Here is a 576,716-nt window from a genome sequence, read left to right as displayed (position 1 = left end):
AGCATTTTAATGATGGCATAACTCTGCAATTACAGGGGGGCCGATCTAGAAACATGTCAAACACTTGCATTTGAATTTCAACACCTGTCAGAGCTCAAGGACTCGCACATGTTCCCTAAAACTCTTCCCAGAATAGATAGTGAGCTTGTGTGTGTGTGTTTATGCGAGGGAAGCTTTGTCACTTGAGTAATGGAGGAACTCTGCGCTCTCAGGAGCTTTTCCTCCAGAACTCGTGAGCTATGCTCAATTAATCTACTCTGGTCTTAATGACCCTGGAAGGTGACTCTGGAGATAAAGCGCAATTACACTGGAAACACAGGCGCTGCCAATTAGGCTTCAAGTTTTTCTCCATCTCCCGAACTCATTCCACCCGTCCCACCGCGCCAAGCTGTTTGTGATTTCATTAGCCAGCCTCTTCAAGGGGAAATTAAAAGTAGTGCTTGTGTGAAGAGATAGGATCTTCTCAAAGTGGCTGTCCACAGATTAATGGGGGAAATAGGGGATTATGGGAAACTGATAGACCTTTTTATGAGAAGAAAGCCTTGACACAAGAGATTCACTGCTTTTTTTTGCTTCCTCCTTTAATCATATTGTCTTTGGTGAAGAGTGCTATGTGGGATTTTATCTGAACATTACAGCAGCAGTCCACCTGTTTCCTGTTTTCCTGGAAGACCAAAGACGATCATCCAAAGCTCATATACCTTTGACTGCATTTGTGGTGGGAAATGTAACCCAACAAAGCTCATAAACCCAACAAAGCAATAATTCTTCCTTCTCTGGCGGTCTCCTGTTCTTTCGTTCACCATCACAGCTCCTTCCCAATGATGTTAATGAGCCACCCTGGTATGAAGTCGTCTGCTGCTACGGCCCTTGTGCCAGCTAGTGAGTCGCAGTGTAATGAGTGTAACTAATGCTTCCTGGCACAGTCCCTGTATACCTCTCTCTCTACCTCCCTCCCTTCCTTTTCTATTTTCAGCACGTTTTTCAATGGAAATGGCATAAATAACTAGAATTTGGTCAACAGTAGGGCTAGGTATTCGTGCAGATTTCCTGATTCCATATTACAAGAGCTTCATTTGATTAGATTCCAATTCATTTGTGTAGACTTCGGTTCATAATACGAGAAAAAGCTATTCCCCTTTTTTGTTAATGCTGTAATCATACATTGGTTGGGCTATGTATCAGCTCAGGAGTCATTTGTTCACAAATGGAACTACAGTAGTCTCTTTGTATGTTTGTTTTTGCATGTGTACACTGAGAACAACTCAACAGAAAGATGTTCTACAGCAGAACAAATTATGAAAACCAGTCAAAACCACAATAACATCAGCTTCCATGCCACTACAAGCCCAAATGTGTTTAAAAAACCATAACTGGATGTCCTAGAGCAAGTCATGTTGGATGAAATCAAGACCAACTGAGCACCGCAAGCCTGTTAAAACCTTGGAGTGCTTAAAGTTATGACACTCAGCATTAAGTATTCAAAAGGAAAGACCATCAAGGTCTTTCCTTGAAGAAGGAGGTTGAAGAAGGAAGGAAATACATAATGAGTCGAGCTTCCCGCCTCAGGCTTTGCAGGTTCTACCTGAGGATGAATGTTTCTGGGATGTCAGTGTTGGCTGCAGATAAGAAGCGTATGGGAGAATCTCATTAAGACCAGCATTGATTCACTCCCCTCACCAAATGAATCATTCTAACTGACTCTGAATTACTCTCCAATAAAGAGGCGATTGATCATCTGCTTCGCCCTGACCTTTGGACTGTGGCCATACCGGGGACATAAAGTCATAATCTGTACAGTCTACTCGGTTTATTTAAATGGATGAGTTTTAGTTTGTGGTATTAGAGACGGGACCCTCTGTGATTTATTGTAGCAGAAAGTACTGGAAAAAGAAAGTTTGTGTGTATTTGAAGGGGGAGTGGCGAAGGGATGGCCTGTATAGGGGACAGATTATTCTGTGAACTTACTTTGTCTGAGCATAAAAAATGTTGTTTTGAGAGTATGCATTTGTTTGTGTGCGTCTGTGTTCGGCGGAGGAGGATGGATGAGCTAGTCGAAGACAAGGCTGAGACTTAAAAAGCTCTTTATACATTCATGTTGAACCATAATGCAAGCACTCTCAAGAGCTCTTTCTATAGCCATTTAATGGATATCAGAAAGAAACTATTTCTCATTATTTTAACTAGTACAATGGCCTGCACTCAGTGAGCGTATTGCTAGCTCAGTATTTATGAAATGTCAACCATTCAAGATATTTCAGTTGAACGCACACACACTCACTGCTTTATATGATTGATTATAAGACAGTCATTTTAAAAAAAAAAGAGCAGCTACAGCAGCATTAGGGAGGAATAGAGTAGCAGAGAATGAAACTGTCAGTTGAAACACATATCTGAGCATGTAGAGCTTCAATGAACCTTATTGATTAGACACAAGCAAAGCAAAACCTCAGGGAAGGTATATTGAGAGAAGCTGGCAGCCTTAAGCCGTGTTTATGTGGATTTCCAATCCATCCTGCACAGTACTATCAGGATATTGCTTTTACTTCCAAGTGTAATTGTTCCAAATGTTTTGTAAGCAACCAGGGTCTCTGAATTTATAGCTGGGATTTTACAGCCAACACTTAGAGGTAGATGTATTAGCTTTCAGATCGCTGTGTAAATGTGAGTCCAAAAAAAAAAAAAAAAAATCCTTGGCTTGTGCTAAAGTGTATATATTTTAAATACTGTAATACTTCTGTGTGTGTGTGTGTGTGTTTCAAATAAATGCTGTTTTTTGGTACTTTCTATTCACCAAAGACGTTAGCAGCACAACTGTTTTCAATATCAATAATATTAAAAATGTTTCTTGAGCACCAAATCAGCATATTAGAATGCTTTCTGAAGTAATGACTGCTGAAAATTCAGCTTTGTCATCACAGGATAAATTTAAAATATACTAAAATAAAGTTATTTTAAACTGAAATAATATTTCACAATATTACTGATTTTGCTGTATTTTTGTTCAAATAAATGCAGCTTTGGTGAGCATAAGAGCTTTCAGTACATTAAAAATATATACATATAGCAGTAAAAAAAATAATGTATTCTTTTAATTAAAAAAAACAAAACAAAACAAAAAAACCCTGAAACACTTCCAGAAAAAAGAGATGGCGTTCTCTTCTATAGAGATGGCTTCATTTACTCTGAGAATAATAACTTTTTTTTTTTTTGGTACTGCCCATTCTAATGTTCACATAGCACATCTTATCTTAGAGCTAAACACCAGCAGTTTCTGCCTGCCTTTTGTACAACCTGTTCGACTGCATAACCCACGTTTGGCCTTGTCTTTGAGATGAATTTTTTAAATGAACAGATAAGCAAACACATTATCACAGCAGTGCAGCTGAAAACATGGACTAATTTTATGCATTTTATGAGGAGACTTTGGACTAGTTTGAACTACCACTTCTTTCTTCGTTCTTTATGTTCATTCTTTCTTTTGTATTCAGCTCAATTTGATTATTCAACAAAGGTTTAAATCACATGACTGACTGTCAAAACTAGAATGTTTGCAGATTCAGATGAACAAAACAATGCTGAAAAAAAAAAACTGCAACAACAGTCCACTGGCAGAAGGACAATTAACTTCTATATATATTCAAGTAGCAATTCATAATATTGTTCGTCATCTTCAGTAACACATTACCATAGTGCACAAATCCACGGGGAATGCAGCGAAACCATGGAAACATGTTTTCTACTAAAATTACATTTGGTAGTGTCTTAGAGACTGTACAGTTTGTTTGTATTTATATACATTTCACATTCAAAATAATTTGATATACCTCATGTTCCTTTATTACAGGAAGCAAAGACATCATAGTCCACGTTCTTTACTGTTAAACTTTGAATGCAAGTTAGCAAAATTAAATATTTAAGATTTTTTAGAATTCAACAGCATTCCAGTATGTCTTATTCTTTCAAGAATGATCTGAAATTACAGGATGTTTTCAGTTTTTATGAGTGATGCAGCGATGCCGTCAAAACCCGGATGACCAAATCGCCACTGGTTCCCTTGAGATTTTCCAAGGGGGTTTTATAATTTATGAGTAAAATAAAGCCTGTGGTAAACATCTCTTGACAATACTTTGACATTTGGTTCTACAACATAACTTACACACCCATATAGAAAACGCACATTTTTAAGCAATTATGTTTATTTCTGAAAACATGTTTCTAACAAGTAACTAGATAAGACAGTTTGGGATGTGAGTGTGCGCAGTTTATATTGTAGAACAAAACATCAAAGTATCGTCAAGATATGTTTACCACAGGCTTTATTTTACTCATACATCGAAAAAAAAAAAAAAAAAAACTTAGAGGAAAATCTCGAGGGAACCACTGGAGAATTAGTCTTCCATTTTTTGGCGTCATCCCTGCACCACTCTATGTTCTGTGTATATTTTAGGACATGGATGGATCTGATTCACTCTGACATTTGATTTGCAAGTACACTTAACTTCAGTAGACCAAGTCAGATTTGTAGCTGCTGAAGTTTCTGTGAATGTTTATGAACTTCTAGTCCATATAAAAAACAAAACAAAAAGAACATAAAAACAGCTGGACTCCTCCATTACCTGAAGTTCATGTATATAATCTTTCTCTGTGTGTGTCGCTTTCTTTTCCCTCCATGTTTTTTACTCTGAACTGCTGTCATTTAACTGTGCGACAGCTCCGACAGTTCCCCAATGACATCATAATAGCTGTCACACACATATTAACAGTCAGAGCTTGATGAACCCCAATACTTAAAAGGTAATTATTACCACACTTTAGTCTTTGTTATTGTGTGCTTTTACATACTGCACCCTTTTTATTTTAAAATGTCAATGGACTCAGTGAGATTAATTATTTTAACATTGAAAATTGTGTGGCCATTTAACCTGCAATCTCTATTCACCCTATTCTTGTAGCAAACAAAAAAAAAAAATGATTACAATTCTACCGAGTTAAATACTAATTAAAAAAAGAAGAAGAAGCTCCCCTGTGGAGGTTGCGTCCATGAAGGTTAAAGTCAGGTTCAGAGAGACCGCGGCCCTGTGGGAACTCTCACCTCTCAACCACAAAACTATCCATCCATCAGGTCAGCACCCGCGCTCCTGGATCAAATGACTGGGTTAATAGATTTCAGCAAGAAGAGATGGAAAACAAAATACTGTTGGGACTAGAAAGAAACTAAGGATGGGGAAAAGAAGGAGAAATCTGCAATTTATAGCAGAAAGCACAACATAAAACTTTTAAAGCCAAAAAATGGTACAGTGAGGCAGGAACACTTTGAAACTAGCAGATGATATATTATTTTGTAGAGTTATGTGTTATTATTATTTAGAAATGTACAATATAGCATCTAAAGGGTAAAAGTGTAATTTTATTGATTAAATACAATAAGATGAGCAAAATAATTCCTTAAATATTATTTTAACCTAAAAAAAAAAAAAAAATACTGCATGTCTCTTAAGCTTCATACAAAGTGCTTGCATTTTCAAATATTTAAAAAATATTTTATAACACTTATAATGTTACAAAAGATTTCTATTTCAAATAAAGGTTGTTCTTTTGAACTTTTTTGTTTTTAGATTACAGTTTCCACCAAAATATAAAGCAGCACAACTGTAACCATTTTTGATAAATACTTTTTAGGAAATAATCAGAATTTTAGAATCTAAAGGATCACGTGTCACTTCTAGAGTATAGGGCAAACGAATCCCCACCAGATTTTTTGGTTCTTCCAGTTTTAAAAGCCCAATTTAACCCATTTTCAGCAAATTAGAAAGCAGCACGATAACACATCAAGTCGTGATTTGCACTGTTACCTTCACAAGGCATTAATTGAAAAGAACCCAACTGTGCCTCACTAGAAAAATGTCTCTTTCTCTTTACTACGCTTGTAAAGCCAAGCTGCTATTGATTGTTTGTAAAACAGCCATTTATTTAACTCGCATGCACATTTGCTTTTACCATTTCCTAGTTTCATGTCACACCACGTATTTTGCACTAAAACATAACCTATTGCCTAACTAGGTCTAACTTCTCATCAAAGACAGATCAAGCAAATAACATGGACTGAAGATAAAAAACACGTGTTAGCGAAACAGAGTTTGGCCACATGTTTGCAGCCACTGAATTAATGTTATTTGTTACAGTTACACACAAAGCTATTACATGCAGCTTTGTACCTATTGATTTTTTAAAACCGAGTGAAAGGGTTTGCTATAGGAACAGTTAACAATCACTGTAGCCCATGGACTTGAGAGGCTCTGTTATGCCTTTGGCGCCTTGAGGGAAAAATAAATAATTGGTGTCGGAATGATTTATTGTGTACTACCACACATGTCTTCTTCCCGTCAGGTTCATCTCATCCCACAGGATGCACTAAATCAAGAATTTCTCTCTGCCCTCATTTGCTCACTTGTTTGAATCCTAATAGATGAGAAAAACAGGTGCAGAAAGGCCGGTGGTGCCAACACAGTGCTTTCCATTGGCTGTCATTTACAGCAGCACCTCTGATTCATTCATTAGTACTGTTTGTTAAATTCGGCAATATTTTCCTTCAGTATCTAAATCAAACCTGTTTTGTTGCCCTGATTGGGCTTTCACGTACACAGTGAGTGATACCTACACCTAAGTAAACAGCAACAGTGAAACAAAATTGAAATGGATATTCTACTTCAATGAATAGACATAAGTAAACAGACCTGCTAATAAGGCTCATTAGAGGTGGCAAGGCCCTGTCTGCCTTCATTAAAATCAGAAAAACAAACATTTGGACTGAAACTGCAATGTCAAGTCTTCAAGTGTAATTTTTATATCACCACATGCTTATGAAAAAGACAATTTTGATTATTTTCTGACTGTTTAATAGTATTGTATTGGAGGTCATTGCTAAAGGTGGATCCACGTGGCACAAAGTAACAACCATGGGGTCAAGGTTTGGCTGGTTAGCATGACCCCATTAGCCACTGCTGGTACATGCCATAATGATACATGCAGGCGAAAAAACTTTTTTTTTTTTTTTTTTTTTCCTGATTCCAATTCAAATATGTACCTTTTTTTTTTTTTTTTTTTTTTTTTGATTATGTGATATTTTATATTGCATAATATAATATAATATAATATAATATAATATAATATAATGTAATATCTGTATAGAGAGGAGAGAAATCAGCTGGCAGGACAATTGGGAGAAGCAAATAGGTTCAGATTTATTATCAGAGCTACATATGATGTGCTTCTACAGCCAAATAAGGGATTGGCAGATGGTTTGTGCCCTCTGTCCAACTCCAGCAACATTAAGCTACAAAACTAGCCTCACTCAAGGCAGGTACACAACCAGGTCCTGAAAAGGCTGGCAGCAGCAATTGAGACCGAGAAGATGACAACCAACTCCTGGCCGCTGAGCATAACCAACATGGCAAGACTGATGGCATTCATCCAGCCAGGAGAGACAAAATAAATAAATAAAAACAACAACAACAACAAAACACAACAAAATCTCCCTCATAAGCTAGAAACTGGATAGAATATGGACCCATAACCAACCTTTTGCCAGACTGCTCCAGACTATTATTGCAATTTAAAATAACTGGTTTGTCATTTTAATATATTTTATAATGTAATTTATTTATTTCTTCAGTCGAAAAGAAATTAAGGATTTTGAGGAAAACATTCCAGGATTTTTCTCCATATAGTGGACTTCACTGGGGTACAACGGGTTCACTGTAAACCCTAATGCTCAAAATACTTAATTGGTTTGAGTAGGACAAACTTAATTAAACAAATTAGTTCAGTTAAATTTACTGTTGAGTATTTAGAACTTTCTTTATCTTTTGAGTTCACAGCACTGACATATTTCAAGTAAACTGAACTGTTTCATTGTTTGAATCGTATGAACTCGTAACTAATTTAGACTAAATTAAAGGGTTAGTTCACCCAAAAATGAAATTTCTGTCAATAATTACTCACCCTCATGTAAGACATTCTTTCATCTTTGGAACACAAATTAAGATATTTTGATGAAATCAGAGAGGTTTTTTTATCCTCCATTGAAAGCAATGAAATTACCGTCATTCAAGTTGCAGAAAAGTAGTAAAAACATAATTAAAATAGTCAACGTGACTACAGTGGTTCAACCTTAATGTTATGAAGTGATGAGAATATTTTTGTTTTATTTTTGCGCACAAAAAGTAACGTCTCGGTTACAAAGGTAACCCTCGTTCCCTGAAGGAGGGAACGGAGACGTACGTCGGACAGACCGACGAATAGGAATCTCGCTAGAGAGGCCAATCTACTTCGAGTGTAACTACAACGAGCCAATGCACATTGGCATGCAATCATATGCATCAGCTGCTCGCCTCGCAGCGCGGGTATATAACGAGCAGCAGGTGCGTTGCATCTTCAGGTTTTCGCTGAGGAGCCGAACCGGATAGGCGGCAGCATCAGCGGGGTACAGCGACTGTGGCGACGGGACGTACGTCTCCGTTCCCTCCTTCAGGGAACGAGGGTTACCTTTGTAACCGAGACGTTCCCATTCAGTCGGTCACGTTCGACGTACGTCGGACAGACCGACGAATAGGAATCCCTACCAAAGCGCCACAGGGGCTGCCCTCTTCCAGCGCTCTGTTGTAAGCCACCTGAACCCCCTTGCCTACGGACGGTGGGACAGGGCTAACACAGAGAGTGTCGATCACTGCTGTTCCCCAAAACCCATTCAGTGAGACTATTGGAAACGCTGGGAAAGCGTACCCTTCCGCTGGGAAAGGAACGCTGCGGAAGCCACATCCTTCCCGAAGGAGTTAAGTGGAGAAGTACATATGGACTAACCCGTAGGCTGTACTACATATGGAAGAACTGGGGTGACTCCAACTCGATGAGAGGTGGGTTCTCCCAGAGGGAAAGACACAGGCTTCGTTTAGGAGCAACCGTGGAACTAGACATATGGGATCCCAGTAGGGTCACACATATGGTACCCAGCCTGAACCCGGTTCTCAAGGATACAACGGAGTATAGGCCTAGCGCCAGACGCTCCGCCACGTCGGCTGCCGAAGGGAGATCGGAGGACTCAACAGGGTCTGCCTTGTAGGGACTCTCTGGAGAAAAAAGCGCATGTAAGCGCAGCAAGCCGACACTAAGCCGGGACCTCTCCGTGCCTCTGACCTGAGGTGAGAACACGGGAGGAGACCGGCTCGACACGAAGGCTATAGAATCTAGCGAACGTGTTAGGTGTCGCCCAGCCCGCAGCTCTACAGATGTCTGTTAGCGAGGCGCCACGAGCCAGCGCCCAGGAAGATGCGACGCCTCTCGTGGAGTGCGCATGCAACCTGAGCGGGCAGGGCACGCCCTGAGCTTGGTAAGCCAGGGCGATGGCATCCACTATCCAGTGGGCCATCCTCTGCTTGGAGACAGCCTTTCCCTTCTGCTGGCCTCCGTAACAGACAAAGAGCTGGTCTGAGGTCCTGAAGCTTTGAGTTCTGTCTATGTACAGTCGCAAAGCGCGAACTGGACAGAGCAAAGCCAGGGCTGGGTCTGCCTCCTCCGAGGGCAGCGCTTGCAGGCTCACTACCTGGTCCCTGAAGGGAGTGGTAGGAACCTTGGGCACATAGCCAGGCCGGGGTCTCAGTACCACATGGCCGTCACCCGGCCCGAACTCCAGGCACGATTCGTCGACCGAAAAAGACTGCAGGTCCCCTACCCTCTTGATGGAGGCCAATGCAACCAGCAGCAAAGTCTTCATAGACAGAATCTTTAAGTCTGCTGATTGCAAGGGCTCAAAGGGAGCAATCTGAAGTGCTCTCAGCACCAGAGCAAGGTCCCAAGAGGGTATGGAGGGAGGACGAGGAGGATTTAACCGCCTCGCCCCCCTAAGGAACCTGACGACCAGGTCGTGCTGACCAACAGATTTGCCATCTATGTGGTCATGATATGCGGAGATAGCAGCAGTATGGACTTTGAGGGTGGAGGGGGACAGCCTACGCTCCAACCCCTGCTGCAAGAAGGAAAGCACGACACCGATCGAGCATCTTCGGGGGTCCTCTCGACGAGAAGAACACCACTCGACGAACAGGTTCCACTTCAAGGCATAAGCCCGTCTCGTAGACGGAGCACGTGCCGAAGCGATGGTGTTAAGTACCTCGGGGGGTAAGTCACCTAGAACCTCCGCGTCCCGTCCAGGGACCAGACATGGAGTTTCCAGAGGTCTGGACGCGGGTGCCAGAGAGTGCCCCGTCTCTGAGAAAGAAGGTCCTTCCTCAGAGGAATGGGCCAGGGAGGGGCTGTCGCGAGGAGTGAGAGTTCTGGGAACCAGGTCCGGTTGGGCCAATAGGGCGCAACTAGCAGAACCTGCTCCTCGTCCTCCCTGACTTTGCACAGGGTCTGTGCAAGTAGGCTCACTGGGGGAAACGCATATTTGCGAAGGCCCCGGGGCCAGCTGAGTGCCAGTGCATCTGTTCCGAGTGTTCCCCGGACAGGGAGTAAAACAACCGGCAATGGGAGGTTTCTGGTGAGGCAAACAGGTCTACCTGAGCCTCTCCGAACTCTCTCCAAATCAGCTGGACCACCTGGGGGTGGAGTCGCCACTCTCCTGGCCGCGCAGCTCGTGATAGCTCGTCGGCCACACGGTTGAGCACACCGGGAATATGAATGGCACGAAGCGACCTCAGATGCTTCTGACTCCAGAGGAGGAGATGGGGGGCGAGTTGCGACATGCGATGGGAGCGTAGACCACCTTGACGGTTGATGTACGCAACGGTCGCAGTGTTGTCCGTCCGGACCAGTACATGCTTGCCCCGTAGCGGCCCTTTGAGGCGGCTCAGGGCAAGGCGTACCGCTAGCAACTCGAGGCAGTTGATGTGCCAATGCAGATGGGGGCCCGTCCAACCCCTGACACTGCATGCCCGTTGTACGTGGCACCCCAGCCTGTGGCAGAGGCATCTGTGAATACCACAGCATGCCGGGACACCTGCTCTAGGGGTACTCCAGCCCGAAGAAACAAGGGGTCCGACCACGGGCTGAAGGTTTGGCGGCACTCCTGAGTGATTGCCACCCGGAACGTGCCGCGTTGCCACGCCCATCTCGGGACCCGGCCGTGGAGCCAGTGTTGAAGCGGTCTCATATGAAGCAGACCGAGCGGGGTTACTGCCGCTGCGGCTGCCATATGCCCCAGGAGCCTCTGAAAAATTTCAGTGGAACCGCTGTCCTGCCGTTGAACGTATTCAGGCAGTTCAACACCGACTGAGCACGTTCCTCTGTGAGGCGTGCTATCTGTTCGACCGAATCCAACTCCATACCGAGAAAAGAGATCCTCTGCACCGGGGCGAGTTTGCTCTTTTCCCAGTTGACCTGAAGACCCAACTGGCTGAGGTGTCTGAGCACCAAATCCCTGTGTTCGCACCACTGATCCCGGGACTGTGCCAGAATGAGCCAGTCGTCGAGATAGTTAAGGATGCGAACACCCTGTTCTCTCATGGGAACAAGGGCTCCCTCCACGACCTTCGTGAAGACGCGGGGAGACAGGGCCAGCCCGAAGGGTAAGACTCTGTACTGATATGCTCGACCTTCGAACGCAAAAACGCAGGAATGGCCTGTGTCGCGGAAGAATCGAACATGAAAGTACGCGTCCTTCAGGTCGATCGCTGCAAACCAATCCTGGGGACGGATGCATTTCTGCGTGAGCATTTTGAACGGTAGCTTGTGAAGGCTCCGATTCAAAACTCGCAGATCCAGGATCGGTCGTAACCCACCGCTTTTCTTGGGTACAATGAAGTAGGGACTGTAGAACCCTGACCTCATATCGGCTGGAGGGACCGGCTCTATCGCGTCCTTCGCCAGTAGGACCGCGATCTCCGCACGCAAGACACGGGCATCGACAGCCTTCACTGCAGTGAGGTGGACACCCCTGAACTTGGGGGGACGCCGGGCGAACTGAATCGCATAGCCGAGCCGATGGTCCGAATGAGCCAGCGAGACGGACTGGGGAGCGCTAACCAGGCTCACAGCGACCGTACAGGCGGGATCAAAGGGACCGCAGGCGTACCCGCAGTGAGGCAGCGAGGTGGAACACAGGGACGCAGCTCGGGAGGCTCTCTCTGCGAGGCGGCCCGAAGCGGGGTCAGAGTGTGCTGTGCAACACCTACCTGGTTCCACGGTTGGGCAGGGGGCGCAGGAGAGGCTTTGCTGCCTTCTCGACTGCACACTGCTGCCCTCTGGCGAAGGAAGAGGGGGATGAGAGTGGTGAGGCTTTTCTCCTCCCACTGCTCTCCAAGCCCTCTTCAGACCCAGAGATGGGGGAACTGCTCTCTTTTTGAAAATTTGGGTACCGCTGGCTGTTGGACCAGCGGGAGAACAGAAACAAACCCAACCAACAGGATTTACCACCCGGCCCTCCTCCGGGGGGGGGGGAGAGCAGCCCCACCCGTCTCTGGGTCACCCGTCTCAGGGGTGATTTTTCACTAACCACTTAAACAGTAGCAGAGACGGGAGGTGTCATCTTCCTGCAGCGGACACAGTAGAGCAGACTGGGCCGGAGTTTTTTTTTTTTTTTTATTCTGCAGGGGACGACACCCTTGGCGACGAGCAGACTGAGGGCCCACGAGGAACTCAATGGTTTGTCGGGGGAGGCTCCCCGGTCTGCCACTAACTGAGGAGAACTGCTGGGCTCAGTCCCCGACAGTGTCACCGAAAAGGCCACCTTGTGAGATGGGAGTGTCGAGAAAGCGTTTAGCTTGACGACCTCTTGCACCTCAGCAAGGTAAGCCAGGGGGGCGCTTCTGGACCACTGAGGTGGACATCGTCTGGCCGAAGGCCTGCGCCGTGACTTTGATCACGGTTAGTCAACAAGCGCAGCTCAACCCCGGCTCAGAACTACCCTCATGCATAAAGAGTGCCTTGGCCTCACATGCAGGGTGGGTGTGGTCTGTGAACAGCCACCCCACCCATAAGGGTAGTGAGAGAGTAAAAACTTATGCAGATTTTGGCACTTTTGGCATTCCATATTTATGGCACCAATATAGCTCCATACTGCCAAGTTTTTCATGCACATCCGGAACACCCGGGAAAGCATGGCTGTAAACTCTGAATCTGAGTCAGCATAAGCACACACCATTACAGTGGGCAGCGTCACCCTCATTTCCAGAGCATAACAGCCCTCTCTCCGATGCTGCAATCGACATCTGACCCTCAGCTGGAGCCCTAAATGGAATGCTAGGTTCCCCTATGAAAAGGACCAGCAATCCAATCCAGAAGCTGCACAGCATGTAATGCGCTAGAGGGAGGGGCCCTAGGGGGTTGGTTCCCCGAAGGAACCCCTCAACCTCAAGACACCCAAGCCATTTCACCAAAGTAGACCTCTTCTGGTGCACCAGAGAGGGCGCTACAATGGAGATTAGGCAAGGAGACCGCGCATCTAGAGCGCCGAGCGAGCGCTGGGTTGCCGTGACAACCCGCGCTGCAGCCCGACAGCTCGACGGCACACGACACGCAGAGAAGCGAGAGGTTTGCTCTCGCTGATCTCCGCGGTCTCCCAGAGTGTCGGGCAGACCCGCGGCTGTGCTTTTACACACAAGCGGCAGCTGGCCAACAACAGAGGGGACTCAAGCTTCCCGGAGAAAGAAGAGTCACGACCGGCGTGTCGACGTGATCATGTTCTCATACGAAAACATGAACCACCCACGAACATCGTTTCAGCACGCGCCCAGACATGTGAAACAGTGATCGTGGCCGTCAGTGAGGACAGGAAACGACCGCATCCAGAAACACACAAATAGAATGTCATCTTTAAAAAGACGCAAGCTCTATTTGTGTAAGCTCTTTTAGGGACTTTACTCTTTTAGAGTGCTGAAGCACGCAGGGGAACGGCCGCCGCAACACAGACAGGGATTGTGTGCAGCCTGTCGTGTGCTCTTTCTCTCTTTGAAGGCGCTCACTCTTACCAGCCGTAAAAACGGCTTTCAGCGCTCGAAGCGCACCGTACCGGCCGTGAGAACAGCCTTCTAACGCTGTCCAAACAGCTATTTGCTCTATAATGGCAAACGAAACAAAAAACAGAAAATAAAGAGAGGACTTTGACCCCGCTGCTGTGCTGTTCGCCCGCACTCGAAAAAAAAGAGAAGTTCAACCAAAAAGCTTGACTCGTCTTCTAGCAGACACTTGCTTGCAGAGAACAGGAACAAACACCGTTCGGCTCCGAAGCGAAAAGCTGAAGATGCAACGCACCTGCTGCTCGTTATATACCCGCGCTGCGAGGCGAGCAGCTGATGCATATGATTGCATGCCAATGTGCATTGGCTCGTTGTAGTTACACTCGAAGTAGATTGGCCTCTCTAGCGAGATTCCTATTCGTCGGTCTGTCCGACGTACGTCGAACGTGACCGACTGAATGGGAACTACTTTATTCAACAAATTCGTCTGTCCCCTGCCATTCTCATACGCTATTTTCGCTGCAGAGCTTCTGTGTTTACGTCCGATTTTGTTTTTGCGCACAAAAAGTATTCTCGTCGCTTCATGATATTAAAGTTGAACCACTGAAGTCACATTGACTATTTAAATGAAGTTATTCTATATAACTTCAATTTAGGAGCAATTAACATGCATGAGTACTACAAACTCAAAACTTGATAGTTCTGAACATCATGTCTCTAAAAATGTTAATGTAACTGATTACCTTAAATTTTTTGAGTTAGCCCAACTTATTCAGCTTTACAGTGTTGAAGGTCCAAATTGCATTTTCATTACAGCTTCAAAGAGCTCTACATGATCCCAGTCAAGGAATAAGGGTCTTGTCTAGTGAAACGATCAGTCATTTTCTAAAAAAAATAAAAATGTATATACTATTTACCCACAAATTCTCATCTTGCACTGCTCTGCGATGCGCGACACATTACGTAATCACGTTGGAAAGGTCACGCATGATGTAGGCGGAAGTACCGCGTTAGGGCGAAAAACTCCATATCATTTTCTCCTCCAGCTTCAAAATCATCCGACATCGTTGTTTTACCTTTTTTTGTAAAGGGTGTTTGACTTAGTCTGTGCACGTTTGCTTTGTAGACACTGGATCAGTACTTCCACAAATTTTATGCAGTCCCACTAGAACCCTTTGGGAGTCCATAAATCCCAGTTTGAAAACCCTCAATGTCGACCTAACATCCCATTGAAAGATTCAGTAGACGAAACACAAAAGGCAACAATGCAGAACTGGCAGCAGATGCAAAACAACAGGACTGGAAAACCACAGAAAAGTGTGGTGCAGAAGTTTTACAGCATAAAACCATAAAACTCGAGAGATCCATTTAGTCAGACCCTACAAAAAAAAACATCAAATATGCATCAGAGGCAGCAGAAAGATGTAGTCGATGGCTATGGATCAATCAGAAATATCTCTCCTGGGCTCCAAGATAACTTCAAAAAATGGGGAAAGACGTAACGGGGGATGACTCTAGGACACCAGAATTCATTTTCAAGCCCTGCGAAAGCTAGTCGATGAAACGTCAAGCAAAGAAGGGTGACCATTTGAAAAAGCCTTGCGTGTCAACTTTGTGTCACCTCTAACATCAACGCAATTTCAGAAAACTGCTCACTACCTATTGGCAAAAAGGAATATTAACATCATCCCCTGTGATTTTGAAAAAGTGATGCTATTACCATCACTAATCAGAGACTGTTTTCAGTGATAGTGATGGAAAAGATTACATAGCCAGGTTCTTAAATTATCTCTCACTTTTCATTGTTCTACCCCAAACGCTTTTCTTACCTCATAAACACCTCTTACGGTCTTGTGGCAATGTTAGATTTAAACCTGGAGCTATTCACACAGAACTTGAAAGCTTTGTCTTTCTCAGAATCTGATTTAAGTTTTTCAGTTGTGATAATGAACTAAATTACCACAATCAGTGATATTTGTTTGGAAAGATGAAAAAAGAAGAAAACAAACTAAAAACATTCCCTCTCGGAGTCTTGATTAAAGCCCAATCTGTAAAACCATCAACCACACATTCTTTCCGCACAAAGAGGGATAGTATTCCCTCTCATTGTGAGACATCTCACGCATTGATAATGTGATGGCATCTTGAAGCGATGCCCACAGTGTTGCTCTATTTATCTGGCCTTTGTGATATTCTCAGTTGTGTTTAAATTTTTGCTTTTGTATATGTCTACATCGATTAATTTAAATTCATGAGCACCTCTCTAAACTTGTGGGTCTGGACAAGAGTCATCACTCTAGCTTTTATGCTTTTACCTCTAGTGCTTTTCTCGTTCACATCTCAAATTATTCACCTTAAATTGTTTTCCAAATGCTGTTTTTATTTGCATGCTATCAGTGATGTTTGGCTTGCCAGGAAATTAGCATAACATCCCAAAATTTTACTGCTGTGGCTCCATGATGTGATGCTGAATTATTTTGTGGAATCCCATGCAGTTGAACGATTACCTTGGATCCAGCGTTGTAGCAAGACACTTCATTACAGCAGATTAAAAGCTGCAATACTCCTTTGTCTACCCTGACACATTAGCAGGGCACATTCTTTCAAACTAAACAGCACTGCGTGTAGATTAGAATTTAAGACTACGTTTTGTTCACCTGCAGTCTTAAAAGAAAACTCTTTTCCCAAAGGATTCTTTAACCTCAAAAGATGTAAAGAGTGCAAACTTCTAAAAAGAAATAAATAAATTGATTATTATTATTATTAATTACTACTACTACTACTTTATTATTATTATTATTACTGAATTTATATATATATATATATATATATATATACATATATATATATATATATATATATATATATATATGTGTGTGTGTGGTTCAATGATGTGACACAATTTTTTGTGTGTCCATATGGTTTAATTAAATTTAAAAGGGTTAAAATTTCAAAATAAATTATCAAATTACTTGCATACATTCTCTTTTTTGAGTCTGTTTTAATTCATTTTGAGAGAATATGTGGAGGATGACTGCAAAAATGTCAATGTGGTGTAACCGTAAAAAAACTGCGTACCAAATAACTGATCTTGTTTTAAAAAAAAGGTGAAATAGTCAATAAAAAAGCCTCTTGAAAATAGTTCCATAAATTAGGGATATTTGACTAAATTGGCCCCTATAACAGCAAGGCTTGTAATAGGAGTCAAATATGTATAACCAGTTACACCATTTGACATTTCAATTTAAAATCAAATTTGACAGGCATTATCATGGACACCTATGTAAGCACATGGCCTTGGTGGGAATATTTAAAAAAGTTAATACTCATGTCACATGGTCTTCGTGCACAATTTTAACAAAATGGCTCCTTGAAAGGTGGTTACACCACCTTGACACTTCAGGAATTTGACTTGACTCACATGATTCCCCAAATTAATTATAATATCCAGAACAATGGTGTTCCATTTACTTTTATTTAGAGTTATTATTGAGAATTTATTTATTGAGAATTTCACTTTTTTTAAACAAGATCAATTATTTTGTACAAAGTTTTTACGGTTACACCACATTATTGTTTTTGCAGTCATCCCCCAAATATACTCTCAAAATTAATTAAAACCAGAAATTTTAGACTTAGTCCTCAAAAAAGATTAAAAAAACTAAACCATATGGACACAAAAAATAGTGTCATGTCATTGACCCATATATATGAATTATTAACATTAATTTTTTATAATAATAATAATAATTATTATTATTATTATTTTGTTGCTGATGTTGCTATACACACACACACACACAGACACATATATATATATATATATATATATATACACACACACACACATTATATGCATTAACGCATGTTACATATTTAATTATGACAGGTAGAACTGTTTTCTACAGCTTCAAATGGTCAAGTTGTGTTTGAACGACTCTGAAGACCTAGGGATGATTGGAGTGCTCTCCATGGTACTGAAGAAATGAACTCAGCAACTAAGGCTGGTATTGTCAGTGCTTCTGAGCTCGACCTAGTGTGCTATCCAGGGTCCTGAAGTACATGTTCCAAGGCCTCACAAACTCAGACATTATAAGGCTAATGCAAACCAGATCACAAAGCCACTCCATGTAGGATGGCACATCTCCTCCAGAACAGAGCAAACACACCTGATCCCTCTCAGGTAGCCCTCAGATATTTGAACAGATCAGTAAAATAAAACAGGTGTGTTTGTTTTCATCCGATGCCAAAATCCACTTGCACTCCTGAAAGGAGAATTTGGTCTCCTCTGTTCTCTGCTTGCCCACAAATCCAATCCCATTGTGTTGCATGTTCTTTATCGTTTCCTGTGTCTTGCCCTATTCTGGCTTTAAGCGAGGGATCAATGAGAAAGAAGCACCGTTCGATTGGCTGTTAACGTCTACTGGAGCCAATTAGAGTTGAGACAGCTCTCTGCCACCCTGATCCATCTAAGCCTGGCCTGGGGGCAAAACTTTTCTATTTAATCTCCCCCACAGATTTACATTTTACATCAGTCATCATTGTTGCAATGTTTTCATATTATGAGAGCCTAACAAGCCGAAGTAGATTAAAACAAGTGGGGTGCGGAAGAATGATCACGTTTAGCTTTCATGCTGATTGCATTTGGTTGGGGACATGGAGAGGTCAGAGAGAAAGATCATTCTTTAGCATTACAAAACTGAGCCTAGTCAAGCTAGATTTTTTGCTTGTGCACCTATTTTATCTCTATTATTTTCTTGTTATATATTTAATTAATCTATGATGTATTACTGTTGAATGTTACGAAGTTTATTACTCAAAAAGAAAAATCTAAAAACTAAAGTATACTCTAAGCCACATCTTTGAAGTAAAAACAGTTAGTTCCTGTCCTTGATTCTGATTGGTCAATAGCTGTGTTTTATTCACAATAAAACATGGCTATGACCGCTTCACCCAACGGTTCTGTGTATCACTACACAACACCGTTAGCAACCACTCTTAGCAATGTAAGATGTATGTTCTCAATTGATATTGTTCATTGATGCTTACTGTATTATGTAGAAGAGTGTTGTGAGAAAGAGATCGATTGAGTGAGTTTATTACCTGCATTCAGATTTAGCATTTTCCTTCAGGTCAGTTCTATGTTCATAATAAAAAATCTGTTTAAATGTCCGATGTATTATCTTGTCCTTTTAACAGTTAAGGGGTTTTCCCATGACTGACAGCGCTAGTCAAAGCATTTGTCAGTTGCATCTTGCTCCGTGTTCACAACAATTCAGTCTTTTCAATATAAAAGTCTTCGCTACTGACTGACACACTCATAAAGACAGTCTTTGCCGCCATCTAATGGAGTGATAATGTAACTTCTGTTGCTGTTCACGGTCAGGGACTATTTTTTCCGGTGGAAGGAAGGCTTTTATTGAAAGTTTACTTCATGAAAGTTGCATTGATACATATTTTTTGGCTTTAATATTTGTATTGTGTGGTAACCGTTTTATAAAAGCAATAAGGTACTCGAGGCTAGTGCTGTATCATAAGTCACAGCTGAAGGGGTTGCAGGGTTCGCGTCGTGCCATAACAATGCCCATCAGCCGTGACTTATTCACAATACAGCACAGCCTCTCATACCTTATTGCTTACATATATATATATATATATATATATATATATATAGATTAAACAGCAAGAACTTGTAATGTCAAGTTTGTTGGCGAGGGAGGGTCCAACTGACAGGCTGCTAAGCATTATCTGTTTGATCACTGAGGAAGCACTTGAATAATTTGTGTTTTTGGTCAAAGCATGGAGACCTACAGTATAATGACAAACATTTGTTATTCAGCTCACCTTTGATTCACAAGCAAAAGTATTATTATTTTTTGAGGTCATAGAATTTATTATATTATGTTTGCTGAGAGCACAGGCCAACTTTAATTGTTCATTTTTTCCATAAGTTGAGCATACTCGAAACAGTCCTGAAGCTGTTTTTCATGTTTTCTCTTTTTTTAAAGTGCTATTCCTCAGTTTGTAATCATTTACTAGAAAATAATACAGAGTAAGCTATGATACTGTTTGCCAAATATATACAAGATACATTGCAGACAATATGTCCTAACCTGATTTGAGTGCAATGTAGACGGACAGACAGACAGAATCATTATTTCTGTGTTACAAATATTCATATTATCACAGAAATACTGTGATAAAAGTTTATAGTTCGGATATAAACACTATGTTATGTTAACGGTAGCGATCACAATAGGAAAGTAACATGGCGCTTCATATAACGATTGTATCAATTACATTGTTAGGCCACCAAGTGGCGACAAGTGACTTAAAAATGCATTTGTCATTGAATCATTAATTCAAGAGATTTGCTCAAAAACGCTGAATCATCCCGTAATGAAACAAGTGAACTCTTCCCCCCGGTTTCACAGACAAAGCTTAAGCTATTCCTAGACTAAAATGCATGTTTGAGCTGTTTTAACTGAAAGTAACTTGCACTGACATATCTTAAAATATGTTAGAGCCATTGTTTTGTCTCGAGACGCACACCAGTAATGTTTTTTCCTAGTGTACATTTATAAAAGCTACTTAAATATCCTAATTGAACTAAGGCTTAATCCAAGCTTAGGCTAAGCCCTGTCTGTGAAACCGGGCCTTCAGGTGTTAGTCATTGAATCATTCATTCAAACAGACTTAAAAAAAAAATATTCAGATTAAACATTTTTAAATAGATTACAGCAATTAATATTATGTCAGAACCTCTAGTCACATTTTATTTTGTTTAGTTGTCTGTTCAGAATCGTGGGAGTAACAACAAATAGCCAGAGTTCTGACGTAGAACCTGGAAGCACTGAACATAAACAGTGTACGAGAATGACACAGAAGAGAAGATATTGTTGAATAAAGTTATTTTTTGTTTTTGCACACAAAAAGTATTTATGTCACTTTGTAACATTACGGTTGAACCACCATAGTCATGTTGACTATAACAATATCTTTAGTACCTTTCTGGACCTTGAAAGTGGTGGTTTAATTGCTGTCTATGGAAGAGTCATATACCTCTCGGATTTCATCAAAATATCTTAATTTGTGTGCCGAAGACGAACGAAGGTCTTATGAGTGTGGAACGACATGAGGGTGAGTAATTAATGAAAGAATTTTCTTTTCACTATTTTTTTTTTTGGTGAACTAACCCTTTAACTGATCTTTCAAAACTGATGACAGCCCATTAACAAGAACACAGGTCAGATGTTTCTATGGAAATCAGATGAACTGAACTGTTGGAAGTGTAAAAAAAGATTTATTACTTAACAATTGCACAGTCGAATTTAAGCAAAAAATGAATAAATCTTCCCGCTTTAGGACAATGCAGAAATTCTAAATATAGCAAAACGGCATGAATATGCAAGACTGGTGGTACGCCTTTAATTGTCTGAGTGGATGACTAATTTACAAATGAGAATCCATGCTTTTGTTTTGGTTTATTTCAGAAACTAGGATGTTGTACCAGATAAAGTGTGTGGCAGGAATATTCATCCATAGAAAGCTAATAAGTTGTAACATAAGGAAAAGTTAATTGAACAATTAATCAAAGCTTAGCATGTCCATTACGTTTATTGGAACAGGATGATTCATTGGGGCTGCCTGCTAATTTAGTTTCGAATTATCTAATTCTGATTTACTTCAGAAACGTAATAACCGTTGATGGTTTGAATTACCTACCAAACAATTTTACTAATTATTAAAAAAAGCACAATTCCTCACAAAGACATCTGGGAAGCTTTGTTCCAAATAATCAATTCAAAAGAGTTGTGCAAGCAATTTTACAGTTTTGTGCTTTCCAAGCATAAACTATTCATAACAACACAACAAATGTCAACTGACAAAATATGCTCTTAGAAATGAAGATATACACATCTGCTGTCTGGATCCAGCCATACAAAACAAATATCTCCTCACAGCTACTAGTATTCATGAAACATGATGCCATATCTATCTAGAAACATATGGAGGGGCTGAATGTAACAGGACAGACGTTGTAGATGGACTGACACTCCCAGTCACAATCAGGCCTGAGATAGTTCATTTTCTCTGTAAATATTTCGTTCCTCAATTCATCTCTGACACGTAAATTGCTTTTGAGCCAGATCCTCTGAAGACTTTGGCTTAGTTGGTGCTCTGTGCTCCGATGTTAAATGACCTTTGAAACAATTTGATTATGATGTTCTGCTGACAGGCTCAGATTTTTCACAGGAGGGAACACTGTAATGGATCCAAGCAGAAGCTTAGAAGAGGAGGAGGAGGAAGAGGGAGGGAGGGAGGGAGGTGGACAGAGGAGGAGACACAGGAAAACAAGAAGGCAAATGCCAAGAGGAAATGGACAGATTAAGAGGAAGATGGATAGATGACAATTTTTTACATGCACATCATTTTCAAATTATCCTCCAATATTCTATTCTGATCAATACTTTATTTCATAAAAAAATAAATAATAGAAAAAATGTATACCTATATACTTTCATGTAAATATAAAACAAACATGCTTATTAAGATCATGGCTCTGAACCGGTTCAAGGAACGAAACCGGAAACCGGAAACGAACGAAATTTTGACCGGAACGTAACCAGAAACGGAAACGAAATCAAATTTAATCGTTCTGAACAGAAAGGCTAATTTGAAATGGTTAATAACCGGTTAATAACGTTATTTTTTCGTTCTATTTAATATTTTGATTTGGCAGTCAACCAATCACGAATTCAAATAGTACAGCCTATGCAAATGTGACGCTGACGCATCCAAAGTGTGTGAAATGCCCGCGCTCAGGCTCTACAGTGAGTAAAATGCCCGCGGTGACGCGCTCAGGCTCAGCTGTCAAGTCATCATAGGTTAGGTAAGTCACAATGGCAATGCCCTGGCATTAGTTTTTCTGATGATATAGCCTATGTCACCAACCGTCAAGCATTAGGCCTACATTTAAGTGAAAATGAATGTCAAGGCTAATATGCAGCTTGTTGTGCGTTTTGAAACCAGCGAAAATTGCAGGATATGTAGAACATGAGTTCACACAACGTCACATCACGAACCTGCAGAGCTTCTGTGAACGGAGAAAACAGAATAAAACTATAGGCCTACATAACACATATACAATAAAAGGGAATACTTAGGCCTATAGGCTACGCGAAATATTTCAGTTAAATAATTAGGTCTACAGATTAACAAAACCAAAGTGGTTATTGTGGCGCACTAAAGATCCAGGAAAGGAAACAGACATTCTGCTTTTCGTTATTTAAGTGTCTTTTGTAAATGTATGAATTATGTCTTGCTTTTACCTGTATGACCATAAATTACGGAGTAGCCTACAGTTTACTATCTTAAGCCGAGGTCACACTAGACTTTGAACGTGCGAAATTTCTTTGGATGCTGTAACGGTCGTGATATGACGTCACGGTCTACAGCTTCTTTTTTATAAATATGAATTCAACATATAACTAAGTAATACATTCAAAATGTAAAAAATATAGCTCATACTCGACTTTACTGCAAAAATATAATTCTTTTAATTCAGCCAAGAGGTCATGCCGTGACAAATCGATCTTCCACTGGTCGCACCGTCTTCACGTGATGCGAATTCGCAGGTCAGAGTTCACCAAACTTGAACTTTTCAATGCAGCGAAATGCGATTTTTTTTCGCACTAGCTTGCGTTTCTGGTCTGACGCATTCGCATGCGTTTGAATGGAAGTCGAATCTTGGTTATGACAAGGTTAATGCTGCATTTGTGTGCACGCTTGAAAACATGATGGACAAGAAGAAAAGCAGGGGAGAAAAACAAAAGAAGAAAAAAGGGACTTCATTAGGAGCATAAGGAGGACCAACAGAAGGTAATGAAAAGCTCAGGGGAAAATAGACGGTCAGCATAGGCTAAATAGGGATTAGTTCCTGGACTTTTCCATAACTGATCAGTTTGTTCAGATAAGGAGTATGTATGGATTTCCTCATCTTGCAAGCTAATTGACCTTTTCATCCTGATTAAAAAATATTTTGCAAGTCACATGCATATATATAATGCATATGTGTCGTTCCACATCCGTAAGACCTTTGCTCATCTTCGGAACACAAATTAAGTTCTTTTTGATGAAATCTGAGAGGTTTCTGTCCTTCCATAGAGATCCAACACAACTACCACTTTCAAGGTCCAGAAAGGTAGGAAAAATATCATTAAAGTACTCCATGTGACTCCAGTGGTTTAACCTCAGTTTTATAAAGCGATGCGAGTGCTTTGTTTATTACAAAAATATTGATCTTGCATTCACTCGCATCGCTTCATAAAATTGAGTTTAAGCCACTGGAGTCACATGGAGTACTTTAATGATGTTTTTTTTCCCTACCTTTCTGGATCTTGGAGTGGTAATTGCGTTGGATCTCTATAGAGGGACAGAAATCTCTCAGACTTCATCAAAAAGATCTTAATTTGTGTTCCGAAGATGAACAAAGGTCTTACGGATATGGAATGACACAAGGGTGAGTAATGAATGACAGAATTTTCATTTTTGGGTGAACTAACCCTTTAAATTATATTTTGTTTTTGACTGTATGCTGCCTTTCACATCTCAGCTCAGAATAGTCGATAGTGAAGGGTTCAGGAATGTAATAAAAACATGACAATTAAATAAATAGATTATCTAAATTATTAAAAGTTTATTATTAAAACAGTTTGGGACTGCTAGAATGTTTGTAATGTCATCAGCCAATCAGGTTTGTCATTACATAATTAACCTGCGTTTTGAGTAAATGCTGCCTTCACGTGCTCTTGGAATTATCGTCAATTCGAGTTTCCAAGGTAAAAAATGCACATGAACGCCCTGCCATTTCGAAACTTGAATGTAATGAGCTCGTAATCACGACTTCAGAAAATGGAATTATCAAGTTTTCTATAGCAAGTGAAAATAGCATCTGTCACATGTCTAGCAGTGTGTGGAGCTCTGTGCGTCACACTCACACGGTAGCATTTTGGTATCTTTTTTCCTACCGTTGCAATAGACTTTTGTTAGAGATCGCACGGGTGCTAAAGTTTCCCCACCTCTTTGATTATTTACAGGCATGTTTCATATAGAGACATCAAAATCGTAACGAAGCAGCTCTAACGTTACCTGTTACAATCGCGAATCTCGCAGGTACGTGGCCCAATCTAGAACCATGCTGCTATGCATGAGCAATATCACACGAGTAGCCGTGCGATATGGCTGTATATCAGCACGGCTGTGATTCGTCCGTAGGAACGAGGGAGCAGATAATCACAGCGTGCTGATATACAGCCATATCGCACGGCTACGAGTATGATATTGCGTTTATACAACAGTTCGACGGCACGAATGTGTAAATAAATAAGAAATAACAACAGAGTGTTTTTAAAACCCCCTTTTGTGCAGCACTACTTCCTTCCACCACGGATTCAAATCTCAAGTTGACAGTTGGACCAAGCCTCCGTTACTAATTCTAAAATGTCACTTTAGAACTAGTAACAAAGGAATGTTGAGTCCCTCCATTGAAACACATTGTATTTTGTACAGTATTATTGAGAGAGAGAGAGAGAAAGAGAGATCGCCTGAGAGTACCTGTCTGAAATAACATTCATTCTTCGGGTCGATGTTCATAATATTATATCCATTATAAAAGTCTGTTTGAATGTCCGCTGAGGAAAGCGATCTTTGTAACTTATTTGTCCTTTTTACAGCTAAGGGATTTTTTCATAACATACAGCAAACAACTTCCTTTGCAAAAGTTCCTTTAAATTTAAAAGTCTCATTCATTTGTAAAGTTTGCTTCCAGCTAATGGCGTATTAATGTAACTTTCACTCAAACCATATTACGCCCTATTTATTGAACATCAAAAAAACAACAATAGCCATTATAAATGACAGTAGGAACACAATTGTACAGTTCAGTCAAACGTACAAAAGCACTATAGTGTTCCCGTGACAGGTTGTCAAATGTGCTGTGGATAATTACCAAAACGAAAAAATAAATAAATAAATAAATAAAATAAAAGCTACACAATTAAGAAAATATTGTCGGTGTTCAGGCGGAAACCGGCTTGTATCTCTATATTTCCAAAAAAAAAAAAAAAAAAATCTCTATATTTCCTCTTCTTTTTTTTTTTTATTATATTATTTTAATTTTAAATAAACAATGCTATAGGTTACCCTTTATGCCTGTATGTGGGTTTTACAAATATTTAACGAATGAAAAGGATGTTAAAGAGCTTGTGACAAAACCTAGTAACTCCATTGGGTCCTCAAACTGTCAGTCAAACCTCATAAATCCGCCCCACCTCTATTGTGAATGAAGTGCCACACGCGGTTTGGAGATCTCTGCTTCTTTGCAATGCAAAGGTAAATAAAGAGCTGATGTTTGAAAAAAAAAAAAAAAAAATGTAAAGCCTTTTCTTTGTTCAAGAAACACTATATCTATAAAAGCTAATGTTTTATATATTTGAAGAGCGGAGAAGAGTCTTTGCCTGCTATTTCCCGTCTAGTTGTAGCCAATATGCTATGCTATATAGAGGAAGTAAATATAGCCTTAATATTACATTATCAAATTGAACATAACACAATTCGACTTGCTCTGGAACAAGTTATAGATTAATAAGACCAAAGATTGCCTGTTTTATGTACCAAAAATGAATTGGTGTCTCATGTTTAACCACTATAAGAGCCAGCGGCAAATTCCCGTAGCACTGGCTGAGATGAAGCTGTTCCTGGCAGTTATACGACCCCTGAATGGCCGTTGACAGCCTGGAGCTCACATCTCCAAAAACGTCTTAACAAATTGTAAAATAGGCACTATGATTAAATATAAGTCACATAATTCATGTCTAAACAACTACATTCTTGCCTAAAAAACTCTTAAAACTACAGTTCGTGGTACAACAAGTGTAGTATTCACAAAAATTACGGTGGATTTGCTCGGCCGCCATGACAGTCGCTTCAAGCGGAGTGATACAAACAGTGAAAAGCCGCACGGCTATCAGCCAATCAGATTCGAGAACCAGAAAGAACTGTTGTATAAAAATAAATAATAATCAAACCAATAAAATAATTACTTCATTATTAATGACGCGTTATAATCTCTCTGATCGTAGTAAATCAACGGAACAAATCTAGTAGCGCCGTATAGATAAGACTGCAATGATCATTAAAACATTTATTCATTCATGAATGGAAAACACCATTCTAACATTCTAACCTGTATGAACTCCAGTCTTCACTTCTTCTTTACAAAATAGATGTCCCTGTTGTTCAGTCTGTTTTTTTGAGAACTTTCAATAATTTGTATTTCATCGATATTTAGTAAAAATCTTTGTTGTTCTCCACCATAGGTCGATGACTGTCTCTTTACCATTGCATCAGGCAAGACAACCAACCCCGCGATGTCACAGATTGTAGTACTTCAAGTTGGCTGCGCCCTTGCTACAAAAGCTATAACAAGACAATACATTTTCACCATTTTCTTTTGGAATAGATGTTGTATAAAATAAGGCTAATTATATATGAACAAACCACTTGTTAAAAAAAATCTTCATAATATGGATAGGAATAAAACTATAAAGTAAAACTAGTTTAGCGTAAGAGCTGCTGAAAAGGAGATTTCTGACTCAGTGCAGGAGAAAAAAATAATAATTTTGAGAAAACTGCATTTAAAGAAATGTATTGTAATTGAAATCTACATACGCAAATAGATAAAGTGCAATAAAAGCAATACTTACGTTTATTTTATTTTTTCTTTCTGCTATAGTTTGAAACACTTTATGAAAAGCCAAATAGCCCAAAATCTCAAAATTAATCCATACATGCAAAAACATGCATGGGTGTTTTGGCCTGTGTCTCACCTTAAATTGTCAGATTTATCGTGTTATATAATTTTTTGATTAGAGTGGGAATCCATGTAGTCTACTAAATAATGTTAACTTGACTGACTGCATAATTTCCATCCTGAACACTGATTGGGTTAAATCGCCTGGGCTACTGCATGAGAAATATACAGCCTAGAGAGTTTATTCAGTATGTTCAGCCTCCCTTGCTTCTTCCAATGCACCCACACTGACCCTTCATTTATAATTTTCCATGGATTTACTGAAATACAGTAACAAGCTGTAGTCATTACATTTTTGGAATATATTAAGGAATTATCATTCTTTATTAATATTATGTTGTGTTGCTTTCCTTAGTGAAACATAAGGATGCCGTTTTGAAAGAAGAAAAACAAAAAAGTAAACAATGATAGAATTCTCTCTTTTTTTTTTTTTTTATAACTATTTTTCGCTTCACACTGATGCACTCATAGATAGATACATAATGGCAAAGAAATTAAAGACAATTTTAACTAATCTCAACACTGACACTTAACATATTAGGGCCAATTCACACTGCCACAAACTAACCACTAACACATTGAAAACAAATGCACCAGTAGGTATTTAATGAACAAAACTCTGAAATACAGGATCAACGGAACAGAACAACGTAGGCGTAACAAAGAACTGACAACTGAACAGAACAAACACAGGGCTTAAATACACAGTGAACAGAAGATTTAACAAGACTAATTAACAAGACACAGCTGAACTCAAACACTGATCAAATCTGTAACCAAGGAGACAAACAAGTGACGGGAAACTGAGAACAAGGGGGAACATGTGACCAATGAAAAACAAACTCTAGACATGAACTAAACAGAACAAGACACAACTCAAACAGTTACATTACCCCGCCAACCCGGAAGGCGCGTCCCATGTCGTATAACATCCACGGGGTGGGGGGTGGGCGCTCTGGAGGCTGGCAAGGACGGATCGGGCGAATCGGGGCGGCTCGGGGTGGCTCGGGGTGGATCGGGCGGATCGGGCGGAGCTGCCTCCATGGCCTTCACCCAGGGGCTTAGCTTGGCCATTACGGGGGGGGGGGGGGGGTTGATGACAGGAGTGGGAATGGGAATGGGCTTTTGGGCTGGGCTCTGGACGGGGACTGGAGCCCCCTCTGGGCTCGGGACGGGGACTGGAGCCCCCACTGGGCTCGGGGCGGGGACTGGAGCCATCACTGGACTGATGTCGTGGGCTGGAGCCATCACTGGACGACAGTCAGGAGCTGGCACATTGGTTGTCTCCTCACTCTCCACGATGGTCAAGGGGCATCCATTGTGGACAAGCACCCACTCCCGAAATCCCCCGAGGCCCATCTCCGGGCAGACGTGCTCTGGTTTCAGCATTGAGACCTGCCCGGGAAAACACACAGAGGCTGGTGTCATCATAATGCACGAAAGGAACCAAATCCAAATACCTCTGTGTGTGGGCCTCGAGGGACAGATCCCCCTGGGAGAGGAGGAGAATTTCCACTGCTGCTAGATCCATTTGAAGGTCAGTTCTTCTGTAACACGTTGTTGAAAACAAAGAGGAAGCAGGATCTAAATGCAGTAGTAGGTATTTAATTAACAAAACTCTGAAAACTCGGATCCGCCCCGAGCCGCCCCTTCCGCCCCGAGCCGCCCGTTCCGCCCCGAGCCGCCCGAGCTGCCTCGAGCCACCCGATCCGCCCCGAGCCGCCCAATCCGATCTGTCTCTAAAATGTTTTCACTATAAACTAATTTAATTTGAAGCGAGAGATACAGGAGGAGTGGCTTTATTGCATCAGATACATGTCACTTTACTCACAGCTGATTGGTCGAGTTTGGGTTTGTGATCTCTAACCCAGAATAAAACCTGCTCCGGAGCCGTATAGCGTCAGTTACCATAGCAACAAACCCCGCTAAAAACCAATCCACCTTCATAAACCCGAAAAACCAGAGTTTGCTCAAGCTAATCTTGAACTAACCTGGGTAGAAACTGAAACCGGCTTTGTGCAACAGGCCACTGGAATGGATTTCTGTTAAGGTTGACATGGCCTCTCTTCTGTTTCTGTCTTCACAAACTGCCCTGAAATTTAACCAACACAATTCAAATGTCAATGAAAATGATTATAATTTACACTTTTACATCTACAATGCTCATTTATATAGATGAGAATCTGTAATGTATCTCGATCAGCTCCCTAGGTTGTGAATCAATATGTCATGTACACAAAGTTGGATCTTATTCAAATGTGCAAATTATGTTATATTAATAGCCTAAGCCTATCTAAATAAAATGTTCGCAAATGTTGCAGTTTTGTCTGGTTTTGATTTTTGTAGTAATCACACATCATATTTACGCTTTGTGGCTATTTAAAGTTGGCATGAAACAGAAGTTGTGATCATCTTTTCTTCCCTATTGAGGCATAGGCCTGTATCCGAGTAATCGGCTTCTCAAATTAGATAAAAAAAAAAAAAGAAAAGCTGGGCTTAATTTTGTCCATCGAGAATCAGGGTTATTATAGTTGACTAAAACTAAAACCATTAAAAAACATTTTTGTTACTTGAAATAAAATTAACTTTAACTGGAATAAAATAAATCATAAAAAACGTACTTAAACTTATTTTATTTCAGCTAGTTGCCAATGCACCATTTCTCATTTTCGTTTGATGTACTAAAATAACTAAAACTGAAACTCAAATAAAAAATAATAAAAACTACATAGACATATGTTGTGTGATAAAAACACACAACATAATTACTAAAACTTTATAGTTAAAATGAATACGAAAAATATAATACTGAAAACCAATTTAAAATAGGCAGCGGCTATTTGCACTAAGTGCAAATAGCGATAGATGCTATTTACACCAAATATCAATTAAGGTGTACTCACACTAGGCACGGCTGCCTTGAACCGAGCCCGAGCGCGATTGTCCCCCCTCCCCCCTCCCCACTCTCCCACTCTCCCACTGGCCTGCACTCACATTGCACTTAACATTCCAGGCCGGAGCACGCTTACGTCATATACAATGCAACTTTTTGTATGGAAGAAAACAGGAAGAAAAGCACTTTTGCTAAGATACTGCCTAATACATTTATAATTTATGCCACGCAGCGATTTTCACTTGCACGTATCAGACGATTATTACTAAGGCAGCTGACGTTAATGGAGGAATTTGCAGCTTTACTCACAAACTAAAATTCCTGTTCATCAATAAGTTGAGGACCAGACCCGTTAGAAACCCAAATACACTCGAATTAATTACATTAATTGAAAAGTGTACTATCCAAGTAGTAATAAAGATGTTTGCCATCGTAATGATGACAGTAGTGCACACAAAAGTAGTAGCTGTTCTGTGCTCCTGCGCAGTTAGCGCTCACACTGCATGCGTACCGCGCTTGAGCCCAACTGAACCATGCTCTGGCCGACCTCTTCCAAGTGGGCCAGGGATGGCTAAATGAACCCCGTCAGTGCACAGTACTGAGCGATTACACTAGTCAAACGAACCGGGCTTTGTGGGTCAAACACGTGCAATTTACATTAAGTGAAAATAGCATATTTTCTTAGCGATAGATGCTATTTACACTAAGTACAAATAGCAGCATTTTCTTAGCGATATGCCATTTACACTAGGTGAAAATAGCGATAGATTCTATTTACACCATGTAAAAGTATCAATTCTTTGCAATAAAGTTATAGTAATTAGATGTTATCCTTTATATTGGCAGATACTATTTGCACCTCAGTATTTTTGTACATTAACAGAATGCAATAATATCACAGAGTGTATTATATTTATTAAAATTATTAAATTGATGCTGCCTTATTCAGAGAATAAAACCTTCCTTACACCTTCCCCCAACCCTACCCAATAAACACTTTTAATATTATTAAACACTCGTTAGCAGTTTATTTCCACTTTTAGAACATTATTTTAATTTTTATTGAAAATAAATGCGAGCTTTGCAAAAGGCGAATTCGAACCCGCGTCGATTGCGTTAAAAGCCAGTTTTGGGAGCCTTACTTGTACTGCTACACCACTGAAGACTTTGAATTCTGTGCGTCTTTTTTAAAACTTAAGTGGCCCAACCAGACATTGGTGGGCGGAGCTAGTGTAAATAGCCCAACCAGACATTGGTGGGCGGAGCTAGTGTAAATAGCGCTATTTGTAAATAGACACTCCGTTTAAAATATTAATAAAAACTATACACACCAATGATACTAAAATAACACTCTAGAATTGATTTTGAATTGAATTTGATTTTTTAATTTTGATTAAAGATTACGAGGGCACATGATTTTTTTTTTTTAAATAATAATGTGCATGGATAAATTATTTATAATAAATATTGCAATATTTCATTAAAAAAAGGTCAGTTTTGATTTGGTGGCTTTAAAGAAAATACTATACACCAATTTGGTATTTTCACAACAGATTTCAAATCACATAGGCCTACTTGCCACTTGGTATTATAGTCTCTAGGTACTAAGGTAGGTATACACCAGTGGCGTTTCCTCCGAGGAGGCAAGGGAGGCAGTGCCTCCTCAAAAAAAAAAAAAAATAATAATAATAATAATAGGATTAGAAAATAATCCATATTACATATAAAACAACACAAATATTACAAATTACGACATTAAAATAAGCGCTAGTCACTCGTATTTCTAAAGGAACACTGCCCAACAGCGACACCCGCAGGCAAAGTTACAGCAGGAGTCATGCCTCCCTTTCCACTCGTAGAAAACCATTAGACCCCCTATAGCATGCGGTGGGTTTTGTGGGGGGTAATTGAGAATGAATTGGGGAAAGTCACGTGAGAGAAGGCAATGTCTCCATCGCGCTATGATTGGATTTAATTGGTTATGATTGGATATGATTGGTTTGTGCGATAAATCCCGCCTCTTGTTTACATGCACGTTCCGCGCGTCAGTTTGAATGAACAAATGATGGCGTCAATGGAAAGACTAATTGAAAAGTAAGTAAACAGATCACCCAGTTAGATATCACTGCTTTATGTCACGTCAAAATCAAACTTGAAATGGACTGAAAACATGATTTTTAGTGCAATCATCTTGGTGAAATTAAAAATACATCTTTGTGTCTGTGACAGACGGTGTTTACGGGTCATGACTGATGATCCAAAACAGCCTAAGTTGACTATTAAAAAGAAAAACATCAATACACAAATAAAATATATTGTTTAAATTGTTATAGCCTTTAGTTATTATTTTGGAATGAATGTAGAAATGCTTAAAACACTAACTTGATGAGATTGACTTGGTTTTGATAGAACATTTATCACAATACATTGTTAATGTAAAATTACAAAATAGAATTGTATTTGGTTTCTTTTTTGATGTAATGTAATGTTAATTTTACAAGGAAGATGCGTCAACGTTAAGAGTAATGCACATGAATTTACATTTGATTCATAAATAAATAAAAAATGTGCCTCCTCATTTCAGAACACCACTGCACGCCGCTGGTATACACCATGGCAAAAGACATCTGGCAAAGATCCTGGTAGTCAGAGATTAGATTTTACCTGGTTTCTCTCTATAACATCCACGCTCCAGAACACAGTCTCCACTGAATAGCATGCTATTGAGGAGAATGAAGGCCAGCATACACAAAGAGATTTCAAATGTCATTCATGGGTCTGGCCCTCTGTGTTTAACACTCTGTCTGTCTCGCCTTTCTCTCCCTCTTCCATTTGAATCCACTCCCACGTTCTATAAAAAACTGAGATGCATAGACCTGACTTGCACTTTTGGCATTTGTTCAGTGCACACTGTAACTGTGTCAAAGGCTGGCGAGGTTTCAAAGCCAAACTTCACCGTGTTGTCTATAGGAGAAGCGGGCAGACAAAGGCAGACATAACACTGACATCACTTCTCAAGTTCATGCCAGATTTATCTGTTTCTATGCGATAAATGTTACCAAGGAAACCAATGTGGTTAACCCTGGGAAGGGGTATTATCGCCCTGTCAATCAAACTGAAAAATATCTTTTTGGCTTTAGACAGACCTTTACTTTTAAGTTACGGGAATTAGTATCGGCCAGACGTGTCACAGTGCCGTCCCACTTGTTTTCTTGGATGTCTATGTTGGCAGCATGAAAACTGAGCCGTTGCAGAGTTTCCAGAACAGGAGGAGGTATCTTTACCGTCTACCGACTGAAACTGAGCCCTTCCCAAGCATCGATTTTAGCTAGGTGTCCCTCACAAACTGCAAAGTGTCACTTTATACAAATACAACTGAAGTGACAGACCTCTAATAGGAGGTGAGATTATCTGTCAGCGATCTGCACATCAGCTGTTGCGTCTGAAGAGTTATGACCGGAAACATCACAATCCTCCACTATTATTATATGATCTCAGTTTAGATGTGGATGTGCATGTATGAATTATAGGTGAATATAGCTTGCAGCTAGCAGCTACATTGGCCGCATGATCAATTCCTCATTATTTCATAACCGTGTTCATAGTTGGCCTTTCTGGAGCGTAGCGATCAATAGCAACAGGATTATTTTACATGGTAACATTGATTATTTCTGACATTCTCTAATTTAATCTCAAATAAGACAGAATATTGGCCAGGCAGCAAAGAGCCTCAGGTCTATTGAACTTGCAAGGCATACACAAAAATGGTCACACATTCTTGTTTTAATTGCTTTGGTACACAAAAACTGCAAAAGTTGCAAATTGCTTATTGCCTGAGAGGATTTGAGCACTTGGGCTGTGTTCAGATTCCAGTACAGCCAAGATCTAGCTGTTGACATGAAACACATATTTTTAGAGGTTCTATTTTTTTCCCTTTCATCCTCTTATCTCCTTCAAATATTTTATTTTTACTCAAAATTCCCTTTTTTTTTTTTTTTTTTGTACTGTGCTCTTAGTTGATCACAGTATAAATATTTATTTAAAATTAAATAAATACATGCCCAAGGTGTCCAGTTCATGGATTAGGCTATTCATCAAGGTAACACTTTATTTTGATGGTTCCTTTCGAACATTCTGTTGACTATAAATATCTTTGCAACTACATGTTAACTAGTCTCAGCCTCAGACGTCATGTCCACGAACGGTTGGCTGAACGTCTGATGCATATGACACACTTAACTGGAAACACTTCAGGATTTTCGAAGTCATCATCTGGTTGGTTGAATTCCACAGGATGTCCGGGAGATGTGTGTCGCGTTCTTTAACGGTCCGCCTGGAAACAAATGCTGTGACGCCAAACTCCCTTGTGGAAGAAGAACGCTTGGTAACACTTTAGTATAAGGAACACATATAAACTATTAACTACAACTTTTCACTCAATAAACTCCTAATTTACTGCTTATTAATAGTTAATAAGGTAGTTAAGTTTAAGTATTAATAGGATTAAGAATGTAGAAAAAGGTCATGCAGATTAAGGCATTAATATGTGCTTAATAAGTACTAAGAAAGAGCCAATATTCTATTAATATGCATGCTAATAAGCAACTAGTTAAAAGACCCTAAAATAAAGTGTTACCGAATACTCTAGTGTTTACAATGAGTGCTTACCAGGATCAGCTAAATGCTGGATTTTCAAAAGTAGGCTATGTGAAGTTTGCGGCTCCACTGTTGCAGTAAACTTGCATAACGTTCTTGAATGAATAATTTATTAGCACTCCAGTCTGTTATTGTGGGGACATCAACTTTACATTTTCACGCCCCTAAACATGACACAGAACAAAACGAACAGCGATTGGTTGTGCTACATGTCAGTCAAACGTCCTCTTGGGTGGTCCTTGGTCAATGAAAGCTCAGATAGAGTTCAGCTAACCCATCAGCACTGTAAAAAATAATTGTTGGATTAACTTAAAGTAAGTTACCTGGTTGCCTTAAAATTTTGAGTTCATTGAAATAAAAAAAATGAGTTAATACAATAAAGGCTCTGGTTTAATCAACAGAAACCAGTTATGTTTTAATAATGTTATCTGAACTACATGGATTATCTAAGTTGATTTGACAAAATGCACGAAGTGAAAGCTTAAGACCAGAAAAAAAGGATTTACAGATAGATCACCATGCTTACTCAATGATTCTGCATCAATGCACAAAAAAGAATTTTTAATTAATTATTTTTGTTTATGAAGCATAAACATACAAATGCCACACGATGTGTAAAAATCTGCCACACTTGAATTGCGACATTTCTGAAAAATTACTAATGTCATCCTTGAACTGTGAAGACACATGGAGGGCACATCTGAAGTGGCTTAAAAACCACAACAGTGGTAAACTGCATTTACACAAACGTGGAGGCGGAATAAATGTATGTACACAGTAATCAGATTCATAGGAGACATTGTGTTTATTGTTGTAAACAGTGCCTAAAAACCAGATGGACACTGATTATTATTATTTCAGTCATTCTATTTTTATGGGTGGATCAGAGCTGGCATTTATAAGTATGGCTTTTATGCAGTATTGAATCTTTACATACAATTTAAATACATGCAAATCATATACTGCATGTTTTATTGCGAAACATTTTTATCCCTGCTGTTGTATAAAAATGGAGATGATTCAAGAATTGTTTTGTAAATCATGATGCCTGGAATCAAAATTGAATAAAGAGGTAACTATATGAGTGGCTAGCATGTGCACTAACTGCTAATCCACAGCTCCAAAAGATCCAGGATGCTTTCCACCATTCCTCTACTTCAACTGCTAAGAATTTTGAGTAAAGATATATTAAAGAGGTCATCATGAACATTATTTATTAAAACTTAGCCGCAGAAATGGCTCTTTTTTACATTTTTACAAGACAAAGAGTGCCCTTACCTGCAAGTCTTAATTCTTAAAGGGATAGTTCACCCAAACAATGAAAATTCTGTCATCATTTAATCACCCTCAAGGTGTTCTAAACCTGTATGAGTTTCTGTTGCTCTGCTGAACACAAAAGAAGACATTTTAAAGAATGTTGGTAACCAATTGCTGATCCCCATAGACTTCCATAGTATGAAAAAACAAATACTATGGGAGTCAATGGAGACCAGAAACTCTTTGGTTACCAACATTCTTCAAAATATCTTCTTTTGTGCACAGAAGAACTCATACAGGTTCAGGACAACTTGAGGGTGAATAAATGATGACAGAATTTTTAATTTTGGGTGAACTTCCCCTTTAAAGTCCAAGCAGCAAAAAAAAAAACAAACAAACAAACAAACAAACAAAGGGCCTATTTAATCATAGTGAGTTCAGAGAGAGAAAGTGGAAAGTGGTCATAAAAAAATCAGAACTGAAAAAAAAAGTAAGAAAATAATACTATAACTTTATAGTCTAACATTATAAGTGGACCACAGAGAAAAACATTGTGATGTAGTAAAAAAAATAATCTTTCCATTTTAATTTTACATTAATAGGCAATTCACTTTTATTTAAACTGCAAAAACATACATATTTGCTTGATGCTTATCAGTCAATAACTGTTCACTCAGAAAATCCTCTTACACCATTTAAATTATTGTCATTAATCTCATATTAGGCAAGACACTTCTCTATTTTTTTTTTTTATCTTTAGAGAACTGCTCTCAAGAACATAATTAGGCATTTAATTGGAGGGCAATTTAAATCATTTCTCCACAAATAAACACACAAACAAGTTCATATACACTCAAAACACACACACACACACTAAAAAGTCATTATTTGGTAAAGAAGCTTATGTAAACACTAATGAAAGGCAATTTGATTTAAATTTGATTGCAGGTTTTTTTTAGTTTTTTCTTCACTATATACTCCAGCTTCTCCTCCACTTGTCTTTTAGAGAACGCTGACTAAGCAGCAGTTGTTGGTGCAGTCTTTGGATGCTATGTGAGCAGACAGATCAATAGACTAAGATTCAGTACAACCTGCAAATAGTCATGTGGAGTGGCCTCCCATTTGGACTTCATAGAACTGCTTGTTGGTGGGGGAAAATCAATCGGTTAAGTTCCTTGGAAAATGTACAGAAGATTGATTAACCACGTAGAGAATGGCCATTTGGCTCCATCACAAGTCATATTTGCAGGATACTTTACACTGGATGTGTCCGTGTAATAGGCCTGCGGCGACTCTCAGATTCTGTGAACAGGACAGCGTTTGAGCGATAGAGAGAGAAGCACATAGAACAAGGTTAATCACATTTGGAAAGCTCAGGACCCACAAAACCTTTAGCCTCAGTATCCGCACTCTTAATCTTTATAGTAATACTTTTATATTATACTACGGGTCTGTTGAATGCTCGAATCTGATTGGTTGACCAACATTCTAAGGTGTGCAATTATTTTCAGGAAAACACACGGCTAAAGTAGTTCTAGGCAGGTCTTGACCGCATTGCAGTTCCATATCACTTCGCCAAATGAGCACATATACTCTCTTGTATAGTAGGCTACGGACACACACTAGCACAGAAACGTTTGATCAGCGCTGCTCTGATGAATTAATCAGTAAAATAGTTTAGCAACTTAAGATACATGACTCACCAGCGAGGTATTAACTGTGCGGTTCTTGGGATAAACTTATAGTTTCGCTATTAGTAGAGACGCTGCTGCCGTTAGAGACACAGACTCATGTAGGCTAATTCACATATGCTGCTTATTCTCTCTCTCTCTCTCTCTCTCTGTCTCTCAGCTGCGTTAATAACTGTATCAACGGTGTTATTCTGCTATCAAGGCTCAATCCTCCATTACTAGTTCTGAAATGACGTTTTGGAATTAGCATCGGAGGTTTGGGATGAGATGTGTAAGAAATTAGTCCCACACACAAGAGTGTTTTAAGGACAAAAACCTGTCAAATGTCTTGAAATACAACATTGGAACAGTGTCTTGAGGTGTGGTAACCGTAGTATAAGTGGAATAATTGACTCCAGGCCGTTGAATTCTTAGAAAATAATGCACACCCGAAGAATTCAACGGCCCGTTGTCAATTATTCCTTACATAATGAGTATAGACAATGTGTATGGACCAAAATCATATATCACGGTATGGGTAATATTTGCTGAAAATTACACCCAAAAATGTTTGTATATATTAAATAAATATATATAAATAAATATATTTTAAATAATTAAAAAAATTGCACAAATGTGACCACAAAACCAGTCATAAGGGTAATTTTTTTTTTTTTTAAATTGAGATTTATACATAAATAAGCTTTTCCAAATGGTTTGTTAGGATAGGACAATATTTGGCCGAGATACAACTATTTGAAAATCTGGAATCTGAGGGTGCAAAAAAATAAAAATATTGAGAAAATCACCTTTAAAGTTGTCCAAATGAAGTCCTTAGCAATGCATATCCACTCACAAAAATACATCTTTGATATATTTATGGTAGGAAATTTACAATTTTTCTTCTGAAACATGATTTTTATTTAATATCCTAAAGATTTTTGGCATAAAAGAAAAATCTATAATTTTGAGCCATACAATGTAATGTTGGCTATTGCTACAAATATACCTGTGCGACTTATGACTGGTTTTGTGGTCCAGGGTCACACATGTCATTGATAGATGTTTTTAAAACTTTTTATTTTTTTATAATGCTTATGGCATTATACTTGAGTTAAAAAATAAATGACTCAAACAGAAATACATTAAAAATATGACTGCATGAGGCACTTTGAAGCTGCTGTAAAACATAGCTGACACACACACACACGTGTATGTCGCATCCTAGCAATGGCAAAAATAACTGTCAGGGTTTTATAATGAGCTGATTTTTGATAATTACCAGCATTTTTCGTGAGCTCATAAAACCACTCAATGATGACAACATCAAGCGGTCAAAAAAAGAAAGAAAAAAAAAGACACACACCCACATGTTGCAGGGTTGACTTTGCAGCAAGAGACTTTGCAGCAAGCATAGTTTCAAAAGTTGCTTGCTGCCACAGGCAACTCGGTTTTTTCAGTGTTCCAGCTGACCGTCAAGACTCTTTTCAACATTGAAATAAGAGTGTTTGGCCAGTACAAAGCAATCATACTGGTTTTCCTGTTTCTCTCCCTGTACCAGCTCACCCACTGAGGCCTATCTGTCAGAGTGAGAGTCAACACAGCCTTATTTACAGATACAGTAAGCAGCTCTCTCTCTCTCTCTCTCTCTCTCTCTGCCCACGGGCCTCCATCCCTCACTCTTCACTTTATCCAGTGCTTAAGCAGCCGGTAAATTGGGCAAAGTTGCTTTATCTGATTAAAGAAGTGTATCACTAACAAGCACTCCAGGCAGTCTCTCTGATTTATCCTCACTGGTCCTGGGAGGACTCGCCAGTGAAAGAATGCGTGGCTGACAATACCGGTGTTAATGAAGCTAAGCAGAGATGCAAACTGCACAATTAAAAAAAAATGTCAGTGCCTCTACAATATAAAAAGTGTCACAAACTGATTAATCATTTAGCCCGGTGTAGGAGGTGGGTCACCGGTCGAGATGAGCTCTATCTTGACCTGAAATTGACTGGCTCATTGAAAATATAATAAGCTGTAGTTAGTAAGACTACTCTCTATCAATTAATCAGAGAGGGATTTGGGATCATAAGCCTGAATCTTAGGCTGCTTTCACACTTGGTTTGATTGCTTGGTCTGAACTCAAGCTCGACTCCAAACACCTCTATCTGCTCCCACGGGTCACGTTCTTCTTTTTTGTTTGCATCATCAATTGAGTACTAGCTGCAGCTGTCCAAAACTGTTCCCAGGAGTGATTCTCTCATGGATGCATGAATGAAATGCAAAGAATGCATTGCTCTCATATGGCAATTTAATAGACAAATGGCTATGAGAAATGCAAATTAAGATGCACATTATTTAGGGCTGCAAAATACACTACTGTACAAAATTTGGGGTCTTTATTTTTTATGTATTTTTTGGTATGCTCACCAAGGCTGCATTTATGAAAGTGAAAAAGTCAAAGTGACATGTGAAGGCCAAGTATGGTAACCTATATTTAGAATTTGTCCTCTGCATTTAACCCATCCAAGTTAGTGCACATACATTAGGAGTAGTGAGTAGTGAACACACACTGCAAACTGTGGGGACACACATCTGGAGCAGTGGGCAGCCATTTTGCTGTGGCGCCCGGGGAGCATTTGGGGGTTTGGTGCCTTGCTCTAAGGCACCTCAGTCATTTCCTGCCGGTATTGAGAATCGACCTTCACGTTACCGGCTCTGACTCTCTAAACAATAGGCCACGACTGCCCCTGCACCTTTGTTTGATCAAAAATACAGTAACTTTTTTAAAAGAAAAATAATGGAAGTGTATACTAAGTTGGTTATCAGCCAATATTAGAGATCTTTTTGAAAAATGTATATGTATTCACCAATGTTGGATATTTACATTGCACATGCATATTTATTCTATTTTAGCATTTACATTACTTTTTTTGTCATCTAACGCTTGATTAAAGCTCATCTTTAAAAACATGAATATTAACACTATTAAATGTAATCTGTAGTTAATCTCAAAATGAATATCCACTTTACATACTGTACATAATGTAAATCTATTAAAATCAAAGTGTCAACAATTGATTTTAATATTTTTTAATTTGTTAATGCAAAACAGTATTTTAATATTTTAAATTATTTATATTCAAATGTATTCAGTTTAATTCTATTGATTAATGTCTTTTATTTTTCCTTTTTATGAATCTTAAAATTTCCTTTATGAATTTTCATCATTAATAGCTATGTATTCATGTAATCATCCTTAATTGTTATATTCCTTATACTGCATGATAATTCTTTCACATGTTATCGATTTCTTTAATCATTTACATATATCCTTGATTATTTTCAAATGTAAGATGTTTTGTGTCTCTTCTGTGCTGTAAGATTGAGGGGTTCATCCTGTTGACCGGGTGTGTTTTCCATCAGAATTGATTACGTGATGTATCTCTGTATCAAAAATATGTCTGTTTCCATCTCAGCAGACATGAGATAATGCAAGATCTGCGATATCCTCTTAAAGGTCATAAAGTTGTTACAACCACAACTACTTATATTAAGTTATTCTGTATTCCTTACAAGGACCACGGTGACCTAATAAGATCTGCTAGGGTACATTTTGTCTTGAGTGCATCATTGCAAGTGAAGTACAAAGAACTTCAATAGGTACTTCTTCCTCATGCATAGGCACGTAAAATGTGTAGTTTCAAGAGAACTCCGGGCTTCTTCCTCTCCTTGTATTCTGTTAATATCTTACTTGTTCTTTCTCTACACTGTAAAAATTATTGTGATTTTTATGGTAAAAGACTGTAAAAATGCTACGGTGAAAAACAGTTAATTGGTTTACAGAAAGTTTCTGTACTATGGTGAATAACTGCTACCTGTTAGCTAGTTCTAACGGTACATTTAATGTAATTTTACAGTAAAATACCATTAAATTTACAGTTTTTGGAAGTGAAAAATAACAATTCATTGTATAATTTACAGTGAAAAACTGTGAACTTACAATCCCACAAAGAAATATTTTTATTTCTACTGTAAATTTAAGTTAAATCTGTAAAACCTAAAATGTTGCTACCGTAATTTACTGTACAGTAAATTTCTGGCAACCACAGCTGCCAGGTTTTTTACCATAAATTTAACAGAATTTTTTTTACAGTGTGTAAAATAAACAGTTATGAACCGCAATTATTACAATATAAATCTTTAAATTATACAGTTTTGAACTGTAAAATAGACAGTAAACTAAGTGCTGTCCCGTAAAACCTAAAATGTTGCTACCGTATTTTCTACGGTAAAGTTCTGGCAACCACAGCTGCTGTTTTTTACCGTAAATTTTACAGGGATTTATTTTACAGCGTATATTGTGATCTTCACATACTTCATCTTTTAAATACTTTAGATGCTAATACTTAGATTATTTCTATCTTGAAACTTATTTGCTATTACAATTTTAATATTTACTTGATTCATTTGTTTGTCTCTATAATTTTACATTTTAATAAAATTTGTTATTCCTTTTTCAAATATCATTGCTCGATCTCACTGTATCAATACTACATATTTTGTATAAATTTAATATATGCCATTTATCGGTTATTGGCCATAACATAAAATTTATAATTGACTTACTGGTATTGGCCAGAATTTAGTGGCAATTCACTTCTAAATGTTGCACTTATCCCAACTGTAAACCGTAGCTAGGTTCACATCACCATACCTCAGACCATATTTTCATATGGCTTCAGGTGTCGTTCACCCCAAGTTCAGAAAACAACTTTCATAGCAACCAAATGAAGCACACTCTGATGTCAAACGGACTCAAGTCTACAACAAAAGCTCTAGTAAGAAAGTACCCTGTGGGTTTGACTTCCCCGGGATGCCTTATGTTTCTGGGCTTTGTGGGATGGGTGAACTAGCTTTTCTTTGGTGCCCTCAGCGATTCCACTGGCAATTTGGCACTGGTAGGTTGCATGAGAAATGCTACAGGATAAGTAACATGGGCTTCCATATGGTGATGCCTGCAGGTGTAAAAGACCATACTGCTGATGTATCTCGCAGCAGAGAATGAAGACAGATCCAGCGGGATTAAAGTTTAGTGGCACTTCTCAGGGAGACTTTTCTCTTTTTGAGTAAAGTTTAAAGTGAAGTGTGAAGGGGTTGAGGTTGCAAAACTCCAGATGGTGTTAACCAATCATGGTGTGGTGTCCTCAGCATGCTGGGAAAGTGTCAAAGTGTATATGCTGAAGAGGGGACTATTTTAGACGAGTAGAACAGATCACATAAGGTCTGTAATGGAGAAAGCAAGCCATTAGCCATTAGTCATCTCAATGGCAGTCGCTCAGCTGGTGTAGGATCCCATCCAGAGTTATGCGGTTTGAAATCTCCTATCTTTCCTAATGGGCACTCAGTTCTGCATCTGTAGGATTTTTTAAGCCAATGACTTGATGTGAATGAGCTGTGAAATCAATGGCAGCAGACAAGGAAAAATAGTCTAATACATGATTTTAAGAGTCCTGCAAAAATATAAGAAAATTGAAAAATGAGTACTGGTAAAATATTTACTATAAAAGAATATATTGTAATTTTTTTTTATTTTTTTTTGGTCTATAAAATGGAAGTCAAAACTGTTTGGTTACCAATGTTCTTCAAATGATCTTCTTTTGTGTTCCACGGAAGAAAATCATACAGGTTTGGAACGATATAAGGGTGAGGAAATCGTGAAACAATTTTCAAGCAGCTTATACTTCAGGACACCTCTTGCATTTTGGAGAACATTCAGCAACATAAGACATACCATGCTAGATTTATACATTAGCAGCGGTGAAAGGGTACAATAAGCATTGGAATGTGCCTTATCACATGCTGCCTTTTCTATTTTCACATCCCTCCATGTTCCTGTACTGAGGATGAACGTGGGCCGGAAATAGGATAGAGAGGGTCACAATGATTGAATGTAGGTGGCCCCTCTGTCACAAAGTGGTTTTGATGACAAACTCGTGGGCTCCAACTTTTCAAATAATTGTGGGAGTTGCACCATTATTATAACCTCATAATGCCATTACGGTAAATGCTGGTTGCAAACATAAAAAGAGGAGAAGTAATGGAATAAAAGAAATTTCGTTCTACGCTCCTCCCAACTAAAAATGTCTTGACTCATAACGTCAAGATTGAGGCTCTTAATGTCTCTGAAACCTCTAACGGTTACCTACTGTGTGACAAATATGGTTCTGAGCAGCCTGCCCTAACCTTTTTGTTATACAAGCATTTTGAGCAAGGCTGGCATTTACAGTAATTATACATAGCATGCCTATTACACTCCAGGCTTCTCTTTATGTAACAATACAGCCATGATTAAAAGGACACTGAAAGTTTGTAGCATACAATTCTGCTCACAGCCTACTGTATCCATGCAGACTGTACAGCAAACCTGGCCTCGAAACAAGTTGTTCATTCAAGTTATAAAATTTCTGATTTTTCATGTAAAGGAGTCGTGACATGAGAAATCAAATTTGCCTTGATCGTTTGACATATAAGAGTTTTTTGTACCTTTAAAACTTCCTGCTAGTTTCATAGCTTAAAACGTCCTCCTCATTATAAACAGAGCATTTATATAATCAAGCTCCAAAAATAGCTTGTTTTGATATTGCGGGATCTGTGACGTCACACAGGCAAATACATTTTCATAATGACTGCCTCCAGATTAAGACATCATCAAATAGTTATACATCATTGCACCATAGGCTCCACCCACTGGCATTCAGCCCACTGTCATTCATATTAAAATAATAATAATAAAATAAAAAAAAATCCATGTTATGGCCCCTTTACCAAAACTGCAATTCAGTTAACTATTAATTTAATTCTGTATTAGTAGATCAACACAGAATACATTCAATTAACACAAACAAGTCCATGAGTTACAACATCTTCCTATTAAGGGGATAGTTCACCCAAAAATGAAAATCTTAAAGGGCCTAGGCTTGGGCCATTTCAACCAAAATATTTCCAAACAGAGCCACAGCAGAAATAGGTTAATTGAATGATTCAATGATTCAGAGTCACTTGTTTCATTCCTAAATGAATCAGGGTTTTTAAATGATTCTGTTAAATGAATAAATCAATGACTCACTCACAAAGACACTTGCCACACCCTACTGGTATAATGATATAAAGGATAGAATATATAATACACAAATCATTACCAATTATTATGATTTTTACTGTAAAGATGTGTTTTAGATTGTATTGTATAAAGCGCTATATAAATAAATTTGACTGAACTTGCTAAGTCAGTTCCATGTGTTCCATGTTTTTGTTGGCTGTTAATTTGTGTCCTGATCAGACGCGACGCTGCGACGCCACGAAGTTGCAGCTGGAACAGTAACAAAAATTACGGCAATGATAATATCAAGTACTGTTTATGTGCTTTATTTAATGTTAAAAGCGTCTGATGTGAGTTTGAATATCATTCTGTGTTCCCAGCTTTTTAGCTGTAATGAAAACAACACTGGCTTCACCTCAGATCTTGAAAATAAATAAATGGGCACAAGAACGTTCAAACTGTCAACTCAATGCGAACAAACAAGTGTATTATATGACAAAGATTGGTTCAGTCACTCTGTATGTACTTTAAATAATGTTTAAGTGGTGTATATTTATGAATTTTACTATGTACTTGCCCATTTCATTGTGTCTGCTGTGCTCTTGAGCCCGCCCACACTCTCTTCAGATTGGCTGTGGTTTTTGATTGATTTTATCGCTTCTCATTGTCGCATCGTATCTAGTGTGGACAGTCAGATTGCTCATCGCTGGAATATTATCGCATCGCGTCTGGTTAGGACACAGTGTTTTTGTTTCAAACATTTCATATGTGACCCTAGACCACAAAACCAGTCAGGGTCAATTTTTTGAAATTGAGATTTATACATCATCTGAAAGCTGAAATAAGCTTTCCATTGATGTATGGTTTGTTAGAATAGGACAATATTTGGCTGAGATAAAATTATTTGGAAATCTGGAATCTGAGGTTGCAAAAAAATCTAAATATTGAGAAAAAGGTTGCCCAAAGTAAGTCCTTAGCAAAGCATACCCACTCACAAAAATATATTTTTGATATATTTATGATAGGAAATTTACTAAATATCTTCATGAAACATAATCTTTACTTAATATTCTAATGATTTTTGGCATAAAAGAAAAATTTATCATTTTGACCCATACAATGTATCCTTGGCTATTGCTACAAATATACCTGTGTGACTTATGACTGGTTTTTTGATCCAGGGTCACATATATTGTTTCCTGTGATTGTGAATCTTTACCATTATATATTTATGTCGCCTATGTGCCACTTTAAAAAGAACTATTGTTCGTAAAAACTGTTTGGGAACAATATTATGTTTTGCAATTTCGCTTGCTGCCACTAATGTATCAGAAATTACACATTTGGCCTCAGAACTCTTCTATAGTACCAATATTAAGGAGACATATCCATTTCAGTTTTTTCACATGAAAATATACAGAGATAAGAAAATCCAAATAAGATTAAAATGAATTGAATTTCAAATTCAAAGGCTGACGACAAGGCAAATATCTAAATCGGCACCCAGGCTTTCAACATATGTCTGATGCGAGAAGAAAATAGCAAAGGAGACGTAGCCAACTATTGGCCTCCAACTGAGAGAATCTCTGTTTACTGAGAATGAGTTCTATTACACCTCATCAAACCACAGCCAGGCCAATCTTGAGAGAAAGCCAAGAGACGTTGGAGAGAAAAGTCTTCAGAGTGTGTTTGTGCACAAACACTGCTATATATTCAGCAATTGAAAGATTGCATTTTTGTATCTTACCTTTTGAATTCATCTTCACGCACTGCAAGTAAGTGTCAGTATTCATATACAAAAAATGACTATTGTCCCATAAAGACATAATTTTGTGCATTGCATGTACCATCAGTATTTTTGGTTACAGTCACTTACAGTAGCTGTCATGAGCCCGATAGGATTTTTTTAGTGAGTAAATCTATTCTTTTCACTATTAGCTCCCCAATCCTCCTACCCACCCACCCACCCATCAAAACTGAGAGACTCCCCGGTTCTCTCTTTGAGCAAACGCATTTCCCCTCGACAGACACACGGAGATCTGAGAGAGAAACTTTAATCACATCTCAACCATAAGGGAGGTTTTTCTCTGCTGCAGAGGCTCTTTGTTCAAAGACAGCATTTCCCTGCCATCAGAGCGAGATTACCGTACAGCGCACTTACCCAGGAGAGATCTTCCAACAGCAAAGCAGCCTGCACCAGCCAAAACCGACCTCTTCTGGGGTGCATTCAAACAAACCATTGAAGCCTGCTAAACAGTTTCAGTGCTCTCTGAGTAAAGCAAGTCTTTTCTGGTTATACTTAAATATTACATCATAAGGTACAAAAACATAACATGCCTCCTAAGAGTTGTCTGAACACAACAGATTTGGCCCACAAATTGTAGAACACCAAAAATGTCGATCTGATAAATATTCTGGAATTGGTCAAATAATTCATTGTACAATAGCATTAGGGGAGTCTTCATAAGGGTTTCATAATTGTTTTACTCTTTGAAATGAAAAGTCCATAATGGCATTTTTTATTTATTTTTTCCCCCTGGGCAATATTAAGTGCATTTACATGCACTCGCATAATGCGGTTATAATGGGATTTTAGCAACATTGCGATTAAACTTTACCTCATGTAAACGTAATACTTCGATTAAACTAATGCAATTAAGCTCATTATCGTAGTAAGCAAAATAATGAAAAACTTCATTATTCTGAAGTTTTCTCTACACCAAATCGCTAAACTCTGTCAACACAACTCACTGCGCAGTCTCTGCTCCGTATCTTCATCCAGACGGCGCAAAGAACGCAACGGTAGCGTAGGCAAACCCGGCATTGCGATGTTCATCACGGTGCCAAATAATATCCAGTACGTTCCATAAAAATGTATTTTGAATTTGATGTAAGTAGATTAAAACAGTGGCCGCTAACAATGGTAGTCAATGGGGGGCGAGATCTGCTTGATTACAAACATTCTTCCAATTATCTTCCTTTGTGTAAAGCAGAACAAAGAAACTTAAACAGGTTTGGAACAACTTGAGGGTGAGTAAATGATGACAAAATTTTCATTTTTGGGTGAACTATCCCTTTAATTTACAGAAAGAAAGAAAAACTTTGAAATTCTATCCTGAGGAAATACATTGTTTACATGTATCATTACCATGTGTTCCATATGTTTGTCCTTAAAAAATGGACAAAAGCAAAGGAAAATACATGCTAACAAATATGCTGCAAAGTGAAAAAGTAACTACTTTGGAGGTCTTTCAGCTGGTATGTAGAGGTAGTTCCTCACTAGCTGCTGATGGATATTGCTGTTCATGCTGTTCCCCTGGCTCTCTTTGAGAAGTTCTTCTCTAACAGATGAACAATAGTAAGCCGTACCCCTTAAACTAGTTCAACGCAGTACTATTTATCATTTCCTATCATTTCAGTGGAGTACCCACAACTTGCATAGTCTCCCTGCTCAACTGGAAGCCTCTAATAACTGACAAACTCTAATAACCATGTCTGATCGTCAATGAAGGCTTACAGGACCACCAAGAATATGATCTGAGAAAGATTAAAGGTTAGGCAGATATCATAGTATTGCACAGTTATCCACAGTTATATGATAGCAGCTATCCTAAAAAAATCCACCATTGAATTTATATTACTCTTCCATGACCTTTCAAGTTATTTGTGATGACTGGATAAGGATTTTCATATAAATGATTTCACAGAGATGCAAATTTGCATATGTATGTAAGGTTTGAAACCTTGGAATTGGAACAGTAATACTTTTTGTGAACAAATGTCTCAGAAAAAATAAATATACAATGTAAAAAAATCTTTTTTGCTTTTAATAAACTAAACTTAAATGGTTAGTTCACCCAAAAAAGAAAATTCTGTCATTAATTACTCACCCGCATGTCGTTCTACACCCGTAAGACCTTCATTCATCTTTGGAACACAAATTAAGATAATTTTGATGAAATCCAATGGCTCAGTGAGGAATGCATTGCCAGCAAGATAATTAAAGGGGTGGTTCATTATGATTTCACTTTTTTAACTTTAGTTAGTGTGTAACGTTAGAGCACAAACAGCATCTGCAAAGTTAGGATGCTCAGTGCAAGTTCAATGCAATGGGAGATATTTTCTTTTAAAGAATTCTGTTTAAGGACTACAACAAACGGCTGGTAGGGACTACAACGAGCTTCTTCCCGGGTTGGTGACATCACTAACCCTAAAATTTACATAAACCCTGCCCCCTGGAACACACAACAAATGGGTGTGGCCATGTTATTGCAATACAGTATGTAACACAAATGCAATAGCATGTCGTAAAAGTAAGATGACAACATAATTTATAACCGTAATTAAACTAAACTATACCTGTTCTATCTTCATGCAGCATATATTCTCTGGCTCTGTAGGCATCGTACAACAGTTCCCACGCAAGCAATTTATAGATTATCAATGACTTTAAGATATCCCACATCAGCTACATAAATTAAGCAACTAACCATTCAGAAACGTCCTGTTGCATTCTACATGTTGTCACTTCTTCTTGATTCTCTCTCTCTCTCTCTCTCTCTCTCTCTCTCTCTCTCTCTCTCTCTCTCTCTCTCTCTCCATCATTGTCCGACTTCGGTTTGAACATAAAAGGCTGAACAGTTTCTTACATTTTCAGTCTTCGTGACTGGTAATCGGCACTGCTAACACTATGTGCTAACACAAGCTCTTTAAACCCCACCCTCTGCTTAGGAGCTGCAGCTCATTTGCATTTAAAGGGACACACACAAAAACTGAGCGTTTTTGATCACCCTCAAAAAGTGACAAATTTAACATGCTATAAAAAATTATATGTGGGGTATTTTGAGCTAAAACTTCACATACGTACTCTGGGGACATCAGAGACTTATTTTACATCTTGTAAAAATGAAATTATACCACCCCTTTAAAACGTTCAGATGCCCAGAAAGCTACTAAAGACATATTTAAAACAGTTCATGTGACTACAGTGGTTCAACCTTAATGTTAAAAAGCGACAAGAATACGTTTTGTGCGCCAAAAAAAGTAAATAACAACTTCGAAGCTTCATGAAGCAGTGTTTTGAAATCGCCCATCACTAGATATTGTGGAATAAAGTCATTTAGTGTTTTTGCCGCACAAAAAATATTCTCGTTGCTTCATAACATCAAGGTTGAACCACTGTAGTCACATGAACTGTTTTAAATATGTCTTTACCTTTCTGGGCATCTGAAAGTGTTAATTATCTTGCTGGGAATGGAGGCCTCACTGAGCCATCAGATTTCATCAAAAATATCTTAATTTGTGTTCCGAAGATGACGAAGATCTTACGGGTGTGAAACAACATGAGGGTGAGTAATTAATGACAGAATTTTCATTTTTGGGTGAACTAACCCTTTAATTGTTCATATCCAATTGATTTGTCCAGTTTAAAAAAAAAAAAAAAAAAAAAAAGCATAAAAAAAAAACTTTTGGAAGTAAAATTGCAAAAAGAAAAAGAAAAAAAGCCCATGCAAAAATTAAACAAAATATAATGATTTTTTTTTTTTTTCTTTTTAGAGCAGATCGTTACAGGGGAAAAAAATGTATATCACTATAGAAATGTTTCAGGCCAAGAAATCACAATTTCTATTGACATGTTTCCATTTTTTTTTCATAATCATGGGAACCCTGGATAGTGCGTAACCTATGTTCGGCGTGTATTCCAAATGTGCAACATGAAAACATTTGGATTAAATGAGAGCGAAAAGCAGGCATGACATCGAAGACCTAACTCAGTTTGCTTACAATTTCAGCTTCTAATACATTTCATTCTGCACAGTGATTTTCCTCTTCATTTGCAAACATTTGCTGGTTTCCTTGGCAACTCAGTGCACAATTTTTTACCTCTTTGAGGAGAACCGATGCATTTTATGCTAATTTGAACCACAGCTTTTTTAGATATGAGGGCTTGTAAATGGCATGAAAAATGTATGCTAATTCACCAACCATGAAAACTGCAACCTAAAAAGCACCAAACTTTTCTCTGTTGAGTTTTTAATGAGACAACAGAAAGATGATAATATTTTGTCAAATATCGCAAAGACACTTTGTTTTAGCTTTTGAATGCATCTAAAAAAAAGACCAATAGAGTCTGTGCAAATAAATAAACAGTAAGCTGACGGAGCCCAGACATATTTTTATTTGTTGTTTAGTCATTCAGAGAATGGGAATCTCAGCAGCACAATCAATAGAGCCCTTCAATCCAATGAAACATAAGCGAGTGACAAGTTTGATGGTTGTCAGTCGGGAAGAGATAAATGGCATGAAGCTTAACCACAGCGTGTTGAATTATTTAGAGATGATTCGCTGCAAAGGATCGGACTCGCCCTCCTCTCTTAAAGAGATCAAGCGTGTTGACAAATTGTAGCGTCACTCTTTTACAAGTTTCTATGGACTGAGGTCATGAATAATTCTCTGTTCATATTTCTACCCGGGAACAACTTTTGTAGTGATTCTCCTCTATTCTGTCCTTTTTAGTTTATTTTGCTAAGATAAAAAATAAATCCTTCAAGATGCGCTTGTTATCTTTTGGACCGAATGCCTAGGGTTTTAACAAATTTTATCTTGGTAGGCTGTCTTTATCTGTTCCTATTCAAATTCTGCCAGATGGGCAAGTTTTAAAATAGACTTTTATAAGAGGAAACTGTGATGTGCAATTATAGTATTAAGTGGTCTATGGAATGATAACGCCTTAGGGGTCTTCGAAGGTCATATTGTAACAAACAATGACTGAACTTTTCAATCACCTCTAAATTTCTCATATTAGACGGAAACGTGCTTGCTGTCTATGTCAGGGTGTGTAATTAGGTGTAGAGATTGGCCAGATACCACAAAAATCAAAAGGCAGAAACCACTGGTATTTAAAAACCCCTCATAAATGGTTATTTAAAAGCAAAGGAGTAATAACTTTGTAAAATGATTATTTTACAGTATATTGACATTCAGAAAGGTCATGGTTTGTTAAGCTCCCTCATTTTACTTTGCGTTACTATATGGACCATTTTCACATTTCAGGGTTTGGAATGCTGAAGTAAACTATTATCTCTTTTAGACCAGTGGTTCTCAACTTTTTTTCACTCAAAGCCTTCATTGTTCAATACAATATAGGTATAGGCTAAGATATTTCTGCTGAAAGAAGAGAGAAATATGACAAATTTAGTCATTCCATTAGAATTTTTTTTAAATTAATACGAGGGTAAAGTATAGCATTAAAAAATTACATTGAATAATTAAAAATATATATATATGTAACGGAGGCCAGCTAATAGTCACTGTGCAAGTAAACCTCACTCCTCTGATCTCAAGATATGCTCTAGCAACTGACGCTAGAGGTTGCAGCCTTTAGCTTCCTTGTTAGCGCGCCTAACTCCCACGCCAGAGACCCGCGCAGAGCGGGGCGAGTAGGACCTGGGTAGACGGGTTACATATATAAAAGTTTAAAAAGTTTGTAACACTTTATTTTGATGGTTCCCTTAGACATTCTGTTGACTATAGGCTATGTAACTTTGCGAGTAGCCTATTTCAGTTTAAGGGCTGTTTAAACAACACCGTCTTCAACTGAAAATGTAAAACTTTTTATGCATTTTGGCCATTCATTTACACAAAAACGGTGTTTTGGGGTGCTGAAAATAGAAACTTTTGCAAAACGGGTTTCAAAGTGAAAACAGCGACATCATGCACATGCGTATTGCAGTACGTGTTCAGTCTATAGAGTGGTGCAGGTATGACATTACTTTGTAGGCCAAAATGCGGAAACGAGTTAGCGATTTTAGCACTTCCGGTTCGATCGTGCCAAAGTCTATGGGTTTTTTGAACGGGATTTTGGTTAAATGGCTGAAATAAGGTCTGTGGTGAACACAAGCTCAAGACACTTTCACGTTTTATTCTACGATATAAAATACATCAGTATTACCCGACAGGACTCAGTGTCTTGAAAAAGACGATTGCTAACAAGTGGCTAAATGGGACTACAGAGGCAGTCGGGGAGATTAAACGTCATCACGCCGAACAGGTAATCTCAGTCCGCTTTTAAAACCTCATCATGCTTATAATTTCACATTTACAACCTATTCTAACTCAAACATTCAGGGAAAATATTTTTATATAAAAACTGCTAAAAAAGCTTAGTGATGGTGACACTGAACTCGTGGGACTGTAGTGTAGTCCGTTTATAGCCTACCTTTATTTTTTCACTTCTGGCAACTGCATTTAGTCTTTAAAATTCTTAAAAGTTGTGTTCATCTGTGAAAATTATCTTGATGGACAAAACGTCTTATAAAGTATTATAAACTTTTGTTGATCACAGAGCTTGTTTTTTACGATAATCCAAAAGCCTATGGAAAAATCCTATTGGTTTTTTTCGAGGGAGCCAGTGTGACGCTAACTGCCGATTGACCTACAAAGTGATGTCATACCTGCACCACTCTATAGGCATGAGTGTTTCTTTACAAAGTGACATCGCCACCTACTAGCCTGGCATGCACAATACAGCATTTTTAGTATTTTTGCAGATCCGTGTGAATGGGGATTGTTTTGACAATGGTGCCATCTGTACGTGAAAAATGCAAATGAAAAACTTCTCCGTTTTTAATGCATTGTTGTTGTGTAAGCGTAGTGTTATTCTTCCAATCTTATAACCCTTTATTCTACCAACCATACCCCAAACAGTCTACTTATACTCAAAAAATACTCCAATGAGAGTTAGTTCACATGTACTGTAGGTGCAACATTACTCAGAGTCAACAGAGGGGACCATCAAAATAAAGTGTAACCAAGTTTGCTATATATTTACAGTGTTAATTAATACAGAAATACGTCATCAGCATCTGTGAAAAGGGCTCACTGGCTGAACAGCTGTACAAAAAGCCTATCTTGTGACCCTTTTGCTCAGGCTGTGCATGGAATACGTCATGATATAAGAGATGAAAGCAATACAGTACATGGTCAGATAAAAGCAGAAGAGGCCTGACAGGTTTCCTTTAGCGAACACAGTATCTCTTTTACATGACTGGAGCTGAACGTCTTGAAATTTTAAACTTTATCTTACATTATTGAGAAAAAAATGCAGTTTAACAGCTTTTTACCACTAAAGCCTTTGGCCTTGGTACATGGTGTTTGGGGCAGCTGTTGATGCGCTTACTAAGCTTTTAAATAACAGACTTGTTAAACACCACTCCTGTGCTGTATTAATTATTTCCAATTCTGCATGTGTGATTAAGCCTGTAAAACAGCTTGGAAAAGGTTTATGAAAATGGTAATGTTGTTTTGGTATCTAATTGAATATTTTATTACACATTATTTTTTGATTAATGTGCAAATATAAGAGGAAAACACAGTGTTTTACCAGCTAGAAATGCGGTGTGATTTTATTAGTGCACATGTATTTATAGCGTTTTAGAATCTCATTGTCCAGTAGTCTAGCATACTGCCTCATGCAAAATTAAATAGCAAAAGTTTTTTTTTTTTTTTTTTTTCTTTTCTTTTTTCCAGCTGAAAACAATAACACTGCACTAGGGTTGAACCTGCATTTGTGGTTCTCTGGTCTAATACACTGAAAAACACGTGAAAATGTTCTGCTGTATGGACGTCTCTGAAGATATAGCTGTTCAAAAGACCCTGAACAAAGAAAATCAAGCAAATTAATTATTAACACACCCACAAAGGACATGCTGTTACATAAAGCTGTCAAGAGTAATCCACTGCTACACATTATAAACTCTAAGGGGAAATGCTTTTGCATATGTGGACATGACTACAGCAATGAAGTATGGCAGGTAGTATGCATACTGTGTGCAGTGTATATGCCTTTTAGATGGCTTTTGCCTGCAGAAAATGTGTCTTGTAATGAAATGCTGCATTTTCAGCATAACTTAGTGCAAAATGTGGCATGTTTTGGTCTAGCACTTTTTGTAGCAATCATATTCATTTCAAATGATACTGAAAACAGCTTTTTAATATATTAACATAACCTCTTTCTTGGTGACAGACTTGATTAACTAACTAGAATTCATAAGCTGAGCTAATATTTCATTCAGACTTAATCCTGGTGTGAAATGGTTTTATATAAATGGTTTTATATCTGATTCTAAATGTGACATTTGACAAGTGTATTAGCAGCAGGTATTTGAATAGCTCAGAGAATGATGAGCCATAGTGATATTAGGTTTTGCAGTGACTGCTTTGAGAAAAGGTTAATGACACAGAGCCATCTGCTGTTCATAATACGCTATTGCAACAATGTATATAAAGCCACCAAAGTCACACACACACACAAAAAAAAAATCTTCCTCCAGAACAAGTGAGGCTATGATGTAATGAGAAATGGGAATGTTTTGAGAACAGAAAAATGCAAAAGATAAAGTGATTTAATTTTATGGTTTGATGTAAATATTACCCAATCACAATAAAAATAAATAAATAAAAAAAAACAGCAGAGAACCATATAATATAACAGAATTTACAGCGCTTATGGATCCAGGTCATCTGAAATGACAATGTGTATAGTAAATAGATTAAGTTGATGCTGTCATATTATTCTTAGATGTCACAAGACAATGGTTGTCAATGGAGTGACATGTTCCTGAACTTCTCTGACCTTTATGTCAGTGGCTCATGTTCTGATGTTCTAGGTTAGAAGAAGGGAGTCAGTCCACAGCATGTCAAACTGCCTGAAACATCAATTTGAAATCGATTGTGTCATCGGGGTATGACGATTGTGTCATACAGGGTTGGACAAAATTCTGAATTTAAGAATTGATTCCCTTTCAGTACATCAACTTTAATGACAGGAAGAGGAAATTAATGAATTCCAATTATATAAGTTCCACAGTCACACTACAGTGGAAATGTATTACCCGGGAATGCATAACATCACAAGTTTTGTGACAAAACAAAAATAATTACATTAATAATTTTGAATAGTCGTGCCTATTTAATTAGTAGTAGAGTACATTTACTCAAAAATACCTTTTTAGTTAATTTTTGCATCTATTTTAAAGTTTTAAAGTACACACACACACACACACGCACACACACACACACACAGCCACTGGAACATCTGAAATAACCATATGTCGTGTATATAATAACATACTTATAAACAATTGATACTCAAAAAAAGAACTGTGTTATTAAATACTAGACTAACAACAGTTGATTATATGAATTTCTCTGAATTTCATTCCATTTTAATTCTTGGAATTACAACTCTACATACATTGGAAATTATAGTTCTCTACTCAACTTTTACTTGAGCCCACTCAGTGAAACCCTTTACTTATGTACCGAATCTTCAGACCAAGTCTGCAAAACTACAAGCACATTACATGCTTTAAACTAAGTTTGCTATTGTAAAACAAATTTTTTTGCAAAACTCTAAACACAGTTCTCTACATTACGTACATCATTCAAAACCAACAGCTCTTTTGTTTCATTTGGGAAACACTGCCATTTAAATGCCACACTCATTTACTGATGTCCTACACCCAGTGATCATGTGAAAACACTTACATATAATTTGTTCACTTAGAAATCAAAACTCAGTGTTTTCAGAAAGAACTAATTTTTTACCCCCTTGCATTTCTGTTTATAGTGTAAATGCTTATGTATATACATACTTTTGCAAGATATGCATGACATTTTGCATGTTGTGTTTAGTGGTTTTGTGTGTAGAGTTTTGAGTGAAAAGAAGCCATAGTTTCAGAAACTGTAAGCATTTTTTTTTTTTTTTTAACTGTAATAAGCACTCTTAATTTAATTCTGGACATTCTACTCAGCTGTTGTTATCATTAGACTTATTTGTTACCACTTTAGATTATTAATATATAGATATTTACTGAAGGTCATTTTATATTTTTGAGCAGAGCTCCTGTATATCATCTATGCTAACATGTAGGCCAACAGATGTACTGCAGGTGGCCAACAATTTAATTTTTTTTTCTGTAAACAAACTTTAAAATACATTTTACATAGTGCATAGGCCTATTGTACCTCGTATCTATAATACTGATTATTTTTGTAACTGCTTAGGCACATTTCTCAAAGCTACAAATTACAAACCCAACTGGTTAGAATGAAAACCTAACGTTGTTCCCAAATGCCTCCACTAGAGGCCACTATGGACATGCTATTGATAGTTGCTTATAAAAGTGAGCTGCATATATATGAAATACTTAAGTATTACAGTTTTTTTCAACTGCTTACACACAAAATCTTTACTTGTCACACAATTTCTGAAACCTGACACTCAAACAGCAGAACCACACACCAAATCTGCAAAACCATACACTAATTCTCGGCCTTCGACTCAGTTTTCAATTTCATAAAACACTTTTTGCAAAACACAACACACAATTCTCTATGTAATACACAAAAATCTAACAGGAAGTATCTTGATTTCCTTTTTCAAACACAACCAATCAAAATGCCGCACTTATTCATCAGTGCCTCACACTAACTCCTCACATGCGCTAACACTCATTGCTTTACTTAACACCAACCAATCCTGGCTTTTGAATAGGCCTATAAATAGGCCAAAGGTCAAGTTATAGATTTTGAACTACTTTTCTGTTGTTTACTTGCTTCCATATTCATCATTTCTAAACCCTATTGAGGATTTTTTCTCCACATGGTGCTGGAAAGTGCATGATCGTCATCCCTATGTCAACATAACACTTCTCCAGGCAATGGAGGAGGCATGTGGAGACACTGACGCTGCCTCCATCCAAGGTTGGATACACAAGAGAGAACATAGCATGTGACGTGGATGAAGTATTGTGGCCGGACCCAGCCAGGAGGAGAGATGAAGCCTAGATACACCCAACCATCTCGCCCACCAACAAACACACACACAACACACACATGTTGGGTTTCCATGTTCTATGGGGACACTCCATAGGCGTAATGGTTTTTATACTGTATATTCTGTATATAAATGTCCCCACAAAGTCAAAATGCACTGGTATTACTATACTTGTGAGGACATTTGGTCCCCTACCAGGACACACATACACACCATTCCTTTGGAATATTCACCTTTTTCAAAAATTATGCTAGTTTTTTGGGTTTTTTTTGTCCAACTACACATGGTTGATGTATTGTATTTTATTCTGTACTGTGCAATACTGTATTCACAACCACAAATGCTTACAGTAAAAAAAAAAAAAAAAAAAAAAAAAGTTTGGTTTCAATCTTGCTTTCCTGTTTACCATGAATTTTTCAACATCTCTCTGCCAATTACTTTCAGTCTTGTACAGAAATGTACATAGCAGCTTATGAAAGAAGAGCTTTAGGTTTTGAATAACTGTGTATATGATATATCCAAAAATAGAATATTATGGCAAATGTGTTTGAAAAGTAAGACAAATGTTTGCTTTTGAGATGTGTTTGTGATATTTTGAATGCAGTGCTTCATTTTGCAAGAGATGTGAGGCATTTTGCATTTTGTGTGTGCAATTCTTGGATTTGTGTGTAAAGTTTTGAAAAAAAGAGGTAAAGTTTTGAAAATGTGTGTAAGCAGTTGAAAAAAACTGTAAGCAAAAGTTTGGTGATTGTTTAGAAGTTTATAAATGATATGCATTATTAGAACAATATTTTCTGCATTTCACAGTTTTCCTTACTGACAAAACTTGAGCAAAAATAGTATTACATTGACACATGCTTTTTGATATATATCAAAAAATCAGTGTTTACCAGTTTAACAGCTTTTGACCATGTCACAGATCAACTTGAAATGTCCCTTATTCTTCACTTAATAGATTTGCGCAGAATCTACTGTATTAAATCTAAAGTTGTGATTGAAAAGAGGATTCCAAAGAGTGTTGTTTATGTTTACATTGTTCAGTTTCATTTTTGTACAACCTCAGTAGGCTACTACAAGATTAAGAAATGTACCATATCACCTAGGATGTACAGTATATTCAATTTCAGGTTATCAACAGATCAACAAAGACCTTAAAACCAAAAATGAGCATACGTTAAAGGTCCAGCACTCAAGATGCTAAAAGCTTTCTCACACTCTATAAACTCAGAAAGGTCAGAAAGCATCAGGAGCCATGACTCCAATGGAGACATCAGTCCTGTATGGCCATACACACTTCTAGGCACTACACAGCAGGATGTGCACAAGAGCATTCAAGCATCTTCACCCCAGACAGGCTTTGGGTCATGAATGAACAGGGTGAACAGTTCAGTGCCTAGAACACACAGAATGTTTTACCAGCGTTGGTGCCAAGAGCCAAACACACACCTCACACACACACACACACACACACAGAAACAAGGAATAGTTTAGTGTTTATAATGAATAAACTTTAATTTTGTATCATATTGTGCCATATTAAAAGGTAATGTGATTCTCTGGTGGGAAACATTATTTTATACTCAACAAATATATATATATATATATATAAACGTTATTCAGACTCATCTTCTTTACTGTGGGATATGAACTTTTGGCAGAACATTTAAGCAAGATCTGGCAACCCTCGAGTTAACTTGTTCTTCCTTGTTGAATTGTACCAGAAATGCTTTCGATTCACCATGAGCTTCAGCTTTCGTTTTCGCTTGACAGTGGGAGGGTTGAGTACGGGTAGTTCGACTGGTTATTCGGAATGTTCGTTTGATGTACTACTACTTAATAAAGTTTCTGAGGTCTTTGCTCTGTGGTGTGTTAAAATTTGTACGTAAGTTGACTACTTCGTTTTTGGGTCTTCTTAACCTGCGTTTGCGATATATTCGCCAAATTAACATGGAGTCAGATGATGAGTGTGAGTTAGACTCCACATGGGAGGATGAATACAAAAATAAAGAACCCAGAAAGAAGGTAAGTTTGGGCACAAAGCTTTATTTTTCCCCCTATTGTAACTATGCAACGTTTATTCACTGAATCTTGTTTAGGAATTTTATACCATTTTATGCCATTTACTGTTCTTCTTACTTTCTGTTTCTATATGAAAAGATTTTACAAACAACTGTCTCATTTGGGATTTCTGTGTGTGTTTAAAGAACAAAAGAAGGAGTCACAGGAACAGGTATGCTGCAAAGGACATGCAAGACTTTCGGCATAGAGTCCGGGTAAGTTCCATTACCTTTCTATAAGGAAGAGTGGGGTAAGATGTGCCACTTTTTAATGCATTTTCCTTCTTGACAAGGATAAAGGAACAAGAGGTAAAGCTAATGTGTCTTATTATTAAGTTGATGAAACCATCTAAATAATAATAAAAAAAAAAAAATGTTACTTTTCAAAAAGAAAGTTTCTAGTACACATACAGGTGCTGATCATATAATTAGAATATCATAAAAAAGTTGATTTATTTCACTAATTCCATTCAAAAAGTGAAACTTGTATATTATATTCATTCATTACACACAGACTGATATATTTCAAATGTTTATTTCTTTTAATTTTGATGATTATAACTGACAACTAAAGAAAATCCCAAATTCAGTATCTCAGAAAATTAGAATATTGTGAAAAGGTTCAATATTGAAGACACCTGGTGCCACACTCTAATCAGCTAATTAACTCAAAACACCTGCAAAGGCCTTTAAATGGTCTCTCAGTCTAGTTCTGTAGGCTACACAATCATGGGGAAGACTGCTGACTTGACAGTTGTCCAAAAGACGACCATTGACACCTTGCACAAGGAGGGCAAGACACAAAAGGTCATTGCAAAAGAGGCTGGCTGTTCACAGAGCTCTGTGTCCAAGCACATTAATAGAGAGGCGAAGGGAAGGAAAAGATGTGGTAGAAAAAAGTGTACAAGCAATAGGGATAACCGCACCATGGAGAGGATTGTGAAACAAAACCCATTCAAAAATATGGGGGAGATTCACAAAGAGTGGACTGCAGCTGGAGTCAGTGCTTCAAGAACCACTATGCACAGACGTATGCAAGACATGGGTTTCAGTTGTCGCATTCCTTGTGTCAAGCCACTCTTGAACAACAGACAGCGTCAGAAGCGTCTCGCCTGGGCTAAAGACAAAAAGGACTGGACTGCTGCTGAGTGGTCCAAAGTTATGTTCTCTGATGAAAGTAAATTTTGCATTTCCTTTGGAAATCAGGGTCCCAGAGTCTGGAGGAAGAGAGGAGAGGCACACAATCCACGTTGCTTGAGGTCCAGTGTAAAGTTTCCAGTCAGTGATGGTTTGGGGTGCCATGTCATCTGCTGGTGTTGGTCCACTGTGTTTTCTGAGGTCCAAGGTCAACGCAGCCGTATACCAGGAAGTTTTAGAGCACTTCATGCTTCCTGCTGCTGACCAACTTTATGGACATGCAGATTTCATTTTCCAACAGGACTTGGCACCTGCACACAGTGCCAAAGCTACCAGTACCTGGTTTAAGGACCATGGTATCCCTGTTCTTAATTGGCCAGCAAACTCGCCTGACCTTAACCCCATAGAAAATCTATGGGGTATTGTGAAGAGGAAGATGCGATATGCCAGACCCAACAATGCAGAAGAGCTGAAGGCCACTATCAGAGCAACCTGGGCTCTTATAACACCTGAGCAGTGCCACAGATTGATCGACTCCATGCCACGCCGCATTGCTGCAGTAATTCAGGCAAAAGGAGCCCCAACTAAGTATTGAGTGCTGTACATGCTCATACTTTTCATGTTCATACTTTTCAGTTGGCCAAGATTTCTAAAAATCCTTTCTTTGTATTGGTCATTAGTAATATTCTAATTTTCTGAGATACTGAATTTGGGATTTTTCCTTAGTTGTCAGTTATAATCATCAAAATTAAAAGAAATAAACATTTGAAATATATCAGTCTGTGTGTAATGAATTAATATAATATACAAGTTTCACTTTTTGAATGGAATTAGTGAAATAAATCAACTTTTTGATGATATTCTAATTATATGACCAGCACCTGTATAGTGTCATGACAAAAAAAATGTGCACATTTATTAAAGGGATAGTTCACCCAAAAATTAAATTTCTGTCATCGTTTACTCACCCTCAAGTTGTTCCAAACCTGTATGAATTTTTTTGAATAATATGGGTAGCCAAACAGTCAATAGGGCCCATTGGGGGTTAGGTTCGGACCAAATTCTGAACTCTGAGCCCTCTCCTCGAACAGCACACCAAACATGCATATTTTATACTATATCTGATTATATGTAAGTGTAACTCATAAACTTGCCCGCTGACATGTCTTACCCCACTCTCCTTTAATTAGCTTGTCTGTTTACATTCCTTCACTGAAACATGTAGAAAAACAACAAGTGAGTATCTAAGTCATACAAAAGGAAAACCTGCTGTAGACTGTTGTTTCTCAGAATTCATTCTTACATGATTGTGTTTGTTTCTGACTCTAGAACTTAGATGATGATGATGATGACGATGATGATGACAACGAACCAGGTGAAGTAAGTAATGCATCCTGTTTCTACTATTACACAATTTGCCACTTCTAGCTTGTCAGTGTACATTGTGTTTACAGCACATGTCAAACACAATTCCCATGGGCCAAAACCGGCCCGCAACCTAAGTTCATGTGGCCCACAAGATAATTTAATTATACTGTCATTGTGTATTATTTCTACCTCATTATATGGCCTGCGAGTTAATTTCTAAAAAAACTTATGAATGAAACGTATCAGATAGCGCTGTCCAGCCAATCAGGTAGTGTTTTTATTGTGAATATTAACCCTTCACGTGTATCGCACATATGTTCAAAACATTCAGTGCATGACGTAATGAACTGAAAAATTCAAATCTGCTTTTGCTCTTTGACTGGCAGCACTAAGCCAGAGATGGCTTTTTTTGTCATATATCACAACTGTTCAGTGTATTCAACAACATAATATTTATTTTAGGTTTCCGACATTTAAATACCTCTACGTACTAGTAAAAACATTAAATGGGTCATGAACTGCATTTTTTATGTTTCCTGAGGTGCACTTTAGAATTTAGAAATAAAAGGCCAATTTCTACCCTGATTTTAGCCCTCTGTTTTGAATGCTCTGTTAGAAGGGGCATGTCTACTGTGAGACTTAATTGTAAACATCCACTGCTATGATTGGCTAACATCTTTGCATATGAAATAAGTATTACATATGGAACTCTTTCGAAAACTTTTACTACGTTTTTGATATTACAGCTGTTGAGATTAACTAATCGTGAAAAGTGTTGATTAGCATTATATTTAGATATACTCCTATCGCATGAAAGGTTGCAGTGATGAGCATTGTAGCCGATGACAGACATGTCTGTTGAGCGCATGAATGCAGAGATCTTCGACTTCTGCACTCTCATGAACGCTTTCATCATAACTAACAGAGCAAACATGACATAAATACAGACAGCGTCATTGATTATAACAGGAGTTTTGGCGAGAGTCCAGAACTCAGTCACTGTTAATCTCGCGCTTTGTGATTGACAATTATAACGGGAGGGTTCTTTGGTCACTTTCTGTATAAAATTTAAACAGTTTAAATTACAGATTATTTCCATGCTACCACTGGCTTGATTGACACAAAAAACAGCAATAAACGATTTTGAGACAAAGAACATTTGACTGTACGTAAATCATTACATATCAGAAATAAGTGATCACAGATTAGGCATTAGAATTAACATGGTTGCATGTTTTGGCATTACTTTCGGGTCCATATCTTATAGTAAAAGTCATCGCACTATTACCCCAGGTGAAAAATAAGTACACTTCTATAATGTACTTAAAGTGCTCTATTTTCACGGACTAATTTTGTACTTCATATTCTTCTTTAGTACTTCTTAAGATAATCTTAAGAACATCTAAGTGTACTCAACTGTGCTATTTTGAGACACCATGAAATATGACCTAAAATGTGCAAAATAGTACAAAATTAGTGTAATTATAAACTTTATTATAAACATAAGTTATGTGTTGTAAATCCAACGTGCTCTGACAGCGTTGTATTACACAAATATGTTGTATTCACTACTTTGTATTACACAAACATGTCGGCTTGCATAGTCTGCTATAAGTTACTAATCAACTAACATGGTCATTATAAAAGTATTTAAATAACAAAATCTAGTTAAATAAAAAAAAACTATACATCAGTCATAAAATGCAAAGTGACAAGCTTGATGTGTCACTATGGAAAAGGAATGTGAAACTTTATATCTACTTTCAAAGCAAAAAATACAAAAGTCTACTATAAAATAATATAATAATCAGTTCTTATTTCTAAAAAAAAGTTTACATTAGTAATTTAGCAAAGCCCTGCACTAAATAAAATTGGACTAATGAAATGATTTGCAGCACAAACTTAATGTTTGTTACATAATATGGTTAAAGAAAATAGATAAATAAGGACTTGAAAGCTTTGGTGCATATAATGAGTGATGAAATTGATCTCATTTTTAGTTGGCGCTTGAGTCAGAGCACAAATTAACTTTGACACCCCTATTTTAGAGTATTATTTACACAAATGGTTTTGTACCCCACAAAGTAGTCTTGATTTGGAGCAGATGCTTGAGAATGGTTTTAAGTTGTTTTTTTATTATTGTTATTGCTGTTGTTGCTGTCTAGGGCAGATTCTATAACCTGGAGTTTTACCATGGTAAAATAAATTCTTCACCTGATGGTATGGCATTGTGCTCTTTCTATATTTAAATTACACAATTGTGTTTATTTGTCTAATACAAGTGTCATTCAAGCAAGGCAAATGCTTTAACATATTACCTTTGTTCATGCAGATGTTCACATTGATACATTTCACAAGCAGTGGAAGGGTCAATATGACTGGCTGGAAGACTGTCACTCCTACATTCAATGGTTAGATCCTGTTACACTTCATTCATGAGCTCTAGTTAAATGTTTTAACTAATATACTGTAAGTGCTTTAGAACATTTGAATGGCCATCATTTAACTAGCCATTTCAAAATTTTGCAGGTTGTTTCCAATACAAGAGCCAGGGGTGAATTGGAGTGCACATGTGCTCACAGAAAAGGAAATAAAGGTCAGTTTAAAACATGCAGTTAGATGGTTTTTCAACTCTATTTACCAACCAGCTTAAAAAAATAAGTATTTGGCTGACAGGATTTGTCATATTTTGGAGAAAACATCAGTCTCAGTTCATAAGCTTGTTAAAAACAAAAACGTGATGTTTCAATTCATATGATAAATTTATTTCCAGCTGTTCCGTAAAGATGAAGAAGCAAAGAAGAAATTGGTGGAATCATATAAGCTCATGCTAGATTTCTATGGTATATGCTTGGTCAATGAAAAAACAGGAGAAGTGAAACGTACCAATGACTGGGAGGAACGCTTTAGCAACTTGAACAGGTTTTTACTGTCATGTTTATGCTGTTTGTTAAATTTCATGTTGTTTCAATAATCCTAGGCATTTCCAGTGGTCAGAGTCTCTTTCTTTGATTTTGCAGATATTCACACAACAACCTGCGCATCACACGCATCCTGAAGTGTTTGGGGACTCTTGGATTGAAGCACTACCAGGCCCCACTGGTCAAGTTCTTCCTCCATGAAACTCTTGTGGAGAAACAACTTCAGCGTGTGAAACAAAGCGTATTAGATTACTTTATGTTTACTGTATTGGATAAATTAGAGAGACAAAAGCTAGTTAGATTTGCCTTTAAGCATTTCAAACCCCGAGAACAGTTTGTCTGGGGCCCCAAGAAGATACTGTCAGGGGAGGTATATAGCAAAAATGAAGAGAATAAAGACAATAACACAGCAGAACATAAGCAGCAAAGAGAAACCGATAATGGTGTAAAAGATCAGCAGGCAATAAATATACAGCCAGTTGAATCAGTTTCAGACAAAAATAATGAAGTTGAACAGGATTCAGATGATAACAGTCAATGCAGCTCAGGAGACAAAAGTGTAAAGAAAAATCAAAAGGTGAGCGTTAGTGATGCCAAGATGTCAGGGGAGGAACATAATGAAAGTGAAAACTTTGACCATCTTACAGAGAATACAACTACAGAAGGTGGGCAGCAAAAGGAAACCCTTGAGAGAACACAAGAATTGAACCAAACAGATGAACATAATCCTGTCATAATTAAGCTAAATGAAAAAGACAGTGAAAAAGATCAGCAGGCACAGGATAATCAGCCAATCAAAAATGAACAGGATCCAACTGAGAACAGTTCAAACACTAAAAAAGTAGAAAAGCAAGATCAAGAGAAGAGTAATGAAAGTAATGAAGAGCATTTCAAGCCCCAAGAAAACTTTGTCTTGGGCCCCAAGATTCCCTCAGGTTCTGAAGTGGTACGTGGAGAAAATGAAAACTTAAGCCAGGTTACAGAAGATAAATGCAGTGAAACAGCAGAAGTTGAGCAGGAAATGGTAAAGCTCCATGAAAGCACTGATGAAATGAGCAAAATAGATGCCAATCATTCTCCTGAAGGGATGGAAAATGAGACACCTAAAGATAACCTGAATATAGATAAGCCAGATAGTCCAAACAAATTGACAGGAACCAATTCTGATGGTGATCAGGGTGCAAATGAGGACGGTCAGTGCAGCTCAGAAAACAAAAGTGTAAAGCAAAATCAAGATATGAGTGATGGTGATAATGATGTTGGCATGACAACAGAAAACATGTCACATGATGATGGTGTCGGTGACATGACACCAGAAGACATGTCTCGTGATGATGATGATTGTGTTGACATGACAACAAAAAACATGTCTCTTGATGATGATGTTTCTGTCAGGTGAGGTACATAGCAAAAATTAAAACTTTAGCCAGCTCAGATATATAGCACACATGAAGTGAACCAAATAGATGAACAGGATCCAAATCAGGACAGTCAATGCAGTTAAAACAATATAGAAAAGAGATGAGTACTGGTAGCGATGAAGAGACAAATTCTCATAATAATCTGAAGGAGGGTCTAAATATCTGATTTGCTAAATAGAAATGAGGGAAGGTATAGTGAAACAAGGATGTTATAGTTTAAAAAGGTTGAACTTAAAAAGATTGTTTCATGAATTTGTTTGTTTGTTCCTCTGAATTATATTAATATATATGATCTATCTGAATGTCATTTTGAATTTTGGCTTAAGTTAAAAAATCAGATTACTAAATATGAATATGTTTTTATTTTGTAGATAAAACTTGTGATGATAAGGCAAGGTTGCCTTATGAAAATTAGCACCAATTTCTCTGCTTTTAGCCCATCTCTGATTACTACTTCTACTGAGATTACTGGAAATATATTGGAATTTTCTTTATGTGAGTTTTTGAAAGTTGAATATTTATTTGCATGATTTAGATAATTGATGACTTATGATTACAAACTGTATAATAAAATTAAATTTGAATGATTTGCATAAATACATAGTGTTGATTCTATTGAAGTCTGTAAAAATCATGCTGTTTTGGTTTGCTATTTAGGTTTGTTTTTTAGGTTTGTTTTTTACTGCTGAAGCAAATAAATGATGTCTTCACACTAATAAAATGCTAAAAATAAGAATAGAACATTTTGTAAACCACACTGAACATTCATAGCTACATGCCATGAATATCAATAAAAAATAAAAAAAATAAAAAAGCTGTTTCAACAATATTGTTACTAAAAATGACACTAAAAATTAGAGGGTTTCTTCTCTCTATCACATGATCAGAGGGGAATACTGACTTGCAACATACTGCACTGGTAACTAAACGACAAACTCTTCATAAGCTTAGAAACTCCTTAAAATGTGTTGCTTGTCACTTTATTAGAATAATTCTGTCTCGTGGAATTAAAATGTAGTTAGCTGTAGCTTTAAGTCACTAAATATGCAACGTATTAGCACACGGAAATCTGAGTTTGGTAAATGTGTTTAATTGGGAATCAGTAGTTGTCAGTGAACATTTCTTGTCATTTTGTTTTGCTTTTTATTGCAGCATTAATTTAAAAAAAAAGAAAAAAAAAAGGCAAATAGAAAGAGAGAGAATAGCCTGAGGATTCTCTGTTAGTCTGTTTTATATGAAACAATTTTCTGTAGAACATTCTTATTAAAATTGTTAATAAAGTTTTGATCATTCAAAGAGCAAAAATATTTGCCCGTTTAGTCTCATCCTGCTGTTTTATTTCGTGCCACCATTGGAAATACCTGTAAAACCCTGCCTTTAAATCCTAGCCTTCGTTTTTTACCGAACATTAATGGAATACTTGGCAACCCTTGCGTCAACAAGTTGTGTCATTCTTTGTTGAACCGTAGGCTACTAGGTTCACCATGACTTTCGACTTTAAGTTTCTCTTGACAGTGGGAAGGTTGAGCTCTTTATAGAGTCTTGGTTCTTATGTCTGCTATAAGATTTTTATATATTCAGACTTCGCGTTTCCGTGGTAGTAACCCGAGTTAGCAATACATACTTGACATGGAGTTAGATGATGAGTGCGAGTTTGACTCCACATGGGAGGAAGAATACGAAAATAAAACACCAATCAAGAAGGTATGTATGGGCGTCAGTTTTGTTCTAGGCCTACATGTTGTTTGTTTGAATAAAGTTCAGTCCCTGAAACACAATCAACCTTTTTTTTTTTCTTTTTTAATTCATTCCTTGGATGTCTATGGACGCTTTGTTGTTTTTATTAATCCTAAAATAGCGCATAATCACGTGCACATACTGTAGCAACCTTCTATTTGTTTTAAGTCATTGTTTATCGATCGGTTTGATGATTTTTGATTTTATACGAACTACTGGCTTAATAATAACGCACCTGACTGGACTATCACGCCATCTGCCGTCGAATGATTTATTATTATTATTATTATTATTATTATTATTAAAAAAAATAATAATTGTCTTAAGCTAATTGCCATTCTTGCCGCTTTCTATTTCTATGAAAATTATTTATTTATTTACTTTTGTATTTATTTTTTACAAACTGCTGTCTCATTTATTATTTGTTTAAAGATCTGCAGAAAGAGTCGCAGGAACAGGTGTGCTGCAAAGGACATGCAAGAATTTCGGCACAGTGTTCGGGTAAGTTCCATTACCTTCATAAGGAAGAGTGGGAAGTTGTGTCACTTATCATCTAAGCAAGGAAAAAGGAAATATATTTCAGATAATCTCATAACTCCCAAATTACAAAAAAGCGTATAAAGCATACAGTCATAGAAATGTGAGTTTTCAATAAAGAAAAGCTTTTTAACATGTGATGTCATGACACAACTTTTCCTACTCCTCTATGTAAAATTAACATGCCAACTCACATTCCTCCTTTGATACACACTGTGTGAGGCAAAATGTAGGTGAGAATCTAAATCATACAAAAATGTCTAAATATTTGCAAGAACTCAGTCCTTCATGAACTTTGTGTGTTTTTAATTCCAGAACCTTGATGATGATGATGATGATGATGAAGAACCAGGCGAAGTAAGTAATCCCAGTGTTTCTACTATTCATTATACACTCAGAATTAGCCACGACTGGCATGTCAGTGTACAGTATTCACTCATCAAACTGGTTCGATTTGGAGCAGATGCTTAAAAATGGGTTTAGTGGTTTGTTTGTTTGTTTGTTTGTTTTTAATTGTTGTTGTTGTTGTCAAGAGCCACTTCTATAACCTGGAGTTTTACCGAGGTCGAAAAACATCTTCACCTGATGGTATGTCATTGTTCTCATTATATATTTAAATTGCACAATTTATTTGTATTTGTCTAATACAAGTGCCATTCAAGGAAGGCACATGCTTTAACATATTACCTTTGTTCACACGCAGACTTTCACATTGATAAATTTCACAAGCAGTGGAAGGGTCGATATGACAAGCTGGAAAACTGTCACTCCTACATTCAGTGGTTCGATCCTGTTACACTTCATCCATGAGTTCTTAAATATTTGAACTATTATGAATCCTGAAAATGTTATAGAACATTTGAATGACCATCATTCAACTGATCATTTCAAAACTTTGCAGGTTGTTTCCAATACAAGAGCCAGGGATGAATTGGAGAGCACATGTGCTCACAAAAAAGGAAATAAAGGTCAGTTTAAAACAATTAGAGGGTTTTTCAACTCTATTTACCAACCATCTTAAAAAATTAAGTATTTGGCTGGCAGGATTATAATATGTTGGAGTACACATCAATCTCAGTTTGAAAGCTTGTTAAGGCATTTAAATGTATATCTATATCTATCTATCTATAAATAATTAATCTGACCAATTGATTACCAGCTTTTTCGTAAAGATGAAGAAGCAAAGAGGAAATTGGTGGAGTCATATAAGCTCATGCTGGATTTTTACGGTATACGTTTGGTCAATGAATCATCAGGAGAGGTGAAACGTGCTAATAACTGGGAGGAACGCTTTAAGGACTTGAACAGGTTAATACTGTCCTATTTATGCTGTTTGTTACATTTCATATTGTTTCAATACTTTTAGGCATTTCCAGAGTCTTTTTCTTTGATTTTGCAGATATTCACACAACAACCTGCGCATCACACGCATCCTGAAGTGTTTGGGGACTCTTGGATTGCAGCACTACCAGGCCCCACTGGTCAAGTTCTTCCTCCATGAAACTCTTGTGAATGGACAACTTCAGCATGTGAAACAAAGCGTATTAGATTACTTTATGTTTGCTGTGTTGGACAAGTCAGAGAGACGAAAGCTGGTTAGATTTGCCTTTAATCATTTTAGGCCCCAAGATCAGTTTGTCTGGGGCAGTGGCAGATTTAGGCATGAGCGACATGTGCAAACGTCAAGGGTGCCATCTTGCCGGGGGCACGCAGGGAGCCCGCCCAAAAAAAAAAAAAAAACGGAGCACAGATTCAACATTAAATCTTTCATATGCATGTCAGGACGATGATATCATGTCACCTTGTGGGCCAATTAACCAGGTCGGGACTGTGCAGAGTGGGCAAACTACCAACAGAATTTAGGCACAGATAGTGTTAATCAGTTTTTTTTTATTGTGCATTGATTAAAAAGAATCTGAGGCAGGCTGTGTGTTGAGAAGTTTGATAGAATGCCCAAACCAATCAAAAAATAACACCAGAAAATTGTAGTATTTTTCTTTCATTAGCTGAAAGTAACAGCGTGGCACGTTATACATGAGGTGGCTTCAGTCTCTAGCGGAAAAGCAGAGGCTAATAATCACACGAGTGAAAACAGGCAGAAATATTTTCTTCTTTCTTTTATGGATTATGAAATGAGAATTTAAAAAAAAATGTCCCACTCGCGCTCGTCTATATAATGGCAGTGAAAATAGTGACCACCAAGCTGTTTTTAAAAAGAAGCAAAAGTATCACAGAACAATCCCATGCGACATGTGCCATATATTCCAAGTGTTCTGGCGGTATACAATAGGTTTTGGTGAAAAACAAATGAAAATCCTGACCTTGTGTAGTAAATGTAATTTTTTTTTTTTTTTTTTTTACTTTTGCTTATTATGACATGCACTGAGTCAATTTAGTCTCTTCTGACAAGATGATTTTTACTAAAGCCTGACTGCTTGACAAGAAATGAAGTAAAGAAACATTTGATGATGAAGCAAAGGTTGCACTACAAAAAAAAAAAAAAAAAAAAAAACAGTAGGTCTACATGTTAGATTTGTGAGTTCTCTGATTTAATCTATTCTGATTAATTATTTTACTGAGAATACTGGAAATATATTGGAAATTGTGTGAAGTTTTGAAACTTAAGCATTTAGTTACATGATTTAACTGACTAAAAACTTAAAATTTGTATGCTTTGTATAAATGCAATACTGTAGTAGGTGATTCTGTTAAAGTATATGTAAACATGATACTGTTTTGGTTTATCATTGAGGTTTGTATGTCTAGATGAGAAGGTTTCATCTCTGTCACATTATCAGAGTGGAATATGCACACTACACATTATACAAAGGTAAACTGTCTTAATAAGTTTTGTAAACTGTACACTCATGTTTTTATGGGAATAAATACCTGGAAGTCACCATTTCCTGTAATTGTCAGAGAACATTTTCTGTCATTATGTTTTCCTCTTTAGCTCTGTGTTAAAATCAAGAACAGACCATTAATCCTGAGTGTTTTTATGTTAGAGTAATTTTTGTTTTTAGAATATTCTTATTAATATTATTATTAAAGTTTGGATCTTGCAATTAGCAAAAACATGTGCCAGTTTAATCTAGGCCTGCTACTTTCATTTTGTGTCAGTACCATTGGCTAAATATCTGTAAAGGCCTGCGTTTAGATCCTAGCTCCTTTTTACTGAGTCTGAACATTAATGGAAGACATGGTAACCCTTGAGTCAACTCGAGTCCAGTTGTTGTTCTTTGCTGAACTGTAGACCTAGCAGAAATACTCCGTTCACCATGACCTTTCATTTTCTCTTGACAGTGGGAAGGATGAACACTTTATAGAGTCTGAATTCTTGTGTCTGCTATTTTGTATACTCGGACTTGGCGATAACAGGCTATAACCTGAGTTTGCAATAGGCCACTCCCAATACACTTGACATGGAGTCCGACGATGAGTGCGAGTTTGACTCCACATGGGAGGATGAATACGAAACTAAAGCCCCCAGAAAGAAGGTATGTCTGGTATGTGAGCCACACTCGATTCTGACATTCATTCAGGATGTATAATAACATTAGGGACGGTGTGTTGTTTTCATTAAAATTGCGTAGCAGCAGCCTTCCATTTGTTACTAAAGTAGTTATTGTTTATCTATCAGTTGTATTATTTTTGATATTATAGGCCTATATGAACTCTAGTGGTCTAATAACGCACTGACCAGATTATAAATGATGCCTCCAAATCTATGCCGTCTTCGTGTTGCTATAGGCTACTTTTTTTCTTTTTTTTTTTTTTGTCTTCATGCTACTTCAGCAGCTGCGAAATTTCTGCAAACTGAAAAATCTGCAAACTGTACTAGAGCTTAAAGGTGCACTATGTAGTTTTTCCGTCCGCTAGAGGTCGCCTATTCAAAACAAAGGTGTAGCTTGATGACGCCAAATTTGAGCGCGGAATTTTGGGACGTGGTCTGTTTCTCAATTCCAAGAACGCAGAGAACGGACTTGCGTTCACATGAACCTTGAAAGTATGAACTCGGAAGGACGCGAGGACACAGAACGCATCATTTGAGAATTGAGATGTGCTGCGATCTTGTTGCTCAACTGACCGACCCAGCATCTTATAAGTGGCTAATGCACAATAAATACAACATAACATCACAAACAAATGTCATAACCTATTAAAAGATTTCTTTCATATTATAATAGACATTGTTTTCATATAATTTTATATCTTTTTATTTCACCGTGTGTATTTATGAAAATTAGTAGCCTTTGTGTTACCTATGCTTTGTCAATGTTAAGATTCTTTTTTATTTTCCAATAAAATACTGCAGGCTTTCTTCAGGTTATCACTTTATTAAAATTAAGCAAAACAAACGGACAAATGTTTACTTTCACGAGCCGTCACATATTTGCGAGCTTGTAGCGGGAATCTCATAAGTGAGAATGAGAACATTAAAGCTTACAGGCTTCCGTACGTCGACCGCCGGCAGTGTCTTCTGGGATTTTTAACGGTTCGATTCTCTCAAGTCTGCATTCGATGCATCCTCGATATCAAGAACATATCCAGGTACTTTCATGCGTCCTCTGTTCTTGCGTTCTTGAGTATTGGAACTAGTGGTTCAACAGATTACAAAACTCATGGTTCGGATCATATCACGGTTATTAAGTCACGGATCGGATCATTTTTCGGATCAGCACAAAAAAATAAAAAATAAATTGGGGGGTGGGGGGTAACTTTCCATTTATTACTTAGCCCACTTTAGCTACTCCGACACCACACCAGAAACTACTAGCCTAACTAATACATTATTAAAGGCAAGTGAATAGACTGTAAAAAGAACAAATACTGTACACCAATTACAAGCATTGATAAATACATTATAAAGTTACAAATAAAGTATAAGGTCTAACTGTAGTATTAATTTTCATGTACATAAATGTAGTAATTAAATGCAAAATGACACTGTTCACTGTATAAATTTAATATAGATTAATCTTTGTTAAAGCTGTGTTTTGCTGTTTGATTTACATAACAGACAACAGCAGCAATTTATAGGTTGCTGTCACTTTAAGAGTAAGACTCCATGCACGCACACATCCGATAGATACACTTCCGAATTCTCACCTTGTTCACTTCAGGCATAACCGAATATGTTTACGAGAATACTTGCCGAGAGGGGTATTTTGACTGACATAATGCGTTTATGTGTCCATCTAAGTGCATTTAGGACGCGAAAGAGATATCAATTTGGAGTTTGCGAGCTATCTGTAACGCGCCTCTCTCTCTCTCTGTGTGTGCGCGCGCGAGCCTTGTATGTATGTGCGTCTGTGGGCACCGATAACAACGTGGCGTGCGATACCGAATTAAACCCTCTTTTGCCTCTTCTAGCGCTGGAATGGTTTTATATCTATTTAATGTGTAAACTAGCAAGACAAAACACGTGCAAATGATAACCTTTCACTCCATTGCAGTTAAACTTGCAACTGATCCGTGAATCACATGCGTGCCGAACCCTGGGGCTTGGTCCGTACGGATCACGGATCAACAACGATCCGTTTAACCACTAATTGGAACTGAACTTCGACAGTTGATGTAGAGCAAGAACACAAGGAGAAACAGCCGGGGTCTTCACCTCACGGCCGGTGGAAAAGAATCGGGACGGGACTTGGGCAGAATTCATGTTCATGGATGCGATTATTAACGTTACTGTAGTATGAAGCAGAGCAGGGCCGAGTGTTGTGGGAGCTGAACGAGGCCGCTGGAGCGATTGTTAATGAGAGACAAACGCAACACACGCCTCAGTTGCCGGCGCCGCTTCCGCTTTTCCGGTCATGAGTATGAGGTAATGCAGCTCTGTTTATCGTAGATACATTTGAGTGTGTTGAAAATGATGTTATAACGTTACTCTGTGCGTTCGCGCGACGGCTGCTATGAGACACTTGTTGCACACTGCAGTAAGCTAGATCGATTTTAGAATATCATATTAAATGCTGGATGGCTTGTGTTGATAAATGGCATGCAATTAATTTTAAAACGTATTGTATAATGGAGAAAATTCTGTATTACTGTTACTAAAAATAAAGCTGCATCTGATTATCTGATATGTTAGCTACTTCACAAAATAGTGTTTTTCTCTGAGGCATGGTAAAAACATGGTATTCGCAAAAAATCAAGAATTAGATTTAAACAATAAGACTGTTATGTAACAGTGACATTTAAATGATTTGTATTTACTCAAAGAAATTTTGTCAGCTTTACTTGAATTTCTTTTGTTCATACAACTAAATTATTATGTGTACAGATTACTCAATATAGTTGCATGGAACCACTTGACACTTCTTTTTTTTAAGTAAATCCAACAATTCATTTTTTTGAGTGTACAAAATAAAACCGGAAACCAAGGGTAACGCGGGTATGACACCATTGACAGGCGACTCCCTCACACGTCCTGGATCCTTGGTTAAAATAGCATTTTTCTCGCAATTTACAAATAGTTGGAAACATTTGGGATATTGTAAGTACTCAAGTGAACAAAATATATAACACTGTATATAAACACTATAAATTTTACATATTGCAGCTTTAAAATAAAAACACAGAGTGAAAAGTAGAACGATTTTTAGAATAATGACTAATTGAAAACAGTGTCCTATTTTGGGTCAGCCCCGGCCACAACAGCAAAAACCACCACCATAATAATAATAATTTAAATAAAATAATAATTTTATTAATAATAATAAGGTTATTGAATTGTAAAGGGGATTTAGACCACATAAAGAGACAATATGCACAGTAAAGACCAGGAGTCAAAGTGAAGTTGAATCAGTTGTTCAGTCAGAGTTTATTGAAGACAAAGTTCTCCACACTTCCAAAGTCCATCGAAAATCAGTAAGATGAACCTGCCTCGAACTAACTTTGAATATAGAAACAACTACTTATAGTCATATAATCAGTTGATAGGTACAGATACAGTTTCTTAACAATACAGATAATTCTAGCAGCATCCGAACATGGTATTCTGTTCTTTATCCAAATGAGGTACACTTTTGTTCTATGTAAGAAACTTAAATGTCACAGGTGAGTCATAAATTCAGGAAGGACTCTTCTCATCTGGGATGGTGTTGAATACTCCTGGAGACTATTCCTTTGGCATGGTGACATGCGTCTCATAATAATAAACAACCCTTGCAAGCACAATTACATATAACTTATGAATAAGAATAAAATTAAAAATGGGGGGTTTAAAAACACAAACCAACACATTTTCACCAGTGAAAGATTTTTCCATTTCTTCAGGAGTTTAAATCTCGGCATTTTCACAACCAGTAGCTGTACAATGTTGTGGCATCATTGATTCTTACTGTGAGTGACAACATGCTGACCTTTCCAAGATGGCGGGCGCATCTACATGTCTGGAGCAGTCGAATGTGGCATCTATGTGTACATATATATGTTCATGAATCCACTACACTAAATGAAGCAAGGTTTTAGAGTTACATTTAAGCTATTTTAAGGCATGAAGAAATTATTTTAACAGGAAAAATGTTTAAATATGTCAAGCTGGTGATCAAAGATGAGTTTTAAGCAATAAAATTATTGACTTCAGGGGGACTTTAAGAAAACTATGATTTCCAATTCATTATATGATACAAGAAGAGGGATTGTAAATCCACCCCCTTCAGAATAAACTCCACCTGTTTTCAGGAATGTTGTTTTATAATAATTCCCATTCTTTCCACTTTCTATTTCTATGAATATCTATGATTATGTTTTACAAACAACTGTATAATTTGGGATTGTTGTTTACAGATGTTGCACAGAAGGAGTTGCAGGAACATAAATGCTGCAAAGGACATGCAAGACTTTAAGCATAGTTGCAGAGTAAGTTTAAATGCTTTCAAATAAGGAAGAGTGGGCTAAAATGTACCACTTTTAATGAAGATATCCACTGAGCTGATTAGAAGTAGAACTTAATTAACCTAATTAATTATATTTTAGAGTGTTTTCTTAAATTAAAAAAAAAAAAAACGTATAAAGTAGTATACAGCAAGGGTAATATGACTTTTCAAAAAGAAAAGTTTCTAATCATTGACGTGAGATGGATTTTCCACTGGTGCTGACCAATCTTACCCCACTCCTCTATGTCAAATAAACATGCCAACTTATATTCAGCATTGACACACACACAAAAAACATAGGCGAGTATCCAGATCTGCCAGAAAGGCTGTAGACTAGTCTGTGTCAAAAGAGTCTTGAATGATTACATTGTGTATGTTACTCTAGGATCTTGATGATAATGATGATGAACCAGGTGAAGTAAGTAATCACACAGAATTTGCCACTTCTAGCATGCCAGTATACAGTATATGTTTAGCCAACAGTCTTGACTTGGCTAAAGACTAAAGCTGCTTGTGGTCGGTGCCAACCCAACACTTCTTAACCTTTCCATTTAACTTGGGTCGTCAACCATAACTCCTTCCAGGACAGCCAGGAACCTTGGAGTGGTGATGGATGATTGTTTAAGCTTCACGGATCATATCGCTATAACGGCCCGGTCCTGCAGATTTGCCTTGTACAACATTAGGAAGATTAGACCCTTCCTATCTGAGCATTCCACACAAATTCTTGTCCAAGCTCTTGTTCTATCCAGACTGGACTATTGTAATGCTCTCTTGGAAGGCCTTCCAGCATGCACTGTCAAGCCTCTACAACTGATCCAGAATGCTGCAGCAAGACTAGTCTTTAACGAACCGAAGAGAGCGCATGTCACACCTCTCTTCATCAGTTTGCATTGGCTGCCAATAGCTGCTCGCATCCAATTCAAGGCTCTAATGTTTGCCTACAGAGCAACCACTGGCTCTGTGTTTGATTACTTTATGTTTGCTGTATTGGACAAGTCAGAGAGACGGGAGCTGGTTAGATTTACCTTTAAGCATTTCAAGCCCCAAGAACAGTTTGTCTGGGGCCCCAAGAAGATTCTGTCAGGTGAGCTACATGACAAAAATTAAAGCTTCAGGCATGATACAGGGAATAAGCAGCAAAGGGAGTAACAGCAGGGGCAAGATAAAGGGAAAATGAAACAAGGGAATGAATGAACTGATAAAATGTATGCCTTGGATTCAATGTAAGTTACCTTTGATAAAAGTGTCTGCCAAATGCATGAATGTAATGTAAATTTAAAAACAATGAAAGTGTGGGAAAGCAAGATGAAAAGATGAGTGCTGACAACAGTTACATCACCAAGCATATCTCATGGTACTGCTGATGAAAATATCACATCTCATTATGATATTCTTCACAATAATGTAAAGGTGAGTTCAAGTGAAACTAACTAACTCTGGAGTTTGTCTGATAAAAGATAACAGAGATAATTGTAATACATTTTTGTCTAAAAATGACCAGAAGTGCTCAAAGGCAATTAAACTGTGGTTATATATAAATGTGATGAATTTAAATGTAAATCAATTACCTATAATGTGAATTTATATGTCTATTAAACATTAGACACATTCTCAAATTATGAAACACATTAATAGTGAACACTGATTATGTATAAACAGAGCAAGACAAGTTGATAGTGAAAATACAGTTAAATAATACAATATTTTAAAATTGTTGTTTATTTTATTATTGCTGCGGCGGTTCAGATCTATTTCCAGTGTGTTAACTTCTTTAATGAGTGTGATTTTATGCACAAAGACCACAACTTAAACTGTAAAATTGCTGGAAGTATTTGCTTTCAGTTCGCATTTAAGTTAAGACTGACAAAGCAACAAAAGAAAGAAAAGGAAAAGGATCATTAAAGGCTGAACCAAATTTAAATAATTTAATCATTTTAAAAGAGCCAAAACCACTGTAAAGCTGTGTTCATTTAAACAAATATCAACAGACTCTCCCCAACAGTAGATGGCGCACTTGTGCTAATCTAGTCTCACGAGCAGTCATTTCCGCACACATGGTAGTTGGTATGGCAACGCCAGGCTTTGCTTTGAGATAGTAAGGTCGCAGAATAACAGCTGAGCATGTTATGACAACGTGAGGGTTTCGATAGCACGTAGTAGCGACATTTCTTTAGATAAAGTTGACAGAGTTTGGGATTCTTTTTTTTTATGTCTTTGAAACTACACCAATGTCCTCTTGTACACACGAAGAGTTAGAACTCAGCCAGAAACATGAAGATATGTGAGTCTTTTCAGTTTGTTCTTGAGAATAGAGCTGTAGTTATCGGTTAAAAAGTCTCTCACAGTCATCATTTTCATCATTCATTTCTTGTTATGAAACTGTACGGCTCAATGAATATCATTTTTTCTCATGTAGACTGGGAAAAAGAGCATTACTGCTGCAGCAGATGGAAGCGCACTATGAACAGCAGAAGGCTAAGAAGAAACAGAAGTGTCTGATGTCTCAAGCAGCGAAGGAGAGGAATGCTCAGATCCTTAAGGTTGTCTGTATTATAGTCTACATATGCTCTACTATATATTTATATGATAATGTAGTATTCCAAACAAGCTGCTTCACAGACTTAAAGCTCTATTATAGTACAGTCAAAAATTTATTTTCATTTAATTACTACATACTGATGGTATGAAGATATGGAATGGTTATGGTTGCAACTCCTGAGTCATTTCTGTTAAGGATTACATTTTCATGTTCCATCATACAGTGGATATAAAATGTATGTCTTAATTTACTGCATAAAAGAAATAAAATTCCTTAACTTTAGTTTTAACTTTCCATCCTGCTCATCTTTTGTAAAATATAATTTTTTTTCTGAGAAAATAACAGAAAAAAGAACATGAATAAGTATTATCAATTATTATTAGTATTGATTGATTACTTTTGTTAAGTTTTAGTGTTAGTCGGTTTGTCTCGGTCTAAAACATGACATCCTGTAAAAATTGCATTAAAAATATGGAAATCTTCTGTATCACACTGTCAATTTTATACCGTTTGTTTAGAAATACTGTCTTAAATCGCAGAACATGCATATTCGCTTTTTAAAGTTCAGATGTTATTGCATAACATGAATGACCCTCCTAACTTCTTAGCCCAGAGAGATTAAATTGTTTCTGGATGTTTAAAATGTATTTGAAATTTGTTTGTGTGTGTATTTCTGTTTTAGGATCTACAGAATGCTGAAAAAAAACTACAAACCAGACCGCTTCTTCATCCGGATATTATCAACCTTGAGGTATTTGACTAGCTTACATCCTTACTTTATGACTTATTAAATAAAATTGTTGCTCAGTGTTTAAGCAGGTTATAGTAAATGTTCCATTTTAAATACATTTTTGCATGTCTAGATGATGCCAACAGCATCTTTCCCCAACAACCGTGTGCCCATCAGGGCCGTCATAATGAATTGAAAAGTGGCAGTTATAAAGTGAATAGAATGTGTGATTGTTTTTTAATACAACAAGACAGCTGCTTTAGTTTAAATGCAGATGCCAGCATGAAATATTTTACCTACACGAGATATAAGAATTAATGCAGACGTAAATATTTATTAATTATCTGCTCCTTTAACTATGTTGCTCTTTTGTCGTCCTGTCATAGACCCGTTATTGGGCCTCAGTTGAAAGGAAACTGCCAGAATGGGAGCAGTATTTGCTTGGGAAAGGACAGCCGCCGGTGAGTGAGACTGGGAGATTGCTTAGGCAACAGAGACAGAAAACTAAGCAACAAGATGCCTCACCTCCACAATGCAGGGGTAAACCCCCTCGACCCAAACCTAAATCAGCTGTCTGATGTGTGGAGCTTGTCCAAATGAATAATTAGATTAGAAAGTGTATATATATATATATATATATATATATATATATATATATATATACACACATATATAGATATATAGATATATATACAAATATACATATATATATATATATATATATGTATGTATATATATATATATATATAAAGGTATATATGTTTTGTGATTTTGTTTTATTTATTTATTTTTTTTGTATAGGCCTATATCACACACACATACACACTGTGTATATATATATATATATATACAGTATCTCACAAAAGTGAGTACACCCCTCACATTTCAGCAACCATTTTAGTATATCTTCTCAAGGGACAATACTATAGAAATGAAAGTTGGATATATTTTAGAGTAGTCAATGTGCTGATTGTATAGCAGTATAGATTTACTGTCCTCTGAAAATAACTCAACATACAGCCATTATTGTCAAAATAGCTGGCAACAAAAGTGAGTACACCCTAAGTGATAAAAGCTGTACGCCGTTTAACCATGCAAAGCCACATGTCCTATTCATCATGTTCATGTTTTTGTCTGCTTGATAGGACCATACAAATTTGTGTATCTTGTATTAGAGCAGTTAAAATTTGGTGCTTTGAGTTCAATCCTCTCATACTGACCACTGGATGTTCAACTTGGCACCTCATGGCAAAGAACTCTCTAAGGATTTGAGAAGTTGAATTGTTACTGTCCACAAAGATGGCCTAGGCTATAAGAAGATCAGTAACACCTTGAAACTGAGTTACAGTACAGTGGCCAGGGTCAAACAGAGGTTTTCCAAGACGGGTTCCACTCGGAACAGGCCTCGGCAAGGGTCGATCAAAGAAGTTGAATCCTCGTGCTGTGTGTCAGGTGCAGAAGCTGGTTTCAAAAAACAGATGAGTGCTGCCAGCATTGCTTTAGAGGTTGCAGAAGCGGGAGGTCAGCTTGTCAGTGCTCAGACCATACGCCGCACACTGCAACAAGTCAGTTTGCATGGCCGTCTTCACAGAAGGATGCCTCTTCTGAAGCTGGCTCACAAGAAAGCCCAGAAAATTGTGTCTTGCCTACAGTCAAGCATGGTGGTGGTAGCATCATGGTCTGGGGCTGCACAAGTGGATTCCAACATGTACTGTGACATTCTGAAGCAGAACATGAGAAACTGGCCCGAACGGCAGTTTTCCAACATGATAACGACCTCAAACACACCGCCAAGATGACAACTGCCTTCTCGAGGAAGCTGTAGGTGAAGGTGATGGAGTGGCCAAGTATGTCTCCAGACCTGAACCCTATTGAGCACCTGTGGGGCATCCTCAAGCAGAAGGTGGAGAAGCACCATGTGTCTAACATCCAGCAGCTCTGTGATGTCATTGTGGAGGTGTTGAAGAGGATCCCAACAACAACCTGTGCAGCTCTGGTGAATTCCATGCCCAGGAGGATTAAGGCAGTGCTAGATAACAGTGGTGCTCACACAAAATATTAACACTTTTGACATGTTCACTTAGGGTGTACTCACTTTTGTTGCCAGTTATTTAGACAATAATGGCTGTATGTTGAGTTATTTTTAGAGGACAGTAAATCTGTACTGCTATACAAGCTGCACATTAACTACTCTAAAGTATATCCAATTTTCATTTCCATAGGATTGTTCCTTGAGAACATATAATGAAATGGTTGCTGTAATGTGAAGAGTGTACTCATTTATATATATATATATATATATATATATATATAGAATAACATGGGGGAAGATGCCCCCCTTAAGAACAATGTGGATTTACTGTAGCATATTGAGATAAAAGTTTTGCATGTGCATCAGCCAGTGTTTTATTATAGGAAATAAATAGAAACATTTGCTAACTTAGTTGTTGTTGCACAAAATGTCAAATATTATGCCGGTAAGAAGATGGGGTAAATATTTACAGAATGTACAAATTACTAATAATTCTTATTAATATTTATATATTTTTTTTAAAGTGTCATTAATGTAAAATACTAAATGAACTATTGTATTTTAAAAAAAAAAAATTGACAATTTAGTTTTTATAATTGAATAACTGATGATAGACAAAGCAGAATCCCAGTAAAAGAGATTTATCTGAAAGTTAAAATTATTCTTGTATACAGGCATATGAATATTTACATATTTAATTGCCCATATTTTAATTGAAGATATGTCATAATAGAAACACTGTGAAATCAAATTGTATGATTTCACTCAATTAACCAATAGGTTTTAATTAAAGCAAAATGTCTGAAATGTACATCTAATTCATGGAAATATTATATAATAACCCTATTAATTACAATAAGTATTAAATTTTAAAAATATACTAACAACATGCCACTTGGGGCCTTCTGTGCCAATTCATCTAAGTTTATCTTTTTATTTCAAAACTACACACAACTACACACTTTACTCCACAAATCCAAAAACACTGATGTGTCCACAAACCCCTCATTAACAAATAGGCACAAAAAACTTTGACATTCAACATAATACAGTGTCATGGATTTTCCAGAGACACAAAATTAGATCAGTTAACTGTTTCGGCTGACTAAATCTCACAAATGTTGATATAGCGCGTTTGAGGTCATCTTGCCCCATGTTACCCTGTGCAAATACAGAATAAATGTGTTTTTTGACACATTTATTCTGTGCTGTAGCCTATTAAGATTTTTTTTTTTAATTCAATGTACATCCACATGGGGGCGACACTGACTACACTTTCTGTAACAATGCCACTTTATAACAATGTAATCAATCAGTTGTAAATATTAGTTGTGATTTGTAATAAACTATGCAATTAACTCGTACAACAATGCATCTTTAACTATTATTATATATTTTTGCCACACATTTTACTTTATTATTATTATTATTATTATGATAGATAGATAACTGTTAAATTAAATTGTATTATTATATAAGTTTAAATTATTATTTTTCACATTTGCACATTTGCAAATTTGTGCAGGGTGCTTTTGAATGTTGCCCTAAACCCCAAAGCCTCCAACCTGAACCCTCAGCAGCAATGAGGTCATGACTGCCATTACACAAAGCCTCTCTGAGCACCTCGACTGTCCACACATAATTGCTATTGTATTGTCTGCCTGTTGAAAGGTTAGCCACTTAAGGTTGACCATAGGCTTGTTTTTTGTATAGTGGTTTAACATATTTAGACTGGTGGTTTTGTGAATCCAGGTCTAAAACAAGCTCCAAATGTTGCCGATAGTCAGGGCCGATATATCCTGTCAATCAAAAGAGGGCAGGAAAATGCACTGAATTTGTGCTTTGTGTAAGGAAAATGCTAAGAAACCAGTTTGATGTTCAATATTAATAGTAATTATATGAATTTATAACATTCAGAAAGTTAAGCAATATTAATTTAATCTCCAGAATTTAGTTAGTGTGTGTTAAAATTCATTTGAGTAATCTGTTTTTTGATGAATAGAGAGAATAAAGTTTTTATTCTTTCAAAATATAATAATTAGAAATATAATGATTAATTATTAATTATAATGAAATTATCATCAATTTAAAAGATGAGCTACCCAAACTATCAGTATCAGCAAATATCACTCTGAATTATTGGCTATCGGTAACGGTGGAGAAATTTAGTATTGGTGCATCTCTAATATATATATATATATATATATATATAAAATATACTTTTTAACGATCACTCTTTTCCTTTCCTCATACTCTTTCACTGTCTAGTCTATCGTCCCTCCATGGAGGGAGAGATTGCAGAGCGTGACCTAGCCTAATTGGATGATCAAACCAGTTCAGGGTGACACAGAGTGGCGGCTTGACAAACGTGATCATCTGGATGGTCAGGGTTGAAGTGGTGGTGGTTGGCAGCTGCCCTTCCTCCTCAGCTGGGACTCCTGCCCCTGAGGTCAGGGCACCAGTCGAGGCTTCCAAATTGGCGGGGGGGTTGAGTTGGCTGCAGAGGGGTCGAGAATTCTGGGTGTGGGTGGAGGGCAAGACAGCAAATTATCTAAAAGGGTTTTGAAGAGCACGATCTGGAGCCCTTCCAAATGACTAGTTCTGCATTATGTATTCTAATGGGGAAAGCCCTGAGGTGGTTTGGCTACGGACACCACTGCCAACTGAGGCTGTCAGAGCTCAGGCACAGGCCAAGGCCAAATGTTGTAGATCAGCTCCGGGCTTCAGTCACCTGGCCATCAGCCAGATCTCCATAACATTATCATAAGATAGGAGAACAAAGTTGTTTAGTACTGAATATCTTGTGTCTTTATAAAAAATAAATAAAAAAATAAATAAAATAAAAAACGTTAGTTGCTGTTGCGATCGTATCAGTTGAAACAAGAAAGCATAATTATATTGTGTGAATTTTGCATTAATTTTTCTGATTAAAATATATAATGACATTTTTGAGTATAATCTTTGATAATTAGATCTTTGAAACAGTATAAATATTTTAAATTCTCCTTAGCAAAACAAGTTAGTCTTCCATCAGAAACATACCACCCATTGCTCCCAAAGGAGCTTTTCACAACTAAAGATCTTTGTCAATGTAGTGCACTTAAACACGAATAGCTTTTGCTCAGGAGCCTGTTGGGGAATTTTCTCCATTCTTGAAACTATTATTCCAGCACTAGTGCTGGTCATAAGGGGACTCCTGTTGTGTTTTTGTTCTGGCTAACTTATACGTCATTCTGTTTTGTATTGATTTTGAGTTTCAGTATTGTTATTTTCCTCCTTACCTCACTGGAACCCGTTAATCTGAGTGTTAAAAACATCCACTTCATCCCAACATTTGTTGTAGTAGTTTATGAGTGCATGTGCTTGTGTGTGTGTTGTCACACAAATATGCTAAATATATTTAGTTTATATGGATTGGAGTAAATTCTGATCAGAAATCCACCCGGGCTGGGCGTAAAATCACAGCCTAAAGGATCAGTCAGTGACACATCGCTTTATTTATCAAATCCTCTGCATTCTAACTTGGTGTATTGAAGAGAATACCAGCTTATCAGCAGGGTTTTTGGTCTGAGTTAATTAAGACCCATCCATTGGGAAACAGGGAGTGGAGATTGTCCTAAAAGGGCATCCTGGGTCAAAAGATTAGCACCGGACATCCCAGATTTGCTGATCCTGCCAAACAATGAGACGGATTTCAGGTCATTCCTCTATAGAAGCAATACAGCAATTTAAACAGATAACTATTGGAGAGCTTTAGATTTCATTTATCAGCTTCCTTTGGCTCACATCCCTTATTTCCTAACACAATTCATCACTTGCATTTATATTTATGTAACAAGGCAATGAGATTGTTGAATTTGGAACAGATTGTTTTGAGGTCAGACCTTCGTGTCTTTAAAGACACTGTGGGTAAAGAGTTGGACGAGGGGACAGAAGGTCCCCTTCAGCTGCGTGGCCTGAAGCCCTCAAGACTGCTTCTGAATGGAGGTCATACCCGAGACTGACATTGATGTAATTCCGGCGAGGCAGAGTCCCGGCGCTCCGCTACCATGCGGCTGCCTTGACACCTTAAAGCAATAAAGCTCCTTCTCTGAGCGTGCCCTTGACGAGCAGGCCGAACGCATGCAGCGAAGGGGCACCGCTGCCTGCCACTCACGGGCCTGCGTTGGTAATGTCTGATCCCACTCATTTAGGAATAGGGAATGTGAACACACGAAGCTTGTTTCCATGTGTACATCCATGTGTAAACAAGGATCTCTGGAATTATTACAAAAGAGAAATCTAGTTTAATATTTGTGTCAAGTTCTTTGTATTTAACAGTTGATTGACAAGAGTCTTTAAATTTATATTGTTCAAAGGCTTTTTTTTTTTTTTTACAAAAATGTGTGGTGTAACCAATTAAAAATTGCCTTGTTTAATTGTTAAAAGTTTTTGAATCACATTTTTCAAGGTAAATATATTTTACAAAAATCATGATTTTGTTCAGTATAAAGTGATGTTACTCCATTTGACCTAAACTGTGAAAAATACTGCTGCAATAAATTATCACAACTTAAATTTCATCATTAAAATAACTAATAATGTGTGTGAAAAAAACAAAACAAAAAAAAAAACCTTAAAAGCAAGTGCTTGTGCTGCTTTAAATTTTTAATTTCAGTCAATTTGGATATATCTTAATGAAAAAAGAAAAAAACGCTAAATTTTAAGTTGTGATAACTAATTGCAACAATCATTTTTACATGCCTTTTCATAAAATGGTCAAAATATGTGATGATTTTTCTAATGACTTTGGGTATGCTAAAGTCTGTTATTTTTTTATATGGTTTTCTTGTCACATGACAACAAAATGGCTTCTTGCATGTTTGTTATACCACTTTGATTTAGCTTATAAAACATTTTCAAATAGGCTATTCATATATATTTTAGGACAAACTAATTCATTATTACTTCATTATTACTATTAAAGAAATAATAATAAAAGATTTTTCCGCGAATTTTCAATTTGTCTTTTTTTTTTTTACTTTATTTTATTTTGACAATCTCTGGAAAGCTACACCGAGACTCTTTTTTTTTTATTTACTTTAAGTCCTTTTTTTAGTTGAGTAATATATATATATATATATATATATAATTCCTCAGTAATTAAAAACTCGTTCATCAAATTCGTTCATCATTCAGGCCATTTTTGTAGGCTAAATTGTAGCTATAATTGCCTAATTGTGCAAAACATTGCACAACTGTGAGGCAGGTACTTTTATTTATAAATATATGCGAATACCTTCATTTCTACATGTCATCTCAGTTATTCATTGAATGAATTTTCACAGCCTGTGAAACTGGATTAAACAACATATTGTCAGGTTGACCTCCTTTATCATCATCTTCTTGGACATAAATACGTGTACAGAACACCATGCGGTCGCTTGGCTGCGTCCATCTTTTCAACACCGTTCCGCAGGAACGGATCCAAAGAGCGCGCGCCTGACGCTCATTAACTTTCCCCTTGGCGCGCCACAATGCGCCTCGCGAGCGCTTTGTGCCAAGAAGCAATGCTTCTCTTAACAAGTACTACAACTAGCCCGCTCTTCTCCAACTGGGAGAGAAATTGCTTTCCAAAACGATGGAAGGAGGACGGTTTAATTAGAATTTCATTTGGGCTAAACTGAGAGAAACGATGTAGTTAACATTTGGTGGACTTAATTGGGACCTTTTCTTCCTCGCCCCCTTAAAAATGCGGACGCTACCCCCGTTAATCTTCCATTTACAATCAATTGAGTTGACCAAACAAAAGTCTGGGTCTTTTTTTCTTCCTGTCTCAGCCGAGCTTTTGTCGCTTGTAAATGCCTCAATTTCGGCTGATCTCTGTCGTGTACATGCTCTGCGCTGTTGACAGTTCATTAATGCGCTCTTGTCCCTATAATCCCTCTCGCCGCGTTACATGTGCATGCAGTAATGAGCTCCGTTGTCAATTAACATGTTTCTAGAAGCAAAGCTGGTTGCTCAGATGTTTGAGAGGTAAGTGCAGAAAAAGGCCAACGAGACTGCCTTTAGGTTGTTTTCTTCTCTGCAATCTTTTTTAGGCACTAGGCAAGATAGGCAGCTTTGCACAAAAGGGATTTTTTTATACCTCACACAAACATGTCTTTTGATGAGACCCGCCCACACTGGTATTTTCCCAGACCTCTTCACCACCAGAAATCCTCTCATCTTTTAGTTCATTTTTCTGCGTTTATATTGTGTTTAAGCAATCAACCCTCACAGCACAGCAAATCAACGCATTCAAAATTTCAACCCACTGAAATAAATAAAGTTTAACTGCTGCCTTAAAATCAAAGTAGCAGTGATGAGTTTAATTTTTTAGATCAATTTGAATAACTACTGATGAATAAAATCGAGCCGATACTAAAAACTTGTAGAAATTAGAAGTAGACTGAATAGAATATAATAGTTCTTGCACTTTGCGGCTTGTTTCTCTTGGAATTAATATGTTCAGTATTCACTTATTATTATTATTATTTTTTTTTTTTTTACTTAAATTTAGTTTATTCTTATTCTTCTTAATAATTATTTTACTAGCCGTTTTTAGCTTTTCCTCTCTTTGCTTTGCCCAAGAAAATTTGCATTATTCAGTAAATGCGCATTATAACAAATGCAGACTATATCAAATGTATTCCAGGTTGTAAAGCTCTCAAGACTCGGTTATGGCTCTTGAAACGCATAGTGATTTATGTTTAAAAAATCACGCATTTATTCCACATGGGACGACATTCGAATGCAGTTGAATGAAAAGAAGACACTTCTGTTCAAACACATTTTCGAACTGTGCCTCTGAGGAGGTGAATAGGCCATTCAACTAGTAATATTAGTCTTCCTCGTGGTCCCAAGACGTGGGCATAATTGCTAATTGGGCTGTAATTGGGAGAGTGAGATTTGGGATCACGCGCTTGTCTCTCATCAGAATGTCTGTTAGCGTATAAGGATAATATTGTTCCAGGATCCGTGCTCGGAATACATTATTGTTTATTAAAGCGGCGGTGATGATGAGAAGTGGGAAAAGTGTAGTCCATTTTCCACCTACTGATGAACACGACTCGATGCGCTGAAGCTTCCCCTGAGGCTCTTTAGTTGATTAACGTAATAGGCTTTCAAGAGTCCATGTTTTATCTGATAATTTGAGCCATTAAACTGAAGTCAAGTGTACGGTCACAGAGGCAGAGCCGTGTATCAAATGTCTGAGTGAAACCACAGGCTTTGAACTCCACCAGACATGTCATTATAGGCTTGAAATTTAACTGAGCACTGAATGGCTACAGGCGATAGATCGATAGTTATTATATTTGATAGATGAACGAGTCTTGTTTGTCCCTTGATTTTATTAAAACGACACAAATTATACAATTAATTTACCAGACAGTGGCTAATATAGTCTATTTAAAAAAACTGGCAGTTTATATTTTATTTATAAAGACGCATTTTATGTAAAAGTAAATATTTAGTCACTGTTTTTAGCCTGTAGCTAATTCTTTTAAAATAGGCTAGCACAACTCAAGTCTGAATTAAGCCTACATTTTCAGATGACCTTAAAATAAAATGTGCTGATCCTAAATCATAAAAATATGAGAAACCCCCAAAATGAAGCAATTAAGATTCATGTTAAACAAATAGATGGTAAATTCAGGTAATTTTTCTATATAAAAATAAAGCCGACATTAATGTATTTAGGATTTTATTTTTAGCATTTGCTTTACTGCGTCAACAATTGTCAACAAATTTACAAATTTATCAAACATTTCTTTTTACACATAGGTTGCATTTATTTATAAAACGCTTTTATTTCATCTAGTCTACAAATAATTGCTTGACAGCCCCGTATGGCAGTGGTTTCGTTAAATAATATTTTATTCTGTTTTATGTACAATTCCTCGATGATGTGATGATTTTCTCCCGTCCCGTTCTTCTTCGTTCATGTTGGTGGAAGATGTTAAAGCACCACAAAAAAAAAAAAAAAAAAATGCGCTTCATCAATTGTCCAAGTTCAGTCAAAAACTGCTCGCGTCTCAGTTTTGGTGTCCTCTGGAAGAATCATTTCCGCCGGATAAACAACTGGTGTTATCGTGCAATTTCCGTATGTGCTTTTTCAAGTCAAAGTTCCTGCAGAAGCCTTTCCCGCAGGTCCCGCAAGTGAAGGGCTTCTTGTCGTTGTGCGTGTGCATGTGAAACGTGAGGTTATAGATCTGATGGAAGGCTTTGCTACAGATTGAACACTTGTACTGTTTTTCGCCACTGTGGGTCAGTTTGTGATTCTTGTAATTCCCTGTAAAATTAATAAAAAAAAAAAAAAAAAAACGAATTATGTCAGATTTTCCCCCAACAGGTCAACAGTTCACAATTAAGTTACATTTAACAGAAGAGTTTCATTTCCAAGCCTTCCCTAATCAGCACTTTGCATGTTGAAGTCAAGAAGTTGTCAAACTTAGTTAATATCACGTCGAGAGCTGTCGACGTACAAAGGAGTTAAAGGTCTGTGTTTTGACCCATATGAAATGTAAAAATCTTGTAATGGTAAGTAGTTAGTAGAGTGACAAATTGATCTCATTTAAAATTGTTTAAGGCCTTGTTTTTCTTACCTTTTTGATGAAAGCCCTTGCCACAAAATTCGCAGACGAATGGTTTGTAGCCGGCGTGAATTCGGATATGTGTGTTTAAAGTCGAGCTTCTGTTGAAAGCTTTTCCACACTGGTTACATTTATGAGGTTTCTCCTGTGAATAAAGTCATAACATCTTTGTAAGTAAATTATATCTCGCGGGAGCATTTTATTAAAATATTATAAGGGCCATAAATTGCAGGGGTTTTTTTTTTTACTCACCTGTGTGTGAATGATTTTATGTCTACATAATGTGCTGGCCTGCCGGAAACCTTTCCCGCATACTTTACACACGAACGGCCTTGCTCCTGTGTGTACCGGCATGTGTCGCGTCAGGTTATAGTGCGCGTTGAAGACCTTTAAAAGAAAAGCGAAAGAGCTCAATAAATCATCGTCAATTTATTTTATGTGTACATTATTTTAATTTCCCACATCCCGTCAAAATAACTTGACAAATTCCGTAATTTACCTTTCCACAAACTTCACACGTGAAGTTCTTGGGTTTCCCGTCAGTTGAGCAGTTATTCGTTTTGCTGTGCGCTTTCACTCCGTTCTTCTCAGTCAGATTGTTGTTCTCCCGAACAATCTGGTCCAGCTGCCCAGGAAGATGCTCTTTATGTGGATACTGAGGTGTGGGGAATTTCTCCGGTGAAACACACGCAAGTTTCGCGTTCTCCAACAAGAGGAGCTTCTGGTGCGCGCTTATGGCTTGTGCTTGAGAGTTCGCGATTGCTGAGGAAAATAAGTGTCCGCTCAGCAGCTCGGACTGATGATAAGCAGAGTCCAAATAATTGAAATAACACAACGATCCGTTGGTGGGCATGGCCAGCGCTTGGTGTATCACCTGCGGTTTGATGACCCTGCTCCCCGGCAACACCGAGTGCTTGATGCCCGCGTCCGTTTTGCTGCAGACGCCGCAGTTGGCTTTACACATGGCCGCTGAAGTGCATAGTGCTCCCCTGAAATTAACTTTCCAGAACTCGGAATAGTTCATTAAAGCCTTGGCCTGCAGGTCGTAGCTGAACGGCTGGATCGGGATCATGCAGGGAATCGGTGTACACAAGCCGACCGCCTTCTTCCCCACTTCGGATCCCTCAAGTCCTCCACGGCGCTCCTCCGCTTTCGGTTCCGACGTCTTGGACATGATTCTGTCGATGGAAAAGGCCAGGGACTTGGGTGCAGCCGTGGCCGTGGCCCCGCTTCTTTCGTCAAGTCTCGGGCAGGACATCACTGTTTCCAGAGGGAGAGAGCTCGCCATTTCTACCCAACTTGGTGTGAGCATCGACCAGCCGCCCCGTCCTCTCCTGTTGAATTCCAGAGAAGCCAGGACACGCACCAGTTTAATAAGCACCTTGCTTTTACAATGTCACCCATTTGCATTCAAATGGCCATCCCCAGAACAATAGCATCCAGGGGTACCCGATTAATGCTCATTAACTAGTACACACAAAATTAACAGGACATTACAGAGCTCGTTAAGCAGAGAATAAGACAAAAACCCCTCCCAGAGTCGATTCCTATTCAGCACTTGCGAAAATCTTACAGCAAACTTACGCCAGAGAGTCGATGTTGTAGTTTACCTTTTTCCTCCAAAGCGCACAGCAGATGTATTCAACGACAACGTCGTGACTGCACTGTCACATTTTACTCGCAGACGTCCTCATCAGCGCGAGATCACTGTCTGGAGCACTTAGCTGACATCACTTGCTCTTGCTCTTATCAGGGTGACAAGGAAGCGCCATCACCAGAACTGTCCCCTCTCTTACCGCTCATTTATACACGGCCACGGGGGTGGTATGCATGACAGATACTACAGATTATTATTTAAGTTTCTTGCCCCAATTCGTCTGTCGCGCGTGCAGCGCAGTTCACATTTATGATCCGCGAGGTGCAGGTGGAGTGCAGTAAAACATATATAGGCTATAAACTCTTTATTTTCATTATTATATATTGATTTTTTTTTTTTTTTTTCAGTTTATTTCATTCTTAAAAAATAATGTTTTTTAAGGAGACTAAAACTTATTTTGATCCTAAAATTGCTGCATTTGATGCACATAATAAATATGTTCATACGTCACTTTATTTATTTATTTATTTATTTATTTATTTATTTGTTTATTCATTCATTCATTCATTCATTCATTCATTCAGTTTCACAGGAAATGTGCAGTTCAGGGTAGCGTTTCCCAAAAGCATCGTAAGCCTAAGTTGACCATAGCTCAATTGGTGGCAGTGGAGCTACGATCAACGTAAGCTTACGATGCTTTTGGGAAACGCTGCCCAGGTCGGTTTAATAAGAGGGATTTGGGGACCGTCCGACCAGTTTCAATTTTCATTGCAAGTTGCTAATCCTTGTCGCTGAAAATTGCTTTTCCATGCTGGTTTATACTTACTATTTGTACAATTGAGGAGGTGCCATTTCCACCTGTTTAGAGAGCAGATTGCGAGAGCAGAACCTCCCTCGGATCCTATTAAACGTTTTTCCTCCTTCACCTATTCAGAGGAACCAATTTTCCAGCGCGATTCAGAGTTCAGCCCCGAAAGAAGCAGCTCTTTCACTTTTAGCCACTAAAGCACTGCGTGGAACCTGGTTTTGTGTTTTTCTGAAATAAAGGGAAGGATTAAAGCAGGGAATAAAAGACTTAGCCTGGCCAGAGGTATAGCACGAAATGAAAAAAAAAGAGAGAGACCCTTTTAAAGCTGTATAAAAAGTTTGCTGGAATCCAGAGTTTTGTGTGCTTGCTACAATGACCAGTCGCCCTCTCGTCTTTTTAAGAGGGCCAGCTTGAAATCATTTGTTTGCAGACGATTTCACCTGAGACTCACAACAAAGTATTACAAAAAGGGAGAAACGGAGCTTTTCAAGTTCAGACACAGCTATGTGATTATCTTTACTCTGAGGAGAATATGGTGGAAGTTGCTCAAGCAGCGACGCCTGGAGATGATGTTGACTTAACATTCTTCTGAGGGAAGCGTGATGACGTCTTCCAACACGACAGCAGTGCAGTAATTAGCTTGTTAGGCTTTGACTGTAAACACTGTGAATGAACTCTCTGATTAAATTGCTCGTGAATTGGACTCATTTTAATACGGTTTAGCCTATATAGTTGCTACATTTCTTTATTTTTTCTTTGTGACTTCAAGGCAGTTAGTGGTTTACTGTTTCAACGAAATAAAACAAGCAAAAAAGTTGGGAAACCCATTCCTCACACCTGCAGCCGCAGCAGAGGTTCCACTAATTCTACTCATATGTAAATGATCTAACTCTAATTTGAGTTTATTCAGGCACAATTAGCGGCTTGTCCACACAATAAACATTGATCTCTGTAACGTCACTCTCAGTCCGCGTACACGTTGCGAAATTAGCTCAAATTCCCCTTCAACGGACGCGCTCCTCTTCAGAAAGCAGGAGGCAAAAGACGGAGCACGATTTACATGACAAATTGCTTGTGTATTATGGCGCATTTAATTGTCCTATACAAACCAGAGAACTTTACATAGATTTTGAGAACAAATAGCCATTACTTCACACCCTATATTAGGAAAATGACATGTTTGGCACTGCAGGAAACTAAAGAAAATGTCATGTTTTTAAACTTAATCGAAAAAAAAAAAAAAAAAAAAAAAATCTGTTCTTAATATTGTCTAATGATTATCCTTCCAAGAATGAGTTTCTGAATCTTGGAAGAATGTCATAAATGTCTAAACATGAATGCGGGGTAAATATTTGGCTGTCATTATTGAGATTTTGTTGTTGTTGTTGTTTTGCATAATGTGACTGGTATACGTGTTTGGTCTGCGTTGGGGGAGAGGGGTCGATATAATATTTAGGGACTAAATTTGGCTTGTTATAAAAAGTAATGAATTATAAAAAACGGTGAACTATATACACAGAAAAAATCTTACAAAAGCTGTCTTTTGAAAGGATGTGTGTGTGCTTGATTATATGATTTATAAGGATACAAATTTGTATAATGACATGGTTATTACACTGTTATGACAACGTAAATGTGGTTTATTTTTTTTAAAAATGGCTTAAAAACATCCTAAACAATGTTTTATTAAAAATGTAAAAATGCAGAAAGTTTTCTGTGATGGGTAGGTTTAGGGCTAAGGTTAGTATAAGGATAGAATATAAAATTACAGTATAAAAACCATTACACCTATGGAAAGTCCTCATACTGATAGGTGCACCAACATGAGTGTGTGTATAGTATAATTGCATTTGTTTTAAAGTTTACCAGCATCTCAGGGTAGATTTCTAGTACAGCAAGATTTGTCATTGGCTGTATAGGATGAAAAGTGAAGATGCATAAGCAGACATATGTTTTTTTTTTTTTAAGCAATGGCCAATCTACATATTCACTGTCTAATTACTGAATGCTCATTTTCAGCAGGGCTACTTTTTCTGTGTCCACTTTGTTTAATTAAAGTAAGTTTAGGTGTTTAATAAACAAGTTAATCTTTGCAACAGCAATGACAGCTTGTGAATCACATTAACAGGTTACATAAGAGAAGAAGTTAAATGCATGTGTCCAACACTTATGTTTGGTACTTAATGATAATGAAGACACCTGTGAATTTAGCAGCTTTTAATTTCAGGTGCACTAAGAAAGAAAGTGATGTAACACTTTAAGTGTAAGAATTACAGGACATGAGAGACAAACAGAAATGGAGTGAGACTAAAGCACACCTCCAGAGACACATTGTGCCACACTTTGTGGCAGGGATCCCACGCTTAGGTGCATTTAGAGACCGATTCAATGAAACGCTTCCAATCCATCTGTTCTCAGAACGGTCAGAGTTTTAATGAAAAGTACAGATTTAAATTTAGCCCTGATCTGCACTGCTAGGAGAAGAGAACATGTTGATTAGTCCACTTTTTATGTTGATGTGATTGAATTTTTCTGATTTTCTTGAAATGGTTCCTCATACTGTTGGATTAAGAAATTAAGTGCTGGTGTGATGTTTAACATAATCAGATCAAATGGCAGGGATTAAACATCGTCATTACGATTCTGAAGCAAACTTGTCATTACAGAGAGAATGTTGTCTGTGTGTGTGGATGTGTGCAAGTTGAAAACATGCCAGACTACACTCTAAAAATTCTGTGTTAAAAACAAAAATGGACAAACTCAGCGATTGGGTTGTTTTAACCCAGCAGTTGGGTTAAATGTTTGCCCAACGTGCTGGGCAGTTTTATTTAACCCAACTATTGTTTAAAAATTCCTATATGGCTGGCCAAAATGAACCCAAAATAGGTTGGAAATTAAAAAATCAGACACATAATTACTAGAGGCAACGATAATAATCAAAAGGTGAACATTTATTAATAAGCAATTTAATGCATGTTTATTGTTAAATTATTCATTACATTTATTAATAAATGTTAATTTATTAATAATATTAATAAATGTTAATTTCCAACATACTTTGGGCTCATTTTAAGCAAGCAATACAGTAATTTTTAAACAATAGTTGAGTTAAATAAAACTACCCAGCAGGTTGGGCAATCATTTAACCCAACCATTGGGTCAAAACAACCCAATTGCTGGGTTTGTCCACTTTCAGCCCAACTTGGGTTGTTTTTAACCCAGCATTTTTTAGAGTGTATGATTTGCTTGACAGGACTCTTGACCATACACTAAAAGACACACATATACATTCAAACACAGATAAACACTTAAATGAATTGTTTTTCCATACTAAAAATAGTAAAAAAAAATATTGAAATTCACTTCGTCTTCCAGAGATTTAAAATATTAAAATAATACATACTTTCGCTTCAAATGCTTTTATGTTCCTCTGATCTACCTAAAATGCAATTATATGCATTTTTTTTTTATTATTATTACAAAGTAGGCACTCTTAATAACTATGTTTTCTCCACTGAATAAAAAATAAAAAAGGTAATTGCGACTTTTTATCTCACAAATTTTGGCTCTTTTTCTCTGAATTCTGACATTTTTCTCAGAATTGCGTGAAATAAACTCGCAATTGCGTGTTATAAAGTCAGAATTGCGAGATATAATTCACAATTATGAGGGATAAAAGTCAGTCCTTTTCTCAGAATTGGACTTTATGATTCCTAATTGTGAGTTTACATCTCATGATTATGAAAAAAGTAGTCAGAATTGTGAGAAAAAAGTCAGAAGTGAGTTTATATCTCGCAATTCTGACTTTATTTCTCTCAATTGTGAGTTTATATCCTGCAATTCTGACTTTATGAAGTTTATATATCACAATTCTAAAACAAAAGTCAGAATTGTGAAATAAAAAGTCGCAATTATCTTTTACATTTATTCTGTGGGGGAAGCTTCCATATAACAGTCAATGTGGTTAAGTGTTGTTTGGCCCCCCACTTTTCTTCAAAATATCTTCTTTTGTGTTTCACATTAGAAGAAAGTAAGTCATACAGTTTTGGAATGACATGAGGGTGAGTAAATGATGACACAATTCCTTCAAACTATCCATTTAAGTGTTTTTTTTTTTTTTTTTTTTTTAGTTAAAGTTTGCATGAAACCAAAGTTGTAATAGTCTTTTCTTCCCTATGGTGTCATATATCTCAGTGAAATGGCCTCTTGAACAAGAACAAATGTAGGGCGGGACTTGATTTTGTCCATCGGGAATTGATTGGAGCATTGGATTGTGGTTTGTCATGTGAGTGACAGGTTGCCCCGCCCTCACGCCAATAAACACATCATCAGAGAAGAGAAGAAATGTCACTGCAAGAGGGAGGGGAAGCTATTTTGATCAAAGATTACGAGGGCACATGAATGAAATTTGTTTTATTTCATGGGGACTTTAACGAAAGGGCCCAAACATGAGGGTTAAAGAATTGAAGTTGTTGCTAAAGTTGCGTACTTCCGGCTAACATGTAGATAAAGTACTTATTTACTCATTTATTATGTATTTGTGCATTTATTTATTTATTTTTTTTTTAAATCTGAAGCCTTAACTAATCATTGTTGTATAAACCTTCACATCTTTCTGATTCCTACAAAAATGCTTACCTCAAACAAACATACAGACTGAAAAAAACCCTCATATAGCAATAGTAAGAGAAAAAGAAAGTAGCTGTCGAAGTTGCAAAGAAAACAGTGACCAAGGAGAAAAGCTGTGTTGTCAGGCATTTGCTGTGGACTGCAAAAAATGGCTGTTTTAAAGCAGACTTGAGTGAGTCCTTTTGTCAGCCAGGACATTCCAGCAACCCGTCAGAGTTTCTCACCTGCGCCTCAGTGCCTGTCCGTTCACCTCTCTTCAGCATCCCAGGACACACGCATGCGAGGATCACTCAGATGTGCACACATGGCAAACATTTGCATGGTCACAGTACTTCCTCAATAGCTTTTTGTGATTGTGCGGTCTTGTCATAGCCATACACGGCTCCCTATCTATAGTGCATGCTCTCTTAGCCAGCTCTTTTCTGTTTGAAATTGTCTTTCAGTGCACCTTTCTTCTCTATTTTCCTTTTCAATTCCTAACGTTCTTTCAAGTGCTGAGTGAACCACTTTTGCTCCTGCTTCTATTTGTCTGACCCTTGTCCGTGTGCAGTAGGTTCTCCATAATGTCAGCTCTGAATGGCACAGTGGTCTCCAAAGCGCGGGGGGACTCAACCGCACCTTTGATGCTCCGAGCAAAAGGTTTGAATGCTTTTTCCAGAACAATGGCGAGGAAGCCTGACAAAGCCGCGGGTGCAGCGCAACCTGAGTAACCCTACTTCACCTTCCTATTCACCATTCACGTCCCTCATCTGTCCACCAAATTAAATATGGTCCGCAAAATGGACAAGGGAATGTCCCCTCCGGTGTTATGGGGATGGAGGAGACTGCGGGATGCAGACTATGTGTCTTGTGAGTAAGGCCGAGCATTAACATATTCACTTCAGGCTTCAGAACAGGTGGATGAGGGAAGAATGGGAATGAGAATGAGTGAAGGGTGCGATTCCAGCCATTTGATTGGCTGCAGAGAATGTGAGCTCATTGCTCTCAAGGGCCTGATTATCCACTTTAAACTTATTTCAAGCATATTTGTGTTTCTTTGAGGAGATGTCTCAAGTTATCAGACTCTCACATGACATCACCGTTGAGAGGATGTGTAGGAGAAACAACACTGTGGAATTGCAATTCTTTAACAATGGTGTTTATTAACTTTTTTATATATAATTACTTTATATATTGAAAATTAATCAACTTCTTGAAATATTGATTTATGTGAACACACTACGCTACAAAGTTTTGGAGTCAGTAAGATTTAAAAGAAAAAAAAGAAATTAAGACTTTTTTTCCAGCAAGAACGCATTAAATTGATCAAAGGTGACAGTAAAGACATTATGATGTAGAGATTTCTATTTAAAATAGATTAATAAATAATCCTATTTAATATCATATTTAATAAATAATCCTAAAAAACATATCATAATTTCCACAAAAATATTAAGCAGCACAACTGTTTTCAACACTGGCAATAATAAGAAATGTTTCTTGAGCAGCAAATCAGCATATTAAAATGATTTCTGAAGGATCATGTGACACTGAAGACTGGAGTAATGATGCTGAAAATTTAGATTTGCCATCACAGAAATAATTATAACACAAAACAGTTATTTTAATATTTCACTTTTTAAAAAAAAAATTAATCAAATAAATTGCATTTTATTCCACACACACACAATATTAAACATGTTCAATTTAATAAATTTTTTTAACAAATTCAAGACCTAACTCACTGTCATCAAAATATTAAATATGATAAATTAGTATATATTATCAATTGATAATAATTGATCAAAATAATTTCATAATTTGAGTCCTTAAAATGTATATTATGCTAAAACTATTTTTGTCAAAGCAATAAGGCACTCAAGTTTGTGCTGTATTGTGAATATAGTCACGTTTCTAACCTTTCAGCCATGACTATATTCGCAATATAGCACAGCCTCTCCTACTTTATTGCCTAATTATAATTGATTATTTGAAATCTTTATTTACAAGCAAATCTTGTCTTTATTCAGATTTGGAAAAAGTAAAAAACAAGTCAAAGGTTCAAATTCCGCCTGCTAATTGCTAAATTAACATGCTGACACAGCTGATTGTGACGCAATGGGGTCTTAATTTACCAAATCTTGCTTGAAGGGCGGATATTACGCGGAAAGGCACAGTGAGATCTCAGCATAAGCCCATTCACAGGGTCAGATATGACACACTTTATCCTCTGAGCCATTTCTGATTAAAACAGGACGATGATGATCATCTTCATCTCTCACTCACTCTCAACCTGACGGCGCTCCCATGAGATGAACATAATGTGAGATTACTTTAAACATTAAGCTATTCATTTCAAGGAAAAGATAAAAAAAATAATAATAATCAGGCCTGTTGTATCCAGTCCTAATGCGGAGATAAGATGGTTGTGGGTTGGCTTTAAAAAAAAAAAAAACATAAGAGGCTTTGAATTGTCCTTGTTGAAAGGATCTGACATCTACCTGTTTACTTAGAGGGTTTACTTAGAGACGCATCCAGTCCCTCCACACGAGCGCTCGCGCTTCTGAGAACAGTCGGTTGTAGTCTAGGTGAGAGTCGTGCGCAGTCTCGTCATCACACAATGACATCTGCTCGAGCAGGCAGGGTGAAACTACGCACGCTGTGGGCCTCGAATTGAAACGTTTAAGTCTAACCCAACGTTGGCACACAAATGTAATCTTGTGCTACTTTTCCTGTGTATTTGTGCCTGCAATTTGTGTTTTTCATTTGCCCACCGCCTTCGTTCTTGAGGTCACACGCTGCGCTCGAAGCCGGGCCTCGCGCCTCGGAAGCCTCTCCCGCACAGATGCGAGTGTGAACCTGGGGCCAGTTCTTGTTGCGCCGGTCAATTGGAGAATCTTTTATTTGGATACACTTATCATTCCTATTTCCTAACCTGATTGAGGCTTAAAAGCCAAAGCAGCTCAGATCGTGCCAGAATAAATCTCCTTGCCTATTAATCTGTCGCCGGGTCCTCTCCCTCTCAAAATTGTTGCATTGCGGCAGGATTTATGAGGAAATTAAATGTATGATATCTGAGGCTCCTCTTACGGCGCTCCGTGCCCGGCGACAGAGCATTTCTGTCCTCCTCTGTTGATTACAGTGAAATCAGCGCGAGAGCGGCGCCTCGGAGGAAGCGTACATTCCCACAATTAGGTCACAGCGGCGGGCCACGGGAACATATTCTAGCGGTGGGCCTCTCTCATTTGTCTTTCCCTGCCCTGTGCCCCCGCGCCGAGCAACACACCAAATTGTATCCGTGGGTTTTGATCGGAAAGAGTAAGGAGATGAAAAGGCAATTTCCATCTGCTAGTTAAAGCTCCTCCATTCCTTTATCTGGCTCTGAGTGCTGCATTATTGCCCATAGTCTGTGCTCCAGGGGGTTAAATGAAACACTTCACCTCAGTTATACTTAACAATGTGCCAATGGACAATGTTATTCAACCAGATCACATGTAAATGCTATCTATCTATCTATCTATCTATCTATAGCCTATATAGGGTGAATTCAGGTTGATTGGAATATAAGAATACTGAAAAAAGTAACTCATAACCTATGGTTTTCAAAATTTTAAATTTTAAAATATTAAAACAGAAATTGTTAAATTGTAATTATATTTCACAATTGATGTTCTACTGTGTTTTTGATATAAATAAATAAATAAAGCCCTGGTCAGCATAAGAGACTTCTTTCAAAATTATAAAACAAAAAAATAAATAAATAAAAAATTTCATCTTAGGCCAATCTTCTTCTGTATAAAAATGTAATATAAAATTAAATTAAATACCAATGATTCGGGCTGTCAATCCAATAAAATAAAAATACAATCCTATATATATATATATATATATATATATATATATACATAATGTTGGAATTTATGGTTCCTTAATTATGTTAGTATTGTTTAAATATGTTAATGTCAATGAATCTGTTAATGTCAATGTTAGTCCAATAAGATATGTTTTTTTTTTCTTTCTTCTAAAACCAGTGATCGTTTCAAATCTTGTGTTGTTTGTTTTTCCTCATCCTTAAGGACTTGTTTTCGAGAAATCTGTTATAATTAAGATATTCATCCTTCGTTTAATATATCTGTATTAATATCTAATCCCTTGCATTTATACTTATTGTCTTGAAGATCAGACTGATTTGTTTTGAAAATCTTATATGAACATTTTTAATCTGGTTGAGAAGATCTGCCTTGGGACTGGTCTGTGTCATCTTTGGTCAGTCAATCTCCTTCTGTTCTGCAATATAGGCACTGAAGATGAGCTATGACTTAATCCCAAAATGTTAATCTTAGACTTTTTTTCTTTTTCTTTTCTTCTTGGTGGAAGTGGATGGGTGTGGGGAGAGGTTAAGTCACGGTTGAAGTTGTTTGTTTCTTACAGTAAGTCGTGAATGAAGCCTGTGCTGTATGGCAGGTGTTTCATTTGAGGATTTTGAAACCCTGGGCGTAGCTTCATTTATAAAGGTTTTGAGACTTTTAAGGTGGTCAGAGCAATGAGTAAAACAGTGTGACTTTTGTTATTATTCCAACCCAATCTCATAGCAATTCGTACGTATTTTACGAGCTGCCAAATTCGTATGAATTCTTACGAATGACCTACCCTTAACCCCACCCCTAAACCTACCTGTCAGTGGGGTTTAGACAAATCGTATGAATTCGGGTGTGACATAGCGTATTATTCATTTAACACTATGAATAAAAAAAAAACAAAAAAACAAAAACATGCATTTTACGTAAGAACGTTGTTTTGGTTATGCTTCGGATCTGCGTGACTATGGCCACGTACACACTGTAAGTTTCAGGAGTGACAACCGCATTTAAATGCGGGAGTGAATCCCCTAAATTATCATTACATGTGTGTGTACGAAACACGACTCACTCTCGAAACATCGAAAGATTGACAGCTTGGAAACCATAGTGACGTCCACGTGTTTGGTAGGCCTATCCGTTATTGTGACTAAAGTAATATTACAGTAACAAAACACTCGTTATTTTCAGCAATTTAACTAAACACAGTCGACGGAGGCGTCGTGTTTTGTTTATGCTTGTACAGCCTGTTTCACACAGAGCGCGCTCTTTCTGTGTTGCCATGATCACTTATTTTAAGCGTTTTGGGCTTGTTGTTTAAGCTCGGCTCATGAAGCGACCGGGTTTATGGAGTTATTAAAGTGAGCAGACATGAGTCACGATATTTTGTTCTTATTTCCAGCATAAAGCATTTGGATTTATTTAGGTTTATTATGGGCCTGTTCTTATTTGCTGATTTTTCTAGCAAGATCTGGCAACACGAATAAGTCAAGGCTCGTGCTTTCCCTGTGATTCGCCGCACATACAGAAGAGAGACACCTCCGATGAACGTTAAAAAACGTCATTATCAACTAGTTGTTCAGTTTGGTTCCGTACACACTGCGTGGAATTTCTGTAAACACAGTTGTCACTACCTGTATTTTTCGGGAGTTAATTCGGTTGTAGAATGCGGTTGTCAACTGTGTGTGTACAGAACGCGATTAAACACTAAAAGGTGAATTGACAACCGAATTAGCTGCAGTGTTTACATGGCCTATGAGGATAAATATGACCCTAAACAATAGATAATGCTCTACAATGATCTCTGTTGGAGAGCTACATATGACAATTTATCTGTTCAATAAAATACCTTACTCACCCGTTGAGTAATAAATACTCCTTTTACAACATTTCAAATCCCTCAGTTGCCGACATCTCTGAAAAGTCAAGCCTATGTTGATTCTTGTTTTATTACGAGCTCTGTTCAGTTTTTTTTTAAAACGGGTGATTTCTCTGAGGTTCGAAATTTAGCATGCTCCATGTCAACCTTTCTTGCTCGTTGTGACAACTGCCTCTCCCACACCATACATGCATCAAAGTAGCTGGAGCAACTTTTCTCTATTTACAGATATGATAAGACCGCGAAAACCATCCCAACAAGTCTAAAACTTAGTGAATCAGGGTAAGACCAAAACACGTTTTGGAAGAAGGATTGATTATGACTCATTATTTAGATTTTTGTTAATTTTGAACAGAAAAAAGTTACATTTACAAGTGTACATTTAAAAGCAAAAAAAAAATCATGAGTTTGAATTCTTTTATTTTTGTAAGCCCAGATTCTTGCATTCCAACTGTGGGTGTACATAAGGCCAAATGAATCCACCAGTTACTTTCCACAAAATCAAAAGCTTTCGGATAAGATTTCTGACAACTGGAACATGCAGCTACTGCACAGAGGGGAATATAAAGCACTATATACACAAAACAACAGTGGCAATGATGAAAACTAGAGGCTATCCAAATAGAAGGATCAGAAATGCTTTGTTGCAAAGAAACAAAAATGATACAAACAAAAAGCTTCCTTGTCATTTCCCCCCAAATACAGAATAAATATATTTTTGAATATTATTTTTTTTTTTAAATTATGCATGGCTTAAAACCATAAAAAAAAATATTGACATCAGTTTAAGTATATCACAAAGCTATGGGAATATATTGCGTCTCTAAAATACAGCTACAAACATATCATCGTACCTAACTCGTTAAAAAAAGGTCTCAAAACATTTTGGGTGTGACTTGTTGTTGAATTGAGCTGAATATATAAACATCTGAACAAGTTAATACAATCATGTCAGTTGGCCTACACTCCAAAAGAAACAAGAGGTCTATGCACAGTTATGTAACATTAATGTATTTACAATACGTTGAAGAAGCGCCATATGGATTTGCATTTAACAGGGACACGACGAGCATTATTCCTTACCATCTCACACAACATTGTTTACAAATGGTACTCCATATTGCTTAGAAACATTTAGGAATGAATTCGAGACATTTTTGCTTATTTCCCCCCCAAAAAACATCTATTAATTTTATGTTTAGGTTAATATATGCTTTTGTTTTTTGTCATTTGAATAGAGATTCATATATTTTTGTTTCATTTTGATTAAAGATGGTCCCTTGTTTGTCATAGTCCATGACGTTAACAACATCCAGACATGTACGAGTGATAGACAGTGTTGTACATGCATCTTTTTAGGCCGAATTGTCCACACCTAATTGTCTCCAGCAGGATCTAGTCATTTTCCTCATCGCTGTCCTTCATGGATATGCCTTGCATCCCCCCCTCTCTTACAGATGCTGTAGCCTCTTCTAGAATCAGCCTGTTTCTCACCGTCTCATACATCTTGCTGTTCAAAGTAGAGTCCAAAACGCCTTGTAGTCGGAAATCGCGATACTTTTTCTGCAAAAACAGACAGGATTGTGGGAATAGTTATAGAGAAACAAAGTGGATCTAGCTAACTTTTCCTTTCATTGTTAGTTATATAAGCATGAACAGTTAGTAGCCTCTTCTCAATATTATTAAAAGCACAATATGTAATTTTCACCACTAGGGGTCACTTATTCAAAACAAAGAAGTAGCTTGATGATGCTGTGCAATGAGCGTGGAATCATGGGAGTTGTCATCTTCACCTCCACAGCCAGCCGATGGAAAGCAATCCGATGGGCAAAAATCATGTTCATGGGTGAGCTAAAGTTTTATTAACATTACTGTGGTACGAAGCAGCATTGTGCTAGTGGTTTTTAGATATTTTAATGCAAAAATCTTACATATTGTGCCTTTAACATGTCTAGGTCATGTCCCAAGACCGTTTAAGCTGGCAGTTATTAAGCCGCTCATTAAGAAACCACAACTACATCCAAATGAATTGGCAAATTACAGACCCATTTTAAATCTTCCATTTATGTCTAAAATACTAGAAAAAGTCAAGTCCACTCACTTGTACTCCTTCCTGCAAAAAAATATCTATGAAAAATTCAGTCATTTCAGGATTCAGGCCCCATCATAGCACAGAAACTGCGCTCGTTAAAATTACATGACATGAGGCGGGCGTACACAGTGCGAATTCTGACGGTCGGAAGATCGTATGTCCACGCGCACATCACGAGTGAGTTTATCTGAAAATGGTACGGACACAGTGATATACAACACAGTTTTACGACCTGGCGATTTCCGAAGCAACTGCATGAAGTTCCGTGCCAAAAACATGGAGGAAGAGATTGCTTTCTTTGTTGCAGCAATAGCTTGCGAAGGAATAAAATCGAAAAGAAAAAGAAGGGCATGGCAAAGAGTTTGGTTGAAGAGCAGAGAACAGCATGGACTTTCTGTTCTTCAAAAACAACTTGAGGTAAGTGTAAGTGGTTTTCCTTAGCTCCTGATTGGTCAACCTCAGATAGATCGACAAATTGGCTCGTTCAACTGCGCACACGTCACGAATTCAAAGCGATAGCTCCCGAACGTTTCTGATATGTTTAAAAATGATCGGGAGGTCAGGAGGTGCTCGTAAGGTACTTGGCTCGGCTCGCAATTCCTCGCACACGAAATGAACCGTGACCATACGAGCATCAACAATTTCCACGCGATTGAAAAAAAAAAATGCCTGCGAGCTAGCACGACAGCAAAAATCGCTCCGTGTACGCCCACCTTTACTTCTAGCTTCTGACCAAGGCTGCATTTCAATACTAGTTTTACTTGATCTTAGTGACACTATAGATCATGACATACTCTTAGATTGATTACAAAATTACACCGGTATTCAGTGACAGGCATTCGGTTGGTTTAGACCTATCTGACTGTTATGTTTATTGAAACGGGGAATTAACATCAGTAAATTATGGAGTGCTGCAAGGGTCTGTTTTAGGCCCTCTGCTCTTTTCAATATACATGCTGCCTCTTGGTAATATTATTAAAAAACATGGAATTAGTTTCCACTGTTATGCCGATGATACTCATTTATATATTTCATCACGACCAGATAAAATCTCTAAATTATCCATGTTGACAGAATGTGTTAAAGATATAAAATATTGGATCATCAGTAATTTTCGTCTATTAAATTCGGATAAGACTGAGGTATTACTTATTGGACCAAAAACCTGTACGCAGAATCTCTTAGAATACAATTTGCATCTTGAAGGATGTGCTGTTACTTCTTCCTCTCCAGTTAAAGACCTGGGTGTTTTATTAGACAGCAACTTGTCTTTTAATAATCATATTTCATATATTACAAAAACAGCCATTTTTATACCATTTTTTGTGGAAAGTGCCCTTTTCGCAGTTGCTATTCTGGTGCTGTTGGGTACTGCAGATGAGGAAAACCATAACAATGAGGTCTTCATCCAGTACAACATCTAATCTACGCTGGATACAAAATAAATGTCTGATCTAGTTCCTTCCTTCACTTAGTCCAACAAGAAAACCGTGTCTGTGAGACACACACGCACCATATGAATGCACAAAAATAAATGTGTAATCCCATTCTACGAAATCCTGTTGATCTTGCTGAAAAATTAAGCGCAAGCGGAGGCTGAAGAGGAAGACTGCCTTCACTTGGCTGATCCACCTCTGTAGTCTGACTCTGATTGGTTGATATGTGCATATTTTTATAACATGCGTTTACAAGTACATTTGGTGCAAATACTCTGCTCTGATTACTTCCTGCACATATTTGGGCAGTTTTGAATCTACAACTGTTCTGCATTTAATTCACATGCCCACCTATACACACTTTAGTGGTCAATGATGCTGTAGTTTTTACCTTTACAATTCTGATGAGGATTTTCAGCTGATATACATGCAACTGCAGGTCCATACGGTCTGTCAGCCAGGTGCCCAGGAGATTCATTGTGCTGGTGTACCATTGCTGAAATACAAATACATTGTTCTCCAGCAAAGACAGACACACATATAAATGCTGCCACACACAAACATATATGAATACACATCTACAAAAACACAATACAACACAAAGCCAAAGTGTAGGCAGTAGATCGTAGACAGTGAATGAAAATCCTTTTAGTGCAAGATCTAAAAATACTCACCAACCTGAACTAGTACAATTTTTTCACCAATCAGACTGACAGCCTACAATATTCGTGAATGCTTTATATATACACGACCAGTCAAAAGTTTGGAGTAATTACATGTTTTTAAAACATTTTTAAAGTCTCTTACGCTCTCCAAGGCTCTATTTATTTGATCAAAAATACAATAAAAAATATTATTACAATTTAAAATAACTATTTTCTATTTGAATATATTTTAAAATGTAATTTATTCCTGTGATGCAAAGCTGAATTTTCAGCATCATTACTCCAGTCTTCAGTGTCACATGATCCTTCAGAAATCATTCTAATATGCTGATTTGGTGCTCAAGAAACATTGCTTATTATCATTATCATCAATGTTGAAAACAGATTTTGTTTATATATATATATATAATACTTCAAATAAATGCTGTTCTTTTGAAATTTCTATTTATCAAAGAATCCTGAAAAAATGCATCAGTTTCCACAAAAATATTAAGCAGCACAACTGTTTACAACATTAATAATAATAATAATAATAATAATAATATATTTTTACTGAGCACCAAATCAGCATATTATAATGATTTCTGAAGGATCATGTGACACTGAAGACTGGAGTAATGATGCTGAAAATTCAGCTTTGCATCACAAAAATAAATTACATTTTACAATATATTGAAATAGAAAACAGTTCTTTAAATTTGTAATAATATTTTATAATTTTAGAGTTTTTACTGTATTTTTGATTAAATAAATGCAGCCTTGGTAAGCATTAGAGAGACTTCTTTCAGAAAGACTTCTTTAAAATTATGATTCAAAAATCATAAGTACTCCACACTTTTGTGTGTATATATAGGATACATATGTGAATTTAGTATACTACTAAGTATACTACTTAGTATATTACTCAAGTATACGACTTCCACTTGTAGATGGATATGAAGGAAAATGACTGGTTAGAATAGAGCTTTAAGAAGCACTGAGAGGAAAATGGTGACAAAAAAAGAGGACCCAACAAGCTCTGCCTTGGAGGAAGTCCTTCTGTCACAGTCATGATCCTCACCCAGACCTCTCCCTGTCTCCACAGCTCCATCCAGGAACTCCTAATTGACAGTTTCGGATCCCATCAGCTGTCTCCTGTTCTGCTTTTGGACACTGATCATGAGAGATGTTGCCCATGTTAAGCCAGCCACAATCCTGCCCGTAGCCTGCACTTCAAACTGTGGCACTTTCTGTCACATTGAGGGAGAAACATCCATCATTCCCAGCGGACATGTTGTCTTTACCGCAGTCACAATGAGCTCGCTAATGTAACCGTGGCTCTGGGTCTTATTTTTACCAGTCTTCCTCTCTCTTAGTCTCTGCGCTTTGCTCTCCATTTCTACTCACTGAAACTCACTGAACTCAAAGCACCTCCTAAATAGCCAGTGCACTTAGCTTTTGGGCTGCAGATGTTGGACCGTGGGGAGGATCTCGTTTGAAGTCTAATTGATTAGTTATGATCGAGCTGGTCTGATGGTAATCTGAGCTGACTGAGTCTCAACGGTTTAGAAGCTGAGCAAATCGAGCCGGAGACACAGGGGATGCGTCTTGGGTAACTGCAGCACACTTGACAGTATTAGGGTGGATAAATGATCGTTTGTTTAAAGAAAATCATGTGACTCCACTGGATGAACCATTTTTTTCATCCAGTTTTTTAGATGACACTTTTTGACCTACAATGTTCTTGCAGGTTAATTAACAAAAACACAAATACTTTTTTAGGAAGTTACATTCAAAATCCACTTGGCACCGTCATTTTGAAAAAGCATTACACTTCTTCTGGTGATAGTCTAAAAAAGTGCGCTTTCGCCTTGTCAAAAGCCTTAAGTAGTAAACATTACACAATTCGCTAAGCCATTGGTTCCATTGGTTCCACCAGTTCAACACACATTGAAAGGTACTTAAGTGCAATTCATTGATGTTTAAGTGGCATGCTGGTAAAATTCTACTGCTAAGGTGTGTACAAATAATCAAATGGGCGTTTTAGGATTCAAACTAAGCGGCTCGTCCCTGCAGTGAATCAGAGCTTGGTGTTGCTCTGTGAGGGCTGGTGCTCTGTGCCTGTGAAAGATCGGGCAGCCGGGCTGCGATGGACCCCCACAGGGAGGCCAGACCTGGAGCAACTGCTCTCTCTCACACTCAGTCTTTCTCTCATGCTCACTCTGTATCTCCTACATTTGTTCCTATAATAGTGTGACCTCTCCGTCCTTTACCATTTTCAATAACTATTTCACCAACAAAAGAAATCTGTCATCATTTACTCACCATTATGACTTTATTTCTTCTCTGTAGCACAAAAGAAGTCATGTTCTGAATATTTTGAAGAATGAAAACATTTTGTCTATAAGTCAATGAGGTCCAAAACAACACTGGACCCTGTTGACTATCACTGATTATATGGAGGAAATGTTTTTCAAAATATCTTCTTTTGTGTTCCACAGAAGAAAGTTGGTCATACAAGTTTGGAATAATATGCAAATGATAAAAATTTCATTTTTGGTGAACTATCCCCAACACATTACCAGCAAACTATCAGTTCACTTAAAGGGTTAGTTCACCCAAAAATGAAAATTATCCCATATTTTACTCACCCTCAAGCCATCCTAGGTGTATATGACTTTCTTCTTTCAGTCACACACAATCAAAGTTATATTAAAAAATATTCTGGCTCTTCCAAGCTTTATAATGAGAGTGAATAGTAACAGAGATTTTGAAGCCCAAAAAAGCACATCCATCCATCATAAAAGTAATCCATACGGCTCCAAGGGGTTAATAAAGGCCTTCTGAAGCGAAGTGATGTGTTTTTGTAAGAAAAATATCCATATTTATAACTTTATCAACTAGAACGACTACTTTCCGCATGCGAGTCAATTCCGGCGGAAGAGTGAACTTTGACCTGACGCATGACGTATTGACGAACATGGAAGCGCAGAAGAGCAAAACAAAACACTGGTAACAAATTAGAAGTCTAAAATGAGAAGTTTTAAAGAGAAATGTTGGAGGAGCTTGAGTTTGTTGCCCAGCCCAATTTGTTTGAACCGCAAGAGGCGTCTACTCTCACCTAAGCTTACGCCACTCCTACATCCTACGTCATATGCCAGAACTCAACTCTCTCGTGAACGCATGGACGGACGTTTCCGGAAGCTTGTGATAATAGTCTATAAAGTTATAAATATATATTTTTTTCTTACAAAAGTGCTTCACTTCAGAAGGCCTTTATTAACCCCCTAGAGCTGTATGGATTACTTTTAAGATGGATGGATGCGCTTTTTTTGGGCTTCAAAATCTAGGTTACTATTCACTCCCATTATAAAGCTTGGAAGAGCCAGAATATTACAGCTAGGATGGCTTTAGGGTGAGTAAATTATGGGATAATTTTCATTTTTGGGTGAACTAACCTTTTAATATCATGTGTCTTCTTTAAAAAGAGACCAAACTTAAGTCTGTAATCAAGATTTAAAACACTTTAAAATGGAAATGTCATTTTGGGGGGACTGACAGTTAGGGGATAATAATTTGGGTGTTTTCCACTTTATAGTCCCCGTTGTGAGCACCAAATAAGATGACAAATCAAATGATACAAGGCCGAAAAAGATGTATATTTCGAAATCGTGAGAGACTCGTCCAGTATGACCATGTCCTCTATGGTCTTGGTTGTGAAATGAACAGTGCTGGCAGTGGGACATTGTTCTGCTGTCAGCAGAGAAACAGAAGACTCTCCGAGAGCATATTATGTACTGTGGCACTTTTTGGATATTGAGCAGCGGGAAGCTGGCAATAGCTGCTAGCCAAAACAGGAGTATCATGACTCTGAATGCATAATGAAAGAAGCGGATATGGGAGAGAAAAAAAAAAAATCTGTGATCATCTAACGAGTTCCATCTGATATTGGAAAGCGCTTGGGCTGCGTGTTCACGCGCATGTGTGTTGGACGCGTATGTTATGGTTACCGATACAACACACATGAACATCTGCAGGGCCCCCACACCTCTAGCGGGGAGCGCTGAAAGGCTGAGCGACCTCCTGCCCCTGCCACACCACGCACATGCACAAGCCGCGCTCCTAAGCTTGCGTTCACACTCTCGTCTTTGACATGTTACAGGAAGCCATAGCGCCTAGCAGGGGGGCAACAAACAGAATTCAGTGTAAGGTTGCACATCCATCCACCCCCGTCGCAGACGCACACATACACACGCACTCGTGACTCGCTTTTATCGAATCCTGAAACACCTGAGGGCTAGCGGCTCCTACGTGAGGACTGGGAGGAAGAAAGAGCTGGTAAGGGCTGAGTTTGGATTAGAAAAAACACACTCTTACAAAAGCAGGAATGCCGAGGAGGGGGCGGGGCTCGGTGGGGGGTAATGGGGGATTACAAGCAACCTGTGACTCTGCCTCTTTCTGCCCTTGCTGGTGGTAGTGGCTCTGCAAATATGTGTGTGCGCCACTCTGCCTGCTCTCAGAGGCCTAGGCTGTTTGAGAAGCGCTCCTGCTGGGACCCAGCTGTGTCTGCAATTAGCAGTAGGGATGGAATGATGATGGTTGCTAGCGCTGATGTTAATGCAAAGCGACAGGCCGGTGGAGATGAAAACAGAACGAGAGCGACTCCACGGTGCCTCCCCGTGCTCCCTGTCCTCTCTGTTTCTTGCGATTCAAAAAGCGAGAGAATACCCCAAACAAAAAACACACAAAAATCGAACCTCCAACCTTTCTTGTGGTACTCTTTGCATCTTTGTCTGCGCTTAATTGAGCCGTCTCTCTCTCTCTCAGGCCAGCAGGTCGTAGGGCACTTGTCCTTCTCGCCGGCCATGCAAAAGAATCGGGCACCTTGCCGGGCCAGAGAGGGAGGCCCTGGGGACTGAGGAGTCTTTAAATCTGACTACAAGACATTATGCACTTAGGACAAAAGCCTGGGGTAGTCCTACCTGCTTGCTGTTCACGGCCACCACCGGCCCGTTATTGTTCGCCTCATCCCTCCTGAGAGGAGGTCCATTGATGACTGAACTCAATTACCATGGTAACTCACACCGGTGACCCCACGCCTCCCGGCGCTCACTATCTCTCCGCCGTAGGACCCCACGACCTCATGGAAAAAATGTTGTGTAGGAAATACGCGAACCTAAACGCGGTCCTCCGACGCACTGCTGTGTTAGTGCGCTCTCTCTCTTTCTTTCACTCTTTCTCTCCAGAAATAGGTGCTTCTGAATGGTGGGATTGAAAATAAAGTTTCAGGCTCAGCAAGCAAAAGGGCTTCAAACTGCTCACGATTGTGTTGTGGATACAAAGAGAACCCTGCTCTGGATTTGCACGCCTCACCGGATCCTTAAGTGGAACAAGCCTTTACTGTTTCTGTGCAAGCTCTGCTACACTTTTAAGTGTCTCTAATGCGTTTTTTGTTTGCGAACGAAGGAATACCCTACCAAACGGAACGGTGTGTTGAGCGATTTTTAGGGGCGGGTGCAAAAGGAATCAGCCGATCAAAAAGTATAATTGCAGAGAATGCATTTCTGCTATTGAAACCGGCGCTTGTGCACAACAGTGTCCAAACAGGGCCCTTCTTTAGAAAAACTTGCTCTGAAAGAAGGAGCTCGTCGAGATGAACTAAACGGCGGGAATTACAGCCTGTGATCGTGTCATTGAGTAAACACACAATGAAGAAAAAGGGGTGAGGGATAAAAAAAGGAACGGGAGAGAGAGAGAGAGAGAGAGAGATTGGTCCCAGGGCAAAGTGAGCCATTCTGCTCACAAAGGAACGCTTAGGGGAGGATTGAGCCGAGCAGGAATGAGGAGCATAACACTTGTGGGGTTCGGCCTCAATGGGGGGAACGAAATGGAATAAACCAGCGAGCACTTGAGAGCCCCGCGGTGCACCTGAATGGCTAAGGGGTGGGAGGGGGGCGGAGGGGGGAGCGCAGAAGGTGAATGGGCTGCTTTTTGGGACCAATTTGTTTCTTTTCACCCTTTTCCCCTGCCTCTGTGCTGACAGATGTACAAAGGCGGACCCGCGCTGAGCCTCTCGTATACATGAACCCGCTAGCAGATGTCACTTTTGTCAGACAAGTTAATCAAACAAATGCCACCATACCTCACTTATATGTCACGGGGAGAGCGAGAGACGGAGAGAGAGCCAATAGACGGCTAATAGAGCCAGTCGAGAGCCACGGCGCTCGAATACACTTCTGCTGCAGTACGTTTACTTTGCTAAAATCGCTAACTGTTAGTGTTGTTGCTGCGGGTTTATTTAAATTAGCCTCGGTTCACAGTAAGCGACAAAGAAAGCACCTCGGCCTCCGTAATTATCAGAAACCTGAACCGCTAACATCTGCCCTGCATTTTAAAAGAGCCAAACCCCTTTAATGTGTTTTGAACAGTATCTGTGAAAGGACCTGTTGGGTCCCTTTTAGTCTTTTTTTTTCATACTGACCTACTAGCGTTCAGATTATTCATCTAAAGCTCCTTTTTCAATTGGTTTACCTCTAAAATAAAAGGATTAACTGGGGAGAAAAACAAAAAGCATGCATCCGCCTCCCATATCGTATGATTTTCTAAATGCAATCGGAGGCTGGAATGAAATACATAAATACATAATACAAAAACACATTTTTGATTGTTGTTGTCCTGGATATCATAATCAAGAATCAAAACAAAGGGAGTGAAGGGGGGAAACTGGATAAAAATAAAATTGTCTAAGGAAACGTGTATAACATTCCAAAATTTTCTGCATGCTTGTTCGTCAAAACAAATGAAAAAGTAAAGCAAAAGAAAGAAAAAAAAAGCAAAACAAAACAAAACAAAAAACACAACATTGTTTTATGTTTTGGCTTTTGTTTTTGTGACAAATGCAAAAACATAAAACACACAAAAAAAACAACAACAGAAAATTGCAATTAAATTTAAAAAAGCTCAAAGACAATAAAAAAAGAAATTAGTAGTTATCATTTTTTAAAACTGTCTAGTTTCTTCATTTTGACTACTTTGTTCCTGTATTTCTTAGGCCATAGAATGCACAGCATTAAGTTTGCGCGCTAGCTAAAGTTGATTAAACTGTTCACTTGGGTCAGCCGGACCTGCAAAGTGGTTAAGTGTCCCAGACAGTGAAGTGGTATCGCAGGTCTGCGAAATGCAACAAGCAGCAGCTCAATCAAAACCCGCCTGGCTTTCCAGTATCCCGAGTAACCCTACTTGTTCCTCGCAGTATCCAGCAGTGGAACGATTAAACCGCATTAACCGTCACCATAAAGTGCAATCTTGTCGATCTGATAACTGCCAAGGTCAACGGGAATACTTCAAATTAATCAATGAGGGTAGGCCACAATCTCCTCCAGAAGCAGATTAAGTGTATAATTGACGTGTGTAATCTGCTGTGTATCTGAGTCTCTCTGCTGGCACTCAGACACGCATGCATATGCATGCACACACTGAAGAGTATCAGTGAAGCGCTGGATTTGGAGATGGCTTTTTTTAATCAATGATCTATGCGCTCCGCCCCAATCTGACAGATGAGCCCTTACGTTAAGCACAGCTGCCTTAATCCTGCTCTCCTCAGCTGTTCTTTCAAGAACTGGCAGGCTGGCAGAGTAAAATAAATTAATTTTCTCTCCCCCCACCCCTCTCCCTTTCTATCCCTCTCTCTGGTCCTCTATGCTGAACTTGACAAACTTCATCCGTCCACTGGCAAGCGATTTGGCAAGCTTGTATCTGGAATATGACCTTCCTAAAAATCACCATCTTCTCAGAACTTATGAATATTATAATATTATTGTCGCAACAAACCACTTGCAAGTAAATTTGACTACTGAAATGAATTTAAATGCTTCCAAATTAAGGATATATTAAATCACTGATGTATTTTAATTAATATTTAATTAATAGTTTAATTAATATCAATTTATCTTAAAAATTTCAAACTGAGAAATGCTTTAAAATTTAATCCATTCTTATATCAAATAAATAACAACAATAATAATAACAAAAAATTATCAACAAGCCTCTTCATGATACCTAATAATTACTAGTATTATTTTACTCTCCATCCTTTTTATGCATATCATTTGACTGAATTTCATCCATTTTTCTTTGTTTTCATTTTTAATACCTATTCCCATATGGTCACTTTTTCTGCATTATGAAACGCCGTTATGAAAGCAGCCATATTTTGAATTAGTCAAACAGCAAATATAATCTTCTTACTCTGGCCAATGTGCCATCTCTGTCTGTGAGAAATCAGCATCCTTGACCCCAATTAACCCAAGCTTAGCGTGGGCCACATATACTTCAATATGACAACCAGCCAAGAACCACCAAGCAATTATACTACACCCACCTAACAGATCATTTCAAAGCGGATTACTTAAAACAATCAAAAAATGAAAAAGTGTAAAAGGGGAGGAGGCCATCAGGAATATTCTGACTACTGGAGCCAAAACAACAAGTGAAAGCCACATTTTGGCTGATTCAGACACACACACAAAAAATGAGAAACCACAATACAGCATGAACGATAAAGAAAAAGGCCTTTGTGGTGATTGGAAAGCAATCCAAACAAAAGTATATGGCATTTTCATTGTACAATAACTAAATCAGCTAGTCTGACTAAACCTGCAAAGATGAACCAAAATCAACACCAATATGATTCATTTTGATTCAGCAAAACAGGCATTTAACAAGAACCTTAAAAGGTTAGTTCACCCAAAAATTCAATTCCTGTCATTAATTACTCACCTGCATGTCGTTCCACACCCGTAAGAACCTCGTTCATCTTCAGAACACAAATTAAGATATTTTTGATGAAATCCAAGGTTTTTTTATCCCCCATAGAAAACAACGTAATTACCGTCATTCAAGGTTCAGAAAGGTATTGAAAACATCGCTAAAATAGTCAACTAACTACAGTGGTTCAACCAACGCTATCTCACAACCAATTTGTACGTATTTTACGAGGTGACTAATCCGTACGACCTCGTAATAATTCCTCGGATAGGAATTTAGGTCATTCGTTTGAATTCATATGAATTAGCCACCTCGTAAAATGTGTACAAATTGCTGTGAGATCGGGCTGGTTAAACCTTAATGTCGAGAATACTTTTTATGCACAAAAACAAAACAAAAATAACGACTGTATTCAACAATTTCTTCTCTACCCTGTCAGACTCGTAAGTTGACGCAGTGAACGCAGTTCAGCGCTTTTATGTTTACATCTGAATGCCAGCTCATTACATGCTGCTCATGTAAACAGGCGTCAGCCAATACTGAGTTAGCGTTCTGACGTAGAACCTGGAAGCTCTGCAATGAAAATAGTGTAGGAGAATGACAGGAGAGATGAATTTCTTGAATAAAGTCGTTATTTTTGTTTTGTTTTTGTGCACAAAAAGTATTCTCGTCACTTTATAACATTAAGGTTGAACCACTGCAGTCACGTTTACTATTTTAACAATGTTTTTACTACTTTTCTGGACCTTGAATGATGGCAGTTTCGTTGCTTTCTATTGAGGATAAAAAACATCTTGGATTTCATCAAAAATATCTTAATTTGTGTTCCGAAGATGAACAAAGTTCTTACGGGTTTGGAACGACATGAGGGTTAACTACATTAGTTAACATGAAATAACAATGAACAATACTTCTACAGCATTTATTAATCTTAGTTAATGTTAATCTCAACATTTACTAATACATTTTTAAGATTGAAAGTTGTATCTGTTTACATAAATGCTGTAAAAATAGATTGCTCATTGTTAGTTCATGTTAGGTAATGCATTAAACTAATGTTAACAAATGAGACATTATTGTAAAGTGTTACAGTACCTGTGCTTTTTCAAATCAGCAAAAATGGATACAATTGAAAAAAAAAAAATGTGAAAAAGGGGGGCTGCTGTTCTTTTAAACCCATTTAATTAGTGATGCCGATACTATAATCTCCTCCATGTAATTTTTATAATGAACCGATTGCCGATTTTTAAATAGGGTGCGTGTAGCGGGTTTAAAACAACAGCACGTGGTGTTATGGCTCATTGTGGAGGATGTTATGACATCTTTAACAAGTGAAATGACAAAGTAAGAAGAAAACATTTGAGCAGGTTGCCTGGAGCCCCTGATAAAGAGCGGAGCTATTTCAATGACTGTTTAGCATAACAGTGAGGACCAGCGTGTGCGTGTTAGCGTGTGTGCGAGACGGAGTGAGCGTGCATGTGTGTATGCATGCACACATGTTGTCTTTTTCAACTGCCTACGGAGGCCCGACCACTTCAGCGGGTAGAGAGGGGAGATGTGTGCCATGCGTGCCCATCTGGGGTTGACGGTGGTGGGGCGGGAGGTTGGGGAGGGCGGGCTGGTTGGCTGATTGTGTGGATGGATGTGTGTAAGTGCATGTAGGAGCTGAGTCTCTGAGGACACGGGCCATGCTAGTAGATGTACAAAGGAAGATTATTTGACTCTGAATAACGCCACTTGGCATAATGTGACAAAAACAACTTGACAGGAAGGATAAGTTTCATTTCGGTTTAGGCGCAGAGAGAGAGAGCAAGAAAGGAGGTGGAAAAACGAGAAAGCAAAATGGAGAAATGGAATGAGAGGGTAGGAAAAACAGGGCAGATGGGTTTTTTTCTTGTTTGCATTCGAGGAAGTGAAAGCAAATGCACAATGCGGCTGAAAAATAAGCGACACCATCTCATTCCAAGCGAACGAAGAAAGAAAAGAACACAGAATCTTTTCAGACACCCTCCAGGAGGGGAGAAAGATAGTTAGGCATTGCAAAATCGAGGTAAAACCAGTACAAGATGGCATAGAGCAGCAGATTCAAGCAGCCTTTTTGTAGGACACTCAGAAAACTCACAAACCAGAGCTCACATGTTTAAAGCATCTCATAGTAAGATTACTGATCCCGGGTCAGCTTTCACCGTGAAATGAAAGTCAACAATGAACCACGATCAGGATTCTTACTTGAATTGCTTACATATGACATGAGGAGCCATATATTCACAAAGTGTTTCAGAGTGGGAGTGCTGTTTTCAGATCAGGTTGTCTTGAGGAGCAACGTTGAGCACATGGACAAGAAAACCGATCCCAGATCGGCGCTCCCACTCTGGCTTTCTTTCTGAATATAAACAAGTCTTTAGCCACACAATGCAAACACACCTTTCCAACAACACACACTTAACAAACTGGTCTACAGACAGCACAAAAGGATTATAACCAACATGATGGCCCTGGCCATCCCTTAAGACCGTGTTCTCCATTGTGTGCCCTCCCTCTTATTCAACTCCTCTTTCTTGCCCTCAGTGTTTTCCCTCATTCTTTCCTTTTCTTTAAGCCTTTATCACAATAAGCCCAAGGTTTGGAGGGCTTCTCTCTATTTGGATCTCCTTAGCGGGAGATTTACTCCGGAAATAGGGCAGTTGCCTTTGTAACACCCCCTGCCCCAACTATCAGCTAAAATGAACAAAACAATATCCTTCACACTCTGATTGTTTTATTATATCCAATTTGTACAGTTTCTATGGAAGCCCTAAGAGGACATGCATTATTTTTTTCTCACTTTTTCATGATCTTGACATAAGATCATGAAAAAGATGTGTTGCTAACCATTTCTTTGGTTAGTTTCAATCACTGAAACACAAACAGTACTATATCCGTACAGAATTCAAACAGACCACAGTATCACTATATGAATGTCCACTACAAAAAAGAGTCAGACACGGATTTGGGAGTGTCTATCACTGACGGACAGAGATATTTTAGCATGATCACAGTAGAAACTAATACGTTCATCCATGATACAGTAATATATTTCACTTAGAAAACGCTTTTGTTTTCTCCAAATCATCAAGAAAATGAGAAAATAATCTTTAATACAAGATATCGAGAAAACATCTCAACATTACGTAGAAATTTCGAAACAATTACACTATACCATTCAAAAGTGCGGGGTATGTATGTTTTTGAATATATTTTAAATATGTCTCTTTTGGTTATCAAGGCTGCATTTATTTGATCAAAAATACAGTAAAAACAATAATATTGTGACATTATTTCAATTTAAATGAACTGTTTTCTATTTTAATATATTTTAAAATGTAATTTATTCCTGTGATGGCCAGTCTTCAGATGACTCCAGTCCTCAGTGTCACATGATCCTTCAAAAATTATTCTAATATGTTGATTTGGTGCTCCAGAAACATTTATTATTATTATCAATGTTGAAAACAGTTGTGCTGCTTAATATTTTTGTGGAAACCAAGATACATTTTTTTTCAGGACTGTTTGAGGAATAGACAAAAAAGCATTTATTTGAAATCGAAATCTTTTGTAACATTATAATAGTCTTAACCGCCACTTTTATCAATTTATGCATCCTTACTGAATAAAAGTATTTTTGTAACAACTTACAGACCCCAAACTTTTGAACAGAAGAGTATGCTAAAATCGTTGCAAGAAAGTCGAGATCTCAAGAAAAAATAAGTTCTACCAAGATTACAGGGAAACTGTGATCATTACAAAATAAGCATGGCTTCTTAGGACTTCCGTATAGTTCTATTCTACTGTTTTCTTAATCGAACCACAAGCTATTCTAAATGAGCAGAACCTTTAATCAAAGTCCTGTAATATATTTATACCTCTGTACAATCATCTGTGGATCCTCAGTTTCTATCTTTGTTTGCATGTGTGTTGTAGGTAGCTTGAACTGCTTAATCTCACATCTGCATGTCCCTTTTGTGTGAGAACACATCTTAAGATAATCCTCCTCCAGAAGTTTGCACTAGGAATAACGAGCAGAGCGAAGGGAATATTACAGCCAGAACACGCAGGAACACACACACCACCGCAAACCAGTGAGGAAAGGTTAAGCCAGAGAAGCAGTGCAAGAGAGAAAGTTAGAGTCAGAGAGTAAAAGAGTAAAAGAAATTAACTGAGAAAGAGAGAGAAGCAGGTCTCAAAATGTGACTTATCCCTCCTAGCTGGCTGTTATGTCACATTTTGAAGGGCCTCCCCCTTCACAGAAGGAGAAGACAGCCAGTACTTACATCAAATAACCTTTCTATATACATCTCCTCATTGACCTTGTCCCGCAAGACATCCTGAGAGTGGCGAACGAATGTCACATAGCTGTCAGCAACATCCATCCCAGGTTTCTGCAGATGACGGAAAGAGAGACAGAAAGAGAGAAAGATGTATTAGTGCTTGACGTAATTTAAATATTAGTATACAACAGCTCTGTTACAAACTCTAGTGAGCTGCCTATCCTAACCATCATGAAACCTCATAAGTGACAGATTTGGAACAGTCTACATAGGCAGCACCACACAAAGACACTAAACTCACAAAAATAATACCTTTTTTAATTACACTATTACAGTATTTATTCAATTTTTTTTTTTAGTATTGACTATTGAAGTTTTTATAATTAACTAGGGGTGTAACGATACTTTCATTTCACGATTCGATACTGAACTCACAATACGGTATTATTGCGATACTCCAAGACATATGGTAAAAGGATAAAAAAAAAATGTACTGTTGATTAAAATGCTAAATTTGGTATTAATACCAATGTAATGATACGATATTGTTTAATTTTAGTACTGCGATATATTGTGACATAATATATTGTTACACCCCTATAATTAGTGTGTCACTAGGCTTTCTGGGATTGGCTTTTCCATGAAGTCAATGGCAGCTTTAATTGGTCAAGGACCGCCCAAGAGGCGTCTGACTGACATGAAAAGCAACTAATGACAGTTTGATTTGTTCAGCGCCATGTTTAGGGGAATGGAAATATAAAAGTCGATGTCCCTACAATAACGAACCGCAGTGTAAAACTCTTGAACGAGTCTATACCATGAACTTCATATACTCTATACCATGTACCATGAACTTCATATACTTTTGACAGACCAGCGTTTAGTTTAACCTAATAAGCGCTCATTGTCACAGTTGTAAACATGACGGCTTTCTTCTTCCATGAGGGGGTTTGGCATCACAACAGCTTTAACGGACCATTAAAGAATGTGACACACACGCCCATGAAAGTGCAGCTCCTATCTCTTTGAAAGGGGAAACATCAAATTCTCCAAAACTGCTTGCCAAGCTTACAATTAAATTTCATATTTGAAATCACCAATGAAATCTGACAACAACTGTCTCATAAATTTTTTTTTTTTTAAACGCTCGAATCATGACAAAAAATGGCATTTTTCAGGCTGGAACAAGCTAATGTGCATGCGCAGTCCTAAGCATGCATCTCAGAACACTGTTTCTATAGGAACCGGAGTTTCTAATGACAGCTGCAGTGACACAATAAATTTACCAATCGCTGATCGGCTAATTCTTTCGAAGGCTCGACTTATTCCGCCATTTTGCACGTTGCACTTCATCCCATTCATAAGTAGTAGGAGTGAACCGTCTTTCTGTGTACAAAGTCTTTGACACATCTCCCGTAAATCCTGTAGAATTCAACCAATCAGATGTCGACTTCGAAAACTCCTGAAGTGTTTCCAATTTTGTGTGCCATATGCATTGGATGTTTAGCCAACGGTCTGTGGGTGTGACGTCTGAGGCTGAGACTAATTGTAGGCAGGTTTCATAACAGAGAAAATTTAGTGAATTTTCATTGTCAAAATCCAGTAATCTCAATAGGAATCTATGTAATCTGGAATTTAGCTTGAAGGGTAAATATTTTGCATCAGGATCAAGTTGGTCATGTGAATTTGCGTTAACCAACAGAAAGTGATTCTTATGTAAGCTGTGCTTCATACATCACTACTCTCGACAATGGACCTTTTTGCCCCCAAAATTTTTAGCGAAAATTCAATAATGTGACCACCTTAAATGTTTTTAAACCTGTACTGTCATGCTAATCAGAAAGCTCATGGTCATTTTTAAGCTTTTTGCATTGTAAAGTAGCAAGCTATTGTCATATTAACAACTTACTTACTTACATCTGTTTGTCAGGTGAAAAGTGTTTTCTTTCTCATTTTCCTAGATGTCTAAGAGTCAAAATCTGAGGTGTGTAAAATGAGCTGTCATTGTCAGAGTCTGAAGTCTGAACAGAACGGCAGGAGAACAATGCAACAATCTGATTAAGTACGATTCTATTCAACAAAATAGCAAGTGAAAAATCAACCCAGAGTAAATCATCTGGGGTGTTTTGCCCCCCTGCTTGGCCTCAGCGGAGAATTAAACACTTCCTTTGCCAGCGGGCATATGAAGGTCATCAGAATTGGTAATTGTCAGACGCTGTAAATTGAACTTACTTCACACATCTATGGGTCCTTTCAGAGGGTGCAAATGAGCAAGTTTGTCAGACATAATTTTATTTTGTGTATTAAGCAAACAATTACCATGGAAACATAAGATTCTCTGACCCTCAGATCATCAGGAGAACGATAAAGAGAGCGAGAGGACGCTTCCGGCATTCATTGACAGGGTTTTAATTTAAAAAGCCTCGCGTTGTGACCAAATGTGTTGGCAGTTGAAGGAAACTCAGTGATGTGATGCTGAGTGCAACGAGTTGGACCCAGCGGCATCCTCACAATGCGCTTTTGTTGCACAACACACACATCACACTGTCTGCTGTAGAGGGTAGAGCTTCACAGAGACGACTCTCTCCCACATACATATGAATGGCCATTTGGGGCTAAGAGATGGCCATCTGCACAGCAGGCTATGGCAATTACTAGCCGTATCTTAAAGCTATTACAGGGCTTTTGAAAACAAACTGTAACACACTATTAATGAATTATCTAAACTAATATGCTGAGTTTTTATGTCTACAAGAAGGAAAAAGATGTATAAACTAATTGATGAACAACATAAATATTAAGTTAAATTATAAACAATGAACTGTTTGATTAATCAACCAATGAATAATAGAAAAATCCAGTTGTGACTTACAGGTACATCCACATATTTTGAAGCAGCTTTTACCTACAAATAAAAGAGATTTAATAATCAAAATAAATTAATCACTTAAATATGAATATTTTGCCCATACAATATTGAGATGTGAAAGACAACATTTTCTAGAAATATCATTTTAACAAAGCTGTTTATTTTACCAATTCTAATGTAAGTTTAAACAGTAACACTTTACAATAAGGTTTCATTTGTTAACTACATTAGTTAACATGAACTAACAATGAACAATACTTCTACAGCTTTTATTAATCTCAACATTTACTAATACATTTCTAAGATCAAATGTTGTGTTAACATTAGTCAATGCACCTTGAACTAACATGAACATGAACATTTTTATTAACTAACATTAGCAAACGGTAATGAACGCTTTTTTTTTTTTTAAATTTATTGTTCATTTTTAGTTTATGTCAGTAAATGCATTAACTAATGTTAATAAATAAGACCTTATTGTAAAGTGTTAAACAATTAAGAAAACATTTTTTGTTGAAATAATGTATTTTGGAGTCAAAGGGCCAGATTTGCTAAACAGCGCAAATTAGCGTAAGAGCGCAATTCCGAAAAAGTGGAACGTTCAGTGCGTGATCTACTGACGACGCGCAAATAAAAGAACACAGACGCAGCTGGATGATTTAGATAATGACCAACGCAATCTACCAGCTCAAATTAGCGTCTGGTTTAAGACATGCTTTTTTTTGGGCCATAAATAATGCTGCAAATACCAGTAAATTGACTAGCGCAAACCTTAGTAAATCACCTTGCATGGTTTATTTAAATATTCTCCTCACATACATTTTGCGTCTGAAAGGGAAACTCCTACAAATGCAATAAGGTCAGCTGCAAAAATAACTCAGCCCACGCCTTTTCAGTGCTAATTTTTCACTGCATGTCTTTAGTAAATCCTGACTGTAGTTTTTTAACGTCAAAAGAGGGTTTGCGCTGATGGAAGCTGTTAGTAAATCTGGCCCAAAGTATCTTGTGACAATAGTACAAGATTTTTAATTAGAAAAACACAATTTGTTCTTACTGTAAATGACAGGAAGGAGGAAAAAAGTGTGCCCTCATCGTAACGTGACAACTTCGCCAGAACACTCTCTAGGATTACAACAAACTGTAAAACATAGAAAAACAAAACAAAAAAAAAACACATTATTAAAAAATTTAAAAATATTGCCCTTCAAAATGTGAAATTATCCTAATTGATCAGACAGCATAATTTGTGTTGTGAATTACAAAAGATTTAATAATGATTTATAAAATAGCATGATTTATAAAATGATTGATGATTTATAAAAGTCACACAAATGAGGAATATTATTTTCCTGAAATGCTACCTTTGCCACGAGTAAAGTAATCATTTCTTTCACCGTCTCCTCGATGAGATTGTCAATTTGCGAGTGGTATTGTCTCTGGAAAAGAAAAACATTATGAGTATGAATTGCAACATGATTTCTTTGAGCTGTTTGGTGGTTTTCACCTGGGATAATCTGTGCAAACTCAATCCCTTTGTCTCCAATTACCTCATATAAAGGACGTCAGGGTAATTAATTCAGTTCAGATCATTACCTGTCTCAAGATGCTACGGATATGAGATGTCTCACTTCTAGCACATGTATATTCAGAAGCAGCTATCACATATGGTAATATAATCAAAACAATTTAAGTGTCAGAGGACTGGGGGAAACTGCTAGGATTGTTAATTATACCTCAGGGACATAAAGGTGAGAATTCAATTGAATTGTTAGCCACACTTACCCATTCTCTAACAAACTTTCACAAGATTGAGAAAAGGGATGAAAAGAAAGATACAGCAGACAAGGTGACAGTGACAATTAGAAAGCAACAGAGAGAAAAAGAAAACATCTCATTCCAGCACAGTCAAACTAAATTAAAATTCAGAAACAATGGAAAATTGCCATGCTAGTGAATCATTCAGATCTGTAGCATTAAATGGTATACTTGCAATCATAGAGAATATGTGTATATACATTTTAAAAAACAACGTTCAATTCATATATACCTACTGTATATATCATAGGCTGGTGTATATGATGAATTCATGCATTTAAAAAAGACTACAGAATAATGGATTTAACTATATAAACTGATAAAGGGTTAGCTCACCCAAAAATGAAAATTATATTACGATTTACTCATCCTCAAGCCATCCTAGCTGTATCTTCTTTCAGACGAACACAGTCTGAGATGTATTTAAAAATATCCTGGCTCTTCCAAGCTTTATAATGGTAGTGAAGGGAGCTTGAGATTTTGAAGAAAAAATGCATCCATCCATCCTAAAAATAATCCATAGGCCGGCTCCAGTGGGTTAATAAAGGCCTTCTGAAATGAAACGATGAGTTTTTGTAAGAAAAATATCCATATCTAAAACCTGTTAACTATAATAACTAGCTTCCAGCAGATGGCCGTACGTCTCGATTTGCAGCGGAAGCATAACCCCTGACCCAACGTATGGTGTAATGACAAATGCAAAAGAGCAGAGGATAGAGCAAAACAAAACACCAGTCACAAATTAGTCTGAAACGAGAAATTTTAAAGAGAAATGTCAGAGGATATAAGAGAAGAGGAGCTTGAGTTTGTTGCCCAGTCTTATTTGTTTGAACTGTGAGAGGTGTCTAATTTTATGCTACTCCTACATCCTGTATCATACATCGCGCCAGGGGTCTTTTGGCACAAGTCGACTTGTGCAGTATGTGTACGCCCGTCTGCCGGAAGCTAGTTATTTTAGTTTATTAAGTTTTAAATATGGATATTTTTCTTACAAAAACCCATTGCTTTGCTTCAGAAGGCCTTTATTAGCCCTCTTGTGCCATATGGATTATTTTTTATAATGTATGGATGCATTTTTTGGGCTTCAAAATCATACCCCCCATTCACTACCAGTATAAAGCTTGGAAGAGAGAATATTTTTTACATATATCTCTGATTGTGTTCGTCTGAAAGAAGATACACCTAGGATGGCTTGAAGGTGAGTAAATCCTGGGATAATTTTCATTTTTGAGTGAACTATCCCTTTAAACTAAGATGCAGATCAGCACATTATGAGGTAGTTTTACTGGAAATTCTGGCAGAGAAAGTGTATGTTTGCAATGAAAGCTAAAGAGAAAGAAAATATGGGAAGTGTGGAAGGATTTGAGTAAGAACAGAAAGATACATTTGTGTTTGTGTTGTCTACCTCTTGACTGAGCTCCATGGCACATAGTTTGGCGGATTGGGCCTTGGCGTCCACCATGACATTGAACATGGTGCATATGGACTGAGGAACACGGAAGTCTGTGGTGCGGGGGCTCTTCTGCAACTTCACCTCAAAGGCTGCTCTGGTTCTGAAACAACATAGAGGAGACCAAAGTCTGATTGACTGCTATGGTAATTCAGAAGTAGGATGTCAAAAATAAAGCGAGGAAACAAAAATATATGCCAGGAGAGAGTTTGTGCATTAAAGTGTAGTATCTGGCAGGCTTAGTGGTATACCGGGTGTAGCCAAAATATTTACTCAGTTGATTTTTAACTTATGAGATGACTGAGATCCAATAAAGGAATGGGGAAAAAAAAAAAGAAAAGAAAATAAATTATAATAACTGTGAACTGGAATAGGAAAGGAGTAGATTAAATTACGTTAAGCCAGATCCTCTTCTGACTCAAAAAATTACCATGACATTACTTACAACAGTTTCTTAAAGGACTTCAAATCACGTCTTCACTCACAGCAAGCACGACAAAGAGTTTATCGCGCCTTACAAAGGACTGGAAGAATACTGCTAAGAAGATGTCCTGCTTGACATCCTCACAACACTTTAAGTAGAAGGATTACAGATGTGGACATGCTCATTAAAACTCAGCTAGCCCTTTTTCTGTTATTCAAATGGAGAGGCCAAAAGATTTTTTTGTTTACTAAAGTGAACTTAACTCAAATGACTGCTGTTGAGGGTTTATGGTGGCTGCAAAAACACATCATGAAGAATTAAATGTAGTGCTAATTGCATACTAAATGACTTGATTACTAGATATTTGGTTGGTTGGATAGTTAGTAAGGGATATTTCACCCAAAAATTAAAATTCTGTCATCATTTACTCACCCTCAAGTTGTTCCAAACCTGTACGAGTTTCTTTCTTCTGTTGAACACAAAAGAAGATATTTTAAAGAATGTTGGTAACCAGACAGTTGACGGTAGACATCCATCATAGACTATTTTTTCCTACTATGAGAGTCAATGTCTACCGTCAACTGTTTGATTACCAACATTCTTTAAAATATCTTCTTATGTGTTCAACAGAAGAAAGAAACTCATACAGGTTTGGAACAACTTGAGGGTGATGAAAAAATTTTCATTTTTGAGTGAACTATCCCTTTAATGCATAATGTGCACTTTTTTAATCATCACCAATATTTTAAGTAAGATTTTTTAAAAATGTATATGAAAACAAAACACTCTGTTAAATGTAATTTTTGGCATATGTCAAAATGAATATCCACATTTCATGTTTTACATTATAATGTTGTGATGATTCAAATCACTTGTAGAATTTAAAATGATCAATTTTAGTTTCTGGTGTTTCATTTTTAAATTACTGAGAAAAAAATATACATGAACGTATAGCAGAAAGTTTATATTTATAACTTATATTTTGTAATTATTTTAATCAGTCCTGTGGTGTGAATTAAAAGTACAAATATTTTATGTCGTCTGTCAATTAATATTGTGTCATAAAAGCTACATACATGATAATTAAAAAATAGCAAAACGCTGTTTAAAATTATTGTTTAAATGGAGTTTAGCACGTCACACTGCAGTACATACCAAAAGCTTTCTTGAGCAATTAATGTGTACACTTTCAAAATCCAACAGTGGGTGTCTAAATCCCCCCCCCCCCCCCCCAAAAAAAGGCTCAGATATTGTGTCAGATATCTGCAGTTGTTGTGTTAGAAGACTGTTAACATGTTTCCAAATGTCAACAATGTTTTCCAGCCTCACCTTTTCACACAAGACTCGATCATGTCACTGGACATGAGTTTAAGTCGGCTCTCCAGGTGTTTAGCAAACTCTTCTTCTGGCCAGTGCAGGTCTCTTATGAATGTCTGCAGTGCATCCAGCTTCCAAAACAAGTCCTCTGAAGTCCCAGAACCATTACTGCCAACACCAAGAGACAGTCAGAGTGAGATACAGTATGTTATTTTAATCAAAGCAGCATATCAGGAAGGAAACGCTCCGGAAAAGGTCAGGAAGTAGGAAGGTCAGAGGGCAGGGGGTTGTTAAAGGAGACAAAGCCTGTTTCAAGTCCACACGCCATGGTGGCACATTTGTTTAACTTATTTTTTACCACTTCCCGATCATTGCAGAGTTGCCCTGGCGGCTTCAGATCAACCTCATTGACGATCGTTCCATGGAAAAAAATAAATGGTTAATCCTAAAACAAAATGATAAACAATCAGGCCTTACTTGGTTGTTTGAGTTCAGGTAAGGTAAAACATGCACAATGATGTCAAAGGAGAATTGCGGGATCACAAATAAAGGCTGTATGTGTATGAAGTAGCAGGAGAAGCTACAGTCCCAGACTTTCAACTGACCATACTAAAGCTATAGATCTGTTTGAATGGAGAAAATTTTAGCTCCACATGGTCCAAACTGAACCATAGAAAGAAAATAGAGACTGACTCTCACACCATTCCTCACAGCCTGAGTACAGTATCCTCAAACAGCCAGCAGGCCTATAGGCATCTTCAGTGGAAACATATTTTAAGATCGACTGAAGCAATGAGAGCTTCACACTGAAGCCAGATTTAGATAGAAGTCTCTAAGGGTGCTTTCACACCAGGTTCATTTGTACTGTAGTCGTCTAATACTCAACAGTCTCTCACATACAACAGCAGAAGGATGTGTAGAGATATTTACAGCTTGATTAATGGTGAGATTATTCATTTATTTGTTTATTTATTATGCTAGTATATCAAGCATAATAATCATACTCTTTTAAAACTGGCCAAATCAAATGTCAAACAAAACATTACTGATCCATTATGTGAAAAACACTGAAAACGACTATTGTGAGAAACAATGTAGATCAAAGTTTGGGTTACTCACACAACCAGTAAAGTCCTTTTAGAGTCTTGTATTTGGTTTCTACTGAAAGCAGATGCCTGTTGCTCTGAAGCTTGTACAGTGGGTACGGAAAGTATTCAGACCCCCTTAAATTTTTCACTCTTTGTTATATTGCAGCCATTTGCTAAAATCATTTAAGTTCATTTTTTTTTCCTCATTAATGTACACACAGCACCCCATATTGACAGAAAAACACAGAATTGTTGACATTTTTGCAGATTTATTAAAAAAGAAAAACTGAAATATCACATGGTCCTAAGTATTCAGACCCTTTGCTCAGTATTTAGTAGAAGCACCCTTTTGATCTAATACAGCCATGAGTCTTTTTGGGGGAAGATGCAACAAGTTTTTCACACCTGGATTTGGGGATCCTCTGCCATTCCTCCTTGCAGATCCTCTCCAGTTCTGTCAGGTTGGATGGTAAACTTTGGTGGACAGCCATTTTTAGGTCTCTCCAGAGATGTTCATTTGGGTTTAAGTCAGGGCTCTGGCTGGGCCATTCAAGAACAGTCACGGAGTTGTTGTGAAGCCACTCCTTCGTTATTTTAGCTGTGTGCTTAGGGTCATTGTCTTGTTGGAAGGTAAACCTTCGGCCCAGTCTGAGGTCCTGAGCACTCTGGAGAAGGTTTTCGTCCAGGATATCCCTGTACTTGGCCGCATTCATCTTTCCCTCGATTGCAACCAGTCGTCCTGTCCCTGCAGCTGAAAAACACCCCCACAGCATGATGCTGCCACCACCATGCTTCACTGTTGGGACTGTATTGGACAGGTGATGAGCAGTGCCTGGTTTTCTCCACACATACTGCTTAGAATTAAGGCCAAAAAGTTCTATCTTGGTCTCATCAGACCAGAGAATCTTATTTCTCACCATCTTGGAGTCCTCCATGCGGGCTTTCATGTGTCTTGCACTGAGGAGTGGCTTCCGTCGGGCCACTCTGCCATAAAGCCCCGACTGGTGGAGGGCTGCAGTGATGGTTGACTTTCTACAACTTTCTCCCATCTCCCGACTGCATCTCTGGAGCTCAGCCACAGTGATCTTTGGGTTCTTCTTTACCTCTCTCACCAAGGCTCTTCTCCCCCGATAGCTCAGTTTGGCCGGACGGCCAGCTCTAGGAAGGGTTCTGGTCATCCCAGACGTCTTCCATTTAAGGATTATGGAGGCCACTGTGCTCTTAGGAACCTTAAGTGCAGCAGAATTTTTTTTGTAACCGTGGCCAGATCTGTGCCTTGCCACAATTCTGTCTCTGAGCTCTTCAGGCAGTTCCTTTGACCTCATGATTCTCATTTGCTCTGACATGCACTGTGAGCTGTAAGGTCTTATATAGACAGGTGTGTGGCTTTCCTAATCAAGTCCAATCAGTATAATCAAACACAGCTGGACTCAAATGAAGGTGCAGAACCATCTCAAGGATGATCAGAAGAAATGGACAGCACCTGGGTTAAATATATGAGTGTCACAGCAAAGGGTCTGAATACTTAGGACCATGTGATATTTCAGTTTTTCTTTTTTAATAAATCTGCAAAAATGTCAACAATTCTGTGTTTTTCTGTCAATATGGGGTGCTGTGTGTACATTAATGAGGAAAAAAAAAAAGAACTTAAATGATTTTAGCAAATGGCTGCAATATAACAAAGAGTGAAAAATTTAAGGGGGTCTGAATACTTTCCGTACCCACTGTATATCATTTCAGAGCACTGAAGGAAACAGGACAGGACCAAAAGTGGGATGGGGTGGTATTCTTATCCTCAACACCCTATATCTCAAGGCAGGGTACAGAAGGAGAGCTACTACTCTGGGACCCCATACCCAACAAATACAGCAAGAGGAAAGAGGAAGGACACCTGTATCCTTTTCTATTCTAATAGAAAAAGGTAAAGGAGGAAGATGTTGGAAAGATACAAGATGTTAAAGTAGCATCACTTATTTGTGACCAAAAATCAATGATGAGCATATATATGACCATGATATTGTGAATAAATTTGTTGAATTGGCTCAACCAGTGGCATGAGTGGGGAAAACTAACTGAACAAAGAAGGAGAGACTGAAATCAGTCATTACACTGGCTTGATATTAATGAATTCACAAAGAAACATTAGAAACTGCTTCTGTATACAAGGCCTCTTCAGACAAGTCCAGCCAAGATTCAAAATTTTTTCTTAACAAACGTTCCTTTTCTAGTTATTTTTGCGATTTTGTTTGGTGCCGCTAGTGCAGAAATGACACACTTCAGTTTTAATATCCAGCTATCAAAGTATAGTGTGATACTGTATTTGTATCTTCCAACTCTTCAACATGCTTAGGGATTTTTGGGTTCAAATTGTCCATGGGCTATTTCCATGCTGTGGCCTTAGCATAACATTTATTACTGAAATATTATTCAAGTTTATTGTAAACAAATTCTGGTTGTACTTTATTTTACAGTGCACTGTGCATACGTTGTACTTACCTAAGAAAGTACTAGATAATATAAGGTAACTACATGGGTTAAGGTTTGGTTTAGGGGTAGGTTCAGGGTTAGTTACCCAGCTTTCGTGTGGAACAGGACTGTAAAATAAAGTGCTAACCAAATTCTAGGTAGAAAGTATTTTAAGCTTGAGTTTGACATGTCAAGACAGGTACTAATATTTTTGTGACTGAAGTATGGTGGCTTCAACTAGTTTTGGCAACCTTTGGTGTTTACCCATCATTACACCTTAGAGATGGAGTGTCACTCCGTATGCATAATTATGTCTGTGCATGCATAATTATTTTCAAATACATGCAGCGCTGAAGGTATTTCACTCTTGTCTGGAAAATGCTAAGGTTTGGAGAATCTTTTTTGTGTTTTTTTTTTTTAATTATCATGTCTAAATATAAGCCAAAATTCCCTTGGCTCACCTCTGTCAGTTCCTTAATCGCAAATTTATAATTCATTGACACAAACATGTAGAAAATTTCCAACCATGTAAATAAAGTACTTCAGTTCCCCATACACAGTTTTAAGAAAAAGTTTGAGAACTATTTGGAATTACCTGATTTTTTATACATATTACGACCATAATGTTACCTTCATGTGAGTCAAGATATTATACTTCATTTATATATATATATACATATATATGTGTGTGTGTGTGTGTGTGTGTATATATATATATATATATATATATATACACACACACACACACACACATTGAAAATTGTACTTTGCCAATCTTCTATAATACACTATCATTTGATAAGAAAAAATTCTAATTAAAAAAAATTGTCTTTACCTACCAAAAAAAAATCTCAATTAGTGAGATATTGGCCTTTTGCACAGCATCTGTTTATGTAGAGCTGATGTGCAGCCAAAATTGTTTTCCTGTTATCACTGTAAAGCTGCTTTGACACAATCTGCATTGTAAAAAGTGCTATATAAATAAAGGTGACTTGACTTGACTATAGCAGAATGTCAAAGCATCTGTTTGTGTTTATTGTCTCTTATGTGCATTATGACACATGAAAATGATCCCAAACATAGTAAATCAACAACAGATTGTAATCTGGAAAATGTAATCTGGTTGCGAAATTCTGATAGCAAACATATGTGACCCGTGCTGGCATAATGAGTTAGAATGAGCAAATTTTCAAAAATGTGTTATTGTTATTTTCACATACTCTATTAAAAAAACCTTCAAAATGATGTATGATTTGTTGGAATCTGACAAAAAATGACTTAGCTACACCTGTATGAAGTCGACAGAGTCAGCAAAGTCAATTTTGAGAAAAATCAAGTTAAAGTTTTCTGAAGGTTCCAAAACAAAATCACCTAGCAACCATACCTTAAAATCCCTGGTAATACCACCAAATTCAAGTCAAAACCCATATCTACAGAAAAAAATATATTTAACTTTTTTTTCCCATGATTCCACAATTGTTTGATTAACATTAATGCCTATATATTAAGCACTGTATCACATGGATCTAATATAGTAATAAACATCAGATGTTTTTTTCCCAACAGTTAACCAAGCATTCACTAAAGACATAACAGATAATGTTTGCGTGAATACTCGCCAAGACAGATTTTTTTAAATACTCTAATTCTGTGTATATGTGTATTTATCGGGATCGCGCGCTGAGATCTTTGTGCATGCGCTTCGAGATCTTTGTGCATGCGCTTCGGATCCGTCAGTTAGCGCGAGTAATATAATTTTGTTTACATCAGCATGAGTTTGAAAATCACATTTTATTGGTTCATATTCATGCCATCAAAAATTTGCTATGAATATTCACAAAGTTGGAATTCTGCGTTTTACAACGATACCAAACTTGTGCTGAGGAAAGCGCACGTGGTGAAACGAGCAGAGAAAAATGGCATTATTCATGGTAAAAGGAAAGGTACTCCTCTTAGAAAACTTAAAAAAAAAAAAAAAGATACTTTTAGATGTTTAATTGCAATTTGGAGCATTAATTTGGAGCATCTGGATCACTAGATGAGGCCTAAATGAACTCATTTTTGTGAAAACCTCAAATTGAACCAAAACTGACATTTTTCACTTGTTTTGCCTGTAAGCCCGTCCGACTCATTTTGCCAGCACGGGTCACATATTCACATATTCTGGGGCAATTTCCAGTTTAACTATTTGGCTCAACAAAAACTATATGACTTATAAAATTTTCTGTGATGTTGCATAATAACATTTTAGAAATGTTAATTTATGCTGAAATCCTCAATTCCAAAGAGCTCAAAAACCTTTTTCTCACAACTGTAGATGCACCTTTTAAGACTACCCTAATTAAAATATTGAGTTGAAACCTGTCAACAACTAATTAGGGTGAATCCGAATTAGAATTAAACACAAATTAAAGGTGATATGTTGATGCTAAGGCCACACATGCATGTATTAGAATCCAGTACCGACTCAGTACACACTCAGTATCAGATAAACCCGGCATCCAGTTGGGGGTGGAAAAGCTAGGCATTTGCATTGGACGCAGATTAACTGACAGATTTGGTACTTTAGGCATTTGTAGATTCACATTTGGTAGGTTGACACTGGGCAGATTACTTGTTAAACTCCTGTGGAAAAGGAAAAAAACAGAAAAAAGAATGCAATGATGTAGATGTACAGAAGAAAGCATGGGTGATAAAGAAACAGCATTACGTATACAGTATGTTTAGAGCACAAGATGAAGAATTAATTTAGAGATAAGATGGTGTTGTAGAGATGAGAAGTGCACATGAGACGGAGTGAATCACATCATCATCACTTTGGCTCTGGTTTTATGAGAAAACACACATTTGTTTCTGCTGAAATGCAGATTGTTGATTCAATTAGCATTAGCATAGTTATAGTCACACACTTTGTCTTATGTTGCTTTGTTAAGTGATTCAAAGTTGTTCTGGTGACTTGTATATTTAAGAATCATGCAAAAATGTTTTCAAGCAGGGCTGGTTAGGACTGTAAGAAAATTAATGAATTACTCACCCTCATGTTGTTCCAAACCTATAAGACTTTTGTTCATCTTTAGAACACAAATGAAGATCTTTTTGATGAAATCGGAGAGCTTTTTGTCCCTCCATAGACAGCTACACAACTGACACTTTGATGCTTCAAAAAGTTCATAAAGAGATCGTAAAACTAATCCATATGAATCAAGTGTTTTAATTCAAATTTTCTGAAGAGGCACAATCGCTTTATATGATGAACAGATTTAATTTAGGCTTTTATTCACATATAAACACTAATCAATGAACACAAACAGAAGCTCAAACGAACCTGCTTGACGCGTGAGAACAAACCTCTGAGAATGAACCTCATTGGTTCTCGCACATCAAGCAAACATGCTTGAGCTTCTGTTCACCACAACTGATGTGTGAGTTGATGAATGTTTATATGTGAATAAAAGCCTAAAATAACTCTGTTCATCATATAAAGTGATTGTGCCTCTTCAGAAAATTTGGACTAAACCACTCAATTCATATGAATTAGTTTTACAATCTCTTTATGAACTCTTTTGAAGTTTCAGAGTGTCAGTTGCGTAGCTGTCTATGGAAGAACAGAAAGCTCTCAGATTTCATCAAAAAGATCATTTGTGTTCCAAAGATGAATGAAAATCTTGCTGGTTTGGAATGACGTGGGGGTGAATAAATGAATTTTCATTTTTGGGTGAACTAACCCAATAAGTGCAAAGAATGATTCAAAAAAACAAAAAGACACAAAACACATAGTGAGACCCCTGAGTTCTGTTTCATTCTGCTGGATTCCATCTTGCTCTTTGAACACAAGACTGCGGAAGTCCAAGGGGCATGATTAATTGCGTGATTTTTTTTTATTTTTTATAATAGTACTAATTGAATTAAAAAGTGTTTGCTTACTTGACAGGTTCCCAAGACTCTCGTTCAAATCCTCTGTGTATGGACTGAGCTATGGAGGACTCCATTAGATCCACATACCTCACCACCAGAGGGGCAAACAGGTCTTGCAAGTGCTTATGAAACTTCCCATTACATAGATTATCTGAAAAAGCAAGATGAAAGTGGGAAAGAGATGATAGATTGATAACATGGGGTTTGCAATTTTTGCCACCCTTTGACCAATATTTAGTAATAAACAGCAAAAACATAAAAATTAAACAGACAATCTATGAAATAAAATAAAATAAAATAAAGAATTGCTAGTAGTTAGCTTTTAGAGTTAAAGCCAGCATATGAAGTCAAGATTTACAATTCTTTTTTTTAATGGAATATTGCAGTTTTTATTATAATTGATTTATCTGTTCTGTTCTTGTAATCTTAATCAAAATAACTTCCCCTCCCTCTTGCAGTGACATCTCTTCTCTGATGATGTGTTTACTGGCGTGAGGGCGGGACAACCTGTCACTCACATGACATCACATCAATAGCAAACCACAACGATCCAATCAATTCCTGATGGACAAAATCAAGTTCCACCCTACATTTTCTCTTGTTTGAAAAGCCATTTCACTTGGATATACACCACAATGGGGAAGAAAAGATTATTCCAATTTAGGATTAATGCCAACTTTAACTTTCTCATAAATTAAGTTTATGTAAAAATTAAGAAAAAAAGGAATGTGGTTACTTACTGTCTTCATGCTATGGAAATGGTTCAGATATTTAAAAATAGCTACCTTTCATGCTACACTGGAAAAATGCTGGATTAAAAACAAGCCAAGTTGGGTTGAAAATGGACAAACCCAGCGAGTGGGTTGTTTGCAGTTTTATTTAACCCAACTATTGTTTAAAAATGGACTATATGGCTGGTTTAAAATGAACCCCAAATAGGTTGGAAATTAAAAATCAGACACATAATTACTAGAAACAACAATAATAATCAAAAGGTGAACATTTATTAATAAGCAATTAAATAAATGTTTATTGTTGAATTATTATTCATTAAACTTATTAATAAATGTTCAATTATTAAACATATTAATAAATGTTAATTTCCAACATATTTTGGGTTGATTTTAAGCAAGAAATACAGCAATTTTTAAACTTTTAATAGTTGAGCTAAATAAAACTACCCAGCAGGTTCTTTTAACCCAACCGCTGGGTTAAAAGAACCCAATTGCTGGGTTTTCCATTTTCAACCCAACTTGGTTTGTTTTTAACCCCGCATTTTTTAGAGTGTAGGTTAATTTTGTGTTTGGTAAAAGTTTCTCAAACATATCTAATAGCTCATTACAAAAAACACTTGGATTTGTACTTCTAATGCTAAAAAATAATAATTGGACATAATGTGTATAGGTGGAAAGTGCCTTCTGTTTTAGCATGTGATGACTAAGCATAGTAGTAGTCATAGCGTCTCTATTTCTCTCACTCTGGTCTCTCGTACTATCTCTCTCTCTATACTCAAGGTCGATCATTCACAGTAGGTGCCATGTTTGTTTGCTTCCCTGATTGCTCTGTTCCAATTAGCCACTTGAGCGGTGGTGGTTGTACACTTGGCTGTGTTTGTCCGCGAGCGAGTGGCCGGGGCAGTGGGGTCTCCCAGGCCTCTCTGTTTTAGACCTCATTAGCAGCATGAATAGCTTCTGCTTTAGCGCCTGTCTGGTGTCTGGTGTTAAGGCTATTTCATGCCTAGCTCAGTGCTACAGGCACAGGACGATAGTGACCTTCCATGCTGAATGTCCTGTTCCACAGATGTAGTGCACGCTGTAGGCTGTCGCTTGATGGTGTTTGCTTGTGTTTGTGTTTATGTGAGTGTGTGAGGAGGCCAGGGGGAGGTGATGTGTGTCTTTGTGTTGTAATGAGGAGTAATACGTGCGTGTGTGTTTATTGGGAACTAGATGTTGTTAAAACTGGTGCATCAGTGTTTTAGTTTTGTGTTTGAGAAGAGCTCTCTAATGAAAAAAGTAGTTTTTCTGGTGTTTTTTCTGCTGGAATGCTGAATTACAGACCATCTATAAAAGACCATCTTTGTTTTCTTCTTTAAAAGTGATTATTACAAATAATTTGGTAACACTTTACAATAAGGTTCATTAGTTAACATTAGTTAACTACATTAGTTAACATGAACTAATAATGAACTGCACTTGTACAGCATTTATTAATCTTTGTTAATGTTAATTTCAACATTTATTAATACATTATTAAAATATTGTTAACATTAGTTAATGCACTGTGAACTAACATGAACAAACAACTGTATTTTCATTAACTAACATTAACGAAGATTAGTAAATACAGTAAAAAATATATTGCTAATGAACCTTATTGTAAAGTGTTACCAATAATTCCACATCTGTATTATTTTAAGATGTTATTAAATAAATAATAAGACAATTTCTCATAGAAGTCTACAAATGAGAAACTATGAAAAGTGTATTATTTATGTACGTGTATTAAAGAATAATAAATACAAAAAAAAAAAAAACTATATAAATTGACAATATAAAATGAAATAAATAAATCAATAAATGAAAACATAAATAAAACTAACAAATAAACAAACAAACAAAAAGTAATCACGGAAAAATTATTAAATAATTTGTGGTAGTGGCTAAAAGTGATGTCTGGCCAGGGAAAATTGAAATCTTCACCTTTTTTTCAAATATAATTAAAAATTTGTTAAAGGTTTTGTAAGCATATTGTGTAGTTGTGCTCGGAGTTAATTGTTTTATTTGTGATTAATTAATTAAACTTGCCAAATTGTGAGGACATAAAAAATTATGTCATAAAAAGAAATTATGAACACATTAATAAACAAGAGAGAATTGACGAAATATAGTTTTTTTCTATAAATTTTCTTTTGCATAGTAAATTAAAACCTATAGTTGTAGTTTACCCTTTTTTGTCAGATAAATATCTTAACCAAGTGTAGTGTTTTGTTCTTCCCTCATATTTAAAATATTTAAAATATATATATATAATATTTTCCTCATTTTGATGGTTTAATTACACACACACACACACACACACACACACACACACACACACACACTCACACACGCACACACACACACACACACAGGTTTGTTTTGCTATCAAAGTGAGGACATTCCATAGGCATAATGGTTTTTATACTGTACAAACTGTACATTCTATCCCCCTACACTACCCCTACCCCTAAACCTACCCATCACAGAAAACATTCTGCATTTTTACATTTTAAATAAAACATTGTTTTTAAAGCTATTTTAAAAATGAGGACTCATGAAATTTCCTTATATTTCATGTTTATGTCGTAATACCACTGTAATACCCATGTCATTATACAAATTTGTGTCCTCATAAATCACAAATACACACATACACACATACTCTAGCTTCCGCAAGCTCCACCTCGACCAGCAGAAAAAGCAATCCAATATCAAGAATAGGTTACCAGACAACAGCCTGTCAAGCTGTGCAAAGAATGCCACTAGGATAATTACTCAACTGCAGCCCATGGCAGCGTGGCTTTAGCACCACGGACAGCACCCATTGACTTCAGTTCATTAGAGACGTGATAAGGCCTTGAGCAAACTCTTTACATTCAATGTGTTGGTTTGACCCCCTGCGGGTTTCACTATTTGGCCCTTAATTATTCTATATTGTCTCTTAAATCTCTGTTTTTTTTTTTTTTTTTTTGCAATTTGTAAACTATTGTAGGCATGCAATATGTTTGAATTGCAACATCACAATCATGCAATTATGGACTGTGGATATGACAATTTCCAGTTCCATACATTTATGATAACTATTATTATGACTTCTGCTTTCCTCCTGGTTACAAAAATTCCAAGATGTTACCTGCTTCTATTGCAAATATTAAAATATATATATATATATATATATATATATTTTTTTTTTTTTAGTTTTAATTTAATATTTAAGATTGATGCACTTTATAATAATTCAGTCTATGAGACACAGATGCTGTCAATAGAAATGACCTTGTATTTAACCTAGAATATTCATTTATTAAGGCATGGAAGTAATATAGATACGTACAGTCAATGCGCAGGTAGTCATTGAGCAGCTGAAAGAGAGGGAAGCTGTCCCAGCTGTCTGGGGGTTGAACCTCCAGTGCCGCATCCATGTCCACAGCATATAGAGACAGAAATGTCTCAGCATGTTCAACCATCAGATCTGACCACCACGCAAATGCCTGCAGCGAGAGAAAGAGGCAACACAAGTGCCAGAAAAAAAAGAGGAAATGAAAGCAAAAATAAAATCAGTCATGTAATAATAAAAACCTAAAAAAAGGCACAGCTCATCATAGCTGATGTCTAATTCACATACACTGATTTATATTTAAACAACATCCTTATGTACTTCATATTTTGCAGATGTTAATGTTTCCACAAGTCCATGCACAAGAATTTATGGCCTTGTAACAGAAAAATTCCCAGCATGCAGCAGCAGCAGTGATTAGCAGCACAATCTCAGTAGTCAGTATTATTTATCTGTTCAATTCTGTTTAATTATGTGAGATTCCTCTGCTGCTGATCCAGCTGTGCTGCTGTGAGTAACACATCTGGCCTGTATATATATATATGCACCAAGCGTGTTAGACAAATGAGAAGTTAATGTAAATCATGGCTTCCTCTCCTTTAAAAAAGCATGCTGTTGTCACTGACCACTCAAACAAACCTTTCATACCAGTATGCTTTTGCTTTATTGCAACACCTCTCCCCAAAAAAAAAAAACACAGAGAAGTGCATTTTTGTAATAGAGTTTAAAATTTGTAGTTAGAGCTGGTAAGTGAAGCTAGCAGACCAAACCAAGCTGAAAGACACAGAACAGAGGAGAGTTTGGAGATAATTGAGGTTGTGCAAGGGTGAAAATGAGACCAGTCTCATTTTCATTGAGGTTTTTTTTGGGGGGTCTGCTTCCACAGGTGAAGCACCGTCACCCTCGTGCTTGTGGAAACAAGCCACTTGCTCAACGCTCCACGGGGATAGCTGGTCAGGGGAAGGATGGGGTGTCCAGGCAGAGAGGGGGAGGGAAAAGGTGGAAATCCCTCCATCCATGGTGCAGGGGCTGCGACATGCACATGGAAGGGGGCTCTAGGGTCTACATACCTCTTTACCCTGTCCAACGTTTCCCAGCCAACAAACAAGTAATGAAAAACAGTGAGAGTTATGTGAGTTTTTTGCTCTGTATTTGAGTACTTTGTTATCATAAATGTTTCAGCATTAAAGGGCTTTAAAATGCAATTGGAAAACAATACGATCACAAGAAAACAGTTAAGAACGATTGATCAAAAGCAAAATAAATAATAGAAATAATGTTTAATAATTACATTAAAAAAATCTTATGCTTAAGACTGGTACACATGAAAAGAATCTAGGTTTTGGCTCTGTGCAGTTGTCACTGGTGCTTTAAAAATGACATATATATGTACGTCCATTCAATTTACTAGATTTTTTTCAATGATTTTGTGTATGTATTATGTTGCATATGTGTACATTTGAACATGCAATTTCAATGGCATGATAAATGACTGTACTATGTAAAATACCATAAATAATTCCATGCATTTTAGTGGACATGTTTAATAAAATGGTTTTATGTGCTTAAAGGGATAATTCACCCAAAAATGAATAATTCTGGTGAGTAAATCATGACTATGCTGTTCCAAACCTGTAGCCATTTCTGTAGGCAGATATTTTGAATAATGTTTAAACTCTTTTTAAATAAGTCCATATAATAAAAGTCAGTGTGGTTCCAACCAAGACCCCAATGACTTTCATTGTATTGAAAACAAACAAACAAACAAACAAACAAACAAACAAACACACACTAATACATTTTTCAAAATATCTTTGTGTTCTTAGTGACTTTCGGGTGAACTATTCCTTTTAATGGTTTAGTGACCCTGGCACCAGAAGTACAAAAACAAAACAAAACAAAACAGCAAAACAAGTCTGTCAATTTCTTTGTGTTCTTATTGTCTTTCAGGCGAACTATTCCTTTTAATGGTTTAGTGAACCTGGCACCAGAAGTGCTAAACAAAACAAAACAAAACAAAACAAAACAAAACAAAACAGCAAAACAAGTCTGTCAATATCTTTGTGTTCTTATTGTCTTTTGGGCGAACTATTCCTTTTAATGGTTTAGTGAACCTGGCACCAGAAGTGCTAAACAAAACAGAACAAAACAAAACAAAACAAAACAAAAAAGTCTGTCAATATCGTTGTGTTCTTATTGTCTTTCGGGCGAACTATTCCTTTTAATGGTTTAGTGAACATAGCACCAGAAGTGTAAAACAAAACAAAACAAAACAAAAAACAAAAAAGCAAAACAAGTCTGTTAGAATAAAAGACTGAAAATAAATTGAAATGAAGATGAATGTATTTCACATAAAAAAGAACAACTGTATTAATTTTGTCCATTGACTTTGATGCCTTCAAACTGTAATGTATTCAGTCAATGTGACAGTAATTTCAGTTCAGTCAAACTGAAGATGAATAGCCAGTTTTATCTATCTATCTATCTATCTATCTATCTATCTATCTATCTATCTAATCTGAATCTTAATTTCAATTAACTGAACTGAAATTAAACACACCCTGATTTGCTATGCCCATGTAATGCCTCTTCCATGGTAGGCCAGATTATGAGGCTGGCATGCAAGAGCAGGGTATGGCACTGATGACAGCAATAATAAAAATAAAATAAAATAAACAAAAAAATACTGTACCGCCTGACCTCCCGTACTTGGGCGTGTAGCCTGCGGAGCACATAATTTAAAAACACAAAACACATATATTCTGCTTTTGAATGTAAGAGGATGACGGCCGCCCTAGTGGAAAATGCTACTTAAAAAGTGCTAGCAGCCACTGAGGAAAGTTTTTTAAGGTTAAAAACATTTTTAAGAGTTGTTATAGTTCTGAGGTCTTATTATTCAAGCAGCGTTGCCTGACGCATTTCTTTTCATGCATGTGTATTTAAGCATGTATTATGTCTAACACGTCATGTCTAGTGCACTCACCTCTGCATGATGTTCCTCATTCTGCTGGAGCACCTCTATGACCAGCTCGGCTAGACGGAGCGTGTCCTCAAGCTTTTTGGCAGGGGTGACTAAGCGTCCTACATTTTCTGAGGCAGAAAGGTACAACAGTTAATAATGGACATACAGACAAACACACACATGGAAAACACTGGACTTTACTCAGCCTGTCTGATGCCTAAAGTAAATTGCATTTCACTGCAATGTGATTTTTAAACTTAATATGTAGAGAAAAATATGTTTTAACAATTCTGGGGGTAATTTAAAAGTATTTAATTTAAATCCTTCTTTAATGAATGTCACTTCATAAGCATATTTGCTATGAAGGCAAAAACTTTAGATGACAATTAAAATAACAGAGGAGGTAAGAGATGGGTAAAGTTCTGGGTTACGTCTAAATTTTCATTTGAATTTCATAACTGTTCTCTCTGGGGAAAAAAAAAAAAAAACTGACTTAATGAACCATAAATTAGCTGCTGCATATATCAGCTATGCTGTCTTAGTTAACGACTTAACATAATCTTGACACTCTGTCAACACTCAGCTCTGTAGACATGAACCATAATGAGTCAATAAAGAGCAATGCAAATATAATGAGTCAAACCAAGGAACTGAGGAAAAAGAAAGGATAAAAACGACAACAAATATGTTATAGTCATCATGCATAATGTTCAGCACATGCAGGAATTTATGTCATCTAATTTCCTACCTCTCTCTGTCAATAGCGGGCAGCACCTCTCTCTTAAACATGTCATACCTAAATGTACCCTTCATTGTCTATCTCATCTTCGCCACTAAAAAGATTTCATGCCAGTTGATGACATGTAGAATGACAGGAGTAATTAAAACATTATTTTAATTTTAAATAACAGTATGAAATTAAAGAAATCACTAGTTTACAGACATATGTTTAGGCGTCTTTTGCATGATGAATACACAGAATGTGAGGAAAACGGTTCATTATTGTTGGTTAGGAATGGGATTGCAAACTAAAGAGACATTTATGAGACCATGGTTTATGGATACATGTTTTTATAACTCATAATGCTTCATTATTGGCTGAGAAGGTGTTTAGACTTTTTTTTTTTTTTTTGGTTTTGAACAAAGATTTGTTTGTGCTCTGTCAATTTTTGAGATCTTTGAGCATGTCATTATTTGACTGTGGTAAATGTGGCACTTTGATGGAGGAACACAAAGGCGGACAAACTAGGAAGCAAATTCATTTGCTGTGTGATGAATGTCAAAACAATTAACATCATTTTGAAGAGTCACACCCCCCTCTCAGTCAACAGAGCTTTCATCAATAAACACAAAGCACACGCCCCCTGATTGTGAATTAACCCTATGACCTTTCTTTTAATTGTATCTCAAACATCTTCAGCTCTCTCAATAAGACTGAAGACTTTCAAAAAACAAAAATGTAATATTTGTGGCCTTTTAAAGGGTTACTGTCCATGCAGGGATGAAATGTCATGCAGTAGTGCAACATCAGGTACTTCAATAACAATGGACAGAATGCATTATCATTTTGACATTTGGATTACTACATCCAAAGTATAATCTTATTTTAGATCATTTGAAATACCTGATTTTCCTAATTCAAGACATTTTAGAAATGAGGGGTTTCTAAACCAATACATAACATATTACTGTAGTTTGAAGATTAAATATACGTGTTTTCCTGATATTTTTGTAAAGGTTTCGAAAACCAACACACAATGATCGCATGTCACCATATTCACTCCAATGGAAAATCAGCAATATGATGTTAACTGAAAAATTATTAACAGTGCATCAGTATTGCTATTTAACACATTAGAGATTTTTCTGTAACACTTTACAATAACGTTCAATTTTTTAACATTAGTTAATGCAATTGTAGTATTATAAAACAGGCAATGGACATCATTTTTAAAATATTTGTGACCCTGAACCACAAAACCAGTCATAAGGGTAAATTTTTTAAAATTAAGATTTATATATCATCTGAAAATAAGCTTTCCATTGATGTATGGTTTGTTAGGATAGGACAATATTTGGCTGAGATACTATTTGAAAATCTGGAATCTGAGGGTGCAAAAAAAATCAAAATATTGAGAAAATCGCCTTTAAAGTTGTCCAAATGAAGTCCTTAGCAACGCATATCCACTCACAAAAATAAACTTTTTATATATTTACAGTAGGAAATTTACAAAATATCTTCATGGAACATGATCTTTACTTAATATCCTAATGATTTTTGGCATAAAAGAAAAATCGATAATTTTGACCCATACAAAGTATTGTTGGCTACTTATGACTGGTTTTGTGGTCCAGGGTCACATTTATTAATGTTGTTTAATGCAAATACACACACACACACAGATACATACATACATACACACACACAGTTTTAAAATTTAACAAGGTATGATGTTATATTCTAATGAATAAGTATGAATCTCTAATGAATAACAGTGTATTGTATAGGAATATATATTTATATGCTATTTATTTTAATATATAGTAAATATATTAAATATATATGCATAAACTAATGTTAAAGGATTGAATTCTACAGTGAAAGTGTTACTGTTTTTTCTTAATCACGCACTTGGTGCAGAGAGAGTATCACTTTAATCACAAATAATACAGGCAAATAATCTGCTTTTTATTATTTGTTGGAAGTTTAAGAAAGAATTAAAGAAATACTCACTCTGCATGTTCCATAGACTGGTAATGCATACATAATTCACATACCAGCTCATGGAAAATGCATCTTCATCATTTGGATGCAATGTATAGACTGAAGGAGACATTGGCATAACATTGTCACAACATTCCCATGGTTATCTTAATGTCTGCAAATTGTGCCATGCGAATGCTGTGAGTTGGTTATGTTTTGAACTGGGGGAGGGCAGGGCTGTTTTAAGATGAGTTTAATAGTAAGTCAGACAAAAGATGTCACCTGGATCCTTCTGATCCTTCTGAGATTTCTCTACTAAAAAGAAAGAAAGAGAAGAAAAGAAATGGGAAGGGAGAAGAGAGAAAGAAAGGGAAAGAGAAAAGGAAGAAGGGGTCAGCTTTCATTTTGTTTCAGATGTGAGATCTGATGGGAAGTAGAGGGAGAAGGAAAGAGGAAGAAAGAAAGAGGCATTTAAGGACAGGACTGTCTAACCCCGTAAAGACCTGCAGTTCGCTGTCATTCCACGAGGGATTGCGTGAAAGAAATTATACAAGTGTGGTCGTGTTATGCTGGAAAAACAAATCTTTTCAGCAGGGGTGTAAAAGTACGGAGAAATTATATTTGAGTTCAAAAATACTGCAACAATTACTAAATGTAAAACATACTTGAGAGAACATAAAGAAAGGCTTCCACATTTTAAACATTTTAACATTTAAACAACTTTAACATTTTAAACTTTAGCATTAGACTTTAGTATTAGAAGCTAGAAAAGAAGTACTTTATAGTAAATAATAAAGTGATGAAATTTATATCCTCATATATATATATAATTTATTATTATTATTTATATTGATCAAATAATAAAGGCACCAAACGTTTTGAAAGGCAGTGTATTCTAAGAGAAAAAATATAAACCATGACCTGTGAAATATGTACTTACTACTTTTTACTATTTCATTTGGATTTTCAGGGCACAAAGTATTTTTTTCTCTTGGAAAATTCAGTATGAGTTCATTCAGTAAAATGGAAATTCCTGTATAGTAATGAAGTACAATTACTCAAGTACTTTACACTCCTGCTTTTACAATCTTACACCAGAAACAATGTCTGAAACTAAGTTTGACACAAGACAGAAATAATAAACCAAATCATAAACAGTGAAGACCCACAGTGATCAGCTGCTGGAGTTGATAACAGACAAAAACATACAGCACTCGTGGTTGAAAACATGATTAGAAACACGATGACTCCGAAAGCTGCGTCAGAATCCCTGTTTTGTTCCTGGGTTGAAGATGATTTGAATTATTTATTTTCACCTTGTACCTGACCAGTACTGGCACACGTTGATAAAAAGACATAGGTGGGGAGGAGTGACTTACACAAAAGCAAAGTAAAAATGCATTCAAGTCACAAACAGAAAGAACAGCTGCCACACTGACTCAGCTGGACAGGATGGTCTGATCACAGCGACAGGAAGACCTGTGGCTGAATCATTCAACCTAAGATTCAAGCGACACACTTAAAGAAAAAGGCAAGCAGACTGCAAGCAAGAAAAGAGGATGTTGCCGCTCAGGGCATGAGGGAACAACTGTTTGTGAAAGTGCTCAAAAACTGGAAGAAAAAAAAAAAAATGAAAAGAAATAAGGAGGGGTGGCGGAAGTGATGGAGTGGCTCCAGATAAGCAGGGTACTCACGAATGGTTAAATCCATCACTTGTGACGCCAAACAGAAGACAGGATGCTCATACATTTCTCTCTTTTTCCCTATAAAAGAGGATGGGGGCATGCAAGAGCAAGGGGTCAGAGGAGAAAGAGAGAGAAAGAAGCACAAAGGCTGCATGTGCACTAAGGGGCTTTTGACCAAATCTAATTGCATGCAAAGTTGCCTGGCAGGGTTGATAAAAAGCCTAGCAACTATTAGAAATCAGTCAGTCCTGATATGATCTGAAGGACAGTATGCATGAGGCTAGAGGAAAATGGTCTCAAACACCCGAAAATAACATAATTTGTGATTATTTGAGTGTTTCTGGATAATTTCTCTTTCCTAGGCAGTTCTTTTATCTGTTGGTACTAGGATGTTACAGTTAATTCACACCAAGTCTGAATTTTCAACTCAGTGTATGCAAAAAAAGAAAAAAAAAAGAAAAAATGCAGCTCTATAAACTCCTTCACATTGAGTCCAAAACATGATATTGTAACAACATGTCACTACCCAAAAGTTTGGAATAATTGTATGGATATGTATGGAAAAAAATCTATATTTTTGACAACAATACATTGCACTTAGTTTATTTTTTCAGATGCCCTTTTAAAAGACTACAAATGAATTTTTTATTCTTTTTATTTTTTTTTTATTTTAAAGAATTCTCTTATGCTCACCAAGGCTGCATTTGATAAAAACTACAGTAAAAACAGAATATTGTGAAATGTTATTACAATTTAAAATAACTCTTTTCTACTTTAACCTATTTTAAAATGTAATTTATTATGTAGTATGAACTGAGAATGACAAAAACTTTGCGTTGGACACTTTGCAATTAGTTTTGGTGCGAAAAATTGTTTGTGAATATTTCGGTTTGGTTTGATCACTTCAGACTAACTAGGTTTCAGTCATGGGCAATTCTGTTGATTTCTACCATTAGTCTTGTATTTAAGTTACTCCAGCTGAAAGTTTTGGTCTCTGGAAAGACTTTATTTTGGGGATGTGTTGCAAACTCTTGGTCAGTTTGGGTTAGTAGTACAAAAGTCACATTCAGTTTAGTGTTCAGCAATCAAAAGGTCAATAGGGAACAACACAGACATCATCTGGCTAACAGATACTAAGGGCTTCTCTTCAGTATCTGCAGTGCCCACTCATATTTCTTCATGGACATGGACGGACACTGAAAAATAATTGGAGAAAAGCAAATTCCAGACAAAATTAGAGCATTTGTCCAATCAACATGGCTATTATTTGACATCAAAGACCACCTGTGTGTGAGCCACAGTTTTGCTGTCCATATCCATGAAAGAAACCATCTCACTTGCAACACACAATGTGTGTTGCCTGAGTGGGCAATCCCAGCTTTGCACTGTATATTGGCTTCTCAAACTGGCTCAACAACAGAGGGCTCCAAATAAGAAGAAAAGCCAATAAACAAGAGGAAAGCGCAAAGGGAGGGAGCGGAAAGAAAGAAAGACAGAAAGAAAGAAAGACAGAAAGAAAGAAAGAAAGAAAGAAAGAAAGAAAGAAGACAAAGACAGCTAGTAATAAGGCAGTGATTCTGCAATAAACATATGAAGCAGGGGAGCTGGAAAGGTGATGAAGAGCTGGAAAGGAAACGAATATTTGTTGCTGTAAAGTAGTTTTAGACCTTAAAGCTAAACCACAGGAAAGAGGCAAACATCCACAGAGGGCAGCGAGAAACCATCAAGCAGAGCAATATGGCACTGAGGCCAGGGTTTGAGAGAAGGGAATTGAATGCATTTTTACATACTTCTAGAAACAAACCTGCACCAACAAAACCTATTCAAAAAGCAAGGGACTGGTCTAAAGGCCAGGAAGTAATCATATAAACATTTTATTAAAATTAAAAATAATTAAATAAACATAATAATAATAATAATAACAATAATGTATTGATAATTATTATTATTAATACAATGTATTTGTATAAAAAAATACAAAAAAATAAAATACACATCAGGGCTTGACATTAACTTTTTTGCTCACCAGCCACTGTGGCTAGTGTTTTCCCAAAGTTACTAGCCACCCAATATTTTCACTGGCCACAGTTTTGACATTGATACCATGAGGAAAAATGGCCATATATATATATATATATATATATATATTTTTTTTTAATATTATCTCTTAATTTGGCAGCAGGTATATTAGGCTGCTGTCACTTTAAGACCTTACACATGCGTTTTCTTTCTCAACTGTACGTTCACTTAAACCATAGCTGACTGTATTTATGTGAATATTCGCCAAGACCTGCATTTTGACAATATTTTTTGTGTATTTAACTGTTTAAGCGCAATAAGCAGCAAAATAGAACTCAGTTTAGTACTGAGAGGTGGCTTTATGTGCGCACACTTTTGGTGTGAGCACAAAATCTGCGGGAAATAATGCACAATACACGCAATCGCATGCCAAAATTCAACCCCTTTAACACCACCAATATTCATCTGGAGCAATTGAAATGAGCGAGTAAACAAGTGAGGTTTGTGTGTCAACTCGCAGGAGAGATGAGAGAGCGAGAAAGCGCAGCTGGTATCATGTATCTGGTATTCTGCGGAAAACAAGTATTGAAAGCCTTTCAGATATTTCCGTATTGATATGTATGGAAAAATCAATATTCTTGACAACAATACATTGCACTTAGATTATTTTTTCAGATGCCCTGTTAAAAGACTACAAATGAAAAATGTATATGTTATATATAATATTTAACCCACCAAAGTGGCTAGTAGAAATGACTGCGTTACACACCACTGCTGAAATCCACCCGCATTTGGCAGGTTCGAGGTGTTAATGTCAAGCCATGTAAATTATTATTATTACTATTATTTTTTCATTATTATATTTTAAAATCATCAGAAACTGTAATTTACTTTCCATCTATTTCTCAAAGAATTCAGCTATTAAAAAAAAAACAAAAAAAAAAAACATTGAAATAAAAACACAAAACATCAACATTACCACTATCTGGGTACCCAAACAAACCACATACTACTGGAATATGTTGTGGTTTTGCCAGCATCCTGTCAACATTACACAGAACTATTAGGCATAAGACAACATAAAAATCCATTACACAAACCAACAGTTAACTACTGCACCATTGTAAGCATTCCTATTATTACGAAAAAACATTATCAGTGGCATTTCAGCACTGCATCTATGGAATTCTGGTTAGTTGAGCATCACTGTTGTTAAGCACTGCTACTAAGAGAGAAAAATGTCAAGTACTATATTATTGAAGAGAGGAGAAATAACTCTGCTAAACATGAATACGTGCTTCCTACCTTCCACCTTGGCATATTCTGAGAGACGCTGGTAGTTCACTAAAGCTGCCTGCTCCAGACATTTACGGATCACTGCCTTCACCTCATCCTGAGGTACAGGTGTCACAATGTCCTTCATTAAGACCTGCAAAACCAAATTAGAAATATATTACATATATGCTTTTGCTTCTAGGTCTGTTTTTACTTGTCTCATATATGCTTTTTTGATCCATACACATATTAAAAATGACAACATTTTTCATTTATTTGGTGTAAAAACGGAGCGTAAGATAAAAATGGCACCACACCCTTTCAAGCAGAGACAACGTAGCTTTTAAGGCTCCTTCTGGGCGTCCAAATGGAAAGCAATACCTTCAGAAAGAAAATGTATTAGTGTTTAAAACTGCTTTGAAACACTGAGAAATGAGACATTACACATTCCCATATAAATGTGTTTGAAATAAATAAGAATATCCTGTTTCATCAAGATATCCAGTCATCACAACTAGTTTCACATTTACTTTACATGAACATTAATGCATTTAGCAGTTTCACACTACTGTGAAAATTAAACATATATATATATATATATATATATATACACACACCATATATTCCATTATTATCTCTAGCTGTTAATAAGGTGGTATAAGTGATGCTGTGTAGACTGACAGTGATGTACCTGAAGTGTGTGATCTGGTTTTCGAGCAGCACGCGCAGTCGTTCTTTGATCTCCTCGAAATGTTCCTTCTCTTGTACTGAGACAGTACCGATTCCATCAGGCCTGAGGCGACACACACACAAGAGCAGACATGAATGCCACTGCTCCTTTCATTAGGGTAACAAGGGTCACAGAAACAAACACTGGGTCTCATGAAGGGATCATTAACAGGCCAGGCACATAAATATTATACTAGCAGTATAAATAACTTTCCATTTATGGCTGCCATGCTTAACTGTGCTGTTAAAAAGGTATGTGTTACTAAGAGATACAGACAAACTGCTGAACTCTTTAATTAACCACACAGATTATTACAGAGAGAAAAAAACTGTGAGAACCATATATTATCTGCTAGGACTGACATAGCACTGTGCCATGTGTATGTACATTAAGTCATAGTGCTATTTATGCTATACATATTTAAAAGAGACATTTTTTAGTGATCACTGCCCAGAATCGGTCTGTAAGATGTGCAAAGCCACCGTGCATTGTGAACCGGATGCTTAAACAACGTAGTACGTCCAAATAAACGATGCTGTCAGTGGGTGCAATTCCTAGTGTGTATGCCTGAATGTGTATCTTTGAGTGTCATCCCCTCCTTAGGCAAGGCTTTTTGGAAGGGCCTAAACTCAGTCCCCCTCCCAGTCCATGGTCAAATAAAGAGTCCTTTGCAATACAAAGACATTAGTGAGAATTACCACAGCCCCTTGCTACCCGCACTCAGGTCTTCAACCTCTCACCACATACACACTTACAGGTTTCTTATTGTGACTCTATAAGAGAGAGAGAGAGAGCGAGGCTGTGGGAAACAGTTCACCTGATACGTCAGTGCCACTTCTAAGCTTATTAGTCAAATTTTCATGATGTCCATCATCACTTCTTGTTTTCTAAACGCACTTGTGTGAAAACTGAAATGAAAACACTCATTTCACCACGTTGATGTCCATGCAATTGATCCATGTAAGCTAATGTATTAGATTTGAGAATAAAACGAGACATGTACACCTCTCATGTCTAGATAAAGTATACAACAACGATATTTCTGAGAACAAGACGAGGCGACACAGTCACCGAACCCCCATCCCCCCCCCCCCCCCCCCCCCCTCAAAAAAAAAAAAAAAAAAAAAAAAAAACACTAAGCGATGGACCCCGTCTGGTGTGCCAGCCATGGTGGTCCCCTCTGAAATCCCTGCCCCCCACCCCCCTTGCTTTTTCCCTGCTGTCCTTCAGCGTGCGCTGGTCTGACATGGGGAGTGGACTGATGAGAAGCGTGTCATGTCTCCTGCTCCTCAAACCGCTGTCACGGCGACCCGCGCCTCCACTGTCACATACACTCTGCTCACAGCCCTCCTTCCGTCTACCATGTCACAAACGATAAGGAGCCAGGCCCTTTGGTAACATTCTGCATGAGTGTGTGTGTGTTTGTGTGTTAAACTGTGTGCAGGTGACATACGTCGGCTGTGAGTGTGTTTCTGTTCTAGCTGTGTGTCACAACAAAACTGATTGATAAAAGATGGACCAGCAGATAAAAAAAAAATCCCTTCTCTCTGTCAAAAAAGACAAAACAAAACAAAATACAAAATCACAAAAACAAAACTACAAACACAAACAAAATACAAAACCACAAAAACAAAACTACAAACAAAAAACGACATAAAACACAAAACAAAATACAAAACCTACAAAAACAAAACAAAATCCTTTTATCCACTTACAAAAAAATAACACAGTATTGCCATGTTTTTTTTTGGGCATTGGACCATGGTACTATCATTATTATTATTGGTGTTGTTGTTGCTGCACATGTACATGAACACGGTAATACCCTGCTATTCATTTAAGCACTTTAGACTACTGTGATAGATGAATTTGGCAATTCAATATCAATTCAATATCCTTTTAAAAACACTACATAGCATCATGCATATTCATATTAGTGTGTTATGATACTAATATGGTTATCCAGATATGGTAATGGTGAAGTAGTATCTTGTCAAACAACATTAGAGATCCATAGTCACCATCTGTAACACTTGTAGATGATTTGGCTTTAAATATATATCAGAATAGGAATCCAATGCCAAGAGGTTCAGGTTATGGGCCATGTCAGTTATAAAGAGCGTGGTTGGCTGGACGTGAGGTTTTGGCACAAGCAGACAGGCTGGAGTGAGGCCTTGGACAGTTTGGAAAGAAAGATGGAGAGATGACCTGTCATCCTGTCAGCCATGACCTTAAGGCACCATCCATAGTGTCCCTCATCTCTCTCTCTTTACCCTGCATGTATCTCACTGGTTCGACACATGTCTATCACATTCTGTTTCCCTGCCTCACCCTCACTTCTCTCTCTCTCTCTCCCTCAGACAGATACACATTCACACATACGGTGGTGTCCAAAAAGTCTGAGACCAGTCTTTCTTCTTAGAAATTCATTCCTAGAAAGTTAATAAACAACAAAACAATTTATAAATTTAATAAAATAATATCTAAAATAATGTAATGCATATTATATATATATATATATGATAAATTAAATTATAATTAACATTTTCTTAAAGGTGCACTGTGTAAATTAATTTTAGGAGGATCTATTGACAGAAATGCAATATAATATGCATAACTATGTTTTCAGTGGTGAATAAAGACCTTACATAATGAAACGTTATGTTTTTATTACCTTAGAATGAGCCAATTCTATCTACATACACCGCGGGTCCCCTTACATGTTAAGTCACCATTTTGTGCCGACATGTGTCTACAGTAGCCCTAAACGGAAAAACTGCTCTACAGATCGCGTCTGCTTGACTGGCTACTCTCTGCTTTCTCAGACGACAACATCTTTGTCCTGTGTTGGCCACCGTAGCTTCTCTATATTGCAATTCACAACCTCACCGCTAGATGCCACAAAATTTACACACTGCACCTTTAAGGATAAAAAAGCTAATGCTGTAAACTATATACAGGGTGCCTTTCTTGCACATTACATGTAAACATATCTATGCAGATTGTCTGTTCTTCGTTTTCTGCGGTTTTTCCTGTTGTGGCGGTTAGCAAACAGCGCTGCATTACCATGCGCGCCCCCTTCTGGCTGTATGCAACAAACCATGACTGTTCAGGACGAAAACATGTACAGTTACACCCCTGATACTGATATATATATATATATTGTAATTAAAAAATAAATTGCAAAAAAAATTGAAAAGTGCAAAAAAGTGGTCTAAAACTAGCGGTCTCAGACTTTTAGAAAGTATATAAAGCTGCTACTTTGGACATTCACAAATAATGAATAAGAATTAAATTACACACAATAGAACAAGTAATCTCACACACAGAAGAAAGAAGAAATAACTTAATTGCCTCCTTCCCTCACTTCCATCCCCCAATTTCATATGTTGAGGGTGGGGCTTAACGCTAATCCACACCCAAAAGAGTGGGCTGCATTTACATTCTCACCTTCTGGGGCCTGTGAGCACCTGCGACTTTTTTCTCCAGACCTCCATGATTTTGTTCTCTTTCTTAGAGGGGGTCAAGGGCTCAGGGGGGGAGGGAAACAGAGAACTAAGTAGCTCGGTCTCTGACACGGGCCATTTTAGTAGCTCATTCACTCTTTGGCTTCATATCCCACACACACACACGCAGACATTGACAAAGGTGCACATTCACAAAGGTTATCAGAAGATGGTGTGAGGATACATGAGAAATAAAAGAAGAAGAGAAATAACATGAATCATGCAAATAATAATAAAAATTACCATGAGATTACAAAAACAGATTCTAACAAAAATTAGACTAAAACAGAAAAGACAAAAACCTTAAGAAATAACAAATTTGAATACTAGATAAGAATACAATGAAAGGATAGGGTGAGAAAAAGAGATGAATGGGGTCAGTAGTTTACTGTTAAGAAATAAGCCACATTCTAAAGAAATCAGACAGGTCAAAAAAGACTTACCATTTAAAATGTCTAAATACAATGTCCAAATACTGTTTTTTACAATTGCTAGGACACATTTCTCAGTGCCTTTTTCAAAACTCTTCACATAGTGATCACAGTAGCAGTCTATGTGGGCTAAACTGTGGATTATTTATCACCGCTTTGGCACAAAATCATTCAATGACTACATCTTTCAAATTACATAAATTCTTTTCTCACTCAGACACAAACACCACCAAAAACTCTATGCATCTACAGGACAATTGTAGCTACTATTTTTCAAAACTGTTAAACTTAAGTTCAAAACTTAGCATAATACAGAAATGAATAAGACAGAAATTTGCTACATTTCTACAGTAATACCGCATTGAAATATATACAGAATCTAAAAATATCTACTGAAGTACTATCAAAGCGATTAGATGTAGCTGAACACTTAAACAGGTGTTGTTTCATTACCATCTATACAAAAGGGGAAAACTTAGGAATAATTTTGTACTGCAATGTAAACATAGACAATGTAAGATATACTGCAGTGAATTATAAGCAGTAGTGAGTGTCATTCTTGTTTTGTGAAGAAATTTTTCTAATATAATGCTGCCTGTTAGTGTTTTTTTAGGTCACTGTTTTTATGAGTGACAAATTTTGTTTGTTGGTGGATGATCTTTGCTAGTTTTATGGAAGAATGATTTTATGGAAGTTGATTTGAGACATGTATGATGTTGTTTTGGTAGTTTTTGTGCATTTTAAATGTGAAATTCACTGCTGTGCACAGAAGAACGTTGGTTAGGAGAACAGTGTGAAGACGAGTTTTGAAAAATTATTGAGTATTGAGAAATGGGTCCTAGCGATTGTTAAAAATAAATAAATAAATATAAAACTGTAAATGCAAAAAAAAGTACTAAATGATAACTAACTAGCTAAATAAATAAATTTCTGTATAATTATTGAATTGTTTATTAAATAATTCACATAATTAAATGTTTAATAAATATTTTTTATTTCTATATATTTCTATATTTTGTAAATGTATTTGTATCTCAAATAAAAATACTTGAAATAAAGCTGAAAAACAAAATAACCACACAATGAAAACTTGTTAGAAGGGTAGTTACAGACTTTGAGGACTCCCGTGAACCAGGTAATGAAGCAACTTGAGCTTCTTGTAAAAGCATTGAAACGACTGTGGGATTCTGGGAGAGAAGCATTATTACCTGTGACCAACCACAAAGCTTTGACGAGAAAGGATGGGGTTTCTATGAAACACTTTGGCAGCCAAAAAAAGAGTTATACTTTACCTCTGTTTCTGCCCATGTGTGGACAGTGGATGTACAGACAGATAAAAGGGCAGGATGGTGAAGAGGGATGGAGTGATTTTAGGAGGAACAGAATAGACAGAACTTCAGGTGAGAGTAGGATGAATGACAGAGAGAGAACATGAGAGATAAATGGTTTGAGAATGAATGTGGTTACAAATGAGAATGAAATGAAGTGGGTGTTAAGAAAGAGACGGAGTGAGAAATATATAAAAAGTGTGAGATTGCTGCTACCTGTTGCCGTGCACGTGAGAGGCGCAGAAGGCAAAGCTGTAGTGGAGTAGTGTGGGGTCGATCATGGAGCCTTTCTCTGCCCTCTCCAGCAGGTCGTTCAGGTAACACAGGTGCCTGTGACACCCCCGCACTCCATACCTGGCGCAGTACTCATCTAATACAAACACCTGGCCTGGACTGAACCAACCCTGAGGCACACAATCAGACACAAAAGGGGGGGTTTAGCAGTGTAAATAGGATAACACATGATACTATAAATAGGACAGCTGTAGCCCTAACAGAATGAAATTGAATTGAAAGCTCAGTTACCAAGCAGGAGTATGAATCGTTGAGTCTGTGGTCCAGTGTCAACCGCTGAACCATCTCAAACAGCGAAGAGTGGTCAAAATTGCAGGGGTTAGCGGAGATGAACTCGTCCATTCCATGTTTCTGTGCTCGGTCTGCATCTGTGTGTATGTGTGCATGTTAACGTATGGAGACAAAAATAGGCTTTACAAAGCATACATATCTCAGTGTCGCAGGAGCACACACCCCTTAGAGAAAGATCTCTAACCTGAGCCAGATGTCGACTTAAAAAGAGTCACTGTCAACTTGTACTACAGTGTAAAGTCAATCCAAGGTGCATTACAAGCAATGCTAAAAGTGCAAAATCAAAATTAAAGAAAATTTGATTTAACTCTAAAAGAACAACAACAACAACATATCACAATTATTTTCATCTTTTGACAGCCATAGGTCTATATATATGCTTGACACTGATCTATGAGTGATTGTAATAAAGAGCTACTTTAAAGCTAAAGTCTGTAAGTTTTGTCTCTGTCGCCATCTCTGTTTAAAAACTGCAATTGCAGTTATTTGCGGAATTATCATCTTTACGTGGGTTGTGCGTGATTATGTGTATTTAGTGTGTGTTAGTGTTACCGGTAGATTTCAATTTCTGTAGCCACTCCGCAGTCCGATGTCTTTTGCTTTTGACTACGGGTGAATCTCCAACTGTCACTGATGATTGTCATTTGGACCTTTCTGGATTACAATCCACCATCAAAATGATAAGTTTAATTATTGCAGCTGCTGTGAGAAAAGGCTATAAATGATCCGCCACCTGCAGCATCCTCACATGCCATATACCCTAGGAGCCGGGACTCCTTCTTTATGTAAACAGATGTGACGTAATAATGCAAAGATGAACGACTGCATGCTCGAATTTCCTATGGAAGACCACCAGTACCGCTCTTAATAGAAACCATTATTACAAGCTTACTGTTGTGAATCGGGCTAAGGTAAGGAGATTTTGAAGAGCCAGGGGTTATGTATTTGCTCAAAAAATGATTTTGGATCATTTTTAACCAAAAAAAGTTATGGACTGCAGCTTTAAATAGATTTTGTTTACTTACATTATTTATATATTTTAAAACAAAAAGTTATATTTAGATCCACATTTCAACACAAAGAAAAAATAATCATTTTAACTCTATAACAACAACAGCAACATGACACTTATTTTCATTCCGTATATAGGGAGGGAACAATGATCTGTTTACAAGTTAATGGACTAATGAGTGATTAAGATCTGCTTTTAAAGCAATTTAAACAGGTTTTGGCTTAGAAAATATAATTTTTTCCCCCTGCATTTTGATGGACACTGATCTTAAACATCAAGTAAAACAAAGAAGGAGAGATTGGTGGATCAACATGACAATCAGGTAATATTGACCCAAACTTTTGACTTGCAGGTCTAAAATTATTTGTAACTAGTAAGAGCAACAGGGCAGAACTGCTGCTTGTTGATTTCAAGCACTGATTATATGTAATATATTTGTAAAATCCATATCTTTCCACATCTATAAGATATCTATACTTCCATTTTATGAGAATGCATATGGAATGCATTATAAGAGCAAGTTATTGAGTTGGCTTAATTAACCTTTTTAATCAATAAATTATCAATTCATCTGCCAAATCTCACTTCTTATAAACAATAAAATTGCATACCAACATCGTGATATTATTGGTTTGTATTTTCTCCATGTATTTTTTTCTTATTTGGCTTGGTAATCCTGCAGGACCTGTCTGAGCCAGTGTTCCTGTCTGGCCCTCCTAAGCAAACAACAACTCTAGGTTCACGCTTTTCCCCTCCCTCCCCATTCATTGCTCTGTCCGCAGGCCTCTGCCCCCCCTCAAGGCAGCCCTAATTAAAGAAACCCAGTGCCTATAAACCCTGGACTGGGAGAGAGCTAGCCGTGGAGCCCCCCTACCCTCACCATCTATTGTCCATTAAAGAGACTAAATAAATTCAACAACACATTTTCGCTTTCCTCTGCAGTCGGTAAGCTTAGGTATTACATCTGGGCCTGCACAAATAAGTAGGGCCGTTTCTTAATCCTGCCACTGGTCAGGGGCTATTCTTATTCTAATACCCCGATTCTGCCAGAGTCTTTAGAGCTACACTGTATGATTGAGCCATTCAACAGACACCTCCTCCAGAGCGTCGCTGGTTTACATGTTAAATCAGGAACGAGACTTAAATTGCTTAGCTGTATAATAGAAGATAAGTTGTATTTTTCCTTGCACAATATACATATATACATAATTGTTTGGCTTAAATTATCTAGTTTATACATAGAAACATTTTGGTAGGCCTTACAATATCTTTCATTAATAACCTTAAATGGATACTAAAAAATTAAAAGGTTACACTTTAAGATATCATTGTTAGTGTAATTATATATTTAAGTGCTGAGTAATATTAATTAACTATATGTACTTACTGTAGGGTTAGGGTTAAGTTTAATGGTTTGGTTTAGGGTTAGTTGCATGTAACTGTGTATAACTTATAGTTATTACTATAGTAACTACATGTAACAAGGGCACTGTAAAATAAAGTGTTATCTATTAAAATTCTGTCATCGTTTGCTCAACCTCATGTCATTCCATACCTGTATGAAATTTCTTTTTTATGTGGAACATGAAAGAATATACTTTGAAGAATTTTGGTAACGAGCAGTTTTGATTCCCAATGATATATACAGTCAAACCAAAATTTATTCAGACACCTTGACCATTTCATTCATTATTACAGTTTATTCACTATAGTTTAAAAATTTTTTTTAATAAAATATGACAAGAACTCAGAGTTAAACTGTGTCAGAAAAAAAAAAATTAATTAACACTTAAGCAAAACATGGTCAGGTCAAAGTGTCTGAATAATTTTTGGTTCCAAATTTTGATCAATTTTACTGGTAGTCCACTGTATGAAGAATTTTTGGGTATAATATGTCACAGTTTACTTTATTTTGCTATCCTCGCTTACATAAATGAACTATAGTGTCCTGCACCCACTAGTAAAAATATATCAAAAATATCGAAAATGTCTGAATAATTTTTGGTTTGACTATATAAAAAAAGATTATCAATATTCTTCAAAATATATTATTTTGTGTTCTGCTGAAAAAAAAAAAAGAAATGCATACAGGTTTGGAACAACATGAAGGTGTTTAAATGATGGCAATTTTAATTTTTTGGTGGGCTATTCCTCTAACAATATATAATATAATGCTTAACAGGTAATTATAGTGAAATTTCATATTTAAATACATAAAATGGAGCACAAAAGTCCGAGATCATACTGAAAATCCATATATATATATAAATCAATACTAATGGTCACCCTTTACGTCTGTCTGTGGGTTTTGCAAATATTTAACCAATGAAGAATTAAAAAGAGCCTGTGACTAAACCTTGTAACTCCATTGGTTCCTCAAACTGTCGGTCAAACCTCATAACTCCGCCTGAAGTGTCACTCTATGATGAAGTGTCACACGCAGTTTGGACCTTCTCTGCTTGTTTGCAATGCAATGGTAAATAAAGAACTGGTTGTTTGAATAAGTACATGATTTTTACAGAAGAAACACTATATAAAGGCTAATGTTTTATGTATTTGAGCAGAGAAGAGTGTCTTAGATTAGCATTTGCTGTCGAATCATAGCCAATACAGTCTTAAAAACCCTATGCATAGCACTTTGTTTTTATAACATGAGATTGACAGAATCTCAAATGACAGAAAAAAACTGAATGCCCACATAGCTACAGCTACAAGAAACATAATTACCCAACGTAATGCGATGCACCTACTGCCTCAGACGTGGCTGTTCTAATGATGGGGTGGGGACTACATTCGCTCATCAAAAACTTTGTAACTTCATTTGAGCTTGATTTTGGTAAAATGTTAATATTATAATGATGTATGCAGGTATATGATCATATATATAATGCCACAGTATCAACTTTGACAGTGTTTAATTATTTACAAAAATACAGTGTTTTTTCCCATTTCCTGAAAAGTGGCAGTTGTGGTCATATGAGGTTTCTGGCTGCCTCTGTCACAATATGAGGTAAATCCAGCCCTACCATCTGTGTTGCGTTTTTGTCTGTCCACGGCATTATAAGATATCCAAACACATAAGTTGAAGCCAAATGATCCTCTGAAATCAGCCACAGGTCAAAAAGGTGACATTGTGTCCTTCTCCTATGTCTTAATATGAGCTTGTCATATCTCTTTGACACTGGAATTGAGGGGAAGGTCTCTGGACAGTAACACACAATGACATTAGTCGGCTCTGTCCGAGCGGGGCACACGAGAAATGACACTGATTGATGGATTCTTTTCATTTATAGATCCTCACTCTTGGAGAGTCCGAAGAGCAGAGCATTTGGGGCTATTTAGCGCTCGTTTTTTTGTTGTTGTTGGTTCTGTGCATGTGCCTGTACAAGCACACACAATGGACGGATTGGGAGTCAGAGATTCTGCCCTGGGCTGACAAGAGCTGAAGGGGCCAACTGACAGGACGGGCACTTCTCTGTGAGTGAGGAATGGACAGAGGGAGAAAAAGAAAAGCAGGGATGGAGAAAGGGGTGACAGCAGAGACATACTTTATTAAGAGGTTTCTAATTTAATCTGCTCCTAAACTTGATTTCCAACAATATGGCCACCCTCATCAGGCCTGCAGACAAGTCCACACGTGAGCCTCTCTCAGAGCCAGACGCTATTTCAGTCCTTATCACACTGGATTAGAAAAGCCTGGACTCTGGCTGACATCCAAAATCAATCACTGTTTTCTTTGTTTTAGAATAATGATGCAGTGAATGAGTTGAAAAATGAAACAAATTATTATTAACAATACCTTTTTATTATTTTTTTTATTATTATTATTATTTCTATTAAATTATTGGGGAGTGAGAGGGGGATGAGTTTGGAACATGTTGCAATCTAACATTAATCAAACCTGTATTGTTGTTGTTGTTGTTGTTGTTGTTAAATGATACACCTTGAGGCTTTCTATGCTGGGTGTAAGACAATGTTAAAATAATAATAATAATAATAATAATAATTAATGAAAACTTGGTCAAAATGATGAAACATATAATATTAAATAATAATAATAATAATAATAGCAATACATGATGGAAGCTTGGTCAAAAATGGTGACAAAAAATACCAAATAATAATAATAATAATAACAATACAGTACTAGTTGATGTATTATTATTATTATTATTATTATTATTATTATTATTATTATTATTGTTGTTGTTGTTGTTGTTGTTGTTGTTGTTCAGTTAGGCTTTCTACACTGGGTGTAAGCCATGGTTATAATAATAATAATAATAATAATAATAATAATTGAAACTTGGTCAGAAGGATGAAACAAGCAATACTAAATCATAAATAAAATAAAATAAAACCAGTGTACCGGTGCATTAATTTGTTATCATTATTATTTTTATTATTATTACTATTAGACCTCTGTAATCTCAAAGTATCACTGATTTTAGGTTGTGTCTCTCACTTCAGTCTCCCCCTACATCTGCCTTTGCAGGTATATGGCTTTAACAAACAGCAGACAAGAGAATGAGTTTTAGCATTTTTCCAGGTGAGGAAAGAAACTGTTAGTCTGAAACTGTTAGTAGTTCTATAGGCAAACAAAACAGAAACACTACTAAGACATGAAAAGGGCCACTATTTGTTAAATGTGTCAGTATATGTGTGTGGTAAAAAGGCTTGTCTATATGTAGCAGTTGTGACAAAAGTTGCATCAGTTTAACTATCATCCAATAACGAAACTCTATAAAAATCATCTGCTGATCAATTCTATATCCCAGCTACATATTTGCCAACTCTCATTTCAATAAAAGTAAATTCTTCAGATCCCAGAATGAATAAATTGCACAAGTCCACTGCTTCAAGGACAACACAAAATCTTTTAGAAAACGGTTGAGAACAAACAGCCAATGTTTCCGATTGCATCCTAATCCCCACATTTAAAACTGCAACCACAACAATTTAATTTGACACTGTCGTAAGGTTAAGAGAAAAAAAACGAAAACACTGGTGGCATGACTTTCTCCAGATGAGAGAAACTGGTGTGAACTAGCAAGTAGTTATTTGGTAACATTCCACTGATAGCTTCCAGAAATAATCAGGGTGAAGATGCACTGTTTTATTCATAGCATGTCACTCTTAACATGGTAATTACCAGCTGCTGAAGGGTGCAGAGCACGCCAGTGGTTTCACAGAATTCATTTAGCGCAATAAATCAACAACTACAATAGAGGAAATCACTGTAATTATATCATTTACCAAATTCTCCAGGAAATCTCTCGGAAATCTTTATTGTTAAATAAAGGCAACTGCTGTGGATTTCATCCAACAATAAACTTACAAGGAACAGATGGATTTGATCTTGCACATGATTTTTAATTTGTGAAACTCTGCTTTGATTTGAGAAGCCGTTGACTCCATGTTGAGGGAAGGCAAATATGCAACTGCTAATCAGAGCAAAACATCCAGAAATAAATTTTCACATGCAGTCTAGTCTTCTAAATAAAAGTGTGTTTGTATTTCAGACCTAAGGAAGTAAAATAGAGGGAGATTTGGTAGAAGAAAACAGGATAAGGAGGGCTAATGTGAGTTTTTGAAGAGGAATAGCGAATAGCACATTGCTTTTGTCAGATAATCCGGAGCGGCTTATCTGATCTGTGCCTGCTACAGGGAAGCACTTACCCTTCAGTCCGGCTACAAGAGAGCAGGGTAAGAGGGAACAAACCAGAGTGACATATAGACTCGCATGGAGCAGACGACAGCAGAGAGAGAGACAGAGAGAGAGAAAGAGGGAGAATATTCCCTATGCACAGGGTACAGTAAGCAAAGCATGAGAGAAGGAGGTTCTGATACACTTATTCATACACACACACAAAAATAATTATCTGAAAAGGGGAGAAAAAGCATGAAATCTTTTTGAAATAAATAGGAAAGATGGAAGGAAGGAAGCAAGAAGGAAAGGAAGACCAAATGTACAAGCGAAAGAGGGTAAACATGCAAAGAAAAGAAAGAGTGAAAGAAAGAAAGAAAGAAAGAAAGAAAGAAAGAAAGAAAGATCAAATGTAATAGCAAAAGAGGGAAAATATGCAAAAGAAAAAGTGCAAAAGAGTGAAAGAAAGAAAGAAAGAAAGAAAGAAAGAAAGTACAAGCGAAAGAGGGCCAATATACAAAGGAAAACTAAAAGAAAAAACAGTATTGAAAACGAAAAAATGCAAAAAGGAAAGCAAACTGCAGTGAAAGAAAAGTGAAAAAGAAAGAGTAAATAAAATAAATAAATAAATAAAAAGAGCAATAAAAAATAAAGATGGTTGATTAAAATGAACCAAAGCAAAGAGTATGTAATGGCGAAATGTATGTGGGATGCAATACAAACGATTTCTGACAGAATCAAGCGGTGCAGATGAAAATTGAGATTTTTCTCCCTTTTTACAACACCAATACAGTAAGTAGTTACTCTGCTCAGGAGGTGTACACTGTTGAGTTTACACTCAAAGGACATTAATGAGCAGTAGAGTGAAACAGTGTGTAAAAACATCAGTAGTGCACTGTTTAGAACGGGAACTTATTTAACCGATACTATAGAAAGATTTCATGCAACAGTGTGACTGCTATAAAGAGTGTCATTATACATGCAGCTCTGGCCCTGTGTGACTGCAGTCAGCACGTGTGGATCCATAGAGTCTGCATATTCATACTTACAGAACTGAGAGATGGGAGCATCAAGCTGTGGTGCTGTCCCTCCTTTGGCGTTGAGTTTCTGCACCTGGGTCGGGGGGATGGGTTTGTGGGACTGGCCAGTGGCACGATACATCGCCTGAACCCACAGGATTCGATCTTGCTCATCATCGCTGGCAAAGATCACAGTGTCTCCCTCCTTCACAGCATTGAAGAACGTCCGACCACCATCCAGACCTGGATTCAACATAGTGTTCATCATTTTATACTTTAAATGGAATGAAATGAATCACTGTGCAAACAGTGACTACAGTGGACATTTCAAGTTATGCAGTACTGTTGCAGAAGTAATAATTTTACAGCATTTATTCATTTTGGCTAAAGTTATATTCTAAATATAATAATACATTTACTGTTTACTGTTTACATAGAACAGGCCAAATTTGAACCTGGGTTTCCAACTTGGGAGCAACACATACAATGCACATAAATATGTGGCATTACTGTTAATGCATTATGCACTAAGATGAACTAACCGTGAATAATAGCATATTTATAAACACACATTAATCAAGATTATATATTTATTCATCAAGATTAATGAACATTAAGATAATTGTATTATATTAATTATAAGTTATCATCAATAATAATAATACATTTTATTAACTAATTTTATTATTAAATGCTGTAATCAAGATGAATAAATATTCGTCAAGATTATAATAATATTAATTATTATTCTTATTATTAAACAAGTTTAATAAATGCTGTATTAATGTTAATGTTTAAAATCTTATTGAAAAATCTTATTAAAATCTGATTGTAAATTGTAATTTTTCTTTTTGTTGGTGTAACCTAATATTAATCATATTAAACAATATTTTACTTGATTTATCATTTTCTATAGATATGGCCACCTGAATCGCACCTCACAAAACATGACTCACAGTGTAATTGGTTTAAATTAACAGATATTGTTCAATATTGATATAATTGTTAGAATTTATGTCATTTTGTGTGACAGTATTTAGGACACAGTGCTTGATTATGCCTAAACGTAATGTTTTATCGTTGTGTAATGTTTTGTGCAACGATACAGAAGGATCTTAACTAATTGATCTTAACTAATTAATTACCTGTGTTTGTTTAACACTAATAAAATGAGTCATCTTTTCCTTGGGAATAAATGTGTATAGATCTTAGAAACGCATGCCACCTGCTGGTCTAACAGGTACTTCTATCCACCTTATTTTGCAATGCAGAAATAAGCTTTAGTATTTTCAGTGAATGTAAAAGACTTCTGATTCATTAGCTGCTATAGGGAAATAACTAGAAGAATAACAAAGTGCAGTAAACAGTAAAACTAGTTGCGCTACAAACAAGTGTGTTTTTGATTATAAGAAATTAAAATAATATGATAAATACCAGTTTACAATATCAAGCAGCATAACGGACTGTTTTTGCACAGCTAAAATAACCGGAAACTTTTCACATTCAAGTTACAAATGGCCGCTCCTGCTCTTACTTTAAAAATATGGTGGATAGAACAGGTAAGGACTATAGACCTTATTCAGAGCAGCAGTAGGAAAGATGTAAAGACGAGGCTGTGAGCCACAGACTTACCATGTTTTCAGTGACATCTGCTATAAAAAGCTGTATAAAGCTCCTTTATCTGTTATACATTTCCACAGCTCATGTTGTCTTGAGTTTTTTGTCTACCGACATTTCTTGGACAGATATTTTTGCAGTGTTTTTTTCAGCAGAACAACCCAAAAACACATTAAATAACAGTACAACCCACTGAAGATATATATATGTACGCCTCAAAGCCTCGCTTTCATTCCTGTTAAAAATCAAAGATGCCGCTGCTGTGAATAAGGTCTATATTCCAGATTTTCTTTTCACTGTGATTGTGACAATCTGATTGGCTGTGGTGACCTGGCTGAGGGTCGGTGTAATCCACAGTGTATCCGTCCAGTTGGAGAAGTTCAACAGGTTCTGCTTTCTTCTCCCTGTAGCTACACATGGCAAAGGTGTACTGGCTCACCTGGGAAGAATTTTGGCATATTAAACATAAATCATTTCGATTGCACTTTATTTTACAGTATGTGCACTTTCAATGTACTTACCACAAAAGTACTAAGTAATGTAACTACTTGGGTTAAGTTAAGGTAACTACAAGGGTTAAGTTAAGGTTTAGGGGTAGGTTCAGGGTTAGTACTTAGTTAATACCCACTTAGTGTCTTTACTACAACAAGTACATAGTTCATGAGAAACAGGACTGTAAAATAAAGTGTTACCATCATTTCAATTATTTTGGATTATAAATGACAATATTATGAACTGAAACAGAATCGTCGGTACAACTTTATATTGTTTATTACTACTATGTACATTTAAATGAACCATAACCATTAATTTCTGTAATTACATTTATAATTACTAGGGGTGCGATGAGACACTTAGCTCACGAGACGAGACACAAGACTGGGTTCACGAGATCGAGACGAGACGAAATTTTTGCACAGTATTTTTAAGAAAAAAATTTTCTTAGTCTTATTATAAGTACAAACAATTGCAACCATAATCAAAGTACTCTCTTAATTTTCAACAGGCAAACAAAGACCAAAACAGAGACCAGAGCTAAGAGGTGGTTACAACTACACAGGAGACAGGCTATTGTATGTAGCCTAATTTGCGCGCATCAGGGAGCTCGCGTTTTACTTTAACTTTGCAATCACACATACTCTGTGTATAGGGAGCAGCAGTGCTGAGCACGCATTCTACAAGATTTATTTATTTATCAGACGCTTAGGCTCTGTTGCGCAACGAATCCTCTGCCATGGTCTTGTCAGTCATCTCGTTGATCAGTGAACTGTGATTCCTGCTGCACTGTGTGCAACTTTGCAGCTTGTGCTGGATGAGCAGAGCAGAAGTTTACAATAGTTTACAATTGAAGTGACAGTTATCCAACTGAATTAAATGTTTTTTTATTTCTATAAAAAAGGCAAAACAACAGTGGAGGCAGTAGCGGTATGCTAATTTCACCCTCACGCTCTGTTGAGACAGCTTTTCACCTCAACAAAAAAATCTCGTCACATTTTAATATCTCAAGATCTCTAAATGGTTTGATCCTGGTTCACAGTCATCATGGAAACAAATAGAAAAAGAGCGCATTTCACCAATTCGTTTGCAAGATTTTTTTATTTTCTGGCTTTTCACTCAGGAAGTGCTCATTATATTATGGTCCTATACTTTCCTACTCTCCCCAAATATTTAAAAAGATAGAAGCCTGTTTTTCATCTAAAACTTTATGGCACACTCATACTCCTATTTGGCACAATTTGAATTTACTTTCTGGTGGACAACCTTTTGAGCAGCCATCCTGGGCTATAAAAGGTATTCTAACGTTAAATGACATAAAAGGAGAGGATTCAATCCTGGATTTTCGAGACTTAATTGAAAGATTTAACATTTCACATTTTAAATTACGTGCCGTGTTAAAGGCCCATAAGGTACCTTGGGGTACAAACCTTCAAACTCACCCAGTGGTGAACTGGATTTGCAATACACCAAGCACAGGAACTGTTTCATATTTTTATTTTTGCTTTTTAAATCTTAATACAGACAAGGTCCCTAAAGCCAGAGCTTGGTTATTGGATCTGAACACTTCTAATAGAATCATCGAATGGGATATAGTGTGGGATAATACATTCCATGCGTCCACAAACCCTAACCACCAATTCATTCATTTTAAAGTTATTCACAGGGCATATTTAACTACGCGTATACAACATATGGGTCTATCACCCCACCCGTATTGTAATTTTTGTGGACCTGGTTGCGAGGACACTTTGATGCATATGCTTTGGGACTGTCCTGACATGCAAAAATTCTGGGATATGGTGCTTGACGTGTTGTACAAGGCTTCTAGGATTCATTTTCCCAAAGATCCTGTTATTTTTTTGTTGAATGACAACTCTCAATTTCCTCTAAGTGAAAAGGTATAGAAATTTTGGCTAGCTGCCATGACTGCTGCAAAGAAGCTACTTGATCAACGTTGGAAGCCACTTCATGACCTTTCTTCTAAGCATTGGCTACATTCTTTACTGGAGATACTATATCTGGAACTGTCATCTGCATGGACTAATCACGCTAAACCTGTATCTTTGTCTAGTTGGAAGAATTGGATATCTACAGTCAAAAAAATTTTAGATACTTAATCTGCAGCTACTGCTTCTGCTGTTATAATTATTGTTACTATTTTATATATTTTTTATTCATTTATTATTATTTGTTTTATTATTATTATTATTTATTTATTTATTAATTTATTTTTAAATTCCATTTTATTTATATATATGTATATATGTCAGTCTATCTTGTTTCTGTCTTGTATTATATTTATCAGTCCAAGTCCTGAGTACAACGGGTTGGGTGAGGGAAGGGGGGAGGATATAGGGGTAATAGTGGTCTAATAAGTTTTCTTTCTACTATTGCAAAATGTTCTGTATGCTTTCTCAAAAATAAAAAAAAAACACTAAATTACAAAAAAAAAAAAAAAATAGGGGCACCCCTAATAATTACACTTCACTTACACCAGTCACACTTTATATTAGGCTTAGGTACAATGTATTTATTGTGTTTATGTTGTATTGAAAAACACTTTACGGGTAAGTTAGTGACAGGTTTGGTGGTATGGTTAGGTTTAAGGGTGGGTTAAGGTGTAAGTGAAGGGTAAACAAAGTAATTATAGATGTAATTACAGAAATTAATTAAACCTGTAAACACATGCAGACATTTTTTTTTTTTTTTTTTAAATAAAAGTACAATGTAAAAACATGTATGTGCACAATAAATGCATTGTATCAAATGAATAACTTAATAATAACTTGATAGTTAAAGACACTTAATATAAAGTGGGACACCTAAACCCACCCTTAAACCAAACCATACCACTAAACCTGTTCCTAACCTTACTCAAATCCCACATCAATAGCAGCAATAAGTGAACACAATAAGTACATTATACTTAAGATTTGTTTTGTTTTTTTAATGCAAGTACATAGTAGTTATAAAGTGTGACGGAAACATCTACTGCAGGCTAGTGATAGGGTTCAAACGGAGGGTGGCATCTCAGAGGGAGGCTGTCTTGGTCACTGACGGGGTGGAGTTGGACTTAGGTTTTGTCCTGCCAATCAAACAGGACTGACAGAAGAGTGTGGGATGACACACTGTCACTCTGGATGTGAATCGTGCAGTTAGGTGCCAGTCATACACACGCTCTCACACGTTCTACACACACAGACGCGCTTCTGTCAAGACGTTCTCCGGCCCCATCCACAGCATTACACCAATCCAGCGCCTCCATCACCTCTGCTGAAAGTGGCAGCCCTCTCTCACTCCGACTCTGAGTGACATGATAAATTCAATGTCATGTGTGTGACGGGCACTTGGGCTGGCTTCGGGGCCCTAATCTGGCTTGGTGGCACCCAGGTGCCTTCGGGACGCCACTGGGGCACACGCCCGCTCGCACATATACACACACACAATCTCCCATCAATCCACTGAAGTTCGGGCCTGTCAGAAGCCGGAGCGGTCGCTGGTGGGGCCATTGACCCGCTGTCAAACCGACAGTTAAAGGATTTTAAATGACTTTGCTTTCTGATTACCCCTGCATGCTTTTGCTCTTTTAAATAACCTTGTTATTGTCGATGCTCTGCAAACTGCATTGTGGATGTAGAGAGCAGGAGAAAAACGCTAGTGCGAATCGATCGCTAGATGCAACAGTGGAAATATAAAGCCGGATTCCCCCGCCACACACACAACCCGAGCCCCTCCGGGTCACTCGAACACATTACCATATTCAGATGCGTAAAGCTGCATGCCTGAGCCAGAGAATCAGAGACGAGATGAGGGGAAAGAGGAAGAGAGCACAGAGCGTCTGCCCGCTGTTTTGTCACATCGCCTACCAACCGTAAAATAATTAGACTTCAGTTTGAATCATAATGCTGGCCTTATGCTGTCAACTTACTGAGAGGGCAACATGAGCACTCAGAAAGGCACAAAGAAAGACAATTTGGTGGATATAAAAGATTTATATGACTATAAATGCTCTGCGAAGGAAAGGAGGTGGTTGATAAAGCATTTCTTTATTTATATGGAGTTAAGCAACACTGAGGGCACGGCGGAGCCACGGGGAACTCTGTCACCACCTTTTTGTGACACCTTGTTTCAAAGCCAGCCTGTGTCAAACAGAAGCCCTAAATGGTCTACATGGTGTGGTAATTATTTATGAATAATGTAACAGTGAACTCACACCCACCCTGTAACACAAACCCCACATTAAATGCAGGGCCATTTAGATAGAATCTGTCAATCAAACGCTGGTCACTTAACATAGATAGGACTTGAGGCATAACATTTTTTTTCTTTTTTTTTTTTTTGGGTTAATATACATATAGTACTGTGCAAAAGTCTTAGGCCACCATTAGATTAGTTGTTTTAGCAATGGTATAATGACCATATATAATTATTTCTCAGTCTCTTTATAAGAATATAACCAGAAAACACAGGAAACTGGTATGCAGAATTAAAAAGCAGAAAAAATCAGGGGGAAAATGACTTCTATAGGCTAAAGTGGCAAGTATTTGGTTACCTCCCCTTACACTTGAGCAATAGCAGGAACCTGACTCTCTTAAACCTAAATAGAATAGAAAAAGGACTGGAAGGCCAAGAAAACTTTCAAAATCTGATGACAAGTTATTCTCAGATATTCTTCTTTGAGAAATTGCAAAAAGTCCAGGAGGTCACACTAAATACTGATTTTTGCTTAACGAAGCCATTTTATTCAATTATATATATATAAATATATATATATATATATATATATATATATATATATATATTTATATATATACATACACACTGTATATACTGTGTATATATACATTTAATGTTTTAAAGAAATTAATAATTTTATTCAGCAAGGATACATTAAATTGAACAAAAGCTTGAACAAAACTTTTATTTTGTTACAAAAGATACTATTTCAAATAAAAATGCTGTTCTCTAAACTTTCTATTTGTCAAAGAATACTGAGAATTTTTTTTTTTTTTTTTTTTTTAATTATTGATAATAATAAGAAATTTAATGACCATGATCTAACCCTTAGAAATGACTGCTGGTAAAACCTAATGTAATTAGTTTGATTTATTCAGGTTAAATAATCTTTTTTAATTAATTAATTAATTAATTAATTAATTAATTTTTTTTGGGGGGGGGGGGGGTATGCTTACTACATGATGCACCTTTTTATGTTGACAAAATATATTTTACAGTGTAGCAAATTGCTTTGGAAAATATCTAGGTCTTGGTTTATATTGGATGTTAATTGGTTTATAAGAGTTTTAAGTACACTTTGTGTTTTTCAGGTGAAAAAAAATTTCAAAAGTGGAAGAATTTCAAAAATATACCGAATCTGTATTGTGTATGTGGCATAAACATTTTATTTATCTCTAAAATCTAAATAAAACATGCAAGATAGCACATATTCTGGAGTTACGTGTGTGTTTATGTTGACATTCACATTTACAAGACGAGGAGTAGACAGATGGATGTGTTGACGTTTGTGTGAATACTTGCACAGGATTTAACACAAGAACAACAGAAAAAAAAAACAACCAAAAAAGCAGAAAGGAAACAAACAAATAAAAAAGTGTGAAAACAAACAAACAAACAAACAAACCAAAAAAAAGGAAACAAAACACAGACACAAAAAGCGCATTCTGGCATATTTTCTTACCCACCCTGACATTCGAAAACACAAACAGGGCATCGTGTTATGTTTTTCGCTTGCATGCACACAAGCACACAGACACACATGCACGCAAACACTAAGGTAAATAAATAATGTCAGTGTATTGACTGTTGTTTGTCACTTGCTGTAGCCGTAGCTGCGAGCGACTGGTGGGTGTGTGATGTGGGCTCTTTTAGCTGCGAGTGCTGGTCCTTTACTCTGTCAAGCCGCCTGTCAACTTTTAGCTCTCAGACATGTTACAACCCACTACAGAGGAGCTGACTGAACTGCAAACAATGGGGGACAGAAATAAAAAAGGCTCCATCGAAGTACCTGACGCAGTGCTCTATCAGAAAGAGCTGAGAATCTAGTCTACTTCACTGACACATACAACGGAAATGGAAATGCACAGCACTTGATAAAAAAAAAAAAAAAAAAAATCTGAATCAGAAGGGGAGGAAAGAGTCTCCATTAGAAGTGACACAATTGGTGAAAAAGCACATACCTGCACCAAGACAAAGAATCTCTTTTTCCATCTTTTCCACAGGTTTTTCCCAATAGCCCAAAGGTATCTGTGAAGAGACACAGAGCAGGTGTTGCATCATAGTGTCAAGAAATAGCATGTTGGATGTGTTGTTCTTAATTTGGGTGATAATGGGCTACTGTTGCCTTTCTCTCTGATTTTCCTTCACAGAATAATTTAAATTTAGTAAATTACAAAAGGGATGTTTTTACATTATTATATATTTTTTTTAAAAGTTTAAAAATACAAACATATGTTCACAAAAAACTCAAAAATAAAAGATGCATTGAGAAGACATTCATATGCTATAAACAGACAAAAGAGATGTCTGATATATCTATATATCTCATATTTGAGGATGAGATATATATAGCTTCTTTGTGTGTTAAATAATCAAGGATGAGCTATACAGTCCCCTCATTAAATATTTGACATTATTTCCTTGAGGTTGAGTGTATATATATTATATATATATATATATATATATATATATATATATAATAGTGCTTTTGACAATTGAAATAGTTTCAAAGCAGCTTTACAGAAAATCATGCTGTTCATGTTTTTAATATCTTAATATCTGCATGCCTTATAGTCGCATTTAGAAGGTTAGATAATATAGTTTTTGTGACAATACAAGCAATCAAGCAGTTGAGATATGCTATATACTATGTATTGCCCTACATGAGCATACAGTATATATGCAGATAAAGTTGGACATATTTATATATATCTTCAACTTTATATAAAGAGCTGGACAATAATAATGCTGCACTTTATGAAAGAAAAATTCAGGTAGTTGAGATTTGCTATATATATCAATGACTTTATGTGAGTGAAGGCAAATATTAAAATTTAAAAATCTAAAAGAACACCTTCTACATAATGCACATTTTTAGAGGATGACATATTAGCTTCCTTCAGCTAGCAGTAGAGTGAGTTTTAAGACAAGCACAGAAACAGACATGGATTTTTAGATGGATGTAGGGTTAGTGCCCCCTAATGGCCAAAACTGTATATTACACTGATCTGATCTGGGTAAACTGGAAAAACAAAGAATCATGGTTGTTTTAACTTGTGATTTCTGTTGAGATAATATTTTTCTGTTGAATATATTTTTCATTTCTTTGTGTATGTTTTTCTATCTATTTTCCTCTCTTCTATCACTTTTCCATATGTCTTAATAATGTCTCATAAAGAATAAATAGAGGTGTGAATAAACCGATACAGTGATGCAGAACAGCTGCGATGCGTATGGTTTCTGGGAGACATACTGTAGGTATAGTTTGGCAGAGAGACCACAGTGTCTGTGGAGCAACAAGTGCTTCAAGCTACCTGGTGCACAGAGAACCATACAGAACACATATGGGCAAGAAAACAGCCACTGAGCCAAAATCACTCCTCTTAAAGATAACAAGATAGTCTTAGTAAGAACATCTGAACTGTTCTATTCTTGTATCTGGATATAGCATCCAATTTTTCAGCTTATGTTGACATCCACAATAACTGATGATAAATGTAATTATATATAAATAAATAATAAATATAAAGCATAATTTTATAATATTACATATATATATATATATATATATATATATATATATATATATATATATATTACATAACTAAATCACTGAAAAAAATCTTTTTAAATGCAAGCAAATTCCATTAGACTATATATGAGAAAAGAATATATTGAATTAAATGTTTCTTACCCAATTGTTTTTGTTTGTTTTTAAGCAATATATATATAGCGTTTATATTTATCAAGTGCTGTGTGTATGTATGTATATATATAATTTTAATCTTAAAATATTAATATTGTAAAATAAAATAAATATTAATATTGTACAGGATATACTGGACAGATCCCAAGGCTCATCACATCCTTCTGGAGTTAGTAATAATACAAATAATAATGTGTTACTTTGTCCACTAGATGGAGCCATAAGATCAGAATAGAGGTGAGGTCACGCACTCATTGGACCAGACAAACAGCTTTTATGCCCTAAAAGCATGTACTGTTTTTGTGAAAAAAGTACAGAATTTTAAGTGTGTAACAGAAAGTAGGAAAGCTTTGGGACATACTACTTCATATTAACTGTGTCTTTAACAGACCACTCTATCACTTTGTTATGTGCATCCTGTCACCATTTAAACTGCCCTGTCAATCATCTTGTCACAGTTAAAATCCTCACATTCAATCTCATTTCAGAGAGAGAAATGAATTAGCTTGTTGACCTGCCAGTCGTAGGTCTTTCATGCGGAGAACTCTCCTTATGTGTTTGCATAATGATGCAAGTATAAGTTAATGACCAAATGTATCTTTATTAAAGTTTACAGTGTTGTTACACATTAAATATAATGTGTATAACATTGAATAAATATTTTTTTCATCAAGTTTTCTGATTATTAATCACTCAAACCCTTTAACCATCAGTCTCATACAACCGCCATGTTTGTAGTTTTTTTTTTTTTTTAACACTTTTTATTTGTGTTTGCAGTTCTAATCGAATCCTCATCCACAGCGCAGTGGGTTTTGGGCAATATTAGCCGATAGAGTGTGCATAAATCTGCACTTTGGACTCTAACCGGAAATAGTAGACCATCTGAGTATCTTTTGAATACTTATTTACCATGATTGTGGGACACACTAATTCTAATTTCAAATGCAATTTAGGATGGAAAGTAGGCCTATGTGAACTGGGATGCAGCAAGATTGAATGACTTTGTTGCCTGTCATGACAGAAGGAGGTGTTAGTGGAATGGGTTGTCCTGAAATCTATTCAGTTTATGTGTCATTGTAAAGTTCCTTCAGCAAATCTCAACAGTACACTCAAACAAAATCAGAAATTAATATGCAGATGCCACTTACCCACAGTGCTTCATGTTCTGTGGTTTGTCCATACGGACAGCCAATTTGATCTTCAGGTCGTCTGGACAACCTTTGGCAACAGTCATTTTATGGAGCTCACACTGTTTGGGACTGTTGGGTGTTGGATGTAACACAACCTGAAATCACATTATGACAGAAAACAACAATCACTGCACTATTTCTAAACTGTCATTAAAGCAAAAGGGGACATACCAAATACTAAGACATGAAATTCATGCAAACCGAACCTTTCACTCTAGGTTATGCCGATAATATCATTTGAAATTCTTTGCGGTTACACTTTATTTCGATGGTCAACTTTAGATATTCTACTAACTCACATAAAAAAAGTGGGACACTGCAGCTTTCCAGTAGTATCCATTCCCACCAGTGCTCTGATTCATCGCACATCGGATCCTATTATTTTCTCTATCTCTCACTTCACTTTGAAGTCATCTATCATTTGCATAAGAGCCGACATCAGCACCTTATCTTTCTGTTTTTATATCAGTACAGGCTTATTGTTTAGAGAGAATGAGTGATAGAGAGAGAGAGGAAAAGAGAAACTCTATGCCTCATTGACTCAGCACTGGATCAAATCCATTAGAACAGCTACAGGCACGCGGGGGGCTCCTCATTTTGGAGAGCTTAGCAAAATCATTTTAGTGCCGATCACCTCCTGATGGCAGAACTGAGCTCATATCAGTGCTGACTGCTTAAAGAGCTGTGTGAGTATGAACTGTTCAGCATGTGTGTATGTGTGTGTGTGTCTGACCCGTCCTAGCTCTTTGTCCTCCAGTGCCAGCACTCCTGTACTCTCCGTGAAGAGTTTCACCTTTACTGCTGGAAGTGGGTGAGTGGTGGTGAAGTCTCCTTGAGTACCCCAACTAAACAGAGAGAGAGAGAGAGAGTTTATATCAGTGGTTTTACACTGTTTTTCCCGGGATTCTTTGAATAATAGAACATAATTTATTTGAAATAGACATTTTTTGGAACCATGTAAATGTCTTTACTATCACTTTGATATATGTATTGCATACTTCCTGAATCTTACTGACTGCAAACTTAAAGGGATAGTTCACCCAAAAAATGAAAATTATCCCATGATTTACTCAACCTCAAGCCATCCTAGGTGTATATGATTATCTTCTTTCAGACAAACACACTCGGAGATATATTTAAAAATATCCTGGCTCTACCAAACTTTATAAAGGTAGTGAATGGGGGGGCCTGATTTGAAGCCCAAAAAAATGCATCCATCCATCATAAAAATAATCCATACAGCTCCAGAGGGTTAATAAAGGCCTTCTGAAGTGAAGCGATGGATTTTTGTAAGAAAAATATCCATATTTAAAAATTTGATTAAGTATAACGACTAGCTTCCGGCAGACAGCCGTACGCATCGATTTGAAGCCGAAGAAGGACCTCTGACCCGAGCACGGCACAATGATGAACACAGAAGCTCAGAAGATAGAGCAAAAAACAAACAGAAAAAAAAAAACGGTCATGAATTAGAAGTCTAAACCGAGAAATTTTAAAGAGAAATTTCGAAACAAGAGAAGAAGAGCTTGAGTTTGTTGCCCAGCCCTATTAGTTTGAACCGCGAGAGGCGTCTAATTATACGATACTCCTACATCCTGCGTCATACATCGGGTCAGGGGTTACTCTTTTGGCGCAAGGCGATTTGCACAGAATGCATATGGTCGTCTGGCGTCTAGTTATTATACTTAATAAAGTTTTAAATATGGATATATTTCTTACAAAAACCCATCGCTTCGCTTCAAATTCAAATAAAAAAAAATAACTTAGGTACAATGTACTTATTGTATTCATGTTGTATTGCAAAACACTTTTACTGCTATTGATGTAAAACACAGGTAAAGTTAGGGACAGGTTTGGTGGTATGATTAGGTTTAAGAGAAGGTGTAAGTGAAGGGTCAACAGTAAAATTATAGATGTAATTGCAGAAATTAATTACAGCTGTGATTACATGGAAGTAAAAATAACATGTACTGTACACACTTATACTGTATCCAATGATTAATTAAAGGGTTAGTTCACCCAAAAATGAAATTTTTGTCATTAATTACTCACCCTAATGTCGTTCCACACCTGTAAGATCTTCGTTCATCTTCGGAACACAAATTAAGATATTTTTGATGAAATCAGAGAAGTTTTTTATCTTCCATAGAAAGCAACGAAATTACCACATTCAAGGTCCAGAGAAGTAGTTAAAAAGATTGTTAAAATAGTCAACGTCACTACAGTGGTCAAACCTTAATGTTACGAAGTGACCAGAATACTTTTTGTGCACAAAAACAAAACAAAAATAACAACTTTATTCAACAATTTTTTCTCTACCCTGTCAGTCTACTACGCAGTTGATGCAGTGCAGCGCTTCTGTGTTTGCTCTCAAAACTCACTTATTCACATTCTGTTTTGTTAATTGATTGTTTGTCTCAATTTTCCAGCTCTATGCTTGTTTTTGTAAGTTTTCATGTAGATTAACTTTCTTTGTCTGTTCCATCTGGTCGATCATGATTTGTATACTGACTATATACTTGTATATGTATTCATGTTATCTATCGACTTCATGTAAAGCGCCCTTGGGTTCTTGAAAGGCGCTATATAAATAAAACATTATTATTATTATTTACGTCCGAACGCCGGCTCAGTATTGGCACCGTGTGATGCTGACGCAGGAGCCGGCCAATAGAGAGTCGGCATTCTGACATAGAACACGGAATCTCTGCGATGTGTCTTCAACATAAACTGCATAAAAGACTGACAGGGTAGAGAGGAAATTGTTGAATTAAGTTGTTATTTTTGTTTTGTTTTTGCTCACAAAAAGTATTCTTGTCGCTTCACAACATTAAGGTTGAACCACTTGTAGTGACGTTGACTATTTTAACAATGTCTTTACTACTTCTCCGGAATTACCATATGTGGTATTTCCATTGCTTTCAATGGGAGAAAAAAAAAAAAAAAAAACTCTCAGATTTCATCAAAAATATCTTAATTTGAAGAACGAAGGTCTTACGGGTGTGGAACAACATGTGGGTGAGTAATTAATGACAGAACTAACCCTTTAAAATGTTAGTAGTTAAAGACATTTAATATAAAGATATAAAAATACAGAAGATAATATAATGTAAGTATGCTGTGTGTGCGTGTGTAATCTGAGAGTGTCTCTGTAACACATTATTATTAATTCTTATTTTAGTGATCATAATTGATTATTACATTATGATGACAATGAGCACACATTAAGAACTGTTACCTATATGGGAGACAGGATTGAATCTGACCTGAATCAACTGTGCCTATTAATAACATACAGTAGCAAACATCCAACAAGAAGTTAAAAAAAAAACTATTCTGAGGTAAATCTGAGCTAGTATGCATGTCTACACTCATAAATAACTCTAAATGGATCACCCCGTTCCTTTTAAATTTGTGCAAAAAGACTGAATAAACAGGACAAGTATTGTGGCTTTGTTGGCTTGTGTGGCAATACACAGTGTATGTGTGTTTTTTGATGTGACTGTGTGCACATGAAAGTATTTGTGATGCATGTGTGTGTATGTGTGAGCATGTGAGTCTGCTGGTGTGTGTGTGTGTGTATGTTGTGATCCCTTGAGATGAGGGGGGCAATCATCTGGCCACGGTGCACTGGGGGAACAGAGAGCAGTAAACGGGTCTCCATGGCAACCCCCTTCTGAGCCTGGCTCCCTCTAGAATGCCTGGGGTGAAGCTGAGGGTACATGGACGCTGTGTCTTTATGTATGTTTGTGTATGTGTCTGTGTATAGTGCCGTTCAACCTTCCTTCGCATCAGCGTCTCAGGAGAGATGTCTGATGCATATTTGGCTCATGGCGTTGAAGTAAACTCTTTGGATGAAATAATAAATGCTGTTAGCAAGCATGCCATAAATACAAGATCATGAAAAACGGTTAACTTGCTGTGTGCTTGAAGGCTACAGCCACTGGGCACAGCATGTGTACTGTGAACTGCTTTTTAGTATCAGCAGCTGCCTGTGGCACAGTAGATGATATATTTTACCCAATCAATTTCATTACTGATCTATCTATCTATCTATCTATCTATCTATCTATCTATCTATCCATCCATCCATCTATCTATACACACAGGATTTTCTTCCTTTAAGAAGAACTCTCTCATGCTCACCAGGGCTGCAGTTGATTGATTAAAAATACAGTAAAAACAGTAATATTGTGAAATATTATTAAAATTTTAAGTAACTGTTTTCAATTTTAAAATATTTTTAAATGTCATTTATGTCATTCGTAACATAGGGAATTCCAGGACCCCAAAATACGGTTATGTAGGTACACACACACTCACACTACACATATGTGTTGCCAGATTGTGCAGTTTTGAATTTGATTGTGCAGGTAAAAATTGGTTTGGGCGAGTGGACAAAACTTGGGCTGGTTTGGGGTCAGTTTAGTGGTTTTCAAAGATCTAAATCGTATAGGCTAATTGGTTATCAAAAACAACCCAGGTGTGCATGTACTGCATACAATCAGTCATCATGACGTTACTAAACACACACACCCACTGCAGAGTGGTGCTGATGATGACGTCGGCCACCTCACTTTTAGCCAATCATGAGGGATCAGCGGACAGACGTGATGATTCATGAGTTACACGTTTTTTAGCACGATAAAGGATCAGATTTTGAACGTATAGCTGTATATTCAAGTGATCACAATGCCAGAATGGCCTAAATATAAGTTACATGGTAAAGAGTGGAAGAGTGACTAACTCTCAAAACGTGAATTACACCTGTGGCGGGAGATGATGCGAAGGCTCTTAGTTAATATCATTGTAACTCTTGAATCAGAGTACAGTTGAATAATTTAATCAAAATTGAAACTGAATATGGGACTATACGATCCTATCCTGCATTAGGACATCTTTTAAACTGTCCAGACACATCCTTGAAAGCTGCTGATTAGTTTTGACTGTGCAAAGTTATGTATTATGTTCTACAATATGTAGCCTACAAAAGACATGCTGTAGTTCTGTCTGAAGTTAAAGGGGTCCTTGATTATAATTTCACTTTTTTAGCTTTAGTTAGTGTGTAATGTTGCTGTTTGAGCATAAACAACATCTGCAAAGTTACGATGCTCAAAGTTCAATGCAAAGGGAGATATTTACAGAAATCACTTATTAAGGACTACAACAAACAGCTGGCTGAAGCTACAATGAGCTTCTTCCTGTGTTGGTGACATCACAAACCATAAAATTTACATAAACCCTGCCCCCAAGAACACGCAAAAAAGGGGGTGAGGACATGTTGGGCTGCTTCAGAGAAGAGGAAGAGTTGTAGTAGTAGAGTGTTGTTGCCATGCTGTCATTTTACGCCGAACTGCTTCACAAATGAGGGTCAATTCAACGCTGGATTTGCACAAGATTAACATGACGGCACATGCTAGTCGATGAGTTGAATCAACTCCACAGCAACTACATAAATTTATCCACTGACCATTCAGAAACATCCAGTTGCATTCTATAAGTTGTAACTTCTTCTTGAGCCTCTCCTTCAGTGTCCAGCTCTGGTTTGAACACCGTTACTGACATTTGTCATTTTGGCTGCGTAAGATTCTCCCGCTTTTAAAGCTCCACCCTCTTCTGGAAACGGGGCCAGTAGCAGCAGCTCATTTGCATTTAAAGGGACAACACAAAAACGGTGTGTTTTCGCTCATACCCAAATAGGGGCAAATTTGACAAGCTATAATAAAGGATCTGTGGGGTATTTTGAGCTGAAACTTCACAGACACATTCTGGGGACACCATCTTGTAAAAGGGGCATTATAATTCGCCTTTAAAGTGCAACACGAAGGTAAGCACAATATTGTTGTTAATTTTTTGTTGTCGGATTATCGTACAGTAGCCTATGTATCAATGAATGACCGTTTTGACTGTCATTGTGTGTGCATGAACTAGTGTGAAATACCTGCTAATTATGCTGCTTATTCCAATCACTTATACTGGGCACTTTGCATTTAAATTGACTTATTCTGACTTTTGACATTGAAATTGTGCATTTGTTTTTCTGAGGGTATTGGTTAATTTCTTGACATTTTAGTCATATTTGGTAATTCTCTTTAATGTATTTGCCCTGATTTGATCCGTTTTCCTGGGAAATGTATCAATTTTTATCTATATTATTTTGTTTTAAGGAGTTAAAAATGCTCCATATCAACATTGATTGACATGGCAATACCATTATTTTGACAGTTTTGGGCATTTTTTTTATTAGAGTGGGCGGGTTATGAGCTTTTGGGCTGGAAATCGTCCCCCCAATCTGGCAACACTGGTTTTCTTTTATTTGCTCAATGAGTCATCACTATGTGACCATTTGCACACAGAAGAACATAACCAGACTCTCGTCAGAGACATTCAGACACTGGCTCCATGTCTTGCACATATTTTCAGCAGGTTGAAGTGCTCAAGGCCTGACATGTTCATTTAATAATAATAAAATCTCACTGTTATTGGATCACCACTTCAATTCTAACAACAGGTCCCAGAGGAACATGGCTAAATCCTGACAGCAAGGTAGAAAATGAAGGAAATTTTCTTATTAATACCCATGTTCTGTTGAGATCGACTTTAACGGGACTTCAAGCATAAAAGCAGTAATGTTAACATGAAAAACATTTCTTTTCCCCTCCAATTGCAAACATTCCAAAATGTTTTTCTGACCAATTAAAAAGTCCAGTAGGCAGATATTATTGAAGTTTTAACCCTCCATTTTACCATAAATTACATGTTGCTTTCAGAAATTGATAAATAATAGTTGTGTAAGTCACTGAGCTCTGTTTGGCTGCATGAGTCTCATTTGACATTTTCTGGTATCTCATATTAGCCATATCAGAATATATTTTCAAACTTTCACACAGAAAACACACAAAAAACATCTTTTAAGGTACTACTGTATTTTTGGACACATTTGACTGGCTATGCAATATATTCTGCATAATCTTTTTGAAGACTGAACAAATAAAATTTGAACAAATGCTTCTTTCTTTTAAATAAAGAAGTTGTCATAACAGTGTTGCCAGAGATTGAGCCATATGTTTGTATTCATTTGCATGTACAGTAAATGAAATTCACTGTATCACAGTGCATAGAGCTGTTAGTACCAATAAACCCTGTAGGTGGCAGTATAAGAGCTCACATTTACATATACACCACATCAATATTTTATGATGCCCAATGAGAATGACTCATTTTGTCACTTTTGAGCTTCAGTCAAACTGTACACACCAAAAGCTGACCATGTCCATGTGCCCCTGGACCAGCTATCCTCTCTTGACATGATAAATCAATATCCTGAGACCAATTTTTTGTCTAATTGTTGTACAATAAACAAAACCAAATAGAAAGTTGCACCAAATAACATTCTTGGTCATCATACATTTGTAGATCTTTATTCTATTATTATTAAGTTGTCCACTACAAGAATAAAAAAAAAATAATAATAAAAAAAATCTGAATAGTAATTAAATCTTAATTAAAATGTATTTAAAATGTATATAAAATAAATTGTATTTAAAACTCATTTAAACTTTAATTTCCACTCAATATTATTACCCTTTGTATAAAGTGTTAATGTTGTTAGTGAGTCACATGTGTGATTGCCAAATGATTGCCTGAACATAAGCACTAACTATTCCACAAACATACAAACATACACTGACCCACAAAATTTGATAAATGCGATCAGAGGTTCATTACATTGAGCCCCAAACCATGTGGCAGAGAAACACTAATCTATATTACTGATCTATATCACAAGTGACACACTGTAAAAAAAAAAAAAAAAAACAACAACATGCAAAGTGCACACCAGTGTTGGGCACGTTACTTTACAAAAAGTAAGTAGTAGTTACAGTTACTAGTTACTTCTCACAAAAACTTTTTCTCAAATATGTCAAATAACTTGGATGCCCCCAATATTAAATATAAGTCTAAAAATAAATTATGTCTAATCCGCCTCATGACTCATGATCCGCTCTTGCTCACGACATGAAATTTCTCTGTACTGTATGTGTCGGTAGCCATTAAAGAAAACGTAGTTTCATATTTATGTTTAAATAGGCCTATGTTATTTTTTAAATTCATCTATTTGATTATGAAAAGTGAACAGCATGAGTAAGATAGGATACATCACAAGATGCGTAATATATCGGGAGACATGGAGTGGGTTCGACATGATTTTGACCACTTCATTAAGTTTTGTTTTGTAGAAAACTTTTCTTTAAAGTGAATTTCGTTTTGTAAAAATTGTTTCATCAACCACTTGCCTGGATTTAATAAATAAGAAGCAAATATAGCAGACAATATAATCATGACATGGAGGCGCCGGCGCGATCACTTGCACGTGAACTGGAGCGTGTTAAAGGCTAAATGAACCGAAACTCAGCGTATAGGCTGCTTGCCTCACAGACATGAGAAATATACCTATAGAAAACTTGAAATGTCTACTTTTAAGCGAAATAATTCAAATGAAAAGAAATAGGCTACTCTCTGATTATGTAATCCGAATGAAATGTGCATTCTCTCTCTAAGCGCGGAGTGATGAGAGTCAGCAATGCCAACTTCATCTTTGCAGCCGACACTGATTCAAAAAACATTAGTTTATTAATAAACAATTAAAATGTATCCTTGCTGTTTTTTGTCACATTCATAATCAGTACTTTTGCCGGTTCTTTATGGCAAGCTTTATGCGTGCGCTTGAGTGCTATAGCCTATATTAAATGCTCATTATTATGGTTTATTCTCTCCAGTAGTTAAGAAATTAAATTAATATAAATGTGATTAGTTAACTAATGGCTTAAATGAACAACTACTAGTCGACTAGAAAAAACTTATTTCACATATTTTCGATCCAGCATGTCACAAAGGGTATTCTGGTTTGAGCTCGTGCTCCGCTCGCATGCTCTGATACACACACACACATACACACACACACAGAGCATCGTACATTATTATCGGTTTAAAATTGTATTTGTGCATGACTAAACCGTACAAAACGCTTTGCAGGTATATCATCTCTAGTCACACACCAATCATCATCAGTTAGCTTATGTGTCCCACCCCAGAACATACACCAGAGAAAACGTTGCAGGTCCTACGGCTGAGAGAGCCTCGGATAAAAACCGCATCAGTGAGATAAATTATAGTAACACAGCATTTTATTGTCAGTAACGGTAACGGCGTTGTAACGGGGGGAAAAGTAATTTGTTTGATTACTCGTTACTGAAAAAAGTAACGCTGTTTATTTATAACGCCGTTATTCCCATCACTGGTGCACACACACACACACACACACACACACACACACACACACACACACACACACACACACACACACACAACAAAACACTCATCAGCAAAGCTCTCTGAATTATGTAATCCATAGCGCCTAGAGCAACAATACTGTGACACAATAGAACAGAAACATGGCCAATGCCAACCAATGCCTTCTTTTCAAATCACAACAGTTTTGTGTTTAAAGCATTTATGTTTACTTACAGTACATATATACATTTTATATATATATATATATATATATATATATCACCCTCATCGCAAGTGAACCCGCATTTAATGTCTGGGTCATATTTTCTTTCACTCTGCATAGTTTTTTCATGATTGGGTCATGCATGTCAAACAACCTGTCCATATTGGCTTATGCATCATTTGGCTACCAATTGGTGACAGATGAATCTGCAGTGTGAGTTTGACTGGGTATTGGTAGCATTTTTTCTGTTTTCTTATTAAGCATAATTATTTGTGCTAATCCTAACTACGCACAATTATATGGTTAGCATTTAGCATTGTTTTTCCCCCCTTTTAAAACAAATCTGCCACCCAGGCAGGTTTGATACATGACCTACTGTCAACAACCCTTTCATTTTCTTAGTTTTTATGTAAGGCTGGTTCAACAGGGGGTCATGGTAGCATTCAATCACTAAAAACTGCTGCCTGAAAAGCACATCCTACAATCTGAGCCCCAAATCCAAACACAGGACAAATCAGACTGAAATATGATTTGAAAAATTGCTTTTTTCATTCATCATAACCACTCCCCTTTCATACAAGTGCAGTTATGAAAGCAAAAGCCATTTTAAAGCAGGTCTTTGTAGCCCCCTTCTAACCCCCAAGCAGACTCAGAGGCTTACGAAGCAGCCTTTCTTTCCTTGTTTTTATCTACTTCCTTGTTTCTCTCACTCAAACACTCACAAGCGAGCAAATGCCCTTTAATTAAAGAGATGTGTTGGGATCAGTCCCCACAATCTTAAGGTGTCTGATCAAACAGGTACAGAATGCATGTCTCCCAGCAGTTTCCCATCATTCTTTTGCTTTCCCAGACTCCCTCTCATTCATCCTCACACGGCTCTACCCCTGAGACCCAGCAGGCTTTTAGCATTACAGCAAGCCCTGGAGAAATGTGAGCCAAATGTGTCTGTAAATGTGAGAGCTCGTTGATCCGAGCAACTGTGTATTTTCAGTTGAAAGAGAGTGGATATGAGCATTTTTGTTTGTGTGTGTGTGTGTAAAGCTGGCTGTACACCATGCAGTTTTTTTTTTTTTTATTTTACAATTGTTGCTTGTCAGCTTATATGATGTGACCTCAGTGAAATCATGGGCAAAAGCCAAGGCACATCAACTGTCTTGTATGTCAGGCTGTGCAGCATACATCTTTGCAGACTGTGGTCACGATTGACAGCACTGACTATGCATTTTACATCATCAATCTCTTACCGTCACATTCTGACATTCTCATTTACACACCATTTAACATGTCATTGTCTGGGTTGATTATATGGTAAGCAAACAATCAGTTCTCGCAATCAACGTGTTGGATGCAGGAGGAATGGGCAGGAGTAAAGACCGGAGAGACTCTGACAAGGGCCAAATTGTTATGGCCAGCAGTGGTGAGAACCTACTAATAGTCGTCCAATGAGGGACAAACCACAAACCGGCGACAGAGTGTTGGGCATCCAAGATGGGGCAGTTGTGGCCTAATGGTTAGAGAGTCAGACTTGTAACCTGAAGGTTGTGGGTTCGAGTCTCAGTACTGACAGGAAATGTAGGTGGGGGGAGTGAATGAACAGCGCTCTCTTCCACTCTCATTACCCACAACTGAGGTGACATTGAGCTAATCACTCCCACGCCGGAGCAAAACAAAACAAAATGGCTGCCCACTGCTCGGGGGGTGTGTTCACGGTGTGCGTTCACTACTCACTGCTGTGTGTGCACTTGGATGGCTGAAATGCAGAACACAAATTCCGAATATGGGACACCATACTTGGCCACAGACACATCACTCACTTAGAAGATTCATCGATGCGCGAGGGCAACAAGATTATCGGAATATGGTCGGAACCGACTAAAGGGTGTACTGTGGCACAAGTCACAGAAAATTGTAATGATGGTTATGGGAGGAATGTGTCACAACACACAGTACATACCTACAATGGGCACACAAGTGTCAGAACTGGAGCTTGGAGCAGTGGAAGAAGGTAGCCTGGTTCTATCAGTCCCATTTTCTTTAGCATCACGTGGATGGCTATGTACGTGTGCGCAATTTACCAGGGGAAGTAATGTCACCAGGATACACTGTGGGAAGATGACAGATGGTGGAGGAAGTCTGATGCTCTGGGCAATGTTCTGCTTGGAAACAGCCTGGGTACAGCCTTTCATGTGGACGTCAATTTGACACTTGCCACCTACATAAATGTTGCAAACTAGGTACATGGCAATGGTATTCCCTGATGGCAGTGACCTCTTTCCACAGGATAATGCACCCTGCCACACTGCACACATTATTTAGGAATGATTTGAGGAACATGAACACTGTGTGTTGCCCTGCCCTCCAAATTCCCTAGATCTGATTGAGCATCTGTAGGATGTGCTGAACTAACAAGGCCTATCCATAGCAGCTCCACCTAGCAATTTTACGTTACTTGAAGGATCTGCTTCTAATGTCCGGTTTTGTCCGCACACAGAGGACCTACATCATATTAGGCAGGTGGTCATAATGTTTTGGCTCATCGGTGCATTGCCATGCTTAAAACCATGGCTCCCTTCCTGGACCTTCGAGGACACCTTTACTGTTACTGTTCAATATGGTTCGATTTAAGGGTAGGTTTAGGGGAGGGCTTTAGGGATAGGGACAAGCAATGTCCCAATAAGGCAGCATCCATTTGTGAATTTATTAAATATAATCATGTACGCTGAATATGTTGTTATTATTGCATACTGTTTTATAACATACTACAATACACTGAAGTCCAAATAGTATCTGCCACTATTTTGCACTAGATATAAATAGCATCTCACTACTATTTACACAGAAAATACTGATATTTTCACTTAGTGTAAATAGCATTTAACACAATTTGCACTTAGTGCAAATAGCCTCCGCCTAAAAAATATATTGTAAGATATAGTCACAATAACAATTACTTAACAATAACAAAGTCATAACCGTGAGATATAGACACATTGCGTAATATAAAGTCACACTGTGTGATATAAAGTCAATTATGAGAAATAAAGTCGCAATTGTGAGATAAAGTCAGTTATAAGAAACAGTTGCAATTGCAAGATTTTACAAATGTAATATTTACGAATGTAAATGATTGTCACATTCTGACATACTGTAAAGTCAGTTATGAGAAACAAAGTCACAACTGAAAGAGATATCATGTTGTGAGAAAGTCACGTTGTGAGATAAAGTCACATTGCAAGATATATGTTCAGCTATAAGAAACAAAATTGCAATTGAGAGATATATAGTTGCATATACTCTGAGATAAACAAGCTTTTATAGTTGACTGCTTATGTTTCAGAGTGAATGCAAGGTAATTTTGATAGTAAGATCTTAACTTAAAAGGAACGCTCATTAACAAGAGACTTTGTTCTACGACCAAAGAAATTTGTCAAAAATCATACAGCATGCACATTGATTAAGAGTGTTAAGTGTAAGCTGACCAAATGAGTGGGTGCATGTTCAGTAAAAGGTGTGAGAATTTGTGTGTGTGTGTGTGTTTCCTCGCTTTCTTACCCTTGGATCAGTCTCCTCACACACAAACAAATGCAATGTCTAGGTGAGTAATGCGATCAGCGTACGGTTTTCGTAAGTGTTGATTACATGCCCAGAATTGTTACTTCATCATTAAGCGTTACATCTCACCACAAACAGAATGAGCCTACTGTGTACACAACAATAAGATCAACTGATCATGTAATGAGCTAAATCACACACACACACAGCTTCAGCAAACAGCATTTGATGGGATTTGAGATTAAGTTCCTCTAGCTCTAAATAACATGAACGGTTCAGTGGGAATGTGTCTGTATGCATGAAGACAAGCAATCAAACCTCAACAGGTTTCTGTAGGTTAGTGTACATTGACTGATTTAATTAGTCTGCAAGAGAATCATTTACTCCAGACAGCAACTTTCAAGGCCTAGAGGCTCTAATACATGACAGTGTAACAGGTAATGACTCTTCAAAACTTCCTCAGTGCATGAACTACTGCTGAGAAGGGAAGCTGGATTCAATAAATATTGATGCTGAGAGCATTCAAAATGCTTGACAAGATTTTTCTGCCAGACTTACGTTGGTTTGGAAGCCTCTGCCTGGTCAGTCTGAAGTTTCTGTCCACCTTCCACCTCCATAGTGCAGTAAACAATCCGGTTTGGAGCTAAAGACTTCAGACCCTGTACCTCCATAATCACCACCTGTGGGGAAAACAAGAGGAGATCTATAGAAACAACTCCTAAGGGAACTAGATGCTGGGGAGTAAATATAAATAATAATATGAAACTTTTTAGTGGACGTTATGTAAACACATTGTCTATAATGGCAAAACCAATTTTTTAGATTAAAAGCTCCAGTCCCCAATCATTGTGATTTAATGAGGGAAAACCCATTATTCAGAATTTCTCAATTTATTTTCTCTGGTCGAAAGAAAGTAATTTGGATTTGGAACAACGTGAGGGTGAATAAATGATCACAGAATTTTAATTTTTGGGGGAATTAATCCTTTGACGTTTGAGATAAGTTCCACCTTCATCCAAGCACACACACAGCAACCGATGTGTCAGATAAAGCCGTCATCACAAAGGTATCAGTGAAAGGGGAACGAGCTGTTAACACACGACATACATCACATGGTTTTATTGCCCTCTTCTTCAGGGAATATCTCCTCTCAGATACTGTCACTTGATTAAAGCTAGCTTTATAGCAGGCTGTCAGTGCCACTCAGGATTTTCTCTGTGGCTTGAGCTAAGTAAGGCTTGTCTACACACCCACACACGCACACACAAATTCAGAATTCTCCTGTCCTCTTTTAAACCTGCACAATGAAGAGAAGATGACAATTTCAATTTGTCGCTCTCTGCAAATCAAAGACCAGAATGTCGCTAATGCACCAACATGGTCTGTTATATTTGACAGTGACATGCAACATGTTGTAATGAGATATTCAAAGCAATAGCTGTGCAAATTACATTTTCACCCGATAAACGGGAACACGGGAATTCTATGTCAAGTTAGTGATAAATGTCAAGATCATCACAGATTCAATTATTTCATCTGGACATTGTTTTAGACTGATGATCAAATCAATTTCAAATCAATTTCATCAAATCAAGCTACAATAAGATGGTGGTGAAAAGGAAAGAGTTGATGCTGTGTTTGTGTTTGTTTCATGTGCTCATATAAATTCGCTTTTCTTAAGTGTGGGCAATGAGATGTGGTATTCTGGAAAGTTCAGTGTTATAAAAAGATCTGAAACAAGGCCAAAATAATGGGTGAGAAATTCAAAAAAGCAATATCATTTTAAATTTTGAAACTCTTTAACCACTAGGTAACAACAGCCCAAATTTTGAACACTAATGTACATGATTTTGAATGCAGAATGTATATATACAGTATATATAAACCTATATATATATATATATATATATATATATAGGTATATACAGTATATATAAACCTATGTATACATAGGTTTATATATATATATATATATATATATATATAAACCTATTTGGATGGATATTTTGCATTTTACAGATGCACTTCGTGATTTTACTCTTGAACGAATCAAATGTCTGTGTTTTTCAAACATGACTTTGGTTACAAAAAAGAAAACAGGAGAAAATTACCTCATTACCTAAATTTGTTTTTCTCAGGGCTCCTTTGAGAAATCTAATTACACCTCAATAGGACTATCAGAATATGTGTAAGTATATTATTTTTAACACTTCTTTTATTTAGTCCTTTGTGATTTACATTAACTACAGCTAAATTTAATTGGAGACATAATGAAAAAAATAAATCAACAAAGACAGTTTGATACCGGAAACTGCTCAAAATGGCCCTTAAAAAATGGCCCAACCGTATTTACTTACAGGTGTGAGTCTCGAAACGTCTCGTTCACACAGCAACTTACAGCAGCATCTCGAATACTCTCTGTATGAATGTGCAACAAGAGTCAAGCCCGTATTCTCTTACTAATAACCATAGCGAAAGTCATTTCAAAGATGGCGACGTCCATAAAACTGAAAAGTCTTTTGACAGGACAGAGTCCAGCTGATCCGCGAGTTCATCCATCAAATCTTTATTAACCGACAGCAATTTCAATGTAAACATGCACCTATAACCGTTACACTCGCGTCTCACGTTCTTTATAGCGCCTCACGCTGACGGCCATGACACGGCACATTTGAGTCACGCATGGAATACAAAACTGATGGGAGCGGCTCAGGTGGTGAACAGTGACTGGATCTAAAACCTTCAGATGACGCACAGCTCAGCTCTCCCCCGCTGTAAGTTACCGAAAGTGAAACTACACACACGTAACCCCTTAGCGTAGCGGCTCTCTCGCACTGTATGACATGACAGACAACTAGTTGTCCAGTGTGGTTCCGGAGTCCTGAAAATTTATGGGTGTGAGTTCTGTTATAGAATGCGATTGTCACTCCTGTAAATAACCATACTGTGGGTGAACGTAACCGTATTAAGGACTCAAATACAGGACTGACAACCGTATTCTGCTGCTGTGTGAATGTGGCCTTAGAGTTTTAAGAGGTCATGTTTCGACCTCAATATTATTTGAACATGCTACATTCTGATTCAGGCTGAAATGTTAAGCAGGAACAAGTACCTCCAGAGTGAAAGACAAAACTACGTCAGACTTGGAGAGCTGATTCTCGTCCTCTTGGCCCATATCAATGATGGAAGTGTTGTGGCCTCTCTTGAGTTTCTGCAGTTTGAACTCTCCACCTTTAGACACTGGCATGCTCTCCAGATTGGCCATCAGCAGGTTCACTGATGACTTCAGCTCCTCAATGTACATGGCCTCCATGTCCCTGGACACAAACTTAGGGAACCTGCCAGCCTATTCAAGGTGTTAAAGAGAGAAAAAGAAAAACAATTCTGGCCAAGAGGGACAAAACAAGACATTGGGACATTTTGTGCCTTGGAATAGGCTACTTTAGAAGCCTGAAAAGAACAGTATCCTACAGCTTCATATGTAATTGTATGAGACTGGAACTCATACTTTTGTGAACTGATCAGCCATTTGGAGTCGTCCATCCAGCTCTCTTCTAATCTGGGCAGCCTGTTCATCAGGATTATCCAGCTGTAAGACACAAACATTTTAGTGCATTTAAACTGACATTCCTGACATCACTTTTCCTCTGTTACAGGATCAACCCATATATCTGACCTTCACAATTACAATAAATAGTGCCAAAATATCTCTGTTCAAATGAAAGGTCATCACCTTCCAATGCTCATATTTATATATACATACAGAGAACATGGAGAACTGTATATACATGGAGAACAGTTTATTAAATATTCATAAAAGGGCGATATAGATCAGAGCGGGAAAAAAAAAAAAAATCAAAGAATCCTGAAAAAATATTAAGCAGCACAACTGTTTTCCACATTGATAATAACATGAAATGTTTCCTGAGCACCAAATCAGCATATTAAAATGATTTCTGAAGGATTATGTGACACTGAAGACTGGAGTATAATGCAGCTGAAAATTCAGCTTGGCCAATACAGGAATAAATTACATTTTAAAATATATTAAAATAGAAAACAAGTTATTTTAAATTGTAATAATATGTCACAATATTAGAGTTTTTATTGTGTTTTTGAACAAATAAATGCAGTCTTGGGAAGCATGAGAAACTTTTTCAAAAAATGTTTTAAAAATCTTACTTACCTAAACTCATGAACAGTAGTGTATTTATATAAAATAAATTAAAACTGCATAAGTTGCCAAGACTTGTTTGCAGAGAATACATCTTGAATTAAGTTTTAAGCATAAATCATTACATTATGTTAGATGTACCATACCAACCATACCAAATAAACCTCCAGCAAACTGTATTCAATTTAATGCCTGAATGTGGCTTTCTGCAAGCCTCCATCCCATACACGCACAGCTCTGAAAACCTTAATTAGTCCTTTCTAGCAGGACTGTTATTAGATTAGAGGCCAAAATCCATCAGCCATTTGTCAGGAAGTCACTGAGAGAAGGTGACTTCCGAATCTCTGTTAAAAATGGAAGCATGAACTACTGATCCTGACACTAATATAAAACAAGACTAATGTATGCTCACATCACAAACTATTAAGCAATTATATTACAAAATATGCATGCTTATAAATTTATACACAGATATTTGCATTAAATTTATGAACATAAGTTGCTAAATATGTTGCTATACTAGCTAAGTATTTTTTAAATTAGCTGATTTTGTATTTCCATCATTCAAGGCCCAGCTAAAAACTGAAACCATTAGATGGCGGCCTGGATGTTTAAAAATCCTGTTGCAAAAATCAAACAGAAAGTCACTTTTCATCCAACAAACTTACGGTTTATGATTCAAGACCAAAGGACATGTCTTTAAATACCCTGCATGTTCCATTCCAAAGGGTTCTGAACTAATGGTGAGTTCAGAGCCTTACGAAGGAGGAATTGGCCAGTCAGTTGCGTTGTTGGGTGGAGGGCCATCTGGACAGGCTGTGGCCATGGTGTCCCCCTTCCTGTCTCCAGCTGGGCTAAATTCAGTACTCAAAAAGCTACAAACACCTACACCCTTCCATGAGGATTCCTACACACAAGCGAGTGTACACATGCCAATGCACTCATACAGAATACAGAATAATGAGTGCATATAATTGTGCAGGCATACACAATTCAAACACATGCTCACATCATGCATGCATGAATTCATGTACATATTCTGTCAGTACACACACACTCACATGCATGATGCCAATGTGTGGGTGTTTTCATAATTAAATGCTTAATGATACTGCAGAATAACATGACGGGTGTGCAAGACACAGATTAAGCCTCATCCAAGATCAAAAATATTTTCCACAGAGAACACACCTGTGCTATGTTTACTAGATCAGCAATTTCAGTCATGTTGTTCCAAACCTGTTTGACTGACTAGCTTCTGATTCTTCACAAAAGATATTCTTAAAGTCAATGGAGTCCAAACAACATTGAACATTGCTTTTTTTTTTTTTTTTTTCTTATTTCATGTCCAATGATGACATTAATAAAATCATGGAGGGCTGCAGTCTGCTCCATAAATCTATCAACTTTGAACTTTAGATCATTGGCAAAAAATCTGGCACATATTGTAGTTTATTCTGCAACAAAGCTCATTTCAACACAGAAATAACTCTCATAAATAACAACCAACAACTCTCAGAGAAATCAACCGTTCTATCGTGACACCTTTGTCAACCGGACAAAATAAGAAGCCCTTATTTTAACAGCCTGATAACACTTAGGGTGCGTTCACACTTGTAGTTCGGTTCGTTTGGTTTATTTGGTCCGAAAAAAAAAAAGAAAAAAAAAAAGGTCCGATTAGCCTTCAGATTGGCAATTTTATCACCGAACCAAAAGATACCGAATCTAAATGCGCTTGTTGTGTGTGCGTAGCCTGCATATGATGGTATTTTGACCAGCTGGGAACTCGTGAAGAGCTTATAAAATATGTGAAGGAGTCAAAACAGCGGCGGGAATCCTTCCGTCACACATACAAACGATCTGCTGCGTGGAGACGCGCGTCTGATGCCTGTGATGGGCAAACTCGCGACTATGACAAGAAAAACCGATATGCGTGAGGGTTCTGTCCTTTTTAGGTTCTCATCTTCCTGTTTTTGGTTCGTTTACATGTCTTTGGTCTGTGTTACGGTCATATATCATTCGAACCGCACTAAAGTTCATTTGGAAGCGGACTGAGACCGCTGAAAAGATGGGTCTTGTGTGGTGCACACCAGGGTTCAGATGGCAGTGTTCACACGTTTAAATGAACCACACTAAGGGTGCGTTCACACTTGTAGTTCGGTTCGTTTGGTTCATTTGGTCCGGACCAAAAAAAAAAAAAAAACATTTAGTCCTGGTCCGATTAGTGTTCAGATTGGCAATTTTATCACCGAACCTAAAGGCATAGGGATACGTTCACAACCTGATTGGACAGATTTTATGACGTATTGACTATTTTGAGACGGAACTTACTGAACATCCAAAACAATGCTGTGTGCTGAGGTAAATGCGCTTGTTGTGTGTGCGTAGCCTGCATATGATGGTATTTTGGCCAGCTGGGAACTCGTGAAGAGCTTTAAAATGTGTAAAGGAGTGGAAATGTGCAGCGGCGGGAATCCCTCCGTTACACACACAAACAATCTGCTGCATGGAGACGCGCGTCCGATGCCTGTGATAAGCAAACTCACGACTATGACAAGAAAAACCGATATGCGTGAGGATTCTGTCCTATTTAGGTTCTCATCTTCCTGTTTTTGGTTCGTTTACATGTCTTTGGTCTGTGTTACGGTCATATATCATTCGAACCGCACTAGAGTTCGTTTGGAAGCGGACCGAGACCCATCTTTTCAGCGGTCTCAGTCCGCTTGTTTGGTGCACACCAGGGTTCAGATGGCAGTGTTCACACGTTTAAATGAACCACACTAAGGGTGCGTTCACACTTGTAATTCGGTTCGTTCGGTTCATTTGGTCCGGACCAAAAAAGAAAAAAAAAAACATTTAGTCCTGGTCCGATTAGCGTTCAGATTGGCAATTTTACCACCGAACCTAAAGGCATAGGGATACGTTCACAACCTGATTGGTCAGATTTTATGACGTATTGACTATTTTGAGACAGAACTTACTGAACATCCAAAACAATGCTGTGTGCTGAGGTAAATGCGCTTGTTGTGTGTGCGTAGCCTGCATATGATGGTATTTTGGCCAGCTGGGAACTCGTGAAGAGCTTTAAAATGTGTAAAGGAGTGGAAATGTGCAGCGGCGGGAATCCCTCTGTCACACACACAAACAATCTGCTGCATGGAGACGCGCGTCTGATGCCTGTGATAAGCAAACTCGTGACTATGACGAGAAAAACTGATATGCGTGAGGATTCTGTCCTTTTTAGAGTCTCATCTTCCTGTTTTTGGTTTGTTTACATGTCTTTGGTCTGTGTTGCGCACCAGAGTTCGTTTGGAAGCAGACCGAGACCCATCTTTTCAGCGGTCTTGGTCCGCTTGTTTGGTGCGCACCAAGGTTTGGATGGCAGCGTTCACATATGTTCAAATGAACCGCACTAACAGAGCAATCTCACCAGGGTTCGTTTTAATCGAACCAAACGTGACAAGTGTGAACACACCCTTAGATGTGAGATCAGTAGATTTTGAAAAACGCTGTTGTACATTGTTGATTTTTTTAAAACAATCCAAACAAACCCACCCCTCTCTTCATTGCTCCGCCCCCAAAACTCACACTCCAATCCTAACCACCCTGCTCCGAGTCAGTCTCGAACCCCGGCCTGTCCGCTGCTGGCAGGCGAGGCAAGTGCACTAACAATGACGCTAAACACTGCATTCTGTAGAGGTTGTCAGCGTGCAGTGGTTTAACTGCAATACTCTCACTATCTGGCCACTGTTACACATGCAAAAATAAAGCGCAGTTGATGAACATACACAAGAGTAAATACAAAGTGTTCATTGTTAGTCGCAAACAGCACAGCAGCTCCAGACAATCAAAACCGTGTTACTCACATGAGAAGCGGAATCAAAGCAGCCTCCGAGTCTGTTTTCAGACCTTCCCATTCGCTCTCCAGCGCTGGAAAGCTTTTCTAATATAAATGCGGTCCTAAAATGCTTGCCCAGTCAAAAACCTTCATTCCAGTAATATTCTTTTGAGCTCTTTGTATTGTGTCCCATCTCTCGTTCTGCAGTTTTTTTTATTATTATTATTTTTAAATCTCCCTCTTGCTCATTCTCTCTCCTCGACCGTCATAGGCCCCTACACGTTTGTTGTTGGTGTCGGCCCGACTAACTTCCAAACAGTGTTTTTAAAATTCTACTGAGTCCACCTTTAATTGAACTTAAAAACACTTTGTGAGTCGAAATATCTGTCACCTGAATAAAATGTGCATTAGACTATGAAAACCTAAAAGAAACAAAGTTTTTGTGTTGTCAACTACTGCATTTTGAAATTAAAACTTCAGATCTTTGGGAACATTAGTGGAAACTTTTTAGCTCCAAAAATATTTAGAAATTTACTTCAGAAAAAGTACACCTGGTAAATGTAACATGGCAGCATTTTTTATAAAAAAATATTTATTATAAAATATTCCATTACCATCTAGGCTAAGCTAAACAGAACTGCTCTGACGACTACCCATTTCTGCTAGGAATGATACTGATTCCCCTAAATGGCATTTTTGAGTCCGGTCACAAACATGCTAACAGTGATATTAGCTTTTCAAGCTGAGACTGAGCAGCACAGCATGGTTCTCCTCCTGCTGCTCTGGTAGACTGAGCCAGTCAATGCTAAAGATGAATCAGCGTTCAGTCTTTCTCACACATGCCTCACTTCTCTGCCGCCTCTCTTTGTGTTGACACTACAATGACAAACCAGCTAACAAGAAAGAAACTGCCACAGCGGCCATTTAACTTCTCTGTGAGGCTTTTGATTAGGTTTCAATTTAATTATCTGCTCTGGCTTTGAGCCAGGCGATCTTAAAGTGAAAATTAATGTAAACCAGATGTATGGCATTGTTTTAAGCAACCAACCGTCGTATCGTGACACCTTTGATACCCTTGGAACCAGATTTAGAGAAGCTATTATCAAGTCAATGAAGCTTGATAAAATGTAAAAGATGGGTTCTGCCAAACAAGGCCTTCAGATGAAAACAAACAAATAACCAGGAGTACCATGACACATGACAACTTTGTTGAGATTTTCATGCACTAGCAAGGGAGCAATCCATGATGTCATTGCCTGATGATAATAAGATTTGGTGTAAACAAGACGTGTAATTAAATTAATGTGGCTAATCTAAGCCAGCCAAGACAAGGCCTTGAGTCTGGCCTGTGTGTGTGTTAATGTCATGTGAGTGGAAGGTGAGACCAACACAACTGAAAGCCAGACAGTGTCATGAGTATACAGTTTCTCAAAAATTAAATAATAATAATAATAATAATTTAGCCCCAAATTGAAATTCTGTCATTATTTAGACACCCTCACGTTGTTCCAAACTAGATCATTTTTTTTCCATGAAGAGAATCATTTGCAGCTCTTGCCATGTCTAAAAAAGTAATTAATTACTACCTATTAATTACATCTTCAAGAGTGTAATTAGATTACCGTACTAATTACTCCCTCTAAAAAGTAATGCATTACTTATTACTAACTTCTTTCTAAATCCCATATCAACCTCGGTCAGTTAAACAATACAAATATAGACATGAAACTGCTCTTTTAATTTTTGAAAATAAATAATACATAATTACATAAATTATTCTTGAACTGACCAAAGTATTTAACCTAAGTATTTAACATACATTTTAACAATTAGACATTCAATTTTGATGTTAAATCCACTATTGTTTTATATAGAATTGTTCTATAGTCCACACACAGGATTTAGTTAGTTTACATCAGAAGTAACTGTAATTAAATTTTCTAGGGAGAAGTACTTAAACTACAGTAATTAATTGTCACGTTGGGCCAGACAGACGAATATGATGGAAGAGCAGGGAGAGGTGGCTCTTTATATCAGCCGTTAAACTTTATTAATAAATGAAACAAAAGAAGATAATCCAACAGGAATCACAGTAGTACAAAATATAACAGCTTTGACTTAAACTTAAAAATAATACAGAACAATGAACTGGACCAAACTCAGGGCTTAAATACATAGGACTAAATGATCAGAACCAGGTGTGCAACATAATTAGTAACCATGACAACAAATTAAGGAATGTGTAGAAAAAAAAGAAACAGGAACAGAACAAAGGAACAAACTAAGGCCACATCCACACAAAGCCAGAGCTTTCCCTATCCAGTTTTTTTTTTTTCCTCATCTCAACTCTCAAGAAATATCTGTGTACACACGAAACCACTGAAACCACTGAAATTTTGCCACAGAGATACACTAAAAACAGAGAACAAGTCTTGGAGCAAAAACCTTGCGCAATGTATACAAACTTTAGTAAAGCTAAGAAATAAAGCTTTACTTTAGTAAAGCTAATCGGCTCAGTTGCTTCTGCGGCACAAACACAAGCATGTAGTCCGCTATTGTTGTTGTTGTTGCTGTTACGTGACATAGCGGTGTCTGACTAGGGTCGAAATGTGGGGTGATGACATCATCGTTTCACAAAATATATGGATTGGCTGTACACACAACAAACACAGGGGTATCGTTTTCAGATTTATCCACTCTGGGACCCGGTTTCAAAAAATAGTGGTTTCAAGCTCCCAAAACACCGGATCTGCCTGGACGAAACGCCAATACGATACAAAATTTTTATGTATACATCTAAACGCATCTCCCTGTGGACGGGCTCTAAGGCTATGTTCAGACTGTCAGTCCAAATCTGATTTTTGTGCATATCCGATTGAAATCCGATCAGATTTAGCTAATTAATTTCATTTTTTTTAGCAAAAAAAAAAAAAAAAAAATCACATGAAATGTGATTTTTACAAATTGGTTTTAAGCTACATTCATATGTGGTTTGAAATCCTATTCAAATCGCATTTCTGGAAATCTGTTTCAGTCTGACTGCTCAAGCAGAAAATGACAATATAACGGAGACGTGTTTTGAAACCGGCGGAGACAACAGTGAGGAATACAAAGCCTCCTATGTTTCTGCCGCTGCCTCAGAAGATGCAGTAGTCCAGCGCGGCGGATACACATTGTCATGTTGCAAATAAGACAACATCTGTGTTGCAAACCCCTCCATGTTGCAATTGTTGTTCTTGTTGTTGTTGGCGTATACCTAGTACCAACGCAACATCATTGCCATAGAAACCAATGCAGATATTCTGGAAAACGAAAGAGTGGCATGGACACACAAATCGGATCTGAACAGTTGCGATACACAAAGTGGAGAGTCAATAATTTTAGATCAGATTCCAATCAGATACACAAATAATCTGTTTTGGACTGACAGTGTGAACATAGTCTAAGAGTACATAAAACAGAATTAATTACTTAGTAATGCATTACACCCAACACTGCTTGCCATATAACTTTACTGGAAAACCTATTTATTAAAAATTTAAAGTAGGCTAAAGCAAAATTATAGAGAAAACAACATAGTCAAACAATTAATTTACGTCATTGTCACATGAGACTCGATCCCCCTAGAGAATCACATCCCATTGGACTGCAAGAGGAATCTGTTTGTAAAGCGTGTTCACTTTAATACTTCAATACTTCAAAGCGCTATCAATTTGTAGCACGTCATTTTCCCCCCAAACCAGTTAAACGCAAACTTAAGATTTTCGATTTTTGTTTAAGTTTTAGTAATTTTGTTGTGCTTTTGTCATTTTTTTAATATTTCTATATTTAATTTATTTTTATTGCAGTTTTATTACTTTAATACTTCAAATTAAACTTTTTTATTTCAGTTAGTTTCCAAGGGAACATTTCTAATTTTCATTTACATTTTTTAAGTTTAACTTTTTCATCTAATATTTTATTTTAATTTTATTTTATTACTTATTTTATTTTAGCTTTATTTCATTTACTGAAAATTTTTAATCATTTTACTCTTTAGTTAACAATAACAAAAGTGGTCATCTGTAAAGAAAAGTTCAGACTTTAGAAAAATCATGGATGAATATGACCTTGACAAACAGTAATGCTATCTATCAGAATGTGCTACCAAACTAAGCTAAGTTTAAGGTTAAGGGTTAACTTAGAGGTTCATATTAGGTTAATCAGCTCTGTGATTGACCTGACCAGTGCAGAGTCCTGCACGGGTCCTGTTTGGTAAACCCGTACCCTGCCCTGCAGCACTTAACAGAACACCTAACACTGTTTTTAAACCCGACCCGACCCGTTTGACAAAGACCACGAACCAAACCACACCCATATTTAAATGCATTTGTCTCTCTTGAAACTCTGCAGTGTATACCTGGCCATTGGTTCTCTTAGCACAGGACTTTGTACAGTACCAATGACATTTCAGAATCAGTTTGCACTTAACTGGTTTGGAGAGTGGGGTAATGCATTTGCAGCAATGGTAACTAAGGTTGCAGGCTAATTGGCTAGCTGTATGCTAAGCAAGCAGAATAATCAGCTAGGAGTATGCTACAATAGCAGGCTAATCAGCTAACAGCATGCAGCAATGGCTAAATGGTTAACTTGTGAGGTACCTGAAAGACTACAATGACTAATTATAGCTTCTGTTTTTGGTTATAATAAGATCTGACATACAATTTAAAAAAGATTAATACTGTCAAGTGTCAAGCTATTATTTTCTACTGGCACAGTATTTTGTAGCATTTGCTTCAATCTAACAGTAGAGCACACTAATAACACAGTCCCTCTCTCTGTGGATAAACCTAAAATGACCTGCTGTGCATTCAGAATGTTCAAGAGTGCTTCTTAAACTGTGTTAGTTAAATATTTAGTCTGTTTGGTGAAGTTAGTTCTTCTGGGATGGAGGCAACTCAGTGTAGAGCTGATTAGCGTAGGTGTAACAGTGGTTAGCGTCCAACACTGCATGATGGAGGCGTACAAAACTAGCAGGGGGTGAACTTTACTGCTAGACATCTGATTTCATGTTTTTTTGTTTTTTTTTCTGATTTCAAAGCACAGTGTTACACCCACAACAAAAACTGTCAAATTAAAGTCATACATCGTTTTATTGTAAACATCTCTGCAATGGCAATCTTAAACCAGAGGAAAATATTTAAAGCTCTCTGCTTCTCCAACTACTAGGCAGCAAAAAAAAAATTTAGTTAGTCTTTACCTGTTCCACATAAAGAAAATGGACAGAAAAGCTATAAGGAAAAAGTCAAATCAATAGAAAATTTCATTGAATCAATATTCCAGTTTCAGCCTGCATTTGAGGGCAGGACGATAGTCTAAGACAGGGTCACAGGGTTAATCACCATTACAGACTGAGAAAAACCAGAGAAGAAAAGCAGAGAACAGAACACTATCAAGATCTCTAACGACAGAGCAAATTATTCTAGCTATAGGAAAAAACCCTGGTCTGATTGCCCAGGGCGCTGCTCCTGATCAATAGTGAGGAGATGGGTAATAAGAAGAGATCTATGCTGGTACTGAGCACAGGTGAGGGAAAAGTGGATCTTGGCGAGCCTTGTTCTATCATGATGAAAGAGAGGAAAATGGCTGCCATCCTCATATCAAAAATGCATGTGATGAATCAGTGCATGAAGACAATTATAGAAGCATGGGTTAGTGCAAGATGAACACGACTATGAGCAAAAAAGCACATTATACACACAGGTGCACACAGTCTCTTGTAATAAAGCACTCTAACTGATTTTTAAAAGCACTCTACGGTTCCTTTTAAATCCATTTCTTTGTTTATTTAGTGTATGATATATTCTGCATGTGTGAGTTTCATATATTTGATACGAAAATATCAAATAGGCCTATATACATGGGGCATATATCATATATACATGTGACAGGGTTTCTTATATTTGAACCCATAAACTATGAGCTTATTTTGAAAATACAGGATAGTAATATATTTTAGAGTCTGTGTAATGAAAGGCCACATCCCAGAAGTAATACTATAAAACAATTGCAGTGTCTAGCACATAAAACCAACTGGGATATATATACCTTAGCTATAAAATATTAAATATTTCTAATGAGGCCTCTAAAATAACAAGTCAGTGGATTTACAGTAGAGGGTGACAGTGAAAGGAACAATATTTTGTATTATAAAAAAATATTTCCTCCCAATCTGAACCTCAAGAAATTTGTCACTACTTAATGAAAATAATACCACTGTACCAACGAGGGTTAGGGTTACAAATCCTGGGGTGAAATATTTTTCAAATTATTTATACTTGTAGGTAGCTTTGTATTATGATACGGCAGTAATGAGCTACACTACCAAATGCTTGGGTTCAGTAAGATTTCTTAATGTTTTTGAAAGAACTCTCTTATGCTCACCAAGGCTGTATTTGGGTCATTGACGAATAAAAAACAAACAAAAAAAAAACCCATAATGCCGATATAATTGATTTTGAAGTTTTAAGTGTTAACAATTAGATTATGTGATTTTTATAATCAATTAACAATGCTTTTGCCAATTTTTCAAGGTGGACAAAATTTCTCACCAAAAAAGTTCGGTTTAACCAACAACAAAACACCAAACAACAAAAAACATAATCTTTTCATTTTTACCAAGTGACACTTTTGGTTATACCAAGTGACACTTTTGGTTATACCAAATGACGTTATTTTCAAACAATGCTAACAGGCTGATATCTAGCTAGCTAAAAAAAGGACAATCAAACATTTTAAATTTAGTACAAGTTTTTAAAATATTACAACATTTTCCATGTTTTATAGCGGTTGTACCGAATGACCTGATGTTTCGGGACATGCATATGAGCAAGTGAATACATGAATTTTTTTTTTTTTTTTTTTTTTTAGTTAAAAGAGAGTTAGTTACTTTTCTTCATGACCATGTGGTCCTTTGCAGGTGTCTGAATGATGTCACATCCTGTCACATGATACTGACCCCATGACTTGATCCAAAATGATCCCTTTATATTGGTTACTTCGAATGACATCACTGAAATAATTTTTTCCAGACATTCTTTCCCATTACAAAGCAACAACATCTACACATCATTTTATTAACATTTTGCGCATACATGATGTTATAAAATCATGCCAGAATAAAAAATCTAGTTGTACTACCTTATATACTTTGGATGGCATATCTATGTTTTTTATTATTATTAAGGCCGTCATGTCATTGACCCATTTATTTGATCAAAAATGTATATTGTGCAATATTACAATTTAAAATTATTGTTGTCTATTTTAATATATTTTAAAATGAAATTCATTTGATGGTAAGCATCATTACTCCAGTCTTCAGTATCACATGATCCTTCAGAAATCATTCTTATATGCTGATTTGCTGCTCAAGATGCTGAAATGTTGAAAACAGTTGAGGTGCTTAATATTTTTGTGGAAACTAATACTTTTATTAAGGAGTATTTGATCAATAGAACAGAATGTATTTGAAATAGAAAGTTTTGTAACATTATAAATGTCTTTACTGTCATTTTTGATCAATTTAATGCATCCTTGCTGTAATAATTCTTAAAAAGAATCTTTAAAAAAACTTTTGAACAGTACTGTAATTTAACTTTTTTTTATTAATTTATAATTAATCATTTATTCTGGCATTAATAGTCAAATTAATAAAATGAATGAACAGCTCTAGTTTGCAAGAATATGACAGTAATAATGTTTATTATTAAAAACAATAAGTGTCAAAACGTTAACTGTATAAGTGCACATTTGTAATTCAGCCTTGTTTCATGTCATAATAGTGATGCTGTTGGGAAAATATAACCATCCTTTTCAAAGATCAAAACTTTTGCATGGTGGTTGAAAGCTTGTCACTCATGGCACAACCCCTGATGGAGGCTTTGGCACCACAAATCTGCATGTAATCCCTGTCTGCTATACAGCTTACCTGCCACTTTTTAATATTCTAAGTATTTACTGTAGTTCTGCCATGGTGACTAGCCAACTCAATCCCAATACTCTAGCCACAGATTTCAGCTGGCGAGAAAGCAGATAACACTCTTTGAACAATCTCTTTCTATCTCGTCAGTTAATTACTCTTTACCACTGCAATCAGCACAGGAGTGGCAGCTTGTTAAGATACAGAAAGAGAGACAGAGTGCAGACAGACCCATCTTTATGCAGATGAGCAGGAATGTAGACATGGCTGAAAGAAACACGCGCACACTTACAGAACATGTCTATGTCCATCTCCATAATCAAGACAACTAATTTACTAGATCTGTAAATAATTTATTTTTATGAACTCTGGGAGCCACAAGGGTTCCTGGTTCAATTAATAAAATCATTATACTCTGACATGATCCCATAATCCAGCCTGGAGCTAATATGTACTTGCAGGTCATGACAGACGACCAAATGTGTCAGAGTGCAAGAAAGCAAAGGCTGTGCTGCTTTCATGTCAGCTCTATTATGTGATTACAGTACATTTCACCTAATAGAACCTGGTGACAGGTCTTCCTGTAGCTACAGCAAATGACTCCCATGGTCAACAAGGGCCTTTTTCAAAATGGATTTCTAACCATTTAATGGTTCCTTTCAGTATCACTGCAAGTTTCTGAGAGGATGTTAAACCTTGGATGGGCATTGAAGTTTCAATAGTGCAACAGTTCAGAGTGATATAGTGCATTTATACTACAGCTACCAAATATGAATGTGTTTATCAAGAGTGGGGTTTTTTTTCAGCCACTGATACATTTTTTTGCTTAAACAGTATAAAGGTTGCCATGATTTTGCCAAGTAAGACATGTTCCTGGATCAACATCTCCTGTTGATCTAGGAACAACATTCTTGTTTAAAAACATAGTCCAATCCCTATCCTTACCCCTAAACCTAATCCTACCCATAACTTATCCCTAAAATCAGAGGGAAATGATGGATAAATAGCATTGATGTAGAAACTCCTAACCCTTGTGATCTGAATGTTGATCCAGGAAAAAGTTCTGCTTGGTGAAATCACATTCACTGGTCAGGGTCATTGGCACCCTTGGTAAATTTGAGCAAAGAAGGTTGTGAAAATAAATTTCCATCTTTCATACAAGAATTAAAATTCACAAAAGTCTAACTTTTTCAACCAAAACAACCGAAAATATGGGAAAATCTCATAATGAAATAAACGTTTTTCACCAACACACAGTGACCACAATTATTGCCTCCCTCTTTATTAAAGTCCCCCTGTAGTCAATAATTTAATCTCTTAAAACTCATCTTTGGTCACCAAAATGACATATTTAAATGTTTTTTTTCCTGTGAAAAAAAATAAAAATAATAATAATAATTATGCCTTAAAATATACTATATTGCCAAAAGTATTGGGACACCCCTCCAAATCAATGAATTCAGGTGTTCCAATTACTTCCATGGCCACAGGTGTATAAAATCAAGCACCTAGGCATGCAGACTGCTTCTACAAACATTTGTTAAAGAACGGGTCGCTCTCAGGAGCTCAGTGAATTCAAGCGTGGTACCATGATAGGTTGCCACCTATGCAATAAGTCAATTTGTGAAATTTCCTCACTACTGTTCCACGGTCAACTGTTAGAGGTATCATAACAAAGTGGAAGCAATTGGGAACAACAGCAACTCAGCCACAAAGTGGTAGGCCACGTAAAATCACAGAGCGGGGTCAGCGCATGCTGAGGCGATCAGTGTGCAGAAGTCGCCAACTTTCAGAGTCAATAGCTACAGACCTCCAAACTTCGTGTGGCCTTCAGATTAGCTCGAGAACAGTGCATAGAGAGCTTCATGGAATGGGTTTCCATGGCCGAGCAGCTGCATCCAAGCCTTACATCACCAAGTGCAATGCAAAGCGTCGGATGCAGTGGTGTAAAGCACGCTGCCACTGGACTCTAGAGCAGTTGAGACGTGTTCTCTGGAGTGACGAATCACGCTTCTCTGTCTGGCAATCCAATGGACGAGTCTGGGTTTGGCGGTTGCCAGGAGAACGGTACTTGCCTGACTGCATTGTGCCAAGTGTAAAGTTTGGTGGAGGGGGGATTATGGTGTGGGGTTGTTTTTCAGGGGTTGGGCTTGGCCCCTTAGTTCCAGTGAAAGGAACTCGTAATGCTTCAGCATACAAAGACATTTTGGACAATTTCATGCTCCCAACTTTGTGGGAACAGTTTGGGGATGGCCCCTTCCTGTTCCAACATGACTGCGCACCAGTGCACAAATCAAGGTCCATAAAGACATGGATGAGCGAGTTTGGTGTGTAGGAACTTGACTGGCCTGCACAGAGTCCCAAACTAGCCCCGCCTCCACTCACTCACGCCAGCTCAGAGATCCACTCGGTCAACTTACTGAGGTAAACGATGCACAATGGTATCACTCTTTACAATATCAGCCACATAACAGTAATTAATATGATTAGCGTTTTGCTTGACTATGTTATTAAACAGCTAATGTGTTGCTAATGTTACACAAACCATGTTCCCGTTCTCCATGTCAGAGTCAGACAGCTGCCTTCTAACAATCAGTATCCTTACAAACACTTTAACAACTCAGAATGTCATTGGAGAAAGGCATTTAGTTCATAATAACATTGTAATATACATCATACACTCGCTATATTGCTAAATCTACATGATTTTTCATTTCAACAGAAAAATATACCTGGATAACCTGGCTTCTCTCAAGACTCCTCTGCTAGTTCGTTGTTAATGATATACCCTCCGGCATGTTGACATGATTGGTTACAAGGTTGTTTGTGACATCACAGACACCAATGTTTTCAAACCGCGGGTTTGAGACTGTCTTTTTTTCACTGCAGTTTTAAGGAGAAAATACTGAGCAATGGTGTTGACATGAATTTACACATGGTTTGTCTTAAAGCATATTAACAACACCACAAAGACATACACTGCCTGGCCAAAAAAAAAAAAAAAGTCGCTTAAGACTTAAGAGTCTATGGATGGATCATTATTACAGTGATTATTATTTTTCTAGCATGTTATACGTTTGGCAACGGTTCTTTTAACCCTAAAAGATGGAGTGTGTAGCACATTTCTTAAACAACTATGTATTAAGATGTATCATGGCCATATTCCAGGATGACAATGTCAAGATTCATCAGGCTCAAATTGTGAAAGAATTGTTGGGAGGGAGCATGAAGAATCATTTTCACACATGAATTGGCAACTGACCTTAACCTCAGTGTAAGTTTTTGGGATGTGCCTGGAGGAGACTTTATAGAATGCTCACCTCTTGCATTGTTAATACAAGATCCTGACCAAAAAATGATGCACCTCTCGATGGAAATTTTTGGTCAAGGTCTTGTATTGACAATGCAAAAGGTGAGCATTCTGTAAAGTCTCCTCCAGGCACATCCCAAAAACTTACACTGAAATTAAGGTCTGGACTCAAAGGTGCCAATTCATGTGTGAAAATGATCTATTCATAGATTCTTAAGTATTTGCCTATTAAAATCCAAACAGCGACTTTTTTTTTTGGCCGGGCAGTGTATAAACAACATTAAAAACTTGATTTTCACCACAGGGGGTCTTTAAATACTTTTTGCAACCTCCTTTTGCCAAGATAATAGCTCTGAGTCTTCTGCTATAATGCCTAATGAGGTTGGAGAACACCTATCAAGAGATTAGAGACCATTCCTCTATAAAGAATTTGTCAGATCCTTAAATTTGTATGTCCATGTTGGTGCACTCTCCTCTTCAGTTCACTCCACTCATTTTCTAGGGTTCAGGGTAGGGGACTGAGACCTTCGTTTTGTGATTAGTGACCCATTTTTGTGTTGATTTTGATGTTTGTTTGGGATCAATGTCCTGATGGAAGATCCAACCATGGACAATTATAAAATTTCTAGAAGAGTTTTTATTTGTTGGTATTTAATAGAATCCATGATGCCATGTATCTAAAACTACGACATTAAAGACTTAGCAGTATTTAACCGTGGGCATGGGGTACTCTTTTATCCCTGTTTGCACCAAATCCATCTTGTGGGTTTGCTGCCTAAAAAGCTCTTTTTAGTTTAATCTGACCATAATCTGACCCGGTCCTGTTAGAAGTTCTAGTAGTGTATGGCCAAGAATGTGCTGGAGTTTGTTTTTGGATGAGAGCAGAGAATTTTTTTTTTTTCTTGAAACTCTCCCAAACAACTTGTGGTGATGTAGGTACTGTTTGATATATTTTTTTGAGGCTTTCTGACCCCAAGACTCAACTAATTTCTGCAATTCTCCAGCTGTGATCCTTGGAGAGTCTTTGATGACTCGAACTATCCTCCTTGTTGTGCATTAAGGCGATATAGACACAAATCCTCCTCAGGCAGATTTGTAACCTCTCCAGTTGATAGGAATTTTTTATTCATTTCCCTGATGAGAAAATGGGAATTTTTCAATGCTATAACCATATTCTTACAATCACTTTCTATTTTGAGAAGCTTGCATGCTCACTCAATCCTTAGTATGTATTATTTTTACATAGTGACAGCTCAGGTGATTGACACAAAGAAAAAGAGGGGGTGGGGGTAGAGACAGACAAAGAGGTAATTATAAGGTTACAGTCGGTAATGTATTCATGGGAAGAACAGCTGATGGGAAAGTGAGTGTTTAAAAGCCCCGAGTGTTTACGGTCTCCATGACAACTGCCTCAGGTCACACAAAGGGTGCTGAGGTGGTTTCTGTAAAACAACAAGCAGCTTTACATACAGAATCTCAAAAATGCATAGCCAAACTGCAGACATCAAACACAGACCACAGAGCACACACATCATGGGCGCAAAGGGACTCGGCAAAGCAAAACGCAAACGCGTGCATGGTATTTATTTTCAGAGCTTTCAAAGCTCATTGTGTTATCTGCATTTCAGAGAATACAGATAGCACAATGAGGTTTGATGAGAGTAAATGAGTGGCAACAGCTGTCCTCGTGGCACCAGCCTACCAATGTCTGCTCATTTAAGCACTGTCTAAAGAAAAGCCTTTGAAAAGCCTTTGTAGTTGTTTAGCCATTTCTGTGTTGACTTTTGGTTATGCGTTGTGTGTCTCTGTCATGAATGCATTCAAGTAGGGATGCCATTTGTTAAAGTGCATGTGTGCCTGTGTAGAACCACCGCTGATTTGTCTCTAGTTTATATTCACTCAATTCAACAGCAATCAACCAAAGAGTGTACATCCTAGTCAAGTCACCTTGCTGCTTCTGTTGTATTTGCTATTCATGCCAATTACATCAGATCGGGCTTTCATTAACCAAAGATGGGTCCAGGAAGACAAATCTCATTCAACAGAATAATGCTTCCTACATCAAGACGCCCACACCAAAACACATATCCTCACTGAATGGCTGAAATCCAATTTGTTCCATCTATAGCCATCATTGCAGGGTAAAATGCATTTGTTAATCAATATGTACCGTTGAAATTATGACGAGAATGAGTAAAGGGGACAGTGTGACATCAGTGTAGCACTCAGGTCACGACTGACATGCAGTTGAAGAAGGTTCCTTCTGTGTTGTGCATACATAAGTGTAGGGGGAAGGCCCGCCTATGACTGGTGATGATCTGCCCTATTATGATAGATACCGCCCTGAATGAGCCACAGCAGTTCGCCATTTCTGTTTACTAGCTGTAGCAGCTGGAGATATACAACGTCTGCACCAAAAAAAAAAACATTACAAATGTTCTGTTATTGGGTGTACCAATGAACAAGAGTCTCCATAGACTCTCTGCATTCTGAGCCACCGAGGACACCGTGGTTGAATTTCATTTATGAAGGAAATGTGCCGAAGAAAGTCGGTAAAGTCTTAAATCATTTTACGGCGGGCTGCTTCACAAACGAGGGTCAGTTCAACGCTGGATTTGCACAAAATATTAACATGACGGTACATGCTAATAGATGAGTTGAATCAACTTATCTCCACAACAACTACATACATTTATCCACTAACAATTCAGAAAGTCCAGTTGCATTCTAAAAGTTGTAACTTCTACCTGATTCTCTCCATCAGTGTCCGACTCCAGTTTGAACAATATAAGGCTGAACACCGTTACTGACAATAGATATTTTGGCTGCGTGAGATTCTCCAGCTTTGTTGTTGTTGAACAACCGAAGCATGAGCTGTTAAAGCTCCGCCCTCTTTTGGAAAGGGGGCCAGGAGCAGCAGCTTATTTGCATTTAAAGGGACACTAAAGTGTGTGTTTTTGCTCACACCAAAATAGGGGCAAATTTGACAGGCTATAATAAATGATCTGTGGGGTATTTTGAGCTGAAACTTCACAGACACCAGAGACATATACATCTTGTGAAAAGGAGCATAATAGGTCCCCTTTAAAGCTTGCTGAACTGTCAGACACACACAAACCTCCTTTTCTGCAAATGCCTTTAATTATGATAAAAAGGTTACTTAGGGGTAAAAAAAAAGAAGTTTGAAATATCTTTTCAGCGATATACTGCTAGCAAACATTTCAGCGCTGCTGAGAGTGGCATTTAGGTAAATAAATATGCGCTTTCCTTTCAATAACAAACACATACAAAAAAATTAGGCCATAAACTCGATTGCTGTATTAGTTGAGCTTAAACAACAATCCCAATAATGCTAATAATAAGTGGACATGGCAACACTGCTAAAAGAATAGAGTGGAATGGAGTCCACGGACATGTACAGACTTTACAACCATACAAAATCATTGCAAATTCTGAAACAGCCCTAAGCCTACACCGTTAGGCTGTTTAAATTTGCTTTTCACAGCTGTAATTTCTGCCAAAAGCCAACTCAAGCAACAGAACTAACCAGCAGCATCATGAGCTGTTTATTTCCCCTGTTTTGTCTAAATACCAGGGTATGGCAACCGCCATACTCTGCCAAATGTAAACGCCGCCCCTGTTACCACAGTGTCAATCATCGCAGTTTTGGGAGAGTCATGTTCCGTACACACAGGGAACAATAATTTAGTGGACTCACTCCCACATTTAAATGCAGTTTTCTCTCCTGAAACTTTACATTGTGTACGTAGCCTGACAGCGGTGAAAAAAAAATGCAGTTAAGATGTATATAGGTTTGTACGAGCTTTTCAATTCTGCACTCCAGTCAAGACATGTTTATATATTGCTTTAATGCAAGCAGCCTAACAGTACTAAACAGTAGAAATAAACTGGAGAAGATTTCCACATCAAAGAAGGCGGAGCCTGGGAAGCAGGAGGGTAGTAAAGAAAACAAAAACGAAAAGATGAAAACAAAACTGGCAAAGAATCCAACACAACATGGCAAAACATGAGACAAGATGAGGCTGGATAACTGCTTGCATGGAGCATAAACTAAGGTCTGGCACAAGACAGCACACGAGAAGGGACTAAATATGGGAGTAATGATTTAATTGACACTGAACAGGTGAAGGGAGTGAAACAATAACAAGGTAAAGAATGAAATATCAAGGAGGCGGGATCAGACACCACAACGACAGCGAAGCACATGGTGAACTGTCAAGCCGAACCCATGTGCTCCAAACAAACACAAATACACAACAGAGACAGGGAAAAATGGACAGATCAGCCCGGGGACATGACATAAGGTGTTTACCAGTGGAGCAAACTTTTTAAAGTTCGCTTTGGCAAGCTGTTTTGAACTCCCGAAACAAACTCCAAACGAATTTCGTTTTGGCCTGATTTTGTTTGAAATGACTTCACACCAGTTTGTTCTTCAATTTTGCTTAAAGTATATCAATTCAGATAGGTATCCAGAGTGGCTATAATGGAGTTTTGTTCACCCATTACTGAAATCACCCAGTAATCTTGAAAAATACAAGCTTTTGATCAGACTTGTCATTTCTTTTTACACTCACTTTCATTTAGTATACACTTTTGTGATTTTGTGATGTTCTCCATTGAATAAAAAGACTACGAATAAAGCTTGCAGTTTTCATTAACATTAGCTACATCCAATTTAGGCGATTACATTTAATTTTATATGGCAGTATGCTTCATCGTCAGAAAATTTGGGGAAGATATTTGGTTTATTTCCACTGTAAATCTCTATATACACAGTTAGAGCTTACTTCTGTTTACTAAATGCAAAAAATAATAATAATAATAATAAAATCTGTCATCATTTACTCACCCTGTATGAATTTCTTTCTTCTGCTGAACACAAAATAGGATATTTTGAAGAATGTCAGAAACCAAACGGTTGATGGAACCCATTGACTTCCACAGTATTTTTTTTTTTTTTTCCCATATTTTGGAAGGCAATGGGGTCAATGGGATCGATCAACTGTTTGGTGAACCATATTCTTCAAAATATCGTTTTTTGTGTTCAGCAGAAGAAAGAAATTCATACAGGTTTGGAACAACTTGAGGATGAGTAAATGATGACAGAATTTTCATTTTTGGGTGAACTATCCCTTTAAGAAGCACAGCTCATGGAGGCAAGCTGCTAAAAAAAACAACGAGATAATAGCCATTCAAATTTCAATAAATGTTTCTTTTTTTTTTTTTCTTTTTTTTTTTTTAGATTTGATTATAAAGTAACATTTAAAATAAACACCCCTAAAAATTATGTATACTGTAACTGACCACCTATGCAACAGCTGCACAAGAGTTGCTATAGTGGCATTAGAGTAAGTTAAGGGCCCAATATTAATAGGTTCTTGATTGTATTAATAGGATCTGTGTTCTAGTGTTTTCTATCGATTTTAATTGCCTGTCAATCACTTGCCATCCACAGCCGGCATCTTGAAATGCCCTCAGGAAATAGCTGATAGATTGAATTAAACTCCTACTACCCAGGAGACAGCCAATGCACTGATACTGAATGCTGTTTAAACACACAGACATATGCACAAACAGTCGACACACAGCTGTTTAACACAGACTCTGCCTATCAACGAGATTTAATTTAAAAAGCAGGAAGGGGCTTGGAAGAAATAACGACCCGCTGTGAAAAATAAAAAAAACGTAAGCATCCTGCATATACTAGCAGTGACAAAGACAGAGAAGAGAAGCTAAAGAAACACAAATATGCCAGCGTTTGTAACCACAGGACTGTGGCGTCGTTGGGTTTGGTTTGAGGTAAGACCCGGTCGGTGTGTCCGCCGTTGCTACGGTTACTTGGATATTACCATCAGCAAACAGTAAGTAGGATTCATGAGGCTAATAGAAAGATAATCAAAATGGCACACGCTCAAATCGGCTCGCTTGGCTCCAGTGTGAACGCAGACAGCGGAATGATGATGAATAGCAGACTCCTACATTGACACCTCCTCCGGAGCTTTTGTTTTCCCACTGGTCACAAATCCTACAATTGCCCAAAATCTGCAGAAACCTTTATGAAATTCTGTATGGAGGTGTTTCCTATTCTTATCTGAATTTGTAATGGACAGAAGAATTCTCACCTTTCCTGTATTAATTATTTTACTAATTTGGTTGCATAAATTTTGGAATGGTCTTAAAATATTGCCTTCATAAGTAATTCATCTGCTTTATAGACGAAATGAACTACTTTAATAATCTTTACAATGGAACTGAATCAACACTGAACTGACTTTAGCTGAACAATGAAACTATTTTCTTTTAGAGCTGCTGTACAGCCGAAATGAACTCTGTTTGCATAATTGAATCATTTTCCTGTTATTACCATAAAGCTGCTTTAAAACAATCTGGTATAAAGCGCTATAAATAAAGGTGACTTGACTTGACTTTTGAACAGAGCTTCTGATATACCCTCTAGAAATGTGACAGTTGAACACTCCTCTGCTTTCCTTTATTTATTTTTCTCTTTCTGTCTATTCTATTGTTCTGAGACCCACTCATTACCCTTCTTCCATCTACAGCCACTACTGTAGCTCCACTATTCTCTTCACTCATTCTACACCATTTCTTGTTGCCTGAAGCAGAGTCAATGATTCACTATCTTTGCTATTGTCATCGTAAAAAGCTTTTCCACAAACCTCGCACATTACTGGTTTGCAATTGTTTCATTTACCTGAAGTCGAACGGGAAATGGTGATGCATAGAATCTGGGATGAATCTGGCAGCACCTTATCAATTCATATAATTTTGTAGTGTATTTTGGAATTATCTACTGTAGGGGTGGGCGATATAATATTCAAGTATCATTCTTTACAGTCTCATAATGGACAGAAGAATTCTCACCTTTCCTGGCATTTTGGATTTATTATTTTACTAATTTGGTTGCATACCTTTTGCAAGTCTTAAAATACTGCCTTCATAGGCAATTCATTAGGTTTTGGAACAGAGCTTCTGATATACTCTGCAGAAATGTGACAGTTGAACACTCTTCTGCTTTCCTTTATTTGTTTCTCTCTTTCTGTCTATTCTATTATTCTGAAACCCACTCATTTTCCTTCTTCCATCTACAGCCACTACTGTGCTCCACTATTCTCTTCATTCATTCTACACAATGTCTTGTTGCCTGAAGCAGAGTCAATGATTCACTATCTATGCTATTGTCATCGTAAATAGCTTTTCCACAAACCTCGCACATTACTGGTTTCCAATCATTTCATTTACCTGAAGTCGAACAGGAAATGCCCATGCACAGAGTCTGGAATGAATCTGATATCATTCTGTAGTGTATTTTAAAATTATCTACTGTAGGGGTGGGCGATATACTGGTAGACACAATTAACCACTAGAAATTTGTCAAAATTTTGGAGATTTTGGACTTTTGTCTCTAACGTGGTTACGTTCAGGTGACGTTGCTGTACTGCGTGTTCACAAAAGCTTATCGTTTGCATACGTTTTTAAGCATGGCAGTTTAAAAACAAGTGATTTTAAACAATTGAAGCTCATTAAGTGAAAGTGAAAGTGACATGTGAAGACCAAGTATGGTAACCCATACTCTGAATTTGTCCTCTGCATTTAACCCATCACACACATTAGGAGTAGTGAACACACACACACACACACTGCAAACCGTGGACACACACACCCAGAGCAATGGGCAGCCATTTTGCTGTGGCACCTGAGGAGCAATTGGGGTGCTCAAGGGCACCTCAGTCATTTCCAGCCAGTACTGAGAATCGAACCTGCAACCTAACCATTAGGCCTCGACAGCCTAAGCAATGAAAGAGAACTCATTTCATTATATGCGCACGCTGTCTGAGCTCTGAGCTGAGAGTTTCTGAGCTCTGTCTGAGAGACCTACGTAAGTACTGAACTGTGTTCTTTTTGCTGCCTAATTGGGCTTGAATGGTTAAATACACAAACTTATGTATCAAAATGCCCAACTTTGCAAGTATCCTTGCAAACACAGTCATTTATGTTTTAAGTGAACAACAGTTGAGAAAGAAAATGCATGTGCAGCAGACACGTGGATCCGTGCATTCGGCCTTAAAGTGACAGCAACCTAATATACCTGCTGTCATCTGTGTCATTAATGTTCATCAAACAACAAAAGAGAGAAAATCTAACACTGCTCTTGACAGAATCACATTTGTAACTTTAATAAGAATTAATGTATATTTAATTTACACAGTGGAGACTGCGCAGTGTTTTTTAAACATTTGATTGCTTTATACAATTTATGTATTTATTTTTGTTCTATTGTAGTTTGTTGTCCTATTGCTTGTAATTAGTTTCTTTGTTCTTATTTTATCACTGATTGTTTACTTGTTTTAAGGGAGCTTGAGAGTAGTAGTTTTTTTTTTTTTTTTTTGTGATCACTATCACTATCGTGATATAAAATTACTCATTTGGTGATAAAAGATTTTGGTCATATCGCCCTCCCCTAATCTACTGTGTGGACTGAGAATGACTTTTTCATGTCAAAGTGGGCATCGATCTGAGTAGTGTTTGAAAAGTGCATATTTCTGCAGCAGGTCTAATAAAAAATCTTCTAACTGAAGGACGATTTGCAAATTCACACCCTCTCAGCAAAGGCACTGTCACTTTTCTTCAATCTGCTGCAGGAAGCTTGACAGGTGTTTTTCTGGTTACTGCAGATGCTTTCTAGACCAGTTTCAAGCAATTTGAAATAACACATAATTACTCTTTCTTTCAAGCCAACTCTCGAAAAGTGCTTTGGGTTTAGTCATCTTCACCAAAAAAAGAAAAGCATGGCAAAAATCTGAGCCAAACCCAAACTCACATAATTACATACATCTCTATATTTTCCATGTCCTGTAGCAGATTCAAGTGTGCACTTCCTTGACACTGAACAGACTTGCATAAATGTCCCCTTCTTACCTGACAAGCGTTATACAGCAGCTGGTGCTCAAACTTCTTAATGCCAAGAATCTGTTGGAACATCTCATACAGCTGGTCCTTGCTGAGAATGAGCTCAGAGGCAGCGCTGGCTGTCATGCGCTGCTGGTGCTTGCGTGGGTCTTCCTCTCCCCTGTAGATGGTATCAAACTTAGCCATCCACGAGCTGAGGACAGTCTCCTTGCTCAAACCATCGATCTCGGGCAGGCTGCGGACACGCTTCTCAATATGCTTCTTAAAGACCTCACGGGAGTCACTGGCCGAGCAACCGCCGCTTTGGACCATGCGTGATACACGGTCGCTTTTAAGGAACACCTGTGATCAAACATAAATCTAGTTACAGTAATAAACCAGGCATTTATTTCATATAAAATACAGTAAAACATTGTGAAATAATATTACAATGTAAAAGAACTGTTTTCCATTTTAGTATATATTTCTATTTTAGTATATTTTAAAATGTTATTACTCCACTCTTCAAAAATCATTCTGATATGCTGAAAAAAAAAAAAAAAAAAAAAAAATCTTATTATTATTAATGCTGAAAATAGTTGCCCTGCTTAATATATTTTTGAGGAAACCATGGTTCAAAATGAAAAAATGGGCATTTATTTGAAATAGATATCTTTAGGAGTATTATAAATGTCTTTTGATCAATTTAATACATTATTGTTGAATTAAAGTATTAATTTAAAGTAATAATCTTACCATTTCGCAAATAAAAAAAGATACTCGCAAACAGATATTTTATTCACCAGAGGAAGTTACCATAGCAACAGCAGTCTGTTTGAGGCTCCTTATTGGATATATGGTTTTATTGTAAAAAAAAATATATATATATATATATTAATTTTTAATACATTTATAAATCATAAATATATCATAAAAATTGTAGTGTTTTGTTTAAAAATTATATTCAGATTTACATATTCTCAATTTAGGTTGTACTAAATGAACCTCAACATTTTGTGCCACAATAATTTCCTTTAAAAAAAAAAAAGCAAAATGCAACATTCTAATATGGAATACTTATATTCATATATTTTAATTTGAGTTTTTGTTGACATTAAATGAATGTAAAACATCTGTATTCCCTTGTAGAACAGCATCAGATCGATGTTGTTTATTACATTACTGTATATGTATACAAATGTATATTGTATATACATTTTCAGATGAATTTTGTGGTATAAGATTTATTAAAGCAAACAAGCCCCAAAGTGGGGCTGAAGCCATCAATCAGATTCTGAAGGGGATAGACTCAAAAAAAGACTGTTCCTTTCCATTCCAAGCAAAGCAATTTTTCTGGGTGCAAAAGCATTGGCTGCAGGTCAGCGCAACCTTGTTAAACGGCTATCAAGACACTTGAAAAATACGTTGTCTTAAATTAGACAAGATTTTCCCTGTGTCATAGAGTGCACAGTAGATTCCTGATTCTTAACAAGACAAAATTGGTGTGATTCTGGCAGTGCAGAACCTGGCTGACAGTGTATAGAAGGGTTTAGGGTTATATTTATTTAATAATCTATTCTTTCACTCTTTTTATTTTCTGTATTCTCTCACCATTCACCTCTCATATATTTTTACCTCAGTCTACCTCTCTCCAGTGGATACAATTCCCTTAACGTGCCTGGATAAGCAGGGGAGATGAGTTGACAGAGAGGGAACATCCAGCACAAATTCAATAAGAGTATCAGGGTTTAATTGAATTGAAAAAGCTGGCTTTGGCTGTGACTGAATACAAAGGCATTTCGTTCATTAGTTTCACCTCATTAAATTACCACCCATACCGAGAGCAATCTCCTTTTCACCTAGTACTCTAGCCTGTGCTGCAATTTATTCCCAATTCACCTTTTCTAGGTCATAAAAGATAATACATCACCTTAAAATAATATTAAAGTATGTATCACTTTGAGATTACTTATTTATCAGCGAGGCAAAATTTTATAAAATCCTTTGCAAGGATTTATTTTCTCTTCATTTTGAGTTGATGTAACTTCAAACATTTAAAAGGTTGATCGCAACAGTTTGCTTATGTATTTAATATATGCACAGATATGGATTACTCTGCTCATCAAATCAGCACAAAGCAAACAGCTTAACATTTTTTTTAAAAAATCACCTTTAAACTGCATTATATTAATGGGAGAGAAAAAAAAGGATCCGTTTAGACGTCCTTAAAAGTTAACCAGTGGTACCTAACCAAGCCTTTCAGTACCACCATCATTTAAAAGCACTTTTACCTGCATAAATATAATCTGGCTTAAATGACATTTCTTCTGCTGTTTGTGTTTTGCTAACTTTCATTTGGCTTTAAAGGATTAGTTCACCCCAAAATGAAAATTCCGTCATTAATTACTCAACCCTCATGTCGTTCCAAACCCGTAAGACTTTCGTTCACCTTCAGAACACAAATGAAGATCTTTTTGATGACAGAATGCTGTCAGATTTCCTTCCATTGACTGCCTGTGCAACTACCACTTTGACGCTTCAAAAAGTTCATAAAGAGATTGGAAAACTAATCCATATGAATCGGGCGGTTTAGTCAAAATTTTCTGAAAAGAATCGATCACTTGTTATGACTAACAGATTTAATTTATGCTTTTACTCGCATGTAAAGATTGATCAGCGAACATAAGCAGAAGCTCAACTGAACCTGAATAACGCACATAAACAAACGTGTTGCGTAACACACGAGAATGAACCTCACTGGTTACGCAGCACATTTGAGCTTCCAGAAAAGGTTTCTTACAGGTGTGGAATGACATGAGGGTGAGTAATTAATGACAGAATTTTCATTTTGGGGTGAACTAACCCTTTAAACAACTGACACAATGGCCCTGGACTCTATAATGACACATTTTAGTTTCTAATGTAATTGCAAAAATACCTTATTTTTAGGCATATTTTTCATCTAGGATTTATTTATTATGCTTAATAGGGGGTTACAAAGATAAAGTGAGCAGTAGTCAGCTGGTCATGATGTCATGATATAAACATGGCAGACCACTCTTATGTAGAATAAAATAGCTTTTTTTAGGTCCCTGATCTAACTTGAATGTTCTCATGTGAAAGTGACATTTTTGAACAACATCTGTTAAAAAAGGGTGCTATATATTTCTTTAGGTGTACAAAATACTTTTAAAGTATGTGAATCACCTCATATTGCTGCAATTACCAGATTGAATGTACTGTAGAATTCTGGTTTCAGCTCATTTCTCCTGTCTGCACCAGCAGTTTGTTTTATCAAATCAAATTAGGTTCTTGTCCTTTTATATCAAACAGAAAAAAAAGATATTTTCAAAAAAGTAAAAGGCTGATCCAGTGTCAACATAAACATATTATTCATCAAAATACTGTATGTTCCCTAATCTGCACTCTTAAGAGAGATCTGATACATACACTACCATTCAAAAGTAAGATTTTTTTTTTTTTTTTTAAAGGAATTAATACTTATATTAAACAGGGATGAATTAAATTGATTAAAAGTGACAGTAAATACTTTTGCAGTGTTACAAAATATTTCTATTTCAAATAAATGCTGTTCTTTTGAACTTTCTATTCTTCAAAGAATTTTGAATTCTCAAGGATCATGTTTCTGAAGACTGGAGTAATGACTGCTGAAAAGCTTTGCTTTATCACAATACATTTTTAAATATATTAAAATAAAGTATTTAAACTGTAATAATATTTCACAATTACTGATTTTACTGTATTATTTGTCAAATAAATGTATCCTTGGTGAGCATAACAGACTTTCAAAAACATTTCCTTTGAATGGTAGTGTATGGGTTGGATTTGACATTATAAAGCAAACTGAGAAAACCAATTGATAGATGAGCTAGTTCGAGTTGAGCCTAACCTCATAGTAGCTTTGGACAGCGTTGATGAAGGCTTCATCGGCTACAATCTGAGTCTCTCCATTCAGGAAGGCCTGGAAACGATCTTTCACTGTCTGAAGGTGCTGCTTGCTGATCTGAGATGAGAACACATAAAGACAGAAATTGAAATATATTACTGAATTTCACTGCATGTGACATCAAATTAAAAAAAAAAAAAATCTGCAAAAAGCATCCAAATGTTAATAGCATCTGTTATAACTTGGAATATTTTTATTCATAGGAAGAAAGATGGATTTGGCAATAAGATTCACAAAAATCATCTTAAGGAAGAAGTTAAGAAATTTCTTAAGACAAATTACAAGAAGTCTAAGAATGTTCCTAAGTGCAATTCCTCAAAAATTCTTAAAAACTTCTCCAATTTTTTCTAAAGAACATCTAATTTTAAATAGCAGTTAAGAAGAATTTTATTCTGAATGTTTCGTGAATCCGGCCCCAAGAGAATTACTCGCCAAATGTTCTGTTTGACTCCAACATTGGAAGCTGGAATAAGTTTTCATTCTGCTTTGACCTAAGATCATTTTGACTTTCACTTAATGTTATAATTAGCGTTTGATGAAGAGATGAATGTGGCCCTCGATCTGAAAGAAAAAAAGCCAAGCTTCACTTAACAGCAACCTAACAGCACTTTTTTCCCCAGTAAGTATTAGGCTAGACCTCTTGCCAATTTCACATTGCAAAAACAGATCATATTTCAGCCAAGAGGCCACATAAAACCTCTAGACAACTGAAAATGAGACACTGCCCATCTCAAAACACTTCTTATCCATCTGGATAGAGACTCGATTGGGAAGAAATGTGAAGCAAGCATCTACATTACAGTGATTGCCCACAGAGTGCTACAGCTGCTAATGAGTTTTGCTCATTATATGGCTATGAAACCATGCTTTTTGTGTTTGAAAGCTTGGCTTTTCAAGAGTTAAGTCTGGTCTTATTTCCTTAACATTTTTCAGATCTCTTTTCATGTTCTGCTTAGCCGGTATTCATGTTCCATTTGCGACACTGAGGTGTTCTCCACTTCGCAACACACAAATTATTAAGAGGCTGAGAGCAGACCGAATCTCTTGTCTCATAACCGAGTCAGGGAATTGATAATTATAGAGCTTATCCTGCATTCCCCTCCTCCCTTGTGTGTTTTTCTCCCTTCCATAATAATTTAAAAGTAAAATAAGCCATTCTGTATAAAATTTGGGCTTTACTGAGAGTAAAATAGGGATAAGAAACGAGATGGATTTGCTCATAAGAGAAAGTTCTGGCTTTTTGAACCCACTGTGTGGATGAAATGAATGCAAATGATTCATAACAGAACAAAAATATCATTGACAATAGCCATAGGTGACTCATTGCTTAGTCCTTTGTGTGATACACAAATGGTTAGTTGCAGAGAAGGCCAAGTTACCTTGATATAAGTGGTACAATACAAAAAGATAGAAATGATAGTACAGTAGTTGTAGCATGCCTCATGAATGACATACAACCTGATGCGTTCAAAAGAACATGTAGTAATGATAAGGTATGTACTTCACACCATTGTTCTAAAGCATTATGGGTAATTTAATACAATTACTGCCACTCATAACCCATTGGATGAAAAAAATCTGTGGTTAGGACTGAAAATGTGTTATTTAATTGTGTAGTTTACAATAAGACAAGGAATGCATTAAAAAAAGTTAATGTTTCAGTTTGACTTTAAAAAGATGCTTTGCAATGGTCTAGTTACAGTTTCTTGTTAATTTTGTCTGTCTATATTCAATACAAACATGCACACACTGTGAATTGTTAATCAGAGGATCAATGTAAACAAGATTTCCTTTTAATTTCAACTCAATGAGAAACTGAATTCAGTTAATTTTCTTTTGTTTGTCACACCTGACCAGTAAACAGCAGCAGGCCTTTGATATGTTAGTGTGCCCACCTCCAGGGTCTCAAACCATATGGTCTCTGTTTTAAGCATGGAGATCAGTGTGTGTGTGTGTGTGTGTGTGTGTGTGTGTGTGTGTGTGTGTGTGTGTGTGTGTGTGTGTGCGCGTGTGTGTGTGCCCATGTATGTCTTTATTTAAATGTTGGACATCCTTTGAAAATACCAGGTGTTCCTCCTCATCGAGTATGTTGCCATGGTCACCGAGCACACATGAACACACCCTTTACCCCATTATCCCCTCTCAGGTTATCAAGCAGTATGACCTCATAACTATGAGAGGCAGCTGCATTAGCTCTATTACTCCCATGGTAACTGCAGGAGTGATTATAGTGGATAGGCTGTTGATGTAGAGCAATTAAAGTGTATCCTCTAAACACTCATCGTAATGTTCTCTCTACGTCACCATGACAATGCACACAAGTGTTGAGGATCCTACATTGCTAACCTCATGACTGATAGCATACTAGTAGTTTGTTTATAAGAGTAGAAAAATATGCTAATTTGATATAGTGAATTCAGCCAAAGTATATTAATAGTATGCTAAAATACTACTCCTGCAATTTGTACAATATATGACAGAAACAATATAAGAAATTGCTAGTACGCTATTCCTAATTCAGCAAAAGTATACCATGTATACTAGTAGTATGCTAATATACTAACATATTACTCCTGAAATTTGTGCCATATATGGATCACTGAAAATGGGTAAATTCAACAATTTGAACATGGGGCTGCTTTGAGATCCACATATCTATGTGACTGAACTATATATGGCCTTGAAAATGAAGATTTCAAAAGGACAGTTTATTAAGAATGAGAATCTAGAAGGTTATTAAGATATCTTAAATACTTTTAGAGTTACAGGCATGCAAACTTTGGAAAAGGAATATTTATGGCACTCAGACAGGTATGTTGAGCTGACAGAAAAACACGAGATACATTTCTAGTTTCAACATTATTTGTTCTTCAGATATTCTTCTTTAAAAGAAAAAAAGTATCACATTTGGTTTTTGAACACTGAAAATGTGTACAATTTACCAATTTACTCATGGAGCCACATTAAAATCCCCATATCTCTGGGATTGGACCATTGAGAGCCTTTAAAATGAAGATAACAAAAAAAAAAAAAAAAAAAAATTGTTAAGAACCAGAATCTACAAGGATATTAAGATAGTTTTAATACTTCTTGAGTTACAGGCATACAAACTTGAGGCAATAAACACAAGAAGTGCTTTTTGCCATTTTTGAACTGTCACCGTTGGCATATAATGAAAAAAAAAAAAGATTGCTAAAGTCAACAGATTTTACTAATAGACCTACAATCTTTGTATAAAAATTAAGTAATGATGCTGCCATCTTTGTAAAATCAGTTTTACACCCCTGTAAATTTTGACCCCAAATTTGAGCTGGGGAAGTTTGCGAAACTTGGTTGATTTGACACAGAATGACCCTACAGAATTTTTCATTCTTTCTGACAAACAGCAAAAGAGAATGTGAAATACAGTATGTACAGTGGTTTCTAAATTTTTAAATTGCAAAGTACAGTGTTTATTATAAGGGGGATGAAATCCGCAGCTCAGTACTCACTACTCACTACTCATGAGCACTTGTAAATAAGCTACTCTTTTAATCTTACTCAAGTAGTTTTTGGGAAAAGTATTTTTTACTCTACTCACACTATATTTTTTGGAAAATAATGGTACTTTTACTTGAGTATATTTTATATTTATACCTTAGTAATGCACTTGAGCAGCTATTTTCAGTCATGCGAGTATAAGAAAGTCCAAAATCTCAAAAACCGCTGAATGGTATGGAATCCAGTCCTTGAATCCAGTGCAAGTCATTATGGACAACAGCATCTTCCGAATGCATACATGTAAATGTATGTCAGTCTTTACTCTGCTGTTTCTAAAATATACATAATAAAATAAAATATACACAGTAGCCTAAGCTGTTGATGTAATCCAATTTGATTTCAACACCACAGCTGGCATAGCAAGCATGATGTACTGAAAATCATATCAGTGTTGAATATCAAAAGTGTGCAGTGCAATGAATGAACAGCCTGTCACCAGAGACTCTCCATAACGAATGGTCATAGAATTAATGACTGAGCAGAATTTAATTGGAAATCTTTAATGAATCATTCACCTCTTCTGCTCCTCCATCCCTCATTCTCTCCCGTCAGTCCTTTCCTATTCTTTAATTCTTTGGAAATTACTCATTTCCTCCCTGTAAAGATTAAACTATCATGTTGTTAAACGTGTGGTTATGGCTATTTTACTGCTGTTGGCACACGCTGGTGCAGCTGGAGCAGAGGCTGCAATAAATACAGCTAATGACTCTCACGCTGTCCATTCAGACCCTCCCTTTCTCTGTTCGTAAACTGTAATGTTCCAAAAATCTGATTCACAGAAGCTAAATAAAGTACAGTAGTCCAGTTTTGTTATACAGTCTCTTTATATGCTAAACTGCTACAGGCTACACACACACAACCTTAGATCCACCTCACACCTGCCTGTTGCTGGTTACTATAGCAACTGACAAAACGCAGACCCTTGTCATTGAATCTATGGGTAGTAATTTACTAACACAGACACATATGCTAACTAGAATACTAGATAATAATGATGGCAAAGCCTGAGTGGTATCAATCTGCTAAAACCTTACTGGCATCCACAGTGTGTTCCGCCACTGGAGTGGGGGTGGGGACACATGGGGGGAAGGGAAGCTTATATGATTGAACAGACGACTAGAAAAAGTCCATGTTTAGAGGATGTGAAAAAACACTAAGCTAGAGGTTAAAATTGACTCAGTGGACTTCATTAGAGCCAACCTAAGCCCTGTGCTTGTATCAGAGTGAGGTTTACACATTTAAATTGACTCCTCCTCTGTTTAGGAGGGCACTTGAGAGAGTTTTTCAACATGATCTATATAAAGTGTTGATCCTTATAGCGCATCCTCCCATTAAAGTGGCGGTCCGCGATGTGACCTTCCTAGTGCGGATGCTGAAAGCACATAATTCCAGCAATAGCTCTTCCACAGAGAGCTGTTTTTTCACAGAGCAGAGTCTCTGCTTCCCTTCACGCTCAACGGAGCGTCGCATTTGGTTTTGTTCGACAGGAGAGTCAACATACCATGTCCATGGCTTTTTTTTGCTCTGTTTACCAGTGAGAGAGACGGAGACAATAATAAGTGGGAGAGAGAGCTCGTGGGACACAAGAAAGGCTTTTCAAATGTCACTCAGTCAGAAAGCAAGACTGTATTGTTTGACTCTTTACTGTAAAATAAGGGGCTTCAAAATGATGCAATTTCTAGCATATATAGTTGTGCAGGCAGCATAATGTTTTAAAGAACAAATATAATGATCTAAAAAATATATTGGATAAAGATCAAGCAGCAAGTGTGAATCAGCTACTAGTCTGAAAGCAAACCACTTACTGGTTTGTATACCACAACTTTACTGCATTCATAATGCTTTAACAAATGAACATTTTTTTTTTTTTTTTTTTTTTAAATGCTGTCTGTAATTGTTCAAAGTAAACTTATTTCACTTCCATAATATTATGTTTCCGAGTGAAAAACAATATTCAATGAGAAAAAAGTATGGTGGGATTAGACTGGCTTGTTTGTTAGAAGGGGAGGGGCTGAAAAATAAGAGGGTTTGGTGATGTCACATGAAATATAAAGTTGTTTCAGAGGCGGAGCAAGTTATAACATTCTGGACGGTTACAAAGGCTTCATATTTCAATTAAAATCACATGAAAAAAAAATCTTGGAAAAAAGCCTTTATCGACAAATTATGCACAATAAGACCAGAAACATATAATGAGAAAGTAAATAAATTAATGTTGACTTTAACTGATATTGTGGCAAAAGTTAGCTGTTTTCATGCAAGCTGGTTTTGTTGTAATTGTTGTTTGAAAGCATATTTATGAAAAACTCATTCATGAAAAGCATATCTCTCTATGGAAGCTTATTTCCACCTCAAAAAAGTTAAATTAAGTTTAAAATAAGAAATATATTCACACTGTGAGATAAAGTCAAAATAGCACTGCCACTCAAATGTTTGAGGTAAGACTTTTACTTATTTAAATTGATTTAAATTTGTTTTATTTTAAACATATCAGTACTTTTATTTAGGAAGGATGCAATTAAAGTGATCAAAAGTGAGCAAAGACCTTTACATTGCTACAAAAAAATCTAATAATTTGAAAAAAATTAATCACTGTTTCCATAAAAATATTAATCAGCACAGCAGGTTTCAACATTAATATTAATCAGCATATTAGAATGATTTCTGAAGGATCATGTGACACTGAAGACTGGAGTGATGACTGATGAAAATTCAGCTTTGTTTATTTCACAGAAATGAATTAATTGTAAAATATATTCAAATAGAAAATAGTTATTTTAAATTGTAAAAATATTACACAGTATTACTGTTTTACTGTATTTTGAATTAAATAAATGTAGCCATGGGGAGCATAAATGCAAAAAAAAAAAAAAAAAGCTCCAGACTTTTGAATGGTAGTGTATGTAAAACTCAGCAGAAGGCTTCCATTCATTCAGCTGTCAGGTAACAATATGACAACTCTGGAATTCAATAAATCTTCTTACATACAGCTTATAATAATACTTACAGAGTATTCTAGTCTGAATGTACTGCAACGATTGCATTTGTGTGTCATTTATACGCTCTGTGCACTTATAAGATTGCCTGTCATTGTTAGCGCATCCTTTTGACTTTATGATGGAATGTGCCTATTTGTGTGTGTGCGTGCGTGTTTGTGTGTGAGTTGTGTTCCCCAGGTGCCCACTGGGCTCATGTTGATTGCGTGGGAATGGCGGCTGGAGTTTCTCCCTGAGAACAGATTCCCATTAGTGATCAGTGAGCCCGGGGTAGAGAGAAACACTGCTTTCATGTCCCTTGAGTCTCTGCCTGTCTGTCTTTCTCTCTTGCTGTCTTTCTTTTCATGTCTTCTGGATGTTATGTTTAGTTTATGAGTGATGCTGCCTGAGTTCCAGCATTGATGGTTGACAGTAAAGCAAGCGCTCCAGACTTCTAGAGCGTTCACTGAAAGGTAATCGTATAATATTGTATAGTCATTAAAACACTGCATTCCCTGCAGGTAAAGCAGACACAGAACTACGGCTGCATTCACAATGCATGCCTTAATGCTCAATTCTGATTTATTGCTGAGATTTTTTTGTTTAGCTGTTCACATTGTTGTTTTAAATGTGGCCAATATCAGGTTCCAGTGTGAACAGATCATGGTCCTGAACTGACCCGCATGCACAAAAGAACGATAAAAAGACGTCACACAGCACACTGTCATATGGAAATAAACACGAGGACATTAAAGTAAATGATTATGCTTTATTTATTGTGTGATCTGGCGCGGAACTGAGCGAATTTATGTGCAAGCAATATTATAAACAAAGGGTAAAAGGGTAAAAGTCTCATGAGTTCCAATATGACTATTCAGACTGTGATCACATTGCATAGCATCAAACCGGTTTCGGATTTAGGATCATATATGGAAGTGAATTCTATGTGGTTTGTGATATTCACACTGTCATGACAAAAACAGATCACAGAGTCACATGTGAGCCAAAAAAAAACAAAAACAAAAACATTGGATTTGGGCCACATGTACGTGCAGTCTGAACGTAGCCTATTTGTCAGTTGTTTCTTTGTTTATGACTTGACAGTTTTATACGGAAGCCCGTTTATGCCTTTAGAGTAAAAAATAAGGTAATTGCATCTTCATATTTCACATTTGCATCTTTATTTCTCGTAATTGCAATTTTATTTCTCACCATTATGACTTTATATCTAACAATTCCGACTTCATATTTCACATTTGCATCTTTATATCTCATAATTGCAACATTAATTCTCACAATTATGACTTTATATCTAACAATTTCGACTTTATTGCACTTTATTCTAGTGCAACTATTTGTCATAACTGTCACTTCATGTTTCACAATGTGACTTTATATGTCACTATGTGACTTAAATTTGTATTTTAAACAATATCATTAATTAAAGGATTAGTTCATTTCAGAGTTAAAATTTACTTACCCCCATGTCATCCAATTTGTTTATGTCTTTCTTTCTTCAGTCGAAAAGAAATGAAGGTTTTTGAGGAAAACATTCCAAGATTTTTCTCCATATAGTGGACTTCAACAGCTATCAACAGGTTGAAGGTCCAAATTGCAGTTTCAGTGCAGCTTCAAAGGGCTCTACACAATCACAGCCGAGGAATAAGGGTCTTATCTAGCAAAATGATTGGTCATTTTCTAAAAAAATAAATAAATAAAAATTGATATAATTTTTAACCACAAATGCTCATCTTGCACTAGCTCTGCGATGTTCCACGCATTACGTAATCACGTTGGAATGTTTTCCTTTTCCTTAACTTCTTTTCAACTGAAGAAAGAAAGACATAAACATCTTGGATGACATGGGGGTGAGTAAATTATCAGGAAATTTTAATTCTTAAGTGAACTAATCCTTTAACTAATTTATTTTTTACTGAAGGAAAAACTGGCTTCCACAGTTTTATAATCAACATGTTGTTCTGAATATAAAAGTACTACTTTGAGACACCCTTAATTTGAACCCATCTGGAAAGGATATAGTTCTTAATCCCGTAGTACTTTTTAAATCAAATCTTTTTGATACTGATAATTTTTCATACCGTCAGCCTATCTAAACACCTGAACGAACACTGCTGTCCACCAAATTTATGTGTAATGTATCTTGAACCATCTTAATTCACACAGAAACTCTTGTGCATATAGAGACTGTTATGTAACAGATCACAGAAGGCAAATGGATGCGTAATCCCAGATTACAAACAACCAACAAAGAGCAAATGAAGGGGTCATCCTCCCACAGCCTTTGCGCTGCTTTATTCAAGCACATGCACAAGCACCCGTTCATACAAATAAACACACTCATCATGGATACATGAACGTCTGTGTGTGCTTTGCTCATTAGTGCTAGTGTTAGACAAAATTTTGCTAAATCCACACAGGCAAGTATACACAAATGTAGCGATTTCTGTTTCCACTCAGTACAGTTCTTGCCAAAAACATAAAAAAGCAAACGGAATGAATATTCATTCAAGTCTGAGGAGCTGTGATCTAGTGTTTAGTGCATGTGCAGTGGTGCTCATGCGGGAGTTCAACACACACACAATTCAAAAAATCGAATTAAATTAAGTTAAAACAAATTAAAATATAATGTAATAATAATAAATTTCAATCAAGACAACTCTCAAAAAAGTTTAAAGGGGTCATAACATGAAAAGTCAAATTTGCCTTGATCTGTTGACATATAAGAGGTCTTGTGAAATACATTTATTTAAACAAGGTCCAAAAATGGCTCATTTTGATATTGCGAGACCCGTGATGTCACAGGGGCAAATCCATTTACATACGACTGCCTTCAGTGGAAGACATCGACAATTAGTTATACATCATCACACTATAGGCCCCGCCCACTGCCATTCAGTTGCTTAATGGCTGACAATTGCCTACACTGGATGTGAGCGTTGCATCACGTTTTGTTAAAAGCAAAAATAATCCATTATAATCACTGATGCTGTCTACACTGGATACAGTATACAGATGCACATTCAGTTTCTGACATATTCCACACACTGTCGACAACAGGACAAATGGAAGAGTGAAAGAACGTTCGCTTTGACGCATTCAGTTTAAACAGTTTGTTTGCGACTCTGTACAGACACCAGAAGGATCCCAGCGTCAGAAACAAGTGGATTTGTTTATTTTAATGGCGTCCCAGATCACATTTGAGGATTATATGTTTGTTCGGAGCATTTGGTCTTATAAACAAGGCACAGTGTAATGGAGAGATTGGATCTGACAGCAGCTTTATCACAAACCGTAAGTAAATGATTTCATAACGATTTGCTAGTAAATGACAGTTTTATATGGACAATGTTTTCAAAACACTTACTCACGTGCAATAGCGAGTGGGCGTTGATACAGTTTCCTAATGACATTAACAATCATAACAGTGGCCGTTTATTGACAAGCCTTAAAGGAGCTGCCCCTTAAAAACTGATAATTTCAGACAGAGCAGAGGGACAGAACGAAGGTTCAAAATACGTTTTTATGCATATATATATATTTGTTTCCTTGTGCAAAAAAAATAACATTATAAGTGAACCTCAAGGAACATATTAAAATAATTTTAAAAATGTCCCCTTTATATATATATATATATATATATATATAAAAGCCAAACATTTGCAAATTAAAAAAAAAAAATAATAATAAAATAAAAATTATAACATGTTATGTTTGCAATATTATGAGCCACTGTGGACTTTTCATATTAGCAATGTTAAGGTAAACCATTTATAAAACATTTTGCACAATCTGAATTAAGTATGAATGCCATTAATAATTTATACCAACAACAACTACACACTTAAAACATCTATCCACATCCAACCAATTTCAAGATTTCCTTTTCAATCTGAGCTAATTCCAGAAATCTTTTGCATGGATTTTCAATAACAGCCTAGTTTATGTGCCTCTCCTGCTTACAGCTGACCCAAGATCAGCCAGCGCTTCATTCTGAATCCATCATGGCAATCACAATAGCAATCTTCCCTCCTGCCTGCACATCAAGAACTTCAGCCCACAATGAAAGCCTGCTGACCTCAGATCAGGCCTATTCAGCTAGTAGGGCTCTTAAGGCCATTTTGGTGCATCCGTCTATTAGCTGTGAGAGGCACCTCGGCAGACCGTTCACAGACAGAGAGCTCTTATCTGGGTTATGGTTTGTCTCTAACACAATGGCCTTTCAGATTCTTGCCCTCCTAAGCACAAGACGGGCGTTGAACATCGCCTCTTTGCTCAGCGAGGGAGTGGAAAAGAAAATGGATTTGTGGAGAGATATATCAATACGTTTTTTTGAATAATCTTCCTTTCTCTCTGCCTCAAAAAAAAACAGAGAAATGGCTAAATGCAGTAAAAAAAAAAAAGGTATTCGTTATAATAATACAAAAATAAAAGAGAGGAAATGATACTGTCATTGTTTTAAATGAGGGCTGTAATTAACTTCATCTCATGAACAAGCCCTGTAATTTAAATTGAGCAAATAATTGTATCTGAACATCTTGACAAGACAGACACAACAGTTTAAAGGAGTTTTATCATAATGCTTCTGAAAATGCTGCTGTGTGGTATCGTAGTGCTATTATTCTCTAGTAGAGTAAAGTAGACTGTGGTAAATGATGTCATGCAATAACTCAATCAGCACTCTCATAAAGGCATCAAATTACACTGCTAGCAGCTTATATCTTGTAGGATCATCTGAGGACATCTTTCACTCCATGCTTACCATTTAGAATATTCTCATTTCTTGTCCAATGTTACAGTGTTCTATGGAGAAGGATCAGATCATGCTACGTAATACTAAAATCTCTTTAAGGCAATTCATTGCACCCAGCGGCCATCTTGGTAATGCCCTCGGGCGGCTATGTCCAGTCACACACATACAGCTCCTATGTACTTGAAAGGGGAAAGTCTGAAATCTCCAAAACCATTAGTCAAGATTATGTTAAAAAAAACCTCAAATGTTTGAATGATCTCAAATCAGAATAAAAATGTTATAATAATGGTATCATAAATTGTGTTTTTGAAGTTCAAATCATGAAAAGAATCATACTGTAATGCAGGACTTCCAGTCAGACAGCTGCCATATAGAGTGCAACAGTCAGTTCCGGAAGTAAAAAACCCCATTCACTTCCATAGGGCGATTGATTTTAAACTCTAACTGATAAACCGTTAAAGACAGACCTACTGTGAGCTACGAGGTTGTCTGTTGAAGCCATAAGATCACATTGTTTCAACTAATTTTTAAATATTCATGTTTAACAGCAGAATTGTGGAAAAACGACATGAAAAACTACATTACCCATGATGCACAAATATTTCTATCTATCTATCTATCTATCTATCTATCAATAATTTTATATTTCTCCATCGCTTTTAATTTGATTATGTCATTCACAATGCTTCATGGGATTGTAGTTCTTTTCCTCATTAAACTCATTAAGTGCAAAGTCGTGTCAATTTGTCTTTTTGCCCGATTTTCACATACTGTTTTTGCTTCAGATTAAAATTCTTAAAAGGATAGTTCACCCAAAAATGAAAATTATCCCATGATTTACTCACACTCAAGCCATCCTAAGTGTATATGACTATCTTCTTTCAGGCGAGCACAATCGGATATATATTTAAAAATATCCTTAGTCCTCCAAGGATTATAATGGTTGTGAATGGGAACCCAAATTATAAAAAAAAAAAAATACATCATCCATAAAATATCCTCTGACATTTCTCTTTGAAATTTCTTGTTTTGTTTTGCCCTCTCCTCTGCACCTTCACGTTCATCATTGTGTCATTTTTAATAAAGTTTATAAAGTTTTAAATATGGATATTTCAAAAAGACCTTTATTAAACCTCTGGAGTCATATGGATTTTTTTTTATTTTTTTTTATTTTTTATTTGGGTTCCCATTCACAACCATTATAAACCTTGGAGGACTAAGGATATTTTAAAATATATCTCTGATTGTGTTCGTCTGAAAGAAGATAGTCATATACACCTAAGATGGCTTGAGGGTGAGTAAATCATGGGACAATTTTCATTTTTGGGTGAACTATCCTTTTAATGTTGCGATTCACCTCATAGCTGGTCGATTTGTTTCATAGCTTATAACTCTTTTTTTTAAAATCCCTATGTTAAAAAAAGTGTGCGGCCACTTTTGCACTCTATTAAGCGTTGTGATGCCACTAACAAAAGCTGATTGACTCTTTCAACTAAGGTAGAAACTAAAGGCACCATCATTACAATGTCTCCCATTCATATGCATAGACATATATACACGAGTGGTCCATCTCTTCTCCTTATATTAATCTCTAGAAATAGGTAATCTACCACAGCGAAACACAGATACCACCATATATGTTGTTGGTCGTCATATCTGGCACTGAGGTTAATAAGGTTCAAAATCTCTCCATATTGCTCTAGCTCTTGTAGTTGCACTCTGCCCTAATTAATGTCTCTATTTGTGGCTTTTTTGTTGTTTTATTTTATGCAAAACTCATTAGAGGCGTAATTGACTGGGCTTTAGATGTGCATGTGTGCTCACTGTAACTACCTTCCCTGAACAGTCTTTCTGTTGTGCCTGCTTGCTTGTCTCTAAATGTGTGTATATTTGTGTTGGTCTGTCTTACAGTGTGTGAGAGAGAGTGAGAATGAGAAAGAAAGGAAGAGAGAGAGAAGACATTGTAGGAGATATTGTTAATAGCCTTCTTAATTAGGCTCTCCATTCAGTGTGTGGGTGGGTGTATGCCGGAGACAGCGAGCGGCAGCAGCGTAAGACATCTGACATGGTCCTACTGATCATTAAGTATGTGACAGCCTGCACCTTGTCATCATGACTAATAAACTGACTGAACTACCATTTTTGAAGCAGACAGCAAAAAAGCACCGTGAGGAGTTTCCACATTTAGTTGTCGGCATGAGCAAGTCCTGCGTGAATAAAAACAGCAGAGCTGCTTATAATCATAAGACGGGTGAATTATCATGTCACTACATCATAATTAAAGATGGGGGGGGGGGGAATGGGGGTAAACAAACACTAATGTTAATTTGATATTTCCACAGAACTTAATAACAACAACAACAACAACAACAACGATGCACAGTAGCCTACTATTGATGATAAAAATCAGTGTATTTATAAAACTTTAAAGACGTTTGCATATATTTAGTAAAAATGCATAATCGAAGATAGATGCTGAGGTATTAATAATCTGTCTCTGAGGGCTGAGATCATAACATGCGAAGATAGTTGCATTTACATCCTCATCTGACTAGTTAACTCATTCATCCACTAAAATATCAATAATAATAACCAGCATGAATTAGCAATATTGCTTGGAGTATAATGAAAATTTCCATCTTATCCATCATATAAACCAACATAGGCTTATTGAAAAAAACTTACCTCCACTAACAAAACTCCAAAAAATGTACCTATACATACAATCCACAGCAGTTTCCAGCTGAAATGAACATTAGCAGCAAAACACCAACATTCCTTATTCCTTTTAACACAAATTATGATTACGTTTATAGATTGATTCAAGTCCTGTGAAACACAAGTCATGATAAAAGAACACTTGTAGATGCAAGCTAAAATGTCATGGTTGCTTCAGCAAAGCATTTTTAGCTCACATTTGCTTTTGTTAACACTATTGAATAGGTTTAGTGTAAGGTTTGGTGCATTATTTTCAAAGGTGATAGAGCATTACCCTTTTAGCGCCACTCACCGGACATTTCATTTTCCAACTGCCACAATACATACAACAACCACCATAATAAAACGTTGCCAGAGTCACTTTCATCAGTTTGGGATAAAACCGAGCATGCTTTTTAACCACTCAACTGGACATTTCACATAGAAAGTTTGGAGAAACATGCAAGAAACAACATAATATAATTTCATGTCACAACAGGCATGTTTTTCCAATGAGCCAGGGTTGATATAAACAGGCCTGGTCAAATGCTAAAGGGTTAAAGGGATTTCTGTCATTAATTACTCACCCTCATGTCGTTCCAAACCTGTAAGACCTTTGTTCATCTTCGGAACACAAATTAAGATATTTTTGATGAAATCCAAGAGCTCTCTGATCTCCGATAGACTGCAACGTTATTACCACTTTCAAGGCGCACAAAGGCAGTAAAGACATCGTTAAAATAGTCCATGTGACTACAGTAGTGTTGTCAAAAGTACCGACCGCGATACTTAGTCAGTACCGAAATTTTAAAAATGTGAGGGCTTTGAGCGCTGTTGAGCGGATTCATATACACATCTGATTGGCTTTTGTGTTTACGCGCTGATTAGATATGTCTGTGATTGGCTACACATGGGAGCGTTTGAAAGCACACAGAAGTGTTTGAATTTGAAAGCGAGAGCGGGTAGACGGCTGTTTTTTAACACTCCTGTGTGTATCTGTGTAAGCACTCGGTGAAGAGCGTCATTGATGTCTATTTACATGTTTTTGAAGCGTTGATCATTGCTGCCAATCACAGACATATCTGATGAGCGCGTGAACACAATTGCCAATCAGAGGTTTTTATGAATCACATTTTTAAAATTTCAGTACCAATTTGGGATCGCAGTCAGTACTTTTGACAACACTAGGCTACAGTGGTTCAACCTTAATGTTATAAAGCGACAAGAATACTTTGCACAAAAAACAAACAAAAATAACTAATTTATTCAACTTCTTCTCTTCCATGTCAGTCACCTACACTATTCACGTAGTAAACACAGTGCAGCGCTTCCAGGTTCTACGTCAGAACGCCAGCTTAGTATGTTTACAATGTAAATAGCATAGGAGACTGACATGGAAAAGAAGAAATTGTTGAATAAAGTTGTTATTGTTGTTTGTTTTTTTGCACACAAAAAGTATTCTCATCGTTTTATAACATTTAGGTTGAACCAATGTAGTCAAATGGACTACTTTAACAATGTCTTTTCTGGGCCTTGAAAGTGGTAATAACGTTGCAGTCTATCGGAGGTCAGAAAGCTCTCGGATTTCATCAAAAATGTCTTAATTTGTGTTCAGAAGATGAACGAAGGTCTTACGGGTGTGGAACGACATGAGGGTGAGTAATTAATGATAGAATTTTCATTTTTGGGTGAACTAACTCTTTATGGTTCACATTAGTTAACTTTCAGGCAAAAACTGTGATAAATGTAATTGCACCTTTAAATAAATATTAACTAAAGAAATATAATAGGTTTCTAAGTTTGGCCAAGGCAGATCTCTAGCTAAAGATGTCTGACTAATGATTAGAGTAGACTATTATCTCTGAGCACTGAGTTGTATTGAATTTCTATCTACTCTCGAAACAACACCATCACAACATGTACGATATGACTGATCAAAGCATCTTCTATTTGAGATGATTAATAAAATCTATACGCCTATCAGATTCTTCTTGACTAAGAACGTCTCTGTAGAACAATAACAGCAAAGAAATATACAGTGTAACAAAACACAATTGTATATCCAAGGCAACCCGCTGGTTCCTGATGTTTTGTCTCACACGAGTCTTATCTGTGAGGACACATCACCGGCTGGAGAATAACTTCCCACAGAGACTCTTTTTATTGTCCCAAGGCACTGTCTCCAAAGACAATAGCAGCAAGCAAACAAGCCCCTGGCGACACAATCAAATAAGACAGACAGACTTGTTTTTGACCTTAGATTGTATGAAATGAAACTCACAGTGAGTCTTAAAATGAGGCGGATCTGAAATTCAAACAATACATAATGTATCGGCACCGAAATACACTGCACAATTAAAACCTCTCCAAGCTACCATATATGATAAACGTTTCTGAATAAGGCACTCATGGATATGATGAACACATAAATTATTCAAGATCCTGACATAAAAGACAACTTCATTCTGTCAGAGCTCTGCCTTTGATTCGAAGCCAGGAGAAATGTCTCAAACACCAAGTCTTGATCTCAAACATCGTGCTAATGTGGCACGGCTGCCTCTTTGTTAGTTTTCAGGATTAAAGAGCTTTGGAGCTTTCAGAAATTTGGTTTTGACTTATATTTGATAAGCAACAAGCCTTAAATGAACTATTCTTATACAGAAGCATGTTTTGAATGCAACTCTACACTGCCATGAAGAGATCATGACAACTAGTAAACCAGATTTCATCATTCCTGAATAACAATCAGCTATTTTCTCTCTTAGGATCTGAGGAAATGCCTAATGGTATTGCTATTTTCACAAGGGATACATTCACCCTTGTTGATAGAAACCCCTGAGAGCAAAGTTGCATCAAATAAATTGTGTTTTCTACAATCTTAAATGCTTCTACGGGGTTTTAAGATTTGTATGTTGCCAGAAGACCACTGACATGTTTGTGATATTTATTATGTTCACAAAGCCAACTTGTCAGTGCCCTGAACTTCCAAAAACCATCTAGATTTATGCATCTTTATATCCTTAGACAACAAAACACATAAAACAAGCATTCCAAGAAACAAAGCATATATCTTAGATGTTTTCCCAAAGCGCAATAGTAAACAAGTATGCATAAGTGTGATACTGTTCCACTAAAAGGTTATCTGAGAAGTAATCTGTTTTGGCTAACTAACACACCACCCAGTACTAACGAGAAATCGCCGCTACCATTTCATCTACACCAGTTCCACCTCAAAAACACATACTTTTCTCTTTAACATGCTGCAAACTCAGTCAACAGATGTGCTAAAGTAAAGTAGACAGAAGAACATGAGAGTGAGTAATTGGAAACGTCTGCCAATATGCAGTATTGGAAAATGTGTCAACCGTGAAAAACAAAAGCGCACTCCTTGTTTCTGTGGGAAACTTTCAGAGTATTTTGTGAACATCTCTCTCAGTCTGAGTATTGCACATATACAGTCATTATTTTTTGGTTCTGATATCCTGATTTAAGATGCTTGGGGGAGGTAGTGAGTTTATACTGTGAAAAAGAATCTTATTAACGATGTCAAAATATCATTTGGAAAATGTTTATTTATAAGTTACATTATTATTAGCTTATTTACTTATTTCAATCTATTTATTTATTTAAATTTTGTATATATATTTTTTTTACACAGTTTTTCTCTAAACATTTCAAAAGAGCCCCTAGCAATCTCTTGCGGTCCCCTGGGGGTCCATGGACCCCACATTGAAAACCCCTGCAATTTTTGTACAATTTTATCAGAAGTATCAGAGAAGATGCGAGAGGGCTCCTGATCTTGAGGGAAATGCTATTTTTACATGATATTTTAAGAGCATACACCTGAAAAAAAATAAAAAAAATAAATAAATAAATATATATATATATATATATAATAAAACATAATGTTGAGTCCTAATGCATTGGAGAACAGGAATAAATTAATTTCTTGATGCATTTTTATGTTGATTTAACTTAGAGCTGAATCAATCATCTCTCCTAGGCTAAATTTTTTGTGTACAGCCAGAACAGTGCTGCTTACCAATTTTTCATTTCAACAGCAATCTGTTGCATGCGCCTTTGCCCTCTTACCTTTTGCTGTCGTCTCGCCATGTCGGTCGGCTGCTTCGCGTTAAACGGATAGGCAATACAGCGCATCACAAAGACGTAAAGCTGGAGCCTCTTCTTTCTCTCCTCTTCCTCCCTTTGCATCTTTTCCAAATCATCCTTTTCCTTGTCGATCGCCACTGAGGGGCACGGGCTCGTTGGACGGGCATTGGTGCTTCGGCTTGGCTGCAACCCACCGGAGCTTTCGCTGGTCCTGCTTGGAGACACCCGAGGACCACCAGCCTTGGGCGCCGCCACCACTTTGCGCTCTTCTTCCACAACCTCCTCCGCCTCCTCCTCGCTGGATGATGGGTCCAACATTTTAATGTAAGTTCTTGCTTCCCTGAAATCAAGAGAGAGAAATCAAGCGGCGTCTTTTTTAGTAATAAAACCCATCTGTAACTCGCTTCAGAGGACGGAAAAGTAGGGAAGACGCTTAATTTTCCACAGTCTACAATCCAAACGCGACATGAAAAGTGTCACTTACCCTCAGCGCGAGTGAAAAAGCTCCTCCAACAGCCAGTAGTCTTCCACCGAATTAAATTGTTGCTGCTTACGTGTTTTCTTCGTTTAACTCTCCGTTCACCATAACGGGTTTAATGGAAGATAACACGGGGAGGGTCGTAAAACGATTCGCGGCTGCTGTTTTCCTGGTTTCCTCCGGCAGTCTTTCAATTTAGTACCGAATGGTACTGACAATATACTGACAATGAGAGCGGCACGCGCTGAGAGCTGACCGTGGTTCTGAACTGAAGCTGGAGGGGGAGGGGGTCATTGACGTGATTTCCGCGACAGCCACTATCGCTGTTTCTCTCGCGCACGAAATTCACCACATGTAATTGACCGTTAACAACTACAGCAGTTCCTAAAATTAGACTCAAGCAACTTTGTGTTTGTGTTTCTACTATTAGGGAAAAGAAGTTTAGGAATTAATCCACGACTTCCTACTGATTTTACTTAATCCATCTGCGTTGTCGTCCGTTGTTGTTGTGTGCGTCTGTGAGTGTGTGTGTGTGTGTGTGTGCGCGCGCGCGTTTTCTTATTGGTTTTGAAAACAGTGGTTAAATTATTCAACATTTTTGGTAATAAAACATAAGCTGTAACACTGTAAAACGTCATTATAGCTAGTTACATATTTGTTTCCATCAATTTAACTTTAAATTAAACAGTCATTTCTGTATTTTCTTATAGATTCATGTTATTGTTTTATGTTTTTTTAGAGTCACTGCCTGTCCCTATAACCACTTGAGGTCTTTGAACTTGAACACTTGGATACTTACATTACATGTGTCTGGTATTGTGCCCATGTTCAAGACCACAAGTGTGTGGAAAAATGTAAGTAAAGTTTTTACAGATTTTGATTTTCAATACTTTGAACTTTAAAATAATCTAAACTTCTAAACATCTGTTCAGTAGTCTCTGTAACAGATGACACAATTCAGTAATTGCGGTGCTAAAAAGCAGTTGAAAACACTTTACAAAATACATTTAAGCCTTCTTATGACCGCATGTGTGTATTAAGACAGGCCCATTAAATTATAATGAAAATTAAACTATAATGAAAATGCAATAAACTTATTACTGCACGCCACAACTTTGATTTTACTTCAGATTTTTAAGTCAAAAAGTTTTTGATTTTAGAGTTGTTGTTTTTTTAAAGAATTTTTTGAATAAGAATAACTATTCCTTAAAATGTCCTTAAAATATAGCTTAAATTAAAAGTTGTTAGGCTACATAACTCAACCGTGTATTTTAAAGCTATACTGTGTGTAGCTGCCAACGTTGGGGAAAAATTGCTTTTTTTAAAGTAAAGCATTACAATATTGCGTTACTCCCTAAAAAAGTAACTAATTGTGTTACTTAGTTACTTTTTATGAAAAGTAATGCATTCCATTACTTTTGCGTTACTTTTTATCACCTGGGCTGGGCTTGTTTGTTTGTTAATTAAAAAGCAACAAAAAAGTTGTATTTTTGGCAAATGTTAAGGCCCTTTCTAAAAGTGAAATAAATAAGCCTCAGGCTGAAGGAAATGCATATTTACGCCTGTACAGTAGAGGGTGCAGCTCAAACAAACCTATCAGCTGTGCTGCCATTCTGGATTAAAGAAGAATAGGATACAGGAGAAGGAAGTTCAACACATTTTTCATAATTAGGCCCTGTCCCAAATGGCACACTTAATGTGCACTTTCGGTCTTGTGGACTTACAATGGCCGCTGCGTACGCGTGTCCGTTAAGACCCTAGGGTGTCCCATTCGTCATTTAAGCTTAAAGAAGGGTGCTCGTGAGCGCCCCCTTTGTGGCTGCTATGCACCCTCGATGCTGAGCCCGCAAGACTGGCCCTGTCCCAAATGGCACACTTCTGTGCACTTTCAGTCTTGTGGACTTACAATGGCTGCCGCGTGCGCGTGTCCGTTAAGTCCACGAGACCGTAGGGTGTCCCATTTGTCAATTTTAGGCTTCAGAAGGGTGCTCGCGAGTGCCCCCTTTGCGGCCGATATGCGCCCTCGATGCGCACTTTTGCACTGGTGCGAGCTCCACGTCAGACTTCTTCCCGACAGTCAAAGCAACGTTACGTCACGAAAGTGTGGACTCGTAGGAAGGCCGTGAGTGTTTAGGGTGCCATTTGGGACAGGGCCACTGTGAGCTACGCAGAAGACTTTACCCGGCAGTCAAAGCGGCATTATGTCGTGAAAGTGCGGACTCAGAGGAAGACCGTGAGGGTTTAGGGTGCCATTTGGAACAGGGCCTTAGTATGGATGAATTAGATCATTGAAGGTCGGCAGCAAAGACATTGGTTAATAAAGTGAGATTAAATACATTAAGTAGCCTATATTTGTGTAATTTAATACAGTTAAGCCCAAGTTGTCCACGTTTGTACACTGTCTGCATGACATAATTTTCGTCATCCGGAGGCTCGCGGACATCCGCACACCCCATCCGCGTGCAGCCCAAATTTTGAGACCGCGCGGACAGTGCGCGTGCAACAGCGCTTGCGCAAACAGGATAGAAGAGTCCACTAGGTGGTAATACGCACAGTAAGCACAGTGTGCAGTCGTCAAAAAAAGAGTGTGGAAAGAGTGATTCAAAAACAACACGCTTGAAACAAGGAGGAAAATACGCCACTTAGAAGCACAAGTACTGAATGTTTTTGTGCAAGTGATATGAGTAAATGCATGTTCACATTTAGTATAGAACTACAATATCCATCATGTTTACATAGCACACACAACGCCTCTGCACTTTATTTCTCTCAACATGGGGACAGGAGAGCTGTCAGTCAATAAATGTGAAAAAGTAACTTGTGTTACTTATTTGAAAAAGTAACTTAGATATTTTGTTGTAAATTGAAAAAGTAATGCGTTACTTTACTAGTTACTTGAAAAAGTAATCTGATTACATAACTCAAGTTAATTATAGCACGTTAACCCCCAAAACTGGTAGTTGCTAAATAAAGACTAAAACTACCACAATGATGTGTGTTTACCTGCTTGATTCATTATACAACCATTGTAGTCCTAGTGGCAACTTGTTTGCACCTTAGGTTTTTAAATACACAGCTGCTTAAAAGGAGGTATATTGTAGCAATGTTAACTACACACTAAAAAGCCATTTCCGAGCCTTGGGTTGGCTTAAAAATTGACATCATTCATTAACTATAGATGATTAAAATATTACAATCTTTATAATATTTTATTTGATCTAGGGTTTGGAGTTTACTGAATGTCAACAAATTCTCTGAGTGACTCTCAGTTTAATTGCATCTTTTTGAATTTTAATCACGATTGTCTTAAACTGTTTCCTATAGAGGCGGGGTTGTTTTTAAAAGCTTTTGTAATATGAAAAGAGATTAGATATTGGTATTGCACTCATAGCCCGAGGTGGTTTTTCAGATATAAATTATATATCTCATGCAGACTAGCAAGTTCAGTATTCACATATTAATACTACCAACAATTCATGTTGATTACATTAAAAATTTTATTCAAAAAAAGTCTTTTGATCATGATATATACAGAAAACATAAAAGCTGACCCTGTTGGTCACATTAGTCTTTGACCTCTCACGTAGTCAGCCGCAAATCCCATCTGGATCCATGTTGAAATCTCACCCAATAACATAATGTATACATAAAATGTAAGCGTGTGTGTGTGTTTATAATAGCTTAATTAACTGTTTTATTAAAGTTTGATACCTGCCCGTGTGCCCAACTATAAAGTGGCCAAAACCTCTCTAAAGGGAGACCAAGATAAAACATGCATACGCTTATGTTGGTTCAACCTGAGTTTTTTCTTTCAGCAGCGATAGCAAAACTGAAAGTGTCTAAAACGTGCCACGTTCATCCCATAGTTTAATTACCCTTTTCAAGAAAACGAAACTTTAGCCTTTGAACGAAACAGGCACCACAGCTGCTTTTTCCAGTTTCAGAGAACAGTGGCGCGCTTTCCGCTCTCTGATTTTATGTCCCGCCCAATTTTGCATCACTGAACGTGGGCCAGCGTAGCTTTCATACGTCTTACCTGACTCCGCCCCCTTTCCGCCCCGTTGTGTCTGATACTGGACTATGCGACCTATCCGTGCGCTCTCTCACATATACAAGATACTGAGGTGATCGTATAACACTACATTTCCTCTGGGCCAACCTGAAAGGTATTGAAAAGAAGACTATTAAAAAGCGGTGTCACACGGCTCGGACCACATACATACCGGAGTGAAGCGACATCGTTTCGCTTTTACTTTGTCCTCGAGGATGGCAGCTCAGGATTTCAATTTTTTACTTGCGACGGATTCTTATAAGGTAAGAATCACCTGGGTTGAGTCGGTTCGACAACAGAAACACAAAGGCGCATAACAGTACTTTCCCGATTCTGACAGTGGCCCTTTGTGCTGTAGCCGTCACATATATGTGCGGTAAAAAACAACTTTGACCTTGTGAATTGATGAAGTTTAAATGAAAACATGTTTCAGAATAGCCTACAGATGTGCCAAAAACGCTATTATTGCGTTTTCTTCTTGTTTTGTTGAAGGGTATTGGTGTTAGCTCAGGTTCGTTTTAAATGCCCCACTCACTGAACGCTGAACGCAGGGGGCGGGGCTTATGCGGAATGACCTCGTGCAGCTTTAGTTTCGCCAAAGGCCACAGCGGGTGACGTCACGTCACGCTGCGCAGTAATCTAAGAATCGAAACTCAGAAAACCATTATGTTCAAAATGTAAACACGCTATTTTGCTTGATATGTCGTATTATGTGGTACTATATTGGTAATTTACCCAAAGATTAACAAAATGTCTTGTTATAGTAAAAGTAGCTTATTAAATCATGCTATTTGATATCAAATATTGTATTTTTGTATTATGTCTTGTTTTACATAATTCCTTATCTGGACCTTCCACACAGACTTACAGAGGGATAAAGTGAAATGAAACAACTCATGGTCTTGGGGCTATTTACAACAGCCATGCAAAAAGTTGATAAAACAAAAACACTCAGCACGTTCTTTTACAGTTGATAACTATAATAATTAATCACCAACTATCAGTAGATCCTTCAAACTCCAAAGGAAATTTTGATCACATATTTCAAGTGGGAATAAATGGGTTAATGTACATTGTTACCATGTGATTGGATTAGTTGTTTAGATATATGACACTTTACAATAAGGTTTCATTGGTTAACATGAACTAACAATGAGCAATACTTCTATTACATCATTTGTTATGTTAATCATTTACTAATACATTTTTAAGTACAAAAGTTGTATGTGTTAACATTAGTTAATGCACTATGTACTAACATGAACATTTTTATTAACTAACGTTATCAAAGGTTAATAAATGCTGTAAGAATATATTGCTAATTATTAGTTCATTTTAGTTAATGCATTAACTAATGTTAACAAATAAGACCTTATTGTAAAGTGTTACCAATTATATTTAAGGTTATGTTGAAAAGTACTGTATAGGAAAAAAAATAAATTTATACATGTTATATTATATAATGCTGAAAGCATCTTGGGAGGTGATACTAATTATTAAATGTCCTTAGTCAAGTTTTAATGGTCTTCACAGCAGATGTAGATTTAGAAATTTCACCTCTGTAATTTTCCATCTTGGCCCTGAATGGCTAAGGCTGTGTAATAACAATCTTTGTGCTTCACATTAGTCTTTGACCTCCAGCAACATCTGCCGCAAATCCCATCTGAATCTATGTTGAAATCTCACCCAACAATGTATTAATAGCATGTTTTTTTTGTTTTTTTTTTAATACAGTAGCATAATTGTTGAATGAGAGAATTGTTGAATGCACTGTTGTTACACCACACACTCAACATTCCTCAAGTGGCACAATCCATTCTTACAAGTTCAGGTCCACTAAGAATTTCACTCGAAAGCTAAGCAGATTTTCTCTGAAGTGGAACACCCAGCATTCATAAAATGTTTCACATCCACAATCAATAAGCATATTGTACAATGCAGCTTAATTCTACACATTTTACCAATGTCTGTTGCCAAGGTTTTGCCAATAAGTTGGCATAGAATTTGCAAAAATCAGCAGATTCCATCTTGACCAGGTTGAAGTCTTTCCATTCCTCGCAAATGACGTGGAAATTGTTGATCTGATGAATTGGTAACTTTGGCCAACTAAACTAATGGAACATCACATGGACCTTTATTTGTTACTTCAGTAGCAGATAGAAATATATATATATATAACTTGCTTTGCTTTGAACGAGACAGGACACAAAACTAGGCCTTCCATTATGGGGATCAAGAAAGTAGCCATTTTTATGCGTGTTATGCCTAGGCCTGCCGCAATAATCAATATATCGACTTATCGCACAATTTATGTACATGACCTCAATAATCTTTGGTGACGCAATATATCGACCATTGTGTCAAAGCTGCAATGCATTGTTTCGGTTCAAATATAAACGTCACAGCGCAAAATGGTGCCGCTAAAATAGTTTTAGCAGCAGATATAGCCTGGTATGGATATAGACATCTGACTGCAAAGGTTTGTACTAAGGTTTGTTTTTTCAAACTAAAGTTTGTTTTTTCAGCAATAGTGTGCACACTTACTTTACAGAGAAAAGAAGGACAGGGGAAAAAAAATCTGTAAATGGAAAGTCTCCATAAGTGCCTTTTGTCCATTTGCAAGTGTGCTTTTTTCTACTTGTTACTTTTTTTAAATGTTTATTTACTATTTTTTTATTTTTTTATTTAGGATATTTAATTTCTATGGTCTAAACTTAAGAATTAAAAGGTTATTGTCATTTGAAAGTATGTAGGCCTACTTGCTTTATTATGCTGTTATATTATGATTATATATTCAGTGGCATAAAATGGTCTTAAAATGAAAATAATATCATTTATCGCAATTATTTCTGGGACAATATATCGCACAACAAAAAGTAGTTATTGTGACAGGCCTAGTTATGCTGCAGGGCACTAAAGGCCAGCCGCTTTTTAAATATTAAATTTGCATCCAGGATATAATGGCAGATTTTTGCTATGAATCAAGACACTGTTTCAGCCCACCCCAGCTGTAGCTTGACAGTATCAGTGTACAGTAAACAAGACTTTGATGAAATGCAGAGAGAGATCCGTGCGCACAGCTTGAAGTTAACAGATTCACAAGACTGTGTGAATGTGATGCAGGTGTGCTTTTCAGATGTAATAGGCCTATAGTTGTGTAATAGTGAATCATACTGTTCAAAGGTTTGGGGTAATTTTTTGTTTTAAAGAAATTATACTTTTATTCAGCACGGGGTCAGTAAATTATTAAAAAGTGACAGTTTATAATGTTATAAAAGATTTCTATTTCAAATAAACTTTGAATTTTTATTCATCAAAGAGTCCTGAAATAAATGTATCACAGGTTCCACAAAATATTAAACTGTTTTCAACACTGGTAATAATAAGAAATGTTTCTTGAGCAGCAAGTCAGCGTATTAGAATGATTTCTGAAGGACCATGTGACACTGAAGACTAAAGTAATGATGCTGAAAATTCAGCTTTGATTCCATATGTTCTATCATTGGAATAAATTACATTTTAAAATATATTAAAATAGAAAACAGTTATTTTAAATTAATAACATTCCACAATATTCCTGTGTTTTTAATCAAATAAATGCATCCTTGATGAGCATAAGAGACTTCTTTCAAAAACATTTAAAAAAATCTTACCAACCCCAAGCTTTTGAATGGTAGTGAATAAGTGAATCTGTGAGTGTGTAAACAATTGTAATACTCAAAGCTCCTCTCTTTTTTTTTTTCAGATTACCCACTACAAGCAATACCCACCCAATGTCAATAAAGTCTACTCCTATTTTGAGTGTCGGCGCAAAAAGGGGGCGCAGTTCAGTGAGGTGGTGTTTTTTGGCCTCCAGTATCTCCTGAAGAAATACCTAGCAGGTAATTTAATCTTTGTGTAACTCCTGCACAATTTTGTTGGCTCACTCGGACATACTGTTTGTTTTTGAGTTTGTTCATGTACTGGCACGGACAAAGTGTTTTTCACGTAATGTCACTCACCTGATTGGGTAATGGAAAACTTGCCCCCAAACCGCTAATAGCTCACATTCAAGGACAGTTATAAAAGACAGTCATGCAGTCAATACAAGCTGCAGGAGTTTATAAATGTATGATTAAAAGGGAGAACTTGGCCCAAAATGAAAATTACGAACCATGCATTCACCCTCATGTCATTACAAAACTGAACTGTTTTGTGTGGAACACAAAAGAAGATATTTAGAAGAATGTTTAAGCTGTTTTAGTCCGTACAATGAAAGCACAGACATTTTTTTAAATATAAAAAATTTATATTTAAAATTTTTTTTTTTTTAAATATAAAAATTCTGTTGAACATCTTTGATGTTCAACAGAAGAAAGAAAGTCATACAGGTTTGGAATGACATAAGGGTGAGAAAATTCTGTCATCATCCCTTTGTGGTTTATAGTGCCCCTATATGCTATTTTGTTTTGGAAGTCTCCTACAATAGGTTTGCATGCATCCCAGGTAAAAAAAAACAAAACAAAAACACTTTAGTTTTCTTATAATATAAATGAATATACATTAGTGTTGTTAAAAATATCAATATATCGATACTGAAATATCTGAAACGGTTCCCATACTCCTTTTCTGCAGTATCGATATACCTATACCAGCTGCACATTCTCTTCTCTACGACAGCAAATTGACATACACCCGCCTCCTCTCACTCACTCGTCTCATTTGCCCTGGTTGAATAGTGCTTGTATTGCGCATAATTTTAGTAATTCCTGCAGGTTTCGCGCTCACACCAAAAGCGCAAAATATACTCAAATATACACAAATTGTCAAAATGCCATCTTGCTGAGTATTCAGATATATACATTCAGTTAATAGCTTAAATAGTTGAGAGAAAACACGTTGTGTTCGATCTGTGCATAAGCTCTTAAAGTGACAGCAGCCTAATATTCCTGCTGCTGTCTGTCATGTTAATCAAAGGACAAAAGATAGAGAAAATGACTCTCTGCTCTGAATAACTGACTGAATAACTTTTTTAACTTTAATTGTAAGCATTAATTTAATTTTTACAATGAAAACTATCCAGTGTTATTTTACATTTGATTACTTTCATTTCTGTAGTATTTTTTTTACCTGAATACTACTGTTAGACCCACCTGAAAAACTTAAAGCCATGTTTATTTAATTTGTCTCTTTATTCTATTGTATTTATTTGTGCTATCGTTTGTTTATTTATATTTGTTTATTTGTTCTTATTTTATTACTGACTGTTAACTTGTCTTTTTTTGTAAATGTTGTTCAGTGATTCAAATAAAACCTCCCTGTGCTGTGTGTGAAAGCTATTACAACAAAATTACCTAAATTTTGAGATAATAGCCAATTATCTGTATGGCGGTATATGTGGCAGTTTTCCCCGTGGTTTCGAAAATGGTATCGCATATTGATATTTTTCAATGTATCGTATCAAAGTTGGAAATTCCAGTATCGTGACAACACTAATATACATTGCACATCATCTAATTTCATAAAGAGTTTGAAAGCAGTTTGAAGATTTAGTCTGTTGTGATTGGTCTACCGCTTACAGCGCGTGTCGGAAACGAAACTTATTACCTTATCTGCATTTTTATTACCTTATCAGAAACAACGCTTATTATCATATCTGCATTTCAGCTCTGGAGGCTTGCTCAGCGCTTGATACATAGTGATTTGAACAGTAACGACGGCGTCATTTTTTACGGATCAATTCCTGCGCGAGTACTCCTCCTTTTGAAGTCAATGTAAAGGGGATTTACAGCGCTGAAAACAGCGTCTTCTCGACATGTCGACAGCACGAACCAAACACTTCCAGGCCTCAGCTACAACTACAGTGTTTGAGGGCGGGTCAAACCATGCTGACATTGTGCTAATTTTTTACATTGTTACATAGGTATGTAACAGGAAGTGAGACTGGAATTGCTGACGACTCGTTTTGGCAATTCATTATCAATTCTTTCTCTTGCTCTATTACACACTGCATGAAAGGTAATATTCAAAAAAGCATAATAGGGGCACTTTAACACATCTGTTTACATTCAATATTAGTGTTTTCTTTGCCATTTTGATGCTTTTACCCATTTCTAGCCCTGTAAGAGTAAGTTAAAATAAGTAGATTATGTTGTCATCAAACAAACATTACAGTTACATAAGGCTAATTCCCCTTAAGCTTCCCATTTTAGTTTTTCAAGCCAGAAAGTGCTTATTTTGTGGTGTGGGTTTTAAACTACAACCATGAACAGAATGTGTGAACGGCAGTGTTTTATTTTGTTTGTCCCCACTGATTAAAATTTTTTTCAGGGCACACTATTTGTATTCACTGTTTGTGCAATGAATATTTCATTTATTCTGGTGTTGCACTTTATTGCATTTTCCTTGCAAGATGCCATGGCCGTTGTAAAACTTGCAATTAACTACATAGAAAGTGCCACTTGATAGCGATAGTGTTTATACATTGAACATTTTATGCTTTATATAAAGATGCAAAACAGTTTTTCATGTGTGCTCATCTTAGAAACTCATGTATTTGTCTAAATATCTTGCAGGTCAAGTTATCACAGAGGAAAAGATTCAGCAGGCGAAAGTCTTTTATCAGATGCACTTTAAACAGGCAGTGTTCGATGAAGAGGGATGGAGAAAAGTTTTAGAGGTACAAACAGAAGTTCATATCAAAGTCAAAGTTTCTTACATGACTTTGAAGTCTGCTTACTTTTTTCCGGAGATGAATGCACACGAAGATAACGACCACCTGCCTTCTTCCTGTTCCTAATTGTATTGTCAGAAATATGATGGCCGCCTTCCAATCCGTATCAAAGCAGTTCCCGAGGGGAAGATCATTCCCAGAGGGAACGTTCTTTTCACCGTGGAGAACACAGATCCAGATTTCTTCTGGCTCACCAATTATATTGAGGTATTACTTGAATTCTTTCATCTTTATTTCTTTTAAAAACATTTTTATATAGGGTAGCCAATGGAGATAATGCAAAGGGTATACAAATAATTCAGTTACTCCCTATATATATATATATATATAGGGAGTAACTGAATTATATATATATATATAATTTTTTTTTTTTTAATTTTTTTTTTTTATTCAGCAAGTACGTATTAAATGGATCAATAGTGACAGTAAAGACTTTTACATAAAAAATATATATATATTTCAAATAAATGCCGTTCTTTTGAACTTTTTATTCGCCAAAGAATCCCGAAAAGTTTTATTAAAAATATTAAGCAGCAAATTTTTTTTCAACATTGATAATGATGAGAAATGTATATTTGAAGGATCATGTGACACTGAAGACTGGATTAATAGCTACTGAAAATTCAGCTTTACCATCACGGGAATAAATTACATTTTAAACATATGTTCATATAGTCATTTTAAACTGTAATAATATTTCACATCTAATATTTTTCATCTAATACTGTAAATGCTGTCTTGTTGAGCATAAGAGACTTTTTTCCAAAAACATCTTACTCTCTCTCTCTCTCTCTCTCTCTCTCTCTCTCTCTCTCTCTCTCTCTCAAAAAAACTTTTGACTGGTAGTGTAATCTAAGGGCAAAGACCAAACATTTAATCACCCTTGAAAGACATTGCGAGAAGAGGATGCTACTCAAAGGTTCATTCCAAACTAAAGGAAGTGACTGATTCCCTTAACAAAAGGGTGCTTTCTTAAGGCTGTTAGTAAAGGATCACCTGAAGGAAGTAACTTTATGATCAAGTGATCCTTACATATTTTCATGTTTGTATGTTTGAGGCACCTCACAAGTTAAAATAAGTTTGAATTAAAGACACAGAGTGGCCATATTTGATGCAAAAGTTTGTTTTGCTACAGCAATCTTAACTGCAACACAAAGCCCCCATGAATGTCTCACTGTCAGCATAGTCCATAAACCTGATGGTGTGGCACTTTACATCATATTGGATGATTCTGCCGTACTGTTGTTCAGGATGACAGCAGGCTTTGATTTCCAGCATGCTCCTAGCCGCTGATTCTGGACAGAATATCCGAGGGAGGTTTGGACAGGCTGGTGGGGTCAGTGAGGACATGAGGTCATTAGATACTGACCTGGTCTGCAGCCCTGCAGACTCGCGCAACAGCTGTTTCTATTGTCATTATGTAGACACGCATATTTCTTGCTACCAGGTCTGAAGATGCATGCCTATAATCCATGATTATTTTACACAAACCTATGAAGTTTGGATATTTATAATAACATTTATTCATGCGTTTGACATACGCTTTTATCCAAACAGTTTATTCATACATTTTATCGGTTCATGCATTCCCTGGGAATCAAACCCATGACTTTGGCATTGAAAGCTCTAGGGCTGTTCGATTATGGCAAAAATCATAATCATGATTATTTTGGTCAATATTGAAAACACGATTATTTAACACGATTATTGGTCTGTGATATGATCAAAGTCTTATTTCATGAAATTCACAATTTCACAATTATCGATACTTCAGCAAAAACTAATATTAGGTTAACTAATGTAAGTAAAAGATCCTCAAAATAGTTACAGAAGACAAGTAAACAGTCAGCAATACAATAAGAACTAAGAAACGAGTTACAAACAAAACCGATAAATACAACAGAACAAAAATACGAATTAAATAAACAGTGCTAAATTTTTCAGGGAGATACTAACAGTGGTATTTAATTAAGTAATAGCCTACAACAGATATTTAATAAAGTAATCAAATATAAAATAACACTGCTGTATACAGTAAATATAGACTGATCCATATTACAACTACAAAAGTTGCTCATTCAAGAGCAGTGAGTGATTTCATCTTTGTCTTTGGTTTTTTTTATTAAAATTAATGACAGACTGCAGCAGGTTTATTAGGCTGCTGTCACTTTAAGAGCTGCATGGATCCAATATACTGTTACACATGCGTTTCCTTTCTCAACAGTTTACATTCACTTAAGACATAACCGACTGTGTTTACGAGGATACTCTTGTTTATCTTGTTTTCATACTCGTTGGAAGCCAAAATCGAAATCGAAAAATCAATTATGATTATTTGCACAGCCCTAGAAAGGCCTGTTTGAGGTACAGGAACACTATTGGTGGGTCCGAAATCGCATACTGTCTGAGTAGGTACTACATTTGAATTTGAATTTACTTTGCGACCGTTAAAAAAGTATGTTGTATATAGTATGAATATGTGTAGTATGAATGAAATTCGGACATACTACATCCACCATGTTGTTACTGTCACATGACCTACCAACATCAGTTGCGTCGCTTCACTGCCAAAATCCTGTCCCGTGACCTCATGGAATAGCAAAGTGTCTATCGAATGCGCATTTCAGAATCTTGAGGGAAGTAGTAGGTCATCCGGGTACTTTTCGCCTACTGTTATTCGCATGCTATTCGGTAGGGAAGAATACGATTTCGGACACAGCATATGTGATACAGTATTTTTCATTATGGTGCCTGATGGTTCCATCACAATGAGATAAAAGTTCCTTTCCAGATCCTTCGCTCTCTGTGCTTCCTTTAAGAAACAGTCGAAGACACAACTCTTCCACAAGCAATCCACTTAAACTGCCTGAAATCACAATAAAAGACATTTCTAGGTTACATTTTATTTTGATAGTCCACTTTAGACATTCTAATATCTATATATAAGTAACTTTGCAACTGCATGTCAGTTAACTCTCATAATTTGCAACTATATGTCAACTAATTCTCATTACAGTACTTATACAGTACAGATACTTTTACTCAGTATAATGTCGGTAGCACTTTATTTTACAGTTCTGTTTCCCATCCTTAACCCATGTAGTTACCTTATATTACCCTGTACTTTCTTAGGTAAGTACACTGTAAGTGAATGTAAGTGCACATACTGTAAAATAAAGTGCAACCATAATGTCTTTTGGGGGACCATCAAAATAAAGTGTTAGCAGATATTAAGTAGACAGAATAAAGGACTATGGAAATAAAATAGCTTTTACCAATCTGCACTTTTACTTAACATGCTCTTGAATCTTGCATCACAGTATTACTGTCCTTCAGTGATGTCTCTCATTTGTAAGTCACTTTAGATTAAACTGTCTGTTAAGTGAATGTAATGTACAGTAGATGTCCTTGAGCAAGGCACTTCATCCCAGGTTGCTCCAGGTGGATTGTCCCTGTAATGAACTGTAAGTTGCTTTAGATGAAAGATCCTGATAAAATGTTTTACTTTTATTCAAGATGTCATGAATGGTTTAAGTCAAACCTGATTGGTACACCTAGATCTTACCTGTTAGGCTGATTTTTCTTTACTTGAAAAAGCCCTATTGGCAGAATTTTCTGTCTTTGTCAGTTCCTGACATGCATGTCCTTACGGGGCCACAGATCATTGAGTCGTGAGTCAAATGGTCATGATTGTATCAGGGCCATAAAAAATTGTGAGTGCAATTACCAGCCATCTTCGGTCTTCTCTGACGCATATGTGATTGTGTGTACACCCTGTCCCTACAGACGATGCTGGTCCAAATGTGGTACCCCATCACCGTGGCAACAATGTCCAGGGAGTTCAAAAAGATTCTGGCCAAGCACCTGAAGGCCACGTCAGGGAGCCTGGAGGGTCTGGACCTCAAGCTGCATGACTTTGGCTACAGAGGGGTGTCCTCACAAGAGGTACGATGGGTGTGGATCAGTAATTTTACTTCCTGTTTAGGACAGTTTTGGGTAACACTTTACAATAAGGTTCATCAGTTAACTACATTAGTGAACATGAACTAATAATAAACTGCACTTCTACAGCATTTATTAATCTTTGTTAATGTTAATTTCAACATTTACTAATACATTATTAAAATCTTGTTAACATTAGTTAATGCACTGTGAACTAACATGAACAAACAATGAACAACTGTATTTTCATTAACTAACGTTAACAAAGATTAGTAAATACAGTATGCTCATGGTTAGTTCATGTTGGTTAATACATTAACTAATGTTTAACTAATGAACCTTATTGTAAAGTGTTACCCAGTTTTGTTATTGGTAACTAAAACTAAAAAAATTAAAATCATTTTCAGTAAGCTGAAATAAAATGAATATCGGATTAAAAACGTGGAAACACTTTACAATAAGGTTACGTTTGTTAACATTAGTTGACTACATTCGTTAACAAGAAACTAACAATGAAAAACACTCCTGAAAAATTAAAATTTGAAATTTTAACTTAGCAACTAACTGAAACTAATGTTTAGTTTGAAGTACTAAAATTTCTAAAAATAAAACCAAAACAAAAATTAAATCTACGTAGAGATATAAAACCGACAAAAGCGCATAGCAAAATTACTAAAATGTAAATTAAAATTAAAACTGAAAATATAAAAATAAAAGCTATAATTAAAAATAATAGTAAATAATTATATATATTTGTTTTTGCATGATTGTGATGCCATGATAGTATTTATGAATGTGCAAATCTTTGTGTTTTCATAATCGACCTGTTTTTGTTGTGCTGTGTGATTGATACTTCCAAAACCACAATCTTTTGTGTGTTTTATGACTATAAGTGACTACATAGAAAACTAGAAAATGACTGTTACCGATTACATGACATTATTTTGCCCTCAAGGTCTCATTTCTGTAGCCATTCACAGTACACTCTGAAGAAGACTCCTCCAAAGCACTGAAATATCTTTATAGTCAAACAGGAAGTGCCTCTGGTGTTAAAATCTCTGCCTTTATTCTTTTTTTAGCCCTGAAATCAAAGCTCAAGCCGAATGTGGTCTTTCTCTCTTCAGTGTTTTTAAGAAAGCCCGCTCTTCTGGGGCAAATGAAATCAGACATTACTCTGTGAAAGCAGAAAATCGATTCATTACGAGACAAGACCATTCCATTTAATCAAAAAGAGATCAGACCTGACCTTTCGATACGCACACGATGCAGACTGCTCTCGAATTCTGTGGATTTCAAGGGTAGGAGCCCTGATTGTTGGCTATGTTTGAGTGAGGTTGTCACGCTGATGGGTTTTGGGTCATCGGGTGGTTCTGTTTGAAGAGTTGTGTGAGTAAAGATGACTGTTTGGCTCTTGAATTGGTCCGTCTGTTGTGTAAAGGTCAACTCTGCCAGGTTTCATCTATATCACACAGTGCCAGGTTCAGGTGTTGGGTGACTAGTGATAAGCAGTGAGTCCGTTACTGACTGGCTAGGCGTGCTGAGTGTGGGAGACCTTTGTGTGTGTCTGTGTATGAAAGTGAGACCACTGGATTCTGATGAGGTGTGACATAACCCCTCTGTGGTGCCCTTTTGAGACCAGTACGTCATGATCTAAAACTGGAGATGGTGACGCAGTCTTCATAGATCACCTCAGCAGCCTGACCGATTAGAAAAGGTGCATTTTCTATTAAAATCAAGAAAAAGATTAAAGGTTTAGGTCATATCACAGGCTGGATTTTTACATTTTATCTTATTAATTAACTTAAACCAATTCTTTATTCAAGGTACAAATGAAGTGATGCTCTGGGGCATCACTATACCTTGCTAGACTCAACTTAAGAGCAGTCAAACTTGTTCATGACACTGGCTTTTAATATATATTCACTGACATACAATTGCCATTTAACTTTGTTAAAAAATAATTATGGTTTCTCAGAGAATTGAACTTGCAACCTTCGTAACCCAATAGCAAAAATAATGCCACTGTACACGTTTTATTTGATGATTTTATTTATTTATTTATTTATTTATTTTTATGATTTAATTAATTTTTTCACTTTGTTAAAAATAATCAAGGCTTCTCAGAGATTTGAACTTGCAACCTTTGTAACATCTCGGTTACTATTGTAACCCTCGTTCCCTGAAGGAGGCAATTGAGATGTTACAAAGGTTGCAAGTTCAAATCTCTGAGATCCCAGTTCGTCAGTTCAGTTCTAACATAACGTCAAACGTGACTGACTGAAAGGGAACGCCAGCAAATTTAATCCCACTGTATTGAAAAAGTTTGATTTGATTTGATTAAAAAATTATTTGATTTATGTTTTATTTTATGGTTTAATATACTTTTTTAACTTAAAAAATCATCAAGGTTTCTCAGAAATAGAGATTTGAACTTGCAATCTTTGAAACCCCATAGCAAATATAATACCACTACTGAAAATGTTTTATTTGATTTGATTACAATTTTTTATTTATTTTTTATTTTATGATTTAATTTAATTTTTTAACTTTGTTAAAAAAAATAATCCAAGCTTTACAGAGATTTGAACTTGCGACCTTTATAATCCCATAGCAAATATAATACCACTGAAAAGCTTTTTTATTTTTTCATTTTTTAAATTAAATTAAATTAAATTTATTATTCATTTTATCTTATTCTCTCCCTACCAAACCTTGTCATTTATGTTGAGCCACACTATAATAATCAGTAGTGTCTTATAGAATTGTGTTGGAGGATAACATGACTGTCTAATAAAAAAAAAAAAAACAGACATCTGGTCGTCCTAATCGTGGGTCATGTTATATTTGGGTTTATGGCATATTTCCCAGCCAACTGTCAGTGTAATATTGCTATTGTGTGTGTTTAAGCCTGTTTGATCACTGGCGTTTATATGAAATATGATGTTTCCATGTCACGCTCATGCGTGAAAGAAAGAAAGAAAGAAAGAAAGAAAGAAAGAAAGAAAGAAAGAAAGAAGGAACAGGATGAATTAGAATGGAAAGAACATCAGTGTGGGATCTAAGAAAGCCTAAAGCGTTTCTCCCTCAGCAGCTGAAAAAAGACTGAACCATGCTGTGTAAAACTATCGAGTCTTCATTAGGGACAGTGGGATATTGATAGTGTATTTTCTAGGTTGCGGCTGACTGGATTAATGACGGCTTCAAGAGGAGATTAATGATGCCAAGCAGAGTTTAATGCATCTGATACTCAGGGTTCCTGCTCACTCTCCATCACTCTTTTCTGATCAGGGGACAAGCAGTGATAGATTTTAATGCTTTTAAAGGAGCAGTTCATCATTTACTCACCCTCAAATCCTTCTAAACCCGTATGACTTTCTTTCTTAAGTGGAAAACCGAAAGTAAGTTTAGCAGAATGTACTAAACAAGTACCATAAATGTACTCCATACAATTCAAGTGTAGGGATCAGTGTTGTTATTGTTAACTAAAACTGTTAAATTATTTTCAGCAAATGAAATAAAGCTGAAATAATATATAATATATAACGCTGATATATATCGTGATTCATCGTTGATCTATCATATTGTACGGCACTCTGCCCCTCTAATGCATTGCCAAATACATGACGAGGTCCCTAGGTCCTTGCTACAATCAGAGCTGCAGACTAAAGCCTTGCTGCGACTCAAATTTCCCTGGGTTAATATCAAGTCCAGATCTCATCAGTTCTTAAATTTAAAAAAAATTAAATAGACTTCTCAAATTCCCATATAAATATACACCATGTAGTAGAGCAAGAAATATTGATGCTCTCCTCAGGGAGCTAAAAACATTTTGCTTGAGATCAAACGTGTTCACTTTTCAGAGCAACAACCTTCTCTTGACTATCACTAAAGGGCAAATCCCCACTGATTACTGTGACCCTGCGATGAATGAACTGAGACACAGTCAATAACCTGAGCGTTAAATCAGGGGAATATAGAAAATGTCTTCACACAATTGACTTCAAAGGTCAATGTCTCTCTTATGATTTGCTTGTTAAAAGCCACTGTCTATAATTCCGTTACAAAAGCAGGATCAAAATAATGTGAATTGGCTGGTGCTATCACAACATTGATATTTTGGATTTCACTGGAGAGAAGAGTACATAAATGTACAATAAAGACTTCGGGGACTATGGGTTTGTTATCGAACGGGTTCAGCGACTTATTTCTGTTGTGTTCTTTCTCTCTTTACTGAACTAGTCGGCAGCACTTGGTGGAGCTGCACATCTGGTGAATTTCTGCAGCACAGACACAGTGGCTGGTCTGCTGATGGCACAGCAATACTATGGATGTCCTATGGCCGGATTCTCCATCCCTGCTGCGGAGCACAGGTAATGCACATTATATACTTACTGGACAATTATTTTGGGTTACACTTTATTTTAAGGTGACGTAGTTACATTGTACTTAATCAAAGAAGTACTGAGTAATATTAATTAACTACATGTACTTACTAGCCACATTTACATATACATTTTTTTTGTCATTCCGATTAAAATCATTCCAATTGAAAGATTTGGTGGACTGTTTACATGAGACGTTATCTAATCCGATATGGTGTTTACATGTGCCGGCGCTTTCAATCGGAATGACTTTGTGACATGCGCACAGCAGCTTATGTCCTGTTTGCCGTGTTTTATTCCTGTCAACACAGAGTTCCATTATTTATTATGCTCGCTTTTTTTATGTAAAGTGTTGCTCTTAATCAAGCAACAGCATGAATTTGTAGCATATTACTGCTGGGAGGTATGAGGAAAAGACGGGTGCAGGAAGCTGACCTTTTTGGTGGTTGTGCATCTCTAAGGAGCATCTCGAAAAGCAGAAGCGTGTGGATGAAGGTCCGTAGTAATGATACACTGACTTCCTTCAGTGTATTTAATAAATGTGGTGTTTAAGTTTTACTCAAGTTTAATTTTGCCGCCGCCATTGTGCATTTTGACGACCACTGGCCTCTTGACGTGATGACGTAGATGCAAAGTAATCGGTTTAATGCGTTTACGTTGCAGAGTTTTTATTTTGTTCGGTTTATAGAAAGGTTTATCCCACCCCTCTCAAACCGATTACAATTTCATTCGGTTTGGGCATTTTTATTCTGATTGGGGTGTTTATATGGAGCATTTTCATTCGGATTGGACTTTTAAACCGATTACAATGCTCCATGTAAACGCACCTACTATAGAGTTACAGTTAGGGTTAGTTTGGTTTAGGGTTACTTGTAATTATGCATAATTTACTGTTAAAAATAGTGTTACCTTATTTTGTTAAGGAATGTTCGGATTTAAAGCTGCAAAAAATATATAAATAATATACTAAAATTAATAGAACTGAAAATAAAATAAAAATAAAGCTATACAGAAATATAAAATAAACTAATAAAAATGGCAAAAGACTATAACAAAATTGCAAAAACTTGAATTAAAATGAAAATATAAAAAAAATATAAAAGCTAGTTCAAAATATTAATAAATACTATAATAGTATTAATAATACTAAAATAACACTGGTTCAAGATTGTTAAACATAATTTAATGATGCCTTAAAAGCCTGTCTGAAACCAGTTTTAATTTAATTAAAAGGAAAGTTAAATTAAAAATTAAAAAATCTGTTTAAAATTTATTTCAAAACATTTACTTACCCTTATTTTAGTCCAAACTCATATAACTTTCTTTCGTCTCTGATAAACACATTGAAGAATGTACTGGTTGCTTTTTTATCATGCCGTTATAATGAATGGAGACTGAAGCTTTCAAAACTTCAAAGAATGTGAGAAACTCTATATAAGAAGTATAGAGGTTATGCATGATGTTACTTTCCCGCCAGAACATGTCCCCTCAGCCGGCAAAACATCCTGCAACATGACTGGATTTACTAGGGGAAACTGCAAAAACTGGAGTAAAATAAACAATTATCTTCCTAAATTAAAAGCAGCTGGACTCAACAGTGATTCTTACAACTTACCAAATAACCAGTGGACCATGGAGATTGACTTGTGGCCAGGAATCGGGTTTCCTGACATTTATATGTACCTGATTTCGACACCAGTGAAATAAATAAAGCAAAGCCTGTGAATGCTTTAAATGCTGGACAACACTATAAATACAATAAGTAGATCTAAATCTGGATGATCCCTTATATTATTGTTATAAATCATCATATCGCCCAGCTCTAAAACTTGTTAAAGCACTAAGGCATTATAAACATTATGACTTTCTGTAATTGCTCCCATCCATCCATCCAGTCTGATTCATGAACAAGTTAGTATAATGGTGAGCTGTCAAGATTTGGTAGATGTCAAGATTTTCAGTCAATAACAGCTTAAGTTTTGTTCTGTTTATCACACAAAACTATTATATGACTTCAGAAGACTTGGAATATAGTGAACAAGTTGTATATGGACCACTTTTATGGCTCTGTTTCCACCTGGTATTAAGATGCGTTTTGGCTTTTCCGTTATCTCTGGGCACGTCCATATGTAAATTGCGCAAGCTTATTTCGTTCATTAGATCGAAAGATCTGAAAAAAAAACCCTTATGTTTACCTGCCCATAGACCCTCCCCTCAAAGAAATCAGGACAGAAGTGGTTGAAAGTGGACAAAAGAGACAGATTAAAATATCAGGTGTAAACGGGTATGTGTCTCACTTGTCTACTTGTAATCCAGTCAACCAAAATTAATCTTAATGCCAGGTGGAAACAGGGCCTATGATACCTTTTTGTTTTGTTTTTTTAAAGCTTGAAAGCTCTGATCCCTATTCATTGTGATTGCATGGAAAATTCTAACCAGTCTTCAAAATTGTGTTCCACAGAAGAAAGAAAATGAAATGATTACAACAGAATTTTCACTTTTGGCTGATCTATCCCTTTAAGACTGACTGGGCTGCGAGTCAGTAAGACAGCTGCCTTCTGTTTTAAACAGCCAACATCTTGAAATTCAAAGCTGACGTTCAACACCTGCGTGTTAATTTGTATTTGTTCCGTTGATTCTAATTTGTTCTATTAGTAGCTACGCATTCATCCATCTCACAGCTGTAGCGCCTTTTGTCTGTGTTGTTGATTGCATTTCCCAGGATAGCTCTCACATTTCAAATCACACGACTTCTTCTGTGACGTCATTCCAAGTTCAAATTTAAGTTTTTCAACCATCACAACATTCCGTTTATCAGTCAACCGGAAGATTCCGTGAATCACTCAGAGATTTTTATAGCTCTGTGGCTAAGGATCATTAGACACAAATGACTCATTTTCTGCAAATGATTCTTTCTAATTCTTGTTCAGTAAAGAAAAACCCATTATAGCCTTGTGCACCTTCAAACTAAATAAAGCACTTCACTTATTAGTGTTTCAAATCATTTGTCACACTTTGTTTTTTCTGTCTATGTAGTACCATCATCTCCTGGGGTAGGAGCCGAGAGAAGGACGCATTCGAGTGTCTGCTGGACCAGTTTCCCTCTGGGCCTGTAGCTGTGGTTAGCGACAGTTATGACATTTTTAAGGCTTGTAAGCATATCTGGGGGGACAAGCTGAAAGAGAGAGTGATGGAGAGGAGTGAGGATTCTGCTCTCATTATTCGCCCAGACTCCGGGGACCCCGCTGAGACCCTCATCGAGGTGTGTATATCATGTACCAAGTGTTTTAGAAGTGGAGGACTGTTCGCTACACACCTTAAGGCAGCTGTTTCAGTGATTGAACTTTATTTTAGTGAAGTAAATACTCAAATAAATAGCTTTGCTTGAAGCTTTTTCTTGCACTGTGACTGATAGGGCTTTAAATTCTGTTGCTTTGACGCCTGTATGAAAGCAATGCCCTAAGATATCGATTTTATTTTCATATACTGTGGCATAGCATTGCTTTCAGATTAGTTTGTTGCTTGAGTTTAAATTGATTAGCTGCATCCTTGAATTCTTACCACTCTAATTTTTTCTCTTCTGTCTCGCTTTTAGGTGATAAAGATTTTGGAGGAGTGTTTTGGATGTTCTCTGAACTCAGTTGGTTACAAGGTGCTCCCATCATACCTGCGCATTATCCAGGGGGATGGAATTGATCTGAACTCGATTAATGAGGTAAACTAAACCTCAGACCCAGGGAGAAAAAAAAACATACCCTACCATTCAAAGGTTTTGAGTCAGTAATATATATTTTTTTAAATACTTTTATTCAGCATGGATGCATTAAATTTCTCAAAAGTGACTGTAAAGACATTTATGAATGTTACAAACGATTTCTATTTTTTTAAATAAATGCTATTCTTTTGAACTTTCTATTTACGAAATCAGCATATTAGAATGATTTCTGAAGGTTCATGTTACAGTGAAGACTGGAGTAATGATGCTAAAAATTCAGCTTTGCCATCACAGGAATAAATTACTTTTAAAATATATTAAAATAGAAAACAGTTATTGCAAATTGTAAAAATATTTTATAGTATTACTGTATTTACTGTATTTTTGATTAAATAAATGCAGTCTTGTGTATCATAAGAGATTCTTTCAAAAAGACAGACGCCATACTTGAACGGTAGTGTATGTACCAGTGTAATTTACAGTGGTGTCCAAAAGTCTGAAATCTAGAATTTAAAACCAGAAGTAATTTAAAACTGGAACTAGAAGTAAACAATGTTTTATAATTTTGATGATTTAAAGGGTTAGTTCACCCAAAAATGAAAATGATGTCATTAATTACTCACCCTCATGTCGTTCCACACCTGCAAGACCTTTGTTCATCTTCGGAACACAAATTAAGATATTTTTGATCAAATCCGATGGCTCAGTGAGGCCTGTATCACCAGCAATAACACTCCCTTTTTCAATGCCCAGAAATCTACTAAAAACATTTTTAAAACAGTTCATGTGACTACAGTGTTTCAACCTTAATATTATAAAGCGACGAGAATACTTTTTGTGTGCCAAAAATAACAAAATAGCGACTTTATTCCACAATATCTAGTAATGGGCAATTTCAAAACACTGCTTCATGAAGCTTCAAATCTTTACGAATCATTTGTTTTGAATCAGTGGTTCAGAGCGCCAAAATCACATGATTTCAGTAAACGAGGCTACGTTACGTCATAAGTGTTTTGAAACTTCAATAGTTCACGTGACTTTGGCAGTTTGATACGCGCTCCGAATCACTGATTCAAAACAAATGATTCGTAAAGATTTGAAGCTTCATGAAGCAGTGTTTTGAAATCGCCCTTCACTAGATATTGTGGAATAAAGTCGCTATTTTGTTATTTTTGGCGCAAAAAAGTATTCTCGTCGCTTTATAATATTAAGATTGAACAACTATTGTCACATGAACTGTTTTAAAAATGTTTTTAGTAGCTTTCTGGGCATTGAAAAAGGGATTGGATTTCATCAAAAATATCTTGTGTTCCGAAGATCAACGAAGGTCTTACAGGTGTGGAACGACATGAGGGTGAGTAATTAATGATATAATTTTCATTTTTGGGTGAACTAACCCTTTAACAGAAAAACCTTATAATATAAAATTAATAAGAAATATTTAAGATTCTGCACTATTTCTAAGTCCCTATGAAATGATCAAATTTGTGAAATTGATCATGTGAGCTCCTTCTGACTATAGATGGTCAGATGTTCTTACTTTCATTGAAACACAAGATGCTCTTTTGATCCTTCTCAAATCATACTGGGGAACATTCAGGTTTTATACAAAAGCGAACTTGCTTAAAGGGTTAGTTCACCCAAAAATGAAAATTCTGTCATTAATTACTCACCCTCATGTCGTTCCACACCCATAAGACCTTTGTTCATCTTCAGAACACAAATTAAGATATTTTTGATAAAATCCAATGGCTCAGTGAGGCCTGCATTGCCAGCAAGATAATTAACACTTTCAGTGCCCAGAAAGCCCAGAAATATGTCTTTAGTAGCTTTCTGGGCACTGAAAGTGTTAATTATCTTGCTGGAAATGCAGGCCTCACTGAGCCATTGGATTTTATCAAAAATATCTTAATTTGTGTTCTGAAGATGAACGAAGGTCTTACGGTGTGGAACGACATGAGGGTGAGTAATTAATGACAGAATTTCGAAATTGGAAATTCATGTTCAGTTTTCAATTAACACACAAATAGTTTTGCAAATTCTTGTGTAAATTAAATGCAAATGAAATTGATGATGAGTAATTAAATGAAATAATGTATCAATTAGAGAAATGCAATTTCTGCCATTTTGCAAAAATTTTGGACTTCTAGATGTGCTCATATGACTAGCAAGTTATAACATATTAACTATCACGTGCTGTTGTATATTAAGTGTATTGAATAGTGTGTCCAGGGAAAATGTGATACTGGCCCTGAATGTTTATCAACTATTTCTGACTGTTAGATTATAAACATTATTACTGATTACACAGTGGAAATCAGGGATTATTCTCTGATCAGCAATACTGTTTATTTTGGCTAGCGCAGATTCTGGAGAAACTAAGCGATGAGGGTTGGAGTGCTGAAAATGTGTTTTTCGGTTGTGGAAGTGCACTCCTGCAGAAAATCAACAGGGACACGCTTAACTGCGCTTTCAAGTGCAGCTATGTGGAGACCCATGGCAAAGGCGTGAGTTTTTTCAGTTTCACTTTCAAAACATCCTGTCACAAAATAAATTCGAGTTTTATTGTTATTTTTTCTTTTACTATCATGTCATTTGTGTTCTCATAGATGGACGTCTATAAGCAGCCAGTGACGGACCCATCTAAAGGATCCAAGCGTGGCCGTCTCTCACTGAGGAGAAACTCAGATGGCTGCATTGAGACAGTGGAAAGAGGAGCGGGCAAACCAGAGGAGGTTAGTTTAGCTGTACACACTGTAAAAAGTCCAATTGTTACCTTAAAAGGATAGTTCACCCAAAAATAAAAATTATCCCATGATTCACTCACCCTCAAGCCATCCTAGGTGTACGGTATATGACTATGTTCTTTCAGACGAACAAAATTAATTTAAAAATATCCTGGCTCTTCCAAGCTTTATAATGGGAGTGAACAGGGGGCATGTTTTGAAGCCCAAAAAAAGTGCATCCATCCAATATAAAAGATACCACCATACAGCTCCAGTGGGTTAATAAAGGCCTTCTGAAGCGAAGCGATGGGTTTTTTCTTACAAAAATCCATATTTAAAAACTTTATTAACTATAATAACACTAATAAGTACCTGCTTTTTGCAACATCTGGCTCTTAACCCATTAATTCCCTGATGTTTCACAAAAAAAAAAAAAAAAAAAAAAATTCACATGAACATTGTGCCTTTTTTTTTTTTTTTTGCATTCCTAAACATATGATGATTTAAATATGATTACTTTGGTAAATTGTGGACACACTTTATGTAGAAAATTGCATTTACTTCTATGGAAGTGCTGAATTTATTTGATCAAAAATACAGTAAAAACACTGTGTAATTGTTACGTAATGGTGGCTGAGCAAACACACGACGAGGTAGAGTAAAGTAAGATAAGTCTTTACTTGATAATCCACAGGGAGAAACACAGAATCCAGAGCAGAACAAACACCAACACATTACATCCATAAACGAGACCCGACAAAGAACTGATGACAAACAGGAACTTAAATACACTGACTGATTAAGACAAATAACGAACAGCTGTGATGAATGTGATTAATGTCCATGGTAACTGATAGTGGCGGGAAACTTAAACAAAGGAACACATGACAGAAAAACAAACAGAGTTCATGTGACGTGATCATGTGACATATCGCCCCCTCCCGGAAAGGCGTGTCCTCGCGCCGTGGAGAGGAGATGGAGATGACAGAGAGATGTTGATGATGCAGGAGGCGGTTTAGGAGGTGGACGGCCTACCGGGAGGAGGCAGGAACCAAAAGTCCAGGGTGGAGATGACGGTGGAGTGATCCAGGGTGGAGCCTTGAGCAGAGGCAGATGTTGCGAGCTGACCCAGGCCACAGCTGAGACTGTGCCCCATGGCGGCGGCGCAGGAGGGAGGAGCCATGGAGCGAAGATCACTGGAGCCACCATGGGGACGACCGGAGGCGACGGAGACACCGATGATGAAGCCCACCGCAAAGCCAGAGAGCCGATGTAGTGGAGGGACTCTGAAGATCTAGGCGGCCGCGACGGAGCCGTAGTGATGACCCCCCAAGATGGTGGTAGAGATCGGGAGGGCTGAAGTCGAGCAGGAGCGACTGAGGGCGGAGGCGGAGCCTGAGGGAGGGAGGAGCTGGCCGAAGATGAAGGGGTGGAGGGCCGGAGTGTAGCGACCGGCCCGTAAGTCCGTGGCGTAGGTGTAGCGATGCCCGACCCAGGTGGAGCCGACGTACTGAGGGAGTCCTGCGAGGCTGAAAGTCCGACGGTCTCTGCCGGCATCGAGGGAGGAAGGAGCGTAGGCACAGGAGTTGGGACGTCACATCGAGGAGGACAGGAGCGTGCAGAGGCAGAGGGCAGAGCCAAGGGCTTCTCACAGCCGTGACGAGATGACTCCCAGAGGGCCTGAGGTGTAGCCTCACCACTGAGAAGAGGCGCTGAGGGACTGATGGGAGGCATCGATGATGGGGTGACAGGAATAGCTGGGGACTGGGACAAACACTGTGGAGCAGAGGACAGTCCAAAACACAAAACAGAATCCAAGGTGTATTGGAGAGGTAGTGGATGAGGGAGGTTGGGAGGGAACACAGAGGACACAGGGTTGGACGGGACCAGTGGGGAGACGGACAGTTCAGGGCTGGACGGAACCAGCAGGGGGACGGACAGTTCAGGGTTGGACAGAAACAAACAGTTTGAAACATGACCGACAGACTCAGGGGGTAACAAAGGGGAAAACAAAACCTCTCCATCAAAAAAAAAACTTCTCCAGTGCAGTGGCCGAACACTCACTCTCAGTGGTGGGGGTTTGTGCGGGGCTCGCTTCCATCCCGTCGAACTCCACCAAGACTCCCTCAGCGATGGTAGAGGCAGCCGGCTCACACACCTGGTCAGGCACACGTTGCTAAGGCTCCGTGGCGATGTTCAGCTCAGTCGCTCCTGTGTGCGCTGGCGTGTACGTCGCGGCGGAGTGGCTCTCGTTGCCTGCGGTGGGCTCGGGCTGTCGATCCTCGCAGTCAGGGTGTTGTTGGCTGGGCACTGGGTAGCTAGTGGGGCTAGATGTTAACTGTGAGCGGCGAATCACAGGACACCAGCACCCACTCGACGTAATCCATGAAGCTCCCTTGAGGCCCCTCCCCGGACAGCAGCACTTTGGTGGCGGTGTTCAGGCCGGCATATAGAAAGCTGCAGAGGCTGCTGTCCGGGAAAGTAGTAGATGGCACAAGACAGAGGAAATCCTCTAGATGTGCCTCGATGGAGCGGTCCTTCTGCTCAAGGCAAATCAGTTGAACTGACCAAAAAGAGTCCATAGTGCAGAAAAAAAAACAAAAAACACGAACTCACCAAAAACACGGAACAAACGAAACAAAACACTGACGACAAATCACGCCGCAACTGGGTCTTCTGTTACGTAATGGTGGCTGAGCAAACACACAACGAGGTAGAGTAAAGTAAGATAAGTCTTTACTTGATAATCCACAGGGAGAAACACAGAATCCAGAGCAGAACAAACACCAACACATTACATCCATAAACGAGACCCGACAAAGAACTGAAGACAAACAGGAACTTAAACACACTGACTGATTAAGACAAATAACGAACAGCTGTGATGAATGTGATTAATGTCCATGGTAACTGATAGTGGCGGGAAGAGCCGATGTGTTCCTGATGTCAAACAAAGGAACACATGACAGAAAAACAAACAGAGTTCATGTGACGTGATCATGTGACAGTAATATTACAATTAAAAATAAAAAACATAAATACTTACTGACCCCCAACTTTTTTGGTGATCCTTATTAATATGGTCTTCTTTTGTAGGACATGTTGGTGACTGTGTTTGAAAATGGGACCATCCTGCAGGAATACACTCTGGATGAGATCCGTAAAGCTGCTCAGCTTTGGGAGGAAGACGTGAGCCCTTCCCAACACAACAAAGAAGACGGCACTACTCTGGACATCCACCAGAAGCACATAATGAATGGTGTGCGTTAATAAACACAGTATGCACGCTGTTCTCAACACTGCCGCTCACAGACCAACCACTGATGTACTCGAGTATAGCAGAACGCAGTGCTGCCAATACACTATACAATTACATATCGCATCTGACTTTTAGACTTTTGAGGCAACCCGTAAATTTTGGATTTTTTTTTTTTTTTTTTTTTTATTGGTTCCTCCTTTATTTTCACCACTCTTTGAGGTGCCAAATGTCTTTGTTGGTGCTTTAGCATGAATATGTTACAGCAGTATACTGACGGCAGGGTTTGCTTTCAGTTGATTGTAATGTTGTTAAAGCATCACCTGGCAGTACATTGATAAATGAAGGAAACTTCATTTGAGGTGATCTAATGATCGTATCTGGGCTTCTGTACCAGCGCTTCTGCACATGATTCTGGTTTCTGATGTGATGTACACTAAAATTGCAAAAATTAGATTTAAAAATCACTATCTGTTTAACTTTTTTAAAGGATTTTGGGTGTTCTTTTAATCATTTTTTGTAGATGCCCATAATGCCAAGATAGCAATGATGCATTTTTTACTTTAAAAAAATATATTTTACATAGATACAGACTTGAAGATTACCCACCTTCTTGCCTACCTTCTTGCTGTTACATAACTCCCTTATAGTTGCTTCCTGACCTATCAGAATAATATTTTTGTTTAGAGATGGACAAATGTCTTCTCTGGAGTTTTATAGGACGGTAAATTGATCTTGATGTTATAATTACTACCTTAATGGAGTACATGCTGCATAGAAAAGTTTCCCTGCTAATACTTATAGAGTGATTTATGTGGAGTTGGTTTTAGACTTCCATCTGAGATGCACGGAATACATCATAAGAACACTTCCCAGTGTTCTGTCTCCATACAGCTGCTGATGGTGCCTTAAAAGCCACTCGGACCTCAATGCCGGTCCCTCTTTCTTGCTTTGTCTTTTCCTCCCATTGTTTTTCACACTTAAAGGGATAGTTCACCCAAAAATTAAAATTCTGTCATTTGCTCACTCTCAAGATGTTCCAAACCTGTATGAATTTCTTTTTTCTGCTGAACACAAACTATGGAAGTCAATGGGGACCATCAACTGTTTGGTTACCCACATTCTTTAAAATATCTTCTTTTGTGTTCAGCAGAAGAAAGAAATTCATACTGGTTTGGAACAACTTGAGGTTGAGTAAATGATGACAGAATTTTCTTTTTTATGTGATTATCCCTTTAATATTGTCCATCACGCTCATCCTTCCCTATGTTCTCATTCTATGTGACTCACATATGAATGATGTTCAGATATTTTTTTTCCTGTTGCCTTATGTTTTTTGCTGTCAAGCTTCTGTCACATTTGACATCTATATGCTGATGCAGAATGAGATGTGCAGTGGGTTTAATTACAGTGTACACTGACTATTGTGTCATCATCTTAGTGTTCAATAATGGAAATGACTTATTTCTGATTCGTTCCAGACATCTGAAATGAAGCTGTTGACCCTACCTCTTTTTTTTAACTAATAAGACTGTATATTAATATGAAGTGATGATCATTATACTTAAATAGCATCTATTCTGTTGTGTAAATACTCTTTAATGGTAGTTTGAATGATAAATTTTGTCTTGAAGTTTTAGCGTTCCTGTTGCATTTTTTGATTTTACAAAAGTAATATTTTGAATGACAAAAAGACTATAATAAATATGGATTGAACTTCTTTTGTCTCAACATTTAACATGTTTAATCTTTTCTTTTTAGGGTGTGTTTTTGGCAAAGCAAAGAAAAAAAGTAAAGGTTTTGTAAATGGAATATATATTTTTTTAAAAAAATGGAAACAGAATATTTACCAAAAGCACTGATGGTGGTGCCAGTATGTCTGGAGTCTTTCCCAGTTTTTAATTGGATAAAAACAGTGTGCCCTTTTGGACAGCCATCTTCCTTCATAGCTGTCATAGCAGAAAAGGAATGGAATGCCAAAGGAAGGAATGCGACTTCCAGAATAAGTTATGTTAATTGGCTCTGTATGTTGTTTTGAGTTGTGCAAAACTAAATAGAAAAGTCCATATTTACAAATTCCAGTGAATCTTGACAAGTTTATATCCAATCAAAATTATATTCATCAGAAGATGGATTTGTTTAGCCTTGTCGTGTTTTATTGTTGCACAATTCTATTGTATTTACATGAAATGCACTTTTCAAACACATCCTAGTTTGGCATCCCGAAGCTCCTACTTGTCATGGCATTGCATTGAGTTTGTTAAGCAGGATGTCAGAGTCATAGTTCTAGCACAGCAAAGTTTAGTTGAGTTTGTTCCTTTAACTTTCTGCAGCATATTTGTGTAATGCAATTTTGTCCACAGGCTGAAATAGTCACACTCTTTCTATTTAGACCAGGTTTCAATTGTGTAAGTGAATAAGCTTATGTGTGCACTGTAAAATTCAATAAGTTCAGAATACTCAAAACATTTGAGGAAACTAACTAATTTTTTAAGTTAGTAGAACTTAAAATTTTTGTGACAAGTTGGGCGGGGTCAAGAGCTGTGGAAGTGGAGCAAGGCCAGTGTGGTGCACAGGTGTTTCTTATTAACAATCGCATCATCGGCATCCCTTTGCTCCCACAGTTCTCAGTCCCCTAAATAACGACTTTTGAACAATATTTCGTGATGGCTGATTCCAAAACACTGCCTCATGAAGCTTCTGAGCTTTACGAATCTTTTGTTTCAAATGAGTGATTCGGATCTCCTATCAAATGGCTAAACTGCTGAAATTACGTGACTTTGGCGCTCCGAACCACTGATTTGATTTGTAAAGCTCCAAAGCAGTGTTTTCAACAAAAAGTATTCTCGTCGCTTTATAATATTACAGTAGAACCACTGTACTCACATGAACTGTTTTAAATATGTTTTTAGTACCTTTATGGACCTTGAGAGGTTCAGTGGCATTGCTCCCAATAGAGGCCAAACTGAGCCATCGGATTTCATCAAAAATATCTTAATTTGTGTTCCGAAGATGAACGAAGGTCTTACGGGTGTGGAACGACAGGAGGGTGATTAATTAATGACAGAATTTTTATTTTTGGGTGAACTAACCCTTTAATTTCCTCTTTTATTTATGCAGTCTGATGCAAAGCATGCTGGGAATTAGAAATCTGTTTCAACTCAATTATATTAAGTTCAGCTTACTACAATGACATTTTGAGTTCATGCAACTTTTTTCTATTAAGTACAATGAACTTTCATTATTATTTGAGTGAAACAAACTCATTTCATTTAATTCATTTAATTGTTCACTTTTACAGTGTGTATAAGACATTATTTCAAATAACTATTCTAGAATGTTACATTACTGATAAAACATTTTGGTCAGAAGGATTTTTTTTTTATGTTTCTGAAAGTTGATCAAAAAACAGTAAAAACAGAAATATTTTGAAATATTATTACAATTTAAAATAATTATTTTGTATTTTAAAATATGTTTTAATATAATACATTTAAAATGTCATTTATTCTTGTGCTGCCAAAGCTGCATCATTTCAGCTGCCATTACAGTCCAAAATGCTGATTTAGTGCTTAAGAAACGTTTTTGTGGAAAACGTGATACAAAAGCATTTACTTGAAACAGAAATCTTTTGTAACATTATAAATGCCTTTACTGTAAATTTTCATCAATTTAATGCATCCTTGTTGAATAAAAGTATCAATTTCTTACAAAAAAATCTTACTGACCTTAAACTTTAAAACAGTATTGTAAGTTTTTTAAAGAAGCCTATAATTCTTCAGTGTTTAATTGTAATAATCCATCTGATCTAAATCATTGGCATAAAAAGAAACAATTCTTTATGAAAGCTGAGGATGTTTTGGTGATATACTATAAATACTGTAATGAAAGGGAGCCCTCTATTGATCATTTTGAAGAGTGCACTTCTAATTTCATCCTGAAACCAAAAGGACCAACTTTATATCAGCAAGTCTAAAGTTACAATCACACCACAATAAAATCAGATACTTGTATACATATTTCCTTAACGTCAATAGACCATATATATCCGTTCTTCTACGACAACTAAATATAATCTGAATTGAATGTCCTTTTATTATTCCTGGCAGTTTTCTGTAATTTATTGTTCTAATAATGGCTTCTTAAAAATGTTAACATGCCAATCAGTACATCTCACCTGGCACATAGGCCTCATAATTAATAAATAATTCATAATTAATTCAGTTCCTATCTATTCACAGAATCCAGAAAATGCAAGCTATGTTTACACAATTCAAAAGCCTCTGGTGCCTGCTTGTGTAGGTAATAAAACGATGCTTCAATTTGTTTTGTCCTCTAATGCCAGTCAGACATATTTTACCTCAGCATTGCTTGGTCGTCGCAGATCAGAGAGCAAATGCCATGTAGCAAAGCATCTTCAGAGTAAGTATCTGTTAATTGGCTAAACGCTGTCACTACTGATAGGCCGCTCGGCGCTCATTGGATTAGTTGCTAAGCAACCTATTTGCTAACCGTGTTGTCATGGATTCAGATGTTCCGGACGCCCTCCGAAATGGTCTGCTGACCACTGATAACAGGGTGCGGGCGAAGGTAACTCCAGCTCAGGATGCGCGAGGATGACAGTGTCGCACCTGTCTGACATTTACAATTGTTCAAATGTCATCGGCGAGCGCGTGCGCATCGTCTCTCGTGATGCTGCACCATGATAGACAGTACGTATTGTGTAGACATGCTCATGAACAACAGTCAGTTGCATTTGTTCATTTTTACGACGTCTGTTAACAAAGAAGAGCAAATCGTTGCGGCAGCTACATTAATTGTGTCTGTGCGTCTGCTTATTATTTGGTTCTCTCATTTGTGCTCATTTCACTCCCAGAATGCAAATTTTAATCCTGATTATTTCCGCCAGATTAGTGGTGCAGAATAAGAGGAGGGATAATGCATTTACACACAGAACAATTCCAGAATCTCACGTTTTGTCTTTTATAGGCCTATTTAAGCGTATTTCGCTTCTTTTGTGTTTTGGTATGAGCATGGTGATTGGTTTAGCAGTCTGGTGTGAAAATGGAGCTGAAACCAAATCGAACATTGAAGGTTGCACCATCTCCATTTATATATAGAAGGTTGTCAGGAAAAAAAATTGAAATTCAAAACAGGAAGTGCTCATTTAGAAACAGCCTGAGGGTTCAATACTGCAGCTCTACACCAAACTTTCATATTCAGTCCTATAAAATGGTTCCATCAGTTTGCCAAAAATGTATACAATAATTTGCAGACTTTTTTATATTTTTATTTTTTTTTAAGAATGGTTTTGCAGGTAATAACATAGTAGATAGTCATAAACTCCCAGTTCTTATTCAACTATAAAAAACTACAACACTGTGTTCCAAATTATTACGCAAGTGACATATCAGTAGAACTTTCACTTTCATAGAAAGTGTTTGTTTGTTTATTTATCCATGTCTTTTTAGATAACTGGTATCAATCTCAGACAAAATAATTTGCCAGGTCTATGGAAACCCCTTAGAGGTTGTTCCACATTATTAAGCAAGTCACAGTTCTCATGCAATATGGGGAGGAAGAAAGATCTTTCTGAAGATGAACAGCATGAAATGGTGCAATGTTGTGCAAAAGGCATGAAAACAACTAATATTGTGTGAAAACTGAATGCAGATTATCGAATTATCATAAGATTTGTGAGTTATTTAGAGCACAGCAGAACTCGGTCAGATAAAGACTTATTAAGGAAAGTTTCTGTCAAACAAGTTAATTGTATTAAAAGGGCAGCTATAAAAAAGCCAGTGTTGAGCAGCAAACAGGTATTTAAAGCTGCTGGTGTCTCTGGAGTCTTGAGAACCTCTAACCCACTAGCCAAACCTCACAAAGAGAAACATTTACAGTGGGTGTAGAAATACATTTTCAAACAGTTTTATTGCTGTGGTGTTTTTTTGCAGCATGGGATAGTGCATAGTGCATTGTATTTCAGAAGGCATTATCCTTCTTTTTATACCAAAGCTGAAAATGGCCAGTTATGAACTCCACATATCTTGCAGAAGTCATTTTGACACCCTCAGAAACCCTAAAGGGACCTTCTATCTCACTTCCCAATATTCCAGCCCAAATCATCACCCGCTAGCTCCCTGCTGACGTCGCAGTCTTGTTGGAACATGGTGGCCATTCACCAACCATCCAGAAATCCATCCATTTTGACCATCCATTGTAGTAGGGCATTCGTCAGTGAATAAAACTATTTAAAAATGAGTCTTCATGTATTTCTAAACCCACTGTAAATGTTTCTCTTTGTGAGGTTTGGTTAGTGGTGGCTGAAAGGCATCTTTATGCACAACTGCCAGCCTGCATGGAGAGCTTCTCAAGACTCCAGAGACACCAGCAGCTTCAAATACCTGTTACCTGCTGCTCAACACTGGCTTTTTTATAGCTGCCCTTTTAATACAATTAATTTCTTTGACAGGAACTTTCCTTAATAAGCCTTTATCTGACCGAGTTCTGCTGTGCTCTAAATCACTCACAAATCTTATGATAATTCGATAATCTCCATTCAGTTTTCACACAATATTAGTTGTTTTCATGCCTTTTGCACAACATTGCACCATTTCATGCTGTTCATCTTCAGAAAGATCTTTCTTCCTCCCCATATTGCATGAGAACTGTGACTTGCTCTAAGTAGTGTTTCCATTTACCTAAGTAGACCTGGCAAATTATTTTGTCTGAGATTGATACCAGTTATCTAAAAAGACATGGATAAATAAACAAACAAACACTTTCTTAGAAAAACTAAAATCTGAATGTTTATCGTACTGAAATCCTACTGATATGTCACTTGCATAATAATTTGGAACACAGTGTAAATGAAATGAATAGTTCCCCCCCTCAAATTTGAATAGTTCAAATTTGTCATCATTTACTCATGCTTATGTCATTCCAAACCTGAATGACTTGCTTTCTTCTGTGGAATTCAAAAGATATTTTGAAAAATGTATCTGTGTGTGCGTGCGTGCGTGTGGTTCAGGTAAACCATACGTTATGGGGACACAATGTCCCTCAAAAAGATGGCAATATCCGAAATCCCGAAACCCCCATGAGGAAAACAGCTTATAAATCATACTAAGTGATATTTTTTTGAAAATGTAAAATGAATAAAGTTTTCTGTGATGGGTAGGGGTTAGGGGTAGATTTAGTGTTAGGGGACAGAATATACAGTTTACTTCCCCATAAAACATAAAAAAGCTTAAGGAAAATGTTTTTAATGACCTTACAAGTTAGATTAAACCATCAAAATATGAGGAAAATATTTTATCTTTTTTAAATATTTTAAATATGAGGAAAGAACAAAACACTAAACTTGTTTAAGGTATTTATCTGACAAAATTATTTGGCAAAAAAGGGTAACTACAGCTACAGGTTCTATTTTACTACAAAAAAAAAAAAACACTTGAAAAAAACAAGTTTACAGGAAAAAGCATGCATCGATTATAACAAAGTCCCTTTAGGACAAGTCATTTCACTCTGCGGCCATCTTTGAAACGCCTCTCAAATTCTCCAAAGCTGTTTGCCAAGCTTTCGATTAAATTTCATATTTGAAATCACCAATGAAATCTGACAACAACTGTCTCATAAATGTTGTTTCTAAACGCTCGAATCTTGACAAAAAAACGGTATTTTTCAGGCTAGATCAAGCTAATGCGCATGCACAGTTCTAAGTGCGCGCCTCTTGTGTCACATTTCGGAGGCACGCGTCTGACTGTTTCTATAGGAACCGGAGCTTCTAACGGCCGCTGCAGCAACATCGGCGATTGGCTCTTATTTAGAAGACGGGACTTATTCCGCCATAATGTGTGTTGCACTTTCTCCCATTCAAAACAATACGAGTGATGCGTCTTGTGTTATTCTATAGTCTTTGATTATAATCAGTTTTTAACATTTCATTGGTCATTGTTTTTGCATGTGTTCATCATTTCTTTGTATGACAGCCTGGCCAAAACTTATGTCCACACAGTTTGGCATGTTTAATTGCATTATCACAAATAATGCATTTGACTCCAAGCACAACTATCAATATGCTTACAAAATCTTGAACAAATTTTAGATAATATTTGAATAAATGGTGATGTTGTCAATTTAGGGCCAGACATCACTTTTAGCCATAAACTTACATTTTTATCAGTATGCTATCATCCGCGTATTTAAAGTGCAGTTTTTCTTTTTGGCACTACTTGCACTATTTGTACTTAAAAACGTCATAGAATAGTGCATAAGTACGCAAATTGGGACGCACCTTATGTGTTTCCTGGGAATTGAACCCATGACCTTGATGTTGCTAGCACCATGTTTACTGACATCATCGACTAAAAAAAAGATATAAGAGTTTGCTTCTACCTTTTAAAAGTAGACAAGGATATTTATGTTGTTATATGGTTATGATTTGATTTGAATAGACATTTTAGCATGAACGCGACCCAGTAGCCTACTTAAAGGGATAGTTCACCCAAAAGTGAAGAATGTCGGAAACCAAACAGGTGATGAACCCCATTGACTTCCGTGACTTATTTTTTCCAATACTATGAAAGTCAGTGGGGACCATCAAATGTTTGGTTAACCATATTCTTTAAAATATCTTCTTTTGTGTTCAGCTGAAGAAAGAAATTCATACAGGTTTGGAACAACCTGAGTGAGTAAATGATGACAGAATTTTCATTTTTGGGTGAACTTTCCCTTTAACCAGCATGAAAAAACCAAACTACATTACTTTACATGGATTTTCCTTCTCTTGTTTTGTTAATGTTTCATTCAGCCGCTCAGAACCCCTGGGTGCGCTGCGGCTGGATGCGGACTGAACCGGTTTAACTGCAGGCTTACTCAGTGTGGCAACTGTTGGCACAACTGAAGGAAGAGATCCAGCCATGTCGTAATTGTTCTGAGAGCTGCACTGTGCCTCTCAGACTCTCAGTGCAGGTTAAGTGACTGTCTTGGCCACTGCCATAATTCCTTGGCGAGCGAGCAGCGGTGTGAAACAGAATGATGTTGATTGTTCCCCAGGTCGCTCCATCATGCGTGTGGATTCCCGAGGCTTGTGTCTGCGCTATTGTGCAGCTCTTTACTCCAGATGCCAGTCATGCCACATCTAGCCTCTTCCCAGGCAGAGAAATTAGGAGTGACGAGTGGCACCATGCCACCACACATTCAAATTTTACTGCTGAACCTGAGGCGGCATTGCAGCATAGTAAAAGGGTGTTATGTAACATAATTTATGTATTATATAGTATACTACAAGTTCTTGAAATGATTGTGAATATATGTGATATTGCTATTTATTAAATTACCATTTTATAGGCACTTTTTTCCAAAGCAACCTATCGTGCATTCAATGTATTTTTTTATTTGTGCAATCAGAACACAGCAACCTTAAAATTAACATTGATAAAGAGCATTACATTAATACAAACCCAGCAAAAGCACAATTAGAGACTCATACAAGAAATGCAGCTTAATTAGAGTTTGTTTGGTTGCTGTACGGGTTTGTCTGACAAAATCAAGTCTAAACTACTGAATATATTCCTATATTAGTTAGATCCTCTGCATAAAGAGGCAGTCAGGTTTGTAAAAAAAAAAAAAAAAAAGACACTGGGGTCTGCTGCGCTGCTGCTGCTGCTGTTGGTTATTGATGCTGCTGCTACAGAGCAAGTACAGGAACTTGCTACTGCCAATACAATACACAGCGATACGCTGCTGTGAGTATGTAGACATGCTGCTACTACACAAATACCAGAAAATCAATTACCCGTAGCAGATCTATACAGGTGGAGCTGGGAAGGTTGAGGGTTTTAAACAAACTCTGAAAGTGCGCTGCAAACTGCTATAGTGAATGGTAACCAGCCATTTAAATGTTGACCAAGCAAGCTCAGATGCTGCAGATGCGACATGAACCAATCAGCTTGTGCCAAGTAGTTAACGCTGTAAATATCACCAGCTTACCTGCACTATCTAGAGTTTCATGACAGAACTAGGCATTTATTTGAAATAGAAACCTTTTGTAACACTATGAATGTCTTTATTGTCACTTTTGATAAATTTAACTCATCCTTGCTAAATAAAAGTATTAATTAATTTTATACTGTGCAAACTGTATATTCTACTTTATAAAACGGTTAGTTCCTGTCCTTGATTCTGATTGGTCAGTAGCTGTTTTATTCACGATAAAACACGGCTATGACCGCTTCACCCAACGGTTCTGTGTATCACTACACAACACCCTTAGCAACCACTCTTAGCAATGTAAACTGTTGATATTGTTCATTGAAGCTTACTGTATTATGTAGAAGAGTATTGTAAGAAAGAGATTGAGTGAGCGAGTTTATTACCTGCATTCAGATTTAGCATTTTCCTTCAGGTCAGTCCTGTGTTCATAATAAAAAAATCTGTTTAAATGTCCGATGTATTATCTTGTCCTTTTAACAGTTAAGGGGTTTTCCCGTGACTGACAGCGCTAGTCAAAGCATTTGTCAGTTGTGTCTTGTTCCGTGTTCATAACAATTCAGTCTTTTCAATGTAAAAGTCTTGGCTACTGATTGACACACTCATAAAGACAGTCTTTGCCACCATCTAATGGCGTAATAATGTAACTGCTGTTGCTGTTCACGCTCAGGGACTATTTTTTTCGGGCGGAAGAAAGACTTTTAGTGAAAGTTTAATTCATGAAAGTTGCATTGATACATATTTTTCGCTTTAATATTTGTATTGTGTGGTAACTGTTTTATAAAAGCAATAAGGTTCTCGAGGCTAGTGCTGTATCGTGAATAAGTCATGGCTGAAGGGCGTTGTTAGGCACAACGCAAAGCACAGCCTCTTGTACCTCGTACCTTATTGCTTACATATATTCTATCCCCACACTAACCCTACCCCTAAACCTACCCATCACAGAAAACTTTCTGCATTTTTTTTTAATTTTATTCACATTTGCTGATTCTGAGAGTCCTTTGTGCTTGGAGAAGGCAAGGGCAACAGCTGAGATGGCATCAGGTGTGTGCGTGTTTGGGGTCTTTCTCATAATAAGTGAAAGTACAGTGATCGGGGTAGACTTGACCTTGGACTTGCAGGAAAACACAGATCTAAATGCAAGTACACACTAATACACAGTGAACTTTAAATGAACAGTGCCTAATAAAAAAGCTCTTTGGGGCTCATGTCCCTGTAGGCTTCATTCTGACACTCACACTTCCTGAAGTCTTTTTTCCCTCATTCTTTGTGACTGCTTGAGTCCCTCAAGCATTATATGATGTGTGTGTGTGTGTGTGTGTGTGTGTGTGTGTGTGTGTGTGTGTGTGTGTGTGTGTACAGGTTTAACCTACATTGTGGGGACCAAATGTTTATACCATATGTTTAAAAACAGCTTATAATTCATACATGATGTTTTTTGAAAATAAAAAAAATGCAGAATCGGTATAGGGGTAATTTGTGATCGGTATAGGGGTAGGGGATAGAATATACAGTTTGTACAGTATAAAAATTATTATATCTATGGAAAGTCCCCATAAAACATGGGAACCCATGGGGACTTATTTGTACACATGTACATGAGTGTTGTAAGCAAGCAAAAAAAAAAAAAAAAGCCATCGGTGACTTGATTCCAGCTATCTATGTACAGTATATACATGGTGACAAATAGGCTAATATTATACAATAATATTATATGAATGATACATTTAGTGTTATGTTTGTAAGAGTTGCTCTTCTCTTTCTCAGTAGCAAACTCAAAATATGCATATATGCATAACATCTTCATGCAAATTTTCATGTTATTATCTTGATGCTTTGCCTAGCCTACTTGGTCAAGTTAAAATAGATCATGATTATGTAATGTAGCTGTGTTGGAATCAGTACTGTTTCCACACACTTGAATGAGCTTTAACAAAATGTCACTGGACATAGAATTACGCCTACAAAATACTGAATGGTAAACTGAATAAAACAGAATGTAATAATGCTAGACATTTAGAGAATGATTTTTGTCACCACAATAGTTTGTGTAATCTGCTGAGTTGTAAAGTAAGAGAATTCCCACTTAACTTAGAATATCACGGAAATATATGCAGTCAATATTTGATACCTAGTCAGCAAACGTATTTTCGACTGACAAAACAACATTTTATAGTGAAAATAAATTGTAATTTAATAACATCGTCCAATAGAGAAAAACATTTTGGTCACGGTTCATTTTGTGAAATCCAATCCGTGTCTGTCTCCATGGGACTTCAGAGCGTCTCTCAATGCCGAACACACTCGGCTCTTTCCGATATACTATTGAAAAGAGGAGCGGTTTTTGCCGAAGACACTCGGCTCTTTCCCTACTATTATGGAGAGATTAATGACGAGGGTACTCTGCATTTCAGTTGTAGAGGAGAGATTAAAACCGAAGTCTCTCGGCTCTTTTCGCACCGAGAAACGATTAATGCCGAAGTCACTCGGCACTTTCCGTACGGAGGCGCGATTACAGCCGATTCCCTGTTCTGCGCTCGCGACTCTGGCACATCACTCATTTAGCGTTGTTTTGGTCTTGACCTATCCTACTTACAAGATCTGCATTTCGCTCCAAGAAAATGGAAACAGCTAACCAGGTAAGAAATATTTTATTGTTTGTGCATTTGACAATATCTAATGAAAATCATGAGAAATGTGCCTAATCAAACTGCATCAAATTACGCTATTGATCATGTTCATTTATTATTACAGATTGTGTCACTTGGGACATTCCAAGTGCTTAAATTACCTCTGGGATTTATCCGCGTTCTGGAATGGGTAAGTGTGCGTAAAGCATGCGTTTTCCTCTCACCTTTCTTTAACTCTCTTTCCTTTACTTTTCTCAATTGGCAGAATAAACTTGGTCCAGGCATGTGTGAGGGAGAGAGAGAGAGTGATTTTTACTATCGTTTTTACCATCATTCATGTGCTATTCTCAGTTTTGAATAAGTATATGTGGCACAGCCATGTTTATAATAGGACCGTTAATCCATTTGGGCATTTCTATAGGCTAAGTATCGGAATTGGGCATGTTAAACGGATATCTAACATATCTAAGTTTTGATAACCGTGTCATTTCTTTTAAACATGTAAATTACTCCTCATAAGTGTAAGTGACATATTCTGTTGATGATATGATCAATCCCATTTACATGGACCGAGGGGTTCGGGTTTATATAATGCACCAGCAGTCAATTCTTTTCATGGGTTCTGCTCTTTCTCACTTTTTACTGCAACAAAGAAGCAATTGGTAAATGTAAATGGAGTCAATTTTAAGATGACCTCCAAACTTGATATTTAAGCAAATTGAGTACAAATTGTAAATATATAATTGATGATAGCGAGGCTTACCACTATAGTAAAATCTTTGCAGATGACCCTTTTTCTTTTTTTTTTTGCTTTCCGCTCATGTGGTCTTTCCTTGCATAAGAGAGCTGATGTGCTTTTAAACAAGCAGATGTGTAAATACACAGCAAAATGCATTTGCTTTGATATTTATTCCTTGTGTAGGTTATATTTGTGCAGTATAAACAATATAATGGAGTATGTACAGGACTGTATTAGTTTACATAATGTTTCACTGTGTTAACCAGATATTACTATTCTGCCACTAATTGTAGCCTCTAGTGTGAAAAAAAGCTAAAATGTGTTTTCCCACGGCCATCTGATGAGTGTGGGTCAGGGAAGTGTGTGTTTCGACTTGCCATGGTGTCACACTCTGGTGCTCTGACATAATCTAGTTGATGAGACTCAGAAAGTATCTGATCTTTGAGGACATGTCCAGCTTTTGTGTATGTGTGTCCATCTGCAAGTCTTTTTGGGTTGTTAGTGGAGATATGTGGCTTTAGTACCCTATCTTACTCTTTGCACAACTCAGCAGGATTTACAGAAAGCAAAACATTCATAGAAATAATCTTTTCATATAGGATGCTTTCATTAGCACATGGCAAGACATATGTGCAGAGCACTTGTAGCTATTAAACCTTATTTACTGTGAAAAACAATTCGGGTCTGCCTTAAAAACATACTTGAATTGGCAAATTTATTGTGTTCTGACCTGTTTCCCAGATGAAAGAATAGAATACAATACAATACAATACAACAGAATAGAACACACTCTTATGGATAAAGGGTTCAATATAGGGTTCTTGACTCAGTTTTTAAAGAACTCTTTATGCCAAAAATTTCTATATAATGAGAAATGTCTTAAATGATTGCAGAATACGTTCTTGTTTCATGGGTTATTTCATTTTTTATAGTGATAAAGCATGTTTACTAGCTGTTTAATTCCTATTTGATTTAAATGAAATTTGATTTAAATGAATTAATTAAAGCTAAATTCATTAAATGATCCCATTCTTCATGACGGGAGCCCGTTAAAGGTTCTATATACTGTATGAAGCCCCTGACAGAATCGTTTAAGGTTCTGTTTTCTTCTAATAGTGTAGAATAGAATTGTTGTAAAACAAGTAATGTCTTCTAACTTTGCAGATATTTTATTTCATTACATACTGTATTTTATTACATCAAAAAGCAATATGTTTAAGCCTCCCCTGTGCTGTCCTTACTGTTCGCCGCAAAGCAACTGCACAAAGTCAAAAGGTCAAGTGCTCTCCCAGACCTCTTTTCCGTCATCAAACTGTATGGATAGGTGAAAATTAAAACATTTACAATGGCAACCATAAATGGCTCTGAGCTATGCAAATGTGAGGCAGGCATAAGTGGCAACGCCATTTTGGATAATTATTGCAATTGAATGCTGGGGGATTGGAGGATGCGATGCATCTTCTCCTGAGGAAATTAATCTCCCTGCTCTCCATTTGAAGTGCCCTCTGAAAAAAAAAAAAAAAAAAAAAAAAAAGAGAAGCTTATCACTGGGGAAACATGCAGTCTTAATCACTTTTGGTCACACAGTTGCTTTTCTCTCTGTGTTTCTGTCTGTGTATCTCTCTCTGCAGGTCTTTAGTTTTGTCTCTGCCTCTGTAGTTTCCTCTCTGCCAGTGTTTTTTTTTTTCTTTTTTTTCCTTTTTTTTTTTTTTTACACAGTGATTCCTAGCCGTCCTCTTGATATTTGCTCTCTCTCAGCCTCTCAAAGCAATTATTTGTGATAATTAGCCAATTATTGAGCTGTTGAAATGAGATGACTCAGTGAGACCAATGACACATTTAAATATGCAAAATTCTGTATTTTGGACAAATGGATGAATATAATATAATATAATATAATATAATATAATATAATATAATATAATATAATATCATATCATATCATATCATATGTGCATTCAATAATGCACAGCTAGCCATGGATTATTTATTAATATAGAACGATGATTAAACTGACTTGGAACTTGTGCATTAAACATTTATTGCACACCTTCCAGCCAATAAGAGCAATATAATATAATATAATATAATATGTAAGCAATAAGGTACAAGAGGCTGTGCTGTATCGTGAATAAGTCACGGCCAAAGGGCGTTGTTAGGCACAACGCGAAGCCCTGCAACCTCTTCAGCCATGACTTATTCACGATAAAACACTAGCCTCGAGTACTTTATTGCTTTTATAAAACGGTTACCACACAATACAAATATTAAAGCCAAAAATATGTATCAATGCAACTTTCATGAAGTAAACTTTCCCTAAAAGGCTTCCTTCCACTGGAAAAATAGTCCCTGACCGTAAACAGCAACAGAAGTTACATTATTACGCCATTAGATGGCAGCAAAGACTGTCTTTATGAGTGTGTCAATCAGTAGCGAAGACTTTTATATTGAAAAGACTGAATTGTTGTGAACACGGAACAAGACACAACTGACAAATGCTTTGACTAGTGCCGTCAGTCATGGGAAAACCCCTTAAATGTTAAAAGGACAAGATAATACATCGGACATTTAAACATATTTTTTTATTATGAACATAGGATTGACCTGAAGGAAAATGCTAAATTTGAATGCAGGTAATAAACTCGCTCAGTCGACCTCTTTCTCACAATACTCTTCTAGTTCTACATAATATAGTAAGCTTCAATTCAGTTTACGCTGCTAAGAGTGGTTGCTAAGGGTGTTGTGTAGTGATACACAGAACCGTTGGGTGAAGCGGTCATAGCCGTGTTTTATCGTGAATAAAACACAGCTATTGACCAATCAGAATCAAGGACAGGAACTAACCGTTTTATAAAATATAATATACATAGATTTTCCAAACCATTTGTCTTATGTAGGGTCACAGGGATTATATTATATTATATTATATTATATTATATTATATTATATTATATTATATTATATTTAAAAAAAATAAATTATACACATTATTATTTGTTTTCCATTGCTAAGAAAACTTGAGTAGTTTTGGAAGTCAATTCATGCAGTCGATTTATTTGAAAAGTTGTTTGACCGATAGGCAGAATGACAGACCACTGAAACTGAGCAGACTGGTGATTTATTGAGGTAAAGCTGACGGACAGGAGGGTAGAGTGTTTTACAAATTCACAGAAGAAAGTTAGTTGACTTTAGAAGTACGTCAATTCACCAGAAAGGTTGAATGACTGTGGGCAGATGTGCTTTGGCTGCCTATGTGCAGATGTGAAGAAATTCATCTGTGAAAGGTTGGCTGTCTCTCCGTTTTTTGATCTCGAGCCTGTACTCGCATGAGGCAGTGGTTTCATGATCCACCTTTTTGTCACATGGATAACACACAACAGAGGAAAGACTGAAGTGCTAAACCGAATCACATCACACAGTCTTACAGTTCAGTAAATGAATAGTAGAACGACAGCTGTAAAACTAAACAAATCTTTTTGTTAAAATCATTGAATAACCAGTTCTTTTACATGATTTGTGATTAGTTTATGACAAAATCCATGCAGCGGTACCAGGGTCAACACATAAGCTCCAACATACAAACATACACAAACACACGCTCAAATACACAGTTGAATCACATCCTGGTCGGGTGGCCGAATCTGACTAACCGCTGTGACAGTCACCTCAGGGCAGGGGGAGGGGCTTTGTGAAATCATGTGACCAAGTAGCCATGGAAACTCCATAGGGAGACAGCAACTGAGGAAAAGAAGGGGGGACAGTGTTTTAAAAATAAAATGCGATTTTATGCCTACTTATGATCAGTGAAGCATACAAAGAGCGCCCAGATACACACTGGCTGTTATAGGCCTGAGTGCATTGTATAGACGGGTAATGAGCTCTGGGGCCATCCAATGAGTGTTCTTCTCATTTGAACTCAGATTATCTCATAAAACATAAAACTTGCAGTTTGCAAGAATGACTGGGAGCTGAACATTTTGCAGGGATCTAAAAAAAATGGTCAGAAAGACACTCGTGTTCCATTTATAGACTTAATTAGATCCCTTAAACATAGTCTGTGTTCATCAGGTTATCTGGATAATGCTAAATCACTGTTTTTAGCCAGTCTGACATCTTGCAAGTAGTGACTGATGCTTCCGTGTGAGATCATGGGATATTTTTACTCTCGCCTCATACTGGGAATCATTGGAATGAAGCGTGGCATGAATGCAGCGGTTGGGGGATGGAAAGGTTGGGGCACTTTTGTGTGTATGTGTATATATTCATGTGTGTGTGTATTTGCATTCAGCAGCATTTAGAAACATTCAGGAAGTGCTACGCTGTCTGAGAGAAGTGTTCAATATAGGCTGAAAGTGAAGAGGTTGACAGGCACGTCGCTTTGAGCGTGTTGTGTGTGTGTGTTCACCCATGGATAAGGGATGAGTGGATGCTTTAATGTGACACAGGTGCATTCTGATCTATATCCACTGACAAAAACAACAAAATCGTTTTAAAATCAGCATAAATATAGGATGACGTTGCTTTTCAGAGTTCACATCTATTCTGCAGTTCTCTATCAGTACTCTATTTCTTAGTGATCATGGTAATGGACTAGTTAGTTGGTTGTCTGAACAACTAATTAAGTAGTCAAACCCTATATTATTATGCTGGTTTAGGGTCATGTGCGCTAGATACCGATCAGTACTTTTTGTTTCTGCCATCTTCAATTTTGAACAACTCCCCTTTTTTCCTAAATTATAATAATAAATTGTACACATTTCATATATATATATATATATATATATATACATGCACACACGCACACACACACACACATATATATATATATATATATATATATATATAAAATAGAATAAAATATAAATATTAGATGAAACACTTACACATTGAAAAATAAAAAAAAAATAGTAAAACTAAAACTGAAATAAAAACTAAAGCTAAATAAAAATATTTAAAAAACAAAACTTAAACTAAAATTATAATGAAAACTGAAAAAATAAAAGCTAATTAAAAACATTAATCAATAATACTAATAAAATAACACATACACAAGAAAATAATAATATATGTATATATATATATAAATACACACACACACACATATATATATATACACAAAATCATGTTTAGTTATATATATATAATATATACAATGTATACAAAATAGAATAAAATATAAATATTAGATGAAACACTTAGACTTTGAAAAAATAAAATTAAAATATTAATAAAACTAAAGCTGAAATAAAAAATTTATCAATAATAGTAATAAAATAACACAAGAAAATAATAATAATAATACACATATATACTTATATTTAATAATAATATACATATACACTTCTATATATGTATTATATATGTATGTATATATATCTATATATATATAATAAAACAAAATAGATTAAAATATAAATATTAAATGAAACAATTAGACTTTGAAAAACAAAAATAAAATAAAAAAATTAAAAATGTTTAAGTAATAAAATTACTAAAACTAAAACTGAAATAAAAAATAAAAGCTATTTAAAAATATTAATCAATATTAATAAAATAACACACACACACAAGAAAATAATAATAAAAATAATAATAATATTTCAGTACAAAGACATTTTTATATTCTCAAAGCTGTTCAGTGCTTTAAACACACCAGTAGTACCGTAAAATCAATCATAAGATCAATCCAAAAACTCCTAAAATATCTCAGGCCCTCCATTTTTCTTTTCCCTCCATCATTTCGCTCCCCCCTCTCTCTCTCTCTCTCTCTCCCTCACTCACACACACACACACACACACACAAATTCAGAGTTGCTGTGTGTCTAAGAAGTCAGTGGGTCTGTTGGTGTAATCTTCTCCCCCTCTTCATCCTTGCCCTGCAGAACACAGCTGGGAAAGCTTGATAAACAAGCCACGGCATCGTAACACTCACCCGCTCATAGTCACACCAGTGTGTGCATGTGAGAAAGAGCGAGACAGGGAGAAACTGAGAGCGGAGGGATGGAGAGGAGAATGCAGCTGTAATGGATGAGAGGAGAGGGGGTGGGTCGCCATGCTTGAAGCGAGTGTGTTTGGGGTTTGGTTGTGTGTGCGTATGTGCTTGTTTGTTTAGGCAAGCATGTGCTTATTCATGTGCGAGTGTGCATCCAGTGCAGTGGTGTGAGCTCCACTGGCTCACACTATTATCACACACACATGTTCACACACATGCTTGTGACTTTGACTTCTATTATTTTATACTGACACTTGATTTTTATTACCACAAACTATTTTGATGTGGCCCTTTTTAAAAAATAAAAAGCTAAATTCTGGGTTACAGTGAGGCACTTACAATAGAAGTGAACAGGGTCAATCTGTAAACCGGTGTTATGTATAGGATTTTTTATATATATATATATATATATATATATATATATATATATATAAATTTTCTTTTATTTGTATATTTTCAGTTTTAATTTTTATCAGTTTTTAACATATTTTTAGCTTTATTTTTATTTAAGTTTTTTTGTATTTCATTGAATTTTTTTATTTTTTGAATTTCATTTAGTTGCCAACACTAGTTTTAAACAATTTTACAACTTCATTGTCATGACAGCGTAATGCCTAAAAACTTAAAACGACTGTAAAATGACATGAACAAATTTACAGCTCAAATATAAGAGCTTAAAGGCACACTATGTAAGATTTTTGGATTAAAATATATCTAAAAACCACTCGAGCAGTGTTATATATTTTGTTAACTTGTGTATTTACATTATCCCAAATGTTTCCAAGAATGTTTAAATCCAGAGAAATAAGTCATTTTTACATAGGACACGGACTGTGTCCGTGCGTCGCCTATCAATGACATTTTACCCACGTTACCCTCATTTTCCGATTTTATTTAGTAGAAACCGTGGAAACACAAGAGATGCTTAAAAATATATTATTATTTTTTTATTAGGCAAGGGAACAACTGTTGGGATACATTCACTGACAGAAAACTAATCAACTCAACACAGGCCTAGTCCACACGTACACTGGTATTTTTATAAACTGAGTTTTTCCTCCTTCGTTTTAAAAAAAATCACGTCCACACAAGCACGGTTTTAAAAAAAAATCTCTGTCCACATGAAAATGGTAAAAAAGCGCTGTCAAAAGCCATGTTGGCCAATCAGTGGAAGCAGTGACTGCGGCATAATAAAAGTCCCGCTGCTTTCGAGACGTGTGTCGCGCTCGTCTCTCATTAGCAATCGCTCCAGCAGCCTTTGTTCAGCTCCAACATCACTCCGCCCTGCTCTGGTTCATACTACAGTAACTTTAATAATCTCATCCATGAACATGATTTCTGCCTGAGACCCGTCCTGATTCTTTTCCACCAGCTGTGAGGTGAAGACAACATCTCCCATAAATCTGCGCTCAATCTCGGCATCATCAAGCTACGCCTTTGTTTTGAATAGGTGACCTCTAGTGGCGAAAAACTACATAGTGTGCCTTTAATTATAATTTAAGCACTTATATTCATAATTTTAAGCTTCACATTTCTGCTTTTAAATCTTTCAAAAATGGAACCCATTTAGCCTACTTTAACTGTAAGCACTTCATTATAAATATTATTATTATTATACATAATTTTAAAGAGACATTATTCCTTGTGGTACTCAGAATTATGCCACAAATACTGTTAATTAAGCTTAACCGTTATTAAGAGCATTATTCACACATTTGATACCCCACAATGTAGGCAAAAACTGACCCACATACACACAGGGCTGTCACTACAGGGGAGAAAGGTGCTTTTCAGTAGAGGGGGACAGCACCAACCCACAGCAACAACCTGCACCGGGGCCCGGATATCCTAGCAATGGCCCTGCACACAAACACACATACACACGCAAGGCACATTAGGATGAGTTCCTCTGCTTTAATTACTGCAGATGAGATAAGTGAGTAAGTGGCAGTAGCAGGAATAAATTAAACCTCATCATTATGACTCACCTGCCTCTTCTGGGTCTTGACTCAAACTCCCAAAAGTCCACATTAACTGTACTAGACTACAGAGATTCTGCAGATGTGATCAAAACACATTTGTTGACTTAAAGTGAATTGGTATTTTGTGTGTAAATTATTTGATAAGTTATTTTTAAGCTAAGAGTTAAATGTCGTGAAAACAATCATCTACAAACATATCACTGGCTGTGACTGTAAATGTTTGAAGTGTTTTATTTGAGGCTCATCTATGTGCTGCCACCAGATGGCGCTAATTGCTTCATTTTTATTGCAAGTTATCACATCCACTATTGTACTTTATAATAATCCTCTTACACATTAATATACAATCCACAGTCTAAATGGCAGAAGTACCAAAAGGGCAAATACTGGTTATGAAGCAGCTGGTTATGGAGGCATATTTTCCTAGAGGAAATGATAATGTTATGCTAATAATTTACAAGGCTCTAGTTCATATCTTTTTGCTGTTACCCATTTAACGATTACTTTTTTGCTTAAATTGGAAACTGTTTAAATGTTACAGTATCTTAAAATGTTACAGTGTGAGTTCAAAGGCACCCAAATGCAATTATACTTTTTCTTTATTATTTATTTTATTGTTAGTATATGTTCTCAGTGCATGTCTGGAAGACTATATCTCTACTAAAACAGATGAAGGCAGCAGATTCAAAGTGACGTTTAAAAAAAAAGAAGAAGAATTGTTAAACATTAAATTCTGAAAATAGAATATATTTTTTGGTATGTGCATTCAAGACCACTTTATTTGTACAAAATAAAAATATGAAACTAAAATCAACTTATTTTAGTATCATATATATGATCTACTAATATAGTTTTGATTAATATTTTGAATTAGATAATAAAAATACAAAAACACACAACAAAATTACTAAAACTTTAACTTAAACTAAAAATATACAAATATTTTTTATATTTTATTTCATTTAACATTTTATTAAAATCTAAATAAAATCTTTTTTATGGTTTTAGTTTTAGTTAACGATAATAATGCTGCTCAAAACCAGTATGTTTGTTTCTCTTTCAAGCAACAACATGAATCAGAATTTATCTTTTGTGTACAACAAAATAGTGACCGGGGTGGTCAAGCTTCAAAAACATCAAAAAGTAGGCTACTTTATAAAACGGATAGTTCCAGCCCTTGATTATGATTGGTTGAGCTGCTTTCGAATCAGTTGTAAATTACTCTACAAACATACATACTGTGACTGCATTACGTCAGTATTACTGCACCACTGTGTCTCTGTGTTGAAGCATCTGTATGTTGCCAAAGACTTAAGATGCACTTGTATTACTATGAATGGGAGAAACTGCAACATGCAATATGGCCGTATAAGTCCCACCGTCTAAATAAAAGAGGCAATCGTCAATAGAGTGCAACAGTGCCCGCCCCCTATTTCAGTGGCACTGGTTCCGGAAGTATTTTTTTTCATTAATTTTTTTTCCCATGGAGGTTTTAAAATAGTCTCCATTAAAGAGTTATAATCCACAAACCAAGCTTTTTGAAAATCAGACAAAAAGGAAAAGGTCTGACTACTTAAAGAACTACAATCCCATGATGCATTGCGAACAGCATAATCAAATTAAAAACGATGGAGAAACATAAAACTACTTATTTACAAATGCTATTTATGTGTAGGCCTATAAAAAACAATATATTTTAAGTTTATTGCAAAATATGCATATATATTAAAACATTTCAGTATTCTGAGAGCGTAGATAGATTGACTTGATAATGTCATTCGCAGCGCTCCATGGGCGGAGCTAAAGAGCTATTTTGGAGCATGTTGCTTTTTTCGACTCTCTGATTGGTATAATTTTTCTGTAATTTTCAGCATAATGTAGTTTTTTTTACCAGGAATTACACTTTTAAAAATGATTATTTTAAAAATAAGCTGAAATAATGCTGACTGACGGCTTCAGCAGAAGCAAATTGATTAACAACCTCATAGCTCACAGTAGGTCTGTCTTTATAAAGGTTTATGAGTTATATTGTTCAAAATTTCTTTGTGGAGAAAATGAATGGCGTTTTTAATTCCAGAACCAACTGTTGCACTCTATTGGTAAAGTCATTGGCCCTGTCCCAAATAGCACCCTAAACACTCGCTGTCTTCCTAGGAGTCAGCACTCTCGTGACATAACGCGACTTTCACTGTTTGGTAGAAGTCTGCTGTGGAGCTCGCACCAGTGCGTATCGAGGGCACATATCGACCACAAAGGGGGCGCTCACGAGCACCCTTTTGAAACCTACAAATGACAAATGGGACACCCTATGGTCTTGTGGACTTAACGGACACACGCACGTGGCAGCCATTGTAAGTCCACAAGACCAAAAGTGCTATGAAGTGTGCCGTTTGGGACAGGACCATTGAATCACTGTAGCTAGCTGCCATCATAAGCTCCATTTGCTATATACTAGGGGTGACTGATCCTGCTCCTGGAGAGCCACTGTCCTGCAATGTTGTGTTCTGCCTGATTGTATTTCCACAGCATGAAGGTAAGATCTTACGGATTTATGAATGAACCGCTGGTTTTAAAATCTTCCCCGTCTACTTACATTTATGTCATCCACTTCAAACATTACAACTATATTACAAACATTACAACTAAATACTCTACAATAAGTAAATCCACTTCACCTGCTAATTACTCTTCGACAGCAATGCATGGCTGCATTGGCTGGTCCAGCCTGAAAAATGCAGTTTTTTGTCATGATTTGAGGGTTTAGAAACAAAATTCAGGAAATAGCTGTTGTCGATTCACTGGTGATTTCAAATATGAAATTTAATCGTAAGCTTGGTGAACAGCTTTGGAGAATTTGATGTTTTCCCATTCAAAGAGATAGGAGCTGCACTTGCGTGACTAAAATAGCTGCCCGAGAGGCGTTTCAAAGATGGCCGCCGAGTGAAATTACTTGCCTGAAAGGGACTTTGGTGTTGCTTGGCAACCATAATAATACTTTTTATTAATAGCATTACATTTTTGTGTCTTTGTGTTTATATAATGAAACCTTGCCTGTTATGTGGAATAGCCATTTTATTAAGGCATTAAGCCGTGATTTACAGTAAATTTAATTTAATAAAAGTAATGCATATGATGCGTTGACTAGTTCAACCTGTGTGACACTGCTTAAACACGGAGCTGTGCCTCTTCAAGTGACCCCCATTAAAGCCACATTCAAAACAAATGATCAGTTCTCTGATGAGCATTAGTGCGCTGTCGATACAGGACCACTTCTTCTGCCGTGCTCTACCGATTCACATAAATGAGAAATTGGATTCCCTGAGTCTCTCAAACTAAGACCACTGGGTTTAAATAAATACTTCCCTCTGTAACTCAATACTAACCACAAGAGAAATTAATTTCAAAGACTTTTCCTCTATCTGATACACTCAGCCGTGAAATATAAGGGCTGTATGATTTACAGCACTGAAATAAGGGTCCCGGGTGCATTTTCTTTTACAATCATCATTGGTTCAGTTCATTTTTAATATTAAAATACAGCGTCATTAAGAAGTCAATACCTGGAAAACTTTTTTTTTTCCCCAGTTATGAATGTTTGCTTGTTTCGATATCATAAAGTAAGCTAAATTGTAATGTTGTTGGTATACATAAAAATTGTGTAATTATTGTCTATTGAACTGACATAAAAACTCATTTTATGAGTGTTTTGGCTACCATAACTATAAATAAAGGCTTTATTTGATTTTTCAGTATTTGAAAGTATTAATTCAAAAACTATTCACTGTAAAAAAAAAAAAAAAATATATATATATATATATATATATATATATTGATTGTTGGTTTAATTTAAAAAAGTAAGTAACCTGCCTTAAAATTTTGAGTTCATTGAACTTAAAAATTTGAGTTAATACAATGGAGATTGGTTTAATCAACTGAAATTGAAGAATCATCCAATTATCCATAGAGACATCCAAATCCATAGATACGTAAAGCTTTTGTAAAAAAAAAAAAAAAAAGATTAGCAAAGATTAAGAGAAAGGGAGAAAATGGCAGAATAAGTTTCATAATAAGAGTCATTCAGTGCAGTCTGTTAATGACATCGAGCACTCTAGAGACCTCACATTTTAATCAAACAATACTATAGCTGTGTAACATTTATCACACCATAAACCAGTAGACAGTTTTTGTCCATAATGATTTACTATTAAATAACAGCAGTTTTATATCCATTCCAGCATGTAACTCCTCTCCCACTGGGAGGATGTTCTGTATCCCTGCAATACATTTCAATGACATGGATCATTGTCAGCATACAATGCAGTTAGTGCAGTGTTCAGCCTGTCCTGTAGATTTCTGGGAATATGTGTGAGTGTGAATATCTGTGCCTGTGTGTCTGAAGTTGTTTAGCAGTCCTGGTTCTGGTTCAGCTATTGAATTTATATGCAAAGAATCAGAGTTTCTCTAGGGATTTCAAGACCTATATAGTGATCCACAAGCACATAGAAAAAACATTTGGTACCTACAGCTTTCACCTTACAAGAAGGTCTTCTATTTCCGTGGAAGCTCTACATCTTAAAATTGAAGTGAGGCATTCCCCAAACCCCAGGTCACTCACACACTCCACTGAAGATAGAAGCATGACACAGTTTCTCTCTGACACAGTTTTACTCTGTTGGTTAGAAACAGTGGAGACTGAAAATATTCTGGTGGGGAAAGACAAAGAGGGGACACCTCTCCTCATTACCATACCTATACGCACTTAAGGGACGCTGAGAGAGAAACATTCTTTCTACTGGCTGTTGAGCTCCCACACATGGCTCACCTGTTATCCCATGGGTTTCTCACACCTGTCCATTAGATTCAGCTAAAGTTGAGTGTGATTCTACCGCTGTCAGACACACTTTCATTTGATTGCATCAGCACAGGCTCTCTGCTTTGTCTCCTTGTGGTGAGTGGATAAATCCGTCACAATAGGATCTCAGCTCTTGGACTGGATACTAAGTAGAGTCTAAAGGCCACACGGGGGAATCCTTAGACTTAAAGGTGCAATATGTAAGAATTTTGCAGTAAAATATCCAAAAACCACTAGGCCAGTGTTATATATTTTGTTCACTTGAGTACTTACAATATCCAAAATGTTTCCAACTATTTGTAAATCGTGAGAAAATTGCAATTTTAACCAAGGCTCCAGGACGTGTGAGGAGTCGCCTGTCAATTGCGTCATACCCACGTTACCTGTGGTTTCCGGTGTTTTCATGGAAACACCAAATACGCTTTAATATATTACACGTTTTAATAGACAAGGGAACAACTGTTTTGATATATTTATAGACAGAAAACTAATTGTTGTTATATAGCTCAACACGTTTAGTCTTATTGTTTAAATCTAATTTTCTTGATATTTTGCGAGTACCATGTTTTACCATGCCTCAGAGAAAAACACTATTTTGTCAAGTGGCTAACATAGCATAATCAGATGCAGCTTTATTTTTAGTAACAGTAATACAGCATTTTCTCCATCATACAATACGTTTTAAAATTAATTGCATGCCATTTATTAACACAAGCCATCCAGCATTTAACATGATATTCTAAAATCGATCTAGCTTACTGCAGTGTGCAACAAGTGTCTCACAGCAGCCACCGAGCGAACGTTATAACATCATTTTCAACACACTCAAATGTATCTAATATGATAAACAGAGCTGCGTTACCTCATACTCATGACCGGAAAAGCGGAAGCGGCGCCGGCGACTGTGGCATAATAAAAGTTCCGCTGCTTGTGAGGCGTGTGTTACGCAATCGCTCCAGCGGCCTCGTTCAGCTCCCACAACACTCGGTCCTGCTCTGCTTCATACTACTGTAACGTTAATAATCTCATCCATGAACATGATTTCTTCCCGAGTCCCATCCTGATTGTTTCCACCGGCTGTGATGTGAAGACCACATGTCCCAAGATTCCGTGCTCAAACTTGGCATCATCAAGCTACACCTTTGTTTTGAATAGGCCTCTAGCGGACAGAAAATTTTACATATTGTAGCTTTAATACTCTTAAAGAGGAAATATAGTAAATAAAAGTTTTCTTGTCTTTTAAGATAAACAAGTTTGGTGTATAAGAAATACACACTGGCGCCTTCAAAACACAACTGAACTTCCTGCCTATAGTTAAAACAGCATTATATACACATTTTTATTAAATTGCCCCTTTAATATAAATTATGTTAAACTGCAAACACCATAATTAAATTAAAATTAACTGAAATAATCAGAGTAAGCCCCCATGGATTACTTTTATGATGGATGGATGGATGCACTTTTTTGGGCTTCTAAATCGTGAGCGCCATTCACTCCCATTATAACGTTTGGAAGAGCAACGATATTTTTTAATATAGTTCTGACTGTGTTTGTCTGAAAGAAGATAGTCAAATACACCTAGAATGGCTTGAGTGTGAGGAAATCATGGGATAATTTTGGGGTGAACTATCCCTTTAAAGCTTGCAAAACACCTCATCTCAAAAAAAAATAAAGAAAAAAAAAGAAACATCTTGAATGTGTGAAATTCAGCACCAGTTCTGGTATGCTGAGGGTTTAATGCACATCATGAGACTCTAATGCTTATTTCCATTACATAGACATAAGCTTCATTGTTAGGGGTTATAGCTTTTCCAAGTTATTTTGGCATATGTGAGCAGGCAATTTGTGGTTAGTCTTGAGAAGGCATCATTGTTTTTGCCATAATGACAGGCCAGTGATTTCTTGTATTAGTAGCTGTTGCCTAAGGTAATTAATCATGTTGTTTATTAGCAGGGCTGGATTCTTCCATACATCCGAAATGGGCAACTACATGACAGTAATAATAAACTCTAATACTGTTATCTGAATGTCTTCTAACAGTTTCATAACATACAATATTATTGTAGTGTTGCCCTAACAACAATGCAGAAAATGTTGCCTTACATAAAGGTGAACTGTTTGATATTCAGATCAGAGTTATCTGATGCTACGTGTTTTCAGGAAATTTTATTTGTTAACATCTGGGCATCTCCCAATTCATTTCTTCATATTACTGATACAGCATCTTTCAGCCCTAAAAAATAGGTTTCGTCTTTTTCAATGCATTGCTGTAGCTTTAAGAAATTGGGCTTTGAAACTTTTAAAAAATGAAAGACACTTTTAAGTATCTTTTTGTATCATCATTAAAGGGACATCTTAAACGTTTTAAAAGTCAGTTCAAGCTTAAAGGGGACCTATTATGCCCCTTTTTACAAGATGTAAAATAAGTCTCTGATGTCCCCAGAGTGTGTAGGCTATGTGAAGTTTTAACTACAAATAACCCACAGATAATTTTTTTTTAGCATGTTGAAATTGCCACTTTTTTGGGGTGAGCAAAAATGTGTTTTTGTGTCCCTTTAAATGCAAATGAGCTGATGCTCCTGGACCCCTTTCAAGAAGAGGGCAGGGCTATAAGAGCTTATGCTCCGGCATACCGGTGTAGGACAGATTACCAGAACACCGGCAACAACAAAACAGGACAATCTCACGCACTGAAAATGTCAGAAACTGTAAGTAGCGGTGTTCAGACTTATATGTTTGTGTAGCCACATATGGTGTCCCATACTCAGAATTTGTGCTCTGCATTTCACCCATCCAAGTACACACACACAGTAGTGAACACACACACACCATGAACACACACCTGGAGCGGTGGGCAGCCATTTTTTTGCTGCGGCACCCAGGGAGCGATTGGGGGGTTAGGTGCCTTGATTGGAAAAAACTGCTGTTCATTCACTTCCCCCACCTATTTCGTGCTGGTACTAAGACTTAAACTTTCAGGTTACAACCTGGGACATTTCCTTCGAAAATTAAATTTAGCCACAATGTCCAGATGGCGGGAGTCTATGGAGACTCTTATGTGCATTGGTACATCCCAAAACACAACACTTGTAATGCCTCTTTGGCGCAGACATTGTATAACTCCAGCTGCTACAGCGAGGATACGGAGATGGCGGACTAAAGGGACATGGTGAAGGAAAAAAAAATGAGATGGGAGGAAAAATGATGTCAGTGCTTTTGCGTTTTCTCGCAAATGTTTTGCATTCTCTCGCAAAATGCTTGCCTTCCCCCGAGACACTTTGCATTCACTCGCAAAGAACAGAAATGTTTTGCGAAGGGAACACAAAGGTTGTGCAAGCGAATGCAAAGTTTGTCAGGGGAACGCAAAACTTTTGCAAGAGAATGCAAAAGCTTTGAAATATATATTTTTTAGGGGCTCCGTAGATATATGGTATGGATTGGAAAATGTATTTTATTGAACATTTAGGCTATTTATTTATTGAACTTTGGTATGTTTGATCATTGATATTTGTGCAATAACAGTTTACATAGTTAAAGAGGTTTAAGGCACTCTGGTCTAATCCTAATTTCTTTAATCTATCTGTGAACATGCTAAACATTTAATATTAATATTTTAAATGCTTTTTTTTTTTGGTTATGCAAATGTTAAAGGAACATTACATTTGATCATTTTACAAACATTATATGAATGTTACTCAATGTTTTCTGAACTAAACAAGTAGTAACATTTAAAAAAAACATTACACTGTAAACCCAAATAAGTTGGGCTAACTCAAAAAATTTGAGGTAATCAGTCACATCAAATTTTTTTGAGTTATGATGTTCCAAATTTTAAGTAAGCAGAGCTATCATGTTTTGAGTTTGTAGTACTCATGCATGTTAATTGCTCCTAACTTCAAGTACTGAGTTAGCTAACTCCTACAAATCCAAGTGCTACTCCTTTTAATAGCACTTAAAATAAAATATTTAGTTAATTAACTTTTTTTATTTTGAGTTCTTGCTAATCAAATGAGTTCCATGAACGATGTATAAATAACGTTTTTGTGCTAACCTTTTGAGAACATTATTAAAGACCAGACAACTCTGAACGAATGGGAAGAACATTTGTTCATAACTTTGAGATAATCTTGCCAGAACCTTAGCAAAAGTTCTGAGAATGTTTCCTGATAGCTGGGTCTGCCCTTATTGCTTTATTTGAATGCAGAACTGTAGCATTCAGTGTACAGTCTGACACATGACTTCAGTGTACAGTGTTCTGTAGTTGGGGAGTCTGTGTGTTTGTGACTGTAGAGCAGCCCCCCCGTTCTTAGAGCAAAGGAGGGAGTGCAGGGTTATAGTTAGAGAGCCACACAGAAGCACCAACCCTCTCCTGAGCTCACAGTCCCCTCTTCTACATCCAGACTACAAGACAAGGAAAAAGAGCAGAGAGACAAGGAGAAGATACAGATGCTGCTTTTCAACTGACTCTTAAAAGCATCTGATATGTTCTGAAGCTGGATATCTCTTTTGCTTTTAAATGTGTATGGTCATATTTGCTCCGGTAAGTCCTGGCTTCAGAATCTCTGTATGTCTGGTAGCAGCCATCAGGTGGTACATAGTTAATAGACTTAAACTGACCTAATATTAATAATATTCTATGGTAGTTTTTGTTGTAAGATATGAGATTTTTGTAAGTTTTGCAGTGCAGTTTCATCAGTTTCTCCCAACATCCCATTTGTCAGCATCTCAGAGACCTTTTAGGTGCTAAAATTGCTCTCATACCATACTGAATCATTCATAATTCTGAATGAGTGAGATGTCTATTTCAGTTAGCTTATGAATGACTCAGTATTCATGATCAATGATTCGCTGTGCAAAAAAAAGCGATTTGGCTTGCAGTGTTTCTCACAGTCGATGTTCAGAGGTCCCTGGACCCACATAGGGTAGTATCTATGCCCATTTTAGCTTTTTGAGGTTTAAGACACTGGAAACTACATTAAGAATTTCTGTACTTCAATAGTGATCAGCTGTTCACTGCATATGTCTTTATGTTACCATGGTGACTTTCTGGCTATTAATTGATGAAGGTATCTTGTTTGGAAACTGTCTCCCGAATAGACTTGTAAAGTAATAAGCTAGACTGTGAAACTATTAAAAAACAGACTAATAAATGACATTATATATGAAAGTGGTTCAAGATGAATATATGTAACCTGAAAAGCTTATGAGAAACTGAGAAACAGTACCTTAAAATTTGTTTTGTACCTTTTTCCGACATTTTCTGAGCAGATTTTGTGGAAAATCTCTGGAATATATAACCTTGCATATAGTATACATTTTATATACATATAAATGACTGTACACACACACACACTACCGTTCAGCAGTTTTGGGTCAGTAAGATTTTTCAAAATGTTTTTAAAAAAAGTCTCTTATGCTCACCAAGGCTTTTAATATATTTTTAGAATGTAATTTATTTATATGAATTCCATTCTTTAGTGTCACATGATCTTTCAGAAATCATTTTAATATGATGATTTGGTGCTCAGTAAACATTTATTATTATTATCAATGTTAAAACAGCTGTACTGCTTATTTTTGTGGAAACCATGATACATTTTTAAGAATTCTTTTAAGAATAGAAAGTTATAAAGAACAGCATTTATTTGAAATAGAAATCTTTTGTAACATTATAAATGTCTTTTGAAAAACACTGGTACATTTGTTTGAGTGGCCTGACATAGAAACAACCAATGATGTGAGTTTGGGACAGAACTGCCTGTTTGGCTGACCAATGGCTGATTTCACTTTTAATTTTTAAGGGAAAAAAGTTTGTATTCCAGTTCTTTTATTTATTATTATTATTTACATTAACTGGCACTATCATTGCATCATTAACGTGTTTTTGCCATGGGATTCTTTGAATAATATTGCATATTTAAAAAAAAAAAAAAATATATATATATATATATATATATAGAGGGAGAGAGAGAGAGAGAGAGCACAAGATTACACACAATATTATTAATCGAACATATAAGAATTGAGTTAGAATTAATCAAATTAATTCCTTAAAAGTCAACCATTTAGAATGTGTAAAATTAGCAAACAACATTACAAAAACCACAAACTGACATAAAAAGCAAAGAGTCAAACTGCCCAACTAAATGAAACACTGATCACTGTAATGGTGACCAACCATTTTCAATAAAATCAACATCAACATCTAAACCTCTGTTAATTCTTGTGTTTCTCATTCCTTCAGTGATTCTGCTTGTTATCATCAGGTGTCTTCAATGTTGGCAATAAAAGTAAAGAGTTCATTAATTCATTCTGCCTGTTATTCAGATATTTTTGTTTACATTTTACTTAAATTTTACTTGTTTTAAATGGTTGACATTTAAGGAATTAACTTGATTAATTCTAACTCAGTTCTATTTGTTGAATATAATTAATAATATTGCTTGTAACCTGTTGCCAAAATTTTATGGAGTAGATATAGCATATTACTTTTTACAGTGCATTATCTATCAGTACGCTTTCATTCCTTCACATTATGCTCTCTCTTGAATTTTGAGTATATATTCTCATCATTGATTTTTTTTTTTTTCAAGCTGCATATCTGCAGAATGACTTGTATCTGGGTTCAGTGAGATGTATCACCTCCTACAGAGAACCCATTCTCATATCAGTGTTGCAGAAATGTGTTTTAGGCAAGTCAGTTTAGCTCTCAGTGAGCTTGTCCTCTGTGCTTAATAAGACTAGGCTTCACAATAGATCCACAGCCTAAATGAAAAAGGGTAATGGACATATAAAGAGAAAACTCATGGGAAAGATTGGGAAAGAGATGGATGTTATAGAGGTATCTGTGGAGAGGTTGTGTTAAAGAGAAAAATGATAATTGGAGACAAAGAGAGACAGAGTGCACCTCTTTGTGGGTGTGATCACAATTATGAAATCATAGTTTCACTCAGTGTTTGCAAACACCCTTTGCAAATGTGCTTGACATCTCCGGATGAGAATTAATCACCTGTTTACTGTGGCTCTGACTTAATTGAAATTGAAGTCTCATTTTGCTGGAGCTAATCCGGTATCTAAATAAAACAATCGTGATTAGAGCAATTAAGAAGCTGTCTATTTAAGCTGGTGTGTAAACAGAATCTCCCTTCACTTTTCGTAATTTTAAAGGCAAAGTTGAACTTCTGTATAACATATTTCAGTCAGTTGTTTAATTCCTGAATTAATCAGTGGTCTGAACAGTCTCATTTTGCTGGAGCTAATCCGGTATCTAAATAAAACAATCGTGATTAGAGCAATTAACTCTACTAGTTAGAAACTGTCTTTTTAAGCTGGTGTGTAAACAGAATCTCCCTTCACTTTTCGTAATTTTAAAGACAAAGTTGAACTTCTGTATAACATATTTCAGTCAGTTGTTTAATTCCTGAATTAATCAGTGGTTTGAACAATTCAACGACTCACTCACTTATCGCCACCTTCTGGCAAAATGATGTAACCTGCAGATATGCACCACTAATGCACAGACTAATAACTTGAATTTTCCACAAATTGATACATTTATATCTAATAGCTTTTATTTTCATAAATTGATGGGAAATCACTTTGTCATAATTCTTATTATTAAAGTTGCCATGAAATGGAAGTTGTGAGAGTCTTTTCTTCTCTATTATGATGCGTATCCAAGTGAAATGGCTTCTGGAACTAGAAAAAATAGGGCAGGACTTGATTTTATCCATCGGGAATTGATTGTAATCATTGGATCGTTGTGGTTTGCTATTGCTGTGATCAGGATTATGAGAGTGACAGGTTATCCTGCCCTTGTGCCAGTACAAGAGGGAGGAGAAGTTATTTTGATTAATGATTACGAGGGCATAGATATGCTGTGCATAGATATATCATTTTGATTTCATGGTAACTTGAACTGTTCTTTATGTTATATCCCCTCAGCTTTTTGCCATCTTTGCATTTGCAACATGTGGAGGTTACTCTGGGCAACTGCGGGTTAGTGTGGACTGCATCAACAAGTCCGACAGCAACCTCAGTATTGGCATCAACTTTGCTTACCCATTCAGGTAAGGCTAGTTTAAAGCAACCCCTGTGTATTATCTGCAGAGGAAGAGATAATTACCTGGCTTTGATTCAATACTCTAATACACAGGAGCATTTGATTATGTGCTAATGGTTTTATCTTTATACTCTCTATGTGTGCTGCCAGTTGCAAGATTTGTCTCTCAGTGAGCACAGTTGGCTTCAGTGTTTTAAATGGAAACACAACTCTCAGCATCAGAGATAATTTGTAAAATTAAATGATTGTGCTAATTGGCCTAATGTTCATAGAGCCTCAGTATAATCAGATATTGTTTGCTTCACAATACACATGTCAAAGTGGATGATTTATACATCATGTAAGAGCTAAGCAAATTGCAGTGAAAAGTTTGGAATAATTAAGATTTTCAAATTTTGAAGTATTTTTATCATGACCCAAATGATAAGTTGACAGATTAATCAATTTTCCATATTTTTCTAAAGGCCTGATTGTCTCTGTGTGAATAAATTCATGGTTAAATGAAACATTTAGAAAGCTAAGCCATATCTTCCAAGTATTTACAGTTCTGTCTTAAATATAAATTTTATCCAGCACATTCAGAGATGAGAAATTCTTTCTGAGAGACAGACACAAGCTCAGTAAATGAGATGGCTGACTTATACGCTAGAATCATGCACCAGGTCTGTCTTCATTGTTATCCATATGGGTAATAGAGTTACATGAAGTTATACCTTGTCAATTTAAAGAACAGAAGACAATAGAGTTATGTATTAAATCACCACTATAATTCTGTGTAGGCTGAAGGTGTTTTTGACAGACAGGTATTCTTCTGTGGTCTCAAACATTATGTGTCCAAGTTGTTTTGTTTTTTGTTTTTTTCTTGCCCTGAAAGGTCAAGCACACATACGTGTTGTCCACAGCAATGCAATGCTTTGAAGTAGCCCTCAGGTCCTGCTGTATTCACTAGAGCTGAGCTTCAAGTTCATAGTAATCAAAGGAGGACAAGGCAGAGATAGACAGGAACTAAAATAACCTTGTGACAGGAACTTAAAGTGCCCCTACTATGCCATTTTAAAGGTTCATAATTATTTGGAGGTCTCCTACAATCTTTATATGCATCCAAGGTAAAAAATAATAATAATACACATTGCAACATCACCTCTTTTCTCACAGTGTCTGAAATGGTTTGATAAAGGATCCAATCTTTCTAAACCCCACCTTTCCAAGAGCCTATACTCTGCTCTGATTGGTCAGATAGCCCAATCTGTTGTGATTGGTTTACCTCTTACAGCATGTGTCGGAAAAGAAACACCATTGCCATATCCGAATTTCAGCTCCGGAAGCTTCCTCAGCACTTGTATACACAGTAATGCAAACAGTAATGATGGCATCAGTTTTACTGTATATCAATTTGATCCTGAGCCCTCATCCTTTTGAAGCGGAGGCAGAGTGGATTTACTTTCGCAGCACAGAATACAGCATAATCTCAACATGTTGGTAACACAACTCTTCCAGGTCTTGGCTACAACTGCAGTGTTTGAGGGTGGGTCAAAGTATAAATTGTTCGTGGGCAGCCTATGCATTATGCAAATTTGTTACAAACCTACATAAGTTTGAGCTGGTGTAACCCCTCTGGTACTACTCACAACTCTCCAAGCAGGATTTGAACTGGCATGGGAGACATGGGAGGTGGGCGCGCTAACAAGGAAGCTACAGACTGCAGCCTCTAGCGTGCCTCTTGAGGCCAGGGGAGTGAGGTTTATTCACACAGCTCTTACTAGCTAGCCGCCATTACACTCGCCCCCCTAAACCTCACTCACATCTGGGTCACGGCACCAATGGAACCCCTCCGGTTCTACTGGCATCACTCTGAGTGGGATTTGAACTGGCATCTCCAGCATGGCAAGCGGGTGTGCTAACAAGGACGCTAAAGACCACAGCTTCTATAGCATCAGTCGCTAGTGCACCTCTTGAGGCTAGGGGAGTGAAGTTTACTTGCACAGCTCTTACTAGCTGACCGCCATTACACTCACCCCCCTAAACCTCACTCCCATCCGGGTCAAGGCACCAATGAAACCCCTCCAGTTCTACTGGCATCACTCTGAGTGGGATTCGAACTGGCATTTCCAGCATGGCAGGCGAGTGCTAACAAGGATGCTAAAGACCACAGCTTCTATAGCATCAGTCGCTAGTGTGCCTCTTGAGGCCAGGGGAGTGAGGTTTACTTGCAAAGCTCTTACTAGCTAGCCGGCATTACACTCGCCCCCATAAACCTAACTTTCATCTGGGTCACAGCACCAATGTAACCCCTCCGGTTCTACTCACATCGTTCCAAGCAGTATTTGAATTGGCGTCTCCTGCTTTGGAGGCGGGCGCACTAACAAGGAGCCCACATCCTCTATAGCCTCAATTACTAGTGCCTTTTGAGGCCAGGGGAGTGAGGTTAACTCACACTGCTCTTACTAGCTGGCCGCCAGTACACTCGCCCCCCTAAATCTCACTTCCATCCGGGTCATGGCACCAATGGAACCCCTCCGGTTCTACCTGCACCGCTCTGAACGGGATTCGAACCGGTATCTCCAGCATTGAATGCGGGTGCTAACAAGGATGCTAAAGACCACGGCTTCTATAGTGTCAGTCGCTAGTGCGCCTCTTGAGGCCAGGGGAGTGAGGTTTACTCACACTGCTCTTACTAGCTGGCCTCCATTACATTCGCCCCCCTAAACCTCACTCCCATCTGGGTCACGGCACCAATGTAACCCCTCTGGTTCTCATACTGCTCTTACTAACTGGCTGCCAGTACACTCGCCCCCCTAAATCTCACTTCCATCTGGGTCACGGCACCAACGTAACTCCTCCGGTTCTACCTGCACCGCTCAGAGGGGATTTGAACTGGCTTCTCTAGGATGGGATGTGGGCACACTAACAAGGAGCTAAAGACCACAGCCTCTATAGTGTCAGTCGCTAATGTGCCTCTTGAGGTGAGGGGAATGAGGTTTACTCACACAGCTCTTACTAGCTGGCCTCTGTTACACAGGAAATATGGTTGGAATTGCTGATGACTTGTTCCAGGCTGTTCTAAATCTGTTCTTTCTTTTGGAAGACAATAACTCCATTTATCATGCACTATGATCTTTGAGGCTTTGCAGACCTTTTATACACTACATAAAAGGTAATATCCAAAAAGCATAATAGGGGCATTTTAAAATAACAAGCCTGATGTTAACACTGAAGAATACCTAATATAACTGCAAAGTGTATGAAAAGCATAATGTTTTTGTGCCTTACATTAAACAGGTTGAACCGGGTGGAATTTGACGTGCCGATGTGTGAGGGAAGGAGGCAAGAGCGACTATACCTGATCGGAGATTTTTCTTCCTCTGCAGAGTTCTTCGTCACCATTGCTGTCTTTTCCTTTCTGTACTCCCTGCTGGCCACAGTGGTCTACATCTTTTTCCAGAACAAGTATCGCGAAAACAACCGCGGACCTCTCATTGTGAGCCCTGGTGTTATTTTAGACAAGCTAAATACTCAAACTTTTGTGGACTGTCAAAGCCTTGCTATTAGAGAAGATTGATAAACAAGACATGAGCTGCTATTTAAACTGTAAAACACCCACATTAAATTTAGTCCTACTTAGCATACAGTAATGCACCCTTGCATGCAAATCATTATAATTAAGTTTAAAGCTGAAGTGTGTAATTTTTTTTAATGTTAAATTGTTCTTCAAATTAGCAATTTGGCAAAAAATACATGTAACACTTTCTTTATGCTCCCTAGGACTTCATAGTGACGGTGGTGTTCTCATTTATGTGGCTAGTGAGTTCATCTGCCTGGGCAAAAGGTCTTTCAGATGTGAAGGCGGCAACCGATCCAGATGAGGTGGTTCTGCTCATGTCTGCATGTAAAGTGCAGACCAACAAGTGCGGCTCAGTGTACGGACCCAGATGGTCTGGCCTGAACACATCTGTGGTAAGGCATGAGATACTAAGATTTTGACACTCTAGCTACACATATCTGTTGCATTTGGGTGTCATTTACAATACTTAATAATGATAAGAAAAAAATAATCATATATCACTGTGTGTTGTAAAAATATTGTATATTCATTTAAAAATAAAAATATATACACCGATCAGGCATAACATTATGACCACTGACAGGTGAAGTGAATAACACTGATTATCTCTTCATCTCAGCACCTGTTAGTGGGTGGGATATATTAGGCAGCAAGTGGACATTTTGTCCTCAAAGTTGATGTGTTAGAAGAAGGAAAAATGGGCAAGCGTAAGTGATGGCTGGATGATGGGATCAGAGCATCTCCAAAACTGCAGCTCTTGTGGGGTGTTCCTGGTCTGCAGCGGTCAGTATCTATCAAAAGTAGTCCAAAGAAAGAATAGTGGTGAACCGGCGACAGGGTCATGGGCGGCCAAGGCTAATTGATGGAGCGAAGGCTAGCCTGTGTTGTCTGATCCAACAGACGAGCTACTGTAGCTCAAATTGCTCAAGAAACTAATGCTGGTTCTGATAGAACAGTGTACACTGTACACAATGTACACAATGTACACAGTGCATCGCAGTTTGTTGCATATGGGGCTGCATAGCCACAGACCAGTCAGGGTGCTCATGCTGACCCCTGTCCACCGCCGAAAGCGCCAATAGTAGGCATGTGAGCATCAGAACTGGACCACGGAGCAATTTAAGAAGGTGGCCTGGTCTGATGAATCACATTTTCTTTTACATCACGTGGATGGTTGGGTGCATGTGCATCGCTTACCTGGGGAACACATGGCACCAGGATGCACTATGGGAAGAAGGCAAGCCGGCGGAGGCAGTGTGAAGCTTTGGGCAATGTTCTGCTGGGAAACCTTGGGTCCTGCCATCCATGTGGATGTTACTTTGACACGTACCACCTACCTAAGCATTGTTGCAGACCATGTACACCCTTTCATGGAAACGGTATTCCCTGGTGGCTGTGGCCTCTTTCAGCAGGATAATGCACCATGCCACAAAGCAAAAATGGTTCAGGAATGGTTTGAGGAGCACAACAACAAGTTTGAGGTGTTGACTTGGCCTTCAAATTCCCCAGATCTCAATCCAATCGAGCATCTGTGGGATGTGCTGAACAAACAAGTCCAATCCATGGAGGACCCCACCTCACAACTTACAGGACATAAAGGATCTGCTGCTAACATCTTGGTGCCAGATACCTTCAGGGGTCTAGTGGAGTTCATGCCTCGATGGGTCAGGGCTGTTTTGGCAGCAAAAGGGGGACCAACACAATATTAGGAAGGTGGTCATAATGTTATGTCCGATCGTGTATATTTAATTTAAATGCGCTTGAGATGTATTGAAATTTATTTTATTTTTTTACTTTAAAATTAATACCAAAGTTTGAGGTCTGTATGATTTTTTTTAAAGAAATTAATACTTTTGTTTAGGAAAGATGCATTAAACTGATCAATAAATGAAATGCAATAAATAAATGCAATGAATGAATGAATGTGGCAATAAAGACTTCTATTTCAAATAAATGCAGTTCATTCATCAAGACATTTTTTCCACAGGTATTCGGCTATTTGAACTTCGTGCTGTGGGCTGGAAACATCTGGTTTGTGTTTAAAGAGACTGGATGGCACAAGGGAGGCGCAGCAAGATACCCTGCCTCATCCTCAGAAAAACAAGCTACGGCCTTCAACCAGCAGGTCTACAACCAGGGAAGCTTTGATCAATCAGGAGGTGCTTTTACTGGAACGGGGGACTTCGCCCAATCAGAGTACAGCCAGGTGGGAAATTATGCTTCGAGTGGGCCCATCTCCTACACCAATCAGTAACCCCATCTGCCTCTTTGCAATCCCCTAATACAGGGGACCAATTTCTAAGGGCAAAGTTCAATAATGTGCACCACAGAGGAAGGAAGAGATTATTATAACAGATATATTAAAAATGCATCCTTTATTTCTGATTAGATAAAACTTGTTTGTCCAGAATACTAATATGTTTTTAAAATGAATGACAGGGATCCTCAGATGTATTGTATGGTTTTTGACTTTACCTCTCTGTAAATGTTACCGAAATATCACAGTTTACTGAACAAAGGTCATTACATCCAAATGTGAAACTCTGCGCAAAATTTCTTGCTGCATCAGAGAACTCTACAAATCCACTGATTTTAATAGAGATGGTGCGTCTTAAGGAAGAGGATAACAAAAGTGGCATTACGTCACTACAACCAAAAGTTTTTACTCCGACGGTCCATTTGTAATCTAAATAGTATTTCTGCTTCATTTGAAACTGAACCGATTCTTTCCACAGCCTCAAAATGATTTCTATTCATCAAATGCTCTGTCAAAGCTTTTTCTAGTGTTATAAAGTTAACATAAATTGTTGTTTGCAACCTATTTTATTTCCATAATGTGACATATTTGAAATAGTGGAACTATTATGAATACAAAGTTGTTAAAATGGTTTGGTAAAGGGCCATTGGTTAACACCATCCATCGATACGGGAATGCCATTTCAGAGATGGAGCAAGTTAATACATTGTCATCAATTATCTTCATAAATATTATAATTTGAATAACATTCACAAATGAATCGTCCACAAAAAGAGCAGGAACGTGCGTTAAAGAGATAGTTCACCCAAAAATGAAAATTCTGTCATCATTTACTCCCCCTCAAGTTGTTCCAAAGCTGTATAAATTTTGTTGTTCTGCTGTACACAAAGGAAGGTATTTGGAAGAATGTTTGTTACCAAGCAGATCTCACCCCCCATTGACTACCATAGTAGGGGAAAAAAAACTATGGCAGTCAATGGGGGGCGAGATCTGCTTGGTTACAAACATTCTTCCAAATATCTTCCTTTGTGTTTGGAACAACTTGAGGGTGAGTAAATGATGATAGAATTTTCATTTTTGGGTGAACTATCCCTTTAAGAAAGTAAATGGGGTCTGTTTTGATTTCATGTTGACTTTTAAGTGTACCTGTCCTAATGGTGATCACCTAGAGCAGGTGATGCAGGTGTTTGTAATTACACTATATAACAGAGATTTCTGTTTTCATTTGTCAGTATTGATGTTAGATTGCTGTTTGTCAGGTTTCTGGATTTCTTATCCCTGGAATAATGTCATGCCAGTGGTCGTTGGTTTGGTGTTTGCACTATTGTGATTCCACATTTATATGGCTCTGTAATGTTTGCACTGTATTTATGAACTGCATGAAGTCGTGCCATATTAACCTGGTTTCAGTTTGTATATAATTTCTTTCCTCACTAACAGGGTCATATTGTCTATTCAGTGACCTTTATTATGATCACAAGGTGATTGAAATACAATCAACACTTAATTCCTCTGCTTTCTTATGTGTTCTCTTCTTCCTTGTCTTTTTTTTTAAATGCATGAGGCTTTATTAACCACAAAGACTATAAAACAGGTCACACTTTAGATTAGGTTCCAGTTAACTATTAATACGACTTTTGCCTCAATAAACTCCTAATTACTGCTTATTAATACTTAGTAAGGTAGTTGTTATTGGTAGGAATTGGGTAAGATTAAGGGATGTAGAATATGGTCATACAGAATAAGGCATTAATATGTGCTTTATAAGTACTAATAAACAGCCAATATACTAGTAATATGCATGCTAATAAGCAACTAGTTAATAGTGAGAATTGGACCTAAACTAAAGTGTTACCATAAAACAAGACAAAAACATCCCAATATATGTTAATGTTCTTGTTCTGATTGCTGTTGCATTTCAATGTGAATGAGTATCTGTCTTGATGTACAGTATTTGCATTTTCGATTAATGGGTGTGAATGCTTTGATGCACTTTGTGCAAAGCCAATAAAATATTGTACATTCCTCTAGAATGAACTGCAGTGTCTTCTGTTCTGTTGATAAATCCTCAGTCTACGACAATGAATCAGCTGTCTCAGTGACAATATGGAGTCGTGCAAAGGAATTTGATGACTATCTGACTTCCATTAAGTTAATAGGCAAAGTCAGTAATCAGATCTAAATTCATCAGGAGCAGACAATTGCTCAGACGGTGCAGTATACAAAGTCTCTTACGATATCTGATTTCTCATAGACCATGCTTACATAAGATTTGTGATGACAGTTCTTTTCTTCTAGCCAAGGTTTATGTCTATACAGAAATTGACATTCAAAACCTATGCTGAGAAATAGGATAAGAAACAGGATAAGAAAAAAAAATCCATGATTTTAAATGTATAGATCTCTGGGTCAATGATATCATACTAATTTTTTTGCAATAAGCAATAAGGTATGAGAGGCTGTGCTGTATCGTGAATAAGTCACAGCTGAAGGGCATTGTTATGCACGACGTGAAGTGGAGTGCCTGCAACCCCTTCAGCCGTGACTTATTCACGATACAGCACAGCCTCTCGTACCTTATTGCTTTTATAAAACGGTTACCACACAATACAAATATTAAAGCCAAAAATATGTATCAATGCAACTTTCATGAAGTAAAGTTTCACTAAAAGCCTTCCTTTCGCCAGAAAAAATAGTCCCTGACAGTGAACCGCAACAGAAGTTACATTATTACGCCATTAGATGGCAGCAAAGACTGTCTTTATGAGTGTGTCAGTCAGTAGCCAAAACTTTTACATTGAAAACACTGAATTGTTGTGAACACGGAACAAGACGCAGACAAATGCTTTGACTAGCGCTGTCAGTCACGGGAAAACCCCATAACTGTTAAAAGGACAAGATAATATATCAGACATTTAAAAAGATTTTTTATTATGAACATAGGACTGACCTGAAGGAAAATGCTAAATCTGAATGCAGGTAATAAACTCGCTCAATCGATTTCTTTCTCACAATACTCTTCTACATATTACAGTAAGCTTCAATGAACAATATCAATTGAGAACAAACAGTTTACGTCGCTAAGAGTGGTTGCTAAGGGTGTTGTGTAGTGATACACAGAACTGTTGGGTGAAGCGGTCATAGCCGTGTTTTATCATGAATAAAACACAGCTATTGACCAATAAGAATCAAGAACAGGAACTAACCATTTTATATATATATATATATATATATATATATATAAACAAAATATTTACAAGGCAATGTTGTTGTAAAATTTTATGTGACTCTAATGATAATAATAATTCCTGATATTTGTAAAAACTTATTTTACCTTGAAAAATACATTGAAAAATAGCTCTTGAAAATAATGATTAAGCTATGCAACTTTTCTTAAAAATGCTATAAAAGTTTTTCAAAACCAAATGAAAAAAAGCTTTTAAAAACTTTTTAAAAGCTTTTTCCTTTTCTGAATCATGTCAATGATCCTTCCAAAAGTGAATTGAGAAGTTCACTTTCCAAAGATGCAAGCGGCAACATTTCAAGCTCAGAAATGTGACTTATCCAGAGATACAACTGGCGAAGCACAGTTACTTCACATAGTGTAATGTGAGTATCATTGTTCATCGGACTGCTTTAGTGGGTGAATGGATTGCCAATTGCGGGCCATTCTGACCTAGTCCTGATCTAATGTTCCCGTGTTACAGCACATTGGTTTGACTTCTTTTCATGTACACCTCAGTGCCGTTACCATAGCGATGGAAAGATGTGTCACGGCATGTTATAGTCGCTCTCAGGGAGACGAGCTCTGTCTTTCAGAAAGGAAGAATAGGACAACCTGGAGTCGCATTAACTGGTAGAAAAGTAGAGAGTGAAAGAAGAGAGTGTCTGGAGTGAGGAGAAACACAGGCACGAGATAGATTCGTTTTGTGACCTCTGGGCATTTAGCTTGCTTTAAAATAACTGTAAAATGTTACTATTCTATCAGCAGTTTATGTCAGGGTGCAAATGCAGATTTACACATTGGGTTTTCAGTAGTCTAGTGGCAAACATTTTTATTTTACTTTGCATGTATGTCCATAAAGAGGAAATAATGATCTCCATTAACTGAGAATGACTTTGACACATTGTGAAATGGGGGGAAAATCCATGTTTCCATACCTTTTCCGATTGGCCTCGGCCGAACTACACCAAGCAAAGGCATTCCTCATGACAATAAGATTATGCTGGGAAAGATTTGTTTACTCGGAAAGACAAAGTTCTTCATGTTTATCTATCCAATCTGAGTCTGAGTCATCTGGCTCCCATGTGTCTTCCTGAGAGCTGATCTCCATTTCCTTGAGGCACGAGGAATTTGGCTTAAATGTTTTAAATCAGGAACCCAATTAGAAGCACTGCACTGACTGCTGAGACTCCGCTGGATTATTCATGGGATGTGGCAGAATGCGTAATACTCTACTGTTCTTCATCTTGCTGTGTGCATTCAGAGCAGCTCAGCTGTAATTAGTCAGTGGAGATAATCAGATATTGTGCACATGGGAAGTGTTTACCTGCGTCGAATAAACCAGATAATGGAGATTTGGCTCTTATGATGACATTGCAGATAATGAGCCAATATATTGTCAGTTTCCTGTGAGATACACAATGTAAGTATATGAAAACATAGACAGTCTTTGTCTGTTACAGAAACAAAAGAGATCTTCAAAGTGATTAGAGCATAAATGAACCAAGGAAGGAAAAAATGCATTGCAATTAATTTTCTGTCTTGTTTTCCACCAGTAATTTTCTTCAGCATTATGAATTAATAATGTTGAAATCAATAAAGGCCTTATGAAGCGATGTGTTTGTGTAAGAAAAATATCCATATTTACCAAGTTCTAAAGTAAAATGTCTAGCTTCTGCCAGACCACCTTCTCTATTCAATTTAGGAAGAAAGTGTAAACTGGCGTCGGATGTAGCGTAAGCGTCTTGTACTGCGATTGTGTTCATCTGAAAAAAAGAAAGTCATATACACCTAGAATGGCTTGAGGGAGAGTAAAGCTTGGGGTAATTTTCATTTTAAAGTGAACTAATCCTTTAAAAAGCCCAATTTTCCTTAGAATAGCAATGATTTGGAAGGGTAAAGGTATATGGTGCTGTAAATCAGCACTAAAGTGTTAAAATGGCCAAATGAGACCTTGTTTGTAACCTTTAAAATACTACAGTTTTTTTAGACTGTTGAATTTCATTAGGTTTGATTCATATGGTAAATACGAACATTTTGTGATTTTTGTAAATATCTTCTGACTCCAGTGCAGTTTCAGTCACATGTAATTGCAAACATTAGTCTTGCTTCATGTCAGAGAAGCTGATTTAAGGGTACAACACAAATGAACTTAGTGTGTGTCTTCCAGTGTGTAACACTAAGCTGCTGATTAAAACAACCCCAAACTGTCTTTTGAGCATAAATGAAGAGGCAAAGGCCTGATTCTGGTTGATTAAGTAATTCCACACTACCCTTCTGTGTGAGCTCTGTGAATGGTGACAGTGACGCAGCTTTCTCTGCTTCACTTTTGGCCTATACAGCACTTCTGATCTGCCTGTCAGAAATGCAGAGTACATCTGCACAACATAAAAAAAAAACAGCTTCAGTGTCCACACTGTCTTACCGCACGTCTGAAGGCATCAGACTCACTCATACAATGCACTTCAGAGTCCTTCTGCAAGATCTGCTCACGCTGACCTTCCATTTATGAAGAATATTTTGTGGTTTTGTTTTTGTAGATAGATAGATAGATAGATAGATAGATAGATAGATAGACTTTTACTTCAAAGTCATGTTTCAGCGAGTCATGTTAAATATTGTGGCAGTAGCGACATCTGCTGGTTGAGAGGCACGTAGCATATGTATTTTCCTCACTAACAAATTACAGTGAAATATTTTGCTTGAACTACTTTGTGATATTCTAAATATTGCATAGGTGTCAGAATACTTTTAGATTTACCAGTATTACAGCAAACACATTTATGAGAGTGGCTTGAACCTTTTTTAAAAGTAAATGTTAGGTGTAAAATTTTATTTTTATTGCATTAATGTGCATAGTTTCCATAATTTTTTTGCATCTTCGTACAAAGACAATTTGGTCTGATCTCATCGAAGAATAAAACCACACTAAAAGGGTTGACATTTTGGTGATGTTTATAACATTCTCTTCCCGGTCATGGCATTACACCTTGGGTGTGAATTATTTTCTAAGAATTAAACGGCCCGGAGTCAATTATTCTGCTTATACTGCAATTACCACACCTGAAGACACTGTTTGGATGTTGTATTTCAAGACATTTGTCAGGTTTTTGTCCTTAAAACACTCATGTGTGGGACTAATTTCTTAAGCATCTCATCCCAAGCATCCGTTGCTAATTCTAAAACATAATTTCAGAACTAGTAATGGAGGCTTGAGTCTTGATAGCAGAATAACACCGTTGATACAGTTATTAATGGAGATGAGCGAGAGCGAGAGAATAAGCATATGTGAATTAGCCTACCTGAGTCTGTGCGTCTCTCAAGGCAGCAGTGTCTCTACTAATAGCGAAACTATAAGTTTATCTACCTCAAGAACCACACAGTTATTACCTCGCTGGTGAGTTGCTAAACTATTTTACTGATTAATTTGTCAGAGCAGCGCTGACAAAACGTTTCTGTGCGAGTGTGTCCGTACTATACAATATGTATGTACATGTGAGTGAGAGAGAGAGCGAGAGAGTATGCGCTTTCAGGACACAATAAAATGTATTTTGTGGCAGAAACCATGACAATAATTTGTCGTTTTCATCCTATTGTTTACTGTATTTATTTGCTTGGTCAGTGTCCTTGTGTGTGTTTTTTTTTTTTTTTTTTTTTGCAGTTGTAGGCTGTAGACCCTATTAAAATAACTAAAATCATTTGAAGAAGTGATACGGAACTGCAATGCGGTCAAGACCTGCCTAGAATTTTAGCTGCACGTTTACCTAAAAATAATTGCACACCTTAGAACGTTGGTCAACCAATCAGATTCGAGCATTCAACAGCCCCGTAGTATAAAGACAAAGCAATTTAGGTCATGAAGCTTCTAGTTGAAATGTCACAGTACACAATTATTGTACACAGGAACATATTTGTTTATAGATGGTTTATGTTATGCTCACAAGTCCAAACATTTACCATATGTTAAAATTAAATAAACACAGATTCAGTTTGTAAAGAAATCACTTTAATTCTGTACATGACCAACAAAAAAAAGAGAGACTAAAATGAAAGAACATCTTCTGGTGCTCATGAAATAATAGTAATAACAGGAACATCCTCAGAAAAACTGGAAAAATACAAATGTCTAGTCTCCATTTTCCATCAGACTCTCCTGGGTATCATCGCTTTCCATCTTCTCATCATCTACAAATGAACAAAAACAAATTTAGAACACACAAGAAGCAGAATAACGATTAGGGCTGGGTATTGACCGAAATTTCAAAATTTGATTCGATTTCGATTAAATTCAATTCGATTCGATTCAATATCGATTATTTTGGATATATAAATAACAGCACACGGCAAATTTTCAAGGAAAAAAAAAAAATCTCAACTAATGCTGTACACAAAACATGGGAATCAGTTCTACATTACTATAATATTAAAGGTTAAAATTAACTGATGTGTATACAAACAGTTAAATTAGTGGAAGTTAAGGAAGGTTTTATAATAATAAAGTTAAAATACTAACTTTACAACTATATAATTATATTTCTACTCCAATTCGTTTTTTGAAATACATTATTTAAATGGTGGCTGTTATAAAAACTTGACGGATTTATTCAAACATGCATTAAATATTGAAGAACATTATAAATTATAACGAATGTTTAATATGGTGCATATTTAGCAAAATGCTCCTCTCTAGAGTTCAGTTTTATAGCTGACTAACAAGTTATGGTCACTGAATATGGTTTCTGAGGTAAATGTGACGTTACGTGACATTGCTTACAAGCTGTTTTATTGACGTCTTTCGCGTTTGAAACACTGATTGAGCTATTCCATGAGACAGGATACGGATTTCGGTAAGTTGTACTGTATGTTTGAACATACCTTTGGGTATTCATTCATGTTTATTTCGCGCTGTAACTGGTATTAAAGCGGAGGAGATTATCAATTCACGCGCACTTCGCGTTGCCGCCTCTCTTGATCTGAGGCTACAGCCATCTGCCACGTCACATCAAACAGCGCCAAAACGGTTATTTTTTAAATTTCGTAATAAAATAGACAGAATTTGAAATCTGAGACTTTGTTTCATATCAAAAGTAACAAAGCCCAAAGCTTATTGCCATTTATTAGATGGGAAGAACGCTACAATGTTCTGTTCATTCATCAACTGAAAACAGACTAAACGAATCGATTTTAAGAATCGATATCGGTTCGTAAAAATGAGAATCGATTAAAATCGAGAAATCGATATTTTTTACCCAGCCCTAATAACGATAGCAGAATGTTCACAGACCAGCTGATAAAAACCTGATCTGAACTAAAAATAATTGTTTGAATTCCAATTGCAAAGGAATTCAGAATCAATATGTCCTTAGAATTTACTTACTCTCCAAAGTCTGTTGAAGTTCCTGAATGGTGGTGAGAAGGACGTGGAACTGTTTCTTACGAAGTTCTAACTGAAGATGGGTTTAAAAAAATAAATAAATAAATAAATATTGAGAGAGAGAGAGATCAGAGTAAATACTGTAAGATGTATGATGGTGTACTTCTACAAAATCATCAAGAAATACCACATTCCCTCACCTTGTCGTCCACATTCTCTTTGATGTGTGAAAGCTGCTGAAGCTCTTTGTCTAAAGCCTCAAGCTGCCTGTAGATATAAGATCACAAAAACACTTCAATAGCTGGTGGGCCTATAAGCATCCCTGCCATAGGGTATCCTGTTTGTCATATTATATAAGACAAACAGACTACACATTTAACCTCAACTGTAAAGTTTGATGAATAAATAAAATGTGATTTCACTGAAATAAGAATTTCAAACTTACTTTAAGGTCTCATGTCTGTCTGGATGTTGCTTGATAACTCTGGCCAAAGCATCATACTCTACACATGAGACAGGCAGAAATTAGTGATAAAACCAAATTAAAGGGTAAATAAATAAAATTTCTTCAAAGGAGCTGTATTGAACCTTGGCGGTTTTTCCGTATCCTTTTCGCTCTCTGGATTTCCTTTTTGCACTCTGCAATTTTTTCATGGGCTGATGTTATACTTGTTTCTGTATTGGAAGAAACAAGAATATTTTGCTAAGTAACTGAACAAATGGTGATGACACCTAACACAGTAACATCAACTGGAGATCGTACCAATATCTGAATAGATTGCTTCATAATTTTCCATTTCTTTTAGGTTCATGTTGTACACGAGCAGGGTCTTCCCCATGGAGAACTCACATTGAGCCAAAGATGTCAACATCCTCTGATACTGTGAGAACCTGCAGCAACAAAGTCAAGCAAGCAAAAGTATTTATACATAAAGCTATGCTAACTAATAAGGAATATTTGGAAAACTAAAATGTCGGCTGTAAATTCTGACCCAAGATCACACATTATAATAGATTAAATTACCCTTCCTCTGGTGAGAAATTGGAGTGGCACCATTTGGTGAAGCTCTTCATGAGCACATTAATGCGCCTATCATCTCCAGCTCCATCTCCATCGATCAGAAGACGCTTCCGAATTACCTCATCTTTGAAGAGACACAAATACCATTTCAGACATATTGTTGAGTATACACATACACACATAAACATACAATTTTGGTGCACATATAGTTATATACATATATATTTATATATAAACCACACTAATCATTTCCAAACTCACTATAATTCGATGAAATCGCAGTAAATACCATAAGATACATGCACCATGTTTGTGCATTTCTTTTAGTGAACAGTTCTAGCATATCACATGGCTAATATGATTCAATGATATGATTCCTCATATTGTTCTTATTTCAAATTCTTTTAGTTTACAAAAACACATATAATAGTCGGGCACCGTTGTAATGAATCATACTGGTTTGCCACATAAATAGCAAACACATTAAAAAACAAAGAAATTCTTACCATCAGTGATGCTACCCATTCTCCAATAGGCTAACTGAGCTATTCGAAAAAACTTTATTGACAGACGCGCGCGCAGACACAAGGCATCAGCGCCCCGCCTCTGTTGCGAAGCAAATGAGCCGAACCCGACGACCCCACAGCGCGTATCATAGCAATTCCCTATATTGCAAGGTTTTGTTTCATCGTTATTGAGTCATTTCAGAGTTGTGCGTAAATTACTCTTTCAAACGTTTCAACGATTCGTATGACTTTTAGAAATGCTGTTTCGGTAAGCAGTTCAGTAGTTTTTGACGGTGGTGGGAGGTCCGACTCGTTTCCGCGAATCGGTTCATTAGAACAGTTCGTTTGAAAGAACATTTAAAAAAAAGATTCAGAAATTCTTTTACGCCATAACGTCAGTTCAGTTTGTTGTAGCCATGATTTAGCTTATAAAAACATTAAGTCATTTAGAATATAAATATAACATGCATTTATGTTAAGACATAGTACAACCGTTTACAAAAACAACTTATCAGCAAGTCTTTACCCCCTAACGTTAGTTCAGTTTGTTGTAGCCATGATTCAGCTAATAAAAAAAAAAAACAAATTCATTTATATAGGCTAATATGAAAGTCCTTAAACATGAATAAAACATGCATCTACATTAAGAAATATGATCTTATGCATCATAATGCACCATAATATCAGTTTGATTCAGTTCATAAAAGCAATTTTAGAAAATGTAGAACAGGGGTTTTTAAACTCACCGGGGGAATGCTAAATAAATACAAAAAAGATTAAACTAATTACCTAAATAAACTAGTACATTCGATCAAATAATAAACTAATTAAAATAAATACATTTTACTTTAAATAACTTACTACTAAATAAAATGAACAAAACAAATAACAGCTATAAAATATAAATATCATTTTTTTTAAAACTTTGAATTTAATATATGAAAATATATTTAAAAAAAAATATAGGCCCTATTTGATTAAAATATTACAGTACTACAGATAATAGAAAACACAATGTAATGTAATCAACATATAATTTCCCCACAGTATTAAGTAGGTCTTTATACTTTAAATTATATAAGTGCATAAATAAAATACACATTTTCCTTATGAAATAGCACAATTTATCCACATTTCTTGGTTGAAACAGTTTTTTTTATGTTTTAATATGCTCTTATTATCTCGGTCATTCTTGGGTTCTTGACTCATTACGAATTGAAACTGTTCTCGGTTCAACGAGTCGGTTCGATCGGTTTTGTGAACCGGTTCAACTTATTCATTGAAAAGATCCGACTCAAAGGATTCATTACAGCAAATCCATAAACAGCAAAGATTTTTATCCTCATTATTAGATTGCCAAAGTTATTTTAAAGTTGTGTCGGCTGCATGTGGATCTGATTAATGTGTTTTTAGTTCTCCATATATATTCAGTTTGACAGTGATCTAACGTTATAGCGAAGTGCAGTAGCAGGCTGCGTTTCAAAACCCAGTGAGCTGCCTACCTAGAAAGCCTATTTAGGCAAACAAGGGCGCGTCTGGGACGCTCGAAAAGCTGTTGTGAAGGCGTCCTAACTGCTCAGATGACTCACAAAAACGCATTGGAACCTTACAAGCGCGCGTACGACGCCCAGAAATGCTGTCTAGGCAGGCAGCGCTCTCGTTTTTAACACACCACCATACTGTCCAGTGACAGGCGTGCTCGGTGCATGCGTGCTGCTGGAGTCAGTCAGTGACGTTCTTGTCCCAGAATGCTGCCTGGTAAACAGACATGGAAGCACCTGGTGAAGACCTCCACAGTCACTGAGCACTGCACTCGCTCTTTGAACTGATCTTCATTTTCAATATACCCTAAAGCCTGCGCCTTTGTTCTCTCTGGCACTCTACCGGGACCTCTGAAGTCCAGGGCATTGGTAAGAGAACAATGATGACATCGAGATCAGCTGCTAATGTCTGTTCTGCCAGTTAGCCAGTTGCATGCTACAGCAGTGCCACCAATGGCTCAGCTGCTCAGTTAGCGAGGAAGCTAAACCTGCTGCCGTCCCCCTCCCCCTCTTATGTGTGTAACATTTTATTTTGGTGACGTAATACTCAAGTTTACTTTGTTCTTTTCGCACTGACGGCAAACCCGCTATGTTTAGTCCTTGTAGAAAAGTTGTTGTAGGAGCCTTTCTAATGACTGGTGGATCTCGCCATTATTGCTTTCACTTTCCCAAGTGCACTTGCTCATTTGAAGTTACCTAGTGAATGCAAACAAGTGGACAGGGCAAGAAATTAATGGGGCCATAAGAGTGGAAACATTAGCTAAACACTTTTAAAAGTGGGACAGGACATGACATTTGACAGAAGGGCTCATGGCTTCCCAAAAAGTAAATGAAACTTTACACAAAAGGGGCGTCATTGAGGAGGGAAAGAGCAGAGGTGTTTACAGAACACACACACACACATATATATGCATATATAGGTGCTATATATATATAATTTTTGTGTGTATATATATTTTTTTTCCAGTTACACTTTAAAATAAGGTTTCATTTGTTAACATTAGTTAACTACATTAGTGAACTGCATGAACTAACAATTAAAACTGCTTCTAAAGCATATCCTTAGTTCATGTTAACTTTAACATTTACTAGTACATGCTTAAAAAAAATTGTACCCACACTAACATGAACTAACAATGAACAGTTGCTTTTGTATTAACTAACATTAACAATGATCAATAAATATTGTTACAAAATGTTAGATCGGATGGATCTCCACATCAGAAATATATCAGTTCCTACCCTGGCTTCTGTCAAAAGATATCTGTTCTGTCTGGTGTCCAAAACCAGTAAAACCTGTCAACATCAAGTCTTGTCTGGTACCCAAAAGTCTAATAACAGTCTTCTATCAGCCTGAGAGTTTGACTGAGAAAGTCAGGAAAGAGGAGACGAAGGAGACGAAGTGATGATAAAAAGAGTTTAGTGAATAATCTTAGTTAATCTACGTCTGACCAGTACAAATCCAACAAGTGTTATTATACCAAAGCAAAAGCTTTGGAAAATTGTCATGTGACGTTAAAAACCTTGAAATGAAGACATTCTCTTATCTCTTAAGAGATAAGAGAATTGTCATAAAGACATCCCTTGAACCACACAATCATAAGATTAAACAGCAATAGAAATGAAATATAGTAATATAAAATATACAAACATAAAATGACAAATTAATAATAATAATAATAAAATGATGAATAAACGATAAATCAAATGACAACTACATAAATTACTAATGATTATCAAATTAAATGTATATAAACAAGATTGACTGTTTCTTCAAATTAAAATCTCTGATGGATTATGCTGTTTTCATAGTAGTTCAAAGATATTGGAATAAACAAGCTTTGCACGTCACAGCTTTAGCCGTGCATGCTAAATTTGGAATATTAATTGTTTTTAGTGTAACTCTACGCACTCCCTGTAAGGTGTTGACAAAGAGTGGGTGTTTGCACTAGAAACTGAAAGATCTTTCATAGTTCTGAAGAATAGTAGAAACACCGAAGAGGAAATCTTTGACACCGCAAAGAACTTTTCATCATAATTCATAAATCCGTTTCCCTCATACCAACACTTGATGTGTAATGCAGTCATCACTTTCCAGTGACTCAAACAACAGACTAATAGTTTCAGTTAACATCAGAATGATGCTGTTTCTGTTATTTCCTCAATTTATTTTGAAATTACTTTTATGTCAATTATAAGTTATTCAGATATGTATTGTAATGACTTATCAGAAATATTTTTTATTTTACATAAACGGATGAAGATAATTAGGTTATGAATTTGATGTTGACTGAGCAACTGATGCAAGAAAGTCAAAACGTTTTCACTAGTTCCTTATATCCCTGAGACGGATTATCAGGCTGTCAACTGTAGGGCTCTCAGATGGTTAGCTGGGGATAGTCGTTATTGGATTGGATTACTCTTGTAGCGACGGACTCCTCCATAAGTAGATCTTGAGCTAGTAAAAAACTGTAGAGAAGAAAGCCACTGTCAGATTCTTTTGGCCTTAGGTCATGAAGGCTGCTCTGTCAAAAACACAATCTCATGGCAATTCATAGCTATTTTACAATTTGGAAAATTGTTGGCTTATTCGTATGAATTTGTATGTTCTCATTCATATGTTTTTGTATGATCTGCTTATGCTCCAGTGGCGTTTTTTTCCTTGAGATTGGGTTAAAGGGCTAGTTCACACAAAAATTAAAATTTTGTCATTAATTACTCACCGTCGTTCCAAACCTGTAAGACTTTCGTTCATCTTCAGAACACAAATTAAGATCTTTTTGATGAAATCCGAGAGCTTTTTGACCTCCCTTTAAACAGTAAAGTCATAATCACTTTTAAGGCCCAGAAAGGTAGTAAAGACATTGTTAAAATAGTCCATGTGACTACAGTGGCGGTTCAACCTTAATGTCATGAAGTGACGAGAATACTTTTTTTGCACTAAAAAAAAGCCCCCCCAAAATAATGACATTATTCAACAATTTCTTCCCTTCCCTGTCATTCTCCTACGCTGTTTACGTTTTAAACACAGAGCAGCTTTTCCAGGTTCTTCGTCAGAGCTCTGGCTCAGTATTCAGTAAGAAATTGTTGAATAAAGTCGTTATTTTTGTTTTGTTTTTGTGCACAAATGTATTCTCATCACTTCTTGACATTAAGGTTGAACCACTGTAGTCACATGGACTATTTTAACAATGTCTTTACTACCTTTCTGGACCTTGAAAGTGGTAATGACGTTACTGTCTATAGGAGGGTCAAAAAGCTCTTGGATTTCATCAAAAATATCCTATTTTATGTTCCGAAGATGAACGAAGGTCTTACGGCAGGGTTGTCCAAACTCGGTACTGGAGGGCCACTGTCCTGCAGAGTTTAGCTCCAACTTGTGTCAACATACCTGCCTGAAAGTTCCTAGTATGCCTAGTAAGACCTTGATTAGCTGGGTCAGGTGTGTTTAATTGGGGTTGGAGCTGAACTCTTCAGGAGCAGGAATGGACACCCCCCTGCCTTACAGGTTTGGAGCGACATGAGGGTGAGTAATTAATGACAGAAATTTCATTTTTGGGTGAACTAACCCTTTAAGCCATGTGCACACTGTACGATTAATAGTCATTTATGACTGTTGCTTGTCAGACTTCACGAACATGATCCCAGCTGTAAGCCATGTCACACTGTGAAATCTCAGTTGTCATTAATGTCAGACTGTACGGCAGTCAAGACTTGTTAAAAACAAGAGACATCTAGAGTTTTACATCATCAATCTGTCACCCATTCAGTAATGTGAGCTGCATTTACATGTGGGATAGAAATGTTGGCTAGCAAACAAAAACAATCTCTAGGGTTAATTTTGATCATGGCTTCTCTTAAAAAGAGCCTGGAAAAAACAAAGACGATGTGTGTGAAACAAGTGGTGGTTTGTTGTTGTCTCACTAATTGCGTCATCAGGTTTGGCGGTCCTATTGGTTTTTGATTTGATGGTTTTTGTAGGAGAAGCCACACTACAGGACTGTGCGTCAAATATTCAGACACAGTGGTCATTAATGTCAAACTAACGATCAAAGGCTTCAGATTTTGGCCTAGGATCCGAGGAATCTTTTAGGATTCACAAAATGTGTCTCAGATGGCCAAAACGTGGCCAAAATCATACAGTGTGAACCTGGCTTTAGTCAACAAATGAACGACTAGTTCCCTAAACTGATTAGTACACACTGAGTATTGAAACAATGGTGCTAACATACCCCTTCCTCTGTTTTCCTTCCCCAGATTCCCTCACCAGCTTGTGTGGCAGTCTGGAATCACCAAAGCTGATGAGGATCTACTGACTTGACCAGTTTTGTTCCAATTTTTACTTTTGACAAGGTATGATGTAATGTTATCAAAGATAAAACAATGAGCACAATTTCACTCTAGGGTTTTTTGTTTTTTGTTTTTTGTTTTTATCACAGGGCATATTATAATTAATTTTGTAGTTTTGAAAATTTAGCTTCAAGAACTCACTTTTAGGTCAGGTATTACTATGTCTTTAATGGGTTAGTTCACCCAAAAATGAAAATTCTGTCATTAATTACTCACCCTCATGTCGTTCCACACCCGTAAGACCTTCGTTCATCTTCGGAAAGGTACTAAAAAGATACTAAAAACATATTTAAAACAGTTCATGTGACTACAGTGGTTCAACCTTAATATTATAAAGCGACGAGAATACTTTTTGTGCACCAAAAAACCTCCAAAAATAACAACTTTTGAACAATATCTAGTGATGGCTGATTTCAAAACACTGCTTCATGAAGCTTCAAAGCTTTACATATCTTTTGTTTCAAATCAGTGGTTCTGAGTGCCAAAGTCACGTGATTTCAGTAAACAAGGCTTCGTTAAGTCATAAGTGTTTCGAAATTTTAATAGTTCACGTGACTATTGCAGTTTGATATGCAATCCAAACCACTGATTCGAAATAAAAGATCCATAAAGCTTCGAAGCAGTGTTTTGAAATCGGCCATCACTAGATATTGTTGAAAAGTCGTTATTTAGTTTTTTTGGCGCACAAAAAGTATTCTCGTCGCTTTATAATATTAAGGTTGAACCACTGTAGTCACATGAACTGTTTTAAATATGTGTTTAGTAGCTTTCTGGGCATCTGAAAGTGTAAATTATCTTGCTGGCAATAGAGGCCTCACTGAGCCATCGGATTTTATCAAAAATATCTTAATTTGTGTTCCGAAGATGAACGAAGGTCTTACGGGTGTGGAACGACATGAGGGTGAGTAATTAATGACAGAATTTTTAATTTTGGGTGAACTAACCCTTTAATGGGCTATTGTTAATAGATTCATATTATAATACAGTAAGGACTAGTCCTCTTATATTCGCACAGAAGGCGTAATTTTTCACAATGGAAATAATTTTGAATACACTTAAAGAAGGTAAACAGAGTACATTTTCACAAAAACCAACTCTTGCATATCTTACACACATGACTAATGTTTAATATGAACACAAACATTTAGGTAATGACTCATAATTTAACTGTATAAATCACAAAATCAGCTTAAAGCTATTTTTCATCCGATTAAGACATGTTTGCCTCTACTATCTGTTCTTGTTCTAGATGAATTGGCCCAGACATATTTGATTGTAAATGAGACACATTCTTGCAAGTGGAGAAATGGCTAAGTATAGCCTAGAAATTATTTGCTAATGCCTGTGCTCCAAAATGTGATTCATAACACGTGGCTGATCAGAGCACGAAAAAGTGTGAAAGGTTTTTTTATATATAAACTTTATAACAGTCTTTAACTATACCTCTAACTTAATTATCAACCAGATAGTGTTTGTGAAAGTTTGGTAAAGAATTGCAGCAGTGCAGGTTCACACAACTGAGTCAAACTGTTCTTTGGATAAATGACTGTGTTGAAAATGTCAAATCTAGATATGCTTAATACCTGTGTGAGGAAACAATGCTCAGTGCATCAAATGATTAATCTCTGGCTGTCATTAAAATGGCCTGCCAACCTGCCATGTAGACGTCTCTCCATTGTTTGCCATATGCACAATTGTTTTAACCTCTTTAATCTCCAATTGTTTAAGTGAACACGTGTTTTGCTCCTTGGATTGCCCAATGTAACAAACTGCATGCATTGAAAAAAAATAGTGAAATTATGTGTTTTATGTCTAGTCACAATTGCAACCGGGGGAAACTACAGAGTCAAATATTTCTCAAATTGCTCAGTAAGACCCAGCAGAAAGTTGCAAACAATAATTATTTAATATTTTATTTTACTAACAAGCAGTTGTGGGCAAAAGGGAATGGTAATCCGTGAATAAAAGCACATTTATTTGGACTTTTATGCTTTATTAATGTAACAATTTATAATGCAAATAAACATGTCAAAACGGGGCTCTGGGTTTCCTACTGGTCACAAATGTGACCATGGACGTGTTTACATGTATTGTGATCAGGTTTTATATGAAAAAGCAATCTTAATGATACAATAAAAAAAAAGACCATTTAAATATAAATATTTAAATATGTATATCAGATATGGTAGTTGTATCTGTATAGGCTGTTTTTCAGAGGGACAAATTAAACAGCTCTAGTCGTGCGACTATTTACACAAAAATGTTCACATGAAATAAAGGCAGTATGCACTTTTATTTATATTTGATAACTCTGTATATAATAAGCTACATAAAAACATTTTTGACCCTTCAAAATCGAAAGTAAATTTTGGTCACAAATATATTACCAGACTAGTGACATTAAATTTGTTAGCATTTGTTGTAGTTCAAATAAAGTCAAACAAACGAGTAGGTGTCATTTTTTTTTTGCTTTAAAAAAAGTATGCAGATTTCATTTGTCTAGTTGCCTATTTCCTTATTGTCATGTCCTAAATTTAGGGGCGTCAATATCTAGAGAATGGGGAATTCCCAAGCCCGTTTACCTTTTTAATAAAAAAAAAACATAAGATATACGTTTTAATATAGGCTATGTGACAGTGTAATAAGGTAAACATTCAGGTGAAACCCAGATTTCTAGTATTTCGCGCATACTCGTCAGTGAAAGGAAGTTTTGAGGTCGTCTTTAAACTTTTATATCTGTAATCTGCTCTTAACGTACGTTTCGAGACACTCCGTCTCGTGCAGCACGTATCTGGGGAACAACGACGACCGAGCTCGCGAGCTAGTGAATGAATCGCGCGTTCGGCTCAATGTCATTCATTGAAGGAATCCGCTCGGCCACCTTAAGCGCTCACTGCTGTGTTGTTACATTGTAGCGGAAAGAATGTCGGAAAGGGCCGATGATGACGTCAGGGGGGAGCAGCAGCAGCGCAGAGCGGCCAGGCAGCTGAAGCAGCAGACACAGTTCCAGCGGGGAGAAGCCTCCACAGCAATGGCGACTGTTGCGGAGCGCAGATCCCTGCCTAGTCCTGAAATAATGCTGGGACAGCCTTGGAGCAGCTGGGTCGATGCTGTGAAACTCTACGGGAGCGACGGTGAGTTAATCGGCCGCCGTCGGCCATTGCGTTTCAGCGGGCAGCCGCGTCAGATCGCGAGCGTTTGCCCGATTGCGTGCAGTTTTGAAATATTAAGAAACGCGAGAACAAGCCAGCAAGTGTAACTATTTATGTAACACGACCCAAATCGCTTCCTCAGGTACAGAATTGGAAGAAAGTTTGAAAGAGTGCGGGAAAAATCGCGAAGCCATGAGACTCTGCAGAGACGGTGAGTAGTGTTGCTTTCTCTGGTTAAAGGTGTGTTTTTGTTTTGGTGGTGTGTCCACACTTTTCACGCACCGGCTCACTGTGAAACAAGTGCGGCTGACTTTTGACAGAACTGTCCTTGAAAACTCTACGATAGTCAAATGCCTTTTATATGTGTGTGTTTACATAGTCTGAAACATTAGTTACTATACATGTCTGGGTTGCATGTTAGCACTTGTGAGTTGGAGTTAAAATTAAAAGATTTTAAAAGTAGAATACATGCTATATACATGTAATTGTCATGCTTGAAATGTTTTAAATGTGTTCAGACACCATTATAACATTTGAATAGAAACCTGCAAGCATAGTGCATTTGAATAAGTTTACTGTAGTCACACATTTTTTGATACACTAAGTATTTTAATGTTTGAGCTGTACAGTCTGGGTTGTATGCTGAATTATACTTATTTTACACATCTCTATTTCTCTGTATAAGTGACAGTTCATCCAGGAAACAATTCTGTGTCTCTACGTCCTCTAAAAGTACACTACTAATGTCATTTAGGCTAAATACAATGTCAGTGTTTCATGCCCATGTAATAATTTACCTGATAAGTGTCTGTGTAATAAGTGCACTGTAAGTTACGGTAACTCAAACTATTTGAACAAACCGATTGCCTTAAACCATTTAAGTTTAAAAACTAATATTTATTGAGTCAAAGAGAATACTTCTTATATTCAGTGATAAATCCACTTAAATACTTTATGTAATAAAAAATGATTAAATTGCATAAAACCAATAAAATCACAGCATTTAATTTCACTCAAAACTCTTGCTGTTAATTGCTATCTAACAATAGTAGAAGCACATCTGCATGTACTATTGTAATTTGCACAGAGACTATCACTGTGCTGAAGTGTGCACAGACATTGCTTTTTAAATAAAGCAATATGTAGTCTTTATATGATTTGGCCAATCCTCGACTTGATCGCAGGCTCTACTCTTCACCACAATGGTAACCCCCAAAACTCAGATGTACCAGAAACTCTTTAAATTCCAACATAACAGAACATTAAACTCTAAGAGACCTCTCGCTCTCCCAGAAAACACAAAATAACGCTTAATTTTAACATTTACTCTCATTTAACAGTCAGAAACAAACTAGAAATCTGCTGTAACTCATTCAGTTTAATATAATCAATTATTGAGTTCACATAACTTTTTTCTGTTAAGTACAGTGAACTTAATATTAGACATATTAAAATAATACATATTAAAATGAACTAATTTCAATTAGTAAATTTTACAGTTTGGGGAAATGTACAGTCAGACAACAAAAACACAGACAGGACTCTGACACCATTCGGAGATTGTCTTTAGTGTTCATGGGCACTGTAGTCTTTTTTGTCTTATATAATAAAATAATCTAAGAAATAATTATTTCATTTATTAATGTTTTGTTAACTAGCTGCTTCACCTTGAGGTCCTGTTCACCCTGTTTATTTTGTTATTGACTGGCTGACTGTATATTATCCCTTACTAGATTTAAATGAATATAAGTGACACAGCTGTATCATTTACATGTCTAATGGACAAGGTAGTTGTCAATTATATTTGTAAATCCTCCTTTTGTAAATTAAATATGTATAACTAACATATTATTGATCCTTACACAGCAGATGACACCTTGCAATTCCAGTCATACCTGTTTTTAAATATATTAATTTTGAATTGCTTTGTTTTAGATCGTTCTAGTAGATCTTAGCTTTGTCCTAAGTTGCCCTGAAGTTAATAAACATGTCACCACCAGGGCTCTTTCTCTCTTTTTCTGTCAGTATAGAAAGCGTGAGATACTGTACCTGTCAGGGCACTTATCTAACAGGGCATTTGCATTTACAAACAAAAGAGCTATCGTGCACCGCTGCTCCATTGCGCAGTTTAGAGTAAATTGGTTACATTTTGGAAGACTCAAAGTCGTCGCACAGGAGTTTGTCAGAAATGTCGACCTTTGGGTTGCATAAGATGAAAAACAACACCTTTTGCCTGTATGGACTGAAATCATTGCTGGTTTTATGTTATGCTTTAATTAGTGTTTTCTATCTAAATTCTGATTTATTTTAAGCATAACTGTTCTCAGGTCAGAGTAAAACCAAAACACATCTTGAACACATCTTTCTGTAGGTTGTAGTTTCAGCTTCGCCTACGCCTAAAATATTTATGCGTTACTAGATGTATTGAAAGCAGCATATTGTAGGGGAATTTTACAGTTAAAAGACCCAAAAGACCAGATATGTTGAATAAAGACCCAGAGTCAAAGTTTAAAAAAATTAATAAATTGAAGAAAATTTTACTGAAGAATAGTTTGCAGTTTCATCAGCAGAAGCCAGCTTCAAGTCTCACAAGGAGTTTGTAGGCCGCTCTGCATACATTCACATTTCCACAACAATTATACTCTAACAGAGTCAACTAACTACGTCATTACTTCAGGTTGAACGATTCTGATTGGCTAAGAAAAATAGACAAATTTGGTAATCTTCCACACATGGACAGATAGTCAGAAGCTTATCTCCATTCGTCACGATGCTGACGGGGGGACTCTGGATTTAGGTACTGGATGTCCTTTTGGGGTCATGACATGGTGTCTGCTGGTCTCAAGCAGAGTGCCAGTTGTCCACCAGTACAAAGGACCTGCACAGAACACTTAGCACACATACACAGATACACGTTTCACAGCTTCTTCAAGGTTGAAGTTGATCTGAGCTCTGCTCTGAGCAGGAAACTTTCCCAAAACATACTGATAACATGTTCTTTTCCTTAAGAGCACCATGTGTTCTATAGTCAGGAACTGGCCCACAGGATGGTCCAGGGAAAAAATGGAAAGGAAATCTCCTTAAATTCACATCAATATATAATAGAAATATAATATATTCATAACAGTTAAAGGGACAGTTTACGCAAAAATAAAAATTCTGTTTACTCTGTTGTTCCAAATAGAGGTGTAAATCTTCACTTGCCTCATTCCATTCGATTGTGATTCAAAGTGCACTTAAGACATTACCAATTATTTACATGAATGCCCGCTAAGACAGATGTTTTTTGTTTTTTTTAAATAATTCTGTGTGCATCTGACCATTCAAGTGTAATTTGCCAATAAAGAGAACTGAATTCAGGATCACATGCTGTCTGAGAAAGGCAGCTTTCTGTGCGTGCGCTTCAGCTGTGTGTCAGTCAGAACGAGTAATGCAGTGATATTTTTTTTTATAGCTTATTGCACTTAATAACTCTTTTTAACACCAAGTACATCCCACACTTCCCACACTTTCTCATACATGCATGTACTTTTTTCTAGAAACCGAAATGAAATATCTGCTTTTTAAGAAGTTATGTACATTATCTACAAACATCAGATGCAAGTCATTTGCTTCTGAAGGATTTTTTTTTTTTTTTTTTTTTTTTTTTTAATATATATATTAAGAATACTTTATTTACAATGGAACAGTACATTAATATGTATGATAGGCCTAATAAATAATTTCGTTTTTATGCATTGATGCAGAATCATTCATCTCAGCATCGCAATGCATCATAGAAATTAATTATATTCCACAGCTCTAGTTCCAAACCTTTCTTTCTGTCTTTATTTTAAACTTTCTTCTGTGAGAAACAAAAAATATTTCGAAGGATGTTGGTATCTAAACCATTTTGATGACCACTGACTTCCATTTGTATTAAAAACAAAAAAAAAAAACCCAGACATTTCTCAAAAAATTCTATTATGTTTTGCAGAAGAAAGAAAGCCATACAGGTTTGGTATGTCATGAGGGTAAGTAAATTATGGCAGACTATTTTTGGGGTGAACTGTCCCTTTAAAGCTTGTACAGCTTTTGGTGAATCTGTGAATGACACTATCCCAGAGAAACCCAGTCCCTTGTGGCAGTAATTAAAACATAGACAGGTACATAGATACATTTTTACGTTTCCTTGAATGATAATTAGAGATATTAATACTAATCCATTGTTGCTGCCATTTGACTGAGAAGCAAGCCTGTCATAGAGTTTCCATGTTTAGCCCTAATTCTGTGTAAATTTTCGGTTCTAGATGGCTTATTAAAGCTCTAAATGTATTATTAAAAGCACTAATGTAACCAGCGTGCCTCATTCCTGTTCTTGACAATCTCTCACAAACTCCAGAACTGCCCTGAGTAAAAAGCCAACTTACTTGGTTGAAAGTGTTTGATCATCTGGTCCAAAGGCAGTGGAGGCCAGTAGTTGTGATTGGGCTGTTTATTACCCATTTGTGACTCACTTGAGAGATGAAGGATGACATAACCGACCATGTTACTGTTACTAATCTGAGTGATGACAAATAAATGATGCGCATCACTGCCTTTTAAAGGGTTAGTTTACCCAAAAATGAAAATTGTCATTAAACACTCATTCTCATGTCGTTGCAAACTCGTAAGACCTTCGTTCATTTTCGAAACACAAATTAAGATATTTTTGATGAAATCCAAGAGCTCTCTGACCCCTCCATAGACAGTAATTTAATTACCACTGTCGAGGCCCAGAAAGGTACAAAAGACATCGTTAAAATAGTCCACGTGACTGCAGTGGTTCAACTTTAAAGGGGTCATGAACTGCGTTGTTTTATTGTATTATAAAGTTTCCTGGGGTGCACTTATAATGTTAGTATGCTTTTTACATCAAAAATGGTCATAATTTAGAAATAAAAGGCATTTTTGCTGCCCTTGATTTAGCCCTCTTATTTGAACACTCTGTTTTAAGTGGCGTGTCTGCTGTGAGACTTCAGTGTAAACGCCCACTGCCGTGATTGGCTAACATCTTTCCATTTGAAATAGCTAAGTCTCTTTTAGCACGTTTTTACTATTACAGCTCTCAAGATTAACTAATCATGAAAAGTGCTGCATTACATGTAGATCTATGGCATTATATTTAGATCGTGGCATGAAAGGTTGCATTGATGAACAGACGATCACAGACATGTTGTTGAGCGCATGAAAAGAGTGATCTTGTCATTGCAGCTCAATTTCTGTACACTAACAAATGCTTTCATCCTCACTAACAGTGCAAACGCGATATAACTAAGATATTCGTTGAATAAAAAGGGAGTTTTGACGTGAATCCAGAACTCGGTCACTGATAAACCCGTTCTGTTTGATTAACAGCTCCAACGATTGCAAAGGAGAGTTCTTTGATCGCTTTCTTTATATAATTTAATTACCGTTTAAATAACAGATTATTTTCATCCTACTAAGAGAAACAATGTGAAGTTGATCGTTAAGTCACTGATTTGATTTACTGACACATAGACAAAGAACATCTGACTGTACATGAAACATTAGATCAGGCATTAGAACAGTAGGAGTAACTCAGTTACTTACATGTTGTCGCATGACTGTCGAGTCTATCTCGTAAAAGTTTGCAAAAGAGAAAGACTTTTTGTTTGCAAAACCTGCGCCAAAAATGCGTTTGATTTACCAAAGATTCCACAGTGAAATACCGAATAGAAATAGTGTCTAACTGAGACATTCACATTGTTGAAAATAAATAACCATATTCCTAGCATAAGGATCCTTTGAAAAGTAATGTTATTTTTGTCCTGTTGTATCGCTTTCTTCTCTTCATCTCACTAACACACCAGTGAACGGGCTAACGGGGCTAACGTTGCAATGATGAAGTAGGCGTTGATTTCTTCTGCAGAGGTGGCGTTTCACCTATCTATAACAGGCACATTCCAGGATCAGTCTTTCATTGGGCCTGGTGTCAATAAAAGCTTTTATTGGAGTAACAAGGAAGATTTCAGTTCTGAAACTTACAGGATATTCTTATAGTAAGATGACCTCTTATATATCAAAAGCTCAAGAAAAAGTTGATTCCTCAATTCATGACACCTTTAATTTTATGAAGCAACAAGAATAATTTTTGTGCGCAAAAACAAAACAACTTTACACTTTTTAGTTTTTTCTCTTCCTTGTCATTCTCCTAAACTGTTTACATTGTAGACACAGGGACACATATATATATACATAATTTTTTGTTATTATTTAATTTTTCTGTTAGGGATACAACGAAATGGCATTTTTGGTTTTTGGTGGAAAGAGACAAATGGCAGAAAATATATGCCGCCCAAGTTTCACTCTCGCTGCTCGTGCTCAGTCGCTCATGCCACATGCAAACGCTCCACTCGTACCGCTCATGCTCATCGGAAAAGCAAAGTCCTCTCAAAATCTGTTGAATCTAATATATTGATATTTAGTGTGTTACTTTGAAAAATGTGTGGTTATTTGATTGGTTATTTGATTATTTGATTGGTTATTTGATCTGATTTTTTAAAATTCAGTATCATTAAAATGATTGAATTTCATTAAAAAGTCTAATATTAATACAGTTATACCAAAAAAGCCAATTTAAAATGATAAATAAATCATTTTTAAAAAGCATTTTCACTTTCTGTGCATTCAGAATTTTCAGTATCGACCCAGAATTTTCATTTCAGTGCATCCCTAGTTCCAGTAATGGCAAAGCTGAATTTTCAGCAGCCATTACTCCAGTCTTTAGTAGGGATGGGCATTTTTGGCAGTTTTTCATTTCGATCATCGATAGGTTTCAAAAACGAGTAATCATTGGGCGGGGTGTGGCCGTCGTGGAGATAATGAAAATCTCTGAAGACCATTATGAAAATGAATGTTAAAAATAAAAATATGACACGAAAACCTGTCTATGAAAACATGAACATGTGATTAGAACACTGTTAGATTATGATTATGATGCAGCAATGTTATTAATAAAGAAGCATCTAAAAAGGAATAGCTGCCTGAGGTGAGTGACTTTATGCCAATAAACTTAAGCCTGTTCTATGACACATCCTTTGATATTAATCAGATAACTCAGATACATAACATAGACGTAACATTACAACTTGTATCTAAGGTGCAAATGCCAGTGAACTCTAAGTTATGAGCTATAGCGAAAGTGAAAGTGAGAGTTAGAGAGTGAGAGAGAGCTCCCGCTGTGATGTGCTTTCATGACAGCGCACTAAAACACAGGCAAGGACAGAATTTACTATAGATTTCAATAAAATTCTCATTATAATGCCATGTTTATGGCAGATTTGTGCTATATTTTCATCTACATTATTAAGTGACTCCATAAATTGCCTGCGCGTTTTCAAAGCTATGCGAATAATGCGCCATTGAACGAATATGACGAAAAAAGCACTGCTGCATTATTATAACATCAATATTTTTTTTTTTTTTTTTTAATTTTTAAAAGAAACATAAAAGCAATATGACCGTCTCAAATAACTCGGATATCGGGCATTGCATTTGAGCATGAAACTAAACACTGATATGCAGCGCATTCAGCATGTTAATAAATGTTGATATCCCAACGCATCCTATTTTAGATTAATCAGATGTAGCTATTACAACTTCATCTGCAAAAAGTTTGCGAATGCAAACGTGAGCTTGACTGAAAGTGTAACTCTGATTGCGCTTTAAAAACACAGTCAACGAAAGCACAACAAATTCACATTCTATTAGGCTACATTAGTGTTTATTTATTCTAATATTTCAGCAATATTTTGGATTCAATTTGCACTTTCTGATGAACCAAAATGTTATTTTACAGTATGAAAATCACTGATTATTGCTAAATTAATTATGAATAGAATTTAAAGGATATTTTTAGCACAAGATAAAAATCTGGGGCTCAACGTAATGCATGAAATCTTTAAATCCTGCTCCGTCGACGAAACTAATGGGCAGCAAATCTTTCACTATCATTTTAGCTATTAGCTGTGTCATCTTCTCGGTTCTGCCTGCGTTGGTCTTACGGCAATTAATGCAGTGCTCGTCTGAGTTGCCGCTCTGTTATCGCCAGACATTTTATGTACAAATGTTAGATGGTAGCGCATTGTACTTGTTGTAGATTTGTGTGACAGTTTGGCGCTGCACAGCTTGCATTGAACTGTATTTTCATCTGTCTTGTCAAAGTGAAGCCAGACATCACTACGTGACTTTGAGGCCATTCTCTCTCTTCTCACGTCTTTTGACACATGTTGTGGCAAGCTAAACAATCAGAGCTCAGGGCGCCGCCCAAAGTGCCGCTATAACCAATCAGGAGAAAGAAAAAACAAAACATTTCGATCATCGTTTACATGATCGATCGTCGCTGTCACGGTCGAGTACTCGAGTACTCGAGTACTCAATCGCTGTTGCACATCCCTAGTCTTCAGTGTAATATATATATATACATATATAAGATTCTTTGATTAATGCCTTCACTGTCACTTTTCAATTTGTTGCATTCTTGCTGAATATTAATTCAGTATTCATTTCTTTTAAAAATGACTGACCCTAAACATTCGAACTGTAGTGTGTTTGTAAATAACGTTTTTGGATTTCAGAGGGACATGAAAAGTTGATTTTGTTTCAGTCTGGTTTATGTGATGAGTACATTATCTCGCTGCCAGACCACTGATGATGGGGAGGCTGTTTTGAAAAGAGTTATTTAAGATTACCAGTCCTCATTTCCATCAGTGACTAAACAGTGATTACTAAACCAAAAAACACCTGAAGCTGCAGGATCTGAGATACCCCCAGAAGCTGGTGTTCCCACAAAAACGCACATAAACACTGAAACAGTCTATTTCATACTTGCACGACTACTGTACAATGATCAGTGAAAGGTGACTGAATGGAGAGAGATGTATGGTGAGGATCTTGCAGCTCTTCATCAGATGAGGAAAAGCAAGAGGGGTGGAGACGCAGACACACCAGGCGTGGAGTTAAACCTGCGAGTGTGTTCGTGCACTGGGCTTCTAAGAGCTTCTCTACCTAGATCGTTTATCAATGACAATGAAGGGGATGGTCAAATTATCCGCTCACAGTCTCTCTCTCTTTCTCTCTCTCTCTTTCTACTTGTCTCTCCCTCTCACCTTATCGCTATCTCTGTGTCTCTCTCGCTTTGTCACAATCTCTTTTTCTCTCCCTCTTTTCTCCCTCCATTTTCATATCCATCGCTTCCGTCCGCATCTCTGTTGTCTCTCTTTCAGCACATTCTGTCTGTCCTCCACTTCCTCGCAGACCTGAGACACATGATTAGAAGACTCTAGAATGTCTGTGGTTTTTCAAGTCAACCCGGCTCTGATGAAGCGAGCGTATCCTGTCTTCATCTCTGATATGCTGTCATAAGCATGTTGTTGTCTAATGTTGGGATTGATATCCGGAGGAGCGCTAAGGCTCAGGTTTTATTTCGTTGTTATGCCGGAAAGCTCATTTGGAATTTTTAAAGGACACATACTGCTGATGTTTCTCTCTGTAAGAAGCCCTCGAAGCTGTAGTTATAGCACTACGAATGAATCACTATCTGTGTGCTCTACCTGTGTGCATTTGTATACTTTGAATATGTGTAAAATATGGAGATGGTGTCTAGTGTAGTAGTACTTACTAGGAATGTAACGATACCCTCATGTCACGATTCGAAACATATCACGATACTGAATTCACGATATGATGGTAACACTTTATTTTAAGGTCTTTTAACTAGTTGCTTATTAGCATGCATATTACTAGAGTAGTGGCTGTTTATTAGGGATTATTAAGCACATATTAATGCCTTAATCTGCATGACCTTATTCTACATTCTTAATCCTACCCAATACCTAAATTTAACAACTACCTTACTAACTATTAATAAGCAGTAAATAAGGAGTTTATTGAGGGAAAAGTCGTAGTTAATAGTGAATACATGTTCCCTATACTAAAGTGTTACCATTTGGGGTTACATATGAGGTGGAAATGAATAGACTTGGACTTGTACAGGACAATGTTGATACCAGAATAAAAATATTCATGATTCTGAAGCTGAAAATACAGAATAATTTTAGATGAGTATGCTTGCACTCGGTCATTGACTAGATATATTTAAAATAATGTAGGCCACTTTTTACTGGTAACATAAGACATTTGGCATTATCAGGACCCACAAATATTCCCCCACTGCATTATTATACATTATATTTAACATTATAGAATGTGTACATGTGTAATGTAGAACTTACACTAAAACTCTGTAAACTTGAATTTTTTTCTCACACAGTAATTTTTATTTTGGATGAATAATACACAATACATATTGTCACTATCCACGATACATATTGTTTCATTTTTGTATTGTGATATATTGTGACATGATATATTGTTACACCCCTAGTACTTACTGACAATTTAAATATACCTTGCCCACTCAGATGACTCAGGCTGTGCATCAACATCTGCAACATCCGTTGTGAATATCTGCTGAGAAAAATACCCAAAATTTGTATAAAATATAAGAGGACTCTTAATATATTAGATCTATGTACACATGCATCAGACAGACAGATTTCAGCTGTTGTGTTGTCACATCTTAATGTTGTTTCAAAATCATTTTTGAGAGGCCATGTCAAATTAAGGTAAATATTTTTAATATAATCAATTGTACCATATTAATGAGTTAAATTTACAGCATTCATTTTAAAGGGGTGATGAAATCAAATTTTTCTTGAGCTTTTGATATATAAGAGGTCATTATACTATAAGAATATCCTGTAAGTTTAAGATTTGAAATCTTCCTTGTTAGTCCAATAAAAGCTTTTATTGACACCAGGCCCAGCGAACGACAGGTTTTTCAAAGTGGGGGTCTGTGACGTCAAAGGGCAGCAAGCACCGCCTCCGCAGAAGAAGATCAACGCCTACTTCATCACTGCCTGTTTAGCCCCACCCACCGATTCGCACATGACATGTGATAGGTAAATAACATAGGCCTACGTGGTGCTATCGAGCTACCAAGCAATAAAGATGCCGTTGAGGATTACAAAATATTGTGCAGTGCCCGGATTTGACAGTAATGCAACATGTAAGTAACTGTGTTAATTCTAATGCCTGATCTGAATCTGTAATGATTCATGTACAGTCAGATGTTCTTTGTGTGCAAGTAAATCAAACCCGTGACTAAACGTCAACTTGCGTTGTTTCTCTTAGTAGGATGAAAATAATCAGTTTTTAAATGGTGATTTATTTATATAAAGAAAGCGATAAGAGAAAGCTCCCTTTGTAATCGCTGGAGCAGCGTGCGCTGAAGCTGTCAATCAAACAGTGCGAGTTTATCAGTGACTAAGTTCTGGATGCGCAAAAACTCCCGTTTTATTCAACAGATCTCTTAATTATATCGCGTTTGCACTGTTAGTGGCGATGAAAGCATTTGTTAGTGTACAGAAATTGAGTTGCAATGACGAGGTCACTGCTTTCATGCGCTCAACAACATGTCTGTGATCGGCTACAATGCTCATCACTGCAACCTTTCATGTCTTTCACCTTTCACGATCTAAATATAGTGCCATAGATCTAAATGTAATGCAGCACTTTTCATGATTAGTTAACCTTGAGAGCTGTAATAGTAAAAACACGCTAAAAGAGAGAGTAATACTTGGCTATAGATCTTATGTAGCCCCGCCCCTTTTCAGCGCTGCGCTCGTTGTCTTTTGATTTCCGGTTTGTATTTCCACAGCGATCTTACGTATTTATGAATGAACTGCTCGTTTTAAAATCTTCTGGGTCTACTGACAGTTGTTAAGACATCTGCTTTAAACATTACAATGCTCACGATAACTTTTATTTACTCTACAACAAGTAAATCCACTTCACCAGCTAATTATTCTTCAACAGTGATGCCATAGAAATATACAGAGCTACCACAAAAACGGAAGTTCAAAGACAATATTATAAAGATGGCGGCGCGCTTGTTTCTCTGGCGCATAAGGTCTATAGAGTACCTCAGGGATGACGTGTTTTTGTAGGCCAACCCGGAAGTTAGTGGCGCACGGGTTCCCTTGATCGAAAGCTAATGCATTTTTCCCATAGACTTTTGGAAAATCGCAAAAAATAAGCTCTGTGTTTAACAAAGGGTTATGACACTTACACGTTTTGTCTATCAAGATAATCTTCACAAGTTAACACAACATTTATACGTTTTGAAGCCTAAATAAAGTCAAATATAAAAAGCTAACAGTAGGATATAAACGGACTACAGCACACCATGGTCACAGATCAACGTCACCACCACCAAGCTTCCTCAAACTTTATTTAAGAAACAACATTATTTAAAAACATGCTCGCTGATTATGATCTGCGCTGTGTATGAATACATATCCACTTTTTCATGAGAAATGCTGTCCAAATGTCCTGTTTGTCATGATGGCGTCTAAAGTCCACGCCAAAGGAAGTAGTCCCTTTTAGCAATTATTTAGCAACCGCAGTTTTTAAGACACAATAAAGGTTTAAAAAAATCACAAGCGGGTTATAACTGGTGTGTTTTTATGTCGTAGATAAAATCGTGAAAATATTTAGAGGCTTTGTTAACCACAGACCTTATTTCAGGCGATTTAGCAAAAACCCATTCAAAAAACCCATTGACTTCAAGGCGATGGAACCGGAAGTCCTAAAATGCTAACTCGCTTCCGGGTTTTGCCTACAAAAACACGTCATCCCTGAGGTACTCTATTCCAAATGGAAAGATGTTAGCCAATCACAGCAGTGGGCATTTACACTGAAGTCTCACAGCAGACACGCCACTTAAAACAGAGCGTTCAAATCAGAGGGCTAAAATTAGGGTAGGAAAAATGCCTTTTATTTCTAAATTATGACAATTTTGGATGTAAAAACTAACATTATAAGTGCACCACAGGAAACATTGGCAGGAAACATTATAAAACAATAAAACAACACAGTTCATGACCCCTTTAATGATCTGGAGTATGTGTATATACTGTTCAGAAGTTTTGTGTCAGTGAGATTATTATTGATTATTTTTAAGATTATTATTATTATTAGATTTTTTTCTTTCTATTCACCAAAGAATCCTGAAAAAAATGTCATGGTTTGCACAAAAATATTAAGCAGCACAACTGTTTTCAACATTGATAATAAGAAATCTTTATTGAGCAGCAAACCAGCATATTAGAATGATTTCTGAAGGATCATGTGACTGAAGAAAGACTGGAGTAGTGATCTTGACAATACAGCTTTGCTATCACAGGAATAAATGACATTTTAAAATGTACTAAATTAGAAAATAGTTATTTTAAATTGTAACAATATTTCACAATATCACTGCTTTTACTTTAATCTGCCTTGGTGAGCATAAGGGACTTTTTTCAAAAACAAACAATCTTACAGACCACAAACGTGTATTAACAAACTAAATGTTCACAAAAGTGAGATACTGATAGTTTAACATTAACAAAAATTAAACATAAACCCAAATGCATAGACTGATATTTGATGAAGTGATATTCATTTTTCCTGTTTGACCTTTTGTCTTCAGATCGCACTTCTCCTTTTGAATTGTTTTGTTTGGTTGCGCTCAGACAGTGATGTTTTTAGAGATTAAAAATAAAGAGCTGTTTTTAATGTTGTGTTATATAGTCATTTCCATGAACAAGACCAAACTTGTTCAGGTACTTTTACCCAGCTATAACAGACCTACAATACAAAGCAGGCACTGTCACATTTAATTTGATTAATAACAGAATGATAAATGTCAGTGCACCATATATTTGTATATCTCTAATAAGATGACAAGATTTAGGTTTGCAAACATCTTAAATCAGGATAGCTTTGGATCAAAACCCTAGCCCTGGTTATCTACTTCTTGATTGGTATCTTTAGTGAATTCCTAAAGAGGCTATTGTCCTGATTGGCTGTGACTACTGTGAGAGCAGCACAGGTACACCCGGGTGCCGCTGACGATTCGATGGCATCTTTTCAGGCTGTGATGTTTTTTTGGAGTGTCCTTGTGTCTCTGTATGAAGGAGCTGCAGTGGAACAGCAGCCACAGCGCTGCTCTTGTCCCCTCACTTAATCACTCACACTAATTAACCTCCCGGCTCTCAGACTAATGGACAGTTAGTGCTTCTCTGAGCTCCACATCTTCAGCCGACAAAACACTTCTGAATATAATGCTTGCTGCTCATTTACCCCTTTGGTTTATGTTTATGAAGTGATTACAAAAGGTGTTGCAAGTTAGGTGTTAAGATGTATTGTCAGTGCATTTCAATATCTAACCCAGTGAAAGTAGGTGGGAAATGTGTTATTTGAGGAGAGAGATGGAGAAAATGCAAGCCAAACTCAAACCTACATTTGCTGCATGGGCATCAAGCCTCCACATGTCAACTGCTAGGCCACAGTTCCATCCCAAACACATTTAGAATAACTGATCTTGTAGCATTTTTTTAACAAATAGTTCAAAAAGAAGGACACAAGCTGGAGTCAAACCCACATTTGCTGCATGAACATCAAGACTCTACATGTCAACTGCTAAGCCACGGTTCACACAAACACATTCTCAATGCTATGGTGAATATCTGATATTGTAGCATTTTTAATTTATAGTTTAAAAAGCCAGAATTAAACCTGCATCTTTTACTTGAGCTCCAAGGCTTATCATGTCAACTGCTAAGCCATGTTTCACACAAATACATTCTCACCAAGAAAATGAAAAATGGATCTTGTAGCATTTTTCTCAATGAATATCATTCTTTAAAAAAGAACACAAGCTAGAATCAAACCCACATCTCCTGCATTAGCACCATGGCTCAACATGTCAGCTTCTAGGTCATGATTCAAAACCCATTTTTACAGTCATGATAAATAACTGATGATGTAGCATTTTTCTTAATGAATAATTAAAAAAGGTGGACACACACTTGAATCGAAACCAATGAATCTCTGATTTTGTAGCATTAGCTTGGGTCACAAGTTTTATTAGGTGGAAAAAATGAACAAATTTGGTCTATAGCATACAATATAGTTATGAGTAGTGTGATATTTAGGGCCCAAGCCACTCAGGCGCAGGGCCCTTTTGTTTTTCTAAGGAGAATTTTTTTTTTTTTTTTTTTTCTGTCATCCGGGGCTTTTTGGGGGCCTTAACGTGCTCAAAAACTCTTGAAAATTGGCACACACATTGGAATCTGCGGCCATTAGGACACCGCAAAGGATGGGACCCGGGCGTGGCAGGGGGGCTCGACAGGCCCCCCTTGAATGGTGTCCGAAAACTTGGTCCATATATCAAACTCGGTACACATATAGACCTCATCGGGCCGAACAACTTTCATGCTCTAAGTTATACGCCTGCTCAACAGGAAGTCAGCTATTATGGGTTGTTTGAAAAACGCATGCTCTGGAATTTGATATACTCCTCCTAGGCAATTAATCTGATCACCACCAAACTTGGTCAGAATGAAGTCAAGACATTGATGATGCTAAATTGCGAGCGGATTTTTGATCTCTCAAATGGTTTGGCTGTGGCGAGGCAACAAATTTATGGCGAGAAAAGGGAAACAGGAAATGTGTTATAACCTCTGCATACATTGATTAATTTTTATGAAACTTCAGCTGTGTGGCTGTTGTGGTTTGTGATCATATGGGCACCAGATGCTGCAGTAAATGTGGTCTGAATTTGACATAGACCTTTTATGTTTAACCGTTTTAAATGCCCATTGCCCGCCATGCACAGTTGCTCTGAAGCCACCAGAGTGGCAGTGCCACCGGGCTTGGGCCCGTCATCGCTGCTTGCAGCTATATATATTTTTTTTTATGTTTATTTAATTCATTTTTAAGAATTTTGTTTAATGTAACAATATATTGATAAACATTTAAATTGCATTTTCATGAAGCATTAAAAATGTGCCTTTCTTTGTCCATTTGCGTAAAAAAATTGTTAAATTGTTTTGGATGTTTACTTTTTTGTCAGATTGAAATGTGATTATTCACATTTTTATGTTTGAATTATTTAAATAGATTTCGGTGTGTTTACTGATATTCAAAAAAATTACATTACAGTGACTTTGGTGCCATTTTCAAATCTCACAGATTATTTGAATGTTTTGCCCATAAACAAATAATGTTGTTTTTCCCTGGTTCAGCATACAATCTTAGATGATTTTCGGTCCCACTTTATATTAAGTGGCCTTAACTACTATGTACTTACATTTAAATTAATCATTTGATACAATGCACTTATTGTGTACATACATGTTTTTATATTGTACTTATATTTAAAAAAATACCTGCATGTAATTACATCTGTAATTAATTTCTGTAATTACATTTATAATTACACTGTTGACCCATCCCTTACACCTTTCCCCTACCCTTAAACCTACCCATACCACCAAAGCTTTCCCTAACCTTACCCGTATCCCACCTCAATAGCAGCAAAAGTGTTTTGCAATACAATATGAATGCAATAAGTACACTGTACTTACATTTTGATGTAAGTACATAGTAGTTAAGGCCACCTAATATAAAGTGGGACCAGATTTTCTTATAAAATGGTCATTTGCATGTTGTTAACTTCAAGTCAGGTCAAGTATTTTAGACGTTTTCTCAGAGTGTACGGAACAGGTAGTTTGCATTTGGAGCGAGGTCCACATTAAGTTATGCTAAATAACTAAGAATAGGAGCCATTTTCTTTTTTAATGTGCAGATATTTTTTCGACAACTTTCATCTATTTTCAGTACAGTTATTTGTGTGGTTTGGGTTGACTGTTTTCCACAAACTGCTTTCAATTCCTGGCACTTTCTGAAAGTATGAATCTTGAAAGCCAAATGCCACCTACTGTACGGCTCTCCTAGCTTGCTTGTTTATAATCTTTCGGCCTTGCGGATTTCACAACTTTACAACTGCCACTCTTAATCTGCAATCTCACTTTCTTTCTTCTTCTCGTTCTCCCACTCAATTACTCTTTTCCTCACTGGCTCTCCCACACACCTCGCTCGCCAGAGGACCCCCTCTCCAGGCAACCTTTGAAACGCTGCCGCAGTAGCTGGCTATCCCTTATCACTTATTTGTTTCCTTTCTTATGAAAACAGAGTAGCGCTGCAGCGAGTGACCCCATGCACCGCATGAACTCGCCCAGACGCTTTTCCCGGAACGTCCCCAGAACGGCCTGGGTGGCCTCACCTGAACCGGGCCGTTGATAAACTGAACACAGTGTAGTGGGCAGACACTGTTTATTAACGGTGTGCCTTATGAAAGCAAGTGTACTTAGGCATTTTGTCAGTGTATGATCTGATGGCAGATTATGAAGATTCAGTTCAGGCTCCATTCACTGGTTAGGTCAGATTCTACATGCATCTTACACTCGATTACACAGTGTGTCCTAATCAGGAGTGATGTGATTCCAGAAAGTAATTTGACTGTCCACAATGAAAGTGAAAGCTGCACAAGAACTTGCAACCCGAATAAATTTGATCTGTAATATACAGTATAATTAAGTGTAGCATGATTTTGATGTTTACTTTGTTTAAAAATGTTGTTAATTGTACTCTACAATTCAAAAGTTTGAGATCTGTAAGTTTTGTTTGTTTTATTTTAAAATGTAATTTATTCCTGTGATAGCAAACCTGAATAAAATTATCAGGTTTAGATGTCTTTATTTCTCGATTTGAAAAATGTTATTATTTGTTAAAACATTTAATAATTCAATTTAAATTTGATTTCGTCAAAGCAAGGTCAATATAATTGAAGAAAACAAAAACTTTATCATTATTCTGTCAGCTGATGAGAGAAGAGAGAAAAGCCATATTTCATTCATATAGGTTTTTCTAATAAGCAGATTTATAATATTAGCTTCTACAGTCATGCAAGTAGCTACATGTCTAACTGCGTAGTTAAATTTGCCTGCTTGTCTGAAGAGCAGGAAGCGTGGTATTTTAACCCCTATATTAACCCTAACCCTAACACTGCTAATGAGTGTTTGTGTGTGTTTTCACAGACATGCCCATCTTTGGCCAATGTCCTGCACAGGATGACTTCTACCTGGTCATGTGCAGCCACTGCAGTCAGGTAGTCAAACCCCAGGCCTTCCAAGCACACTACGGTAAGACCACCTTCTGCTCTCCACAGTTGACTTACTCTCTGCCTTTCTCTCTCTACTGTCTTCAATAGAGGTGTTTTAGAAAAATCTTATCTCACTCAAGGGAATTAAGACAGAAATCCCTCCCGCCCCCATCTCTGCTCTGCCTCGACTATCATAACATGAAGAGGGAAGAACACAAGCCTTTGATACCCACCGCCAGAGTTCTGTTTACTATCCTCAAGTTAATATTTGATGTGCTCTTTTTAGTCAGCACGTCTGTGCTGTTTTATCCAATTTAGCACGTAAAACCTCCCGTAAGACGTCAGAAAATTTCAGGAATAAAAAATAAAATCACTCCCGTTTCAGTATACCTCTGATCTGTATTTTGAGGAAAACTGTTTACTTTGGGTTTTTATTTATTTATTTCTGAGCCGTTTAAAATGTGTCAACAGTGTTTTAACACTGTATCATTTATTTTAGCAGATGAACATTGCAAAATCCATCATACTTTCAGCATTTGTGCAAATTTCAAGAAAGTGGTGTCAATCAAATGGTTGTAGATGGCTTCTATAATGAAGCTGGGGTCTTTTTCTTTTCTATGAAAATTTGTGTTAAAAGTAGTTTAATTTTGATTTTGATTTTGAAAACATTTGGCCCAGTCAAGGTCTTGCTTTGTCCCAGCTGTTTCTCTGTACGCAATAATTAACCTTGAATGAAAGTCTCCATTACCTGATACTGAGTTAAATTTGTTGTTTACGGGTGTTCAGACGTGTAGTTCAGTTCTTTTGGTTCGGACCAAAAAAGAAAATAATACATTTGGTCCTGGGCCCTTATTTATCAACAGTGTGTAGAAGAGGTTCTATATTTTGTGTCTAAGTACAAGAAAATCCGTATTTATCAAATCTGCGCACACAGTTCTTACGCACTTTAGTAAGCAATCATTGTTGATAAATCCCACATGTGCGTAAGTACCCTGCTCGTTCACGTTCACGGTCATTAGCAATCGGAAACACCTCCAATTAACCATATATGGTGACAAAACTTCCCTTTAAAAATCACGTGATTGTATTTTTTTCTTACTGCAATAACGACAGAGAGGACTCTAGCCAAGCAGATCAGCAAGATCTTGGAAAACGTGCTCTCTGCCAAGTCTTCCAATAACGCAAGATAAGCCATTGCACTGGGACAAACATTTTTCACAGCTGTCTTTTATAGGGTTTGACACCAATTATGCATCATGTTTAAAACTAGACAAATTATAAATTGTGTTTTATAATTAAAGGAAACACAGGACATATGTGGATTGCTTACTGTGACACTCTTAAATGCTTTTTATGTGTAGTGTCGCTATTCTACCACTAGATTCTCTGTGTAAGCATGCTCAGAGGTGTGCTTATATTTATTTACACACATTTCTACGTGTAAGTACAAGTTGGTGAATCCCACACTTTGCATGAAACTGTTTTTATGCACAAATCTGTCCGTACGCACAGTTGATAAATGAGGGCCCAGGTTTGCTTAGCGTTCACACTGTCATTTTTAAGACCAAACCTAAAGATACAAAACAAAAAGACTTTTATGAAGTATATATTATGACAAAAAACTTCAGAAAATCCAAATCAATGCCGTGTGCTGGGCTAAACACGCTCGATGTATGTGCGTACGTATGATGGTATATTTACGAGCTAAGAACTTATGAAGAGCTTAGAAAATGTGTGAAGGAGTCAAAACAGCACCAGGAATTCCTCTGTTTCACACAAGCGAAGATCTGCTATAAGGGGACATGTTTCTGATGCCTGTGATGGGCAGCGTAGCTCCTTTGATGAGAAGAACCAGGTATGCTTGAGCATTCTGTCCTTTTTAGGGTCTCATTTTGTAACATCACGTCCTGTTTTTGTTCGTTTAGATGTCTTTGGTCCGTTCATATTTCAGTCAAACCAGAGTTCATTTAGAAGCGGACCGAGACCCACATTTTCAGTGGTCTCTGTCCGATTGTTTAATGCACACCAGGGTTCAGATGGCAGCATTCACACTTATTCAAATTGCACTAACAGAGCAATCATACGAGAGATCGTTTTAATCGAAACAAACCTCACAAGTGTGAACACCCTAAGATTCTGTTTTGAAAGCTGGTGCACTTTAACTTATTTCAGCATTGGCCACAAGGGGGAGACAAATTGTCATTAAGTCCCAGTTGCGAAATGCTTTTTAAGCATGCTGTAAAGTAGGGCATCTGCATTGTGCATCTGAGTTGGTCTGCAGGGCATATAACATCCAGTTTAAGTTCAAGTTATATGCTGGCATGTTTGTTGTTTTTTAACACACCATTTTGTTTGCTTTTTTATTTTCTGCATTTTTTTTAATGTCAGTGTTTTTTTTGGCCTTTAGATCTTTTAGCCCTAATTTCTTAGTAGTATCACTGTCACAGTTCAAAACATAATTACAAAATTTGTCAAATCAGAATTTTTTATTAATGAAACCTGAAAATAGAACCATTCCTTTTAAAAATTTAATTTAATTTTACTTTTAAAATTGTGCATATATAGCCTTTTTTCATTATTTTTCTTATTATTATATATAAATATTTTAGTTACCCTCAAAGTGACAAATTTTGTAAAACTGTCTGCCTAGTGTACACAAACATTCATGAACCATTCATGACACAGTGCAGCTGTTCATGGGCTATTAGAACCCAAAATAAAAACTGTTATTTGATTGGAAGATTTCCCGTAGCCATAACTGAATCCAAAAACATGTCACAGGACTCCGAATTTGTACAGATTGTGAAAGTTGCAGCTCTCTTGAGAGTGCCAAAACATGTCGACATCAGTGCACTTGACGCTCTGTTCAGCTTCCAGAAGATCAGTTTTTTTGGGACGGCATTGATGTTCAAATGTTCCAGAGTGTTTATTGCGCTCGGACTGAGCCAGTTATCCTGCAGTTTTTTTTAGAGATCATTACACAATCACTCACTCTAGCGGTGAGAGTTTTTTTATGAACACTGGGACTCTTTTATTCTGGAGACTGAAAGATTAATGAGCAGATTAACTACACAGACCATGAAACTTTTAAATGCTCAAGTGCTTGACTAATAGTGTAGGGAAGAATCTAGTTCTGGCAAGTGCTTATCCGAGATGAAGATTAATAAATCATAATGAGCTGAAACAAGCTGCGGTACTAAGGAACATGTATTGCAAACTACATATAAATCTGCAATCAGAAATGCAAATACATTTTGAAAATGATTTAGAAAAGGACTGGCCCTAGTGACAATTGTGACAATTATATATATATATAGATGAAGATATAGATGGATATAGTTTCACGTTTCCCTATTATTTCCTTTTTCATGATTTGTAGTATTTGTACAGGCTTTACAGTTTTCTCAGTGTCAAGAGCAGCTTATTGTAATTATAAATCCATTTACTTTTGCATGTGATATGGATAACATATAATAAAACATATTTCTAATGGTACAGCACACAGCATTTTTTATGTCACACAATTTTTTTAATTGATCTGCATCTCTTGCGCTGCATCACCTGTTTAATAGCTGTCACCGTTCAAATAATGCACGGTTCATACAAACTGTATGTAATATGAGTAAGGCTTTAATAAAAATATTGGATAATTATTCCCTCACAAATAAATTCTCAATGAGTAAAATTGGCTTTTATAGACTACATAACATTGTAATTATTTTTAAAATTATTATGTATATAAAAACATATTTCCATTTATATTTCTAATTATTAATTTCTGTGGTTCTTTTGTAAGAAAGAAGCAATGGATGGGACAGATTTTCACCTCGTAAAATCTTGTTTACGTGAAATAAGCCTGCTCCTGAGCAGGTTTGAGCTCACAGACTTGTTACTTTGACAGCAACTCAAGGATGAGCTTCGAAGAACCTAACAATTCTGGATCATGTCAAATCATCAACAGTAAAATCCAGATGACTGCGTAATCCACGTACGGGCCATAGGCAACATTTTTCCAATCTTCTGTTTTCCAATTTTGGTGAGCCCGTGCAAACTGTAGCCTCAGTTTCCTGTTCTTAACTGACAGGAGTGCCACCCGGTGTGGTCTTCTGCTACTGTAGCCCATCTGCTTCAAAGTTCGACATGTTGTGCGTTCAGAGAAGCTCTTCTGCAAACCTCGGTTGTAACGAGTGATTATTTAAGTTACTGTTGCCTTTGTTACGTATGCCTATGTTATGTATGCATGAGGCACAGGAGATTAAATGTGATTCAAGGCCCCGATATACTCATGGTGAAGTTCTTTTCCGTTCTTCGCTTAGAAGTAAAAATTTGGGAATACCTTTGCAGCACAACCGTCATATTTTTTGGATTTTCCCGGCGAAACCGGCCCCAGTCCTTCACATCAAAATCAGTCTACAGGCTTTCTTAGACAACCTAGAAAGTCAGGGAAGGTCTCATTTTTCGTTTCGCTACAAGCTGTTCACACATTTAGCTATACAAAAAGCCTTTAAGAATAATAAGAAATGAATTTGATTCCTCCACAACATTCATCAGTTTAAAATGGGCTCAAAACTTTTCCTGTGCTGAAATTGACCGGCTGACTGTACATTATCCTTCACTTTCATTATATTATGCATTTATGGATACTGTGGGGTTTTGCAGTCACACTGGACCTCAGCTGATTGGATATTTAATCTTGCCGTCCTTCAAACAATGTTGAAATTAAAGTCTTTGAAGTAAATTCAGTAGAGTTTACTAGGGCTGCCCCAACTAAAAAATTTTGTAGTCGACTAGTTACATGTTTATGATATTAATTTAAGTATATACTGCTTTGCCAATTCTTGGTGAAGTCATCATCTTGTCAATTAACTTTTAAGACCCCAATATAAGAAGTTATTTTTCATTCTTTACTTTAGGGTAAAAAGAAGTTTGTCTCTTTCAATTAGAATTTCAACTTCATTTTCTACTATAAAGTGGCTCTCCAGTGTGTTCATGTTTATACTGAACAGAAGATATGAGATTTCCACGTCAAAAAAGTCGGAGCCTCAGAGCCACACCTACTTATAATGTAATCACCACAGACCAATGATAGTTTGAAGGTGTTTACTAGCCAGAGCAAGCTTTTCTGGAAATTTTGCAAATTCAAACTCCTGAAACTAACACAAAACGAACTTCGTTTTGGCCTGATTTTGTTCGAAATGACGTCACACCAGTTCATTCTTCGATTTCACTTGAAGTATATCGGGGCCTTTAGTCGACTATTAGGGGGAAACCCTAGACTTTACAAGATGAAGTGGAGATGAAACAAACAAAAATAAAACAGTTTAACAGCAGCATCCAATGGATCCAAAAGATGTCAAATTTACTTAAAATTACTGTTCATAAACATTGTAATTATCATTAGCTGTGTTATATATTTAACTATGGTTCCTTTAAAAGCTAAATTTGATGTCCAACAAATATTGTTTAATTTAAATAATTACACTCCCTTTCTCTATTCTCTGCTTGATTGACGGTTATGTTACCCACTCTGACGTATTTGAAGTTTGCTGATAGATTTGCAAACTGGAAATATTTTGAATAAACTCTCAAAAACACTGTAAGAGCACTTGATTAGATTGTTTGTAGCCTCTGTCATTTTTCAAATGCATTTTTAATGTAGAAATATCATTTTTTTTACTATTGCGAAAGATGACAAATCGATAATGAAATGTTGAGATTTTCATTTTTTTATTATTATTATTATTGATTTTTGTCAATTACACTGTGCCTTTGTCCACGCTGATCATCCTTCTTTTGCACGAGGCTCTTGATTTTATGTCGGTAGTTCCCTGTGGTCATTTGTCAGGTTGCAGTATTTGGTGTACAGTTTCCTTACAACAGTCCCAGATTGCTTTTCAACATGGGGCAAAATGATATTGCAAACTGTTGTGGTCTAATTGGGGCTTTGTCGATTGGGTCTTTGGTTACTCAAATTGCTGTTGGCTCACTTTCTCGGAGCAGCGCCAACAATCCGGCAAGAAGCCACAAGCCTCTGTGAGAAATAAATAAGTCAAGGATTTTTTCCTGGCGTTTTTCTTTTCTTTTATTTATACTATTTGCTGTAGATTTATCAGCGCAGATAAACACTGGTGGGACATCAGACTAAAGTGTGTGTGTGTGTGCGCGCGTGTGTGCGTGGTTGCGCGTGTGTGTGTGTGTGTGTGTGTGTGTGCGCGCGTTTGCCCCTGGTTTGCTGGAGGGCTTATGGACAAACACTGGGCCGGAGCAGCAGGACTGTGCTTTTGACAGGCCGGAGACAGTCGTTTGTTTGCAGCACAGCGGTTCTTTCCTTTGACTAAATGCTCTTGCACATTTGTGTCTTGTAATTACGACTGAGAGAGAGCAAAGGTGTTTATTTAGAAGAGGAGAGTGTCTGTATGTGCGTCTGAGTATTAATCTACTTAGATTAACTACAGGTTAGGTAAACTACCCTTTAAAATTGTTGTCGTGGACAAAGTGCAAAGCTAGACAAAGATTTTTTGGTCTAAAGCTCTTTGTCAAACTCCAAAAGTTAAGCATATATTTGTGAAGTTATAGTGAAAACTAAAAAAAAAAAAAACGTAAAAACTGCCATTACCCTACTAGATATCCTACATGTGCTTATGTTCTTTTTGCCTTTAAACATTGAGCATTCGAAGGGTAAAATCTTTCAAATGTCTCGCCCCTCAGAGAGAAGACACAGCTCCAGCAGCAAGCCCCCATCCAGCTATGCCGCCTCTGCTGCATTCGCAATCTCTCGAAATAAGGGCAGCATTGGGGGCGGAGTTGGGGGTGGGGCCGTCAGTGGAAGCACACTGGCACGCCCCTCCAGCACAAACAGCAGCATCCCCACTAAAATCTACAAACCAACCAAAGAGAAGCTGCCTCACAGGAAGCCTCACTTCCCCTACAGGGTGCTGCAAGAAGAGAGGTGTGTATGTGTGTGTGTTGATGGAGTGTAAGTGAATTTAATGGATAAATTTGTTACATAAGAATGGGCTGATTATCTTAACACAAAAGATGTAATCTGAAACACACCCACCTTTGGTACAATATAAGACTGTCTTTATTTCTCTGCCTCCCAGTCCAAGTCCTGCTGTCAAAGTAGAGAAGGTCCATCTGAAGGTGGAATCTTCAGCCAAACTCCCCCATGTGCCCGCCTCTTCTTCCACCTCCTCCTCCTCGTCCTCCAATACTGTGAGCACCTCTCCCCTGAAGTCAGGCCTTAACTTCCCCTCCATACCAAAGGCTCCACAGCTGGCCCCTGGTCAGATCCCCAATGGAAAGGGACACCTCTCGTCTCAAGACAAGAAACCGGACAGCAGCAGTGCCAGTAGCAGAAGACACGTGTACAAGAGACAAGGTAAATGCTAATACTCACTGCTGCTACTGTATATTTTTTTGTTTAAAAAAATTCTATTGAAAAAAATACAACATGTATTCTTGACCTTATGTGTTCTGTTATTATATTTTTCTTCTAGAGCGAGAGTTTAATCCAGATATCCATTGTGGGGTTATGGATATGACCGCACATAAGCCATGCACAAGATCCTTAACATGCAAGGTACGCCACCTTACACTTTGCAGTATGTTTTAAGTTGAAATTAGGGGTGCACTCTGGAAATTTTGGCCCATACAAATAGGCAGTTATTATTTTTATGTTATGGCCCAATAATCAGTATAAAAAAAAAAATCATTCACACGAAAGCTTCAAGTGTCAGACATTCAGACATTTTAAATCATACTTTAAACCTGAATTTCTGAATATCTTCCTAATCAGAATTATCTTGGCCGATATCATTATGGTCACCAATATATAGCAGTATAGTGCATCTCTAGGACATCCCTAATGAGTAAGTAAACCAAACATTTAATTGATTGACTGAACCATTAAATATCACCCCATGTCTCCACAGACACATTCCATAAGCCAGAGGAGGGCGGTGCTTGGGCGGCGGCAACGCTTTGACACGCTGCTCGCTGAGCACAAGAGCAAAGCGCGCGACAAGGAGTTGCAGTTCAAGTTGGACCCCTCACACCCAGCACCCCCTCTCAGGGACCCTCACCCTCCCCCATCCCGCCCCTCACAAGACCCTCACCTGGTCTCCCATGGCAATGGCACTGCTGATGCCACCAAGCCTTTGCCCCTCAGCAAACCCAAACCTCATAATTCTGGGCTTCCACGGTGAGTTGCTTCATTCTGCCCCACTATTTCCTCTAAATCAGCTTCCTGTATGATTGATTAGCCAATTGTGGTAGTTTACAGTCATTTCCACTTGTTTTTGTTTGGGACATCCCTTTGTCCCCATTTGGGACAAAGATTAAGGTGTTCTTCTTTATCTTCAGACTCAACAACAGTAACTCTCACAGTGGAGGAGACCCAGCCATGGCCCACGACCAGGCCCACCACTCTCACTCGGCCCCTGTTGGTACTGAGAGCAACCGCCTCTCCAGCGACGAGGGGGAGAATGAAGAGAGGGAGGAAGCCACGGAGAAACTGGACTGCCATTATTCGGGTTACCACCCACGACCAGCTGCTGTAAGTACAAGAAACCTTGTGATCTTAAAGTGTTAGGGAGTTGTTTTTTTTTGAAGTGGTGAATTTTTCCAACTCAAGTGCCTGCTTAAAAAGTCACTTGCATTTATTTTCAGCTTTTGAATCACTAAGCTATTTTAAAACGAGTTTAAATTAATATCCAGGTCCTCATTTGAATCCAATTTTGTGGCAAATGTGAGTTGAGTCGGCCTTCATCTGAATGCCTAAAGAGAGCATTCAGTATGACTTTGTATAAATATACTATTCGTGTTCTGTCCCTCACCAGTACTGCACTTTTGGAAGTCGATTGTACGGTAGAGGATGTTACGCATTTGACCGGCGCTGGGATCAAGTACGGTGTGCTCTCACCACCATGCTGGACAAGCATGTCAACTCACAAATGTGGAAGTGAGTGTGTTGAGACCTTCCTACAAGCAGCTGTTTTTCTGATTAACACAGTCCTAATTGTGATTTCTTCCATTTACTTTGTAGGAAAATCCCTCTGGCGTTGGAGAACTCTGCAACAACACCAACAGCCTCTCACCGGACAAGCACAAATTCCCATTCTTCTTCATCCTCCTCCATATCCGCAGGCTTTCTCAGCCTGTCTTCGCCGCCGCCTTATGATAGCAAGCCGGTCCTGTCGTACGGCACCACCCTGAACGCCCGCTCTTCTCCGCAAGCCTCCGCAACCGAGCAGCCCGCCTACAGTGGCGCTTCTAGACAAGTGTCAGCCTCATCACCCCAGATGCCTTCAGCCCACTTGTCCTCGCTACCCTCGTTGGGCTCCAACCGACCCCTTAAATCCCGATCTGGTACAAAGTCCTTCAGGGCTCGGGAGCCATCCTCCAGCCTAAGTAACTCTATCGTCAAGGGTAGTAATAATAGCAGCGTTAGCGTCAGTGGAAATGCGAGCGGTAGCCTCAGTTCGGGCAAGAAGCGGAAAAACAGTTCCTTGCTAACCTCCCATAGCAATTACACCTCTGAATCTTCCTCATCTTCATCTTTTAAGAAGAACTGTGCAGTAAACGCGGGCAGCCTGGGTAGTGCCTACCACTCCTCGCTCGCCTCCACCCCCTCTTCGTCTTCGTCATCAGCATCGTCATCATCCCACAGTGGGGTGTACAGTGTGGGGGTAAACTGCACCCCAGGCAGGGCCAACTCTCTGAGCTTGAAGCAGGAGTCGACAGGTCGCGGCCCTCCTTCTGGCAGCCCTGCCGAGTCCATTAAACGCATGAGTGTGGTGATGAACAGCAGCGACTCCACCCTCTCCCTCGGGCCATTTGTTCACCAGAGCAGCGATCATCACACAGATGCACGTCTAGAAGCCAAAAGGAGGAAGGGTTCGCCTGGCTCAAGTAGCCTCAACAGCACAGGTCCATACACCTTATCAATGTAGATTCACTGTTTTATTTTTTGTTGTTGTTGTTTTAATCCAGATTCCTGCTTCATTTGAGTTTAGTTTTGATCTAGTTGTTTCATTTAAGTTTCACTTAATTTGATTTCGGTTTCATTTCGGTTTAGTTTTAATCTGGTTTCTGTTTCATCTTAATTTGGTTTCAGTCCAAATCCGACTCTGTCTAATGTCATTTTAGTATCATTCCAGGTTTTGTTTCATTTGTTTAGCTTTTAGATTTGGGTTTTCATCTCAGGTTATTTTTTAATCCAGATTCCATTTAATTTCTTTTTGGTTTTAATTTGGTTTCTGTTTCATTGCAGTTTAGGTTTAATCCGATTTCTGTTTAATCTAAATTTAGTTTTGATCCAGTTACTATTTTATTGATTTTAGTATTAATACAGTTTCAGATTCAAATGAGTTAATTTTTGATCCAGTCTTTTTATGTCATTTCGGTTTAGTTTTAATCCAGAATATAATGTCATTTTAGTGTCAATCCTATTTCACTTCAGATTTAATTTGTTTCCTGTTTTATCTTAAATTGGTTTCAATCCATTTTTTTTTATTTATTTCAGTCTAACTTTAATCCAGACTTTGTCTAATGTAATTTTCATATTATTCCATTTTATATTTTTATTCTATTTCATTTCACTTCATGCCATTTCACATTAGTATCAAACCCTGTTTCATCTTAGTTTAGTTTTGATGCATATCTATTTCACTTTAGTATATTTAATCCAGTTTCAGTTTCATATGAGTTGATCTTTTGTGCAGTTTTAGGTTCATTTCAGTTTAGTTTCATCTAGACCCTGATGTAATTTTTGTATTGAAGGGTTAGTTCACCCAAAAATGAAAATTCTGTCATTAATTACTCACCCTCGTGCCGTTTTACATCTGTAAGATATTTTTGTTTAAATCCGATGGCTCCGTGAGGCCTACATAGGGAGCAATGACATTTCCTCTCTCAAGATCCATAAAGGTACTAAAAACATATTTAAATCAGTTCATGTGAGTACAGTGGTTCAATATTAATATTATAAAGTGACGAGAATATTTTTGGTGCGCCAAAAAAAACTAAATAATGACTTTAGTGATGGCCGATTTCAAAAAACTGCTTCATGAAGATTCGGAGCGTAATGAATCAGCGTGTCGAATCATGATTCAAATCGCGTGTCAAACCGCAAAACTGCTGAAATCACGTGACTTTGGCGCTCTGAACTGCGGATTCGACAAGCTGATTCATTACGCTCCGAAGCTTCCTGAAGCAGTGTTTTGAAATCGGCCATCACTAAATAATTCGTTATTTTGTTTTTTTTGGCGCACCAAAAATATTAATAATATTATAATATTAATATTGAACCACTGTACTCATATGAACTGATTTAAATATGTTTTTAGTACCTTTATGGATCTTGAGAGAGGAAATGTCATTGCTCCCTATGTAGGCCTCACGGAGCCATTGGATTTCAACAAAAATATCTCAATTTGCGTTCCAAAGATTAACGAAGGTCTTACGGGTCTGGAATGCCATGAGCGTGAGTAATAAATGACAGAATTTTCATTTTTGGGTGAACTAACCCTTTAATCCAGTTTCTGGATGAATTTTGATCTGATTTCAGGTTAAATTTAAATTGGCTTTTGTTTCATTTCAGTTTATTTGTAAGCTTTTGTTACATTTCACAGCTTTCCTGCATTTTAATCACCACTCTTCAAAGTTTACTTCACAAATGAACAGAGATCATACTGAACTGTCATGCTGATTTTTCTGGATTGACATCTTCATCAAGTCCTAGAAACACTATAAACCAAAATTAATTTGTAGACTGTTCGCTTGATTCCAGAGTGCCACCTCTTATTCAAATTTTGTAATGACTTTGACAGCGTCTGGAGCAGGAGGGGGAGGAGGACAAGGTCCTGGCAGGCCCAAAATGGCCAAGTCTCCATCAATCAACAACATCCACAGCAAGCACGCTCGCTCTATACCTGGACCACCAGGGCTCCCTAACAATTCACTCATACATCAGGTTAGTTTGTTTACATCATCCAGTTGCTTCATTGTTTTAGATAGGAATGTAATATCGTCTCTCTTGTCCTCCTACACATTACATTTCTGCACTTGTGTGTTTCCCGCAGCCAAAGGCTCGTCCCTGACACCGGTGTGGAGGCTCTGAGCGTGCTGAGCAGTAGGCTGGACCCAGAGCTCCCTCAGCCCCCTCATGCCACTCTGCACGAGGCCTTCTTTTTCTCTTACTCTTCCCACAATCCTCAGGGTGGAATGCACACTGGGTGGCCCATTTGATGTCCTTCGTGGGGATTTCCTCCCAAAGCCATGCAGGGGCACTCTCCTGGGATAGGATAATAAGCCAGAGAGATATAGTTCTCCTGTCGGAGGTTATAATGAATCTATACAATGCACCATTGGGTACAACGCCTGCTGCGTAGAGCTACCCAGCCTGAGCACTTCCGCTGGGGTCTGAAGGTACAGATTTGGGCTGGTACGTAGCCTCACCAACACTACCAAGCATAGGAGGGATGGGCAACGCGAACAAGATGAGTTCCTTTACCGATGTTCTTCGGTATGTGTGGACATATGAGAATACTGGAAACTGAAATCCTACTCAGCCTTGGACGAAAAGTGTACAGGAGAGGAACATCCCTACAGTAGACACACAATCAACTTAAGTTAATCATAACACATGATCTCACTGGAAGGCTGAATAAGATCGAGCTACGCTCACTGCAGATAGACATGACAGGAGTGGAGTTTCAACATGAGCAACCTAAACTTAAAGATTATGCAAACTAGACATTTTTAGACCACATTTCGTTTACAGGCTAGCAAATGTATAGCAAAGAGAACAAAATACCATTTATCATACCCATTTTTCCATTGTTTTTGGAAAGAAAGAAAAAACTAATCATGCTTAAATTTAGATTTTTGTTTTATTTCAAGGGATTTTTTTTTATGAACTTCAGTTAAAGGAGTTATTTTGGGCTGCTTTCTTCAAATTCCTTTTTTTTTTTTTTTTTTTTCTCAGAAAAATCCAACCTTGACTTGAACTCTTAACATCCTGCGTTAGTTAAAGCACTTGATTTTTGTTTTCACGCCATTAATTTTAATAATTTTAGGATTGTTAGTAGCCTAGCATGTCTTTACTGAATCTCTGAGCAACAGTTGTCTCTTGAAGCTCCAAAAAAACTCAAACACCACAAATATTCAGTTTTAGGTACATTAAGGGCTTGATTCAGTAAAGCTTTTAGCACATGCGAAAACAACTGCAGGAACAAAATGAGAGACAGCAGATGACGTTTCTAATCCTCCAATTCCCATTGTAGCACTAAAGAAGCATGTGCTGAAATCTTAATGTACTAAAATCTGCAGTCTTGCTTGAAAATGATTGTAGGAGAGCCATTTCCTGTTGTCAATGCCTTAGGCATGGTATTGTTTTTTGCCGTTTCAATCTCAGAAAGGGGTTTATGGCTAGTTGATGTTGAGCCATAGACCAACATTACAGACACACTATCATCTCAGCAATGGAGTAGACATCTTCATGACTCTCAATACTGTGACACATATACAGTAGTCTGGCCATCACCATCTCGTGAAATAACCACTAACTTATACTGCGACCGAACGTTCCTGAATTGATGCGACACAAACCTAAAGAGGTTAGTAGCTGGACATTCTGATTTAAATCTCATTTTCATTGTGGGTCTGTCAATTTAAAAAGGCAATAGATCCTTTTTTTGACTCGTTGAACTTCAGAAGAGATGTTGGGCTGGATTTTGTTGTGTTGGGGCTTCTCTTTAAAACTCCTGTAAATTCCTGAACTCCACTGATGTCAGTCAGCAATCGTTGCTGAGAAAAGTAGAGCATGATTTTTTTTTTCCGGGTTTTTTTCCTTGTGTGTGTATTTTTTCCTTCGGCTTTTTCGTACTCGAAACCGAATACAAATATTGAAGTATCCCTATTTCAGAATACATATTTTGTTAAAGAATTGTACATATGGAGATGTATTTTTGCACAGGCATTTTCGTAATAAATTTTGGTACAATTGAGATCATTATTTATTTAGTAAATGGAAACATTCTAAGATTATTAGAAGTGGTTCACTGCCAAGCCGATAATGCAATACGCCACTCTATCCAAACACAGCTTCTTGTAAGTCACATGCCGAGTTCCCCCAGACAGATTGTTGCCACAGTAGTGGGAAATCATCCACAGTATATATATATTATTTTTTTAAGTGTTAATATTGCTTTTTTTTCCCCCTCATGATGCCTCCCCATCTCAATCCAAGAGGTCAGAGAATGTGATCAAAATAGCCCGTTCAACTGTGCAAAAGATTTCTGGCTGGCTGATGTATTTTGTAGGACTTTTCTAACTGGGAGAGGGAACAAAACAGTTGTACAGTGCAAAAGGTGCACCACTGTTGCCAAATGTTGTAATTGGATACACTGCTTTTTAATTATTCATTTGCTTTTATTTAACGCTGACAAAAAGAGAAAGTGCCTGAATTAGTTTCTCATCGACTGTTGTTTAGGCAGAGCTTTTTATTTCATGTATTCATTTTTCCACAGTACTTGAATGTTATATAAAGGTTTAGAAACTTTTTAAACCTGCCTAGGAATCTCATACGTCGCCCTTTTCCCCTTCAAGTAGAGCCGTAACTGATTGATGAAATGCATGGCAGAGGAGAAACACTTGACACTGACATGAGAAAAGCTTCCCATCTGTCCCTTGTATTCTTTTATGACTACTTTTGATATTAGAAATTTTCAAAGCGAGAGGGATAGATATTTTTGTGGCTAAGTCGGTGATTTCAACCAATGTTTTAGGCAGATAAATGTACTGTTTACCTTGAAATTGTAACTCCACTGTTTTCAGAAGATGAAAGCTTTGTGAAGATGTTTGACTAAACACCACAGGTTTGGAATGTGAATCGAAGATAAAAACAGTTTGCTTTTTGGGGAAGAAGCCTCTACATATAAACCTATGTACAAGTGTGTATATTTTGATTTTTTTTTTTTTTGTATACATATTCAAATCATTTGATCAGCTGGACTTTTGTGTGTTGGCTGCTATGTAATTCATGAACAAACACAGTAGGGTAGATTTACTTAATATTTAAAGAAAAGATTGTATAGTATATTTGTTTTGTAACAAGTTTCTGTAAATATAAAAAAAAATAATTTATACAGTTATTTATAAGAAAAATGTGTCAGACTCATCTTTTTTTTTCCAATTCGCTCACACAACAAAGACAACATTCAATTGTTTCCTCCAATTCAGTTTTATTATATACTGTACATAAAACAAAAGTCAGGTTGCTCACAAGAAAAGATGGCTATCGATCAAGTGCCACATGCTGGACTACATGTTGATCACTCTGGACAGCTTCTGCACTCTGTTAAGCAGGAGATCGCCTTTCTTTATGGTTTCCTGGTACTGCCAGTTCTTACTATCAGGTCTGGAGGGGGGGGGGGCAACAAATGCAGAGTAAAAGGGTTAGTTCGCCCAAAAATGAAAATTCTGTAATTACTCACCCTCATGCCATTCCAAACCCATAAGACCTTCGTTCATCTTCAGAACACAAATTAAGATATTTTTGATGAAATCTGAGATATTTTTTTTTCTCCCATAGAAAGCAACAAAATTACCGCATTCAAGGTCCAAAGTAGTACAGATAACGTTAAAATAGTCAACGTGACTACGGTGGTTCGACCTTAATGTTATGAAGCAACGAGAATACTTTGTACGCAAAAAAAAAAAAAAAAAACGACTTCATTCAATTATTTCTTCTCTACCCTGTCATTCTCCTATGCATTTGACGCGGTGCAGAGCTTCCGTGTTCTACATCCAAACACCGGTTTAGTATTGGCTGACACAGGAGCCGGCATTCTGATGTAGAACACGGAAGCTCTGCAATGTGTCTTTAATGTAAACTGCGTAGGAGAATGACAGGGTAGAGAGGAAATTGTTGAATTATTTATTGCTATTTTTGTTTTGACGCACAAAAAGTATTCTCGTTGCTTCATAACATTAAGGTTAAACCACTGTAGTCACGTTGACTATATTAACGAGGTCTTTACTACTTTTCTAGACCTTGAGTATGGTCATTTTATTGCTTTCTATGGGAGATAAAAAAAAACAAATGAACGAAGGTCTTATGGGTTTGGAACGACATTAATTACAGTATTTAATGACAAATTTTAACTCACTCTTCAAAATCATTACAAATCACACTGTACGACATGGATCTAATAAAACTGGGTACGACGTGTGTAGACTGTACAATGATGACACCTACTGAATCGTAGGCTACGATACAAGATAGTATAGAAGAATAAAACGTCATCAGTATGCACTAGTGGTAAACAAATAGAGCAAAATGAATCGCAATTGTGGTTATGTGCGCTGAAAAAAAGAGGACGACGACGCAAAAGGAGAATATGGACATGGTCATAGGTAGGGAAAAGAGGCCAACTTGGCATGCTAATTTTGCAAATAGAGCTTGGGGTAAGTAGTTTTAGCGCAAGTTCGCATAGACCAATATGCCATTTTATGTTACATTTTTATTGGCTAGTCAGTAGACGTAGGTCGTTGCAGCAAACACACACTGAGATGATCATGTTAAATTTCTGACACTCAGAAAATGATCGCAAGATCGTGACAACGCCCGTCTTTGAACTGTATGACATATGACCGAGGTTTAGGAGCCACGACCACATAAATCGGCACAATTGGTTATCTTTCATCTTGGATAGCCCAAAATCGTACAATGTGTACCGGTAGTGAGTTAACCACAAATCCAACAGAGATTAAATTGACTAACAAACACATAACGTTGAAGTCTTGTTGCTCACCTATTGGTTTCCACAATCTCATTGACTTTGTCGATCTTGCAATGTAAGCGGCCAGCAGCGATAAATCGTGACAGCTCCCTTGGGAAAGAAAAAGACCAAAGAGAGTGAAGAAAATGTATGTTTATGTAAGTTTTAGTCTAGAAGTTTATATGAATGTGGGAGCGTACTGGTCGATGAACTCTGTGCTGACTCCAAACGCTTCGGCCATGTATCCCAGCGTGAGGGAGCGGTAGGATTCCAGTAACTGGCTGTAGGCCAGGATGCGCATCTCTCGAACATAGTAACGGTAATGAGGAGCAAACAACCAGTCTTGCTTCATCTCCTGTTCCACTCGAGCTACAGAAGAGAAACAGATGGAACATCTAACAAACACATTTTTAAACAATGACAGAAGGCTTGGAGAAGCACTTCAATAAACACTGCAAATAAATAATATATCTTACAGCATCTTAAAGTGGAGCGTGGAGAGTTAAGCAATAACATTCTCTTCAATTGTTCTTTAAAAGTTTCTAACATGAGCTACTGGACTGCTCCACTATTATTTTACTCACCCAGTGATTGGAAGAATACAGAATAACGGCACTCGTAGAGAGAGAAGAGGTACTGACGGACAGCAGGTAAACTGTGCAACACCTCCAAGATCTCAGCACCTTTAATCACCTAAAAGAAAGCCAGATATTTCAGGGCTTGTGTTGGATTATTTCTACTAGATTTAATTGCATCTGGTTTTATCCATGTTAACACTTGAAACACTTAACACAGGAAGTCTACTTTCTGAATTGCACTGAATTTTTTTTTATTTTTTTTTATTACAACAAACTGGATTAGGGCTGCACGATTACGACAAAAATCATAATTGTCGATTATTCCCTTGAAATTGTAATTGCGATTATCACAATTTACATTGAATGATGTATTGAATAGCTTTATACCATTGTTTGAAGCAACTGCATGACATATTTTTGCATAAAAATAAAACAATCTGAAAACACAATTTTTTATTGTTTTTCTATAGCATTAAACCTCAAATGTCAACTATATATTGGTTTGGTTTCTTCTTTAAATAATAATAAAAAAAAAATCAACATATGCATTGTATAATAATAGGGGTTTTTGCCACAAATGTGGTTCCCCGAGAACTAATGTTCTCCTAGGCCTGAAGTGACGTAAACTGCGCTTGTTGTTACTTTTATTTTGACGGCACTGAGAACAGTTCAGACAGTGCTCACATTCTCTGTCTTCATTAGCTTACAATCTGTTTAACAGTCCTGTCTAATACGTTATTAGATAGAACTGTTATGCGAAGAAAGTAGACAGTATATGAAACAGTATTAGCTTTTGCCATGTCCCTGTCGTTGATGCACAATGTCACTAGCTTAGCAGAAATGCATAATCATGCTTGGTCTGCTCAAAGTCGCCCTGGATTTTCTCCTTAGCGTATGGTTCAGAGGTCCATCTATCACTGTTTACCATGTTTGTAGAGTTAGTTCGTGGAGTAAACATATAGGCTGTGTACACGGCCTTTTAAAAATGGCAGGTGCTGGTGTTTCGCGTGCGTTCGACATATCAGCGTCATCTACGTCACTTTTTATGCTGGGTTAGACCTTTTACATTCTGAAGTAGTCGTGATTCGCCTCTCACAACGTGACATGCTCATAACACACCTCTTAAACACGCAGAATAATCTAAGTGGATATTTTTCCTTGTAATCACGCCTTGGAACGATTACGAAATCGTGACACCCGTAATCGCAATCACGATTTGAAATTCAATTAATTGCGCAGCCCTAAACTGGATCATCTCTTATGTGGAGCTAAAGCACTTTGTGTTGCTCTGGTTAAGTGTTTTTTAAATGCATTAAATATAAATTTATAGATGTGATTCAATAAAGCTGGGTCTGGTATCAAACTGGTGTCCAGGGAGCCTTAAAGGGGTGCTAGGAGGTCCATAGTAAATCTGAGGGAATTTTTAGGGCTGTCAAAGTAACAATTTTAACTCATGATAGAAATTAAAAGTTTAACATGTTGATTTTAAAAACATTTAGATAATTTAATATTACAGTATCTACATATTTCTGCTTTCTAAAGACTAGTCTAAAATCATGAAATTAACCGTTATTATTTTATTCTATTGACAGCCATAGTGTTTAACAAAGAAATCAACAAAAATCTTACTATAGTTTTCTAGTGGAAAAAATAAATAAAAACTTGAGTATTTGTAAGAGCTGTGTCATTAACTTTTAATAAATTGCTATATACAGTACATCTAATGCAAAGTGAATATTTTCATGATAATATTTTTATATTCAGTGATAATCAAGAAGCTAATTCATTTTGCAACCAACATAAAAACAACCACTACTTTTCTCACACAGTATAAATTGGTCATGTTTGTGGGTCTGTGGCATCAAAAAGTATTTAAAAACCCCTGCTCTAAAGCACTGGGGAAGATGAGAAGACAAAATATGAAATATTTAAAGGCAAAAAAAACCACAAAAACAGTATTATTGAGAATTTTTACTACAAATTAAAATGTCTGTTTCATAATATATTTTAAAATGTAATTTATTCCTGTGATGCAAAGCTGAATTTTCAGCATCATTACTCCAGTCTTCAATATCACATGATCCTTCAGAAATCATTCTAATATGCCGATTTTGTGATTAAGAAACATTTCTTATTACTATCAATGTTGAAAACAGTTGCTGCTTAATATTTTTGTGCAAACAGTAGTACTTTTTTTAAGGATGAATGGAAAGCTCAAAAGAACTATTTATTTTAAATAGAAATCATTTGAAACATTATACATGTATTTACTCTCACTTTTGGTCAATTTAGTGAGTCCTTGCTGAATCAAAGTATTAATTAAAAAACAAATAAATACATTTTATTGAACAGTTGTGTAAACACTGTATAACATTGTAGCCCAAAGCAGGACTTTAATCATTTGTTAAAAACCATCAGCACAACATTTAGGCCAGATCTTACCTTCTCTCTCAGGTCGGGCCTCTTCAGTGCAATCATACACACATACACGGTGTATGTGACAAATGTCTTGTAGTCCATAAGCTCATACGAGGTAAATGTGGAGACGGTGTCCAGAAAGAGCTCTGCTGCCTGCTTGAAATCCCGAATGGCCACACAGTAAAGGCCCTGATACACCTTCAGACGATTCCTCCGGTCCCAGTCACCACCTTCTTCAATCAAACTGTTCATACATGCAAAGTGTCAGGCCAACATTTGAGCTTGAAATGCATTTTTTCATTAAAAAGTAGTGTGCACTCTATACCATACCTTTTGGCTTTCTCAGTGTTGCGGGTGATGAGGTCGTTGTCCATATAAAACAGGCCGATCCTCAGCAGGTAAAAAACGATATCTAAGCGATGACCAAGCGCAACAGTCTTGTCATAGGTCTTCCTGAAGGCAGTCAGGGCCCCTTCCTAAAGGAAAAGAAAAGAAAGGAGAAGAAGAAAATGAGATGCAACAAGCAGATCAACAGATGCAAACAAAATCATCATTCGGTTTAGTGTCAGTAAGATTTTATTGATACTTTTTTCAACATTGATAATAATAATAATAAATGTTTCTACAGCAACAAATCAACATATTAGAATGATTTCTGAAGGATCACGTGACACTGAAGTCTGAAGTAATGATGCTGAAAATTCAGCTTTACCATCAAAGGAATAAATTACATTTTAAAATGTATCAAAATAGAAATTGTAATAATATTTCACAATATTACCACTTTACTGTATTTTTGATCAAATAAATGTTCTAAGGATGTGTTTTTCCCAGAGTATTGAGTCTTGATTGCTGTTTTGACAGTCTACCTGGACATTTTAGTCATATTTGGTAATTCTCTTTAATGTAATTCTCTTTTTTGCCCTGATTTGATCCATTTTCCTTGGACATTTATCTATTTTTATATTATATTGTTTTAAGGAGTTAAATATGGTCCATATCAACCCTGATTGACATGGCAATAAAATTCTATCACATTTTTTTTTTCTTTTCAGTTTTGGGCATTTTTTTGTTGGAGTGGGCGAGTTTTGGTGAGCTTTTGGGCTGAAAGTCATCCACCCAATCTGGCAACACTACTCACTTCGCCCATTTCGTTTCACTCTTGACTGACAAGACGACGGCAGAAGATTTGGTTTCAAAGCGAAATGTAAAAGCGCACATTTTAGCGAGTTTGTCATTGTACTGTTTTGTTGTTGTGTTTTTCATTATGAACAATAATGAACCCAACCCACCATTCAAGCAATCGCCACTCCCGAATTGGTGCTAATTTGAAAGTGAAAGTAAAATGCGCACAGCCGCACGGACATTCATAATGGTGTGCCTCCACTGGCACAGAGTGAGCGTTTTCAGTTAATTCCTATAAACGCTGAACCAAAGTATGAATGGTCTCTCTTCCTCTCTCTCTGTTTATGTGTGAGTAGCCTATACGTTCGTGCGTGCATGCATGTGGGGGAGGGGTGCGATTTTCGAATAATAATCAATTAATTCCCAGCGATCATCGAATATTATTTTAGCTTGAAATGCCCATCCCTAGTGAGTTCTTACCTTGTCACCGATGCGTATGAGATATTCAGCTTTGGCCATCATGGCATCCCTGATCTCACTCTCTCCGAGGTTCTTCTCAGCATCTTCCAAAACATCATCCAGCCGTTTCAGTTCGTCCTCATTTGCTTTCTTCATCTTACTCAACAGATCCGTGTCAGCCGGCCATTTCAGCTCTTTACACAGAGCTTCATAGTATGGGGCCATATCTACAAAACCGAGTATCATATCATCAACATATGCACATTTTAGGAGTTCCACTTATATCATACACCCAATTCTAAATAATTATGAGAGGAAATACATCCAAAGAGAAACAGCAGAGAAAGTAGATAAGGGATTTTCAATATTTTAGATGTCACAGACTCCCAAATATGATGATGATGTGAGAACCCCATGCTAAAATTCAAAAGGCATCCATCTTTTATAAACTCCCAATTTGTATATAAAATTAGTTGTTACATTAGCTATGAGCTTTATTTATTTCTACTCACTATAGTAATGTACTGTAAAATGTATTATTTATTTCATTTTGGTATGATTTGTATTTATTTATCTAATATATTAAAATTAAATTAAAATAACTATATTAAATTAACATTTTTGTTCATTTTAATCACACCTACATAAATATATACAATTATAGAGTTTATAATAATAATAATAATAATAATAATAATGATTTAACAGCAGGTTCCCATTGTGACAACGTACCCCATATAGTGTGCCTATATCCTGCTATTTTGGGTTGTTGTTGTCACAAAAGGTCAACGTGCGTTAAATACAGGAATATATCGATTAAAAAAGCTCAATATGCTTTTTTGTAATCAAAAATCTGCGTCATGTCACTACAGAAAATTACTTTTAAAAAATACATCTAAAAAAAAAAAGGTGTAAACAGAGTGACAATCGGCCCTGGATTACCCTATATCATAATATAGCAAATTAGCAATTAAGAAAATTAACAATAGACATTCAAAAGCGTCAGAAGAAATGTGTACTTTATCAAATACACAACCAAAGACATTAGCAGCTAATGAGCTAATGCGCTACTTGGTTAGGCTAACTAAACCCCAAATTGTAGGACAACTATACAGCTCGTGCATATATTGTAATAGTACAGAAACTCTGTAATATATCTTCTAAAAAAGCAGTATGTGTAAGTGAATGAACTCACTGTTGAGTTTGATGGCGTCCATCAGCTCGCTCTTCACTTTAGCATCCTGTCTGTGAGTCAATAAAAACTTCAGCTGAGCTATTCTCAAATTGGGGTTTTTAGGTAAACCCTCTTCCTCCAGGTTTTCCAATGGCATTTTTTGTAGAGTTAAAAGAGAACTAAAGAAGAGCAGGAGAATATGTAATGGCTGGGAGCGATAACGATAAACTAGCAGTGGCAACGATGACTAGGGGGAAATCTAAACAAAAAAAATGTGTAAATTCACTTCCTGCTACTTGAGACAACGACGCAGAGTAAAGACAGTCAATCAAAGTCAAACAACGTAACAAAAAATAACACTGCCCCCGTCTGGCTGTATGTTATATTGCATCTACTACTAATACAGGTGTTTTCAGTCATTTAGAAGCCTCAAATATGATAATCCTCGTGCGGGGGACCCTCATTCTAAAATTTAAAAGGCAGCTATATATTTTAATGTATAAAGACCAAATTTATACTGTGAGAATAAATGTGTGTAAAATATATTTGAAAAAAAAAAAAAAAGTTTCTATTTCTTTACATTTTTACGTTTTCCTCATTATAGTACTGTACTGTTACATGTATTATGCATTCATTTGTTTGTTTTTTTCTTTATTTAAATAAAATGTATATTATTTCAATCATTTATTTAATTTAATCACAATTTATTTTTAATCAAATGTATGTATTTATTTATTTTTTAGTTTTTTTCTAAAAATGTTCACAGACCCCCATAGCACTACCTTGTGCCCCCCAGTTTGAAAACCCCTGATTTAGACTCTCAAGTTCACTGCTAGCCAGCTAGTAATTCAAAATTCAATATTCAGATGACTCCACAAAATGATACATTTCATATAGGTTATTTAAAATAAAGCTGTTTTAGTCTAGGCAAATGCTTCATATAGAGGTATACTTTCTGGAAGGCAAAATTTGACGAGTCATTCCAGTGTCAAAAATTAATCAAAATGCCTAACAGTGATGACACTGTATTTATTGAAGAGAAGCAGTGGTGCTTCGACACAAAACAAGAAGATAAACATGAAGAACACGTTGAAGGAACTGGTAGGAACATTTTACTATGTAATAATTATATTGCCAGACCTTTTAAACTAGATGAAATCTGAACTATTACAGAAGGATATATAAATATTGTCTCATTATTTAAACAAAATAATCATAATGGTAAAGACAAGTATATTGCTGGATAATGTCTCTGTGAACTATATATTTTGTCTATTTAGAGTTAAAGAAGAGTTAATCTCTTAACCAAAGTTTACTCATTTACTCAGAATGTGGCTGTGTCATTCGTGAACCAGAGAAAACCCCTCTGTGCTGCTTTTGTAGTTTAATGTAAACTATCTAAAGTATGACATGTTGAATATGAATGTAGTCAGTGAACACTGTGGCTATAATTTCAGGTTGGTGGGAAAGCACTCGTCTTTATCAGTGTGCTGGGGTTGGGTGGATCATTTCAGAATGGATTTCATCTCACAGCGATCAGCTCTCCGTCTCCAGTGCGTACTTGTATTTCTATTTATTCTGTCACTGTTTATTACATTAAGAACGCAGGTTACATTTTATTTTAAAGTGTCCTTGTTAGTGCTACTCTTAGTGAAGTAAGGTTCAGTGGGGTTCTGTATAGAACCCTAGAATTCTTGACTCAATTTTAAAGAACTCTTTATGCCAAAGGTTCTATACACTCTTAAAAGTTAAGGTTCCAAAAGGGGGTTTTCACAGTGATGCCATAGAAGAACAATTCTGGGTTCCTCAAAGAACCTTTCAGTGAAAAGATTTTAAAAGAAGCATGCTTTTCTAATTGTGAAGAACATTTTAATAATCTTTAAAGAAACTTTTTCCACTATGAAACTTTAAAAATCCATGGAAACTTTCCATAACACGAAAGGTTCTTTGTGGAAAACGGTTCTTTTCAGATTATTAATTAAAATGTACTTCACAATTAAAAAAAATGTTCTTTATTGGCATCAATGATTCAATGAAGAACCTTTAACATCCTTAAAAATGTAAAAAGTGTCCTTAAAAATTGTTCCAAAAGGGGGTTTTCACAGTGATGCCACTGAACCATTTTGGGTTCCCCAAAGAACCTTTCAGTGAAAAGTACTTAAAAGAACCATGTTTTAAGAGTATAAGGATAAATGTCTTAAATGACTGCATTCAGGTTAATTAATTTTTTTCTCGTGATACTGTGTGCTTACTAGCTGCTTAATTCATAAAATTTATTCAAAATAAAAATGAATTAAAACAAAATTAATGAATTGAAACTAAATCCATAAAATTATGGGAACCCATAAAAGGTTCTATATATGAAGTGCCTGACTGAACTCTTCAAGTTTCTATATAGAACCTTTACTTTTAAGAATGCATGTAATTACACATTGTTATGGATAGGGTTTGGTTTGGTTTAGTTTAGTTGCTTGTAATTATGCATAATTTACCATTACTGTCAGTGTTGCCAAGTCCGCGGTTTTCTTGCGGAATTGGGCTACTTTAAGACTGTTGCTGCTGGTTGTTTTTCATGTCCGTGGGTTGAAGCGATCCCAAATAACATGATATCTAGCCACTGGAATGCGAATTTTACCAGGGGAACCCCGCCAAAAATGCAGATGTTACCCCCGGAACGAGATTTTTACCTGGGTACCCCTCCTGAAACGTGATAGGGCTGGTTTTGGGCTAGTTTTGAGTAGCAATTGGGTGGGCTTTGTTGTGAAAACCTGGCAACCCTGATAGATAGATGTAACATGTAACAAGGACTGTAAAATGAAGTGTTACCAGAAAGCAACATTTTAAGTATTTTTTTTTTCTATTGCCAGTTCAGTACCATATGTACAATCTAGGTATGAATCAATTCACAATTTGTCTTAAATCTGATTGCCCACAGTACATTCAGAGCTTTATTAACAGCAGCTGGACGTATCACTATGGAGATGTTCCAGGAGAGAAGACTGTTACCTTTATCTGGTCTGCTGTGGTGGCACTATATGCTTTTGGAGGTCTCATTGGCTCCATTACTGTCAGATACTTAACAAGTCATCTGGGAAGGTTAATATCCCCCCCACACACCCCCACCCCCTCCTGTCCTCTCCATTCTGCCTTTTAACTTGTGTGATAAGCATTATCATATCACTTCAGCATAATATTTTCAGGGTAAAAAGTGGACGCTCATTTATGGTTCACATTCTTCTTTCAGAAAAGGAACCACACTGTTGAACAGCGCCATCGCAGTTGTGGCAACAGTAATCATGTACATTAGCAAACCTACATACTCATTTGAATTGATCCTTGTTGCACGCTTCCTATTTGGATTCATAGCAGGTATGTCAGACTGTATTATAGATAAATATTACCTAAGATGTAATAATAAGAAGTGATGTCTAATGTGATTTGCTTTTGCTCTTTGTCGGAAGGGCTAGGAGGGAATGTCCATGCCATCTACCTGGGTGAGAGTTCACCAAAGAAAATTAGAGGCATGGTGACACTCACTGCCTCTACCTTTTTGTCCCTTGGTAAACTGGCAGGACAATTTGTTGGCCTCAGGTAATAACAAAGTATTAATGTTTAAATGAAATGGAAGAGATAGAGATAGATCTTTTCTCCTGTATTGTAACTACCTGAGTGAAATGGATTAAAGTTGGCATGAAATGGAAGTTGCGATAGGATTTTCATCTGTATTGTGATGTGTATCTGAAAAAACAGCTTCTTGAACAAGAAAAAATGTAGGGCGGGACTTGATTTTGGGAATTCGGGAATTGATTGGATTGTTGTGCTTTGCTATTAGTCGATCTCATGTGAGTGACAGGTTATCCCGCCCTCGCACCAGTAAACACATCATCGGATAAGTCACTGCAAGAGGCAGAGAAAATTATTTTCATTAAAGATTACGAGGCACATGAATTAAAAAAAAAAGCACTGTTCCTGGTTTGAGCCCTGGCTAAGCCAGGAGTCCTTTCTGTGTGGAGTTTGCATGTTCTCGATGTGTCAGCATAGGTTTCCTCCGGGTGCTCCGGTTTCCCCCACATAGTCCAAAGATAGGTTAGGTGGATTGGACATGCCAAATTGACCGTAGTATGAGTGTGTGTGTGTGTGTGTGTGTGTGTGTGTGTGTGTGTGTGTGTGTCACAGTGCTGGGTTGTGTCAGGAATGGCATCCAGTGTAAAATCTGTGCCAAATCCTATGTGTGTGTGGATAATTCCGACGAAGTGGACCCTGCATATGAGGGGGACTAATGCTAGGAAAACATATAATATATAATGATGTGCATGGATAAATCAGTTATATACCTTTTAAAAAAAAATAAATAAATAAAAAAAAAAAACAAGAATTGTCAATTTCGATTTAATGAATTGATTTCATGAATTTCACAAATTTTTCGATTTCGCTTAGTTCTATCCATTGGTTGTTGACTGGATGGAGGCAAATTTGAATGCGAGCTTGCGGTCAATTGTAAGAAAGGGGCGGGGTTTAAGCAGACGAAATGATTGGAGAAGTCCGACATCTATCACCAGAGTGAAGTATGGAAGCTTGTTTCTGCCACTGAATAAAAAATAAAATGACTTTTTTTTCCTCAGAATTGTGTGATATAAACTAGCAATTACGAGTTAAGTCTGAATCGCATAATATAAAGTCGCAATTGCGTGTTACGAAGTCAGAAATGCGAGATATAAAGTCGCCAATTGTAAGGAAAAAAGGTCAGAATTACGAGTTTATATCTCACAATTCTGACTTTACAACACGCAATGGCGAGTTATAAACTCAAAACTTTTTTCTCAGAATTGCGAGTTTAGGCTAGGCCTATATCTCAGTTCCGACGAAGAATAACAAGGTAAAGAATAACAAGGTAAAGAAAAAAAAAATACACAGATAAATTGTTCGCAATAAAATCAATAAGAAAATAGATTTTAATTTTCTGCCTACTTTAATGTTTGATTTCATTTACATGGCTTCTGAAAATTAATATTTCCATTCTCAGCATTTCTTTGAACTGAAGTTTCTCATTTCATTCACAGGGAAATTCTTGGCCGTGAAGAGTGGTGGAACATCCTGTTGTGCATCCCAACGTTTTTTTGTGTGGTTCAGTTGGCAGTCTTGCCATTCTTCCCTGATGCTCCACGATATATTCTGATAGAGAAGGGCAACACTGAACAATGCAGAAAGGGTACATTACATTTAACCAAATTAATGCAATTTTATGTAACCAATCAACCTTTGTATGTCATTGCAAACATTGTTTGTGTTAAATCACATATATGTGTTTTCATCGGCAGCACTGCAGTGTCTATGGGGACCAGGTGATTATAAGTTGGAGATAAAGGAGATGTCAGAAGAGCAGGCAGTCATTGGAGAAGGACACAATAAGAGTTTGCTGGATCTTCTGAGAGACAAACACCTGCGCTGGCAGGTTCTTTCCCTGCTGGTCATAATCGGATGCATCCAGTTCAGCGGCGTCTCGGCTGTAAATCATTTAGCTTTTATCGTCAATTAATCATATAATGCTTCTATATAGAAATGTGTTCTGATTCAAATGTGACCTAGTTTTTCCATGTCATTGTGTAGTCAAAAAAGTATCCAAGACACCCTTTAATGGTTATAGAATAACCAGATCTTCGTACTAACTGGGTACCTTGTGAAAATGTTGTGATCTTTTACCCTTCTTGCTCACAGGTCACCGTCTTCTCTTTCAATATATTTCTGGAAGCGGGAATTCCAGTGGACAAGATCCGTTATGTCACTCTGGGCATAGGGGCATCAGAAGTTCTTATGTCCATAACCTGTGTAAGTTCCATAGAAGCACACATGAAAGTGTGTAACTTGAAATGGGACTGGGATCATTTGGCATGAAGGAACATCATAAATCATCTCTGTGGCCTTTTTTTAACAGTATTTCTGCTTGTGTGCATGTGTAGGGCCTGTTCATTGAGAGTGTGGGGAGGAGAGCGCTGATGTGGAGAGGGTTTGGGGGCATGTCAGTCATTATGGCATTAATCACAGTCACCCTGTACCTAAAGGTGAGTTTCTGTCATTTAGCAAGCACCAAACAGACCTTTATCATCTCATCTTTATCGTTTCATCTGCAGGACTACAGCTCTGTGATTCCATACATCACAGTCATCCTCATTTTCCTCTTCATCATTTTCTATGGGGGAGGTCCAGGTAAAGCATTTGCATATGACATTTAGTTCCTAAAGAGCACTGGGACTTTTCACTGTTTGTATCAGTGGTGGGGATTTTTCAGTAAGTATTTCAGCATGATTACATCATTACTCTAGTAGGTGGCAGCAAGTGACCATCTTTATGAGTGTGACATTCAATTGATTTGTTCAAAAATGCTGATTCATTCAGAAGTAAAACAAGGGACCCTTTTCACAGCCTGATGATGCGTTTCCACAGTTATCAACATCGCAAATTAAGTTTTACATATTTCCATTTAAAAAAAAAAAAAAATTAATACACATTTATAACACTATATATTGTTTTATATTAAAGGTGCAATATGTAAGATTTTTGCAGTAAAATATCCAAAAACCACTAGGCCAGTGTTATATATTTTGTTCACTTGAGTACTTACAATATCCCAAATGTTTCCAACTATTTGTAAATCGTGCGAAAATTGCAATTTTATCCAAGGATACAGGATGTGTGAGGAGTCACCTGTCAATTGCGTCATACCCGCGTTACCCTTGGTTTCCGGTTTTATTTTGTAGAAACCATGGAAAAACCAAAGACACTTTAATATATTACATGTTTTAATAGGCAAGGGAACAACTGTTTGGTTACATTTATAGACCGAAAACTAATTGTTGTTATATAGCTCAACACGTTTAGTCTTATTGTTTAAATCTAATTTTCTTGATATTTTGTGAGTACCATGCTTTTACCATGCCTCAGAGAAAAACACTATTTTGTCATGTAGCTAACATAACATAATCAGATGCAGCTTTATTTTTAGTAACAGTAATACAGAATTTTATCCATCATACAATACGTTTTAAAATTAATTGCATGGCATTTATCAACACAAGCCATCCAACATTTAATATGATAATCTAAAATCGATCTATCATACTGCAATGTGTCTCAAACAAGAGTCTCACAGCAGCCACCGAGCGAACGCTCAGAGTAACGTTATAACATCATTTTCAACACTCTCAAATGTATCTAATATGATAAACAGAGCTGTATTACCTCATACTCATGACTAGAAAAGCGGAAGCGGCGCCGGCGACTGTGGCAAAATAAAAGTTCCGCTACTCGTGAGGCGTGTGTTGCGCAATCGCTCCAGCGGCCTCGTTCAGCTCCCACAACACTCGGTCCTGCTCTGCTTCATACTATAGTAACGTTAATAATCTCATCCATGAACATGATTTCTTCCTGAGTTCTATCCCGACTGTTTCCACCGTCCATTGAGGTGAAGACCACTTGTCCCAAGATTCCGCGCTCAAACTTGCCGTCATCAAGCTACGCCTTTGTTTTGAATATGCCTCTAGCGACCTCTAGCGGACAAAATTTTTACATATTGCACCTTTAACTTGTCAGTAAATGACAAAAACGAATTTAATGCTGCTGCCAGGGTGTTTCTAATTCAAGGAAGTGATGGCAAATTTGACATATTTCTCTCTTCTAACCAACGTAATCAATCTCTCTATATTTTTTTCCCTCTTTTGGAAAGTCGTAGAAAGTCTATCACAGATTTTTTTTTTTTTTTTTTTGCTATTGGAGCAAATATGATGACTTCTGCTTCTGAGAACCCCTAAAATGTGAAAAGAGTCCAGTGTTAATGAGCGAATCACTGAATCATTCCCCTAACTGATTCATTCAAAAACATCAGCTCATTCAAAAGTCGATATGCACGATGGTTGATTCTGCTTTATTTAGAACTATTTTCACGGAGCAAAACAAATTAACTAGCAATATTGCGTCTAATACATGCAGTCACATTTACCATTTATCTGCAAATTTTCATGGTGAAATCCAGTCATTTCCAAAGGAATCCAGGGCAAAAGATTCCCCCACGTAAATTTGCATCACGTTCAAGTTGGTTACAGGGATTCGCCCGTGTGATGACTTCAATGACTTTTGAAATGTCACCAAAATTTCACTGTTGTAATGATGTAATTTTTGCTATATTTCCATTATTGATCTGTTGCATAAGCAATATCACTCTCTCAAGCATGTTGTTGTATTGAAAACAACATTCTTTGTGTGATATTGTTAACATACCATATTGGTAAACTGACTAATCTGTGCAAACAACTCAAACGAATTTCCTCTGAACAGCTGGAATAACCCCATTGCTCACCAATGAGATCTTCATTCAATCATACCGCCCAGCTGCATTTGTGTTCACCGGCTTACTGCGCTGGCTGGGATTCACCATGCTTGGATTCATCTTCCCATTCCTTATTGTAAGTCTAGCAATACCACAAAAATATGCACCTTTAAATATAAAGCAATGTTTGTGGATTTAGCCACTTTATAGACTGTAATACTGTTAAAATATAGTGAAGTGTGTGTGCTCCACAAATGCATCATAAGTAAATGTCATTGCTATTAAATGTTTCATTAAGGGTTTACGTAAGAAGCTTTTGCCACCATAGTCTCTCTCCTCTTTATTTTATACAGTCAACTAAAATACAGAATGATTCTTTTATGTGTGCCCTATTTTATGTCTTCTTCCTGAACAATGTGTAATACCAGGCTTTCATCACACCTTTTCACTTCTCCTTTAAATACTGCTCTGCTGTCTGTTGCTGCACACAAAGACTCACTTTAACAAAAGGCCATATTTCTCATCCATGTTTCTGCAGGCCGTTCTGAAGTCTCTGTGCTTTGTTCTCTTCTCCTGCGTTTGTCTGATAGCCTCTCTCTACATCTTCTTCATCCTTCCTGAAACAAAAGGCAAAACTCCACTTGAAATTTCCCAAGAGTTTAAGAACATCAGAGCGTGTGGATCCTCCAAAGAAGATGTCATGTGCTTAGAGACTAAGCTGTAAAGTTCAAGATAACTTGCCTTGGAATATTGATGTAAATATGGATGGATGTGGACTGGCATTACATTAACATCATATTTATCAACATCATATTTATAAAGACAGACTGCTTAGCTAATATTATAAGAAAAGGACACTGATGGTCTTGGGTTTATTTTGTGATAATGGTTGGATGAATGTACATTATCCCACTTAATACATAACGATAAATAAATGCACTTTAAATATTGATTTAACTTATTATGTGAGAAGAAAAGACTATAGAACAGCGGACGAAATCGGTAGCTAGAATGGTCAGTACATTTTAGTGATCAGAGAGCCGTGTAATAAAAGAAATAATACTAGAGTTTTTTTAATGAATAAAAATATTTGAAATACAAAACCTGTTCTGTTATTTGATCTGCATGTTCTGTTATTCTGTTACCACTCAGAACACCTTGTAAAATTCAAGACCTTCTTATTGTAGTTTCTTTTATTTCTTTCTCAGTGACTGAAAAATGTCTAACTACATTACGAATTGTCTAAAGTAACCCATGATTATTTCTGACGTGCTAGTTGTACATTAACTAGCCAATCAAACATTATAATGTCATTGTAATCTCTGCGTGATAGTGCAGACAGTTGAACCATTAAGTGAGGTTAACCCCGCTGTATTGGCCCACCCAGGTTATTGCGCAGAGGCTCTGGATTTGTAGAACCTATGAAGGTTTAGCTCTCTTATCAGTCCCGGACAGACTGTACGGGGCTTCCCAGCCTTATTAGCAGGTTAATAGGTACTGTGTGAACTTCACAGACCAATAATGATTGACATAACTAGATGCTTTATCAGCTGTTTCACAGGATTAACTGGAGGATTAATTTAACAGACTATCAATGATTATGGACATCCCAAAACACCCTAATCATATCGGAATAACTTTATGTGAACAACATGTTCCCTAATGGGAATGACCCATTTTTAGTTAGAAACTAATGAGGAGATTCGAATAGGAACAGGCTTCAACACAGAACCTCACAGACCCAAAGTCAATTATTTTGATACTTGTTATTAAACTACATATCATGTATATTAGGTATAATACAGCATCATATGTATATATTACTATATTATATTTGGGTGTTTCTTCAGATTTTGCTTTAGGTTTTCATTTGTAAGTCACTCTAAATGAAAGAGTCTGATAAAAAAAAAAAAAAAAAAATTAAATGAAAAAATGATGTTTACATTATAATTTTAAAGTATTTTTTTTTGTAGTATATTTTCATATTTTCATATTTTTTTGTTACTATATTTTCGACTTTCATATTTTAATGTATGTAATACATTTTGAAAAGTAGCAAAAATAAATAATGAATGTATGGTTAAAGGTTTCCAAGACTTTTTATGTGACAAAAACAAAAGCTGAAATTTGTTATTTTTAACAGAAATCAATCTCTGCGATATAAGTTAAATAACCACATGTACATAATTTCATATCAGTTTAAATAATGGGATATTACACAATATTTTCAACTGCCAAAGGGTGGCGCTGTATATTCACTGCAGAGTTACAGTAAAGCACACTGCAGTGCCATTGGATTTTAAGAAGTATTATTTAATTCATTAAATATGATACATGAGAATGTTACACCAGAAGCACTTTTCTTTATTACCAACTATGATTTTACCTCTTTGTAAACCTCTTTTATGACAATATTTTCTATACATGAAAAAAAAAACTATACTATATACTATAGTGTTTTTGAACCATACTATAGTAAAGTACTTGAATTTATTTGTTTTGGTGATTCTATAGTTGCTGAGGTAATATAACTACTATAGTAATGAAAACAAACTACTTTACCTAATACTGTACTAAGTTTTCTACAACTATAGGATATATTATACTACAATACACTACAGTTTACTGTAGTAAAAACTAAAGTATACTACAGTATTTATTACAGTTTAGCAGTTCATTATAGTTAATACTACAGTATACTGTAGCATTCATTAACAAAGTGTTGTAAATACTATAATATAAACGGTATACTACAATTACTATAGTATGGTTCAAAAACACTATAATATTTACTATAAGTTACTATAGTATTTTTTCATGTAGTCAGTAATGTTTCCTTTTAAATGTATTTGAGTGAAACTGATTACTTGAACATTCTGATTCTTTTTTAACCAATTTGATCTATACTGTGACTTTGTAAAACTATTACTAAAAAGGTTTTACACAACAATATACAAAAATGTAGCCTACTCATTTTTGTCTAATAAAATGCTTTGCTGTTGATGCAGTTCTTAAGATGGCTTTTCTTTGTGCTGTACTAGTCCATTGTACTGAGATATGATTATGGTATATTTTTGTTACTACAGTAAGTAGAATGAGTTTGAAGTCAGTAAGATTTAAAGTAAAGATTTAAAATAGCTGTATTCTATTTAACATATTTTTAAATTTAATTTATTCCTGTGATGCAACGCTGAATTTTCAGCAGGGGCACAGGAGGCATTTTCAAAGTGGGGGGGACCAAATTGTAAGCAAAATCTCAGATAGTAAGATCAGATTTCCAGATATCGGACCACCATCATATATTAAACTTGCCTGATCATTAACCTCCTAAGCACTGGGACCATTTTGGGGATTTCCGCCTGGATTTGGCGTACCCAAATTGAAAAGGTTCCCATACCTATATAGTGGTCTAATTACAAAATCTAGGTGTCATTTTAAAGGAAATCCTTTGAAGTTACACAAAACACTCCTAAAGGTGATAAAAAAAAAAAATTATAGTATATATTGTATATAGTATACCTAAATAAAAAATCTCCCCATACCCATTTACAGTGGTATAAATCCAAAATCTCAGTGTTATTTCACAGAAAACCCTCTGAAAATACATAAAACACTGTGAAAGTGACATATATTAAAGTATATTTTGTCTGTGCTATAATAAACAAACAAAAAAAGAGGCGTTTTATGATTTTGATCAGTTTTATTCTTTCAGAAGACTCTATTATAATCTTGAACATCCTCCAGATTTGTATAATTCTTTATATGTGCATCATTTTTTGTCACCTGTGTTGAGCATCACCCCAGGATCACCCGTCTGCCTCCTGGAGATGTGATGCCAGCTGTGCCAGCTGCTCACTAATCTTCAACAGAAACTGAAACAAAGAAATGACTGTTTATACACACAGTTTTTGCACTGTAATAATACCCATTTCACAATATCAAAATATCAATCACAATATCAAAATGTAGATTTACTGGAATGGCAATTCTATTCAAGTTTGCATACTTGCAGAAAGCTGTGCAGTGTGCAAGTAGCCTTGTCATATAGTTTTGACATTTTTTTGGTCAAATAATAGTTTATCATATTGGTTGCTGTGCTTTCACATTTTTAAATAAAAATAATAATTCTATCAGAAATGAGTATAAACATTGTAAATGCAGTTATACATACCAAACGCAGAGTCCTCTCCTCTCGTGCGTCCTCTTCATTGCAATAATCACTTTAGTTTCACTTTCAAAGATCTTTTTTATCGATGCCATCGATGCTTTTCCGTTGCTAGATGTGATTATCGAAATCAAAACAGTCCATAAACTATAAATCCTCACGAAAACTCACAAACACTTCAGCTAAGCCAGCTTGCGCGTCAACCGGAAGTGAATGTGAGAGATCTGCCCATGTCAAATTTCTCGGTTTCTGAACGGACGGTTGGCTTGATTGACATGTCCCGACGAACGCTAACTTTCGGCCATGATTTATACCATCTACATGTCCTCAGAAAACGTTAGCACGCTTTGATCGATGGTTTGGAAATTGCGTGTTTCTTCGAGAGCGCATTTCCTGTTCTGCACATCCGCGACAAAACAGTTGATTATTTACGAACGAAAGCTCACAGAAACGTGAAAATGGTCTAATTTGAAAGAAAATATCCTAAGCTAGTTTGTAGCTTTTTTTTGATACTGTTTTAGTTTGATACTGATTTAAGCAGCCCTTATCAAAAGTGCGGGGGTCAATTTCTGTCTTTTTAAAACTGCGGGGGCGCCTGATTTTCAGCATCATTACTCTAGTCTTCATTGTCACATGATCCTTCAGAAATCATTCTCTTATTTGCTGCTCAAGAAACATTTCTTATTATTATCAATGTTGAAAACAGCTCTGGAAATTTCAATGTAATGCATCCTTGCTGAATAAAAGTATTAATTTTTTTCTTTCAAAAAAACCTAACAGTAGTAAAACATGTTTTTTGTTATGTTCTCCATTAAGACAACCTAATACATCCTAAACTTTAACATTACATTATAGTGACTGCTCAATCACATAATATCATGATCTCATGAAAAGCTCATTGTGTTAACTACAATGTCCTCTCTCTGGTGTGCATATGGATTTCGTTCATTCTGAGTGTCCTTGGCTTGTTAAGTGGTGGACAATTCTGAGAGCGTAAAATGCATTAAGGGCTGAACACACTAATAATAGCTGACCGGCATACTAACACGGCACTGAGTAATTTGTTCTCCAGTCATATCGCTGCCACTCAGCAAAGGCAAATGACATAATGGTATGGAATCTGTGAAGAGACGGTCAGACAATGTTAATATAATTAGCTTCATTAACATTCCTGCAGCTCGTTATTAATGTTCAGATGCCGTCCTGTCAAGTGCATAACTGAAATCGATCATTAATCTTGTAAATGAGTGTGCAAGCAGATGCATCACAAGGTCAATGTACAAAGCAAGTATCCATCTCAAAGTCAACGTTCACCATATCCTAAAGCTCTACGGTCACTTTCATCTTTTAATACATCCACACTGTAAAAAGCCACCAAATTCAACTTAAAAACTTAAAGGGATTATTCACTCAAAAATGAATTATCCCATGATTTACTCACCCTCAAGCCATTCTAGATGTCTATGACTATCTTCTTTCAGATGAACACAGTCTGAGTTATATTATTAATATCCCAGCTCCCTCAAGCATTATAATGGTAGTGAATGGTGGTCCTGATTTTGAAGTCCAAAAAAAGTGCATCCATCCATCATAAAAGATATCCACAAAGCTCTAGAGGGTTAATAAAGGCCTTCTGAAGTCAAGGGATGGATTAATATCCTTATTTATATCTTTATAAACTAAAATAACTAGCCTCCGGCAGATGGCCTACACAAATCGATTTCCGCCAAAGGAGTAAACTCTGACCCAATGGATGATGCAATGTCTAAAATTTTTTGAGAATTTTTAAACAGAAATATCAGAGGATTTTGATATAAGAGAAGAGGAGATTGAGTTTGTTGCCTAGCCCTATTTGTTTAAAACACGAGAGGCGTCTAAGCTTACGGTACTCCTATGTCCTGCGTCATACATCACGTCAGAGGTTACTCATTTGGCGCAAGTCGATTTGTGTAGGCCGTTGGCTGAAACTAGTTATTTTAGTTTATAAAGTTTTAAATATGGATATTTTTCTTACAAAAACCCATCGCTTCGCTTCAGAAGGCCTTTATTAACCCTCTAGAGCCGTATGGATATCATTTATGATGGATGGATGCACTTTTTTGGGCTTCAAAATCAGGAGTGCCATTCCTTTATAAAGCTTGGAAGAGCAAGGATATTTTTAATATAACTCCAATTGTGTTCATCTGAAAGAAGATAATCATACACCTAGGATGGCTTGAGGGTGAGTAAATCACGGGATAATTTTCATTTTTGGGTGAACTATCCCTTTAAGTTCAGTTACTGCCTTAATTTTGTAAAAAAAAAAAAAAAAAAAGGGTTAAAAAAACTGAAATTATTTTTGAATAAAACAGATTATTGGAGTATGTTTAACAAGAGAATACTATTTTGTCAAAAATTCTCATTTAATTCAATGTGCTACTTGCCATTTCTTTGTAATTGTTTGTGAAATTTACTAGCAATTGAATTTTTCTTCTACACCAATGTTTTTTTTTTTTCAGTGTAGTTCAATTTTGTATAAATTAAAAAAATATATAAAGTTGAACACATTTAAAATGTCAAAAGAACAACCTTAAAAGTAGCATTTAGAATGATGAAATTTTTGAATGATATGCAATTATCAGCTGATTAATATGGATTGCCAACATGCCATAGTAAATGAGCGTAAGTGCACAGATGGGCCTGCTTCAGTAAGGTCATTAATGTCTGTAAAATAACTGGGGTTGCAGCTGGAAATCATGGGGCCTTTGGCACTTTGGGATTATCTCCTATGTGTGAGTAAGAAATGAATGTCTCTATGAATGTTAAACAGTCCTGAGACCTCCTGATCCAAGGATTATGAGCTCTGAATAGTTCCATTTAGCTGTGGTGGCATCACAATGTAGAAACACGGCGCTCATTGTAATGGATTTGTGTGCTGTCATTATGAACAAATACCACAGGTTGCTGTATGGGCATTTCAGAATGGAAACAAATAGTGCAGAATGGATTTGAATTGAGTTTATAGAGTGGTCAAAACCTGGAAGACTAATTCACCATTGGTTTCCTTGAGATTTTCTTACAGGGTTTTATAATGGGGTTTTTCAATTTATAAGTAAAATAAGGTCTGTGTTAAACATAACTTAACAATACTTGAACATTTTGTTTTTTGCACACACTAACACCCCAAATGTTCTTATCTGCTTATTAGAAAAATGTAAAAAAAAAAAAAAAAAAAAAAAAAAAAGTTTCAAAATTTGCATTTTTATTATGGGTGTCATCAAGTTATGTTCACCACAGGCTTTATTTTACACATTGAAAAACCCCATTATAAAACCCCATAAGAAAATCTTGAGGGAACCAGTGGTGAATTAGTGTTCCGGGTTTTGACGTCATTCCTGCCCTATTGGTATCTATAGGTAATGTGTTGTATCATGGATCATTGTGTCTGATAATACATTCACAGTATTTTAAATTAGCTACATGCATGACACCTTCCTGTGCATGGATATATGTGTTTTGGCATAACTGACTGAAATGATAACACCCTCAGGAGGTTTGATGTCATATATTTGGCATATGACTGGTGACATCCAGCTGGTGACATGAGAATCTCATCAATGCATAAAATCATGCAGACTGAATTAAAGCTTCATATTCAGTCTACCATAACATCTTCTGAATGAGCAATTAATCTGAAGCCTTATATAAGGACGGGGTTTGAATTATAAGATGCATCCTTTTAAATGCATGTTTCCAAAAGCACCAAAAAACGTTGAATCAAATCGATGTCTCTAGCTACATTACTCCCAACATTGATGATCTGACATATTTTTGCTCAAAAGTTATTTTGAATCCACCACCAAGTTAGTCAGGTCACATATTTTTCTCTGGTAAATAGGCACTTGCAAAAATTGCTTTAACCTGATATGGTAACCATAGCAACAGCAGGCAGCTCAAGCACTTTTCATTCTTTTTGGAACAGTGACTAAACATACTGTCAATATGTATCACTCTATTACAGATTTAGATATCAAAAAAAAAAAAAACTTTAGTTTTTAAATGTCTGTAAAGTCGGCATTTAATGAAAATTCACCCTATCAGATCTTATAGCAAACAATTCAACTGTGCATGTGTTTATTTATTTATTTTTGATCTCCTAATAATTAATAAATTCATAACCGGACCTTCCAGTGAAACGTCAAGGCTTTTCTCCGGTGACATATGTAGAATACTTGAATGTCATGTAAACAAATTCTGTGAATTGGTTTGCAAAGTTTTGGGCTCATATAAACAGATCTGTCAGAATCTGAAAATAGATTGGATTGGGTCAAATAAATAAACTCTGTATGGAAAATCCTTAAAAAGACCAACTTTTGTCCAAGCAGTTTCAAGCTTCAGGTAGTCTGAGGCCATTTTTGCTCCGTAATTTAATTTTTCAGTTTGAAACTGGATGACTTTAATAAGACATGGCTTTGAAAAACAAGAGTGTTAAAAATGTAAAATGTCAGTTAGAATATATATCAAACATCCAAATGTTCATGGCTTTAACTTCAATGCCCCGGAGATAAATTTGCATCAAAATCTCTGGATAAAAGACAATAATATTTAAATAGGAATACCAGCAGTTGGCTTTCTCAAGTCAACAAATAATGACTGCAATGGCCATGTCACGTCATTGAAAGTGCTTTTTACATCAGTTACCTCTGACATAAATGCTCTAAAAGCATAAAGTTAACCACAAATTGCTTAACCGACATGTCATTTCCACAATAGATGGATAGACTATAAACTTACATATTTTATATATATATTGTTTTAATGGTTTTAAGTATAATGCCCGCTCTCAGCTCTGGCCCTTAGATTAATTCAGTCATGGCCCACAGATTAATATTGGGCCATAAGGGGGATGAATGTCAACTCTATGAGTCTCTTTCTGGTTTTATGAGGTGTTCCTTCAATAAAAGATGGCAGAAACTCTTGGGCAACGTAAAAGGACTCTATTATAAATGATTTAATGGTCAAGGGGAAAAAATCTGTAATTACTTGTGAGGTAAAATATGTCATTTATAATCTTATCAAAAATTTAATTTAAGATGTCAATTTCTCTGAAGGTAAGGGAAAGATGGATAATAAGTAAAATAACCAAAACTCCAAACAGACCAAGTTACAAACCTTTGCCACCTTAAATGTGGTGCAGAATGGTTGATTGGAGGCCGATTGCGAATGATCTGAAATTGTCAGGGAAAAACAGACATGGGCCACTGCCCTTAACGGCAAAGACAGGTCTGACACTTTCCATTATGACTATAAGTTACGCCTGGGCTGTTTCACAATTTCATGGTTTTGCTTTGTCTGCAGTATCAGCCCTCAGTGGACCTCTGGGAGCTATTTTTAACATTATATCATGCAGTCTGTGCCAATTTGCTGTGCTTTTTCAAATTGCCCCTGACATTCAGCAAAACTCATATGAAAAACTGTGACATTAAATAACCATCAAACAGAAATGTGTTTCATGTGCTGAAGTGGCACTCTGAGGTTGAGCAATTATTGATCTATAGGGACGAATCAGCTTTTCTTGGCATTCACTTCATTGATAGAATAAACTATACTGTCATTAAAGGTACAGTTCATTTACATACCCTTATGTTGTTTGTTCAAAACCCATGTGACTTTCTCTTCTTCTAAATGATTCGTTCAAGAATCAGGTTCTCGAGTTCATTTTAAGCTGATTCATGTTCCGTAGTCGTTCCCATTCAGTTGGTTCACTCAGTACAACACATGACTATATGACATCGCATAGTCATGTGTTGTACCTCGTTTCCCTCCTTCTGTGAACAGCAGTTATATGCATAACTCAATGTTAACTGCAGGTAGTATTAAGATGGTCAGTGTATGTACACTTAAATTTCGGTCTGTTGCTCACACAAAGCTTGTGAAACGAATCATCGATTTAAAAGATTTAAAAGAACAGTTAATTCACGAATCATACATCGCTACTGAACACAAAACCATGAGCTCGGGTGGATGTCAAGATTTTCAATTAAGGGATTAGTCCACTTTCAAATAAAGAATTCCTGATAATTTACTCACCCCCATGTCATCCAAGATGTCCATGTCCTTCTTTCTTCAGTCGAAAAGAAATCAAGGTTTTTGATGAAAACATTCCAGGATTATTCTCCTTACAGTGGACTTCAATTGGCCCCAAACGGTTGAAGGTCAAAATTACAGTTTCAGTGCAGCTTCAAAGGGCTTTAAACGATACCAGACGAGGAATAAAGGTCTTATCTAGAGAAACGATCGGTCATTTTCTTTAATACAAAAAAAATGAAAATGTATATGCTTTATAGACAAAAATGATCGCATCACAAGTGCTTCCGCCAGACCGCCATTACGCATTCTTCAAAAAGCTTACGCTGAATGTCCTTCCCTATTCAACTTACGGAACGGACGCGGCGCCAGTTCTGTTTTTTTCCGTAAGTTGAGTAGGGAAGGTGTAGGACATTCAGCGTAAGCTTTTTGAAGAATACGTAATGGCGGTCTTGCGGAAGCACTTGTGATGCTATCATTTTTGTCTATAAAGCACTGTAAGGAGAATAACCCTGGAATGTTTTCATCAAAAACCTTAATTTATTTTCAACTGAAGAAAGAAGGATGACATGGGGGTGAGTAAATTATAAGGAAATTTTTTATTTGAAAGTGGACTATTGGCTTAAATTTCGGTCTGACTTTAGAAGACTCCTAGACCCGGTTTCACAGACAGGGCTTAACCTAAAAACAGGATTAGGGCATAGTTAAATTAGGATATTTAAGTAGCTTTTATAAACGAACACCAGAGGAAAAAAAAAAAAAAAAAACATTACTGGTGTGCATTTTGAGACAAAACAATGACACTGACTTATTTTAAGATATGTCAGTGTGAGTTGCTTTCAGTTAAAACAGCTCAAAAATGCATTTTAGTCTAGGACTAGCTTAAGCCTTGTCTGTGAAACCGGGGGCTAATGTAACAAATGAGACATAAGTACAGTAGGCCTACTTGGAATGCTTTGTGTATGACTTCATGGCCCGATTTCACAGACAGGGCTTAGATTAACCCAGGATTAGGCCTTGAATCAATTAGGACATTTAAGTAGCTTTTATAAACATGCCTTAGAAAAAAAACATTACTGGTGTGCATTTTGAGACAAAACAAATGGCACGGACATATTTTAAGATATGTCAGTGCAAGTTACTTTTGAGTAAAACAGCTTAAACATGCAGTTTAGTCTGGGACTAGGCCTTGTCTGTGAAACCGGGGCATAAATCTTGGAATAAAGCTCGATTTAAGATAGAAAGCTAGTTAATTGTGACACATCTGCCAGAGTACATAAACCCAGGCATATATAACTAACAATTTCTCGGTTCAGATAGGCCTTTTTCTCTATAACTATTGTTATAAGGATTGCCAATTAATCATTCTCTGAGGTAAAAGAGAGGAAACTGAAAGAGAGATAGAACTTAAGAGAGAACAGGAAGAAAAACTCTAGATCAATTTTATGCAGATGGTTATACCAGAACAACGCCTTCTAAACTTTCTTTCAGGACTCTTCTGACCACTAGTAAGTACATATGAGGACAAACATTCCTCAGACAGTAGCAAAAAGCATCTCATGTTTCTGGCCTGTCGAGGACATTAACTCTTTGCCACTTTTAAACAAGTTCAGATACATTTTTCAGGCGTATAGCACACTGGACTGTGGTCATAATTTATGGTTAAATATATGAAAACCACATATGTTGCTAGCAGCTTAAATAGCATTCTGAATCTGTGTAAAATGATAGTCTCCTATCTTATTGCTTAAACAGCAGCATTACTGACAGAATGATGGTTTAGAATCTAAACACAGAGCAAAGCTTGAGCCAAAGATGCAAAAACATTTCCGCACCTTTAAAACCCTTAGTCAAAGATGTAGATTGAAACTAATCCTTGAATCTTCATAAGCACTGTCATTAGCAATGAGGTGTATCAGTAAGCGAGGCCAGCCATTTGGATCCTTCGTTGCTCTGTGGCCTTTTGCATTAATACATTGAGCAGATGGCGAGCGTGTTGGTGTCTAATCTGAGTCAGAGATCACAGAATGCTCTGATGATGAAGAACCAAGAGCTGTCAATCAAATCTCTCACAGAAATACTCTTTAATTTCCAATACAGGACAAAAATCAGCAAATTAACGTGCATGCCTTTACTATTTTCTCTACATTTTGCTTAGTACATAAATGATTCTATTGATACAAAATATAAAAATATGTGGTACATCATTTACAGATAATTTACATTACATCCTTAACTTAGTAAATTTCTTCATTCAGTTGCCTATATACATCTTATTAATGGGATTTTCAGCCCAAAGCAAACACCATACAAAAAAAACCATCACTGTGCCTGAATGGATTACATAACGAAAAATTGCACATTAGTTGTAACAAATGTGGCAACAGTGCTGCGAATTTAAGAAGTCCCTAAAAAAAGTGTAACATCCAGAATAATTTGTAAATATCACATGAGAAAGCATGCATATGCAATTGAGCCTTGAACAAATTAAATTACTGCGTATTAGTCACTGATAGCCTCACAACACCGAAAAGCCTTTTAAACTATACTGACGGAAAAAAATCTTGTGCAAGGTTGTGCGTGATGCAGATGTGACTTTTAGGAGATAATGCAGTTCTTGCTTTTCCTACGTTTGCGAGTGTGTAACTGTCCTCGGCTCCCGAACTGACCGGATGCGCCGAGTCCTGAAGAGTTGTATTTGCGCAGCAGCTCTTCGCTGGTCATGTACCTCAGCTGGACCGGTCTGGGAATTGGCTCGCCCAGAAAATACCCTTCATCTTCTGACTCAGAAGATGAGGAACAGGTCGAGCACCAATCGTCATCGTAATCGTACTGGTCCCATGAATAAGGGCCCTGGTGTCGGTGTAGCGCGGGGTTTTGAAGCGTGAGGTCAGAGGTTGTCCGAGGGCAAGGTCTGAAAGGCTGCTGTCTCAGCCTGCCACTTCCACTTCCGTAGTGGTCCCGTGACCCACGGGGCGGAGGGAACTGGTCATAATCCTCACGGACATGAAGTTGAGATCGTTTTGGAGGCGGGCGGCGCTCGGCAGCAAGGTTAAGTGCGTTTTCCGAACGGGAACGCCTGGAACGGCGAGAGCGATGGTGGTGGTGTCGACGCCGTGGCTCTTCGTGGTCGATGCTTCTACGGCGGGTCCGTTCACTCATGGGTGGTAGACGGGCGTTGTTGGCGTTGCTTACCAAACTTGCGCGATCCTCCTCCTGATAGGCAAATCCAGGCGGTAAAGCATTAATTCCAGGAGGTTCACGGGGGTATTGCACAGGGTATTTGACTTGCACCGGGGCTTCAAGCTCCAGGTAGGGCTGTGCGGAGTTCAGGCTACGCAGAGATTCAGAGCTGTGGAACTGCACAGAGGAGTTGAGGGTGCCCATGTTGCTTTTTTCAGACACGTTCATGCCAGAATCTTTGCTCAAGTCTGGCATTGAGAAGCGAGACAAATGCTCCTGCCGTTTACTGTCGCCATCTGCAGAGGTGCCTGTAGACATGAAACATATAAGACAGCTGTAATATTCTCTTGCCTTATAAACTGAGTGACAATACACAAATAAGTTGAAAAATAATAAACTGGATTCGTTAAAATCCCTAATATATAATATATACTATAAAAAATATAGTATAAATGATAGTAATTGCTAAGGCAATCACTACTAAATGATAATCTATTAACATTTTTAGGGCCCTATGAAATCCATTTTATTTTTTCCCAAATTCCGTTTTATTTTTTCCCAAATTCCGTTTTTTCCGTTTTAATTTTTCTGGATTCCGTTTTTCCCTTTTTTTCTTTTTTTTGGACTCCATTTTAATGGTTAAATTAATTTTAAGTAATCAAAAAGCATGTCTAATTAATTGAAATAATGAAACTTATCCAATTTACCAACAATTTATGAAATTGCAGGATTCATATTTAGATAGTCTATTTGCGGTTTAATATTCACAGACACTAGACTATATCGCGATTTGATTTAAGTGTACTGACCTGCTTTTTATTCATTCATCAAAAAGTTGACAAATTCCGTGACATTCCGTGTTATATACTAAATTCCGTTTTTATGACTGGATTCCGCGATTCTGTCCGCGTTTTCTGCCTCGCGGAAACCATAGGGCCCTACATTTTCAGTTCTCAATCCACTAGAAACATGATTCAGTAAAATATACACTACTGTTTAAAGGGTTAGTTCAACCAAATATGAAAATTTTGTCATTAATTACTCACCCTCATGTTGTTCCACACCCGTAAGACCTTCATTCATCTTCGGAACACAAATTAAGATATTTTTGATGAAATCTGAGAGCTCTCTGACTCTTCAATAGACAGCAATTTAACCACCACTTTCAAGGTCCAGAAAGGTACTAAAGACATTGTTAAAATAGTCAACATGACTGCAGTGGTTAAAACCTTAATTTTATGAAGCGGCGAGAATACTTTTTGTGCGCAAAAATGAAACAAAAATAATGACTTTATTCAACAATATCTTTTCTTCTGTGTCATTTTCATGCGCTGTTTACGTCCAGTGCTTCCAGGTTCTATGTCTGAACACCGACTTGTTATTGGCCGGCTCCTGCGTAAGCATCACACACATGCGCCGCGCTGGTCACGTGATCAGCGTCTGCCAATACTGAGCCGGCATTTGGACGTAGAATAAAGTCGCTATTTTTTTTTACTTTTTTCGTTTTTGCGCACAAAAAGTATTCTCGTCGCTTCATAACATTAAGGTTGAACCACTGCAGTCACGTCGACTTTTTTAACGATGTCTTTAGTACCTTTCTGAAACTTGAAAGTGGTGATTAAATTGCTGTCTATTGAGGAGTCAGAGAGCTCTCAGATTTCATCAAAAATATCTTAATTTGTGTTACGAAGATGAACGAAGGTCTTACGGGTGTGGAACGACATGAGGGTGAGTAATTAATGACAGAATTTTCATTTTTGGGTGAACTAACCCTTAAAAGTTTGGGGTCAGTGAGATATATTAAAGAACTTTAAGTATCACAGTTTCCACAAAAATATTGAGTAGTACAACAGTTTTCAACATTTATAATAATAAGAAATATTTCTTAAGCACCAAATCATGTGACAGTGAAGACTGGAGTAAAGACTGATGAAAATTAGGCTTTGCCATCACAGGAATAAATTACATTTTAAAATGTTGAAATACAGAAAAGTGATTTTAAACTGTAATAATCAATACTACTTTTTAAAATGTATTTCTGATTAAATAAATGCAGCCTTGGTGAGCATAAGAGACTTCTTTCAAAAACCTTACCAACCATAAACTTTTGAATGGTAGAGTAAATTAAAAAAAATACAAAAAAAGAATAAATAAATAAATACTATAATAAAAATAATAAAATACCTGTAGCATTAGATAGAGCCAGTGACTCCATAGAGCCATGTGGCGTCTGCTCCAGTGGTGTGAGCTGTTCGCTAAAGCCAAGTGCACTAATTGGGTTCCTGCTACGGCCCATCTGCGGTCCAACATCCTTCTCCTTCTCCCTCTGGAATACATGCAGGCTCACTGAGCGCTTATCCATGAAGCTGTTGTGTGGAACCTCTTTAAAGCTCGTCTGTGTTCGCAGTGCAGGTTGGTAATAGTCCTCTGGTCCTGGTTGGAACCAGTTCTCATTCAAAGACTGTCCTTTGAGAGCAGATACAGGGGGTCTCTTGGAGGCCACAGGCTCCTTGGGCCTTGGATCTGCTGGGTGACCAGGGGACAGATTTGAGGAATAGGAAGTCCGGATGTTGCATTGACTAAGCAAATGCAGAGGGTTTGAAGAGAGTTCATTGCGGCTCTCGTACCCATACATCTCAGCCTGCGTCTTCCAAGATGGAGATTCTCTGTTCAGACTGGGCGTTTGACTGGACAGGCTAAGCAAGTCCATTTGCAGGGACAGTGGGTCAACATCAGCAGAATAACGCCCAGCTGAACCTTTTCCTCCCTGGTTCCCGTCTCCTCCACTACCAACATTATTGCTCTTGTTGGATTTGGAGCTGCTGCGCCGGGCCTCACGAGAACGGGCGCTCTGGAATGCAGAATCTGAGGAATCAGAGCCGTTTTGGTCATCGCCAATGCTACATGCTCGAGAGCAGAAGATCTGACCCTGCTTGGGTAGAAAAGGACGACCGAGCAGGGACTTCTTACAGCGAGCACAGCTAAAACAGGCCTCGGTGGCATGCCAGTGCTGGCCATCGTATGTCATCTGACCCTGGTCAATACCTGCACAATAAGAAGACATCCATTACATACAGGTCACAAGCATCTATGGCAAAATTAAATATGTGGAGTGCTTATAAACTATGGGTCAATGACACAGAATAGCCTACTACACAGCAAAGGAAAAACCATGTAGCTTTAAACATGCCAAGTTCCAAATATACTCTTTGAATTCATGCTAGTTACATTTTTTAAAATACATTTTCCAAGGTAAAAATCTGTTTTCACAAATATCATGACTTCATGCAAGTTTTTTTTTTTGAGGCATCACACCAAATTACATTTTATAACCTTAACTAACTTTGTCTCATCTTAAAATGTCAGAAAATTTGATTTTTTTAAGACTTATTGACCTTGACACACATTCATAATGGTTTACAAAAGTTAAGCAGTGAAGTAGAGCTGCACAATTACTCATTAAAATATCATGATCTCGCATGATCTTATTCCTAAATGACACAGACTCTCCTGTGTCTATTAAACCTTTACAAAATCACAAGAGCAGTTGTCATGTATAGGTATAAAACAGCTCTTTTCAACCATACAGTAGTATTATGTCTGTGTTACAAATATTCATATTATCACAGAAGTACTGGGATAAAAGTTTATAGTTCAGATATAAACACTTATGTCTATGGAAGCGATCAAAATAGAGTAAATCACCTCATTTCAAATTACATCATTACACCAGTGGGTGCAACAAGTGAATGTTAAAAAAAAAAAAAAAAAATGTATTTGTAATTGAATCATTAATTCAAGAGATTTGTTAAAAAAAAACGATGATTCATCCAGTGAATGAAAGAAATATAAATATTTATGAGTCATTGAATCATTCACTCAAACTGATTTTCATTCAGGTTAATAAACATTTTAAAATGACTGCAGCAATTAACTTTTTGTCAGAACCTCTAGTAAATTACGTTATTTAGTTTAGTTGTCTGTTCAGAATCGTGGGAGAAACGTGATCTCCATCTTAAACAAAAAAAATCATTATTCTCAATTCATCCAGAACCGTGCAGCTCTACAGTGAAGCAGTTGTTAAAACTTTGTAATAGGGAAAAATGTTTTATTCAAGTTACTGTATACATGATTTGCATTTTAGTGCATTTTTAAAATAATAGGTAAGACAACATAAAGCATCATGTCACTGACTGCAAATGCACAAGAGAGTAATCCTTTAGACATGACATAAGAGCACTTAAGAGCACTGTGTGAAAATATGAATGCATGTTATAGTTACATAAGCTTAAAATTGTGTGGATTTTAAATGACAGCTACTTCAAGTAAACAAATGCAGAATAAAGATGTCTTTGAAGGATCGCATCCTTCTCGTGAGGTGTAGACGTGTTTGGAGAAAGCTGATTATACGGTGTGCCACATATTGCAGAAATACATTCGATTTTAATCACTGCTCTGAAGCAGCTACGCTCTAATGGACAACATCTGTTTTGAAAACCCGCACTGATGCTTCCTGTTTATAATCAGTTTCATGAAATTACTTTCTGTGGTCCTGTGTGGAAAGTAATTCCGGATTGAATTTCCACAAAACAAGCTGCCAAAATGTTGAACGTGAACGCCAGACTAAACTATCAACTTGCAAGCTCTTTATGTTTAATATCTTAACGATAGACAAAAAACAGGTCAGTCGTCTCTTGGCAGTTGCTACGGTGCAATTTCTGCAAGAGCAAAGCGGACTGGCCTTGCATGGACGCTGAGGGGATTACACATCGGCATTGATAGATGGGCTCTTACCGATGTGTTCCCCGCAGGAATCGCAGTACTCTGCATACAGGGACTCAAAGCAGGTGCAGCAGTACGGCCGGCCCTCTTTCATGATGTAACGCTGGCCGCCCAGAACTGTCTCGCACTCGAAACAGCAAAAGTGCTTCATGTGCCAGTGCCTGCCCTCTGCCTCTGTGCACTCATCTGCAAAAATGATCTAAGAGACAGAAGCAGAGAAAAGATTGAGACCATTTTTCTGCAGTGGAAGTGACAGGACTGAAGCTAAAGGCTCTGCTGAGGCAACAGACTGAGCTGCAGCACAGCAGTAACTCCATTATCACTATAGAGATGAAGTTCTGTATCCATGGTAATCATGCAATGTATTCAGCTGTCTTTATGTAAAGATGGGAACTAGAAAAACAAGGCTCAATCAGTTTTTATCTGCACAATGACAGACACCTCAATTTTTATAGATTTTAGGCATTCATTTTTCTTGTGCGGTTACATTTACTTCTGTATAGCGAAAAGTTTCAGTCAAATTAGTGAAACTGCAACAAAACTGTCTCTTGTCAACAGCGTAGAGATGTCTGAAACATTGCTGACACAAAAGTCATTTTCAAACCTAGCAGCTTTCTGTTAGTCAATGCAGCAAATTCACATGATCTTGAAAAGGAGCAAATCCTGCATGGGGAACTTGATTGCACGGATTCCTATTGGAATGACAACAGTATATGTGACCGCACCTAAATGCAGGCATCTCAATAGGAATCCATGTGATACTGTACGAGGGACACGTACAGTGAAAAACGTTTCCCCATACGAATTTCGCATCGGAATTACTTTTAACACACAATTTTGGTGCGTTGACCAATATAAAGCTGCCAGTTTTGGAAGTGACCTCTGAGTAAGCGGCGCTTCATGTTTTGCTACACTATTGACAATGGACAAATTTTGCCAATGTTTTGCTAATGTGACCACATCTTAAGATGATGAAGTTTCTTCAATGTTACAACTCCAGGACATTCATAGCCTAACTTCCTTGTAAAACACTGTAAGGGTCACCCAAAAATGAAAATTATCCCATAATTTACTCACCCTCAAGCCATCCTAGGTGTATATGACTTTCATCTTTCAGTCAAACACATTCGGAGTTATATTAAAAAATATTCTGGCTCTTCCAAGCTTTATAATGGGAGTGAATAGTAACCGAGATTTTGAAGCCCAAAAAAGTTTATCCATCCATCATAAAAGTAATCCATACGGCTCCAGGGGGTTAATAAAGGCCTTCTGAAGCAAAGGGACGCGTTTTTGTAGGAAAAATATCCATATTTATAACTTTATAGACTATAATCACTGGCTTACATACGCGAGTCGATTCCAGCGGAAGAGTGAACTTTGACCTGACGCATGACGTATTGACAAACGCGGAAGCACAGAGGAGCAAACAAAACAATGGTCACAAATTGGAAGTCTAAAATGAGAAGTTTTCCAAATTATGTTTGTTGCCCAGCCCTTTTTGTCATCACATCATACGCCGGAACTTGACTCTCTCTTGAACGTGGACAGATGTTACCAGAAGCTAGTGATTATAGTCTATAGTCATAAATATTGATATTTTTCTTACAAAAATGCATTGATTCACTTCAGAAGGCCTTTATTAAACCCCTGGAGACATATAGATTACTTTTATCATGGATGAATGTGCTTTTTTTTGGGCTTCAAAATCTCGGTTACTATTCATTCCTATTCTGGAAGAGCCAGAATATTTTTTAATATAACTCAGATTGTGTTTGACTGAAAGATGAAAGTCATATTCACCTAGGATGGCTTGAGGGTGAGTAAATTATGAGATAATTTTCATTTTTGGTTGAACTAACCCTTTAATAAAAAGAGTGATTCAGGATGTTTTGTACCATTTAGCGTTTTTTTATTTATTTATTTATTTTATTTTTTTTAAAAAGGACTACAGTATATTCCAAATATCTGCATATTGTTATATTAGGGAGTAATGGTTAAATTAGCAGCACATACAAGATACACACTAATGTTAAGAGGTTCATGTCATGTCAGGGTGAGTGTGTCTAACCTCATCACAGGCTGAACAACGAGGTTTGAGTCTCTCAGCATGGTGGCGACCACAGAAGATCTTCCCGTCTTGGTAGAAGTAGATAAGATCCACCAGTAGCTCATCGCACATGCTGCACACGAAGCATTGTGGGTGCCAGCAAACTCCGTGGCCCGCCCGTGACGCAAAGACGGCAATGTCACCTCCGTTTATCTGTCCCCCACACTGAAAATGTGAGTTAAAGGGTTAAAAAGAGTCTTTTATAGGTCATTTAGCAGCAGGGCACAAGATTAAATCAATAATCATTATCTGAGACTCTAATATTATGAGTACCCTGCAGATGTGTTTATAGATTGACTAGCTCTCCACCAACTGATTAGATATAAAAACTAAAATATGTTTTAATATACAAGTTTAAGGGAAAGTTTAAAATTAGAAAAATAATAAATGCATCAGGCTGTTTTTTTTTTTTTTTTTTACTTTAAGAACACATCCTATTTAAACTTCCACACTGATCAGACAACCCACCCTGCAAATAAATAAAAACTATTTTTTTTTTTTTATGTTTTTGAAAGTCTCTTTTGCTCACAAAGGCTGCATTTATTGTATCAAAAACTGATACTGTGAATTATCATCATTTTAAGAATGTAATTTATTCCTGTGATGCCAAAGCTCAATTTTCAGCATCATTACTCCAGTCTTCAGTGTCACATGATCCTTCGAAAATCATATTAATATGCTGAGTTGGTGCTTAAGAAACATTTCTTCTTATTATCAATGTTGAAAAAAAGTCATGCTGCTTAATATTTTTTTGGAAAGCTGTGATGCATTTTTTTTTTTTCAGGATTCTTTGATGAACTGAAAGTTCAAAAGAACAGCATTTATTTTGCATTGTATTTTATTAAATAGAAATCATTTGTAGCATTATAATTGTCTTTACTGTTACTTTTGATCAACTGACTGCATTCTTACTGAATAAAAGTATTAATTTCTTTACCAACCCCAAAGTCGTGTATGGAAGTCTATTTTTTGAACACCCGAAGACAAAGCATGGAGAAAAAAGAAAAAGGGAATTTAATTATAACAAGTGGCCACCATATTCTATCTGGTATATATAAAGGAACAGCTGACATTAACTGGTTTCTTCATTAAAAGGTCTCGTTCAGCATTTCCCAATATCTTGCATTATGCAGAGAGTCAGCAAATGTTTAATAGGATAGACAGATGCATGCACGTACCCACAAATACACACACTTGCGCCTCAGTTACCTTCGAGACCAGTATTTATTGGAAAAACTGCATCTTTTCAACGGCACTGGGGGCTAAATGGGGGCTTAAATCTTTAAGAGTATCACAGTAGAGGATAAATTTAAAACATACGAAAAAAGCCAAACTGTGTGACATCTGTTCCTGAGAGGTAACAGAAGGGGAGAGAAACAAGGCAGGTGGTCACAGACATGAATATCCAGCTTAGACTCAGCTCTAATTCACTTACTGGCACTTACATGACATCCCAGGTGGACTAACACACAAAACCTATAGAGGAGGCCTTAAAACCGACAATGAAAATAAGCGGCTAAGAACAAAACTAGCAGTTTCAATGAACGACTGAAGCTGATCTCTTCCTGTGGCCACAACACCCTCAACCCCAAACCATGGCTCATTCAAATACCACAAACACACAAATGAACACTTGCACACCTGTTCACAGATAGCTCCAGTCATGGTCACCGGGAAGGGCCTGACGTTACCGCGGCCCAGGTTCTCCCTCTTCCTCTGGTTGCTGAAGAGCTTCAGCTCTCGTTTTTCCTCATCATCCAGACTGTTACAGTATCGCACCTGCACAACAAGAGCTCAGGTCAGTGGTGTCACGTAAACATGGACAGACACGTGTGTAAATGATGGCACGCACAAACGTATATGCATTCTGAGTGGTGACCTTTTTGTGTAAGAGCACAAGCTGATCTCACCTCATTGTCATGTGGGGGAAGTTGATGCAGAAGCTGTTTGATGCGATGCTTCTCCCCAGGACTGTTCACGTATGGTACTTTATCCTCCGGCAAAGAGCTGTAATACTGATGTACCTGGAATGACATTGGAAAACAATAGCAGCTCTGAATCACTTCAAGTAATAAGTAGTAAATTATTAGTTATTATTAATAAATTTTTTATGATTATTCCTAAAATAAATAAATATTATAAAACACAAATAATAAAGCACCAGAGGGTTTGAGGGCAACCAAGTCTTGTTTTCACATGGTTTGTTAAATCAAACGCTTTGATTTTGGCACTTGGGTGACACAGTCACAAACACAGGGGTGGAATTTCTATATCCCTGTTGGTGTTAACCCCTTCCCCCAATTTCGCCCAAGGTCCTTGCCTTTCACACACACTCTCACACACAGCTATAACAGTCAGAGTGATTTATGGATGAGAAACGCATGAGTTAATGGAATCGGCCCCTACTATCCCCCTGACGTGCTTAAATGTAGGACCCTTTATCTCAAGATGATAAGAATGCATGTCCAGATCTCATCCCAATTTAATTAACTATATGAGCTTTACATTTTTTGGGTGAAAATGGACATTATCACAGTTGTCTAATCAACATAATGAAATTTAAGTCTAATTATATCACACATTTCATTTTGTAATTGGCCAAAGAGTGAGAACATGTATATTACACTATAATATAATTGTGTGTTGACTCGTGGCTGAAGTAACAGGCCAGTGAAGAATCCAGACTTAGGAGGAGCCATAAAAAGGTTGTGCATGCTCAGATCACCCGTCCAAACCTATTACACAGATCTGATGGCCTAATGGCTTAATCTGATATATAGCAGTGGCCATCTGCCTCTGTCGCCATACCATATAAACAGCAAGGAATAAGAAACTGTAATGGAATAAAGCCTAAGCAAGCAGCATTTTCACTATGTCTGAACATAGTTGTTGTTATAACAAAAAACTATTAAAAATAGCTTTTGTTGAATGAAATGAAGCTGAAATAAATTAAAATAAGACGAAAAATTTAAACATTATATATATATATATATATATATATATATATATATATAAATAAAATAAATATTTTTATATTTATATTATTAAATACTTATATATTATATAGGAATATAGGAATAGGAATTATATTAAAATAACTACTCCAAAAATAATGACTCTTTCCTAAGACAGTCAAAAATAGAGAGAAAATCTAAAAGCATAAACTCAACTGGCACAGTTCTAATATTTATTCACACACAATTTTATTATTTTATATATATATATAAAATAATGAAAAAAATATATATAATAAATATAAGCATAAATATAAAAATGTACTACTACTAATCCATTTTTATATTTATGGTTGTCACAATACCAAAAATATCTGTTGATGTTACACATGAAATTTCACAATCCTTCATACCAATGACACAACAGCAAAAGCTAATAATTTTACTAAATACTAATGATACATTTAATTGTTGAAACAAACAGATTGCAGTTCCATTTGGTGTCGCTATGGGTGCAATAATGACACATTCACCTTTAAAGAACAACATGAATGTGATATTACTCTACATTGTGTTTTTACAGAGAAGCGTGAACGAGTGATATGTAAAGACACGGATGAAATACTGCTGATCTCAGAATTCCATCAAAATGTGTTTTACAAGTGCCAAAAAACATTTGGGTTACGCTCTGAAACAAAATCATCACCTTCCTCTGTAATGTGTGGGCTTTGTTTTCAGAGCCCCGTCCATGTCCGGTGTTTAAAGCCTCCCTGTAATAAGGAGCTGTCTCTTTAAACGAGCTGATTGCTCTTCTGTTGCTTGTGTTGGCCGGTACAGTGTCAGCAAGGGGTTTTTGAAGGACTTGTGCAGAGGTTCTTTTGGGATAGCTAAAAAATTTCATGAAACACCAACTGTGGTCTGGTCCTGGTAAATTACAGTGGAGACATCCAACAATAACACGCTCCCTGGGCCAGCAAAAGAACTGTTGTGACGCAGCGATCAGAAGGACATGGACCCAGAGCCTAAAGCACTCACACAGAGGAACAGCTTGTGGAAATAACTATAATCAGCAGGAAGGGATCTGGCAACCCGCCCCAGTGTCAAGGGAACTGGCAACTGCATTTTGCGCCAGACAGAGAGAGGGTGAAGAAAATGCAAATGCTCTTCATTTGAGGGCAAACTAACCAGAGCCCAAACAGCTGTTTTCCACCGAATAAAGCCAAAGCCTCAGAGAAAGGAGACAGCATACACTGGATGACAGTAAATATGCACCATAATTTGTTGATGAAAATAAATAAAATACAAAAATACAAAAAATTATATATATATTTGGATTTAAATATGATTAGATCATTATTGCATTGATTATTATGTTTCTAGCCTGCTATATGTTTGGCAACAGTTCTTCTAACCCTAATTGATGTAGTATGTAGCTTTTCATTTCTTAAACAACCATGTAGGAAGACATCATATTCTAGGACGACAATGTCAAGATTTATCAGGCTCAAATTGTGAAAGAATGGTTGGGAGGGAGTATGAAGAATCATTTTTCACACATGAATTGCACGAGTCTAGACCTTAAATTCACTGAAAGTCTTTGGGATGTGCTGGAGTAGACTTAACATCTATTTCCATCAAGACAGAGGTGCATCAATTTTTGGTCAAGAGCTTGTAGTGATAATGCAAGAGTCGAGCACTCTGTAAAGTCTACTCCAGCACATCCCAAAGACTTTCAATTTACACTATTACACCGTCACAATTTCAATTAAAGCTGCAAGCAGCGATGAAAGGGCCCTCGCACCCGGGCTCACCGCCACCCGGTGGCCTTAGGAAAACTGAACAGTGGGCGATATTCATTTAAGCGGATAAATAGAGGAGAAATATGGCAAAGTCATTTTGATGCACCACAGTTCCTGCAGCCAGCAGGTGGCGCTTTGACTGTAACTGAATATTGGCATGTAGATGTCTTCAGGCCAGGACTATTATCAAACATGAGGTTGGAGCAGATCGGACATTGTATGCCTGAGTTACAACAACTTCCTGTTTCGTGGCGTTAATCGCATACATTAGCACTTAGCCAAGTGTTGCATGATTTAGCATGTTTCTAGTATGTATAGTACTTCATGGCAATGTGTTTCTGGGGGTGAATTACAGTGCAAGCATGCCATTTCCTGTCGCCATCAGGTGGCGCTATGAGTAACTGAATATTGGCAATAGATGTCTTTATGCCAGGACTCTTATCACACATGTAAAGTTTGGGGCAGACACTGTATGCCTGAGTTACAACAGCTTCCTCTTTCATGACGAAACATCAGACTTTGTCAGGCCACCACAGACACGCCCTTCAGCGAAAACTCTAGATCTTCGCAAGTTAACATCACTAAGGCCTTAAGATTAGACAGACCAAATATGATGCTGATCTGGTTAAATCTATATGAGGAGTTAATCACAGTGTAAAACATGTCATTTCCTGTTGCCCCAGGTGGCGCTATGACTGTAACTGAATATTGTCAGGTAGATGTCTTCAGGCCAGGACTCTAATAAAACATGTTAAGTTTGTAGCAGATCGGACACTGCATGGCCGAGTTACAACAACTTCCTGTTTCATGGCGAAACATCGAATTTTGTCAGGTAGTATGTTCTTGATAAACCAGTTCATAAGAGTTATTGGTATTTAACATGTATTGTGACTAATGGAGCCGCTTAGCTGACCATGGACCATTACATTTCTAACACGGCTAATTGGATTACTCGACTAATTCACTCATGTAAGCATGTGTCAAAGAGATTTTTGGAAACAAACAAACTCGGTGACTTTACTGCAAAAATGTTTGGTGGATAACAACTTTGCAAGGTGTTCAAACTTTCAAATGAATCCGGTACAAAAGCAGAGGCCTGGATGTAAAAGTTTGCCCATGCAGCTAACATTATCACTTCCTAAATACATCAGCTACAACAAATCATGTTTTCATGTACTTAAACAGATTTCTTGTTCTAAACCAGATCCCAAATGTTCTGAAATGCACAGCGGGGATCTGCCATCTTATCTTATTATGGATGTGGATGGCCTAAATTTCCACTCTATGTCTAAGCAAAGCTAATTTGTCATGGCCTGAGGTAATCACTGTCTCTGGGTGAAACTGCAGACACCAGCTTTCAAAGCACAGAGAGAGGCATAATTAATAGCTTGCTAATAACATGCATGGACACCGAGTTCTTGTATCCCAGCAACTTCCTCCCATCCATCTGCCTGAATGCTGCAAAACTGCTGGTATTGACTTAAACCAGAGCCACAACAAAACAAGGGCTCTTGGAATACAGCCTAGAGAATCATTTATCATTACAATACAGAATATCTATAGGAGATTATTGTACTATATACACTGGCCACCATAATTTCTATCAAGTATTTATAATAAACAAGAGATGATAAAAAGGCTTCATATATCAGTCCAACATCGACCATCAATTTCATTATCTTTCCTAGATAGGACCGTTCAGTCAAGCAAATGTGAATTAATAAACTAGAGCTGTTCAGATGCACATCATGTGACCTCCAGAGACACAATATGGCTGACAGCCGTTGCAGATGGTGGAGGTGCTTTATTGCTTATTGACCCGTTTTGCTGCTGCGTTAACAAGACTTTTAGTTCATCATGAAAATGAAACTCACATCTATAAATGATTTCACTGGCCTGTAAAGAGCTCTACACACACCGGTGCCTTATAAACTTCATACACCAACCTTCTGAAGCAGAGCATTGCTATAGTAACAAAAATCAGTGCAGCAGGAATGAGAGATCATAAAGAGACATTCATCTCAAGGGTGTTTAACTTCTAAATGTTTAAAACCTTGTCAAAATATCATGCAGAATGCCTCAATGCTTGTTTAAACATGCCAATGAAAGTAAAAGCTGTCTTTAACATACTGCATAGTACTGATAGTGTTAATAGTGTTACCTGTTCAGGTTTGAGTCCGGGTGGCACCCAGGCATACTCCTCTAGAGCACAGCCTGAGTCATCGTCGGATGTAGAGTTCCTCTGGAAGTCGTACATCAGCTTGGTCACTGTCTTCTCCATCTCTAGAGGCATGACGGTCACAACATGCTCCTCACGAGGGCACTTACAGTGGAGGCAGATCTTCCTAAATAGTAAAGAAAACAACTATCAAATAAAACAATAGTACATCTTGCAATTTGTGTGATTATTTTGGTTTGGTTAATTATTAGACCTTTAAATTGACAGTTCCTTCCATTTTCCATAATTTTAAATGTATCAGGATTAACCTAAATATTACATTGAGTTATTTAAAAAAAAGTCTTCATTCTGATTTGTCCAAGTCAAATTTGGGAACATAATTTTATTTGGCTGTTTTAAGTTGTTATATTTATGGCAAGAACATGGTAAAATAATAATACAAAATGATACATTTAAAATAAAATAAAGGCAAAAATAAACTACAGAATTTTCTGCATAAACTCATTTAATTCAACAGAATGAACAATAGAAAAACATGAGTTGCTTAGGCCTATAACTAAATTTTGCTCTGATATCTCAAGTTACAGTTAAACTTCAAGTAGAGCTGCATGATTCTGGATAAATTGAGAATTATGATATGATGACTAAACAAAATAGCATGTAATTCACTAGAGGTGCTGACAAAATGTTAATTGCTGAAGTCAATTTAAAAAATGTTTAAAATGAATGGAAAAAAAAAAAAAAATCAGTTTGAATAAAGAATGATTCAATGACTCCCTTCACTCTACTTCACTTGTTTCATTACTGGATGAATCAGTGTTTTGAATGAATCTTTTGAATGAATGATTCAATTCACATGATGTAATCGATACAATTGTTATTTGGTTTAATAGACACAGGCAAATCCTTGTCATTTAGGAATAAGATTGCGAGATCGAGATCACGATTCTTTAACGATTAATCATGCAGCTCTATTCTCAAGAAATTCTCCCACCAAGATTTTCTCTTTTTATTCTTCTTTCACTGTCAATCATCATATCCACATTTGGTTATAACCAGGGGCGGCCTATAGATTCCAACAAAAACCCTCAACATGTCCAATGACTCATGTCACGATGAAACACACCCTCCACCAGTCAAACACGAACTGTCTGGTTAGCGTCCAGACAAGCAGACACGGGCGTCAAGCTCTGCCAAAACCACACTCTCCAAGCACGCCGGCCAGTTGGTCAGATTAACTAACCTCTTAGACCAAAGGAAGAGAAAACAAGCCGCCCACTTAGGGCCAATCCCATTAGCACCTCAGAGGCCTGACAGGCTGCAAGGTGTCAAAGACAGACACCGGCCAGTAACCCAATGATTGACTGACGTTTTCACATTGGCCAGATGGTTAACTTAAGAACATGTTCATCTACGTCAAAGAACTCTAGTTGCTATGGAAGCAAGACAAAAAAGATTCTGCTGGTTCAGTTTAAGCCATCAGCAAATCTGTGTTATGCCTCTATTGTCCTAAGGATATGAAGAGTGAGTCATGATATTTCCTCTACAAGCTTTAAGTGCATTAACATGTACTTAAATGTGAGATTTCATTCTAATTAAAACAATTATTTGCCTTTTTAAAATGTCACATAAATACTTTAGTCCAAATAAAATCACACCAATCCAGTTTTTGTGACTAACAGACCTAGATAATGCAATTGTATCTTGTCTTCATCCAGCATATACATGTTAATCGGACTACAAGTGACTTGGCATTATGCATTTGCTTTGAAAGACATGCAACATTTACTCATACCTACAAATATTCAATTACCCATTGTGTTATGTTTTCTTGAATAGATGATGACTGTAACTTAACTACACAAAAAACTGCTTTCAGTGGGCTACATGGATAGATTTTGATTTTGCTTTGTTGAACATATACTACAGTCCAAATGTTTGGGGTTAGTAAGATGTTTCGAAAGAAGCCTCTCATGCTCACCAAGGCTGCATTTATTTGATAAACAGTAAACACTAATGTTTACGGTTTTCTATTTTATTATATTTTAAAATGTAATTTATTCATGTGAAGGCAAAGCATCATTACTCCAGTCTTCAGTGTCACATGACACTTCAGACATCATTCTAATATGCTGATTTGCTGCTCAAGAAACATTTAATATTATTGATAATGTTGAACGGTTGTGCTGCTTAATATAGAAAAATGTTATACAGGATGCTTTTCAGGATTCTTTGATGAATAGAAAGTTCAAAATAACATTTATTTGAAATAGAAATCTTTTGTAACAATATGTGCATCTTTACCATCACATTTGATTAATTTAACACGTCCTTACTAAAAAAAAGTACTGACCCCAAACTTTAACACTTGTATAACTGTAATTCATATGTTATTAAAATTTGCAGCACTAACCATGTGTTCACTTGAGAGTGATATGATATTTCATACTAGTTGAGTCTTTATGACATTTAAATACCAGAAAGAGTGCAAATGACTTCACTTTTCTTAAACATCCCATCTGGATTTTCTTATGAACAAATTCTCTATTAGGTCTCTCAGGGAAGGTTTATCTATGATAGGCTGTGGAACGGTCAAAACTTGTGGATAACTAACAACCTCAGGCGTCTCATATTGGCCACTTTAATATCATTAAAGTCACGATGTAACAGAAGTAGCAAGCAGCAGATCTTTTCTTCCCTATTGTAATGTACATACGAGTGAAATGGACTATCCAAAATAAATAAATAAAATAAATAAATAAGGTGGGGCTTGGCTCTATCCATCAGCTGTTGATTGGTTGGAAGAAATGGGTGGGTTTTATAAGATTATTGGCAAAGTCTGGTATATGTCACCAGAGAGAAGTGTGATTACGAGTTATAACATGCATGGATGAACTGTTTACAATAAGATCAACAATATGCATTTAGAAAGAAAAGGTGAATTTCAATTTCGTGCTGACTTTATTAGTAACGCCAAATGACATTCCAATGTAACTCAAAAGGAACATTCCTTGGCATCAATGGGGCTATGGGGGTACACAAGACAAAAAAAAAAAAGAAAAGGTTTGGAAACACTGGCCTTGAATACAATAGTTTACTTATAAATATTTAAGTTGAAGGAAACAAAAACAACCTATAAATGGATGAAGTGCTTTAAAACCTGCATGAACCTCAAGTAGTTTAAAAGCATCTCTTTGAATCAAAATGAAAGACTCTAGATGGAAGGTTCTGTAGGAGGTAACTGGTGAGCAGACTTATATATAGGCCATGCAGCTGGTCTCTCTGCAGTTCCAACACCCTTGAGCAAGGACAGTTCACCTGCATTACTTGAGGGTGGCAACATCACAACTCACACTAATACTGAACACTCACAGGAACATAGAGGCCCTCAAACAGGCCATCTGTGAATACCAAACACTGTTGAGAAACTTATCCACTCTCCCACCTAGCCTGGTCATTCTGTAAAGCATATTAACTAGAAAATTTAAGGGCAGAAAACAAAAAGGAACGGCTACAGAGCAATCCAGCATGATTGGGAAGCGTAGTCTTCTATCAGAACACTTTAATATATATCATAACTAATAATGCATGCATATCTGAAAAGGATGAACATTTAGCTAAACTGAGATTTCTGGGATGACTCTAAAAGAGTTTCACTGAGATTCCGGTCTGGTCCAGATAAATGAACTGGACTAAAATGAGGTCACCAACCGTAACTCCCTCCTCAGTCCTTAACCACACACACAAAAAAAAGAACAGAGTGAAACTCCTTCAACGTTTTGACATGCTTCGCACATGACTGCAAATTCCAGGCTCAATACCACTGCACGGTCCATCGATAATGCTCTTCCAATCATCTAAATGTGATATGAATTAAAAAGGATGCCGAGTTGCAACTACGCATGCTGAATTCATTACAAACGTCATGCTAAGACCCAGTCAATGTGATCTACAAGCCTGCGCTGAGAGCCTTTAGAAAGGATTTGTCCTACATAGCAAATATGGAAGACTGGGAATGTAATCTAGGGATGACACCGAAGGTTGTTATGCCCCTGAGACATCCAAGCGGAACATGGTAAATGTGATTTATGATCTGATCGGACAATTGCTTATTGTGGGTTAATCATTGCATTTTTAAATTGCTCAGACAACAACAGATGTGGACTTCTTTTTAGCTTGAGGGAAACTTATCCTCTTAAAAACCAGGCCTGTGCCATCACCAGACAATCTAATTCTTTTTAACAATAGCCTATGGCTAGACAACAGTGGCATTGTCATCTTTAATACAACTGCCATTTAAAAAGTGAGAAACCAGGTCTGCTGTAGCCAAGGTTGTTATTGTTATCTAAACCCATAAAAAAAAAAAAAAACGTTACTTAGTTCTGCTAGTTGCCAGGCAACATGTGTCATTTTCATTTAACTAAAATAACTAAATATAAAATTGAAATAAAAGACTGATAAAAAACTATATATAAAAAAAACAATACACAAAATTACTAAAACTTTTAAATATAAATTATAAAAATACAAATTCAAAATATTAACAAAAACTATAAAAGTATCTCAATTATACTTAAATAAAACTGGCTGTAGATTTTACAAAATTCCAGTCTCTGATGAAGCTCCCATGCTTTTCCATGGCATCATTCCGGATGAATTAAACAACCTTTCTAAAGGGCAACACACAGTGGAGAAGCTGGTCACAGCTGGGTGCTAGTGAAAGCCAATTCACCACGTACTCTGACTTATCATTTGTGTATATGCAACTGTGTGTACTTTTCCCACATTTAAACATTGTTTTTTTTAAAGACGACTATCCAATTCTGTCGATTTCACATTCAAAGCATTGTTTTGCGGTACTGACTCAATTTGTGCTTCAATAATACAAAAAGCAAGACATCTGTATTCACAGGAAGACCGTACTACTGTAGTAGAGTCACATATTTGAACCTTTATGACTTTCGTAAGCACCTATAAAATAAAGTAATTGAAATAAGACAACCCTCGTGACTGATGACCTACTACTATATGAACTTAGACTGATGAATAAATCAATTATTTGAAGAAAAAGAAATCAGTTTAATGGAGTCCGCTTCAAATGACGAGGGGTGAGGGTGGAAACGATATTGATTTAATTGAAATAATGCTGTAAAATAAGATGGATTCAGCCAGGAGTAACATCCCATTGACAGCAAGCAAGCGATCGATACATCACAACAGAGTCGGTTCTTTCAAATGGTTAAAAAAAAAAAAAAAAAACTGATTCAGTTCTTTTGTCATTGCGTAGCCTAATTGCGTCACAACGTTATCCCTGACAGCTGAATTTTTAACCAACTGTTCTGCATGCATCTTGATAAAAATGCCATAATCACATCATAAACTTAAATTCAGTCCTTTTTTAACATTTCAGCTGTTTGACTTACTTTATGCCATATCAGTAAAGTCCTCAGTGCACTCAAAAAGCTCTTAAGCCTGGTCACACCATATTATAACTATAATAACTAGGCTATAACAATAACTATATTAGCATGACAATAACATTCTGTTTAAAAGCATAAACTGCACTTATGTTGTCTGCTGCTTTAAACGCTCGAGCTCTTTAAAGTCAGACTGATTCTGATTGGCTGTGAATGTTTTCGTCGTCTATCAGTATTCAGTAGGGAAAAAATCGCTCTGAAAATTTTTCCAACCAAATATTTAAACTTTATCGTTATTATAAAGCTGTGGTGTGGACTTTCCTGTTCTCGTGGAATTATAAAGATTATTAATAGTTTATAGTTATAGTAATTTTAACAGTCATTATCCAGGCATTCACTGTGAGCGCCTTCATCGACTCAACGTGCACGAAATAGACGATTCTCGGTTCAGTGAGTTGTTGATTGGAAAACCACGGACCGACTCCGTCCGATTCGATAACTAATAATTCAGGTTTATTGAACCGTGTTAACCAACTGAATGATAATATAAAAAGAACGATTCGTTCACGAATAAGGCATCGTTATAATGATCGTAAATATATGAGGTAAAGAAAAACCCTTGTATGAATTCAACAGCAGCTGCCTGGTTTTTCTTTCTCTCCTGAGCATTATTCTCCACTTTGTCCCTTCATGTGTTAATCCAACAAAACAACACCCAACAAAGGCTTAATCCGACTTACAGGAACAGGTCAACTAGCAATGACTGAAGATACACGATAACTAAGGTGAAAAGTTGTATCCATTTCGGTCTTTTGCAGTCATTTTCACAGGCTTATTAGATAAAGTAGACGTAGCCTATAAAAGGTAAACGCTATAAAAGACCTCTCTCTAATAACAGTATTTTAAACACTGTTTAAACAGACGCGTAGATCCGCAACATTAGCCTACATGATGAAAAAAAAAAGTACGTTTGATTTATAAAATGAAGTTTGTGGATCAACTTTCTCGGAACACCACAGCGAAGGGAAAAGTCATCACGCAGATTTCAAACGGCAGAACCGATGGAAGTAACAGATCGAGCCACGTACACTTACCTTTTACCATGAACGAAGATGAGAGAGTTTGATGTCGCCAGTCGTGAATCGATCTAAGCACGCGCTACACATTTCCAGCGTGAAAAGAGATCAGTTGGCGCACTTTCACTTCTCCACAAACAAGCGTTTGCTGCGATTCAATCCGCACGTCTTTGTCAAACACTACTGACCAGTCTTAGTTCGTACAAAGGTATCCTCCTGGAAAGACATGCCTCAAGCTCTGGTGCTTTTGATAAAACATCTAGAATAACGTGAAAGCTCGAAGCGTCCCCGCAGATCCAGCGCGATTCTCCGTGATAGTTCCAGCAGCAGCAGCAGCATTCGGGGCGTAAAGCCATGAACAGCCTGCGCTTCCCGTCAATAACAGGCTATGAGAGCTCAGTGAACCGTGGCTTGGACTCGACTGGTTCGCTGTTCGCTCTGCCCACTCGAGCTTGTGAATGGTAATGAGCGTCCATGATGTCAGCAAGTCAACGTCCCTACATTACTTTAATTAGCGACGTGAATAGCTGGTGTTGTTGGAGTCATTTACATGCAAATCAGTCACTTTCTCTTCAACTATAAAGAGCTCAGACGCATTTCACAAGGCAAAAAGTAACTGAGCAGGAGAAAGAACACCGTTTATATGCAAATAATGTAGCACCATACCTTCAGAGGTTTTGTAAAATGTATACACAGTATATGATGCATTAGCTTTTTGATTTTATTTACTTGACTTTTTTTATTATCTTATGAGACTTTTTTAAGCTAAAGTTATATCATGATTGATTTACATTTTGAACAAATTTAAAAGAAAATTAGTCTAAATTATCATAAATCAGCCAGAAAAAAAGATTCATACTTAAATTATTTGAAATGTTCTGAAGCAATTTTTAACATGAATAGCCTACTTTGTTATAATAACATAATAATTGTTAATAATTTGACAAAATTCATATTACCTGCCATACACAAAATGTATTTTATTTTTCAGCTGTATATGATGGGCTCTTTCTAAATATATATGACCCTGGACCACAAAACCAGTCATAAGGGTGATTTATACATCATCTGAATAAATAAGTTTCCATTAATGTATGGTTTGTTATGATAGGACAATATTTGGCAGAGAGACAACTATTTGAAAATTTTGAATCTGAGGGTGCAAAAAAAAAAAAAAAAAAAAATCAAAATATTGAGAAAATCGCCTTTAAAGTTGTCCAAATGAAGTCCTTAGCAATGCATATCCACTCACAAAAATACATTTTTTGATATATTTATGGTAGGAAATGTACAAAATATCTTCATGGAACATGATCTTTACTTAATATCCTAATGATTTTTGGCATAAAGGAAAAAATCGATAATTTTGACCCATACTATGTAATGTTGGCTATTGCTACAAATATACCCGTGCGACTTATGACTGGTTTTGTGGTCCAGGGTCACATATGGTCATTTGGGAGGGAAAATGCATATCCCCCCAAAATAAGAAAGAAAAAAGCACCCTGAGGAAGGCATTGGTGGCCAAAACACATGGGTTTGCAGCCCATTATTTTAGTTTGTTTTATCATGAAATAGCCAGTTGAATAAAGGCTTAAAAAACGTTATAGGATTGTATTTTTTTGCCCACAAAAGAGAACATTTGAACATATCTCACGGAACATCCGAGCATGTCAGATTCTTTATATATATATAAAATATGCATATACATGTTTGCAAGATTAAAGGGGCTATATTATTTACCCACTGACGCATTTCACCCTACTGTCCCTATAATCTGAAATCTCATGGTGAGACAAAGACCACCAAAAACCAACACAGAGCATTCATAGATGATGCGTAACAGCATGAGCCATGCCTGGTTGGGTAAATCAATACTTACTTCAAAAGGTCTCTCACAACACCAGTTTGCAACAAAGAGAAAAAAAAAGAAAGTCAACAACAGTGTTTAAATTACTTAATAAAACGTCCATAAATCTATTTGAATGCAGCTGGCTCTTTAACTTCCAGGTGGCTTAAGTTGTCGGTGTGGTTGTGCATCCATCTGAAAAGAGGGTATCTCTTATTAGACTGTGCTTCTCATTTACCATGCCAGCCTGAGCCAAACCCCTACACACACAGTAGTATCAATTACCCCCATCCCAGTGCTTTAGGCTTTGGAGAGTAACACACACTGACAGCCACTCTGTTCCCCACAGCCACAAGCTCACTGACATGCCTGGCCATAAGCCTATGCTGCTATAGAAATCCAGCAAACCCACTGCTCTCCAAATCATGCGGCTGTTTGGCTTCTTTTATGATCGCATTTAAAGGTGTGTGTTAAATCACAGTATTCTGCATGCATGTCTGACATCAAATGAACACAATACAAATCGAATTGCTTGGATCCAAGTAAGCACAGTATAGCTGAAAGCATGACAGTTTTACTATATAAAACCTCCAGGCAGTGGCGAATCATGATTGATTTTTGCTAATACCTTTATACCAGTGTTATTTACATAGTTTTTATTAGTTAATTTTAGTTTAATTTTTAGTAAATTTGTTATGTGCTTTTATTTTTTTTAAACAATACAATTTAGTTTTATTTAAATTTAAATTGTAGTTTTAATTTAGCTTTAGTTTTTATTTCCAGTTAGTAATTGTAGTGCTTTAACATTAAAGGGATAGTCCACCCTAAAATGAAAATAAAGTCATCATTTACTTACCCTGCTGTTGTTCTAATGCTGCATGCCCTTCTTTCTTTTTCTGACCACAAAAGGAGGATTTAAAAAAAAAAAAAAAGTTGCACTCACGGTTGTCTATATATATATATATATATATATATATATATATATATATATATATATATATATATATATATATATATCTCATCGGGCATACGGCATTACCATGGTAAGTAAATGATGACTTTTTGCCCATTCTAAGGTGAACTATCCCTTTAAACTTATTTCAGTTATTTGCCAAGGGAACAATTTCTGTTTAGTTTAAGGGCCAGATTTACTAAACAGGGCAAATTAGCATGACAGCGCAGTTTCACAAATGCGCCAATGATAGTGGCAAGTTTTTCACGTGATGTACTGCTGACGCGCAAATTAAAGAACACAGACGCAGTCAAATCATTTACTTAATGACCAACCCAATCTACCAAGAGCAGCGCAAATTAGTGTTGGGTCGCAAATAAGCAGAGCTGATGCTCATCAGATGCAGGTCGACAAAGGCGCAGCTTGTTACATGTAATCTGACAAACGCGTACATATATATATAATATTTTTTATTGTTATAAATATTTTCCCCCTTCTACCACACTCTCTCTGTTCTCTGCGGTGTCTCCTCCTAGCAGCAACAATTGCTGCTATGTCGCAAAATGGGTTAAGACATGCTTTTTTTGGGCGCTAAATAATGCCGCAAATACCAGTAAATTGACTAGCGCAAACATTAGTAAATCGCGTTGCGTGATTCATTTAAATACTCTCCTCCCATAAATTCTGCGCCTGAAAAGGAAACTCCTATAAATGCATATGCAATAAGGTCAACCGCAAAAACAACTCAATCCACGCCTTTTTAGCGCTAATTTTGCACTGCATATCTTTAGTAAATCCCTACAGTAGTTTTTTTTAATGCCAAAAGAGGGTCGCAAGCTGTTAGTAAATCTGGCCCTAAGTTTTTAATCTAATATTTATATTTTATTTCAGCATTATTTTAATTAACAAAAACATTTTATTAATTTCAGTTTTAGTTACTGGCAATCAGTGTAAATTTGGTTTTGTCTGAATAAGAAAGGCAAAGGTACACTAAAATGGATGTCCATTACTTTCACAAAAGCACCACACCCCTTTCTTAGCAAAAATGCTGATGGCTATCATTCTAAGTCAACACTAGGGCAGCTGTACAGCTCAACAGCTGATTGCCGAGGAATGCTTACGTCTCTTTTTTTCTGGTGAGAACTCAGGATGAGATAACCAAATTCCATCTGGGGAATGAGCTTCAAGGAATTAAGGTAAAGCAAACCACCTCCTCCACTTTCCATGCAAATGGCTGCATTCTTTTTTTGGTTGTTGCTGATAAAAATTCACTTAGGCTACTAATATGAGTTGTTTTTAATATAATCCATGCCTTTGGACAGCTTTCCATTCAGATATGCCAAAGCCCGGACATTCTTCTCATGTGTCCTGATTGAATTATGTGCAAAAATGTGGTATGTGTGGCATAAAAAGTGAAAGTTTTTTACGGGTTACAACAGACACTTTGCTTGAAATTCGATTTGCTTTGAAGTTTCGTTAACTATTTACAACCCGTACAGGCGAGGAAAGGAAAGACAGGCTGTGTAATACATTAAGCTACCCAATGCTGCACTGGGACCCTGAGCTCCTGTATGACCTTGTGGATTGGCTCGCTATTTCTGCCCCACTTCTTCCACTTTGAAAGGGCTCTTCACTGTACAGAAGTACTGCTGTGCCACATCCATCAAGGCATCAGATTAAAGGGAGGACAGCAGCTGCAGAGCACGATGGGAAGTTTTCTGAGCCATCCAAATGCAGTTTTCTGACTCAACCCAGAAGTGGGGCACATTAGCTTTGACACTATAAGTCAGAAAGTTTTTTACCGCCCTGAAGAGTTACAAGTAGCGATACAACATGACAGATGGACTATTATATTGTACATTTAATGGTGCACTTGGCTTGTTTTAAGATGAAACAATAAAGTGTCTCTAAAAATACACTAAGCATTTGCACTGCACTGATGATTCATGTACTCCAAACATCTCTCTCTCTCTCTCTATCTTGCACATAGCAATCATACGCACAAATATAAACCTGTGCTTTCAGTCAGAACAATGTGAGGGGGCTGGGTCAGTGACTCTCAAAGGGTCTTACATCACATTCCAGAGCCCATTTCACTGAACATCCATTCATTCACTACTAGAGAAGATCCACTCAGAGATGGTTGTAGGTGTTACATCCCACAGCACAGTCATGTTATTTCTCACAAAATACACAGGGTCTTGCCAGTGGTCCTTTTATAAAGTTAAGAACTATGTGCACCTAAATTGGCATAATGTTGCCATGCAGCAAGCTACTGAAATCCTTAATGTTTTAGCAAATATAAGAATAGATAAATTGCCAGTGCTGGTAGATTACTTACAAATTGTAGTTGGTTACTTATGGAAGCTTGTTTCCGCCACTGAATAAAAAATTAAAAAGGTAATTGCGACTTTTTATCTCACAATTCTTTTTATTCTTTTTATTCTCACAATTGCGAGTTAACATCTCACAATTCTGACTTTTTTCTCAGAATTGCGTGAAATAAAGTCACGGTTGTGAGTTATAAGAGGTACAAACTTGCAATTGAGTTATAAAGTCAGAATTGGGTCATATAAACTTGCAATTGTGTGTCATAAACTCGCAATTCTGAGAAAGTTTTTTTTCTCGCAATTATGACTTTTTTCTCACAAATACGAGTTTATAGCTTGCAATTCTGACTTCTTTTCTCAGAATTTTGAAACAAACTAAATTCTGAGAAAAAAAGTCACTTTTTCCCCCTCAGAATTGGACTTTTAAATTGTGAGTTTATATCTCGCAATTCTGACTTTGAGATGTAAACTCACAATTGCGAGAAAAAAAGTCAGAATTGTGAGGTGCAATTATCTTTTCTTTTTATTATTCCGTGGCAGAAACAAACATCCATAGTTACTGATTCCAAATTAAATGAAAAAAAAAAAAATTGTAGTTAGTAAATGTAATCCATTACATTACACATTTAAGGTAATATAATCTGACTACTTTTTGATTACTTTTAGATTACTTTTGACCTAACTCATTTATCACATTGATTTGAACAGGATAATCTTGTACCATATTGACTTAAAAATACAAAAAAAAAGAAAGAATATTAATTTTTTTGTTATGCACATAAGTGCATTAAATATTACATTACGTCAGGGTTTCTCAAACTGGGATTCGTGATGGAACTGCAGGAGGTTTGTGAGTTTAATTAAAAGCTTAATTAAATCATAAAAATTTAAAATTAAATAAAAAGTTTTAAAATAAAAACAAATCAAAATAAAACACCAACTAAAAAAGATGAAATATTTTACGTTTACCTGCGTGTCATGTGACAATTAACCAACATCAGAGAACCATGAACTTAAAGGTGTTGTATGTAATTTTTTTTAATGTACTGAAGCATAAAAATACCATAATATGTTTGCAGATATTTATGAAACATGCTAAGTTTACATGCTTGTTTCTCCGAAAAACAATGCTACAGTTATTCTACTTTGAAATGTGCGTTCCTTGTCAGAATGTCTATTTTTGTTTTGGTCTGTGTGATCCCGCCCACTTTACCCAATATTATTATCAATGAATTATCAATAAATTACTGCCATTGTGAGAATAACATTCAATCATGCAATCAATAAAATAGTAACTGAAATCTGATTATGAGCATTTTAAAATGTAATATAATCTAATAAATTCTTAAATTTAGGAATCTGATTATGTAATCCAGATTACATGTAATCAGTTACTACCCAGCACTGTAAAATTCTACATAAAATTGTATTGTAGCACCTGAATTGTTATGGTGGTTATCAATACATTTTAAGGTAAAAAGCAGATTTAGCATATTAGAATGGTATATTAACATGATATCACTTAATAAAATATACAACTGTTAATTGTAGAATATACAGGCATCAATATGCCATCCAGTACTTCATGAAACATTGTCATTTTGGAGAATTTCTGGCAACCAAAGCTTTACGCAAATTTACTTTAATTGTAAATTTAACAGGATTTCTTTTACAGTATTAGTTTTGTAGATATCATGTTCATGTATAATGCAAATGATCATATAAAACAGACCAAAAACAGGACTATTTTGACAGTTATACCCTTTTATGTGAGGAAATCACTGAGGACAGCATTCTAGCTTCCCCTTAGTGATAGTTTCAGAGCAGCAAGTTAAACTTTAAAGTTAAATAAATGGGTGCACAAGTATGCCCTGTTTAAATATTTAGTTTGGGGAGACTGCAGCAGCCAGGGAACAGTCATTTACACAGAGCCGGGACTGAGATAGCCCTGACATGTCCGGAAGAGAGAAAGAAACAGATGGAGAGGAATGGTAAGATAAATGTGCATGATAAGTTTGTTTGGATATATTTTGGCAGAAAACAGAAACTACAGTTGAGACACACTTATACTCCACTTCATGACTGATAACCTTGTGTCATTATAACATAGCAACTTAAACCTCCCTAACTCATTTAAAAAGCTCAGACTCAGATTAGATTGAAATCAGATCACAGTCCTTATTGATCCTTTAATAAGTTACATGTCCACAAATATTTGCAGCCTAGCAATGTTTAAACCACACCTATATGAATATTATTGCATCAAATGACAAAACATCAAATAAATTGCCAATTATTTGAAAGAAAGATAGTACACAATTTCAATCGCCCATCTGGTAAATGTATTATCAGAGACGTATGACCCCTCAAGTCCAAAATGTTCTACATACACTTCCTTCTTACGGACAAACCATGTCAGGACTCACTTTCAACAATTCATCTTTAAAAGAGATATATTACCTCTGGACTAGCTTCACACCTTTGAGTTTTCCAGAGGCCAGCAGTGGAAAAACAAGAATACTAGTATCCATTATAGTTTGATTTCACCCAGAAATGGGCAACAATCTGTTAGAGGAGGAGTGAGGCTCAGGCTGCTATGGAAACAACAGGAGACAATATGAAAGGACAAAAGGACATTACAGGAATGGAATAACAAAGAGGAGGAGACTTAATAGAGAACACTTTATCTAAACTATTCATTATGGCTGTTAATCTATTAAGAGCTTAAAAGGCATATGGCGAAGGGAGAAATCTGTGTTACTGCTACAAGGCAGAAATCCACAAAATTCCGTGCATGAGACATCGCAGAAACTAAACTAATTAAATTATAGATGCTAAAGATTAGAGGATAAAAAATAAAAAAAAAATAGTATATTGAATGGTGTCTCGCTCACTGACAAGCGTAGCAGTGAGAGGTACAAATCGAAAGCTGAAAGTTGAATTAAAGTTCAATCTGATATTAAACTATGCCAAATAAAAGCCAGAGGCTATTGGGATTGATTGAAAGAGGTTCTTTGGAGGGCCGCTGTGTCTTGTATGATTTTATACACTACTGTTCAAATATTTGTGGACAGTAAATGTTTTTTTAAAAGAAATTAACACTTTTATTTAGCAAGGATGCATTCAAATGATCTAAAAAGACATTAAAGATGTAACTGAAGATTTATACTTTAAATAAATGCTGTGATTCTGAACTTTCTATTCAAAGTATCATGAAAAAAGATCATGATTAAAAAAAAAATAAAAAATAACTAGCACAACTGTCTTCAACACTGACAATAATAGGAAATGAGCACCAAATCAGCATATGATTATGATTTCTGAAGGATCATGTGACACTGAAAACTGGAGTAATGATGCTGAAAATTCAGCTTTGACATTAAAGGAATAAATTACATTTAAATCATATTAAAAAACAAACAAACAAACAAACAAACAAAAAAACAGTAATAATATTTCACAATACTACTGTTTTTACAGTGTTTTTGATCAAATAAATGCACCCTTGGTGGGCAAGAAAGACTTCTTTCAAAAACATTAAAAAATCTTAAACCCCAAACTTTTAAACAGCAGTGTATATAATATTCAGAAAGTAAAAGTTAAAACAAAAAAATATGAGAATAGTGAGGTGATAAATCTAGTGAAAGGAAAGATGGACTTTATTCTTCCATATTAGCTCCATAAATCCTCTTTGCACTTCACCAGTCCTCATCTCTCTAAATCTTGCCCTGTGGTCTCTGCTTATTTACATTTCTCTCAAGAAGAACGTTACACCCTACATGGCATTAATGGCCCAGGCAGGCATCAAGCAGAAAGGGGAGCACACACACACCTACCATTTTGGTGTGTTTATTTGAACTGCAAATGATGGGGGATGGAGTGTTTGTGTGTGTGTGTGAGGGACACTGGATATGGAGAAGGTTTGGTGTTAAACTGCAGTTCTTGGTCCATTTTACTTATATCTACACTCTTCCTATGCTTTTCACAGTGCGCTTGTTTCTCGCAGACTCCCTTGGCTTCATACACAGACACTCCTCTGTATGGGACGTCCCAGAGACGGATCAGAGTGCAGGGATAGAGTGGAGTTATACATGCACCCCAAACCTCTTTGCCTTGGACTTAAACCCTCCTTTGTCTTTACTAATTTTCATCACTTACTAAGAAGTAACTGAGGCACTGTGGGAATTGTCAGGCCAGATCTGATCCACATATGGAAAGCAGCCCTTCTGCCACACAATGGCATCAGCTGGAGTCGTTCCAAATCTCCACAGTCTACTTAAGCAAGCTGCCAGTGATTAAATATGGAGATTATTCTAGGGTGGTTGTTAGATCCAGAGCAGAAAAGTGATCAAGTAAAAAAAAATTATATATATAAACAGTTTATAATACTTAATATAGTATTAAGTATTAAGTATAGTAAAAAGAATGTTCTTAGCAATGTAATATTTGTATTCATGTTAGTTTCATATGGTTTCGAAAAACCTTTATACTATTTTCACATTTAAAGAGTAACTTCACCGATTTTCATCCCACTTTGTATTGTTACAATGTCGGTAGACTGTGTAAATGAACAATGTTGACTTGTTGACTCTCGTGAATTGAGAAATTCACGTTTATTTGTCAGCAAAAGTCCATAGGATGACGCAAAATGCTCCAGGGCCTTTTTGAGAAAACTACATATTATATTTCCACATTTTTTGTATCCCCGCCCATGGACAGTCAGACCAACAGCGGGTTATTAACAGAACAGTCATTGTAAAGGTAGGCTTATCACTGAAAATTGTCTCGTACTTTGTCTACTCTTTAAACAGCATTATGGTAAAAATAGAACACTGGCAACAGCATTCTTATCTGTATACGTGACGTTTGCGGTTGGGCGGAACTGACAGAACGGCAGTTTCTTTCAGTTTTCCCTTCCGTTTAACCTTAAACACTGTGCAAGTCCAGTCTGAAATGCTTACTACAAACACTGAGGTTTTTCTGATTTTCCATTCTGGTGTTCTCTACATATTTACGATTCTTTGCACCCTTTGGCCACTGCCTACAACGTGCTAGATCTGTCACTGAAAACCGAAAGTAACTCACTGTCGCTAAATGTTTACTCTTTGAATTCTAGCACCTGAGAACAATAGAAGGTGACGCCATGACTAAAAGTTTGATAAGAAGTATTTTCTACTAAAGCAAGGCAACATTTGACTCAAGTAAGGGTATCCAAAGCAGACTAGTGGGAGTGGCCTTGGACAGCAACATGCCCAGTACATTATGGGTGTTGAAGTTTTCCTACTTAAAGAAAAAAGGCTGTACTCTTTCCTTTTGCCAAACGTTTTCTCTAGTCAGGTAGCACCAATTTAATTTTTTTCCCAACTTTCTACTGTACAGGCAGCAAAGTTTTATTGAAAGCCCATTTTGCCATTGGTGAAGTATCCCTTTAATTATTCTAAAAATATCATGTGGTATAACCATCAAGTAAGAAGTAATAACCACAGTTTCTTTACAAAATACATGTTAGTGTAAACAACTTAATCAGTACTTACAAAACAGTTTTAGATTTTATTTTTCAAGGAAAAAGTTTTTTCTTTTTTTTTTTAACAAATATTACGTTTTCGGAGAGTTGCACCACATGACTTAAACTAACCTCATATTGTCATAAAAAAGGTCAAATTACTAGATATTTTAAGAGACTTAATGCCATTAAAACCCAAAAGTTGCACACACACAAATATACAGACTCTGACGTGGCACACCTGCCTTTTTTGAGCTATTTTCTATCCCTGTTAATTGCTGGGTGAAAGTCGATGAAATCTGAAATAACTCACAGTTCCTTCCATGGACGCCTGAGAGAAGGTAGGCTGTAATTCTACAGTGCCAAATCAGAGCTGTTTCTTAAACCCCCTAGCATGTGGGTGTAGAAAGGACATAAATAGCACACTTTCACTAAACAAAAAAAATAAGACGTTTAAGGCGAGACACTACAGGTGAATAGGGATTTTTTTTAAATTAGAAGATATCACTGTGAAACTTCTCCAGTTTATTACTGGCATAAACATAAGAAAAAAATGTATTACAAGTTTTGTGTAAATTTATGTTTTAATATGCAAATGAGGCCTTATGTACTTAAATATATGCTCATTTGCATACATTTCCAAAAACAAAATCTGGAAATTGGAAAGGTCCAGGTTTAAGATTCTTGGTTCTATTTGTTGACATATTAGATGAAAGGGCTTTTACAGAGGGGATTCTGGATATCTTATTTTGTGCTTTAGTAAATTAGAGAATACTGACAATAGCCTTAAAAAATCAATTTTCTCCATGTTTTTTTGAGTAAAAGTACCTATAACTCAGGATAGGAATGATATATCAACAAATCCCTCTGTAAAAGCCTTCAGAATATAGATAGGAATAAAACTGTAAAGTTTGGTGTATATAAGTTCTGCTGAAGTGGAGATTTCTGACTCAGAACAGGAGAAAAAACTCATTTTGAGAAAACGGCCTTTAAAGATATTTACTGTAATTGAAATCTATAGACGCAAATAGATAAAGTGCTATAAAATATACACTTAAAAGAGTATTTTGGATGTTTTCTTTCCACCAGTCTGAAAAAACACTTTATGAAAAGCCAAAAAGTGCAAAATCTCAAAATTGACAAGTGCCTGAAAAAACAGTGTTTTTGCCTGTAGTGTCTCCCCTTAAAACACTGAAATCTAATAGGCGAATTTAATGGAACATTGTAAGAAATGCTGCTACATCATAAATATGTTAACTGTTTATGTGACTGAGCTTGTACCTTCTGAAGACTTTAGTTTAAAATCACAAACCAAATGAAAGCAATGTACCATAATGAAAAATTCAATCCAGTTTGTCTGCATCCCAGTGGCTCTTGGCTTGATGTTAATTACTGATTAAAATGTTAAAACAATTTAGCTTGTGGCTGGAATATGTAATCGTTCTACTTTATCATTCACGGCTGGTGCCGAGAGACCAATCCACCAAACGCTGCATCTGTCACCCCTTCCGGCGATTCGTCACTGTGCGGGCGTAACAAGTCAGAGGATATGACATAATTATCCATTTGTTCGTCTGTGTTACAAGCTAGCTATCATGCCCTGAATATGAACCCTTAAAAAACAATGAAATGAAGATGTGAGTGTCAAAAACACAAGGCTAGAGAAAAGGGCACTGTGTCTGTTTTCATCATGCTTATCGTGAAATACCATTTTCAGGCTAGAGGTCAGTAGTTCAGCAGCTAGCATGTGAGGGTTCGGTGTTGACATGCCTAATAATTAGCACTTTTGGCATTAAAGGTCTTGTCATACAGATATGCTTTGCTAATATAGTATAACAATACAACACAGCATTAGTGTGCAGTAGAAGTCACTATATGCTGCTAAAAAGACCAGTTTAGCCAGTTTGCAGGATTTGTTGTGTTTTAGATTCTAGCAGGGTGCTTCACTAGCTAAACCAACAAGACTTCCTTAGCTAAACCAGCATCACCAGATAACTTTTGCTGGCTGCATGAAGTTCCACTAGCTAGCTTAGCGCCAAACTAGCATAAATCAGTAAGTGTGGTTGTAGTCTTTGCCTCCATTGACCTCCTCTGTAGAGAGGCTAACAGACCCACAGCTGTGCTTGATCACATTATTAATCTGTTTATACTATCATTTAGTGTTTAATCTCAGCCTGAAGACTTTTTTTCTTATCAGCTACTCACAGATCGAGATCTTGTTTTATTATTTTTGCTTACTATGAAGCAAATGATGTAGCAAATCAGACCATATGTGCATCTAAACATGATCTAGCAGACCTCTTAAGTACACTTATCATTATGTAGTGCAGAGGCAAAGAAATTAAATAAATATGTAAGGCTCACAGATTTGAAATGACGCTAGTAAGCAGTTTTTCCTTCCTCACAGGATTCTGTGTGTGGGAGTGCGAACAATGTATGAACTCCACCATCTGGTCTATTTTACAGCCAGTGTGTGCAAATCTTTCCTATTTCTAAAGTAGCATCTCAAGTTTTCATTGTCCACTTTTATTCTTCCCTCAAAAGATTCATCTCTTTGTCTGCAAGCAGACAAACATGCCATCTAAGAGATGTTGTTGAGATGAGAACAAAGAGAGTTCAGGACAAGACCGGTCACACTCACAGGAGTCTCCACCACAGACAGCTCTGTTTTAGAGGCCATTTGAGGAATTTGACACACCAAAGTTGGTGACCTTCGTAAACTTTAGAGATCCTGTGTCGGCCGCAAACACACACGCTTGCACACAAATAAAAACAACTCTTCAATTCGAACAAAACCCACACACACACACACACATACACTTCTGTCTCAAGATAATACTGTCTTTAATAAATGTCCCATAAATATTCTTAGAAGTAAAAAAAAAAAAATCTGCTATTTGATTCATTTTTGTTTGTGTATCCCAACCAGTCAGACAAGTAAGTTTGGTGTAAGTTTGGGGCGGAGCTAACTGGTTATCTGTCAATCGCTGGGTCTCTAACTAATAATCGTGAGAACTTCTCACGAAAAATTTCCTAATACTCTACATATGCATATGCATGTGAATTATTTGCATAAAACATGCCCAAACCATCTTCATATAAGAGCATATAAGAGCTATATGAACTACAAAACTTATAGTTCATCCAAAAATGAAAATTACCCCATGGTTTACTCACCCTCAAGCCATCCTAGGTGTATATGACTATATTCTTTCAGATGAATACAATCAGAGTTATATTAAAAAATGTCCTGGTTCTCCCAAGCTTTATAATGGCAGTGAATAGAGGATAAGATTTTGAAGCCCCAAAAAGTGCAACCATCCATCACAAAAGATAACCACATGGCCCCGGGGGTTAATAAAGGCCTTCTGAAGCGAAGCGATGTGTTTGTGTAAGAAAACTTTAAAAACTTAAATAACTGGCTTCCGGCAGACGGCTGTACGCACGTCGACTTGCGCCAAAAGACTAACCCCTTATGCGATGTAGGAGTAGCGTAAGCTTTGACGCCTCTCACTGTTCAAACAAATACGGCTGTGCAACAAAGCTCCTCTTCTCTTTTATCGAAATCATCCAACATTTCTCTTTAAAAATTCTCGTTTTAGACTTCTAATTCATGACCTGTGTTTTGTTTTGCTTTGCTCTATCCTCTGCGCTTCCGCGTTTGTCAATACATCAATGTGTCAGCTCAGAGTTCGCTCAGAGTATCAGAGTAAATCGATGTGTATGGCCGTCTGTCGGAAGCTAATTTATTTTTAAAGTTATAAATATGAATATTTTTCTTACACAAATGCATCGCTTCCCTTCAGAAGGCCTTTATTAACCCCACAGAGCTGTGTGGTTCTTTTAACCATCCATCTTTTATGATGGATGGTTGCATTTTTTTGGGGTTTCAAAATCTCATCCTCTATTTATTGCCATTATAAAGTTTGGGAGTACCAGGACATCCAAACTCCAATTGTATTAGTCTGAAAAAAGATAGTCATATACACCTAGGATGGCTTGAGGGTGAGTAAATCATGGGGTGATTTTCATTTTTGGGTGAACTAAGTATGTGATCTTCAGATGTTCCCATTTTTTCATATATTTAGAATGCATTTTAGTACGAAACTTGTTGATTTATGTTGTCACGTAAGTGGCACAGAAATTACACTTCAGCTTTGAAACTAAATTTGACACTATAGTGAAAACCAAAATTTAGCATATGAGTCAGATACATAAAAAAGACCAAACTGAAATCAGTTGTATCAAAGCCTGACACCTGCTTAATGGAGGAAACAATCACCATGATTCATTTCTATGTCCTTTACATTTTCTAAGCGAGTTTTGCTGCTTATAATTGCCTTGAGTTGACATTAGTACTGAATAGATGACTCAGTGTGGGTCTCACCCTCTCTCTGCTCATCTGCTACCAGCTTTCTCAACTATATGCTTTTTAGGCCATTGCAAGGGCTCTACAATGCACAGTCTTAGATTTGTTTAAATGGGCAATTCATCGCATGACTAAGTCGGCTGCCTCTTCGTCAGGCATTAAATTACAGAGATGATAAATGACAGCAGCCCATTAACGACAGACATTTTCATGACGAGCAAAGCTTTAAATCTCATGTCTTGTAAGTAGAGCATAGGGTTGGTTATACTGGTATTTTCAATGATTAGACATTGGGATAGTGCATAATGCTTAAAGGGACAGTTCACCTAAAAATAAAAATGGTAATTTAAGCACCCTCATCAGTGTTCCACGCACTTCTGATGTCACTGCTGCGCAGAAAAAATAAATAGCCTCGCAGACACAAAAAGTGTGGGGAGAGCCATTTAAATGTAATCTAGTAAATGAGAAATAATTGCTGCTATTGCGTTAAAACTGGTGAATGTGGTTAACAGGACTGAGAATGATGTGAGCCAAATCAGTTGCTCTAAGAATACTTTAATGGTTGCAGACCAAATAGCTCAATATGAGAGGAAATAAAAACTTAAAGACATGTGAAATAAAATGTCATCATGTTTATTATATTATATTATATGCCTAATAAAGAATTGATCTCACAAGGGGATTGTTTAGGGCTCCTTGCCATTAAAAAAAATTAAATTGAACATTTAATTTTGATGTTTAATGCTGTCTGTAGCCAATAACTGACCATACAAAAACACATTATGGTCCCAAACCATCTCAGTGTAACTGCTTCATTTTTTTCACATTATGAGTTCTATTATACTATATAATTATAAAGAATTGAACTGTTCTGCATGAGACTTTTTAAATTATTGGTAGAGACTGGTACAGTTAACACAGCACTGTAAAAAAAAATTCTCAGGTAACCTAAAATGTGCTTTATTTAGTGTCTTATGAATTAACTGCTTGTTTTCAAAAGGTCTGGTATAAAGAGTGTTTTTGTTCTGGAGGCCAAATGTCTGCACAAAAGAGAAAAGTTTTGCTCAGCTTACTCTTTTCTATGCAATCACAATAAATTGGGACTCAAATTTGAACATAAAATCACCATAAAAGTATCTTATCAGTGCTTCATAACTCATGCATTATTTTCCAAGTTTGATACTACCTAAAATCAGATAATTGAGTCATTGAGCTGAACTCAAGAATTGAATTAGTTCAATTTGTGAATGAATCATTTAGACCGGTTTGGAAAATGAGATCAACTGAATCAAGATCAGACTTGAGATTCTTTCATGAATCAGACAACGCTACTTCTCTCATGAACTGCACAAAAAAGAATGAAGAGAATTTTTATTTTTATTTTTGGGTGAGCTATTCTTTTAATAGTGTGGGTAATTAAAGCTCAGTTCAAATTCTGTTCATCAGAGTTTAATGAGAATATATGACAGATTTGGGTTAGGTTCTACAGAGAGTTGTTTGTGTGTGTATGTCTCAGTAAGATTGATCAAATGAAGAAATGATTAGGCTTGAAAACTCTTCGTGGCCATGGCAGATTCTCTTTCATTATTAGAGAAACAACCCCTCCTCAAGCCCCAGGGAATTGCATGCATGTGTGCGTATGTGTGTGTGTGTGTGTGTGTGTGTGTGTGTGTGTGTATGAAGTTGACAATGTGCTTCAGGAGGAACATAATTGTTTGCAAATGGTTTAGTCAAGCAATGATGAAAAAGCGCTATGGGGCTAAATGTGTTCATGTGAGTAAACGTTCAACATATAACATGCTGAGTAGAAGCCAAATACAGAGAATGAGACACATCAGCCATCCAGCTCATCTACTGAAGCATGACCGTTCGAAGGGATCTATCACACTTCTCCTCTTGCTAGCGTCTGGGAGGATGTTGGGCCAACCATTTATTTAGAGTCAGATTTGAGGCTTTGTGGGAATGAGTGTGTCTGGGGGAAGGGTCATTAGAAAGGGAGGGTTAGGGTGTTAATGGTTAAATGCCTTGCTCGCCTTGTGCTGATGTCATTGGATAAAGATATCTTCTTAAAAAAAACAGCATGTGGTTGAAACTAGACCAAAACTCAAGGAGAAACTGGTTCTGGGTGCATGAAACCCTAAAATGTTAAATCTCTGGTCGTAGATATAAGATTGATCTTAGAGAAATACTACAAATAGTCTTAGATATTTTTAAATTAACATTCTTTCTACACTTTCTTTCTTGACAAACACAATAAGGTACAAAGGCTCCTCAAATTTTTAGGTCATTTTACCATCTTCGAAGAGAAGCCTGTTTATTGCTGCTTATTTAAGACTGCATTTATTGGACCGAGCCAGGTGGATACGTTTTTAGCAGTGTTACGTGTCAGTGTTTAAAATGAGGAATAGATGAAAAAAAGAGAAAGGGAGGAAAAGAGAAAAGATGAAGTTTGCTCTCTCATGCTTGCCTTGACAGAGTCAACATGAGTCTTTCTTTTGCTTTCTTGGTGAAAGCAAAACTTCTTTTACAAAGTCACATTTTTCTATAAAGCTGAGCGTCAAAACAAATATCTATTGTGAGCCTTAGGAACAGCTTAAACCAACTGTTAAATTGTAGAAATGCAATGATGAATGGTTAAATCATAAAAAAGGCATAAAAAAGGAATAAGAATAGAAACAGTGAATTCAATTATTATATTAGTTAGTGCTGTCAAATTGATTAATCGTGATTAATTGCATATAACAAAAGTTTGTTAACATTTTATATATTTGGGTCATTGACGAATAAGGTTTTTAAAAGTGTAAAAAATAACATAATGGATATATAAATAATTTTGAAGTTTTATTAAGTGTTAACAATGAGATTATGTGGTTTTTAAAATCAATTAACACTGCTTTCGTCATGGACAAATGGACAAAATCTGTCACCAAAAAAATTATTCGGTTTAACCAAAATTTCAGTGAATGACACTTTTGATTATACTGAATGACGATATTTTCGAACAAAGCTAACAGGCTGCTAGCTAGCAAGCAAGAGGACAATTGAACATTTTATATTTAGTTTTTAAAATATTACAACATTTTTATAGCGTTTGTACCGAATGACCTGATGTTTCGGGACATGCATATGAGCAAGTGAAAACATGAATTTTTCATATAGTTAAAAGGTAGTTAGTTACTTTGCTTTACGACCATGTGGTCCTTTGCAGGTGTCTGAATGATTTCACATCCTGTCACATGATACTGACCACATGACTTGATCAAAAATGGTCCCTATATATTGGTTACTCCGAATGACATCAATGAAATTAATTTTTCTGAACATTCTTTCTCATAACAAAGCAACGACTTCTACACATAATTTTAATACCATTTTGCACTGTTAATATATGTTATAAAATCATGCCAGAATAAAAAATTTATACATTTATTAAACCGAATGACCTTTTGACACTTCAAAATCTTTAAAATATCTTTACATGTAGCAAAATATAATTAAAACCTTTTAGATTCAATAAAAGAGATCTAGTTGTACTACCTTACATACTTTGGATGCCATATCTTTGTTTTTTATTATTATTAAGGCCTTTGGACAAAAAAATGACACGTCATTGACACATGTATATGTATGTGTGTGTGTGTATATATATATATATATATATATATATATATATATATAAACCGCAAAACAAAATATCCTTAAAAAAAAATAAACCAACCAAACATCCTTCAATACAAAATATCCTTATAGCTTTTTGGTGAATTTTCTTCTAGTCTTGTATACACAAGCATTAAAGGCACTCAGGGCAGATCGCGTGGCTGGTAAGGAGGTGTAAAGCCCGAGGGAAGCTAAAGAGGTGGTCTGTGTAATTTTAAAATGCAACGGTTGTAAACCAGAACGAATGCCAGCAACATTACTTGGAGGGAAGTACTCTGACCTCTGGAGTTACACACAAGCAATATGAACAAACAAAGTACACAGTCCACACCTCAGCCATATTTAAGCACTAAAACTCATGGTCTCTGCTCATTTACAGATCCTGACCACCTAATTACATCTACAGAATCAGTCAGTCCCAGTGAAAGGCTACAGGAGTGTGTTACATTAATAACAATCACTAACAGTCTTATCACACTCAGCACAGCTTTCACCAGCTTAATGAGCGAAGGACTGCTTAGCAAGACCTGCGAAACAATACCGGCGGGCCAGACGAGGCCACAAACAACACACACATTCACTCACACAGCGGATGAAAACTGCACCCACAGCGTTATTCCATCAACTAACGGCTTTTTAATATTCCTGACGTGTGGTTTGCACTCAAGCACTAGATGTTGCTGTGTGTGTGTGAAGAGCAGAACAGACTGGTTGCTGCATTAGGAAATCGCTACAGGGCAGGGGTTCACAACAGTCACGTCATTGTTTTATTAATGCATATTTATTTGTGTGCAGTGCATGTTTAGCAACTCTGGTTCTAATTATGGAGACCTTTCTGATTTAAAGGATGCACAGAATATTTAAGGCAAATGCTATTAAAATGTAAAATTTATATTTTATATATAATAATTTCATATTTTATAAAATGAAATAAAATAAAAAAAATACAAAATAAATACAAAAAAAAATAATAAAATGACTGCTTGTTGCTGTGTGTGTGTGTGTGTGTGTGTGTGTGTGTGTGTGTGTGTGTGTGTGTGTGTGTGAAGAAACAGACTGGATTCAACATTAGGAAATTTAATCGTTATATTTAGGAATATTTGTATTGTGTGCATGTTTATATCCGGTTCTAATTCTTACAGAGACATTTCTGATTTTCAGAACTGGTCAAAAGTTTGGACACATTACTATTTTTTAATGTTTTTGAAAGGCGTCTCTTATGCTCATCAAGCCTGCATTTATCTGATCAAAATACAGAAAAAACAGTAATATTGTGAAATATTATTAGAATTTAAAATAATGGGTTTCTATTTTAATATACTTTAAAATATAATGTATTTCTGTGATGCAAAGCTTAATTTTCAGCATCATTACTCCAGTCTTTAGTGTCACATGATCCTTCAGAAATATGCTGACTTATTATCAATGTTGAAAACAGTTGTGCTGCTTAATACTGTACATGATACATTAATTGTTTTCATTCATCTAAACTATGGTAAAATATAATGTAAGAAAAGAAAAAGAAAGAAATGCCATGCCAAAGTTCATGGCAATAAAATAAAATAAAATAAAATAAAATAAAATAAAATAAAATAAAATAAAATAAAATAAAATAAAATAAAATAAAATAAAATAAAATAAAATAAAATAAAATAAAATAAAATAAAATAAAATAAAATAAAATAAAATAAAATAAAATAAAATAAAATAAAAAAGTTACAGTACTTTAATAGGCATTATTAAAAAAATTCCCCCAAAATCGCATTTTAACTTCAGTTGTCCCCTACATACCCAAATACCCACTACTGTGGATGTTATCCCAAAAAATGCCACTGCTCCTCTACTCTGTACATCATCTGCTGTAGTTGGGAAATCAATTATGAGCAACTGTGCATTTTCACTTGTTTGGAAAAGACTCCTCAATGATTGTGTGTCCCTGAGGTAAACAAGAGAGGAAAGGGAACAGAGCCAGAGAAAGAGAACAAATGCTTGATTTTTTTGACAGATTGTCAGGCTGGGGGAGTGAATGAGAGTGTGCCAGGCTTGGACCAGTATCTGCATATTGCTGTGCATAAGGAAGCCAACAAAAACCTGATCGAAGATCAGATAAAACAGTGTGATGGCCCAGTGATGCCTTTACTGGCAGAGCTTTGTCAGCATGAAGGCCAGCACAGTGTAGTTAATCTTTACTGAATACTGCAGGGCTACAGTCATCAAGCCCACACACACTCACACTTCAGTATGAATCTTTAACTTGAAACATGATCAGGACTTAAGCTTGGCTGAACATTGCCTAAATTAATGGTTATGAATGAGGAGAAAAGAAGCATTAGAGTTGAGTATGTTTGGGATTTGGATACTGTAATGTTCTGTAATCTGATTTAGGCTACTAATACATTTGTTAAGTAGATTCTTTTAGCAATAAGAGAGTATACTGCATGGTTTGAGGCATCCTAACCAAATTGGAACCTCAAGTGATTTGAGATGCTTTTCACAGGCAGCAACTTCATAAACGCTCTATCATGCAAACCACAAATTAAAATGTGGCTGTGAGAAACAGACGTAAAATGGTTATACATGGGCAGGCAACATTGTTCTCCATTGACAGTCATTCAAAAGTCGTATATAATGACAAATACAATTATTTGGAATAGTTTAATATATACAATGTTGTTTAAATTTCTGGGGTAGGGCTGCATGATTAAACCGCACGAGATTTGGCAAAGGCTGCGATTATTTTATGTGCAGTTTGTCAGAGCTTTACAGCTCTGTGATCAGTAGTAAATGCTTCTCCATCTGAAAGCCAGAGGGCGCTCTTGCGCAGAAACTCTAAATATGCCCTGCCGCAGAAGTAGATAACACTTGTTATATCGCTGTAGCTGAATAAACAGAAGATTGAAACGCTTTGATTGATTAAACATGACTATTAAACACACGACTGCCTTATTCTGTGTAAGAAGCCACATCATCTCACAGAAGGATGCTCAACTGTCGTTATGAAGTGAGTTTGGAGTAAAAACATGTTATTAAATGTTGTCTTTTGTTGGACAAGATGTTAATAAATGCTTCTCATGTCTAGAAAGATGTTTGACGCACGTTGCTTTTTCAAATGTACATTATAAGCGACTCAAACTCGCAGTGCTTTCAGGTGGATTAGCATTTGGAGTCATACTTCATTGACAAGCTGCGCATAAAAAAATAAATAATCGCAGCCTTTGCGATTTCATGATCGCGTTTAAGCGATAATCACGTTTAAGTTCAATGTTATTTTTCGTATTGTGCGATAAATCGAGCAGCCCTACATTAAAGACATTTATTATGCTACAAAAGATTTGTTTCAAATAAATGCTGTTCTTTTGAACTTTCTATTCAAAGAATCCTGGGAAACAAATGTCACATTTCACAGTTTACAACAAAAATATTTAGCAGCACAACTGCTTTCAACATTGATAATAATAAGAAATGCTTCTGAAGGATCATGTGACACTGAAGGCCATTACAGGCATTACATTTTACTAGTGATGTGACGCTTGACACCGAAGCATCGTTTTGCCATAACCACATGATCAGTGACGTCCGAAGCTTCGTTTTCGCACACAACCACATGACTGCTTCGTATTCTGATTCACATAACGTGAACCCTTGCGCAGGTGTGGTGTCATTTGCTTTTTTGATAAGAATAAATCATAATACGAATAAATATTTACATGTGTAGTTTTATGCATGTTCAGTTTGTATTTATTCCCAGTTCGTAAGTACTTCAACTGACCATTCTATGACAATCTTTGTTTATTTTGATAATATATGCCTAAGCTTTCCTATTTTTTCCCCCCAGAAATGTATTCACAGACTCATTTATTTTATGTAGACTAATAATTTACATTGTTTTATACACTTTTCATAGCACAAACTGATTTATTACATGAAACTGTCCAAAAATGGCTGGGTCGTCTGGGACGCAAAGGCAGTTTTTTCCAACTTTTGACCACAAGATGTCGTTAGAGTGCACCGTGTTGAAAAGCTTCGAGTAATGAACTTTTTACGATACAGTTATGGGGAAAGCCTTGGTGCTTCGCAAACTTAATTTTGCCATCACTACATTTTACTATGTTCTCAAGAAATAATGCATTTAAAGTTGCAGTGTGTAAATTTTAGTGGCATCTAGCGGTGAGGTTGCGAACTGCAACTAATGGCGCACACCCCTCGCACTGAAAACATATTTATGTATATTATATTGCATTTCTGTCAATAGTTCCTCCCAAATTTTACACAGTTGCACCTTTAAAAGCTCTCAAAAATCTGTGAATTTAAATTATAATACATCAAAATAATTACAATAAAATAATAATAAATCTGTCAAGCCCGCATACAGTATGACTCTTAAAAATTATTTTACAACTCTTTGTCTCTGTTTGTCTCTGTCCCTCTCTTATTTTCTTGTTTTCTTTTTCCCCTTATTTTCTTTCAAGTGTGTTTTTCATTTTCCTTCCAAGAAATCTCTGAGGGCATTAGCATTACTTGGAAGCACGCTGCTTTCTGCACGCGTACACACACGCACAAACCTATAATTTTTCTCATTCCCTTAGTCAAGAGCCTCCAATTGTGACAGGACTATGAAGACATCACGCACTGCAAATTGGTGGAAAAAGTCCCCTTGTGTCACTCAGCACACAGAAGGAGCACTGTTGTGGAGATCTTGCCTGTTGTCTGGCAAAACACGCAGAGGTATCTCAAGCATGCCCAGCAGTTGTATCCTCTTTCACACACACATACGCACCCAAATACACACTATACAGGACATTTGGAAAGTTCCAGAGGTACACAAACAGCAATGCTGGCTCAATTACAAAGTGAGAACACACTTCAGTTGGAAAGCTTTTCTCTCCTTCTCTTTGTTCTCGGTGTCCAATGCCAAAGTTTTGAGAGGCTAGCAGTGGTACGCGGCCCATGATGCTGTCACAGCCTGACAAACACATAACCACGCATGATCTGTTTCATCTGACATCCATTTGTGTTATCACATCAAGAACACGATCTAAAAGTTCACACTTGTCACACTTACGCATGACTTATTGAAAGTCATCTGTGGCGGCCCGCGGATCTATACACATTCTGAAAACGAGTGTGTATGGATGAGGTCTGCTGATCGCATATGGCCTGATGTGATGGAGGTCGGTGTTAGCTGCCAAGGCTGCGGTTTTGGACAGCCAGCGAGAGAGAAAGAGTCAAGAGAAAGAGGGTGAGATGAAGGAAAAAAGGGAGAGGGGGAGAGGGATACTTCATTATAGACTCATTCATCATCATAGGGACTGTAGCAGCACCTTCTTTATTTCCTCGTTCGTTTTATATTCCTCTTTTTCTTCCTTAAACCTGCTGACTCCTGTTCTCCATCTTAATCTTTTCTAACTGTATTCATGTGTCATCTTTTTTTCTGACTCTCATTTCTTGCGGGTTCACTTACAAACAGCGTCCCCATACGCGTATCCAGTTTTCAGGCTGACTGTGGATCAGTAATGCTAGTTCTAAAGGAGCTCATCTATAGAGTCTCCACCACCTGTTCCCAAAACTTCAGATGATTTTATACATTTAGAGAAGGCCTCTCAGGGCTATTCAAAAAAGTGAACGTAATGCATTGCTATTCATTCATCTTAAAGGGTTAGTTCACCCAAAATTGAAAATTCTGTCATTAATTACTCACCCTCATGTCGTTCCATACCCGTAAGACGCGCTCTGATGACGGAACTGATGTCTCGCACTTTGCTTCAATGAGTGCGAGACATCACTTCCGTTGTCAGAGCGCGTTCAGACCTCACTAACCGGATGCTGAAGGCAGTTGGACATAGTGGTGTTTTAGAGGTAAAAAATGATATAAATACTGTTCATTTTCTCGCACAAACCGATCATTTTGTGTCTTAGGACATCAATGTGTCGTCACGAGCCGCAGGGTTTAATTTGGATTTGTCTGTCATGTTTATTTGACTCTTATAGTTGGAGTTCCCATTTACACACATTATTTGACTGACAGCAACGGTTGGAGTTAAAAATCATCATTTGTGTTCTACTGAAGAAACAAAGTCACCTACATCTTAGATGCCCTGGGGGTAAGCAGATAAACATCAAATTTTCATTTTTGGGTGAACTATCCCTTTAACATTGATCATACTAATAATGTTTCTTGAAATCCAAATCAGCATATTAGAATGATTGCTGAAGGATCATGTGACTCTGAATACTAGAGTAATGATGCTGAAAATTCGGTTTTGCCATCACAGGAATAAATTACATTTTAAATATATTTAAATAGAAAACAATTATTTTCAATAGTAAAAATATTTCACAATATTACTGTTTTTACTATATTTTTGATCAAATAAATGCAACCTTGGTGAGCATAAGAGATATAAGACATCAGCACAAAAATATTTTGAAAAGAAAGCACATGCCCATAGTTTAAACAGCATTGGAATCGAAGTCTAAAGACATTTTTAATTATTATTTTAAACTTTCAAATAAATAATTATTGAAAAAGAAAAAAATCATGTTTGTCTTGATTCAACTTGAGAAATGTGTGAAAGAGCGCCATTAAATACACTTCTGTCTGGTGTTTTAATACACATTATTAATATTCATATTCATATCTTAAAAAAGCTCATTATCGATATTCACATATATAATCTCCATATTTTTTGATGAGTCATCATGCCTTTATGCTTACTGAGTCACAGCCTTTCTAATCAAGTACTCTGAGATAAATGAATCTTTTCAAATTCTCACACACAGTGAGGCTGCATGACTCACTACATTCAATTCATTGTCATCAATAACACAAAGATCCCTTTGGCTCCGTGTTAGTCAGCGACCTTTACCTTTTTTATAATAAAAAATCATTGCAACTATTAAACGCACAATATTCAGACCACAAGTTTTCCCTCATTAAAGCCTACGTTTGTCATCTAGGCCTGTCTTTTCCACTCAGCCTCTCACACCAGTCTCAGTAGTATCACATGCCAGAGACATTTGCCAGCGACTATGAATTTTACCATCCCAAATGCTGCAGACACACCATTTTCCAACCAAGAGGGTCATGTTTACAGAGTACCCACAAGACAGAGAATATTGCAGGTCCGAGAGAGAGCTGATCCTCCAACAGAATATTCAGTTATTGTGAATGCAAGCATGTCTGTTCCAGGACAGCATGATAGTTTATGTGCATAAATGACAAATTATCCCTGCATATGCACATACACAGCAGATATTACACATGCCTTTGGGGTTGGCTCACTTTAACTTGACACATGACATATGACACTTGGCATTAACACACGACCTTTGGCTGCCTAGCGTTTGACTTTAGTGGTCATGTCAGTGTCTGGGAGATGATCTATGATCCCAATTAGTGTGTGTCATCAATAATCACAGACGGCTCCATGCTAAGTGATTACAACCGCAATGCTTGCAAGAGCCCTTGGTTTAACCATATATGCTCTGTCTGGAGCAGCCTTCAAAGTTTCCATACGCAAAACTCTACCAAATGCTCTGCCAAGATGTGCATGTATTTGTGGGTGTGTGTCAGCAACAGGGTTGAGAAACTACTTTTAAAAAAATACTGGAACGAATGATCTTCATGACATTTAGTGGTTCATGAACATCTGCACTCTTCCATCAATGCCTTCAATATAGTCTGATTCATAAACAAATGACTTTTACGATTCAGTTCTTTTTAATCAATCAAATGAGTTGGTTTGAATCGTTCTAATGAGTCACTGAATTACTGAATCAATCAGAGTGCTTCTGTCATATGAATAGCCAATTACTATATTTTACTGAATTAAGCCGATTTAAATTGTAGAATTTTCATCTCTGGTTGAACTACCACTTTAAGCTTTCAAACCTTAAAGGGTTAGTTCACCCAAAAATGAAAATTATGTCATGTATTACTCACCCTCATGTCGTTCCACACCCGTAAGACCTTTCTTCATCTTCGGAACACAAATTAAGGTATTTTTGATAAAATCCGATGGCTCAGTGAGGCCTCCATTGCCAGCAAGATAATTAACACTTTCAGATGCCCAGAAAGCTACTAAAGACATATTTAAAACAGTTCATGTGACTACAGTGGTTCAACCTTAATATTATAAAGTGACAAGAATACTTTTTTGTGCACCAAAAAAAAAAAAAAAAAATCAACAAAATAACGACTTTAACAATATCTAGTGATGGCCGATTTCAAAACACTGCTTCGAAGCTTTACGAATCTTTTGTTTTGAATCAGTGGTTCGGATCGTGTATCAAACTGCCAAAGTCACGACCCCCAGTGGTGAACCATTGAAATTTCGAAACACTTATGACGTAACGAAGCCTCGTTTACTGAAATCACGTGACTTTGGTGCTGCGAACCACTGATTCAAAACAAAAGATTCGTAAAGCTTCGAAGCTTCATGAAGCAGTGTTTTGAAATCGGCCATCACATATTGTTGAATAAAATTGTTATTTTGTTTTTTTGGCGCACAAAAAGTATTCTTGTCGCTTCATAACACTGAGGTTGAACCACTGTAGTCACATAAATTGTTTTAAATATGTTTTTAGCACCTGTCTGGGCATCTGAAAGTGTTAATTATCTTGCTGGCAATGGAGGCCTCACTGAGCCATTGGAGTTTTGTTGTAATAAATGGTATTTTAATGAAAAATAAAATATTTATGATAAATATTTGAATGAATAATCAATTAAAATTATTTAACTAATACATTAAATGGCATTCTAAAAGTTTGGGATTATTACAATTTTTTAAATTTTGAAACAATTTTTTTTTTAAATCAGCAAGGATGCATTAAATTCATTAAAAGTGACAGTAAATAATTATATTATGCTTATATTGTTACAAAAGATTACTATTTCAAACTGTTGTTCGTTTGAACCTTCTATTTATCAAAGAATCCTGAAAAAAAGGTATCATGGTTTCTACAAAAATATAAAGCCACACAACTACCAACACTTAATCATAAGAAGAAATGGTTCTTGAGCATCAAATCAGCATATTAGAATGATTTCTGAAGGATCATGTGACACTGAAGACTGGAGTAATGATGCTGAAAATTCAGCTTTACTATCACAAGAATAATTAACATTTTAATATAGTAAAATTCAAAAACAGTTACTATAAATTGTAATATTTCACAATATTACCATTTTTACTGTATTTTTTGATCAAATAAATATTTCATAATGTTATTTCATAAACAATTTAAATCTAAATCAACCCCAACCACCCAACATTTTGTCCCCTTTTTAACATCAAGGACTGTGGGCCAATAAGAGACTACAGTAAAAGCACATTAACCCAGTTAATCCTATAACTCCGCTTAGCATGACACCATTTAATGAAGTCAAACAGCTCAAATTCAAGCTCCTCATAGTTAAACCCAAAAAGAGCTCCTCATGGTTCATGAATCTGCAATGCAGGCGATCAAACCTTCCCAGAAGCCCCTTCCTTGTTTGGTGATACATGCGGCTCCACTTTGATGAATAATTGCTTGAAAGAAAGTGTACTTGGACTCGTCTGTGCTCAGATTGATTCTAACGGAAATATTATAGCACGCACGGTCTGTTCTAACATCCACCGTTGTGAAATTTAAGAAGGAAGATGTCAACTAGTAGTTGATTTGTTTGCGCTTGTCTGTGTGTGTATTTTAAGCACAGCAGTTTGGAGAGTTAGAATGTAGAACAAAGATGATCAGTGATCCAGTGACTGACAACTAAATGATTTGACCAAAAGGGATTATGGACGGTTGAAAAATCAAAGAAAAAATCTGTCCCTTTCATTCTCTTTCTTGGTCTTTCTTACTGTCATCTTCTACCTCTTAATCTTAGCGACCCTTCCTCTCCCTCCCCCAGTCTTTCTCTCTGACATTTACCCTCTTTTTCTCACTCCCTAGGACGATGGACAGAAGCACTTGTGTTTGACTGACAGCTCCTCAGAATAGCAGTTCCCTGGCAAGGAGACGTTAGGAGGCAGGCGGTGGGAGTGCTGAGTAGCAGTCTGGTTTGTTTGGCTCCCTGCCTCTGTCTTACAGGATGGGGGAAGGGGGATGTCGCAACATGCCGCAATCTGATATCGTTGACAACTAAACAATGAAAGGCGCTGTGAATCAAATTTGTTCCTTTATAAAACTCCTCTGTCTTGCCCACAGAGGCAAGTCACGCTTCACGTCATTGAAAAGAAAAAAAAATGATGAGTCATTTTTTTCAGTTTGAATTTAGCTGCAATTAACAAAGAGACTGATTCATGCTAAAGAATCAAGCAGAACATTACAGTGAATGCAGAGGGATGGAAGAGAAGACATGTACTGTAATAAAAGCACCTGGAATTCATGCTTGAATGTTCAAAAACATTATTTCTCCACATATTTAACATTGTTGCAGCACCTCTCTTCCCAGTCTGTCAGTAACACTCTGTTTAGTTCCTGTCCCACATTACGAAAAGCGTAATGTGCTCTGATTGGTTGACTGAAACAGTGTGTTGTGATTGGTCAATCGCTTTGAGCATGTTTAGTTTCAACGCTACTATCGCAACTCAACCAGGCCTTGTAGCCATTATTTCAATGAAGAATATGGTGACGTGATTCCCAAAAGAAAACTCAAATGATCGAGGCATTTCAGGGAGTTCAGAAAGAAAAAGATAATAACTTTATGCTTTGTAACTTAGCAGACTTTTTCATGCTCAAACAGCAACATTACACTTCAAAGAAAGTTGAAAATGTAAAAAAACAATAATAAGTCCTCTTTAAAATTTCCTTCTCGGCCCAAAAAAAGCATTTACTGAAACTAGGGGTGTCACAATATATATCATGTTATCATGATAAATACTACACATATGATGATGTCATATTAAACATCTGGTTGACCCTCCAACATAGTAGGTGATAACGAAAACAGACATAACAAAAACACAAGGTGATGAAGCAGTGTGTAGCTAGCTACTGCACAACAAAATTCAAAAGCGCCTACCTGCCCAAGAAAAAAGTTAGTTCCTGTGTGGGAGTTTATTGGATTCATTTCCCTACACTTTACGCATATCGCTTTTTGTCGATATTGCACACCCCAACGGCAACATTAGCATATGACCGCCCACTTTTACACATCTACAATGCCTATTTGGTGTTTAAAAACTTGGCCCGCCCATAAGGAGGAAGTATGACAGATAATGTTATTTCTAAAAAACATAAACAAACATTGTGCTGGGTGTAGCACCTTCCACTCTGCACCACCAGAACAATCCCAACATTAAGAAAGGCCCCGTTTACACTGGTATAAAGATGCGTTTTGGTCGACTGGATCACAAGTAGACAAGGAAGACACATACCTGTTTACACTTGGTGTTTTAATCCGTCTCTTTTGTCCACTTTCGACCACTTCTGCCCTGATTTCCTCGAGGGGAGGGTCTAAGGCTGGGTAAATATATCAGCTTTTTCAGATCTTTCGATCTAATAGACAAAATAAGCTTATGCAATTTACATGAGAATGTGCGCAGAGATGACAGAAAAACACACTGAGAGTATGTGTTAGAATTCAGGAATGGTGAGAGAACATTGTGCTTGGTACATTTTTTGTCTTCAAACCAAAGTTATGTTTTCAGCTGACAAAGTATAAATCCCCTCTGTCTAGAGAGCTTCTCATAATGTTTAGAGAGCAGACAGAGAGTAGGAGGTCTTTTTGTGGTTGTTCGAATATACTACGAAAGCAATCCGGTTTTCACTATGCATTTTCGACTACCTCTGGAAGTGGTCGAAAGTGGACAAGCTCAAAACGTTTTTGACACCCGTTTACACCAGTATTTAGCGTCGTCCACTTGTGATACGATTGACCAAAATGCATCTTAATACCAGGTGTAAACAGGGCTAAAAACTGAACTGAAGTCTAATCTGAAGTGATTGTTTTGTGATGCTGTCAACAAATAGGTGCAAATAGGCTGTTATTGAAAGATGGGGCAGTGCAAACTACATTAGACCTGCAGTTCTACAAATTTCTAGCAATATATAAATTTAAAGACACAGCAATAGCTTGTTTGATATCAAGGGTCAAAGAGAGGCTGGAAAATTGTCATGAAAAAATAAACTTTTTTAACTTTACAAGAGGAAAACAAAATAAAGGTTAAAAAAAATGATATGGTCCCTTTAAGTGAACTAGACTCATGACTCTTTGTTTAACAATGCTTTAATATAGTGTGTGTTTATATATGTATGGGGTATTAAAGAGGGCCATTATGAATCACTGGTCCATGACTCGAATGCCGTCTGGGTGACGAACTCAGATCTCCTGGAGCCCTGCATGCTGAGCATTGATTGGCTGTGACTGTGAGAGCAGGAAACAGAGCGAACAGCAGGAGAGAGGAAAGATTGTGAGCGTGTGATGTTTAGGAGGCACCCACGCAAAAAAGAAGGAAAAAAAAAAGAAAATCAATGGCCACATTCACAGCTTGCAGTGTGCATAAAGGTAGACTGAGAGCTTTATCCTTGTCACCTCTCAACATGCCTTTTCCTATCTACATGTTCACCTCATAATCACTCTTCTCTAAGTGCGGCTAGACTCTTCATTCATGGGCTACTGTCTCTGTATTTATCTTCAGTCCACAACATGTTCACTTATCCTGTGAGTGCCACAAAGGATGCCAAGGCCAGAGATGGAAAGAATCAGAGGGAAATAAAGAGACTAAGATAAGTAAGTGCAGGAGACAGCAGAGAAAAAAGACAGGAATGTTTACGTGTGAATGTATTAAGGCCCAATGATGTGACAATAATTTTTTGTTAGGGATGCACAATATATTGTCCACCATATCGTTATCGGCCGATATATGTTCATTTTTAATGTTATCATTATCGGCCAGGTAAGAAAATCTGGCCAATATATATTAAAGCCGATACATAATGGGTTACATTGAGACACTTCAATGTGCACTGTCCACTATGATGGTTTTGAATTGCTTGAAATATGATTGAAATCCCGTCAAAAAGGAAAATACAGTTAAGTGCAACATGTGCAGTGCAAGTCTGTCATATAAGCTACATAAAATGAGAATATTATAATTGTGTGCTTGGGACATGGCTTTTAATGGTGAAACTTTTGTTTTTGTAATTAGGCTCTTAAAAATTATATTAAAAAAAAATTATTTAGATTTATCAGCCAATATATCGGTTATTGGCTTTCAAATATAAAGAATTATCGGTTATCGTATCGGCCAAAACTTTCGTATCGGCGCATCCCTATTTTTTGTCCATATCTATTAATTTATTAAAAAAAAAAAAAAAAAAAAAAAAAAAACACTTTACAGCAACTTGAATACACTCTGAGCATGTTTAATTTCTGAATTAAAATTAATTTTGAATTACACAACTGTCCTGATATCATAATGAAGAAAAAACTAAATTTTAAAACTAAATTGATTCATTGATTATTAATTAAAAAAAAAAAAAAAGTATGCCAAATCAAAGTCATATGGTGCAACTGACATGCAGAAATAAAAACACAACACAAAAAATGATATCATAAAGTGGAACCCTGCACACCCTAATGATAACACATATATTCAAGGTCTAAAGAAAATACTTTATTATTTTTACTTGACAGTGACACCACATAATATTTTTATGATATCATTAAATTCAAACTTTTTTTGAAAATGGAATAAGTTTTTCAAAACCACATGAATACAAAGAGCACATTTCTAAGAACTTGGTTGTGTTTCAAACCAGATTTTTTTTTTTTTCCCAAACCCTCTGGGCGTGTGCAGGATGTCACAGGGTGGCACGTTAAATCTGTCCCCAATGCAGAGCCCAGCGCTATAAAGACAACAGCATGTCTTCGCGGAATGCATCGTCATGATTTACAGTCCTATCCAGATGCACAACAGAGATAAACTCTCAACACTAGACAATAACAAAATATACTGCCTATTTCCTGTCTCAGATTGCAGAATTACAAGCAACAAGGACAGTGACCCTGAACTTTGAGGATCTTGAAATGAAGGCAAAGTTCATAAATATGTATGTAGTGGCATAAATTGCTATACTATGCAGCTCTGGACTATATGCTGGCCTGCCCCACCACTTCTGTAGACCAATAAAACAACAGCAGAAGTTAAAAATAAAGCAAGAGGCATGCTGCACAGCTGTGAGATACTTTAAGATTTGTGTGCTGTCAGTCTGCTTAAATCTCAACAGCTGAGATGACAAGAGGTTGTGGATTTCTTTAGCTTTTTCCTTTTGCACTCGGTCTGTTAATCATATGGGTTGCATTTAAGACACATTTGCTTGCAATACAGCCATAAAAACAAAGACATTCTCAACAAAGCATGGTGAAAAGCAACACAAAAACTTGAAAAGAAGGGAACTTAAATTTAGCACAAGTATGACAGGTCTGACAAACCTAGTTGTCAGTAAGGCACATGAAACACACAAAACCACAATCCTAAGAGTGTGTAAAAGGTACTCACCACTTCCTTTTGGCACTAGGTTTCTGAGGAGAGTTTAAAAGTCATACACCTTCATGGAATAATCACTTCTCAATGACAGACTTCAGTAAAACCTAACGGTCCTTCTTTAACTGGAAAATGTGCAGCACATCTGAGAGTAGAGAGCAGGCGAGAAGGGATGTGTAAGTGAAAGACAAATGTTTTGAGCTAATCGTTGTGCCAGAGAGCGATTTTACTCGTTCACTCCACAAGCTGTGGCAGAGCCATTAAATACAAGAGCTGTGGAATAGAGGAACAAGCAAAAAGAGAGAGAAAGAGGCTAAAATGAATACATGCAGTGCTGAGAGGTGGCAAGTCTGCTTCCTAAGACTAAAATTGCCTCCCAGCACCCTCCACCCACTAAACTCTCTCCCACCGTCCCCCCATTATGAGTCATCAATCTCTCTGCCAATCACAGCTCAGCACTCCAGATGATTAAAATCACCTCTTAGTTAAAAAAAGTGAAAGAATTTGATCAAAAGACTAAAAGTGTAGTTCATTTTTGAATGTCTTACACACAAGCTACTGGAGCTCTCCAATCTGTACTGAAAACATGCAATGTAGAGGCAATATCACCCAAATTGCTAAAAAATTTAACTAATGCCATTTTTAATTTTTAAGTAAAATCAAGTGGTGCCAAAGTCACAGCCTGAATTTAATGACTAAAAAAATCTGAAAATCTAGTTGAATCTCTATAAACTCTATAAATGATGTACTGATGAATAAAGTGACATAGCAATGTGAAGTAAAATAAGTATAAAGTATGATAAAGCACGCATCAAAATTTTTTTTATTAATCAAAATTTCAAAATTAAAAAATAGTGACAGTAAAGACAATTCTCAGTTTATCAAAGAATACTGAAAAAAGTGTATCACAGTAATGGCTGCATAAAATGCAGCTTTTAACAAATATATAAATGTGATGTGATCTGCGAAAACCTACGAATTGGTCTTGTTTTAAAGAAGACACTAGTCAGATTATTGTAGAAGTGAAATAAATTATGAAAGTGAAATAAAAAAAAAAAGTTATAGAAGTTTAAGTTTATGAAAATGTTTTACTCTTAAACTGCAAGAAAATAAAAGCCAAAAATGTCAAAATTCCAAATTTTAGGTTGAAATATTTCAAAAATGAGCTTTCAGTAAGATTTTGTTTGGGTGCAGTACCAAACTTTTTCACTAGATGACACCCAAGCTCCATATCTGACCATTTAAGGGCGCCTCCATTTATTTGAGTGATCTGAACCATATATTTCCATATTTTCATATATTTTATTAAGTAGACATCCTATTTAGAAGTAGTATGTGCAGTTTGGCAGTATTTGATTTGAATTCAACCTCTAATAAACAATAATTAGAACATGTGTGTTCATTATAGCTCCGTTGTTCTCTTGTGCTTCGCCTTCTCACAATAACGTTGTATTAGAAAAAAAAAAAAAAAATCTTTGCGTGCCGTAGTTTATACAGGACTGGCGGGAAATTTGCATTAATACACCTTCATTCTACACGTTATGTGGTTTATTTTGATAGGTGAACTGTCTTTGTAGTGTTAAGAGAGGGAAAGCTATGGCCGTTTTTTTTTTTTTTTTTTTTACCTCCGCTGGGTGTGTTCTTAAACAGTAACGTTAGAGAAAGAAAGTCTTGCCACTATAAATCGCTATTTTTCTGCACTTAACAGGCAAATTTTGCCAAGATATTTTCAGAGATGATAGACAAGATGTTATAAAATGATTATTTAATGAAAACCCAATTTTGACCAAAAAAAAAAAAAAGACATTCGACCTATTTTTTGACTTTACTGAAAACGTTCCATCCCGGCATCCGACGGGTTTTCCCAGATCACATCACAAATAGAAAAATGTAAACCAATTTAAACTTTCGGACGCAAGATGCGAAAGAGAACTCGCGCGCGTGCTTGGGGAAGATTTGTGCACTCATCCGAAGCACGGACACAGAAGCGCGTGTACAGCACAGTTCTCTTTCAAGTCTTGCACTTGAATGGATAAAATGTACACAAAAATTATGTCAACGTCAGTTTTGGCGAGTATTCTAGCAAATAGCAGGTTATGTCTTAAGTGAACTTAAACACTCGAGAAAGAACAATTATGTTCAGTGTCAGTGTACTGTATCCGTGCATTATGTCTTAAAGTGACAGCAGCCTAATATTCCTGCTGTCTGAATGTGTTTTTAATGTTAATCAAACAACAAAAGACAAGGAAATCACTCATTGCTCGACTGAATAGCTTTTGTAACTTAATAATTAATAAGTAATTAATAATACAGTGAAGATTATGCAATGTTGTTTTACATTTGTTTAGCTACTTTATTCAATTTATGTATCTGAAAACTACTGTTGGGTACCTGCAAAACCTTTTATTTCTATCTTTGCTCTACTGATTATTAGGGCCCGAGCACCGATGGTGTGAGGACCCTATTGTAATTGCTCGGTCAATTCTTTTTCTTCTCTGAAATAAATGGCATTTCTGAGGGCCTAAACATGCTCGAAAACTCATGAAACTTGTGGTGAAAAAAAGTGGTGAAAATTTACGTTTGATATAGGTTTCAGAATTAGGTGTGGCAAAAAGGCTCGATAGTGCCACCTACAAAATTTCAATTAAGTGCCCTTCGCGCTATGTTTCAAGGACAAGTATGAAATTAGGTAGACACATGTAACAGCCCAATACCTCCAAATAAGTCCCTCGATGCAAAATCTGAAAACCCAACAGGAAGTGCGACATTTTGAATTTTCTCTGCAAAATATTTGCAGTTTTTGCCATTTCCAGATGTTGTAGTTTAACAAACTCCTCATAGAGCTTTAATCAGATCAACATCATATTTGGTCAGTCTAATCCAAAGACCTTTGTGATGTTAAATTGCGAAGATCTTGACTTTTCGCAAAGGGGCGTGTCTGTGGCGGCCTGACAAAATTTGATGTTTCGCTATGAAACAGGAAGTTGTTGTAACTTGGGCATACAATGTCCGATCTGCCCCAAACTTCACATGTTTGATAAAAGTCCTGGCTTGAAGACATCTACATGGCAATATTCAGTTAGTCATAGCGCCACCTGCTGGCAACAGGAAATGGCATGCTTTGCACTGTAATTTACTCCCAGAAACACATTTGTATATGCCATAAAGTACCAAACATGCTAGAAAAACATTCAATCATGCTAAGTGCTAAAGTATGCGATTAATGCCACAAAACAGGAAGTTACTGTAACTCAGGCATACAATGTCCGATCTGCCACACACTTCACATGTTTGATAATAGTTCTGCCCTGAAGACATCTACATGGCAATATTCAGTTATAGTCAAAGCACCACCTATTGACAGCAGGAAGTGTGGCACGTCGAAATGCCTTTGCCATATTTCTCCTGTATTTACTCGCTTATATGCATGTAGCCCACTATTCACTGTTTTCCTAAGGGCCCCGGGTGCGAGGGCCCTTTCATCGCTGCTTGCAGCTTTAATTTGTTTAATTTGTTATATATATATATATATATATATATATATATATATATATATATATAAAAACACTTACGACCCCAATCTTTTCAACATTAATAACAATAAATCAAACAAATTAAGAAACATTCCAGATTATCCCCATTTTTTGCACCCCATCAACTCTTGCCACAATATATAAGCATATAATATGACCCTATAGGCAGCATTCTAGTCTGACATTATAATGTTGTAGCTGGAGTCTATGCCAAGATTTGGAGCAGTAAAAATTCCATGGCTGCTTGCACGACTCTTTAATGTAATTATATGTTAGCGCGGCACCAGGCAACCTGCTATGAATGCCTCCGTGAATGGAAGCTCTTTATGTGCAATTTAAGTGTGGTTGGTCATATGATGTGAGATAGAGCACCTCAATAATCGGCTGTTGTCTTCTGACTCACGCATATGCACAAATTTGCATTCCGCTTATTACTGGGTGTTTTTCAAAATCTGTTTTAAATTGTATTTGTCTGGATTTTTATATTGGATGTGTCTATAATGACACCTGTAAAATAATTTGTTGAGACAAAATCGTGACTGTTTTACTAAAATAGTGAAGTTGGGGAAAAGGAGAAGAAGAAAAAGGGAGAAAGTCTTTCCCTGCGTGTTTCATTTCACATCATCATTAATTGAAGTTATCAATCAATAGGGGTGTCCCAAGAAAGAAGGATTCTGGGGATTTGAGAGAAAAACAGAGAGAGAACTGTTTCCACACTTAATGAATGAAACAGCTTGACCCGCCAGTTAACAAAATGCACTCTATTCTTGTTTAAGTGGGAAAATAATTTGTGACCCACATAGACATCATTGACTAAGCACAGGGTGCGGAAAACCTCAAAATATTCTGAAGAGAGGGCAAAGAGAGAGAACGAGAGAGCGGCATGCATAAAAAGGCATTAAGAAAATGCGTAATGAAATCTGAGAGCGGGAAGGAAAAGTCATCATCGACAGGACCTTTTTGGACTACGGAGGGGTACAGGATGGTTAGACACTCATGTATCAAAATCATTCTTCCTCTTAATTCTTCCCAATACGCTCACTCTCATTTAGGACAGAACGGGAGAAAAACAGGGGAAGGAAACAGAATATGATACGAAAATGTCTCCATCACATGTTAAAGTCATTTCTTTTTTCTGAGGTTTTGTGTGAATGGACTCCAACATTATACGCATTTAATACAACCTCATCCTGAGGGAACACGTGAACGCTGTGTCTTCTGAAAATCATTCAGTTTGATGAATACAAAGCAAGGTTGACTGAAATAAACTGAAATAAAGATAAAATATATATATAAAAAACTTACAGATTTTATTTCAGGTAGTTGCCATAGCAACATTTACAAGTGTAAATTGAAGTACTAAAATAAACCAAATAAACTACAACTAAAAATTAATAAAATAATATATCTTTAAATCTTAAAAGGACAAAAACACACAACAAAATTACTAAAACTTTAATTTAAATTAAAATTAAAACAGAAAATATAAAAATAAAATCTAATTCAAAATATTAATCAGCAGGCCTATATCAATGATACTAAAATAACTGGTACAAAGTAATAGTAATAACAGGCAATAATAGAGCTAGAAAAACAGACAATTTATTAATTTAGGCAGCACTTTTAGGATGGTTTTACTGAGAAAGTGCTTCTTCCTCTTTTATTCTTGCTTAAAAACAAGAAGGGTTTTAAGAGAGTTAAGTTGCCATTAGACCAGTCAACTAAACCAGTTAAACGCCAATATGACCAGGCTAATGCTGACATGACTTAGGCAAGAATACCATTTTAATTGTCTTCTTTCGGCCTTTCTTTCGCTCTGTTTTTTTCTTTACATCTCTTGAGAAGTGATGAGCAATAGCTGGACTCAGCACAGACTGGTGTGGGAGGGACATCTTTCAATACTGGATTTCAGGGCCTTATTGCAGAAGAGAGTTTGCTCTTACAAAGAGAAAGAGAAAGAAAATGAAGAAAAGAACATACACAAACACTCAAATTCAATGATAAAAACAGATGATGATGATGATGATGGTGGTGACAACAACGACATCTATAATGATTATGATGTTGATAAAAATGCACCCGAGATTCAATGACTTGTTTGGAATATATATTTTCCCCTCATGGTAAAAGCTAAAACCAGCACACTCCCTGCCAAACACACATGCAGTGTTCTGCAGCACTCATTCACTCTATATAGCTGTCTCAGCATTGCCTCCATCAACGTAATCCAGTTCTCAATCCTCAATAACTCGGTTCATCAAATCCAAACTCAACTCCAAATCCACCATCTCAATGAATTCCCCACTAATACAATAAACTCTGAATGGCCTCCATTTCGAGATTATACTGAAATTGGCTCATAGCAATTGTTCACTGCTGCAGACTAAACTAGCTCTTTGAAACGCAACTAGTCTATGTTGGCATTTATCTTTGCACATCATGTTTTTTAAATGAATGTGCCCTCGCAATCAAAACTAACCTGTCACTCACATGAGATCGCAGCAATTAGCAATAATAGATATAATAATCCAATCCATTTGCTTTTTTTTTTTTTTTTACTCAGAAAAAAGTCACTTTTTTTGTTTCTTTTGCTTTAGAATTGCAGTTTAATGCTATATGAAATCTTTCTTGATTTTGCAGTGCAGTAGATTCATTATGTTGCTGTCATACTGGACTGAACTGCATTGACTTTAACTTAGGGTATTACAAGTAAAGTTCAGTGAAATCTAAGTGTAATTGTACTACTCTGAACTGTTTTCATCCTGGACTGAACTATACTGCAAGCGTGCTCAAGATGTATTTGCACTGAAAAGTACTACTTGAAAGGTACACCAGGAAAGGATTCCAATTTAATTTTTCAGTAGAAATGAATTATTGAGTTGGTGTTGTGCAAGATCCAATCCCCCCACAGAGACCTACCTACCCCCCTCTGTAGACAACTTTGCAAGGATATACTATTTAGTGGCTTATTGGAAATTATAGTATAATCACTCTGAAGTACATTATCTATTCACCATGAAAATATGTTTTTATGTAATAATAATAGTAATAATAATAATAATAATAATATGTAAATCTGCTAAAACATGACAAACAGGGATAGGGATAAGATTCTGCAGAGGGAAAGAATCGTGCACACTGTAAACCAGAATAAGTCTGCAAAACTCAAAAAATTTAAGTTAAGAAATTCAAAGTTTAAGTAAGCAGAACTGCCATTTTTTTTATGTTGTACTCATACATTTTAATTCCTCTTAACTTGAAATGTTTGAGTACACTAATTCATACATTTAACTTAAAATTTTCGTGTAACCTCAATGTGAACATTTTTATTAGTGTAAACTTAGCTAGTTATAACAAGCTAATTCAGAAAATGCTAACATGTTAACAATAGCATGGTATAGCACTTGCTGAATGAGTACAACAATATAAAGCATTCTTGCTCTCAAACCAAGCCGCATGTACCACAATGATGGTAACTCTCCAAAAACCCACATTAACATAAATTCTTCTAATTTAGGAAAACTCTAATCACTACTAAATCTCCCACTTAACATTAATCTTGCACAAAAAAAACATTACATAACACTAATTTTAGCATTTACTCTCCCTTTCGAGTGCCATGGGCAAAGCATGCTGGGAAATGGAAATCCCAGCCCAGGTTCAGTTAAACTTAAGTTCATCTAAATTAAAAGAAATAAGTTCATAAAACTTGCTCAGTTCACTTAAAATATATAAGTTCTGTGGACTTGAAAGAAAAAGAAAGTGCTAAATACTCATAAAAGTTAATTTGATTGAACTAATTTGTTTCATTTAAGTTTGTCCTACTCAAACCAATTAATTATTTTGAGTGTTAGGGTTTAAAGTGCATGCAGGGATACATGATAAGCCCAAAATGATTTATAAAATCTATCGGGTTTGATTTGGCGGGAAATTTTTGAGGTTTCTGTCATTCATCCAAGTTCATTTATGTTCTGTATGTAAACAAGGCAATGGTTATTTCAGTAGAGGGGCCATTAAATTAATCCATGCTAGAATTTCTATATATCGTTTTAAATTTTGCAGAATGAAATTCTAAATAAACAACACAACTTTAAGTTTTAGCTTTCATTGGCATTACTTTATTTGTATTACATTTGACATTCTCCATGACATGATTTTAACCTTCAAGTACTCTAAATAGAGCAGCAGATGCTGGGACAGCATTACTGTGTGTTTAACTTGCCCATCACAGAAAGTCCCAAAAGGCACATCAGAAGACACAAACACTGACATGGTTTATTTGGGTATCTACTTCAGCTGCCAATCAAATGAACTGAGCAGAACATTTAACCAATAAAGAACCGATGTGTGTATTAGTGTCACCAGTCAGCCTGGGGTGACAGCTGTACTGGAGAAGATGGGAGCAGACTTAAGGTTTTGATTAGACAGGAAGAGACAATGAAAAACAGTTAGAGGTCATGACCTTTATATTTCCAGTCTCTAAAATGGAGAGATTGACAGTTTCTTCTCCTCTCACAATGTTCCCCTCTCCATTTTATTGTCTATGGTTTTCTCACACAAGACTGCACATATAAAATTAAGTTTCCAAGAGCACGTTCTGCTTAAAACCACCCGGAGAGATATTGAACAAAGGTCAGTGGAGATGTGACTCAAGACCTCTCCCGGAAAGCCTGGCATCAGCATATTCAGAGAACTGACAGTATTCAGCATTGAAGAATGTTCTAAATGATAACAGACTCTTTGTGAAACACAGCAGACGAAAAGACAAATCTCAGATGTTTATATCCCAAAAGACATGACCATTTTTGGACCTTTTTGGTTTTGTAACAAATTCTGGGAATGGTTGACGCTTTTCCACTTTAACTCTTTGTGGCACTAATGGCATTATAACACTGCTAAGAATACCTCATTTGTACAGAAACCTCCTAAAATGATTTATTTTTATGATGTGGGTTTAGAGAGGCTTTTAACTAACAAAAAACCCAAAACAAATAAACTCAAACCACGTCAGAACCACCAAATGTTTGATGGTAAGATCTAAATACAGAACCAAAGATGATGGTTGATGGATGGAAACTGTGCCAAACAAGCTTTCTTGGGTTTTTCTACTTGGTTTTAAAAGGATTCTTTGGTTAGTAGGTGTAAACACAAAAAGCTTGTTTATCTTATCAGCATTGCCATTTGTAGAACAGCCAAACAATAGTCCATTAAACCATCTCCAATGATACAAAACAGGTTTCCTGCTGTAATTAAAGACCTATTGCCTTGAAAGCGACCCAGACAATAGACCAGTCAAGTAATCCTGACCACAGAATTGAGTAGGTGTGGTAAATTCCTTTCAGAATCTATTGTTGCTGGCAGGGTTCCCTGTTACGGACCTCTTGAATGTGACATATGATGCTCACACACACACTCACAAAACAGTATCCAATCAGGGATCCCTCATCCTGTGACAAAATCAATCAGCAAATATTACCTCTATTGACAAGCAGCAGGAGAGGCCATGGTCTGTTGGTCGACACATTATGGTGCACACACAGGGAAGCACACATATCATTGATCTTTACCGACCAAATACGGCAAAAACTACCTATTCTCCCTCTGGGAAGACATGGGCTGGCTTTATGAATATTTCATTTTGGTGATATTGCATCACATGCATTAAAAGGTAACATGAAAGGAGAAAAAAGCCAATTTGGGAAATAATCTGGTACGATCGAATCTCTTATGGGTGGAATGAATGAATTTATGATAAGACAGAGGATTTGCACACTTTAGTCAGGATTGTTTAAGAATAATTGACTGAAACAGAAAAATTCTGTCATCATTTAATCAATTTCATGTATTTTGAAACCCATTCTGTATGGTGTTTTTTCAACCATGAAATGCGAAGGGGTTTCCATATCCACCTTATTCCTACGCCCCACGTCGCTTTGTACGAATTATGGGTTTAACTTCCGTTAAGCCGTAAACAATCAGTGAAAGGCTCGCTGCATGAACACTATAATACATTTTTTTTTTTTAAACGGGGTACAATGAGATGACATTATTCTACTCACCCTTCAACCATTGAACACTAAAAGCACATTTAAAAGTGTAAAAGCATCAACAAGGTACTTTCAGCAGACCATGTATAACCCCCAAAGCTGATTCTTTCCACAGCAATAACGGACGGATTAAATATCACTGTAGTAATATATATCTGTATTATGTTGCCTTAAATCAAAAATGTTCATTAACTTCAGCATTGCGTAATACTATTTAAAAGTGATTTCTGTCATTTTGACAGATAATAAATTGTATTTACCTGTGAAAACAAACCTGGAAAGAGACGTGAGGATTTGAGGAGAAAAACAATAGATTTTTCATGCATTCGAGTGAATTATTAATAGGATATATTTTAAATTAAATCGGGAGAACAGACCACAAATGTGCAGTATATGTTGTCCTTTTTCATACTATTACACCGGAATGCAAAGGGAAAAAAAAAAAAATAATAATTATGAGGAAAAGAATGCAGCGACTGAAAAGAGTTCTTGCCATATAACATTTCACGTTAAAATACAAGAGATATGTTATTATAATGATGTCTGAAAATAAAACATGAAGGAAAATTGACAGCTCATTCAGTCAAACTGACAGATAAGCTTTATTTGTAGGGCAACATTATGATTTGAAATGATTCATTTCACACTGATTCCTCAAACTGGAAGTGCCACCCATAATTCAAAACGCAGTAGGCTCGTCAGGAATAAGGTGGATAATGAAAATGATTGGTGACCATGGCTGTCAAGCAAGATTTTCAGTGAATAACAACATAAATTGAGTCTGTTCCTCACACAATGGATTTAGAAGACTTGGAATACAGTGAACAAGTTGTATGGTCTACTTTTATGATGCTTTGCTTTACTTTTTTGTCCTTTTAGACCTTAACAGCTCCTGGTCCCAATCCACTTTCAATTGTATGTATAGGAGAACAGCATGAACATTCTTCAAAACACCTCCTTTTATGTTCTTTTATGAGCATGAGTAAATGAACTGTTATTTTTGGTTCGACTATCCCTTTAGGTATACATGCAATGCCAAAATATCACATGAGTGATCTCAGAACAGAGCTACTGTGAGAGTAAAAGTGGGGTAAAACACCAGAGGATACAGAAAACAAGGGATATTAACTGCACTCAGAAGAGCTAGAGATACTTTTATGGAGTTCAACTGCCATGTGGAAATAAGCAATCCACTTACTGACAGTGAAGTGTAAAGTTCACAGCGTTTGTGTCAGCCCATCTGCCAGTTACGCATCAGAGAGTTTTATCCGAGACGAGACCATAGAGACCACCTTCTTTGTCCCTGCTCGGCCTTTCTTGCTCTTGTTATCTCTTGCTTTCATTCTTTCGCTTTTCTCACATCTCTCTTTCTGGCTTAACCTCTCTTGTTTACTAGTTCACTTTCCCCTATACAATGGGAACAAGGCAATGATGAAATCAGGGTTGTGCACCATTGAGAACTCAATCAGGAGTAGCAAACAGGATGTATATAACAGAATTCAAATGATTATTAAATTATTAATATATTAATAATCAGTGTTTAAATGTCACCTATAGATTTTTGTATAATCTAATATAATGTAATATAATATAGACAAATGGTAGTTAAACAGAACACCTACAAATCTTCTTTGTAAAATGTGTTGTTTTGGACTAATGAAATTCCCTTTTTGTTTGGTTTCTTTGATATATGAACAATTGCAATTCCTCTACCTGTCATTCCAATTTAAATTCCAATTCAACATCCTGTGGAGCATGTGGCCAACTAAATTACAACTCATGAATTGAAAGAGAATCAATTGTTAAATTCCGAATTTTGCACAACCCTGAATAAAATACAGAGACGAATGACCGGCTGCCACACGGGACCCACTGAAATGAAATTTCACATAAACAGATGTCATATATCAGAGAGAGTGAGAGAGTGAGTGAGTGAGGGAGAGAAACAGAGGGACAGGAGGGAATTAAACACGAAGAAGCTTGCAATAAGAGCCAACTGGTTTTCCGTCTGCCTTGAGAACAAAGAGTCATCCGCGGCCTGGTCTGGAAGACAGACAGAAAGACTCTTCTTCTTTTGTTTTCTTTTATTTTATGAAGTGTGGATTCCATCCCGCTCTCCCCCGAGCTGCATGTGTTGGGTGTGCATGTGTGTTTCTGTGTCAGAAAGCTTGGGAATGATTTAATCATAAGGAGGCAGCAGGAAGAGCCAGAGAGACGGAGGAACGCTGAAACGCGACCCTTTTCAGACGTCTCCCCTCAAACAATGACCGACCCATAGCCCCTCCTTCTCTCTCTCTCTTTCCTGGTACTGATGAGAAACAATGAAGAAGGCAATTTGCTGTGAATGCAATCATTTCAGCATTGAAAGGCTATTAAATTGGGCTCCTTCACTTCTGAGCAATTTATAGAAATGGGCACACAATGCCAGCCTGTCAAACACAGTGCTATTACTGGCTTCAAACAAGGCACTCGTGCTGATTTCAAAGTGAAACGTGTTATTATTTAAAATAATTGAAGAATAAAACTTTCCAGCTTTTCTCTCATTGGAAGTTTCTGTTCACTTAATGAGCTGCACTATGGCAATGATAGTAGCATTTTGGCAACAAAAATCAACAACTTGCCTGCAAATGATACAATTTTTTACAGTAAATAATAAGATAAAAAACTAAACTCAATCATTTGAAATGCTTCAAGTGAATTTTACATGAACACATGGATATTCATTTTTAAATTTGCTATACAAGTGTATATTTAACAGTGTTACTAAAGGGTTAGTTCACCCCAAAATGAAAATTCTGTCATTTATTACTCACCCTAATGTCGTTCCACACCCGTAAGACTTTCGTTCATCTTCGGAAGACATATGAAGATCTTTTTGATGACAGAATGCTGTCAGATTTCCTTCCATTGACTGCCTGTGTAACTACCACTTTGACGCTTCAAAAATTTCATAAAGAGATCGGAAAACTAATCCATATGAATCGAGCGGATTAGTCCAAATTTTCCTGAAGAGAATCGATCACTTGTTATGATGAAAAGATTTCATTTAGGCTTTTACTCGTAAACTATTTAGTTTGTAATCAATTATTTTAAGAAATATCAACGTGGTGGGACTTAAAGAGAACATGAGGGTTAAATTGTATCCTCCCTTTTTTACTTTCCTCTGCTCCATCTCTTTCTCCATCTCTTTTTCCCATTCTATCTGTGATGAATATCTGTAGGCTACGGTGGTACAGTTGAACGTGGGATGCATTTATATACCTGCATAAATAGACAATGCGAGTGAGATTGACAATGTGATAATACTTCATTTCCTCAATTCGCTCTCTCCAACCCCCTTATCTTTACATTAACACCTCTCTAGCTCTCAATTTTTTCAAAGATGAGCCACTGATTCCCAAGTGTCTGCAACAATGACAGCTTAAAAAGAGAAAGAAAATTCTCATTACAAACAATCAGCCTCAGTCAATGTTCAGGCCACATGAAGGTCAAAGCAGATTTGGTCAAAGCAGAATCATCTTTTCCATGATATTTTCAGCATTCAGAACTCAGAGATCAGAATACACTGACATTAAAAAAAACTTGTTTCACAAATCTGGGAGACATAGATCATGTCTATTGCTCTATAGTTCAAAGATTAACTCTTAGATTGTAAGTCTAAACCTAAATGCTTAATCAAACCATGTGCAATGTAGACATAATAAGACCGGTCAAGCAAAAGATAAAAGATACCAAGTGAGATTACGGGACTTTCCGTTTGTACTCCCTCAAAGAGACAAGATAATTTGAAAGCAGAGAAAATAAACACTTAACATGAATTTGTCCTGAATCACTCACAGTGTACAAATGTGTGAAACAGATGTGCACGCAGAGACTGTGGGAGACATTTCAGTCCATATAATCATTATCAGCCGAGTGTGAGCTAGCTCATTTCCAAGTGGGTTTCAACGCGCGAGCTGTCAGACTGATATTTATGAAGAATATGCCGCTAATTTGAACCTTGCAGAGGTCAGAGAGCCATATCAAAGTTAGCTCAAGGGGAACATCTGTGATATAAATGCAGTGAGGGTGAATATGTTAACTGATGCTTGTGTCTGGCAAGAATCACACTGGCAAAGAGATTTTACTCTCTTTTTCATCTCTTCACTTGTCCACAAAACTATCTGTGTATCTGATGTCACAATCCATCCATCTAAACTCTTTTTGCTGCTGGTTCACTTCACACAAATATTCACTGCACTGGATGGAAGCTCATTAAAGAGAGGTAAAACTCGATTCAGTTTTGCACTACAAAGGCTCAAATCATGCGGATGCAAATAAATGCAAGAGCGAGATAAAAAGAAAGAAGTTACTTCAAAGTAAGTCTGCATGTATGTATGTATGTGTGTGTGTTTGTGTCTGGATAATCATTCCCTCTGGTGCTTGAGCAACAGGTTATCCCAAAATCCTCTCCCCGGGCTCTTGGCCTCATTGCCAGCAATTACACTGCTAATTTACACCACTTGGAACAAGGACTGGAGCTCACACACATGCAATGTAGGGGAGACAATTGAAATATGTTTTACATTTTCCTTCATAACTCATAAGAAACTACAAATCTAACTGCTATCTTCATGTGCAAGAAGCATACATGTGTGTCAGTATGTGTATGTATACCAATAAAAGCATTCAAATATTTACTTATCATAATATTGAAGTTTGATATTTACAATCACCTGTGTTACATTGGGACGATATTAACCTGCAATATACCAAACAGAAACGTGCCTCACCAATGCTTTATCTATTTCTATACTATGTAATATTTAAATATATATACTTAATATAATACTGAATAATTTTGACCTATATATGGTGAAAATTATTTCAGCTGCCAGGAATAAACGGTGCCTACATTGACATTATAAAGTAATACATTTTGTAAAATTATAAAAAGATTAAAAATATGTTTTATTATTACTACTATTTTTTAATTAGTTATATCCTCTTTAGTAAAACATAATTATATGTAAAGCCATGTAAAGCCAAAAAACAGTCTAGACACTTTAAAATAAAAATACCTAGTTCTGCCATGAAACTCTAGATGGCACAGGCTGATAGGTCCTTAACTCAATTTGGTAGCGACCACGTCCTTATCTACACAGCACAGCTGATTGGTTGCTGCTGCATTAGCGGCCAATGAGCTGCGGCTCAACATTCAAATACTGGTAGTGCTTGTTGTTAGCAGTCTATTTTATAGTTTCAATCTTTCAATTAATTTATACAACTATTATTTCATATCTAGGATTACAATTGCTCCTGATCTCAAAGTTATGATGAAATTCTTTATAGTGCCTAGCAGTGTTGGCACATTACAAGTATCGCGAGATATGTAATCACTACTTTTTTCAAGTAATTAGTAAAGTAACACACTACTTTTAGATTTACAACAAAATATTATTGCTTAAGTAAGAGTGTTGAACTCCTATTCTTCTGCAATCCATAATGGCAGCACCGCTGAAAGGTTTGTCTGAGCTGCGCCCTCTACTGTACAGGCGAGAATTTGAATTTCCTTCAGCTTGAGGTTTATTCATTTCTCTTTTGGTGGGAAAGGGCCTTTACATTTGCCAGAAATAGAACTTTTTGTTTGTTTGTTTGTTAAAAAAAAAAAAAAAATGCCTGGCTGGATTGGGAAAAAGTAATGCACAAGTAACAAAACACACTACTTTCCACAAAAAGTAACTAAGTAACACAATTTGTTACTTTTTAGGGAGTAATGCATAATTGCAATGCATTACTTTTAAAAGTAACCTACCAGCAAGTGTTATAAAATAAATAAAATAAACATATAACCTAGAAATAACATAAATATCACTTAGAAATATAGGAGGAAAAATATTAGAAAAATACTGGAAAAAAGCTTAAACTTTACTGAACGGATTAAGTGTTATCTTTCTTGTTTGTTTGCAAAAGAATTTTGGACATTACAAGTGTCCCTTGACTCACTCAATACGCTATATCAGTCAAAAAATAGTTCATGCACACAGTCACAAACACATTTTTTTTCTTTATACTTTGAGGTAACAAACTAAAGTTAAAGCTGAAAAATGATTAAAAAAAAATGGTTTATGCACATGGCCAATTTTTTGTTGATGTACCTTGCGTTGATATCACAAAGTTAAATTGGAAAAATACAGACCACCAACTTTTAAAAATGATTCAACATGATATACAAACCACTTGTGCTCTTGACTGGGTGGGCAAGTTTGCTCCACTTCAAAGAGATCCTCAGAATTCAAGCGCAAAAGAAGTAGTGAGTTGGTCTAATAAGATGTGACTTTTAATAAAGTAAAAACAATCTGCTTGGTGTGAAGCTCAGAGCCTGGGACTAATACTATCTGCTTATAACACACAGATCAAACATTTACATCACTCCCTTGGATAACAGGCTTAAACAGAATGTCTCAGCTTAAATGTAGAACAAGTCTACAGAGAGACCGAACGGAGAAGAGACAGAATGAATGAGAGGCAGTTGGTAGCAGAAAGAGAGAACACGCAAACTCATAATAATTTATCCAAGAAGCCTTACATCAACAGCATGCTTGCGTGTATGTCATTCCCAGAAAAACAGTTTTCGTTGGTGGTTCTGCGCAAAGCAATAACGCTTCAACAGAGGTGAAGAATATATGTACCTCTCACAGGAGCACATTTTCTGGCATGTACTACCGTACCATATGGGAGATGTGTCAAGTCCAACACAAATCACAAAGTGTTTCAGTATCCACTGCCAAGCTCTCGGATACTCCTCGTTTCAGGGATTTGAACTATGCTCATAATTAAGAAAGGAGACCTCCAGGCCTGGTGGGACTGCGCTCAATGACCTAATTTGATTTGAAACATTAGCCGGACTGGTTTTCAATTCATTATTATTTCTATGCAAATTTGAACACAGGGGAAGACAGCCAAGAAAAAGTGAGCTTGGCTTCCAGGCTCCTGCATTGTGTTCAAGAAGGAGCCTGTCGAAAGTCTTTTATATAGTGCTTGGTGAGGGGGAGAAAAGTGGTGGGGGTCCTTAAGAGAAATGGACAGAGAAAAAGCGAGTGAGAAAATAAAAAGAATAAGCCACATTTTTCTCTATAGTTCATTAAATGACCAGAGAAATGGATTACCTTACATTTTTCATTTAAAAAATAGTGTAAAATAACTGTGAAACTGCCATGGCAGACATTTATAACAGAGGTAAAATTCATGAAACCTCATATTTTAGTGATTAAACTTCATTAACATGATACAAAACTTTGCTCACACATATGCGAGTCTCCTATGCTGTTTGCACTGATGAACCCCCATATCATAATAAACGTTTGAAAGTCTGGATGGTCCTTTTCGTCTGGGACTGAGAAATCAATCTCCATTTTTTTCCCCAAAACAAGCTAAAAGGTGTACTCATCTGACTACAGCACACATTTCCACCGTCATCTGAGATGGGTTCGGGCCCTGAGAACTCGGCAGCATCTCTGCATTAAACTGATGTATAGCTTTCTCCTTTGCAAAACAAGCTGCATTTCTTAATGCAGCGGCAGACTGTGTTAAGTGACAACAGTTTTCCAAAGTACTTCTGAGCCCTGGTGGCTATATTTAATGCAGTAACATGACGGTTTCTCATGCAATGCCATCTGAGGGCTCGAAGGTCACGCACATTCAGAGGTTTGCCCTACACAGAATGAGATTTCTATGGATTTTTACCTGAATCTTTACACTATTTTATGTATGGTAGATGGTGAAAGACCTAAATTCTTTGCAATCTTGCATTGGAAATGTGATTTTTTGAACTGTTTGACAATTCTTTCATGAAATTTGGCACAAAGTGATGAGCCATGACCCATCTTTGCTTGCAAAGACTGAGCCTTTGGTCGATGTTCCTTTATACCCTCACCTACTACCAATTCACATGCATTGTGAACTGTTTCAAAACCATTTAACTTGGATATTCTATAAACTTTTCACTTTAATTTTGCCTCTGTTCCTATTTTTTTTGGAGTGTGTTGCAGCCATCAAAATTATAACTTGTTTATATTTACAAAAAACAATTAAGTTAGTCAGTTGTACCTTTGTCAGTTAAATCAAGGTTCAAGAGAATTAACGAGTCACAGATTTTTGATTTTATTGCATTTTACAAAAAAACCTAACTGTTCTGGAAATGGGGCAGCAAATCAGCATATTAGATTGATTTCTGAAGGATCTGAAGGTTTCTTTCAAAAACATTAAATTAACATTTCTATGGTAGTGAACATTTTATTTTCATATTTTTCCTTCACCTTCTCTTGCAGATATAAGAACTGCTCATGTCAGACATGACTCAAGTCATGTGCTTGAACAGAGAGCAGAGGGATCTGATTGAATAAAGCAAATCAAGTCATCAAGGGGGAAACTGATTGCAATGAATAGGTAGAGCAATCAGCAGTGGTTATGGCAGGAGACTATCAGCTTAATTCAAGTTCGGCTCGACCTTTGCGGTTGGTTTGGATCCACTGTCATGGCAACATGAGCAAGCAGGTAAAATTAATTTTGCACCAATAATAAATCAGTTACATAAAATAAAAAAGACTTTTATAGCTGAATCTGATGAATCTTCAGATAAACTATTTCTAACAAAAAAACCTAGAGTGTCGTGTGTTAGCTAGCAAAGTAAACTGAAAAAACGCTTGGATGAGGTAATTAATGAAAAAGGATGGAAATTTATTGATCCCAGAACATGAATACAGAATGGAATTAATTGCTATGGACATTAATCATTGAAGTGTTTCAAAGTCTCTAACCTTATTAACCTGAAACATGACACTTAGCTGGGATCTGCTAATGACACAATGCCCTGCACATGCCAAATGAGACAGTGCTGCTAATATGTGTGTGTTTCTACTAGTCTCCTCGCCACACAGGAGTAGGTCAAACAACAGATGGTCATTAAGGATTAAACTGAACTATGTAAATGTTGAGTCAAGCAGTCAAGCAAAGCCCTTATCAAAGAGCTCATAACACACTCAGTAGCTCACAAACGTGTCATGGTAGGGACTTTCCATTGACTTGTTATTTTTTTATACTGAGTTAATTATATTTTATACCCCATAATGCTAAAAATAACAACTTTATCACTGACTTTTCCAATCTGACTTTTATGGATTTTAGTCCATGTCTGTTGTCCATGTACAATATTATCACCAGTGTTGGGGAAAGTTACTTTTAAAAGTAATGCATTACACTATTGCGTTACTCCCTAAAAAAGTAACTAATTGCGTTACTTAGTTACTTTCATGGAAATTAATGCATTATGTTACATTTGCACTACGTTTTCTCATCTAGGCTGGGCTTGCTTGTTTGTTTTCTAATAACAAAAGTGTTATTCTATTTTTGGCAAATGTAAAGGCCCTTTCACACCATAAGTGAAATGAATAAGCCTCAGGCTGAAGGAAATGCAAATTTATGCCTGTACAGTAGAGGGCGCAACTCAGACAAGAAAGTTCAGCACTCATCCCTATGCCCTAAACCCTTAAAAGGGTTGACCCTCTGGAGTGAGAGCTTCGAAGGGATGAAAGGTGTAGGGGTTAAAAAAACTATTTTTTTGGAACGCACTTCTGCGTCATTTTAACGAGACAATCGAGGAGGAGTAGATCGTGCAAGCTGCGCCCTTTGTTTAACGTTAGTTTATTTATTTATTTATTTTTGGTTTATCACCATATTGTATATTGTGTCTATGTATTTTAAACATTTAAATGGACTGATAAAGGGAGCTGTAAAGTATTTTTGTTTAAGTACAATGTCGTTTTGACCATAATAATGTGCCAAATCTAACTCGTATAAATATTACAGTAGTATAGAAAAGTACTATACATACATTTATAGGTAAAATCGAACTCCAAGCCTCCTGTACCCATTCTGTGACATCAAACAACTTCCCTGCGCAAAGGAGCATGGGGGCCCGAAGTGTCCATCAGTTGTATCCTTCGAAATCCTTCATTCAGAAGGGCCCTTTGAAGTGGCCAGTTTTGAGCACTTCGGTTTGGAACGACTCTTCAATATGGCGGCCATGATTATTTTCACTCTGAAGTAGGGCTGGGCGATATGGCTGAAAACTGTATCACGATATCAGTGTTTCATATCGGTCGATATCGATAATTATTGATATTTTTTATGACCCATTTAAAATAAGGACCAGGAGAAAAATATATTACATTTAAACATTTTTATTTTAAACTTAACCTTTCTCTGATCATAATCCCCTCAGTTATTAAGACAGAAATGTCAACAACCATGGAAAACTCAAATAATTAAAATGTTGTGCGGTGTTGCAGCTACAGATGTTGTTGGTTGAATACGGCTGTGCTCCAAAGGGTGAGCACGGCTAAGGTGGTACATCAAGTTCGTGGTATTACCAGTCTTGGCGGGGACGGCGGTCTTGCATAATTTGCAGACGACATTGGTCTGACTACGGTCAGACTTGTAATATCCAAAAAACTGCCATACTGGCGAGCTGACTTTTCCTCTTTTATTTACAATTTCCTCGCTTGCTGCGGCACTCATTTTCTGCTTATCAGTCGCCGGTTACTGAAGAGGAATCCAGCAGACTAGCACGAGACAACGATATGGCGCAACCAAACTTGATACTGTTACATGATTGGCTGTTAGCGTGTCACTCCCTATGTTGCTAGGTTACCAGAAAGCGAGTGCCTTTGTTAATGCAACCAAACTTGCTTCGCAACCTCTGTTTTCTTCCGACGAAGAATAAAAAATATTGAACGTTTTATCGAACACATTTTTTATTGATATCGATCACGTGTCTATCGCGATACATATCGTTATCGTTTTATCGCCCAGCCCTACTCCGAAGTGCCCTCCGGAGAGCGATATATCCCGTTCACGATTTCTCTCAACATGCAGACAGGAGAGCTGTCAATAAATGGGAAGTCAAAGTAACTTGCGTTACTTATTTGAAAAAGTAACTCAGATATTGAGTTGTAAATTTAAAAGTAATGTGTTACTTTATTAGTTACTTGGAAAACGTAATCTGATTACGTAACTCAAGTTACTTGTAATACATTACCCCAACACTGATCATCAAAATGTTTTATATTTCAATATATTATTAAATGTAATTTATTCATTTTACATATTAAAATCATTTTACATATTAGTTTTTTTTTACATATTAAAATTTGATTGGAGATGAAGTGTGCAAGAAACATTTATTATTATTATCAACATTGAAAACATTTGTGCTGCTTAATATTTTTTGTGGAAACTGTGATAATGATATTATTATTTATTTAACATATTAAAGACATTTATATGTTACGTTACAAAAGATTTCTGTCATGTTTGATCAGTTCCCATGCTAAATAAAATAATATTGTTTAAAAAAACAAAAAACAAAAACTTACTGATCCCAAATTTTGAACAGTAGTGTATATGCTAGCACACTCCTAAACGTTGTCTCTTTCTAAAATACACACTTACTAGTACTTCACACTTATGCAGTTATCGTTTTATTTATCAAATCCACAAACATTTCTCATCAAACAGAAATGTAATCCCATATTATGTCCTTAATGATGATAAAATCAGTCTCCTATGCAAATTATACATGATGAATCACAGCTACTTCTTTTTTAGCAGCACTTTATGGAGATTAGTACAAATATATGTTACTCAGCATCATTTGTGGGACATCAATAATGAGCAGGTCTTTGAAGATGTATGAGGATGACTGCATTTCGGTTTCCAAAAATAGCTGAACATTTTGCTGTCAGAGACGAAGTTTGATCTAAAGGTTTTCAAACTCTAGTTCTATCAAAGCCTGATGTCGAAGCCTTCTTAAAGTTCGCACAAACACCGACGCATACACACAACTTTGATCAGTCAAGAACAGAAGATATGATCTCGCTCTGACAATGGTAGTTTTTTTTTCAAAACATAATCACAGCGGTTTTTCACATTTGCAAACATCTAGCCGAGACAAACTGAGAATTATATGTGTCATTACAAAGGTGTCATTCAATTTTCTTGGAAATAGCATCATTATAACATCATCACAATGTTGTTATGGAGTGTCACATCATCTCTTTTTGAAACTTCATGACTATGAATGCTATACTGCCGCATGCTAGAGAGAATTATGAGTATTATTTTTGATGACACAATGGACAGGAGACAAAGCCGGAGGTCTCAGCTCTCACTTCACTAGTAAAAGCTATATGGAAAATACATTATAACAGTCTATTTCCTCTTTACAAATGGAGCAATATTAATTTATTTCATAAAACCTCCCCAAAGATAGTTTTACCATATGGAATGCCCCTTACTGGATCACAAGTGCTCTATAAAGACTAACCCCAGCGGATCTAGGCCTCTCCGAATGTGTGCGTGTCCTTATGGCAGGCCTATTGTATTTGCAGAGCAAGGCCCGTCGGCTCTACAGACAATTGTCTGCTGTCATTAATCAAGTCAGACAGTGCATTGCCTTCAGCTAATATATGCACTAGATCTCAGTGGCTAACACAGTCACTGCATTACAATGAATGACCTGGACTTACAGGAGAATCTACAAAAACTCTGCAAGTGAAAATTCCCCTTTTGATTCATGTCTAATTCACATAATTTTACCCTTAATCTGAACCTCATGTACTATGGTAATATCTGATTGCAGAAAGGTCCCTTTATTATTTAACTTTGTCTATTTTGCCAGTTAAAGATAACTTTAAAGAGCACTCTTTAGGCATTAGCTTTTGGAAGAAAATGTCTGCCATTGAAGAAATTGCAAAATCTTTCAATCTTATTATTCTCTCCATTTTAAATACTAAAAAAAAAACCCTGCACCTCTGATTTACAGATTATGGGGATACGCTTAATGAGGCCGGTATACAAGACCCTAAGGATTCATTTTGAATTTTACTGATCCACAACACATGTTGATATGGTATAACAGTACACTATTGGAGTGTTAACTTTCAGTACATGCACACAACATCAATTCTCCTTGCTATGTCTATTCATTATTCATACTAAAGGTGCACAGCTTGTAAGTGTGCTAGCATTTACAATTCAAACAAGGTATTGGGAGGGACTGTTGTCAAGGTGAAGTTGCAGTCTATGGAAACCTAACAGCAAGCGGCAGAGAGAGAGAAATAAAAAGGGACAGAGAATGAGATGAAAGAGAATAAAAGGCAACGGCAAAAGAAAGAAAGACAAAAGGCAGCATAATTTGGTGTCGTATTTAATTGAACACATGATATAAGCTGTACTCTAGGTCACATCTAATTCTCACAACTAAATGTTTTTGCACATTGGATTGTTTTTGGATATTTGGAAATTAAAGGGTTAGTTCACCCAAAAATGAAAATTCTGTCATTAATTACTCACCCTCATGCCGTTCTACACCCGTAAGACCTTTATTCATCTTCGGAACACAAATTAAGATATTTTTGTTGAAATCCGATGGCTCAGTGAGGCCTACATAGCCAGCAATGACATTTCCTCTCTCAAGATCCATTAATGTACTAAAAACATATTTAAATCAGTTCATGTGAGTACAGTGGTTCAATATTAATATTATAAAGCGACGAGAATATTTTTGGTGTGCCAAAAAAACAAAATAACAACTTAGATAGTGATGGCCGATTTCAAAACACTGCTTCAGGAAGCTTCGGAGCATTATGAATAAGCGTGTCGAATCATGATTCGGATCGCATGTCAAACCGCCAAACTACTGAAATCACGTGACTTTGGTGCTCTGAACCGCTGATTCGACACGCTGATTCATAACGCTCCAAAGCTTCACACTCTACATACACTCTATATGCAGGCCTCACTGAGCCATCGGATTTCAACAAAAATATATTAATTTGCGTTCCGAAGATTAACGAAGGTCTTATGGGTGTGGAACGACATGAGGGTGAGTAATAAATGACATTATTTTCATTTTTGGGTGAACTAACCCTTTAAGGTTCTGGGTCAGTAAGATTTCTTATACAAAAGTGACAGTCATGTTACAAAAGATCACAGTTTCCACAAAAATATTAAGCAGCACAGCTTTTTCAAAAAGAAGAAATTAGCATATTTAAATGGTTTCTATAATTTTACAATATTATTGTTTTACTGTATTTTTGATAAATTTAGGAAAAATTCAAAATAATATAATAAATAAAATTATAAATTATACACACACAGACACACACGCACATCTATACACACACGCACACACACACACACACACACACACACACACACATATATATACATATATTATATATACACACACACACACACATATATACACACACACACACAAACATATACATATATATATACATATATATATATATATATATATATATATATATATATATATATATATATATATATATATATATATACACACACACACACACATACACACACACTCTATATGTATACAGAGACATAAACAAACATTTCTTTGCTTAAAAAAAAGGAACTGAATCAATATAACATGCCATAATTTCTGACTGAGGTCCTTTCACTCACAGTGAACCACACTGTACCCAGACATTCCAGCCAGCAGACTGTGTAGCATATGACTAGATAATCAGCATGACAGAAGTTCTGCTTTACACACGTTTGGCACCGACGTTGCACTTTCACACTTCGAGCAAATGTACAGGAGCCCCTCAGTGCACATGCAGACTATACCCAAATCCACCAGCATGGTTACACCCATACACACAAGCACAAACACATGGTGCACATGGTAAGCGTTCGCCTCAGGCCAGGAAAGCATGATCACCCAGCATCTGCTGAGTCTACCAATCCACACACACACACACACACACACACACACACACACACACACACACACACAAACCTGCACTATATGAGAGCGCAAATGCCATCTGATGGAGAAACAAGAGCACATCCTTATCCAATGCCTGTCTTACTCCCCATGGAACCATATTTCAGACCTATATGCTGTGTAAGAGAGTAGAGGAAAGACAAATGCACACAGTGTAAAAAGACGATTAAGTGGCATAGAGCTCCTTCAAGGGCCAAGCAAAGAAAATAAAGAAGTACTTCTTTAAAGCAGCTAGGAGAGAGGCAGTTGAGAGGTTTTCTCAACATGTTTGAGCATGAGTAGGCTCTCCTTTTGCCAAACAGGTTGATCGTTGTAATAACAGACGATGGACTTTCTGGAATGCACAAAAAACACACACTCATGTTTACTAAATGACGTTGTTGTCTATAAATGAGGACAAACCATACTGCTTGTGATGAAAAGAAAAGATGAAAAGATTGTGATTTTGTGTTTTATATTTAAATTAATTTAGATACAATAGTGTGAAGTTTTACGATTGGCTATTTATTGATTAGCGGTCATAATGAGACTACTTATCGGACAGAATCTTAATATTGGTATACATCCCACAATAACAGCAAGACAATAACTACACATTTTAAAACCAAGTTATGAGTGAAATCTGGTCTCTTAGACTATGGAACACATTCATATTCAGAAAAACGGAACGATATTAAAAAAAACAGTTTTTATTTTTGTTCAGTTAAAATGTGGCATAGTTACTGCACTTTGCATTTAAGCATACTTTTACTGCTGTTATACTGTATATAAAGATAATTAAACTAACCTAAACCTTAAATTCACCCATACAAGAAACATTTTAGAATTTAATATAACATTACTTGCTGTATTTATTAGTTGCAAATGAGAACGGCGCCAAATGTCCCTAAAGGGAGGTTTTGTTATTCTTAGCTAACTTCTAGGGACAAAATTGTCCCCAAAGTATAACTAAGTATAAACCCACAAACACATTTGTTTAATTAGCCATCTAAATGAAGACATAGCTTTATTTAAAAACAAAGAAAGTTTAAGTTAAGTATAATGACTAACCCTAATCCGAACCACAATCTGACCTGTACAGAAATAGTGTTTATTAAGGTTTAGGGGTAGGATCAGGGATAGTATCTTGTTATTACACAGTTATTGCAATTACTATAATAATAGGTACATAGTAATTACATGGGAAACAGGACTGTAAAGTAAATTGCGACCCCCTTCCACTTCTGTCAATCACTGTTCATCCGAGTCCAAATTACATTTAATACCTAGAAGTTCTAAAGGTTTTGCACATTCATACATACATACATACAGTAAAAACGTATGAAGTGACTAGGTGTAAACAGGCCCTGACACACAAACATACATAAACTTCATTAATCATTTCAGCACAAAATGCTGTGCTTTTGGTGAAAACACATTTAACAGTTTTATCAAAGTGACTGTTTGTCGACCTTGCTGTGTTTTGATATTGTAGACTGTATACCCATTCATATGTGTCCCCAAAGGGAATTTTTTTTCAGATTTGGCTAACTTCTGGGGACAATTATGTCCCCAAAGCATAAAGTAACCCACGCACAACACACTTATCCAATCAACATATTCAGGACTTTTAAAACATATTATTAGAGAAACAAATAGCTCTCTGTCCTGATTAGACACAGATGCAGTGATGGAATAAGCGTTGGTTTAATCTGCTCCATAAAAAGAATGCAGTGATAAAAACTATACAGGCTAGCCAGTATGATATCATCACATCCCTCTCTCTTTCCTATCTCAATCTTTTCTTTCTTTTCTCTTTCTTGACTTTCTAAACCAGCTTAGTCTTTTTTCCTAAACAGCTGAGGGTAGCCGTGAATCATTAGGGCTGTTCTTCCTCAGAGCACAGGAGAGAGGAATGCTTTAATAATGTGGGGCTGTGTGTCATATTTGTAAGGCTGTTTCACAGTAACGCTTCAAAGACTTTAAGGAAGAGTACATCCAAAAATGAAATGTCTGTCATCATTTACTCACCCTCATGATGTTCTGTATGCTGTTAGTTTTCCATGGAACACAAAAGCAGGAGTTTTAAATTGATTCTGAACTGTCCCTTTAAAACTTTCAGTCTCAAATGAAAATTTTTTATAGCAAAAAATGATTTTAATGGCATAATTTAGAATCTAAAATGCACATATTGCACAGTTGAAGTTACACCAGTTACACCAATTGCTGATTTGAAGTTTACAGTTGGCTTTTCCCTTGTACAATTAATCCTCTCTTTTCCTGAACAAATAGCCTGCTTGGGTTCACTTTCTCAACAATGAAAATAAAATCACTGTAATTGGTCATACTTTATATTACGTGTCTTTAACTACTATGTACTTGCATAAAAAACGTTAAGTACAATGTACTTATTTTGTTCATGTTCTATTGCAAAACACTTTTGCTGCTATTAAGGTGGGATACGGGTAAGTGAGGGACAGGTTTGATGGTATGATTTGGTTTAAAGCTGGGTTAAGGGGTAATGGAAGGGTCAACAGTGTAATTACAGACATTTATGACAGTTGTAATTACATGCAGGGTTTTTTTTAATATAAGTACAATATAAAACATGTATGTGCACAATAACTGATTCATTTGAATGTTAGTACATAGCAGTTAAAGACACTTAATATAAAGTGGGATTCTGTCATTTTCAACCTGTCTTGACTTACTGCTATGTGATGTCATCAGCAGGATTGTATTAAATATCACATGACCAGTCAAAACAAATTTGAATGCGTTCAAAATCAGCAACTTTTGCACTTTGCTGGAGCTACAAGGATATCATATCAAGAGATGAATGCCTTTCAGCCTTTGAAAAATGCTCGACCTCGTACCGGGGTGACTCCAGTTTCGTGTTTCTGGGGTACGTGCTCGCAAAACTGCCAAATCTGAGACTCACCTTAAGTCACCAAGTGAAGGCTATCTGTATTCTCTTTTATCTTGGATTCCTTTGAAATGATCCTCGCACAAGTTTGTTTACATTACCAATAATCTATCATAAAATCCATGGAAAGAAGCCACGTCTGGTTTTGATTTTACACTCCCTGTGGCTGTTGTATGTTTGGGTGGGGATGTCAGAGCTCAACAGCTGGAGACTCAAAGCACGAACAAGGGAGGGCGGATTGTTCTGCTTAAAACTTTTCATTGGCTCATTGTCCTAATGTAGAAATAATTATTTTGGACTTCAAACAAACAGGACTGTCACGGATGATAAGAAAGGTATGAGACTTTTTCACAATTTCTCTCGGTTTTCAGGTTTAAAACACAGCTTATCCACAAAACAGCGGTAGAGATCTGTCAAAAACTTAGAGAGATTAAACTGAAGAAGACTGAATCCTCCCTCAGATTGTGTTTGTTCACGTATCTGGGGGTGTCGTGTTTGATTTTTGACCATTCTCACCCTCATTCGTCTGCCTTCTAGTGTGGTTGTCACGGCACCAAAAGAGTGTGAATAGTACCATCACCCTGGAAACTGGAGCCTAGAAACATTTCTCTTTATATGACTCACTAAGAAAAAGGCAGCATTTTGAATGAAAGCCGCTTCTTACATTTACATTTATGTTTCTGACCTTCATACAAAAATACTTTGTAATACTGCACTTGTGAAAAAGTTTCTTCTAATTAGCTAATGTTGGCTAAATAAGGCAAATTCACAAATGTTTTGGCATATTCCATCCAGTTGTCTTTCTTATAATGATTTAGGTAACACTTTACAATAAGGTTTCATTTGTTAACATTAGTTTAACTATATTAGTTAAGATGAATAAACAAACAATACTTCTACAGCATTATTAAACTTATTTAACGTTAATTTCTATATTTACTAATACATTTTTAAAATCTAAAGTTGTAACTGTTAACATTAGTTAAAGCTGCAGTCCGTAAGTTTTGCTTCTGTTGCCATCTCTGTTTGAATCCTGCAATTGCAGTTATTTGCGGAATTATCATCTTTACGTGGGTTGTGCACCGGCACAGCTCCTCAGTGCGGATGAATCGAATGTTTGCTGTCAGTCACCGCATCGGTGTGGATACTGTGCTTCGGAATCACAGATTCTTGGAAGTATGACCAAAATAAGAATTTTCACCGGAAAATGTCATCTGAACAAGTAAGTAACATGTCTGCCACTTTGTTCTGACCAACTGAGAAAAAAAGCATTACAATAAATCGCGCTGGCAATGGTCAATAAATCTAATGATCGCTTAGCTCATATCACATCAAACCGTGCAAATTATTATTATTGTTATACTTTGTTCTGAAATTGTTAATGTTAACAACATCAGCGTTGCGTGACTGTGTATTCAGTGTGCATTAGCATTAACTGTAGATTTCAATTTCTGTAGCCACTCCGCAGTCCGAAGACTTTTGCTTTTGACTACGGGTGAATCTCCAGTTGTCAGTCATGATTGTCATTTGGACCATTCTGGATTAGAATCCGCCATCAAAATGATACGTTTAATTATTGCAGCTGCTGTGAGAAAAGGCTATAAATGATCCGCTACCTGCAGCATCCTCACGTATAGCCTACTAGTTGGGACTTGTTCATTATGTAAACAGACGTGACATAATGACGCAAAGACGAACGGCTGCATGCCCGAATTTCCCACGGAAACCCACCAGTACCATTTGAATTATAAAACATTATTACAAGCTTACAGTTGTGAATAGGGGTTAAGGTAAGGAGATAGTTTTGAACATTGGCTGGTTAAGTACTTGCTCAAAAATTGATTTTGGATCATTTAAAATAAATAAATAAATAATAATACGGACAGCAGCTTTAATGCACTACTAACATGAACGTACAGTGCACAATTGTATTAACTAACATTAACAAAGGTTAATGAATGATGTAAAAATATATTGCTCATAGTTAGTCCATGTTAACTAATGCATCAACTAATGTTAAAAGGATTAGATCACTCCAGAATTAAAATTTCCTGATAATTTACTCTCCCCCATGTCATCCAAGATGTTTATGTCTTTCCTACTTCAGTCGAAAAGAAATTTTTGAGGTTTTTGAGGAAAACATTCCAGGATTTTTCTCCATATAGTGGAGTCAAATTGCAGTTTCAGTGCAGGTTCAAAGGACTCTACACGAACCCAGTCGAGGATTTGTGGTTAAAAAGTATATTAAATTTTGTTTTTCAGAAAATGACCAATCATTTTGCTAGATAAGACCATTATTCCTCGGTTGGGATCATGTAGAGCCCTTTGAAGTTGCACTGAAACTGCAATTTGGACCTTCAAACCTGTTGGAGTCCACTATATGGAGAAAAATCCTGGAATGTTTTCCTCAAAAACCTTAATTTCTTTTCGACTGAAGAAAGAAAGACATGAACATCTTGGATGACATGGGGGGGTGAGTAAATTATCAGGAAATTTAAATTCTGGAGTGAACTAATCCTTAAACAAATGAGACCTTATTGTAAGATTTAAATATGTCCTTTAACAAAAACATCTTATACATATGTACTTCTCAGAGGTGGGTAATGTGCACTTACAGTTGTGCACTTACAGTAATGTACACTTACAGTCCTAATAAAGCTGATTTATTAGGACATTTGTGTACAGTATTAATCTCTTTTCTGTTCAGATAAAAGGCAAAAAGTGCATTCGAGTGTGCGTATGTGCAAGTTAGACTCAAAAGCACCTGGTCTGTGATCACAGGAAATTGGAACTAATTCAGTTATCTTATTAAGAGTCATTTCCTGTGCTTTCCTTTTAGATAGAATGATAAGCAGCGGCAGAAAGGCCATCACTGATTCCTTGTCATCCATGAAACACTGAGCAATCCATGTACATACACATGCTAACACTCAGTGGTGTAAATGTAATTAGTTATTGTACTTAAGTACTCTCTACTTTTTACTTTTACTCTCTACTTGACTATATTTTTGAATAAGTATATGTACTCTTTACTCCAGTCCATTTGTGATAAGTAATGCACTTGTTACATTTTACATGGCACCTAACATTTTCTGCAGCAGTTTATTTACTACAAAAGAAGTGATATCGCCATCTACAGAGCATTGAAGGTAGTATATCTTGTGTGTTTTGCCCTTCGTTAGCCAAACTTGTCAACAAGGCTACTTTATGGGAATGCGAGTGCATTAGCAGGTAGTTGTGAATCGCAGGTGTTTCATATATATGAGATGAGGACAAGCACATACAGTGCAAGCAGGCTTTGACTATTTCATTATACTTAACATTATTTTATTTCATCTGTTATATTGAAGAGACCTTGGTTAGCACTTGAGACTTGAGTGTTTGTAGACTTGATTTATTGCAATATTGGGGAGCTTTTAGAAAATAAACACGTGATTGTTCTCCTCAAAACTCAACTGTTTCATGTTGGCATGTCTCTTAGGTATCGAGGATAATGCATCTGTAAGTCTATAAGGAGAACGAGTAAAATACTTAAGTACTGTTAAAATCAGATACTCTAAGACCTTTACTCAAGTTGTATTTGAATTGGTGACTTAACTTGTAATGGAGTCATTTTCACTGTAAGGTATCTACTTAAACTCAAGTATGGTATTCAGGTACTCTTTACACTTTTGCTAACTCTAACCACATGCATATTAGGGACATACTGTACATCACTAATAATGTACATTTACATACTATAAATATTATATTTATGCTTTTAATATATGCATTATAAATAGCAGCTTTTAAATCCTCATAACTAAAATACAAATGCAGTTTTCAACAAGACATTTTAATAAAATAATGTTTTAAATGTGTGAAGGATAACCTTTCAGTTCTGTCATACCATTTTCATTTCTCAACTAGTGTTTTGGCCCTGACCTCACGGTCATGATAAAAAGTGTTTTTCCAGTGGAATTTCAGCAGAGTTAGTCACATGCATCCATTTAAAGCTCATTCACAACAGAACAGTTTGCACACAGATGCCGTTTTTAATGAATGACAGCCATTTGAAAGGTCAGGAGGCGAGAAGGATGAAAAACAGGATGGTTTCGAAAAGAGCCAGAAGAAGTTGAGATCAATAAAAGTTTTAATTTGCAGCCTCAAGAACAACCCACACTGCTGTAAGGAAAGGTGTAAAAGTTCTCCATGTAAGTAAGAGACAGATGACAAAGTGAGAGAGAGAGAGAGAGAGAGAGTAGAGAAAGAATTGAATCAAAGGACAGTTTGAAGTGATGTAGGAAAAGAGTGAAGCCATGCTGATACCTGTGGTTCCCAAGCTGTTTGAACGTGTGTGTGTGTGTGTGTGTGTGTGTGTGTGTGTCTGTGCCCATACTACAGTGAACATAGCCCAGCTATGCACACTTCACAATTAACATCCTTGGGAAACTAGAGACACAAGGATAAAGCCTACCATATCCTGAGTGCAGTCAAAGAGCCTTTCATTCCCAGTGTTACAGATCAGCAGTGTTGCAGAGCCACAGCACCTGCAGCCATTTATTCTCTCCACCTTGAGATGGATCACTATAAAGACAAGAGCCTACAACCAAGAATCGGTGTTCAGCGGAGCCAAAAACTGATGGTACACAACCCTAATAATTCAAAAAATCTTAACAGCTCTACCCGCCATATTTTATATATGTACAGTGGTACGCGAAAGTTTGGGAACCCCTTGCAGAATCTGTGAAAATGTGAGCAATCATACAAAATGCATGTTATTTTTTATTTAGTACTGTTCTTAGTAAGATATTTTACATAGATGTTTACATATAGTCCACAAGACAAAAAAAAAAAAAAAAAAAAATAGCTGAATTTATTAAAATAACCCCGTTCAAAAGTTTGTGAACCACTGATTCTTAAAACTGTGTGTCGCTACCGTTTTTTTGTTTTGTGATAGTTGTTCATGAGTCCCTTGTTTGTTCTGAGCAGTTAAACTGAGCTCTGTTCTTCAGAAAAAATCTCCAGGTCCTGCAGATCCTCGTGTTTCCTTCTGGAGCATCAGTGAATGTTTGAACCTTTTTTAATAGTTGTGTTTCAGTCCCTCAGTTGTCCTCAGTGTGAAAAGATGGATCTCAAAATCATACAATCACTGCTGGAAAGGGTTCAAATATGCAAAAAATCCTTGAAAACTGAAGAATCTGCAGGACCTGGAGAATTTTTCTGAAGAACAGAGCTCAGTTTAACTGCTCAGAGCAAACAAGGGACTCATGAACAACCATCACAAAAAAAACAAAAAAAAAAACAGTCGTAGATCATCCAGGTAACCACACAGTATTAAGAACCAAGGGTTCCCAAACTTTTGAATGGGGTTATTTTAATTAATTCAGCTTTTTTTTTTATTTATTTATTTATTTTTATTTTGGATGTAAACAACTTGTGTGTATATGTGTATATATATATATATATAACTAATACACACACAATATACATATCTGATTAGATTTATACATGTGTAGCCATGATCTCTACTACATTTATTCTTTAAAACTTATAATAAACCAGGCACCCTTCTGGCCCTACTACTAAAACAGTTCATTTATGGCAGCTGATAGTATGTTTGCATGGCACAATTTCATGGTATTCAAGGTTTGAACCCTTATCTAATTGTGATCCAGTAACATAAAAAAACACCATTTGTCGTTCAACGCAAGAGTATTGAGGGGAAAGTAAGTTTAAAGAGCTTTCAGTATTCAGGCCTTTAGTGCCAGCTGCAGGAGATGTAAGACAAAAAAGGCCAAATTTGGACTAAATGCATTTTAATGTAGCATTTGATACGCATGAATTCCATGCATTTATTCTATCACTTAACTGGGTGTGGATTCCAGTGGCACTTTGAGGCTCTTGTGTTATTAAATTGGCTGAGGTGATGAAGACATGATCTGGGTGTTTAGCAGCTGCAGCTGGTCTGGTCAGACCAAGCAGACAACTGACCCTGAGCTCAGGGACAAAAAGAGAATGGCTTTACCTTTTTTCTTAGACAGACAGACAAACACACACACACACACACACACACACTGGCACAGCTCTCTGCCAGCTATAATCTCTGATCTCTCCCACCAACTGCACTGCTGCCTTCTGTTTGCACACATCACTAGTCTTTGCAGTAGAATAACTCATTTCATCCATTTCATTTCATGCCACATTGATCACCCAGTTTCACATCTCTTCATCACAGCAGTGTTCTATCTATGATCAGGTTCTTTCCCTCAATCCATCGTCTATGATCAGGTTTTTTCCATCCATCCACCCATCTATCCATCCATCGATGATCAGGCTCTATCCGTCCATCCATCCATCTATCCATCTATTTATGATCAGGTTCTTTCCATTCATCTATCCATCCATCGTCTATGATCAGGTTCTTTCCATCCATCCATCCATCCATCCACCCATCTATCTACCCATCCATCCATCCATCTATCTATGATCAGGATCTTTCAATCCATCCATCCATCCATCCATCCATCCATCCATCCATCCATCGTCTATGATCAGGTTCTTTCCATCCATCCACCCGTCCATCTATGATCAGGTTTTTTCCATCCACCCGTGATCAGGCTTTTTCAACCTACCCACCTATCGTCTATAATCAGTTTCTTCCATCCATTTATCCATCCATCCATCCATCGTCTATGATCAGGTTCTTTCTTTCCATCCATCCATGATCAGGTTCTTTCCATCCATTCACTCATCTATTAATTGACTATGATCAGGTTTCATCCATCCATCCATCCATCCATCAGTCCATCTGCCAATCCATCTATCTACCTACTTGCCTGTCTGTCTGTCCATCTATCCATCTGTCTATCCCGTTATCTATCCATCTGTCTATCTGCTTATCTGTCCATCCATCCATTATCCATCCATCATGTTTTTCCTTTATCAGCATGCAGCAACACACTAAAGTAATAGGTGATGCATACAGTCATTTCATCGAGAGAACTTTCATAAAATTTTTATCACCAGTGGTCACAGGAGACACAATTGAGACATGCTAGTACCAGGTGTAAACAGGACCCTGGTCACAGGCCTCTTGACGTGATAAGGACTGTTGTCAGATCCAGATTGTGGTGTGGCATGTTGACAGTGAACTAAAAGAAACTTGAAAGGAGTAATCTGCATAATGTTAATGGAAAGGAATCCAGCTGTTTCCTACTAGAGCATGATGTTGACCCATGACTGAAATACATCTTTCACTGATGAGAGTAATCACTGAGCCACCAACGCTAAAAGATGAGAGATGATGAGGTATAGACTAAAAGTTAAAAAAGGACAGAAAGTTGCTTCATCAAAACTGTTTTTTCGTTAGGTTGAACTTTAAATCATTGCATTTGGATGTACTGTAGCCTACCTGCATCACAAACAACTATCCCAAAAATGACATCATAATTAATAGGGTTAATACCATCTAACTGAGTTTAACAAGGGTCTGCCGAGTCATTTTGCCACATATAATTATTTGTTGTGAATGATGGAAAAAAAAATCCATCAAAGCAACCCTTTTAAAATAATAGACTATAACAGCACTGGCATTACATCAGAAGGATAATTGATGGGTAGGTTTTGCATAATTGATTGTTCAGAAACATAATTTAATTAACAAAGGTCCAAATAAAAGCATGCTGATTTGTTAGAAAAGAGTTAGAAGTGAAGGCAATGTGACACTAGTAATAGGCCTCATCCTGTCATCATGTCCTCTTCTTCTTTCACACGCATTATAATGGGGTACTGAAAACTAAGATCACTATGGTAAAGATGGAGTACCCAAAGGCTGGCACACATACACACTCTCTGTAATCATTAGCTCTACAGCTTCACAGACAAAGGAATGAAAACATTCTCCAATTACACCCACTCCAGCCCCATTGAGCATCTGCTACTTTAAAGGTGTAAAATATGAAGGTGTGATAAAACCAATCCCTAAAGATGTTCTTTTCTTTCTGTGACACAAATGCACAGTCAAAAACACCTTTACAAAAGGAAGCCTCTTGATACAGAACTCCTCATGCCAGAGAAGCTCTTCTCCATAAATGAGCACTATCATTGATGGCGAGACCTGCTCTACATCGATCCTGTCTATAGCCAAAGTCTAGTTTTAATAGGCAATTGTGCAACAACACAGCATACAACAGCAACTACAAGTAATATGTGCTCAGTGATCACAGTGAATAAAATTTGGTGTACTCAATATAATAAATATTGCAGAATGTTTATTCTTTATGTATATTCAATGGATGTATTTATTTCTAAACATGTAAATGGTGAAGACGTGACTGGGTTATTTTTTTTTAATATTCTCTATGATTTGGTGAGATTTTTTAAAAATGTTTTTGAAAGAAGTCTGTTATGCTTTCCAAGACTGCATTTATTTGATCAAAAATACAGTGAAAACAGTAATATGGTGAAACATTATTTACAATTTTATATAAATTTATATATATTTTAAAATGTAATTTATTTCTGTGATGGCAAAGCTAAATTTTCAGCATCATTAATCCAGTCTTTAGTGTCACATGATCCTTCAGAAATCATTTTAGCATGCTGACTTGGTGCTCAAGAAATACTTATTATTGTGCTGCTTAATATTTTTGTGGAAACGTGATGCATGTTTTTCAGGATTCTTTGATTAACAAATTAAATAAAAAACAGCATTTATTTTAAGTTTAAAGTTTAAAGTTTTTGTAACAATGTATAAATATATTTTTATTAGAATTTAACTAGAAAGTTTGGGGTCTGTAAGATTTATTTAAAGAAATTTAAATTTAATACTTTCTAAAAAAGAAATGTAACATTTTACTCAGCAAGGGTGCACTTCATTGATTAAAAAAAGGAAACTAAAGTTGTCAAAAGTACCGAGTACTTCGGTACCAAGTCGGTACTGAAATTTTAAAAATGTGGTACAGCAGGGTGAGAAAACAAAACAATTTTTTCTCTTTTTTTTGTTAAACAATGTTTTAGTAAACCAACTGTGTCTCTGTCTTTAAATTTATTTAATTATAATTAAAATCTTCTTAAGGAGAAAAAAAATCTATATCTGCTAATGCTGTAAACTATTAGGGAGCCCTATTAAAGGTTACAATTAACAACAGAGCCCAAAATTCAGTTGCTATTTATTTTTAGACATAATCATCAACACTCAAATAATAATAAAAAAAAAATATGTATTGTAAGCATGTAAATTACACATAAGGCAGTTTTTGCATTTAATTATGTTTCTCCAGTTCATTGTTGAAATATTAATATTAATATTAACACAGTGGCTGTCATAACTTGTTTTCATGACGGATTTATTTAGGCCTTACTTTAACTAAAAGGTTAAGTAAAATATAATTAATATATAGGCTAATATAGTGCATTTATTTAGTGAAACTAACAAGCTGTGGACACTGAATGGCTTTTCTGAGGTAAATGTAATAGCCTACTACGTGACATATTGTTTACAAATTGTTTTACTGATATCTTTCCGCGGTTGAAACACTAAGTTGTACTGTATCTTTTAACATACCTTCATGTTCATTCATGTTCATTCTGTAGTAGTGAAGAGGAAGGGATGATCGTGTTCACTTGTGCTCCGCGCTGCCGGTTGTCACGTCACATCAGAAAGCTTCAAAATGGCATTTAATGTTTGAGTTTCGTGATAAAATGGACATAGTTTGAAAGATGGCACTTTGTTTCTTAACAAAAGTAACAAAAACACAGAGCTTATTATGATTATTGGTGGTTAATGTTGGTTAAAAAATAGGTTAGGCTAAAAAGTGCGCCCCCTTCTGGATTGGAGTGTGGATCGCCTGTATTCGTCATCATACTGCATGAACTGAACCGTGACGTACGTATCGTGACGGTTCGGGACGAATACATGTACCGTTACACCCCTAATATATATATATATATATATATATATATAAATAACATAATTAAGCTTCAAGTTAGAGATTAACCTCGGTTTCTAATACCTGCTGTTACTTTCATTTGTGTATCCAGTGGGCCTCAGTTTGCATGCATGTGACCCACCCCACCTTTTCGTGACCACAATGGCAAATAAACGACCCTATCATTACACCCAATCAAAGGCAACCACATATACATGCAGTCACCCCAACCCCCCAGTACAAGTACTGTTTGAATCTGAATGGTCAACTTGTGATTCATCTGCATGGTTATAGTGTAGCCCATCTATTTACACAGGCCCCAAATATCAATCCTTGGTCGAAATAACCTCAAATGGCTGCCTAAGCAACAAAGCCCCAGCTCATTTAGTTGATGAGTGGAATAAGCGTTAGCAGGCAACATAAATGCATCTGGTTAGCACTTCAAAGCACACAGCGAGTGGATACAGTGATTTCATTCCATTAAAGGTGAATGTGTTTTAGCAGCTCTGTAGGACCATGCTAATCTAGAAAAGACCCAGTTGTTATGCTCTCTTGCCCTCTTTGTACATGTCTGAGGAGCAAGGTTTCCCTCTATTTTTCTCCTCCTCCAGACTGGCTGAAAAGAAGACTTTACTTTAAAGGCCCATTCAACGTGCCAGACCGCCCTGATGGATTGGTTTGGCCGGGCCACTTGTTAACACACTGAAAGGCACTGTTATGCAGATTGGAGCAGGTTACTGCGAGGACAGAGTCCAGTGACTCTACCTGCAGCAACAACTGCCTTTAGGGACATTTTTAAAAACATTTTCCATCAGTATTTTGTCTCGGTTCCTTTGCCTTTTAAGAACTGGTCCATGACAACTGTTGAAAATTAGCCTTTATGGCTAACTCACTGACATAATTTTTCCTCCCATCTCATTTTTTCCCTTCACCATGTCCCTATATGGTCTCTGTAGTGAGCAGACTCTTCCTGTGAATTTTTCATTGCACCTTATGCAGATGACAACACTATGGTAGAAATTAATATTTTGTAACTCTTTAACTCCAATAATGGTGGACTCAGTATATTGCCTTCTTTATAGTAAAAAAGTTAGCATAAGCATTCATGCATCGTTAAGTGTGTGTCATGCTGTATGCTGCAGAAGTAACCATGAAGGACTAACTAACCAGTAATCAGTATTGCCGACTCTCAAGAAATTATTTTAAAGGAAAAACAGGGTTGCCAATTTCAGCAAAAATGCCAGGAACACTGTCTATTTCTATTCATTTGAGATTGAACCATTGGTGTAAGTCATCACTGGTTGGTGATTAAACAGCACCTGTAAATGTCTGCAGCAAAGTATTTGTCTAAAAACAAAGTTGTTGCACTAAATTAAGAACTTTGACTTTAGCTTATCACTTTATTGCATCTGTTGTAAAAAATAAATGAATTTTAATGACCGTGTGGCACAACAATTACACACATATTGAACCTTGGCAACACTAGAGAACTGTGACTGTACATAAATATTTCATGATGAACAGACTCACAGTTCAGCTTTTAAGTGCTTTGGATTTTAAAATAAGAAATCTGCTGAATGTACACCTATAAAATTAGCAAAAACACAGCCAAAATGACGACTGACTTTATCCCAGCTAACGGAACGTTCTCAGAACTTTGGCTAACAATCTGGAAAGATTGTCTCAAAGTTATGAACAAACATTAATACAACATTTGAGTTATATGGTCTTTAATAATGTTCTCAAAACTTTAGCACAAAAACAAAGGAACAAAAAAGCATTGTTTTATTTCTGAAATATTTTAGTTGGACATTCGTCTAAAGTTTTTTTTAATATTACTACTTGTTTCAGAATGTTCAGAGAACATTCAAAATGTTCCCATAATGTTTTCAAAATGATAAAATGGAATGTATTCTTAAAGGGATAGTTCACCCAAAAATGAAAATTCTGTCATCATTTACTCACCCTCAAATTGTTACAAACCTGTATAAATTTCTTTGTTCTGCTGAACACAAAAGAAGATATTTGGAAGAATGTTTGTAGCCAAGCAGATCCCGCCCCCCATTGACTATCATAGTATTTTTTTTCCTACTATGGTAGTCAATGGGGGGCAAGATCTGCCAATGATATCTCATGACCAATTCGTACGTATTTTACGAGGTGGCTAATTCGTACAAATTTGTACGACCTTTTTTGGAGTTGATGTTTTTTGGAGTTTTTGAATGTTCAGAGAACTTGATGGGAACCATAGCAAAAACTTATGTGTTCTGAGGAACATAATTTTGTTGGAATTTTTTACCATTTACAAAAACAAAAGTAATAATAAATAGACATAAAAATAAAATAAATGTGTGGTATAAATATAAGACAAATTCTGTATACAGGTCAAGAGTTGTCAATCCTAAAACATGCATTTAATCAACATGAAAGAGCATCTACAACCTAGAGCTACATGCCAACCTGGATAAGTGGGTCATATAAGCTGGCTGATCAGATAGCAAATACTCAAAGCACTGATGCTAATAGGGGCAGTAATGAGACTCATTAACACAAAGAAAATCAATCAAGCCAACGGCTCTCATAAATTATTCAACTCATCGTGTTACACATGCCACCATCTTGGTTCCTTCTTACTACATAGAATGCAAGCAGATGGAGTGTAGCCTAGGCAGGCAAAAACATTATAAATTTACATTCAGAAGCAAAATTTATTGATTTAGATTTAGTTATGCAATACAAGTCTTACATATCCAGACTTTTGATTAAAGGACTGACATCTGGGGCCGGTTGCATAAACCACTTAGACTAGTCTTAAAATTTAAGACACTGTTTCTTTTCTTGAAGAGTGGTCCTACTTTTTTAAAGTCTGTTACATAAAAAGGTAGATTGGTGTAATTGGAATTGGAAAATTAACATTGGTTACCCCTTGGTTAACTGCAAGTTGGTCAAACTAGTTCTTAAGACACAGTCTTAATATAGTGACTAAGTTTATGCAACTGGCCCCTGGTCCACAATTCTTCTTATTCCAGCCAAAAACAAATAGCAAACTCCATCCAGTGGTTAAACCACTCCATCTTTAGTAGTTTTCTTGAGTGTAAGAGTTACTAATACAAAAAAGCATAAGTAGACATATACTGTTATAAAACCCTCTTGGTTTTATACAATGGTGGAGAAGCAGGGAAAATAGACCCCAGCTCCAGCAGATATTCCAACCATCTCATTAATATTTAGACATTTATGAATATTTCAGGACATTTTAGGAATTGCAGATGTTAAAAGTGTTGATGCATGGCCTTTTCATTTCATAAGACCATGCTCTACCCCACTGCTTTTAAGCAAAGTCCCTATATGACAGATTAGACCATTTGGCGACCATCTTGGTGATGCCACAGGATAGCTATTTTCTAGGCATACAAGTGCAGCTCCCATCGAACTGAATGCGGAAAGACCAAGATCTTACCTACATCCACCTTTTCACCATTTCAACTTATACCATTCATTTTCCTACACATGGTGCATCTCCTCCCTCTTATGTGGATTATTAGCTCTGGTGTAGAGATAATATTGGATCATTGAAAGTCAGCAGAAAAGACATTGGGTAATAATTGTGACTAGACAGTGTGTGCATGATGTAAATGCACGCTTACAATGTTGTAAGTGTGGACACCTGCTTTCTCTGTCTACAGCCAGATCATGGTCACATTGTACTTAAACTCAGTTTCTCTCTTTCACACACACAACCAAAAAGTCACCCTGATAGCAATCTGCATTCAAATATGCCTTTTCACTGTCTTCATAAAAATCTTTATGAGCTACTGTTGTGTAAGAGACCCCATAGTGTGCCATAGGTCTCCCACTCACACACAAAGACGCATCTAAAGAACTATGTTATAAATGACCGCTTTAAGTTTGTCTGGAAGACCTTTAGTTTTATTGTAGCACTGCAAAAGACAGGCAATTAAGTGCACATTCCAGAGCTGACTGTTGCCCTGTAATAGTTTACAGCAATGGAGAGCAGGCAGATCCGTTCTTTTTACCCTCTATCCCAGCAACCCCTGCCTCTATAGAAGCTTTCTTGCATTCTTTATAAAGCAAACAGAGAAGGGCAACATGCTCTTACTCATTTGGCTAGACAGATAGAGTTTTTCCTCTCATTTAAACATGAACTTTAGTTACATATTAAAAGTGCAACAAATTATTTCATATGCCCACACTAACATTATGAAAATGACTCAGTCTTTAATTCTTTTCATATTCATACTATAAATTTTTTTTTCTCCACCAAATTCTAACTAGTCACATCCTCTGTTTCACAGTTTGCTCCAGCAGAACAGTTCAACTCAATTCTGAGCGAGAAACAAAATGTTGGCTTTTGAACTCGCCCAAGCAAAAATGAAGCCTGAATATCCTGGAAAGCGTGAATAGCTAGCTTAGTGTACACTGTTATCTTTGTGCATACAGGTCCTGCAAATTGCCTGCTGGCTCAGACACGCACTGTCAGCTCTATTCGAATTCTACTGAATCCTCCTATGGTGACTCTGTCTAAAGGCAAAGAACCTCTAAATTTCCACTGAACATTTCAAGAGCTTAGAAATGCTGATGCCATCCAATACTGACCAAAACGGCAACGACAAAACTTCTTAAAAAACTAAGCAAAATCTGTGGTTTGAACTCTCCTGCACCAAAAGTCAACTAGCAGGATGAAGTCAGATAACATCTCATTCTCTACCAAATGCCTGAACATGTAGTAAAATAAGAAAAAGTATATTTAGAACTAGCAAGTTGGGGGGTGGGGGGGTCTCACCTCCATTTATGCAGAACGAAGCCAGGACACTGCTCTCCACAGACGGTACAAGGTTGTCTTCTTTCTAGGCCATCAAGCACAGTGGGCTGCAGAGGTTGGGAAGACATACAAGAGTTATTTTTCATATAAACGCATGTTTTGCCATATAACTGTGGAAAAGGCATATATAATAAATTATATATTGCATACAGAACATCAAAATGTAGAATACATACTCTGTGTGCATAAAATCTTGAGAGAAGTTCATTTGGCGTGCGACTCTCACAGTGCATTATGGGTATTCTCTAGCCATTGAGTGAACATCGGTTGTACACTTTTTATTGCGTTGCATTGTGTGATTGAATGAGTGCACTTGATAATGTCCACTATGGTTTCAGACACAACTACAAATGGCTGTCCCCTCAAATAGTGCCCTATTTAAGGGTATAGGGGGCGAATTCGGACACAGACCCTAATTAGCTGGTTCAGTTTAATGAGTGTTTGATTAGGGATGGAGTTGAACTTTGCAGGAAGGTAGATATCCAGGGACAGGATTGGGCACCCCTGGTGTAAGCTTTCGAATTATACCTATTTTATGATGATTAATAAAATATGTGATAGAAAATAAAGTTATAAACAAAGAGTACCAAGCGGGACACTGACTTAGCGGGACACTGACAGAAGGAGTTAAAAGAAGCATGTTAAACGTGTCATAATACAGATATTTGAAACATATCTTATTTAAAGTTATTAATGTAGGCTTAATACTAAGGTTACACTCATGTAAATCATGATCACAATACATGTAAACATGTCAGTGGTCACAATCCATTTTGACTGATTGATTCACGTAAAATAGTACATTTTAAAGTATATAATTACATTAAAAACAAATAGCTAAAAGTAAAAAAGAAACAGGCTACCCATTTCGCCTCATATAAAATAATAAATGATTTTATTGTTTGCGACTTTGGGTCTTACTGAGTAACTCAGTGAGCAGTGTTTCCCAGAGGTTACAATTGTGACCAAGAAAAAGCACTTTCACGAACACATCACAGAGCAGCTCCAACAGTGCACACGTTTTATTACATAAAACATAGGTATATCTAGCCCTTTCATTTCCGTCCAAATAACTCAGTAACAAAGAACCCCTTTTTCTGAATGTCTTACTGATGCGCGTGGAGTAACAGTGAGTAAAAATACAAGTCTTTAAAACGTAAACACCCCGTACCGCTTTACTCACCGACCGGCTGGAGTTTCCCTTCTTAATGCTTCGGCCAAACATGACAGCGTGAAGAAATGAATCTCAAAGCTTATCACAACGGGTCGCCGATGCCGAGTCAATATGAGAGAGCACTAGTTGAAATGCTCTCATCGCCGCGCGCTCTCCAGGCTCTTTCTCTCCGTCCCATCAGTTTTAATGCGAGCTTGTGAATGAAATTACTGCATTTCCGGACACGCCAGCGCTTTCTTGAACAAACCCAGTAAATGTCAGGTACTTTTCTCTAATTACACTTACATAAACCACAGATTTCGACGGTGTAATTCTTTCAAAAGTTTTGAGTCTCCGTGTAAAATATTTTTTGACAAAATTCAATATGTAGGTAACCAGCATGTATATGTAATTTAACGTCTGGATTATAAATTGATTTGTGATCATGTTAATGAATTGTTTAATTTGATATATAGCTTAAGGCTATGCACACAAGCGTTTTATCTATAGCATACATTGTGAGAGTGTATATTTGTTTCCAAAAATGTTGATGGTTTAAATTAGCCTATATTTGTTTACCATTTTAAAATAAAAATTGGGGTGGCGATGGGAGATGATATACTTATTTCGAATAGACAATGTTTACCATAATACATTTATGCTTAAACTTAAAATATTCATTATTTAAGCATATACAATTATTGTGGCAAACAAGTTTGCTCAAATTGTAGGGCAAAGTAACCTTAAAAGGATAGTTCACCCAAAAATGAAAATTATCCCATGATTTACTTTACTCACCCTCAAGCCATATTAGGTGTATCTTCTTTCAGACGAACACAATCAGAGATATATTTAAAAATATCCTTAGTCCTCCAAGGTTTATAATAGTTGTGAATGGGGGGCCGCGTTTTGAAGTCAAAAATAATGCAAACATCCATAAAAATAAAAAGTAATCCATACGACTCCAGTGGGTTAATAAAGGTCTTCTGAAGCGAAGCAATGCGTTTTTGTAAGAAAAATATCCACATTTAAAACTTTATAAATTCAAATAACTACGCAAAATGCGCAAGTTGACTTGCGCCAAATGAGTAATCCTCTGACGCGATGTATGACGCAGGATGTTGGAGTATATCAGACAAATCGGGTTGTGCAACAAATTTAAGCTCCTCTTCTCTTATATCGAAATCCTCTGAAATTTCTCTTTAAAAATGATCGTTTTAGACTTATAATCCGTGACCGGTGATTGTTTTGCTCTATCCTCTGCGCTTCTGCTTTCGTCATTACGTTGTGCGTAAGGTCAAAGGATTCCGCCGCAAATCATGCGCATTCTGCGTACGGTGGTCCGCCGGAAGCTAGTTAATTTATAAAGTTTTAAATATAGATATTTTTCTTACAAAAACGCATCGCTTCGCTTCAGAAGGCCTTTATTAACCCACTGGAGTCATATGGATTACTTTTTATGGATGGATGCATTATTTTTGACTGCAACCCCCCCCCCCACACACACACACACACACACACACACACAGGCGCTTTATATTTGGAACCCCTAAAAGGTTCTATATAGAACCCCAATGAATTTTTTTTTTCTGAGTGTAGGTCATGGGTTTGATTCCTAAGAAATGCATGAACTGATCGAATCAAAGTCTTTCAAATGTCTTATTCTTTTTGCTAAGAGACTAAATGATTCATCACATTTGTTATTCAGTAATATGCAGAGGAAAAGAGATCAACAAAGCACTTAAAAGGACACTTTCTTGATTACTAAAGGTCTTGGTGTTCAGTATTTAAGTGGGGCTCAAAGAGCAAGCTCAGTATTTTTCTGCTTATAGAGTATATGTGGTGAATGCCACACAGAACTACCTTTCAGCTAAATGTAAACAAATAAAGTTTGTGAAACAGTACAGAGTTTGGAGTGCCAGAATCTTCTCTGGCTAATCTTAATGCAGTCTGCTTCAATAGAGAGAGTCTAAAGAAACCAGAGAACTCATACCTTATTAAATATTTACCAAATATTTACTGAACTCTTTTTTTCCCCAGAGAAGCATTCAGTTATATTAAGTAGCACACAGGTTTGGTTTATTCAAAGATGCTCACCCTTTGAGAAGGTTCAGTGGCACTTTGAATCCAGAAGAGCTTCAGCTATGACTTCTACAGGTGTTTAGTGGAAGTTGTGTAAGAAGCCTGTGAGTCGCCATGGTGACAGTAAACATTACCTGTGTCATTCTGAGTTCTTCAGCTGTAAAACTTATACCCCTGGTTTCACAGACAAGGCTTAAGTCCTAAACTATAATGCATGTTTGAGCTGTTTTAACTGAAAGCAACTTGCATGAATTTCACAAAACAAGTCTCAGTGATATTTCAAAATTCCCAAAATTAATTTGCTTGATAAACTATACTGTGACTGACTCTACCCTGGTTCTGGTGCATTGAAGCATTGCAGCATTTTCCAAAGTTGTTGGGAACATTGCTCAACCAAACAATTTGCACAAATGGATTTGAGCAGTTAACCGTTTAAGAGTTCTCCACATTTCAAAGCAAATGAAGTCAAGTGGCCATTCTATCAAGTACTGCAATACTGCATTCAACTAATTATTTGGCTGCATCGTATTAAAGTGATTTTTTTTGAAGGGCAACAAAGGCTATTATATAATCAGGATGCACTTTATTTGCCAAGTGTGCACAAGTACACAAGACTAATCTTTTTGATACACATTGATACACATTCATTTACAATAATGCTTCAGGCATTCAAAGTATAAATACAGCATTACTCAAAATCACACATCAGTTTAAGGACAAACTGCTCTATTATCTAATGGCTGTTTTCAAAAATTCCCTTTTTATTCTTAGATTATCAATATGCATTTAAAGGCACGTGTTACAAGAAAACTGAAATAAATCTGATCTAAACATTTACTTAAAACCATACTTAATTAAAAAAAAAAAAAAAAAAAAAAAACAGACTTATAAAGTAGGCCTCAAACAGCATCTCTCAAAAGCCAATTAGGGAAAGTATGTTTTTAGTACATCAATGTCATAAAATGTTTTTAGTACAACATTAAATGGCTTCTTTGTCTTTTGACCTGACGTCTTTTGCGTCTTTTATGATTAGATTATGATCTACATAATGAATACACGAAAATAATATTTCAGTATTCCAACGTAGCAATAATGTGCCAATGGATTTTAATGTACCAATGAATTATCACCCTAATAAATACACAGTAAGAAAATATACACACATAATGGCAGTGCAGTTATCAGTGGAAAAATTATGTAATTTGCTATGACAATATTATACAATATGTTTTAAAATGGATAAAAGAGGCACAGCTGAGGTAGAACTGAAAAATAATGATAAAAACATCACATCACACTTCACCCAAAAAACTGCCTTTTGCTGGCTACAGAAGTGTTCTGATATTTGGTTCCTTTTGATATTTGGAACACCTAAATTCATTCACAACATTTGATACAAACTTCTCAATCTCAATTTTCTGTAGTTAATACACACTTTTCCTCAGCTTGGACAATGAATAAGAAGATAACCAGTGGCAGACAACTGCAGACAAAAATGCTTGGAGTGCCCAGTCGTCTCCAAATCCTCATTTTACAACCTTTCCAATCTAATTCAACCATGCAACCTACAAAAACAAATTCCTCACTTTTATTTCTCAGGCTTGCACATCTCAGAATGTCAGAATGCACATCTGAACACATCAAGGTCATGTCTCATCTTTACACGGCCTTCTTTGTGACTGCGAGTCAACAGCTAGATAAGCTGTACTTTCATCCGAAGAGAATACAAAACTTACCAGAAACCACAAATCTGGACTCTGACCAGGCCAAAACATGAGCCTGATTGACTTGTTCTCAAAACACTTCTTGGTTGACTTTGCAATTTGGGCAGGAGCATTTTCTGTTGAAAAATAACTTTCCTCTTTAGATAACAACTTTTCAGGGAAGCAAGCCATTCTACAATTTTCTCCTGTAATCCAAGGCATTAAATGACTCTTCACAGTGAAGTACTCTAGCTCACCAATACCAGCAGCTAAAAAGGCTCTCCACACAATGACACCTCTTCCTCCATGCTTCACTCTGGTAGAGATGCATTTATTATTATATTTCTCACCAGATTTTCAAAGACACCGCTCTGGAGCATCACCATGCAACTTATGTTTCATTGTGATTTATCACTCCAACTCTGCTAAACCACTCTGAATCAAACTTCCCATATTCTGCCAAAAACTTCATTCTGTCTTTGATGTTATTCTAAGACAATGGCTTTTTAAGTAGTGCATTTGCTTAAATTTTGCTAATTGTAGCCTGTAGAAATGGCTGTTTAGCCATTTTGGGCTTGTCTCTCTCTCTCTCTCTCTCTCTCTCTCTCTCTATATATATATATATATATATATATATATAATTATACAGAATGATAATGATGTGTCTTACTAGCGCCAGCGAATAGTCAGAATTCCACTTCCTTGGACACAAAGCATTCCATTCCAAAACAATGCTAAACACAGAGACTGTGTTCTGGACTGTGACAATGTTTCTTTCATTTAGGCTCACTCTGCTTATATTGGTTTCTCTGGAATTTTAGAAAAAAAAAAAAAAAAAAAAAAAAACCCTAAACAAACAAACAAACAAACAAAAAAAAACTAATAAAAGGCACTAGTCTGCAATTAACATCTTCTAATATGATGAGTTAAAAAACAAAACAAAATTCTCTAATCTGACTTTTCAGATGACAATTAGCATTAATATTTCCCAAATACACTACCGTTCAAATATTTGTAGTCAGTTTTTTTTTTTTTTTTTAAGAAATTAATACTTCTATTCAGCAAAGATGCATTAAATTGATCAAAAGTGACAATAAAGACATTTATAATGATACAAAAGATTTCTATTTCAAATAAATGTTTTGAACTTTCTTTTCATCATAGAATCCTGGAAAAAAATATTAAGCAGCACAACTGTTTTCAACATTGATAGTAATAAGAAATGTTTCTTGAGCACCATATCAGCATATTTGAATGATTTCTGAAGGATCATATGACACTGAAGACTGGAGTAATGATGCCGAAAATTCAGTTTTGCCATCACTGGAATAAATTACATTTAATTTTTACATTACATAAATTGTAATAATATTTTAGAATATTATTGTTTCACTGCATTTTTGATCAAATAAATGCAGCTTTGGTGAGCATAGGAGACTTAAATACAAACAAACAAACAAACAAAAAATCTTACCGACCCCAAACTTTTGAACATTAGTATAGTAATATAGATGCCAAGAAGGTATACTGGTATCTCAAAACTCCTTATGGCTCACAACTGAACTGTATGGCACCTAAGAAATAATACACATAACATTTTCAAAACAAGTGTAGAGTCTTATAAAAATTTAAATAAATAAAAAAGATGTTCTTCATTTCCTTTAGCACCACAGATATACACGAGTCTACATGAGACCCATTAAAACTTCAAAGAAATTAAAATTGACAGTGATATTTAGAAATAGATCATACACATTCCTGCTGTTTGTCAGCAGACCTGACCACCTGCATCATGAAACTTCAACAGCAAGTCCAGAGATGGAGGAGGGAGTGCATTTTCCACAATAACCACCACAAATCCCAGAAACTCTACTGCCATCCTGTGGATACAAGAAAAACTGCATGTCAAGTTTTCTTGCAGAAACTGCTAATACCCCTAACAACGTTGAAAGAATAATTTAGAAAAAAAGAAAAAACAAAAAAAAAGCTAAATTCTCTCTTCTGCGTGTCCTCCAGAGCTCTTTATTTATAACACTGGATTATTTTGAATTGGATTCTTTTTCATCTCTGCCAAAAAGTCTCTCTCTGTTGATTTCAAGAAGGATTGACTCTGGACAGCAGCTGTTCAATTGTGTTTAACAGGACACTCGTACCAAATAAGATGGATGAGGTGTATAAAGTTCTGCACTTGCTGGAAAACAAATTCTAAGCCAAAAAGGGACAAAATACTTCATTTACTATTCATTCAGAGTTGCAGGTGCCACACAGCCAGAAACAGCACACGGTCTGGTGAACTTCCACTCATTTTACTCTTATCATTAGTTCTTCTGGTGTGCATTAGAAGTATCTCCCAAAGATACATTGTTGTCAAACTACAAGAAACTATTTTATCTTAAAAAGGAAATTTACAATTACAACATCCTAATGGGTAAAAATGTACTGTTGATATAATTAGCAATTTTGGTAAGAAAGTGTATTCAAAAGAACTATTAATGCATGATTTCATTATGTGAGTTAGTGTTCTGGAAGTCAGTGGATTGTGTCGGAATTACCTGAGACCTGTGTATGTCAGCTATGGCATAGTTCCCTTGGGAAATCCACTTGGTGTTATCTGCCACCTTGAATCCCGTTCCTGAGAGATTGATCCTGAACCGGCCCTGAAAAAAGAGCACATTGTTTGTGTAGTCACAAATTTTTTCTTCCAAGGTGTCAGTAGTAGCAATTTTATCCTCATACTATATAAAATTTGAATGAGAAAACTAATCAAAAGACAAACACGTCAACAAAATAAATAAATAAAATAAATAAATAAAGAGTAGCCTAAAAAATGCTATAAAATGAGTGATAAATTAAAGTAATCAATATATAGGCTTGTAAGGTTGAGTACTTACAATATCCTAAATGTTTCCAACTACACTGAACAAAATTATAAATGCAACACTTTAGCTTTTGCCCCCTATTTTTCATGAGCTGAACTCAAAGATGTAAGACTTTTTCTATGTACACAAAAGGCCTATTTCTCTCAAATATTGTTCACAAATCTGTCTAAATCTGTGTTAGTGAGCACTTCTCCTTTGCCGAAATAATCCATCCATATGTGACGCATCAGGCATTGTGCTGTGCGATAAAACTGCACATTTTAGAGTGGCCATAATAAAAGGTTATTTTTTTCTCATGTTTTTAGAGCTCCGAGGTGTCCTTATAGGCCTCTTTTAACGAAATAATAAAAAATGCTGCATTATTTATTTAGGAAAAAAAGTTATTACAAATGTTATTTGTGTATTTTATTTTTCATTTAATTTGATAATAAACAGGCTACGATGTAAAGCACTGCTAGAATTGACGTGCGTGCGCGCGAGGCGCCGGCGTGATCACTTGAACTGCTTCCTTGCACCAGTGAAGACACGTTCAAGGAAAGTTAACTGAGACGGCAGAAAGCGGTACGTGTTCTCTTTATTTTACAAAAACACAATGTTTTGCTTTTATTGTGAGTGTACACAGATAAAATTAGACTCTTTACAGTTTACGGAGGACCATAAATGACGGAGTATTTTAAGTTATGCTGGTATTTGCGCATGTAAAACAAAACCCCTGAAAAAACAAATTTTGTTGTTTTTAATGAGTCATAGACACATATCCATTCTAATTTAATTCTAATTTAACAATCTTGTCGGTTAAAACCGAAATTAACATTAGCGGGTAGGCCTGTAGGTTGATGTCAATCCACGAATCCAATCTGTTACACACACATTTTTTTTCTCAACCGTTTACGTGACAAAACTGTGTTTACGGGGATATTTTTTTTTACAATTTTGTATGTATTTGTCCACGAAATAGCCTATGAGACGGCTCTCTGTGATACAGCTACGGGTAGGCATGCGCAAAATTAATATTGGGTCATTTAATTACTGTATTTGCAATATTGTAAGGGTAGTTTTAAGGTTGGGGTAGGTGTAGTCGTTAATAAAATACAATCTAATAAGTAGCACACAAATTTACTGTTATTTTATCGTGAAATTTTGCCTCACTTCCGGTCGTTGCTGTATCCCTTCTAGACACAATCGCGCGCTTTGGAGGTGTGTGCAGCTCAGAAAACAGCGAGGGCACACAAGCCTTGTCTGCTTCATCTCGTGCTTGAAGAATGGTTTAAAAATAAAATCGAAATAGTAATTTTATAACGAGTAGGCCTATTCGATTCCTGGCTATATATATATATATATATATATATATATATATATATATATATATATATATATATATATAGTTTGGGCTATATGCACGGAGCGTTCTTTAGAACTTCCTCAATAATATAAGATAGCTCGAAAACTTCCGGTGATATGTAATTTGCTGGTGTGTTGAGCATCAGTAGTGTAATACTTATTTTATAATCAGAATATAGTCACTTAAATAGTCAGGCATAGCATTAATTTAGTTATTCAAACGTAAGACAGCATAGAAAATAAATAAAAAGTACCTCAGTGTTCCTCCTCGGCTAAATTTGATTCGACCATCAAATTTGATTCGACCAAAAAGCGTCAAAAATTAAATATTTATAGTACACTTCAGAATAAATTGGAAAAAAAGTGTGTTTTTACAAGTGTGCCGAAATCATGATCTTGCGCTGCACTGACTGACAGCAGCCGTGATTACAAAGGGAAAGCACGGTGCTCGCTTTCTGTGTAATTCATTCACCAGAAAAGTTGTTTTTCATAAGATTTTGTGAGTACTTCATACTTCACATTGACAAAATGTAAACCTAGTTATTTTATAAAGTTTAATATTTAGTCAAAAACGATTAGAGGAAATGGCTGATATATGCGCAAAATATATCAGCAAATATATTGATGTATGCGCAAATAAATGCTACTCTGCCACCACCTGCTGGTTATAGTGGTAATTATTGTCTTTTTTATTTTTAAATAAGTGTTTTCTATCAAATGTTGAATTGGGGACAATCTCAGAGGGATGAACAAATAATGTTTGTGGTCATCACATTAAAAATAACATCTGAAGTGCTGGGGGGGAAAATGCGTGTGCGTGTCTAATTTCAGACACGGCATTTTTTAAATGGTCACAATAGCTTCGTCTTTATTGCAATCAATAAAACTGGTTTATTGGCAAATTAGGTCAATGTGATAACTGCATTAAAATATAAATACAACATTAAAAAGTCAACCACTGATGGTTTTGTGTCGATGTACAGCGAGTACAGGGCCGACAAAACGTTGCAAAATGTTTTTTAAACGGAAACGGTGCGTTGAACACCCTGTTCTGATGACGCAAGCGTTGCAACTATGGCAGCTGAGAAGGCCATTCTTTGTGTTCTTTTTGAAGAATTTTCGGAGCCTGATTAAATCGGTATAAATACGTGTTTAATACTGCAAAATACGCTCGATGTTACAGTCACTGCCCTTGCCGTCCAGAATAAAAGAGAACATCCCAATCGAGGGAAGGGATTTGTGGAAACTGTGGTTCCTAATTATTGTGATCCAACATTTGCCTCGCGTTTCAGGATGAAAAGACAAACATTTCAGATGAAGGATAATCCACTTCTTACCTCTGAGACTGTGTTATCTAACTTATATGACCTTATTATTTTTATTTTGAGTATTAGGCTTATCATTATTGATGATCACTATTGCTGTGCTATGATATTGTAATATTTACCATATAATCAGAGGAGAATAGAAAAGTTTATGAAAGTGTCACTCCAAAATACAATAGCAAAATATGTAAATATGTATAGTACTTTTATGTTACATTCATACCCATTGTACGAGCTGTCTCTTTAATACCGCGTGGTTTATATACATGTTATTGCTGATTGGGCTGACATTTTTGACACACCCACCAAACAAGAGAAAACGTATCTCAAACCCGTTGCACAGGAAACATGTCGTTCAACCCGGAAACCATAGCAAAACGTTGCGCACCGGTTTGAGCTTGAACGTGCCCCAGAATGAACAACTAACAGTTCACCGGAAATGCCGGAGCAGCCTTAACGACAACCAGGAAGTAACCGTGCATATAGCCCATTACGTGATTCCAGAATAGATTTTTTATTCATAACCTTATTAATTAACTAGTATAGGCTACAAAATATTTAATTAATGATATTGCATGTGAATAAATATGTGCATGGTAACTACGACTGTTAAATATATTTGTAAAAAAAAAAAAATTCTCTATTGCCGATTGTCGTCTGTAACTGACTTTTATTATCGACATAGAGTACCTCAGGGATGACGTGTTTTTGTAGGCAAAACCCGGAAGCGAGTTAGCATTTTAGGACTTCTGGTTCCATCGCCCTGAAGTCAATGGGTTTTTTGAATGGGTTTTTGCTAAATCGCCTGAAATAAGGTCTGTGGTTAACAAAGCCTCTAAATATTTTCACGCTTTGATCTACGACATAAAACACACCAGTTATAACCCGCTTGTGATTTTTTTTTTTAAACCTTTATTGTGTCTTAAAAACAGCGGTTGCTAACCAGTTGCTAAAAGGGACCACTTCCTTTGGCGGTGACTTTAGACGTCATCATGACGAACAGGATATTTGGACAGCATTTCTCATTGTAATGATGGGTCAACAGAAGGGGGATCCATTTGCAGCTTTTATTAAGAATAGTATACACACAGGCAAGGGCAGAGGCAGAGACGTAAACGGGGACAGGCAATGGTCGAGGCAGGCAGAAGACAGACGGAATCAGGAAGCAGGCAGAGATCAGGGCAGGCGGCAAACTAACACAGTCCAGTGAACAGGCAAGGATAGGGGAGGGGGCAGAGAATCACAAGAGGTAAACAGTCCAGACGGCAACAGTATAACAATCCACAGAAAACGCTTAGAAATGATCACCTGGACAAATCAAGACTTCGCAGTGTGTGTGTGCGTGTTGCTTAAATAATGTGAGTGCGATGTGGTGCAGGTGTGTACGCAATCAGTCCCAGGAATGAGGGCCTATGGGAAATGTAGTCTGAATGATGGTAGTTCAATATTCCGGTGAAGGCTCCCTCCGGTGTTGCGGGGGAGGAAGTGCGGGAGCCTCACTTGTGACACTCATGAAAAAGTGGATAAGTATTCACACACAGCGCAGATCATAATCAGCGAGCATGTTTTTTAAATAAAGTTTGAGGAAGCTTGGTGGTGTTGACGTTGAACCGCGACCATGGTGTGCTGTAGTCCGTTTATAGCCTAATGTTAGCTTTTTATATCTGACGACTTTATTTTATCTTGATAGACAAAACGTGTAAGTGTCATAACCCTTTGTTAAACACAGAGCTTATTTTTTGCGATTTTCCAAAAGTCTATGGGAAAAATGCATTGGCTTTCGGTCGAGGGAACCCGTGCACCGCTAACTTCTGGGTTGACCTACAAAAACACGTCATCCCTGAGGTACTCTATTGCGATGTGACATTATCGATATATGTTTAGGCTATATCGTCATATCGCCCAGTCCTATATATATATGCCACATTATATGTTATCTCCCAGAATTTACACATTGTTAGATTGTAACTCTATTTCCAGAGTGTGAGAAAGTTAAAGTTGGAAATTCAGTATTCCTGGTTTTAACATGGTGTGCTGTCTACCTGTGGACATCGGGCAGCACTGTAACAATCTCCTGCTGTGGCAAAAGGAATCCTACGGCCTTCATGGATGAAGGCGAATTTCCAGTCTGTGGCTATGCAAATAAAAATGATACATTTATTAATTTAATATAGCAAAATTAAAGATTAAAAAGCAATACATGGGTGAACAAGGGCCCTGACCTTATCTAAAAATAATAGCTAAATTTGTATTAGTTGGGCTTACTTATAATGATCATTTTGTTGAGGTCCACTCTGACTCTTTTGAAGGTAGAGAGACCAGCGGCTATGTAGTCTCTTCGACACTGGCAATCCTCTCTCCTGCTTAGGTTGGATGGGCACTGTGTGGGGTCCATCAGCCTGGACAACAACACAAACAATGGAATGTTGCTCCTTTGAGTTAAATAGATAATTTGCGCATTGATATTTATACACTTGCAATGGAAGCCTACTTAACCTAATTCATTTAACCTGTGTTACACATCTCCCCCCGGTTTCACAGACAAGGCTTAAGTCTAGTCCTAGACTAAAATTCATGTTTGAGCTGTTTTAACTGAAAGCAACTTGCACTGACATATCTTAAAATATGTTAGTGCCATTGTTTTGTCTCAAGATGCACACCAGTAATGTTTTTTTTTTTTTTTTTTTCTAAGGCACATTTTAAAAAAGCTACTTGAATGTATTAATTGAGCTAATGTCTAATCCTGGCTTAATCTAAGACCTGTCTGTGAAACCGGGCCATTATGTTTTATATCATGCTTATTTGTGACATGCACAAATGTCAATATTTAATGTCACCCAAAAATGAAAATTCTGTCATTAATTACTCACCCTCATTTCATTCCACACTCGTAAGACCTTCGTTCATCTTCGGAACACAAATTAAGATATTTTTTATGAAATCTGAGAGCTCTCTGACTCCTCAATAGACAGCAATTTAACCACCACTTTCAAGGTCCAGAAAGGTACTAAAGACATTGTTAAAATAGTCCATGTGACTGCAGTGGTTCAACCTTAATTTTATAAAGCTTTTTGTGTGCAAGAACAAAACAAAAATAACGACTTTATTCAACAGGGTGCGTAATTAATGACAGAATTTTCATTTTTGGGTGTACTAATCCTTTAAGGTTTCAAATGCAGAGGCACCTGTATCCGAAGACCTCAGAGAAGTTCTCTTCTTCTCCTATGATCAATGTGATATACTCTTTAGGATTGTCAGAGTTCATCTCTGAACAGTAGATCTGAGAAGCAGAAGAGGTAAGTAAATTTTTTATATTTCATAAAGTAACAAGTTCTCTTAAATCAGGAATTATTCCTATCTATTGTGCCATATAACAAAGTTAACTTAACTCAAAAAATGTGTCATAGCAGAGCTGCATGTCATGTCAACAGGAATGCAAATGAGACCTAAAAAGTAATCTTACTTTTAACATTTTACCATCTATGGTTAAAGTCTGTTCACCATCAGAGACGACACCTTTCTGGAGCTTTACATCTCTGCAGTTAGTGGGGAAGTGGCCTGAGAATGACAAAGAAAATGAGTTTGTACTGATTGCGTTGAACTGAACTTTTCCTCTGCAAAAGCATAGCAACATATCACAAACAGCGACTAATATCATAATAATAATTACGTAAACGTGTTTTTCTAGCGTTCATGTCAATAGTGAGCATTCTTTAGTTACTTGTTCTTAAAGTTACTGCACAAATCGAATCCTAGTCCTTTACGGTAGTTTATGCTCATGTGGTGCTCCTGATCTTCGACGAGCTTCACATTTAATTTGTCCATTCTTATTTGGTACTACAGAAGAGGATAATATTTCACCAAAAACAGTTGGCAGGTGAGACACTCCTGATCATGGCACAAAGTTAGAGTCAGTTATTATGACATGATGAAAGGAATTGCCTATTTACAGATGAGTGTAGACTTGTTATTTTTAACTAGAAAGAGTTCCTCACCTATTTTCTGGTCTGTAACGAGTATGGCAATTCCAAAATTCTTGTTTTCAAAAATCAGTTTATTTAATGTTATTAAGTTTTACATTTTTATGATTTAAATAATTATTAGGTTTTTAGCAATTCATAACCTCTTTGCAGTTCCCCCTCAGGTGGTACTGAAGTATTGTCAGGTGTTTCCGTAGTGTAGTGGTTATCACGTTCGCCTAACACGCGAAAGGTCCCCGGTTCGAGACCGGGCGGAAACAAGTTTTTAAAATTTTTGTCCAAAATTCTTTGGGAAAAAAAAAAAATCCGTGGAGAAAAAGTTACTGTTTCCGTTTATAAACGGGGAAAATTGTTAAGCTTCACTTTTCTCCTTTATACTCTATGGTAGTGCTTAACATTACGGTTGCAATATAATTTTAGCCACAAGCAGATTTCTAGGCGCTGTTTCATCATTTCCGTGGCACAGTAATTAAAGACCCCATGTAGTGAAAATCAAGTTTTTAATGTTGTTTATATGTCTGTTATACATTCTGTTATATCGACTTGTAGTTGACCCTGTATAATTCACTCTTCTGAATCAGTTTCTGGTTCAAGCATATATGCCTGAATTAAACCAATATTTCCACTTGCCATTGTGTAGCGCTTACTACAGTTGAGTGGATCAGGTGTCCTGAGCTCCTGTGATTGTTACAGGAGGCTAATACACAGGCTAAATTGCATATTCATGGATCCACTTATGCTAAATAAAGCAAGGGTGTAGAGTTACATTCAAGCTATTTTTAAGGCATGAAGAAAAAAACGTTTAAATATGTCATTTTGGTGATAAAAGATGAGTTTTAAGGGATAAAATTATTGACTACAGGGGGACTTTACTCATTTAATATATATTAAAGCATTAAAAAAGTAATAACTGTTACTATTAAACTGTTCTGTTATTTAATTAAAACTGCATTTAGCATAGTTAATTTACAGATTGAAAATGTCAAAGTGCTGACTGCCACTTGAAAAAAAAGTAACATAAATGTTAAGCTAAATAAAGTTAAGCAATGTGATAAACACTACACTACAGAAACCTTGATGCAAGCAAAAAGCCACACTTTGTTTGACTAACTATTTTCAGTGAGGCACTCATTTAGGAAAACCATATATTGTTTCCGCCCGGTTTCGAACCGGGGACCTTTCGCGTGTGAGGCGAACGTGATAACCACTACACTACGGAAACGTTGACAGCAACATCCATGCCTTTGGTGTATATGCAAAAATACATGCAGTGTTATACTAGACCAGTGTTTCCTTATCAGTTTAAACCCACCTGCCGCTTCCACAAATCCCCTTCCCCATGTCAGTGGCGGTAGCACATGTTTCCGTAGTGTAGTGGTTATCACGTTCGCCTAACACGCGAAAGGTCCCCGGTTCGAGACCGGGCGGAAACATGGTTTTAAAAGTTGCTTGGCACTCTGCTGTTAATAAACTGATTTGGATAGATGGCGAGTCCTCATCCAGGCTAAATTAGTAGTTGTAGTTGACTATGCTGGTCGTCATTTTGGACTCTGAAACTGTGTCAAATCAGCTCCCTGTTTGAAGAACTATTTTCAGTCAGGTGCTGATTTGAAAAAGCAACACATTCTTTCTGCCTATGGAAACCTAGATGCTAAATTTTTTAATTTCACTCACAGTTCATACTGCAGTTCCCTTTCCAAACTTTGGTGCATTCAGTAGAATCTGTAATATACCTTTAAAACAGAGGTGTATAATCTGAAAAATCAAATACGTTTCTTCTCGCCACGTCTCAAGTGTTTATCTAGACCATTGTTTTCCAACCCGGGGGTCGCTAAAGATTTACAAGCGGTCGCCAATCACACTCTAGTTTGAGTGTTAGAAGTAGAGATAAAACGGTTACCGGTTTGACAATAAACCACAATACAATTCCCAGGGTTCTCACGGATCCTTAAGTCTTATATTAGACTTTTCAAATTTAAGGCCTTAAAAAGTCTTATTATTACTTATGAGAGGTATTCAATTTTAGATGAAACTTTGACTTAGACATATCTAAATCATTTACCAAATTAAAACTATCTAATTAGCGTACATATTATTTTTATTATTCTTTCTTTGTGGATTTCCTTGTTCATGTGACAATTTGTGGCATTTATGACAGCGTATTACGTACTCTCTCCTGAACTGTGAAAAGGAAGAGAGAAGCAGAAGAAAATGGATAAATGTCAGTTTAGTTGTAAGTTCATTCTTTATGTGTGCAGCGGTGTGTGATATGTATCATTTATGATGATATATCGTAATTATTGTAATATTACAATATCACAGGAGCAAGAGTGCCGTTTTCCCCCAATATTAGCATGGTTAGTATTACAGTTTGATGTAATCATTATCAGTTTAAACTCACTAAGCCCATTCAGTTGCCCCCACAAATAATAGTAGCATGGGTTTCCGTAGTGTAGTGGTTATCACGTTCGCCTAACACGCGAAAGGTCCCCGGTTCGAGACCGGGCGGAAACAAGGTTTTTAAAGTTGCTTATCTCTCTCCTGTTGATGAATTGATTTGGACAGATGGCATGTCCTCTTCCAGGCCAAATTAGTAGTTGTAGTCGACTCTGCTGTTCATCATTTTGGACCCTGAAACTGTGTCAAATACTTCCTGTTTAAAGAACTATTTTCAGTCAGGTGCTCATTTGAAAAAGCAACATGTTCTTTCCGCTTACAGAAACCTGGATTAATTTTTTTTTTTTGTCCTTTTGAAAAAATCTTTCAATGTGATATGTGGGCACTCCTCACCAATTTTGCATTTTCAAAATTTTCAGTGAGGCACTAATTTCAAAAACCCACACATTGTTTCCACCCAGGCGAACACTACGGAAACACCCACATATTAAATCACATATTGCAATCCGCCCTCCGTAACATACCTTTACAGCAGAGGTATACAATCTGAAAAATCAAATACATGTTTGAAGGACTTTTTGCCACTTCTCAAGATGGCAAAAGACCAGTGTTTCCCAACTCGGGAGTCACTAAAAAGATTTACTAGGGGTCACAGAGCACACTCTAGTTTGAGTGTTAAAAGTAGGGATGAAACGGCTACCGGTTTAACGATAAACCAGAATACAATTCCCGACGGTTAGTAGTATTACAGTTTAATATTTTAATCATCATTAAAACTGTATTTGATTACCAGCATTTAAAAACTCACAGTATATACTGTCCTAGCATTAAGCAAAGTTAGCAACAGTCTCATGCGGATGCAGCATAGGTTATTTTTGCATGAAAACATGGCGGAAAGAAGTGAGAGGTTTTAAAACCGAGTGCTAAGGGAAATTATATGAATTGGAAGTATTAATTATATGAATATGTCTCTGAAGGAAACTGAAATGGCATTCTCTTTTCATCTTGCCTCAGAGTAATGCCCAAAAAAGTAGTGTTTATAAGCTTTTTTGTACAGTTACCGGGGAAACCGCTCTATTTCCATAAGCGCCATCTACTGTCAGAGAGTCGATTTAGATATTAATTCAGCCTGTCTGTGGTTTTTGTAGTGGGAGGGGATGTTGTTAAGGATTTTGAATGTTAAATTAGAGGTCTCCTGGAAAAAAGGTTGGGAACCACTGATCTAGACCATAAATTTTAAAAAATACCAATATGGGTAAAATAAAACTACAAGGACATTCATTGTAATCACTGTGCTGTTGTTGCTACTCACAAGAAGGACTGATGCAGGATTTTCGTTCTTCAGGTTTAGAGGAGGAGGGACATTTTTCAGAAACCTCGCCCTCTGCTGATATACACTGGACTCTTCTCTCTGTCCAGCCCCTTCCACAGCTTGCAGAGCACTAATATACAAAAGCAGAGACACGTGCTAATCTATTTTAAACAGACATTATGGGTTTGGTATAAGGATATTTTGGTCATTTATTATAATTTTTTTTTTATTGAAGAGTCATTTTTTAAAACCATAATATTTCTTAGACATGTTCAGATCATGAATAGTGACTTTAATAAACTCACAGGACCCCATATACCCACTCTCCAAGTGTGTGGGGCAGGGCAAGGCAGCCAAAAGCAGGGCATGACGTCCTCAGGAGGGGTGCCGGGGCAGTCTAACGAAGAGTTAAGGCTATACTCATAATTATCAGTCCCAGCATGAACCTCACTGCAGGACACCAGCCTCCTCTGATACCCCTGACCACAGGTGACTGAGCACTAAAATGAAAACAAAACCAAATCCATGTCTAAAATATTACTGTAAATTATCCTTGTATTTGGAGAATCATAAATGCACATTTTACAAGACACATAATCTATGTATTTATTCAATATAAATAGTTATGCAGAATAACTTTGAATACATTTTTGTTAATTTAAAACATCTATTTTGTTAATTTAAAACATCAAATTGTCAAAATATTTTCAAATATACTTTTCATAATAATGTTATCTCAGATTTTCTTTTCCTGACTCTCTCACCTTAGACCATTCTCCTGTAATCCAGATGAACTCACAGGGTTGTAAGTTACAAGGTTCCTTATCAGCAGGTTTTCTTTGGTTCATGCAGTATGTGTCATGCACCTCATCTTCATCCTTATCCAAACACACCACTGTTCGAGCCTTGTACCCAAAACCGCATGTTTTGCTGCACTAAAATAAGAATATACAGAAAAATGACCACCAAATTCTAGTTAGCAGTATACATTTTTTGATCAGCCAAGCTGAGGAACAAGCAGAATTTACATTACAACTTTAGGGTCTTGTATGTGTGCACCTGTCTTTTTGAAAACTATGTAATAATTTGAGATACACTCTGCATTATGCTGGTCTTATAAGTAAAGTTCAGCTATTAATATAAGTTATGATGAATCCTAACCTGATCTGGAACATTATTATAGGGTTAACTTAAAATGCAGAGAAGGTAAATAAAGTAGGAAGAGAGGTGCCTGTTTCTGGGAATCCTGTCATATGCTGTAAATTTTTGACAGTGAGCAGCACCAAGCTTTGTGCGTGGCAACTTGGCCCCTCAAGCATCCGACAGGCAAAGTGAGCTACTCTAATAGGCTCCAGCTGCCTGTGTCTGCTGTGGTGGGGGGAGAAGTGGAGGTGTTCTCTAGAGCAGTGCACTCAACTAATTACACTTCATTTAAGTGCTGAGATTTCATGCTGCTAAATGACCCAGATTTTTACAGAACCGTTTTTGTTTTCTGAAAATTTTTCTGTAAACCTGTGGTTCTCACCCTTTTTGACTTAAAGGCCCCCCACTGTCCAACACAATATTCGAAGGCCCCCTATACAATATAATATTAAAATAACTATAATATATTATTAGCATAAAATGGGAGTGTTGATATAGTTAAAATTATAAAATTAATTTTGTGATTCCAGAAGTTTCAAAAACATCTCGGTTACGTATGTAACCCTTGTTCCCTGAATGAGGGAACGGAGATGTCACGTTGGAACTGAACCGACGAATTGGGATCTCGCCTGAGAGCCCAATCACCTTTGAGTGTAAACAAAATGAACCAAAGCACATTGGCATGCACACATTTGTTTTTCGATGAGGAGCCAAGCTAGTGACTCAGCGCTTCAGCGAAGGTACAGCAATAGTGATATAGTGCAACATATGACATGTCTCTGAGGCTCCGGCCAAGTTAGGAGGGAGTCAACACCGGCAGGGACGGCAGAGTGGACTTTGCCTAGGGAAAGACAGGCTCACCATAGGGAGCCGTACTGTGGAAGAATACACATATGGGATCACTGTGGGGATCACAACATATGGGTACCTAGCTTAGCACAGGGTTCAACCATGGCATGTTTATAAGTGTTAGGCCTGGGGTCGGACGCTACTATCCCATGGGCTAACCTCTGCTTGGAGACAGCCTTTCCCTTCTGCTGGCCTTCGTAACAGACAAAGAGCTGGTCTGAGATCTTGAAGCTCTGCGTTCGGTCCACATACAGGAGCAAAGCGCGTACAGGACAGAGCAAAGCTAGGGCTGGGTCTGCCTCCTCCAGGGGCAGTGCTTGCAGGTTCACCACCTGGTTCCTAAACAGAGCGGTGGGAACCTTGGGCACATATCCAGGCCAGGGTCTCAGGATAATGTGAGAGTTAGCCGGCCCGAACTACAGGCACGATTTTCAACCGAAAATGCTTGCAGGTCCCCGACCCTCTTGATGGAAGCCAGAGCAGTCAGGAGTACTGTCTTCATAGACAGGATTTTTAACTCAACTGACTGCAAAGGTTCAAAAGGGTCTCTCTGAAGCACTGTTACCACAAGTGGGAGATCCCAAGGGGGTATGGTGTGAGAGCAAAGAGGACTTATCCTTCTCGCACCCTTAGAACCTGATGATCAGGCCATGCTTCCCCAAAGATCTACCATCAACTGCATCATGATGTGTGTCAGTAGTGGCAACATACACTTTTCAGGTGGAGGGAGACAGCCTTCGCTCCAACCCATCCTGCAGGAAGAAAAGCACAACTCTGACCAAGCATTTCCGAGGGTCTTCCCAGTGAGAAGAACACAGCTCAGCCCGAAGTGGGATCGCGACCCGGATGGCATAGTGGCCTGAGGTGGAGTCTGAGTGTGCGAGTTCCACGGTTGGGCAGAGGGTGTGCGAGATGGCTTCTTCCTTGTGGCCTTGACACACGGACTGCTGCCCACTGGCGAAAGAAGAGGGGGCTGAGGGTGGCAAGGCACAGCATCCATGGCGTGCAGGGTGGAGGCAGAGTGTCCAGCGACTCTGTAAGCCTTGCCCGTGAGAACGGACAAGAATTTACAGGCCTTGGATGGGTGACGTGGATTACACCTACAGAAAGTACTTGTAGAACACAAATGCATCGCTACAGTGCGCTCCACTGGAGGAATATCCACAAACCCCTTGGCCGTTCCACCATCGAGGGTAGTGAGGGCGGAGGAAGCACCAGATTAGTTTTGAGCAGAAAAAAGGTGTCGTCTATAATCTGATAACCTCCTCATGCATCTCCAGGGAAGAATGGAGAATGGCACTGGGGCAGGGCACTGAGAATCAGCACGGGTTCCCCTGAGAAACCAGTCATCCAGCCTTGAGGGTTCGAGACACGGTGGAGGTCTCCATTTGAGGCCAACACTCTCGACGGCCTGGAAAAACATAGCTGTCAGCTAAGGGTTGGGCTCGGGCAATGCTACTGTCCCCGAAGTTGGCAACGCAGCCGAGTCTTCATCCTCGGAGGATAGGATCACCCTCCAATGCAGCAAGCAACATCTGGTCGTCGGGGGGAGCCCTGAATGAAACGACCGGCCCCCCAAGGAGAAGGTACGCTCAACCGGAAGCTCCACCGGCTGCGGTGTTGTAGAGGAGTGAGGGGCCCATGGAGATTGTCTCGGCGTGGAAGCCCTCACCGTGATCCTCAAGTCACCCTGGCTATTTGCTGAAGTAGCCCTTTACTACTTTACTCAGGAATCGTTTACTGCACCTTTAAGAGTTAGATGTCTGATCTAACTCTTAAAGGTGCAGTAAACGATTTCTGAGAAAAACTGTTGATATTTGAAATCAACACCAAAACAAACCAATGTTACTCACGTATTGAGGAGAAAAAAGTCAATTTTCAGGTCTTCATGCTCTCTAACGTCTCTCCAGTGTTCTAAATCTTTTTAAATTTTAACACGGGTAGCTCTTGCCTGATTATAAACTCCTTAAAGGTGACAAATGTTCTGTAATGTGCTGATCTTTTCATTTTATCATGATTTTTCTTTTCTGAAATTCTTGTGGAGAAAATTTTAAGGCATAGTTCACCCAAAAATGAAAATTCTGTCATCATTTACTCACCCTCATGTTTTTCCAAACCTGCATGATTTTCTTTCTTCTGATATTTTGAAGAACGTTGGTGACCAAACAGTTCTAGTTATCACTGACTTCCACTGTATGGACAAAATATCTTCTATCATGTTTCAAAGAAGAAAGAAAGTCATACAGGTTTGGAAAAACATGAGAATGATTAAATGGTGACAGAGTTTTCATTTTTGGGTGAACTATCCCTTTTAAAGGAAAAATATACTTCCGGAACCATGGATACTAAAAAGTGAGCAGTCACTATTGTGCTTTATTGCAATTTACCCATGTCATCTCAGGAAGAATGGTTTGAGATGCATTCTTGTGCACACTCATTTAGTTCTCACTCTTTCTAACATATTCACCTCTTGCCAATCTGCTTTGCCCCACCTGTAGTGACACAATCAGTGACTCGGCAAGGTTGGGTAAAGGGCGGGCGAAGGAGATGAGAACATTTAGACTCTTGCATCCTGCGCTCGTCACCACTAACACAAGAAACTTCTCAATGCTTCAGTCAATTTCCACACGATGATGAACACTACAGAGAGCGACACTGGTAGGTAATGGAACTCTGTCCATCAACTCTGTATTTCTGTCTTCTGTTTACATACAGTAACAAATCAGAGCTGTCATCTAGTTTGTTCAAATACTTATTACTTCCAGTGAAAGTCATAAATTACTGTATTCTCTGCTCCTCTAAAGCTCTGACAGAATCTTGATGCTGTTGATGACCTTAGAATATGGTGTCAGTGAGATTTATTTTGGAAAAATTATACTTTTTTTTCAGGAAGGATGCATTCAAATGATCAGAAGTGGCAGTAAAAACTGTTATAGTTTTACAAAAGATTTCTATTTCAAATAAATGCTGTTTTTAGAACTTTCTATTCATCAAACAAAAAAAATGTATCATGGTTTCAACAAAAATATTAAGCAACACAACTGTTTTCAACATTGATAATAAGAAGAAATGTTTCTTGAGCACTGAATCTGCATATTAAAATGATTTCTGAAGAATCATGTGACACTGAAGACCGGAGCAATGATGCTGAAAATTCAGCGTTGCCATAACAGGAATAAATCATTTTAAATTACATTTAAAATAGAAAACAGTTCTTTTAAATTTTAATAATATTTCCCAATATTACTGTTTTTACTGTATGTTTTTTGGATCAAAAACATAAATCCAACTTTTCAAAAACCAACCCCCAACTTTTGAATCGTAGGGTGTATGTACACACACACATACACACATTGGGTTTTCATGTTTTATGGGGACATTCCAAAGACATATACTGTACAAAATATATTCTGTCCCCAACCCTAAACTTACCCATCACAGAAAACTTCCTGCATTTTTAGAAAAAAAAAAAGAAAAAAAAACATCACTTAGTATGTTTTATAAGCTGTTTTCCTCATTGGGACCACAAATGTTATGGGGACAATTTTGACCCCATAATGTAGGGTTTACCTGAACCACACACACCCACTGTAATATATATTAAAGGGTCATTTTACCTCATCCCAGCTCCCAGTCTTCCACTTAGGGCACCTCCCACCTCTGCAACGCCTTTGTTTTTGTGGGAGGGGCTGGTGCAAGCAGTTCTCTTCTGCGATTGGCTGGCCCACGTGACTGACACAAGTCACATTACGGTATTTGTATCCTCTCCCACAGGACGCGGAGCACTGCGGAAATGGGGAAGAAAATCACAGTGAAGTCCAACTGCTTGATAAACACAAGCTTAATTAGTGTGTCATTTGAGGTGATTATGTCTGATTATGAAGCTGATTATGTCTAAATATGAGAATTGATGGGTATGTCAAAGTAAACAAAAGAATAGACCAATCTTGTGTTTATTATAGTAATTTTAAATTTATTACCATTTTGACAGCATATCATATTCATGTGAAGAATTAGTATATGGACATGTACAGTATACAATGCCAACAACATAATACATGATAATGGGAGCAGCATATAACAGGTAATTATTTTTTACATGAGACTTTCTATTCATTTGTTTCGCCTCAAATATTATTTACGATATAAAAGGAGGAATGTAAGTGTCTCTGAATCATAATGAATGACAGTTGCTACATCTGCTTGTTGAGCCAAAGAAACATTGTCATATTTTCTTGCAGGTTCACGGAGCGAATGAACCACGAGGGGAGCTGAAGAGAAAAGAGAGAGAGGCTTCCCTGGATCCAGGATGGGAGAGGAACGGATAATCAAAGGGCCTCGTAGAGGGAGGATGGATATGATGCGACAAGTCTGAAGTTGAACGAGTCCATTCCCAGCATGCATACACGAAATACAGGAACTAAGAGAACAGAAACTCCCCAATTGGATAATGTGTTCCTGGGGATACTTTTTCAAAAGAGTCTAGCAAGTGTCAGAGTTGCATTTAAGTTGATGGAATTTATTTTGAAACCAGGACAAAAAAGGTCTTGAGCAATCAGTTTAACACTCAAATATATATTTGCTTTTATAAATATTTACAGTACCAAAATATATACAATTGGTTCAACTGAATACATATACACCAAAATTCAATATCAACAACATAGACAGCTGCAGCAAAATAACAAAATCAAAGACACTTCACATAAAATAATATAAAAATGCACATTTATCTTTAAAGTAAGAACACCATGTACCACTTTAATAATTCATCCAAAGCCTTACTGATTCATAATAAATCATAAACATGCTCACTCTGCTTCAGAATTTTACTGTTTGTGTGTATACGTGTGAGAATATGTAACCACGAATATGGTCTCATTTTCTTTTAGGAATTCTATGCAGCATGTCTATGCAAATTAAAAGTGTGATCAAAGAGTAATACTTAGTTTTGTGTAGGTGCATGAAAAACTCTGGTCAGGCTGTCTTTTAGTTTACTGCATATGATACTAAACCTCAGTAAACTTGCATGTAATCAACTGTATCACAATCTTGGTGCTAATTTCTGTCATCAGATGTAAAGCACTTAAAATTACTGTTATTCATAGTAATTTTACACACTTTTACATACAGTATTTGTAAATATTTAGGGGCCATTTCAATCATTTGGTTTGTTTTTTATATGGCAAGGCATTTATTTCAGTCATGCTGCCATACTATTTATGTACTTTGTTAAATGAATGCGCCACTGATTTAATGAGCAAAAATTGCCAACTTTTACACTAAAAAAGATCCAAAATAAAGGGGCATTTACTTTAAAATTTCTTTCATCCAAAATCTAGAGAAATATTCCAATTCCAATCTGAATGCAATCAAAACAGATAAGTGTAATTGTAGTTACTCTTCAGTTCATTGATCAGACTAAATTGACTTTTTTTTTTTTTTTTTGCTTTTTGGACCATGCAAAATCACCTTGTTTTTCTTTTAAATTGTTGCCAAAAATGATCAGTCCAGGCCTGGCAAAATGCTTGGCTACGTGCCTCACTACATTCCAACGTGAGAACTTCCAGGTTTCAGAATGCACACAGATATCCAGGCCGTAGAGGCCTCCGTGTTCCGTAATGGCCTTCGCTCTTGCCTCTTATTTTTCCCATAAGAATAAAACTCTTTCTGAGAAGTGTGTCCATTCTGATTAGATGAGCTGGGAAGGCTGGGAAAGACCTTCCAACAGATCAAAGGCTGTCCTTGACCCCCCCTGTGCCTTTGCCATTGTTATTTTGATGTATGCTCACTTGGTTGACTGTGACCATATCACTACCATCAGGGCTGGTTAATATCCTGTGGTGTCCAAAACGAAAAAGCCTACGGTAGTAGAGTTCCTCTACAGGTACTGAGGTGAGTTAGCGCCAAAAAAGACCCCCTATCATTAAAACAGGTAATACAGACGTCCCATTCAGATGAGAAATGAATAAAAAGCAGCAGGTTAACATAAAAAAAAAAAAAATCTTTATATATATATATATATATATATATATATATATATATACACACACACACACAGAATTACAGATCTGACACCACAAAACAGATATTAAGCTCAGTGATTTTGTACCTTCTTTCATTCATTACATATTGAAAATATATGCACAATTGGCAGTTAAAATGTTGTCTTTTTTAAAAATGAACATCTTCCAAATAATACAAGACATTCAACATTCAAAGTCTTTCTCATTTCTAGTTAACTCATTTACAAATCAACTAGTAATATTCATTAATTACAAAATTTTGCCTACTTTTCAAAACAACACCAATAATAATAATAATAATAATAAAATAACATTTGTAAAATAAAGCCTTGCAATTGTTTAATTTGACCATCATCATTAACAGGTTCAAACAAATAAGGAAAAACATATGGCAGCAAAAATAAATACAAATACAAACGATAATATACAGAAATGTTCATGCACACCTTCATCAATACTGCCATTTGATTTAAACCACTTAATTTTCAGTCTGGTGACATTAACAGACCATGTCATGAAAGGGAATTGCACCATAGACACTATAGCACCATGGTGTATTTGGAAAAAATACAAATTTGTATTGTTACGGTGCTGTGAAAAAGTAAGTACACCTGTGAAAATTGTAGTTTTAGGACATACAGATATTGGACTGGCATTTCATCAATATTAACAGATAAAAGGCATTATAATAAATCACACTTGGAATGCACATTTTATAATGATTTGTATCATTTCTTGTGAGGGGAAAAACTTTTTCACAGCACTGTATATTTCTGTATATATAGTATCCATGCAAGATTATGGATGTTATAGGATATCTTAGCATTTGTTATTTGCATCCACAAATATAAAGTGGACGGAAGATGGATATGGGGCTGTTCATTGAGAATGAGGTAGACACATGTAACTGGCCAACAAGCAGAATTTATAAAAAAAAAAAAAAAAAAAAAAAAAAAACACTGGCCTTCCCTGGGTCTGAGGGAAATGCAATGAGGAATTTACACACTAGACTAGAACATGTTTTGTTGTTGCTTCATACACAAAATTGAAATAATACTGATTTTGTTAATTACCCAGAAAAATATTACAATATCAGAACAAATTAACATACATAAAATGAACAAAGCTACATTTGATTTCAGATTACATCACAATTGTTTTTGTATTAACTTTAAAAAAATGTTCTTCTGTAAGTTATCTTAAATATACAAAAATATAGCAACTATAGACAGAATTTCACATAAAGTCTCCCTTATACCGAAAAAGCACCATCATATATTTTCAAAAGGTCAATGGCTAGCTGAGTTCATGTGAGGTATGGTTGAATAAGTCAATTTTCATGAGAAATGAATTATGAAGAGCAACAGAAAAACCACAGAGAGATTTCAAGAGTTTCAATATAATAAAGTAAACTGCCTGTGGCCAGATGTTTCAGATGTTTGCAGTGGAGCAATAAAAGTGATACTTCCCATGTATTCTAAATACTATTGTATAAACAACTGTACTGTGTTTTGAACACAAGCCACAAAGGCCTCACAATGATTTGTATTTATCAAAAGTACAGCTGCATTGGGAAAAACAAAATTAAATTGGGGGGGACAGCATTCAAACAAACACATCAACCAAAGAGATGCTCGCTTTTTCAGTCAGGAAACAAAACTCGAAAACAATTTTTAACTGCATGTTTGGTAGGTCTTTAAGTGCAACCGAAACTCGCTAATAAGCAGCAAATGCTAAAACCAAATATTCGCTTACTCAAAGATCAAACCAGTTGAGTTTCAGTTTGTTTTCTTCATGTCTTGAGTGTAAAGAAACTTCGGCATGTTGCGAGAATGAGAACTTATGAAGGGAAAAAGTTAAAATAGTTACGAGCGTACCGAGCTCCATTGGTCTGTGATCCAGTGAGGGTTAATAGAGCAGGACTGAGTATTGCACTGTTCTCGGTCGGGTGGTTTGTCAAGAATTTCACAGCTCAGATCGTTAAAGCGCTCCCCGTTGGGCCGCTGACAAGTGACCAACCGGGTCTTTATCCCTCCTCCGCAGGATTTTGAACACTAGGGAGGCAGAAGCAGAGTATGGGTAAGAGAAAAAAAGATTGTATGTCTTGTTTCATTAACATATATAATCTTTGTTAACCCTTGTGCTGTGTTGAAAATTCTGTAACACTTTATGTGTTCCCGGTCAAAAATGACCGGCCTTAAAAAATTGCTTGTAAATCGCTCGTTATGCTGTATTATCACCAAATATTCAATTCAATCTTTTTGTCAACTTGTTTTCTTTCAATCAGGACGGGTTATGTATTTCTTTTTGGAACCGATTGATTTTAGGCTTCATTGATCTGAGCTTTTGTAGTTTTTGAGTGAAAAAAGCATTATTTGTGGATACATTTGGAAAGTGTGGAAACAATTTGCACTGTTTAACCAGGAAGATTGTTTTGAAATGCTTTTATTTTATACAAAATGGAACAAAGTCACACTTGTGGTGGTCCCTTTCAAAAATGACCGGCCTACAAAAAATAGCTTATAAATCTCTTGTTATGTTATGTGATAATATAGAGTAATGAGAGATTTATTAGCAATTTTTTGTACGCCGGTCATTTTTGACTGGGAACACCACAAGTGTAACAAGGGGAAAAAAATTACAAAAATGTGCAAAAAAAATTGGGGAAGTAGTTATACACTATGTGAGCAAAGTTTTAGTCCAATGTGATAACGTTAACTAGCATTTTCAGGAAAAACAAAATCCTCTCCGGGTCAAAATTAGGCAAACACAACCTAAGGGTTAAGACTGCATTTTCAAGATATGGCTTGGACCACATGTCCATAATGTCACAATGTCATAAGGTCACAGTAGCCGCGTTTCCACTGCCGGGCCTACAGTGGGCGTGCTAGTGTGTGCCAGGGCCAGTCGTGTTTCCACTGTCACTTCCTGGGCTTAATCGGGCCTCGTCAGGGCTTCCTCGTGGCCAACGACCAGGGTTTTTTGGCCCACTGAATACCTTAGTCCAAAGCGGGCCAGCTTGGGCTTGAGGAGTGGTTACAAATAAAGGAAGAGTTTAGCTGAGTCTGGAGATGGCAGCACCGTGGATGATTTAATATACCAGCTAAAATCAGTATTAAAGACGTTTAAAATCATTTTAGCTCAAAACTCACTTTCAGATAGCAGCGAGTGTTTGAACTAACTTCTGTTTGTGATCCGATGTGGATTCTGATCACCGTATAAGGCAGAAATATTTATTTGCGATGCAAAAGACTATACGCACTAACCATTACCATAGTAAACATAGTAAATATGACAACAGAAATCAGACAAATCATAAAGCTATCACAATCGTGTATTTATTTTATCTGTCAGTACTAGGGCTGGGTATTGACACAATTTTCACGATTCGATTTGATTGCTATTCACATGCTTGCAATTCGATTCCGATTTTGATTCGATTCGATTTGATTATTTTGAATGTAGTATATCAGTTACAGTACATGGCAAATTTTCTAGAGGAAAAAAATCTCTCAACTAATGCTGTAAACTACACATGGGAGTCAGTTGGTACTACTTTACTATAATAATGAAGGTTAAAATTAACTTATTTATATACAAACACTTAAATGACACTAAATTATGTTTTTTTTATAATAAATAAAGTTTAGAATTACATAATCATATTTCTACTCCTTTTTTATTTAAATCGTGGCTGTCATAACTGATTTATTCAAACATGCATTAAATATTGAAGAACAATATAATGAATATGTAACGGTGCATAGCTATATTTATCAGAATGCTGCTTTCTAGATTTCACTTTTCTAGCTGACTAATGAGTTTATGGTCATGAGGTTATGTGACACTGTTTACAAGCTGTTTTATTGACGTCTTTCAGAGGTTGAAACACTGATTGAGCTATTACACAAGACATGATACGGATTTCGGTAAGTTGTACTGTATATTTTAACATACCTTCAGATGTTTAGTCATGTTTATTTCGCGCTGTAACTGGTATTAAAGCGGAGGAGAGGATGTTCACATGTGCTCTGTGCTGCCGCTTCTCTTTAACTGAGGCGCTAAAGCGATCTGTCACATCTCATTAAACAGCGCCAAAACGGTATTTATTTTTTGAATCTCATAATAAGATGGACGTCATTTGAAATCTGAGACTTTGCTTCATATCAAAAGTATCAAAGCACAAAGATTATTGCGATTTATTGAATGGGAGGCACGCTACATGTTCTGTTCATCAACTGAAAACAGACTAGACTAATCGATTCTTAAGATTTAAGAATTGATATCGGTTCGTAAAAATGAGAATCAATTAAAATCGAGAAATCGATATTGTTTACCCAGCCCTAGTCAGTACATTAGTCTCTTTATACCGGACTGTCTGATACATTTATAGGCCTATGTCATAAAATAAAGCAAGTCTGGTTCTTCGGGAGCTTCCTCTGTTTCTTTGACTGAAAAATATAACTGTATTGGGACTGTCACTAAAGCTCCTCGGGTCATTTTTTTTTTTTTTTTGGGTGGAAAATTTGTAGAAATTATCATTCTTTCTAAATGTGATGTAAACATATTGTCCCGTGACTATAAATAAACAGAAACAGAGGCGACTGAACGCGTGTCATCTTTCTTTTGTGAAATAATGTTAAATAACACTTTATTTCTGTGTGACTAATGTGCAATCTTGACACAAATTAAATAATTATAATCAATGTATCACTTATTGTTGTAAAACTGTGGTAAAACATCGATGCTTGGGTTTTAAATCTTTAAGTAAATTACAAAAATGCCAACAAACGGTCGCTTTTATCATGTTCGTTTTGCGATCATGCTAGTTTCCAGTGATTTCTTTCTGATTAGTTTTCTGATAAAACTTCCATTTGTTGGTGAAATTATGGGTTTGTGCGACGTTGTTTTAGCAAAGCGCGGTGGAGCTTCTGGCCCGACGGTGGAAATGCAGCGTAGTTTTGGGCTCGATGCTATAGGTCCGAGGCTATTAGCCCAACCCGGCCCATTGAAAGCCCTGGCTCACACTGGCCCGACAGTGGAAAAGCGGCTAGTGTTTTTCTGAGTAGGGACAGTTCTAAGGCTTTTTTCAGATAGACAAAATCAGATATTTTAGCCTAACCTACTCAAATAACTTTTGTTTTTTTGTAGTCTGAATAGCAAAGAAATTATATTAACCCTACTGCCTAATTTTACAAATCAGATACAAAACACATTACTCTATTTGCTAAGAGCTAATGGATTACAAGATTGCATGGTTTGTGGAAACCGTGAAACATTTTTCTTCAGGATTCTTTGATTAATAGAAAGTTAAGAACAGTTCTTCTGTAACAATGGTCTTTACTGTCACTTTTAATCAATTTAATGTATCCTTTCTAAATAAAAGTATTTTTTTCTTTTCAAAAAAAGACCCCAAACTTTTGAACAGTAGTGAAGTTAAATTCATTTCAATTCAGGGCAACTCACCTCACTCCAGCTGCCATAGACCCACTGAGGGCAGGGGCCGGATTCACAGGAGCGTTGCTCTGTGGGTTGTGTGCTTTCATCACAGCTGTTGGCAGGGTAGCCGTTCTCATCCTGACACACCACCACACGCCTCTGGAATCCTCCGGCACAGGTACTTGAACACTGAGAGGTGTGAAAGAGAAACAGAAGCTACATAATGAGAGAAGGGCCACATACGCCTTCCACACAATCAAAAACTTAAACAAGCACATTCTCACTGGACCAATTTCACATCCCATTAGCTTTGATAATATACGAAAATATACATCAATGTACAAACACTGACCAACACAGATTTCTTTGATGAGAAAGATTACCACTGGGAATCAAGAAGTGGGGTTTTCCATTGTTTTTAGAAAAGACTAGACCCAAATGACATTTTGTTTCAGAAATGGTTCAGCATATAAAATACTCTTGATGGTCTGGCAAAATATATGACGTTTTGACTAAGTTCTGAACTTGCAGTCTGAATTAAATATGATAAGAGAGAAAGACTGAATGGCAAAAATAATACATAGACATGCCATAAACAGAGTGTCTATTTACACTAAGTGCAAATAGCATCCCTAGTTTACACTAGCTCCTCCCACCAATGCCTGGTTGGGCCACTCAAGTCAAAAAGACGCACAAAATTCAATGTCTTTCAGTGGCACAGCAGTAGTGAGTAAGGCTCGTATATCTTGCTTTTAACACGATCAATGCGGGTTCAAATCCGCCTTTTGCCAAGCTTGCATTTATTTTTAATAAAAATTAAAAGAATGTTCTAAAAGTGGAAATAAACTGCGAACAAGTGTTTAATAATATTAAAAGTGTTTATTGGGTAGGGTTAGGGGAAGGTGTAGGGAGGGTTTTTATTCTCCCAATAAGGCAGCATACATTTAATAATTTTAATAAATATAATCATTTACACTGTATGAAATTATTGTTAATGTACAAAAATCTGAAGTGCAAATAGTATCTGCCAATATAAAGTATAGATAGCATACTAATTACTATTTACTCTTATTGCAAAGAACTGATACTTTTACATGGTGTAAATACAATCTATCGCTGTTTACACCTAGTGTACATAGCATATCGCTAAGAAAATGCTGCTATTTTCACTTAGTGTAAATAGAATATATTGCTATTTTCACTTAGTGCAAATAGCCGCTGCCATAAATAAATGCACCTTCATGTTGCAGTTAAATTCTAATTACTTTTATCAGTGTTGAAAGGAGTTGTGAAACTGTAATACATATTTGAAACTGTCTCTTTTGATCAACTGAATGCATCTTTTCTGAATTAAAATAATATCAAACAACAAAAAAATCTTACTGACCCCAAGCTTTTGAACATTTTTAGGTTTTTTCCTTCATGAATCTGTCATAAAGACTCAGGAATCATGTGTCAAATCTTGACATGTCAGTTTAAGACATCTAACAACTGTTTGATTTGGTCAGAGCGAAAACTGTTACTGTGATGTCTGCTAATAGATCACAAGATTTAAAGCATCATGAATGAAATCTTAAAAAAAAAATTATTAAGTGGAGTCATATCAAAAAATCATTCAATTCCTAGTGATTACTATTACTCGGAAGGACACACATTATATATAGCTATAAAGGAAACAATGTTCAAAAGGTCTACAAATACCTACTTTAAGACACAGAGGAAGAACTTCCCAAATACTGCACAATATTTAGCTGTTCTTTGAATTCTACAGACTATTTAAAGCACTGATATCATGAAGGAAACAGCATCATTTATCAGACAGAGGAAATGCTGCTCTTTGGTTGACTTTGAGAGTTCATGTACAACACCTTAGTCATTCTGTTCCTGGGTTGGCAAAAGGTCCCTAACAGGACTAGTCTTTGGACTGTATCAAATACCAGAGACATACAGAGCAGGGCATGCAGAGATGTAATCATTCTAAGATGTTTAGAGGTACTTACCGCCCCCCATGGTCCAGTCCTCCATTGATGCGACTGGGGTCTGCCAGCTCTGTTACGGTCAGTTCGTCCGATGGGAACATTTTTTTTCCGAGAATCAGGGTTAGGTAAAAAGCCCCCGTGGTCGCTGGAGCGAGACGGACACTGGGGCATGGCACACTCCTGCTCTGTTGCTGGTTGATCATCTGGGTCACACTCACTCATTTCCACAACTTGATCGCTGATGTTCATACACACCACTTGCCGTGTAGTTGTACCCTGACCACAGGATACGGAGCACTGCAAATACAGACAGATACATTTTTTATGGAATATTGCAGTGTTTATTTTAAATGATTTATCCGTGCACATCATTATTTTTTTCAATATGTGTGACGTTGTAATCTTTAATCAAAATAACTAACAAAACAAAAATCTGAGATCGACTACAAGCAAACCACAACAAACCAACCATCCAAACAGTTCCTGATTGACAAAATCAAGTCCAGCCCTAAATTTTCTCTTGTTTGAGAAGCCATTTCAGTCAGATATAATGTCACAATAAAGAAAAACTATCACAATTTTCATTTCATGCCAATTTTAAGATAACCTACTACAGTTTTAACCTACAAAGACTGTCAAGCTTCGTAATGGCTTAATAGATTTACATTTTTGTATGAACTATTACTTAAAATGAAATGAAAAAAGAATAATAGTCCCTTTAGTTTAGTTCTTTGGACTTTTTCAGATACTGCAACATGGATTATGTAATGTTGATTTACTGGTTTGTCTCAATTTTAAACCAGTGGAAAGCAGGAGGCCATTGACTTAAGCAATCCAGCTACTCCATAGTAATTCTTGTCTTCCTATATAAATTTGAGCAGTATGCACACCGAACCCCATCTGCACACAAGACCCACACAAAATGAACTCTCAATCAGTTTCCAATTACAACTGAGCTCTAAACACTAGAATGAGAGCAGAATGATCAAGGTCACTGGTCTAGAATGTTAGGCTGCAGAACAGCTGTGAATGAAAATACAATAGTTACAGTGTTGAAAGAATGCTGGCTAACACAGTGGCATGTTAATATAATTCATATATACTGAATTAATACAGCGGGGTCCAAATGTCTGAGCAAACAAAATGTAATTTAAACTTGAAAATAAACTTGAGAATATTTTAGGGGGGAAATGAATGTTTAAGTATATTTAAGCTTCTGCACTATTTCTAAGTCACAATTAAAATAAGTAAATCTGTAAATTTTCCTGGAGATTTTCCTGCTTCCACTGAATACGTTATAAAATGTTGAATAAATATGAATATGAATATGAATATGAATAAATGTTAAGCTAAAAATAAAATAAAATAACTAAAGTGATTAAATAAAAAGTAATAAAATATTGGAAAACAATCATTATTTTTGTAATTGTTTGGTGATGCTAGTGGTGCAAAACTGACAAACTTAAGCTTTAACAGATTACAATAAGATATAAAAAAACAGGTATATTTTATTTACCGCAGTCCATTCTAGAACCTTCCACTGTCCACACGCCACTATGGAGCACACCTCACTAGCAGGAGGTTTTGTAAGATGAGCGCAGGCTGATTCCTCTGCTACTCCACCCTGCTGGTCACGGCAACTTACGTAGCGCATCCGGGTGCCCTTTCCACAGGTGGCGCTGCACTATTATAAAGAACAACCATTTTACAATAACTACAGTAAAATACTACAGAGACTAGCATAATAAGTATTTATTAATTCATATTCATCACATTATCAGGGATGTACCTGTGTCCATGATCCAAAGCGCCACTGTGTTTTATGACCAGGATGTGACATCACTTTGGTCTCTGGGATGACAGGATGAGTCACCGGGCACTGCGAGAGTTCACAATCCTATGGAAGGGAGGAAGTGGAGAAGGACAACCAGTTTTCAGTAATGAAGATCCGTGACTGGGGTGAGGCCGGTAGGGATTCATGGCTGGAGCCAGTGTGCTTGATTTATGCTTGACTGGCTGCAGTCACTTGTTCTGGGTCACTGCGCCTTATGGTAAGTAGAGGATTTTAAACCAGGGGCCTCCCGCTTTCTCATACTGTATGCCCTATCCCTCCTTTCGGTTCCTGACTCTCTCACACTCCCGCCTACCTACACTTATGCTGCCTTCACGTGTTATCGGAAATTTGATAATTCCCACTTCTGAAGTCGTGATTACAAGCTTATCGCATTCAAGTTTCGAAATGGGAGGGCGTTCATGTGCAATTTACCTAGGAAACTAGGTATTCACGATAATTCCGAGAGCATGTGAAGGCAGCATTATTGCCCCTCTGATTCTGCCCAATCATTTTACAAGTCTTTCTGGAATACTTGATTCTTACTGGTCAATCATGGCATTCTGTGATCAAATAGTTTTGTATCAAAACTATAGTATAGTTGACTGTTTTCCTACATAGCAACTGATTTACTGAATAGCTATGCTTGTTCCTTCTGCTTATGTTTTAAATAACTGAATAATTTGAACTCAGATTGAAATTTCTTGTGCATTTATTTACTTATTTTGTAAGTAGCTGTGTAATATGTGGGATAATGTACAATCATCCTGGTATGATCGCAAAATAAACTCCTTCAGGGTGATACAAGATCTTTCCGCTTTGCGTCCGGGTCCTGATCATCCTGTCTGGGCTTATTTTGTGATAATCCGTCTGACTGTACAATATCCCTTATTTATTAAATTTTTTACTCTCTCTGTCTCTTATAGTGTATATTACAATATATGTATATGGTATATGTTCCTAGACGTTTATCATGCTGGATGGCTTGATGGTGGGAAAAAGGGTTCTTTCTTTCATCTCCTAAAACCCTTGTGAAAATGAAGCTCTATAAAACCAATGCCTCAGGAAAGTTCATAAAATAGTCTGTGAAACACAGTGTTCAGCCACTTCAGCTCTGCAGCACAAGGAGGAGGGGGGAGGGGTAAATGTAATTTTGCAGGTATGTGTAGATTGTGAAGGTTGATAAAATCGAGATCCAGATGACTGCAGATTAACTTAAATGAGCATTAAATATAAATCTGTACTGGAACTATATAGACAGGGACGTTATAACCACGGCAGCTTATCATGAAAAAATACACATGCAAATGCAAAAATGAAAGGCTCACACACATGGATTCCCACACTTTTTGACCAATACATCTTTCCAATCATTTATGATTGCTGGTCAAATCTAATTCAGATATTCTAATAGACTGATTGATCCCTTTATGGTTTCCAAAAGTCATATTATGAAAAACTAACTCAGTTCTTAGTTTGCAATCAGTAGTGAGAAAGAAATGAATGAGAGTCAATATGAATGTTAGAGATCAATACTCTTACCTGAGTATCTGTTGGACGTGTTGCTGCATTACATTCAGTGTCATCCATGACAGAGCCGTATGAGCCAACCACACACTTCACAGCTCTCATTTGATAGCCTGGGCCGCATGTGGTGGTACACTACATGCACAAATAAAGAGGGTGGTCAGTTAGTGACAGTATCTAGGCTAATTTAATATTACATAGTAATGCTTTGACTATGCTATTCTAGAGAATAAATTCAGATTTAAGACTGTCCACTATCGGCTCGCGCTGGCATCAGACCATCACTGTTGAGATAAGCACCCGCATGGGCAACCTGGGACGTGGGCCAGTAATTTGTCCACCTTTCTTCTTTTCTTTATCTCTTTTCCTCATCGCTGACTTGACTGCAAAAAGGTCAAGCTTGTGTAGCAGCATTTGCGGCTAGAACGCATATGCTTCAGTAAAGCACCTCAAACATGCATTTATCATGATTGCTTAATCTATGCAAGAGTGATGTCTAATCTCTATCATACTTTAGGACTTAAAGATAGTTTGCCCACACAAACGCTGCAAATTCTGTGATTCCCCTGAAGAAACTATTTGCTTTTCTGAAGATAAGCCATAAACTGCTCAAGTAGGCAGAAAACACATTATCCATGAATGGATGATATTCACAGGGCTGCAAGTTTAGGAGAATGAAATATTATATTTATACAACAGTTCATACTGGTTCTCAAATCTGAATGGCTGAGAGGTCTTTCCAGCCATGCAATATTCTACCAGTATTACTACGGGAACTGTTTCACCATTTGAATCACTCCGCTTTCAGTATTCTCACAGCAAGTGTCATGGTGGACAAGCAAGTCTACCATATTTTTACAGATACTACTGTTATTATGTCAAGAAATGTAGTTTTAAGAGTTTTTTTAGGCAAGAATGTAGTTATTTAGAACTCAAATATGCGACTTATATGTAAAAATAGCACCTATTTGAAAATTTGTTTAGCGCTCACGTACCCGGAGAGAACAGCTTCATTTCAGCCAGTCTTTCAGGAATTTGCCGTTAGCCCTTATGTAGATAGTGTTTAAACATGAAGTATAATTCATTTTGTGTATATGAAATGGGCAATCTTTGGTCTTATATATTACTTGTTCCAGAGAATAGATTTGGCTTAAGGGCTATATTAGCCTAAGTTTTATTTACATTGAACTTAAATCTTTTACTAACTAGAGCGATGCTTTTGTACTTTTGACTAAACCTGTTTCCTTGTTTATTTCCTATTGTACAAGCCTCTTATACTGTTAAAATGGCTATTGTTGCTCATTTAAATATTATTGTTCAATAAATAATAATATTTGGTATTGAGAAAGGGTCCATTAGTGATGTGATTTCAACTTCAGCTAAAGTTACATTAATACGCCATTAGAAGGCGGCAAAGACTCTTTATGAGTGAGTCAGTCGCAAAGACTTATATAGAAAAGGACTGAAACAAGGTTGTAAACAACGACATTGTTTTTCCTTTAAGCAACACCTTACAAGACGCAACTGACATGCATTGACTAGTGCTGTCATGGGAAATCCCCTTAAATGTTAAAAGGACAAAGACAAAGATATTGCTTTCCTCAGCGGACATTCAAACTGATTTTGTGATTATGAACATAAGATTGACCTGAAGAATATCAGATGCAGGTAATACGTTCACTTTAAGTCGATCTCTCTCACACAAATACTCTACGTAATACAATAAGCTTTAATTAAGCAACTCAGTGTTCTTTCGTTACTAGTTCTCATCTGTTATGCTGTCAATTTGAGATTTGAATCTGTGGCGGAAGGAAGTAGTTCCTCACAAAAGAGGGTTTTTAAAGACACTCTGTTGTTGTTTCTTATTTATTTACAAACTTGTGCCGTCGAACTGTTGTATAAATGCAATATCACACTTGTAGCCATGCAATATGGCTCTATATCAGCAGGGCTGTGATTACCTACGGCCGAATCACAGCCATGCTGATATAGAGCGATATTGCATGGCTACAAGTGTGATAATGCTTATATATAAAACTCTTACATTTTATATAATATTTAAAGAAATTATTACTTGATTATAGTTGAATTGAAAAGGACAATAAAGACATTTAAAATGTCACAAAAAATTTCAAATAAATGCTGTTCTTTTGAACTTTCTATTCATCAAAGAATCCTGACAAAACTTTATCATGGTTTCCACAAAAATATTAAGGAGCACAACTGTGTTCAACATTGATAATAACAAAAAATGTTTCTTAAGCACCAAATTAGCATATTTGAATTCTTTTTTAAAGGATTTTGTGACACAGAAGACTGCTGACAATTCAGCTTTGCCATCACGTGATTATATAACATTTTAATCATTAAAATAGAAAATACTAATATTTCACAATATTACTGTTTTACTGTATTTTTGGTAAATAAATGTAACCTTGGTGAGCATAAGAGACTTCTGTCAAAACTAAAGCATTAAAAAAACCTTACCAGGCCCAAACTTTTGAACAGTATTGTATATATTACTTCTTTGGTGTTCAAAGGCGGTTAACATGTATCATAATGACAAACAATTCTGTCTATTACCATCTCTAATTCTGTATCACCTTTGCAAAGTATAAATCACAATGATGCCTCTACATAGACGTTTTACGCAGCATTTTAGAATGTTGATTATGGATTCTCATGCACAGCTGACCAAAAAAAAAAAAAAATTGACAATTAAATTGTTGACTGACAATTAAAACCTTTAAGGTGACTATGATGGCATGTTTAAATACATCAGAATCCTATTAACTCGACCGCTTAAATAGAAGTATCTTTCAATCAAAAAAAAAAAAAAAAAGAAAGAAAGAAAAAAGTAAGCCAGTAAGCCCTCTGCAAACAACATTTAAGAGTTTTTTCTTCTGACTTGTTATGGCCTTAAATTTTGAAAAGTAAATTACAGATATTTTAATACTTTTCAAGGATCCACTGACACCTTATAAATAGCATATTTGGTGCACTGATGGTGCAGATGCTCACCATCAGCGCAAAAATACAAAATATTTTTCTTTGTCTGTTCCCTAACCTTGTGGACGCTTTCCGCCCACACCGCAGCTGTGATAATCTGTTTACAATATTTGCCAGCAACGACTGCACTCCTGAAAATTACATTGCACTCATCACAATGTGCTTGAATTTCTATTTCACTGGCATAAGCATCAAATATACTCAATGTAATACCTGACATACCTAAACATGACATGCACCAAAACAATGTTTTATTCGCAGCAATAAAAGAAATAGTTGTTCTCACCTGTCCCCAGGGTCCCACCTGCCAGGACGCACATTCTTGCTGTTGGCAGGCCTGTACTGACTCTGGTTTGGATGAGTCACAGAAACGGTCATCCAAACGCTCCTCTCCAAACTGACACCAGGTCTGGCGGTGCTTATAGCCCTTGCCACATGTCACCAGACACTACCATATGAATCCAGAAGGAACATGTTAGCAGTGGTATAAGTCATGATGGACTTAGTCTGCATCAATCCAGATGACATTTGCTCCCCATGCTGGTGTTTACCTCTGACCAGTCTCCAGTTTTCCACTGAGGACACAGGAACTCATTACAGGGTTGGACTGTGATCTTTTCTTGTGGGTTGCACTTGCTTTCGTCATCAGCCTCTGCTGACTTTCCACATAATGCACTTCTACGACGCGTTCCTCCTCCACAGCTCCTGGAACACTAAATAACCAAGAAAAAATCCTCATAGTAAGTTACATATCATATAGATACAGTCTATATTTTTCCAAGTGCATAAATACCATTGAACAAAGGTATTGATTTGAGATCAGAAACATTTCTCACACCTCAGACCAGGAGGAGTACTCCCATCCACCAGGGTTGCAGTCTCCACGGCACACTTCCTTGTCATCAGGCTTGCGCTGACTGCTGCAATACCGATCATCGACCTTCTGGGTCTTTCCATCCAACCTGCCCTGTTTGGTGCAGTAAATGTCCAAAGTCCGAACACCCAGACCGCATGTGGCTGTGCACTCGCTTTTGCGAGCAACGTACCACCTGTAAAGTAACAAAATGCCACCAGGATAAACCTCATTTAGTAACATTTCTGGTTTCATTACAAAAAAATACACTACTGGTCAGAAGTTTGGGGTCAGTTTTTGAAAGAAGTCTCTCATGCTTGCCAAGGATACATTTATTTGAACAAAAATACAGTAAAAACAATAATATTGTGAATGGTAGTGTATGTTTTTGTTAAATAAAACACTAAATGTTTATGGAACTAGTGAATGTGGACATGTACCTGAGTTCACAGTCTGTGTTGCATGGCTCGGTGATCACAGCTGGTTTAGGAGAGCCATGGCACCGCTGATCAGACACCACCACTCGATCCGACTCACGATTGCACAAGATCTTCCTCTTGCGCTCTCCTAAAGCGCATAACATACAGCACAAGACATACACAATTCAAACACATGTTTGTGATCTAGAAAGAAGAAAGAAAGTTCCCCGTTGCATTTCCAAATTTCCAAGAAATACTGAACTGGATGACCCGACAGCATCATACGTCTGGTTCAAGTTTACCAAATTCTAAACTGAAGTTTCTGGCAAACAGTTTACAAAAAATATTTGTTGCTTCTCTCACACCCACCTTGGCACAAAAGACTGCAATCCTGCCATGGGCCGTACGCATCCCAAAAAAACTGCTGAGGTTTGTCTTCTATGGGAATGTTGTAGGAATACCTGACATCAGGGTTGTAGAGGTTTCCTACGGATAGCACCTAGTTGGTAAAAATATCACAATTAGACCAAAAATATCATGCTACAAAAGAGTTTAAACATTACTGACACACTTCTGAACTGTTCAAATGTGAAGTTGTGAGATTTCACAATGTTAAACAACATAAAAGCCAACATAAAAGCCATCAAATGAAGCCATATTACCTGGATAATAATCTCCTCTTCTATGCGGTCAGTGCAGTTGATTCTCTCAACGACATGGTCAGAGCCACTGTATTCAATAACAGCATTCCCCACTCTGACTTCCCTTTTAAACATACTGACCACAAAATCTCCATTGAGTAAATATTCTCCACGGCTGTTGGACAAGGCTGCAAAACAAAAATGAAACAACATGCATGCATGCTTTATTTTCTTTATGTTCAAGCTCAAAAAGTCAAAGCAAATATATATTCAGGCATGCCACGGGATAAACAGCTCAAGCAGTGTCCATTTGTTTTAAACACAAATTTGTCTCACTACAAGACCTGCATGACCTAAGAAATAAAACGTTTTCATTTACAGTCAGATTTAGCAACAGTCAGGGCAGATTAGGCTAATCGGGGTAAAGAAATCCAGTATTCCGTGAAGAGGCCACGTCTTGCTCTACTGAAGTCAGTATGCTTCAAAAATGCACACTAATGTGATTATGTAGCTAATTTCCTGAGTTACTTTCCTCACTACTTCACACATTACAATGACCAACCCCTGTTCCCCTTCCCCACCACCTACACACATTCAAACAAACCCTTTCCAAAATGTCTACATTCCTGTCTTGGCCTAAACCACACATACACTGTAGATAAACATATATAAACACACACATATATGCCAAATACACAGAGACATGCAAAGATATCAATAAACACACACGCACACATGCACAGCTCACTAATCTGTTGAAAAAAGCACATATTTCATTAGGTTTGTAAAGTTCAGGAGCATTAACATGAAAAATGTCTATAAGAGCGCTTGCAAAAACCTATTGTAAAGCTTGCAGTAAATTTAATCTATTCACTTATAGCACATTAGCCTACTTTAGCAAAGACATGTGATTCATTTTAAATTAGGATTGTTTATGAATATGCAAATCAATTTGACAATGTCACAGACATCCCACTTCTCCTGGTAGATCCGGGAGTCTCCCACATATTGATAGAGGCTCCCTGATGCCTGGAAATTATATACAATATCCCGGAAATCAAGCAAGCGTGAAAAAAACCCTTCCATCTGTTATTAAGATGCATTTTTGATGATCACAAGTGGTCAGCCAAGACGCATTACCGTTTACTCCTGGTATTATCCTTTCAAATGCGTCTCCTGTGTCCACTTGCATTTGGATTTTGTCGAGACACTCCCCTCTTATTTCGCCACACTCTACATTCATTTCACTTTTGCCGCACAAATACTATTGAATGAATCTGGCTTATGAGGCTTACGAGTAAATATGAATATAATGTAATATAATATAATATACAGTAGTAAAATATTATGCAATGTCCTATATTCATTGGTGGTGGTGAGTGTTTATGTGTTTGTGTGTGTGTGTGTGGGGGGGGGGGGTGCCATCTCCCAGAAATTCGTTTTTGCAGGGTGGGATGTCTGATGTCATGAAATGATGATAAAGTATCAACACTAACTGAATTATAGAGTGCTCTATAAACTCTTGACTTACATTTTTTCCTAGGAATGCACAATATTTTGGTACCATATTGTTATCTGATGATTTTAGAGATATTTGAATGTATAGGCCAATGTAGGATATTTAATTTTATGCTTATTTCTCTTGTTTTTAAGAGAACCAATCAGGAAGGCCTGAAAACAGACGCAGATGTTGCGTTGTTTCTGCTCTACAGGCATCGGTGTAAATTTCATCTAACAGTTAGGGAGGACAATAAACATAACATTTCTCTAGAGCAATTTTTGAAGGGGACACAAATAATACAGCCAAAATTGTACTTGTAAGGATATGTGTGCACAGAGGAAAGCCTTACTACTATTATTAGTGTAGCATGGAGACCAAGACGTTGGACCTTTTCCACCTCACTTTTAAATCGCTTATGAATGCCAGTGCGGCTGAATTAGCGGCAATTCGGGGCCGGCAATTGCTTGAATGGTGGGTTCATTATTATTCTTAATGAAAAACAAAACAGTACAAGCCGTATGCCGTACACCATTCTACAGGCCTAATAAATTAACAAATAACTTGCACAAAGTTTAAATAAAAAACTGAAAATCAGCAAACACTGTGGAACCAAATAAATAAGAAAAGAATATAAACTCGCTCTATTACATAGAGCATTTATTAGCAAAACGAATAAGACAGCTTGCAGGCACGGCATATACACCACGCCGATCTGTGCTGCGACTCTCGTTCGGTTTGTCTGTTTTCTAACCAAACTAAATTATTTTTATTACTAAAACGACGTGGAGGACAAATGATGTAATTGGTGTGCGGCTGAACACTGTGTTTAACACCGGTAACACTGACTATCGCAGCAAGCGACCCTTTTTTATGGGCAACCCTCAGATGGGGTGGGTCCTGGCCCCCCGCAATTTACGCCTATGTGCATATATGAGTAACATTGGTTTTGAGTGTGTGCGGCCGACGACTAACAACGAACTCTTGCTTGTATATACTTGTGTACTGTGTGTTAATTTTTTGTCTTTAATTGTCGTTCGTTTGTCATCTTAGCTTTATTTTTCGCAAAGCTTTATTTTGCTTCGCTTCTGCTGTGATAAAGAGACATCCACTCTTGCATTGGGTGTTCGTGCATTTTGGGGGCAAAGCAATGAAGGGAGGGGTGTGTTTGTTTGGGTTGATTTCAAATATCAAAAGTGTTCAACAATGATTCTCAGAAATCGCGTACTGCAATCTTAAGTAAATCGTGTCCTTGATATAATAAATCATTTCCTCATTTCAGTAAATCATGCGCACAATATAAAAGTTTGTTCCCTCGATTTATATCAAGGTAATGAATTGTTAAATTGTACTCATGATTTACTTAAAACGAGGAAACAAAAAATGAGAGAACAAATTCTTAATTTTTGGCCATGATTTTTTTTTTTTTTTTTTTGCAGGGCATGTGCAGGGCTACAACATAGTAGAAATGAAAAAAAGTCTATTTAATGTCTATTTATTGCCTCACCGAGGTAGTTATCGTCCTCTGGTTTCCCTGAGTAGCTGTGTTGTCTGACATCTATGTTTGTAGCACCACTGGGAATTCGCACCACAACATTGTAACCTGTAAAAAAAGCAGAAATCAATAAAATATTCCTCCTAAAATATTATTGTTCTTTTGGTCTGAAATTGGGCTGAACTGCATGGAACTGAAGTGAATCAAACTGAATTTGAACTAAGCTTCTCTGGGTTACTTTGACTGACATAAACAGAACTGTCCAAAACTGTACTAAACTGACAGCCTGTGTCACCTACCATAATGCACTATGTTGAATGTTCCTGCAACAGTCTTGCAAGATGAGTTGTCCCCACCACACACCCCACACTTATCTCTCCTGGCCTTGGAGTTCAACACGTGGTCACATCCTGCTTGCTGTAGAAAAAGGATGTGGAATTAATTCAGAGGACACTTGAATGGGATTATACAGGAATATTGTTTCAGATTATGTAGGATATTCATTGATTCATTGACACACAAATGCACCCACCCTGCACAGGCCCTGAACACAGATGTCGTTGGTGTCAGGCCCACACTGCGTGCCATCAATAACTCTGTCCCTGAGTTGGTAGTAAGCTGTGCTGCCCGCTACACGACAGAATAGCTTACAGCGATCCTTCATCAGAACTATAACACACAGAGATATGAGAGAGAGTTAATACAGTCTGACCTCAGCCCTACTGTATTTAGGACATTGATAATATATTTCTCATCACATCTTTGTGCTACGCAATTATCAAGTTAATTGAAATTTAATAGTGTTTGGTAATTTGATTTTGAAAGTATGGAAACTTTGAAATCATCATCAAGTCTCAAATCATGAGGGAATCCTGGGGAATTGTTTAATATGGGTTATAGATACCGAAGGCAATTATGTACTGGTTTAACACTATGTTTAAACTGAAAAAATTAAGAAACGTATTCTATAGGGGCACTTTCAACAAATACTGAGGCCATATGAGCAGAGACTACTGGCAAACAGCAAGTGAGAAAACTGGAACAAGTGTTTTATTTATTTTTTTTTTTAATGGTCTTTTCCGGGAGCTTAACTGGCAATCTGTCGTTGTTTAGAAAAGACCTGCTTGTATATCCTTCAAGACATATCATTTTGTGTTCTACAGAAGAAAGTTTTACAGGCTTGTAATGACATGATGGTGAGAAATTAATGACAGATTTTTTATTTTTATGAAAATGGTCCCTTTAATTAGTTTTTTATACAGCCCCTGATGTGCCAGTTGCAATCATCGGACTAAATCCCTTACTTCCACTATACTTTGGCACCCAGCGGACATTTGGAGGTAGACCATTGATGTTGAAGTGCCGCCCATCAAAGCTGGCACACTGTTCCTCCCTGAAGTCTTTCTTTTGCTTGGAGCATGGCTCAGAGTTACAGGAACGGAATTTCATCCTTCGTCCTACACAATACTTTCCCCCATTTCTGGGCCTAAATGTCATAAAAACACACAATCAGAGCACATGGTCACATTGGGAACACTTTATTACAAAATTCTCATGTTTCTGTCTGACTGGAATTTAAATAGAGCAAAGCCTGCTGTCTACCCAAGTGCACTGAGAATGCAATTTCTTTTGAAGAATATTCTTCTTTAAGATGGCTTTGCTGCTGCCATTTGTCAGGGAACATTGAGAAACCTGGTGCCAATTCACAGTCCAGTGAGGATGCTAGACTACAAAGAGCGGCAGCTTACATGGGTCGGTTGCACTCGCGCACCGCGATCTTGATTCCCCCTCCACAGGTCCTTGAGCATGTGCCAAAGGGACTCCACACACCCCAGGCCCCCTCTATTGGAACAGAATCATGCTCTTTAGGGATGCACAGGCCATGTTTACAATGCTGCAAGCGAGGAGAAAACAGAGAAAAGATGAGATCATTGCAGAATCCGTCATGACTGCTTGTTTGTTATAAAGTACACCGACCAGAATGACGAAGAATGCTGTTGATACACAGATATGATTCAATTCAAAGTCTCTTTTGTTTGACTCAAAAGCACTCCTTGTCAAGCAATGGGACAAAATGACACTTATGTATTTGGCAGATGCTTTTATCTGAAGAGACTTGCATTGCATTCAAGGTACACATTTACATTTTTAAGTTCTTGCGCTCCCTGGAAATGGACCCCAAGATCTTGCCACTGCCCTACTGTTTTAGCTGCAGGAAAACACATTCAGTCCTTTAGATTATTTTCTTAATCATACGGATCTTTCACATGATTCATATCAACATTTTCAGGTGCAACAAACTTGCAACAAAGCTACAGCACTTCTCTGCCATTGCATTGCACGTGGGTCAAGCTTTCTGATGCAATGCTTTGATTTAAAACAGTTTTACCCAATGATTACCAGACAATCCACATATATTGGGTGGTCCCTTTGTTAAAATCAAAACAAGCTGCAAGAGACTGATCCTGTGCATATCTAGATACATTAAGTTGCATGATACCACAGCAAAGGCATTCCATATGAATTCAGCCATATGACATTCAGAGAAAAAACTATGCATTTGCAGCAAGTTAGTGTTAAGCAGGGTTGGGGAAAGTTACTTTTAAAAGTAATGCATTACAATATTGCGTTACTCCCTAAAAAAGTAACTAATTGCGTTAATTAGTTACTTTTTATGAAAGGTAATGTGTTACATTACTTTTGTTACATTACTTTTGCGTTACTTTTCCTCACCTGGGCTGAGCTTGCTTGTTTGTTTTTTAATAACAACAAAAAAAGTTATATTTTTGGCAAATGTTAAAGCCCTTTCACACCAAAAGTGAAATGAATAAGCTTCAGGCTGAAGGAAAAGCATATTTATGCCTGTACAGCAGAGGGCGCAACTCAAACAAACCTTTCAGCTGTGCTGCCATTCTGGATTAAAGAAGAATATGATACAGGAGAAGGAAGTTCAACACTCTTATTTCTAAATCTAATCTAAAGTAATTTTTGCTTATTAGTATGGTTGAATTAGATCATTAAAGGTCAGCAGCAAGGACACTGGTTAATAAAGTGATATTAAATACATAAAGTATATTTGTGTAATTTAATATAGTTAATTATTATATGTGTACGTAAAATTCTAAGTTTGCATTTCACTGTTTTTATTCATTTTGAGAAATACTTAATGTTTTCGTCCAAGTGAGATGAGTAAATGCATGTTCACATTTAGTCTAGAACTACAATAACCATCATGTTCACACAGCGCACACAACACCTCTGCACTTTATTTCTCTCAACATGGGGACACAAGAGCTGTCAGTCAATAAATGTGATAAAAAGTAACTTGCGTTAATTATTTGAAAAAGTAACTTACATATTTTGTTGTAAATTGAAAAAGTAACGTGTTACTTTACTAGTTACTTGAAAAAAGTAATCTGATTACGTAACTCAAGTTGTAATGCATTACCCCCCAACAATGGTGTTGAGATACCCAGCAACCTTGTAAAATTGCCCTTTCGTGATCTTTTTGCCTATCTGCAACGCTTTTCATATGGAGGAGATGAGAGATGCTGTTTACAATCATTACTACAATTTTGACTTGAGTTCACAATCTGGGAAAAATTGTAAAACAGAGACAAGGGCAAAAACAAAGCAATATATCAGTGTAGACGAGTTTCACTGTGGAAGTGATTTGGTCATTATTTGGATGAAATATGTGTTTGAAGTTACATCGAAGAATCTGTTTTTCATCTGCTTTGCAACTGCAACATGTGCAGAAATATAATGTGTTAACTCCATGGAGTTCTTTCAAGAGACATAATGAGTATCAGGGTCAGGGTATTAAAACTATACAAAACTATTAACATACTGCAAACTGTCCACAAGCAACCAGCCAAGTGTATTATTGTTTCATAATAGAAAAAGTTTGAGGTATAGTCCACCCAAAAATGAAAATCATAACTTCAGAAATTAAAACGATTTCTTCATGTTGTTCCAAAACTGTATGACTTTCTTTCTTCTTCACAACATATTTTGGAAGGTATTCAAGGATATTCTGGAGAATGTTGGGATCCAAACAACATTGAAGCCTGCTGACTTTCATTGTACAGACAAAAAAAAACAAAAAACACTGAGACATCTTCTCAAAATATCATCTTGTATGTTCCACAGAAGAAACACAGGTCAAACAGGTTTGGAATGACATGATGGTCAGTAAATGAAGACAGTCTTCATTTTTGGGTTAACTATGCCTTTAAATAATACCAAATGTGTTCGCAAGAAATGAGGGGTTTTGAATGTTGTTGTAAATGTAGTTTTCTGAAGTGCTTGCCTTTCCTGGAGAGCACTCTGTCCCGTCAGCCCATGGCATGTGTTGGGTCCGGCAGCCACGCTGGACTCCTTCTGGACTGGTGCACCACAGTCTCCGGCACTGTGTCTGCACAACATCCAAACACTTACTGTTAGCTTTAACATCTAACTCTTACACACAAAATTTGTACTGATGCCTGTTTTTTGCATGTGTAACATGCTTTGAATGTCACTGAATAACAAGCTCTACTTCACGTAACCAAAAAACAGATTTTCATCTTGGTCTTTTATTAAAAAAACAGGTCCATAAATAATGTCAGACCAGATAATACACACTAGAAGACGCTCATGTCAGTATGTTCTGCATTTCCTTGAGGGATCTTCTCACCATATATGGGCACACCTGTGTCCCAGGCCCAAATATCAGCTCACATTGTTTATTGACGTTATATATCTGTCCAGGCAGCTGCTGGGACAAACTGTATGGCCTAGAAACTGGCTCATCGAGCAAACACTCCCCATACCCTGTGCTAATGAGAAATGATAAACAAATGAGCTGAAGGAAAATAAAGCAAACAAGAGACACAACAGAAATGTTCTCAGTAGGTGACAAAACACAAAAGAAATGAGAATCGGTTCCATTTGCTACAGACGACGTTGTTTACATCTCAACTGAGAATGTTTAGTTGAAAACAAATGCATGCTAACACTGAACATTAATCATTAAGTGGTGCTACAAGAGTTGAAGCCAATATCACAGCCTCAATAACATTCTGTCACTGTACAGAGTGTAAAAGCGGTTTACATACTCGAGGAACTCTGTGATGTATTTCCGACTACATTTGGACCACATCCAAGGATTGGTGTAATAGTTGAGCGTAGGGGCCATCACATGTTGCTGGTTCTTAACTCCATCCTCCTTGCATTTGTTACTGTCATCGTGAGGCATGTTGAACCTGAGGGCATGATCGAAAACACACATGCGCACACACAAACAGAACAAGACAATGAGCAGGACACATGTACTCTGATCCACACAGCATCTGTAAGACTGACCAAAACCAGGTCTTTTCACATTTGTTCTATGAGCCTATGAAAAAGCCAATAGAGGCAAGCTGTTTAACTGGCAGTCAAAAAAAAAAAAGATAAACCGATAATTTAAAAAATTACATAAAGAAACACAGATACTAATAATCTGATTAATGGCTGATTAATAAATTATTGGCTGATTAATACATGTAATAAAACTCAATACTATTTTGTTCTAAATAAATAAAAAATAAAACATTACAGACTAAAATCAATCATTTTAAATACTACAAGTGAATTTAAGCATCACATTATGATGTACAGTATGAAGAATGGAAATTCATTTTGAGATTTGCTAACAATTACATTTAACAGTGCTATTAAATTGTTTTTAAAGATTTGAAGTGTTTTTAAAGATTAACTTTAGTAGTGTTAGATGGCAGCAAAGGTAATCTAAATGTAAAAATAGAGGGAATGAGCATGAACAATTAAATATCCAATACCATAAAGGATATATATATATATAATATTTTTAGTAAATCTTTAGTAAATATGGTTTGAAATTATAGGGGAGAGAGGGGGTGTGCACTGCATAACACTGTACACCACCAGGACTAAATCCCGACTCAAGCGCACAGCACTGATGTCACCACCTGCCACCGGATAAGAATGGAATTTAAAAAGGGAGTTCATTTAAAGGTCTTTTAGAGGTAATTTTTCATATGACTGTACATGTGAATTTGGTGTAGGTGCATATGCCAATACTGTGGGATAAACATTTTTTCCTGTAAATAGAATGAGACTGTTGTATGTGCCATGATATAATTTATTAAATTATTAATATTTACCTCCAACACTCTATTAAGCTAAAAAGAAAACTCCAGCACTCTATTAAGCAGAGCATAACTGAGTAGTTTAGTCATTTCTGCAGAAGACCTTGAGAAGTTGCATATCAGACACAGACACACTGTTATCGAACTGTACAAAAGGCAATGGCATCTCCCCAAAACATCCCAAAATGAAAGAAACATTACTAAAAATATAGAAAAAAGGTAGTGAAGAGGGCTGAGTGACTTGCAGAATGATGGACATTGAAGAAGTGGAGTATTTTAAAGCTTTACTTTTAAAAAATTTAAAATACAATAGTAAAGAAATTATTTATAGACAATTTAGTTCTAGGTATAATAAAAGCTCCTCTCAAGCTAAGTCCATATGACAAATAGCATTTATAATGCAGGAGATATTACAGCCCCAAAAAGTATCTGGACACTTAAGCTACACTTAAAACTTAAAAATGCATAACTATCATTGTTCTAGATAGCAAAACATCAAATAAATTGGGATAAAGCAAATTTATGAAAAAAACATTTCACAAAAATAGTACTCACACATGGCCAAGCTCATGAGCAATGGTGAAAGCAGTACTGAGTCCATTATCCTCATTAATACTGCAACTTCTGTAGGGATCACAAACTGTACCTAGCTCAGCAAGACCTAAAATGCATGAGAGAACATAAAAATAAAGGAATATCAATTATAGATGTTGCTTTAATTGACATCATCAACATCATCTTCATTGTCAGCTTCAATATGATCATAATCACTCTTTTCATATGATTTACCTAAAGTGTCACACTTGTCCCGTGCTCGACAGATGTCCTGCCTAAAAAAAAAAACAAGACTTTACAAATTTAAGAAGTACTTGAATACCATGTGTCTATGCTGTCAATTGCATTCTACTTTATGCCCTTGAAAAGTGTAACCCAAAATGAAAAGTTGTAGCACCATAAATAATTACTCAAATTGTTCCTCAAATTACTTTTATACAAGCATTGATTTTTGGCATTTTCTGTAATTTTATGCCCACTGTTTAGTTAAATTGTGTCCACACCAAGTATGAAGTGTTGCCAGATGAATGGCACTAAAATCACAATGTGGAGAGAAGACACAAAATATCACTGTAGACTTCTTCAACACCTGTAAATAATAAAACTAGGTAAAGAAAAAAATACAAAATCTAAACCCTCCAATTAAAATCGTTCTCACCTTGTGATTAGGATGGCAGTGTCGTGATGTGAGTGATGGTTGTCATCCGGGTGGTTCTGACTCTGCTGCCATATGCAGAAGTTTTTCAAAGTGGCTTGTGCATTGAAAGTGATAGTGGGACCATCCTGCAGAAGAACAGAGACAGATGATAATGAAACATTTTAATAAATTTACCCTTACAAAAATAATTAGGGCTTGACTGTAAAGTACTGCCTAAGCACATTTAAAAGAGCTCTTAATGCAGACATCAATTAAAAAAAAAAAAAAAAAAAAAAAAAAGAACTCTTACCACCTCATTCTTTATAATGACCAATTTCACAATAACAATGTTAATCAGGTTTCCAATGCTGGGATCCTTATAGATTGAGGAAACCTGAGTGAGAGAATACAGAGAATTGAAATTCATTGTCAAAAGTTCTCAACAAGGGGTGTCAAATTACCAGCCCGAGAGAGTTTCAACAGCTTATACTTAAATCTGGCCCATTTTGGCCTGTATTCCATGGTTCTTATTATACAGTTTTACAGTATACTGTACTGTTATATATGTTACATATTACATTATAATATACACTCTTGCCCTAAGCTTCCAAATTGACTCCATATCCTCGGGGTGAAGTCTCCCTTCCCCAGGCCCTGGCCTCGACAGGATGTCTGCTCCCTGATTTAGGTACCCAGGGATGTAGACTTCTCTCAGAGAGAGCAGCTTGCCCTGGGACTACAGGAGGATCTGGTGTGCCAGACTGAAAAGAGGGCGCAACCTCAAAGCCCCCTGGTGATTTATGTACGAGACTACTGATGTGTTGTCTGCATGGACAAAGACATGATAGCCTCTGAGATCTGGGAAGAATTACTTCAGTGCTAGAAATACAGCCATCATCTCCAGGCAGTTTATGTGCCAAGAGAGATTATGTCCTCTCCACAGTCGAGCAGCCCACTAGGACCATGCCCCAGCCTGTGAGGGAAGTGTCTGTTGTAAGCATCTTGCAATGACAAGAAGCCCCCAGCACAGGTCCTTGGGACAGAAACCAAGGTTTCTTCCACATGACCAAGGAATGAAGGCATCTACACATAACCTTGATCATGCGAAATGGGTTGCCCCTCAGTGAAAACCCCTTGGTCTTGAGCTACCACTGCAAGGGTCTCATGTACAGGAGGCAAAAGGTATCACGTTGGACGCGGCTGTCATGAGTCTCAACAGATTTTGAAACTATTTCAGAACTGGCCTGGCCTAGCCTGATTCTGTGCAATGCTGAGAGAATTGAATCGATAAAAGCAGCAGATATTCATGCCTGCATGGTAACCGAGTCCCAAACTACTCCAAAAAAGTTGTCCTCTGAACTGGAGAAAGCAGACACTTCTTGGAGTTTAGTCTTAGCCTCAAGCGCCTTATGTGGACGAGGATGACATCTCGATGCCGAACCGACATCTTCTGCGACTGAGCTAGTACTAACCAGTCGTCGATGTAATTGAGTACATGGATGCCCTGGAGTCTCAAAGGAGCCAGAGCTGCATGGCCAAATGGAAGAACAAGATACTGGTAAGCTTCACCCCCGAAAGAAAACCTCAGGAACTTCCTGTGTTAAGGAAGGATGGGAATATATAAGTATGTGTCGTTTAGATCTATCATGACAAACCAGTTCTTAGATCTGATTTGAGTCACAATGTGAGCTGTCGTCTACATTTTGAACCTGTATCTCCTCAGAGTATGGTTTAACCAACATAGATCTATGATGGGACGCAACCCCCCTTCCTTCTTTGGAACTATGAAGTACCGGCTGTAGAACTCAGACTCTCACTTGGGAGGAGGAATACGCTTTATGGCCTCCTTCGCCAGAAGAGACTGAACTTGCTGTTCAAGCACCTAAGCCTGCTTGGGCCGTCTACCATAGATAACACCCCGTTGAACCTTGGTGGTCGAGAACAAAACTGGATTCTGTACCCCTTTTCTACTGTATGCAGGACCCATTGATACACATTTGGCAGAAGTTTTCACGCTGCTAAATAGTCTACCAATGGAATCAGTCTCTCGAGACTGACCTCTGGTGCATTTTAAGGTGTAGGTTCAATGTCCTGAAGTGGTTGCCCGGCAGGGAACAACCGAACCAAATCTTGTAGAACTCTCCTTAGAGGGGGCGAACATCCCAGTGGCGTAATGGTTTTGAGCAGAATCTGAGATATGCATTCGCTGAAAACTCTGATGATGGTGGGGTTGGGAAATCGATTTCCTGAGGGCTCAGAAGCTAATGCTGCTTTGTTTTGGGTATCCTTTATAGCTTCTGCGGAATGCCATCACGTGTCACAGGGTGACATTGCATCAATCAGGATTGGAATAGTTTCACAGATGCTTCAGACGCTGTCACGCTTAAGCCCCGGGTATACTTCACTTTCCACGCCCGGACGCGTCTTGCGCGCAGTCGCGTCCGCGCATCTTTCAAAGTATACTAAACCACAAATGTCGCAGATGACCGAGTTCGACACATGCACAGTACAATTTTTCTATACTTTTACTAGACATCGTGTCATCAACGGGACATTCGCTGGGCAGGATCGGAGAAGAAAAATATTGCATCCACCATTGCAACATAGTTCAGAAGATACACCAAGAGAACAAGAATCAAAAACGATGGAGAAGGCATGCTTCTGAGTTTACTCGTCTTGTTTTTGAATCGCTCTTTACACAGTCTTCTTCGACGACTGCACATTGTGCTCAGTACTGTGCGTATTGCCACCTAGTGGACTCTTCTGTCCTGCTTGCACATGCGCTGTTGCACGCGGGTATACTTCGGCCGTCCACGCTTGCAGCCCAAATTTCGAGACCGCGCGGACGGCCGAAGTATACCCGGGGCTTTAGGTGTTCCCCATAGCATCGACGTCAGACGCAGTGTGGAGTTCCCTTAAAATGGAAAATACTTGGTAGGGTGGTTTTTACAGTTGTTGTCCTGAAATAGCTGATTTTTTAATTTTTTTTATTTCTGAGCTCAAATACACACAGACCTCTTCGATCTCCGTTATTAAGTAGTGTTGAACACGTGAGGCTAACCTCAGCTGTTGAAAAAATGTTTCTTGGCCATTGAGAACTAGCTTGTGCTGCCAGATCCTGCTGAGAATGCAGCCTTTGCCAAGATCAAAATATAGGTCATCTAACCTCCCTGTGAGCTCCAACGAAAAAGCATCTAAAGCATGCTGTGCATGCAACATACCTGATTTTATTTGTTTTATATTCACATTCATCAAGTCTGTCAGACATATTCACCCCATGCTGACAATCTCTCACATAGGCCTAAGGAATCGGACACAGACCCATCAAAGCAGAAGACTACCGATAACTGGGCGGAACTTACTATGGACATCAGTGTAAGAATGTAGTGCTGAAGGTTGCTTCCATGATGTTCCACCATCTTGCTGTCTGCCACAACCATGACTTCAACAAAACGGGGGTAGGAGAGGAAACGCTTTGATCTCCGGTGTGGCTTGGAGTCACTGCTTTCATTAGCAGAGTTGTGCTTGTTTTCTAAGGAGGGGAAGGGGGCAGAGAAGAGTCTGGAATTAAGAGACTCCAGGTCGGACAACATGCTTGAGGGCGACTTTCTCTTCAGTCTGTTCCTGTGTCTGCGGAGTGGCTCTATATGTCCTAGAATGAAGGAGGAGAACAATACAAATAATATATGTTAAATATTACTTAAATATAGTGATTTAAAGCAATTTTATTATATAATCTGTTCTATATATTGGAAATAATGAATGAGAGATAATGAAATAATGAAAGCAGCCACGTGGGCTACTATACTATACTATACTATATCACAGGGTGATGTCCAGCGATAAGTGATTATGAATTCAAGGAGGGTTTATCATGACCTATATTAGATGATCAGATGGACTGTAGAAAGTGGCGGGAAAAAAATGAATCATGGTTTCCACAAAACTATTAAGCAACACAACTGTTTTCAACATTGATATTAAGCAAAGTTTCTTGAGCACCAAAATCAGCATATAGAATGATTTCTGAATGATCATGTCACACTGAAGACTGGAATAATGATGCTGAAAATTCAGCTTTGCCATCACAGGAATATATTAAATATATTAAAATAGAAAAGGATCATCTTAATTTCCCTAAGCCTAAAAGAGGACAAAAATTCAACACAACCCTGACCCTCTACTCAACATGGGTAACAATGGCTATTAATTTTCCACAAAAATTGCTGGGCAAAAATGCTTTGCAAAAAAACTGCTGGAATGAATCATATTTCTTCCACTAGACAAAAAGAATGCCACAACGGAGTTTTCAATAAAAATCATGCGATCTAAAATAAGTTCTCCAAGCATTTTTAGGGGCCAAACATCTCGTTTAAATAACACAACACCAATTTCAAAAAACAAAGCCACCATTGAGTGATCTTGATACACAGCAGTGTGAATTAGCCTAAATCTAAATTTATTTTGTAACATTGAATTTCCAAACACTTAAAACTGGCATTACTTTACAATGCAGCTCACCACGTGGCTTTCATGGTATTGTGCCTCTTGAGTTTCCTTATCTTCAGGCCACAGGAAGTGCAACAGTCGACAGGATTTTGTGGCAGTAAACTAAGATTGGAATGATACCAAGAACTTCCAAAATGATTTTTCCTGTTCTACTGACTTCTACTCAATGACATTTGAAAAAAGAAAAGCAAAGGATGCAAAAGATATGAATAGCATTGTGAGTATTTAAATGTCAAAAGCTATGTTTCCATTGAAGGTTGCAAATTTAACTTTGCGAATTTGGAATACTGCAAAAAAACATTTGCAAATAAAACAGCATTTCCATGTCATGTTCAAGAGAACAAAATCATCACTTGCTGGGAAATTGGCACAAAATATCTGTAATAAAAATGGTAGCACTTTGTTTTACAGTCCGGTTCTCCATGTACTGTATATATTATATACTTATTATAGTAATTACAATAACTGGGTAATAACTAGGTACTAACCCTGAACCTACTCCTAAACCTAATCTTAAGCCATGTAAGTACCTTATATTACCCAGTACTTTCTTAGGTAAGTACACTGTAAGTGAACGTAAGTGCACGTACTGTCAAATAAAATGCAACCAAAATCGAAGTTGCTGCAATTAGGACAGTCACAGTGGCTCTTTTTCCTACATCTACACATTTCCTACACCAGGATGCCTGGTGTTTGGCAGTGCAACTGAGACACTTATGGGAGGTCATTATACCATTCCAATCACAGACTTTGACTCAGGCATTTCAGAATGATCAAACCAAAATTTGAGATGCTGTGCAATGAAATTTGTCAGCTACTTAGTCCAGTTATCCAATCACATCCACTGTTGAGGCAAAGTCACGTGAGTTTTTTGTTGCTCATTGAGGTAAATGTGTTTCCATCATAGTTTATATGTATGCATTCTTATCAAATAAAAAAATGATCCACCACAACTGAGCGCAAACGTTTTTTTATTCGCATTTTTAGAATTTATGCACATCTTGGCATTTCCATCCAGTGTTTTTTAATGCAATGTCCTTAAATGTGCGTACAAATAGGTGAATGGAACCTTTTTCATGCTCAAACAGCAACATAACACACTAAAGAAGGTTGAAAATGTAAAAAGCATAATAGGACCCCTTAGTGTGAGTCAGTACAATACAGAGGCAGTGAATTCACTGCAGTGATGCAAGATCCAGAACAGTATCTAATGATGAATCCCTGTTGTGACTACTACAATCATTGGTTTGCTTTAATGTATAAAATATACCTATTTCAAAACTTTCCCACTCAAAAGGTAAGACTTACCTGAAGTTTCACATGCAGTCGGATCATCTACACTCTTTTTTGAGGCATCTTTTCTGTACACGACATGAGGTTTGATGTGTTCTTCTTCATAATGTTCACCATTGTAGCTATGAAGGGGCTCCACAAAAAACTCCCCTTCTGGTGACCTGAAAGTGCCAAGCTAAAACAAACAACAACATTGTTTAAACTGGTCCATGGCCAGTGAAATCTATACACACATTCTGTAAATGTGACTGTAAATTGCCCTTACAACTTCCCCCTAAGATTTTATTTACGTACAAATCCTAAGTGGCTGATGGAGTGATAAAGTAAACATACACTGCATGCATATCAGTGTACTGGCCTCTGGGGGGTAATGAATGCAGAATGTGGCTGATAACTATCGGAACATTCTGCTATACTTGCAAAGTATAATGTTTTGAAATGTTACTTTTTTAATAGATAAAGCCAGCAAGAAGCATATATGGTAAATGTTCCCCTTATTTTATCCCCTAAACATACTGAACAGTTTTGAGGTTGGTTATTATATTACAGAAAACAGATTATAGCCAAATTGTTTGTAGGCTATACATCTGAGTATGAAAGGATACAAACTGGCCATCACGAACAAGCTTGACTTAATTTACTTATAAAATATTGAATGCGTAAGAATACCTGTGCAATAAATATTAATGACATTTAATACCGTATAATATATAATCTTTGCTACAGGCACTGTATGCTAAGTTGTTATCTAGACAAGTAACCCAAACTTTTCAAACCCTGAAAGGAGCCATACAGGAATGATATGTTTTATCAGATTTGTGACAATTTCTTTAAAATGTCGGTTGAAATCGAATAAAAGATAAAAATTGAATTTTACATTACATTTTCTCTTTCATGTTTTGTTGAATGTATTGAAAATGTTAGACTGACAGCTGGTTCAGTTTTTACGGTCCTTGGGAATGATCAAGAGCAAAACTGACTGCAAACATCAGACTAATTGAAAATGCAGGTAATTAGGGACATAGTTCCTTCCATATTTCAATGTTTTCAATGAAAGTCTACAGCTCTCATGAATGCATATTTTAAAACAAAGTACTTATATTAATCATTGTTTTCTGACAATGTTGTATGAAATCTAGCCAGGATTGGGGGTTTGTTGAGGTGACGTATGGGCCTAACTAATATGTTTATGCGAGTTTGTGTCCTCCATTTATACTCAATTGTTAAAGTGATTTGTGAACAGTCCTTCTTTTTTGTTTTAATTTGTAATCTTTTCAACAAAAATTTGCAAGTAAATGTCACCATTATGATGGTAAAATTTAGGCTATGTTTCTCCATTGACTGCCATTCAAAACTAACCATATATTCTTACAAAACTCCAATGCATGGTCTAATGCAGGATTGTCAAACTCCGGTCCTGGAAAGCCAAAGTCCTGCAGAGTTCAGCCCCAACCCTGATAAAAACTCACCTGCCTGTAGCTTTCTAATAACCCTTCAGACCTTGATTAGCATGTTCAGGTGTGTTTGATTAGGGTTGAAGCAAAACTCTGCAGGACTGTGGCTTTCCAGGACCGACGTTCGCCACCCCTGCTTTAGAACATGCATTGCTGGGATGTCATGGCCGGATGTCAGTGACGACAAAAGAACCGCTGGATTTTTGAACAGGTTCTTTGAAACAAACAATTCGACAGAACCTATTCGAACCACTACTCTAGTTCCCACGACTGCTTCTGATCTGTGAGAAACGATGTTATATGGCGCGAAGTTACGTTCACATCAACAGATGACATCTGAGTCCCATATATGGACTGCCGTTGACGTCAGCACACTGCTGCTGCTTATGCCACTGATGAGTGTGCGTCACCCAACTCATTTATATAGAGTAGTAGATGTACTACCAAGTTTGAGAAAATACTTTCTAAGTGATCAAAAGTGGTGCGCATGGATCCGACTAACTTGCGCCATTCTATTCTAACTATGTAGCCCAATCACATACGAAAGATTTGAAGTAGCCTATATATGAACATTTGCAAAGTTTTCGAATGCTTACTGCGACCTGAATTGCATAAAAGAGCCTATGATAATGATTATCGTTATTATTAATATAGAGATAATATATTAAGTACATCTTTTAAACTCACCAAACCGGAGCAGAGGCTGATTACTGCAGTATGCTCCTGCCCAGCGTTCACATGTCCTTTATAAAAGCAGTGCTGATACTCCGTGTCCTCCTCCCCCTCTTCTGAATTATGACCTTCACTGGATGCTCCGAGTATCGTGACAGTGTAAACTGGAGCAATAAATCCCGACTCGAGCGTAAGGTTAAGGTAATAGTCCTGCCCAAAGGCAGATATTTGATAATAGACGTGCGGAGAGGTCCAATGATGGGAGATGTTGCCGGTTATTGGGTCGGTACTCCGCTTTCTCCTCTTGAAGTGCACGCCCGTTGGCAGTTTGTCACCGGCTTCATTCACTCTGGCCGGAGTTACAATCTCATACGCGCCAAACTGCGGTAATTTCGCTGTGGACGAGAACACAGATTAAAATTCAGTAACAATGGGTCATTCTATGAAATGAATGTTGTTTCTTGTGTAATAAACTTATTTTCAAAGTACATTTTTGTAACATTTTATTTGATAAATTATATCTAAATGATCGTAAATTGCACTGCACTGTATATGTAGGCTAACAATTATACTGAAAGGTAACAGGGTTGACCCTTTTAGTTTAATTTGACATACAAGCCTACAATTGATTGAAAGACAATTTAATGTCGATATTTGTTATAAATATCTGTTTTTTGGTTATCAATATTCAAGGTAACAGGGTTGACAGTGTGAGATCATTCCATACTGATGATAAACATAAAAAGTGATGAAAATGGGATAGGCTACTTCAACTTGTTCTTGAAGAGTTCACTTCTTTAAAAAGTTATTAGAATACGTTGTTTATTTATAGAATTATTTGTTATTTAAAATAGGGAAATATGAAAAGTAACAGTGTTGAACAAAACTTCAAGTCTTCTTTAATAATTCATTAACTTATATAGGCTAGCCTATCCTACATATAAAAAATATTTGCTAAGAGATATTTGCTAACAAATACTTGCTAACAGATGCCTTATTCTAACAGATATACAACTCCATAAGATTAATCAGGTGTCAGTCAGTTGACGTTTCAAACTATTACTCGAAGACTCTTCAAAATACGCGCTATGAGCTCTGCAAGGAAAGTCATTCATTCTCCGCGCCTCAAGGTACTGATCTGAATGAGAGTAAAAGATCATGAAAAGAGCTCTTACCTTTCTCTGAGTCTCGCGGTCTCCCTGTTGAAGCTAGTGCATTCATAAAATCAGAGAGTAATACAAAAAAGCTTAGTCCCCAGAAGAACAAAAACATGATTGTCCACGTTAAGGAAAATGAATGCAAGCAAGCCCAAATACAGTATTCCGCTGTCTCTTGAAGCCACGCTCAGCCGGACTTTCTGCCGTACGGTTGCCACATTCAAAGCGTTTCTCCTCTACTTTACAGAAGTGACTTCCATGTCGCTAACAAGCGCTCGGTCGGACCTCTTGGCTTGCATGCATAATACCAGAAAGGGGGTCGATGCAACTGTGGTGGTCTACAGTTTGCTGATTACTTTAGCCGAGACTTGGGCGTACTCTAAGAGACACCCCTCTCTCCGAAAGCCACTCCTGCCATATGTGTCGCTATAATGTAGCGTGCAGACTAAACTACATTTCAAAATCACTGAACATATTACTCATAATGATCATCCACTTGCGTTATGTTCTTGTTCCAACTTCAGATTGTGCAGTTATACTGTATGTACAGTCAGTTAGATAAGCACACAGTTGCTTTTCTCCTAAGTTAGTTCTTAGTCTAATTAATGTTCACTTTAATACAAAAAGTAGTCTTCAGCTTTAAGTAAGGAGCATTGCAAATTTGAACACCTGATCTTAAACATAATCTTGAATAGAATGACATTACTGGTGAAGTCCACTGAGGTTTCCATATAGGAAAACCCTTTGTATATGGTCATTTTCCTCTTTTTAGTCTACGTTTTTAAGCATTTGTGTCTGTCCCAAGACCTATGTCCCAGAAATGTGCATTTAAATGGCATTTATATGACTGATAACAAGTGTTTTTCAGTGGCCGATGCTGATATTAGTGAGTAGAAAGCAGGGTGGCCGAAGACTAATGCTGATATATGTGATATTATAACTTAAAGCAATTGAGCAATATCCTTATGCATTTTGCACAATATTCACTTATATACACTGCCCGGCCAAAAAAAAAAAAAAAAAAAAGGCGCTGTTTGGATATTAATAGGCAAATACTTAAGAATCTATGATCATTATTACAGTGATTATTATGTTTCTAGCATGTTATATGTTTGGCAACAGTTCTTTTAACCCTTAAAGATGGTGTGTGTAGTTTTTCATTTCTTAAACAACCATGTAGGAAAACACATCATAGCCATATTCCAGGATGACAATGTCAAGATTCACCAGGGTTAAAATTGGGAAAGAATAGTTGGGAGGGAGCATGAAGAATCATTTTCACACATGAATTGGCACCTCTGAATCCAGACCTTAATTTCATTGAAAGTCTTTGGGATGTGCTGGAGTAGACTTTACAGAGTGCTCACCTCTTGCATTGTCAATACAAGATCTTGACCAAAAATTGATGCACCTCTTGATGGAATTAACATCACAACATTTATTTCCATCGAGAGGTGCATCATTTTTTGGTCAAGATCTTGTATTGACAATGCAAAAGGTGAGCACTCTGTAAAGTCTCCTCCAGCACATCCCAAAAACTTACACTGAGGTTAAGGTCAGTGCCAATTCATGTGTGAAAATGGTTCTTCATGCTCCCTCCCAACAATTCTTTTACAATTTGAGCCTGATGAATCTTGACATTGTCATCCTGGAATATGGCCATGATACATCTTAATACATGGTTGTTTAAGAAATGAAAAGCTACACACTCCATCTTTTAGGGTTAAAAGAACCGTTGCCAAACATATAACATGCTAGAAACATAATAATCACTGTACTAATGATCCATCCATAGACTCTTAAGTATTTGCCTATTAAAATTCAAACAGCGATTTTTTATTTTATTTTATTTTTTTAGCCGGGCAGTGTATATTGTATCAATAACAAATGTTACTCTGCATTCTAATTGCTAATTAGTATCCTAAGAAGACTTTGATGAGCTGATTTTTAAATTACTTCATGCATGCATGTGCACTATAAACATCTCAGGTCGATACATTGCTCATTATAGCCACAAACTCTTACAGTATCTCTATTTACAGTTAAAGTAGGCTATCTTCTCTGAAGTGACTATAAACCTGCCGCTTCATGGGATTCACTGGGTTATAGATTTGGACAAAGCAGAGTACAAACGGTTTTCCATTACAGCTATGTTTTAGGTTTAGATGAAAGGAGTTGGAGATTGTATCTCCACTGTAGGATTTCCTGGAGTGAATGTGGATCTTACTGTGCACCAGCTGTAAGGCTCCTCAATGGAAAGTATGAATGAGGGAGAGAGAGGCTGAGTATAGCGTGTTGGACTTTGTAATCGTGTATCAAGGGTGACCTCAAGTCAGTGTAAACTTCACTTCCTCTCGGCTTTGATGAGATGATAAGAACTAGCTTGAATGGATGCTGAAATTTGGCTTGAGTGTTCAAAGAAGGGTCAAGATGAGATGCTGAATGTCCCTGAACCACCATGCTGAAATTTACCTCACCATCAACAGGCAATCAGATATAATATCTAAATTCCCAGGTTCTGGATTGTTCTTTTCTTCATCCTGCAGTTGAGGCAGATGCTTGTGCGTTCTCATGAGAAAAATAGGGTGGAGAGAAATTTTTAAGGTTATGATCCAATTGAACACAGGTTGCTACACACAAATGCACATTTGGATTGGATTGCAACTCAACAAAATGACCCAGCAGTCATTCAGAAATGTATGGAAGCCTATTTTCCCCTCAGAGTAAAAAAATGAAAAAGGTACTTGTGACAAAGTTAAAAAATAAGAAATAAAGTCACATTTGTGGGATGTAAAGTCACAATTAAGAGAAACAAAGTGGCAATCCTGAGAAACAGTTACATTGAAGTCCCATTTGTGGGATATAAAGTCGCAATTATGAGAAACAAATTCATAAATGAGAAATATAAAGTCAGAAACAAAGTGGCAATTACAAGAAACACAGCTTCAAACAAGAACCTCAAACAAAAAAATTCAAACAAGAAACAAGAAGTTCACAATTGTGAGACATAGAGTCACACTTAAGATAAACAAAGTGACAGTTGCACTTTGCATGAAATAGTCATAATTGCATGAAACAAATTCAATTTCACAATTACCTTGTGAGATATAAAGTCAAAATTATACAAAATTTTCCTATAGATATTTAGTTTTGACGAGGTGTGTGTGCCAAATTAGGTGTTATTAACAAGGATTTTAAGGTATGGTTGCTACATTGTAAACAATTTTCATGATTTATCACAACATTTTTTCTTTTGTCAAATCAACTTTGTTAATTAATGTGGTTCAGATAACATAATATTTTGAGTTTCTGTTGATTAAACCAATCGCCTTCATTGTATTAACTAAAATTTTTAATTTCAATGAACTCAAAATTTTAAGGCAACCAGGTAACTTACTTTTTTAAGTTAAATCAACAATTCTTTTTTACAGTGTAGGTGATTTTGTTTTGGAACCTTCAGAAAACTTTAACTCGATTTTTCTCAAAATTGACTTTGCTGACTCTATCGACTTCAAATAGGTGTAAGTCATTTGTTCTCTGATTCCAACAAACCATACATCATTTTGAAGGTTTTTCAATAGTGGTTGTGAAAATTTGCTTATTCAACTCATTTTGCCAGCACAGGTCACATATATTCATTTAGCAGATGCTTTATCACAATTATTTTTTTAACTCAGCGGCAGAAACAGACTTCCATAGAAATGTAATGTGTTTCACACTCAATATCATGTCTTTTATGTTAATCTCTAACAAAATTAGGCCATACCCTCTTGTCACAGTTGTCTCTGGATTGTGCGCTTGGCCATAGTTTTTTTTTTTTTTTTTTAAGTTCTTCAGAATAAATTCCCACAATATTGCACTACAAAAAGCTTTCTTGGGAACTATCTCAAAATAGAAAAGGGGCTGATTTTAGGTGTAGAAATATGCCTATATTAGCTAGTTGATGTTCATTTAGTGCTTAAAAATTGCTGAATCTTGTATTACATTGGGGGCAAATGTGTGTGTTTTGTCTTAATAAGCTTTTAAATATCAAATGCATAGCCAGGTCAGAGTGCTGACAGAGCTAAACTGAGCATGGACACTTTCCAAGATCTAGAGCAGCTGCTTGGGGTCTTTTCCAAATCCAGACACTTTCCAAATTTTATAATGCTTCATGGAATGGGAACACTACAGATTAAGTAAAGCAGGGATCCATCAAGATGTGCAAACAGAGATAGACTGATTAAACTTAAGGTTAAAAAGACCTTTTCCATGCCACTTCCTAACAAAGCACATCTATGTTCCTAAAACTTCTCCGCTCTTCCAAAAAGTAATTTGTTTAGACTTTTCAGACATTTTCTTTTGACCAAGAATGGCCGCACTGAATCATTCTCATCGTGTAATGTATGGGAGAGCTTTTTACATATGGTATCGCTGCTGTGACACTGACCATGGCGAGTACTTGGAAAAACGTGTGGGATTGGGCATCCAGATGGAGTCAGACAAACTTTGATTAATATGAAATGTGACAGATGGTTTAAGAAAAGTGGTTATATTGTTGATCTGAGCCTTCATGGCATTGCATTACGGCTGCCTGACCCATCTCCTCACATATCTTCTCGTGTCAAACATAAGGACAACATGGTGACCTAATCACTCTCAGCTGTGAGAGAAATTGAAAAAGATAACTCAATGCCCAAACTGCTTAAGCCTCCACACTGATACAAAGCAGCTGGACAGAAAGAGGGAGAAGGGAGGGGAGCAAATGAATAAGAAGGACCCACATAATCACTTGTCATGTCAGGCAAACTATTTTCTTTAGCTACACCTTGTGTTTTATGTTCCTTGCACCAAACATGTAGTACCATGTTTAGGGAAGATAAATGCAGAGAGTCATTGATAAGGGGATTTTTAATGACATAATGCTTATGATTACACATGACTAGTCTGCTTTTTGGGTTAATATAACAAACTGAATGCAATGTTCCTCTTTACATATCAGTGCAGCTCTTCATTTCCTTCTGGTGAGTTAATCTTATTATTAAATTTTTTGGCATTAATGCAAATAAACTGAAACCACTTCTTAAGGGAATATTCCAAGTTTAATACCACAAAAAAAGTATTTCGACTTGTCCCTCATTTTCAGGTAACAGTGAGGCAAATGAAAGTACATTTTTGGATTTAAAAGCAGAATCATGAAACTTTTGATAAAACACTTAAATTGCAGCACAAATAATATACACTTTTTTATACGTTTTTCTCATTATTTTTATGGATGGTTTAGGGTTTTAGGCAGTACATTGTCATACAACGTAAAAGAAAAGTTATTTTTTCACACTAAAATCATGTTAACACGCATATAGTTTACATATTGTGGCTGAACATTTAAAACAGGGAGTATTTTAACCCATTTATTTCCAATATAAGTGCCTCAATGTAAAAAGAAAACAAAGTTTTGTGGTAATCAGCATTATGTCACAAGTGCTGTCAGTAAAGCTTATCTTGTATTGAATATTCCTTTAATCATAGTTTATGCGAAGCCAATCATATTATGTCTCCCCATAAAAAACAACTCTTTCTCCAAACTGTACATCTTTACATCAAAGCCATGTGCCTGAGAAGGAGGAACCATGGGGAAATATGCTTGCCCTCTCCAGATGCAGTGGCCTGGCCTTTTGTCATATCATATATAGCTTAGAATTCTGGGTCACAAACTCCATTCTCTGGTTGTCACTGGGATGAGAATGGCCAGGCCAGAGTCCCGCTGGCAGGAGCTTGGAGACCCGGGACTGACTGTGACTTCAGCCCCTCAGCGTCTGACAGGATCGCAGCGGTGCGCGCTGGGGCCCCCGCTGGAGAAAAACGGCAGCCCAAATTACCTCTACGCTCCTGTGCGACTGCGGCCATTCACTGAAAAGAGACGAAAGGGAGGGGGGAGTTTGAGATTCTGAAAGAGACTGAGAAAGAGAGAGACACGCTGAGGGAAATCCTCTATATTTATTACAAAAACTTTAAGAATACAGTCAGATAGACAACCTGACTGAGCTTCAAGACATCAATGATGATGATCATGAGTCTTCATCCTTCATTCTTTACAAACAGCATAAATTGTAACTTGGCTGTCTGAACATATGCACATTAGTCATCTTTTGTGAAATCGTGCAGAGGCAGTGCTTCTAATCACTGTGATTGACAGATTTTCAGTCCAAAACATCAGAAGCTCTTGTTGCATGTCAGATGATCCAACAGTTATAGACAGAAAGTTTGACAAACTTGAGGGAAATGCAATTCATGATTGCAATCCAGTAGAGCTCCTGGCACTATATGAGAAAAACTTGCCTCATTAGTCAAGATCTCAATGCAAACTGATCTGGAACTACAACAGAAACTATTGCTTTTACTTTTAAGATTATATTTTTTTCAGAACAGTAGAGACCAAAAAAGATTTTAAATTGCAAGAGCAATAAATAAACCGAAACTGTCAAAACGTAGAAGGTCCAAAACTCGGAAATGTCAGTTCTTTCGGACATTAGCAATTTCCATATCAGTAGCTCCTTGTAAAACGAACCCAAATATTTCATCCACAACATGTTAGGACATTTCGAGAAGTTTGCTCCAAATCAAGCTGTTCAGGTGATCAAGATTATTTCACACTAAACAGATTATATTATGCTATTTTGGGGTGAAAAAACAAATCACCAAGAAGTTGATACAAATGCATAGCAGAAGATCGCTATGGATCCTCTCTCTCTTTCCTAGCAGTAATGACATTCTGGCCTGAGATTGTATTTTGCGTATGTTTCAGTTGTGAACTGGATGGCTGGAGTACAGGAAATATCATATGACAACAGACTGAAATTCCTATACTTGTATACCCTGAAACACTCATTCCTCAGGAAAAGGCAAGCAAAGCACAGTATTTTATTAAACAGCAAATCCTTCTTTGAGGCCAAAAGCATTATATGAAACTCAAAATAACCTGTTTTTATAGTGTAAGCTTTGTCAGGTATAAAAGGAATGCTGCTCTGATTAAAATAAGCAAAAGTGGGAGGATGTTGTGCCCCAAAATTACTATCAGTATAATAAACTACAATCAATCATACACCCCTCAGAGTCTCACAGGGAAACAATGAGAGACTGCAGATTAAAACATGTTTTTCAGCATATTACAATCACAAAGACTTGAGATTGAGTGCAAGAAGCAGCAGTTTGAGTGTGCTCATGAATGCTGAATTTCAGAAAGAGTGATCCATGAAGTTCACATGTCAAAGGTCCACGTGCTGTGAGAGTAAGCATTAGCCAGAGGTTTAGAGGCAAGTAACACTGTTGTTGCATACTACAATATTGTCTTTTCTGTTCATACTAAAAGGATCAACCAGCGAGGTACATTATGCAAGCTAACTCATTAAAACATCATTCTCAGAAGAGTGCCTTAGTGCCCAAGTAGTGCAAAGTACCACTATTTCAGCAGCTTTGGTTCCGGAAGTATATTTTCCATTAATTTGTCAAAAAAAAAAAAAAAAAAAAAATCGTTAAAAAAGCCTTTGTTCAAGCGTTATGAGCCATGAGCCAAGCCAACCAGCTAAGAGGTGAATCACAACATTACAAACTTTTATTTGAAGCAAAAAAAGTATTTGAAAATTGGACAAAAAGACTGTGTTCTTAAGGGCTTTAGTGAGGGAAAGAACTATGATCCCATAAAGCATTGCGAATAAACAATGGAAAAATATAAAACTGTTAATTTAAAGTTACTGATTATATCTATAGAAACAATATATTTTAAGTGTATTTCAAAATAATGTCTATACAAATACTTGCACTTTCACAATATTTGCCTACTACAACTATTGCAATGATTTGCTTGATACTGATTGGTGGAATTTTCTGTACAGAATCATGGGTAATGAAGTTTTTGCACAAATTCAGCTGTTAAAGGAACACTCCACTTTTTTTGAAAATAGACTCATTTTCCAACTCCCCTAGAGTTAAACAGTTGAGTTTTACCGTTTTCGAATCCATTAAGCTGATCTCCGGGTTTGGCGGTACCACTTTTAGCATAGCTTAGCATAGTTCATTGAATCTGATTAGACCGTTAACATCTCGCACAAAAATTACCAAAGAGTTTAGAAAGTTCCTTGATTATTACGACGGAATGAGAGTATAGTTCCTAGCCATATGGCCTAGAAAATCGCAACTTTTCATTTTCCATCGGTCTTGGTACACGATGTAACTACAGAAGAGTCAAGTTTTAAATAGGAAAAATATCTTAACTCTTTGGTCATTTTTGTGCGAGATGCTAACGGGCTAATCAGATTCAATTAACTATGCTAAGCTATGCTAAAAGTAGCTATGCTAAAAACTCAACTGTTTAACTCTAGGGGAGTTGGAAAATGAGCCTATTTTCAAAAAAATTGGAGTGTTCCTTTAAACACGATTGTTTTAAAAATACATTGAAATGTGGGCTAATGGCTTCAACAAAAGAATATGCCATCAATTAACAACCTCGGAACTCACAGTAGGTCTGTCAGAGATATAAGTTAGCGTTAAAAATCAACTTCCTTTTAGAGACAATGAATGGATTTTTTACTTCCGGAATCTGACTGTTGCACTCTGTGTTTACAGTGTCACGCCGTCGCCTATACTCTTGTCTCACCAAGATTACGCAAGGTTGTTCATCGTGATCTTAGCAACACTGTGGAAAAAGAAACCACATATAACAGTCCACACTGATACCTCTGTATCACCTCACTTGTCTGTGTTTGTGCATTTCAGACAGACTAATATAACAGTAGTGAAGAATTTCAGTGACTCTTTCTTCAGGTTACATCGTTACACCAGCAGGTGGCAACAAGTGACTGTTCTTTATGTATGAGTCATTGAATCATTCATCCAGCCAATTCGTTCAAACACACTGATTCATTTTGGAATGAAAAGAGTGACTTTTTTTTTATTGAAGTTATTGAATCATTCATTTAAAAGATTTGTTCAACAGCACTGATAGATTCATAAATAAAACACTGCCTTTCTCGGACACGTGCAATAGTTAATACTGCTGTGACTTTGCTTGCAACTATTTCTGTTGGTGGAATAACTGGAAATACTGTGTCTAAAATGTAAGTTTACTTCTTATTAATTTCTTGTTCTTTGAACTGTTGTATAAAAGCAATGTCACACTCTTAATGGAGTAACAGAGGTAGTATGTCCATTAAGACTACTATAACTCAATATAGCAAGAATGCTTTCGTTTCAAGACAAAGGGATTTTTTCCCTCCTAATTTGTTTATATAGTTGGCCAACAAAGAGCACAGTTTAGGCATGTTGTGTTCATGTGGCTATGTACCTATTCATTATTAGACTGCATCTGGCCTGAAGAAATTGTTTAGGACAGGTAATTATCAACGATCAGGCGAAGGAGAAATTCCACAAATAATGCCGTTCTAATGAGGCTTTGAAACTTGGCAGGGAATCAAAGAGCAAATAGTTGCTTACCCCATAATTCAGATGACCCACCTAGTTCAAAAATAGTTCCTTAATAAATTCAGTCCTAAATGTTTGCTGCTCATACTATAGGCCTGTGCTGCAAATCCTACAGAAAAATTAAAAATTAAAACTTAAATTAAAGGCAGATTCTCTCTTGCAGCACACCGCATATATTCAGTCTATGACACATCAAGCCTTCAAATTTTACTTCAGCTTTATTTTAACTCTTTTACAAGGGTACACTGGTGTTTCCCCTTTGTAGTTTGCACACCAAATGCTATGCCAAATCCCTTCTGGGCTTGCGGTTTCCTGCGACTATCCATCTGTACAAGCTCTGCAATGGACTCCAAAGGAAAACACAGATGAACTGATGTAAATTTGAGCTGCAAAGATACGTTTCATCTCCCAGGGATGTTTTATTTGATTGGGCTGCACATCAGCATTTGTGCCTAATATCTTATCACATGCAATGAAATCATGTTTTACTCTTTCTGAAGTCACAGAAAACTGTCACTTTGTGTCTTTAGAGACGTAAAATTCTGCATAAGAAAATCTCAACTACCCTAATGACCTACTTATCTCTGTTAGGAGGGGACCAAAAATGAGAGGAGCAGTGAGCTCAACGGAAGCTACTGTAACTGATAACAACATGAAAAAGGAAATGTTCTGTTTTATTACTTGCTGCTATCAAAGCTGCACAAAGGAAGTTGTAGAATCTCATGGTCACCAAGAGTACTCTTGCTTGCTGTCTCTCACTTCAGTTCTAGTGACATGACCTGGAAAACAGTGATGGAAAGATGCCAAGTTATGAAACATGTCACAAATAAAATAAAATGGAAACCAAAGCATATTCGCATATTTCCTTGTTTGAATAACTCTTTCTACTAGATGTTGGATCATGGATGCAGGGAATTCACTCAAGCACTGATGGGTGATCTGGCCTGTATTCAGCATTTCAGTTCACCCTGAAGGTGTTCAATGGGGTTCAAGTGTGGACAGGCCAGTCAAGGTCTTCCACGCCAGTGAACCACACGAAAGAGTCCCATTCAAATAAGAATGTTTGTCTAAGGAAATTGTTTGGTTGTATGCTTGATTTTATGCACCTGTTAGTAATAAGTGTAGCTGAATAGCCAAAACCCGTTAATTAGAATGGAGTGTTTACATGCTTTTGTCCTATTTTGAAGCACACAGGGGGGCATCTTTACACATGAATTGCATCCGATGGAAGAACAGAGCAATGTAGAGTCTTTAGTTATGTCAAAGCTCTTATCCTAGATAATTGTGGTCATTTTGTTGTAAAGTCAGTATATTAACTAGCTGCACATGGTCAGAGCATTTAATGGATGTTACCAGCCTTGCTGTTTATGCATGCTGTGAAAGAGACAATAATGATTGTAAATGTCAGTCTTTGAACTACAAATAACCATTTCCGCTTCAAGAACACTGGATGTAAAATGTTTGGTTTTTGTTCCTAAATTACACACCCCATCATTTTGTTATTCTTTGTCTAAATTGAGAATTTATTCAAAAACCACAGCAAAACAATCCCAGTTGGGAAGAAAATAGCCTGTAATGTTTTATAATGTAACTTTCCTTCCCACATATTCCTGCCTCATTGTGGAAATAATGAGTAAGGGAAATTCAGAGAAGTGTATAATTATTTTTTTTCTCTCTAAAAGTAACCAGTAATTAAAATACACCTGGTTATGATACCAACAAGAACTGACAGAAATAAATACTTTTATTCAGCAAGGATGCATCCAATTGATCAAAAGTAATAGTAAAAAGCATTTTTTAATAATAAAGTCTATTTCATTTATAATGTTAAAAATATTTCAATTTCAAATAAATGTTTATTTTGAACTGCCTATTCTTCAAAGAATCCTGAAATAAATTTCACACATTAATAATAATATGAAATGTTAATTGAGCAGCAAATCAGCATAACAGAATGATCTCTGAAGGATAATGTGACACTGAAGACTGGAGTAATAATGCTGAAAATTCAGCTTTGCCATCACAGAAATAAATTACATCTAAATATTTAAATATTACTTTTAATTAAATGTTATATATATATATATATATATATATATATATATATTCATGATGAAAGGCTATGAAACAGTGTGTAGACACGACACACGAATAGTACCAGACAATGAACTAAAGGAAATGAGGAACATAAATACACAGGGTGAATGAACTCAGTGATTAACAGGTGGCAACTAATTAATCAAAAAGCATGGTAACAAATGAAGAGCAGGAAACTGTCCATGAAAACGAAAACAAAACAGGCAGTCCGTGACAGAACATCAAACCCCCGGGGCTGAGGTAGGGAGGGTGGGGGCTCTGGAGGTGGATGAGGAGCTGGTGAAGAACAGGGTGAGGAGTAGACAGTGGAAGGAGCCAAGGAGGAGCTGATGGTGGAAGAACCCCTGGAGGAGTGGATGGTGGAAGGAACCTTGGAGGAGCGGACGGTGGAAGGGCCCATGGAGGAGTGAATTGTGGAAGAATCTACGGAGGAGCTGACGGCCGACGAGAGCCCAGAGCGACATGGGAGGCAGCCAGGAAGAAGGCGACCAACTGCAGAACTGATGGAGGGAGGAGCCACAGTGAAATCTTGAGCCCAACTGACAGCAGTGACGCTGTGAGATGTGGAGGCCTAGACAAAGTCTGAAGGACCGAGAGACTCGGCGGCATCGATGGACCAGGAGTCCAAGGTGAAGTTCCGGCGACAGCAGCCAAGATGGAGCCAGGGGGCCGGAGGACTGAGGCGACGCCAATGAGTGAGGACTGCAGTGTAGCCTGAGGGATGGAGGAGCCCGATGGAGCCTTAGGTGTGCAAGGATGGAGCACAGCAGACAGCCCGGAAGTCAGTGATGGGGTGACGACTGACCAAGGTGGAGCTGGTGGGAAGAGGAAGCCCGGTGGAGCCGAAGGGATGACAGTCTCAGGTGGAGTTGTGGAGGCAAGGAGCCAGGGCAGAGCCGACTGGTCAACGGACCGAGGTGGAGCTGAGGGTTCGGAGGGATGAGGCGAAGCCAGGGAATCCCCATTCCACAGTGTATCTGGTGACTGGAAACCCCAAGGTGGATCTGAGTTGCATGGCGAAGCCAATAGATGAGCTGAAAGGCTGAAGGGAGCCAGCGGAGGCAGGGTTGAAGGAATGGCTGGCTTCAGTGAAACAAACAGGAGAGGAAGGTTGGTTGTGAAACACAATGGTGGTGACGAAGAACATTTAGAACATTTAATGACGATGATGACACATTGAAGAACAGGGCTTCTAACATTGATGCAGATAATTCAGTAATTACAGGGACATTTAACAGCAGACAAGGGTGGGATTGATGGGAAGCACAATCTTGGTCTATCAGCCATTCCTCATCCCCCAGCTCCCCTAATATCCCCACTGGCACGGATGTAAGGGCCGGCTCACACACCTGGTCAGACGGGACCTCAGGCTTTTCTCCCAGGGACAGACGAGGCTACTCGCTCTGGCTCCATGGCGGGCATAGGCTCAGGCTCTGTATCCGTGGTGGATATCAGTGGGGTCTCTCAGTCTTTGGTGGGCTCTAGTGCCTTATCCGCAGTGGGCATGGGCATGGGCTCTGGGTCCTGAGGTGGTGACTGATGTTACGTGGGTCTGGACACTGGGAACAGAATCCTCTTGAACATTGCCCACCATAAAAGAGGATTCCTCTATCCACAGGTAATCCACCAGCATCCAGAAGGAATCCCCCTGCTGCATGACCAGCTGAATTTCATTGTCCAGTCTGCACCTGAACTCCTCCATAAGTGTCAGGTTGTCACAGGTGGCATGATGGCAGACATTGGCGAACTCCTCCACGTATTCTCCAAGTCTCTTCCACATTGCAAAATAAAATCACAACCCCTGAGGGCCTGTCAAAATTCCCCATCGGGGCAATATTTATGGAATTGATATCCATTTTCAGTCTTGGTCTGGTATTCTGTCATGTTTTGTCCAGATGATGATGATGATGATGAAAGAGTTTAAGCAGGTTCAAATAAACAAAACATTTATTAATAAAACAAACTCAAATAATCCACAAGATGAAAGGCTATGAAACAGCGTGTAGACATGACACACGAACAATAACAGACAGCTGGAAACTGGAACAAAGGAAAATAGGTAACTGAGAGAAACAAAAAGTCCATGAAAAAAAAAAAAAAAAAAAAACACAACAGGCAGTCCGTGACAATAAGAGACTTCTTTCAAAAACATTAAATTCTTTTATACAAATCCAAAACTTATGAATGGAATTGACATATATTTGCAATTGCAGTTTCCTTTTTATTCATGCAGATTCCACAAAAAAAAAAAAAAAAAAAAATCAGAATCAGAATCATAATTATCATTTATGTTTATAGAACAGAATGGTGTAGCTTAGATATGGGTGGGATGTGAATCCCTATTGGGATTGTGACTATCACCCTCCCATCCTGCCGAATGAATCTAATGGGAGTCTAATGGGAGATTACATCTAACACTGCAAACTTTCAAACTCAAATTTTCAACCAAGGCCAAGATCCAAAATTTACCTATGAAGCGATTATCTTTTGTTTCTTTTTGGCAGAGTTCCTTATACTGTAGCGAGTGATTCTCAGTAGGTCATAAAGTGCGTGTTTAATCTTGAGGGACTTCCAGATGTGCAACTCAGCTCTCAAGGAAGTAGCTTTAGTTGTTTACGATTATATTCCCTCTCATCCCCCAACCTTTTTTAAGGTTATATAAATATCATCCCAGTGGTTTGAAAAGTCAGTATTTGTTTAAATAAATACTAAATTAAAGCATAAAGTCTTTGAGACATAAGTCTCTTGCTGTCTGAATACTCAAAATAAGCCACAGGCAACATTTAATTGACAAGACAGTAATACAGTTTTTATGAGAGCGGTTTTCAAAGAGTTTTTAAATATAATGTACTGTGATCACTACCATTCATTCAATTTCCAGTTTCCAGATTCTGCTAGAAGATTTTTAGCCACAAAGCATGGCTTTGTGCCTCATAAAATGTGAGCTGACTGCATAATAGTTATAAAGAAAAGCAAAGTGCATCATAAATAAAAAAGGAATTACTGCATTTAGTGGAATTTGACCCATTTAACCTCTTTTAAAGACACTGATTCTTGTTTTTCAAACAGAACAATCAAAAGCATCTGGCTGACCACATTTCTGAAACCCCACAGAAAGCCAACCCGACTGTAACCTTTACAAAAGAGAAGGGAAGAGATAAGTGCTTAGTTCACAATCTCCCAAAACAGTCTGTAATATTGGCCTTCGACCAACTACTCGAATTTTCATCATGTTGAATGGGTTAGTTCACCCAAAAATGAAAATTCTGTCATTAATTACTCACCCTCATGTCGTTGCACAGCTGTAAGGCCTTTGTTCATCTTCAGAACACAAATTAAGATATTTTTCATAAAATCCGATGGCTCAGTGAGGCCTCCATTCCCAGAAAGTTCATTTAGACTTTCAAACGCACAGAAAGGTACTAAAGACATATTTAAAACAGTTCATGTGACTACAGTGGTTCAGTCTTATTGTTATGAAGTGACGAGAATACTTTTTGTGCACCAAAAAACAAAATAAAGACTTTATTCAAAACACTGCGATTTCAAAACACTGCTTCATGAAGCTTCGAAGCTTTACGAATCTTTTGTTTCGAATCAGTGGTTTGGAGCACAGCCAAAGTCACGTGAACCATTGAAATTTCGAAACACTTATGAGGTAACAAAGCCTCATTTACTGAAATCACGTGACTTTGACAGTTTGAGATCATTTGATACACGCTCCAAACCACTGATTCGAAACAAAAGATTCGTAAAGCTTCGAAGCTTCATGAAGCAGTGTTTTGAAATCGCAGTTCACTAGATATTGTTGAATAAAGTTGTTATTTAGTTTTTTGGCTCACAAAAAGTATACTCGTCGCTTCATAACAATAAGATTGAACCACTGTAGTCACATGAACTGTTTTAAATCTATCTTCAGTACCTTTCTGGGCGTTTGAAAGTCTAAATGAACTTTCTGGGAATGCAGGCCTCACTGAGCCATCGGATTTTATCAAAAATATCTTAATTTGTGTTCTGAAGATGAACGAAGGACTTACGGGTGTGGAACGACATGAGGGTGAGTAATTAAAGACAGAATTTTCATTTTTGGGTGAACTAACCCTTTAAGAGAATCAACAAAACTGTTCTGAAATCAATATAAGCGGCAACATTCCAACCATGAGCAGAGGTACCAGATGACAACATATGGATTTCTTTGAGAGCTATTTTCAAAGCATACAGCTCTCTAAATGATGCCACACTCTTTGAATGAGTCCTTACAGGGTTGTCCATTACTACAGTTTATTATGACATCAGCGTCTTCTCTTTAGTATAAAGAAAGCTGATATACTGTGTCAACATTCAGTCTGGAGATGTTACAGTAGAAACACATGGCACAACAAGCTTATCAGGGATATGTTTTGCGACATTGGGAAATGATTAATCAGTGTCTAAATCCATATGCTTGTGGTAATTATGATCACCACAGTTGATCAGCGAGTACAAAATGAAAATAAATTTCCTCTTTTGTTCCAAAGGTTTGCGTGATGTGGGATGATTGATGAAGATTGATGCCAGCAATTAGCAGAGGTGTTAAAACATTTTCATTTATTCAATATTTTAATCATAAAGAAAATTAGTTAGTAATATTCAGTAAACAAATTGCTATTCAGACCCAGAGTAAAAGACCAACAAAAAAGCCATGAAACGTCCATGAAAAATACTAAAGAAGTTTGTAAATGGAAAATACTTTGGTGCATAAGCTCAAAAAACTATAACCAAGTCCGACAATAGGAGAAGCTTGCACACATAATTGTAGAATATATATATATATTTTTTTTTTTTTACAAAATGCTTTATTTATTTATAATGCTTTTAATAAAAGCATTTTGTAAGAAATCTTCTACAATTACATGTGTGAGCTTCTCTTCTTGTTGGACTTGGTTTTAAATTAAGACCCAGTAAATGCACAAAAAAATAATAATAATAAAAATATGCATACCTTACCATGCGCATGCATGCTAACAAACATGAAACTAAATCATCCTGCTTAGTTTTCTGCTACTACGCTACGTGAAATTCAGTCAGCTGTGCCTGCTTGTTCATTTTCCCAAGAACTATTATTTCGATGACAAGAAGCAATTAGTGCTAGTGAATGTCCTCTTCCCAATGTACAGTACACCCATGCTGCTCATCTACTCTCTCACGCTAAAGGATTTGCGGAAGCTGTGTGGCCTCTTGGGATGGAGTTATGTTAACATTTGGGTGCATCGCTTCAGTTTCTTGCTTGCTGAGTATACAGTAGCTCCCAAACTTTTGCCCACAAATCAGAAAAATGCTTTTAAATCTGTTATCATTTATGGTAATTCTAGCAGGATCATTATTTAAAGAGATAGTTCACCCAAAAATGAAAATTCTGTTATCATTTACTCACCCTCAAGTAGTTCCAAACCTGTACGTATTCCTTTCTTTTGTTGAACACAAGAAAGATATTTGGAAGAATGTCAGTAACCAAACAGATCTCCAACCCCCATAGACTACCACAGTATTTATTTTGGTAACACTTTACAATACAGGTGCACTAATACGCATTAATTCATGCTTAACTAATGCACAGATAATCATGTTTTAATGTATGACTCATGAAGAACTAAACCATTAATTAATGATTACTGCATCAGCAACTAATAAAGTTTCTATATGATTAATAGATTAATTAATATATGAATTGTTATTAATTAAATGTGTCATAATGTATTAATTCCTTAATAACATATTTTATTAACTAATAGTGTAAGTTAATGTGTTAACTACCACATTGGTTTGAAGCCATGTACTTCAACTTCCAGTTGTCTGCTTTTATTAATCATTAACTAATGAATTGCAAATGTATCATTATGTTATGACTTTACTTGTTGAGGCACATGACTATTAACTAATTGTTAAGTAATATGTCATTATAGTTTTGACATCTACACTAAGCCATGGATTTCAATTTCCAGCCGTCTACAACCGGGACGCCACTGTACCAGATAAACTGCTGCATCCAGAACCTTGTTGTTCATGGCACAGGAATGTGTCAGGTTAAGCTTGATTTTTAGGTTTCAAAGGCAGAACACTGAGAACATGTGGCCGGGCACTGCTATTTCGTAACACTGTGTCAAGACTGGACAAAGAGAATAGAACCCATTATAATCAGTGATAGTGATTCTACACTGGATGCAGCATGACGCAACACAACACAACAAAACGTCACTTCTGTTATGAAGGACAAATGGACTTGCAATGGTCTGTCATGTCCAGTGTAAACAACTGTTGCAGCATGACTCGATAATGGTCACATACAGTTTAAACACAGTGCAACATCAAAGCAAAACAATGCCAAAGAAGTGCTGCACAGGGTGTGAGTTCTGTCTCGGTGCTCTTTGGATGCAAGGGATAATTCAACTTGTAAACGTATGGATAATCCAAGGCACTCGAATCATATACCAGCCGCAACACGTAGGTGTGCAGTCTGTACGTGTCACCTATTTTAAGATTTAGCCAAGATGAAATAAAGGCTTTTTAAAATAGTTTTTTATATGATTCGAGTGCCTTGGATTATCCATACGTTCACAGTGCAACATCAATCTGTAGTTCAGATTCTGGTGTGCTGATATTTGCGTGCAGCCTAACTTACCCATCCTTCAAACACATTCTGTGACATTACACTCACTGCATGTGCAACTGTCAAAACCCCTTAATGACATATTACTTAACAATTAGTTAATAGTCCTGTGCCTCAACAAGTAAAGTCATAACACAATGATACATTTTCAAATCATTAGTTAATGATTAATTAAAGCAGACAACTGGAAGTTGAAGTACATGGCTTCAAACCATTGTGGTAGTTAACACATTAACTTACACTTTTAGTTAATAAAATATGTTATTAAAGAATTAATACATTATGGCACATTTAATTAATAACAATTCATATATTACTTAATCTATTAATCATATAGAAACTTTATTAGTTGCAGATGCAGTAATCATTAATAAATGGTTTAGTTCTTCATGAGTCATACATTAACACATGATTATCTGTCCATTAGTTGCATATTAGTGCACCCGTATTGTAAAGTGTTACCTTTATTTTTCCTATATGGTAGTAAATGGGGGGCGAGATTTGTTTGGTTACTGACATTCTTCCAAAATCTTTGTGTTCAACAAAAAAAAAAAAAAAAAAAAAAAAAATCATACAGGTTAGGAACTACTTGAGGGTGAGTAAATGATGACAGAATTTTCATTTTTGGGTGAACTATCCCTTTAAGTAAGTGATCAAAAGCAATTGTAAAAGGTCATTTATGCAGAGCAGTTTATGATGGATGTGAGTCAACGAAAATCAAAGTTTCTCATTTTACTTAATACTGTCTTTTTGAATGATTTATGCTCTCTAGCATTAATGACATACAGATGTTATGTATTTCATTCTCAACAGCAGAGAGAGGGAATAAAGAGGAACAAAGAAAATCAAAACCAAAACATTTTCAGATGCTATCTTCACCTTGATAGCCTCAACCAGATACTAAGCGTACCGCACACAAAGCTCATGCGCCAGCACATCATTTTGAACTTCAGATCAGATAGACACTTCAAACAAAAATAATCAATAAAAGCACATTATTTGTCTTCCTAATGCATCCCTCTTTTGCAATGCTATTCTAAAAAATAAATAAATAATAATCTGTAATATATATCACCAGTGATCAGTAAAGGAAAAGAGCTGTGAAAAAAAAAAAAAAATCAATAATTATATAAGGTAAACTTACATAATTTGATGTAACTATCTCTAAAATAATTATTTAAATCAGATATTATTTTGTAAATGTATATACATGAAATAATTTAGCTGAGTTTACATTTTAGGAAGGAGATTATCATATTTATCATATTTGAGGGTTCATGACATTAAAAAGTTTGAAAACATATGCTCTAAAGCTAATAATATAAATCTGTATGTCTGGAATGTTATGTTATGTATCTGTTACGGTGTTGCAGGGACGAGGAGAAATGAAGATCTAAGTACAGCAGTTTGATTGAAGAAAACACACAAACAAGATCCAACCATCTTAGATGAACAAAATGTTCCATGATAAGTGTCAAGTAGTGCATTTCATAGCCTGAAAACCGCCTCAGAGCCATTTTACATATTTCTCTTCGTCTTGTTTTGTAATTAAGAGTTTTAATTAGAAGCCACCCCTAATCTCACAGTGTATAACCACAGCCCTCAAACACTCAGACAACCAAACTGGCCTGGAATTCTACAGAATGTAAAGGAATCATTAGCTCCTCACTCACTACAACAGATAATCTGTCTGCAACACCCGAACGGTCTTAGGCAAGAACTTTTGGGAAATATCAGATTACTAGTCTAGTTTTAAAACCATTACAGTCTATTTTAGTGGGCTGTTGTGAATAAACATTCAGGAACCCCTTTAGAGAAGCAGCATGAACTGCCACGGCCTGATGAATAAAGTAGGGAAATTTGAATAAACGGATGTGTTTGCATACTCATTGGTTCCCAGCTATGTGTTCTTGATGCGGATGCATTATTAATTCTTCCTTCCTGCCGTTCCCTGTTCTCTGCTTGCATTGTGTGAAAGTTCTCCTGATCAACAGGGCTCGGCCCACAGGGGTGCATGAAGGTGGTGATTCAGTGAGTATTCAACAGCACTGGCACAGGTTCAAGGAAGGCTGCCTGGGTCATTCGATATGCTGGTTAACCACTTTAAATGAGCTGACATGCAGAAGGTTCGAAAAGCCTTTGCTGTGGGTACTTGCTGACTTTATGAAAAGTAAGACATTTAAAAAAAAAAAAAAAACACACACTTCTCCAGGTGTATTTCCTGTCACTGTATGGGGCATGTTGAGTTCCCATGGCATCGTAAAAGCATGCATTGCACTAGTTTCTAAGTGATAAGGAGCCACATACCGGTTTTCTCAAGAATTCACAGAATATTTTTGGTTCATTTTAGAAGGCCACAGGAATACCAGAGCTGTCTCAAGAGATCAGGTCTTTTCTGAAATGTCCGGCTAAGTGGGAAAATGTTGATCCACTCTGAATGCACTATCAAACTCAAGAAAATGCCTCAGTCACTTCCAAGTCACACTTTGCATGCTTTTACCCTTAGCTAGGTTATGATAAATTATAGCACCATAAGATAGTATAAAGGTGTAGTTTTTGGTCCATTGTATAAAAAAATAGCAGGTGTTGAGCACCATTTTTGGAGACAATAATACCTCATGTGTGTGTTTATAGTGTGAAACTGCAGAATTCATTGTGAGAGAAGAGATGACAAATAACGGCATGTTTGAGATTAGTGTATTTTTTCTGCATTCAGAACTGGTTAGTAAAATATGGTTAAAAGAGCACACACGTTACTTTGCAGAAGGGTGATGTCAGAAAGCAGACACATTTCATGTCAAGAAGTGGGCAATCAAAAGAAGTGACACACATACTCAAGTGTACTTCACTCAGCAGGGAGGGAGACAAACCACAAACAAAAATGCTGAAAGACAGTCAAACTTGTAGACAATAAATATCCAAATTGTGGCCAGATTACATGCAAAATCCCTGTAGCAAATGTTTGAGGATTCAGATTTATGGATAAAGAGAGGACAGAATAAAAGAATGGAAGACGAAATAAAGAAAGAGTCAATAGGAGGATATGCAGTGTCACATCAAGAGCTTTTTATTATGCATGAGTTTTTTTTTTTTAACCAAGAATAAAAATTCTGTGATCATTTCATCGCTTGTTCCAAACCTGTATGACTTTCTTTCTTCTGCTAAAAATAAAACATGATATTTTGAAGAGTATTGGGAACCAAACAACATTCTGTACGGACAAACTGAGACATTTCTAAAAATATATATTTTATGCTCCGTTTTGGAACGACGTGTGGGTGACAAAATTATGACAGAATTTTCATTTTTGGGAGTATCCCTTTAAGTGCAAACTCGGCCCCACTGTAGGCTTGTTGCAGTAGTCAGTGTTACTTACCAGTGTTATACCAATTATGCCCCCCATTGTTGTTTTGCTTTTTATAGAAAACAAAACAACTAGTTTATTTGGATAACGGAGATAAATTAAAAGCGTTTGCTCTGCTACATAGAGCACAAGCTGCTGTCGCAGCACAGCGCATCAGATTTCCCTTATCACGTGAAGAGAGTAAGATGACATGACTGACAAGACGATGGCAGAGGATTTGGTGCACAACAGATCCTAAGCATCACTGAGAAATATTTTATCAAAAATTTGTCAGTACCGCCGCTCCCTATACAAGCTGTACACGTGATCACGAAAGTAAAAAAGCAAGCACACTTCAAAAGCGATTTCAAAACCCCGCATATTGATAGTGGCACCATTCCTGCAAATTATAGGCCGCCTATGCAGAGTGTACGCAAGAACGCAAATTCGAAAGCAAAAGTGAAAAACAAGCACGCATTCAAAAGAGATTTCAATACCCCCCAATATTGATAACGGCTCCCTGGTGCCCGCAAATTATATAAAATATCTAACCCCATACCATTTGATCTTAACGGTAATACCGGTGTTTATATGAATATATCCTCACCGTGACATCCTTACCCCACAGAGAAATCTAAAGATTTCACTGGTCATGTCAATCACAGTGCTGATTGCCTACACAGCGCTGGAACAAATACTAACGCTACCCTAGCACATCCTGAAATCATTACAATTTGTTGCAATCGGATCCATCCATGATTTTTCTGAAGCCTGAACTTTTGATGGCTGTGTGGCTGAGTTGACCAACAAAATTGACTGTGGGACAGGGTTTGTGCTCAACTGGTTGAGAAAAATAAATCACTCATTTAGCATGGATCACACCAGGAAGCAGGATCCCAGTCAGATGTGAATGCATTTCAACCGGGGAAAGGGTACACTTGCGGAAAAGAGGCCTGTGGAGAACAAAAACGAATAGGGTAGCTCACATTCAAGTCCACTCTCATTCTCTCTTGCATCTAAAAACTCCCAAACTGAAGTGCACTCAGAGAAATGGAAAAACTCTCTTGCAAAATTTCTGCCTCAATCTTCTCAAAGCGTTTTTTGGGACTGCTGTATGTCATTCAACACCTCTGAATTATTTTCTTTGAGAATGAGGTGTCTAGAGAGCTGGAAGAAGAGTGTGTGTGTGCTTGTGAGATATGCCGAGTGGGCCTCCAACAGCTGGCACTGCTGAGGTGGCAAGCTCTTGGAATATGTCACTGGCATCTGTCAGTACGTGACAGGGTCTCTGGTAATGCCTACAAACAGATGTTTACTTCAACTTTTAGTCACATACTGAAAAATTAACCACATCTCATTATTCCATTAAGTCTTGACATGCAAGCTTCTCTCTTCTGACTCAATCAATTAAAATGCTTCATAGTGGCTTATCTTATTTATAGGATTGTGTCTGCAGAGATTGTTAATTTCATAATAATTTAGCATAAATAATAAGAAATGAAACTACACCAGTGATATGGTAATGTGTGTCTCTCAGACCTCGATGGCAGTGTGATAATGCTTCTCTGTGGGTGCATCTGTGTGGTATGTAGACGATTTCCAAAAATCTTTGAAGGAAAAAAGAGACAGATGGAGAGAGAAAGAAACAGAGTGAGGGGGATTAAAAGAAGCAAATGAAACTGATAAGAGTAGCCAGATGCCTCACAGGGAATTTCAAAAATAGTACCTCTGTTCCAAATCCTAGTGAGCTGCACCGCTATCTACTAGCTATATAGGCAGCTGCCTTCTAAAGTAGCATTCTAACTGAAACAGAAGCTCATAAGTCATCACTCATAAGTGGTTTGACATGCTCTACATAGCAGTAACATCGCGTGTCGCACAAATAGCGCTCCACACAGGAGACTCGGCTGACAGTTGTTTCCAGCAAAGTTTGACGTTAGAATTTTGCTAAGCTAATGACATGATAGTCGAATAAGCAAAAAGCACAGCAAACAGAAAATATTAAGTAAAACTACACTGAACTATGATTCCACTTTTTAAATATACTTTTCTTATTAAATTAATGAACTAATTAATCAAACCTAGGATTAATGTAAAAATATGGCTGGGGTGAAATTTCTCTGAAATATTACATTGTTTTTTTGCATGTTTTGCAACTGTTTCAAAGTGAAATGTCCAATGAGTGATTCTAAAATCAAGTTCAGTTTTATCCAAAACAGATGAATGTTAATCTGGTAATGTTTATTATGGTAGTTGTTGTACACATCATGTAAATGAGATGTCCTGTAAGTGTGCTCTGTTGCGTATGAAAATAATATAGTACTAAACTATAAGCCAAACCTAACCGACAAAGGTTTTAACAAAAACAAACATAACACGCATTTGGTGAAACAACCATGTCAGTTTAGCTTGCTTCTACAAGTCTTTAATCTGTTTTATTGTGATCCTGTACAAGGAGAGCAAGTATATCAGAAAAGCCATACATATGGAGCTGGTTATGTAATGCAAATGTCAAAATGTACTAGTTTACAAATCATGCAGCATGGTAAAAGTATTTTGAGGTCATAGTAGGCCTATTGTGCAATGGACCGCACAAAGATTTGTTTTAATTTGCCCCTGTAATTATAATTTGTGTGAAAAGGAATAAAAGTTGTTGGTGTTCTACTGCCATTTAAGCTGAAAACTATACAGTGAATTGATTAGGTACGTTTTTCAAAAATTTAGATAAGCACATGTTTTTCCAATGAGACTAGACATTACAAGCAATGCAAGTAACGGAAATTATGTAATCAGATTACTTTTTCAAGTAACTAGTAAAGTAACGCATTACTTTTGAATTTACAGGAAAATATCTGAGTTACTTTTTCAAATAAGTAACTCAAGTTACTTTGTTTTCCCATGTATTGACTGACACCTCTCCTGTCCCCATGCTGAGAAAAAATTGGGAGTAAGTGCAGAGACGTTTGTGTGCGCTGTGTGAACATGATGGTTATCGTAGTTCTAGACTAAATGTGAGCATACATACCTTATTTACACAAAAACAGATTCAGTGTTCCTCAAAATTAATAAAAACAGTGAAATGCAAACAGAATATTACGAAAACCTGCAATAAATATGTTAAATTACACAAATATACTTTATGTATTTAATCTCACTTTATTAACCAATGTCTTTGCTGCTGACCATCAAAGATACAATTCAACCATACGAATAAGCAAAAATGACTTTAGACAAACATTGTATTTGTGTTTTTATTTATTTTATTGTTTTTATTGCTGAAGTAAGTGTGTTGAACTTTCTTTGCCTGCGTCCTATTCTTCTGCAGTCCATAATGGCAGCACAGCTGAAAGGTTTGTTTGAGCTGCGCCCTCTACTGTACAGGCGTGAATTTGCATTTCCTTCAGCTTCAGGGTTATTCATTTCACTTTTGGAAAGGGCCTTTACATTTGCCAAAAAAAAAATTATTATTAAAAAACAAAAAAGCAAACCCGCCCCAGATGAGAAAAAAAATAACACAAAACACAAAAAGTAACAAAAAGTAATGCAATAAGTTACTTTTTTAGGGAGTAACGCAATATTGTAATGCATTACCTTTAAAAGTAACTTTCCTCAACACTGGTTGTAATATGGTGGGACTTATTCCGTCATATTGCACATGTATTTTGAAGAACTTAGTGCAAATGAGTTGCGATGTGATGTGCCAACTACCAGTGTGAGTGCAGACAGTGATACAGCAGGAATGGCTACTAGCACAGCACAGTGTATACATTTTGTTTTGGAACAGAGTGATAGTTTCCACTTGAACGTTGTTTATATAGTAAAGAATAGCAGTACCATATTTTACTGTGCACCTGTAATGTCAGAGTATTCTCTGTATCATAAACTGTCTTCTGCCTCTTTGAAACGGCCCTTTCCAGCTGTGCTGGCATATCTGTCTCCACTCAGCTCTACGCTTACACACACAAACAGTTATACGTCTGTGCTATTCACTCCATCATACAGGCTGATAGCACTAACATCTAGGGAATGCGCTTTTACAACAACAGTCTCCCACGTACCTAATGGCAAAAGCAAGAACCGTGAGTTTTACAACATCTGTCCTCTCGTTTCACTCATCCCTTTCTTCTCAGTCTCCCTCCCTTGTAGAAGTTGCAGGTGCTTGGAAGAATAAACAGAAAGTTTTAAAATAATTAATGAAAAAAATTTTGATTGCTATAAGTCTATGTACACAGATCAGGCATAACATTATAACCACCTTCCTAATATTGTGTTGGTCCCCCTTTTCCTGCCAAAACAGCCCTGACCCGTCAAGGCATGGACTCCACTAGACCTCTGAAGGTGTGCTGTGGTATCTGGTCCAAGATGTTAGCAGCAGATCCTTTAAGTCCTGTAAGTTGCAAGGTGGAGCCTCAGTGGATCGGACTTGTTTGTTCAGCACATCCCACGGATGCTCGATTGGATTGAGATCTGGGGAATTTGGAGGCCAAGTCAACACCTCAAACTCGTTGTTGTGCTCCTCAAACCATTCCTGAACCATTTTTGCTTTGTGGCATGGTGCATTATCCTGCTGAAAGAGGCCATACCATTTTCATGAAAGGGTGTACATGGTCTGCAACAATGCTTAGGTAGGTGGTACGTATCAAAGTAACATCCACATGGATGGCAGGACCCAAGGTTTCCAGCAGAACATTGCCCAAGCATCACACTGCCTCTTGCCTTCTTCCTATAGTGCATCCTGGTGCCATGTGTTCCCCAGGTAAGCGACGCACACGTACCCGGCCTTCCACGTGATGTAAAAGAAAATGTGATTCATCAGACCAGACCACCTTCTTCCATTGCTCAATGGTCCAGTTCTGATGTTCACGTACCCACTGTTGGCGCCTTCGGCGGTGGACAGGGGTCAGCATGGGCACCCAGACTGGTCTGCAGCCCTATGCAGCCCCATACGCAACAAACTGTGATGCACTGTGTATTCTGACATCTTTCTATCAGAACCAGCATTAACTTCTTGAGCAAGTTGTTGGATCGGACCACACGGATCAGCCTTCGCTGCCCACATGCATCAGTGAGCCTTGGTCGCCCATGTCGCCGGTTCACCACTGTTCCTTCCTTGGACTACTTTTAATAGATACTGACCACTGCAGACTGGGAACACCCCACAAGAGCTGCAGTTTTGTTTAGAATTTGGGCCTTGTCAAACTCGCTCAAATACTTACGCTTGCCCATTTTTCCTGCTTCTAACACATCAACTTTGAGGACAAAATGTTCACTTGCTGCCTAATATATCCCACCTACTAACAGGTGCCGTGATGCAGAGATAATCAGTGTTATTCAATTCACCTGTCAGTGGTCATAATGTAATGACTGATCGGTGTATAATCTGTTCATCAATAGCCTACTACTCTTCTATTTCAGATATCTACTTCAGGTTTTAAAAAGTCTCACACCAGCGTCTTCAGAATCAAGTTGGCAGTGAAGAAAACGTGAAAAGCAGAAAAGAAACTAGCCTATTTGAAGCTTTATGGGCATTTATCTTATAATTTGGTCTTTGGTAATGTTTAAAGTGGTTTGCGGTGTACTGCAACAGTCTGGAAGACAATCCTCCAGGCTATGCATACAGTTTTAGATCACTTTGAGACACTCATCATGACACCTACCCTCTTACAAAACCTCAAACATAAGCTCACACACAGACCACAACTCAAAACAGACATTCCAGCTAATTATCTGTGGAAAAAAGGCACTGTCTCACATCTGCTTAAATGCAACAGCAAACTATGATTAAACTAGGTCTTATTGTGAGCTGTAAGAAATTGTTAGGTTGGTGTGCTTAAAGGAGACAAAAGTAGAAGCACTCTTGGCTGTAGTTGAATAGGTTTTATCTACACTAAAGAGGCCAAGTGTGTTCAAGAGATTAACCACTTGTGCATATAAACAGCACAGACCTCTTACGTGAAATTTTTATTCATTTATTAATTTTCCTCAGACACATTGAAATGATCCTATCTGTCTGTTTTTATACACCATATGTTTTGGTGCATTGTCCCAATTGTCATTCTATAGGAATCTCTCTATGAACACATAATAATTCCTTTGGGTGCGATACAGATTTTAACAAATGCCACATGTCAGACTCAGTTTGGAAAAAAAAAAAAAAAATTTCCTGAAAAAGAATGCAATCTGTTTAGAAATATTGTATTGAGTTTGGCATGTTCTTGAATGCCATTAATTTAAAAGACTTTTGCAGAGTATCAAAACGACTTAAAAGTGAAGTGTGTAATTTACGCACTACTAGAAACACCAAACAGAATTGCAAAATCAATTATTGTTATGAAAAAGTTTTCCCCAAACACTCCCCTGTTTGTTATTGGTCAAACAAACAGACAGCACCGCCCCAAACTCATGCCATTGGTAGTGTTAGTGATGCTCAAACAAACAATGAAAGTACCACAGAATCAAAGTGTTTAGACTTTTCAGGTAAATCAACATATGAATGCTTTACTTGTTGTCTTTGCATAGTAAACTGGGACTGGAGAAACTATTTTAACAGTCTTTTAACAAAGTATTTTACACAAAGCTGATTTTACAGTAATTTATGTGCAAGATTCAGAGAAGTGAGTTGGGATTTATACAACCCTTTCTCAAGCCCCTCCACGTTGTCTTCCCAGAACTCCTTGCTTCACATCCCTTTCCTTTGCCATCTTTCTCTTCTCTACGCGCTGGTCAGTTCCAAACACACTCAGTAACTGCAGACGTCACTGTGCTCATACACATGCACAGAGATATGAGAGGACAACGTCATTGGGCTTCTCTGCATCTGGGAAACGACGTAGCTTGAGCGTTTTTTCAAAGCATAACTATAACTCTATGAGAACATCGTGGATTTTACAATAATCTGTGTAGCGTCAATCTAAAACAACATTTGTTCACTAGAGATGTGTTTTATAATAGCTATGTACAGTACTTCTATGCAGTGTTTCATTGGTGAGGCAACAATAACACTGAACACACTGTACAAAGTAAAGGCAAAATAGAACATAGTAGCAAAATAAAAGCAAAAATATAAACTTTAAATTTAAATATAAATTTATTATATTATATAAATGTAATTATATAAATTTAAATATTATTACAATATTATATTTATATTTATTTACATTTTAATATTACTACAAAGCTTTAAATGGTATTTTAAATTGTAATAATATTTGATAATATTACGGTTTGTACTGTACTTTTGATAAAAAAAATGCAGCCTTGGTGAGCATAAGAAACTTCTCTCAAAAACTTCACAGACCCCAAACTTTTAAACAGTTGTGCAG

The 576,716-nt window shown here is 36.9% G+C and overlaps 13 protein-coding genes, 2 long non-coding RNA genes and 4 other non-coding genes across 44 annotated transcripts; 11 read left to right on the top strand and 8 right to left on the bottom strand.

Annotated features, from left to right (window-relative positions):
* The first annotated feature begins 59,967 nt into the window (after positions 1-59,967).
* On the top strand, positions 59,968-67,947 carry LOC127522437 (opioid growth factor receptor-like protein 1). Its single transcript, XM_051912415.1, has 8 exons — positions 59,968-60,251; positions 60,434-60,502; positions 62,753-62,803; positions 64,957-65,011; positions 65,124-65,202; positions 65,321-65,387; positions 65,565-65,713; positions 65,812-67,947. The coding sequence occupies exons 1-8, from the start codon at positions 60,051-60,053 to the stop codon at positions 67,109-67,111; spliced, it is 1,971 nt and encodes a 656-aa protein (XP_051768375.1). The 5' UTR covers positions 59,968-60,050; the 3' UTR covers positions 67,112-67,947.
* A 627-nt stretch (positions 67,948-68,574) lies between these two features.
* Positions 68,575-72,306, top strand: LOC127522438 (opioid growth factor receptor-like). The gene is made up of 8 exons (XM_051912416.1): positions 68,575-68,837; positions 69,303-69,371; positions 69,723-69,764; positions 69,941-69,995; positions 70,111-70,189; positions 70,309-70,375; positions 70,567-70,715; positions 70,807-72,306. Exons 1-8 carry the CDS (start codon positions 68,763-68,765, stop codon positions 71,195-71,197), a joined length of 927 nt encoding a protein of 308 aa, XP_051768376.1. The 5' UTR covers positions 68,575-68,762; the 3' UTR covers positions 71,198-72,306.
* A 7,026-nt stretch (positions 72,307-79,332) lies between these two features.
* Positions 79,333-87,595, top strand: c11h3orf14 (chromosome 11 C3orf14 homolog). Of its 2 annotated transcripts, XM_051913300.1 has the most exons (5): positions 79,333-79,574; positions 79,710-79,833; positions 80,515-80,583; positions 80,949-81,023; positions 84,863-87,595. In XM_051913300.1, the coding sequence occupies exons 1-5, from the start codon at positions 79,522-79,524 to the stop codon at positions 84,905-84,907; spliced, it is 366 nt and encodes a 121-aa protein (XP_051769260.1). In that variant the 5' UTR covers positions 79,333-79,521; the 3' UTR covers positions 84,908-87,595. The 2 variants fall into 2 exon arrangements, with proteins under 2 accessions (XP_051769260.1, XP_051769259.1); XM_051913299.1 differs by lacking the exon at positions 84,863-87,595 and having other exon boundaries at positions 79,336-79,574; positions 80,949-81,197.
* Positions 87,596-89,966: 2,371 nt separating this feature from the next.
* fezf2 (FEZ family zinc finger 2) lies at positions 89,967-92,984 on the bottom strand. Of its 2 annotated transcripts, none has more exons than XM_051912611.1 (5): positions 92,794-92,984; positions 91,709-92,543; positions 91,462-91,596; positions 91,222-91,354; positions 89,967-90,908 (listed from the first exon to the last, which is right to left on the bottom strand). In XM_051912611.1, exons 2-5 carry the CDS (start codon positions 92,519-92,521, stop codon positions 90,652-90,654), a joined length of 1,338 nt encoding a protein of 445 aa, XP_051768571.1. In that variant the 5' UTR covers positions 92,522-92,543; positions 92,794-92,984; the 3' UTR covers positions 89,967-90,651. The 2 variants fall into 2 exon arrangements, with proteins under 2 accessions (XP_051768571.1, XP_051768570.1); XM_051912610.1 differs by having other exon boundaries at positions 92,820-92,979.
* Positions 92,985-104,361: 11,377 nt separating this feature from the next.
* cadpsa (Ca2+-dependent activator protein for secretion a) lies at positions 104,362-241,031 on the bottom strand. Of its 19 annotated transcripts, XM_051911566.1 has the most exons (33): positions 240,616-241,031; positions 240,114-240,471; positions 221,982-222,095; positions 218,102-218,434; positions 193,370-193,450; positions 192,974-193,207; positions 190,420-190,541; positions 177,526-177,637; positions 176,751-176,887; positions 173,858-173,924; positions 167,493-167,601; positions 165,576-165,788; positions 157,808-157,944; positions 157,499-157,686; positions 151,979-152,080; positions 151,605-151,668; positions 151,318-151,441; positions 148,003-148,071; positions 143,626-143,732; positions 143,335-143,364; positions 141,713-141,721; positions 140,640-140,796; positions 136,557-136,698; positions 135,111-135,257; positions 129,091-129,246; positions 127,293-127,440; positions 125,855-125,869; positions 125,434-125,508; positions 125,127-125,210; positions 124,076-124,108; positions 121,207-121,314; positions 107,878-107,982; positions 104,362-105,521 (listed from the first exon to the last, which is right to left on the bottom strand). In XM_051911566.1, the coding sequence occupies exons 2-33, from the start codon at positions 240,447-240,449 to the stop codon at positions 105,354-105,356; spliced, it is 4,026 nt and encodes a 1,341-aa protein (XP_051767526.1). In that variant the 5' UTR covers positions 240,450-240,471; positions 240,616-241,031; the 3' UTR covers positions 104,362-105,353. The 19 variants fall into 19 exon arrangements, with proteins under 19 accessions (XP_051767526.1, XP_051767527.1, XP_051767532.1 ...); XM_051911567.1 differs by lacking the exon at positions 141,713-141,721; XM_051911572.1 differs by lacking the exons at positions 141,713-141,721; positions 148,003-148,071 and adding an exon at positions 146,591-146,620.
* A 3,626-nt stretch (positions 241,032-244,657) lies between these two features.
* Positions 244,658-271,113, top strand: nampt2 (nicotinamide phosphoribosyltransferase 2). Its single transcript, XM_051911564.1, has 11 exons — positions 244,658-244,923; positions 248,406-248,541; positions 251,215-251,318; positions 251,451-251,579; positions 255,159-255,317; positions 259,554-259,684; positions 262,733-262,958; positions 263,292-263,411; positions 265,778-265,918; positions 266,021-266,146; positions 269,234-271,113. Exons 1-11 carry the CDS (start codon positions 244,876-244,878, stop codon positions 269,405-269,407), a joined length of 1,494 nt encoding a protein of 497 aa, XP_051767524.1. The 5' UTR covers positions 244,658-244,875; the 3' UTR covers positions 269,408-271,113.
* A 10,616-nt stretch (positions 271,114-281,729) lies between these two features.
* Positions 281,730-311,502, top strand: synpra (synaptoporin a). 2 transcript variants are annotated; one of them, XM_051913384.1, is made up of 6 exons: positions 281,730-282,025; positions 282,141-282,206; positions 303,529-303,653; positions 306,926-307,124; positions 307,409-307,600; positions 309,196-311,502. In XM_051913384.1, the coding sequence occupies exons 1-6, from the start codon at positions 282,008-282,010 to the stop codon at positions 309,460-309,462; spliced, it is 867 nt and encodes a 288-aa protein (XP_051769344.1). In that variant the 5' UTR covers positions 281,730-282,007; the 3' UTR covers positions 309,463-311,502. The 2 variants fall into 2 exon arrangements, with proteins under 2 accessions (XP_051769344.1, XP_051769345.1); XM_051913385.1 differs by lacking the exons at positions 281,730-282,025; positions 282,141-282,206 and adding an exon at positions 299,932-300,124.
* A 5,170-nt stretch (positions 311,503-316,672) lies between these two features.
* On the bottom strand, positions 316,673-319,748 carry thoc7 (THO complex 7). Its single transcript, XM_051912266.1, has 8 exons — positions 319,590-319,748; positions 319,087-319,207; positions 318,826-318,953; positions 318,651-318,737; positions 318,508-318,565; positions 318,263-318,329; positions 318,066-318,135; positions 316,673-316,873 (listed from the first exon to the last, which is right to left on the bottom strand). The coding sequence occupies exons 1-8, from the start codon at positions 319,606-319,608 to the stop codon at positions 316,815-316,817; spliced, it is 609 nt and encodes a 202-aa protein (XP_051768226.1). The 5' UTR covers positions 319,609-319,748; the 3' UTR covers positions 316,673-316,814.
* Positions 319,749-320,550: 802 nt separating this feature from the next.
* On the top strand, positions 320,551-361,894 carry LOC127522386 (ataxin-7). Its single transcript, XM_051912264.1, has 14 exons — positions 320,551-321,499; positions 325,388-325,483; positions 328,396-328,614; positions 328,775-328,843; positions 346,662-346,766; positions 353,435-353,675; positions 353,830-354,107; positions 354,226-354,308; positions 354,661-354,929; positions 355,091-355,283; positions 355,567-355,688; positions 355,773-356,656; positions 358,558-358,700; positions 358,810-361,894. The coding sequence occupies exons 3-14, from the start codon at positions 328,404-328,406 to the stop codon at positions 358,825-358,827; spliced, it is 2,616 nt and encodes an 871-aa protein (XP_051768224.1). The 5' UTR covers positions 320,551-321,499; positions 325,388-325,483; positions 328,396-328,403; the 3' UTR covers positions 358,828-361,894.
* A 57-nt stretch (positions 361,895-361,951) lies between these two features.
* psmd6 (proteasome 26S subunit, non-ATPase 6) lies at positions 361,952-369,553 on the bottom strand. The gene is made up of 8 exons (XM_051912265.1): positions 369,286-369,553; positions 368,112-368,317; positions 366,837-366,982; positions 366,531-366,750; positions 364,095-364,203; positions 363,711-363,879; positions 363,544-363,621; positions 361,952-362,147 (listed from the first exon to the last, which is right to left on the bottom strand). The coding sequence occupies exons 1-8, from the start codon at positions 369,419-369,421 to the stop codon at positions 362,051-362,053; spliced, it is 1,161 nt and encodes a 386-aa protein (XP_051768225.1). The 5' UTR covers positions 369,422-369,553; the 3' UTR covers positions 361,952-362,050.
* Positions 369,554-370,303: 750 nt separating this feature from the next.
* On the top strand, positions 370,304-378,683 carry slc2a9l1 (solute carrier family 2 member 9, like 1). Its single transcript, XM_051913418.1, has 12 exons — positions 370,304-370,365; positions 370,722-370,817; positions 372,200-372,360; positions 372,509-372,633; positions 372,726-372,855; positions 374,325-374,473; positions 374,583-374,770; positions 374,980-375,090; positions 375,222-375,323; positions 375,393-375,468; positions 377,593-377,720; positions 378,123-378,683. Exons 1-12 carry the CDS (start codon positions 370,342-370,344, stop codon positions 378,306-378,308), a joined length of 1,476 nt encoding a protein of 491 aa, XP_051769378.1. The 5' UTR covers positions 370,304-370,341; the 3' UTR covers positions 378,309-378,683.
* On the bottom strand, positions 374,959-382,194 carry LOC127523007 (uncharacterized). The gene is made up of 5 exons (XR_007932802.1): positions 381,756-382,194; positions 381,368-381,456; positions 378,084-378,201; positions 377,615-377,726; positions 374,959-375,086 (listed from the first exon to the last, which is right to left on the bottom strand). It is a non-coding gene; the product is annotated as an uncharacterized LOC127523007 (long non-coding RNA).
* Positions 382,195-389,882: 7,688 nt separating this feature from the next.
* On the bottom strand, positions 389,883-487,909 carry prickle2b (prickle homolog 2b). 4 transcript variants are annotated; one of them, XM_051912464.1, is made up of 9 exons: positions 487,714-487,909; positions 486,504-486,589; positions 404,802-404,985; positions 399,798-399,911; positions 399,529-399,666; positions 397,849-398,052; positions 395,793-395,979; positions 393,183-394,043; positions 389,883-391,306 (listed from the first exon to the last, which is right to left on the bottom strand). In XM_051912464.1, exons 1-9 carry the CDS (start codon positions 487,765-487,767, stop codon positions 390,414-390,416), a joined length of 2,721 nt encoding a protein of 906 aa, XP_051768424.1. In that variant the 5' UTR covers positions 487,768-487,909; the 3' UTR covers positions 389,883-390,413. The 4 variants fall into 4 exon arrangements, with proteins under 4 accessions (XP_051768424.1, XP_051768425.1, XP_051768427.1 ...); XM_051912465.1 differs by having other exon boundaries at positions 487,726-487,909; XM_051912467.1 differs by lacking the exons at positions 486,504-486,589; positions 487,714-487,909 and adding an exon at positions 444,459-444,822.
* On the top strand, positions 472,006-512,756 carry LOC127522458 (uncharacterized). 2 transcript variants are annotated; one of them, XR_007932598.1, is made up of 4 exons: positions 472,006-472,123; positions 509,205-509,364; positions 510,481-510,568; positions 510,948-512,756. It is a non-coding gene; the product is annotated as an uncharacterized LOC127522458 (long non-coding RNA). The 2 variants fall into 2 exon arrangements; XR_007932599.1 differs by lacking the exon at positions 472,006-472,123 and adding an exon at positions 500,195-500,321.
* Positions 490,009-548,224, bottom strand: adamts9 (ADAM metallopeptidase with thrombospondin type 1 motif, 9). Its single transcript, XM_051912463.1, has 38 exons — positions 547,871-548,224; positions 546,711-547,090; positions 544,585-544,744; positions 542,130-542,419; positions 539,078-539,161; positions 538,789-538,913; positions 538,365-538,405; positions 538,131-538,236; positions 536,523-536,669; positions 536,102-536,243; positions 535,736-535,840; positions 533,172-533,317; positions 532,728-532,909; positions 531,956-532,092; positions 531,723-531,840; positions 531,436-531,531; positions 528,452-528,618; positions 528,159-528,288; positions 527,811-527,937; positions 527,356-527,566; positions 527,069-527,230; positions 526,804-526,965; positions 523,524-523,643; positions 521,940-522,047; positions 521,667-521,834; positions 520,172-520,447; positions 518,199-518,360; positions 514,610-514,786; positions 510,324-510,491; positions 505,479-505,649; positions 505,020-505,214; positions 504,715-504,844; positions 500,489-500,583; positions 500,211-500,305; positions 499,291-499,424; positions 499,068-499,159; positions 494,033-494,137; positions 490,009-493,360 (listed from the first exon to the last, which is right to left on the bottom strand). Exons 1-38 carry the CDS (start codon positions 547,965-547,967, stop codon positions 493,271-493,273), a joined length of 5,601 nt encoding a protein of 1,866 aa, XP_051768423.1. The 5' UTR covers positions 547,968-548,224; the 3' UTR covers positions 490,009-493,270.
* trnav-aac (transfer RNA valine (anticodon AAC)) lies at positions 501,193-501,265 on the top strand. The gene has a single exon. It is a non-coding gene; the product is annotated as a tRNA-Val (tRNA).
* trnav-cac (transfer RNA valine (anticodon CAC)) lies at positions 502,155-502,227 on the bottom strand. Its single transcript has one exon. It is a non-coding gene; the product is annotated as a tRNA-Val (tRNA).
* Positions 502,366-502,438, top strand: trnav-aac (transfer RNA valine (anticodon AAC)). Its single transcript has one exon. It is a non-coding gene; the product is annotated as a tRNA-Val (tRNA).
* Positions 503,447-503,519, top strand: trnav-aac (transfer RNA valine (anticodon AAC)). The gene has a single exon. It is a non-coding gene; the product is annotated as a tRNA-Val (tRNA).
* Positions 548,225-576,716: the final 28,492 nt, after the last annotated feature.

This window comes from Ctenopharyngodon idella, chromosome 11 (assembly GCF_019924925.1).
Source record: "Ctenopharyngodon idella isolate HZGC_01 chromosome 11, HZGC01, whole genome shotgun sequence".
Taxonomy (NCBI): domain Eukaryota; kingdom Metazoa; phylum Chordata; class Actinopteri; order Cypriniformes; family Xenocyprididae; genus Ctenopharyngodon; species Ctenopharyngodon idella.
The sequence above is the reverse complement of the archived record's forward strand: the minus strand, read 5'-3'. Positions and strand labels throughout refer to the sequence as shown.

What these genes read in the sequence shown, in the direction of transcription:
- cadpsa (XM_051911566.1), bottom strand. Translation starts at nt 240,449, where the DNA reads ATGTTGGACCCATCATCCAGCGAGGAGGAGGCGGAGGAGGTTGTGGAA. An exon ending in CCGGGTTTATCTGATACTGA is followed by an intron (nt 129,247 to 135,110) that starts GTGTGTACTGAG and finishes TGGTGTTGGCAG; the next exon opens with TAATGGTTCTGGGACTTCAG. An exon ending in TTACTTTACTCGTGGCAAAG is followed by an intron (nt 125,211 to 125,433) that starts GTAGCATTTCAG and finishes TATGTTTTACAG; the next exon opens with TTTGTTGTAATCCTAGAGAG.
- LOC127522386 (XM_051912264.1), top strand. Translation starts at nt 328,404, where the DNA reads ATGTCGGAAAGGGCCGATGATGACGTCAGGGGGGAGCAGCAGCAGCGC. An exon ending in GAAACTCTACGGGAGCGACG is followed by an intron (nt 328,615 to 328,774) that starts GTGAGTTAATCG and finishes TCGCTTCCTCAG; the next exon opens with GTACAGAATTGGAAGAAAGT. An exon ending in AGGGTGCTGCAAGAAGAGAG is followed by an intron (nt 353,676 to 353,829) that starts GTGTGTATGTGT and finishes TCTGCCTCCCAG; the next exon opens with TCCAAGTCCTGCTGTCAAAG.
- LOC127522438 (XM_051912416.1), top strand. Translation starts at nt 68,763, where the DNA reads ATGGAGTTAGATGATGAGTGCGAGTTTGACTCCACATGGGAGGAAGAA. An exon ending in ATAAAACACCAATCAAGAAG is followed by an intron (nt 68,838 to 69,302) that starts GTATGTATGGGC and finishes ATTTGTTTAAAG; the next exon opens with ATCTGCAGAAAGAGTCGCAG. An exon ending in AAAAACATCTTCACCTGATG is followed by an intron (nt 69,996 to 70,110) that starts GTATGTCATTGT and finishes GTTCACACGCAG; the next exon opens with ACTTTCACATTGATAAATTT.
- synpra (XM_051913384.1), top strand. An exon ending in TTATCCGCGTTCTGGAATGG is followed by an intron (nt 282,207 to 303,528) that starts GTAAGTGTGCGT and finishes ATATCCCCTCAG; the next exon opens with CTTTTTGCCATCTTTGCATT. An exon ending in CTGGCCTGAACACATCTGTG is followed by an intron (nt 307,601 to 309,195) that starts GTAAGGCATGAG and finishes TTTTTTCCACAG; the next exon opens with GTATTCGGCTATTTGAACTT.
- slc2a9l1 (XM_051913418.1), top strand. Translation starts at nt 370,342, where the DNA reads ATGAAGAACACGTTGAAGGAACTG. An exon ending in CACTGAACAATGCAGAAAGG is followed by an intron (nt 374,474 to 374,582) that starts GTACATTACATT and finishes TTTCATCGGCAG; the next exon opens with CACTGCAGTGTCTATGGGGA. An exon ending in CAGTCACCCTGTACCTAAAG is followed by an intron (nt 375,324 to 375,392) that starts GTGAGTTTCTGT and finishes TTTCATCTGCAG; the next exon opens with GACTACAGCTCTGTGATTCC.
- adamts9 (XM_051912463.1), bottom strand. Translation starts at nt 547,967, where the DNA reads ATGTTTTTGTTCTTCTGGGGACTAAGCTTTTTTGTATTACTCTCTGAT. An exon ending in ACTGCCATCCTAATCACAAG is followed by an intron (nt 538,406 to 538,788) that starts GTGAGAACGATT and finishes TTTTTTTTTTAG; the next exon opens with GCAGGACATCTGTCGAGCAC. An exon ending in AGTACTCCTCCTGGTCTGAG is followed by an intron (nt 527,231 to 527,355) that starts GTGTGAGAAATG and finishes TTGGTTATTTAG; the next exon opens with TGTTCCAGGAGCTGTGGAGG.
- psmd6 (XM_051912265.1), bottom strand. Translation starts at nt 369,421, where the DNA reads ATGCCATTGGAAAACCTGGAGGAAGAGGGTTTACCTAAAAACCCCAAT. An exon ending in GGACGCCATCAAACTCAACA is followed by an intron (nt 368,318 to 369,285) that starts GTGAGTTCATTC and finishes TCGGTTTTGTAG; the next exon opens with ATATGGCCCCATACTATGAA. An exon ending in TGTATTCTTCCAATCACTGG is followed by an intron (nt 363,880 to 364,094) that starts GTGAGTAAAATA and finishes TCTCTTCTGTAG; the next exon opens with CTCGAGTGGAACAGGAGATG.
- c11h3orf14 (XM_051913299.1), top strand. Translation starts at nt 79,522, where the DNA reads ATGTCCTCTTGTACACACGAAGAGTTAGAACTCAGCCAGAAACATGAA. An exon ending in GGAATGCTCAGATCCTTAAG is followed by an intron (nt 79,834 to 80,514) that starts GTTGTCTGTATT and finishes TTTCTGTTTTAG; the next exon opens with GATCTACAGAATGCTGAAAA. An exon ending in CGGATATTATCAACCTTGAG is followed by an intron (nt 80,584 to 80,948) that starts GTATTTGACTAG and finishes GTCCTGTCATAG; the next exon opens with ACCCGTTATTGGGCCTCAGT.
- nampt2 (XM_051911564.1), top strand. Translation starts at nt 244,876, where the DNA reads ATGGCAGCTCAGGATTTCAATTTTTTACTTGCGACGGATTCTTATAAG. An exon ending in ATCCCTGCTGCGGAGCACAG is followed by an intron (nt 259,685 to 262,732) that starts GTAATGCACATT and finishes CTGTCTATGTAG; the next exon opens with TACCATCATCTCCTGGGGTA. An exon ending in ATCTGAACTCGATTAATGAG is followed by an intron (nt 263,412 to 265,777) that starts GTAAACTAAACC and finishes TGGCTAGCGCAG; the next exon opens with ATTCTGGAGAAACTAAGCGA.
- thoc7 (XM_051912266.1), bottom strand. An exon ending in GACAGACATGAGACCTTAAA is followed by an intron (nt 318,330 to 318,507) that starts GTAAGTTTGAAA and finishes TTATATCTACAG; the next exon opens with GCAGCTTGAGGCTTTAGACA. An exon ending in ACTTCAACAGACTTTGGAGA is followed by an intron (nt 316,874 to 318,065) that starts GTAAGTAAATTC and finishes GTTCATTTGTAG; the next exon opens with ATGATGAGAAGATGGAAAGC.
- prickle2b (XM_051912464.1), bottom strand. Translation starts at nt 487,767, where the DNA reads ATGTTTGGCCGAAGCATTAAGAAGGGAAACTCCAGCCGGTCGGTGAGT. An exon ending in GCCGGTCGGTGAGTAAAGCG is followed by an intron (nt 486,590 to 487,713) that starts GTACGGGGTGTT and finishes CAACCTCTGCAG; the next exon opens with CCCACTGTGCTTGATGGCCT. An exon ending in TTCCCCCACATGACAATGAG is followed by an intron (nt 399,667 to 399,797) that starts GTGAGATCAGCT and finishes CTTGTTGTGCAG; the next exon opens with GTGCGATACTGTAACAGTCT.
- fezf2 (XM_051912611.1), bottom strand. Translation starts at nt 92,521, where the DNA reads ATGCTCACACCAAGTTGGGTAGAAATGGCGAGCTCTCTCCCTCTGGAA. An exon ending in CGTGTGAAGTTTGTGGAAAG is followed by an intron (nt 91,597 to 91,708) that starts GTAAATTACGGA and finishes TTTCTTTTAAAG; the next exon opens with GTCTTCAACGCGCACTATAA. An exon ending in ATAAAATCATTCACACACAG is followed by an intron (nt 91,355 to 91,461) that starts GTGAGTAAAAAA and finishes CTTTATTCACAG; the next exon opens with GAGAAACCTCATAAATGTAA.
- LOC127522437 (XM_051912415.1), top strand. Translation starts at nt 60,051, where the DNA reads ATGTACTACTACTTAATAAAGTTTCTGAGGTCTTTGCTCTGTGGTGTG. An exon ending in ATAAAGAACCCAGAAAGAAG is followed by an intron (nt 60,252 to 60,433) that starts GTAAGTTTGGGC and finishes GTGTGTTTAAAG; the next exon opens with AACAAAAGAAGGAGTCACAG. An exon ending in ACTTTCGGCATAGAGTCCGG is followed by an intron (nt 60,503 to 62,752) that starts GTAAGTTCCATT and finishes TTCTGACTCTAG; the next exon opens with AACTTAGATGATGATGATGA.